General features: G+C 42.1%; 8 protein-coding genes, 2 long non-coding RNA genes and 1 other non-coding gene across 40 annotated transcripts in view; 7 read left to right on the forward strand and 4 right to left on the reverse strand.

The window, feature by feature from the left end:
• The window catches only part of LOC124177000 (protein abrupt-like), a 43,305-nt gene extending 18,341 nt beyond the window's left edge, over window positions 1–24,964 (reverse strand). For 6 of the 8 annotated variants that reach the window (XM_046558984.1, XM_046558983.1, XM_046558990.1 and 3 more), the window contains exons 1-5: window positions 23,390–24,964; window positions 7,321–7,548; window positions 6,870–7,085; window positions 6,527–6,722; window positions 6,268–6,321 (exon numbers count right to left, since the gene is read on the reverse strand). In XM_046558984.1, coding sequence (XP_046414940.1) covers window positions 6,268–6,321; window positions 6,527–6,722; window positions 6,870–7,085; window positions 7,321–7,548; window positions 23,390–23,596 — 901 coding nt within the window. In that variant the 5' untranslated portion in view covers window positions 23,597–24,964. Of the gene's footprint in view, window positions 1–2,616; window positions 4,075–6,267; window positions 6,322–6,526; window positions 6,723–6,869; window positions 7,086–7,320; window positions 7,549–23,389 lie in introns of those variants that run through there. The other 2 variants (XM_046558986.1, XM_046558985.1) reach the window with 2 other exon arrangements.
• Window positions 24,965–25,105: 141 nt separating this feature from the next.
• On the reverse strand, window positions 25,106–49,725 carry LOC124177002. Its single transcript, XR_006869498.1, has 2 exons — window positions 49,584–49,725; window positions 25,106–25,377 (listed from the first exon to the last, which is right to left on the reverse strand). It is a non-coding gene; the product is annotated as an uncharacterized LOC124177002 (long non-coding RNA).
• A 10,477-nt stretch (window positions 49,726–60,202) lies between these two features.
• LOC124174997 (voltage-dependent L-type calcium channel subunit beta-2) lies at window positions 60,203–135,377 on the forward strand. 19 transcript variants are annotated; one of them, XM_046554772.1, is made up of 12 exons: window positions 60,203–61,749; window positions 62,991–63,641; window positions 118,319–118,435; window positions 118,539–118,658; window positions 119,511–119,721; window positions 119,834–119,931; window positions 120,870–120,875; window positions 120,981–121,117; window positions 121,239–121,404; window positions 121,555–121,924; window positions 122,695–122,733; window positions 127,228–135,377. In XM_046554772.1, exons 2-12 carry the CDS (start codon window positions 63,450–63,452, stop codon window positions 127,419–127,421), a joined length of 1,650 nt encoding a protein of 549 aa, XP_046410728.1. In that variant the 5' UTR covers window positions 60,203–61,749; window positions 62,991–63,449; the 3' UTR covers window positions 127,422–135,377. The 19 variants fall into 19 exon arrangements, with proteins under 19 accessions (XP_046410728.1, XP_046410727.1, XP_046410730.1 ...); XM_046554771.1 differs by having other exon boundaries at window positions 60,203–61,664; XM_046554774.1 differs by having other exon boundaries at window positions 60,203–60,813.
• Window positions 135,378–155,968: 20,591 nt separating this feature from the next.
• LOC124176683 (leucine-rich repeats and immunoglobulin-like domains protein 1) lies at window positions 155,969–464,564 on the reverse strand. 3 transcript variants are annotated; one of them, XM_046558264.1, is made up of 7 exons: window positions 464,540–464,564; window positions 391,811–391,847; window positions 375,449–375,493; window positions 310,805–310,868; window positions 248,077–248,133; window positions 219,223–219,293; window positions 155,969–163,030 (listed from the first exon to the last, which is right to left on the reverse strand). In XM_046558264.1, exons 6-7 carry the CDS (start codon window positions 219,238–219,240, stop codon window positions 161,477–161,479), a joined length of 1,572 nt encoding a protein of 523 aa, XP_046414220.1. In that variant the 5' UTR covers window positions 219,241–219,293; window positions 248,077–248,133; window positions 310,805–310,868; window positions 375,449–375,493; window positions 391,811–391,847; window positions 464,540–464,564; the 3' UTR covers window positions 155,969–161,476. The 3 variants fall into 3 exon arrangements, with proteins under 3 accessions (XP_046414220.1, XP_046414219.1, XP_046414218.1); XM_046558263.1 differs by lacking the exon at window positions 464,540–464,564 and adding an exon at window positions 398,221–399,623; XM_046558262.1 differs by lacking the exons at window positions 219,223–219,293; window positions 248,077–248,133; window positions 310,805–310,868; ... (1 more) ...; window positions 391,811–391,847; window positions 464,540–464,564 and adding an exon at window positions 193,059–193,359.
• On the forward strand, window positions 387,072–418,843 carry LOC124176689. The gene is made up of 5 exons (XR_006869437.1): window positions 387,072–387,174; window positions 404,407–404,410; window positions 416,233–416,236; window positions 416,720–416,730; window positions 418,832–418,843. It is a non-coding gene; the product is annotated as an uncharacterized LOC124176689 (long non-coding RNA).
• On the forward strand, window positions 425,971–430,216 carry LOC124176686. The gene is made up of 8 exons (XM_046558267.1): window positions 425,971–426,247; window positions 426,384–426,614; window positions 427,022–427,083; window positions 427,173–427,208; window positions 427,292–427,430; window positions 427,953–428,062; window positions 428,148–428,175; window positions 429,926–430,216. The coding sequence occupies exons 1-8, from the start codon at window positions 426,169–426,171 to the stop codon at window positions 430,006–430,008; spliced, it is 768 nt and encodes a 255-aa protein (XP_046414223.1). The 5' UTR covers window positions 425,971–426,168; the 3' UTR covers window positions 430,009–430,216.
• Window positions 464,565–492,938: 28,374 nt separating the features above from the next.
• Trnar-ucg lies at window positions 492,939–493,011 on the reverse strand. Its single transcript has one exon. It is a non-coding gene; the product is annotated as a tRNA-Arg (tRNA).
• A 249-nt stretch (window positions 493,012–493,260) lies between these two features.
• Window positions 493,261–497,691, forward strand: LOC124176681 (juvenile hormone esterase-like). The gene is made up of 10 exons (XM_046558256.1): window positions 493,261–493,787; window positions 493,864–494,004; window positions 494,146–494,293; window positions 495,374–495,559; window positions 495,659–495,849; window positions 495,952–496,129; window positions 496,277–496,369; window positions 496,631–496,734; window positions 496,826–497,088; window positions 497,149–497,691. Exons 1-10 carry the CDS (start codon window positions 493,584–493,586, stop codon window positions 497,372–497,374), a joined length of 1,734 nt encoding a protein of 577 aa, XP_046414212.1. The 5' UTR covers window positions 493,261–493,583; the 3' UTR covers window positions 497,375–497,691.
• A 1,088-nt stretch (window positions 497,692–498,779) lies between these two features.
• On the forward strand, window positions 498,780–502,614 carry LOC124176682 (juvenile hormone esterase-like). Of its 3 annotated transcripts, XM_046558257.1 has the most exons (12): window positions 498,781–499,025; window positions 499,088–499,214; window positions 499,742–499,956; window positions 500,052–500,195; window positions 500,312–500,456; window positions 500,575–500,760; window positions 500,855–501,045; window positions 501,264–501,441; window positions 501,532–501,621; window positions 501,707–501,810; window positions 501,927–502,195; window positions 502,325–502,614. In XM_046558257.1, exons 3-12 carry the CDS (start codon window positions 499,762–499,764, stop codon window positions 502,497–502,499), a joined length of 1,677 nt encoding a protein of 558 aa, XP_046414213.1. In that variant the 5' UTR covers window positions 498,781–499,025; window positions 499,088–499,214; window positions 499,742–499,761; the 3' UTR covers window positions 502,500–502,614. The 3 variants fall into 3 exon arrangements, with proteins under 3 accessions (XP_046414217.1, XP_046414213.1, XP_046414216.1); XM_046558260.1 differs by having other exon boundaries at window positions 498,781–499,214; XM_046558261.1 differs by lacking the exons at window positions 500,855–501,045; window positions 501,264–501,441 and having other exon boundaries at window positions 498,780–499,025.
• Window positions 502,615–505,195: 2,581 nt separating this feature from the next.
• Window positions 505,196–506,485, forward strand: LOC124176688 (transcription factor sox-3-like). Its single transcript, XM_046558268.1, has 2 exons — window positions 505,196–505,795; window positions 505,998–506,485. Exons 1-2 carry the CDS (start codon window positions 505,383–505,385, stop codon window positions 506,215–506,217), a joined length of 633 nt encoding a protein of 210 aa, XP_046414224.1. The 5' UTR covers window positions 505,196–505,382; the 3' UTR covers window positions 506,218–506,485.
• A 29,574-nt stretch (window positions 506,486–536,059) lies between these two features.
• Window positions 536,060–538,260, forward strand: LOC124176685 (transcription factor sox-3-like). Its single transcript, XM_046558266.1, has 2 exons — window positions 536,060–537,372; window positions 537,691–538,260. The coding sequence occupies exon 1, from the start codon at window positions 536,455–536,457 to the stop codon at window positions 537,334–537,336; it is 882 nt and encodes a 293-aa protein (XP_046414222.1). The 5' UTR covers window positions 536,060–536,454; the 3' UTR covers window positions 537,337–537,372; window positions 537,691–538,260.
• The last annotated feature ends 38,456 nt before the right edge of the window (window positions 538,261–576,716 follow it).

Genomic DNA, 576,716 nt, shown 5'->3' on the forward strand with positions numbered 1-576,716 from the left:
ATAGGAAGAAATGGTTGGAAGACTAGAGAGAGAGAGAGAGAGAGAGAGAGAGAAGGAGAGAAAGGATAGAAAAAAGAAACGGACAAATGAAGAAAAATTTTATCCCAGCTGCGCCGGTACGGTGATATTGGGAGTGGATGAAATGAGAGAGTGGATCGAAGTGTATGGAATCAAAGAAGACGGAACAGAGCTAGCAGCTAGCTGTTGGTTGGGTACGCTAGGTCGGTTTATAGGGGTAAGAAGACGAGGAGTGAGAGAGAGAGAGAGAGGGTGGGTGGGGTGAGGGAGGGGGGGAGGGAGGGAGTGTGAGAGAGAGAATGGCGAATCGTAGAACTCGGAGGAGTGAGTGAGAGAAGGAGAAAGAGAGTAAGAGAAAAGGAGAGAGAGACGAAAGTGGTGGGTGCTGTTTGTCGAATCGTCGAGATCAATACGCGAGTACGATGTACGTCCGGTTGCAATCGGTTCATGAAAAGCTCGCCGCTCAATTCACAAAAATGTTACCGAAAACGGCCGGAAGTAGTTAAAACCGGAAGAACGAAAAAATATTTTAAGCAATACCAAACATTTGATTGTTAAATTTATTTTGGTGCATCCGATCAGGCGTTCGGTTACAAAACAGACAAACTGCATTTGAAGTTTGTCGCATTACGTCATGTCCTCACGCTGGTGATTCATAACGTTATTTTTTTTTTTTTTTCTTTTTTAATCTAACGGAAAGAAATGAATTATCAGGAATGACTTAGGCTCAACATTTGGCATTGCGTAAACAAAACGAAGCTACGAAACAAATCTCAAATTACTGCACTTTGTAGACTGACTTTTTTTTTCTCTCACTGCACGTTGGAGTTATAAAATTTTTGTCACATGTACTATACCTGCTGATTACAAAGGAACGAGTAATCAATTTTTCATCCGGGCATCGCGAAAGAAAAGATTAGATCAATTTTTTTGGAAATTTGTCAAAAATAGTCAAGTATTCGAGAAAGTTGTGCTAGAAAGCATTTACAAAGACTCACGATAATTTTTCCAATTTCAAATAAGATTCAAATTTATAATAACGTGTAATTGAATATTTCACCGATTTCGAAAATATAATTTTCTATAAAGTAGGATGGGTTATTTATTTAACCAGTGAAAATAAGAAGTTTAAAAAACAAATTACAAGAACGTAAATGGCAGTAGGAATGTACAATGAAAACCCACGAAATGATCTTGGAAAGTTTTTCCATTCAAGGTTAGAGAAAAAAGAAAAACAAAAGAAAAAAAAGAAAAAAAAAAAACCCGGCACAATCACTAATGTAGTTGGCGGATTAAGGGTGTACACCCTATAACTCGTGGGTTCGATTGAAGCTCGCATTTCTGTCTGAGGGTCGTTTGGAGGGCGAGAAAAAGCGTTGCATGTCCGTCAGCACCTCCCACGTTGGATTAAAGAAGAATTCGATAGCGAGTTGGCGGGTTGGAGGGGGGAAGGACGGGGGACGAGGTTGAGGTTGAGTCCGCGGACTGACTGGGTTTAGGAAGTTTTTGGTGGTTGGAGTTCTCTATGTATATATATATATACATACTATATATATATATATATATGTATATATATGTGCGTATGTATGTATATAGGTAAAGGTACGGTATACAGGGTTGGGTTAAAGACGGCGGGTGGGTTGAGGCGATGTAATGGAGGAGCAGGATTAATTGTGCCCAGCGAGGAGTGAGTGAAGGGTAGGTGGGTAGGTAGGTAGGTCCGTTGGTTCGTCGGAGTACAACTGTAAGGGAGGAGGGCGAGGCGCAGGGAGAGGAGGCCGAAAGCTTCCTACGTTCGATATAAAAAGAGGCTAGATTTTCCCTGATAACGTTCGGAGTCGAAGAAAACTCGGAAGAACTCGGAGAAGATTTTTGTTACTTCCTCGACGTAATGGAGTGAAGAAGAGGAAGAAGAAAAAAAGTAAAAAGAACTCTTACAGCTCCTGGAACTATCGACTTTTTATTTTCCTCTAGCGTTTCGATTCGATTAAATCTATATCTTTCGATCATGCTATTATATATTGTAATTGTATTTTTATTTGTTATTTTTTTTTTTTTCAAGACTCGCACGAGTGAGAGAAATTGAGTAAGGAAATTTGAAAAATTAAACACAGACCGCAGAACCGCATCAGATATCTGTCAATTCATAGCGACGCGACGTTCTTTTTCGAAATTCATAAAATCTCCGACGAAGTAGAGAGCACGCTCGATTGTTGGCATGTGTAATTTGACGCAGAAATTGGAAGGGATTTGCGGATTGCGCGACGAAATAAAATAAGGCGAATGGAAATATCGGCCGGCGAAGAAAGAGAAAAACAAAATGGAAAAAAATGCATGTATACATATACAGGCAAAAGCGTTGTCAGACAGCTGTCAGGGGGCAAGTATTAGTAGTAAGTCATCCGGAGGCAATAAACGGAGGGATATCGAGTGGTGCCCCACACGGGTAAAATAGTTTATGGTATTTTTACGGTCACCGATATAAATTAAAGCAACATATACGTATATACGTATATAAATATAATATACATATATATGTTACATATACAGGATTTATAGGCGAAGATTTGAGTTGTTTTAGAAAGCTTTACGACGATATTAGATTTTCAATGGGCTTAGATTGAACCAATTTATTACATTTTATGGTCAGCTGTTAAAGAGAGACCAGACAATACGAGACGAGAGAGGAATCCAAGGGATCGAGTGCGAACCGAGTTGCCGGGGCGCTTTCATATTTTCGAACAGGTTTTTTCGTTTCTCAGTGTTTTAAAAAATAAATTCGAAACTCGGTTGCTTCGCGTTGCGTAAACGCTTGTCGTCATCGGCACCATTATCATCATAAACGAGAGAAACTTAGGAATATCTCTACAGTCCAAAACGTACAGCTATGTGTGTGCAATATTACACATGTATATATATATATATATATATACATGTACATTCATATATATGTATGCATAATACATACTCATATCTTTTACAACTATTGTAAAAATATCTGTACAAGCAATCCAGCTGCTAAAACTGCCTAATTTTACACCAATCTCACGTACACATGATCGATTCACCGTGGAGTTCACTTGTATGGGTACAGTCTCGTTACTCCAAACGGTCACATTTCAATTTCTCTCTCTCCCTCTCTCACCCTCGAAAGGGGAAAAATAAATAAAAACTCGAATTCAAAAACGAGAGCACGAGAAAAAGAAAAAGGAATCGAGTAGCGGATCGTTCACATTGTAAAATCGTATCAGTGTTTGTCGTCGATCCATCGCGCGGGGTTCGGATACTGCTGCTGCTGCTGCTGTTGTGACGTTTGATGAGGTCCGGCGGTCTGTTGATGGGGCTGAGTATGCGAGGCGGCGGAGGCGGCGGCGGTCGGCTCCATCTGGTATACAGGATAGACTTTCCGCTTCCTGATACCGTGCATCGAGAGCAGGTGTATTTGCAGGTACTGTTTGGTCTTGAACTGTTTGCTGCACATGTGGCACGATATGTACTCGGTCTGAACTGTGTGAACGTTGACGATGTGCTGTTTGAGGTTCGAGTTGTTCGAGTATATCTTCCCGCACTCGGGGCACTTCGGTCTCCCGGCATAATTCGCTGCCTCGTTGCTCGGCTGCAGCATCGCCATTCCCTCGATCTTCTTCTTCGCCGATCCCTGGTGCTGCTGATGCTGGTGGTGTTGGTGGTGGTGGTGGTGATCGAGCGACTGCTGTAGGTTGTCGTGGAACTTTTGGTGCATCATCGTCAGCTGGATGTCGGGACTCATCGCGTTTATCCCGGCGTGCTGCTGCTGCGGCTGGCTGGTGGTAGCGGCGGCGGCGTGGTTGAGGAGGGCCGAAAGCTCCTGACTCTTTTGGTTGAGCATAGCCGCCGAGGCTGCGACCTGTTGCGATTGGTACGAGCCTGTCCCGGTTCCGGTTCCGGTTATGGTCACGGTTCCGGTCGCGGACCCGGTTCCCCCACCGCTCGACATTTCGTTCCGCGACGACGACGGTCCAGGAACCCATCCGGAACTCGAGGCTGAACCGTCTCCTCCCGAGGGCTGCCATCGCCCTGGAACCACCAGCCAATGTCACTCTTCAGCCTCAATTCTTTCCGCATTGATTCCTTAAACACTACCATAAATATTCCCTCTTCCGCGCTTCTCCCACGCTCGCTTTTATTACATTAATATATATATATATGTATAATATATATATATACATCTCGCACGCTCTCGCTCTCTCGCTCTATCTATCTATTCTCGATCGCTGTATATCTGTACGTGTATATCTTTTTCATTCCATGCTCTCTCTCTCTCTCTCTTCTCGACTTCTATTTATTTCCGAGAGTATATGTCGACCGCGTATTAACCATCATCGTTTTCGTATATTTGAACAGCTTTTTCGCCACTTTTGTCACTTTTCGTATTTTTCTTTCCTCTGATTTTTTCCATCTCTTTCTATATTCCTTTTTTTTTTTTTTTTTTTCCTATATCACCATTATTCATCTTTTCCGTGTCTTTCGATTATTTCTGGGTACTTAAACCCGTTTTCCAAATGGTGTTTCTTTTTTTTTTTCACTCTTTCTTCTCCGTGAGTATTGTCTCATCAATTTAACTACACGATTGGCAGACATTAATTATAAAATTTGCACAGATGCTTCAGGGACATCTCACCGTTTCTTTTCATTCCTTTTTCTTTTTCATGTTTTTTTCTCGTTGTACTGAGACTATCTACACAATCTCTGTAAACATCACTATTAAACATTTGTCATTTTTTTAAATTCATTTCTTATCATTCGTCGCTGTAAAAAATTAACGAGTATTAAACGCAGAAAAAAGGTACAGCGAAATTTGCATAAAAAACTGTACGTTTCGTTATTTGTTTATTTTTTTCAAACTATTTCGATGACATTCTTTGTAAATATGTTGCACACTACTTGCTTGGAAAATTCTTTTGGTAAAAATTTGACGTTCCGACGATCCCCTGAATTTAATAGAAAATCAACATAACGTTGAAATTTTTCGAATTTCTGTCAAAATCGATAAACTGGAAGGACATTTTTTCCGTTGCTGAGTCAAGGAGCAGAATCAATGATCTAAAGATTCGCCTAATCACAGTTAAATTTATACATTCGTAAAATAATCAACTGTGACCAACTGCTTTTCGAAGTGAAAAAACGAGAACAATCCTAAAAACAAAACAGTAAGAAAAAGAAGGAAAAAAAAGAAAATACGCTGTACGCTTATGCACCCAAAACTTTTCATGCGTTTCATTATTGATTGCTTACTGATTATATTCTTTTAACTGCGATTGTAATTAACATGATTAATATGATCGTTATTTGGCTCTTCGATTCGATCTCTTTCCAAAGGTACAGGTTTGTTCATTTTATTTCCTCTCTCGTTTCGTCCAGTCAATTAATCGATTTCGAATCGATAAATCGAATTTATAGGATAAATTTTTCGTCATATTGCGAAATATTTATGCATCAACTGAAAAAATTTATTCGGTGAGTTTAAAGAAAAAAAAAAGAAGAAAAAAAACTAACGTGATCATAAATTAAAAATGATTCGTGTTATTTTTTAACGCCCAATTCACACCCTCGAATATTTTCCCTCCCTTGCCTGACTACGACAAAATGACTACTCACCTTTTGCCAAAGATAGCGGTGAGGCGAGGATAATCAGAGCGGGAGTTCGGGGATAAACGAACGAACGAATGAATGAATGAATGAACGAACGAACGAACGAACAAACGAACGAACGATCGAACGAACGAGTGAATTTTTATCTCAGCGTTTGCATAATATAAAAAGTACGATGCATATAACTATGTGTATAATATACGTATATGCACAAGTGTACGGTATGTAATATGTATGTGTAGTATATGGTACACATATTACCGACGTATGTACGTACATACATCTTGAGAGATACGAGAGCTCCATGCATTCAACGCAACATTGAATAATAAGTGTTAGATGATAATAATATTAACTATAGGATAACGAAATACTGTCATAACTCAAAATTTACTGCAGCGAAGGAAAGTAGAACAACGGGATTACTTGGGAAATACTGCCAAGGGGACACAACGATAACAAGATAAAAAAAAAAAATAAAGTAAGAAAAAAATTCAATCAAACCGAGTACAGATGGAAAAAAAAAACGAGCTCTTATCCAATACGCAACATACGTATCGTTGTTTGAAAAATTTCGATGTACGTATAAGTAATGTCGATATACGATAAATGACTCACCATAACTCGGGTCCTGATTCGCCGCGTGGATTCCCGAGGGTCCCGGCATCAGTCCTGAAATTAATACGTAAACGATAATGTGAAATAAAATGAATACGAACGTGATATGATTATCAAAGTAAATTTGAATTTGGAACTCGTGAAACAGGAACATAAAAAATAAATAAATAAATAAATAAACAAAGAAAAAAACTAACGATAAAACACGAAGGTGTTAATATTGTTTCAACAAAATATGGTAACGGATTGTATGACAAACCTTGAAGACCGAGAAGAGCGGCTGGAAATGTGTTGCGATGATGATGCTCCACGGGGTCGTTCAACATATCTGCAGGCTCAGTCTTAACGGAATTAAGAATACTCTCGTTGATAGAAGCGTCTTCTTCGTTGTCAGACAAAGAGTTCGAGTCTTCGCCCGTCGACTGCGCCTGAAGTGAATTGTCGTGATTCCCCTTCTGTAACCGAACGATGCGGCAAAAAAAAAAAAAAAAAAAAGAAAAGAAAACAACAACAATGAAAAATCGATTTCCCCAACAATCCGCCGTCGCACTTTGTTTCTTTATATTTAATAAATAATCAAATATATCTCCTAGCGGATTCACCTGCACGTTGTTGCTCGGCGTTGTGTGTATCGTCGGACCGCCTTCAAGGGCCTGACCGAGGAGTGATTCCTGAAGATCGGATTTTGTCTCGACGTGATTACCGAGGGGCGGCGAATAGCTGCGTGGTCTTTTTTCGGGCGGCGGACTCAGCCCGCTCTCGTTTGCCGGAAGTCCGTCGCCTCTTCCGTTATCCTGCCAAGGAAGTCGAGGCGTCGTCTGTAGCGTCAACGTCAACAAAAATGGTGTGAGTAAAAATTTGTTGAAAATAAGAAAAAAAAAAAAAAAAGGAAAAAAAGAAAAAGGAAGGAAATGACAAACGAGCAGAATTAACCGAAGCGTCGTTCAAGACTAATCGATGGATATGAAAGCTTTTGTTTTTTATAAATTGTTTAAAATCAGGTATATTCCGCGTTGTTTGTTTCACGTTTTATTGTTAGATGAAATTACTTACGGGCGCGCTACCGTTGTTCGCGCTCGACGACGGGGGTGGTATTTTTGTTGCTCCGCTGTTGACGTCGGCGAGTCCTCTGACCTGAAGCATTTGCGCGGTTTTGAGGAAGGCCGTGAGCTGCTCCTGTCCAACGTGAACCTCCCCGTGATACATGAACCGTAGGAGGGACTCCATGTCCGAGGATGCAACGTCTCTTAGAATAACGATGGGGTGCTGGCATGGGTTGGCCTTTGGGGAGAAATAAGATAAAATTCTTTTTTTCATACACATGTGTATAGAAACATATTGTAAATATCGTATACGTGTATTATACACGAAAGGGAAGGCAATTTTCGATGCGGGTTTCTTTTTTTTTTTTTTTTTCTTACAGGAAATACAGAATTGAATTTCCTCTACTATTCCAACAGACGTTACATTGAATTACATATGAATGCGGAATGTAATCGGCGAGGTTTTTATATCGAGAATTTCCGCATGAACTGCGCCGGTGTGCGATTTTTTTACGTTTTCAATACGTGGGGAAGACGAATAATGAATAGAAATAAAAAGGACGGGCTGGAATTGCTGGACGAATGTGACGTAAGGAGGCATTGTTAATTAGAATAATTGCATTAGAAGGTTCGACGCTCTATATCCGGCGTCGTGTCGTCAACCGAGCCGGTACAGAGCGAACAAGCACTTTACTATTGAATTAACTAATTCAATTAACAACTTTCGAGAGAATAGGAGAAAAAGATATATATATATATATATAAGAAATGAAGTTAATGGGCAGAGAGAGAGAGAGAGAGAGAGAGAGGGAGAAAGAGAGGTAAGGTAAAGCACGAAGTTAGAAAAAAAAAGGGCTTCGTGGTGCCATTTAGAGCTAACGTAATTAAAATGGGTCAATAATTAATTATTATCAATGCTATATAGGTATATGAAGTTTTGAAGCCAACAGTGAAGCTAATTTTTCATGTTGCATTAGTGCTAGTATACACGTATAAAAAACACGCGCGTCATTTTGTGCAAAATTCAAATTAACTTTGTATCAAGTGCAAACAATTTGACATGTGAAACTGGTACGATTGCCACATAAGTCGATAATGTTTCGGAAACATTGTCAAATATATATCGGACTATATTCTGGTCGACAGCAGTACGGAATATAGTCCAAAGGAGGTTATCGGGCAAACATTACAACTTAAGTTTCTAAAATCATTTATCCGTCCAACGTTGATAGGAGTTGTTAATTTTTACGATCCGGTATATATATATATGTAATATATGTATATATATAATTCCGAACGGATGATGGAATCGGCATTATAATTTCATAGCCTACTTGTAACGCCCATATAGCTGCATAGTATCATGTCGGTGAATTAATTATTGTAACAAAACAAAATAAAAAAAAAAAAAAAAGCGTTCATCATAGGATAAAAAAATAAACTGAACAAAAAAGAAATAAAACGAAATTACGGACATTACTCGATCGGTATAATAATTAACGGGACGAGTTTTTTTTTTTTGTTGTTATTTTTTTTTCGCTCCTCTCAATGCTTGTAGAAAGTTTTAATAATGTATATACTGTGTACAATATGGATTTATCTTGATAACTTATAGTCTCGCTTTTTGTACCGTATTGTATAGTATGATCACAAGTATGATCATTATTTTGCAAAAACTTCCGCCGCGTACTATTATTTGAAAATAACGAGCGACGTACCAATATTTCTACAGAATTATTTCTTAGCAATACAGGTATGTACGTAAAAGGTGATGCTGTGTTACAGGATGATTAATCCTTTTATCCAAACTGATGTAAAATTATACGAGAAAACAATTTTGTAATATCGTTGTTGTAATAACGATGTTGAAAGAATTAATCACGTGATTTTATATCCTGAGATCAGGGGTGAAGCACCTTGAACAAAATAAACTAACTCGAGCGGAGACTAAATAACAACTGCATGGTTTCTGATCCCGTTAAGCAGCGCAAGGGTGCGATTTCAATGGAAAATTCAATGGCTTCTTTGCTGCAGGGTTAAATCCATCTTTTTCTATCGCTTTTGTTTGCTAACTTATTCTGCTTCTAATTTTCCAAATCGAAAGTGCGTCAAGCTATTGCGGATGGGAATTTTTTTTTTGATCAAATTTTAACCAACGAATAAAATATGAATTGACTAAATCTTTTAATTATTTTCGGTCAATTTCCCTTATTCATAAAATGACTAATCTTGGAATTTGAAATTCTATCTTGAAATTTCGGTTAATATGTCCAAGATTTTTTACACCGAATACTGAGAATGATTAGTTTCTAAAACGGGCGAGGAAAATTCATCTTTCGTCAAATCATCGCGGGATCGAATCAACAAATTACGTGTCCCGATCGCATATATAGGATACCCACGTAATTACGTATCGCGTTATCTCGTACGGTTATATATAATAAGACGGCAGGCCTGTGGCGCATTACACGATTTATACGACCGATCAATTATTATCTGACTTTTTCAGCCGATAACGGTATGGAATTATAATTTGCACCTGCTTCAAATTGTGCAGTGATCTACGGTTCTATGTGGAAACCTGCTTTTCTCCGGAGCGAAGCTACGCATGCTTTTATATCCGACCTTTCAGTTAGCGATGCGCCGAGTCTGTGCAGGGCGACAGGTTACAAATAACGAAATAACGTTCCGGCAATCGCTTGCAGAGTCAGAGAGAAACAGCTGTTTAAAATTAATTAAAACTGTTGTGAAAATAACTTCACGATTCTTGTTAAAATATTAATTTACGATCGATGATTTTTTACAAGTAGGTAATATCGCTGTTCCGTTTTCTCCAAATAGTTAATTTACAAATTTTCTGCGCGCACGACGTGCAGCGCGAATCGTAATTGACGTTTATTCCACCTCCAATTAAAACGCACACACAGTTTTAATTATAATAATTGAAATTTCTCTTATCTTAAATTAAAATTATGCGACTAGTTGATTAGAGAGTTGTAATTATTATTTGTGTTCTGTTCTTTTCTCAACTGCTAATCACAATTTCAATTATTAACTTTCTATGTTATTCGGTAATTAATTATGCGATGTAATTAGCGCTGCCCCCTCGCTGTTAACCATCCTACAAACGAGAAACAGATATCTATTACGACATAAATAATCATATGAAGATCTAAATATTCCTCACAGCAAGAGGTATAAAAACAGTAAGCCCAAGTTCGAAGACTTTTTGCTTCATTTTACGCAACAATTTTTCTCCAAACAAACACAATTTTGTAAACTTAACAAATGTTCGCTTTGATCCAATCACATTATCACAGTTCCCTAGATTTGAGAAAAAAAAAATCATGATTCGCTAAAACCACGAAAAAATGTAACTTTTCAATTGACCACGATAACCAATAAACTCAGCGATCATTCGAATGATGTCATTCTTTTCTGGCGAACAAGATTCAACATCGAAATTGTTCAAGCGATGACAAAGTGAGATTTCAATTTAGTTATCCGATTTTTTTTTATTCGTTCTCAGTTTTCCTCCACTACTTAAAAAGAAAACAAATGGCTCTCGAGTAAAAATTCAGATCAAAGATCGACAGGGGCGGAAGACGGAGGGGGGGCAGGAACAAGGAGATGAGGAGTAATTCAAAGTCATCAAATTTTCTGTCGAAAAGAAAAATAAAACAGCGCTACGCGCGGCAGTGTTGTTTGTTTCCTGATGATAAAATTGACGTAATCGTTTACTTAATTGCAGGGGAATCACGTGGGCGTTTCAAGCAGGCAAGATCTTACCGGAAGATAACGAGCCATGTTACTCGTCGTCGCCAGAGGGTGAGGAGGAACAGAGGGGGTGGGGGGACAAGCAATGATGTAAGAAGACAAGAATTTTTTAGTTATCACACAGTGTACTGTACGAATATGTACACACGTACATGTAGACGTGTGAGTTTTATTTCCTATCGGCACGAAATCGGTTACATAGACATATCGTATCCGAGTATAGAAAATCAAACTTCTCCATTTTTTATTTACCTTCAATGCATTTAAATACACGTAGGTATACATATACGTTATACGTATTATACGTACGTACACCTTATCTCGGATTTAATTATTTATTCACAGTATCAATGGAATCGCGCAATATAATGTAGGTACATGTACACCTGAATTCCAAATCTTTTTTTGTTTTCATCCGTCTTAAATTTATTTTCCACATTAAATAAATGCGTTTCACGTGTCCAGGTATATACTATATATATATATATATATATATATATATGCATATTATATATACCCTATTAGACGTGGGTATGCGTATAATAGCACGACACGTGTACGCAATCAAGATCCTCGCATTTCTTGTTTGATTTTATTTTCATCCATTTCGAAATCGATGCTCACACCGGTTAAAGGCATGATGTAAAATGGAACTTTTATGCTCCAAAGACCTCTGTAAGTATAATGTACGTAGTAGGTACGTACGTTATACAGCTCTCGGCGTTTCAGTGCGCCGGGACCAACGATTCGTTTATAATCACCACGTGATACATTTCCAGGGGCCGATAACCGGCATGCGGTGCAAAGAGAAATAGAAATGAAAGATGAAAAATAAAAAAAAAAAAACTTATTTTAGAAAAAGAGAGGTGAGAAATAACAGAAGAAGAACAAAGTAAAAAAAGAAAAACGAAAACACATGGAAGTAGAAGTAAGCATCGAGGAGGAAAAAAAAAATATATATATATACATATATATATTATTATAAACCGATCTGATATGCAAATGAGAAACGGCTGTCACAGTAATGTAACGGTAAGGCTTATTATTGGATCCTCGCGCGCCTCGCTTCTGTATCATATCTCGAACACACGTGTACAAAGTATTTATTACATATATACATATATATGGGGCATTCCATGACATCTCGATCAAGATTCTACGTCGATGTCTCAGATTGGCTTTGTAATTTTTTGTGTGAAAGTACATAAGGAAAACCGCGATCGCAATTTTTTGCACAATTTTTTGATCCAACGTATCTGAGGTATGATTTAAAAAATTGAAAAAAATCCCACTTTCCAAGATCTGAAAAAATTCCAAATAATCTTATAAAATTCAACGTAACTTCATAATTTTAGAAGATAAACAAGAAAAATGAAAAAGAAATCATTATTATCGTATTTCATTTTTGACATAAGGAACATAAGTTATGAAATCTCGATCTTCTAATAGGTATAAAGAGTTTTGTTACATTTTATAAGATTTTTCAGAATTTTTTCAGATTTTCGAAAGAGGTTATTTTTTTCAATTTTTATAAATCCTACTTCAGATAGGTACGCTGGATTGAAAAATTCTGAAAAAAATTGCGATTGCGTTTTTCGTCATGTAGTTTCACACGAAAAATTACAAAGCCAATCTGTGACATCGACGTAGAATCTTGCTCGAGATGTAACGGAATGCCCCATATATACATAAACTTAAATCCGGTGATAAAAACAGGCGTAAAATTTTTACTCGTCTTATAAAACAATGTTCATCCGAACCGTGCAATAATACATTTACAAAAAAGAAAAGAAGTCCTCATTCGCGATCGCGATACGAATGAAAAAAAAAAACAAAAAAAACTACAAATTTTAGTAATTTATATCGAGTATCTCGCACTGAATATATTTTCAATGAGGATGTTTAAAAATTTCAGAATACAACGGGAAAAAAATTAATTCATCGACGGTGAGATATTTTTCAGCCGCGGGATAAAAATTTGTGCGGATGTAAGCATCATGGCGGTAATTAAGAATGTACGATAAATGTGAAAAAAAACAGATAAGCAAAAGAAGAGTAAGGAATTTATTGAATGATTTAAATAATTCTAAGAGTTGGAAATGTCGAATGAGGATGAGACGAGTAAATTCGACGAGAAAGAGAGAGAGAGAGAGAGAGAGAGAGAGAGAGAGAGAGAGAGAGAGAGAGAGACAGAGAAAGACGAGCGTATGCATAACGAAAACGCGCAAAATAGAGGATATACGTATGTAAGGATGAATCGATGGCCTGGAAGCAACAAGATTTTAAATCAAGTCGATTTCGTTGCCGCAAGGCTGAAATAAACGTCATCATAATGCTATGTACCGTTCCTATATGTATAATAAGTACGCCGTATCGATCGCGCGGACAAAATCGCCTGGAGTAAAGATTGGCCATAAAATTCCTTGTGTAGTTTTCGTACGGCCACACCGAGAGGAAAAAAAATAATCAAATCAACAAGAATGACAGAAATACAGAGAATTAACAACTTGAGTTGATCGTTAGACTGATGCAAAAATTTCTTGTAATATTTCGTGCGATTTTATTCAAGAATCCTATACCTATAGTTTTTTCCAATCCACGTCAGTAGTGTGCATACGCGTTTTTGTTAAACCGTACATCGCAATGTGCGTCATGATTTCGGACAAAAGAAAAAAATTGTTATTTTACGACTTTGAAATTGTTTGAACTTAAATAGGCAAGCCGTAATAATACAGGACGTGGGCTCACATTCCGAAATCTTAGTTCTTTGAAAGCTATTGAAAAAATAAGAAATTAGTAATGTTTTCCCCAATGTTTCGTTACGACAACGTTACTAACCTCAACCTGTAGTCGCGATTTTCATAAAACCGCTACAGCATCTTACCTGCCATAATTCGCGTGGAACGAAGAGACGGGAAGTATCATTGAGGATTTAAAAAATGTGAAGAAAACGAAAATGTTGACGGTCAAACATGATCCGACTGTGTATCCCTGGTGTCCACATACGATGGGTTTTACATATGTACCGAATAGAAAAATAAGAGGAAGATCCGAAGTGGGTAGGTAGACGACGCAAGTCGGGATCCGGCATCAGAAAATAAAGTTCACGTGAACGGGATACCGGAACATTTATCGGTTCAAGAACGGGCGTAATATTTATTACGCCAGAGGCTGGCGCGCGGCGGCAAGAAGTTTCTGCGGGGGAGGTTCGGTCTTATTTTAACCAAAGCAAAGTATATAACGAAACGATCGAGAATATAGCGTGCGGTGCTGTTTGTTTTCCTCTCATTTTTTTTTCCATAACCGCATCGCCAATGAGACACAGATTCGACGATTGTATTCTTGGATAGAGAAAACCATCCATATTGCAAGAAGTTTACGTATAAAGGACAAACGTTAAACCGTGATCGTTCAATGATCGATCTAATTATAATAATTGATAATTATTGTTGATTCGTTACGTCCTAGATTTTGTACGTTAGAAAAAGAAGAAGGAAAAAATTGTACAAGATGTGTAGAATTTAATGCCAGCGAAGAAGAGTTTCCCATAAATAACGTGGATACAACAGCCGGTCGAAGTAACGAGATAGAGAAAAAAGGGGGACAGAATCGGCGCAAAACAGAGTCGGAGTTGCGTAGGTACGCGTGTATAACTGGCACACGCATTTCTTGTGTAAGCGGTTTGGTATAAATTTAAAAACACAGAGCCGGTGCAAAGCAATTCCCTCCCCCTTCGACCCCTCGGCATCTTAGCCGCCCCCGCCGGTCCAAGTCCTCCTATTTTCTTCCTCCCCCTCATCCTCACGCACAATTTTAAATATAGAATATGGAGCAGTGGTGCGTGTTACCCAGGAAGGATTGTGCAAGAGAGCCGGCCCTAAGGCACCGAGAGCCAGGCGACGTTCTTTCTGCCCCTCTCTTTGTCTCTCTCTCTCTCTCTCTCTCTCTCTTCGTCTTCTTGCCTCCGTTTCCTCTCGCGTCTCTCCCAAGAGCGAGAGAGAGAGAGAGAGAGAGAGGGCGTCGGGTGAAGGTGGAAAAAAATAACGTGCGTATTTTTACGTGCGTCGCCGACAGCGGAGGCGTGGGCTTCTCGCTGCGTACCGTAACCAATAGTGTACGGAGGGAAGAGACACCAGCGTATAATATACACGGCAACGACTTACGAATTATAGTTTCTCCGCCACACCGATCATGCACGCATACGTATCTGCGTACATGCGTAAGATATGAAAATTAAGACGGAATTTATGTATACGTGACGCAAAACACACGCGGCCGCAAGCGTAAAGGTTACCGATGCGGGTGCGATAACGCGGCTCGAGATACGCACCGGGAAACGAACGAATCGCGGACGGAAGTTCAACGCAGCAAGTTGCCGTAACTTGCAGGAGGGATGCGGATTTCACGCCATCTGTGCTTGTATACTCACATACATAATGTATGTGCATACGTATATACGTACAGGCGCACGCAATGCGTCACATATCTATACCCAGGTACTAGCAGCGACCGAGGAGAGGCGAGCTTCTCAAATATTTACTCCCGTCGATTCCGTCGCGCCCCGTTCAAAAATTCCCAACGGAATCCCCCGAGTAGTTTCCTCCTTCCTATATTCACACATAATTCCTACCGCACGGAGAGACAAAAACACACCCACGCGGGAGAAAATTGAGTGTTACGAGCGGTGACCTATTTTTACATACGTACGGTTTTTGTTAAAACGTTTCGGGACACTTGCGTACCCAGTTCCGTACTCTTGTGATTCTCGCCTGCGGTGTTTAACGCTGATACTCGATCGTCGCTTAACATTTTATTAAATACTGCAAATTGTTCACCTACTTATACGTTATTCACCGTTACAGGTGAAAGGTGGATTTTCTTCTTTTTTTTCTGGTTTGCGTCTACGATATGTTACCGAGGGGTCACACAGTGATTGCAGACTACAGACACTGGATAAAATGGTTTATGATTTGAAAATATTTCCTGTTTTAGATGTTCGAATTTGACTATATTTGAATGTAGAAAAATGACACGACTACTGCGGTTAGAAATATTAAAAAAAAAAAAAAAACGCAATCATATGTAATTACCTGTAATCATCACTGATTTTGTTTTTTCCATCCGACGAACAACGAATGAGAATATCTTCTGTCGCGATTTTCAAATTTCTTACAATTACAGTCAAGGATTAAAATATTTCACGGCTATTGTAATCGCTACGACTACGATATCACTGTAAATGATTATGTAGATAAAAAATTATTGTTAGATTGCAGACGTTTTCGTGATTACAACACGATTATACCGATTACAAGAATACTAGAACGGGGGATGACACAATGACCACCAGCGGCCAAGCCCTCGTGTGTTACGTGTGCACGAAACGGATGAAACGGTAGAGAAGACAAAAATAAAATGATATAACTAAGAGTGAGAAACATAAGGAGCCGCAACGAGTACCTACACGGACTCTTGAAAATAAGGAAAACAGGACTACTCTAGGTTTCCGCGTTGAATCACGTTTTTTTGTTTACCCTCCGCCTCCTTGATTCTCCTCGAGGCCCTTTTATTTTTCTTTCTCATTGCTTGCGGGCAGACCTCCCTCAAAGTTTCCTTTCGCCTTTTCATCGTCATCTTTTCCTCGCACCCTCGACATCACGTTCTCCTTCGTTTTAATTACCCCTTGACACGACACGACACGACACGACACGATACGCCCGTGTGTTTTCTCGCAGGAGCGAAAAATACCTCACCTCACCTCACCGCGCCACAACTCACCTTACACACCGATGCAAGCAGCGAAGGTTCGCTCGTGGCGCACCCTTTTCTTTCCCCAATAACGCCAAGATTTCATCGTCGATAAAGCAATTAAACCGGCAGCGTTTCTATACTTATGTACGTACGTATCCGCGGGTGTGTATGTGTGTGTGTGTGTGTGTGTGTGTGTGTATGTATAAATAGGCATACATAATACATATATACGAGCGGAGCGCCACGCACCGTGACGTGCACGCACACCTGACGACGTCACGACGTCGCGACGTAGCTTCGACGTCACTGCTGCGGCACGCGCGACGGCTGCACTGTTGTAACGAGTTTCTTTCGATTTTAATTGTTTAATTTTTAATTTATTATTTTCAACCTCATCCAACACCGTTCTGAGAAGTATACGTTTACGATAGAATAAACAATAAAATTAATCGTGCGAAGAGATGGGGAACGATTGAAGCGAAGAATTATCGAGATAATAGAGAAAATAATACCTTTTTCTTTATACGCAGGTAGAAATTTACCACGCGTGCAGCGATGTACTTATTTATAATCATCAATGAGAGTATCGCGTGATTTTCACATCATCGATTATACCATTAGCGCTCGTGTATATACATGCATATATATATATGTATACCCATAGCAGTAATTTTTCCGAGCCGTCGCGCTGCAGCACGAAAAGAATTGCATTCTGACGCGCTGGTGATACGGATTTCATATCCGACATATCTTGGATGCGTAATCTTTTATTCTTTTCATTTATTCGATATGGTTGCCGAATAGATTACACAGATAATGTAATGTCAATTGCGTAATTTTTGATGTGATGAAGCATTTCAGGAGGGTAAGAATTAATAAAAAGTGTGTGAGAATGAAAATAACCTTGGTTAAGTTTAGTGGAAATAAAAAAGTTTTAGTACGGGTATAATAATTCTGATCACGTTGCACATACGAGTTGTTCGAATACACCGCAAGTATCAACATCACGGCAATTATTATAACTCACAATGCATAAAATAAACCGCATCGTAAAAGTTGACATTTCATATGTACCGCGCTTTAAATTATCTGTTTGTTCATTCGTTATTTTTTACCCGAATACAGCGTCATATTATTGCAGCAATTAACATCTTACGAAAATGTTTAAATGTCAGCGGAAAAGGAAAAATAGCGGAATAGATGATCTGAGAGAGTATATTGGACGTGTTTTACTTTGCTGATTGGAATCTAGTTAGCCCAGTTGTTTCCTCTTTATTGACATTTAACTCGCGTGATGTTTGTATTATCTTGCTCTGTGCAAACCTGCATCAACTCAAGTGACGAAAAAATCCAAACTGCATCGCTGAGTGAGCAACGTACACGCACTGTTAAAAACGATTGTGAATTTATTACACATTTACTGTACAAAAGAGTTGTCAATTTACGGAATCAGATTTTACATATTTACAAATTCGGTGCAGCGACGTAAATTACCTTATGCAATGAAAATTTTTGAATTTACTAAAATTTATAATAAAACATACAAAAGAAGAGTTTGAATTTACTAAATCCCATACACCATACACGATCTGTGAAAAGGGTAAAAGAAGGGAGAGGAGGAGGAGGAAATTTTAATGTACTTCGTTGTTGTCGCCGAAGTGATTTAGATTACGACTGCGTTGAACTTAAATTACACGCAAAGTGTACCGCTGTTAATGTGAATAAAACAAACATCATCGTCTCATCCACGAAGCGACGCGACTCGACGGTCGGTGTCTCTTTTAGCCATTCGTATACGTATATTCGTACGATAAGTTTGTGTGGAGGCGCTATCAGGACAATTATACACGTAATACCTAGGATGACGAAACTGCGTACATACCAGAAGCTTCGTAGTCTCACTTACAGCGAACAGCATTGTACAAACCGTACCCATAATGCTTATACTTGCACTGAGTATACAATCGCGTCGACGATACATATATCTGGGTTAAACGCGACCGCCGCATGGTGATCAATTACTTGATTTACGATAATTACAAAGTTGGGCAACTCGATCTTCTGCGACGTACGTGCGGTATAATGATATACAATGCAGCGATCCACAGGGCTTGTCCCCGATCATTCGTTCGTGCGTTACCGCGAGTATGTAACTCAAAATGTACTACAAACGTTTGAAATGTCGAGTTTATCGAAACTGAGAGTTCTCACCAGTATGACCCACCAGCAACTTTTGCGCGAATTGAACAAATTAGACAGTTTGACTAATGCGCTGTTTTTTTTTTCCGTTACCTTTCTCCTCTCCGATTCTACATTGATTTTATTTCATCATCACTTTTCACATTCCGTATGAATTCAAATTTTTTCAGATCCAAGTCATTTTACGATCCGTACGTACGTATACGCGTCGAAAACATTTTCTAACTTTTCATTCGTATATATTTATTTATTTATATAACGTACTTCAATGAATCGTAGATTTCTAAACCACCAAGTTCTTTTTTTCTCCTTTCTTTCTGTCTAACAAGCGAGAAACGCGAGTGAATGAGTGAATTAAGTGTATATAGAAGAACGTAATGAACCCGAGGGATGTGGCAATTACACGCGTCACATATACTTACGTACGCATAGGTGAACCCACGTATAGGTGAACGATTTAGCACGGAGGGTAATTAACGATGAAATTTATGCATCTATCAAATCCACGTAGAGAAAGTGTCACATGGCTGTCTTAGACTACGCGTAATATTATACGTACCGAAATAGTTATAGCCACGATTGCGTGTATGCGTGCGCGTGATGACCGATACCACTTAAAACTCAACCGAAACTCAGATTTCGTGTCCTTTTATTCCTTTCTTTCTCAATTTACCGCACGTTGGATCGGCGTACCTTTCGGAGCCCGTGTGCAAACACGAAAGTGAGTGTAATTAAACACACACAAACGCACACAGGAGATATCAGAGTGAGAATGGAAATAAAATAAAAATATTTATACATTTTAACGGAGCTCTCAAGTTTTTCTCAAACACATCTTTCCGGCTTTTCTTTATATTTTTTCGAAACATCACCGGCAAAACGGACTAACTTTTTTAAAACATTTTCTCAACTCAAGGTAACACGGACAAACAAACACACGGACGACGAATCTGTCACGAGAAAAAATGCAGAAATACTTCTAATAAATGAAAGTTCCAATTTTGTGTTTCATTAGAAAAACATTTTTTCAAAATTTAATTTTTTTTGTACCAAGAGTCTGGCTGATCCGTTTGAATTGTATAATTTTTACCTTGCGACGTTATACTTTACACTAAAAAGAAGGCAGAAATAATATTAAAGAAAAAAAAAACTGCAAAGAAAAAAATTAGATAAAATAAATCCCCCTAAAAGAATTTTCCCGGGAGTAGATAATTCTGGTTGTTAGGGTGCGTATACAATTTATACGTATATTAAAAGAGTATCGTACGTATGAATGTCGTCGAAAATGAGGTTAAAGAAGGGCAGGGGGGGGATATGCGTCGGCCGATGCCGATGCTGTTCCCTGGATGTGAATAACGTCTAATTCAAACGGTTAAATCAAAAGGTGAATACAAAAAGGCCATAAATAAGGTTTCTCTTTCGTAAGTTGAAAGATAAACTCGCGAGAAGACGTCGTTCGTTCCTTCGTTTGACCGGACCTGCAGGTAAAGGTGAGGCTGTATAAATAAGAGGAAGCGAAGTAGCATATCGAGCCCCTCTTCCCTTCGAACTCCACATAATACACCGTAAACACACACGCGCACACACACACACACACACACACACTCGCGGACGTGATCGTATGTAAATAGGTATCACACAGATAAACGTTTTTTTTTTTATATATACGTATATCCAGTTTTTACACGTCTGCATGCGATATATAGGCATGCGTGTGTGTGTGTGTGTGTGTGTGGGTGGGTACGTACACGAGAAAAGGGGAAAAAGACCGTATTCTTTATCCGGAGTCAAAACCCGTCGCCCGGACTTCCCACGCAATCAGCGCTTTTTGATCACGAGAAAGTATAAAGTCTACACGTTAAAACGCTCGGTATATAATACGCATGACAAGCAAGTAGGCGCTGTTACACAGCATCGTGCATTCTCACTGGACCAGGAAATGCGCGTCGCGCCAAATTCCCGAAACACTTTTAACACGCGGGCCATTTATATTATACGGTACATGTATACGTATACAAGTTTCTTCGCCAAACGAGAAGAAAAGAAGAGAGCGATTGTTCTTTTTCTTTTTTTTCTTTTTTTTTCTGTCGTCGCAATCGTATATTTACAGCATGGAATTAAGTTTTTGCATTAATTCAAGTACGCGAATGGTAGTTTGAACAAGATTTTCGTAACCGAATAAAACTTCCTTCTTTCCTCCTTATTCTTTGCTTGAAAGTTTGAATTTCAAGTGACCTGATTATGTACAGGAACACGATATACGGTTATTACAGGTATTCACACGTGACATACATATTTTTTATAAATTCAACTTGTTCAATTATTCCGACGATGCATAATAGTTATTTTTGATTGAACGTTTCGATACGTTGACGTTACTAACTTCAGCCTCGTACATGTACGTGTGTGTATGTATTACATATATTATGTATGCTGTCAAATCAGTCATTCCACTTTTTCGAGAATTCGATTAGTTACAAGAGAGCTTCAGCCAGGCGCCGCAAGGCTACAACAGCCAGAGACGATGGATTATTATGTAAATAAACCGGAAGCTTCTACTAAGGATCTCCTAATTACTTACTTCCGTTTCAGAATCTACCGCGGATTATTCTGAAACTGGTGCAACGGTATCGCGGTCTGCATTTTATCATTTTCATTTTCTTCGATCTCTTTTTCACTCGTATCATCTTCACCGCAATTAGCACCAAATTCTTGAAATAAATTCAACAATTCCTCGTCGTTTCTAAATCCGTGCGATTTCAATACAACCCTTGCAAAATCGATTCTCGCAATACTTATCCTACGTATGCCCTTGTACGTACGTACCTACCAACCTCGACACACAAGAAGCGAGTAATATTATTCCACCGAAATTTCAAATCGCCTCAAATTATCCCCAGTAACGCAACGGAGCGTGTACTCTATCGCGATCCTGGATGTATTATACTACCAACCGCTACTAATTTCGCCCTACCTTTCCTACCAAGATATTTTCCACAGCGATTTACATTACGCATGTATATACGTATATAAGTGTACGTCTTTACATGCTACGTAACGTAATGTACAACGCAACGAAAATGGAACTGACGTAGAATGCCCGAAGCAGACGTATGCGTACGCGAAGTTAAGTTTGTAAGGTAGCGAGATAAGTTGCGTTTAGCATCTTTTACAATCATTATTATTATTGTTAGTGATATGATTATTATTTTTGTTGGTTTTGTTGTTATTATTATTATTGCTATAACCTAAAATCTTTTATCCCTCGCTCGTGTGTGTTCAAAACTTGTACACAGCCTGCAGCGATGGATTATAATTTTACTAGCGTAATTTCTTGCACGACAGATAAGCGTTAAAAAGTGATACATGTTTTACACGAGTACGCACGTGATAAAAAAAATATATACATGTATACGGAAGTTCAGATGTATACGTAGCGAACATTGGACTTGGTTTAATCGATATTCAAAATAACCAGTGATATTTTTTTTTTTTTTTTTTCTTCAGGTGTAATTTTTTATCAATTTTTATTCTAATCTTTCTGCATGTATAATATTTACGTGTATGTACATATATATTCGTATATTTGCGATACGTAACATACCTACGCACAGGATAACGATCATGGTAAAAGTTGTCCCGATTTAAGTGGGACAACCAGTTGGATAAATAATCACAGAAATTACTATCTCCTTTTTATTTCTATAGTATTATAGCCGCGCGTCAGCTCAGATAATACCTGCAGAAATTCCTATCGCGACACGTGCAGCGTTGTATTTAATTTCTGATCGCGAACGAAGCGATTTTATCCAGAAGATAAATGAATACAAGTGAAGGTTTAAGAAAGAAAACAAAAAGAAAGAAGAAAATGGTCGGATCTTTCAATTCAAGAATGTCATCTCATCTTCATAACGGATTCGACGACAGGATTATTCGCATTTTTTCTCTCAAAATATACACATAGGTATACATATTTTTGTACGGTATAATCGTTTCGCGTTACAAGATCGACAGCTAAGCTACAGTTGAAAATTAAACTTGTGGACGGCCGAATCGTCGTTCAAAATTCTGTACAACATATAATAATATTTCGCCTCGGAATTTTTATTTCAAGATCAAGTTTCGTTTTAAGCGGTGAAGCACCGAGATAAATGAAGATAAAAAATAAAATAAAAAAATACACACGAAACCTGACTTGTCCGTCGGAAATTTTCCGCTCTTGTTCAAATCTCATCAACAGAGTTATTGTAACAGGAAGAGTGGGGGGGGGGTTAAATTTGAAGAAAATGAATGAAAATTTATAACGTCGATCGAAAGACGTGGTAGGATAAAATAAGGATAGTTATACCGACCTTAAGGAGCCTCCGGAAGTATGGACTGCAGGCCGAAAGCACGACCTTGTGGGCGGTGAAGCTGCTGCTGTCGCAGGCGAGCGTTACGTCGACGAAGTCCTCCTCGTCCCGGAGATGACGAAACGAGCTGAGTATGCTGGAGTGGAAGTCGTTCCAGCGCAGGGAATACTGTTGTTCGCCGCTCGAGGAAGACGATGATGCCGCCATGGTGCCCGTACCACCGGGACCCACGGCTGCCGGCACCAGAGGTGCTATCGTGCACAATTCGCCCCGTGCACTTTCCTCAGCCTGCGGCTACCTCGACGATCCAAGGCCGCGGGGTTGAGGAATGACGCCCTCGCGATTCGAGGGACAGAGATAGGAGGAGTCGGGGTGTCCTTTACCCCTTCCTTTATTTATGCACTTCGATTGCTCTTCTCCCTTTTATACGATACTTCTTCAAATTGTTACGATTTTTTTTTTTCTTTTCTGTTTTCTTTTTTTCTCTATCTCTCTCTCTCCGAACGTTACCTTATTTACTCCACCTGTGTTAGTTGGTTGCTGGTTTGTTTGATTGATTGATTGACCCTCACGTTTTTTTTTTCTTTTTTTGTTTCCTCAACGTCGGAAAAAAATAACACAACTATCCGAACGAAAGCGCGCGCTGTTCGAAGACGATGAGATTTTTTTCACAAGGAGTGACACGCGGGTTCTTTTTTGTTTTGTTTTGTATTTTTTTTTTTTTTTTTTTTTTTTGTTCTTTTTTGTTCTTTTTTGTTTTTTTTTTTGTTTTTTTTTTCTTTTTTAAATTTTAAAAAATTTTTATTAACAATGCAACAACGTCGATAAAATTAGCAATAGAATTTAGCGATTAAAATACATTTGAAAGAGTATAGATCGTAAGAAAAAACAATGGAAAAAAGAAAATGAAAATAAAAAAGCAGGAAACGTTACGGGGGGGATAAAAAAAAAACAACGTCCGCACTGCTGGTTAAAAAATTCGCGACTTACGAATCTGCATTTTCCTTGTGCAACGATTAAAGTTCCTCACTCTAGGAATAATTATACCGAACAGAATCATGGTTACGGATTTTCTTTACTTCCTCGGTAAAAAAATGCGTTTAATTTTATTCGTCCCTCTTTGTTTCAATTTTGTATAAACCGGCTATTGCGATTGTGGGAAATGAAACAACGGAATAAGGAAAGTTACTTATCACTTTTCTTTAATATTATTATTATTCTTTGGCGTCTCTTTCGTTTTCGTATTTATCACTTTTTCCGTTTCGCAAGGCCTTCGGGAAACGGTGTGCACCTGTTTTCTTCTTCTTCTTCTTCTCCTTGTTCTTCTTCTTTTTTTTTTATTGACACCTCAAAGCTTATAATATCGACGGTCTTTGAGTCGATATTGAATTTCCACCCTCAATAATCGGATTACAGAAGAGCGAACGAGTGATTTAGATTGTGGCTGGATTAAGGGTTACATGAATTTAATTTTGGGAAATAAAAATAAAAATCTCTGAGGATGATCCTGCCGTCACGGGCCGACGTTATTCTCTCCTTTTCTTCCACCTTTACCTTCTTTGGGCTCACACACTTCCAAGTCCCCCGCACTCGGCTACTAACTCTCGGAGTGTTTTCAACTTGGCTCTTTTCTTCTCATGTCTTCGTCTTCTTCTTCGCGTCTTCTTTCACGTGTACCTTTTCCTTCCTATTTCGTGCAATCGTTTCTATCGTCTGTTTCTCTTGTGTTTTAAATCATGTGTACGAATCAACTTTCACCTTGTTTTTTTCGTTTTTTCCTGTTTTTTTTCTCTAGTTGTTTCACCACTTCATTCTGCTATCTTCAAAACTTTCCTTCTCGCGTAACTCTTTCCACAGTTCTCCTCGTCACGCTGATTCTTCACTATCATCCAAGTTTTCCCCGATGATTCCTCTCGTTCCCTCTCTCCTCGGTGTTTCTCCTTGGGTCACTCACTTTATCTCCCTCTTTCTCCCCGCCCTCAGTCGTTCTGTAATATAAAGCAAGAAAGACGAATGATCATTGTGTTACGTCAACTGCTGCACCCTCCCTCCCACCCCATTACTCCCATCCCGACATCTATAAGCTCTGCTTCGTGACAAAGAGTCGTTTAACCTCTTCCTGATTAGGCAGTATTATAAACCCTGTGAAGGGCAGCATGCATCCAGGGTGCCCGAGGAGTCCGCACCCCTGCCCCTCACCCTCCTTAATAACAATCCACGTAAGTCACAAATAAGACAATATAATTAATCGAACTCGTCCGCATGCCTCACTCTAACAATAACCAATTATTCATGATATAGCTGACGTTCATTTATTTTTTCGTAATTTATCTTTCACCTTCTCTCTGTCTCTGTACACTTTTTACGGACATCAGGCGGTGGAAAATTATACATTTACATTTGTCGTACCAGGTGTCCTTACATTTTTTACCTGAAATATATTTTTCTTTATCCGTATTATACGACACTGCATATGATAATAAAAATCGAATTAGCGAGAGAATCAATGCCGAAGTCTTTGGGGTTACCTGAAAAACATTTCATACCGCTACAATCTACTAAGCACACTTAAACAAATGACAGAGGAATGATGTATGATCGCTGATTGTACAACATGTAAATTATTATTTGACTGTTGCCGATATTTATTCCGTTTTTTTTGTAATAGGTTGTCTTTTTTTAATCGTGTAATTTTATAACGTCGTTTTTTGAGGGTATCGATTAGTATAAAGTAGTAGAAAAGACATTTTCGCCGTCGTTAAATGTTACGTATACCATTGTTATTACGATACAATTATCATCGTTTTTATACCATCGTCATTGCTATAAAATAATCGTTATAACTAAGTAGGTCTTACGTGCATACGTGAATGGGGAATTTGAAAAGGTCGTAAAAATAAATAGAAAAATTATAAGGCAAACGAATAATTGCTTGCGTCGTTATTCGTCCAAACGGGTGGTACTGAAAATAATCTTAAATCCACTTCAACACACTTCCTTGTACAACGAACGAATAGAGGAAATCGAGAAGCGACTTATTCGCGAACGAATCTGTTTACATAAATATCTAACCGAATGAAACGCGCCGACGTGACGTGACGAAAGATACACGCGTCTTGCGTCAACGACGAGAAATTTTTCAATCAAGTACTTTCGATCAATCGCCGTACACAGACTTGCGAAAATGGGAATAAATATCAGGGAAATTGACACGGGAAAGAATTTCAAAATTCGGTGGATTTATTTTTTCCTACTACGGTACGTAAAAACGTGTGTAATAATTGATGATAAGAAATCTAGAAAATCCAAATCAGCAAACGCAACTTATAAGACCGGAATACATTCTGATTTTTTTCGTTACACAACATGAAACATCTCGATTCGTCGATCGTTGGTATTAATTTTATTTTTTACGTTGTATGTTACGTGATCCACGTCCATCGGTCACTCAGGCCCGCGAGGATTATATCCAAGCAATCGTACACAGAAACACGGTATATCTATTGGCGCATGTAGCGTATGAATGAACGAGGGATTCGATGAATGAATAAGCTGAGCGGGTCAGAAGTATGAGACAACAAAAAAAAAAAAAAAAAAATACCTGCCATTTTTGGAGGAGCAGAAAAAAAAGAGAAAATAAATCGTTACGGTAGCATTCGTAATTTCTATGATTGACACATGGTAAGCTTAATTTTTGGGCACAATCAGATTCTTCGTACGGTATTTTTTCTGTATCGAGAAAATTATGAAAAATAAGAATGGATATCGATAGACAATGTTGAAAAAAAAAAATATATCGATTAATAATCTCCGCGGTTTATTATCAATACGATATAACTCTGAATCGGTGATAGTTAGGAAAATTCTATCACGGTACTTTTTTATAGAGCGTGATATTTCCTATAAGAATTATGTATTTAGGTAGTTTATAAGTCAAGCCGTTTACGAGAAAACGAAATTCTAAACTTGTCCATCCTTTTTCATTTATTACGTGTTATTTAAGTGGAAAATTTAAAAAATAAAACAGGCACCTCTAAATCTCAAGTTTTTTTTATAAATATATATATATAAGGTAGTACATAAATATCGTATTATAACATCCAAGGTGGAAAAATTAGTGTCACATGCGCGCAAACACTATACCTATGCATACAACTGTATACATAATACATGAGAATTAGACGGTTTTTTAAGCACGGAAACAGGATACGCGTAGTAAGCGGTAATTAAGTGACATTATAATCTGAATATAATTACGCGTCCAAGATAGGATAGCCGTCCAGTACTTATATTATTATGCCACTCGAGTTGTACCTACGTAGGTAGATAATGAAATGAATTCGAGAGCTGCGGAAAGAAAATGGATCACGCGGAGTGGTCGCTAGATGCGTTTTTACGTACGAAGCTGTGTTTCTTTTTTTATGCTCCTTTCCCTTTACTTCTTTCTTACCTTGTCAAATTTCTTCCCCTTCATCTTCTCAACAAAAATGTAGCGGAAATTTCTCTTTCTACCTCTGCATTCTTCGTTGTAATTATATTTAAGGATGAGTACAAACGTCTGGTTGGTTATTACGATCGGTATGATGCATCTCGGCATAACGTGCGGCTATGTAACGTAGAATAGACGCGTAATAATGCTCACGTATACCGAGTGTAGTTCGTTCCCGTCACAAAGCGGCAATAAGTGCGTGTATAATAACGATCGGGTTGTATTATAGAGTCCAAGATCGTGTCGTGTAGACGTGTCAACGATCTTTCGTCAGAAAAATCGTTGCCTTGCGTTGCGTTGCGCCTTGTAGCTTATTATATGACCGCGCTGCGCGCATGTCTATATATACATATATACATATTTGTATTTATATATATACAAACCAACATGCGTGTACTTAAGCGTTGCCTAATAAGCCGACGTGCAATGTGTGACTGACTGACTCTCTTCCGCTCTTATTTCTTTTTCACTTTTCTGTTTTACTTCTTCTCTCGATGTCTTCTTAGTGACTTTATTTTTTCTTCTTCTTCTTCTTTTCAAATCTCTCTACCTCCAGAAACAAAGTTAGACTTGTAACGATCAAGTTTCGTGCGTTAAATACCAAAAGGCTTTTGTGACTGTTTTCAAATATGGAATACGTATCATGCTACGGTCTCAAAACGCATACTATACGTGTACGATTGTACTATATTATACATTCATATATATATATATATATATAGATATATGGATCTTGCAGGGTGGCATGAAATGATGCATGAATCGTATCGGCAATTTCAAGTTCTTTGATATATGCATATTAGGATAGTTATTAATACGGTTGTTTTTGAATTTTTATGCTCCCAGGGACTTGAACGCTTTCAAATTAATAAAAAACATATCCTTAAAATTTCAACTCTCTACATCGCTATTTCTAAGATAGCCCGCTTTGCAAACGAAGTATCTTCTGGAAATAGCATGGGAAGAACTTTTTTGCTCTTTAAAGTTTTATAAGTCGTTGAGGAATATACCGAAAATAATGAAAAATAAATATTTTTGTAGAGAGTTGAACGTTCTAAAAAAAAAGGTCCGATGCATAAAATTATGTTGCATATGTTAATTAACGATCAAAGTTTAGTCAAATTCGTTAGACACACGTGCGTGTGCGAGTGTGAATTGAATTCGAACCAGTTTCAGAAATAGAAAAAAAAAAACCACACACGCACAGACACTACGAGGTGTTTAAATAAATATACTTCTAATTTATAAGTTACTTGGATATTTGTACATTATAGAACACACGTACGATTATCGCAGCAAACACACTCGCTTTGCACGTATAGATGTGGATATTATGTTGATATGTAATAATATATATCTACATTTTACACGTAGCAAAGGCGGTTGTGAAATTACCAAGTTTTTCGAATTTTAACCATAAATTAAATATGGCGGTTAATTGATCTCGGCCATTAGCATAAATAAATTCTAACGCCTCATCTCGCGTTACATATACAATTATACACCAGCTTTACGCTGTATAAGAAACACGAAGCATTCGTAATCTCGCGTGGGAAGCTGTGTGTGTATCCAATATTTACGCCCATGATATGGCTATCCGACTAAAAGATATACATATTCTGACCCATTAAATTTCCCCGAACTATACGTCCAATAACGTAAATCGGCAACATCGCCGTAATACAGATATATAAGAATGTGTGTACAGACGGTAAATTTATAATATATAAGACTAATTGGTCACGTGTATCAATATATCTACAGCTAATAAACTGTACGGTAGTTACACGACGATTGAAAAAACGGGAGGGGAAAGAATTAATAAACGTAGGAAAAAAAGGAAAACTTTGGTAAACAACGTATAATATCGAGTTTTGACGCTACGGATTTACATCCCGCCACAATTATTCGGTATCTTCAATAATTGGTTGAATCTTTTTTTTTTCACGTTTCACCGCAGTCTCCCAGCAACTCATTCGCACGATTCCTAGACAAAATTTCCCTACAGACAACCTTGGCATTGTATACCGTACTAATGTTTGAATTCAAGTAGTACGAAGTCTGAGTCAACGATTTAACCGCGGGTATTTTAGACAAAATTTTTCCGCCTAGCGGACTTGATTTGCTTATTTTTTTGCAATCGACAATTAATCATCGATAGTTGAACTCTTTAGCATGTAACAGCAAAGCGTAAATTCGAATGAAAGAAAATTTAATCAGTTTTCGTACCTAATGCGCGTATAATAAATTAATATTCAGTTATCAAACCAATCAATATCAATTAGTCGGGGTCTATATTACTCGTTGGCGATTAAAGTTATCTACTTTACTAGTTTCTTCTTCTTCTTATTCTTCTTCTCGCGCGCGTGTTCCGCTTTCCTCTTTCATTCCTTTTTACATCATTTCTTTCACTCATTTCTCATGTGTATTTATGTGTGCGTGTGTATATATGCGTGTGTATACGTGTAATATACATAGGCAAGCGGAGCCGCGAAGACGAGAAGTGTTGAAGGGAAATATTAATGTCAGGACATTTGTGATGACCGCACGATTATATGTATGTATACTCGCTTAAAGCCGTGCCTATTTATCTACCGTGTAAATTTATACACGTATATGCATATTGTATACGTATAAGACAGAGGAGAAATGTCGCCTCGGATATTACGCTGCACGTATAACACTAATGCACGCACATAGCGCTGCCGTAAAATCGACGCCGCGTCGCAATTCATCGCTACTTATACTCAATCCTGTAAAACGGATAGGTGTAATTATATAATGATTATAACGATAATAAGATTATGAATAGGCGACTATCAAATGAAAATTCAACAAAGTAAAAGGTAGAAAAAAAAAGTCAGAGAAAAAGAAACACGAATAGGACGGGGGCGAAGAAATTACATAAGAGAAGGAAAAAGACTGCATCGTGAACAAAAGTATCAACACTTCGTGATTAACCGCAGGTGAGCATGTATATATGTATTTTTATTATTGTCATTATTGTTTTAAGTGAACGATTCTCGGTTTTCCTATCTAGTTGAAAATTTTTATTTTCCAAAATACATCTCAGAATTGTAGAAAAGTAAGAAACTAGAAGAAGAAAGGAGAAGAAAAATTCAACTCAAACGGGCCATTAAAACAAATTCGTCTGACATGATTTAGTAGATGAAAGAAAAAAATATCATGAAAAATACGAACAAGTATACGAAGATATTGTAACAACGAAAAGGTGAGAATAAACTATAGGAGAAGAAGAGTCGGCGAAGGAGAAACGCGGGCGTGCAGACGCTAAATTTTTATACTATCTGTTATACCTGGTTGTATAATAAATGTATATAAGAGAATTGTTGTGAGGTTTGAGAGCTGTGAGCGGGCGACGATAACGGACATTGTTTGCGGGTCAGAGGAGATAAGAGTCACGTAAGAAAGATGGATTTCGATAAGGAAATTCACCGTGGGTTTTACATTATTATATACGAGCTGCGGAGCATATTATATACGACGCGTCGGCGTAGAAACGGGTTGAGTTTGGGGCGGTGGCGGCGGTGGGGGTGGAGGATGTGGTGGGAAGGGAAAGGAAAAAGGAAACAAGGCAGCCTACTGACAAAAGCTTTAAAAGCTGCTATATAAGTGACGCCGTTGCTGCTACATCGGAAGGTGTACATTTTATTTTTCTCGTCAGGGCGTTCTTCCCGCGTTTTTCTTTTCTTTCTTTTTTCCTTTTTTTTTTTTTTATCTTTCTTCCTCACTTTTTTCCACACTTATTACCGTTATCATTGGCACTTGCTCGCGGTGTGAAATACCGAAAGTTTATCAATTGCAGAGGGTCATCAGGTAGTAAATATACATATTTACACAATGCATATCGTGCACGGTTTTATATGCACAGCGGGGATAAATGACGGTGTGAAATTCTAGACGGTAGATATACATGCAGGTCAGCGTGATCCTGTAATGGACCATTGAAAACAAAAAGAGAAGCCGAAGAAGAAGTCAGGAGTGAGATTAGGGACGCCGTGTCATATTTATACATGCGATGTGCGTAGAGATTCTTAAAAAGTGATGCATAGTAGAGAGATACTTGAATACGTGCGTCGGCTGGAACTGTTTTAAAATGAGAAACAAAACGTACGATAAAAAGGAAAAAAAAAAAAAAGAAAGAAAAAAAAACATGAACGCCCAAAATAGGAATGACAAGATTGTTCGGAAAAGAGAATCAAGAATAAACGGTCTTGAATCGCGTATCACGTGATATTCACTATAAAGTTTTTCGTGTAGTATTGCGATAATCTTGGATTCAACGAAGAAGAGAAAAAAAAAACACCAAATGAATAAGAAAAAAGATCCGCACACAATGATACCGTACAGAAATCTTACGCTCGAACGTATCGATCGAATATATGTATATAAATCGCCTGAAGACAAGAAAAATTGAGGCTAATTTAATCTACGATAGGAATAGAATTCCAACGTATTTTCGTCATTCGCTTAGAACGGTAAACTAAACAAACAGATTTAACGTTGCAATTACGAGAAAAAATTTATCATTTACATTTTTATTATATTTTAAACAATATACAAACTTTGTTGTAACCATGCTAACTTTGCTGTAATTTTTTATGCAATCGTGTAAAAAATGAAATTTTTCTCGATGTTCTTACTTCAATTCCACTTATGTCAATTCAAAGATACGAATTACAGATCGAAATAACCTCAAAGGAGTTGATGAGGTACTCGTCACGTGCATGTTACATATGCACATAAGTCTACGAACCTGTAAAACGGACCTGTGATTTTTATCTGAAAAATACCAACATGACAAGCAAACCGCAGGTGCCTAAACGCGTGTCGGAAAAAATGTTTAAATTAATTTATGCTAAACACGCAAGTCTCCGTATCTCTCCCTCGCTTTCCGTACTAAGAAAAAAAAAAAAAAAAAAAAAAAAAATGAAAAAGAAAGAGGAAAACACCAAGTACTCGTTGCAGTTTATACTTTTCAATAACTGTTCTCATAATAAATTTCCGACTCTTAAAAAATCCATTCCGAACCGAGTATACCTATACGCCTAACGCGTCGTCAAACAAGCCGATCGTTGTCAAGCTCGCGGGCGATTATCCCGATTACAATAGTCTATATATAGTATTATCTTACCGTTTGCTTTTATTACGTTTACCATATACACAATGCGACGTGTATCGGTGTCACAAATGTGTACGCATATCATCGCCACGATCAAAGTATCACCGACTATTCGCCTGTAATGGAAACTTTGTAACGTATTACGCATGCTGTACACGATATAAAGATATACATACTTATACCGTAGAATCGCATTTAATATTTATCAAATGTTCAGGTACAAATGTGTGCATACATGTGTGTATATATATATACATATATATTTATATATGCACACTCATCCTCAGTCGTACGTTGGCAAAGCGTGTATTCGAGTACGTCGTGTACATATGTAGGCATGTGTTATAGATACGTATAATATTATATAGGTACGTATGAATGGCGTACGTTTGTGAATAGATTTTTATAAATAACATTCGTCGCCAAAAATTTAACACGGCCAGTCACGTTTTTTCACCTCCGCGGTTAACCCAGAGGCAGCATCTTGTTATAATATACATCGTATACAAGGTATAACGCGAGTATCGTACTTGTGTGAATAATAAGATAAGAGAAAAGGGTAAATACGGAAGAGTAAGATGAAAAAATTTACGGATGAATAGTATACCTCGTTACAGTTTCGCGCAGATTTTTTTAAACACTGATGAGAACGAACGGAGTATTCGGAAATTTGCCAATTTTTCGATAGAAGGTTGCAGGATCCGAATGGAGATGGAGATATTGCGGAGGCTGCAGCGGACAATAAGATTGACGACGATGTGCACCTTTAAGGAATGTCTCGTGAAAGGGTAATAAAAAATAGAAAAATACTTTAAGAAATAACAGCGAGCAACTTAAAGGCGATTCTTCAGCAGGATATAAAATTTGATGTATCTAATTATCGCTTGTGCATACGAAGACGACGACTGTAGAATGTACGTTAGAATGTTGGTGAAATACCGTCGGTCCAATCGTTTGGGAAATACCCACGTTTAGTGACCCACAAAACATTCCCAACATACGTTGTTATTATGCTGTATAATTGTCTTTGTTTCACAAACTCATCGTGTTCCTCCCTATCCATGATATCTCCGTAGAAAAGTGTTTTCAACTTTCGATCTTCGCGTACGAAATCGAATTAGATTTTACACCTCGGCGGAAGACGAAAATAAGAACGAAAGTAAAATTCTGCTAATTTATCGCAATGCAATGCATGCAGTCAGTGACGGTAATTTAGGTAAAATATTCGAAGATACGAACGTATAAAAACGAACATTAAAGTGTATAATTAACGCTGTGTGAAAATTCCCAATATTATGAAAACACATTCGTTAGCCTTAATTAATCACCTGAGAAACGATGGAAAGAAAAATATCCAAAATTTCGGAAACTGATAGAATTTTTAAAAAATTGTAAAAATAGGAGAAAATGCATGGGTATGAGCTCGATCCGTATTATCCGCCCAACATTCACAGATGTAAAAAACCTGCGAGAAGAGTTTCGTTGGATTTTGTTGTCTAGCTGTAGATAACGTACATACGTATATAACGTACAATGTTTGTAGATATGGCAAAGCAAGGAATGTGATGAATTTCGAGGTGTGGCCTCCTACTTCTCTCTTTGCTAGTAGACGCGGAATGGCGATGTGCAGCGTGTAAGATATCGTGTGTCAGGGATCAAGGAGCGGGGGAAATAACTGAGGAATATACCCGCCTCAATTAAAATATGTACACCCAGAGAATTCGCTCTACGGCTAGAAACACTCCGCGGAATACTCGATACCTCCTCCTTCCTTCTCCTCGCTCCTCGCCTCGGCATGCTGTCGAATTAATGCGATATCTCTAAGGTAAGTAGGTAGCTAGGTAGGTAGGTACTAACTCCTTTCCATTCATCAGCTGACCGGTGGAAGGGGAAATTCACAATAGGTAGCGCGGATAGAGGGGCGGATAATAACTGGCCAGGCAATTTCACCCACATGTAAAATTCAATCCGTGCGACGAGTCTCCAATTTTGGCAATTTTTTTTTTTTAATCGAAGATTACTATAAATCCGAAAGAAATGCCGAGTTTGAAAAGGTTCCGAATTTCGTGACGGCGGGATTAGAGCAAAGAAATCAAAGATTGACGGAACATCAAAGTTTCGAATGGTCCGAAAGCTGACGGTCAAAGTTCCGAAAGTGCAAGGTTCCGAAAAGACAAAATGCCTAAAGGGCATAACTTTTACAAGTCAAAGTTGCGAAAGTCCGAAGATGAGAAAATTTAAAAATCTGAAACATCGAAATTCCAAATGATCGAAGGTTTTCAGTTCTGTGAGTTTCTGGCTTGATGAAGTTGCACCACTTTCATCTTTCTTTGTTATCGATTTTCGTTATTTTTACATTCGGAATCCTGGTCATTAACGTAACTTGAATTTTTGAGCTGTCCTTTGGGTTTCCGACCATTCGAAACGTTGTTGTTTGGCAAAAGTTTCGTCTCGTTACTTCAATTGTCCCCACCAAATGATTCGGAATTAGGCGCTGTCGGGACTTTGAAAATTCAGAACTTCAACCCCGCCCCGATTGGTAACAGTTTACAATGGTTGAAAAGAGATAAAAAGATGAAAATTATAAACCACACGAGAAGGATGAGCTGGTTTATTTGAAGGATGGATGCGTTCAGGGGTTACTTGAGATTCCGGAGAGGATTTGTTTGTTATACAATATGCATACTGCGGGTTTGAGAGACGGCTAAGAGTTGATGGGGACGGAAGAGGAGAGACAGGCAGGTGCCGAGATTCATCCCCGCGTGACGTAACGACATCCGGTTAACGTGTGTCGCTCTCTGGACGTTCTGTAAACTTGTGTATATATATATATATATATAATGCATTACGTTTACGCGATACAAATGTGACGAGAACTCACAGTTCAAATATTAAGCCGCGTCGATGAGCTTTTGACACTGAGGGTATAAGAAATTAATTTGACTAATAAATGTACGCAGCCGAAACTAGAGTATATTAAGCGGAAACAAAGATTCGTACACTCTTCGGAGATTAAGAACGAGTGAGAAGATAGCAATATAATAACTAATTCTCCGTCAAACGGTGTGAATTCACTATTTTAATTCAAATATTTGGAAACAAATAGTTTGACGTAACTCGTGTGAATGATTAAATTTAACAAAAAAAAAAAAAAAACGTGGTGTTCGGAAAAGCAAGGAAACTTAATTCATACAATTTTATCTTTACTTATTGTTAGATATTGGAAAAGATAAGAATTTCCCAGAAATTTGATTAATGAAGAAAAATAGAAAAGTTTTCATTGATAAGCTAATCGAGTGATAATATTATTTCAAAGTACACCAACATGACTGTCTAGTATAAAAAATTAGCCGTCTCAGATTCATTGTCCCCAAGTGTACAGTGCAATGTTTGAACATTTCGACGTTTACGTTTCAAGTTTTCTTTTACCTTATCAGTGCAATTTTCCCCTCCAGTTTTTAATTATTCTTATCGGAAACAAAAGGAAAATGAACAAAAATGAAAGAGAGACGAAGGGAAGAAAGGAATGATTTTTCATTCCGGAAAGGGGGCTGGCCGATTTTTTTTTTTTTTTTTTCTTTGCCCTAGTCCTACCCTAAAAGAAGACAAGAGGCGACACTCCGTCGGAACTTTTCCACATACGCTCAGCAAAGCAAAGCAGGCAAGAGCGGCTTCTAAAACCTCGTCGCCTTTGCCGTCGCGTCGTCGTTCGGTCTTTTAGCCATCGGCGGTGGCAAACCAAACAGGCAAGGAGGATCGCATTTGCCGAGAGCATGTGCAGCAGCGCACGAAAGGTCATATAATGAGTATCGTATTACCGAGGGTTCGGGATTGTGGGACTTCTGCAACACACGTAAAACCCCGTCACTCCACGAACCCCCGTTAACCCCCTTAAAACCCCCACACTGCAGGGACGGGGATTTCAGATCCAGAAATTGTGCAGGACTCGCGACGGGCGGCCTCCTCTGCACGTATGTTGGCCTGCGTGCTTTCTGCGCTACGGGCACTATTGCAAGAGAATTTCCTGACGTGAACGAGAGAAGGAAAAAATTCAGAGAAGAGGAATGAGGAATGATGATAAAAAAAAAAGAAAAGAAAAGAAATGAAAAAAAAACCAACATCCAGACTCGAATTACCAGACCCTGTATGGCGTGGAAATAATTTTTTTTTTTTCCCATCACTTTCGCCATCGTACCGTTAAAGAAAACGCCTTTGCCGATTTTTTCAAATTGCAGTTTTCCAATTCACTAATATTAATTGTAACGAAGAGTGTGAATATAAATTATCAAATAATTGGTGGGTAAAAATTTATATGCGTGATATTTTTTCAACGTAAAAATCAAGAGAACAAAGATAATTAATACTCAATCACCAGATATTTGAAATGAGTTTTTTCATACAACATCTCCGCATATGTATTATACAATTATCAACTTGGGGGTTGGTGGTGGCATTTTTTGGCAAATTAGTACACCATATGTGGCGGTCGATTGATCAATTTGTGGCCATATCCATGAAAGATAAATTGAGGCCTCGCCACAGATGGTAGGAAACGGTTAGGCCGGCTCTTACCACTGAAAAAATTTGATTCTCCATCGATTGGGCACTGTAGATATTCTTTTAATATTTCCTTCTACGATATATTTTCTTTACAATTTTTAATACCCGATTCAATACATTCGTATACAAGTATCAGAACCAGATAAAATATTTAAAAAAAAAGCAACAACAAAACAATATGGACTCAAACCTTTTTGCGTAATAATATTACAAGACTATGAAATATGGGGTGAAAAGTGTCATAATAACGAAATTGAAAAGAAGAAGAAGAAGAGAAGAGACACTGGGAAGCGAATCGTGAATTCTGTCTATTTTTTGTAGTTATATTTCACTACGCAGATTTATGAAACAGTAGTTCTGGCAGAAGGTTGAAGTTCGTAATGTAATTTATGCACAGCGATACATTTTTAGAAAAACTGGTTATTTCACAGTATTATTATTGTCTTAAATTTGCTAATCCGTAACACAGCATCAACACACTCGTATAATACACGTGCAATATATGTATTTGTAAAAATTAGCCAGTTAAAAATAATTCCAAAGTTAGGAAAATAGCAATTTCCCTTTGAACGATCGTTCATTACGTTAGCTTTGCCAGGTTCCATCCCTTATTCCGAAAGTGTATCATTTCCGCCAATCAGCAGCAGCAGCAGCAGCAGCAGCAGCATGCAGACGCAACGTGCACGATGAAGGATAAAAGCTGCGTCGCGTCAAGTATAAACTTGGTCAAAGTTACAAACTTATAACACGTAGCAGGAAGTACGATCCGGCAGGTAGGCTGCAGCTAGATAGACAGATAAAAACTTGAGATAGGTGGGTACAGGGCGGAGGGTTGAGCTGAGTTGTAAGGGCAGAGTAGACGAAGGTTCACGATGGGTGTAAAACGCGTAGTATAGAAAGTTGGCCGAAGCCGAAGCCGAAGACCGGCGTAGATGGATTTCGAGCGTGACGGTGAGGGCATATTGCGTTTGCAGGAAAGATAAATGGTTTTTGCTCACTCACCCTCTTAACCTAGCCTAACCTTCCCCCGGTCCCTTCGCCCTTCAGGGCTGCTTAGGTGTCGGAGGGAGTCCTTCGCTGCTCGCTGCAGGGCTGCAGGGCGAGCAAAGTTAAGCTAACCGAACCAAACCGAGCCCTTAGGCGAAGGGCTGTGCCAGAATGAGAGCGCTCAGCATCCGGCTTCTTCGCTTCGGATGCGCACCCACACACGAAAAAGGGCCGGGCCCAAATGCTGCTCGACGAGTGCGCAGTACCGACGACCCACCCCCACCCTCGTCGCCATCTCCTCATCCTATCCTGTCCTGTCCTATCCTAGCCTAGCCTGCCCCATCCCTTATCCTTCTTCGTCGCACGGGGCAAGAAGGGAATAAATGTTGCAGGCGCGCAAACCCGGGAGAGGGAGGGCGAGAAGAGGGAGGAGATGAGGAGAGGAGAGCGACGATACGTGACGTGTAGATGTACGTGACCAGCAGTCGGCCTTCGGTAGTTTCGTAGTTCCTGCAGGGTTCTACGCTCCGTGTATTTTGTATATGGTTTGGGGGTGCGGAGAGCACGCGGCGTCCCTATATATCTCGCTCGCTCTCTTTCTCTCTTGCTTTCTCTCCGCGCGTTCATTTGTCACACGTCGACGCGCGGTGCCGGAGAAGGAATAAGGAGGAAACCGACGAGAAGGAGACGGAGGAGGATTTACATTTTTTGCACATCAGTTGCTCCGGCGCCATTTTACTTTACCGGAGAAAATGACTTTTTTCTACATTCTCGCTCGTAAGTTCCTCTCTCTCTCTCTCTCTCTCTCTCGCTCTCTACCTCTCTTCTTTTTCCTTCGTTTTCCGTGTTATTTTATTCCTATCCTCTCTATCCGCATCTTTTTCCAAAAGCCAACCTTACCTGCACCGTCACGTTTTTGCGAAACGTCAGAATCACCGGGTTATCATCTATCGGTACGTGCAATTTCATTATTTTTTTGCCCTCTTCTCGTTTAAGAATGAATTCGATATAGACAAGAATAGTATCGCACCGCGTTTACATTCGCAACATTTTTTACACTTTTCAATTCGTTTTTTTTTGTAGCTATATAATTCCTCATTTGATTCTGCAAATTATCTTCCTCAAGTCATGATGACATATGTTCTTCATTTCCCAAAAACGTACATTTGCAGTTACACAAAATGGCTTTAGAGAGATAATGTTCGAAATTTTGTGCCTCGTACAATTAAACAAGAAATTTCAGTGTTCAAGTATTCGAAAAGGCTGCGAATCGCAAGATTACGTTGTCGAGAATTTTTCATTTCTCTCACACGCCTTTCAGGCACTTTGCAATATTTAACCTTTGACCTTCAATGACGGCTATTGATTGTCGAATTCTCATTTATGCTGCAGAAAATTTTCATATTGAATATCATCCAAATTCACCCGAAGTCTCTAGATTTTTCGAATATTTTACAAGCTATATACAAAATCGACGAAGCTTCATTTCAAAACGTGAGATGACCGTCACATTTTCGAATTACTGAAAATATTTGATATTTTTGCTACGAAACTAAGCACGCAAGTTTTTTTTTCACGTTTCAAATTTCAACCCCGTACATAGCTTAAAACACACACGTAGCAAGGAAGGAACTTCGTAGAACCCAAAACTATTTCTACCGAACGAGACTTCAGGTATAAGAAAGAAGGATATTAGATATAGCCTAAGATAAATCTGAAATACGCACTCGTTTGTGTGTACAATACATAGATATATGTATATATAAGATACTTTGTATATACGACACAGCCAAGCTCTGAGCAGGCATAGGCATACATTTACACATCTATGTATGGTGTATGCCAACACAAAGACACCGATTCGCCATGGGATTAGACTCTGGCTTCAGCAGCAGCGCCAACAGCAACAGAAACAGGTATGGAAAGAGCTGCATGCGTATTATGCATACGCATGTGTGTGCGCGCGTGCGTCTATGCGTATGTGTGTACATACGTATATATGTATATATGTATATACATAGAAGTGCAGGGAAAAAGGCGTTTCACATGGGTTCCCACAAAACATTTGGCCATATTATTTTTTTTTCCCATCCACCATCCATCCTTCTCTCCGTTTTCCGCCCTTCTTCTTTCTTTCCTCCATCCAATACCCTGTAGGTATATAAAATATATAAGGGATGCAGCGTGTAAGTTCCAGGTATAAGGTCGCCTCTGCACCTCGTGTGCATCCCGAACACGACGCCTTCTTAAAAATGCATTTGCAGCAGCAACGGCAGCAGCTAGGATTTCGATTCACGCGTGCGTTCTGTGCGATTAGGCTTGCACGTACGTGTGAGCGTGTGCGTATGGAAGGGATGCGCGGCATACCTGCTGCTGCAGGGATTTTAGTTGCACGTAATACACGAATGAGAAAAATAAACCGAAGAAGAGATGATCCCGCGAGACTAATCGTCAATGTCCTCCGAATGACGGACCATTAATATTGGCCAAAGATACAAAGATTATCACCTCTCCGGGGACTTGCGTCGTATATATATATATATGTATATATATAGGTACATACGTACCTTTGTCAATGGACGAGTATGTGGAACCATGGATCCGAGACTCGAAAATGTACAATAAGTATCTGGGAATACGACGGCTTTTCATTTATTTAAGTAATTATGTCACGCTGTCTCGAAGGAAAATCGCGTGATATATAATACGAATTGGTAATCTCGTTTGGTCATGTTTTACGTAGTTAGTTTATATACAACGTTTCGTTGAGTGCAACTGACGTGAGTGAGGTGTTCAATGTTGTACCTACCTACGTATAATCTATCATACTCCTTAGATTTTACGTAACGCAAGTTTGCCGAAGGATATCAATATTATTATTGTACTTGATACGTGATATAACGCAAGGATGAAAGAGATACTCGAGTGGAAAATTCGATAGCTGCTGTCGTATTAATCCTGCAGAGACAACGATCTGACGGGATTTAGACGTAATGCGACGTGACGTATCTCTCGTTTAAACGTAAACGTGATAATTTAACGATAAAGAACGGAGGAATACATTTAAGAATGTATTGTGTCGATTAAGTGTTACGTTACGTATTATCGAAATTCGTACGAAGAAAGGCTCAAGAGAAAAGATTGAAAATGTACGAAAATTTGTTAATTTTCACTTTTCCTAGGATAAAACCCCCTGACGTTTTCCTGACCTTTCCCTGACTGTTCACGTCAAAAATTCGAGAATTTTCTAACGTTTTCTAACCAAATTCAGGTAATGTTGGGCAGCAGGGCTGTAGGGGTGCTAAAATTTTGCGGGTCGGGTAAAATGGCTTACTTTCGAGGAGGGTAGGCGAAAATTTCAAATGACCCAAAAATTAGGGGTAGCAGAAAATCTCGAGTCAACAGAAAATCCCAAGTTCTCCGAAAATCTCGGGTTTGCCGAAAAGTGCAGAGTTTTTGAACATTTTGGTCACGGCTCTTTTCGCTTGTCCATAAATACCAGGATTTCTAAAGTGGACAGAGATTTTCAAAAATTTCAGACTTATGTTCTCTCTCAAATCCCGGAAACTGAAGAACAATTCCATAGCCGTCTGGAATTACTAGTTCTAAAGGTTCTACCATATTCTCGAAACATCCAACCGGAGGTTCACCGAAAAATATAATCTCGAATTCTTCCCTATCTGCTTCATTAGCACATTGTCGTGAAATAATTTTATTATCGACCGGTAAGGGTGTCCGGGTGCGGAAATTTTCAGTGTCAGGTCGGGTAAGATGGATTACTTTTGGGTCCGGTACTCGGAAGATTTCGGGGCCGTCAAAAAAACTCAACCCGAACCCAAGTTCAAGTGCCCGAGATTTCGGGTAACCGCGCACCCCTGTTGGGCAGCTATTACGACAAATAGTGTCAAAAGTTGTACACTGTGAATATCGTAAATTACGCACTATTGCTTCGTTTCGTACGGACAATTAGAAATCAAACAATACCATTTCCGAAAGTTGGCTTAACTGAATTTATACAAAGCATGGCTGAAGTTTGAAAATGATTTTTACAAGAAGTACGTTTTTCCCTGTGGTCCGTCATAATTGCCTGACTTTTCCCGATAGAAGAAATTCTCTGAATGTTTCCGTCAAAATACGCGTGCGTACGTGTTTAAATAATTAATCGCACCTTTTGGATGATTTCAGGGAATCCCTGGTTACGTAAGAATAATAAGCAACCAACATTGTCCTGCGCACATCTCGGGTACCAGGTACACACGTTCACTTCCGAGTTATAACAAGTGTAATCAACGAACGAGTGAGTGAATTCGGGTATCGATTAAATAACCATCGGCTGTCTAGTCGTTAAGAGACTTTGAAGACCTGTAGACAAGGGAGTCAAACACGAAGCGCTTAACACGTAGAGACGCCGCGTTAATACGTTCAAACCAGATATAAAAATATTTCAAACAAACGAACACGACCAAATAAACGAATAATTCATCAGATTATAAGTATTTCAATACGCGTGCCGATTGGATCAATTTTTTTTTTTTTACCGACATTTACGCTGTGCGGGAGGCACGATTGTTACGCTTAGAGGATGTATTTACAAAAATATTATATACTTATATATTTTGCGTCAACGTCCTTGCGGAACAGGAAGCACCGAGTACGATACGAAAATTTATCGATAAAAAGAGGACTCGACGGGAAGCTGTTTCGACGGAGTCGCGTCCGTGTTACGTTACACACACACGCGCACGCACACACACATGCAGAGGCGCCATGCGCGTAACTTTGTATAACAATAGCCGAGCGAGATCCGGATGCGGATACAAGTCTCGATTGCGCGCTCATTTTCTTCTCACTCCCAAGTCACAAGGTATATATTTACTCGTAATACGACAGCCGATAACGGCGCGGCGTGTATAATATTCCTCGATGAAAACTCCCGAGGAATTCTTTGAGTCTTTTAATTGGGGTGCAAGGGTAAATATGCAGGAAGATCGGAAGATAGGAGGTTCACGATCAACAGCAGCGTCGAATTTTCAAAGACGGTGAAATTTGCTTGATTACAGAATTTTCAAATGCAGAAAACTTGACATGTGTAGAAATTTGTAGTGTAGAAAACCAAAATAATAAATTTCTGTAAAACACTCGCGTTTTTTCAAATTCAATATCGTCACACCCTTGTATTTTTTGATATTTCTTTTCCTGTATTCTTTCTCCAATTCTTCTCTTAAAGATATTCCGAAAGGGCGAAAAATAATAAAATCTCAATCAAATCATTGACATATTTGTCTTATCCGAATACGTGTGAACAATTTTGCGTAAACTTTTTCAACGAACAGTTAAATGAAAGACGGAACAGTCGAGCAACTTGTACTTACATTATACTGAAATCTATACCTACAGTACGATAATCTGCAAGCTAATCGTAAGTTGTAAATTCCAAATTTTCACCTATCGATAAGCGCGCGTAAGAAACAACAATGCAGAGACAAAAGTGCAGAATTGGAAAACGAAAGAGCCGACGGGTTTTGGTTTCGGTCGAGGCCTCATCCCCCGGACATCATCCCCACCCTGGTCCACCTCGGTGAGGTGCGCGTGTCTAAGTCGTGTGCGGCGCTGCACCCCGATTTATTGATCACACACATCACGTCGTTTTCCTCCTCATCGTCAAGCACACGGCATATCCAGCCGAGGGGTCGACCGCTCAGAAAAAATTGACACGGTGATTGCGGACTGCGGAGACTGCATAAAATTTTTTACGATCACAAGACGTTTCCTTTTTCGCATATCCAACTTTGACTACATGTGACCACAGAAAAATTGCACGACTACTACGATTACAAAAAAAAAAAAAAAAACCAAAGAAGCAATTACGTGTAATTATCTGTAATCATCATTGATTTTGTTTTTGCCATCCGACGAACAATGAATAAGACTGTCCTACTGGCACGATTTTCAAATTTCATACAGTCAAGGTTAAAGTTTTAAAGATTTCACGATTACCTATCGTATTCACGAAGACCGCGATGTGATTGCAAATGATTACATTGATGAAAAATGATTGTTAGATTGAAGACGTTTTCATGATCGCGACGCGATTACAATGATTACAAAATGACTATAATAAGGGGTGACACAATGACTGCTTTAGCAGGCGACCCCTCGTATCTAGCCCAGCCATCCATCCCGTGCTTACGATATTACTGGTTACGCGGAGAGAAAGAGGTACGCGCAATATTGAGTGCGTCCAAAGTCACGCGATCGTCGACACCGAGAGGAACTGCGAGGAGTGGAGAGGAGGGAAAGAGAGGGGAAATTCCATTGCGCTGCAGCCTTGTCAGAGTGAATTTTGCACCATTTTTTATCCCACCCTCGTCGCCGATTTGCAGGCAAGCCGCGAGTCCATCCTCAATGAACGCGTCGGTATTTTGCGATGCAATTAGTTCCGCGGATAGACGGACGCATCGAGTCGTCTGCGGATTCGGCCTCAATTAAAAAGATTAAGCAAGTATTACGAACATTGAAAATCTAATCGATTCGGAACCTTAGAATCATGACTATTACGTAGAGCTGAGTTTTTGAAACGTGAGTATGATCTCCGTTTCATCGTCGGTCGATCGCAAAGCGACGAATGTACCAATTTCTTTAAAAATTCGACTTTCGCGTTGAATTTCAACCTCGTCTCGAAATAACATTCCTATCAAACTTCGTCCGTTTCAGCATTCAAACGAACTACAAAGTAACACTTGGACAACCTGACTTTATATATTACATATCAGCGTTCTAACATCCTTCGAGTTCATGGGACCGAAGCTGACTGCCTCAGAAACGAAGCAATCACAATCAGCAGACGACCGATTTTTGTATGTGTATACGTATGTGTACATATACACATCGCATACCTACACGTAAGATAACGAGAACACGTTTCAATATCCTTGAGGATAAATTGCTCACCCACTGGGGAATGAAAGTACGTAAGGAATATCGCGCGTTGTTCGTGAATGAAATTTGCGAGTATACACGTGGGAAAACGAGACGTCAGTATTGTGGGTATATTCGCACGGAGAGATGATCGTTGTTTGGCGAAGCGTGAAGCGGCGACTTGAAGAACCGCGCAAAGTCGCGCCAAATGTCTATAAATACATACGAGTAGGCACGCTTGAATTCCCTGGCCGCGTGTGTGCGTGTGTGGAAGTCGTGTCATACGCGTATGCCATGCCTGTACATTTTCCTCGCCCGAATGATCGACGCGGCTATGCAACAGTTCGCGTAAAGTTCACCGGAAAACAATGATACTATAGATAAGTATATGCCGCTGTACTACTTGCCGAATATTTATCTACTATAATACCGTACAAACGGATTCTACAAATTCTTCTTACCCTCCTATCTTTCCGTATTTCTGTCCGTTCGCGTTACTCTCTCGACTTCACGCCTTTATCTACCATATGCTTATCGTTTGCACCTTTTTGCGTACGAGTTTCTTTTATCTCGCGGCCAGTTTTTCTGTCATACCTTTTCTTCCCTTTTTTTTTAATTAATTTTTTTTTACTCTTCCCGTTCGTACGCTCTCTTTCGATGATCCGATTCCACTTCCGGATCATCATCCGGCGAAGGCTTTGCTGAATTACAATATATGTAGCTCTCGGGCATCTCTTCATTCGTGAACTATGTTTTCCAACAATTATTTTTCGCTGTAATAGTTAATACAGTGTAGCATAATAATGGGCTAAACTTTAAAACGGACTCTCGGTAACCACAAACTTAGAAAATATTGCGTACATGATACGAAGTGTATATAATGTATATTCGGAGAAGCTAATGAAAAAAAGAAAAGACATCGACGGAATGATACCGCATTTCGGAAGAAAAATAGGATAAAAAAAAAAAAAAAAATGGCGCCACCACCTGAGCGAGGCAACTATAAACGCATAATGGCGTCGCTTCGATCGCTCGGGGTCTCCCGGAAGCAAATAATAACGACGAAAATGTGCGCGTGGCGCCATAAGACTGCATCGGAGTTTAGCGATGGTTATTCGAAGGCGGCTTTTAGTGTTTCTCGAAAAAATCTTACAATCAGAGCTCAAGGTTGTACACGAAGGGCCTTGCGTTAGCAGAATAATGAGTATCATTCGCGGCTGATTATCAGGTTATAGTTACGGTAACCGGGTTGCGTTACACGTTGGATTCACACGTGTTGGAAACGCAGACGCGAGATAATTTCTATGATAAAATTAACGAGTACGCGAAGTATGATTCACGGAGGGGAGTGAGTCAAGGTTTTCTTATTTTCGTTTCGTTTCGCGGCTTTCGCGGTATATTTACGCGGATTCGGCGGCGCTCGCTGCGAATACTTAACGTAACGTAGCGTAACGTAACGCGACGCGACGCAACGTAGCGTAACGTATATTAAATGCGCGGGATTACTCGACTTCCATACGCGCATCTGGCCGCACGATGCGAACATAACAGCGCAATGGTAAAACGCGCGGACGATTCAACGAATTAAGCTGGTAATTGTTGTCGATGTTACGAAGCGTATTTCTTTAAGTCACCGTTTCCTGTGTCATTTCACTATCGGAGACGTTACACGTGTATCATGTACGTCTACAATGTATTGGCGATAAGTTTCGGCGCGTTGAGGTTTGCAAATATTATAAAAACGACGACAAATAACTGTAGTATAGCAATGACGATGACGATGATGATAATAACAATAATAATAACAATAGTTTGTAATATTTACGTATTACTCGGGTGTTGCGGTAGCGGATGCGAGAGCTGGTGTACGTACTTAACCCTTTTATCGAGTCGGCGGATATTTGGATCCACACAGAAATGATTAAACTTGGTCGTGCGGTACAGAGTTGTTGGTTTAAATAACGCGTTGTATTCAGTCCCACAATGGAATAATATTTAATTCAATAGTTTCCTTTCAACCTCTTGATACAATTTATCTATTTACTTCCGTTACTTCAATTATTTCTTTATATTTAGTTATTTGTAGGACATATCTATCCCAGTATCGTTTATTCGTCACACCTTCACGAACTTTACTAAACATTTATGCGAATGTAATTAACACAACAAAAACAACAACTACGGTTGCATAACGCGTCACTATTCCAAATGTCCGTGTTTGTCACTGCAGTTTATTATCAACCGTCTTCTTGCCGCGCTTCTTCATTTACCTTTTCCTCGTTCCTGGTTAAACTTTTTATTCAACTGCCAGTTGCGTGGATTGAAAGAAAATTCATTATGATCGAGGAATAAGGGAAAAGTTTTTTGCTTCAAACGTTGAACAAATCTTGACAGCAACAACCAACAAATATCCTAGAACGTAAAATACGCGCACACACGAAAAACTCGTCAGTGTCATTTACCACTCGCTTCGTTGGGCAAACGATGAATGAATCAAAGAAAAGTAAAGAACGAAAAAAAAAAAGACTAAAGAAAAGGAAATGAAAAACGACAGAACGAACAACGAATGAATGAATGAATGAATGAATGATAAGAAAAACGAAAACGATCACCACCATGCGTCGGATCGCAAGCACTCGATGGACGAAAGTTGGTGTTTCTTATTTTTCTTTTTTCGGTTTTCATCCACTCTTCTCAAACACTCGCGTTGTGTATCACAGGTTGATGCTATCCTCGAGAAGACACGATCCACGGGGTCGGTAAAGCCCCGCGCCGTCAAGAGACAGGGGTTGATGGGTGGAAATCGGGTGGATGGGGCGGCGGGGGAGGATGGGGCGGCGGGGGTGGATAAGGAGGGGCGGGTTGCATTATAACATGTCGCTCCCCTCTAACCTTCCGTCGATCACGCGCGTCTGTATCGTTGTTGTTACTATAATTATTATTGTAATGATAGTCGCTTTGTCGTCCTGTCGTCGTCGTTGTTGCGTAGTTACAATAAACAATAAAACTTGGGCGTATGGATTGTATACGTTTGGGAGATAATAATAAGTTTATGGCAGAGGCATGGATGTTTGTATGCATATAAGGTGGGAGGGGGACACACAATTCATCAATCCGCGGCACGACGATAAGGGTTATCGGTATTTGTCTTTTTTTTTTTATCTTTACTGATCGAACATTGTTTTATCAACAATATTTAATTCATTTATTCTTTCATCGTTTTTCCAGGAATTTTACTGATTTAGATTTTGTTTTTTTAAGGGTTTGCTTGATGGTAGTTCCGTGGTCTTGTTTCATTCCTTCCTCTTCGTGTTATTTGTTCCTCGTCGTTGTAACATGTGTGGTTTAAGTTCATCCATTAGTCGATGTATGCACCGGTTTTTAACACGTTGATTGAACAATTTGTTGATTATTTATTTGTTTATTTGTTTGTTTAACTTGAGATGTCGTTTAGTCAACCATATTAAGAACTCAAAAATTATAACATCAGCAGCAGTGGTAGTAGTAGTAGTAGTAGCAGTGGTAGTATTGGTAGTAGTAGTAGTAGTAGTAGTAGCAGAATCAGTAGCAAACAGCAGTATCAGCGACAGCAGCAGTAGCAGCAGCAGCAGCAGCAGCAGCAGCAGCAGCAGCAGCAACAGCAGCAACAGCAGCAACAGCAGCAACACAATAACAATAACAACGACGGCAACAGCAACAGTAATAACGGTAACAATAGTAAGGGCGTTTGATTAATTGACAAGCTAACAATAAATCGAAGGGAAAGCAAAAGAAAACAGCAGAAATTGCCAGAAAAACGGTGGTAACAAAGCAGAGTGAAAGATAAAATAAAATGAAAAAAAAAATAAATTAAAATAAAAAAACTGCACGGTTTATTCCGGAGAGAAAGAATGCGGTAAAATTGATCACGGAAACGATGGAAAAAACAGCGTGATCGCGATGAGGCAAGAGTAATTTCAAAGTGAAGAAAAGCAAGGTGAAAGTGAAACTTCCAAGTGATGTAAAAACAATTCACACTAAAAACTGATATTGTCGAAATGTATGGGCGGTAAAAAGGATCGCGCAGTATTTGTTATTACTATTGCGTTATTACGTACAGCAAAAGTGACGAGCGAGGAGTATCCTCGACGAACCTGATTGCTTAGCCGCACACGGAGTTATGGGACCGCTCGCCGCTTAGGCAGGTCTCGCTCGCTGAGCGCCCGCCGGCATTGCGCCCCCCACCACCGACGACTCTCTCTCCGTAAAGCCGCGCGCGCTTCTGTCTCACTCTATCCTCATTGGCTCCCGACGACCGTCGGCCGTCAGCGCGACGTCGGCGTCGGCGGCGGCGGCGGCGGCGGAGGCAACGTCGGTTCGACGCTCGCCCAAAGCTCCGAGCGCTCCGCTTCCCCTCCTTCCCGCGCTCACTTCCCTCGGAGACGTGCGGCGTGACGGACGTTGAGCGTACCGCGTGGCTTTTCACTCTCACCCTTTAAACCCTTGCCTTCTTTTCACCTTATACTATTTTCACGTGGATTGTCTCCCCTCTCCGTCTCTCTCTCCCTCTCTCTCTATCTCTCTCTCTCTTTGCGGACGAACCTGCGGTCATAAGTCCTGTACGCGTTTGTCCGCCTCGCTGCCGCGCCTCGCTTCGCAATGAAATCACGCTGGCTATTGCGCTCTGCCTTCTCCCCCCTCCTTGCCGAGTCCGACGCCTCCTCTCACCCCGTGCTTACTCAAAGCTTACCGCCGCCAGCGCCCACGCTCTCGCTCCCTCTATCTCCTTCTCTCTCTCTCTCTCTCTCTCTCTCTCTCTCTCTCTCTCTCTCACTCTCCCTTAGCGCGCTGTTTCGCTCGCGCTATCGCGCCCGGCGCACTTGCGCTAGCCGTACCCTTCGCCCTTCGCCCCCGACGCCCAGCGTCGTCTACGCCATCGACGCCGCGCCGCCACCTGCCGTCCGCCAATTTCTTGATATCTCCGATCGCTTGCACCGAGGCTGCCTCGCGCGTTTCACCTTCACGAACCGTTTTATGTTTCTGGGTGTCATTATTTCAAGTTGCAAAAACTTTTTTTATCGAAGATCCAACAAGACTAACCGTTTGAAACGATATTGCCGTTTGGCGTATAAATGTTCAAATACATGTTCACAAGTATGTAAATAATTGTATGGCGACATTTTTAAAATATATATGTATATATGCATTTTCCAAAAAATACACCTTCTACGAAAAGCTTTTCGATCGTAATCTGGATATTTTATATCAGAGCGTTAAAGCGTTTCCGATATTTTTTCGTTCAGAATTTTCAATACTGGTTTTTACCGCAAGTCGAAACAAGGCGTGAAGCCCTTCCCCCTCTTAATATAACGCCAAGATTGCAGATGACGTTTTTTAGATTTTTTAAACATCAATCCGATCGAATGGATCGGAAAAAAACTACGAACATAAAAGTGTTGTTTGGATTATGGATTTTGGAAAACATTCGCGTAGTACGATTGAAAAAATAAATAAAACCGGGGAACTTCTAATTCATTATTTTTATTTTATTTTTTTTCTTGTCGTTATAAAACAACCATTTTGTGCACGCACGTTTCCTTCTCTGACTGCCTTGTTAAAAACTCTGCAGCGACAGACAAAATCTCTCGGGCCCTATCTTATAAGCATAATATACAGGTGAGAAGTTCCACAACTCCGCAGGCGAATAGATACAAATATAGATACGACGGATAAATGAATAGATTAATAGACAGAGAATTTATATTAATGGTTTTTGACAACTCACGTCATATAAGGAGAATTTAGTAATTATGCATTACAAGTAGTTTTCAATGCACTACAGTGTTTGAATGTATACTTTAGCACTTCAGCAATTATAATCCGACTTGCGGCGCAACGAAATTTATGTTCAAGATCGGCCAGTCAGGTGAGGCAGATGCACTTTTCACTTGACAATAAGAAATATTTGCAAAATTTGCACGCGTGTCGTTACTTAACATTCGAAATAAATAATCGGGGATATCGTATAATAATCTTTAACAATAAAGGAAAATTCAAAAGGAAATCTTTCTCCTGCATAAATTATTAACAGCGAGTATAACAATAAATTAAAACGTAAAACTTGCCCATACTCATTCTTAGTTGATTTCTTTTTTTCGAACTCAACGATGCGAAATGTCGATTTTCACCAAAATCTATCATGTTTAAAAATCGCAGGAATATTTGGTTCATTCTCAAACAGCATTCTTCCAAAGTCCCGGTTTGCATTATTTATCTTCCTTCGCACTTTACGCCTCATTGTCAGTTTTGCAACCGTGCCGACGATCAGTAAACTCGCAATGCGGTATGCGAAAAACGGGTAGGTACACGATCTATTATAAATGCGGAAGAAGGCAGCTAATGCAAGGGGAAAAGTCTTTTCCCACGTGATAGTTGCGATTTTCGCCGCCAGATGTCAACGCATGCGCTGCATCCCTTGCAGAGGCTGCGGGCTTCTGCCTCTCTCTCTCTCTCTCTCTCTCTCTCTCTCTCTCTCTTTCTCTCTCTCTTCGGCACACGTGCGCGAGTTACTTCCTACTTCGACCGTATATAACTCATAGCCCCGCAGCTCTCAGCCAGGCGCGTCAACTTGAACGTTTCCTATCGATTTTCACATGGTATATAGGCAACTTGGTCTGTCTATGTGTATCTCAGTGTAGGTGTACGCCTAGCTTCGTAGGGATGCGTTGCAGGCTTGCGTCTATTACTTTGGTTCCAAGATTCTTTTTATTTTCATTCACTTTGCAAACACATTCTTCGCTGGATCAATATGATTATTATCAATCGAGGTTTTTGATGAAAGAAACAAATCTTTGTTCAATGCTGCGGTTTGTGTCCTTAATTTCCTTCGAATCAATCTATCGCTTGATATGTAATTTTTTCCATATCAATTTTTGCATCGCCTCTAGCGTTCCTAGCCTTTTTTTTTCTCAACTTAGCTATTCTCTTAGCGTATTTTCGTTAGGATCGATCGCCACACACGTATTTAGAGCTACGATCTTCTCAAAATTCTTACATCGTATGATTCCTAAGATTCTTCATCTACCAAATTAATGATATGAATCATGAGTCAGTGTCCGACAATAGAAACAATTCGGTGTTAGGTTTTGCCCAAATGGATTGAATGATATCTTGCACATCCTTGTTGATTACTTTTGTAAGATGCTTCCGATCTTTGCATTTATGGACTAGGTAGGAGGAAAACGAGTGTCAGATGATACGGCAGTGTAATTACTGTACCCACATCGGGCATATTTGTACGGCCCTTTACATAACTGAAAAATAAATTTTACCAACGAATAACAATTAGGTATTAGTGCATTGTAAACGCGATACTGGAAATTATGACAAGCGGATCATTATTTTCTACGCTTGTATTTCGTTGTTAAAACTGTGGCACATTTTCCAGAAAAGCTTTCTCAACGTAATTTCGACACTTGCAGGATGACAATTAAATCGAGGCGTACGTTAAAATTAATTACTTACTCCGAGGCTGGTGATTACAAGTTCAACGAAGAAATCATTCTCGCAAGATGCAAACGTTCACCAAAGTTGATCTTGTTTATTATGCTTATCTTGATAAAATACTTATTTTTTTTTTCATCAAAACATCGCCTTCTCAATAATATTTTCCGCGTCATTACAGCGCTGCGGTACAAGAATTATTGTACAACCACAATTAGCGTAGTCCCTAAAAGAGATTTAACTATACAGAAAATCAAAGCTTACCAGCAAATGCGGATTGCAATTGGTATATAATGCTATACGTATTTATATAATGGTTAATTAACGATCATGACGCAGGTACATGGTTCTTGCAGCGACAAAGAAAAGTACTAAGTAGGCATAACACATGTACGTGTACATTGATGGACGAAAGAGAACATTTGAGGTAAAAAAAAGAGTCATATTGATGCGCGTGAAAAGTTCCCTCTCGATTTTACGACGACGCGGTCATTTGGGTCCGTAATAATTACGCCCGCTGTGTATGTCATGTGCTTATTAATATCATGGAAAAAAAAGATCGTTGCAGCGTGTTTACGAATGCGGCAAATTAGAGCGAGCCACGGATTTACTGGAATTCTTATAGATAAGAATTTATGTGTATGTATATATGCAGCTATTACGCGTAACGCTTCAACTAATTCTCGTCAACATACTCGTAAAATACGTATATTACGCACATACCCGCCTACGCTGCACCTATTATGTACAAAAACACCAGCGCGAGTTGCACCTGTATTCACTCAATATACACCTAGATGGATATCAAATTTCGGTAATAGACCTCCGAAGAGCTCACTCCTGCCTCGAAACTAGAAAAGCAAGCACGAGCATTAGCTGGATGTGCTTTAGTAAACAGTTCGATTAGCGGCTTTCGTACAACACATTTTACCTCGGCGTGTAGGATACCAGACTGTGTTCAATCCGTATAATATACCGTCGTACGACGAATCGCTGTACAATTAGGGAAATGAAAGAATCGGGGGAAAATTTTGATAAAATTCTCGGTTTCATCGTGCATCGCCAAATTCTTTTACCCGCACGCAATTGATGTTGAGGGGAATACAGGTTCCGTTGCGTTGAAGCGGTTTTTTTTTCTTTTTATCTCATATTCAAGTTTAACGCTTTTAAACTAGCGAATAAAAGTTGTCAAATCATTTTTCCGAACGTATTTTTTCACAAGAATATACGCCTGCTGGAAATATGTCTGCACGGAACGCAATTTCTCATCAAACTTAGATATGGAATATAGTTTGAGAATGGTTTGGGGCATCCTAAGAAATTTGAATCCAACGAAGATCATAGGATTTTCATAAAAAATTACGACCAGCTCATTTCTATCTATAGTATCTAGTCACTATATTGCGAGCTGCCGATTATTTATGAAGCAAAATGATTTAGATTAAGCCCGCAGGTACGTACGTTCGATAGTTCGAATAGTGTGAAAACGAATTCTTCATCATAAATTCATACGATGCGTGTAAAAATATAATAACTCGTGAATCCTTTTTATTTTCTCTTAATTTTCAAACGATCATTTCTTCAGGATTCGGTTTAGAAACCGTTTCACGCACCAGACGAAGGGTGTAAAATGCATCTGGTCAAGTGTAGCAAAAGTTAGTTTTTTTTCCTACTTATCAACTTTATATTTCGTACCGAGTACGCGCAATATTACTTTCATCTTTTCGGGCAGCTGATTAAATTCATTGCATAAGTATATCCAATGGCCGTAGTATTGTTGTTTATTGTTTGTATTTCATATTTTATTTATTTCCTCTTCTCCGATTCCGTGTGACCGTGCAAGCGTGTCGCATCATCAGCGATGTGTTCGATTAATACATGCATACTTATCTATAAGTGTACCGGCTAATGAAGGTGAGATTAAATTCTTCCACGTGCGTCGCGTCGAGCCGCGTCGCTTCGACTCGATGCAATAAGTGCAATGACTTTTAATCGTTAATGCCAGGCAGCGCTTGTAGCGCGTTATACAGTATAATAAATATACCGGTTAATGTAGGTGTACGTCTAACTGCCTTACAGCCGCGAGTGACGTAGACGGGGACATTTATACTAAATACATATAGATGTATATATAGCGTATTACACGTACTGCGGCCGAAGCAATAGCCCCGAGTCGTGAAGGTAAAAATGGAGCCGATTGCCAGTGTATTAGACGTAATTAGGTGCATACGAGCAATGCACCGATCGCGTTAAAAGGCCGTTGACCTTTTTCTGACAGCGACGTCGCGCGTCTCGTAGCGTCCTCGGGTATAATAGATATACGGTAAGATAAACGCGGGCGGTCAGGTAATTTCTGATTTGATAGTAGAAAAAAATCCACGACAAACAAACCGTGTATCGGACAATAATATAATCGATAACGCGCAGAGACAGTTTACGCCTCGTTGCCGCGGTCTGGCTAACACGCCTCAATTTCGTCTATACGCGGTCAGCTAACAACAAGTAGGCAAGCATTGTATTAGGTGTTTGTCATACCTGCACGCAATGCGGATGGCGGGGACGGATAAGCTCTGCAGCGCAGCGGTGCGGGGATTGCCGACTGTTTAAAAAACCGTATTTATACCTCGTTACCTCAAACGCGTTTCGAGGAATTTCAATCATGGAAATAACACTCTAATTACATTCATTTACGTACGTGTAATGTGTATACCTATTTCTTAAAAGTCGAATCGTATTTATCCTCAGAGTACTGGGTGACGCTCTGACATCGTTATTTGTTTTATTATTTATTTTTTATTTTTTTTTTTTTTTTACCCATTCGAAGTGTATTTATTTGTTTGTCTTGAACTTTATTTTTTCTCTTCCCTCTACCGGGGAAGTTGATTAATTTATTCTCTCTCAACGTCGCGTACGTGGATAATGTAACTGACGATCGAGAGAGCTTCACGGCTTGTACAATTATAGTGTGTGCAAGCACATTATAATGTGCTTATAACGTACATACATAGTTTCATGCAGGAACGTGGAAACCGGATTCGATTTTCACCTGCATCATGCCACCGACGTATATTTCGGTAACTGGACAAACCCGTCTTACAAATATACTTTGCGTTACAATTTACTCAGCATGCGTTACAAATATTGAATTTTCTTCTAACGCGTAATGGCGAGAAGATCTTCTTACTTGGTATTGTAACATGGTCGATTTTTTTTTTAATTTCAATGATAAAAGTCAAATTAGTGGTTTGATATTTGTGTGTACTTTAAGGCACTCGTGTACTTTGTGTTCTCGGATTAAAAGTGCACGGCTCGAGAACCAGTTTTATATTTATAAATCGTCCTGCGACTCGCCGATGCGGGATTCAGCCGTAATAATAAAAAACGAACGTTTGCAGATGGTTCTTTGTCTTTGCAGACCAAAGTGGACGCGTATGAAAGATGTGTGCAAAAACCTAAAGCATTTTCAGAGTGTGCGTCGCTTGCAAAAAATGTTCCGAACCACTAATTAACGGCAGAAATGAAAGCGGAACTGAGAGAAATTAATCCATTCATATCTCTTTGTGGTCCCGATACGAAAATTATGAAAACATAATAAAAATTATGACTGCAAAATGTCGTACTTCTGCAAATTTTCTTATTCTTTTCTTTTTCACTGTTCGCGAATAACCTGCAACGACTTCTCTCTCTGCCCCTCTCTCTTTCTCTCCCTCTTTCCATGTACTTCAGAATTAAGAAACGTAGTCAATTAATTCTCCGTAAGAAAAAAAAAAAAAAAAAATACACACACTTCGAGACCCCGCAACCGAAAGAATCGATTACAACTTTAAAGTCGCTTGAATATTCTCTGAACAAACAAAATACGAGATCGCATATGTATTGAAATTCATGAACGTGGGAGAAAACGATCAGAGTATGAAAAACTTTTCCGGCGGTGTGCAGCGAAGCCAAACATCCCTTTCTACTCTATACTGAGAAGAGATGAACGAGATTTGCTCCAATAACCGATTTGCCAATAGATACCAGGCAGAAAAATCCTCTACCCATTCCACGTTAACTTTTCTCGCGAAATCCAGAGTGCAAATATTTTTTATACGGATCCAACATTGTGTATGTAAGTCTAACACAATTGCGCAAAATTTCAAGGCCTGCGCTCTGTGAACAGCGGAACCGGAAATACGATGTAATTTTCATTCGCTCGCTGACATTCGTGGCATGCTGTCGCATTAGCGATATAAAGTCAAAACATATCCATGTTTCACACTCGATCAATGAATGACTCGATCAGATTGTGGACCCCGGGTGTAATGTTTTTTCGTTGAATCAACCAATTATTACCCAATTATAATTTGTGACGTTAACTTTGGAATGACAAGAAACAGAAAAACCATTCTTGGCGTACCGATATAATATTCTATGATAATTGGTCTTTAAGCGGTAACTTTTTTCTGTCCAATGGCTGTTGGAACTAAAACATTTGGGACAGGAATTTCCTCTAAACTAAATTGTTGCTTAAAATATTTATACAAATTTTCAGATGGACGTTTTATTGACTGCCGGTGTCTAGAAGAACAAAAATAGGTATGCTGCGAGTCTGCACAATAACATAAAGGCAAGGCGTCAAATCTTTTTTAGCTTCGTTATTCTTGTATCTTTTCGTCATTCAACTCACGTACCTCATTTGTGTCATAAAAATCAAAGTGCTCCACGGGCCCCTCTTGTGAAGCACACGCTTCTAATTTAACCCTATAGTCACTTGCGTGGGGTCCAGTCGACCCCGAACCCACTTGATTGAATGGAACCGAATGATCGTTTTATGCTCTTGAGTAAATAAAAAAAAAAAAAATACATAATCAAATGTGCTTTTACAGCTAGTATTTATTAATATTTCAAACTATTTTCAAATTTCGATGAAACTATTTCATCACTATTATTCTTAATTCCTGTTGAAATTCCATTTATGACTGCAGCATTTTCATTGTTTTCTTGCACATTGTCACGTTTAAAATGCTTAATCGTTCGCGTTGTCGCTCTATTTACAATCTCATCGTGACAAATTCTCGGCTAAATTCGAACACCGTTCGGATTCGACGATGTTTAACCGCGATTTTGTACGTGCACCCAATGTTTTTATTTCGGCAGCGATGTATTTCTATACTGCTTCTGAAGCGCTTCTAACTCATCCCGTTATGCTCGAAGTCCTTAACTCTCGTTCACAAGCATTTCTTTTTCTTTTTCAAGGTCTATTTAAATCGCTGGCCACATTTACCGACTCACTTGATTGGTTAAATTCTAACGATACTTCTCTTTTGTTTCTATGGCAAAGTTTATCTAATTAAGTTCGACTGTGACTCTGTTGTGCCAATTTTTTTTTTTTTTTCACTGCCTCGTGTCCAACCTTGGGCGCCAAAGTGTAATGTTTTCGTTTGAGTTTGATACGGGACGAGGCAAGTATGTAAATTAGAAATTAAACCAAGGGATGTAATAATGTGTAGGTTTAATGAGAGATAAATACATTATTCCGAAGCCCCGATGATGGTTACAAACAAGCTTACAGCATTGGTCAATCGCAAGTGATCAAAGGATGGCTGATTGATGGTCTACGCGTCTGATAAGTGTACAATAATAAAATTACATAAAATCGTGCTTGACCAATTAGCAAGGAACAAGAGAAAAATTACAGATTGTAACTGGATTTGTATCTCGGGCTTCGGCTGTTTGGTGCTTCTCGTGTTTCGAAGATGGTTTCCGAAATTATGCCACTAAGTCCATTCATTGATCTGATTTTGCACGAGGTACAAGCAAGAAGGTCTGCGAAGCCTTGACGAACGAGTAAAATGCTCGGAAAATCGCATGCAAGATGAAACACAAGCAAACGTACTGAAATAATAACAATCATTATAATAACTATAATACCGTATCATTGAAAATGATTGCATGAATGCTCCTTCTGGCGAACTCGTGAACAATTGCTATGATTGGCTACTTCAGACTTACGGCATAGTTTTGTATAGGATTGAACTGAAACTTTCATAGAAAAATTGACCTACTGGCAGTTTATTTTCACGAAAAAGATGCGGTATTTGACGTGATTATATCTTGTCCATTATGCATTGTCCCGTGTTGCGCCATCACGTGTATTTATACGTATATAAAAATACAAGTAATTCAAAACCTATTGCGTATCTTTTCTCCGTAATTACAAACCGCGGGGCTTACATCGAGTTAATTCGTGGCCCACGACGACAAGAATTCGCAAAACAGCGAAGAGCCAATTTAACCAAAAATCAATCGGTGAGGCACGTAGAAATTGAATTTTTTCAATTAGCATACCTAACTATGATTAACCGATGAACTCGTCGAGAACTTGAGGGTAAAATATAATCGGTTCACAGGAGTCAAGTTTGATTGTTTCTATATCTTTTTGGTTTCAGCGAAGTAGTAATTAGAAATTTTGAATCCAGAATTAGAATCCTGAACCTAAATCAATATGGAATCTACGGAATCTCGTAAAATAATCGAAACCAGCGTAAGACGAACAACGAATCTCTTTGGATCTGAAAAGTGCATTACTTTTTCGTTTGTCTAAAATAAATACATGCGATATTCAAGGTATCGTTGTAGCGCTGTAGATAAGTTCTTGGCATTCGTGCAATACCAGTGCATATATATAGTTAATTAGATCTAGGTGAAATCTCTGGTTTCAAGAACGCTTATTTCAGTCGGTACGTGCAAAAAAAAAAAAAAAAATGAACCTTCTTCCTTTTATCCGAAGTACAAAACGGCTGCTTTTCACCCCCTGACTCGTGCAGACAAACGGATTTCGAAAGAACTGCGCATGCATGGCGGGGAGGTAGTTTCTTCCCCTTACAACGACAACGAAAACTGGCTAATCAACCGTGCGATTAAAATGGGTGCAGGGATTGCATCCAGGCGGTGACGATCGGCCCTCGAAATACGGACAAACTTCTCGATCGCGGATTGGCGCATCGCGTAAGAAGAGCCACGTGTCCTTCGTCCTCGTCCCACCCGCGGTGAGGAGGTGCGAGCGTCGCTGCGTCTCCGTCGCATGCGCCCGCGCCCCGATCGATAAACACGACGTCGAGGTCTTCCTCCCCTCGTCGCCACCCCCCAGCCTAGTGACGTAACGAACCCTGGACCCGAGGCGAACCGAGGCGTCCCGACGCCCCTCGAGCTGCGCCGACGACACGCGATTGCGTCGGGTGTCCTCGTCGCCGTGCCGCTGCTGGTGAACGCGGGTTAGGCACCCTCGTTACTTGTTTTTTACACCTTAAAACATCCAGGAAATAATTTTTAATCTCGAACGTGACATTATTCGATTTAACAAGGCTTCGGTTTTTTTTTTTTACAACTTGCGTTTTTTTTCCGTTCGTTGGTTCGTTACTTCGGCACCGTGCAACCATGCGTTGTGCAAACTTGTTCCCCGTCAACGAGCGGCTGTTTTACGTGATACAAAATTGACAACTCGTCGAGGGAAAAATCGTCGTTTTAATAATTAATACTCGTATACACCGTGCCTGAGTTTTTCCACCGCGTGACGGCACGCGGTAGATTAATCGTCAAATATACGAAACATACGATAATACACGGTTGTACGATTCGTTGTGGTACATTTTTCACGTAAATACGACAAGTCATTTTTTCCTTCTTCCTTTTTTTTTTCACATCGCAATTCCATACTTCGTCGCTACTGCTGCTGCTACTGGTGCTACTTTTTACGACGAAAACGTCAAGAAGAGATATCCCAACCTTCATTTGTCGGGGTTGGGTCCGTAGCAACGTGGAACCTCATCTGCAGATCCTTCTCAAAGACGTTGATATCGGAAAGTAAGAAAAACCCAGACGGGACACGGAGATTAGTGTATGTAAATATTACCTCAAGAGTTCTGCAAGGTAGCCGCAGTTACAAATCTCCTACGTTCCACGTTCGCGATCAAACTTAACCTCTATACGACGATTGATACGCACTGTGCAGCGTAGAACTGTGCTAAACATGGATTTAGTCGGGGTTGAAAATTAAAAATAGGACTACAAACACTCCTCAATTCCAGTATCTCTTCTTTCATTTACGATTCATCTTTCCCGAATTATTTCTCGGTAAATTAAATCCAAACGACACGTAGAACGAAAAAAACCAAAACAAACGAGTAATGACGCATTATTGATACCGGTAATAGTATACGTAACATAGCTACGAGTTCGTCTTGATTCACCTGTATTATTGTTGTTCGTAATTTATTTACCCGAACGTACACCCCCCTCCCTGTCCCCTCCCCACCTCTCCTCTTCCTCCTGTCCCACTCCCGCAGTTTATAATCGACAACCCCAATCGTCGTTCACAGCTGTGGAAACCTGCGTCAACGTGAAGTGCGTGCCTGTGTGTTGTCTATAATGACGAATCTCGTTTGAGTGAATAATAGTAGGTGTACGAAACCCTCGTGTTGTACGCAAAAGTTGTTAATTAAAATATGACATACCTCGATCGTTCGAATGTGTATAATAAGAATAATAAATAAATTTAAAAAAGAAATAAAGAGACAAAGAAAAACAAACGACGAGTATAAACCAGTTTTTAAAACAATAACAGCAACAACAGCAACAACAAAAATAACGTACACGTGAAGAAAGAGATTATTCTCGGGGCAACGGGGCGACGAGAAGACAACAACAAACGGAGGGTGAGAAGCTGCCGAACCGCGTCTCGACGAGGCTGAATATACAGGAATTATCTACTGCGAGCTCGGTCGCGACGCTCATTCGATGGTACGAGCGCAGTGGTAACGGCGGTTCAGGCAAGGCCCGGAGTCTGACCAGTGCAGCGGTGCATCTCCTTGGCTGATCGTTCACGCCGGGTGTTTCGGTGGCGCGTGGCTCGGTTCGACCCTTCGCCCTGCCTCCGAAACGTTGAAGATACGTCAGTTTATACGGAGATAACAGCCAGCGTCAGTTTCGCGAAGCGCGACCCAGAGCCCTAGATATTTCCCCGCCCTGACGCGATGGTGCAGCGATACCTCGAACTGCGCCTCGAGTATCGAACTGCAGGCCTTCCTTGCTCGCCCGGAAGTCGTCGTCGCGAACCCTTTCGACTTTTTCTTCAATCTTTGCGGCATTTTTAATCTGAATTTATTTTTCTTCTCGTTTTATCGATTTTCTCCTTGCAGATTGTTAGAATTATTGATAGAGATCGACGAGGCTTGTCGTTGTTTGATTTTATTTTCGTTCCGTTCACCGTCATTTTATTCTCACATTTTACAATATTGATACTACGCGTGCCAGTGACTGTTTTATAGACGATAAAATCAATTCGCCGGGGCATGTTGAAAAGTTTTATTATACGTTACACGTACGCTTGTCCCCTATCAGCGTTACGTACCTATACGGTAGGTCGTTATATTTTATAGTTGAGGCCGTTATTTTGCGTGGCTGTAATTCTTACCCTTTTCCGCCACCCTATCCTGTTCACTCCCGAAGTAATCAATTCCTAGGTATTATTATTAATATTGTTATTGTTGTTGTAATCTAATTGTCTTAATTTGTTCACGGCCGTTACGTCGCTCGGATAACGTAAACCGGTCGGACTGAAAAATTCAATTCCCCGGGTTAATTAGGAAGAAATACGAATGATAGATAAGTCGATGGAATTTCCACCTTCTCATTGCATAGATTATTCTCAGACTCCGTTATCGCATTCAATTTGTTTGGCCTCATCGATTTGTCCATACGGTCCATAAATAATTAAAAATATATCTTATACGTTCGTTTAATGTCAATACCCATGGGGCAATAAAATTGTCTTTCTCGTACCTGCCGAGGTATAAGGTTACAGCGTAATTGAGTGGTTATAGTCCGCAGGAATGTAAGGTCACGTATAGAATAGTTTCCAACTTACGTTTAAGCGCCGAAAGTGAGAACGTAATAACGAACGAATTAGTCGGATGGTGCGGGATAAGGTTGTTAGAAAAAAAAAAAAAACAATGCTAAACGAATAAATAAATTATTTTCAGTAAACCAGGAACTCGAAGCGAGGCTCGTGAATCGTGTCGCATAGCCGGATGATAACAGAATGCGTGGATGTGAATAAGAAAGCAGAGGATTGATCGTTAAATAGCAGTGGGGTTAAAAGTGCGGGGGGCAGGAGGGTCCCGATTGGTGCAGGTGTGCTGCCAGCGGTGCCCGGGTTCCTGCCCGGTGGCGAGGGGGAGGTTGTGGTGCGAGTGGAGAGCCCCGACGAGGAGAGTCCTGTGGTTTGTGATGAGGTTCAGCCCCCCGGAGGGGTCAAGAGCTGGAGCAGAGAGCAGCCCCTCGGCAGGGTGGTTGTGAGAGGATCCGCCCGGGTGGCGAGGGGCCGGGCCGTGGAGGAGGCCGGGAAAGGATGGTGTGACGAACGGCGTCATCCTCCCCGAGGACGCGGAGGCCTCGGCGAAGGCGAGGAGCTGTATCTCGACTCGGAGGACGAACTGGCGATGTCGAGACAGTCTCGCGCCGATCGAGACCCCCGCGAACCCCGAGAGCACCGCGACTCCCGCGACCAGGGACACCTTCACCAGCGTCCCATCCTCCAGCGCGACGACCGCGATTACACCGAGTACGACCTCCATCCCACCTCCGCTGCATCAGCTGGACCCGCCGCCGCCAATGCCGTTGCCAACAACCCGGTGAGTCCTCTTCGTATTTTACCTTTTTACCGTTCCTTTTATTACTTCGAGTTAAAAGGGTGCTGCGATCGCTCTTTACCGACGGGTGCGGGCCAAAGTTTCGAATGGTCAGAGTTCGGATCGGCCGTTTCACCGAATGGTCAAAATTCCGAGTCGCACAAAACTTTGACTGGCTAAAATTCCGAATGGCCAAACTTCCGTATGGCTGAAACTCCGATTAGTCGAAACTCTGAATGGCCAAAATTCTGAACGGCCAAAACTCCGATCGATTGAAATTCGGAATGGCCAAAACTCCGACTGGGCAAAATTGCGAATGGCCAAGATTCCGAAGTTACCAACCTTACATACGCGGTAAACGCTTCACGGCATAAGTAGAGTTTGGTAATGTTTGGAGTTTCAACCGTTCAAAATTTTGAATCATATCCTTCCGGACCGAGTGGAATGTCACTTTTTCTGACCATTATCCACAGCCTTTGACGAACGAAAGTGTAAATGCTGCTGTCAGCGCAATTCTACATGCAATGCCGACGAAAAATCGCGAGATATTTTTCATTTCTTTAGTCGAGAATAAAGCACCGAACTGTATTCAAATAACAGAAGTACATTTTTTGGGATCATTGTTGCGGAAAACAAAATGTTTTTCAGATAATCGGATTTGGCATTGCATGTAGAATTGGGCTGACTACGAAATTTTTACACCGTTGATGCATAGGTTTTGACAATATTCAAAATAAGTGACATGCAATGCGGTCAGAATCAGGTTCTTTTTGTATTTTGTCATTAATTTGCTGAACTTTCCTCAGTCAACTCTGTACAAACAAAATCATAAGCCCTGTCATCACCTGACGAAGTTCAAAGAGACTTCATTATTCAGAAAAAGTGAGCATTGTAAAATGCAATTTGCTGTATTTGACGGAGGTCCGACATCCCCTTAAGGTGTTTTTAGCTCAGGGTCACGTAACCGATTTAAGCGTACAATAGGGATTCGATCCCTTTGTTAGGTAAGACATCGGTTCGGTCATAAAATTCTCGTGACGTGTAAGCGTTCGGAAGTCAAGAAGTGCATTCTGGTTTAAGCTAGCATCGATAAACCATACGTTTTAATAATAGCATAATTTTTAAAATACAACCTAGAAGCTAGTCTGGCAGCCAAATAAAGTGATTAGAAGTATCTACGGATATTTATTCCGCTCTAGATTACCGAAGCGTTTTACTTTCTATTAACCAGTTTTCGAGAATTACAAAATCGATTTGAAGTTTCGAAAAAAAATTATTCCGAATTTTGTGAATAGGCTTAAAGCGGCCACGTGACCTTGTGCTCAGAACACCTTAATTCGTATGTTCACCTCGATCAAGTTCCAAGAGGACTATTTTTATATCGGTAACTAAATTTCAACCTACCTGAAGTTTAAGTTCATCAGACTTGATCGGAAACGCTGCACTCGTCATTATTTAGAAGTAAACGACAAACCCTGCAGATCGAAGGGGGTTTAAGTTAGTAGAAGTTTTTGTAACAATGCATGGTAGGAAAAATCGTTATTTCGTAACTTGAGTATTGTATGGAATTCCGTAATAGTGATGAAGCAAAATATACTGACACAATGAAAAAGTATCCATTCTTCAATCGAGCCAATTTACAATTGCAAAATGGAAATTTTTAACTAGCTTCAATCTCGCGCACGTTAGCTTTGTTCGACGATATAAAAAATTGTAAAATGACGGCTGAATATTGCATTGATTATGTAGGTATCGTGGAATTATTTATGATCAAGCTTGATCAATCGAAACTTGATGTTAATGAATTTTCGATCAAAACTTGGCCTGCTTACATTATGCGTATTGTCTGCTATACTGTAGATACGCCAATCCTAATAGAATTCTAAAATGTAGAAGAATGGAATATGGAAATAGGTAAAAATATAGAAATTAGCCAAAAAATATAATCGTCAAGATTTCTATATCCTTCCATATTTTGTCTGACGATTCTATACTTTAATTTTTCTACATTCCGACGTATCGATACATATTTCTATATTCTAAGTTTTAAAATCCTAAAATAAGATCTACACTGTCATTGAAAATTCGATTTTGGATTATTTTATCGAAGGACTTTTATTACTTTTGATTACTACCCATACATGGTAGAAAATTGAACAAACCAGCTCCAATCTTTTTATTTAATTTCATTGGAAAATACAGATTTCTTTTGACAAAGACGTGAAGATATTCCGGTAAATCAAAATCTTGACTTTTCCAATTTTGGATTTATCTATTTCGTCTTGTTTTGAACACGTTTTCTGGTGGATTCATCAACCGCGAATCCTGAATCATGATTTCAAATAATATTTTCTCACAATTTAGCGTTTAATTGCTATTTATACGAGACAGCTTTATCGTGAAACGTGTATATTCTGCTATACGGACCAGTTGCTAATATACGCCTGGTCAAAAATCATCGTTCGCGGTTGATTGAAGTGCCGCGTGTTATGCACGGCTCTGTGGTGAACTGGCGTATATTTTCTAAGCTGCTCAAAAGTAGTTCACCTTAATTATGCATATCGGACAGGCGTTCCGAAACGTACAAGAAAAAAAGAAATTAAATAAAATAACGTCTATCTGCTTGTTACTAAATCCAGCTGAAGACATTCGCTGTGCTCTCCAAGTAATCCAGCCTCCATGAAGAGATTAAATTTCGAAACGTCTAACGTCGTTGGTGTATAAAATTCGTTGAGAAAAAAAAAAAAAAAAAACAGCCACTATTCCTCATGTTTAATTATTTATACATGATACATACTTTCGTTGATACGCGGCTCTGTCTGTAACGAAGTCATTACCGCGTATGTTGAAAATAATTTCCATACATAATGAAAATGCGCGTCGATGGAATTAATTGGAATTGAATAAAGGTAACTGATTCTTCTCCGTATGCCTGTGCCGGAGAATTAATAACACATGGCTCGTATTACACGCGGACTGCATTCGGGAATTAACGATAATTGGATAATACAGCAATGCGTTATATTTCGGCGAACGAGTATTTTCCAATAACAGACGCGGTATATTTGCGACCCATTATTTCCCAGAGGTTCTTCTCGCCTTAATATTTAACCACTGCATCAACGGGGAGCATCGCAAAACCTCGCTCACACACCCGCATCGCGATTTCGCACCCCTAATATTTACATTTCGCTATTCTCGAAACTTTATCGCGTTGGAATTATACATTTCATTTTCATCTTTGCCGTTTTCTCGGAATCCAATCCGCAAGCAGGCAATTGGCTTTTCCTCGATTATTCCGATCTCATCTCCATTTTTTTTCCGAGACTATTCGCAAGGTTCTCTCACAAATTGCAATCTCCCTGAGTCGACGATTACTGACTAGCCACCGCGTGTAATTATCACCGAAATAACTGACGCTTCCTGCGAAACCATCGATAAATGGGTCTTGTTTATCTTTCCGGTTCTCACGCGAAAGGAAACGGAAAGTGAGAAGTACAAGTAAAATACGTCGCGTTATTACGAGGAGAGGACGATGTCTCAGGTCGGTTATACCCGCGTCGAGTAGAGCTTCGTTTGGATCGTTGCATCTTTCATAAAGTGTTGTGAACCGGCGTAGAGCAGAGCCTTTGGCAAACAGTGTCGAGCCTCGTAATTATGACCGCATTCATGCCTCTCATCCCTTTTGGTCCGCAGGGGTGGTTTTAGCGTCCGATGGAGACGAAGGCACGCCCGCCTGCCCACATAGACCAAGGAATGCAGATTCTCGAGATATTCCGCTGCACTCTATAATTACCCGACGATACATACCGAGAGACAGGTACGGCCGGGGATGTCTTTCCAGATCTTTTGCAATTCCGGATCGCGTTTCTATTAATCTCATTTCATTTCTCAATGTTACAACTTTTCCTCACATTTATTCAAACGTGCGCGATTATATTGGCTTGCGATAAAATTCAATTAATGCAAACTCAATTTGTCGTAAACTTGCGACAAACGCCCGGATATGCAACGTGTCAGGCCATCCAGCAGTCTTTTGTTGCATCACGAAAGTGCTTTATAATACGTATAATACGATATGTTTCACACCGTTTCTACAGCACGACGTAACTCCTGCCTTTTCCTCTCCCTTGCAACCGATGCAAATTGGATTTTATATATTTATAGAATCGTACTCGTCATATTTGTTACTGCCGCTGTTGCTTTTGCTCTGCTGATATTGGTATTTGGTCGTGTTACTGCCAAATTAACGAGGCTCGTCCCATTTTTTGTTGCTGCTGTTGTCTTCTTTCGCTATTACTTTATTTTTTTTTTTTTATACCAATTACTTTCACTCATATGCAGCGTAACAACATGCGTATATTTGAAACTAGGAAATTCACTCATTATCAGTTTTGATGCTGTTTTTTGAAGCTTGAATCCAAATCCCAGCAGCGTGGGTCGTAGGTTTGACCGACAAAAAAGTGGCTAGTCTCTCAGGACGTCTTTTCCGATTTCCCTTTACGTCACTTCCCCAATTCAATCGCAGTTTCCGGTCACCAGACAAGCCAGTGCTGAAACACATCGGCATCTCCCATCCTGCGGTGTTGGCAAAACGCTTGAATTTCGGGCAGTGAGCCTCCAGGATCTCGAGTCCTGGCTGCCGCAGCCTCGCGAGGTATCCGAACAACCCGTTTCAGGGCTGGCTCGGCGAGGGAAGGAGGGGCGGTCTGGGCGGCAGGGAGGGAGGGAGCGGAAGGCGGAGAGGGGAATATAGGTCAGTACGCAACGGTGCCGGGGCAAAAGGATGATCATAGTGCAGATATGGCCCAAGTATGGGATACAAGGCGCGCCTGCGTGTATAAGGAGGGACCGGCTAACGGCCAAACTGGTTTTTCCTCACCACCGCTGTGCTCTTCTTCTCTTCTTCTTCGTCTTCTTTTTCGTCTTCTGCTTCTTCTTCTTCTTGGTCTCCTTCGTTCACCTCTTCGTTTCTCCTTTCTCACCTCCTCCTCCTCCTCTTCCTCTCTTTGCTCTGGTCCCGAAGCGTGCACGCCCCCCTTCACCAAATTTTTCACCATCCTCCTCTCCCCCTTCCCCCCTCCAACTCCACCATCACTTCTGTCGACCAACTTCTTCGTCTCAAGGTCTGTCCCGAAATGCACATGCACGGACGTTACAACGCCGCCCGTCTGAGCTCGTACGTTTTTCTAATTTTCGCCGTATTCGCCGGAGCCCGAGGCGAGCCGAACGGTCATTCGACGAACTCTCGAGGAGAAGGGCGGTTCTTTGTGTTGTCCTAGGTTTCGGTTTCGGGATTCGCGGTACGTAGTCGAGTATCTCTGTACCGCTCGTACCAATAGCGACGGATACCTCGCACCACAGGTCGAACAGTCGCATCTAAATTTTTTACACCCCCTCCCTCTATCCCTTTCCTTCCCCTCCCCCGCCCTTGACCCAAGCATCTTCTTCTCCTTTTATTGCTCTTTATTTTCTTCTTGTTCCTCTTCTTCTTCTTCTTCTTCTTCTCTTTTTCGTAGTTTTTACTTTTTTCCATTTTTATATTTATCTTCTCACTCTATGGCCGGGGCTCGTGCTACGCCGACGCTTGCCTTTCCTTTTCAACTTCGAGGTCGCGCAGGTAGAGATGAAGGTACCGATACACCTGCAGCACAAGACGAAACCGTCGTTATATATACATATACATGTACCTCGAGCACCCGAAAGGGAATACTGCTGCAGCGGGGGGAATAGGGATGGGGGTGGAAATGAGAAAGGAAAAAGACGACAAAACGGGGGAAGGGGGCGGAGCCAAAACCGCCTGTACTTGCTACCGAGTATAATTGCAGTGAATAATCGCTGTTATTTCATATTCTCAGAATCCCGTCGCGACTGTACTTTTCACGTTCACTTCTTTTGCACATTTGCAAGTAACAAGTCACGGTGCGCTTACGTCGACCTAACTGATTTCAAAATTTTTTAGAATCAAGTTAATTTCATGCGAGTTAAAATGTACCTAACAGTGTAATAAGGAATTAATGATCTTCAATAAAGTGAGAAAAAAAAAAAAACGGAGAAAAATTCAACCTGCATAGAAGATCAATTATTTCTACGAAGCAAATTCTTACGCCAATCGTACGAACTCCCGAATTGTACGATTTGGCGTAGAAACTTGCCGAATACTTGACAGAAATTGACCAATAAACGGTTGAGTTAAAATTGTGGTGGGAAATTGTGATTTTTGTGTTATTCAATAAATTCGACGTCATCGAGATTTGTAAAAAATCGTTTTAAAAAGAATCAAAAGAGTTTTCAATATCCGTGTCAATTGACGTGTGTACAAGCAAATGTGTAACGTGTTAAAACGTACACAGGACGTTAATTGCTCTCCGCGACCACCTATGCATACACAGCTAATTTGCCAAGGTGTGAAACAAGCCTAAGAGAGTTCAATTGAGAACTAGTAAAAGAAGAAAATCGAGACGCGGGAAGGTTTCCATCCACACCGGGAATGGGAATGGGAATGGTCGAACAGTCGTACGCTTCTGCGCGTCGGTACGACGCCGGGGGTAGGTACACACCGTCCGCACGGCTTGTGTGTACGCTACATAGAATCCACACCCGAAGCCACGACTGCCTTCCGAGTGGCTTACCTGCTGCACGGAACAAGCAAGGTAGCAAAGTGGGAGGAAATGATTTTGGGTAAAAATTCCCCTCCTGAGGGATGGTCCGCAGTTCGCGTCCGATCTCGGCTCTGTCACTTACAACGTAACGAAGGCGCGGCAGGGGTTGAGTGGGGTGAGAGATCCTGCAGCCCAAAACCGGCGGTACCTACCCACATACCTGCGTACCCTGCGCATGCGCGTGCACAGTAAGTATGCCTTACAGGTCTACCTGACTGACTCCGCTCCGTTCTTTATACCTGGCTTATGTAGGTATACACGAGCTGCGGGCACTCGGTCCTCGTACACGGATCATTAAATAACTTTCGAGCCGCTCATTAGGACCTCCATGAGAAGAAAATATTCCATCTCCACGTTTCTTCTCTTGCGAACTGATATTAGATTTTCTTTCTATCTTTTTCTTACCCGACGGGGATACGTAAGTCGACCTTTATGCCGTACGGAGTAGATCGTCACCTGCAGCTTCCCTGGCCTCGGGGTGAGAAATTCTTTTTTTTTTCCATCATAAATGAGACGCGAAAATACGTTTTTTATTATTAAGGAAGGTTTTTTTTTCGTCAATTTTTGAAACACTTATTTACTTTATTCGGTTACAAGATGCTGATTTCGATTACCGTGGGTGAATTTTCATCGGACATTTAATATCCTTGGTTGGTTTGAAGAGAATAAAGGTCAAGACAAGTTTGAAACTTTTTTTTGTAAAATTTTGAATCGTAAAGACGAAATTAAAATTCGACGAGTTTAAATTCAAAAATAAACGCCTTATACTTAAACTTGGCTGGTCAGGAATAAGTGTCTTATACTTAAACCGTTGAAGTGTCTGAAAATCTGCGTTATTTAATTCTAATTTTGGAATGTACCTGCAAAAAGAAAAAAAATCAAGGTAATTAGCAACTCCTTTTAATGTAGCCCTTTTGTCCAGTGATAAAACACTCCAGCCGACTGGAAGAGTATACGAAACATCAAAATTACTAATCATATTCCAAAATTTACTACATAATATTTTCCTAATGAATTCAAAAAATCAGTAATCAAATCGGATATGCGTTACGTATTGTAATAGATTTTTAACCGGTACGAAAATGGAAAAAACGAGGTCCCACTTTGAATCTTGCGTGAAAATATTTCATTTCGGAAACCAAATGTTTCTTTCCTGTTTCATAAAAATCAATTTCAGTGTTTTTGAGATGTGTTCAACGAGTGACGAGTGATTGAAAAAATTTTCAAAAATTCATGGATGCTTTTCAGGGGTTTTACTAACGCAGAAAAAATCGTTGGTGTAATCAAGAAATGTCACGATCAGCCGTTTACCGAGTTGGCGCGGAAAGCCCCATATGTGTATAAATGTATACAACATAGATATAAGGTTGCACCGTCTTCATCCACACAGCTGTAAAACGCACGTTCACGTCTCGGTTATCCAGACAGTAATTAAAATGGAATCATTCGGGCCGTTTCTTGTCCTTAATAAACTCCGCATGAGAGGGAGGCGCGGGGATGCGCGAGGCCGTATCTCGAACCTTCTCCACCCGTGTAGCGCCCTAGGGACGCCAGGCGTCGGTCGCGTCGTTCCGGCGCAGCTATCTTAATGAAGTGTCAGTAATGCCGGGCGCCGTTTTACCTGTCGCCGACTCCCTTTCTCTCTCTCTATCTCTCTCTCTCTCTTCCTCTCTCTCCCTCATCCCTTCACCCCCCACGCAAGCCTACGTCTCAGGTACGTATTAGACCTTAAATGCCGCGAGGATCTTCCCTCGCTGGTGCAGGTATACAGAGGGAGGCTGCAGGCCCATTATTCCCCTCATCAAATGTATGCAACCAAGGTCCTCGTCCCCCCCGCCCTCCCCCCGAACCAGACCCCTCTAACCCTCAAAAAATCATCATTACTTATTCATTCGTTCTCTTCTTTCGTTTTCTTCTCATCTCGTTGTTTCCTTTCTATACTTCTTTCAATGTTTTTTTTTTTTTTTTTTTTTACGTCCTTCTTTTACACCGTTACATCACTGTATAACGTCTGTAAATGTGTTGAGAATGATCTGTCTGAATGTTGCCTTGTGCCTGATTACGTCGTATCAAATCGTTTATCGGTACTGAATAAACTTTCTTCGATAAATACAAATCGACTGATCGTTTATTCAGTTTATGTCAAAGCAATTCACCAAACTTGTGGACCGATATATTGAATTTGTGCAAGTTTTTGTCACACACCTTGTTTCTGGTGAAACTGAATTTTTGAATGGTCCACGATGTGTGATACTCCTTTTTTCAAATGATTTTAAAATGGACAGGTCTTTTGAACGGCTATGAAATTTTTGAAAAACTCGAAAGAAGATTGAATAAAAACGTGATTTAAAGTTACTGCTTACAGTCAATGAGTCAAAATATGGTTATCGCTGTCGGTTTTAATGTATAATCCGTATAAGAATCTTGAGGAATTTAGGGATATGTTGTATGTAGTTGAGAAGAGCAGGAGTTCACACGGATATTTTGGATCGGTTTTAGGAGGAGGGGCCTTGGTATGTAGCTTAAAGCGTCGTTGCGAGCCGCGGTTGGACGGCTAGGTAAGGGGTAAAAAACGCGACGTTGTCCCATCCGCGGATTGGTTTTTGCGGGTTAGGTAGTTAGGTAGGTCGTATGGCGAGGTATAAGGAAGGCGGTCGGCTGGTACCGGAGGCGAGATGCCGAGAGTCTCGGTCCCGGTGGATGGATGCTGGCTCTCCTTCCGAGAATCGCGTCGACGGCTCCTAGGACAAAAGCATCACGGATCCCGGAGCTACACCACTGCCACAATTACCAAGACCACTTCGTCCTCTCTCTCTCTCTCTCTCTCTCTCTCTCTCTTTCCCTCTTCCCTCTTTATACGAGGACCGGTGCCCGGTCCTCCATATTTATTGGAACGCGGCTTAGGTCAAAGACTAAACGTTTGCGAAAGCAAGAAGAACTCTCTCGACGCTGTACATCGTCCTCCGTCTACCTGCCGCACGCTTGCTGATGCTCACCACCAACACCACCACCATCACCTCTAACTAAGCAGATATGCTCTACCGATATTACACTCCAAGGCCCGAAGTCGGCTACCCAAATAATTAATACACCCCGGAGGCCCGTGCAATCACAGCTCTCGTAAACATGATCCATGCGGGGAAGGCGCGAGGTGCGTTACAGGATCCGTTGCCTTGGATTTATGGGATTCGGACAAACCGATCATCATTGTGCCCCGTATGATGCTTCTCGGTTTCGGTTCGACTGTATACTTTTCTCGACGTTTTACCTTTTACAATTTTGTTTCTTAAGAGAGAGAGAGAGAGAAAGAGAGTTTGCGCAGCAGACTCTCGGCAGGGCAAAGAATGGACAATCCGCGAACTCGATCCAGTGTCTAGGGCTGGATCAGTGATTATTTCGGGTATTTCGGCGTCAGCTTTGGAGTTCGGTTGATCGTTAATAGCGCGTCTAGGTTTTTGGGGTGAAGAGAAAAAAACGATAAAATGGAGCAAAACAACCCGAGTCAACAACTTATACGACCGCTTCTTACGTACGTTGCATGGTAGAGCCGCGGCCCTGTCCATGAATAATGCAACAATTGGCCAAACTCTATACGGATGCCACACGATTATACCCGCGCCTTTGTCTCGCGTCGCGAGAACCCTTAACTCGTACCCACGTGTATACACGCTTATTGTTTTCTATATCGTACGCGATTTCTTGCCCCGGTTATCGCCTCTTCGGCTCCTCGAATCAACCCTTCCTTCCTTCCTTAATAAACGTCATCGATGTGCGTACGTCTGTGCGTGCTTGTCTCCTGTTTTCAGATAGTGTTTAAAGATCCTTCGAATTACAACCCGAAATTATTTACGAAGAGAAGAAGAGAACTGAAATCATTTTCCGTTGAGAATAAAATAGCACCTGAGAGATCGCAAAGAAACGGAGAAGCTTTTAGGAGGATAAAATTTTCGACAAAATTCGCGCTTACCGTTTCGGAATTACTGGAAAGTTTGAAAATCATATTCCGACACGTCTAATTCGTCGTAAAAAATAATGAGAACCTCACCTAGAAAATCAGAAATAACAAAAAGAAAGACACACGCACACGAAAAAAAAAATGAAACACCGATCAGTTTGCTAGGACTTAAAAATCGTCACCGTGATTAAAATAACTGGTTCAATACCGCCTATCTCTATCAAAAAAACTTGGCCAACTTGTAAGTATACATGATTTTTTATTAATTTCTCATTCAACGGTAAATCAAAAGAGGAGGAAAAAATAGGTCGGTACGAATTACAAGTACTGATCATAAATTATAATTGCCGGTGATTTTACAGGCTTGCGTATATAATAGACGGGAATTGAGCGAAGAAAAGCTTTGCACACGTTTCTCTTCGGACTACTATAACTATACTGCAAGGCTTGAATTATATTTAGGTGTATCTTACGAGTTGGCCAAGAGTTTTCTTACACGTGCAGCACGCTTATGTTCACGCATACGTCTTGATAATGCCGAGGCGCGTTCACACCGCGTAACCGGCGCCATTTTGTGCCCACCGGAATGTCGCCGCCGGGGTATAGGCAGGGTAAAGGTGACCTAATTAAGGCGACAGTTTAGTGTGGGGGAGCCTTAACTTGTTTACGATATCCGTATAACACGTTAAGGTACGACTGTAAGCCCCGTCGAGTCGCGTCGTTGCGTTGCGTTGCGTTGCGTTGCGTCCGCGACTTGACGACCACGCGGAGGGCACAGAAATATACGCCGCTATCGGTGCATTGAACTCTGCATTAGTTATACTATACCGGCTCTAGGCGGGCGCAGTTATGCATATGCGTTTCCTCAAAAACAACTAATTACACCGGCACACAAAAAAAAAGAAAGTTGTTTGTACGTTTGACCGTACATGTAATTTGACCCCGCTGAATCCGAATTTGAAGTCCATTTGGCCCGGTCACCCTCCAATTTGAGTAAAATGCAAAAAAACCCCAAAAAAAGGCAAAAAATTGAGAAAAACTGCAATCACAGCGATGAAAAAATTTTTGTGGACTCGGATCAAGTATGATTTTCATGTATTTCAATTCACTGAATCTAAATCTGAACGTTCATTAGCCCGTTGAGCCGTCAAAGTTTGAAAGAATTGCGAAAAACCGAAAAAAATTGCATAAAATCACGATAAACCGAAACTATCGAGATGAAAAAAATTTTTTGGACTCAGATTGAGTATGATTTTCATGTATTTTGCTCCACTGAATCTGAATCTGAAGTTTTTTTTGTCCCATTAACGTTTCAAAATTTTAAAAAATCTCAAGAAACCAAAAAAATTGGGAAAATTGCAGTTATAAATATGAGAAAAAATCTGTAGATCTATTCCCAATTTTTTTTGTTTTTTGAGATTTTTTTAAATTTTGGAACGTTAATGGGACAAAAAAAACTTTCCTGTGAGCTTTCCTGTAGTATTGACGAATCGTGCGGAATCATAAGAAAAGCGCAGACCTAATATCAATCAATACGGTGAGAAGAAAAATAACGGACTTTACTCAAAACTGCAGGAAAAGTGGAACGCTTCAGGATTTTTGGTAAAAAATATCAACGTGAACTATATTTTTTACTATAAATGTAGCAGATTTTACTCGTAGACAGTCGTTTTTAGGAAGTGTTTATTTTACCAACAGACCTTACGTGTCCCTCTTTTCCAGCAGTTTTCCGTACAATCTGATTTTTTATTCTCACCGTGAACTAGTGCCTGAAACTAGCTCTATCGGTGCTCAGTGCATCCATCTTCGAGTGTACTGCAATAATATGATACGTTTGAGTTTTTCATTTTCTATTACGCAACTCGAAGTTTAACCGAAATTCGAGACAGGAATACAAAGACACGGTTCTGTAATGATTTAGAAATTTTGTGAACAATGTTTCACGCGTATCAGCATTATCTTAATTACATTACAACTCTCTCCTGCCTTTTCGGTGGAAAATTTAAAAACGATTTTGAATTTTACAACGTAACGAAACCTGACTTGTCAATCCACTAACCTTGAATTTGTCCTAAACAAGACATGTGAAATTTTTTCTAGCAATATTTCCATCGGTTATTTTCTTGTCTTCTGACCATGTAAATCAATGCTTTATCATTTATTCTCGCTGCACGATTATGTGTACAAGGTATAGTTTACTTTATAAATTAATTATTCACTCACGCGTTAACCTGAAAAATTTATCCTGTTCAATTTTTGTACACAAGTCGAGGGAAAGAAAAGTCGACGTGAACGCAAGATAAGGAAAAAATGTTATATCCTGGATCACGCGCGAGCATTTTTAATATACGGTTATACGGTTATCCACAACAAACATATTCAAAAGAGTTTAAGATTCAGAGGCACATGGACGAAATGATCGATTTATCCCGGTCTTCGTTTGACTTTTAATCCTCTTGTTCCTTTTTGTTTCGCTCGATGAAATTTTTATGCCCATCAACTGTATAAAAAATAAAATAAAGGTATACCAGTTCGGTATATTTTCTACATACTCGCAGTTTTTTTTTTTTCTTTTTTCTCAACCTGTGCGTTTATCTTTTCTTTTTTCTTTCAATCGTTTTCCCACACGCACCTTATAACCAAGGCACGATATCACGATGTCCACATTTAATTCTTTATAATTTAAGCAGTTCTAGCTCGCTTTTATCGCCTTCGATTCGACTCGTTAAGTGTAACCTAATAACCAGTTCTAATTATCTATTTCAATGTAACGGCATCTGTCAACGTATACACAGAGCAGTCCAATGCCTCGGAGCTGTTCGGATAGCACGAATAATAAATTCACCGGTGGTCAAGCCTAGGCCAAATCGTACAGCATCCATAACCCGTATGTTACATTACATACAAGCATGTGTACACACGTATACAACACATGTATTATGTATAAGCTGTTGCGAAATCAATCGAGAGCCTCAATTTTTTCGAGGAATATTATAAAAATTGTCAGGTATGTAGGTATAAAACATCCGCGCTCAGCGCGTTTAAAGTCAGTAACGAGCAAACAAACATTAGCATTCTTTATTTATTCTAACTACTTGTGAATATATGCATCATTAACTGGCACAGTCATTTGCATTCTTATCGTTAATCGGGTAACGACTTATTGATGAAATCCTAAATCCTACTTTTTAAATACATAAATTTATAACGCACACTGTAATGTATGATAGGCGCGGTTCCCCAACTACGCACGGTTATATCGTTATTATTATAGAAATTATCATCATTATCCCTATTCGTTGAAATTACAATTCTTCTATCCCCGCGTCCTTATTAATCAATGCGATTATGAATCTACCGATCATATTCGATTCAGCGATATATTCCGAGCGGCGAATATTTTTTCATCGTGAAAATTTATCGACTTTCGAGGAATGTTATTAAATACGGATAGAAAAAAGATGACCACGCCAAAGCAATTAGTTCGCTGTTTGTGTGAAATGCATTTCGGCCAATTGGCGGTGCGTGTTTCGAATTTCCATCACCGCCCACCTGGCCCCCAGACCTCCAGATGCTGCGGCGCGCACGCGAGCAGTCACGGGAAGAACGCGCGTCCCTCGCGCCGATTAACCCCGGGATATATAGGGTATCCTTTGTACGACGGATTTATACCCATACAGTGCGGGAAAAGGGTATAAGCCGATGCGTTTTTACACGGCCGTACTCTGTAACGCACGGGAGAGATCCGATCCCGGGGCTCCGGCCTCTCAAAGAGGCGATTCGTCCGGTTGGATGCTGAATTTAGCTGCGCCGATGGGTAGACTAGAATCAAAGCAACGACCGCTCGGCGTACGCTTGTATATTTCAAAAACTAGACATCGGGAGAGTGAAGGAGACAAAAAAGAAGAGGAAAAAAAACGGATACCCCAGATTAAATGACCAAACTTTGGATTACCGATTTATAACGTACCACGTGTACGATATACACGGGTACACGCCTGATGTAATGTTCAACTTTTTCATCCACTTTTTATTTCAACTATATTCCGCATTACCCACGTTTTCTAACCCGTTTTTTCCCCGTTTATTTTCTCGTATCATACGTGTATTCGATGTGGCAGGAAAAATTCAATGTTCCATTCTCTAAAAATCGATTCATGTAAAATGGGGAAAATTGAACTACGAAACAGATTTTTATAATTCGATCCGTGAGATATGCGATGATATTACACATACGTGAACTTTAGCGAGTAGGAAGTGAAACGGATCGCAGCTACCGGCTTCGTCGCGGCTTCTGGTATAAAGGGTTGCTTTTCCGGACCAGTGGCGTGTGCCGCCCTAGTCACGAACTACACGGATGAGCTAACGTTATTATATGTATAGAGTTCCACGAATGGCTTGCCTGCAGGTTTGAGACGGAATAAAGATAGACAGAGGGGGGGATAACTGCAACGAAACTCGGAAACGAACAACAGAACGTCGTGTTCGTTTTTTAGGAAAATAGATTTAAAATTTTACTCAGCTCTTTGCATAATGTATAAAAGACCGATGTTTTTCGGGGTGTCGACTGAAACGTCATTATGCAATTTTAAGGGTATTCATATTCATATTCGTCGCGTTTGTGTACGCAGACGTTGAAAAATGTGCCGACTGTGCCGTCAGATGCAACGATTTTTCACAGTAACCTGAGCTGACCTTGTCACCTGAAAAAATTGACATTTCATCAGTGCCGTTGCTTGTTAGTTTTTACTAATTATATTTGAAAACTGGAAAAGAATACTCTCTAAATTGGAGACCTATGCCGAAGAATCAGCTGCTCTTGGATTGTTTCTACTTCATCTATGCCCTGGATGAATTAGGCTGGTTATTTTGGTATTGCGAGTGGGAAAACAAGGTGTGAAGAGATTATTTTTTAGATTTTAACCGAGATTTTTGAGATCCGTGTCATATTCTAGAATAACATTATTTTCCAATAACATTATTACGTTATCTTAATTGCGGTCCGTGTCACGTCTCACACATTATACACTATACGGTATACCAGACTCTGGAATTTTTTACTCTACAGACAAAATATTACTTACACAGAGGAAAGTATATTCATAGAAACGGTACGAGTTTTGCGTAATCGATATTTACGGGCTTGCTGTTCGGTTGATTTCAGCAATCGAACGAAGTTGTTTGAATTTAAAAAAAAACTCCCAAACATGCACTTATAGATTTGTGCGAGCTCTAAAATTTTTTTAAGTAGCGATGGGCGGACGCATTATAGCCTCGGAGCAATATAACTGCGAGTTTCGAGTCTCGAGTCCGAGACTATAATACCTGCTCAAAAAATGGCGGACCAAGCATCTGCCTCGCTGTTTTACCTTCTTAATACGAGCAACGCAGCCGAGAAATAATCCGCCGAGCGGCCATATATTTCCGCCTATTAATTTCGATAAGGCGATTTTTATCCCTCTACAAACCGTAATTTGAGCGCTCTGCAGCAGCTCCCCTTCCCTCCTCTCGTCTCCTCTCCTCTCCTCGCCACTTCCAGCCTCGGGCCCAAAGGCCCGTACGTGGCTGGCCGACACAAGGCCCAAATTAAATATCAACGTTTAGTCAAACAAAGGCGACCTCAGACATTATAACCACCAATATCGATACCCGCGGTCGAATTTCTCCCTATCAAATGGTTAATAACGAGCTTTCGTCGTCGATGATTCATTGATTTATTGTTTTCTGTTTTACTTTGCCAAATATTCATTGTAATCTTGCAAAGAAAAAATTTTCATTTCAATCAGGGAGACAGAAAAACTTGATTCATTTATCGTTCAAAAATATTGAAAAACGCAGCGGTTGTGCTATAATTTTTCTAATTTGAATTCACGAATCGCGAACATTGTACGCGCTCACTCGTGTTATTTTCGCTGCACATCAGATTTTAGATTCAATCTGTCATATTTCACAGAGTGACAAACGTCGTAATTTTTGCCTCAAGGACTTTATGGATTTATAGACGTATAGTGCGTATACAAAGTACAAGTCGAGGTGATCAGTACAGGTTACCCTAATGATGTTATTTACGGATAAGTCACAACCGAAAGCGTGCCTAACATCATGCCTAAAATACAGAAAATATAAACGCAGGTATACCCTGACCGCATTCTGAGTACGGTGATACAACCTTTCGAACCAACCGCCATTACCTGCAAACTGTTTATTCAATCCCCGACTTACATTGAAATATGTGATATACGACGCTGTATACTTGGCATCGAGAAAGTAGAGGAGCAGTAGAACGAAAAATAGAAATTTCAATAATCTAAAATTTCATCCGCTCAATTCGAATTCTTCAGCTACTTTCCTATTCCTGCCGGGAGAACTTTAAAACCTCTGCCACGTGTGTTCCTGTTCATGCTCGTAAGACAATTTTAAGCCACGTCCCCGTCTTGCTAACCGACGCCGTTAAATTTTTGTAAAACTGCGGAAATGCCGCAACGCTCCGTAAAGAGAAAATGAGAGAGAGAGAGAGAGAGAGAGAGAGAGAGGGAGAAAAAAAAATAAAAAATAAAAAATCAATTGAAGTTGCTCAATGGTACTTTATTTCTGTGACCTGGTAGGCGTGTAATATCGTTAAAAATTGTCCAATATATCGCATCTACGTACGACGCGGATTGCAGCAGTAATCGTTAGATGTTTATCTCGCGGTATAATTAACTGTTATTCTGACATTTCGAAAAAGTCGCGTTGTAACGACCGGTAATTTCGGTCGCATTATATGCACGGCAATATTCGGTTATCTCCGAACTCTCGGCGCGTCGTCTTCGATAATCACCGGCAAGCCCGTATTGTACTTGCTGACTTCGGCGAGATATTTGCTCGCCCAAGGAAACCGTATTGCCATCGATTACCGTCGTTGCTCTTGCTGCCGTTGCACGGGGCCATCCGTGTATTTATTTTTGATCCCAGGTGCGGCCGGAGGCTTGTATAAGTTATTCATGAATTAATTTAATTGCTTTTAGTACACAGGTATCCTCTCCTCCATTGCACCCCTCTTTCCGCTCCTCTCGCCACCACCTCTCCCTCCTCCTTCTTCGTCTTCTTCTCCTGGTACGCTTCCCTTCTTCTTATTCTTGTATCCTTATGGGCTCTTATCCGAAGTCATTACTATAAGCGTATTGCTACATTACATACTTACGCCTGTAACCCACGTCGTATGTTATATAGCTGCTAGAAATTTCGTGCGTAATGAGCGAACGGAAGAATTTCGGTTTATCGCTCGGCCAAATGTGGCTGAATTTTATTTATGTACTTTGTATCTACTCTGCGAGTGTATAACGCTTACGCGTAGCTGTGTAACCCACGTATTATACATTTGTCCGTATCCCAATCTATACGCACGCGCGTGTCTCCGAGGAATGAAATAAAAAACTTGAAATAGAGAAATAGAGAAAGAGAGAGATGGAGAAATAAAATACGGAGAGAGGTATGTTCCCAACACTTTACAATCGTATATATAATATCTGGGTGTCACCTTTCGGTCGTTAAAAATCTAAACGTTCTTTTCGGTATGTACAAAAAAGAGGGAGAAAAAAAGAGAACAAGAAATCGCAAAATATCCATCGACAATCCATAAACATACAATCTTGGTAATGCGAAACGCATCTTCGATCATTACGATAAAGACGTTACAGCTGAAGCTGAAAATATTTCGGGTCTTTCAACAAAATTTGACGAAAGTCCCGCCGTTTCCGGTTGATTTTGAAAAATTGCTTCTCGCGATATTTGTGTATTAATTATTATTAATCTCGTTAGCTTAAGGCACCAGATGATCTTTCATCGAACTAATTCGGGATGATTCCGAAATCTTTCACCCTAACCGTAACTTCTTCGTCACGTTTGAAATTCGACGAGAGAAATTTTCTCGAACTTCCATCCGCTGGAGGCCCAAATTAGCGATCGTGTAAAAATTGTACAACTTATATTAACGACCTTTTGATTGATCTGAAATTTTGTCTCAATTCACCGATTTTCGTCTCAGAATTTTTTACTCTCACCAATTATCTAAGACGACGATCCGATCAGATAGGTGCCTTTCTTTGGAGGGTGAATTTTTCTCGCGGCAAATCGGGACGGGCAAAAGGGGTCTCGGGTTTCTGATCGAAATGGGATAGAGGAGCGACGGCTAAGAACAAAGATTCTCCAAGTTCCGCGGTCTCCGTACCCAAAGGTGGAGGTGGAGGTGCTCCGCAGCTAGGTAGGCAACTACTTTGGGAGTTTACCCATAATGCCTCTCCCGCACCTACATAAATCTAACAGGTCTCGATTCGGCTCCTCTCTCTCTCTCTCTCTCTCTCTCTCTCTCTCTATCTCTCTCTCTTCATCGAGAATTCGGGCCTTACTCGAACCCACCACCAGTCGAGCGGGTACCTCACACTTCGCTTCTCTTTGTTTCCTCGTTTCCTATTTTATACCTGCGGCTGGCAATGGAAGGTAAAATTGCCGATGGATTACACACGATTTTTTACAGGTAGACCTGTAATATACGGCCTTTACAGGGATGCCGGATCGAGAAAAATCATCAAATGCTCGTGCAAAGGAAATCTCATCTATCCAAGAAGGAGATTTTTTTTCACACGTTTAAACGATAGTTTCACTCTTCCTAAAAGAGCTCATTGTTTTCAATCTAATAGTCAAAAACTGGAACTGACGAGTCAGCTTCAGATCATTTTTATGTAACACCGATATTTTCACATACCGTATGTCTATTACGGTTCTTGAGTGAGAACTTCTGGTTCTTTCGAATCTTTTCTCTCGGAATTTATTCCGCAGAATAGATATTGATTTGTGACCACTGAACCTGGGCTTAACGAATGGCCTGGCTACTTAATAGTTAATCGGCATATGCTTGCATCAGTCAATAATTTAGATACCCAACACCGACATCGAGTAACTCTTACTTCTACTCGCGTCTTCGACGAATCGACGGATTTCCGTGAAACCGATGCGAAAAATCACGTGTACGATGACACGTATAGGCAATGAAATTTTTGTAGCACTTGTTTACGATTATTTCAAATTTGACCTGTCTGAAATTTCACAAAATTTGTTCATTGATATTCATGCATGATCGTTGAAATTTTGATAAAGATGATCAACCGTTACTGAGAAAGTTGACGATCCGAAGTTTTCAGTATAAAATGTTATGTATTCAAGTGGATAAAGTAACGATATCTGGCCGAGGAAAATTATCGCTCGTCAATCTTTTCCTCAGTGTGACGAAAACTCTTCAAAAAACTTCACTCCCTCTCGAATTCGTCCCGAAAATTTTTATTCAATGAATCAACGGCGGGAAAAACCTCGTTAAGGAGCCTCTCGTATAATATTGACGCGGAAATTGGTAACCCGTAATTATCTCTGCATCGGAAAGAAAAAAAAAAGAAAATAAATGAATAAAAATAAAAAGATAAAGAAAGAGAGAAAGAGATCTCCACGTGATCGAGGCTCGCGTCTTAGCGTGTGTGGTACATGGCTAATTAAATGGTGATCGAACCTCGGAGAGGCATGATCCGTTTTCTAGACGTTCAGGTTTATTTTCAATGCCCGTCACGCTGTAAATACATAGACGCATACGTACACAGGCCGGTCGGATAATTCTATTCGATGTATCGGCGAAGCATCTGCAGCTATCTTCTCCAACGTTGGTATACCTAAGTAAGTATTCGACAGCTAGGCGGCGATTTCCGAGAAGAATAGAAATGCGTAGCTGCATGTTTACTTCGCCGCGGCGGACGGGTAATGAGTATAATCAAAACGGTTTAGTAGAGAATCACCCGCGAGCTATATCATCCCGCTTATACCAATACCCTCTATAGGTATGATGCACCTCACTGTAAGCGTATTTGAATTTGAATTTCGAACGATTTGACTCTATAATGTTCACCGGTCACGCAGTCACGCAGGCGCCATCTGACCGACGACCAAATTACCGGTCGACGCGTGCACCGAAGCTGCGAGATCTCCTTTATTTTATTTCCCTCCCCCGACGCAGCACCACCCCAACCCGAAAACCCCTTTTCAACATCTTGCACGAATCTTTTACCCATTTCCGTCCGTGCAGGTATGCGTGCCTCACACGTTTACCTGGAATTTATTTTCACACCGTGTTTCTAGATATATGCCACCGTTATAAATTTTAAACGGGCATTTTTATCGGTTTTGATACCTCGTCAAATCCTTTATTTATTATCTGTGTATTAGCGGCTATGTTTATGATATAGGTGGGCAACAAATTTCATCGAACTTATAACAATGTCTTGCAGTTGATGTTAACCTAATTCAGACGGAAAATCCAATCGAAACGGATGTATTATATGTTTATTATATTTTTCTATTTCTTGCACCGACGATATTTATTTCGAAAGTTGCTTGGACATTTCGATTACAAATCATGCAAGTTAATGTTATGAAATGGATAGATTACTCAAGCATTAAGTATTTGCGTCAAACGTCGTGCATGTAGAGTTATATAATGTCGGTTTATACATTTGGATAAAATGTAATTCAAACTTGACATAAAAGTTATTGATCACGTATTGAGGATCACCGCGTACCACTTAAGACTGAACAGTCATCTGATCAAATCCAAAGCGATATTCCGAATCTAAATTGCCGGAGGTAATTCCCACAGTTCTCAACTCTTGTTCATTCTTCTTCACGAGCTGCATCAGTGGTAAATCATATTTTACATATGTTTTACCATTGAAACGAGAGAAATTTGACAGCGAAGAAATTGTGCAAAAATTTTAATTTTCTCCTGTTCGTTTCATTTAAAATTCCCAATATTAATATTGCCTTTTATGCTCGACATCTGTAGCTGTGTGTATTCAGACGCCTGTATGACCGGTATATGCGAGCATAAACGCATCTTCTCACCGCGCGGTGAGAATTATAATTACAAATGAGTTATCAGGAGAAACGATCGAAGCATCGCATGTAGTACTGATATATATGTATATAACTATATAAGTATACAAAGTTGAAGTGAATGTAAAACGAGCTATCCAGAATTCCCTCCTTAATCACAACGAGTTTTGGTAAATCGGCAAATTTATTTCTTTCGTTGTATCTGATAAGCGAGTTTGTATAATGTCGGAAAGATAAGTTGAGCTGCGTGTTGAGGTTCGTTGACGAGAAGTAAATATTTACTTTTGCTGAAAAATTTTTCGCAAAAACTTTAAAATCTAAGTTTCACTTGGATACCTGCGTAGTTCCGAGTACCCATGATCGTTAATATGATTTTTTTAAATATTGTATCTTGCATATGCTATATTGTAACGACATTTAACCGGGACATAAAATAAAACTATTCGTTTCCAACAGCTTTACGACAGGAAAATTATTCATATTTACTTATTCTGAATACTCCATACGAATTGATGTTTAATTCTCGCGTGAAAAGAAATAAATGTCAGTAATCGCATAGTTATATTCGAGCAAATGTATTTAGCTGCTATTTCAAATCAGACCGACATTCCTGTAAATATCGGTGGAAATATTGGAATAAAAATCCGTGAATTGCGGCATACCTGTTTTGGATTTGTGAGTTAAAAACAGAAACACAACATTTGGGAGCATCCGATGTAGGAAATGATTTAAAAAACGAAATTTAGACAACTATCAAAGCAAGGTATTAGATTCAATTGATTGAGTCGAAAGTGGCACGAATTATAGTTGATTTTAATTTTACCCATGCATATATTAAATTTCTCCAATTCGGAGGATAGTGCGACATGTTGCTGTGAGATTGCGAAACTTTCGTTAAAAGAAAAAAAAAATAAAAAAAAAAACGATAAAGTATACGACAAATTTCGAACTATACAGACAAATTAAAAAAAAAAAAATGATCGAAAAACTCGAAGAGGATTGATCTCGAAAGTGAAATTAATACCCCAGTCTTCTTTTTTCTAGGATCTATGAATTTTTAAACGATCCTTTGTTGTTTTTTGAACACATAATATCGTACCATAGATCCCTTCTTCGTGTTGTACTCGGAGCGTAACTTTAAACCTCGGTTCTTTGGGGCGGGTCAAAAATACACAGCAAGACTGACACTCGAGGCACGAGGGGAGGCTGAAGGTATCCTTGCAGCAGTCTCCCGCAGGTACTTTCGTGTCCTTGCCGATCCGTTCGGATAAATTTCAGTGAAACGAACGAAGGAAAATTGAAGAAGAAGAAAAGGCTAAGGAGAAGAATAACGAAGGATAAGGAAAATACAAGTTTTCGAAAAGAAAGGTGGGTCGAGGATTGAAAGAAAGGACGAAAAGAAAAAAAAAAAAAAATATTACCGACCCATCGAAAAAGTGACAGCCGTTAATTGAAGGGCAGGCAATTATCTCTCTGCGTCCACGACGTCGTCGGGCCCTCGGTCTCTGGGATGATGTATCGCGTGCGCATTTTCGAACCTAAAATAGGTAAGGAGAAAGAGAGAGAAAAAGAGAGAGAAAGAGAGAGAGAGAGAAAGGTGGGTAGGAAGGGATGAAGGTGCAGGAAAAATCTATATTCAACGAATAATAAGAGGTGGGGTAAAGTTGGTCAGAGAGTAACACCTCGTCGCCATGATTTCTTCTCGTTTTATCCCGCTGAGGCGACGTGGCAATAATTATTCCGCATTGCGAAACCAGTTTTCGAACAAAATTCTTACAATTTCAATTAGCGCTTTACGATCGTACGTTCCGTGCGACTGTCGGGCACATTCATCGTCACAAGACTCTCCGATGCAGTGATTCATATTTATTAATAACAAGGATAATGGTCGGTAATACCGCAAGTGATCTTGGTCATCGAAATTCTTCTTACGCCTCATCGAGCGCGAAGTCTGCTCAAAGTAATAAACGAACAAGCATGCACGCGTGTGTGCGCTCACGCGAAGGCCGGTCACATACGAATACGTGTAATAATGACGAACGTCGAAAATGGCAACCGCGTTCCTCTCCGTGTATGAGTGTCCTTTCCTCCTTCTTCCCCGCCAAAAAACTTCGTACCTGGGCTGTGCGCAGGCTTTGTACGCCGATAAAACCGAGGCTCTGCACCGTACCCTGCTGGACCACTCGACAGCTCAGAGAATCAGCCTCGCCTCCACGACTGTGTTGCACTACACGTACGGAGAATTTACGAACACAGAGCCGGCAGCGATATCTGGATATCCATGAAGGAATCGTTTCTTTTCTTGCACCGCAGATTAGAATCTCATTGTCTTATTCCATTACACACGGACGAATCAACCGGCCTCCGCGCCCGAATAGACCCGGTTTGATATTCTATCGGACAGAGAGAAGAGGATTAAAGGAACGCAAGAGCAAAATGAACAAATATAAAAACATTAACCGTCAGCGGCGGCGTGGCGGAATGCTCGTGTGTCGAACGGCGTTATATCTTATTTTTCACCTTCGGAGTTCAAAGATCTTACACGGGAAAACGCCGAGTTCGTACACCCGTGTCTCTTTTGCTCCATGGTGGGAACTGTATCGAAAGGACTGCATGGGCGGGTCGGCGACGCGGAGGTCAAGTCAATTTTTTCTATTGTAAAACAAGATTATTTATGTGCCATTTTTTCAAATCACTTTGTTCCACATCCCGGCATTGGGACAATGGATGTGGACCTGGCATATTCTGTTCGATAAATGAGACCGAACCGGTGAGCATAAGATTCATTTTGAAAAATTTTAACGCAGTGAAAAAAATTTACTTCAACTTTCTGCAAGTCGCTATCGCAGAATATTTGATTATTTAGAAATGGGCCCTTGTCACAGAAACATGCCGTTTTCCGATACCTACTTCTGTCGAAATTAAGTGTCTTTGCAAACAATTTTTCATCCGGATTCCTTATCTTCGCGTACAAATGCAGGCTTCTTTACTAACGAGTTAGAGACTCTATCAATTGAAATCAGACCAACGATCAACTACAGGAACCTCAGAACGCAGAGTCACTTGGCTGAATAATAGTTATTTGTCAACTTCTACCGTAACCGTCCGCATCAATTGTTGACGATCAATGAACTGAAACGGGTTTCAGTTAAAACTTGAACCGTCGCGTCGTTGACGTAAGAAAGTTCAAACTTTACGAAAACCAAGTGCAACATACCCGGACCTGTGTTTTTCTCATCGACAAAATTTAACGAGTTTTGGTCTTCTCGATTCAGGCTAATACCAGTCTACTGTTACCGAACTTTGTATACAGGCTTATTAATCTGCTGATTACAAACACCACGCATCATAAATGTAGAAAGAGTCATTAAAAAAAATAATCTCTCCTTCGTTCTCCCCCTGTGAGAACAGGTATAAGTATGAGGTATCTACGCACGGTTATTCCGACTTAGAAGAGTTTTAGGACTTATCTCAGTAAGCCCGAATGAAAATAAGAACAAGAATGAGAATAAGAAGGGTGTACGTGTGAACGTGACGTTACCAAAGTAAGTAGAAAGATCAGCTATGCGCCGGTGTTGGTGGACGAAGGTGGACCCGCGTATAGACAAGCGACGCATGTACTCGGACGTGTGGTGAGTATAAGGTACTTTTATACCTGCCCGGTGGATATTAAAGCGAACATCACACCCTCGTCATTCAGATACTTTCCTCTCGCTCTTTATCTCAGAGTCCGTCCTCCTCCCACCTTCGCTCTCTCACCAAGTCAAACACGCCGAGCGAGCTGGAAGGATGCTGGAGTAGGTACACGCAGCGTGCACAACTGCAAAGTCAAATTCTACCCGGCTCCTCTCGTCCCCCTTCCTCCCTCCCTCCCTTCCACCCTTCCTCCCTTCCTCCGAGCCCACCTCAACCCACGGAGCCTCAAAGAAGAAGGCCCTCATCGTACCGCATTCCACAGGCCTAGATTTTTCCTCCTGCTCTCTTTTCACGCTGGCCAAATATCATTCCCCTCCCTCTCTCCCTCTCCCTCTCCCCCCTCTTATATCCCTCCCGTCCTCCCTCTCCTCCGACTCGATTCGTCCGCAGCTCCGCAGCTGTGTACCACTGCCCCGCATATAGCAGTTCTTCTTGTTTTCACTTTTCACTCTTACTCCTTTGTAACCGTCGTCGTCGTCGTCGTCGTTCCCAGTGACTCCGTGTGTACCTGTGCGTGTTGAACGCACACGCGGACACCGGACAACCACCCTCCCGTTGCGATGCGATGCAGGTACGCAATTCCACGTTTCGTTTCTCATCGTGCACAGCATGCAGGAAACTCCGTTGTGCGCTCGGTATTAACCCTAGTTTTCGAAATTAAAAATGGTGCTCAACTCGACATTCGTTTATCCCGCCTTTGACGTCCCTACCCTTCTCCGTCTCTCTTCTGCGCGCACCATTTGCGGACGGGATAATACGAGACCAGCTTCGGAGACAGAATTTATGGACAACTTGGGCCGCTCAGGTTCAAAGGATACTGAACTAGCTCTTGTGAAACGAAGGCGCGCGCACAAGCACACACGTATACTGTACGCACGTATGTGTATTTGTGGTGGGATTTGCGACATGTGGTACGATAGGTACCAACGCCTTGCTTCTTCGCTCCTTCTCTCCAGCCATCGGACCCAAAAAAATATATCCTACAAGCAACCGAACGTCGCGATTCGTGACCTTCCCCTTTGCCGACAGATTATATATGTATTGCGATACTTATACCTGGATGCGACTCGCAGTGCCATAAAGTCAGATGTTGTAAAAAGGAATATATCCCGAAGGTAGAATTTGCCCCAATTTGTTCAATGGCAAGTCAACGAATGAAGCATAATTCGACAAAAATTGTGTCACGTTCGCTTCAGTAGTCGTGAGATTATTCCTACATTCGGTTCGATTTTTTTATTTTTTTTCTCTTCTTTTTCAATCACTTTTTGAAAGGTATAATTGCACGTGCTGAAGCGTACAAAGTGGTGACGTACTTGTACGTGACTGTGCTAAATGTCATTGAAAACTGCCAAAGCTGGCGAGTAACTTGATCTTTTTGGTTTCACGCAAGGTTTACGATTTTTCAAGAGAAGTCGTACTCTGGTGAATGTAAGGATACCGTCGTGTCGTGGTACCTTCCTGGAAGAAGCAGGGAAAAAAAAAGAAAACGAGGCGAAATCTCGGAATGACGGAAAAAAGAGAAAAAATACTTACCCAAAGAGAGACAGAAGGACAAAAACGTACGGCGAGAAGAAAAAAAGTATATTTTGGACAAGGATCGAAGCCCTCCATCATTTGATCGTAATTATATCGAATTACACCTGCAGACTAGAGTTTTCAACGTTTTACATAGCGAAACACGGACCTTACGGCAGCTGTGGTAGAAAAATAAATAGAATATTAAGAAACGAATACAATAAGGTAGGAAAAGAAAAAAAAAAAAACCAAATTGACCGTGGTGGTTGATAAAAGAAATCCCTCGTGCAAATTGCGCCTCGCAGCGCATTAGCACATTTTACTGGCTGGTGCCCGTGCTGGTGCCCAAAGCCGTTGCACTCTCTCTCTCTCTCTCTCTCTCAGTCTTTCATTCTCTCGAGTATACTTTTTTCTCTTTTCCTCATTTTATTCTCCTACTCACTCCCTCTCTCATTCTTCCGCCTCCTTTTATTCTTGCTTTCGGCCGTAGCTTCGCACACAGTCAAAGACAGGCGTGTACACCGAAACTGCAGCTGGATCTCGAAGATGAGATGTTGCACTTAGCGCAATGACGGCTGCGGCAGCGAACCAAGGATATATCGTGCCTCTGACTCTGACGTGATACGTGCCTGTGTATGTTCACCGATAGGGCCCCGTTTCTGCTCTTGGTATCGGGGTGCACTGGGCGAGGGTGTGGGGATGATGCCCGCTGGAGGAAACTGCCTCTTTGTCCGCCGTTAGATCCTTGCATCGCTGACCTGCTGCCCCACTGGCGTAGAAATGCGCAAAACGAGACACCGCGCAACCCACCAGATCCCAGCTTTCGGCGTCCTTCGGCGTCCCGTCGTTGGGTGAAATAAGGAGGACGGAGACGCAGAAGTGGGGGGGAAACTTGGATGATTGAAAAAATTCGTTGCAAATTTAGTACGGAACTTGAATATAAAACCAAAAGACCGATTACGAAGAAGAAACTCCAGGGTAAATTAGGGAAAATAGGAAAACGGAACTAGATTTCTGATTTTCGATTCACTTTTTATCCAACTTTCATTTTTGATCATTCATTTGCACTATGAGATGAATGAACTTGTGGGTTATTTTAATCATTTCGCAAACTACGCACACGTTTTGCGCACACGACGGGTTATGGATGAAAAGTGCTGGTATAGGATATCGTAAATTGACAGTCGGAGAGAGGATTAAATTGGATATGATTGAACTGCATTAAACTCAATCGGAGCACGAGGTTCTCGTTGAGCTGACGCTAGGTACAATTGCTGTACAGTATTCTAATTAGGTAATCAACGATTGGTGGGTGATACGAAATATCTCGCAAGCACCGTTCGGAAAGAATATCGGTGAACCCCGAATGAAAAAATGAATAAAATAATACAACGACGAACTTGATTTTATTTTTTGGCTTTGTGTCACGTGTTGGCTATGGATCTTTTTTTTTCCTACGCCTACACGGAATCGCGTATCGCTTACCGTTGACGAAAAAAGTTTGTCACAACTGCGGATAAGACGGATCAAATGTCCTAATTCCGAAAAATTTGCAAATACGAAAAGATGAGGAGTCAGGTTTTCGTCTCTTATCCTCTTTTCTAGCTGCGACGCAACGGGGCGACGCCTTTGTCTGACTTATTTTTCTTGCAATACCCTAGACCCTGCAGCCAGAGCGGCAAACTCCCTCAGGCACCCGCTGTGCTGCGGTTAACTTATGCCATGGCATTGTTGTGTAGCTATCGCCATTTTGACAGGCTCTTCTTGCAGGTTCTACGGGCAGCTTATATGCCACGCTGGATCTATACCTCCAACCACGTGCAGTCTTCATATTTTGTTCTGAAAAGTCGTGCGGGTTTCAACAAAATTACAACCGTGAAGAATTTTTTTTGGCAATCTGAGATTTTCATTAATTACGAAACAGTTGGCTCTCTTTCTCTCGACCATCTCAGTTGTTTGAATCCCAAAAGTTTTGCAGTGCTTTTTGTCCACTCTCATGTTCAGGTTCTCAAGTTTGGAAAATTTTCTCCTACTTACCTTCGATTACGTGTTGATCCTGAAAATGTTACTCGGTCGTGTGAGGTTTCTCTGAATGGGGTGCGAACACTTCGTTGAACGCGGTTGACCGGGTGAATTTGTTAAATCGGTAGAAGAGATCCATCCCCTATAGTATATTCATCCTACAGAATGCCACCCATCCGAAAATGCGAAAGTTAAGCTCGGCTGTGGGTACAGCGCGTTTCCTTTGTCGTAAATCTCCTAAAATAACGCCTAGCCCTCTTATATACCTGACCTTACCTCCGCAGTTTTACATTTCTAATTTACAGATTAGATCTAAGATTTTTCCCATTTTCCTTTTAGCCTCCCTCTCGAAATCCTCTCGAGATGTTTCCTCTCGCACGTTCGCACGCACACCTAGGCGCGTACCTCTGACAGCAGCTCAGTCGAACCATCTGCACCCTCCACAACGAGCGTGAATAGCCACCGATGACTCGACGACTTTTCCACTTTTGTTATACACTCGCAGAGATTTCTTTACGTATGCGTGCCGCGCACACTCTCTCACCTTCGACCAGCGATCCCTCTTCGCGTTTATACGTAGGTGTTCCCTACCCTCCACCCCTGAGTTACAGGTGCTTTTCCCTTCAGCCATCGTCGAGCCATTTTATAATCTCTCGCGGTCGAATGGATCTGGGAAAGTATTCAATTACTCACGGGATTTGGTATACCGTGCGATTGAGGAAAATCTTGCAGGCTTACCGGCGGCCGGTGTATTAATTGACGAGAGGATAATTAAAGAGTTAAGAGCTAAATAATGGGAGGGGAAAAGAATTTCGACCGAAATTCGTTACAGACCGCATAGCCCTTTTCATAGTTTCTTTTCTTCCACCCTGTTTCTCTCTCTCTCTCTCTTTTCTTCGAATAAGCATTGCATCGCGCGAGCCTCAATGTGCGGGCACTGATGTTCACTTACGGTCGTGGGACTCGACGGGTTTAAGGTGTTTTTTAGTGTTTTACGGCGGCCATAATGCCTTTTTGTGGATGCCGCTGCGGCAGGTATAATCCACGCTGTCGAGTAAAGATATTTCAAATTGTAGGGATGCACGAGTTACTTGCGTGCGGGCGCATCTCGTGTATAGCTAGGTAGATGCGGCTAAGACCGAGGGGAAAAAAAAAGATGCGCCTATGTGTAACAAAAAATAATGTAACTACTGGAAAGAAAATTCCTTTTACCAAGAAAAATTGTAAGTCAACAAAAGTCGGCGCAAGTCCATTGACGAGAAAAGAGGATGTCTTACGGAAATGAAGTTGTGCGTAGAATTTAGCCGAGTCACTGATTGGCGCGAAACTTATGGGTGGTCCCGAAATTGCTCCTGCACTGCAGTTGTTCGCTACCCCAACTTTTACTCAACATCTGTTGGGCACTGTCCGGCAAATGGCTCGGCAAGTTTGAGTGGTGGGGCGGGGGAGTGGTTTGAGAAAGAAATTTCTAAATTAGATTTTTTCAGAACTACCACGTTGCACTCTCCATTGTTACCGTATCGTTTTCATCTATAACTTGATAATGTTTATTATCCCCCGCCTTGACAGCTGTCTGACAAACGTCGATTACACGATGAATCGATGGAGTCTTCCGCAGATACCTACTCATCGGCAAGGCTGTACCGAGAACTTTCTTGTTAATCTTAACGGTTACTGAACCAAGGCTCAACTTACAAATTGCAAAACCGGTTCATGCAACAACAGTCATCTGTAACGAAGACCTTCGTCCAGGTCTTTCTCACAGGTTACTCGAGAAGGAGGGAATAATTCTACGAACTTTTCGTTCACTCAACCCTGATTCATTTGACAAAGTCCGACAAAGTTGTATCGGATTAAATCGTCTATTATACCGATAAACCCGCAAATTGTCATAGCGATAACTATACAAATGCAAGTGCAGATAGATTCACACCCGCCATGTCATTTTTACATAAATTTTGCAGGCGAAATGAGAAGTCCTGCACGATTTGATCTCAGGATCTCGGCGTGGTCCTCGTACTATACCAACGAAAGAAAGAAAGAAAGAGAGAGAGAGAGAGAGCGAGAGAGAGAGAGAGAGAGAGAGAGACTAGTTCGCAATTATCATCGCTTCTTGCACGAGGTAGATGGCGGCAGGTTCCCCGTGGGTGTGTTAAACTCGTGGACGGCGAGGCGTGGATGTGCAGGTCTGACCGGACACCATCACTCCCATAACGCAGCAACAGTGTACACAAGGGACGTACTCTTCCATACGAGTGCATCGCGTTCCGCGAGGGGGTTTGCCGGCCCTCGCATTGTGGTACGGCTTCTTCGCGGTATGTAGTGTAAAACAGGAACAAAAGAGTCCGGCTCTCAAGGATAACTGCTAAGGACAACCTACACTAGGACGTGCACGGACGCCATATTGCAAACAAATAAATTCGACGCTAGGATACGGGAGGGATTGAATTTTTTCTTTTTACCCTTTTCCGGTAGAACTTCGGTTAAGTTTTTGCCCCCGATTTATTACACTTTTGGGGAAAGAGAAAGAGTGAGTCATGAATTAAAAAAAAATTTAACAAATTAAAAAAAAAATACTTGGCGAACTTCTCTCGCGCATGTGGAACGACGAAACAAGTTACAAGGTACTTTGTACCTTTCCAATTACCGATGAATACACACTACGAGATTATTGTTGAAGCCGTAGTAAAGTTTCTCGTCACTCGACCTGCCCTCTTGGTTAACGCGCGGGTTTCACTCACCGCGAAATTGCTTTTAACGAACAAAGGATCGTGGTACGCTTGATCTCACTCTATGTAGATTTAAGCTCTGGTAATTCGACGCCGGTTAAAACAGCCAGGCTCTAACTTACGGTCGCAGGTAAAGCCCGGTGCAAAGATGGCGTTTGATCGGTATCCAATCTTGAACCCCCCCTTCCCCATTCCCCCAATTCCCAGTCTATAACTCACCTCTCGAGCCTTTGCGCGAAGGCATAAAATTACTTTCCGACATTTGCAAATAAATGTACAATTATCAGGACCGTAAATTTGGATTGAGATTAAAAGATGCAGCGAATGTAGGTTTTTCTATTTACTCCACGTACGTACTCAGAGTAGCATCGAGGTGGTTATTTTCAAGTCCGTCGGCTGAGGGTACCCAACAATTTTGGAGAATAGATTCTGGGGCTGAAAATCTAGGGCTAAAATTCCTTTGCACAAATTCAGGGGATCAACGGTTGGCGCGTTTCAAGATCGGTCAGTCGACCAATCAGAGATCCGATAGACGAGCCGCATAAGACCCAGTTGATCGCGTTCAGTCTCGGTAAGGCCCAACTGCTATTTCGCGATTGGTATATTTCAAAATGCTTGAACCCGAAAACTATCAGCCCTACGAAGTCCGTGCTCAAATCTTCATCGTCAGATTTTTTCGAAGAACTTGTCCTCCGAATCACGGCACCCTGTGACTACATCACAAACCACTGTACGTGGCTGGCGTCTATTAGGTTATACATATACATCATGCAGATATTCTCAACCTTTTTCAAAGTCCTAGGAGTACCGAATCCTGAGTGGTTCCGAGGTTCCGAGCTCTCTGCCCTACGGGCGAGTGTCTCTCTTTTATTTTTCATTTCGGCTTGAGTGTTTCTTTTTTCGTTGTTTTTTTTTTTTTCGTTTCCTCGTTAAGTGTCGGGGTTTGACCGGCTAGGTCTAGACGTAAGCAGGGTGAACGCTTGACTGTGTGCATGGAGAAGCGGGATGGAGTTTGCGTCGACGTATTGACCTTGAGTAGGCTTGAAGTTGAGGTGGGTTTTGGGCACTGCCTGCAGTTTCTGGGCCCTGCACCGCGTGCTTGTCTCTCTTTCTTCCTCATCCTCGTTTCTTTCGTCTCTCTCTCTCTCTCTCTCTCTCTCCCTCTTTCACTCTTTACCCGCTCCATGTGCCGGGCGGGCCCTGTTAGTCGCATTCGCAGACGCCAACATCAAGGACATGAAAAAAAATACATTAGACGAAAACACGTTGCGATTTCAACACACCGAGAGCCGCACTCGGGGATCCTGAGTTCCCTTCTGTGGCGCTGCTCTCCAGGTCCTCCTCCTGGCTCCCTGAAATCGCATTTATACCTACCTTATACCCTTGTACATATACCTGCTGCTCTCCACGCATCCGCCGAACGTACTCCGCTAACCTAACCTAACCCAACCTGAACTATCCTATCCCACCCTATCCTACACCAGCGAGTTTTTACAACCACGTTATTTGGCCCGTCGAGTCGCAACGCGCAGGAATAAAACCTCCGACAAACGTTGCCGGAAATTGATACGTGCTCTTGAGACCTTTACGATCATTGGCAATTCAAATTCCACTGCGAAAATCCAGAATTCAAAACGACGACTCTCTTTGAATATTTTATAATTCTGAGATTGCTCAGGTTACCGAATCAAGATCCGATGACGTAACTTGAAAATTGAAATTCACAAGTTTAGTTGTCCAATTACCTCCTTTGTGCCCTGATTTAACGACTTGTAATACACGCTCATACTATATTGCGGTTATATTGAGATGCTGGAAAGAATTACTAGCATTTGATCTGAGTAGACTGATCATCAAAAGCAATTATTTTGTATTTTCATGTAGGTATACATTTTTTTTTTTTACTTTTCCTTTTGTCTATGAAGTATAGCCAGTGCAGCCTGTCAAGATTACAGCTCTTGATAAACGTCACGTTCGCCGTTCGCTTTATTATAGTGTTATTAATCACTTTCATACACGATGTAAGTTGAAAGACAATACCAAGAATTTTTTGACTCACTTGAAATATTCCTCTATCGACCATAACGTGTAAGCGTAACAACGAATGAATCACGACCGAAGGGAAGTAATTTGTAAAATATATTTATTGCGATTATGATTAAAATACGTTGCTAGGAATTTTGTGTCGAAAATTTTCCTCCTTGAATTCAGTGAAGAAAAAGAGAAAAAAGAAAGAAAAATATTCAAATAAAACTGTGGAACACGTAGACGTTTAGAAAAACAGAAAGGTCTTTGAAATTTTCACCACGTTCTTAAACCTCGACAATGTTACGACCGTGGCTCAACATCCATGGTCTCAATACCGTCTCCGCAGCGTGTCTCACGATTTTCAAGATCAAGGTCGCGCCTCCAGAGATCGCTGGACCATTTAACCGACGACGCTGTATGTTCGAGAGCTCATCCACAGACGCGGGACGCAGTGCGGTGCGAGACGAGTGTCGCAAGTGCATATAGCATACTTGTACCGCGCATATATTTATCGGACCAGTGCACGTTGCAATTCTTGAAATTTACAAATCCCCGGAATACTTGGATGAGCGTGCGTACCTGCACGGCATTCCTCGTCGAAACGCAATCTTATTTATATAAGATATCGGCGTAAACGATCGACTGATTATTAAAAACGCCTGGGAGAACTAAAATGAAATGGATTTATTAAAGACGATTTATACATCGGTGAATCGTTATTTAAAACACAGGCTATGTGTATGGCTTGAGATGACAATTAAGAAAAATAAAGCTTGCACGAATTAAAAACTGAGTAAAAAGTTGAAACTCTGGGTCAGAAAAATAAGATTCTTATCGTCGAACTCGACTGTCTTGATTTATTATTATTTAATTAATTTCCAAGTCAAACGAATAAATCTATGCCAGGTATTATAGAGGCCGAATTTGATGAATGAATCAAAAAAGAAACCTCGGTGGTCGAAGACGTCTTCGGTCGAAAATATAAGGTAAATAAAAATGCAATTCCGTAAAGATATTTCAAGTTTTTTAAACTCGTAGATCATATTTTATGCTCAGGAGAAATTACCTGTTACACGTGGATATGTACATCAGTTTCTCTCTTTTTTATTCAATTCTTCCTCCGGTGCCAGTTTGTAGCAGAAAAATACTGAAAATATAGTGTTTGGTGTATTGATTTATCATTGCAGGTATCGTCATTTCTAATATCATAACAATTTTTCAATGATTAAGATTTTTTATTAAGCAGTGATATTGAACATTTCGAGCAACCAGTTTTGCGTAAAAAAAACTATCTTACCGTGACCTTTGAAAATCTTACATATTGAATACTGGCGTCATGTACCGTTTCTTCAAGACTTGCTGCTTAAGATTAATTTCTTGTTTTTGAAACGTTTGGAAATTCCCAAAATTTTTCTCAGCACCGCGGGAGATATGCATTTATTTATCTTATTATTTATTGGTCTATTTCCACTTTTTCGCAACAAGGGCATTACAGCATAATTTCTTTAAATACTGCCTCGGCCAAAAGCGATTGCATTCGGACAGTTCGTCGATGTACTTTTGTTGAATTCGTGTCATTGACTCGAATGAAATGCGACGAGCATATCGAGCCGCAGATGTGATTAAAAATCCATAAAACCTCTTCGCTTCTGAGTGCATAAATTATCCGATATTTTTGTGAAAACAAAGAGACGAAAGAGCGTTGCAATATCGATAAATACTCCGCATGCCGCTGCAGGCGAACATACGCACTGCCGTTTAACGTGATAAAAAAGCTGCTTATTTTCGGCGAGGAATACCCGGCGTCTGGAGATCGTTGAAACGGTTCACCGCACCGTACGCCCGTGGGCCTTAACAGCAGCCTTATTCTTTCGCCTCATGGTGCACCTTGCCACTTTCAAGATCAAGGTCACATCTCGGTAGAATGACTGGACTTTTTTCACATACCGAAACCCCCGGCGTCCGTGTACTTTAATACAAATCTACGCACTCGTATGCATACGTGTAGAAGATGCAGTTCTCGCAATCGGTGTGGTCAATTTATGCACGTACATGTCGCATTGTTGGTTGTCTGGGGAATACAGACATGCGGGTATATCATGTGCAGGATTCCTGCTTGTAAATTCCTTCCTTATTAAATTCAGCCGCCCGTCCAATCCTCGCATTAAATCTACCGCTCTGTCTGCATTCGCTTGAAAATTATTCATATTTCAATTTTGTTACGCTTGAATAAAAGATAATTATTTCACCGTCGAAGAGCGTATTTCATTGTGGTTTTTTTGTTTTCCGAATTGCTCCGGCGGTGTAAACAAAATTTTGACGAATGAATTTTTCGTAAAACGTTCACGTAAATTTTTAAGTTTTCTCCTTGTCCAGTTGTAATTCATACATTTTTCCACTTTTTTTTCACATTCACACGAGGCGTGTAAATTTACAAATCGACGTCAATAGAATGAAGTGTTAATTTGTACGACAAAGACCGCGCGCATAATTATAATTTCAATTTATACTCACTTACTGTTGAAATATTATTGCAATTCAAATTTATTCCACATTCATCTGTCATCAAAAGGCAAGACAAAGTATTTACTACCTTTTTAAAAACTGAGTTACGCTTGATTATTGTCGCAATTCCGAGCTGTTTTGCCGGGGCAACTCGTTTAGTGGCATTTAATGACTAACCGGTAGTTTCCCAACATCTGTTCTGACATTATTTTCAATATTTAAACGTCCGACGATACGTCGAGTTGCGATAAAGTAAGAGGATTTCGGGAAAATCGATTCGGATGAATATAATTCAACGCACATACGTGCACATCTAAAATTTAACAGGACGGCCAGTATCAATTCTGTACCAGTTCACGGTACTTTTTCCTGTCATCTTAAATTCCCTACTCCGCCATTTGACGTTACAGAGTCAATTCGAGCCTATAAACCAGCTTTAAAACCGGATCGCAACATTCTCGATGGTGATTTCTGCCTTGAAACTATCCGTACGTATACACGCAGAAGCACGTATTCCTCATTTACAATTTCCTCGCTTAATTAATTTACTCGGAATGTTTTTTACCTTACCGCTGTACGGAAGGTTGGGCAATTCCTTGGGCGCACTGACCCACCGTGTAAAGTCGAGTCACCCGCCTCCGAACTACGCGGTGAATTATAGTAAAATTATGTTGCGCTATGTGGGTGGCGGCGAGCACATAGAACGGCGTAGAACACGAGTCGCGGTTAACGGTGTCGTCATTCCCAGGTATACCTGAAAGCGCCTAAAAAGCTCGTTTACAAGCGGATTTCGTACCGATTCGGTACATTCGCGATCGGAGAATAAGGTCGGAGCTTCGGGAGTGAAAGAGAAGAAGTAGAAAAGGATCAGGATCGGGGTGAGTGCCGATCCTTTGTCTCTGTCCGTGATCCTTTTGTCCGGCACCTAGCTGTGCCGCTGCTGTTGCTGCTGCTGCTGCTGCACGGTTCGTTTGGTGGATTAGATTGCGCGGCGGGAGAGGTTGGTCTATGAGAAATTGAATGACCTGCGGAGGTGTACGCGAGGCCATATATGGAAACCCGTTCACTCAAGGTACAAGTGACGAGGAGGAGGAGGCACGGAGAGCGGGCGGAGGAGCCTCGACGGTGCACACAAACGCGAAATAACGCGTCTCTCAAGGATCGGCGTACCTGCGGACGGACCTTCTCACCGGGACCAGAGGCGTATGGGTAAGCCACGGTGCCGAGGTATGCCGCCGGTGATGGGACCCACGTGTATGGGTACTCGTGGGTACGTTATGTTATGCCCAGCGCGCGTTGCGTGTGCCGGAAAAAAACTTGAACTCTACGAAGCACGGTTGGCACGCCCAAAAGTCACACATCTTTATATCACGCGCGGATAGGTGGGTATATATGCCTAATTAATATCAAAATGCCTTTCTACTTATTCCAAGACACTCGATTTATAGACGTTCCATGTAGTACCGTCCGCGTCCACCTCGATCTCCTCTTGCGATATATATATATATACATATACATATAAATATATACCTATACACGGGGCTTAGGACGTATAACCCGCACACGTATCCAGTAACGTTAATTTCTTCCTGCCTCTCTTTTCCCCGCTCCTCGTACCCCCCTCACCATATATCTCTCTCTTTCTCGAATAGACGTAGAAAATATACTTATAGCTCAAGGTATATACTTCTTCTTCTTCTTCTTCTTCTTCTTCTTCTTCTTGAACGCGGATATAATTGTTGGAGTGATTCATAGTCGCCGTTCGCGTATAGCTACGTACTAAATTAAGATTATTGCTGTACCGAATGTCCGAGTATGCTGCAGAGTCGACGCGTTTATACGGGTAGGTATGTGCATATGTATATACACACACATATATATGTATATATACATACATGCGCGTGAGTGTGTACGCCTGTAAGGCGAGTCGGTTCCCTGGTACGCGTGTAATAATTTCGTGGAGGATTTATTTCACTTTATGTGTTATACTCGTATACCCGCGTAGTAACCATTTACTCAGCACCGGGTATAAAAATTGGCATTTCGAAACTTCCCTGGTGACCGAATTGCTTTGATACACAGGTACACGCCTCGATGCGACGTATAACGTACGTACCGTTCGAACGTTCGTCGTCGTACAAGGTACTTCCTTGGTGTAAGTTTTTACTTACAAAAACTTGACAAATATATGTGACAAACAAAACCATTCATTTGCGAAATAATTACCATGTCGCATCGGAAGCTTGCCGCTGTTACCGCTGCTGTTGCACGTTGCTATACCTACGATGATCCATCGGTGGTGTGCTTTGCTGTTTTTTTTATGCTTCTCCCATACTTCTCAGATCCTTCCTAATTAACATTCTACTACTTTTCTCACCTTCTGCTACACCGGCGTTACACTTTATCCCAGCTATGTTACATCCGCCCTCATTTCGTCGAGCTGCATAATCCTCGAGATAGGCACACGTGTCCGTTGGATATCGAGAGACGTTACAGATAGTGACAAAATCGGGCAAACAAAAGTCTCCCGATAGCGGGTGAAAGTGGGAAAATCTTGGGAAGGAACGTCGAATTAATTACAATGGTCTTTGTGGTTTTGGTCGGCTGAAGGAACGAGTCGTGACCGTCGGTTTGTAGATGAGTCAAAAATATGAAACGACGAACTTTGGACGTTTCAAAGATCAATGAAATCATGGGGTAATTAATGTTCGGGCTGGGTAATATCTCGATTCTTCGATACTATCGATCACAAAGAATTATAAAACCAGTCGTTCGGATCCTCTTTGAAAACCGCCACACGTTACACCTTCGATGCTTCTGATGGTATTTCCGATATCTTAGAAAAAAGAAAGTGTTCAAGTCGACGAAGTTCATTCCCATTTCATCCAGCCTCTCAATTGACCCTGAAAAGTACCGACAATGTCTGTCTCTCCCGCCAGTGCGGATAAATTGCGACCGCGGATCGTTTCCGTGAAAGAGGAATTCCCTTCGCCGCACTACTTTTATGACAACTACCCGAGCACCTACAATTACCGTTCGAAGTATGCGATTGGTAGGATATACGAAGGTGGAAACACACTCGGGGTATGAAGACGTCAAGGAGGCGAAGGATGTATGGTTATATACGAATGTCTCACGTATTGACAAATGATAGGGTAAGCCCAGCCTACCTTGAGGAGAGATTCATACATTCATACAGAGAGAGAGAGAGAGAGAGAAAGAGAAAGAGAGAGAGAGAGAGAGACGCTTCTACGGGAATACACGCAAGCACATTCACACACATAACGATCGTAGATATTTTAACAGTGGCAGACGGAAGGTGTGCGCGCGCGCGTTATGCGTCAGCGACATCTTGTAAATAGATTGATAAAGAGTCAAGTCATCATCTCGAGAGAAAAAAATCCAGTCATCCTATAAACGTTATGCGTTTATATTATACGTTTCGATATCATAATATACCGTCTAGCCTGCTATAAAACGCATCCTCCGCCTGAGGCGTCGGGTTTTTTGTCTCTTCATCTTTTTCTGTCTAGGTGAACAATTTTTTTATTCAAATATCTCAACAGTTATTGTTTCTCTAGGCTTTTCATTTCGTTTCTTCGCAGTAACCAACGGCGACTTCGTTCTTCATGCTTTCACCTGATCGATACAGGTTCAGTTTCATAGATCGTTCGACGCGCAGTCGGTGGATCCGAATTGACTCGTCACGGGGCACAAAGGAAGCTTATTCGTTTCAATCCCGGTCCAGCCTGTCATTCTCGAACGGTATTTCGATCGGCTTAGACAGTTTCTGAGTAAATGCTTCTTCCGATATTTCACACTTTCCTAACGCTTGAAGCGCGACTCTCGGCTATGCGGATGGGCGAAATATCAGGTCGGGATCGTTTCCTCCCACGTGTCGCGGTCAGTGTATGGCGGTAAATAACCGAGCGTACGCACGCGGATGTGTTCACGGAGAGAAGGATGTATGGCGTACCTAAAGCTGGAACCGCCGCGAGGAGGCCGCGGCATGCCTATCCGAGTGTAAGTATATTAAAATCAGGGAATTAAAAAGCGATGGGCAAATAAGTAACGGACAGTCTGTGTCTCTCTCTCTCTCACTCACTCACTCTCTCTCTTTCTCTCTCTGTGTTAACCGTTGCAGCATTTCCATGTATTTGACCGAATCTAACGACTACGCGTGGTTACCCTACTATAGCCGTATGCCAACTAGGAGGTTCAAACCATTAGCCTCGCCCCGGAGTCCGAAGAGTTGGGTTTCTCGGCTTACGAAATACCACCAAGGAATTAATGATGAACTGTATTCGTTAAAAAAAATTCTCAACTCCATCCTCGACTCTTCCGGGCCCACCTATGCAGGTAGGTAATTCAAACGTCTCAATGGAGGGTCAGATACCGGCACCCAACGGGCGTCGAAGTTTCACCGAGAAGAGCGAAATCTGAAGCGAGGAAAAGTAATCTTTGACGATCTCACCTATCCTTCGACAATCGGCACTGATTATACGCAGGTGTACGAATAAAGGTGGTAATGTATGTCGGAATATCGGAAATACCTCGAGCAGCAACCTTACAAAGAACAGAGATCGCGCCGTGGCGATCCTTGCTTTATGGTATATCTATAACCGGGCTTATCATTGGTTGAAAGAAGCCGATGTTGTAACTAGATACATCGGTTCAAGTAAAGGTTTGGTTTCGTTTCGTTTCGTTTCGTTTCGTTTCATTTGGTTTGGTTTCGTTTGGTTTGGGCGGTGGCGACCCGGCAGTATTTAGAGGGCTATAAAAAGAGAAAGCTTGTAATGCTTTCGGCCGATTCGTAGTTGCAGTTGTTAGTCTAGCAGTCTCTCCTGTTAAACAGCTCGCATCGGTAGGTATTTCTGGTCCCCGCCCCCTCCCGCCGCCCCTCCCGCCCCCGACTCGCATTCACCGAACGCGACGCGGTTATATGCATGCCTAGAGCAATAATCTTAATAATTATTACTTTAAAACCCTTTACTATATTTATTGTGGGGTAATCTACCTTCGGTACACCGCGCTCTCCTCAAACGTATATCATATGCGTACGACGTACCTAAAACGTATGTAACGCGTACCTCGGAGTCAAATGCATGCGTGCCCCGCCATGCACACGTGCGTTTACCATATGGAATAAACATGCGGGCACATGGATGTCTGTTACGTAGGTACGCTTACCTGCCTACGCGTACGTACTACATACCTATCCTAGGTATATCGCTACATGCGCTTCACACGCGAGCTACGAAACTATTTGATACGTCCAATAACGTATGTTCCATCTTCATTCCGTAAACCGTTCTCCGGATATTTCTCCTTTACAGTGTATCGCATTCCCCTGGATGAATGGAAATTTATTTGTTCGTAGATACTGTATATTCTTGCTCATTAGTAGGTAAGTGAAAAAAAAAAAGAGAAAAAGAAAGAGAAAGGTGAGAACACCACGCTTTTGAGACCGCGATGTGTTATCAATGATTTTTTTATTATTCCGATACTGATACAAAGAAAAAAGAGCACTCTCAGCCCAGAAATATGAATTTCGCGATAATCGGTGTCGTTGTGGCAAATCCAAAGACGAATTGGTTAAACGGTTCGATCAATTGATCTCAGATATCACGAGGAGGGAGAATTCGTCTGCCTGAAAGGATTAACCATTGGAGAAATTATTTTTACTTCAATTCTTTGCTAAAATCAAAATATTTCGCAAGACGATATTCGTTTCCGCAATCAGCATACAATCAGTAGCCAATTCTATAGATTTCGTAGCTCTGCGATGCGGTGATAACTTTCGACTTTTAACTTTTCGGATGATTGTAGGGTAACTTTTTCTTCGTTCTGAGAATAAAAAAAGGTTGAATTAAAAAAGAAAAGATGAGTCCCAATAGAGCTAATCATCCCTCAATCATCTAATCAATTTGATCTATTGCATTATAGCGACTTATTCGGGCGCTCCGTCTGTATAAGCATAAGCTGTCAGGTATAGTTTAGATTGGCCGGAAATGACGGGCGATCAAAATTATTAAAAATCGCCGTCTAATGCCGGGTTTCGTGTAACTCGAGTTAAAATACTTGTTTATGTACTCAAGAGCGACTGGATTGTAACCTTGAATTTTTATTACTTATAATAATTGGGTATTGCAAACTGGCGTTAGAGCTATGAAGCAATCACTTCTAAGTTCATGCACATACGCAGAATCGTGTAAATGTATCGGGAAAAAAAAAATCAGGAACAAATTGATTACGACTGATTAATGTGGAGAATGAATTATTCGCGCAATTTTGCACGTGCATACTTCGTTATACGTATATTAAACGCTAAATAAGCAATTGACGATTTATAATCTCATGGACGTATCTCATCTGTTCATATATGAGAGATAATACTATACGTATCAGAATAAAATTGATTTCAAACCGTTTACTGAATTAATTCACGTTTCGAATTTATCACTTTGTTTTTTTCTCTCAGACATGTTTTCGTCCGACATTGTCGTACTCTGCTATCCTGCCCGTGTATTAAATTGAAATAACGTTATTAGATTATTGAAATCTGTACATCTCCATGTAGATTCTTACAGTACGCAGACTGAAAATCCATTAATAAAAAATCACCCGCTGTACAGTGAAATCATAATCGGCTTGTGAAAAGGTTAGGCGTACTGTGAGAAATGTCTCTAATGATATTCCATCCGAAAAATCGAGCAACGGGAACCTGTTATCAAGAAATCAAGTAATGACCAGCTGAGACAGTTCGTAAGTTCGTATAATCTTATGCCATTGTTCCAAATTTGACTAAACCGATCCCAAGACCACGAGGTTTGTCGGGCCAAGTGGATTGAAAAAATGCCGAAAAAAAAAACCCACTGCATGTGTGGTATATTGTAGTTTGCTACACAAAATGTCTATACAGACCGTAATAAATTGAAATTGATACCCAAAATAGTCGAGCTACAGACTCGTACTAAGGAATGCAAGGAGGTGCAGCGAGGAACGGTTAAAAATATTTCGAGAAGAAGGAAAAGGGGCTGAAAGGAAATAGAGAAAGAACAAACAAATCTAATTCCTCTGTAAAGTGGGTCGCGGGATTAGATGAAAACAAATTTGATTCTTTCCGAATTTCGATACTTTTTCTTTGAAATCTCCTTCTCTCATGTCCGGATGTAGAGGCACACGTATAACTGCTCAGCTAGGGAACTACGGGAAGTGTTTGATTCACGTTGTTTAAAAATGCAATGTACCCAAGCCTTGTGTATCGAACCAATTTCATTTCTTCTTCCTACGAAATTGATTCTGCGTTATAAAAAGGGGATTTGAAAGTATCAAATTGCTTCCAAACTTCATATTCTATTTTATCTGCCAAGATCGTCTTTTAAAATATTTCCTCTGGTTTTTCTTCCCCATGCATCCGGCACGGATGTCTCGATCTCCGGGCAACGCTCCGTACGTATTTTGAGGCTCAATAAGAGCTGATCAGAGCAAGTTAATCTCTTTAGCAAAAAAAAAATCCCAGAATAACAAGTAAAAACAGAGACGATGATTGAAAATGTTTCATCCGAACAGAGAAAATGGTTGAGATCAAGAGACATTGACAAAACTGGTTTTCAACGATCTACAGCTGGTGTGAAATGAAATACAAGATATTGACAAAATGTGACACAATATACGTTCATAATAATCGCCATCGACCTAAGAATAATCCTTTTGCCTTGTCTGGATTTGGGGAGGTTAATAAATATGAGTCAAAATATAAAGATGGCGTTGGGAATTAAATTTTTCAGTCTAGACCGGAAGTGTGAAAAAAGCAGGCTATAACCATCCGAAATATATAGGCTGGGTATGTAGAGTATAATCGTGCCAACGCATAGCCGTGTATCCACGTGGATAAGAGACTGCAGTGCATGAGGTTCGGGTGGTGGGTGTAGTGCAGCAGCGTTGAACGTCTAAATCTGTTTGGTGTATACGTTCGGAGTTTCGACCTAAATCGAAAATACGAATGATACAACTATTACGCCTAGTTGTCGGCAGCCCTACGGAGTGTGCCGAGGCTGGAAACGCCAGACAAAACGCGTTGCAGCTTCTCTGCTCTCTCTCTTTCTCCTCATCTGTCCGTCTCTCCTCTCGCCCGAAAAGAGAAGAATATATGTATATATATATATATATATATATATATATATAGAGAGAGAGAGAGAGACGAATTTACGTGGATATGCCTAGGAAACGGGGGCGGCGGGGGCGCTGCGGTAAGAATGAACTAAAATAACAGCGGAAACGTACGCCTGCGTTGCACGGAGGCTGGCGATATAAGAACCAGAAGACAGTGAGAATGCAATGAAACCAGAAGAGCGACGAGTTTGGCATCCGCGCTGAACGAGCCTAGGATGAGGATGCTGCCGCTGCCGGTGCAGGCGCATGGCATCTGTCGGCTAATAATTCAGCCCTACCCTTTTGTCGCACGCTACTCATCTAATTACGCCGGAGCTATCACGGCCCGGCATTATTTTTGATCTTTTCGCTTTATGTTTGTCCGTTTGAGGCGTCGCAGCCGCGCGTGCAGCCCCCTCTCCACCCCCACCCTCCCAATATTAAATCGTCTGTCCAGTTTTCGGTATCCTTAGATATGTTATTATAGACTCTTCGCCTTGTCTACTTATTCGTCACCCGGCAGCCGAGTGCTGGGGCATTTTTACGAGCTAACCGACGACTTTACCTCTTCCTCGGCTGCCGTTCTATATGAAATTTTTTCCATTTCCTTGGAACCGCGTTTTCCTCATTAATTGATACGGGGGAAAAAAAGAAATGGTCGCATCCTGTTGTACCGTCTTACGTTTACCATGTTTTGGTTTGTTTAGTAGAATTGACCATTTGACGTACCCACACAACGTTTTATAATCTTATTCGTACATTTTGAATCTCCGGTGCAATATCGACGATTTAGGACGATACGCGACGATGAACGGTCCAACTTTGTGCTTAGAATTCATTTTCTCCATGCGAACTGCTTTTCCTACAAACGGTAACCGGTCTTGAATAGTGCAATACACGGTCAGTTATCTACCGTCGATAAAAAGCACTTCCAAGGATTTACAGCTGGTTGGTAAATCATATTCGTTATCAATGATGAAACTTACCTACCGAGACATGAATTTTGAACAACTCTAGTGAGCCGAAAAATACTGAAGTGAAGTTAACATCACGAAAAATTACTTGTACAAAAAACTTGCTGCACGTGTTCAAATCGTTATGTGGAGACGAGTGCGTGAACACGATGTCAAAATAAAAAAATAAAAAAAAAACAGATTTGTCCGAAGGAAAAAAGTTAGCAAACGATACAGGAAAGCGTTGAAGCTTACAATTGTGAATTTTTTCTATGAATTTTTTATCGTCGTAGGAATGGTTCGAAGAATAGTGACGTAGAAGGTGGCTCTTAGGTCTCATCCTATACCATAACAACTGCAGCTGGCAATGGCAGCCGCTTTTATTAATAGCTAGGAGGTCGAGTCGCGTTCCGAAACCTCTTCACCAGACAGTCGAGTGTAACGGCGAGCCTGTTTCTCGTTGTTGTATTTTCCTCCAACTTCCAAATAGACGCCTAATTATACCACAATTTTTCGCTAACTCGAAACCTATTCACGATCTCTCATCGTCCGAACGATCCGCGGTCTTGTCGATACGTTACGTTACGTTACGTCGCCTTGAGCGCGACTCGTCCGATTGTCCTAATAAAACGCCACAGTCAGCCTCGATAAAAACCTCCGGGAAATCGGAAGTAATTTCATGTTTTATTACTTTGTTTTTCGCGTATTTCGCTGCCAAGTCGTTTCCGCATGTCTGCTTTTATACGTTCAATTCAGTCAAATCCGACCACAGTCATTCCGTCGATAATCAATCCACAATTGAATTTCGAACTGTTTTTTTTTCATACTCCCAATATAGATGAATAATAAACGGATAATTATGTGCACTAATACGACTGCAGTTTGTTCGCCGTTATTGGGAGACGAAAGTTTTTTCAGAACTGTGTCGAATTGAAGGTCGGTCGAGTGTTACCAGTGATAAATGATAGAGGAAATAAGAAAACGTTATTTTTATGAAAATTCTCCATTGATCAGCTGACAAATGGGCTTTTCTGTGTTCAATTTGTTTCTTTTTTTACTTTCGACAAACAGCTCCCGATCAGTGAGTGCCTACTGCAGTGCTTCACCGTACAGGCTGACCTGTATATTTGTTTGTTCAATAATTGGTGATCATTTGTGCGGCTTGTGTTATATCCTGTTGACGTAATCAAACATGGCGCATCACATGCGACGACCGATGAAGCGGGATCATTACAAGCCGTTTGGCAGGAGGAAGGTACAAACTATTACTCATCGCACGCGAATATATAAGTCTTGCGCTTACCACGCATTTGCGTGCGTTTGCAATACGATTCTAACTGCAGCTCCCATGTATTTACCAATGTTCTAACAACTACGATAAACTTGTACTTTGACTGTTTAAATCACGTATTTAACAACCGGAAATTAAACAGATCGCTTACAGTATCACATAAAACCCGAACCGATTGTAGGGTTAAAAATTCATCGCGCTCACGACTGATAAAACTTCTGTGCTCAACTTTCGGGACGCAAAATTCTGAACTCTATTGAGCGCAGGCTTCGTTGAACGGAGATACAATATTTGGTCAAGCCAAATATTTCCAGATATTCTCGATACGAAACGACGATACGTGAATTAGATTTTTCCGAACAACCGTCATGTCCAGTCGGTCGATTTCGCGCAACATCGCACCTTTAAGATCGAGAATAAGGCCGGGCGTCGTCGACGCGTAACACCCATTTATAAAGCCGTCTTTGGAAAAATATATGGGTGAGGCTCTGATGTGATGAATATATCAGGAGGTACGGGGGCCTCGAAGGGAGAACGCATTACGCCGGCTAGACGTAACAGTGCCTGTCGAAATACGTCTAAATTCGGCAGAATAAGGAGCCGCCCCTTTTCACGTTACAGTTTCGTTTTGCGTCGGAGTTCACAAGCAGTCACGCCCTCGATCTCTGTCAGTCGCGGAAAATCGCGGTGAGTTAAGTAGAACAAGTGCTGCGGTAGTAAATCCATTTTGCGTTCCGTCAACGCTGCCCTTTCACCCGTAACACGGCTGGAAACCGCGGAAGTAGAACAAACCGTCAGTGTCGGCCCCTCGCTGCGTATACTTGACATTGGGACGTAGGAATGAAACTAGCCGGGCTAACGTCGAACTATCGGAAAGCATTCTCATCTGCTGCAGAGTTACAGAGGTCTGGCAGTTCTGCTCATTCGCTCATTTTGTCGCGTACAATGTTCGTGCACAAATCGTTCAGGACTTTTTACTTCGTTCTCGGCGAGGATCACGATATTATCTGTTGATTGTGATGAAAAATTGGAATTTATCAATATCGCAATAAATCGAATCTAGTAGAAAGAAAGTTGAACCGATAAATTTAACATTCCTATAGAATAGCTATATTTTATATTGAATTATTTGTGATGGATTTTTTTTTTTTGGTTTTTTTAATAGTCCAAATTTCTTATTCGCAGATACTAATTTGCTCTTGCATCAATTATTCGCCAAAATCCTTTGAATCAGAACCAAAAATTTTGGTACGAGAAACCACCGTCGAAACAATTGTCCACGTTTTCTGATGTAGGTTCCTTCTCTCGTTCGAAAATTAATCGGGCGTCCTACAATCCGTGAAAGGCGCGGTGGGTTTTAAAACGTGAAACCTATTTTGGAAGAAGCTTTATTGAAAAGATGAATGACGAAACGATTTCAGCGTCAATCGAAACTCTGATGCAATTTAACGTTCAATGAACGGAAAAAGAATGAACAGTTACCGTTGTCATTAACGTTATCGTAATCGTAGAGTCGACGACATCGAAGTAGAAAGAATTTCGTCCTTGTCTTTAAAAATCCACCACGTTTGAGGAAAAACGATGTACGAATGTACAGGGACTTGAACAATAACGTTAATAACGATGAGAAAAAGTCAGAGCGGAACAGTCATAAATGGGAAAGCACGCAATTACAATGGAAATAATCGGAAGCTGGAAGCTGGTTCCTCGTACCATAGAATAAAGAGGCAAAAGCAACGAAATAAAGAAGATATGTAAATAAATAAGGTCCGTCGACGTCGTCTCCTCGGGAAACGATCGGGGTGCAGTGGCCCCTCTATGGCGTCGTTGTCGGTCGTCGACGACGCCGTCGGGTGGGATCGATATCAGGCGGAGGCGAGGGCGGCAGCAGTCGCAGGGGCGACTCCAAGCGGGTCGCCTCGAAGGCTGTGTGCGGGACACCCTCGCGTTTCATCCCCTTTCGTACACACACGCAGCCGGCCCGTCAGGCAGGCGAGTTCGTCGTTCCTGCGTTACCCATTCGCGTCGGGGGTCTCTCCACCTCCTCCCCCACCCCCGCCCTTCGCCCCTTCGCCCCCTCCCCCATCATCCACCCCCGTGCAGGCCGCGGCACTATCACCCTCGGATTCGCCCGAGCGCGTATTGGCTCGGCCACGCCGCTGCGCTGCGCCGCGCTGCGTTGTTTTCGCCGGTCGTTCCTACGCGTAAACTGCATTTTCGTTGTTTTTCACCTTTAATCCCGTTCCAACCCCGTCTCACCGCCACGCGAAACTGCGCGTCACTTGTGTTTTGCAAATTTTGCTCCCCCCTGAAGAAAAAAAGACTAAAAGAAAATCAACGAACTGTCCGTTATGACCGGTGAAACGATTTGGTACATACCTGTGTTGAAATTATTGTATAGTTGGAAAGCTTGCGAAGCACATTGTACGGTGACGTTATACGTATATTTTTCATTGAACGAGTGAAGTGTTGGTTAATTTCTGTTTTTTTTTTTTCTCTTTTACACATACATATATATATATATATATATTCGTCGTACACCTACCGAAGAAAGAGAAATATGTACACCGATTGTTAGTGCGTTAACAAACTTGAGAATAAAATTGATTTGGAATATCGTAGCATTGTGTAAAATATTATACGGATGTAAAGATGTGCAGCGAAATGTGACTGTGGCTATGGGGTGTTCAATGATTATTAATCCAATAGTTTTCTGGACAACGTTGAGTACTGAAGTTAATTATTGCGAAAGGTCTCGAAGCTAGAATTAATTAACATGCAGTTTTTCAGCGTGACGGGTATAAAAGGGCTGTGATTATAATGGTCGCAGCCAATTTCGTGGATTAAAAAAGAACGTAACACGGTTATAAAATATAATCAAGCCTCGTATCTGAAATTACGATCTCATATATATATACAGTGCTGATGTAATTTATACCGTATTATACGTACAGTGCGACCAGAAAATAATAACGTTAATAATCAGTGTTTCAACATTTTAACGTGAACATTTATCTTTGCGTGACTTATATTAATCATTCGTGTGACTACAAATTTTTTAAATAACTAGACTTCTCACAGTCAGCTGTCGTCCTTAATCAAATAATTCTAAACCAATCCCATTACCGCTTACCAGCTTTTAGCATTGATACTCGACCTTTATACTGTCCTTGACTTTCTCAAATATAAAAAATTCCTCAAGGATACAGTTATCCTTGATATTGTGACATCAAGTCCGACTTAATTATACTCGTATTTCTAAAGTACAAAACCGTTTAAACTTTTATCATGCAATACGATTAACAAACATTGAAATAACAAACAGGCAAACAACGATACTCAAATTACCTCGGAGCGAAGAAACGTATACTTATAATGTTAAGGAGAAAAAATACTCTCGGTCATTATTGAGGCGAGGTTGAAAGAAAAAAAGGTGAAAAGAAATTAGTGAATCCGTTTAATATTCGATAACTGCTTTAGTCATGATGAATCGATGAAATTAGTAACGAAAAGGAAAAGTAAAAAAACAACTTAATGCCTCTGAACGGGTTACACCAAAGTCTAACACTGCTTTATGTGCCTTAAATAGATTTTAATGTCGAAGGAGATAAGGTGCAGATAATGAAGCATAGTGAATTGAGTTGACATTTGACGGCGCGGTTCAAATCAAGTTTTCAATATTTTGGAACGGTCAACGGTTGCGCAAAAAATATTTTTACAATTATTCTTACCACTGTTTCGTCAATATCGGTGAGTTATTCGTAGCCGGGTCCCAACAGTAATATACTACCGTCCCGCAGGTCATAGTCAAAGTTACTCTTCAGTTCGGACGGCCAATGAGAACTGGAGGATCTATAATTTGTTTAGACTTGCTATTTAAAGTTCCCTACGTGGGCTTAGCTATACAAGAAATTCCAAAATCTACATTAAATCGCTTGTTTGTAGAGCCAAGCTAAATAAAACTGTGAACCTGCCTGTCGACGGGCAACGATTAGTTGCTATGAATAAACCTGGGTAGCAATATATTATCCCTCTCCAGCCAGTGTGTGCAGACGAAAATTTGCTCGCAAGTCGAAAGGCTCCTTCTTTCTCGTTCATGCAATTTCTTTGTAAAAATATTTCTCAACATCCCACTTGCAAAGGACGCTGGTTACACACTGTCGAAAAGTTTATCATATCAGTCGGTATCTTCGTTCGCATGTCCCGAGGCTTTGCCCGTCACACACGGACGGAATATATCAGCAGATTCTACTCAAAGCTGCTGGAAAAAAGGTTTTTCGGTAAAGTAAACTTCGTGGAACGCAGAATTTACTCCAAAAACAATGAAAGCCACTGTGTGCAGATTAAAATCTGTTACGTTTGTAGTAAAAAACGTGGTTGGCGTGGGTATTCTTAACCAGCAGACTTCATGTGTCCTTCTTGTGTTTTCGAGTAGAATCTGCTCTTTTATTCTCTCCGTGCAGTCCTGAGGTGTTTGTGATGGATTTTTCTCGCGCCCTCTCTTTCTCTGCTCCCCTTAATCATTGGGGGTATCGAATACCGTGATCTATAAGTGCCTGCGCGGGCGATCAGATCGGATCAACAACTCGACAGTCAGTCGGCCGTTTGCTGCTCGCGTCAGCGGTTGTCCAAGTCCTCCAGAAACTGCGGCGCAGTTTTCGTTTTCGAAGTGCGAAAAGACGGATTGACATTCCAAAAATCTACCATTTTACACTTTTTTGCGAGTATGAAATTATATTCCTCCAAATACCTCCACACGTCGCGATCTATAGCTGAGGAACGGAATGAAAAATTAAATATTCTTCCATAAGCTTTTCAAATCTCGCATAAGTTCTACAGCCACATGGTTTTTCCCCTATAGTACCTACGCGTCATTCGTGTGGAACAATCGATCTTGTTACAACTCGCGGTAAAGTTCGTGCTTGCATGCGGTACTCGAAACGAGGTCAATAGCCTCAATCGTTTAAGCCGTAGTAGTGAAGCCGTAGAAATTCAGTGAAAGATCGCAAATCTTGAATCGGTAGACTGGGACTCTGGTCAGTGTTTCGTTACCGGTTTTTTCTGCAGTTACGTATCGGCAAAAAAATTTATCTTCTTATCCAGCTGGATTTTTAGTTTCTGGGGTTTGATTGTATAAATCTGTAAAAGAGATATACAATGAAATTTTTAACTCCAGTCTTTGTTTCAAGTTCAGGAGCGAAAACAGTGTTACATGTTGCAAGATTCGTTAGAACTTTAACAGATAGCTCGAAATTTCATAACATTAAAGTCGGTGTTAATTGAATAATGCGAGATTTTTCCATTTACAAGCATAATCATCCTGTGCTGTAGTTTCACGATTGTTTTCAGAAATTGTGGTACGGCTAACCTTTTAGGCGACACTGAAGTATATTAATGAGAAAGTGTCACAAATTTTAAAGGAAAGAAGAAAATTAAATAAATAACTGAACAAGCAGCCCGAAAAGATTAGTAAAATAAAAACGGTGTTCTCGATCCCCCTCAACGCAATACGTTGCAAATTTTGGATGGCTTGCAAAAAAAGACGAAAAAAGGAATTCCTTTAGCCGAGGGCGTTGAGTTAGGGTGGTTTGGTTGGTGGCGAGATGCAGGGAATCGGCCGAAGGTGACAAAGGGACGATTATTGTACATAAGGGTCGGTGATCAGAACTCATGTAAATCAGTAGTGAAATGACATTTTTTCGTTTCCCGTTCTTCGTTCTTTTATTTACTTAAAGTGAAACAAAACAAATATTATATATAATATTATACGTATACATCTATATATAAATAAAACGACTCAAAATTTATAATCATTAAATTAAAAAAATGATATTCGGGTAAAACAGTGCTATGCAATTACCGGACGATATTGTAATAAAAGTGGAAAAGTGATACAGTTGGAAAACGCCGGCTCGGCTATGATTGGATATAACCAACAAAACACCGGCTACAACAAGCTCTTTACTCAGGTAATGAATTTGATGTTTAGAAATAAAAGGGAAAAAGAAAACTTATATAACGGGAGAGAAATTTCCAGGAAAATTTGTTGCGTTGCCAGGGGTGAATACGCAAATGTATTTCCCTCATTCCCGAGAATTATCGCCGCTACGCGATTAGACGTATTTGATACCCTTAGTCGCTTTAATTGTTATAATATTACCTGACATCGAGAAGTCACAGCTACTGTCGCCGATTACGTTTTCTGCTTTCACGAACGTCAGGTTATACCGAGTTACCACTTTGATGTAATTTAGTACCACCTCTGTATCCCACTCCGAGTTACGACAATGCTGGCGGCAAGAACAATATGCCCAAATTACCGCCGTTTGGCAAGGTGTCAGTTCGCTGTCGGACGGTCAGTATAAAACTCCGAAAAAATCAAATGTTTACTTTCAGGTTGTAAAATGTCGTCGCCCAATTATAAATGAACGAAATTTCTGACTTTGGGTAAGGCCCATTTTGAATGGCCATTCCAAGCTGATCCTTCGTCGATTTTGGTCAATTGACGCAATGATTGATCAAGTAAGATCGATGTAAGAGAGTCGGAATATTCACTTATTTCACCGACTCTTTACAATTGATATCTAATGAAAAGAAGAAATTGCAGGATGACTCAACTGATATTGTCCCCATTGGTCAAAATTAGTTGAATGTTTCGCAATTCGGATGGAGGTTCTTTATAGATTGAAAAATTGAAAAGAATTTTTATTGCTTGTAATAAAACGGCATGGGGTCGTAAAAGATTTTTACGCCGTAGTCAGGAATTCCGAAAATATAATATGAGAAAGCCTTCGGTTATGTAACGACAGGCATGCAGCGTAAATAAATGATGGTTTGCCCGCGGTATTGACCTGTAGAGACTAGTTCGGATCGCGCTCGTCATAGTCATTGATTGACCGACCGCCTGTACACCTTTTGGTTCCCCAAATATCACCTGACTGTTAGTCTTGACCAGGAATTCGGACGAGTCTGACGTCGCGTCTCCGCGAATTTTTATTACCATCGTTTTTTATAACCCCAAGCTTACTGTCGCACAAATCATGCGTTATATCCTCTCTTTAACAAGTGCGGGTAATAAACCGCTGAATATCACCGTGATTGATCAGACGTGAATTATTCGATTGCCTCAGTAATGGAAAAATTCTTCCTCTCTTCCCTTATCCTCACTTTTCCAATAAATCCACTCCCAGTTTTTTCACACCCTTTCGGTGAAATTCTTTTTAATTTATTATTCGTTTAGCCTCACCACGATCGTATTTAACAACTGTGCAAATAGGTGTAAAAATGTCGCGTTTATCTCTGCACGATTTCGGTGATCAATGTGAAGTACGTAATATAATAAAGAAAGGGAGCCGTGATTTGAGGATAGAATAAAATAACGATAATACGGTAAACTTAGACTTCAATGGGAGCCAAACTTCATCGAGCCAAACGTAATCTAACATTTGTGCGTTGAACTTGTGATCTTGAGCACGTATTTTAATTTTAATTTATTCACTACCCTTCATAATAACGTGATCACAACTCGCGGCGATCATATTCCATTACAAACCCATTTTTTGTATCGTAAAAATATAGACGTTTAAAAACGTGAAAAATTCCACTTCAGCCTTTCATGGCATGAATGATATATGCATCGACGGAAAACTATACATCAACTTACATAATTAGATTCTAATTTACCCCGATCTACGTAGACACGTATGTTTTGTTTTCATCGATTGATGAAGTGGGAAATGATCGAACTTTTGTGATCGTAAAAGTATTCGTGAAGAGTAGCTGTACAGGTGTACACATATCGATACATACATGTGTTGGCGAATGTATTTTCCGCTCGTAATTATTAATTTATAACCCGGCACGTTCGGTAGGAAATGGTTCCGATACACCGAACGATCGATCCATTCAACCCTGGCCCGTGAAAAAACCGTAACGTGCAACATGTGCAGGATAAATAATTTTTCTTCATTGCGATCGTACGTAGAATTTTAGAAGAAAATGCAACAAAACGCGAAAAAGAATTCAAAAAGTAATATAACCTTGCCGCGTGCGTCTGGAGGGATTCAAAAATAACCCAAGTATATACGAGACTCGCATCGCACACGTCCACGTTTTACCCGATTTAACAATTTATCAAGGCAATCACGACCGAGCAATCTCCGGACAAGCTTACGCCCTTCAGACTAACTTCGTGTCACGACACTCGCTCTCTTCCCGATTGATAGCGATCTTAATTTTGTATATTTCCCGCTATTCCAGGGCTCGGCAGACTCCAACTACTCGCAGCCAAGCTCGGATCTATCGTTGGACGAAGAAAAGGAGAGCCTGCGTCGGGAGAAAGAAAGACAAGCTCTTAACCAACTGGAGAAAGCAAGGGTGAGTCGAATCTTTGACGAGAAAAATGGTTCGAGCATTTTTTTGAAATTATTCTCATAAAAATCGTTTTCATTACGCGATTATTCTTGTTACTCTTATTCAGACGAAGCCGGTAGCGTTCGCCGTCAGGACGAACGTTAGCTACGACGGATCCGTCGACGACGACTCACCGGTTCACGGATCGGCCGTTAGTTTCGACGTCAGAGATTTCCTCCACATCAAGGTAAATCGTTGCATTCATATTTCGAGTTGATTGCATTGAATAATTGTTGTTAAAAGTGAAAGATGAATCAGCCGTACCGCGTCGGAATCATAAGTTAGGGAAAGAGAACAAACAGTTTCAAAAATCTTCAGCAGTATTGTTTGTGCCAATGATGTTAAACGCGAATGAACCGTACTTGGCCTTTTATACACACGATTTTGAGAAAATTTAGCTTTTAGAAAAAATAGCTTTTCAAAAAGTTTTACGGCTACAAGGTTCCATGTGTTAGAACTCTGGTGTTTTTAATTCTAATTTAATGATTTTGAGCTTATTTTGCTTACCATAGAGATATCAGAAGGTATCTAGATAGCGTTTATAACGATAAATTTTTGTACAAAAGATACAACAAACGTTAGTCTGCGATCAAATTTGCGCTTTATAGCTACACTATATTGTAAAACGTCGAAATTATATTCGGGGATCAGTTCACCGAGCAAAATGAGCCCAAAAACATGAGAATCGAATTTAAAACACCAGAGTTTGAAGATTTTGAACGTACCATTCAAAAAACCTTTTCTCAAATCAGCGATGACTCGAATTTTGCTGTTCACAACTGCGTAAAATCATTTTTATCAGATAGTAGGGATGTCGTCTCAATCGTATCCTCCGTCATTAGCACAGATAACATTACCAGATATTTTTAAATATTTTTTTCCTCTCTTCCTAACTTCTTATTCATACGGTACAGCTGACGTTTCAAAGACAAGAGAAAAACTGATAAACGCAGAGGGATGTACAGAGAAATTCTCATATCGTCTCGCGTGCATCGTATACACAGTATTATCGAAACACTTCGATTTCATCTCGACACAGGAGAAGTACGATAACAATTGGTGGATAGGGAGGCTGGTAAAAGAGGGATGCGACGTCGGTTTTATTCCTTCGCCGGTTAAGCTCGAGGCACTTAGACTTCAGGCAAGCGCTGCTCGCGGCACTAAGGGTCTCTATTCAGCAAGGGGTGGCTCTTCAGGAAATCTCGGTGAAAGTGGGATGCCGTCACGAGGATCGACGCCGCCAACGCCAGGTGAAATATTGTCTCATTTTGTATTATTTTTCGGTCTTGTGTTTTCATGGAAAACGGATCAATTTGTAAGAATTTTCGTACACATCAATCTTATTTTACGTTAAAATTACAGGTGACGATAGTGACAGCGTGGGTAACGTTAGGCCGGGAAAAACGACCCTCACAACGCCGCCGGCGAAAGAAAAGCGAAAGAACTTCTTCAAGAAACCGGTAAGAAAAATGAGTTTGCATAAATTTTTTTCTCCCCCCTTTCATTTGACGGATAATTTATTCAGCTACGACGTTTGAATTCGATCATTCGCTCCTGACAAAGAAGTTCGACATTCTTCCGTTACCCTTACTTCGTTTTATGTTAATCAAACCGAACTTCAGCGTCTTTTGTACTGCGTTCTTACATGAGATTTTAGACCAGACCGAGGGTTTTTACCTTATTTCTTGTCCCTGTCTCTTTCCTTATTCTATTTTCTTTCGAAGACAGCGGCTAAGTACCTAATTCAATTAAATTGTTTCGTTAGAGTCAGAGGATTGGAGAGTTTGAACCGTTTCAGCTTGTCTTTGGTGTATCCACTCACTTATTTACACGTAAAAGCCCAACGTCACTATGTAGAGTTAGAACTTAGAACTTAGGTAGTACACACGTTGAGGATGAAACTTTAATAGTGCCACTGCGTGATATCAGGTGCATACACACGGGTTATACCTACATGTGTAGTGAATGTTTCAACAGAGCGCACACGTGCGTCAAAGTGAAGTTTAGTCAAAGCACATTGCTAATCGTGAAATAATAAAGGCTGGAACAGATACGTTGAATCCGATGTCTGTCATGTTCTTCATTATGATATTTATAGATTAAATTTAAATGTAGGCAAAAAATTGCAAAAGTAACGGTTGGTTGATTTTTAGTTCTTCTAGTATCTAGTTGAAATACGTTCAAGACGGTATCGAACAGAACGATGTGTGATTGCTCTATCGACTTTCTGTTCATTAACTCACTTAATTTTTTAAATTCATTCTCCCGATATAGAGAAGAAAATATCGCTCGTGAATGGAATTTTCAATAGAAAGAATTAGTTTGCATGTACAGACGAGTGTTGACGTTGGCATTAATTGTTTTAAATGTTTCAATGTTGCATTCCGTGCTAATGAAGTCTTACGTAAGTGAAATAGATATGTGAAGTATATATACGTGTACTTACCTGAACGAAAGGTGAGAAATTAATGTCGACATTTTTAGACATTCATGAAATCTCATGTTACAGGAGACCGCCACACCGTACGACGTCGTACCTTCAATGAGGCCCGTAGTTCTTGTCGGCCCTTCCCTGAAGGGTTACGAAGTCACCGACATGATGCAGAAAGCGTTGTTTGACTTTCTGAAACACCGCTTCGAGCGCAGGTACTATACGAACACTCAGTCCTCGTATTACAGATTTCGCTTGTCAATTAACTCCGTAATTGCAATTGCTTCGATTAACGTACGATTAACTTGTAATCTTTCAATTTCATTCTCCGCCCAGGATCATTATAACGAGAGTTATGGCTGATATATCGCTGGCCAAAAGATCTTTACTAAATAACCCTACGAAACGTGCTATAATGGAAAGATCGACCAGCAGAAGTAGCTGTCTTGCGGAGGTTCAGGCTGAGATAGAGAGAATTTTTGAACTCGCGAGAACGCTCCAAGTAGGTACAATTTTTCAATTTTTTTCGTGATATTATAACTTTGTACGATATGCTGCTTGCAAAAAAAAAGAGATAAAAAAAAGCCGAATAAAATCGTGAAGCGAAAGTCCGACGCTGTAAAATGTTGCATTCGTGTTTACAATATTTTAGCTAGTGGTTCTGGACTGCGACACGATAAACCATCCTTCGCAGCTCGCGAAGACGAGTTTGGCACCGACGATTGTCTACTTGAAGATATCGTCGCCGAAAGTGCTCCAGAGGCTGATTAAATCCCGGGGTAAATCTCAGGCCCGGCATCTGAATGTGCAGATGGTCGCGGCGGAGAAACTCGCCCAGTGCCCGCCGGAAATGTTCGACGTTATCCTCGACGAGAACCAGCTCGACGAGGCCTGCGAACACGTTGCCGAATACCTCGAAGCCTACTGGAGAGCCACTCACCCCCCTGTCGCCACCCCAGTTCCTAGGGTCATGCCGGCTCCTGACGCCCCCGTCGACACTCTCGCGCCCCGCGTGACGCCAGGTAAATTATATAAACGATCGCTGTTACACCTGACAATTAGCGCGGTATAGAATAAACAGGAGTGATACAAGACGCGGAGAGGAAGAGGAACGAAACGACGGGACGTTGGGGAAAGCCGGGCTAAATATGACGAACAAATGCCTTTTGCAATTTTTAAAAATGTCCAATCTATTTAATATCGATAAACCGTCTATTTTTGTGCGATAATTTCGTTAAAAAAATGCTTGCCAATATTGGGAGGGTCGTATAATGAATTGATACGCAACTGAATACTTTTTTGATACTTACGTAGCAACCCCACATGCATATAGTCTTTATAAATAACAACGTTGCACTCGAGGGGAAACCATGCATCATTTTAGTTTGCATTGAGTCGAGTTTCTTTTTCTGACCGCAACCCACGACAAATTTCATTAATACGCGGACTTCGCTTTGATATTTGAGAAATCTTCTGATCGTGTTAATTATTCGGAAAAAACATTTCATTTCGTAGTTTCGCCTTGCTTTCCTTTCCTCCAGTGTTTCAAGGTTTACTGTACGCGCTTAATTATTCTGCGAGTTGTTGTTAGTATTATTATTGTTGTTATTATAATAGTACGGGGAAAGAAGGACGAAGATCTTGGCTACGGGAGGTGGATTAGAAGAACGTAAAAACCAAGAACGTCTCATTTTTTCTCTGAGTCATTGTCGTAAAAAAATTTAATAACAGTTGAATACGTTAAATGGAAATTTTCACATTACTAACACCCTAATAATTTCTCTACCATCAGGAGGTCATCATGAGAGCTACTATGGTCATGAACCACGAGGTACTCCACCGTTATACATACAATCTATACCATGTATTAATGTAAACAAGTATTTATAGCACATCGTACGTGTTTAGGTGCAGTACGGATAACGGATCGATTTGGACTTGGTTTTTGTAGTTTGAAAGGGCCTTGTATTTGTTTTTTATTGTTATTCGATTCGGTGCTTCCAACCAAATTGACGGCACTAACAAGTACAACTGCATAACTTTCGGTGTCATTTTTTTCCAAGATCTGCAGCCACTCGTGGTCAACCGAGTCTATTTCGATCCGAACACCTTGTATATCGGTATATGATTGTCGCATGTTTCCTCAACTTCTTTCCTTCGGATCCAATCCCTGTACATCGAATTAGTTATTACAGAATAAATTTCTATGGCATTGAAAATCACCTAAAAAGAAAAAGTTCAGTTTCGTAGTAACAATTGAAGTACTTCAATTATTATTGCGCGATTAACAGCACAGTAATTTTTTCTGCCTTGATCGGAATATTTACATTCGAAATTCAAGCGATATATCTTTCAGGCAATAAGAAAGACCTGGTAATTTTTGTCGCTAGATATCGGTTGGTTGAAAAATTTGAAGCTCAGGACTATAAAGGTATACCTAAACGTGGTTTAACATTTCCTGTCTGCCTCTAACATTCACTATCTCCCATTTCATGTCTCTTGCTGTCTGTCCTTCTTTGTCTACCTGTATCTTCTGTATTTTACGTATCTGTTTAACTTTTTACAGTCGCAATGCACGGATCTACACACTTGTATCCTGCGCCGCTGCAGTGAGAGCGGCGTTGCACACCTCTTCCGTTTCTGTTAGTTTCTAAGCTCGAATTCTTTTCGTTTGTCAATCTGTTTTTTGCGCATTCTTTACACATATTCAAAGTTATACATAATTATAATACCTAATGGTAAAATAATTCACATATTTCTTTTACGTTTTTACTTATTTTGTAATTTTTTTATTTCATTTTTTTTATTTTACAACTGATTCTATCTCTTCACTTTCTCACTCTTCTTTCTTGCAGTTTTTTTTCCATGTTTCTGTATACTATACGTATATAAATATGTATGATCTACACAGCTTACATGTTATGCACGCTGCGCTATGTGTCAATTTAGCTGCCAAAGGAATGACATGCCTCGATTCGTATGATTGCAACGTAAAGTATCACTCACAATTTTCATCGTCACGTTGAAATTTTCAAACGAAGAGGTATCGTGTCATACTTTTTTTCAGCTCTGTTCTTCGGCCATACTTATACCACTAACTGCAATATATTTATTTGGTCATTGTGCAAATGAGGGGGTGTATTTATATCCTCGATAAGCGGCATATTTGACAAAAAAAAACTCGGCTTTCTCGACGGAAAATTAATTACAACTCAAGTTTTACAAAACGTCACGTTACCGTGGTCCGTCAGTATCCCAACATAAAAAAAAAAAAAAAAATTGTCTTGAGAAATTCGAGGAGTCAAAACTTTATCCTCGCGAGGCGGAAGGATCTAGTTTTAAGACTAAAGTCTTTGGAATAAAAAATAAAATTTTTCCTTCGAAGAGCTTATTTGTTAAAATATATACCGCGTCTTGAGGCGCAGATAGACCCTCTCGTCGAAAAATAATCAATATTTTCTTCTCTCTGCCGTTTCTTTCCATTCTTTTCTAATTTTTTTTCTCCTCCCCTTCTCTTTATACTTGTCTCTCTCTTGAAACTATCGAGTCGATGGTATGTAATAAGCGTGATTCTTTTGAACCTGGTCTTCTTTTGTTTCGTATAAGTTTCGGAGGCGGTTGCTGCCACAGGGATCATCAGAAAACAGTGCAAGGTCACCTTAAGTCGTGAGGCTGAGTCTGCAGGCTCATAACCTGAGTCGAATAGGTCTGGTCGGGAAATCAGTTAACCCAGAGTCTGAGTACATGACATTTGAGATGACATTTACGTACCTAACAGAAGTTGGGACACGTCCCCGTTTCACGTATAGTCGCGGGACGATAATAATAAAAAAATAAAATAAAATAGATGTATATACACATAAATTGTATATAGAATGTCGAAATATTGCAATATTCCGCCCGTCGTCCGTTGGCTAATCGAGACGTCGCGGCCCACCTGCACCATATTACTTGAAAAATAGACAATCAGAGAAAGGTGTGACGAGAAAAAACGAAACAAGTTCACACGTAAACGAAAAACCAATGAAAGTACAAAAGTACGAATAATATCGATGAAACGAGAACTGATCATATACTCCAGTTCGTTGAGCTCAACGTTGCTCCAATATAGACGCGTCCTTGCGAGACATTTATCAGTCGAACGTGTAGTAAGTACGACGGGTTTGATGCATGGTCCAGATCAAAATATAAGTCAGTCCTCAAGCCCCGCTGTTCCCCTTAAACAAAAAAAAAAAAAAAAAAAAAATTAAAAAAGAAACTCTTGTACTCGATTTCTCACATCTTCCCCCCCCCCCCCCCCCCCCTCTCTTCTACAATAGTTTAATTAAACCATATAATTCACTACATCTCACACAGCTGGGTCTAGAATAGTTTATTAATGGTAGAAATTTGAAAATTAATACTCATCACCGTCGTGCTGTAAGAAAAAAAAAAAAAATTTTCTTTTGAAACGTCTAACTTTGTCTGTTTTGTTCCATTGACACTACATGACGGTTACGATTAGTTCTCTCAATATCGCAGACATTCAAATTATTAAACTCTTAATCAATTATCGCTGAACCATTTTTTTCTTCTTTTTTTCTCCTTTGATTTTCATTTTGCATACCCTTAACATTTTCTTAGAAGAAAGTATGTAAACAATGGTTTGAGGTATATTTCAATATTTTTCAACTTCCTGACGACAACAAGTTTCGTGTTAAGATTATTATTCTTATCGAGTTATTCTGATCTTCTATATTTTTGTGCAAACCTTTGAAAAGGTTTGATCGTGACGAGAGATTTTAATTTTTCTTTTGTAGCCATACAGAGGTTTTCACAGTTCCTATTATTCATCCAAAAGTAACGAAACCGTGGAAATAGACGTTGACAAATTGAACAATATATTCTTAGATTAATTTTCATTAATCATTGAACAAAAAACCGATAAAATTTTACTACTTTGTTCCATGTTTGTTTCTCTCAATTCATATTATCAATTTCTTCTCGTATAAATGATCCGAACTTTTGGCTCATGCATTGTTCTTTTTCCTTCAATACGAAGGATAATCTTTTTTAATTCACTCACATCTCCAGTAGTAAAAATATCCTTTTTGTAGTTTAATAACGTTCGTTTATTATACTTGTTGTTATTCCAGTTTATATAAATATTCCAAATCTCGTATTCATCGATGGCAGCAACAGCAGCGTCTAAAAATACAATTCGATATGCTTTTATACGTACATTTTATACAGTTAAATCGGTCGTCTTTTTTCATTGCCATACGACACGTAATATTTCGATTTTGTTGTAGTTAGCCGGTGAATCTTGCTTTTCTTTCAGTGACTCCGTCAAATGCGAACTCGTTTCAAGAACTAATTTTAAATAATTTTTCTTCTTTCATTGCGTACATTTTCATACTTGTAATCTCTTCTCTATCACTACTTACATAATCATTTGTTTTTAATATTACCTTTTTCTCTTTTTACTCTGTACAATTCGTTGTTGTAATATTTCATTCGTCGTGCACACTTTTATATTATATTTTCTTACTGCATGTGCGTGTCTGCGTGTGCGTGTGCCTGCAATTTAATATTAAAAAAATCGCCTCTATTAATTACTATTGACCAACTGCAATTCTATAAGATTTTTCCTAGATTAGTCTTTTCCTGTCTGAGACTGATCGATTTCTTCATTTTGTTTTCACCCTTCTAATTATTCACATTTGTCAACAATTATTTTCAATCAAGGTTACACGCGTAACAAAGATATTGACAATTGTAGTAATTTTAATGCAGGAAATAATAAATTCTTATAGAATATTCGTGTCCTTGCTTGGAAATAATTTTTGTTCTTTTTTTGCATCCTTCTGGAAAGTCCGTAGTATGTGATATGCAAAATAAGAAGTCCCTATTATCGATTATGTGTCAAAAAAACAAAAAAAAAAAAAAACACCCATAAACAGCAATGATGTTTCGAAAACGTTTGAAAGTAATGCTAAAAATGGCAAAGAAACCTAGTAAATCAATCTTTGAATTTTTTTTGTCACTCAATTCGATTTTTAGAAGAAAACAATCTTGAACGAATAATCTCATCTTCTATAACAAAACATGCGATCGTTACAGCAGCAATATCTGAAAATACATGAAATGCATTTTGCTTTTATTTATTATTTTTTCTTTCGTTGGTTTTGTGGAGAGTAATTTATCAGTGCGAGAGATTTTGGCCTGATTTTTCGATGTTGCTGCATCGACGCTGTTGTAAAAGCATCATTGCAACACCTTTTTGTACCGCGATCGCCTTGGTAGATGATTTTTTTCTAATTTTTTTTTTCCCTCCCTCATCCAGGGTCCTCGTCTTACGGCGGTAGTCACGGCGGGACGGGAACGCGGCGCTCGAGATTAGAGCGATTGGACCGCGAACGATCGGACCACGACTATCCCGAAGAGGACAACTACGTGACAGGCAGCGTCGACTACAACAACAGCACGTCGAGACGTCGTCAGCCGCATCAGGACTCTCGAGCGCTAAATGCCATCTAGGAGCTGGTGCCCCGGGGCCCGCCTCTGCTACGCTGTACCCATCTTCGTACCACGGCGCTTTGACTCCGAAAGACGAAAGGAAGAAAGAACGAAAGAAGAAACGGAGGAAGATACAAGAACATGAAAAATATGCCAATATTTTTATGCACGATACCCATCGCGTTAAATGGACAAAGTTACGGTACTTAGATATGCAATCATCCCTGTCAACATTTTCGCTTCAATCATCCGCAATGCGGGAGTCCAGGGTGGTTAACGGGCCGCGGGAATCATCTTCGCGATTTTATAACCAAGTTATCCAGCCAGTTCTTATGACATTTGTAATTTCTCTTTTACGTAATATTGTTTATTCCAGCACTAGATGTTAAAAATGAAAGAGATTATACGGCTTAATCTAGATTTATTTAGTAAATACTCGGACTTTGTATTCTTGCCACGTTTTATGATGTTTTTCGTTCTTGATTGTCGACATGATCGTCAACGGTAGATTCCCTCGACTTTGACGCCTTGGATTCCCAGAGCACTCCCGAATATCTCGCCAACGTGTACCGATATCAGACGGTCGGTACGATTCTTTACCTATTTTAGAAGTTGATGTAACATCGAGCGCATCGTCGTCGCTATCGGCCAACGAATCATTCGATCTTCGGCTATAAATATTTGTTTGTTTTTACTTTAGCAACCAATTCCGAAAGAATTGAAATCGAAGGTGTAAAAAATGGCGAGTAATTGAAATCAACCATATATACGTTCGTTTTTATCGTTTGGTATTATATCAACCTTCCGAAGTATGTCAGGTCGAAAAACGAGAACCCATATTTACGGATGTCATAGAGTTCGGGTCTGCTGAAAAAATGAAGAAAGAAGAAAAAAGGTCAATCAGAGCCCTGGGGCCCCCATCCCCCCCCCACCCCCACACCCCCACCCCCTGCCCCTACGTCCCTGTGCCGCGCAGCGCCGACGCGGTCACGATATCGTGTTAAATATATAAATTCGTTATTTTTATTCGTGGAGAAATTTTTCAAATTTTTCAACTATTGTAATAATATACGTATATTCGGTAGGGCCCCTATCTCCGTATACATATAATATATATTTGTGCATATGTATATACATTGATACGCACGCGCTCGAAACATGGCGGTATTGTATATGTTACATATATATAATATGTATTATACTATATTTATCTACATCGTAGAATCAAACATAAAATAATTACACCTCCTCCATGGACCCCAACACCTGTACACACGCATACACGTGGATGTTTTCATTGCTTTTCAGCACGCGATCGAACTTTGTTTGTAAACTTGTAATTGTCCTCAAGTTTCGCTGGGAATTCATTCGTACGGTACACAAATTTTCTTCGATTGTTTTTTGCGGATGATCATATCCATTTTTATTCCTTGAACAAGGCTTTTCCAATTTTTCCTATTAAATCGGCTAATACAGCGTGTATTAACATATCACATTGAACGTCGCTGATAATATGGTAGGTATAAATTTCAATAAAAGAAAGCAAAACAAAAGATGAAAACACAAAATTTCCCATATCCATGAATGTTCATCTATACAAAACAAATTCGCTCCAGGTCAAATATTTCCGAAATTGGATTGAGGGCTTCTTTCATAGCTCGGCTGATACAAAGAATCACTCATTGATTCGCTGTGGATTTTACATTTCAAGGTTCGACGATTGTCTGCTGAAAACTGACGAAAAGCTTCGCTGAAATCACGTGTTTAATCATCGTTAGGAGTCAGAGTATGTACAATACCGTGTACAATTCATCGTTATTATAATTATTATGTGGAACATAACGTGCTCCGGAAAAAATGCATATATGTAGGTAGTAAATAATTTGAGAAAAAAAACACGTTTAAATATTAATATTATAATATATTATATATAAAGCTGAAAAAGAAAAACTTTTTTCACCAGCTCAAGTATATATGATCATAAAATTTGTTACATTATTATAGGTATGTAACATAAAATAATATAAAACATGATATACTTTGGGAGAAAAGAAAAACAAACGAAATGATAGCAGATGACAGTATTTTTCTTGTACACTTTTATACATAAACAAAGCATATATTATACATGTATTATATCTTGGCTTCGATTGATCGTAGATGAATTTAATGTAATCATACTAATACGCAAAATTATAACACTTTCCATTCGCGAATTTAGGAACCGTTTTCACAATTATTACTTTATCGCCGTATTTTATTTTTCCCCTCACTTGCAGAGCACAAAAATATCACTACTCTATGCCTGAGTGATCGGCCATTGTTTCGTTCGCATATATAATTATGATATACGTAATTCACTAGGTACTGAATGTTTTTGTTCGTGTATAACAGTGATCGAAAACAATTCATACAATTCGACGGCTGAGATCAACAAAATCCCACCTCCGAATATGGTTCAAAAACATCGTATCTCAGCATTTCATTCGAAAACATCGTATGTCCTCGGAGATCACTTTAGACGTACAATGTTGTTGGATTTTGTTGAATCGAAATCTGAAATGGGGTTTTGTTGATCTAAGTCGTCGAATTGATGACATACACAAGCCCAGTGCTATAATGCCCGATTAATGTTTAAACAGGAATACAAATTATATACCTTTACCCAGTTTTATTCTTACAGTTGAATTGCAAAGTAAAATGTCGAGGTGATTTTGTTGAAAAAAGAAAATGAATAAACAAAAGCGAGGGGAAATATAATGGTGAAAAATAAGTATAACGTAGAGGAAGATAATAGGTGAAAAATAAAAAACTCAAAGATTGCCGTATTCAGATACAAGTAGACAGAAAATTACGTAACATGATTAATCGGACGAGGTGAAAAAAAAAAGCCAAGAAAATGTTTGGAGCTGGATCCAAATTAAGAAGTAATAACGCTAGTGTGACTATTATTTTATTTTGTTATTGTATAAAGACTCGTTAAATGAATAAAAATATACGTAGGCAAAATACAGGAAATTAATAAAGAATTAACGATTAGACAAAAAAGTAAAATTTATACATTTCAGAATTCTGCGTCGAAAATGTATATTATTATACATATTTATATAACGCGAGGCTGCTAAATTGTACTAGACACATGAATACATAATGCATAAGAAAAAGAACGATAAACATAAAACAGAAAAAAATTACTACTACATAATTATAGCATGAAAATTAGTTGGAAATCATTTATATATATAAAGATATTATATCATCTGTTATAGTGCAGGGGTAATGTAAATATTGTAAGAAATTTCACACAATTTAACCGAACTGGCTAATCGTAATCCCCCGCGAAAATACCAGCTGTTGCAATTAATAAAAATTAACAGAATAACAATAATGAAAAATAATAACAGTAATAATAGTAATAGTAGTAATATTATTAACAATGTTAATAATAATAATAATAATAATAATAATAATAATAATAATAATAATAATATTAATAATAATAATACTGACGAGGATAATAGAGAAACTAGGACGAAATTTAATCATCTCCATCCGGCGTACGTTTATCCCATTTAAATATCGTCGACTATTTTCACGGCGCATGAACATCGCGTCAAATATATAATTCTTATAATAATAATGAAGCTAATGAATTTAACAATCGAGATTTATTATTATCATTCAAAATATCTGTCGCATGAATATTGTATACGTATACATATTTATACGTACTTACAATATACGTATATCATTTATTACAATGAAATACAATATTATTAACTAGCATTATTTTACACCGTTAAAAATGTTTGGGTATTCTCAAGTACAGTTTTAATTCCATATCATTTCGGGCAAATTTTACACAAATCCTTTTATAGAATATGGAATTTGGACTGGACGAGAAAAAATTGAGGCTTTTTGCAACACAACCTGTAAGATTCTACACAAAATTATACGAAATTATTAACAGTGTTGTACGAAAATATCTATCCGCAGAATATTCATGAATAACCCGCGCGAATTTCAATAAAAATCGTATAATTAAATTAGTGTATATTAGGGTATGAAAGATGTAATAGGCAAAATTTAGGTTAGCGTGCGGTAATTTTCTGCGTGTATATACGATATATATACATATGGTACATTCCATGCCAATTCGACCTAGGTCTAATGATATGATTATCCTGACTTTGGAAGGCATTCAGTTTTAATTCGCATATTTTCCGAACGATTTAAACTGTGTGAAATCTTTCTAAATTAACGTATTGATTTAAACATGATTTTGGAAGTACAAATTACTTCGGAAAAATGCTACGTCAGATATCAAAGTTTTAAACGCTGAGCCAAAGTGAACCACCGATTCCTTCTCACCTTTTTTCAGCAATCGTTCGGAAGATATAACAAAAAAATAAAAACATGAAAAGAATCAGTGAGTCCAATTAGTCTGGAAAAGGGTCAGACCCAGGACGAGTTGAGATGAAATACACCGTATATATGTATAAGGTATACACGTATAAAATTCGAAGTTTGAATTCTACTTGTACGAAATATTCGATCATAATTCGTGTACGCCTTTTTCACTTACACGTCTTCTACGTATTTTGCGCATATTTTATGTATGATACACATCAAGCATTTAATTTTCAATTTATACCATGTACAGTTTTTTTCTTTTTTTTGTATAATTTAAATTTTCACACACATACAATAGTAGAACATTCGGAAACTTGCAGAATTGAATTCGCTGCCGACAGCTGCTGCAAGCTTAAAATGTATAAAATTTCGTCAACCCTTTTAGCATATACTAACATACATGTGTTTTCATGTTCATACATAAATATGCATGTATAACAATTTGGTACATTATTATGATTATTACGTTACGTTTATTAACACGATTATCGTTATGATTGGTACTTCTATTATATATTACTATCATTGTGATTATTGGTAGTGTTGTTATTAATATTATTTATGCTTAGGTGTAGGGTTTTACGAAGGTTTACATTAATCGTAGATAAGGAATTCTCGAGTATAATACGCGATCGATTATTAAATAATGTGGTTCATTGATTTCATACCGTCTCCTAATAAGATTGTAATTATATATGAAAATTTTCGTATAGATGAAGATTATTATCTAATACAATATACAAATATAGATGAAAGTCCAGCAGTGTTAGGGTAAATGGCTGATTCAACGGTTACAAACGCTGAGGTATTGTACTGTTACAAGATAATGTTTATAATTAATTACATGTATATGTGTACTACGTCACGTAGGTATGTACAGTACCATGTACACATACGTACATACATACACATTAATTATAAATCCCGTGTGATACAAGCTTTAATGAAGGTCCAAGGTGGACGGTGGCGTACGTACGCAATCTTGCGGTTTATTATGTATATCATCATTTCCACAATGTACATTGATTACAGAATTGACAATGAGCTTTCAGCTTTCAACAATTGCGAACAAGGCGTACACAGCAGCTAACTTAGGCTTTACACCTGTCTGTTGAATGAAAAACAAATCGAAGCAATCAACTCCGCAATACCTGAAAACCGTGAGAAGGTTTTTTATAATTGTACCTACTTTTCGGGTGATGCAGAAATTATCCAATCAACTCATTAGCTGCTAATTGAAAATTTCCCGCAACTAGTCCGTTCGCTTCATTATATGTATATATATATACAAAAATATATACACATATACGTATATACATATATATCACACATACCATGTGACTTGTAATGGATCCTTTTAAAGCATAAGCGACGGTTTAGCATCGACAGACTCAGGTACGAGTTAGACCAAGTTCTTTAAACAAATTTCGTTGGAAATATTCTGATAAACAATTAAGTTAGACCCTTGTGGAGAAAAATGTATTATAAAAAGATAATATGATTTTCCAGATACTGTACCTAGATAACCTGCTGCTTTACTAGATATTTTGTGTTCCTCATTTTTATTGTCAATTTCATTACCGACTTTATTTATCGAAGAAATACTCAGCCGTGTATTCGTGTATGATAAGGCGTTGAAATTTTTGGGAAATAGTCAAACTTATGCCAAATATCTTTCACACGGTGTAGGTATATCAATTCTCGCATGTATATAGATCTTAATATGATTGATACCTTTTTAAATCGGACGAATCTGTGAATATAATGAACCTATAAACGAGGAAAGAAGTATGATGAAAATAATTTATCGATCAAATTCGTGATGTAATATGTATGTAGGGTAGATATGGATTTGTGCATATAAAATTACGAAAGAGAAATATGGCCCAACGGTAACTGAACGTCGCGTCGGTGCAAGTTCGCTGTTAATTCATCGACGTAAATTAATGAATACATTATATACACGAGGAAATGGTTAAATTATGTGTTGCGTGTTGGCTGCCATTTTTGGTAGGTATGTTTTTGTTGTCGCGTGATCATTTTTCGTAATTTGCATTCTACGAAAGCGTCTGTATAATTAATTACGTGACCACTGCATTATTGCCACCGGTAATTATCCAGGTACGGGTATAAATATATACATATATGTATACATAAGACAAAGTGTTGAAATTTTCAATCTTTTGATACACACACTATCGGGTTAAGGGTGCGGCTGTATATTATTATATAAAGGTGTCGTCGAGCGCGGTTGAAAGTATACAATAGTAGGTATTTATTGATAATATTGTAAGAAAGGACGATTCGTGCTGAATTTGAAAAATCACGTCACTTAGTGGCCACGCGTTACCGTGCCATAATTTTATAATTTTCCGTCAGGTAAATTGTTTCCCTGAGTTTTGTACAAGAAGTGATGAATTGGGTAAATAAGATTATCTTATTTCACAGCGTTTACTTCATTGCAACGGGTCGTCGTCATATTTCGTGCCATGCGTAATTTCTGCGTGTCACTTTTTGACTTGAGTAAATGGAAAAAAAAACAAATGTATAACAAAGAAAGCATTTAAAAAATATGAAAAAAGGTTGAAAAAAGAAAAAAAAAAAATAAATAAATAAATGAATGAAAGGCTATCGGGTAACGTTGTAATTATTCTAGGATATTTCAAAATTAAACGGGTCAGCTAACGCAATGACTCCTCGACGTTTCGTCTTCTGTTCGGCTGGTTCATTGGATCAACATAACATATTATGTACAAGAAGAGGATTTGATGTTCAAGTGCTATATGTAGCATGCGTTTGAAAATTGTTTCATTATTATATTCGACGAAATGATTACGACTGTTGATATACGAGAGAAGTTATAAAATTTATGGTTAGTTATATGTATATTAGTATAAAATATCTTGTATCAATTATATGTTTATTGTTATTATTATTATCATTAAAACTTTTATTATTATTATCATTGTTATTGTTATCATCACGATTGTCGTTTTCGTTATCATTGGGTTGTTTTCGTTATCTTATAGTCAATTATAGTATTGATACGTACCGAAAGATGTGTCTGTGTCTATCGGTGAGATATTTTAATTTCATCCGAATTGAAGGAATTGAGATCGAAAAATATATATATATAATGATAAAGAGATGTTGTAAATTTGATCTTATACCTAATGAAGAGTGCTATACTACTGCAGCCGCATACTCCGATAATGTATTTTCCTGGATTTCACTCAGGTTAAACAGATATTGACACACGAACGTAACAGTCAGTGACATTCTCGTTGCAGCTTATCCCAAATGATTTTCAGGTACACGAACATGTATTATATAGTATAGAAACGAATGCGCTGAATCGACACGATGATTTTCAACAGAGTAGGGCTTCAATGGATCAATTATTATGATGATCATCATTGTTATTCACTTGGTAAATCGCCCTTTTTCTCATAGTATTTTTAATTTTGTGTATAGATTTGAGAGTGAGCGGCGTGCAGTTGCTTCGATGTTGATATGTCAATGCTGTGATGTCATCCTTTGGAAATAAAAAGTAAAAAGTAAAAAGTATAAAAAAAAAAAAAAAAAAAAATGACAAAATGAAAAAATAAAACGACGCGATGAACATAGAAAATAAAAAGTCCCAGTCCACAAGTCCTCCTCCTCGTGTAATGAATATTTCTATTAATCTGTATCCGGCTTACCTAGCCCAAAGTACATATTTAATTATAGATTATTACCATAACTATTAATCGTAAGAATCATTATTATTGTTACGTATAAATGATTCATCATGTATGCTGGATTTTTTGGATAGGATTGTACGTCAGCAAGCGAATTCAATTACAATGAAAAAATCAGTCTACAGTAAAAAATAAACTGATGGTAGAATCGATCGAAAGTTATGTATAGCTTTGTCGCATAAGAAGTGACTGATCCGTTCGGAGGATATGACGTCACAAAATTGTTACAACAATCCATTCCAAGAAATCATTAGATCCTAATTCCTATACTTGTCGCATTTGTAAATAAAATTTTTATTATCACATACGTTGGTTCAGGTGATTTTATTGCATGCAGGAATTCGATGGTATGCCTCTGGGGGGAAGCAGATGATATTCAATTTTAATAAGTTTGCAATGACGTGCAAACGAAAATTACAGTAACTTCTGGAGGGAAGTGAGTAATACGAAAAGGTCAAAAACTTCACATTGCTTGTATGAGGCATTCGTTCCAGATTTGAATTATCGTCAAGTTTGTTTTATTTTATTACAGCTAGTTCTAAAAGGGTCTGCTGTAGGCTCGGAGAATACTGATTTGCATATGAGATCTGAGTTTCATTACGTGTGTGTAAAATACAATAAAGTTGAGCACAAATGGGATTAACAACCACATCAAAATCATTGACGATTGCAGGGCGAATCGAGGGCGCTGCTCACGTTAGTTACTTACTGCATGACTTACTTATATATTATCTAATCGTGAAGTCAAAATGTTGTATTTCAGTCGTTCATTAAATAAAAATACAAATGAAAGTATATGAATAAAATATGTTTGATACCCAGGGTCAAGGCACATCTCATAACAGTGCCGAATATCGGTTGCCGCCAGTCAGGCTCCGAAGTCCCTTCGGTAGCAGGTATAATTGGCTTGGAATTGCCGATGAGAATGGGAAGAATAACGACACCAACGGCTAATGAAATTTGATGTAGTGGATTCTTGGATCCTGAAGAGTTTCACGAGAATCTTGGAGTTTCCAAAGATAGCACTTGGAGAAGAACAAGCGATGAATTATGAAGCGTACGAAAGATTTTTCGGCCAATGACCGACTAAGACCGCTGTTCTTAAGCCCAAACGTTGTCTGACTAAAAGGATGATAACAATTATTTGAGAAGCTCAAGCAATACTTATGAGGTAAAGGAATTGCTGAAATTGAAGTGGCAAGACGTAACGCGGCAAAACATGATAAACTTGCCACATTCCTGCATCCGTCAATGCGATTAGAGTTTTGTGATTTACTACGTTCTCAGAATGCCAATTATAAAAGAAAGATCTTTTGACGTTAAAACGTGAAAGCAACAACACAGAGTATTCAGGCGTCGATAATCGATAAAATGAGATGAGAGACCTTCGATTCGGAACATTTAGGAACTTTCAACCGATTTCTAGAAGTGTTTTTCGAGAAGTGTTCGTATGGAAAAACATTCAGAGTAACTGTAATACATCTCGGATGCGCTAATTTTCATCAAGATGAAATGGACGCTCCGTACATGTGACAGTATTTAACGCAGTGTCCTGATTTAAAGACCTAAATAGATAATTGTCGGCGATTTTTGTTTTTGATAGTGAGAGATGGAAAGAAGCTTCTTAAAACTTCGAGTGTATTGTAACACACATTTGAAAGGTACCAGCAAAAATATTTATCATCCAACTGTCGCAGAACGGCAGCGTTATTAGCTGACCCGTTAACTGAAGAATATATCTTCAGTCAACAACTGATCATCGAAGGGCCTAGCCGCTTCAGTCTGGAATCAGCGGAAAAGATAAAGTGCGTTTATCTTGTCTGGAATGTAAATACTGAAGTCATTGTACATGATATCATATCATCGTACGTCATACATCATCATACATCATACATAGTATTAAAGTTCGAAACCAAAGTTCGGATGTTCGGATGGTCAGATATTCTGAAAGTGACGTCACCCAAAATTTTTTTTCTCTTGACGTCACCGATCTAAGCTCAGCTAGCCAAATTCCTCAGTCTGGAAACAAACGCGCTGTAGAGCGAACGTATAAGAATCGCGCTCCGCAGATTTCGAGTACCGGATTCTCTACCTCCTGGGTTCTGCGCTCCGGGTCGGCTTTCCCGTGCAACTCGATTTCCGGGATAAGCACTCCGTAATTTCTACGGTCCAGGTCCGCTACCTGGTGACTTTTGACCTTCACGACTAATTTTCCGTAGATCTAGCTGTCCAGGTACTCCACCTGGTGGATTTTGACATCCAGGAAATACGCTCCGTAGTTCTGGCTGTCCAGTTTCTTGACCTGGTGACTTGTGTAAGCGCTGCGTAGATTCTGCTCTGCAGGTCCGCTTCCGGGTGAAACTCGTTGGAGGTGGTTGGCGGTGGTTGGAGGTGGTCGGAGGTGGATAGGGGTGGTTGCGGATGATCGAGGTGCACGAGAAGGAGGTCGAGGAAGACAAGGAAGGCGAGGAGAACAAGGTGGACGAGGAGGACGTGGATGTGTGCACTGTGAGTAAAACATTTTTATAATACTTAATGGCAATTGTAATTATACTTTGTCTGGAATTTTTTAAACTTGTCAGGTTTACAATAAATTATTTCAATTTCATTTTCGAGCAAGCCAAAATTCAGTGGCTATCAATGCGCTAATAAAATTTGCATAGTATTTTATAATTTTCTCACAATCTTCTTGGTGAAATATGTCAATGAAAGAATTATATTGATCCTTGCACAATATTTTTGATGCATTCTGATACTATAAATATTTATTATTATTGTAATGTACATTACGATGTGTGTTGAATTGTCATTTTGTGTGAAATACTTTATTGCAGAAGTGAAGCGGGTGGCAAAAGGGCCTGTTATCGTTGGTTCAGGTGTGACTACTCAAAATTTAGAAAAATACCTTACAGCAGATGCTGTTATCGTTAGAACAAACTTCAAAACTGACGGACAATGGGAAAACGCGGTTAATTCAGGCCGAGTGGAATGCTTCATGGAAAAACTTGGGAAGCTTCGATAGCTTGAAAATAAGCAGATATTGAACATTCACAAATTGCGAACTCGCGTCAAAATAATTTACTGGAAGTTACACGTTAGGGGCCATCCATAAATTACGTCACTCATTTTAGAACTTTTAAACCCCTCTCCCCGTCCTCGTCACAGGTTGTCACATTTTTAGAACCTTCTCCCCACTGATGTAACGTCACAAATTGTTGTGATAACGTGCCTGTAGGTCACACCATCTTGGTGTTTGTTGGTGTTTGGTGTATAGAGTCAGTATAGAGCTGAGTCAGTACTTGTGGACACGGGCCACAGAGCGGACACGCTCATGATCGCACGTTCTCGCTATCCTACCATTTTGTCTATTATATCTCGTGTACCTCATCTACTAAACCCGTCAGTCCCGAGTCCTCAACACAAATTTTTCAAACTTACGCATGTATTTAAGAGGAATCAAAATAAAACAGTTGTTTTCATTTTTTTCTTATTTTTATTAAATAATCTTTGATGAAATCAACATAGAGTCAAATATGTATGATAACAGAAAGAAAAAACGACTAGTTAGTAAACAAAAAGCGACTATTTAGGCATCTCCAAGACGCTCAATTTATATTTTTTCAAAGTTTTTCACCAAGTCAACTTTAATCGGCAAATATTTTGAACAAATTTTGAACTACATAATTTTTAGTCACAATCGTTTCAAAAATGTTCCTATGAAAAATTTTTTTCTGATTGTACACCTAAAAGTATCCTCTTGGACGTTAATAATGAATAATTAAGGTCAATTCAAAATGGTTGTCCCTTTGTTACAAATTCTATTTTCGACCGTTTATTCCGTGCTTAGTGAATTGGGAAATGGACATTTTTGGATTTTGATTGAAGTTTTGATGATTAAAATAATGCTGGAGTGAATTCTTTGATGCGCTGCATGAATTGAATTTTCCGAGAGGAATCTATGAGACGCAGTTCCAATACGGTGCGATCAACATATTTGAAATTACAGCCGGAAACCGAAAAAATTCTTTTTTCATATTTTTCTGCTGTCCGTCTTTGCATCGTAATTTCTCTGCAGTTGATCCTACGCTCTTTCTGGTACATTTTCTGAGTTCCTGGGGGTGCAATTAGTCAGGAAATAGTCATACAAGTCGATTCTGGAACCGCAAATTTTTGCCTCCAAGAATGAAGAAAAAAGTAAGGCTAACCCCTTTGCATTTTTGGTGAAAATTTTCGCGATTTTGAAAAGTGCTGGAACAAATTAATTGTGGCACTATTCCGACTTGATTTTGCGGGAGAAATCGATTGGGCGCAGTTCCAATACGCTGCGATCAACGCATCGTAAGTTACAGCCAAAAAACAAAAACTGTGATTATATGAATCCTTACGTAATGTTTTTGATGTATTCTTATACTGAAAATATTTATTGCTATTCCAGGTACAACCCGAGGTGGTTATCGGTGGTTGTTCGAGGTGGTTGGCGATTGTTGGAGGTGGTCGGAGGTGGACGAGGAGGAGGACGAACTGAACTGAGTCTCAAAGCCCTGTTGACATAAAAGCAGCTATTCGATAGAAATTATAGTTTATAGTTTACACAGCCCATTGCATGATATTTCATTATAAATACATATGTTTCAATGTATTTAGGAATAATTTATCAAATATACAGAGGTCATGTGCAAATAATAAATGAATTGATTCGACCGCAGTTTGATGTATTCATTAGAGCTTTAACAATAAATTTAAGCTTTGTTACTTCTTTTATTTTATTATGGATAATCAAAAACATTTCCGACTAATCGTGCTGTGGAAGCATGGGGATTAAACCAAATGTAGGAAAAGATTAGAAACAGTGTATGTAGAGTACGGGTATTTTTCTAATAATGCAAATAGAATAGAATACCACGCCTTGCGAATTAGCTTTCCAGACAGAGATGAATGATGAATTTTAAGGACTGCATTATCGTTGTTGAATACTCTATGCCTCATGGGAAAAGAAAATCTGTAACGACAAAATTGATGCACCGGATCATCGTCGACTTTAACTTTTGAAATGTCCTACCATTTCCGAACACCTCCAACCATCCTATTTACCTATATTACTAGATTAGCTATGATATGAAAAGAGAAGAATTATTCGTTTCGAAATGGGATTCTATTCGACGCGCGCTCGATGTATTCCATGACATTAGTATTCATAATTATTCCAACAACTTTTCATTTGCTCTCTCGATCTTGAATTTTCATAGGCATAGAATCGAAACGTTGTTTTAGCTGGTCGCAAGTGAAGTATCTGCGTTGGGTGGAGGAGCAGAATTGTTTTTCGAAAAGTATTCGGATGGAAAAAAATTCCGAGTAACTGTAATACATCACGGATGCGCTAATTTTGAACGAGATGAAACGGATGCTTCGTATATGAGACAGTATTTGACGCTGCGCAGTGATTTAAAGACCTAGAAAGGCGATAGGGAGAGAAAGAACGACGCTTCTTAACACTTCGAGTATATTTTAACACAAATTTGAAAGATACGAGCGAAATTTTTCATCATCCAACTGTCGCAGAACGGCAGCGTTATCAGCCGAGTCGTTCACTGAAGAATATATCTTCAGTCAACGGCTGACCATCGAAGGGCCTGGCCGCTTGAGTCTGGAATCGGCAGGAGAGATGAAGTGCGTATTTCTTGTATGAAACGTGAAAACTAAAAGCATTATACATCATATCATATCATCATACATCGTACACCATGCATCATACATCGTACATCATACATCATACATCGTCATACATAGTATTAAAGGTCGGAACCAAAGTTCGGATGTCGGATGTTCAGAAAGTGACGTCACCAATTCAAAATCAGCTAGCCGAATTCCTCAGTCGGGAAACAACCGCGCAGTAGAGCGGACGTATGAGAGTCGCGCTCCGCAAATTTCGAGTACCGGGTTCTCAACCTCCCGGATCCCGCGCTTCGGGTCCGCTACGTATTTCGAGTACCGGGTTCTCAACCTCCCGAAACTCGACTTCCAGGATAAGCGCTCCGTGGTTCCTCGTTCACGTTTACAATAAATTATTTCAATTCGTTTTTCGCGCAAGCCCAAATTCGATAGCTGTCAGTGCGCTAATAAAATTTCTCGACTTCCAGGATAAGCGCTCCGTGGTTCCTCGTTCACGTTTACAATAAATTATTTCAATTCGTTTTTCGCGCAAGCCCAAATTCGGTAGCTGTCAGTGCGCTAATAAAATTTCTCGACTTCCAGGATAAGCGCTCCGTGGTTCCTCGTTCACGTTTACAATAAATTATTTCAATTCGTTTTTCGCGCAAGCCCAAATTCGGTAGCTGTCAGTGCGCTAATAAAATTTCTCGACTTCCAGGATAAGCGCTCCGTGGTTCCTCGTTCACGTTTACAATAAATTATTTCAATTCGTTTTTCGCGCAAGCCCAAATTCGGTAGCTGTCAGTGCGCTAATAAAATTTCTCGACTTCCAGGATAAGCGCTCCGTGGTTCCTCGTTCACGTTTACAATAAATTATTTCAATTCGTTTTTCGCGCAAGCCTAAATTCAGTAGCTGTCGGTCCGCTAATAAAATTTCTCGACTTCCAGGATAAGCGCTCCGTGGTTCCTCGTTCACGTTTACAATAAATTATTTCAATTCGTTTTTCGCGCAAGCCCAAATTCGGTAGCTGTCAGTGCGCTAATAAAATTTCTCGACTTCCAGGATAAGCGCTCCGTGGTTCCTCGTTCACGTTTACAATAAATTATTTCAATTCGTTTTTCGCGCAAGCCCAAATTCGGTAGCTGTCAGTGCGCTAATAAAATTTCTCGACTTCCAGGATAAGCGCTCCGTGGTTCCTCGTTCACGTTTACAATAAATTATTTCAATTCGTTTTTCGCGCAAGCCCAAATTCGGTAGCTGTCAGTGCGCTAATGAAATTTCTCGACTTCCAGGATAAGCGCTCCGTGGTTCCTCGTTCACGTTTACAATAAATTATTTCAATTCGTTTTTCGCGCAAGCCCAAATTCGGTAGCTGTCAGTGCGCTAATAAAATTTCTCGACTTCCAGGATAAGCGCTCCGTGGTTCCTCGTTCACGTTTACAATAAATTATTTCAATTCGTTTTTCGCGCAAGCCCAAATTCGGTAGCTGTCAGTGCGCTAATAAAATTTCTCGACTTCCAGGATAAGCGCTCCGTGGTTCCTCGTTCACGTTTACAATAAATTATTTCAATTCGTTTTTCGCGCAAGCCCAAATTCGGTAGCTGTCAGTGCGCTAATGAAATTTCTCGACTTCCAGGATAAGCGCTCCGTGGTTCCTCGTTCACGTTTACAATAAATTATTTCAATTCGTTTTTCGCGCAAGCCCAAATTCGATAGCTGTCAGTGCGCTAATGAAATTTCTCGACTTCCAGGATAAGCGCTCCGTGGTTCCTCGTTCACGTTTACAATAAATTATTTCAATTCGTTTTTCGCGCAAGCCGAAATTCAGTAGCTGTCGGTCCGCTAATAAAATTTCTCGACTTCCAGGATAAGCGCTCCGTGGTTCCTCGTTCACGTTTACAATAAATTATTTCAATTCGTTTTTCGCGCAAGCCGAAATTCAGTAGCTGTCGGTCCGCTAATAAAATTTCTCGACTTCCAGGATAAGCGCTCCGTGGTTCCTCGTTCACGTTTACAATAAATTATTTCAATTCGTTTTTCGCGCAAGCCCAAATTCGATAGCTGTCAGTGCGCTAATAAAATTTCTCGACTTCCAGGATAAGCGCTCCGTGGTTCCTCGTTCACGTTTACAATAAATTATTTCAATTCGTTTTTCGCGCAAGCCCAAATTCGATAGCTGTCAGTGCGCTAATAAAATTTCTCGACTTCCAGGATAAGCGCTCCGTGGTTCCTCGTTCACGTTTACAATAAATTATTTCAATTCGTTTTTCGCGCAAGCCGAAATTCAGTAGCTGTCGGTCCGCTAATAAAATTTCTCGACTTCCAGGATAAGCGCTCCGTGGTTCCTCGTTCACGTTTACAATAAATTATTTCAATTCGTTTTTCGCGCAAGCCCAAATTCGATAGCTGTCAGTGCGCTAATAAAATTTCTCGACTTCCAGGATAAGCGCTCCGTGGTTCCTCGTTCACGTTTACAATAAATTATTTCAATTCGTTTTTCGCGCAAGCCCAAATTCGATAGCTGTCAGTGCGCTAATAAAATTTCTCGACTTCCAGGATAAGCGCTCCGTGGTTCCTCGTTCACGTTTACAATAAATTATTTCAATTCGTTTTTCGCGCAAGCCGAAATTCAGTAGCTGTCGGTCCGCTAATAAAATTTCTCGACTTCCAGGATAAGCGCTCCGTGGTTCCTCGTTCACGTTTACAATAAATTATTTCAATTCGTTTTTCGCGCAAGCCCAAATTCGGTAGCTGTCAGTGCGCTAATAAAATTTCTCGACTTCCAGGATAAGCGCTCCGTGGTTCCTCGTTCACGTTTACAATAAATTATTTCAATTCGTTTTTCGCGCAAGCCCAAATTCGATAGCTGTCAGTGCGCTAATAAAATTTCTCGACTTCCAGGATAAGCGCTCCGTGGTTCCTCGTTCACGTTTACAATAAATTATTTCAATTCGTTTTTTGCGCAAGCCTAAATTCAGTAGCTGTCGGTCCGCTAATAAAATTTCTCGACTTCCAGGATAAGCGCTCCGTGGTTCCTCGTTCACGTTTACAATAAATTATTTCAATTCGTTTTTCGCGCAAGCCCAAATTCGGTAGCTGTCAGTGCGCTAATAAAATTTCTCGACTTCCAGGATAAGCGCTCCGTGGTTCCTCGTTCACGTTTACAATAAATTATTTCAATTCGTTTTTCGCGCAAGCCCAAATTCGGTAGCTGTCAGTGCGCTAATAAAATTTCTCGACTTCCAGGATAAGCGCTCCGTGGTTCCTCGTTCACGTTTACAATAAATTATTTCAATTCGTTTTTCGCGCAAGCCGAAATTCAGTAGCTGTCGGTCCGCTAATAAAATTTCTACAACTTTATAATCTTCTCATAATCTTTTTGGTAAAATATGTCGATAAAAAAATTAAATTAAACCTTACACATTATTTTTGATTTGTTCTCATGCTGAAAATATTTTTTACTATTCAAGGTATAACCTGAGGTGGTTGAAGGTGGTCGGAGGTGAACGAGGAGGAGGACGAGGAGGACGAGGATTTGTGCTGGGTGAGTAAAACACTTTTATAATATTTGATGGTAATTGTAATTATATTTCATCTGAAATATTACAAACTTGTCAAGTTTACAATAAATTATTTCAATTCATCTTTCGTGCAAGCACATATTCAGTAGCTATGAATAATCTTGTACAATTTATTATATTATCAATTAGTTAATTAATATTCTTATAATATTTCATGGCAATTGTAATTATATTTCATCTGAAATATTACAAACTTGTCACGTTTACAATAAATTATTTCAATTCATCTTTCGTGCAAGCACATATTCAGTAGCTATGAATAATCTTGTACAATTTATTATATTATCAATTAGTTAATTAATATTCTTATAATATTTCATGGCAATTGTAATTATATTTCATCTGAAATATTACAAACTTGTCACGTTTACAATAAATTATTTCAATTCATCTTTCGTGCAAGCACATATTCAGTAGCTATGAATAATCTTGTACGATTCATTATATTATCAATTAGTTAATTAATATTCTTATAATATTTCATGGCAATTGTAATTATATTTCATCTGAAATATTACAAACTTGTCACGTTTACAATAAATTATTTCAATTCATCTTTCGTGCAAGCACATATTCAGTAGCTATGAATAATCTTATACAATTTATTATATTATTAATTAATTAATTAATTACATTAATCCTTACACAATATTTTTGATGTGTTCCTATACTTGAAATATTCATTACTATTCCAGGTATAACCCGAGGTGGCCGGAGGTGGACGAGGAGGAGGACCAGGTGGACGAGGAGGAGGACGAGGTGGATGAGGAAGAGGCGGGGTGGGTTGTGGGAGAGGACCTCTCCTCTCCTCAGAGGAGGGGAGGGGGAGGGGGAGGGGAGGGGAAGGGGGAGAGGTGGGCGGGTATGGGGAAGGGACGGGAAGGGAAGGGAAGGGAAGGGCTGGGGAGCGGGAGGGGCAGGGGGAGGGGGAAGGGGCGGGGAGGGAGGGCGGGAGGGCGGGAGGCGGGTGGGAGGGAGGGAGGGCGCGAGGGGGGGTGGGCGGGAGGGCGGGGGGCGGGCGGGAGGGTGTTTTGCTCTATTCACTTTAATGGGCTTGCATTGACATCCGTCCTCCACTCCCTCCCTCCCGCCCCCCCCTCCCGCCCGCCCCCCGCCCTCCCGCCCACCCCCCCTCGCGCCCTCCCTCCCTCCCACCCGCCTCCCGCCCTCCCGCCCTTCCGCCCTCCCTCCCCGCCCCTTCCCCCTCCCCCTGCCCCTCCCGCTCCCCAGCCCTTCCCTTCCCTTCCCTTCCCGTCCCTTCCCCATACCCGCCCACCTCTCCCCCTTCCCCTCCCCTCCCCCTCCCCCTCCCCTCCTCTGAGGAGAGGAGAGGTCCTCTCCCACAACCCACCCCGCCTCTTCCTCGTCCACCTCGTCCTCCTCCTCGTCCACCTGGTCCTCCTCCTCGTCCACCTCCGGCCACCTCGGGTTATACCTGGAATAGTAATGAATATTTTAAGTATAGGAACACATCAAAAATATTGTGTAAGGATTAATGTAATTAATTAATTAATTAATAATATAATAAATTGTATAAGATTATTCATAGCTACTGAATATGTGCTTGCACGAAAGATGAATTGAAATAATTTATTGTAAACGTGACAAGTTTGTAATATTTCAGATGAAATATAATTACAATTGCCATGAAATATTATAAGAATATTAATTAACTAATTGATAATATAATGAATTGTACAAGATTATTCATAGCTACTGAATATGTGCTTGCACGAAAGATGAATTGAAATAATTTATTGTAAACGTGACAAGTTTGTAATATTTCAGATGAAATATAATTACAATTGCCATGAAATATTATAAGAATATTAATTAACTAATTGATAATATAATGAATCGTACAAGATTATTCATAGCTACTGAATATGTGCTTGCACGAAAGATGAATTGAAATAATTTATTGTAAACGTGACAAGTTTGTAATATTTCAGATGAAATATAATTACAATTGCCATGAAATATTATAAGAATATTAATTAACTAATTGATAATATAATAAATTGTACAAGATTATTCATAGCTACTGAATATGTGCTTGCACGAAAGATGAATTGAAATAATTTATTGTAAACGTGACAAGTTTGTAATATTTCAGATGAAATATAATTACAATTGCCATGAAATATTATAAGAATATTAATTAACTAATTGATAATATAATAAATTGTACAACATTATTCATAGCTACTGAATATGTGCTTGCACGAAAGATGAATTGAAATAATTTATTGTAAACTTGACAAGTTTGTAATATTTCAGATGAAATATAATTACAATTACCATCAAATATTATAAAAGTGTTTTACTCACCCAGCACAAATCCTCGTCCTCCTCGTCCTCCTCCTCGTTCACCTCCGACCACCTTCAACCACCTCAGGTTATACCTTGAATAGTAAAAAATATTTTCAGCATGAGAACAAATCAAAAATAATGTGTAAGGTTTAATTTAATTTTTTTATCGACATATTTCACCAAAAAGATTATGAGAAGATTATAAAGTTGTAGAAATTTTATTAGCGGACCGACAGCTACTGAATTTCGGCTTGCGCGAAAAACGAATTGAAATAATTTATTGTAAACGTGAACGAGGAACCACGGAGCGCTTATCCTGGAAGTCGAGAAATTTTATTAGCGCACTGACAGCTACCGAATTTGGGCTTGCGCGAAAAACGAATTGAAATAATTTATTGTAAACGTGAACGAGGAACCACGGAGCGCTTATCCTGGAAGTCGAGAAATTTTATTAGCGCACTGACAGCTATCGAATTTGGGCTTGCGCGAAAAACGAATTGAAATAATTTATTGTAAACGTGAACGAGGAACCACGGAGCGCTTATCCTGGAAGTCGAGAAATTCTATTAGCGCACTGACAGCTACCGAATTTGGGCTTGCGCGAAAAACGAATTGAAATAATTTATTGTAAACGTGAACGAGGAACCACGGAGCGCTTATCCTGGAAGTCGAGAAATTTTATTAGCGGACCGACAGCTACTGAATTTCGGCTTGCGCGAAAAACGAATTGAAATAATTTATTGTAAACGTGAACGAGGAACCACGGAGCGCTTATCCTGGAAGTCGAGAAATTTTATTAGCGCACTGACAGCTATCGAATTTGGGCTTGCGCGAAAAACGAATTGAAATAATTTATTGTAAACGTGAACGAGGAACCACGGAGCGCTTATCCTGGAAGTCGAGAAATTTTATTAGCGCACTGACAGCTATCGAATTTGGGCTTGCGCGAAAAACGAATTGAAATAATTTATTGTAAACGTGAACGAGGAACCACGGAGCGCTTATCCTGGAAGTCGAGAAATTTTATTAGCGCACTGACAGCTACCGAATTTGGGCTTGCGCGAAAAACGAATTGAAATAATTTATTGTAAACGTGAACGAGGAACCACGGAGCGCTTATCCTGGAAGTCGAGAAATTTTATTAGCGGACCGACAGCTACTGAATTTCGGCTTGCGCGAAAAACGAATTGAAATAATTTATTGTAAACGTGAACGAGGAACCACGGAGCGCTTATCCTGGAAGTCGAGAAATTTTATTAGCGCACTGACAGCTATCGAATTTGGGCTTGCGCGAAAAACGAATTGAAATAATTTATTGTAAACGTGAACGAGGAACCACGGAGCGCTTATCCTGGAAGTCGAGAAATTTTATTAGCGCACTGACAGCTATCGAATTTGGGCTTGCGCGAAAAACGAATTGAAATAATTTATTGTAAACGTGAACGAGGAACCACGGAGCGCTTATCCTGGAAGTCGAGAAATTTTATTAGCGCACTGACAGCTACCGAATTTGGGCTTGCGCGAAAAACGAATTGAAATAATTTATTGTAAACGTGAACGAGGAACCACGGAGCGCTTATCCTGGAAGTCGAGAAATTTTATTAGCGGACCGACAGCTACTGAATTTAGGCTTGCGCGAAAAACGAATTGAAATAATTTATTGTAAACGTGAACGAGGAACCACGGAGCGCTTATCCTGGAAGTCGAGAAATTTTATTAGCGCACTGACAGCTATCGAATTTGGGCTTGCGCGAAAAACGAATTGAAATAATTTATTGTAAACGTGAACGAGGAACCACGGAGCGCTTATCCTGGAAGTCGAGAAATTTTATTAGCGCACTGACAGCTACCGAATTTGGGCTTGCGCGAAAAACGAATTGAAATAATTTATTGTAAACGTGAACGAGGAACCACGGAGCGCTTATCCTGGAAGTCGAGAAATTTTATTAGCGGACCGACAGCTACTGAATTTCGGCTTGCGCGAAAAACGAATTGAAATAATTTATTGTAAACGTGAACGAGGAACCACGGAGCGCTTATCCTGGAAGTCGAGAAATTTTATTAGCGCACTGACAGCTATCGAATTTGGGCTTGCGCGAAAAACGAATTGAAATAATTTATTGTAAACGTGAACGAGGAACCACGGAGCGCTTATCCTGGAAGTCGAGAAATTTTATTAGCGCACTGACAGCTACCGAATTTGGGCTTGCGCGAAAAACGAATTGAAATAATTTATTGTAAACGTGAACGAGGAACCACGGAGCGCTTATCCTGGAAGTCGAGAAATTTTATTAGCGGACCGACAGCTACTGAATTTAGGCTTGCGCGAAAAACGAATTGAAATAATTTATTGTAAACGTGAACGAGGAACCACGGAGCGCTTATCCTGGAAGTCGAGAAATTTTATTAGCGCACTGACAGCTATCGAATTTGGGCTTGCGCGAAAAACGAATTGAAATAATTTATTGTAAACGTGAACGAGGAACCACGGAGCGCTTATCCTGGAAGTCGAGAAATTTTATTAGCGCACTGACAGCTACCGAATTTGGGCTTGCGCGAAAAACGAATTGAAATAATTTATTGTAAACGTGAACGAGGAACCACGGAGCGCTTATCCTGGAAGTCGAGAAATTTTATTAGCGGACCGACAGCTACTGAATTTCGGCTTGCGCGAAAAACGAATTGAAATAATTTATTGTAAACGTGAACGAGGAACCACGGAGCGCTTATCCTGGAAGTCGAGAAATTTTATTAGCGCACTGACAGCTATCGAATTTGGGCTTGCGCGAAAAACGAATTGAAATAATTTATTGTAAACGTGAACGAGGAACCACGGAGCGCTTATCCTGGAAGTCGAGTTTCGGGAGGTTGAGAACCCGGTACTCGAAATACGTAGCGGACCCGAAGCGCGGGATCCGGGAGGTTGAGAACCCGGTACTCGAAATTTGCGGAGCGCGACTCTCATACGTCCGCTCTACTGCGCGGTTGTTTCCCGACTGAGGAATTCGGCTAGCTGATTTTGAATTGGTGACGTCACTTTCTGAACATCCGACATCCGAACTTTGGTTCCGACCTTTAATACTATGTATGACGATGTATGATGTATGATGTACGATGTATGATGCATGGTGTACGATGTATGATGATATGATATGATGTATAATGCTTTTAGTTTTCACGTTTCATACAAGAAATACGCACTTCATCTCTCCTGCCGATTCCAGACTCAAGCGGCCAGGCCCTTCGATGGTCAGCCGTTGACTGAAGATATATTCTTCAGTGAACGACTCGGCTGATAACGCTGCCGTTCTGCGACAGTTGGATGATGAAAAATTTCGCTCGTATCTTTCAAATTTGTGTTAAAATATACTCGAAGTGTTAAGAAGCGTCGTTCTTTCTCTCCCTATCGCCTTTCTAGGTCTTTAAATCACTGCGCAGCGTCAAATACTGTCTCATATACGAAGCATCCGTTTCATCTCGTTCAAAATTAGCGCATCCGTGATGTATTACAGTTACTCGGAATTTTTTTCCATCCGAATACTTTTCGAAAAACAATTCTGCTCCTCCACCCAACGCAGATACTTCACTTGCGACCAGCTAAAACAACGTTTCGATTCTATGCCTATGAAAATTCAAGATCGAGAGAGCAAATGAAAAGTTGTTGGAATAATTATGAATACTAATGTCATGGAATACATCGAGCGCGCGTCGAATAGAATCCCATTTCGAAACGAATAATTCTTCTCTTTTCATATCATAGCTAATCTAGTAATATAGGTAAATAGGATGGTTGGAGGTGTTCGGAAATGGTAGGACATTTCAAAAGTTAAAGTCGACGATGATCCGGTGCATCAATTTTGTCGTTACAGATTTTCTTTTCCCATGAGGCATAGAGTATTCAACAACGATAATGCAGTCCTTAAAATTCATCATTCATCTCTGTCTGGAAAGCTAATTCGCAAGGCGTGGTATTCTATTCTATTTGCATTATTAGAAAAATACCCGTACTCTACATACACTGTTTCTAATCTTTTCCTACATTTGGTTTAATCCCCATGCTTCCACAGCACGATTAGTCGGAAATGTTTTTGATTATCCATAATAAAATAAAAGAAGTAACAAAGCTTAAATTTATTGTTAAAGCTCTAATGAATACATCAAACTGCGGTCGAATCAATTCATTTATTATTTGCACATGACCTCTGTATATTTGATAAATTATTCCTAAATACATTGAAACATATGTATTTATAATGAAATATCATGCAATGGGCTGTGTAAACTATAAACTATAATTTCTATCGAATAGCTGCTTTTATGTCAACAGGGCTTTGAGACTCAGTTCAGTTCGTCCTCCTCCTCGTCCACCTCCGACCACCTCCAACAATCGCCAACCACCTCGAACAACCACCGATAACCACCTCGGGTTGTACCTGGAATAGCAATAAATATTTTCAGTATAAGAACACATCAAAAATATCATGTGAGGATTAACATTTGAAAAGTGCTGGAATAAATTTTTTCTGGCACTATTCGGACGCAATTTTGCGAGACAAATCGATTAAGCGCAGTCCCGATACGCTGCGAGCAGCGAATCAAAAGTTACAGCCAAAAAACCAGAACCTCAGTTTTCGACATTTTTCAGCAGGTGCTTTTCCCTTCGTAACTTCTTTCCTGTTGATCCCACGCTCTTTTTGCTGCGTTTTCTGAGTTCCTGGGAATCCAATTAGTCAGGAAAGGGTCATACAAGTCGAATCTGAGACCACAAATTTTTGGCTCCAATCGATTGGGCGCAAACACAGACGCTTCGAGCAATGGATCAAATATGACATGTCAAAAACGAAGAATATTTCCGTATTCTCTCCGGATCCTTTCAGGTGGTGATTGCAAGATCTCCTATATCAATTTTTCGGTCCTTTTTTCGACCAAATAGTCCTGTTAGCCTCTTTCGAATCAATCCTTAGTAAAAAATTTTTAGACTTTTAAAATTGAAAATGGCAAAGCTAACGTACATGTTGATATTCACGTTAGTGCGGTAGCACATAAATCGTGCATGCATGTCGTATCTTCAACAAAGAGAGAATATCTATGTGGACAATTTCTACTCAGAATTTTTAACCGGAAAAAGAAATATCCTAACAACAGCGTTTGATAAAGCATTCACGCCATGGCTGATAGATGGAGGATACAAAGATCATGACATTTGGTCACGAAAAAATTATCACCATAAATAACAGTGAAATGACTCGCAACCTTACCTACGCTCGCCGTTCTAATATTCCACAATGACTGTGGCATCAAGCTACATTTACATCACACACAGCTTTACTAGACTAAGGCATACTGAATAAATCTAAATCTCAATCTAATATATTGTTCATAACGGTGATGAAATAAAAAACTTGGACATAAGATGCAGTTGCAGGTGATACTACAGAAAAATATCTTTGGTAATCTGAAGTGCGGTCGCGGCTTGATGAAAACAGCTGTTCAACTATCCCATGGACAAAAAGCATCTTTTAGACGTTCGTGAAACGTTTGGAAACTTCTACATGCGACGAGCAAAGACGGTTTCGCGGATCAGAAGCTGACGTGAGACTTCGAAACGTCAATGTCTTCATCTACCGACATAATATCAATTATTTTTATGGGACGCATATTCTCGGTCTATTATTAGCCTCGCATTTCAAGTCGTTTCAACGCCGAGCAATGTAGCTGAAAATAATTGGTACACGAAACCTTTTTGTTACCCACATTTCAGGATAGAGGAGAGTGTAGCAAATGCCGTAAAGTGATATTAACAGCAGACGATTTCACGTATTAATATCATGCTCCGTGACGTACAAATCAAAATTTCTTTACGTTACTATCACTAGACCAGAAATTCCATCGATCGTCTGGTTTTATTATATTAATACTATGGGAATGATTTTCTTTTTTCCTCTGCAATACATTTTTGCTAACGCTTTTGTCGCTTTACCTTTTGCCCAGAAAAGCTCACAAGGCATAAGTGCCGACAGTGATATAGACAATTATGGCACATCCATCTTTCGTTCCAACAATTTATATCTCAATTTTTCTGCTTTCGTACTGTGAAGCAATCTGATAAAAAGACATGTAGCCGAGAAATCGTTCCGCGTCGTGCCTGAGTTAATGCTTTCTCTTACTGAACTGTATGTAAAGTTGCCTGCAATACGGCGTCCGATTTTTCGATGGCTTGCAAGTAGTTCAAGCTCCGGTAAGTTTTATGCACGGTTTGCATGCCCTGCTACTGCTGATGCCTGAGAAAAGCTTTTCTTTTCACAAAGTAGTTCGATCTTGAATTTTATTTCATCAATGATCTACCAATCTAGCCTTCAACCACTCTTTTGGCAGAATATCGTAGGCTTGAACAGTTGCACAAGGAAAAGAAATTCTAACGAACTTAACAAAGTCATTCGTTCTCTCACGACTTACTGAATATTCATCTGATTTATATTGGTACTAATTATAGGACTGTACCATGATATACGTCGGCTGAATTCGACCTTAGCACAGTTATAGCGACTATAAAGAATCACGCATACTTTAAATACGTATTTTGTACGTCACGAGAAAAGATGATAATTCACTCGAGCCAATGAGACTTTTTTCTCAGCGTACGGTCGCGCCTTATGTACACGTGGTAGCGCAGGATGTACGAGGTGTCATAAATCAAAGAACATATACTCGGAACCCGTATAATGCGCGCCCTGTAGTAGTTAGAGATTGTGTTGAAGACGGTTCCGAGGTCGAAAAGGGAGCGAAGGAGCCGGGGAACCAGTGAAGTTAATTCGGGTAAATTACAGCTGCAGATCGTAACCTCTCCTAACCCAACGCTCAACTGAAAACTGAATTATTTATCAAATAGTTCATTTGCATATATATTAGCGCTTCTCCGCCGCTTGTGGTTGCTCGAATTAAGGTTCCATGAAACTTTAGATGCGCACCTACGCCCTTGCTAAACTGCAGCGACGATATCTGTGAATCCTTTAGACATCCGTGTCTATCTGTCTACGAAATCGTATATTATATAAAAGTTGAGATGAAAGAAAGAAAAAAAAATTTGCGTCTCCGATCCATACGTACGAGCCTCGACTAAATTGATTATTGACGCTTATCTTGATGGGGGTACTTTGGGGAAAATCTGGTGAAAAATATCAGGGATGACGACCTCTCGCAATTAGGAGGAATGAGATATGGTTCCTCATTTATAACATATAAAGTTATATACGTGTTGTACAACTTTTTTACTCTCCTCCACATCTATAGGCATCCGTAATTATGTTCCACTCTGGGATCCGGCATGTGGGAATAACTAATTACACCTACCAAGCATCGCGCGGGTCACTTCGCTAATTAGAGAAAAAATGTGGACTTTTAGAAAATGGTTTGGAAGTATAAGCCAAGCAGGGGAGGTGGGAGTTTAACGTGCGCGCGTATAAGTACTTTGAAAATTTGTTAAATCCTTGGCGACAAACCAGCGGGAAACATTCGACTGACAACGTGAATTCTACGAAGGCGTCTCTCTCTCAGTGTTTTCCAGCTTCTGACTAACAATTAATTCCGCGACTTCCAATTTCTACGAATTATTTTCCCACCCCTGGTAATCACAACTTTCTCCGCGCTTATATCTATAGCGTAAAATGTCATGCACTCCACATTGGAAGATATAATTAATCAATTAACAGTTACCTACATATTCATGCTACTCCACGTGCTTTTTCGTTCATTCCGAATTACACCGCTATTACCGACGTTGGAATACGAATTTTGCAGCCAGAAAACTCGATTCATCGTAGTACTTGATGATGGCTCAATAAAAATTCTTATTACTTCAACCATTTCCAGGACATGCCCCACTAAAACAAGTCAGCGTTGGAGTAATAATTTCTTGTTTCATACCATTCGTTCCGTTTCACCGAGCAAGAGTTACTGCTTTTTCGTCTACCGATAGATAGCTTCAGTCTCAAGCGTCCCAAGTAAATAATCAAACAATTATACAATGAAACCAATTTATCTTAACCGAGGTCTTACAAAATCCATATTTGTATCCAGATTTAACCGAATGAATTTCCATGTACAAACGTCAGAGTATTACGAAATTCATTCGTTTTGCATACCAGGAGCTTGAGTGTTGTTAATGAATGAAAAAAATCTAAACTAGCCTTGAATCTCGCTGATTATACATTTTGGTACTGTGTGTTTGAATGAGGGAGGAACGGACGTAACTGATGTGCAGGGAATTCTAATCGGAGTTCTCTGTTTTCGTAATTAGAGTGCACATAAATTGCACCTTTTTTTTGTGCGGTTTTACAACTAAAACCGAGCTCCGGAAGTGGCGAGAGTTTCCCAGCCAGATCCCAGTTTAATAACCCGCCAAGAGACACAGCGGTGTTATGATTTTGGCATTATCTGGTTTGCGGTTTAGCGCCGGGTAGGTAAAGGCGTATACATTACCGCGTATATCTACTTCATGTACTTGCCTGCGCGTACAGTCGGCGTTACCGCACTTACCGAAACCGAGAAAATAAAGTTGATTCTCTTTAATTTCCTCACACCGAAATCATATAAGTGACAAGGATCACGAGTGGAGACAGTGAGTGTTATAATTTTTATATATAGATTTATTGATGATTTTTGAATATCCGTCGATAAAGTTGTTTATGTACAAAATAATGTTGAGATATATATGTATATATATTATATGTATATATTACATAGATATTATATAGATATACATATATATCTGTTTTAAAGTTATTTAAGTTATAATTAGTATCTTATGTATATATTTATATATATAAAGTCGAGATGAACGAGCAATTGCAAGAGAAGAATATAGCTATCTATTTATCCGAGTATTTGCATTTGCTCACCCAAGTCGTGGACTTATATTATGTCGAAAGTACAGAATAACTCGAGTTTTTTTTTTTCCTCTTAAGAGTGAGATATAGATATATTCCTTCCGTTCGACTATTTACATCACCGATAGATTATGAGATATAAGATAAGAGAATTCAAGACTCGGTAGTCTATGCGTCTATACCGCAAAGAGAAATCAAGTAAACCGTAGCGAGACTGCAAAGTTTTGTAATCGTCACTGCTTCCGTTTTTTCGATAATTTTCATTTCCTTCCGTCCTTCCTTCCTAAGATTTGCAGAGTATGTGAAAATCGTTTATTAGTTTATTTCTTGTTCAGCAATACGTTCAGCGTTAAGAGATGAGTTCAGGTAAAGAATGTAAATCCAAGTAAAAATTATGATCCTTAATACACATACATACCTTATGCGTGATAAAGAATAGCTCTGTACTAAACTAGTTTAAAGTCAGACTTATGCTCCCTGCATTGCGGTTTTATTTTTCATTCTCAATAATTTATAAAAAGTAATACATAAGTTGAAGCGAAAACGGAATACAAGAATTCATCGCTCAGCTGTAGAAAAAATGCTTTGAATGATATTTGAAATGGTAAAAAACAAACTAAATAACAGTAATAAAAGAATAACGGAGCATAAATTGACTTTAAGCAGATTCAATATGCCTACGATAATAATTTAAGTGACATGTATAACGTACACATGTGTATGTGTATGTGTGTATGTGTTATGTACCATGGATTATTCGCAGCTGTCGCAAAAGTCTGAATTAGTGAATTAATGATTAGGCTACATAATATGTTATATATATATGAAACAACTTAACATCGCCTAGATCGATTTTGAACGTGAATAGTCAAGTCAGCATATGACGATATAATTTTGAAAATATCTTTACAAGCAGTTCAGTGTGACTGTATATTGCTTTGTCGTTAAGGCTTGTGCTTTTTTTTTTTAATAATGCTTTATTACACGAATGTACAACAACTATATGTCTTTTTTGAAATACCTTAAAGAATATTGAGCTTCCACGTTTGTTATGTTGGAAATAACAAAACACTTTTATTGAACATCGATGAAAGATGAAAAGGTTTCGCTCTTTTCTCTGCAAATTTTATTCTAGCAATAAGAGAGAAAAAAACAATTCTACAAAAATGAGAAAAGCTATCTGCGAAAGCAGTAAGATCTCAAGTGAAATGCATGCAGCGTGAAAGTATCATATGGATATTTATGTAGAAAAGTACACGACACCGAGAAAAAACCAAGTAATGGAGAGCAAAAAAAAAATTTCGAAAGAAAGTAAGAGAGAAGTGTTGTTATAGATATAAGAACGATAATGTGTGCATTTCATAATATATATGATATAATAGGAGCGATGAGCCGATTTCAATATCAAATACGTACCTATGTATAAAGATAGTAGTTTATTTATAATATAGCGTTACAAACGATAAATCATAACCTAGACCGATATTTTACTTTTTCAATTTTCATCTTTATTCCATTTTTTGTTTCGTAAATGCATATTATACGCTCATGCTAATAATAAATTTTGTACAATAATTTAATATCCTCATCATTTATCATTATTCTTAATATTATTAATGTTATTATTATTATTACCATTCGGTCTTAATTTAGTTTTAGATTTAATCGTAACATTATAATCTTCACCGACTTATTCTTCAACTTCTATTGGTTGACTAGCATTACAAAACGATCAAATTTACACAGACGACATCTCCTCGTATAATAATTTTCACTTGGTATATTGTAATATATATATTTTTTTATTATTTTCTTTTTATTCGCATACTTGCATAATTTTTTGACCCTTCGATTTGTTCTCTGCTTCTTTTTCTCTCGACCTCGCAATTCAAGACGTATTTTGCATGCCGCTATCTGGTAAATGAAATGCGCAAAACAACGGCAGTGATATATGGCAAACATCCGCGGATGCTGAGATTCATCTTCAAGATTGAAAACATTTTTTCTTATTAAATAATTGTCTGTTGTATTATATATTTATTTACTTTATCATTCAAATTGTTCTATTGAATATGTATACCATTTATGTAACATGTAAGATCGTGTGAATTTTCATATTGTCTATCTATGTATATCAACGGGTTTTGTATGAAAATTTGTAGACAAAAAAGTGCAATACACGATATAAACTAAGGTATACACGGTACGCGATTTTAATACTTGATAACGAAAATCCCAGGCTGAAGATTGACAAGATAAATGAAGAAAAAATGTACGCCGAATAAACGATGTAACCATTTATCGATCTTCAGATAAGAACTCGATCGTTTTGAAGCGCAATTTTAATCTGACGTGATATTATGGATAAATTTATTTAGTCACTTTTTTAATTTCAGTTAAAATTTATTTGTTGTTTGAATATTATATAGTCTCTTTCAATTATTCATTGGAATTTTTACGAACGTCTTTTTCCTTTCCATTAATTGAGTTATTCAAAAAGACGATAAATATTAAACGAGCACCCTAAATACGAAATTTCAATTTAGTCTTATGTGTCTCCGTATCCTATCGGTATTTTTTTCAAATTTATTCCCCTTATATAATTCTTACCCCAGTCATACAAGCAAAACAATCTAAAGATCAGTGAAATTTGTATAATCCATGAGGTAATATCAGAGAAAACCTAGCGATAGTTTCTTTTTCCTTTGCTTCTCATCTGACTGACGTAAAAAGAATATATATATAATTGTATGTGTAAAAAAATAAAGTACCAAAAAGAAAAGGAAACAAAGACAACAAGACAAATAAATGCATGATTACATTTATAGAGGAGAAAATTCTCGCTGCAGGTTAAGTAAAGCACTGATCGCAATTCTTCCTGCTCCGTGGCTTAGCTCAAGGTGCAATCACCTTTTCTCACCCAAGATGGCGATGGAATTCCACCGAGTACACTCCAGCCAAGAAATAATGTTATCCGTTATAGGTAAATGCAAAATATCTTGTTTCCCAGATAAACGTTGACAAATCAACTTGAAAGCCGAATAAAACGACGAAAATGAATTGAAGGACAAATAATTATATCCGTACGAAACAATTTTGCACGTAAGCGCGAATAAAAAACAATTACAGAGTATAAATTAGTCGGTCAAAAAAAGGAAAGGATGAGAAGATTTTTTCATGCAATGTACGAGTTAAAAAAAAAAGAGAAAAAAAAGTATATTAAAAATTAAAAATAATGTAGGAATGATCGACAACTGGCAATATCTACACACGTTTATGACGGGCCCGTATGTTTCCTTCGACAGGGAATTGTGTTTTTTAACCCTAAACTATATTATGTATACATGTATGTATATATATAATATTATACAATGTTTTCTCTCCTCATTATAAATCGCTAATAGACAATTATTGGTGTTTTAGAAAATAGGTCGACCGTCTAGAATAAATATCAATTTTACATATACATATATCGCACGTATGCGTAAGTTACGATTATTTATTATATTATTAATAAATTTTATTACTCAGCTTTACTATGTTACACGACGCCCTTTATGTATGTATCTTTATCTCTTTTCAATTTTAAAACTTTTCGATTTATTGTTGATTCAAGTTTGACAACGGTAAAATATTCAAACCAACTCAAGCACTGAAGGCAATTAAAGAAAAAAAAAAGAAGAAAAAAAAAACACAGTAAGTAAATAAAAAATAAAACAATAAAGCTCGAAACAAAGCCATGTCCGAAAATGAGATGAAAAGAAAAAAAGGATATATACACGCTAAAAAATCACTCACAGATTCGAATTAAGCAGTTAAGGTTGAACGTAGGTTTAATCGTAAATTTCTCATCAGCATTGAATTAGATTCGCACGTACGCAGTCGGAACGTATTCGTGTACGTGTATTTATAAACTCTGCATATATCGCGGCTCGCGTTGCGTGATGGCGACGGAAATCAACCCGTTGAATTCCGGTCAGAGATAATCCCTCCAGGTTCTCCTTGGCACATCTGACACCGGTTGTTAAACCTTCGCCCAGCGATAACGACACTTGGATAGTTTCACGTTGCCGAGCGTATACACGGTACACATTATACGTACACGTGTATTAAGAATAAAATGACATATTCATATACGTTGTATACTCTCTTATCACGTACAGTCCAAGATTAAGTGAAAACCCTAGCACGTATTGTGGGAGTATATGTGTGTGTGTGTGTGTGTGTGTGTGTGTGTGTGTGCAGTCACAGCTAACTTTCTACGATTCCGCACTGCATTATTACATTTTTAAACGTGTCCTTTTTTTACTCGCTTATTATTATCCTATTATCAATCTTCAAATTTCTTACTCATTTATATTTATTTTATTTATTTATTTATTTTTTTTTCAGTTTTTTTCCTTTTTCTTCATTAAATTATTTATTTGTTATGTATTTTTTTTTCATTTTTTCTTTTCTTTTTGTTTCGTTTAAATTACCTTTCAGTCTTCTGTTTCCAACGCGGTTCCGCACCTCATCATCATTATCCTGACCCTCGGCTTCTCTTCAATCCTCACATCATCGCGCATATCGAAGCATCGTATGATAGCAACAAACAACGCGTCAACGTATATGTGCTATATATCCTTATAATATCCAATAATAATATGTATACCCCTTTATTATATATGTATAATAACTTGTAGCAACGTGCCGTCATTCGTTACGTTGAAAGAAAGTGAAAAAAGAAACAAAAGAACGTAAAAGACCGAAAGAATCATATGCACTTCAGGCACGATAAGTACCAATGATCCCATTCCTGTCACGGTGTTCCTGAAGATCTTGCTCAAGGGCGTCTCTGTGTTTCTGATGATAATGATGATGATGATCCCTCTCCCTCTCCCTCTCTCTCTCCCTTTCCCTGTCCCTCTCCCTCTCCCTATGATGATAATGATGATGCGGCGTGTGACCGTTTACCGTCAGAGTCGGATAAGAGGACTGATTACAAGAGGGGGGATGAGATCGGGGCGGCGGCGGCGGATGCCCGGGTATTATGCCATTTTGCAACGAACTCCTGCACGACGATCTGCCGCCCGATTCAACCAGCGAACCGTTCTCGTTACCACCGCGTGCCGGAAGCGCGGGAACAGTGGATGATGCCTGATGATTCCGCCTCAGCGAATGATTCGCCATGTGGTGTATCCTCGGTGCGGTACCATTGATACCGTTGCAGGTCACGTCTCCCTTCTGCTGTTGCTGCTGCTGCTGCTGGTGATGTTGTTGCTGCTGCTTTTGCTGATGGTGAAGGGAACCGGAATTGTTGGTCCCGGTATTGGAGTTACCGGAAGCCGAGCTCGTTCCCCGTTGTACACCCGAGCAGGGCAGCGTCCCCGGCCTGCGCATTTGTCGCGCTGTTTCACCGTCGATGTAGGTGAACCCATCGGCAGGCGTGGTTCCACCGTGTGGCAGGAACCAAACGCCGCCGTTGCCGGGGCTCGCAGCCCTGAGTTCTAGCTACAGTTCGGTAACCGGTATCGGTTTTATGCCTGCGGCAACTTGGGCCTGCTGCTGGGCGTGAGCCGCCCTGACGATGTACTCGTCGTCGGAGAAGGTCTTCTGGTACTCGTGCTCCTTCCGCGATATCGCCCGGTTCTTGTAGTCCTTCAAGGCGTCGCGTACCCGCCGCCTGCACCTGTAATACAGGAGAAGCGCCAGTCCGGCGAAGAGTACGAGTCCGGCACCTCCCAGGGTCGCGACCAGGGCCTGTCGCCTCGGGTCCGAGAAGGCGCATCCCAGCTCGTCCGGCGCCATTCCCTTCAGGGACTTGCCCCGTAGATCCTGAGGCTCGGCGCATACCACCGGCGTCGAGTTTCTGGCTGCCAGGACCTCCGACAACCAGTGGAGCTCGCAGTCGCAGACCAGCGGATTTTCACCAAGGTCCAATCGCCTGAGCTCGCCCCACGCTACGAGGGATTCGGAGAACGTGACGAAGGCGTTGTCCCGCAGCATGAGGTGCCTCAAGTTTGGCAGTCCGGCCAAGGCGCCGTCCTCCATGCTGACCAGCTGCTTGTTGCTGTTCAGTGATATGCTCTCGAGGTTCGCGTTGTCGTTGAAAGCCCCGCGTTCCACCGTCGTCAGGAGTTTCGCGCCGCAAACTTCGAGTCGTTTGAGGTTCGAGAGACCGTGAAAGGCGCCGGCTCTCAGCGCGGTGAAATCGTTCTGTCCGAGGGTGAGGTCCTCAAGCCGAGGAAGAGTGGCCAGCTGCCTCGTCGGCACTTCCCGCAGCTTGTTGCCTCCGAGTTTGAGGTTCCTCAGGGCGTTCAGACCCCGGAATGCCCCTTCGCTGACGTTGTCCAGTCCGGCCCCCGTAACGTCGAGGACGGCGAGTCGGCTCAGCCCGTTGAAACCGTCGTCCGGTAGCGACGAGAAGGCGTTCAGGCCGATGTGGAGTTCGGCGAGAGCGTTAAGGGGGCTCAGCGCAGGGGACGGAATGCCCCTGAGCTGGTTGTCGTCGAGGTATAGAACCCTGAGGGAACCGAGTCGCTGGAAAGCCTCGGGGTCCACCCTGGATATACGGTTCTGACCGAGATCGAGCTCCTCGAGTTTGGTCAGCGACGTGAAGAGGCCGTTCTTCAGGATCTCCAGGTAATTGTCCCGCAGGTTCAACACCGTCAGGGACTTGAGTCCCTGAAACGTCCGTTCGGTCAGCGCCGAGATTTTGTTGTGCTTCAGGTGGAGCTCGACGAGCTGTTTCTGGGCCTCGAAACTGTTGTTCGGTATCGTGACGAGGTGGTTGTTCGACAGATCAACGTTCCTCAGGTCACCGTAGAACTGGAAAGCAGCGTCGACGATTTTTATCCGATTCTCCTTCAGCACTATCCTCTGTATCGAGGGGTTCAGGGCGATTGGTATGACCTCGAGGTTCGCCTGGACACAGGAGACCACCAGGGTCTCGTCGTCGCAGTCGCATCCGTTCGGGCAGAAGGTCGCTGCTGTTTCGACCGAGTTCAGTACCGCCGCCAGCAGCATTACGAGATGCAGCTTCGAGGCACTGTGACGTCTCGACACCTGGAAGCACAAAGAGATAATATAGCGTTAAAGGGTGTGCCTGTAGGAAAATGTCACATATAACAGTTAGAATGGAGAGCAACGTTTATCTCGCAACGGCAATAAGCTAAATTCAGATCAAGCTTTTTTCTCCCTTCTTTTTTCAATAGCGTTACCATGTCACCAACGATACACGAATACGAATCTCTTTCCAGTTTCCTTTGCGGGCAAGCTCTCAAATTTTCTTCTCTTTAACTTTGGAGAAAAACAAACAAGGACAGAAAGAAGAAAGGAAAGCTTGTTCGTTAGAATGTTTAGACGACTGTTTATAGGAAATCGATGTAAGATCATCGTTGATTGAAACCGAAAAAGAAGGAAGAAAGGAAATGGAAGGTGAGTATTCGTCGAAGCAAGTGTGATATTAAACTGCCCTCTTCGTTCAAATACCGCAACAACCGATGCTTACAGAGACGCGCTCTTGATGCCTTGCGGATGATAACCTGGCGGATTTTTTATCTGCGGTTAAGAAGCATGGTGTCGGCGTTTCCGCTAAACCTGCGAAAGACCTGCGTAGGATATATTTACGGCGTATCTCTAGTTATCTTTAGCACCCCTAGAGGACAGCAACCGCGATGAAGGAGAAGGAGGAGGAACGGAACGAAACGGGGGAGGATATATCGCGAAAATGTGTGCCGATATACGTTTTCAGCACGATTCGTCCCTCCCTTTCGCCACCCCAGCCCAATATCCTTATCGGATTTATAGTTATCCGCTATTTGTATATAAAATACGAGCCTATACCATTTTTGCTCAGTTTTTTTCCCTGCTCGCTTCTGATTTTTTTTTCTTGATATATGTATATACTTTCGCCCTATCGTATTACTCGCATTAACCGCATGTGATGGCAATTTTACGATAATAAAAGTTTCACGATCGATTCTCATGCGATACGTGGGGGGGATTATTACGTGAAACTGAGCATCAGATCGTTCGATTTTTTTTTACGTTTATCCACAATTTTTTTTTCTGAAGCTACAATCGTATCAGTCGATGTGAATAACATCAATGTTGGTTAAATTTTTATTTTCCCTACGTTACAAGTTGTTTTTTTTTTTTTTTTTTTTATATATATTTTTTTTTGTATTTGATACAAAAATCCTTCTATAGGCACAATTGTGATTGTAACATTTGGCGAGATGAAGATAATCACTTTATCCGAGTGTATGTGACATGTTATCAGGTGAGTGTAAAAAATTTTCGAGAAATTTCTGGAGCCTATGGCGAAAGCACGAGATTGTCGTAAAAACATATCGAGTATTAGCTCAATTTATTAAACACATATATACAGTTTGCAGTCGAAATTTTAAAAGATGTCGTCCATGAATTTGAAAATTTCCAAACCCTGTTCTCAAATCAAAAACTAGTAAGACAGAAATGTAAGCTCTGCAAAAAAATAACTAAAAACAAAACTTCGAAAGCAACAAGTAAAATCCAAAAACTAAATTTGACACTTTATTTATCGGTCGTTAGTCGCGAGTACCGAGAAGTAAAAAAATAAAACGAACAACTTTCCAGTTAAAATAACAAATATCTCCTAAGTTTTTCGTCGGCTAATGCAAGATGTTTTATACGACAAATATAAAAAATAAATTCAACAAAAAGCCAAGTATACGTATCGCACACGGTATCTACGTAGAGTTTTATACCTTCTCGCCCCTTCCACTTTTCCCTTTCTTTATTTACTCTCAGCTCGGCCACGTTTATAAGGTGTATATATATATATATACATATATATGGGTAAATACGAATACACGGAATGAGAAAAGGGAAAGAAAGGAAAGGTGTTCAATGTTAGAATAAGGATTGAATAATTCAGGTTAGGCACCCCGCAAGCATTCTGCAGCCTGCACGCGTGTACGTAAGCGTGTCCGTTCTGTTTACGATTCGGTAGAAGGGTCGCGAGGTAGGCAGATAAGTACCTACATACATAGACGAGGTACTTGCTGCACCGATGGAAATTGTACACCGCAGAGGTTACTACACGTACCGCGCACACAACCTTATACGAAGGATATGATAGCGGTGAAAGTCGTGACTGCACGGCGGCACGGCGAGTTAAACCGAGTGTATGCCTACCTTAAAAACACACAGCACCACCACCACCGTGCGATACGACTGGAAGGTATATAAGCTAGCGAAGACACGGTACAAGGTACGTACACACGGAGAGGAATAGTGAGGAAAAGGCAAAAAGCGGCGGGCGTATCTCTTCCCCGAAGCGATAAAAAGTCACCGTGAAAGAAGGTGGAGAAGGTGGAGAACTCGAAGAAGAAGGAGTCGGGAGTCACCCGCACGTAGGTTCGAGGTATGTTGGATACTGCTTCAGGGGTACAGAGACAGATCGTGAAATATAATAACAAGAAGCCTACGTGCGCAGGTGACGCGTTGCCTTGTGTTTCGTTGTATTTTCTACGTGTACGCGAACGGACGCCGAATTCACGTGAGATTCGCGAACTAAGTAAGCTCTGCATACCCCGAAGCGGATAATCGGCCTCTGCCCGCGCACGTGTTCTCCGTTCCGCACTGACACAGGGCCCCAAGGCGTAAGTCGAATGACTAATGGGACCGACGCTCCGGGCACGTACGGGGACCAAGAATTACGTCACGGATATCAAACGTCGCGATTCGAGCCAACCCATGCATCACGGACAAACCGACTTAGATATGGACGGATGCCGTGCACTGTTCTACACAAGCAGACCCTGCTTGGACAAGACAGATATTTTATATCCACAGCATCAGCGTTATCGTATTCAAGAGTATCGTGCCTCTGTTCGTAAATTATTAATTTATAATTTATAATCACAGATCGTTCGGATGATTCGCATTTGCCTGTAGGATTAATCAAATAATGCCGGATACCTGTGAAATAGTTATTATTGTTATTATCGTTATCGTCATCATTATTGTTATTATTATTATTATTTCATTTGGCGCGGTTCGATTCCCGGAAATAATTGAGGCGAATGGAGTTGAATAATTGACGTGAATAGTTGACGTAAAAACCGTATTAACGATCAACTAGAAATTCAACTTCCAGCGAAAGTATTTAAAAAAGTTTTGAATACGTGCGGTTGCACGGTATAAAAATCTTTTCAGCCGGCCCTCGCACATGTACATATATATATATATGTACTCGTATATGTATATGTATAATATGTATACGTGGGAGAAGCTTGCGGCATCTGTAGGTAATAAAATAAACGAGAACGTGATGTGTACACCGCAACGTGTATAGAGCGGAGGTTTGTCGAGAAGAGAAGAGAAGAGAAGCTGGATGACTGGTCTTCTCCTTACGCACACGAGTCTAGTCTCTAGTCTAGTCTAGTCTCAGGCACCGAGGAGCTTGCGGCTTCTCTCCGCAGGATTTTAAGACACGTGTGGTACACGGTCGATGGAACGGAGATGCGTAGGAAGAAAAAGAAGAAATTAGAGGAAAAAATTAACCACATGCTAGGAGGCGAGTAGCACCCCATAGATATCATCCGTGCCGGTGGAGCATATCCAGCATACGCCGCTCCATTTGTAAATACATATAAGCGTGTAGTTTTATGCAGGCTCGTAGCGATTGAGAAATAATCCTGACAGGCGAGTAAGAAACGCTCGTAGATGAGAACGCGTGCAACACCTAGCCGTGTTATACAGCTTTATATACCAAAAGCACCTTCTCCTCACAGCCGCAAGTTTACAAAAGTTCATGGCTCTGTACACGCTTGTTATAACTACACGAAGCACCGAGTGTTCCTTTATTTCCAACAATCTTCGCTTCGCTCGTTCCCGTACAACCTGATGTGTACCTAATGGTCTGGGTAATGCGATGCGCGTGGAATGGAAGACGCACAATCGGCTTCAAAAACCGTCGAGTGTCCTCCGCGGACGGAATTTTTTTTTTTTTAAATACGCCTAATGCTGCCACGGCGAAAACGAGAAACGTGGAGGGAGAAGGAGAAGGGACGGAAGAAAAATAAAACGAAATAAGCAAGGTGAAATAGAGAGAGAGAGAGAGAGAGAGAGAGAGAGAGAAAAAAACGACGAAAAAACACGTAATACTGGCCAACAGCCAAGGCGTATAACTTTCAATAAGCAGCGTTGAACGGGCATGAATATTTAATTCGTGAATATTTCACGGGGATCGAGTTCAACCGCGTTTCACAGCTTAAGATGACAACGAAAACGATGATCTCTTGCCAAGATACCGTTTTGAAAAATGATGGAAATTTAAATAAGATTTAACGACAACTTAGACCACCGAAATTCAATCTCTGATCCAGTCTTATTCTATTTTCTTACGGCAATAAAATTCAAGTATATGTGAGATTGAAAATCTGTTTTAGATTCAACGAGACTGAAGCGAGTAACGTTAAACGTATACGAAACATCGGGGAAAAAATTACTATTGCCCAATTTCAGAACGATCTCTATAAGAAGTTGGCTTTTCAAAAATATGATTATGTTATTGTTTATCATGATTTACAAAATTTCAGACATCCCTACGAGCGCGAAGTAATGATTTTTCCTAAACATGTATCGTTGCAGTAACGTCACCAACTTTATCTTCATTAGATTCAAAGAGTTTTCAGGATATTTTTCTGCACTATACAAGTTGCTTGAGCAACGCTGAATATACCGCGAATTCCGTTTGCTAATCTCGCATAATTAAGTACAATATACGCAACTCCTTTCAAATAAAAAAAAGTATAACTACATATGTTATTAATAAAAAAGAATAACAAAAAGACAAAATAAAACAGATAAAAAATTCTTAACACTCCAGAGAGACGAGTCCATCCGAGATTGAGGAAAAAGGAAATTGTACAACAGAGAAGAAAAAAGAAATCGATGAATAAATAGAATGACTTCGAAAACCGAATGAGTTTCGGAGCTTGTTGTGTAAAGATGGAGTAAAATTGAGCAGCCGATGCCAGTCTCGTTGAGGAACAGAGAACCATCCTCACCGGATCGTCGTGTCCTTTCGTATATGTACTCATGCGGATGAATTGCATATATGCATATATACACATACATATATATATATATATATATATATATTCTCGTAGATATAGCGAGCAAGTAGCGCACGTGTAGATCTACGTGAGTAAGGCGAGCTGCGGTGAGGTGGACGTGGCAAAATAGCACGGCAAGATAAGGATAGAGTGAAATAAAACAGAAAAAAAACAAAAAAAAAAACACGAAATACAAGTTAAGATTGAGTCTGCTTTCCGCGAGTGACTCACGTGTCTATTAGGAGATCGGGTTAACTTTGCGAATCGGAATGTAAGTATAGTTCTATATGGGATAGTATGCGTATAAATATAATACACGTACGCGACGATAGGCACGTATTGTGTAAGTGTAAGTTGAAAAATTTATAAATAAATATAAAGAAGTTGTGAGAAACCGAGGCTGTCGAAAGATAAACTTTGTAATCTTATTTATTGATAAGAAGGAAAATTATATGGCAAGTTCGTAATGTAAGTAAAAGCACGAATCACACACCTGCGAGCTCTGTCGTCTAATCTTATCGATAAAACGGTATTAATCACGGATATTTCAGGTAGGTGAGACGGAGAGTTGACCAATCGTTTATCCTCATTGTCAGTTTGTAATCTTTGATGAAACGAGGGCACGAATGCTGCGCGGTGTAAACGTTCACGCAGGTAACAATGTCCGTGTACAATTGTTTGTTGAATAAACATTGACCGATAGCTGCGAGCCGAACGGAGCATACGGCTCACAGAATCTATACGGAAACAAATGAGATACGTATCAGGTCGTTCAACTCGCATTAGAATAACAAGATTAGACACGACGGCAAACGGTTATCTCGAACGTTAGCATTTTTCACACTACGTACGGAAGTATTTCGAACCTAAATATCACACGTCGTTTATAAGATAACGAATTTCGCGAGGGGGTGTATAATTTGGAAGTGGAACAATCGTCGGTACAAATATTTATTTTCAAACAAGGCTTGTGCTGCTGCCGATACAACCAACGGTAGAAAAACTTGAAGCAATTTTCGAAAAGTTTATAAACGATCAGTGATAATCAAATTCATCTTGACACGATGGATCGAAATTTACAAAACATTATTCCCGAAGGTTATTTATAACGCATAACCAAAGCCCCGAGTAGCTAAAGAAAATGGAAAAAAACCAACGAATGATCAGAGATAGAAACATCGTCGAATTCTCTCTCAGAGAAAGAAGAAAAAACGAAGGTTCCACTCGCCCAGCAATGTGTGAGACTCAATTGAAGTTGTCGTACTTTCTCGGAGGTCAGATAAAAGACCGAGACAATTTCATCTCTGTCCTTCTTCTCCTTTTTACTCAACCTCTCTCGTTTTCTGCTTTGACCCTTATTTTATCAATGGCCGGCTCGCGTGTTACACCGATAATTGTCCCCCGTCTATTTGGGTCGAAGGGCGCAAAGAAACGGTGCGTAACAGCGTTACTTATCCCCCATATATTTTCGTCCGTTAATAAACCGTAATTACTATTCATATTCGTGTCAGCGTCGATTCTAATTTCCCTCCAACTAATGTATAATGCACGTGGCTTATGCGCCTCTAGAAGCACCACCGCATACAACGTACCGCTGCATGCTACGTATTTTTATTATTTCTAAAGGAAAGAGACTAGACACGATCCTCCTCCTCCTCTTCTTCCTTATTCTCACTGTCAGATAATCTCACGGGAAATTATATATCGTAAGTTACGCGGGATGTGTCAAAACATTTTGCGTACACGCAGTGTCGTGTAATACAAAGTTACAGCAGGTTGGAAATTCCGAATTCCCTTTCCGCCTTCGGGTAGCCATAATCACGAGTTTCGAGCTGGGAAATTCCCCATCCAGAGTTAGAGTTCAGAAATTAGGGATTCGTCAACCCCATCTCGCCTTGCAAATTCAACTTCGGGGGGCATTTCCGTATCAAATATATAATATCCGATGTGGTTCAGAATTTTTTCTACCCTCTTGCACGCGGTAGAGCAGCGGCATAAAGTGCACAAAACTACAAACAAGATTGTAAATTTATCAAAGAAAAACGGACCCGTAATTTTTTCTTCAAAATCTTTCACGAATTACTTTCCTTTCGGTTCAAGCCGCTGTACACCGGCTCAGGTTTAAATATAGAATCATGAAGCCAGTTTGCAGATAGCGAGGCGGAGTTTTAGGCTCGAAAGCCAATCGACAGGTTCACCTACGCGTCGACAAGTTTCTGTCGCTTTTTGCAGAGTAAGCCGCGAGGCTTTGCTTCATTTTCTATACATCACATATGCGCGTGTGTCTGAATAAAAATTTATTCGAACCTGGGTTAAAAAATTGGTGTTAAAAACGTCCGAATAGATTGATATTTTATAAAAAAAAAAAAAAAAAAAAAAAAAAACAGACATACGTAAAAGCCTCGACACGTTGTGTACGGAATTTCTTTCTTATTTCGTTCGTACGGTAACGTTGTTGGACGTTGCGGAAATAAATATGGATTCGTGAGTTTGATTATCAAGCCAAAATCAAAAGCGTAAATAAATGTCGTGAAAAAGCTTTAATTGCAGTGTACGTGTTTCTGGTTTTAAGTCTGAAACAAGACTGTTTTTACAATAATGTTGGTTGACGCAGCAACCTTATTCTTTTGAAAGACGTAAGAGGTTATAAACGTCTTTTACCTATGATGACTACTAGATCATTAAAAATGGGGCAAAACGGGTGATTTCACCCTTTGTAACAGTATGTTTCCGAATCTTCGTGCTATCGCTCCCGACGCCGACGCTGATGCTGCGGTCCAGAAACGAGATGAGATGAGATAAGATGAGATGGGATGGGATGAGATGAGATGCGAGCAGGCCAGATCAGAGCCTACAAACCGGCGTCAGACTGCCCAAGGGCAATGCGCGAGTTGTATTTCAACTTGGGATCAATATTTATTTTACTCGACCTCGTGTAGCGTTTTATCTCTAACCGAACGCAATACCGCTTCTGCTTCTGCTTCTGCTGCTGCTGCTGCTGCCTTTTGCCTTTTCCGAAACACGTGTGTGAGCTGACTTCTTGTTACGGTCAATTCGGCTACACGTAACGGTTTTTAGGTATTTTATGTCAAAGCCGCAATGTAGGCAGGTGGATACCGAAGATTGGGAAACCATGAAATTACATCATGATATTATGCTACTGTTGTGCGAAACTGTGATTTTCGATCGATGTACTGACTGAGGTTTCAGATTTCTTCCGCGGAAGTTCACATTTAAAGATAAAAATACCGCTGGTCCAAAAATAGAAACAAAATTCGACGAAGACGTAAAAGAGCGTCGATCGCCGTGTGTAATTATTAACTTGTAAACTGAGGGAATCTCATTGATGAAATTAAAAGTTAGAAAAATAATTTGTATGAGTTAATGAGATTCCAATGTTGCGCCAGACGATAGAGCAAGATACGAAAATTTGTTGCAAGATTACGATATAGACGAGTAAGATATTTTCTGCGCGGAAAAAGAAAAAGCCGATTTTACATTTTCGTGCTCAATGGACGAAGTTATGAAGAATTTTGTTTGAGTCGTGTAAAAAGCTGACTCAACGAGGAAAGGGATTAGGCCGGGGCACTGAAACTGAAGTAATAAAAACTGGGAGATACGTCTAATTACCAGGTTGGAAATGAACTCTGGCATCATTAGCGAGACGCACTGGGGGTAACGCTCAAGTATACTGCAAACAAACCCATACGTACATACATGCATATTAAATTTACCCACGAATACTCTTCCGCATGTATAACGTAATGCATACATAAGCAGGTACAAATGCGCCCTCTGCGCTCCTTCTTTTTTTTTCATTAGTTAAAGTAACGCTCTCGACGCGTAACACGGTAAATACTTATATCTCGTACTTTGACTAGGCAAGGAAATGGATTTTCACTATTTAATATTACATGTTGATATACCCGAGCGTAAATTTATATTCTTATGCTCGGTACGAATCGATCGGATATATTAAATTGGTTTTTCGACTCTAAAGAGTTCTAATTTTAGCTCTGATTTGGTTAAAAATATAACAAAGTTTTAGACAACAAACAAATCACGGGTACATCGAGATACAACAGTTTGACAAACAAATTTACGTTCTCCGTGTTACTATTCTTGATACTTTCAGCAGGTCGTTACAAAGAGCAATAAATAAGTAAAATCGCGTACGCGCAATTCTTATCCCCCGTGTATTAACAAATCGATCGATAATTTCCAAGAGAAAGATATAAAATAATCACCGTTTGGACAAGGCTTCTCTCGATGCTGACACAAAAGGTTATTTCTTAAGATTTCAATTTCTACCTTCGCAATTTCCTTTCTCCGTTCTTTATTTTCCCCCGCTCTCTTTTCCATCGAACCGCGATTTGCAACAACGATCATCGGAGAACAGTACGTTGATTTAGCTTTTCCGATCAAGAGAGGCGAGCTCTTTCTTCTTCCTTCTTTCTTTTCTCTCACAGTTCACTGAACGACGACTCCGTTTTATATACAACTATAACGATGCAGGTATATAACGTACAACTCGGATGCACGGAATCGCTGAATCGGTTATGCCGGAAGATTCAGCGACGCAATCGATCAAAACAGGATAAATATGTGGGTACTCTGTGCGTCTATATGGATTACGCGTTCAAGGTACGAATATCGATAAATTTCTTCCCGTAGGAAGTTGTTAAACTAACGACGTGCCTGCATACCTACCCCAACTCGTCTCGTTGCTGGCTGCTATAAAGCAGCCGCGTTGCTGCCAACTTGTATGATATATCTACTTTTAATATGGGAACCATCGCACGTGTCTGCAGACAAACGTTTGTTCTGATTTCAGCGATACACACTCAGTGACGCCGTGTAGATTTTGATTAATGGTTTTTCGTTTACCGCGGGATTCGCCACGATCATTCTTTAGTTTCGTTCCGGCTCGACTCGTGCCTGCGGGTGGGTATAGATTCCTCTTCGGGTTTATCGCGCGGCGTTTGAATTACGCTTAGATGACAAAAAGTTGCCCAGTTTTGCATAATCGCTAGTCTTTTCCGTCTACGCGCATCTCTACATATATAATTTCCATTTCACTGTATTATATTTCAAAATTTTATCACATTACCTAGTCACTTCGTTTCTCTCCGCTTCCCATTCCCATATATATATAAAATATAATTATATAAAAATAATGATTAAAATTCCACACGAGAGATGAATTTTCAAGAGCACACCTCGATCGCCGCGAGGCGTCGGCGATGTGCGCGATTCATTCGTTTCTCGAAACTTTTCTCGACGGTTTCAAGCCCGAGAATGGAAAAGATGACGGCACGGACGTTAGTCGCGGTAACCAGCCTCGGCAGACCATTTTTCTATTTTTTAATGCATAAAAATCTGGGTCAGCGGGGGTGTATAAGCTCAGGCATGTAGAGACATGCATTGTTGAAGCACGTACGTACAATATACGCTTATAATGGAAGCGCATTGCACGCATGGGGTGGCGAAAAGAGTAGCGGGTGACGCCAGGTGGTCGAAGTGCATGCTGGGTGTGTCGATTAAAAAATGTCAAGAGCGCGACGGCTGTTCGTGAAGAGGAGGGGGAATTTGACTTGTCGAAAGAAAAAAGAAAGTATAAAATAGCAACCGGTAATTCCGTTGGGCGTGAGAGAAATTTTCGTCAATTAATTACGTATTCCTCCGTTGCTCTTTTTGAAACATAAATATATATGTACCGCCGGGAGGAAAACACGAGGAAAAAAAAAAAAAATTGGTGCCAACCGCCTTTCCGACTATCTATACGTTATACCGTTACTAAAAGCTGCTGTGCAAGAGCAGATGCAAGCGCAGCAACGCCTCCCCCTATACTATTTTTCATCCCCCGGCGCCACGGGTATCAGGGTAACAATCAGTCAATAAAAGTTTATGGGGTCGCCGCTATGCGGACAGTTGCATGTCAAATTTTCGTCGCGAATAATTGTAGAGTACGTACGCATACGCGTAACATGCGTGTATGCTAACGTTGGACAAAGTATAAAAACTGTAATAAAGTTATATACTTGGCAAGTTTTTGTTCCGATGTTACCAAAAACGGTTTCTCCTTTCCTCAATATTTACTCGAGAAGACGTTTCGTTATTTGAATCGACCGCGACATGGGACCAAGTTTTTGGATAAAAAATGGTTTTTCGAAATGGCAACGAAGAAAGAGGGGAAAACAGCGAGAAAACAGTCAGCAAAGATACGCGTGGAAGTGGTTCGTTTGGCTTGGTCGTGAGTTGGGTCGTTTTGGAGGGTTTTTGGCAGGTTTGGTTGGTCGGGGTTGTGTGTTTCAGATAGATGAAAGGGTTTCCCTCTCTTCGTATGGCTATTGATTTTCCGTTTTCTCTCCTCGCGAGGCAAAGCCAACCGACGGACCGACTTTCCTTTCTTTCTTTCTTTCTTCCTTCCTTTCCTTCTTACTTCCTTCCTTGCTTCCCTCCAACCGAGCTTCACTTTCCTAATAACAGTTCTTTCAACTTGGCAAAATATTCAACCGGGCACCTCGGCTCGCGCTCACCAACCAGCCAAACTTTCGGAATTTGGGATTCCAATTGGGACTGACAACCAGAACTCTCTTCTCCTCTCCCCTCCCATCAGTTTCTCTCCTTTTCTTCTCATCCTCGGGAATAAATCCTTCCCATCGACTTCCCGCAACATTCCCAAGCTCAACTTTCCCTTCGCGGGAGATTGATTAACAACAGACTTATACATCGTGATCAGAATTAATCATGACCCCCTCTCTTTCTCTCTCTCTCCCTCGTTGCATAGATTCTTGAAATTTTATGTCTCAATTATAACAAAGAAACGAAAATGCAATAACTTTAACGCGACAACAGTGTTCAAGTAAATTTTTGCGTAGTCGACGCGTTTTTTAAATCCATTTTCTTCCTTCAACTCTTTCAACCTATACCGTAGGTACTATGCTTATCTTCCACATTGGCAGAAAGGAAGGATGGAAGGAAGGAAGTAGGGAAGGAAACCAATCCTTCATTGTTACGTAGGCGGTGTGTAGAAGTATCTATCTTATCGAGAAAGAGAGACATGAGCGGCGAATGGGCGAGTACCGAAATGAATAATGGGGTGGCCTTTGATGATACGCGCAAGACACATTTATCATTCAAGTTGCGGCTCTCTCCTGTTTAGGGTGGGCGGGTTGTAAACAGGGGTTGGCAGCAGAAAGTGCTTTCCCGCGAATCGAAGACAGAGAGAGCGTGCGCGGTAAAGCGGGAGCGAGAGAGCCGAAGAACGACGAGGATTTCGGGCGTATAATGACAAGTCTTGGCAAATTTACTTACTCCCGTCGACGATCGAATCGCCGATATTGCTTTTGAACCGGCTACCCACCCATCACTAATTCAGAACGATACGCAAATACACGCCGATGACAGGATTCCGAGCGACTAGCCAATGGAAATCCGACTCAAATATGATTCGACTTTATAATACAATTTCAACCCTTGCAGAGCTCCGCGCCCATTTGCAACTGGGTACGGCTTTTCGTGAAAAAATATACCAACAATGATTAAAGGAAATTCAAAGCTGTGTCATAATATTATAAACGAAATGGCCGGCGATAGCGAAATCCGAGCAAGATGAGGTGAGGAGAAGTGATTTGAGACGTGGCAAGCAATCCTTCGCGAGTTCGAGGCTCAAAATTCCAACAAGTTTCGGTAAGACACGACAGGCCGTAAGTCGTTGCAAGTGGTTTTTGAACCGGGATATGAAATTGTCCGGAACGCCTCTTATTTCCGATTTCTTTGCCTCCCACTTCACCGAGCAATTCCATTCCTCGTCCCTTCGACGCAAAATAGACGCATGGGAACAAAGACTAAAAAAGCGATAACTTCGAGGAATAACGCCCAAAAATTCGAGGCAGACACGAAAGTCACGCCAGAGTTTCGTCATCGAGCGATCCCCCGTACGACACGTCGCGTATAAGAAGACCACTGTTCGTGCTTCCGCTTACCGTTCTCCGATTATCGCGTATACGGTTTCAATGATGGAAAGCGTCACCGAAGCGCAACGAAACGACGCCGACGGACGGTTGGCTTTCGTCGACGAGTTCGTCAAACGAGCTGACTGAGAGAAACGTTGAGCATGTAGAAAAGTAAGAATCACGAGACGAGGCTACGTGGGAGTAAGGCGACACCCACTAATCGCTGACGTGGTTCGTACACACAGCCTGCGTCGGATACGCGATATGTAACGTACGGTGTGCGTCTTTCGGCATGCGCGGTGTCGTGACTGCGGATACTACCAAGACGACGACGATGCCGTCCTTTAAACTCTCAACGCACACTCCTCCGGGATAGAAGCTCGCAACCGCATCATCGCGTCGACTAGTTTCGCGGCGCATGGTGAACGTGGTACGCGGAGAGAGTGTGAGTTCATAAGTTAAATATACGGTACATGCGGTCTAAAAATAGAGGTTACTTTGCCGCGGTAGTTGAGGGTACAGTGACACGTACATCTCACCGCGGATGCTATACTCGATGCCTGATAAGAAACAGTCACCTCGTTCAACGCGACAACGCGTTCAGGGTACAACCAGAATTTGTGTTTCTACCGCGCGTCTAAGTCTGTAAGGAACTGCAGCTTGAATTTTTAGATTCGACGTCAACGTCGCGAAACATCGGGAAGAAATTCATTATTGTGCAATTTTAGAACGACTACGTGTTATATGTTCGGTTCAACGTGATTCATTTAATTTCAAACGATTCCAATTAAATGACGCGAAGTAGAGTTTGTTCCTGAACATGCATCGTGGCAGTAACGTTACTAACTTCAATCGCACAACGTGAATGACGTTGTCGTCCATGCAGGAAATAGCAATTTTTTGCATTAACTTTGAATAGTTTATCGATAAGGGTACAAATTTGATGAATTCTCTGACCCGCGTAAAGGTACGTATACGACAGTCCGAAAATTTTGGGATTCTCTCCGTCGAGTTCTATTAAAACTGGGCTGTCGATTCTAAATCGTGTGACAGGGGTCGAAAAGCTTTGGTTTGGCGGTACCTCGCGTGATAATATGGCAGGTAATTTCCGGGAGATGAAACATGGCCGACCTCGGAACGAGTGGGTAATGGGAAAAATGTTAACTCTTTTGCCATATCCGGTGACGAATTCTACCGTCATCGTCGAATCGGTAAGAGGGTAGAAAAAAAAAAAAAAAAAAAAAATCTAGAAAATAAAAGGTCCGCACCATCGCACAAGGGAGTTCGAAACTTGGAGAGCTACGCTTACAAGTTTTTTCAACGACGTACAGTAACGAAATCCTCCTCCATAAAGAATCAAAGGAGCGTGTGAACGTGGAACAAAATCTATAGCACACATTTTTACGTCAAAAATTTTCGACGCGAAGAAAGGGAAGCGAGCACAACGCTGAAAGAAAGAGAAAAAAAAATCAAAGGAAACGATTTGCGTATGTAAGAACAATAGTCAGGTTAATTAATACAAAATAAAATAAAAGAAAAGCAGCCACGATATGCAAAACGGGTAATTCGAAACAATTATTTATGATCTTATTCTCGTAATCTGTGACGTATCTGGTAACGCGGTCGGGCGTACGGAGAGCCAGATACACGGGAAATGACGTCATCGGTCACACACCGTGATCGGGTAAAGCTATGTAATAGAAAGGGTCGGTTATACCGCATAATACGGCGGAGGGTTCGATGCGTGATGTTATACAGCCGGCAGATTCCTGGTGCGTTGAATTTTTCGTTCACGTATTATTGTTTACCGAAAGAGTATGAGAAGAAAATTTCTTGGAACAAGGTCCGGGGTTAAATCGGTGGGTAAATTACGTCGACGGTGGCGATGCGGACGACAATGTGGGCGGAAAGTCAATATTTAAACTAGTAGGAAATAACCCGGGTCAACGAAACCAGCGACAATTAACTACCGAAGCACGTGCAGCGCATCCAAGTTTCATTTTCACTCTCGTTTTTCTCATTCCAATATTTTCTCGAGAAAATTTTAATGCACTATTTACAGCGACTTCGTCATACTTACATTTTCAATATCAACGGTCTACAATTACGTTCACTTAACAGAATACTATACGAAACCCGATAACCGTATTGGCAATCCCTGAAAATTTTTCCAGAAATTCGAAAGTTATCTTTTTTTATAACGCGTACATTCGATAATTTATGTTTTTAAGAGACACTCGAGTTCGTTAAATTTACGCAAATCGTAACGAATGATAAATTGAAAATCAAGCTCTTTCCCTGTTTCGCGCGAAAAAACTGACGCTGCCGAATATGAGCGGCGTTAAAATGAGAGGAGAAAAGTGTTAAATAAATTTTAGTACCCATCGGCCGTTATCACGCGGCTCACGCAACTCGCGGATGAATCCAACGTTTCGTATATTGTCTTCGTCAATAGGTAGGGAAAGTCAGTTAGTCATGACAAGGTATTGAGGCACAACAGCTATACATACCATTCAGATAAATTGTATCCAGCTCGCATTAGGCGCACCCCTAAACAGCGGGGGGGAATTTAGGCTAAGGGAACGAAGCAGAGGGAGGAAGGGAGAAATAGGGAGATAGGGTGGTATAGATAGATAGAGAGAGGGGAGAGAGAATGGATCGGGGGAATGGCGAACCGGGACAATACGCGGTGTACGAAAAGTTACTAACGGCTCAACGGATGCATTGTGTCTAGGTAAATCCCAGTTGCCTAGCGCCAAAATCACATTAGCAACATTTCAGCAATCACTTTTATCGGTTGTATTACACCTACGCGTTGCGTTCATGTATAATACGTGCATGAATTATGAACAATTGCCTGCAGTATGACGATTTCCATTAGACATGTTCGGTGTGAATGAAATAATTGGAATGAAACATAAATGTTTAGTTGCTCGGCAGTTTACAATTTTTATTTATGTTTCAACTGGTTCCGTACTTCGAAAGGGCGAAAAAGAAAAAGGTAAGCGAAGAAGAAATACAGGAGTGGATTTTGCGGTTTCTTTTGACAGCTAATCTATTTTGTTCCATTTTTATCTGCGCTATACAACTTGGTAATTTTTTTAAAATTGTTCACATCGTATCTCTCAAACTCAACGTGCGTTCATTTTCGCTCTAGGCTTTGAAGCGTTGAATATTCTTTTATTCAGAATAAAATCACTACGTATATTTCATTAAAGTCAATTATGTCTGCAAACAGTGATTTCACGAACCGTGAAATAACCAAAAAGCCAACTTTTTATATCATTCAAACGTGAAACCTGCGAATTGTGTGATACATTTTTGTTTCGATGTTCTACAAAACACCACACGTGGAAGTTGAGGTGAAAACGGTGAGAATCGTGGTCAGATCGAATCGGTCCATAATGCCCTATATACTCCGCATTGTGTGCCACAGGTTGAAAACTCGTTTCGACTAATTAAAAAAATGGCCCTACCCCCGAAGCGACAGTATAAGTTCTTTTATCTATTCGGGGTGGGTACATTCGTGAGATATTAAACAACCTCCGCGATAACGATCACCCTCGACGGATAGCCGGTAGCATTAGACACACAGCCCCGTCCTCGGTAACGAACGAAGATCCTGCACGAGGAGCCCTCCCTCAGTGGCGGTAAACCTTAGAGGAGAGAAGAAAAAACAAGGATCGTCCAAAACATTACGTCACGAACGTACGTTTACTCCGCAGGGCGACGAGGCCATCAGACGGCGGCCACTCGGTTCATTCGCTAACTAACTCTCTCTCCTCTCTCTCTCTCCGGCAGAGCCACCCCGAGTTTTTCCCGCTTTCGACCCCTCGTCAGGGTGGTGGTCCACGAATTAGGGAATAGACGAGTAGTATAGGCTGTCACTGTCACTGGCAGCACTACCACCGTGGATGAACTTTTAGTGCCGCTTTCGAACCATTCCGCAATCACGGTACCCTCGACCCTCCTTCTGATTAGTGGCAAATAATACCCCGAGGTAACAATGCGACTAGTGGTTCGACGATCTCACTTCACCCTCGCCCACCGGCGTCATCATCGTCCTCGTCCTGCACCCTGAGTGGTGGTCCGCAACACGAGCAGAGCCAACAACAAACCAGCGATAAATACGCCTTCCTCGCACTCTCTTACATTCTCATTCTGGTTCCCGTTCTCTTTGCATAAATATACTCTCAAACTACGCAAACACGCGGTGCATTCTGCCGCACCCTTTGTCTGCGGCGCGTTTCTATCGGCGCTGTTAGTCGATGTTGCGTCGTTTGCGCGGATCATCGTCGTACGCCTAGGCGTATAAACTACCCCGTTTCGTCCGCGAATCGACCCTCGTTCGTTGATCAGACACTGGCCAATCAATTCGCGCATCTGTCCGTCCGCCCTGCGTTTATACAGCACACCCGTTCGCTCACCCTGCGGAGTGACGACCCCCCCTTTCTTTTCACGCGCTTCATCTTCACCACTTCAATCTACTTTGAACAACCCTGCTGCCACCCGCTCTTACACACCGGTTTCCAACGTTATCGCGGGCTTTTTATCGCTCATCTTCACCCTGCAGTGTGCGATTGAGAGAGGGAATTATGGGATAGGAAATAGGATTTTCATATGATAATCACCCACCTTTCATGTACGGTTAGGTCCTTTCTTTCCGTTATTTCGTTCTTTCATTTTATTCCTTCTTCAACGATACTTGAGTCGTTAGTAGGAAAAAAAATATTACTAGAACACTATGAGCGTGGAGAAAAGGTAATTTCAGGAAATTAAAGACGTCTGCGCACAGTCTTGCAAAACGAATCGTCACTGCTTTTTTCTTCGTGTACAATTTTCTTCATTTCTCATGAAAATACATCCGTGACGCTAAAAGAACATCGTTAACATTTTACGCCCTCACATCTGCGTTGCACCCGTGAAATATAGACGCGGTTCAATTTCAAGCACTAACTTGTTAGAAACGACGAAAGCTTTGTGAAAACTTGATGATCCGCAAACTTCAACGTTTCACGTGTCTAACGATAAGCTATTAAGCTATACAATTCACCCCTCTTTTTTCCCGTCGACCATCTGCGTGTTTACGCGAAAATTTGTGGAAAGTATTCTCCGTACTTCTAAAGGACACACACTCAGCGGACATCTGTCGTTGTCGATGATTCCGTCGGTTAATTTCTGCAAATACAGTGCTCGAATCGTATGTTCGAAAACTCAGGAACACCCTATTTTTATTACCAGACATGATCACGCGACAAACATGCGCGGGGAATGAAATTGATAAGCTGAATTTCAAGTTATGGGATGATCTTTTTTAATCACAATTCGAGAATAAAGTTACAGGAAAATCGGAGATCGAGACGGGAGGAAGCGAGGAAGAGGCAGCGATAAAGAGGTTCCGCATCTCACAATGAGCTGTATAATAATTAGGCGAGGAGGGAGGCGTTATAATTAAATTAACATATCCGTCAAATATATATAATATATATGTATATGTATATGTATACATATGTATACATACACATATATATACATACAAGTTCCACAGGAATCCACGGTTATAATTAAATTATCGCACGTTTTCAATGATAAAAGAAGCAGAGGAGGCGGGGGTGAAAAAAAAGAGCAACAGATGAGAAAAGAAAAATGACAAAGATAAAAGGGAAGAAGAAGACAACCCGGTTTAACGGTAATACCAATTAAGAATAATTAGACTGTGAGAATTGATTGCCCTGTTATCACTGAATCGTTGATGCCCAACCATGAGTCAAAATCTGCATATACCCACCTGAATTATTTCCGAGCAAGAGGAAGAAGCGATGTTAAGATAAAGGCATAGGAAGAATAAAAAAAAAAAGAGCATCGTAAGTTCGAGTTTGAAAAATATAACTGGGAATTCTTTCATCCGTGCGACGCGATCCACCTTGTATAATTACTATACCTGCTACGCGACGAAGTAGAAAAAGGAGAAGGAAGAAAAATAAGAAGAATAAGAAGAAGAAGATGAAGAAGGAAGAACTCGAAAAGGAGGTTTCAGGTGCGCAAAAGAATCAAGGGACACACGGGAAAAAAGGTGAAATTCAAGTCGTGAGAACGGTGGTTTACAGCCTGTGGGAAAAAAAGAGCGAAGCCTTGAGAGAGATGAGGAGGAGGTTCGAAATAGGCGACTAGAACGAGGGAGAAAGAAGGACGGGGCGTCGTCTGTCCGGTTTTTTGTACATTTATTCGACAGTTCTCGGTTCATTTAGGTGTGACGACGTTCATTTGCCCGAGTTTGAATCTCCTCGTACCGGAAAAGGATATTTCACTGGCTGCTGCGTTCGATTGACAGTAATTTGCTACCGCATCGCTGAACACGATCACCATTACGTACCACCGACCGCATGGTTTATGTTAAAATACACACGAACACACATATATAAACTATTATATATAATATATAATAAAATCAATCTAACAGTTTCATTGGGTCGAATCTACCGGTTTTGTAGCACAAACGGTACTCGAGGTATTTACACAAATACGATCGCAAATCCTCAAAAATGAACAAGAAAGAAACAGAACACGTCTCCAGCCACTGTGTGAATTGTGCGTAAAGTTGCGTAAGCGAGAAATAACAATGAAAACGAAAAAAAAATGGATAAGGAGTGGAAAAACCGGCTAACTAACCAACGACCTTGCAGCATCAAGCGAAGCTGTTGAAGGAACTTTTCATCATCAACGTGTGTGCAGTCGATTACGAAAGCGGTGTCGGGTGTGTTGTTAACACAGTGGGGGAAAAGACGCTAATGAGTATACAGTCGATGTGTTAGAGGTGCGCGGCGGTGTGACTGCAATTTTTATTTTTTTTTTTTGCTTCTTTACTGTCACACAATTTCGTCTTTATGACTTGCTTTCACATTTTTACACGATTCTTGCAGTGGTAATTGATACATGAACGATACAATTGTAAAAAGAGAAAAGGAATAGTTAAGAGGGGAAAAAGAATTACAGAAACTTTCGAAGAAAATCCCTATCAAGTTGTACGCTGCGTTTATAACGTCGACGTTTGTACCCGATAAAAACATATTCTTCACTGCAGCGTTGCGATTTCTTTAAAACACATTGTTCTTTAATATGAAAGTATTGGTTTTTAAGCAAATATTTAACACCAGCGACTTTCAAATTATAAAAATTATTACTTTAAAGGTAATAATAGCTCAATTATTTGGAAAATCAGATCGTCAGCTAGATCAAGAACCGCAAACCGAATTAGTAGAAGATGAAAAATAAACAAATTACCAATTACATAGTAGCTAGAATCGAACGTAGGGATATCGAGATAATTTTTTCACTATTCCAGACACCATTCATATTTTCATTCTTTTATTTTAGTTTCATTCATTTCTTCACTTTACGCTTTGAGTCAGCAACAAAAGTGTGCATTGAAATTTGGCGTATGTTTATCTACGATTCCTTAGAAAATTTGACAGAAAACTGTACGATATTGCGCGCAATTAATTCCTTGTTCCAATGACCTAACATTGTTAACATTTCACGTTTTTAACAATTATTGCAGTACAGAAAACCTATGGTATGAATTTCGCTACCTCGAGAATCAAACCAACTCTTATAACGATAAAATAAAAGCTCCGCCATTATTCTGTAATACAGACGAAAAAAAGAAATATTAAAACATGAAAAATAAAAGAAAGATAAAGAGAAAAAAGATATATGCGGTTAAAACTTTTATCACTCGAGTGTATATACGCAGCTGAAAAATTTAAATATTTATCACTGAATAACTTATATATATATATATATATATATTGCAGTAATATACATATTATACACGTAATGTACGTCGGTATGTATACGTATACGAGGTAGGGTTAGCCGTGACTTATGAAGATAGAACGTTAGGTACGGTGTAAAAGAACAACGGTGTCGTTAATCCTTTTCAAAGTGCTTAAAATTTAATATAATAAACCAGCGGTGGCTATCTCCTATATATATTGTGTATATATATATATATATGTATGTATATGTATATACACACGCCTATATATAGGGTTATGTGACTTCGTTCAAGGATTAAACACTGCAGGAGGCGAGATGCCGTGGCACCGCCACAATTCCCCCGCAGCCAACAAGCTTTTCCTCTCGCCTCTCCGTTCCTTTTATTATTATCATCTCGTGCTGAATGGTATACGGATTCCGCGTGTGTCCCACAGCCGGCCCCACGGGCACGAAACGAGCATCGTTGAATAACAAGAAGAGGAGAAGGAATATAATAATGTGTTATGTGCCGGATGAAATAAAATTGAAAGAAAAGAAGCAAGAGAATGAGAAGAATTAAACATGTATTCGTCCCGAAATGATGGAAAATAGCAAAAAAAAAAAAAAAAAAAAAAAATCGACAACTGCGGAAAGACCAGATATTTTGGAATCCGGACCCCGAATCCCTAAATCCCAAAAACTACCTTCCGACATCCGCCTGTTATACAAACCGCAATGTTGCTGCTGCTACTTGCTACATCCGAGAATAAACCTTACACAACGATCATATGCATACATTTATATATATTTATATACATATATATATGTGTGTGTGTATTGTCATACGTGTTATTTTCAGTATTACGATTAATAATTTTCACACGTTTTATCAACGTTTCGATCAATCATCGGGGTATTCAATGCTTACGCAGTTAATCAACACCATCGTCATTCAACCATCTTTCCTTTTACGAGCATCGTTTTGATCAATTCAAATTTGAAATTGAATCTCGTTTCGAAGCGTCAGCAACAATTGTCTCCGATTGATGGATGTAGGTATGCTTCGTAAAAAAATGCGTACAAGTCATCCTGCATGTTTCCTAATCGGTAAAGAATGATTATTTTTTAACCGGATCTATGCGTAGCTGCATCGCGCAATCAGATATACGGGTATGTAGGCACGTATGTAATATATATATATATGGACTGTTACATACGTGGATAAATTCATTTCCGCGTTGTTAATTCGCACTAATATAGGTATAGGTTATATTACCACAGGTTGCGTGCCATTATAGTTACGAAACTCTGAATCATTTGCTTTGTGTCAGATTGCTGCACCAGCAGCAGCATCAGAATGTTTCCTGGATGAGCGAGCAGGTTTGTTTAAAATACATTTCTGGTCTTGAGAACGCGCAGTATGTAATAAATCTTCCGTCCGCAACTTGTGAAAACAAATAATTCCTTCGTTGAAAAATGAAACGGGAGAAACAAGAAAGATAGGTAGAGAGAGGGAGGGTGGGAGGGAGGGAGAGAGAGAGAGACAAGGTGTAAGAGAAAAAAAGGGACAAAAAATGAACAAACAATGTAAAAGTTTTTCTCATTAGAGAACTCGAATCGAAGAGAACAAAAACACAAATTCAATTAAATGAAAGAAAAAAAAAAAAATAAATAAAAAGACTAAAGTTTACCGGTATTCCAAATATCTCTTCTACGCGTGTAAAATTTTTTTCTCCAACCAATTTAACACTAGAACCGATATCACTGAAATATTATTGAATTATATGAAATATGAATACGCGCAGCATTACGAAGGTACAAGGAGTCGTGGTTTCGTTGAATGGAGAATCGCATTCACCTCCTCGAAAGAAGCATCAGTCGTTTCTGTGTGTAACTACTAAGTATACGGTATATGTAGCGTGGATGCTGCGTGGCGCCAAGCTGTTGCTCTTGGAGGCTCGCAGCGTGGCAAGCAAGGCAGTCGGAGAGCGCACGATCACTCATATAATAATAACTGGGTCACAGAGAGAGGAATGATGTATTATTGGTGACCATTTTACCGGCGCTCTGCAGCCTCAATGTCTGCATGGGTACATACAAATATAACGTACCTCGTGTAACCGTACTAACGGAATTGTTCTTGTTGTTGTTACGTCACCGACTTTGTACTATGCAGAGCAACAAGAATGAATCGATTTTTTCCCTATCATATAAATTAAAAATAATAATATTATTATCAACAATAGAAACGACAAGAACGACGACAATAATAATAATAATAATAAGACGATTCCATATTTTTAAATTTCTTCAGGTTATGGAAAAGTCCGAATTTCATTTTTACCTTCGTCAATCAACACCATTTATTTTCATAGTCTGTTATAGATAATCGAAAGAAAGGAAAGAAAGTAAAACAAAAACGAGACTCGACATTTACGAGGATACATTTTGCCACATTAAATCCCATGGCCATTCAGATTAATTAGCGGAAAATTTGGATGTTTGCTTCGGAGAATGCGTCGTTTTTACGCAATTTTTTTTTTCTCTCTCCTAAGAAACAGGAGAAAACTAAACTTTGCAACGCGACGATTTCTGTAAACGACGTGCAAGCTGAGCTTATACGTCTTATCGTGGCTGTATATTCTATAAATAGTGCTAATATACGCTCATATATCTTACAGAACTGTGACACATGAGATACGACGACGACACGCATGATGCGGGTGACTGATCGAACCCATAAAGGCGGTAAATATACGGACAATATATCCGCCTTGGCGAGAATGATTGAAATAATTGATTGAAACTTCATGCGAGTGATATTATAAAGACGGAAGAGAAAATGAAGAAAAAAATAAATAAATAAAATACATCACGTACAATTATAACCTTATCACGAGTATTAACTATAATTACGAAGGTAGTAGAACGCGGGCGTTGTATGGCGGGAGTTACGGGTAATTTACAAGTTGCAGGCTATGAGGCTGGTGATTACAGGTACGACACGTTATATCCATATACGCACGCCAATGCAAGTCTGCGTAATTGTTAACGTACGTATGGGTGAAGGGCGTAAAGTTTATCTGCCCGCCTCGCCAAGTTTCTCAAGAGAAAACAAATTGAGTCAATTGACATGGCGAAAGAGAGAGAGAGAGAGAGAGAGAGAGAAATGGAGGGGGGGATGAGGAGGAAAAGGAGAGTTAAGAAGCCTGAAAGGAAAACTTTGTCTCGTCGTAATACGCGCGAACGTATACTTCATCATACACACGCGTGTGTGTGCGTCTGTGCGTAGATAGACGTGACCGTAGACGTGTTATACGTATAGCTAATCATACACGTATAGAGTGGGGGGTGACACGTTGATGAAATTGTTGAAAGCATCCCCCTGTAGAGGGAGAGCCACGACTGTGTTGTTTAAAGCCTCAAACTTTTGTGTTTGAACAACATGCCTACAAGGAAAGTCTTTGCTGCGGACTTGATTTATCGCCGTCGACTCCGCTGCTGCGGGCTTTCGGAATACGGAGATCTATTAATTATTCAATAAGTCTTAAATAATATAAAAGATATGCAAAGTGTTTCGGCGAAGGGTTGTGGAGGGGGGGAGGGGTTGGAGAAGAGAAAATTGCCGCGTAAAATATGTCACGTTGATATTTCTGCGTCTTGTTTCGCACCCCATCCATATTATACCATTTCAAAGCAGCCGAAAAACATAGGAGAGTGAGGGAATAAAGGGTTGTATTTCTCGAAAAGCGAAAATACAAACCAACCCATTCTTGAGAGATAGATACCGCGAATATTACAACTATGGCGAGGCGTAATGAGAGGTGAGGAAGAAAAAAATTCCAAATCTTTTAAATATTATTGCAGAAAAGAAGAAGAAAAAAAAATGTATCGTATCTAGGGTTTGTTCCCTATACTTTCATTTATCATGCAGGGAGACTTTTTTTTTTTTTTTCGCGACAATCTTCGAGTCGTTTCGTCAATATACACGCACAGCTTCCGAAGAAACATATTAAGAAAGAAAAGGACACAAAAGTTCAGTGAACTTTACTTGTAATATATTGATTCATTGATGTCTGTACATACAATGTAATTGTAAATGCCAAACGTTTTGATAACGATTTCTATTCGACCGGCGTTACAGGATTCGCCTGACGCGTTATTTTCATAGTAAAGTGAGTCTGACAAAAAAAATATTATTCTAACGGGTAAACTGACATTTAAATTTTTGTATTTAAATACGCAGAATCGAGTACAGCTGTGACATTTGCGTATCGTTTGCATATGCTCTCAAAAATGGCAAAACACGTAAGGTAACTCACGCAGAGTTTCTAAACTTAGAGTCATGACACAATATTCGCAGGAATAAAAAAAAGGTGGTGTGTATATATATATATATATATATATATATATACGCGATATTTTCATAAAGTAGCGTATAGATTCCATAAGCGGTTGGCATTATAGGACGAATCATGCATATCGGCATGGTACGTTCACACACATCGAGGCAAATCCATAAATATACATACGTTGTGAGTAAAAAAGAGAGAAGCATTGTAAATTGGTCACGTGTACGCTTCAAATATGTAGGTACCACCACTTTGTACATCCACATAAGTGCATTTATATAGGTAAGAGCATGCAATCGTGGCGTGACTCGCGTGTACCATTTTCCAGACGAACGGACGAAGATTTGAAGGAGCGAGGGAGGGAGCTTAGAAAGGTTGAATCGCGGTTTTGGACTTAAGTTAGCTGCAGCCGAGAGTAACGCAAGGCGACCAGAGTGATTAGGCACACGCGAAAAGTCGGTTAGAATTGGGATGGGAAGAAAGCGAGAGCGCGAGAGAGCGAGAGAGGAGAGAGAGAGAGTCATAGAGAGGCGCGCAGTAGAGATTTGAACCGAATTATAGGATTTTTCCGTTCTAATTGTAAGATAAGTTATTGACACGTTTCGACCAAATTATTGACCCTTTTATTTTCCAAAATTAAAAATTGACGGCAGAGATCGTGAATTTTTCGACGACTAAAGCCGATTGCTAGAGGTTGAGACACTACCAACTTATTTTTTGATAATTTTAGAACTAAGAATCTAACAGATACAACCAAAAAGGGTCAGGTATCCGATACACTCACCTTACGACGATTGCGCTGTTCCGGACAGTATTCAAATCTTGAGACCATTTCAAGCTGATTCGTGACGACAAAATCCACGCAAGATCAGCCAGTTTCGATAAAAATTATTCTTTACATTTTTTCGACCTAAGTACGATGTTTGGGCTGTTCCGGACAACAGCTTATGAGTCTTGGCACCCGAAAAGTGGTCAATCCAGACCGCCAAGGCCTCACAGAGAGAACATTGAACACCGTCGAATTCGTCAATTACTAATTAAGACGTTATTTATTCAACGGACATGCACCATCGGTCTTTGCGCGCCTGCCAACCGACTGAAATTAGTTGTGACGTGGTCTCATGGTCGCTGTCAAACACAGACGCGCATCTCTGTTCGAATAGAGATATAATTCACCAACCATGTTTTGTTCTAGAAATAATTGCCATTGCTCGAGTTAAAGATATTCGTTAAAATCTCGGCATAAAAGTAAAAAAAAAAAAAAAAAAAAAAATTATAAAAAATAACCTTCTGCACGAGTATTTCGTACGTCATTATAATTTTGCAGTGAATTTATAAGTTGTACGGAATTCAAATACTCGAACGAATACCGAAACGGTTCGCAGATATACACCTACGACATTTAACAAAAAAATTGAATTCCGTTTTTAAATTTAACAACGCGCGGCACGGAATAAACGCACAGCGATCGACTTGATTATTGCATAATTAAATAACAAGACTGTCAATGTTTAGCTCCTTATTTTTTTCCATTTCTCGACTCTCTTGACATACCACTTTTTTTCGCACGATTCATCATTACTCTTAACACACTGCAAGAGCATATTGCGCAGCTGTTTGACACTCACACACACAGGATGGTATTTAAACGAATGGAAATTAACTACGCGAGATTAGTCAGTAAGTCAGTCGCTCAGTCAGTCGGAGTGCGTGCAAGAACGGTGAACGAGATTCAGCCTGTGTTCAGAGGCAGGGGATAAAAGAGCGAGGGGGATCATCCTTGAGCAACAATCGAAACGAAATAAAAGCGGCGATACCGGTTTATTGCGTCACTGGTACGCTTCGTTGTTGTCAGGTTCGTAGCTATAGTATACCTGCGTACCTATGCATATTACAGGTAGATACTCGTTGTCGAACCGGCAAAGTAATAATGCACAAAGCCAATTGCATTACTTTTCGATTTTCACGACACCTGCATCACGTTCCGTGATCTCGCTTCGTCGGTTGATCGATCGGACCAATTTTCTGCAAGGTTTTTGTCTTCCGGTCAGACCGGCAAATTGTTCGGCAAACTCGAAAGTGTTACTTCGGGTGTCAGTTTTCATCGAGTCGAGTTATGGTTGTTAGATCAACGACGAATAACCAGAAATACACGAACGGATATTCGAATTCAAAATTGAGAAAAAGAGCAAAATTGAGTGGCGACGTTTTATTGTTCAATGCATAGTGAAGGTCAAGGATTAGAAATACAAGAACTTACTACGTGCTCAAATCTCCGAACGATGTTCATAATTTTCTCACAGAAAGCACAAAAGCTGCAGGTGGGCGAACGTGAGCTTGCCGATAAAAAAAAAAAAAACTTATATCGCGAACCGTAATATAATAAACGCTGACATCAATGGCGAATATCGCCAAGCTTGGAACGCTGATGCGGCGAAGGTATAAAACGACTCAGATTTTTCTTCGATGGTCATTGATCGTAGATCATAGATTACAACGGCAACAAATTTCCTTTCTTTAAGCGTTCCTTTCGTAGCTGCATGGATATAATCACAGAAGCTGCGATGACTGGAGCGATACGAAGATTCCGATGATCCGCCTCACTTCGTTGACTGTCGCAGATTAATTCGATTTGTATCGTTAAGCGGTTCTTCTCGTTATCGGTTTCGGTCGAAAGAGCCAGTAAGCAGCGGCAAAAACATGATACCAAAGGAATTCCGCAGCTCGTCATGACGTTGGAGTTGGTAAGGTTTATTATATGCTTTGTTTTTCAACTGATTGATACAATCACCTTGAAGTTAGTAACGTTATTGTAAACTATGCATATTGAAGAAAACCGTGATTTCGCGAATTTTTCAACTGTGTGAAATTCGCAAATCGTATAATAAATCAACACATACTCATGTCTTAAAAATTCAGCTTTTTCAGTTACTCTAAAATTGGGAAGATTTTATTTTTTTTTGTCTAATCTTTCGTTACGATAACCTTACGAATTTCAACCTCGTTTGATATAACGATGTGGGTATAAAAAACGTCGTTTGCGGCGTATGAAAATTTAAAAGCGAATACGTATCGTCTATATCCTTTATACTTTAAGAACAAGACGAATTAGGAAGATCTAGACAGAAAAAATTCCGTTTCCGTGTTTCCTTCGAAATCAAGAGGACCAGACCAAAGCGTTGTTCACGTTGCAAGTATTAACAAAAAATAGCAACGATGACGCAACCCTCTAATCGCTGGAGAAATTTTTACATCTTAATATATTATTCCACAAAATCGAGGACTGTGGGGGAGAACAGGATCAAAGAAAAAGTAAGACGCGGAAGTATTCTTTCAAGATAATATTTACTTTTCTTCCAACGTTGAATAAGTGCAATTTTATACGTATAACATACCATGCGTATTGTTTCTTTCGCAAAAGTTTTACGTAAACCTGTTACGGACTTTGATCTTCCAGAAGAAGGGAATCTCGGTAGCAATTAACTCACGAATTACTCAGACGTGTACCTTCCGCGAATAACGACGCAACGACGGGTTACGAGAATTGAAAATAAGATAGGAGAAAAGCCTTCCTTCCGCTCAAAGCGTTTCATCCTAGTTCACGCATTCGTTGACGCCTTCCACTTCCGGTCTCGACTGCTAAACTCGTCTGATAATTCGTACAGAGTTCGAGTAGTCCGAGGCACTTGTAGGTACGCCGTGTGGATTGAATTATTTATAGTTTGCACGAGGCTCAACAGTTTTTTTCCTCCTCGCAAAATTGCCGCAAGGAAGTTTCGGTCACATACCTACTTTAAATCAGAACCGGAAGTATGCGCGTGAACGTGTACCGTACTCTTTCTTCGGCAAAACTGCCGGAAGTTGACGCAATCTCTGCGGAATAAAATTATACATATATTTGTGTCGGTATAGAAGAGCGCTACACGCATCTAAGATTAATTAAACCTTGCGTAATTCAACGTGAGAATATTGCTTCGGCAAAGAAAGAGTTTACGTCATGTGCGGAGTTAAAAAAGAACTATACACGGCTCGCGCAACTTGCACATCGCAAAAGTAGCAATCGTTGAGCAACGCAACGAAGAGTTCAAGAGCACTGGGTCAAATTAAAGAGAATAATGATAAATCAGTGATTAAACGACAGACGCGTAGTCGGCAACTTATAAACACACCGCTACAACATTCCGGGTAATTATTGCAATGGAATCTTTTCATACTAGTTATAAGACGTATTCTTATTGCCAAGATAAGCAGGTACAGCTGCAAGTTTTGCAATTAACAGTTTTTCTCTCTCTCTCTCTCTCTCTCTCTCTCTCTCTCTCTCTCTCTCTCTCTCTCTCTCTCTCTCTCTCCTTCTTTCTTTCGCAACATAAATCTGGTTAATTTATACGATTTCAATCAATATAACGTGACATTTAAAATATTCTATGCGTGGATTGAAAAATAACGACATCGTACGATGGTGAGCATATTTTTCATTCTCGAAATGATGTAATATCTATGACCTTGAGAGCAAGTAAAAAGAAGAAAAATCTAACTTGACGAAACTTGGCTACTTAATTCTGGTGATTTTATCGACGATCTTAGGAAGGCTTGAAACGAGTAGCTGGAACTGAAAAGACAACGCTTACATCCGATTAGTTCCGCGTTGTTGCGTTTGCAGAGACGAGTGGATAGATGTGCAGTTGTATTGTCGCTCTACATTATTTGCATAACAGACGGTATGAGAATTTTTCACTTATATATATAAATGCACGGTTTGATTGTAATAATTATTTTTCATTCCCTCCTTCTTCAACAGCCGGAATGCGACGAACACTCGGTCAGCATATCCAGGTGTAGAGTAATAATAAGGAAGTAAAAGTTCAAAAAAAAAAAAATAAGTAACAAATAAACCGTGAACTCGGAACTCTCGACTCACCGTTGATATTCCGGGTCGCGAAATATCGCAGCAGCCTCGTTTTAAGCCCAGGGTATCCTCAGGGGCGTCACTATCACCTGTCCGAGTCATGTTCACTCCGAAAACGAAACGAAACCAAAGAAAAGATATGAAAAAAAAAGTAAATAAAGAAAGGAGATAAGGATTCTTCGACTCGTCCGTCGACCTCCTTTATTGTCAAACCAACTCCTTCACTTTATAACCATTTATAAATTCTCTCCCGGTAAGAACCGAACCTTTCCCCCCCCCTCCCCCACATCAACGATAAAGAAACTGAATTAAAAAAAAAAAGAAAGAAGAAAAACGAAAAGATTAAATTAAGAATCAAACGACCGACGATAACAGCACAGGTGTGAAAAAAAAACCACGAGTATAATACACACAGTTGTCACATCGAAATTTTATCCAGATGTTTTCTTGTATTTTTTCGGTGACGGTGTAACACCGCCAAAATCCTCCGCGATTAACCGATTTCATTAACAATCACCGCATTTTGGTCAAGATTTTTCTCGTGATCACCGACGCGCGGATGACTAAAAATCACCGCGATGCTATTCAACAACGTCGAGACGAAGAGTGAGCAGGGGAATTTGGTAACGGTGCCACATATCGCTTCGTTATCGCTCCCTTCTTCTTTAACCGGCTTATCGTCGTCTCCTCGACTTCTTAATCTCGCTCGCGAGAATTCCTCCGCCTTTCGTGGTTCGGGGAAACAACACGCCTTCCACTGTCACACTTTACGCTACGCGATTTTACTCAAATCCTATCGTAAACGCGCGACCTCCTCTCCCTGACGCGCCTCGGTGTCGACTAACTGTCCCTCGACGTCGCGACGCCCGTCTCTCCTCCCCCACCACTCGGGACGCGGCTCGGTGGCGCCGCCGGCGGATCGGCTCCGCACTAAACATCCATCCCCCCGACTAGCCGCCGTCAAAAGTACCGCCTTCCCCCTCCCGCCGATCCGCGCTGCGACGCCCTTTGGCACCCCCGTCGCAATCCGTCCGACGCACTTAAGCCGTCTGCTGTAGGGTTGTACTGTCGAGGGTGGGGGTGGGGATGAAGAAATATTAGAAAGTAAAACGATCCCGATGTGGAATTGTCAAAGACGCGAGAATCTGTTTGCCCGGATTATTTTAAACGAGTTTCGTCGCACGATTAATCCACCGTTGGAAGAAAAATTAATATTGAAATGTGGGTAGATAAACGAGTCAAGTGTTATAAGTCAGTTGGATTTTTGCCTGTGCGGATTACAAAAATTCAACCGACTTATCTTCACATCTTTAGCTCTATCCGTTTTTCAAGTTTAATCTGTTCTTAACCGTCAATTCATTTTGCGGTAGAACATTTTCTCCCTTAAACCGTAGAAAGTCAAAGTAAGTATGGGAAATTGGTAATGTACAAGAAACTCTCTGACTGCGGAGAAAATCTAGTAAAAAATGTAGAAAGCGTCGGAATATGGAAAGTCAGAATCTATACAAAATCGTCGGAACGAACAAAAATGCATCGCCAGCAACATTCTACGAAATTAAAGATTTTGGCGATTTTAAGATACTCGATATTGTGACCCTTCGATTTTTCGATCTCTCCACAGTTTCTTTTCCCCCACCTGTTGATAATTTTTATCCCGTATCGATGCAATTTTGTTTCTCGCTTCTTGATGGGTTCCACGGATTTGGCGATACCTATTCGAATTTTTCTTGTTCGTTTATCAATTTTCTATGTGTAAAGTTTATCGAATTTTTCTCATACCTACTGATCTCTAAATCAGATTGAGGGAAAACTTTACGGACAACCGATTTATAATTGCACCAGAAATATTGAATTGCGGCTTTCTGATTAGCTTAGTATCGTAAAATCAACGTCTAAGCGGGTATTTTATTTCCTCCATTTAACTTTTTCAGTAATTCACGAATAGTTGAGAGTTATCGAATTTGAATTTTCGTATAACCAATGAAGGTAAGTGAGAAATAACTGTGACAGCTCAGCTCAAATTTAATGAATGTTCTCCTATATTCTCCGTACTCGAGTATCTCGAGTTATTTTTTATTCTCCTCTGACGATCAGTCCTCTCCCATGAATGCTTGAGCTCAATTATGAGCACCACCGCAATGCAATCGCGGTAAATAACGAATATACGCATGAATTCACGCGTACAAAGCCGAAAGTATACACGCACCTGCGTCAATCCGGTTTCTTTTCACCTTTGATTCGTATTACCGGGGGTTCTTGGTTTCCGGCTCGAATTTAGGCTCGTAGGTACTCATGTCTGTAATAAATGCAGCACTACACGCCTAAAGAGAAGGAAAATGAATAAAAAAAAATCAAACGAAGGAAAAAAAAAAAAAATTGACACGTTCGAAACTGTACTTTACCAGACTTTGCTTGACCGACGTTACTTCCATCGTACAACGGATAGCGTGTACGTATGACCGAGATGTAAAAAGGTACAAAGGCACGAGAAAACAGCCCCCCTTCGTCTAAATCTATGAATACACTTATCGGATGGACGTGTTTCTTTGAAATAAGAAAAATACGGCCCGCAACAAAGCTCCTGGAAGATCGTGCTTTATAACGAGACGAGATCCGGCGATATCTTCTATTTAATATCGCGTATGATCGTTGCCGGTTCCATGCCAGGGCATCCACGCATGCATGTTCCGTGCACCGTGGTAGAATTTTTCTCTTTCCCACGATAAAAGCGGGGACCCCCTTTCCCCGCGTCTAACTATCCTAATCCACGTGGCTGCAGGTACACCTATTATTACTGTACTTGGACAGATTTATTTACATCTCTAATACCCCGAGAGCACCGTTGCAGGTAAACACGTGACAGAACGGAACGAGCAGCAAGGATACTGCAGCTCCGAAGCATTCGCATGCACGTAAAACCACCGTCGTACCTTGAATTTTAATACAACTTCGCCTTAGTATGCTAAGACGCGCTTAAACGGGGCTCTCTAAGGCCCTTGCGGATAACGAATTCCCCTCGAATCCTTCCGAGGGTGAACCTTTGACCCGAAGATACGGATTTGTCGAAAAATTATTCGACTAAAGGTGCATCGCACGGACTGCTTATCGCGTTTCGGTTCAATTCGTGTTACCCGTAACAATTTTCATTATTACGTTATAATATCTCTGAATTTTTAATCGTATTGTATAAATCAATCTTCGACAAAACTTGACTGCTTTGACTTTGAAAATTATGCAACGATCTTGTATGAAAGACATAACAGACATTGCGATAATGACGACGATTGATCGAGAGGGTCAAACTGACCGCGAGGACCAGAGATGTTTTTAATCTCGCGATACACGTGGCGGCTGATGGCTCTATTCGTCGAAAAGTATTTAGCTCAATTTATCGTTCATATTTTTACTTCGTGCTCGAGGACAGAGTCCTGAGGAAATTAAAGGGCACCGAGGTATGGCTCGAGATAGATGGATCAAAGGGTTTCAGTTATCAAGTTTCCTCTTTACGGCGCGGCTCCGAGACACTATCGTTCAGGTAGCTATATTGGCCAGCGGCGATAACGCCGGATGAGAGAAGACGAAGAAGAAGAAGAAGAAGAAGAAGAAGAAGGGAGTTTAAGAGAGCTGAGGCTGGTTAGTTAACGTTCGTGACGTCATTACACGCCCACATATAGCTGTTTAACACACCGACTTAAAGTGTGGGTACCAACCCACCCACATCTATATAACCGATCGTCATTGTTACGCCGCGTTCATAATGAAATTTGCGGATCACTTTACGAGCTGACCGCGGATAGATTAGCCGTCCGGCTTTATGTCCATCTCCCTTTTCCTCTTTCTCTCTCAGCTTTCGCACAATCAAATGCCTGCAGTGATACCCGGTTTTAATTATTTATACGTAAGCGTAATCCTCGTGTTATTTCACTGCGGTTTGACCGTCTGATTACTAAACTATATCTTGTTCGAGAATTCGATTGAACGAAAACGGTAACTCACAAATTCATATTTTCAAAATCGATTAATTTTTCGCTCGTTGTTTTCAGGATCTACGAGTGAGATTTCAAAAATATTATTTTGAGAAATACGAGATTCGTTCGGGACCGAAAAGGAAGTGATATGAATGGGATTTTTTTTCTGGTATAGGTTAAAAGCTTCTTTCGTCCTACTTTTTGGCACCGTACCGTTGGCACAATATATATATATTATATGTATATATATATGTATATATGGGTGGGCACCCATCAATCATAAATTTTTTGGGAGACGATTCCTCCCCGACTGTTTGATTCCTCATTCGTCACTCGATCCAAAACCGTGAAATGGGACACAATTCGACGGAAGCCGGTAAACAAGGATACCGTGTATAATATTTCCTCGCGTTGATCGTTCGTTCATCGAAACAGGATGTCTAGGTGCAGCTTGCAATAATGAAAAGGCGAGAACAGACTCAAACCGCAATAAAACGTCGGAGGTTCACCACAGAAAAAAAGTTTTCGCGTGATACATTTCCGTACGATTTGTAAAGATAAAACGAACATCCTGGAATTTTGAGGAGTTCGAAGAATAATAACATTTTTTCAACCGAGTTTCCCTCAAAGTAAAAAGTATATATATATATATATATATATAGGTAGCGTTCTACCTGGCCGGGCGGACAAATCTGCATGTTCGTACCTGCGGCGTGTTATGTAAGGCATAATCGCAGGTACGTTTACCTGAAGCAGGTACGAAGGAAGCTTTACGACGAGGGAGTTGAGAGGACAATGCGCAAGGCGACATCATCGTCACGTCTTTGGTTCTTCTAATGCATTTCAAAATCCAATCGCGGTTGGAGCTGTGAAGTCATGTATTTCTCGACCTCAAGGTGAAAACCCTCACGTATATTGCTACGGGGGCACGGAATTTTTTTTTTGTCAAATAGAACAATGGAGCTGAGAAAAAGGTTTCGAAAGCTCGAGCGAGTTGCCAAACGTGGACGGAAATATCTTAAACTGCATGGTGTATTTTGTATTTGAATTAGTTTAATTGACGTAATTACCGAAGGTCTGCCATCAGATTTTTATTTATCTTTCAGTCGCCATAACTTTGTGGGTTTCTTTCGACTAATATATTCACTGAGACTTGATGTTTCGCGTAATTTTTGTTGGTTATTTAAAAAAATTTCATTCGTTTTTTTACTCGCCTCTCTTTTATCCCAGATCTCTGGGTAGAATTTCTCCGATTTTCAGCAAAGAAAAACTTTCGCCGACTCTCGTATCTCGGCGGAGAATCAGTGTCTAAAAGGGAGGAACGGTGAATGAGGAAAAATCCTGCAGCCTAGTTTCTGGACCAAAGATCTAACTCGGATAAATGCCGACTAAATTAGAGTTTCTTAATTGCCAAAAAGAAGTCAGGTAGGGCTGAAGGCTGGATGAAGAAGAGAAAAAAGAACAGAGAAAAAGGACCGCGCGAGGCAGGTGCAAGAAGAAAATAGAGGGTTGCTGCAACGGTCACGCGTAGTTTAAATTTTCTGGTAGAAACCTGCTGCAACGGACCGAAAAACGTGGTGAAATTGTACTTAATATTGTAATAAAGACTACTAGCGCATGAAACTTGGGTAAAAAATATTCTTAAACTTCTGTCTTCTACGTAAAATAAAAAAGTAATAATAGGTAAAATTGAAAATTCTTGTTCACTACCTGCAATTCTCAGGTATAAAGCCGCGCGAAAATCGTGTGATTTACGGTCCCTGTGGAATTATTTTCGTAGGACTGTTGAAGGGCGTTGCCTGTTTTGCTTAAGAATTGAAAAACCTAAGCACATATTAGCTTTTCGACGCATTATTTGGAGGCTTAAGATAACTTTTGACTCGATGTCTCCGATTCGCGTTACTCAGGTACGACCGGCACAAAAGGTCGTTGTAAAAGTTTAACTTTTCCTTTCCTTTGGTTACCGAGCGTAACACCGGTCTGAAAGCTACTGTGTCCGTTTGGCTTTTCCAGTAGGCCGTGGGGCAAATATTTTTCTAAGATTTCGTGATGGATTCTATAAGGGACAAGCAGGACTGATTTTGGAGTTTGAGAGGAGGGTTTAAAAAATTATTTTCCACCGTCATTCTTTCTCCGTCGGACTATACCGGCGATTAAAATTAAAGAGAATCGATCGATTATCGCGAGAGTTTAACGATTCAAGACGGATATATTCCCAATCGATGATCATTCATTCGGCGAAGCGATTCTCCGGCCTTTTTTCATTTCACCCTTTCGCGTGATGTATGGGGAAGAAAGTTGCGTTTGTATACAGGCATAAGTGTGCCCAGCTGATGCGAATTCGATTCTTATTCAATACGAATAACGTTTCCCCCAGTTCAGAAGCATCGGTCAAACCGTTTCGCCATCGAAACTTCGACGACACCTGGTGCGGGCCTGCCTGGTGTCTGGGCTTTTCTTTCCCTCTCGCGTGTGCGTTTGTACGTGCAAGAAGACTAACACGAGGAGCGAACAGAGGCGATATCAAAGTCGTTTGTAAAGCAAAAGAAAAACCGAAAAGTCAACCCACCGTGTCGTCAGGGGTCGTGCAGGCGACGGATACAGGCACACATTGCAGGTACGCGGGGCGCCAGAATACTTTTTAAACACAATGCGCGTACAGGCATTGACGCTCGTTGGTCGACGAGGATTTCTTACCGATTCTCGGCATTCTACAATCCTCCACAATTTTGGTTATTTTGGGCAAGATCCGAACGCGAAGAGGCCTGACAAAGACCCTGCAGGGCTCAGCTTACGAACACGCTCCGCACTCGGATGGACGCAGGTCAGAGTCCCCCTGCAGGGCGTGAGGTGAGAGAACCTGGCTGCACCTGGACTCGCGTTTTATACCTGCGCTGCACCGCCGGAAATTTCGCCCTGCAGCTAACAGAATTAAGCTCGATGTATCCGTGCACGGCTGGAAATATTCCTCGATGTTTCGACAAAAAGCGGATGAATTGTTACTTGTTTGTTTGTTTGTTTGTTTTTTTTTAATTCTTTTTTTTCCTATCGACGTGCTTTTCACAATTGCTGCCTGTAATCCTTGGGGTAATTTTTACAAGATAAACGGAGAAGCCGAGGTATCGAGTTTACGGGTTCTCTCAAGTCGCGATTGTTCACCAGACCCACAAATATGCGTTTATCGTATCGATTATACGGTGCGTTAATACAAGTGATTTGGTATTCATGAGTTTACTGTACGCATTCTTTCCCTTAACCCCCGTTCTTCTCGACTGAAGAATATAAACGGTTTAGTAATCGTGACTAAGCGGAGCTCGATGAATCGTGTTTGTTATTCTGTGATAACCGCCTTGGCGCTACGTGCGTTAAATTTTTATATCACACACCGTACGCTGCAGGAATGTATACTTGATGTAAGTACATGTGCGCGGACCTCTGCGTGTATTTTAACAGAATCGCGACAATTACAAGTTTCTTACAAATTCGCGCACGGAACCTCGATACTCTGGTAGCTACAAAAAGAAACGATTGCGACCCCGTTGAAACCCACCAGAGCGATGTAAGTGAGAAAGAATAGAAAAAAAAAAAAAAAAAAAACCAACAGATGTCGACTGAAAATAAGATTGAAAATTTTTCTACCGGCATACCGGATATTTTTCGGAAAGAAAAATTACGTACTTTCTTCTGTTGTTTCTTTCTTCGCAGAGATGTTTAATCGCAAAGCTTGATATATACGATTGGAATAAAGAGAGGGGGTGAATCGGGGTTGATCGGTGATCGGGGGCGCCCTGCATTAACGCAACGTCGTGCGGCGTCCCGGCGACGGGAATGACGTTATTCAAATTTGTCTAGCTGTGACAGAGGCACTTTATCACGGACCGTTTTAACCTCCTCGTTGCCGCTGCCCCACTGAGCGGGACTGGTTATGCTCCGTCTTCTCAACCCCTTCTTCACTCCGCGTTCACGGGTGGTACGATTATACGCTATTTATGTTGCCTTTTTATCCTTTGATCCTAGATACGGGACTCCCGTGTCCCGCCTCGGATCTCCGCCTCATAGATCCCCTCGTCGAATCGACCTGCATATATGCGTGCGCGTTGCTGAAGCGGAGACGTGCCTTCGTTACAGCGCAGCGTCACCTAGCCGTGTCGTGCACTCGCGTAAAGATGCTTGATTTCGCCAAATTGCAGGGTTAATATAAAATTCAGTAAACGTTGCGTCGCCGCGACCGAGAGACTTACTTACGATTCTATTTGCCACTCGAGATAAAAATATTTAACGATAAGTGATACTTGTGAAAAAGTTCATCACCATAATTTTAACGAAATCCGGAATATTCTGTTTCAATTGTGGAATCGGATCTGTACGATAAGTTAAAAAATCATTTCGTAAAGATTGGAAACTTGTTTGAACAATTTTATTTTAAATCCGTCTAAGAAACCATTTCGTTAAAAAAAAAAAAAACAGAAGGAATTTGCTCTGATACTTATATTTCACAGTTTTTGAGATTCTTTTAAAGGGAGATTTTTCCTAATACCTATTTCTTTTTTTTTTCATCTTATATTCCGGATCCTCGTATTCTGCTCCTGCGGCAGGATATTCAAGGCAGGCTTCATCTGATCTCGAAAATTACGGTGTACACAGCTGTATGTATATGTATAGTTGTTATCCTTCTAATTTGAATGCAGGCGGCGTTTCCTTTCTTGGGAACAACCGAGATTCTGGTTTTTGATACATCTTCCTGTTGGATCGTTATCAAATACCGACCGTACCTGCCTGTCCCATCCTATCCAGTTCGCCCCGACACTAGCGAGCGATTTAATTTCTCAATACCAGCAAGCAAAAACCTCAGACACACCGCAGACTCGTACCTGCGTTTTGAAATAGGACTCGTTCCAGTTTTTTTTTTTTTTTTCTCTCCAAATTTTTAAACCTTGTTCAAAGTCTGATGTACTTTTCCGGAATATCACTTACGTCTTCAAATTTCCTCATTTTTCCACACATCAAATCAATTCACCAATAAACAAATTCAACTCCGAGTTGTCGTTATCCTATTAAATTCAATTTTATGTTGGTTGAATTTTTTTTTTTTTTTTTTACACAGCATAAAATCTGACGCACAGCATTCAACGGGTTACAGGGCTTGTTTTTCACTATTTCGTCTGTTCGAACTTCGTTCCTCCGATTAAACAACCGAGAATTTTTTGCACTTGCACTTCTTGCAAATCCCATTCGACGTACGCATGAAGGAAGCGCGGTTAATTCACGAGAAATCCAATCGAGATTGAAATCCTGTGTAAAGCTGTACGCAGCAAGAAAGAAGGTGAATAAAGAGTCCCGCGTGCCGTTTCCTTTTCGAGATCGGAGGGTGGAAGATGGAAGGAGGAGGCCGCTGCAGGCGGGAGAATAGTTCTCAGGAAAGTTAACAATGGCTGAACAATTTGCGGGCATTCAAAACGCCGCGTCCCTTTTGTCGTCTCGAAGTACAAGGGATGTATGTATGTATATATATAAGTATATACATATATAAGCAAGTAAATATACTGCAGCAAAAAAAAAAAAAAGCGAACAAGAAAAAAAGGGAACGAAATCAGTGCTCGCTTACAACCTGCGGACTCCAGTCGAAGTTTGTCCCCTTGCATAATTTAAAAATTAGACTGCAGGAATAATACCGCCATTGCAAAAATTCGTCGGCGACGTAGAGTTATTCGAGAATGACGGTTCTTTTTTCAATCATCATAATAGCAGAGGGTGAAATTCGCGCTGCATCTTCGACCCTCGATGGATTCGTAAAGCTGCCGTGCCTCAAGCCCCGAGTTTTCCGCAAAGAGACACGCCTCCCATTAAAGGAAACGCCAGAATGCGGCAGATGCGTCTGCGGCGTTAAATCGTTTCAAACTACTCTGCAGGGCTTGCGTATTATAGGTGGAAGCAATGCGTTTCTCCACGCATCACTAGTTTCTAGTTTTTCCGAAACTTCTATCCCCATCGCTCATTTTTCTTCTTCTTCTTCTTCTTCTTCTTCTTCTTCTATCTTTCCCTCTTTATTCTTCGTCTTACATACATCCGTGACAGTTTTCGAAGGCGTACGTCAGTCGGGCACGAGGGATTCCATATCCGTGAAAGTCTTTAGAATGTATTTACCTTTTTTCGTTTTATTTTCGTCTTTTTCTTATTTAAACCCGCCCCTGTAACGACGACGCGAGGATACCGATTTTTTTCATCTAAAATCGCTATAAATCACCTGGCCAAAACGCGGCTGTGCTACGTTATAATGGGCTGAAGGCGAATGATTCTTCGCGGTGGATAAACAATTTTTAACAATACCGCGAGAAGGAGTCCCGGCGTCACCAGAGGGCGCTAAAATCTGTGGAGGATAAGCGAGGGCGAGAAAGAGGGATAGAGATACAGAGAGAGAGAGAGAGAGAGAGAGAGAGAGAGAGGAACCGGCAACCGAGGATGCGCTGCAAGATTACGTCGGAGTGTTTACGACTAACCTAATTCTAATAAGATTCTCGTCAAGAGACAAGAGGGATTAATTAAGGATCTCTCGAAATGCCGGCGGCCCCGGGAGGCTCCCTTCCTCCCTTGATATGGCATAAAAGCCGCGAGCTATGGATTACCGGCATGTCCTCCGGAAGCGACGAATTGCCCAACGCTACAGAATCCTGACCGAGGCAACCGATACGGGCTGTGTGACGAAACGCCGAGATTCGAGAATCAGATTGAAAGCAAACTAAAAAATAAAAATGTACGCTCCTCAATTGTTTTCATTTTTCTATTTTTTTTTTTTTTGTTTTTTACCACGATAGCGAAAAATATACGTTCTACGTTGAAATCGAAAATGAGTTTCATAGCTGTAACTGGAAAATCTAGTGTGGCAATTTGATTCGGCTGTAAATTAATATGAAAAATATTTAATGTGGCAATACCAGGAATATATTATGTGGACAATTATAATTTCGCTAAATATTAACTTGCACCACATTTTCTAGTAATTCTAACTACGCTCAAACCGTTATTGCAACGATCCCGATTTTACTAGAACTAGTAACTACAACAGCTGAAAAGTTTCTCAGTACAGTGTTGACATTGTCTTGCTGCTATTTTCATTTCCGAAGATCAAGGCACGAGAATCAGCGACTCGGTGGAATGGGAATAGTAAATTTTTCTGTGATACATGCGGACGTATGTGGTAAAATGCAGTATACATGATTGTTTAGAAAAATATTGCGCATACAGACCGACTGTTCGTATATACAGGGTGCAGACGACCCATAAAATTGAACAAAAAGTTTACGACTTTTGCAACGGGAGCGACTTAACTGCTCCGCTTGTAAAGACCTGCATTCGAATGCGGGAGAAAACAGTCACTTCAATGTTTTTCCCTGTTCTGTGCTAGAGCTGGTATTCCCTACGAACGCTTTATGGTTTCTTTGTTTATTTGACGTTTTTTCCTTCTGTTTCACTGTATTTTATTTTGCAGTGTAAAAAATCGGCGTAAAACTTTCTGCTCTATCCGCGGCAATTACGTCTGTGTTGGGAAAATAAAAATCGGTGGACTCGTTTCGAAATTGGAACTCTCCGAAATTACTACTGCGGTAACACACGCAACTATGGATAATTGGAAAGAAATTTTTCACCTAATTCGCATTCGATTGCTGCAAGCTTTTACATATTGCTGATTTATCTGACAATATTGTAATAATCTGAAAGAAAATTAATCCAGCATGTTTAGTTGGTGGAAGTTTTTTCTTGCAGAATTCTCATCGATGGTTTCCGGGTTGATTTTCAGTTCTCTCCTGTCCTTTCGGGTCCCGGCAGCGTGGCTAGAAACGAAACTCGACAGCAAAGGTTCGTAGACCGATACGAATTAACGTTGAATGACATTACACGGGTTCAGGGGGTGAGAATGAATCAATCAAGAGACCCCTGGCAGAAAGGAGAACGGTCGCTCCGATGCAACTAGAATTAATGATTGCCTTTGTTGGCATGCCTGGCTGCATCGTTGGACCACGTCATTTGTATTCATAAACATCGGAGGCTCTAATGATCGCATCCGACATTCCCGTCTGTACGCGAGCATGTAGATAAGTAATATCAGACTCGGGCCTTAAAATTCCAACCTGAAAAATAACTCTCGATTAGTTTCTACTTGAGGGGCGAAACCTCTGCCCTCAATCAAACCGGCTCCCAAGATTTTCGACGGGTCATATTTCAGTTTCATCTTCTCGCGGCTCCGATCATGCGGCAAATGATTTGCTTTCACGTACAAACGGGAATTTTCAACTGCTAATTGGGCATTGGTTTTTTTTTTCTTTTTTTTTTGTCGATTCAACGAGTGTTGAAGCAGCAAAAAATTTTGGGGTGTATGAATAATTCAGCACGAATCGAATAATAATTATTGATTTGATTTACCGATCTGATAAGTCAAATTTTGCAAACAATTTGAATCTTCGTATAATTCACAATTTTTGAAGAAATCGATCAGGGAACGATTCGACTTTGTCGAATCATTCGTTCAGAATCTCGAGGATATGATTTTTCCAGTATTTGTTTTTTCTCATTCGACTTGATTGATTCGCAGTTTCTTTTACCCCTGAAATTTGGCGATTGTTCGAATCTATTGATCTGTCAACTTCAAATTCACTCATTTGTTGTAAGCATTTTTCATTCGTTTATATGCTTCCAAAATAGAATAAATAAAATATAGAATTCGAGATTTAAACCGTGTAATTTGAACAATTCGATTCGTTTAAATTACTGAAATAATTGAAACTATTCACGAGCCACAGACATAATGCGGAAAATTCGTAAAGCTGTTCGAATTATTCGAGTTACTCGTATTGTCCGAACTGTCGAATATTCGATACGATACAATCACTATCCGTACACCCCTAGAAAAATTGTTAAATTTAATTTCGTAAAGCTTTTGTCACTTGTCGTCTGCGAATTCTGCTCGACGTGTCTGTATAAAGATATTAGGTAATATCTGCGCGTCCATGGTGTAGCAGGGCATTTTCAAGCCCCTGATGTGAGTTTAATGTCCACGATATCGTCTCGAAGAAGTTCACCGTGCTGGGATATCAACACATTAGGAGATAGGCTCGGGGGGCCGCCTCGTCGTGTTCTAGGCTGTTATTCACGGGGCGAAAGGGAGGCTGGGTTGAAATCTTTCGGATTCGGAAGCTAGGCTCCGCCTTTTTCGCCTCCGCGGCTTCGTCTTCGTCCGCTCTTATCTCGCTCGGTTAATTTGCAAAATCGGAGTCTCGTTTGGGGTGCAATGGCGATTCTTCCCCGCTTTCTATCCGCCCCGATCCGTAATACGTAAAGTGTAAACAGCCCCTCTTTCGCCTCGACGTCATTCTCCTTCTTCGTCATCTTCTCGCAGAGTTGTGTGAACAGTTAAAACGTTATTTCGTTCGTTCCCGGTTTATCAGTGACGCAGGGAAGGGGAGGGGGTGACGGGGGGCAAACGACCCGACAATGATTCGACAAAACGGCCGTCATTTAACACTCCTTAAACAAGAGAGAAGGGAGAAGAATGAAAATCTCAGACGAGGCCGAAAACGTTGATAATACCTTCGAATCTCGAGTGAAATGAAGTAAGAATGTGTGCATAATAACGTGGATGAATTAGTGGGAAGAGAAATTAAAACGTAACGAAGGTTCGGTTTGGTAGATAGGCAACATTAGTTTGTAATAGTGCTTCCGTAAGCGACTGTCTTTTAGCGATTAATTAGCAAACATTTAAGTAAATTAGACTCATTAGGTCCCCGCTTTCCATTGGCAACCAGCAATCGGTCTTGCTTTCAACTTCCCACGGTCTCTGGCCAATTATCTTGCTAACGATAACGCCTGAATCCTTTCTTTAATTAATTTCCAAGGATTTCACCGACGCGCCACGACGCTACGAGAAAATTGCGCCTTGGATCTCGTTCTATACCACCTATTTTGACTTTCCTACTCTCCGTTCTAGGTCCGAGGTACGCTGCTAGGTACGTAGTTACTAGCTTTTTTACCTCAGCGAATGGAGGTAATTTCTTTCCCCATGAAAACTGTCTTTTTCTTTTTCCTTTCCTATTCTAGCTTCTTCCTTCTCCTCTTCTTCTTCTTCTTCTTTTGCATACTTTGCTTTTTACTTGTAATAACGGTAATAAAATTCAATTACTACATTCGTTCTATTTTCTTTTCACAACTTGTACTGCCGAATTTCACACAATCAAATTATGCTCAAGCTATTTCATCGCATTTTGACTTATTTTCAAAAACAGCCGTCATTTTTTTTTTTTTTTCGTTGCCTAAGGGTGCATTTTTTCGGGGGAAAACCACGAATTTCAACAAACTTTGACATCTCCGAAAGCTGTTCGATTTATTCGAATAAAATATTCCGGCAATCAATGACGAGGTCCAAGGGACACAGGTTGTCAATTAGTTGGGGTAAAAAAGTTGACTGTAAAAATGTTTTCACCAAGCGTGTAAAGCGTGATTAAAGGGGACGACGGTGAAATTTGATAGTCTAGCAGATTTTCGCAGGGTATAAAATTCGTGTTAGGTACATGCCCGAGTATATATAGGTGTAGAGTGTTAAATATCTATACCTAGGTTATAAGTATGAAAATACAGCGGCGATAAGACTGTGCGATTAGGGGGGAAACATGGCTGCTCTTACATTTAACGCCCTCTCGTATAATTACCGCCGCGAAGCAGAAAGATAAAAGCAAGGAAAAGAATTCTTTAAAGAGACGGTTCAAGATGGCGTTTCCCTGTAGTGGTGAGAAAAATTCCTCGCCAATCATTTTCTCATAAAAAGCTTACACTTCACTCAATTATAACTTTATTCTAAGTATGACCGGGTGTTTAATCCTGTCCGTACGTAAATTACTTGAAGATTTTCGCCACGAAGTAACAGCACCTTGACGGGATTGAAGTTGACTTCAAACAGCCATCCGGAGTATAAAGTTTACCTCGCGGGGTCGTCCTTATATTTAATTTCATATTGAACGAGCGAAAACAATTCGAGTTATGATAACCGAATATTTTCGCTCTATACTATCTTATTATGTCGGACGGTTTTCATTTCTTCGCACGGTCCCGCACACACCCTTAGATATAGACACTCGCCCTATAATACACCTGCCTTCCGCAAAAGCTGAGAGGCTTTTGAAATAATAATGAAAAGGCTATATCAAGGGTATAATTTGAAATTGCCAGAGGACTCTTTACAACGAGCCGAGTCGACTAAATTGAGTGCGATTTGCAGACGCTAAATTCAACAACGTAACTTCGGTCGACTTGTTACCACTGGTATTACAGGAATGGGCAAAGGAAAAGTGGTACAAGAAAGAGAATGAAGAAGAAGAAATGAAAGAGAGAGACGAAATATATATATATATATATATATACACGTATATTACAAGACAATCGAAACGACAGTGACATTGAGGTATAAGTGAAGGGTGCGTTATTCTTTTGGATACTTCTTCTTTTCGGTCCGCTGAGGAAGGTGAAGTTGTACCAGATTGACGCAATTGAAAGTGGAATTAATTTGGATCCTCGAAAAATCACGAAGAATAACTTTGTCGGCGGTTGGTCTGCGCAGAGTTGAAGAATCATTGCAATCCCTAATTTCGCCAAGTTCCAAGCGATTCGGATCGGGTCGAAAAAAGATCGTATTTCTTTCGTAGAAATTAGACGTAACGAAACTACGTCGCCGTAATTTCGAAACCTTGAAAAGGGCTTACAGTAACCGAGCATGGAACTGTAAAATCGTAAAACCACCTCTCCGCAAAGCTGAGTTGGACGGAACAAAGGTGCATGGGTGTATATCACGGAGCAACCTCGACTGTTTCGCAGGTAGAATACGCTTTATATGCATGTGGCGTAATAACATTTTTCCCGGAACTCAGAGCTGCTGTACACGCGTGTGTGCGTGCAGGGCTCCTGATATTACGGGGAGTGAAATATCGACCCTTGGAACGCAAGCCTCGCACGCGTGTTCTCTTGGAGAACGGAGTTTCTCTCCGACCGATGCGCATTTCTGTTACCCTGCACATACGCGTGTAGCAGCCTTAACTCAAAATTAAGTACGCGAAACGAACGACAGGAAAAGCGGGAAAATTCCACATGTTACGAACGGCGTCCCGTACGACTGTGCGTTATGGGGTGCCGGAGAAGGAATATGAAAATAAACATAAATAAGTGAATAGTGGCCGGAACTTTTTTTTTTGTCCAAATTTTTATTTATTTATTATCTTTTTGTTTTTTTTTTGCTTTTTTTTACACCAAGTTTTACGACCTTCCACCTCGAAATTCCGCCCCAACAGAGTCATCGGTTTCCTACGAAAATAATACCCGAACCTCGTGTTTTATTGTTCCATTCTGCGTGCTTGTGATTTCTCGAAACTGCTAGACTGAAAAAATTTTAATACTTTTGCACTGTACCGGGAAACAACGCTGGGTAATTCTCTCGCAGGATGCTCTATCTCTTGAAAAGCGTCGAGAGAAAATCGTGGTGTCTGAAGGCTTTATGGATTTCCGAAATGTTTTACGAATTGACCGTGGGGACTTGACGGAATTGGTAGAATGATGTAAAAGAAGAGAAAATATTGATTAAAGTAATTAACAGGGTTAATTTTGAATAAAAAACGTAAAACTAGACGTTTCTGAAGTTCAAAAAATAGAAATATCATGACGTTTTCAGCGCGCACAGATTTTTTTTTTTTTTTAACTTTTTTCTTCTCTTTTTTACACGCAGGGTAACTGCGATTTAACTAACGTCATATCGACGAGCGTGATGCATATCATATAAATGGATTGTATACCAACGTAAAATTTTTATTCGTTTTTCCGTATGATGGCAGCGTGTAGATCAGTGCAGTGAAAAACACTGCAGACTGTGGATCCAGAAGCGCAGATCGAACGACACTAGCGTAAATTTCATTTCGGCGTTCTACCTGCAGCACGGAGGTACGCATACGTATACATATGCATGTTATAGAGCCAGGGTTGAAAATCATTCAGCCACAGGGACGGAGAAATTGAACACTCTTTGCAATTCGATGATACGCGGGGAAATCATAGGCGTATGAGAGTGCACGCACATGCATGTGTGTGTATATGCATATGCATACAGGCGAGGGTAGAATATATACGCGGGAAATGCACGAAACGCCCGATTTTGCACGTGTAATCGTTTTATTCAACTATACAGGCATCTATGGATCGTAATCCGATATCCCCGGTTGTAGACAACTTCCGTCGCATATTGTCGCGTATTGTTTTGTGATTGGCTTGTGAATGTCACTCCGATAGCGGTAGGGTTTCCCGTGGCATTGTGCGATTATTATACTTTGAAAGACGAATGTGAATAAAAAAAAAAAAAAAACTCCCTTTTCATACCCCGAAAGTAATTAGCCATAATGATCGGCCCTCGAAAGAAACGCCGTGGATAATAAATATAGACCATGGAACGATGAAGATCTTTATTGATACTAGAACACGATCACCCGGATAAGGAGGAGAGAGAAGAAAAAAAAAAAAAATACGTTTTCGAAAAAACTTTCTTAACTGAACGTGTTGTACGTGTTTCTTACTACTAATCAGCGATACATCAATTCGAATTAGGGAACGACATATTTCATAGCTAATTTATACGTTAGCAGAGAAAGAGAAAGAAAGGGAGCGAGAGAGAGAAATGGGGGTGAAAGAGGGTCGCGGGCTTTAGGAACCCCGTAGCGTGCTCCTCCCCCGACCCCCTCTCCAACACCGACGACAAGCGAGGCGTGTGGGTATTATATCATTCATAATATACGTGTGGGATGGATGGAAAATGCAGGGAGAGTATGAGAGAGAATTAAAAAAGAAGACTGAGAAAGAAAAGTGCCGATGATGAGCCGACCGACAAAGCAGCTACATGCAAAATCATCTATGAATAATAAATGGTGTTCGGTCTGCTGGGTCGTCGGTTCGGTTTTACAAAGGCGACACCGCAAATGGTACGAGAAACGGCGGATTCAATTTGCGTGTAAATTCCGTTGATTCTTGAGACCCTTTTTACCCCCGTACTTTCACCCTCTGGAAACGATCGACGAGGTGAATCCACGTTTTCTTACTATTCCACTTGACGATGCACACAATTTATCATTCAAAAATTATTCATCCAGTATTTTGGTTTTCGAACGGCGTACTCTTGTTTCACTATCTTGGTCTCTTCCCAATTCTCGAGTGACCAGGGAAATTTTCAACGGGTTTTTTGAGGACAAAAATATTTATTGATAAGTAAATTTTTCTTTCCGTCGCGTCGTCTCCGACGTTCGTTGAACCGCGATACCCACCGTGCTTGAAAAATGGATATAAGTTTGCGTTGCTTCGGCATATAAAACCAAACTTGTGGGTTGAGGAAAAGGATAGGAAGAATAAAAAAAAAAAACAATAAAAATGGCGGGAAATATTTTTTGTATCGAAAAATCTTTCGTACACCGGTAAGTGGGTGGAATATCCGTGGTAAAGAGTGACGTGAATTAAAAAAAAAAAAACAAGATGGAAAACAAGGTCTGCATGAACATATCGATTCGCATAGAAATGTCGTATAAAAATTCGAACCTACGTTGCACGTACGCGTGTATTTTCATCCGACATACACGCTCGCGTGAACAGACACGATCCAAGACTGGGATCGATTTTGGACTCCGGCAAACGCACTTTTTCTCCCCTTCGCTCCGCCTCGCGTAGGGTACACAGGGCACTTGAGAAGTCCCCCCCCCCATATAACGCCAAGATGTCCCTCCCCTCAGCCCTTAGAGCAGACCCGCATCCGCGAGGGTTTTTCGGAGCGGCAAAGAATCCGGGGCGGCGTTCCTTTGCTGGGGTGACTAATGCAACGCGATACTCGGTGCCTGAGAGTCCTTCGGGAATCGTATTTAGCTACAATGCAGGAGGCAATTTTATAAACTTGACGAAAAATTCTTGGATCGTAGTAATTTTGGTAATTTCAGCCACCGTGACACCGTGGCCGTTTTTCGACTCTCGTCGTAAGTTTTATCCGCGAGTTTCGTGCTTATTTCATACAAAACATCGCAAAATTGTCGAGCGAATGCATCAGTCGAATTTTGAAAAACGGCAGAGCTTTCACATTCACCCCGTAAATTATTCCCTCCCTCGACTTCCGGGTCCTGCAATCTTCTATCGCGTTATTAGTCGTTGAGACGCATACACGCGTGAATTACACAGTTCGACGTATGCGAACGAGCGAATCATGAATGCATCCGATATGTATCAGCGGTGAAGTCGGGAAAAGCTATCACCATGTTTTCGACGCGTGATTCTGGAGGGGCATCCAGGGGTTGGGCTTCTTGTTTTGGGGGGGGAAAGAAAATATCTGCTGAATCAAGATATTTCCAGGCTGCACACCATCAGTGGTCTCATCGTCTGCAGACATGTCCGTACCGAGGTGTAAGTAACATATTTATATACCTTACACTCTCGCCTATGCGTATCGACTTGACGCGGCATATTTCATCCCTTGCAACGCGCCATTGACCGCCCACCGACATATGTTTTTATGACGGGTCTGCCGACCCGACCCCCCCCCTCCCTAAAGCCCAACCATATCCGTCGGTCAGCATCAAAGTACGAAAGTTTCCTTACATGAAACCCGTAGAACCGATATTTCATCCGGTTCACCGAGATGATCGAGACAATCGTCATCGTCATCGTCGTCGACGACGAGGGTAGAAAGGGATAATTTTCTGAAAGGTGATAAAATCCTCTCTCTCCGATATTTTTTTTTCCACTCTTAAAAATGGCTTCCTCTATCTCTCTCTCTGTTTATTTTCATCGTCATCCGGTATTCGCATGACTCTTTTTCCAATCCTGACCGTTAACATCATCCTAGCTGGTGTCTAGGAATCGCGAAAGATGAGCGTTATACGGATTCAGCGAGAGGTGCGGCTCGACGACTCCGCAAGTCTAGACCTTTCAGGATGAAATTTCAATTTACGTACTTTTTCTTTCCAACTCTCTTCCGGACGATACGTCTTACCTTTTCATCCCATTTCCCCTTCTCTATTTCTCTCTATTTTCCTCTTTCCCTCGCCGCCCCGTCCCGCCCAGAATCTCGTCGCTGCACACGCAGACTTCTTTTCGAAGGATCGATATCCACCCCGGCTTCAACGCTCGTCAGGCCCTTCGTGCCCTCCACGTGCGAAATACACACCGATCTCCCCCAGGATTATTTCCAACTGTATTCGTGTGCATAGACTTCGCGACGGTTTGTACCGAAGTTTATTCTCCGTTCTCGTACCGTTGACACAGTAATTTCGATATTACCGATGAACTTGCGTACTGACAATGGCAGGAAAATTTTCTTTCGTTGTAAAATTACAGATTGGAAAGAGAAGAAAACCGACGTTGCCGACATTTTCCTAGCGTCTGGATATGCGTAATACGCCGAAATTCCTGATATCACTGCGTAGTCTTCGGAATTTGATGAATCTCGATTTTAACAAGCACATCACGCTTGAAGAGACGGGTAAATTGAAGCGTGTATGAGAAAAAAAAAACAGAAAAAGACACCGCGTTATCTATAAATTCCAATCAGGCACGCGAGTTCTCCGAATATTGTGGTATTCGAGTTGTTCCAAACCCCCGAACGACCGTTTCTCTGCGGGATCCGCGTACCCAGGAGGAAAAGGAAACAAAAAAACAAAAAGAATAATGAAAATCATGTCTTCATCTCCAGGCCGATGAAAAATTAAAGCGTTCTCGGAATGCGAGCCTGCCGGTATGTACGATCACCCGAAGGCCGTAGAATTTTATCCGCAGCTTTGTTACACCTACACTTTTCGCGGTGGCGTATACTCGCATATAAATCGGCGAGGGCCTTCCGAAGGAGCCGAAACCGTCCTCGAGAGGTCGTGGCCCGATCCCAGTCCACGCGTCGAAGAGGGTCCTCTTCGTGGTTCCTGGTTGCCACCCTTCTCCCTTGCCCCTCCCGCCGTTTCACGTTTCACGTTTGACGTAACTCTCTTGGGAGCAGCGCTTGCCACCATCGGGACAAAGAGAGACCTGCGGAAGAGTAGCTGATACCGCATTCATGCAGCGAGGTTCGATTGCATGTAGGTATAAGGCGCCAGACGTGCTCTTGGGTAATATGCAACGATCCGCCCTCTCATCTTCAGTGTGCAATATTCTTTCCCCGAAATGTGGAAATTTCGAAATACATGATCGTTCCGCGGATAATGAAAGGGTGAACTAGACCGAACGCGAACTACCTACGCGCTATCGATATCCTTTATTTAGGTGCTTCGAGTACTTTGTACTTCCAAACTTTTACAGAAGAGAATTCCACGCCAGCGAAAACTCGTTTCGCGACGATTAGTCGCAGGTAATCCTCGTTTCTTTCCTCCGGTGAGATAATTTCTGCGGACAAACGACGTCCACTCTTTTTCGTCTACCGATATTTCTCGTGTAAGAACCAAGGCTGTGACAAGTTTTGGGTATTCGTCTGACGGTATTGGCGGATTCACTGAATTCGGTATACCGACTTGTTTCACAGAGACGCTACTTGTCCGAGAATAACATCTTTAGCCGCGCGGTAGTAGCTGATGTTAGTTAATTTATGCTTAGTTAATAACCGAATAAAATCAGTGGAAATAAGGAATAAATTTCATAAAAAGCATTCGGCAGTCACCGGAAAGGTTTTCAACCTCATAATTCCGTGCATGATTCACTGAAATATTTCAAGACGTTCCTGCACAATTCTCATGGAGTTCCGACATTCACAGCGGGGATATTTTTTTCGCCTCGAAGTGAGAACGAAAGAAGGAAAATATATCGAAGGGGACGTAGATTACGCGTTTCACTTGTAAATTCGAGCCACTGACAGACGGTTCCCGGCGGACTGAGAAATCGGCATGAATAACTCGATGCCGGGTTCATTCTTATCAGGTTCCGGTCGGGGCTCGCGGGCACGCGTGCCATCCATCAATATCTGACCCTCGTTAGCTCGGAGTGTTCATAAGTTCAAAAAATGTGGAGGCAGGGGGGTTGATAGGAATAAAGATGCAATATCACGGTGATCAATCTCTGGCCGATGATCAACGGGCCTCGAACAGCTCGCTCCGCGATCATAACACCGCTGACGTCCGTCTCACCCCCGGCTGTGTTACTCGCGTAGGGTAGGTAACCGAAATCCAAGGTATTCAAACGAACCGCTGGAAGCATTCGGGGAAAACTTTGCCCCGAAGCCTCGAGTTCAAAGGGACGTGACCGAGTTCCCAGGTAAGCTGCCGATACGCGCGACTTTTTCGCGGTTTACCGGTTCATTTTATACAAATTTATGGATTCCCTAAACCGTTTCGGCAGGGATGCCGCACCTTCCACGATCCGAGACCCTCTCTATACGTCTGCCGGTGGCTTCGAAATGCATGTATGTATGTATATCCGAAATCCGCAGGAACAGCGAAATAGCCTCTAAATCTAACCCATGGCAGGCTAATAGTCCAGCAACACTTTCCCACCGAGTTCATTCAAGATGGCGTTCGCAGTATATCATGCCACCCGTTACGAAGATATCGTCTCTCCGTTCTCGCGTACGCGGTTGGAATCGTTTTTTTTTTTTTTATATCTCTCAAGTTTCTCCCACATTTTTTTCACGAGATTAATTTTCGTTTCTCTTCTTCTCCTTCACCTCCTACTTGTTTTTTTTTCTTTTTTTTTTTACATTTTCGATTTCTCATACATACAACCTTCGATCCTTGCTCCACGTGTATAACCAGATAAAAAATATACTTTCGTACGCGAGGCGCGTCGTTTCATTCGAAGGGATTTCCGCTGCACTATCCGTATGCCGTACAACCTTTCATAAAATTCTACTCGCATTTACTTACATACCGTATACTTATTTCCGAAGACTCTTCACGGTTAGATTGCGGAGTCTGGCATACGTACGGAAATCTGTTAAAACAGCTCTGTGCCATATGCCAGACGAATTCACTTACAAGCGGACAAAGTAATTTTGTAGATTCTCTAGTGAGGGAAAAATAAGGGAAGTCGTGGAGTAAAATTCGTTTCGGCGACTTTTTAATCCAAATTTAACGCGTTCCTCGACCACAACCGGATTCGAAAAAACAAAGGAGGAAAGAAAAAAATTCAACAATCCGTTCGTGTGAATAAGACACGGGGTTGGGCGTGCCACGAGCAAAAAGAAGAAGAAAAAATTGAAGACGAGTATGATGAGACAAAAAAAAAATAAATAAAAAAGTGTAAACGGCTTACTTTTTATACCTTACGAAAGATTCCATCCGTGGAAGGCTGTTTTTTTCATCTTACCATCTCTCCCATACGGTATCCTTCGCTTCATAATGTGATGCAGTCGGTGTATAAGCGTGCAGGCTTTTCAACGATACGACGAATATGAGATGTTAATAGGAGACTGAAAGCTGGGGTGGTGCGAAAGGAGTGTTGATGTCGGGCAGATGCCGCAAGTAGACGCGAGGGATTTTAGTGACTGTCGCTGCGTAGCTGTCGCAGGCTCGTTTTCAGCCAAACATCTTATACGCCTTGTCGACACACGCTAGTTTTGTACACATGTGTGTAAGTGAATGTAACACGCTTTTGGATCTCAAGTGGCGACATCCTAACCGGTGATGTAGATACGCAGGCGGGTTGGAAAACGGTGTTTAAAAAAAAAAAAATGGTTTAATTTCAATTGATTTCCCTGAAAACTGAAATTGAGGATGTTGTATTTGCGGCAGGTTTTTTGAAAGAACTGATTGTGGGATGAAAAAGAATAATTGAAAAGAGAAAGTTCTCAATTTGCGGTACGGAAGTGATGTTGGAATCGGTGTGTCATTTAGACAGGAATTTCAATTTGAATACCGAAAAAACAGAGGAAGTAAAAGAACGAGAAGCAAAGGATTTCGAGCAGTCGTGACGCGATGAACGCGTGCGGGTTCATTTTATCAATTCAGGAGGGATTTTGTTTGTAGAAAAATGACTGGAGGTAAAATTAGTACAAAGCGATGCTCGAGGGTGTGTTTAAAAATTGATTGCGTAATCAGGTTGCGAGAGCGTTTAATTTCGACTCGTCAATATTTACACTCAGCCTCGGCAGGTTATGCGTTTTATATCCGCAGATGAATGAGAAGCGGCTTTGTCTCGCGTAGCTAATTTACCCGCCGAGAGTTTTACGCCGTAAAGGGAGATGGAATTAAAAGAGTGAAAGAAAGAAGGAAAGAAGGTAAGATTTTCCATCATTCAACGCGTTATAATTCCCTCTTAAAACAAGAAAACACCCTCCTTCCCTGCCCACCGTGTAATATATATATATATATAGAAAAGTGTAAAAAGTGTACAAAACGTGTGAAAAGTGTGAAAAGTTTGCTTGATTTATATACAAGCGGTTTATTTCCTTATTTCATATTTTCCCCTCCACTCTTTTCCTTTTACATCCTATTTATTTTCATATTTCTTAATACCAAACTTTAAGAATAAAAAGGAAATTCGGTCTTTATCGAGTGTTTTTCCTTTTCAATTTTCCGTTCAATTTTTCTCCCTATCAACGCCGAGGTGAAAAGTTTCAACTTTCAGTCCAACAAATGGATCCTGGATCAAAATTGAGGCAGTCGCTGATGTGACGTTTTCAAACTCGCAATCAAAGTGCAGCGGGTGATTCGAAGCTTGGAAAGTTACAGACATCTGTAGACATCATGCATCGCGCGATCATTATTCGCGGCCGATTTCCTCCTTCATCCCCTAAATTCTCGGTTCCCGGTTCCCTGCATCCGGCATCGAACTGTAAACGGTTAGCAGAGAGCGATTCGCAGGGTTCAGCGAGCATCGTACACAGACGCGCAAGACACACAGACGCACACGCATGACCGACCGTAAATATGCTTCTTGTGTTTGCTATTCATTTCAGAAGCACGCGGGCATTACACACGCGAATGTATATACACGAAGAGTTTTGACGGTGATTCGAAATGGCGGGTAAATTGGCCGAGATATTTTTATTCATTTTTTTTTTCTCTTTGTATTTCAACCCTAGTTTTTCCTCTCCTCGTTTTCTTTTTTTCCATATTAATATTTGCAGGTCAGGATCTTCTCCACACATAGAAGGCACCGACCAAGGCGCATGGACTCGGTATACCGGGAAATTGAATTCACATTGGCATTACCTACCGTGCCACGTATATGCACATCGTTGACCCACGTGTATATATATGTATATATATATATATATACACAACCTGTTTACGATTAGAGGGAAAATTGTTTTCTCAAGAAAATTGCACACCATTTTCGACATTGTTTTGTGACAAAAAGATTTGTCCTGCAATAACGGAATTTCCTCGTTTATTGACTTTTTTTTCATCATTTAATTTTGTTCGTACCATTACTTATCATTTTCACAGAAGCGCGCTGATTAACGAAATGATTCATTTAATTACCGAGCAGGTAAACTATAGATTACATTTTAAGATGTGTATCACAAAGAAAATTACTTTGTTGATCCGAACCCCAAAAAATGCGACTATTCAAAGATATGAAATTTTATTTATCGTAAGAAAAAGAAAAAAAAAAATACGTCCAGTTTACGAGAACCGGAAAAATCTTGATTTTCACGTTCCAAAGCAAGATGTAGCTTCTATTTTCACCCGTTAGAAAAATCGCAGATAAGAACGTCTGTGGCTTGAGCACAGCCGGCGTACCCGTAACGCCGTCGTAATTTTCTCGGAATTTCGAAAATTTTCTCTGGCCGAAAGCGCTGTGCCGTGTACCTGTTCATGTACACCCATATATACAGGTATATACGGGAGATAAAGTTTTGGGGCGGTGAGTTTCGTGTAATAAGTAATAACCACCGCTGCTAATATTCCGAGTGTAATTAGAGCTTAGCTAATTATATGCTAACGCACAGAAACTTAGACTCAACTTGAAATTTGTCAGAAATTTCTCGGCGTTCGTTACCCAGTGGATTCTGCGCCTTTGATGAACCGAAAACAAGCTTGTCGCATAGATATCTTATCGGAAAAACCGGGGAAACGAAGAAGCCTCGATTGTTCATCCGAAAAATTAATAATCTCAACAGCAATCATTGCGCTTCGACATATGCAACGTAAATACTTGCAATCATCGAATCTATACACATATACTTCTGTACAGAGTAAAGATACATTCTTATAGATGTGTTTATATTCACTCACCCAGGGTAGACGAAACATTTTCGATCTTTGAGCTGTCGGATGATGAAGTCGAGGTGTCGTAATCACAGGATCTGAAACAAGGAGGGTAAATATTTAATTACACAATCGCGCAGGATTTTGGAAAGACCGATTGCTATGGCGATATTTGCCAGTCGCGTCGTGTCGAATTCGAGAGTTTGAGACAAATAAAATTGATCGTTGCTCTCTGCTCTCGAGTAATCTTTTACAACACCGTCCGTGATCGATCACATCTTTGGCGATGCGAGTGTCAGATTGAATTTTCTAAAACACCGCTCGCATTGTTCGTACTTTGAACTGTTATACGGATCTGCTTAACGTCAAACTCATAACTTTAGAACCGTTGCGGGTATACAAGGGCAGTCTAACTTACAACTGAACCGGGGTCGGACTAATTGTAAGTACACTGCTTATTGGATAACTTACTCCTTCCAAAATATTCTCTTTCTTCTCGTCAAAGTTATTATTAATTTACGAACGCTTCAGCGCTGGGTTAAGTTCAACCCGGTTGGCACGAAACCACGGCTGCTTTATTAGCTCATAATCTGCGGTGTGTACAACGGATTTACATGGAAAAAAATAAAATAAAAATGCCCGAACTGATTGCGTTCAAGGAGAGAAATAGTTTGTCTCTCATGTCGGTTCAATGTAACTGTACTGAAGTTATTCTAATCAAAGACAAGAAACGTGAAGCATAAATGAGAAATCGAAAAGTTTCCTAACAGCCTTGTCAGGTGCAGAAACAGAGCCAAATACGGATATGCTTCAGTGTTTGAAAACGGTGCCGTGTAAAAAGAAAATAGCGGCACGTTGTTGCGGTTTATTAACATGCAACTGGCTGAAACAGATGTTCAACAGACAACCCACCCAGAAATATATGCGTATAAATACAGGCTTTTACGAAGGATCCATTGATACACGGTAGAATAATTGCCGACCATGGAATATGGGTTACATGATTCGAAGGAAGACAGATGGAGGTTATTTTCATCCTTGACTGCACGATAAACTGACAGAGAAAAGTAGGATTAGGCGAGGAAAAGGGAGGTTTACGTGTTTGTTGAAAAGTATTCGAGTATGCAAGATAGCCGATACCCATCATACAAAAGTTACACCAAAGTGATCCAGTAGCGACAACGTGTATAATTTCCATTTTGTCGAGGAAAATTTTCTCCGCCTGAAGGCATGGCCTTTTGGCCATGACTCGCGTCCGTCAGGAAATTAAAGAGCGTTTTTTTTTTTTTTGATCCGGTTCAAGAAGGACTGACACGCGCTGCTTCCCTTCGCGTGACGCTTCTCGTTAAGAGTAAAAATTAAATTTTTGAATAGAGAAGACTGCTCCGATTGTCCCAAACGGTGAAAAGAAGAAGAAAAGAAAAAATAGATATATAAAATATACAGCTCAATATGGTGCATTTTTCTTCGCTTTAACAGTTCCTAAGAATTGAAGGTGCGAAGTAAACGGCCAAATTAGGTACGAGAATTAACCGAAGAAAAAAAGAATCCCTCAAAACGACTGAATGCCTGCAGGACTCAGGCGTTAAACTTGGTATTAGAAATATCGGCGAAACTTTATTTGGCAATAACGCGTCCGCCTTTACAAGACTTTTCTTCAATAGCGGTGACCCGCGAACTACGTGGCCACGTGACGCCCGAACTAATCCATAATTGTAGGGACGTATAAACTAGTCACAGTTATTACTTACCCACCCACGGTCATGTTTGTACGGTGCGTACTTTACCGGATTGTAAGGAATAGCGATTCCCGTGGGTTGCGAGCATGTGCGCGCACTGCGAAAAGCTGTTTAAACGAACCTGAAAATCGGTCAGCCTACCTCCCGTCATTGGCCGTAGTCGACGAGTACATCGGATCGGTAATATTATACCCTTTAGTTTGCGAAGCATGAACACGAGGCGAGGAAAGAGTAGAAAGGAGGCGAAAAGTCGGTGAATTATTGACAAGGAGCCGGGGATTTCCCTGAAGCTTTCCTTTGCTTTGTTTTCTTTCTCCTCTCCTTCCTCTCGTTCGCGCCGCCTTTTCGCTCGCCGTGTTTCCTCCATTTCCTCTTTCCTCCTTTTTCTCTCGGTGACTCCGTTTACCGATCGATAGATCGGGCGCTTCATCTCGTTTCGGTAAACAAGCGACATCAATCGAGGGGCTTACCTGGCTGGCGCTGGTTTACAGCCGGGATCAGGGATTTCCGACTTTCGTAGAGCTGTCGATTTTATTTCAACCGTTATCAGCCAATTCCGAGGTATTCATGGGCTCCCGGCGCCATACGTTCCCCGGCCAAATGTGCCCGAGCTACGGGGTTTTCCCCGTTCACCACCGCCGCCTGGAACACCGTCCTTCCACGGTTTCTTCCAGCACTGTTAAACCGGCCAAATTGCCCCCAGGAAACCGAGAAACTATCCTTCCTTCGTCGCCGCCAACCCCCCCGACTTCGGCTCCCTAACACGTGTCAAATTAACGCCTTGTTTGAACACGTTTTCCGACCGACGAAGGGCGAGGGATCAATTCCGATACGTGGATACATCGGGGTTCGAAGAACCAGCAAACGCAAGCTCCGATGAAAGCGTTTTTCGCAGCGCACGCCGGGCGTAAGTAGAGATGAAAAAGAAGAAGCGAAAAGGGCGAGAGAGAATCTGCGAGCGTAAGTAGAATTGCTCGGATAACAGTGGATGGATGCGACTATAGAATTGACGACCCATAACTCGGGGCCCGAGGTATCGCCTCGAGGGATTATTACGAGGGAGTGAGGAAGTTGATGCTTCGTATCAGAATGCATTACGGGCGAAAAAGGGTCTTCCTTAACGGAGGAAGAGTCTCCCTTCCTCCTCATCCTCCTTTATTCTGTCTTATTCACCGCGGGTGCGCTCGGAAAAGTCTAGACTCTAGACTCCGGGATCACGAAGATCAGTGAGGTCTATTGAGCCGGTGGTGCACGATAGGAGATTCCGGCTCCATTCAGTCCATGCGCTGCAGCGAAAGGCGAGAGGTGACTGAGCTTGCTAAATCGGGGCCGGCTCCGACGACTCCGCATATCCTGGAATATGAGAAATCCCGGGAGGAAAATCCTCCCCCATCCCGATTGCGGGCCGTCTCCTTAAAAACGCCCGAGAATTTTTCTCGAACCGTTTATTATTTCGAACCCCGCGCGTAACCATTACCGCGGATACCATTTCTCATCGTCTATTTTCCTCGAAAATTGCTTTTCAAATTATTATTTCTGACAAATGCCACGGAGGACGACGACTCGGCTCTCCGACCGGATCGTAAATAATTAGTAAACGAAGGTCCGGTCGTCGGTGTCGCATGTGGATAATATTTTATAGTTTTGGCTCGCGGTTGACGAGGCTTCCGGAGCACGTGGGGTTTTCTATCATCTTGAAAATCCCTTCGGCCTGGGCATGTACACGTATGTATATACGCACATATGTATAGGTGTATACAGAGAAGAACAGCTTCTTCCACCGAGGCTCTCGAGTCAGCGACGAACACGGGCGACGACAACGGCTGAGGCTCATTATCGACCATGTTCGAAACTTTTTGTGAGCGACACGCCTTCCTCCCGGGGCCTTAACTAGCGGAAACTGGTTCGGGCCACTCATAAGAAGATGCATAGGAAATTAATATCATGGTGAAATTTCACGATTGAGATGCAAGAAGCCGGGAACGGGGCTCGATTTTGTCGAATTTTTTGTTCGCGCCTCCGACGACGGAGGGTCGGAACGAACCCGAGTGTGATATACTTTGTACCGATGACTGATAGGGGCTGGTTCTGTTTAAATAATAAACGGTGAATCAAGGAGGACTCGGGGCTGAGAGTTCCGTGATGAGATCGCGGTTCGAGATTGCTCCGCGGTCGAATATCCCCTGTGTAAATTTGTTGCGCGGTGTAAGGAATTAAAGAAGTACCAACCTACCCAGGGCTCCCTATCCTCCAGAGGCAATTACCCCGGCTGCCAGGGGATGCAAACAAAACCGTTTAGATAAATTACACCCGATAGGAAATACCGCGGCGTGTTCCGAAAGACACCCCTAAATCTATACCGGCGGAAGTTGCAGGTGTGAGGGGGGTGCGGTTGACTTTCGCCCGTGATTCTCCAATTCCAGTGAGACGTCTCTGAACGGCTGAAGCTCGGGGACGCGACGCGACGATAAATTCATTCGGTCGATTTAATTGCCAAGTTTTTAATCCCGAGGTTACCTCCCGGAGCCGTTTATTATACCGCCCCGTCGTTAGGAGGGATTAGTCGACCTTTGAGCACTTCTTTAGAGCCGGGTCAAAAGCACCGGGCTTATATTGTCAATGCATCGTGCCTAACAATCCCCCGCGGACCCGCCGAGCAGTCGGTTCATGCTCGACGAAAAGGGTATCGATAAAACTTTCCTTGTATACCCGCAGCTTGTACATACCGACGTATCTATGCACAGGGCGACGTTCGCAGCGGGACATCCGAGGACCGGAATCACTGCCTTCAACCGTCGTATCGATTTATTCCTTGGCCGGGCCGACCTTTCGAGTCTTATTATAGATACGCACAATTTTCCGAACGAGTTGATCCAGTCGGACCGCAAAATATTTCCGACCAAAGTTTTTGGTAAGTAAGAAGGGGGCTCGTATTTTTCCGAATACCGCCTACAATTTTCCCCAATACTCCACGGACACGTCGGCACGATGCGACGGACGCCTTTTTCAACTTCTCTCTCCTCATATCTCTCTTTACGAGAGGGTAATTTTCAACCGAGGCTTTTACACAAGCCGGAGCTGCGGAGAAAGCGGGGGGGATATTCATATCCGGTACGAACTGAAATTGAGAAGGTATAACGAGAAAGAAAGGTGAAAGAGGGGAAAGAGGGGAAAGAGGGGAGAGCTGGATGGAAGATAGAGAGTCATCGAAGCATTTTAATCGAATGCACGAGTGATCGGAGTGTAGTGTTTCAGTCACGCTTAGCCGAGAATCGCCTCGCCCTCCGCGTTTCGTCGTTATCCGCGTCTACAAATTGTTTTCGAGGTTCGGCCGGGGTGTATTAAAAATTTGTAGGTTATGGGGCGAGACGGGACCACGACGCCGTCCGCACCGGCGGAACGTGTGTTGCGGGTATATCGTCGAATTACAGTACCAGACAAGTTCCCAGACGAATTCCTGGTGGAACCGGTTCCCGTCACGTTTAAGCCGGGAGATGATAGCCGGCCTTAAACCCGGAGTCGAGTCGAGCCGCGATATACCTACCTGTTGTAATTAACTCCTAGTTAATACCGAGGACTCGTTCACCCCCGGATATTCCGGCAGCGTCAACAGGCTTGATCCCCCGAGTTCTCTTCGTCGACGAAGAGCTAGGCGCGTAGGTGAGAGAGTTTTCGTTATCGTAAGGCGGCTGGAAATTTCTCCGATTCGCTTTCTCGAGAATATCTAATACGATCCGTGTTAAGGCGAGCGGTGTGTAATTTCGTCCGGATCGATTACGCGCACTTTCGCTCACAATTGGGCCTTGCGTTAATTCGCGAGAATTGGACCAAGTCCAGACTGAGAGCGGGTACTCGGATAAGCCAGACTGTCACCGATATTCCACGTCGTTGGTAATATAATTATATTCCAGAACGGAACTGGCGACGTATGATTCCGGGGTTGGGTAGTGTACGAAACTCAGACCGTGGTTTGCGGTAAAGGAATCCAATTTACAATCAGAATTCCAGCGTGGTTGTATAAGAGGTAGGTATATACGATCTCTGAAACGCGGCGACGTTGGTAACGGCGACCTGCACGATTCCTCCGTAACCGTAAATCCGATCGACTTGAAATTTTTGCAGCAGTTCCGCGTCGTTACCGAGACTAAAGCTTATACGTTCCAATCGATTTTCGATAAACTAAAATTTAACAGTATTGCGAAATTTTCAACTTGTCGCTGTTCGGTTGCACCGTCGCGATATTTTGTCGTTTTCATGCGGGTAACGTTATTTGACGGTGTGCAAAAGCTGAAAAACTCCGCAACGAAAATCCGGATCAAAAATCGGTTGCCGCATCGTCGGCGCTCGGTCGTTGATTATTTGCAAACTAGGGTGTGAAAATTTCAGGTTCGTCGGCTTTACGACCAACGCTGCAGTTTTATTTATTTATTTTCAGTAATAGATACTCGTTACATCGGTGACGGCAAAAAGTTCGCCGCCAAATTCGGATCACTCTTCGCAAAAATTGAACCAATTAATCGTATTTCATACGCAAAGCGTGCATGTAACTCCAAAGATTAAACCGCACGAGAGGCACGAGATTCTGCAGATAAGTCAAGAGTGCAAAACGACGTTCCGACCTCCTCAAGGTGAATTTATCGGAAGTGTAGGTGTAGGGCGCTTCGGTAACCGGTAAGCCGATAGTGAAACACGCCGCGCGGTCGAAGAGCTGGGCCGGTCAGAAAAGGGATTTATCTCAGGCATCGGTCATTCCGAACAATGCCAGCTCTCGCAATTCTTCTATCGCTGCTTATTTCTGACCCACTTTCTTGGTCTTCCGACGCTCTCCCTGATCCCTCCGGCTGTCTTGCTTCCCTCCCTTCTTCCCCTCGCCGCCCTCTCGCTTTCACCCTCCCTCTCTCTCTCACTTCAATGCTATTTTATTCGCGAATGGCATCCTTCGGATTTCTTCTTGGGCAATGATTAAATTCTTCAACGGACGTAGCCGCATTCTGTTAACGACGAGGGCCGAGTATTATGGAGGCACGGCTCGAAACTCAGACTGATGTACCATCGAAACCGAAAACTGAAAATACCTTTCAAGATTCGTCTGAATATTGGTCCCGGCAATGCGCACCCCTGCAACTTGAGGAGCAATTTACAACTGAGTAAAGACACGCGTACCGTTTGATTCCGCAGGGCTCAGCCGGCTGCTTGTTTTATAGACCAAATCGAAGAGCTCGGTTGACCGAAATCTCCCTCTGGAGTTGTAAACCGTGAACTTGCGCAGGGAATTCAAGCTACCTACATCATTCTTGATTTAAAACAGACTTCGTTGCCGAGGATCGATCGGCGGAGTCATTGATTAACAACGCATGGACGAACCGAATTGATCGATGTTCCAGTTACACGGTGAGAAATAGTTCTTCGTCGGGAATTGTTTGTGCTCCAGGAGCGGTAAGTTCGTAGATAAAAATATATCGTTGAAATACCATATTTCCGCAAGAACGAGGTGAGAAAATTCATCACCAAGGGATTCTCCGCTTCATATATTCGCGCTGAATGATTCACCCTGGGCGTGGTGAGGTAGGTGAAAAGCGCGGTCTTACAAGCCAATGCCTCACTGTTTCACTTACACATCGCAGCTCCGCGAGCATTAGCTCAAGTATCTGCAGGCTCCACTCGGTAAAGGGTACGAAACGGTCGGGTGTTCTCATCCCTCTAGGTATGCCTCCCAGCTAAGACGCGGCTTAGGGAAACATTGGCCCGCTGATCCTTGCCGCGATTACTACGGATTAATTATAATTTCTTGGAGATTTATAACGATTAATTAAGTTAATTACTAGCCGCTGTTTAACGTATATACGTATACGCGTACGCGTATACGAAATTACCCAAACATCGTAGCCACACCCTTATTAAGGCACACTTCCCGTGTACGCTGCAGGTAATGGCGGCCATATTTCGCGAGCTAAATTTCACACAATATACTTTGTTAGAGGCAAATCTGCTGTTACCAGATTGGTTCTCAAATTCTTCCCGCTCCTTTTCTCTTCTCTACCCTTTTTCGTCACACACCGCTTCTCGATATGAAATCAGTTATCTGCGGAGGAGGGGTTTCACAATCCCTTGTAATTATTTACTCAATGCTGCGATGTTATCTCTGGGGCCTCGAAGATCGGCCGCTACCAGAGGCGAGGAACGTCGGGATCACGTAGCTCCGACAACGATCTGATCTCAGGTCGATGTATCTGGCAAGCGATTTATCAGGCGCCGCTTAAAAGACGGGGTTTAAGTGGTAGAAGAGAATAAAAAGATGCAGGATACGAAGAAGAAAAACCCGGGTCCCGCATACGTGGGGATGGTCAAAGGAGGATCTTCGCCGAGGTAAAATTTATTAATCAAAATATGTTTGTCCTTGGTAAATATCTCCGATCGATCAATATATTGCGGTCGTCGGTTGTTTTGAGTGATGAGTCTTTTCGAGCCTGACGGTCAGGTCCGACATCGTTTCGTACGCGTTTGAGTGGTACTTTTAATTACCCGTAAGATAATTAACAGCCAACGTTTAATCTCCGATCGACAGGGGGATCGAAGGGAGGGGGAACAAGTTGAGACGGTACTGTAGCAATCGAAACGCCGGCGAGAGAAGAAAAAAAATCTGTGTAAAGATGTAACAAATAAGTGGCAGATCAAAGAGGAAGGTAACATAATGTATTTCCATCGTTTTCAATAATTACTAATTTCGAGGTAAACCAATTGTGCGCTTTGTTCAAGCAAGCGATAATTAGTTTACAAATTTCACAAAGTTGCGACAATCCCAAGCAAATTGTTGATGAAAGCTTAATTGCGATCTACCAGAGAAATTTATAATTATAAACAAAAACGTGGTCTGAAAATAATGTGAAATGAAAAGAAGTTTGGGCTTGTACCGAGGAAAAGGATTATTTGAGCCAAGTGATATTCGTTTGATTCAACTGAATGCGACGAACACGATATACTTGCTTAATTTAACAAAATACTTTTGTTGGTTTAACAAAATTTAGTTGAATCAACTGAACATTTTGTTATACCGATGGATCTTTAATTCGGACAAATAAATATTTACTTCCCCGCCTGTGACCAAACATTTAGTCGATACAGGGACTTTTTCCTCTCAGCGTACGTATTGAAGGTATTATCATTGAACAGAAATCGATTCTTGCTGTTTCTACACCTTATTTTCTATTTTTGAAGCCAAAATCGAGGCGACCCGCGTATTTCCTCGCGGAACATTATTATCACGATTATTATCATTGTTCCCATCGTTTCGAAGGGCGAACGGTCGATTGGCAAACGAAATCTTGTTACACACACGTAGAGAGATGTACATAGACGTATCCGTCCCAACGTTGGTAACGCAATATTCGGGTAACTTTTTCCTTCCGGTATTCTCCCGGGATTTTGAGGAGGCCTCAGTTCGTCCTATATTATAGAGAAGGAAGACAAAGCCAGGATAGATATAGTCGGATATGGACGCCTCGGTAAAACTCGTCTCGCCTCTCCGCTTCGCTTTTCCCTTCCCTCCAAGGATACAGAAATGTTGCGAGTGTGGCCGACTGGCGTGGCTAACACATAGCCGGGCATAGGTATACAGAGCTTTGAAGATCTTCTTGTTTAACCGCAAGGCAAGACAAGGCAAGGCAGCGCAGCGCAGCGCGAGTAAATAGAGCTAACAATTTATATACACGCGGCTTAAGGGTTTGTTTTAAAGAAAGAAGGAAGGAGGACGGAAAGGAGACGCGGAGAATAGAAGGAGCGGGGGGAGAAAGGGACCGCGGGCGGAGGCTGAGATCGTGAAAAGACCCGATACCAATTATTTTTTATCGCTCCGGGTAGAGGAAACTTTTTAAGATCTTGCCTGTCGACTGTCCTCAGTCTGGTAACTGGGGAGCTCACCTCACTCAACCACCTCAGCTACAAACCCTTTTTATTAGCGGACGAAGAAAACCCGTTCATCCCCCCCCTTTCATTTCACTTTTTTTTTTCGCCCCGACTTTCCTCCGTGTTTTTTTCCCGCTTATTCTGTTTTCTATCATCATTTTTTCACCCCGTTACGGTGCGCCTGTACTAACGATAAAGAGTTTAGCCAATACGCTATAAAATGAAAATGCGCGAGTTGTGCGCATTTTCATTGTTCACGGTTATTTATTTTTTCGTTGCTGTTCTCACGCAGATCGATATTTTCGTACGTAGGCGTGGTAAAATTTTAAAAGACAGAGAGATATATGATTCGAAAAAGTCCTCTCTTACACCGTGATTTTTTAATCAACAATACAGCTACTCCGCTTCGGTGAGTAATTGTTTATTTGAATAATTAATTCATTTTCCACTCCTCGTATAACCCGCGGGTGATATTTCGCAGCGCGGTTAAATCGCGTCCTGGCTACGGGGAGAAAAGAAAATCGGATTATGGGATGATAATAATTGCGCGAGTGCGGCGTGTGACAGTTTTTAAAATGACATTACAAGCGATCGATACTCAGGCCTGCCCGCAATGGCGTACACGTAACAAGATTACCAGGCCGAAGGGTAGAGTAAGCCTTCATTCTCATTCCCTCGTCTCTACCTTCCACCTTCGTATCCGCACCGAGGAGGTTCAAGCTCCGAAAAAGCACTTGGATCCCGTACCGATGGCTACATATGTATACGTGCCGTATACGTATGTTAGCCGAGTGTTTTTCAGCCTCTAATCTATCTGTAAACGGTGATTCTTTTCCTTCTCTCCGTTTCGCCTATTAATGGGCAGGTTTCAACGGTTCAACCGAGATAAACGATGCAGCTGCTCGCTCGAGCAGATCCTGGCACGAATAGGATGGGAAACCCCCCCCCCGCGTGTGGTTCGACTCGGTGAAAGCTCAGGCTTTGGTAGTTACGTTAGTTACGTAGAGCAAGGGCGGTGTGTTGTTGTGAAACGATTAACATTATACCGTGATAAATGATATCCTAAACCCAGGCTGCGCTTAGGTACTCCTAAAATACAGCGCGGGGTACAACAAACGAATATCATCACTAATAACAGTGATGATAATTGTACGCCGTGTGATGTTATATACAGCTTGTGTACAGTGGTCACAAGTCGTCGCTCCTTACGGGAGGAGGGAAGGAACAAATTGTAAGAAGAAGACGACGAGTAGAAGCGTAAGAACAAAAAAATAGTGAAACGAGACGGCGGGAAAATACTCGGAGCGAACGATCGCGCGAGTGTGAGAGGAGGACAGGGGCGAGGGGGGAGGGGGGGGGGGGGGGGGGGGATATAATATATAATACAACTCGGCTCTGTAAAGTGATACGGAAATTTGTCTCCCTTTTTGTTAGCACAGTGGGCGACTCGTGTGGCGTATACGATTATTAGGATTCCAACCAGCTCGAGTATCTCGTTCAGGCGTCGACGTCAGGGGTCCAAGGATAACATCGGAGAGACAGGTTCCGGGAGACTCGCAAGTCGTACCGCGGAACCGAAATTCGGCAACGAAAAGGAAGCCCTCGCACCCCGTGACCCGGGTGCCGATACCACATGACCCTCCGGCATATTCGGGTCACTTCAGAACTCGGGAACCCTTTGCTCGCGAGGAATTCCTACCGAATTAGACTAATGAACGAGACAAATTCATTAACTCTTCAAACTTCCGGAACCTTTCCCACACCCTCGGTGTATACAGCGCTTTCGGCACGGAGGCTGCCTGAGATCAAACCTGAATTTCGGCTCAGGCGCCTCTGGCAAACTCGGTGTACACCTTGTACGATTTGTCAACTCGTTTGATGCAAGAGCTATTTTTGTTTGAACTTCAGCCCGTTCTCTGTAAAGGTCTTGTGAAAAATTATGAGAGTTAAAAAGTAATCGTTTGATAACGAATTACAACTGATTTCTCAGTTCGCACGACCAATTTTCAAAGCCGAAAGACGAGAAGAATTATTCCCGATTATTGAAAGGTTGTCCGTTAATCGCGGTTCGATCCGGTATCATTTCCAGGCTTCGTTGGATGAACCTTTGAAGAGAAAACATCCAGAGTTTTCAAGCTTCGTTCGAGACCCTTTTCAGGGATCAACGTCTTCTCGAGAATTCCGGCACCGTTCGCATATCCATTCGGCAGGTACTTGCGTCGATTTTAACCTGACAGCGTATTTATAATATTCCGCCAAATCGACCGTCAACGATTTACAGCTTTTGGCTACTTTGGACTGCGATCACAAGTCGGCACAATCTAATCCGCAACTTTTCTTTCGACCACTTTCACTCGGACCACCCTCGTACAGATGTCGTCGTCGACTGTTCGTCATTGAAGCTGTGCGTAGCCGAATTGTCCGAGTATGTAAATCGATCCGTTCGTCAGGTGCACACGTTCGATTTCTCCGGGCGATCATAACCGACTTCTGTCACTTCAGGTGAGACGCAAAGTCACCCCGACGTCTCGTGACGAGATATGCGAATTCTGTAGACGTTGTACAGCTGGTTCTGATACCCGAGACCAGCCAGTCAGCCAAGCAAACGGAGCGTCAGGAGGCAGGAGGCAAGAGTGTCGCCAGCACGTGACACGGAGGCAACACGCTTCGTTGACTTTCTGACAAACGTCAGCCACAGTTCGTAGTCGGGACCGTCTCTGGTTATATCTAGTTATTGAAAAAAGGTTCCGGTGGTACGGGAACTTTGCTTTCACTTCAGCGATCGCTTGCCTGAAAGCTCGCCGCCGTTAAAGCTCCTGTTATTTGCGTCCCGGGGTTTTTCGTGGGCCAAAAACTGAGGAGAGGAAGCGGTGGGGAGGCCGAAAGCGGATTTTAAAAACAATAAGTGAAAAAAAAAAAAAATAAAAATAAAAATTTGACGACACCTGGGTTAATTAAGCCTGTGGGATGTACGCGTGGGCAGGAATACGTACCTACATGCCGTGGGTATTTCGGAAGAATTGAAAGAGATGTAATTTTAAGTAGCTCGGAGTTGATTCATGGAATACAGAATGAAAACGTGCGGTGAAGAGAATCAGGTAGGTAGGTAGGTAGGTATATTGTATAACTCGTTGTAGTTAACAAGGAGCTGCCTGCAGCGGCGTCGCATACAAAGTAATTTACATAAATTCTTTACGGCTTGAGTTTCGGGGCTGCGCGAGCAGCAGGCAGCAGAAATTAGAAAATCGTATACATGCGATGGCGTTACGTGAGAGGGATTTAATTGCTTTGTGGTTTATTTCTCCCGCTGTGAATCTATCTAATTTATCACGACACATCATAATTGGCCGCACAGCACAGAGTCTGTGCAGACCGTAGGAATCGTTAAACCTGATTTCGAAATTAATGAATAATACCTCAAACTTTATTTGCCCATTAAACAAATTTCAGCTCCCACATACATCCCCCGATTCCTTTTTCAGAAATTCTCAGTGCCTTCTGTTACATGTAATAATATAAAGGTTGACAGTTTTTTGAAGAAATTGTACACGTCGGCCGAAAAGAGTTATTGTATAAATTAGACTCTTGGAAGATTCTGCTGTAGGAACGTAGGTAGGTTGAAAGACTGTATGGGAAAAGATTTTACCTAATCCGCCGTTTATTTTTTGAACGAGCAAAGCGGGGGAAAATGTTACGCCGACGCGTAAGAAACCGTCAAACATGTTTCAACGCGTACGAATTCACTCTGGTAATTTCTACACCGCCGTTAGACACTCGCATGTGTGTCCAGTCTCTGGGCGACATCGCAGCTTACGCAGATAGTATTACTGAGTTATGGAACGTCGCGAGATAAGCTACGTCGCTCTTTGCTGTATAAGTAATTCCCGTGGAAATGGAGTCGCTTAATCGCAACTGTAGCTCGTTTCGCTGGACGTTGTTACTCCCATTAAAGAAACGGATGCTGTCTAAAGAGAGGAAAGGTAAAAACAGGGAGACCGAGACGAGAAGAATAAAACAAGACTCAACGTTGTCACGTTTTACGGATACAAACGATTGCCGTTTACCCAAGCTCAACTGTAAATTGACGAAGGATACAACCGAGGCCATACGTTATATAAAAAAGAGAGGAGATTCCAACTTTTGTTTGCCTCGTAAAATACCACAGGGTGAAATATTACGGGCGATACGTTAACGCGCAACGTAATGAGCAAATTGCATCCGAAGAACTTTAACGGTAATTTATTGTTAATCAACAGTACGGCAGCTGCAATTGTGCCGGTAGTTGAAATTAATTTGCGTTAAAGATAACAATCGGCCCCGCAGTGTAGGGAGGTTTAACACAAATTACCAACTCGGGACGCAAGTGTCGTGCGAAAGTGCAGATTAGATATATATGTACATTGTACATGCTGACGTTCACCGCACACCGGCTGACGATTCCTTTATTTGTCGCAATTATGCAGCTACGCGCTCAAGACTCTTCGAAAAATTACCTGCTGTACCGTCGACGCGTGCATACGGCAAAGTGAAAGGCTTGCGAAGGTAGTTTCTTACCGAAGACGTGACGAAGCGACAGAAAAGAAATCACAGAGAGGTAGAGAGAGAAGATAGGTAAAAAAAGTACTTGGAGTTATGACGATAAATATACAAACTGCAATGATGAATCGCGTTTCGTTGTTCAATTGATTTTAGGTTGAGAAATTTTCTACACGTAACATATTTGCGTGCTGATTGTAATCCAAGGATTGATGGACAGAATTTCGATCTACTCTACGTATTTTGAATTCTGAAATTTGTACATCAGACAATTTGAGAAATGCCACATTCATTGAATTCCGGTCAAGTTGCAAAGCCTCTGAGAATTGATCGAATAATTTTCAAGGTTCCGTCAGTTCGAAATAGTGTCCCGGATGAGGAATGGTCCGATCGCGGGTTCGTCGGTCGCGAATAATCCTCATTATTCTGCGGGTTGTCGATTGCGAGGGAGTCGCAATATCATCACTGCAAGGCAGTAGGTCTCGGGGGCAATTGAGTCTATAGACTCTATAGAGCACGGACCGATGTAACCTAGGCCGGCTATAGAATATAGAGGAAGCTATAGACGGGGTGGCAGCCTTAGTGGCGAGTAACACGTAGGACAGTGTATATAAGCTGGGTAGCGACTGGGAAGGAACCGTTAAAGAGGACGCGATCGATTGGATCGGTAATTACCTGAATTGCCCTAGCTCAGAGGCGCGCCAAGGCGAGAAGGGTGTCGCGGGTTCGGGTTCGAGTGATCGAAAAGAGTCGCTGCGACGATGGTTCACCTGCATTTACCGCGGTGGTGACAATTTCCCGAAGGGAGGGCAGAGGGGGGGGGGGGGGGGGGGAATAAACGCGACAGAACCGTTTATCAAATGGACGAGGGAAGATTCTCCTCCAGTATATCCTTCTTCTCCTTCTTCTTCTTCTTCTTTTTCTTGGTCTTCTGCTCCTTTTCGTCTGCCCGGTTTTTCCTCGCCGGACAATCAAAAAGCGAGTGGTGCAGGGACGACGTTGGCAATAATTCAGACGGGCGAGACGGCCAGCATGAACTGCCTTTCGGCTTTGGGTTGACTCAGGTCCAGTTAAGGTCGGATTTGCCCGAGCCCCTGGAGCGGCGGGGTGGCCGCTCCTTGGAGGACGGTGGATATATATCAGAGAAGACCGAGGGCTGATCAAGAGTGATTGGTAATCACCTGGTTGGGCAACCCTCATATCACGCCAATAAGCTTTTGCAACTCCTGAATTTCATGCCGGCTTGACCTCTTACCTCGCGGATGAGGAACTCGTCCTCCTAAAAGTATTTCTTGCCTACGGATACACGCGATGCTCTGAATACACACACACACACACACACGCACACAACTTCGAGCTGAGACGATGGATAAAGCGTATCAAAGTCCTCCTCGAACCAAGACAAATTACATCAAGCAATTTTTCCCTTCCTAACCACGCCGCGGATCTTTTCAGGCCCAATAAACAGCGTCATCTATACTCCTAATTCGGTTTTATAAGTATCGTCGTGTAATGAACACCGAAAAATGTACAGCCTTCCGATTTTCTCGGCGTCTCCTTGTTGCTTGTTGGATTCATTGAAATTTTTCCCTTGCGCGGTAAACGCGGTGTCAATGTTTTGCCTTTTGTGTTGAACAAAATTTTACTGTTATAGCTGTCTGAATAAACGTTTAAGACGAAATAAGAAATTAAAGAATGTTGAGAACAACGTAAGGACGAATTTCTCATCAATTCTTTTCCACTGTTGTTCAAGTTGTTTCTTTTACCGTCATATTTTCTTACACGCGTGGATTGGAGAAGAAGGAATAAAAAAAATTGTCGTATGGATTATTTAGGGGCGATATTCTCGAACGATGACAGCCTCGCAAGGTTTTATTACGTGATGGATCGTCGAGTCACGTTTACCTACGATGGAATTTATCATGGTGTAGAATAAACCGTGCCTGTTATTTGCAGGAATGTTATTTATTTATTTGTCGTTGTCATTTGCTTTTGTTTCATTCATTTATTTGTTCGTTTATTTTTTGCCCCGTTTCTACGGATAGCAAAGGGGTTGAGAATCTTGGGAATTGGAAGACTGGCGCGTATAAGTAAAATAATACGATCCGTTATTTACCGTGTGTAAAAAAGTGATGAGAAATTTTTTCCTGCTAGGTGTAGTAGAGGTACCTCGTTGAAATTACGTCTGGAAGGATATAAATGCGTGTATATCTTCGTAGAGTGGCATGCGTGCGCCCAATCTCATTCTCGAACACTTCTACCCAAATAGGCATACGTAAAAGTATGTTATATCGTAGGTTATACCTATGCACGGTGTATACGAAATAACGGACTACACTTACTATGTGCCGTGAAATTGATAGCTGCTTTCCGAAACGAAACGAGGATCTGTATACCTACTTGCAACAGCTACCGCAGACCAGCCGGTGTGTGCGTCTCTCCTTGTTATTACGATCATCCATACTTTCACCCTGATAAAAAATTCCGCCCAATATACCTAATGCCGCACTTAGATTACGTCCAGATCGCGGTCGGCACATACCTGCGAGACTTTCAATTCCTCCCATTTTTTTTCCAACGTATCACGCGTTTAACCCCTGCAGGTTGGGTCGCAAAAAATATCCACACCCTATATAAAGAATCACCCACCCACCGGCGTGTACGCCGGGTCATTATTTCCGCGGGAGTCGCGTTAGACGCCGCATGCACCGGTGAGAGTTTGCTCCTCTGAGCAGTGAAATATTTCATGAGAATAAAAGAATGAAAGAGCTACATACTCCGTACCGCCGCGCTGCACACTCCCTGATGCCCTGCACTCAGTCTCTTCGCTCTTATTCCGCATACGTACGAAGGTGGATGGGTAAACACCCGCGCCTTGCTCCGCGGGACTCGCGGGAAAGAGAAGGAGATCATCCTACCTTTGTTTCGTTTTTCGGTGAAAATCTACCCGGGTTCTGTGCGCTCTATAATTTTTCATTCGCTTACACCGCACTGCAGCTGCAGGCGGCATTTCCCGACATCTCGGGACGTGAAAATCTCGCTTACGAAGGTTTGATATATATAAAATTAATTTATTATTGGAATGCGCTTGATTAACTTTTCAAATTTTATGCCGCTCGTGGTTTAAATCTGAGGGATGACTTTCGCTTCGCTACGGTACGGGGCGAAAGTTTTCTTCGTTGATGGATAGGAGGGAAAGGAGACAGTGGGAGAGGAGAAGGGATGGAAGGACCGACGGACGGACGGAAGAAAGGAAGGAACGACGTAATCAGGTGCCTGTCGCCTACCAAGGAAATATTAATGCCGGCAAATTGCAGGCAATAAGATTGAAAGTAGCTTAGAATAGCTGCGATGCTCAACGCTCGAATATCCTTGTTGTATTTTTAGATCTTCTTCTTTATTTTTTCCGAAATCCATATGTATATAAGCGACGACGGCGAGTGGAACGAAAACTTTCAGACTTGAGACGAATATATATTTTTTTTTTTTTCAAATCACGGACTGAAACCGATGTAGGGACTGGAAATTTTTCACTCTAATTGAAGTTGAAGTCTAGAGCTGTAAAGGTGGCGGGGAAATTTGTAGCGAAGAAAAATCGAACGTGACCGATTTGCCGATATCCGCATACAAGTCGGAGTTTGGCGAAGAATTAGCATAAAATATGGGGGAAAAATCGGGTAGGAAATTCCCGTTAGCATAAACGCGAGGTTCGAGGGTGTCAGGGAAAGGAAAACTCATTTTCAAAAACGGCCCTTATAGGGTAGGCAAGTATATTACACCATGGCGGAGTAAACGACACCTCAACTTATTCGCGCGAGTTCTCAAAGAGTCGCGACGAGACTTTACGCGGGGAAGGGAATTGCAGGGTGGCATAAATCCGCGGATCCTCGAGAGCCATCGAAAGCAGCCGAGAGCCGAAATTCTCCTCACTTTGCTATCGCGAAAATGTATTTCCGACTGCAGGCACAGGTTGTACCTACGTCCGAGGGTTTGTTTTATTTTTTATTCTCCTCCTTTTCTTAGAGAACGCGAAAATATAAGAGTGAATCGTACTGTAAACGAAGAAACGAAAATAAATACAGAAACGAAAAAACGACTGACTTTTATTGCTTTACAATGTCACCATATATATATATACGTATACACGTATATCCATGCTATAAAAGTTTCCCGGTTTTTGGTGAGGTCACATTCGCCCGTCGAGGGTGTGACGCGACGTAAGGGCTGAAGTGGAAAAATGTGGAGAGAAAGAAGGATGAAGAAAAAGAATAAAAAAATAAAGAAAACAGCGGAGAAAAATCGTAAAAAGTGAATTACGCGTCTGATTTCAGGACGTGACTTTATTACTCCGAGAGTAATACAAATTTAAAACTTTTCATGAGCTGAGATGTAGGAGTGAAGAGAAGGGTAGGTTACCTGGTATGTGCTCTAACCTGCTAGACGCGTCACTCCTTTGTTATTTCTTGCTCTTACCCTCATCTCACATCAATATTAAACACGTGAACTCAAGGTATACGAGAACACGAAAGTTACAAAACTTGTTTGTTCACTGCGTTTATATGTATACACTATACATGGCTAATCAGATAATTAACCCTACGTCAAAATGGGACTAAATTGGTGTGACAAATGTTTGTTGTACCGCTCTAGGTATATTCATTCATCTCCAGGGGATACGTGATTTTTACTTAATTCTACGGATTTTGATTTTGAATCACGTTCGGTCAAGTCAAATAAGACAGGACTTTGGCAGATTGGTCACGTAAAGTACACGCGGGAAAAACTCTTCCCCCCCCCCCCCCCCCCCTACAGATGCCCCAAGTTGGCAGATGTAAATTCACACCTCAGTGATAATAAGCCAACCTGAACAAACCGCAAAGTGCATTATTCAAACAATCCGCGCGAAAGAAGGCTGGGTGATTTTTCTTTTCTTCGCTTTTATTTTTGTTCTCGAGTCTCGTTTTACTCCCCTTATCGCAGTATAAAAAACATTCGGCAAGACGTATTTCTAATTACGAAGACCTCCGTTCTTTCACTCATACTTTTATTATCCGGTGTACATACACACCTACTACTGCGATCTTAGGGTTTTACGAGATCCACCGAAGACCCGAAGGTTATTCGAGAGGCTGTACCGGTAAACCTACCGAGGATATGCGACGCGGAACCGTTAGTTGAGAACGCCTTATCTACCCCAAATATAGAGAAACTGGTAGTCATAAAGAGTGTTGGACACTAAAAAAACGAAGGCTGCGCTTACCGATAAGATCGATATAACGAAGCGAAACGTGAAGTCTTCACTCTGCCATCTATGTCTCTTCCTCTCGCTCTGTTTCACAGATAAGTGGGTAAATAATTGCACCAATTTGTTAGTATAATTTCATTAGTTCGAGATATCGGAGCTACAACTACGAAAGAACCAAGCGAGAGGCTTCTTCGTCGGTGAAGGAATTTCTTAACTCACCACAGCATCGCGAGCTTTCAAGTGGCTCGTAAAAATATAAAATTTAAGTTTCAAGTGTCCTTCTATCGCTTGAAACCTATTATTATTGGTACCCCGGTTAATTATTCACTGGTTTATATTATATCTACTTCTCGGCTAGGACGAGTTGTAAAGTAGAGAACAGTTTTTCCTTACAACATATACTTCACAGCATCTGGTATCTCTGAAGTTTTACGAGATGCAATTAAAAATGAACTGACAGAATCCAAGCGATATTTTCGCCTTCGGTCAAAATTTCAGCCTTCAAATCAACGAAGTAAATTCAGAAATATTATCGCTAAACGTTATAAGATTAGCGAGTTATATTTTATGTAAACCTGTTTACTGATACAGAGTAACCGAATCGTTACGTATATTGATTTTATGTTCCAAACGATTAGGAGAAAGAACACGTCTGATGATTCAATGACCAAAACGTGCGTTGAAATTTAAAAATTGTCAATTGCTTTGTCTGAAAAAGACGAAATTACAAAGATAATTCCATTTCATTGTCAACAAGTAAACTGAATGAAAAATGGAATCTTTGTTGAATTCGTTTAAATCGTGTCTATCATCCAGAAGAATGAAAATTCATCTGTACATAAATTATTCGTTTTTACAAAACCGCAATTGCAAACAAATAATCGCACTGGCGATACATATTACGAATAGTAGAATTATCCGGATAGCTTTATTTCGAAAGAATTTTATTATTTGACGTAACCCGAGGTATATGGACATTATTCACACGAATGCGTGATGTTTATACCGCTCTCCGCATGACAAAAAGGCACAAAACCAAAAGCGGGTATATAATATTCCATAAATAACTGGCTGAGCTTCAAACGAATTTACATTCGCATAGTCTCGGCTCGCCTCGTTCTGCGCGAAGAGACTAGTGTTACCATTGCCCGTCATACCTACGTATTCATAAAAAAGACATAACTGGGTCACTTCTCTTCGCTGCGTCCCCAGATGTGGCCAGGACGAGAGTGAACATCGCCACAAGTACGATTAACAAGAAAGCTACCGCGAACATATGTTCGCTGAGATGATGCAATGACGCCAGAAGTCATCGCCTAAATTACATCGAGCGCTCGAAGTCCATGTAAAGTCATTCGAAGTCGCTTGTACTTCAATTTCTAATCACACGATCGCTGCACGGTGCAAAAGTGTATACCTGTTTCATCTTTCAATTAATATCAATTGTCACTCGAAATCACATTTCTCGCCGTGCGCGACGTGACGGGACATCCGGGTTTGGGGAGAATTTGTTTCAATAATTTCAAGTAACGGTAAAAAGGTGACAAGGCACTGAAAAATTCCTGCGTATTTCGCGAAGTCCCTTGAGGATAACTTGTTGCATAAACAGTGCTACTTGTTCGACCGTAAAAACGTAGTCGATCGTTTGGCGCAGCCGGTGAAACACGGCGAGGTTGAAGAAAAAAATGGTTATTACGACGAAGTTGAGAACCCTGCAAAGAGTTTCAGCGGACCGAGGGAGAGAAAGCGCCCTTTGCGCTTTGCTCGGCACCCAGCCACCGTCATCATATCTGATGCCTGAATAATTGATGCGACGAAACAGACCCCTGATGGTCACATCCGTCACGTGCGGATGTAAATATCCCGTCCTTCGACCCGCGGCAGCCGACCTCTGCCCTGCCATTCCATTTACTCCCCGTTCCTTTATTCCCGGATCAAAGCAGGCGCTCGGGGTTCGGGCTTCTCTTGCCGATTTATAGACTCATTGATCCCTCGTTGCGTGCCAAAGCACATAGCCAACCGGCCCGCTGGGCTAGTCACTGTTACAACTGCCCATCCAGGCACACCTCCGATTTCTCCGTTCCTAGGGCTGACCCCTGAATGCCGGCTTGTCCAAGGCCAGAAGCTACGACCACGCATTGATCCACTCCTCGTGCAGGAACGTTCTATTTACCAACTCTGCAAGCCACCTTGACCCGCGGGTCGCCGAATCTCGAGATACCGAGGAACGAGGTGTGGGTATAAAGAGAGGGAAAAAGATGTGCCGGTTTACAAATTTTCCTGACCATCGATACTCCCCGTTAACAAATTAATTACCTCGAAGCAAAGTGCCAAGGAATTCGACTGGCGTAACCTGCACTTGACGCATCAATCACTGCACTCGGTAGGTGCCTGCGTGTATTCGTGCCGCGAGATCGCGGCGATATGGAGTGAATAATGCAAGCTCGGAGCTTCGATTCTTGATCACGCGTCAGTTGGCGCATGCGCGAACATCAGCGGTGTTATCGACGGAGCAATCTTGGTTCTAGACACGCTACATCGATCATACAACAGTCACAACTCTGGTGCAATGGTTTCGTGCAGCGTTCGAGCATGAGACGTGCTATTTCTAACAATAAGTACCGCTTGGCACGTAGTCCGAAAGAGAATTATAAATTTGAATAGCGAACAAGACAGCGACGCCCCCGCGTTTGAAATAATTTTAAATCCTACGCCGCGCAATCCTCTTAACGATACCGAGAATTTTTTTGGCGCAAGTGTGAGGCGTGTACGATAATGAGAGAGAGAGAGAGAGAAAGAGAGAGAGAGAGAGAGTTCGCGCGTGATCCGATCGAGTAAAACATTTGCTATTTATTTATTAACGGTTTATCTAGGGGTAGCAAACAAGCCTGAACGGCACGTATGCTGCTCTAAACGTTGAGCCCCTGCAGGAACAACGGCTCACTATTTTGTTTGTGTTGTGCCGATAATTATGCCAGATTTTATTGGATTTTCCTCGCGAAATACGCTTCACGTATTGGACAAACGTCCGGATTTTAATGCATTTCGCAAACTCTCCCGGCCCTCGGTTGTTTTTAATTCTTGTTCTCTATGCGCGACAAACAAAATCCGTTATATCCTATTCGGGACAATGCGCTCAATCGATCGACAGTTCATACCTGTCTATCCCACTTCAACAATTGTAAATATATACCGTGCGCATTATCGAATCAGGACGAATCTGATCGGAAGACAATATTTATTCAATATCTCTTTTCATCGTCGAAAATTACGTATCCCTCGACGAATTTTCTTTTTTTTTAAGAAGATACAAACTGTTTTTTTTTTTTCACTATCAGGGAGTAAACGGCGAATTTTTCTTTTTTAAAAGAGCGTGAAAGTACTGTAAAATTAGACAGGTTCGCAAATTTGTCCCGAACGAACTTATTGCTGGCGAAAAATTACCATATCTATACCCACCATACGCATATCGACATAGTGAAATACTTTTGAAGCTGATTCATTCAGTGGCAGATGAGAATGTAGATTGTATACACATGTAGAAAATTGCGAGGAAAGGCGAGTACATCCAGACACGTACCTTGAAAGGACTCGTACCCGAACACTCGGTATAACGCGTATAAATAAAAACCTTTTGAGTACGCAGATTTGAATCGGGCCATTTTTCCCGCCCCGCCTCCTCCTCGCTTTTTATCATCCATTTTTGCACTCAGCTAGCACAGCACTCTTCCAGATCCGGTTCGGCGCCGCGCCGCGGCGAGCGGACCGAGAAGACCGTTAGATTATGGGTGTATCCACCAGCGCTGATGTACTCTCGTGTGCTTATTTGGCGTGTAGGAATTTTTCGTTCCCCGAGAATTGCGACAGAGACGAAGATACATGGATGTAAAGAGGTAGCTGGGAAAATTCAATTCCGTCCTGCCGTGGCTCGGATGCAAAAGTGAAAAAAATTTGAATGTCAAATAAATTTTTGAATATCTTATAATAATTTGTTTGAAACACATTCACCGCGCGGATTATAATAATTCCAAACCTCGGTCCGCGTCTTTTCAGCCACAGCGAGCCTCTCCTTGTTCGTTGATTTCCCATGCGCATTAATTATCAAACGTATTCCACTTTTTTACGGAATAAAAATAAAACTGTTGTTTTTCATTTCAATTTCCTTTCTTTATTTTTTGCTCTCTCTCTCTTTCTCTCCGATGAATAGTCATGAAATCTCGCTCACTCGGTTGCAGGTCGCAGCCTCAGCTGCAGGGATCCCCGTATCCAGATCGTCGATTCTGATCTATGCGGCGTTGTCGATCAAACCGAGCCAGTTCGATCAATCTGATTGCAAATTCGAAAAATAATAAAAATTTTCCCCGTGATTCGTGGCGATGAAATTGAATATCGTCACAAAGGTTACTTCATTCTCCACATCAACGATTATGCGCATATTTTTCAACCTCTATTCCCAAATAAACCACCGCCTTCCGTGCGTTAAACTTTTCGACGTATCTATAAGCGATATTGTATTAATTACACGCGATTTAACAACGTATAGTTGATGCGCCAAATTGGGCGTCACCGTTTTCGATTGATTAAACTATTTTACGTGGGTATTGTGTACGTATACACATGTGTACAACGTACATGGAAGGTGAAACAGGTATATACAGGAGAATTGGACTGTATTCAATCGATCTCTCGGCCAATTTGTCTCCGTAGTGAAGTACGACCTGACAAAGCGAGATCCCGGTCGTTATATGCACGAAAGCACAGCCACAACAAACTGTGCATACAGTCGGAGGCAGGCCTCCGTTATCCACCAGACACAACCATGCTGAGGCACTTGCACAGATACAGGGCAGACACGATAACGTTGGTTCGTGCATTCGGGCCGCGATTGTAACAGTGACCGTTGAAATTGAGGCACCTCTTCGCGTTTTTCAGCCTTTCTTTACCCGCAGACACGGTATACGGAAACAAACCGTTCGCGATTAACTCCGGGGTAAATCCTGCAGGAAATTACAGTCGACGAGGGTTGAAACAAAGGTCGGTGAGGAGGGAGCGAGGCAGCCCGATTGTTAAATGGAATAAAAACAGATCGAACCCAGTGGTCGTTTCTTAGTTAACTTTTAATTTTTTTCACCAAATTAAAGAAGTTGTGAGAAAATTTCTCCAAGAAATTTAAAAGACGTTTAATTTTCGCGAGGAATAGTGCATATATTCGTAGATAAATTGCTGACCGTTGTTATCGACTTCTTTTTGTAAAAGCGCGATTTTGCGTACTTCAATTTTTGGAATACGTATATCTATACGTGTTGCGTACCTACATGGTTTTTATCTTTATTCCATCCAACCGGAGACTCGCCGGCGCGCTGTAGCCGGCTGCATTTGTAACGGATAGGAACCTACCTATACCTATATTTTTATACACGAGTACGGTTGAAAGCTTTTCGCGAGGCGGGCCAAACTATAAACGAAAATGAAATGTAAAAAAATAATCCGGACGAGTGCTCAGTCGATAATGGCGGGAGATGAATTAATCCGTGCTAACAATTACCCGAGGATAGATAGCTCCGCTGTAACAGCGGCGCTATCACACGCAAATAACTATATCTTCAGGCTACGAATGCGTCGGGAAAATTTCACGCAAATATTTAATTGATTGTAATTGACGTGGATTTAGATGAAATTGTTTCTAAAATCGAACGCGTACACTTTATCGGAATGATTTCAAATAATACATGGGTATTATTAATCATCCAAACTTTGTTTCAGAACAGACAATCTATTTTCGAGGGCCATAATCGATCGGTAAACAAAATTTTTTGTCACCACTGCACGTGTCCGATAAATATTAACTTGGCAATTTATTCGATATTGGCCGTCGCGTGATTGTATCGAAAAAGAGTACAGAAAATTACGTTTCAAGCATGCTTCGAACATCCCTGGCATTCTCAGTTCGAAGATACCGGTTTGATGTCGGGTAATTAGTTCAGCCGGACGAGGCCTGTGCAGAGAACAGGCGATAATGCGTGCAGATAGGGAACGGAGGGTGGCTGGCTGCTGGTAGGTGCAGGGAGTGCAAACGCGGCGAATGTATACACGAAGAAAATATGGGCAGAGGTGAACGGTGAACGGTGAACGGTTGGCACTGGTCAGCACTGCGGTCGGGCCTGTAAGGTTTGAGCTTAATTACGCGCCAGGCTAATTGGATGCTAATTACGCGCAGTGACACCCGTCAAAATGGATTCCCTGATTGACCCGGGCTGCAGGGCCCGTGTGATAGTAATTAAAGGCTGCTTAATTAGTTCATTGATGGTGATACCGAGTCTAATCGGGCTTCGAGAGAAGGTAGATGGAATTGTAATAGTAGGAAAATAGTAAAATAGTGAAATAGGGCAGGGGGTGGAGAACTGGAATTGTCGATTGATAGAAGGATCAGAATATCGAATTTTCACAGACGCGAGAATCTTATTAATAAAATTCAAAATTGTGGAAAGTTCAGAAAAAGAAGGTAAAAATTCGATATTGTGGTCCTTCGATTCTTTCATCTTTCTATATTTTTACTCCCACCTTAAAATAGGAATACAGATAGAGAAAGAGCAGAAACTAGGCAAAGCCATGTTCGGGTCTTCTAGTCTAGTATTATTATTATTACTATTATTATTATTATTATTTTTATTATTATACCGAATTTCGAAGCCTGGAGCGGGAGACTTTTTGCGATTTCAATTAATTTCTTCCGCTTGGTTTCGCCTCTTTTTCCCTTACCGTTGTCATTTTCTTCTTCGTCATTCTGTCAAAGGCACTCGATAAGCCGCGGATTGCCCGCGGAGGATGCACATCGCGGAGCTATAACAGCTTTCACAACTATTTAATAAAAACTAAACTATATCACTGACCCCGTGCTCCACTCCGTTTCTGCACTCGACGCGGTTGTTCTTTCTTTCCGTACGGGGTGACCTGAGAGCAGTTTCCAACTTTTTCATCAGTGTACGATCAAGACCCGCCAGCAGCTTCGACAGACGCTAAGTTCAATGGAGAACCCGTCGGGGACCCGGCGGATTTTTTAAACTTCTCAGCGTACATTTTTACTTTTCACACGATAAGGTTCTCGATCAATTCGAAACTCAATCCCCACCTCGATGCATTCACGCGACGTGAATTCATTTCGCTACACTCTTTTTGCAATTTCGAAATATGAAATGTAACAACGGGCACTGATTGACCGTCATGTTCAATGTCTCGGTGGAAATTTACCTCTGGAGTGATCCGGGCTGATCTGAAACTCGGCTGGTGGTCATTCGATTTTACCACCATTTTTGACGAGGCCGTTCAAGCTGCATCAAACATTTCAACGGTTCGATTTGTTAACTATTAACGCGAGAATCGATCTCGATGTCATCTCAACATTCGCATAGGACGTCATTCATACCCGGTGAGCAAATATTACGTAGTAGAAATACACCAACTACCCCAAACGTGTACCGGAGAATAACCGCAGATTACGTCTTTGACGCGAGCATTCATTGAGCATTTCAAGTAAAGTGCAAAAAATTAGCTACACCTAACTCATCTTTTATCGAATAAAATTTTGCATCGATGTTTTCTCAGGTAAAACTTGACGATCTTGGAATTTTCTCACGAAGTATCTCTCGTATTCGAATCTCCATCGTCCCTACAATTTTCAGGCATAATTGACCGTGCGATGTCTAGAATAATTTGACCTCGGTCAGTGATCTGGTGCAGGGTAAACGCACCACTCGTTGTTATTCTTACAAAATTCTGACCGATCCAACAAAGTGACTTTCAATCTTACCGATCAGTCAATTCCTAAGGAAGTTTCGGAGATGAAGTTTTAGAACACTTGATTATGCGACATCGTTGCATTTCTAACTCCTCGGGTGGTTGGTCATTGTTGTTTATATGCATGTGTATACGCATGGGGCAGAGAGACACGGACGATAATACGCGCGTTGTCGAGATAGAATTCCTTGACGACCGATCATCTCGAGAACGACGTGGCTTCGAGTCCGTCCCTCGGTCCCTCGGCCGCCAGATATCTCGGTCGACTCGTCGTGTCAGAGACCCAAGAACACGCGAGACGCGTTCTCCCCGATGTTCGAACGGATTGCGATGCATGCCGGACGACTGCAGGCAGTATTCGACAGAGGTGAAAGTCTGGGGAGCTGCGGCGAGAAGCGTGCAGGTACGAATGCCGATCATCGCCGTTCCTTGTCTCGTCATTTCACCCCTTGACAGACGACCGCCGCACGATTTATTGCTAGAAATTTACGACCGATTTCGGCCTTTCATCGATTATAACCGTCAGGTGTAGGCGGATGTTCCGAACTCTGTCACGAAATTTCATTCCGATCTAATGTTTTTTTCGTCAAGCGACGGAGAAGACGAGACGATGAATAAATACCCGCTCACTCGATTATCCCTGCCGTTATATCACGCATAGTTCAAATATACGAAACATTTTTAAAGAAGAATATCATTTATACGGTATACGCGAGGTGTTTGCCAAATTTTTACACAATTTTATCAGCGACATCTAAATTGCTACGATATGGAAGGCAGAGAATCGAGTTACGAAACTCGAGTTTGATAAGATATTGTATTGTTGTGAAATTTAATTTTCGTGGGAATTTTGGCGAAGAATTTTCATCTCGCGGTGGTGGAAGGCGAGTTGGTGTATCTCGGCTTTCATCGGTCGCTTCTACGATGATGCCTGCACGCCGGTATGACTCCCGGGTACGTTGCGCATCACGATGATCACCGCGGTGCTTATACGCGATTCACCCGAGAAATATGCCGCATTGGTTTGCGCTCCCCGGATGCGGCGAGAAACTCGTTTCAATCTTTAGTCACTCGGACTCCTCGTCGTCGAGGGCCATGAGTCATTCCGTCAGGACTGCGGATGCTGGCGGCTATAAAAACCTACCGCATCTTCCTTCTCTCTTCCTTCCTCCCCGTCTCCTTCCCTTTATTACCATTATTCTTTTTTTTTTTTCGATCCCTCTCTCTCCTCGTCTCTTCTCACACACTCGGCTCTCCTTTTCTAGCTTCTTTACGAAATCCTGCACGGTCATCCTGAGAAAGGAGCGCCGATAGACCAACGAAATATCGGATTGTTCGGTCGTAGAGAAAACGAAGGAATAGAAATTTGAAAAAATAATAAAACGGCAGAGTAAAAAGTCAAAATCTTAACGCGGGCGACGAAATAATATTCGGTAATTGCGCAGCGCGGCGCGGGGATAAAAGGACTTTGGCTGAGTGGCGCATGGGCCTCGGTACAAAGGGCGCTAATTCCGTGGCTCTAGCCTCTGTGACGTAGGAACAAACGGCCACCCCGTGGGACCCGCTCCACCCTCTTTCTTTCAAGTACCAAAGGTGAATAGAAGGAGAAGGAGAGGATGAAAAAATATTATCTGCACGTCATGCAGGAATTATTGAAAGACTCACCATGTCCTTTAGCGGCGATCAGAGAAGAAAGGTTCCTACCTCCAGGGCGGCGGTCACCTGAGAAAAGAAAATTAATCGACGTTAGTCACCCGAAAGGAATGCCGTGAGCGATAGGGAAGGACCAACATCAATTACATCGCCAGAAATCGATGGTTATAATCAAATGTTTCGGTGTTAAAAAACGTTTCTACGAAAAGTATTTTGAAAAATTCCATCTTCGTGTATTCAATTACAATTATTCACGAATAAATCACATCAGACAAGATATTACAAGATATAGAATACTGGAGGTATTTTCTTTTCTTTGTTATCTTATACGCAAGGAAGATAAAAAGTGGCAACCGTTATGTGAGGTTCAAGCCTTGTTGTTAGAGTTTAACGCTTTGCGTACAGCAGAAAATCCGAGAGGAAAATGCGGGGATGAGGAGAACGAGGAGGAGGAGGAGGAGGAAGGGAATGTAGGTATGCATAAGCCTTGTGACTACGCAAGGAAAGTCCTTGTTATCGATATTACCGGCCTAGGTGCCGAGACCGCCGTGCAAACCTTGGGTGCGGGGAAACTTTGTAAACAAGAGGATTTATCTCCTTTCGGGATGTCCGCCCGCACCTGAGGGCCCAGCTTTACACAGACAAGAGAGGGTGCCTGTCGGTCTGCCAGGAATAACGCTCCTTTCAAACACGCCATGTTCTTACTTATTTATAACAACCTCGCGGCTAACAATAACCAAAGACTGTTTGTTTCGGAATAGAAGAGCGAGCAGAAGGTCCGGAGCGCAGATTTCAGTCTTATTCTCTCCTCGTTGCTTCAATTCATCAAAAACAATTCTCGTCAGTGTCGGATGTGCGGATAGAATGTAATTGCAGAAGTGAAGAAAGCAGCCTTACATTCTCGTCGTCGGCGAAAATCACGAGGCGTCGTAAAATCATAATTCGATCAAAATTTATTGTTATTATTGAATAATTTCAAAATTAAAAATCATAACACAGAGGGTTGAAGCCGTTGCTACTTCGATATCAACTGCGAATCCTCTTCGTAGAAGGGTTAGACATACTTATCCTCAGTGTTAAAAAATTGCTGAATGGAACTATTCCGAATCGCGATACTTCAAAAATCGGAGCTTTGCGCAGAAAGACCCAAGTCGGCTTTCCAAGAAGAAATGTAGCAATATATTACCGACACATCTCGAAGCTCGTGGATGTAGATACACTGCCTAATACCGTCGAGTATCTACGTCAAAGTGACGTTCGCTAGCTCGAGCTTCTGCAAGCTCTTCGATGGAAAAATAAGAATCTGCTGAGATATTGTGCGAATAGGAAAAGGCGAGGCAAATGTAGGCCGTTACGCTCCCTCTCGTCGTATATCGGTGATGTTAAGGTGGAGATTCACGTGTGTTATGTACATTTCAAATGGGAATGAAAAGAAGCTTCGCGGAGATGAGGATACGCCACGGTTTCCTGACCACAGGTGTATTTCGCATAAGCATACGCAAACAGCCGAATTCGTTAAAGGCGATAAAACGCGACCACGAATAAATAAAGGAATAAAACTTCTTCCGCAATTTAAAAACATGACAACATTGTTTCGGCGCAACGTTTCAGCTTGACGAAATTTTCCTTCGAATATACATGTATAACTCATGTGGCATACGTATAGGCATACGGAATAGTTGTCTGTGGCAGTTGTATAATATAGGTAACAACGACTCTGCGGTAAGCACAAAGGAAGAGCAGACAGAAGGTAATGAACGCATAAATAGGGAGAAAAAGAGCGACAGCGGAGGGAAAAAATATGCAGAAGCAATTTTAACGGGTCATTGGTTAAAGTATATTTGCGGCGAGGCCGTATCGCTTGATTAGCGACTAATTAATCGGACGTTTGAAATAACGTAGCGTAAAATCGGAGCCACTGCGGATCGGATTGTCACGGTGACGTAATTGTTTAATTACACAAACATAATGCGTATTATAACACCGCGGTGCGCAGGAGCGCGAAGCTATACGGTTTCGTAAAATGGTATTCGGAGCTAATACAGCCACAACCCATTCTCGCGGTAGCGCAACGATTTTCGACATAATATTTTCATTAGCTGAAAAAACTTTACCCCGCGCGTGTCGAAGAATAATTTTACCACAAGAAGATGCCGACATTTTGAAACGGATCGTTGCAGTGATTCGGTAGCTTAAAAAACCCTCTATTCTCTTGAGAAGATCGAGGAAAGGTCACGCCGAGAAAATACCTTGAAAAGTTCATCCCAACCGGTTGAACAAGTTTTACAAAAATCCTAATCGAAGTTTGAAGAAGGAACGAAACTTACCTCGAAGTTTTTTTAAAAATGTTTTACAGTGAAGTAGAACCACGCGACTGTTTTATTGATCACAAATTTACATTCATCGCAGGATTACCTTGAAACCAAGTTGTACAATTCTGATTGCAAAAATCCGTCTACTCCGGGACGTAAAGTTCCTGGTCTGCTCCTAGGTGGTTTTGAGTTTAACGACCCGCCAAAATGAACAGGATGATAACCGAGGCTACGTTCTTCGACGCGAAGCGAAGATTACAAATCGCAGTACGTTAGCTGCATGCTTGCCCTGCACCACCGTCTGGTCAACGAGATCAACGAACCAGACTTCGCGGTCCGCGAAGGAGCTTCGAGCCGACATGACACTCGGAATTCTGGCGAGTCACGGGGCAGAAAATTGTGTGGCAAGATATATATATATATATATACATTATAAATGTATACGCTAATCCTGAGGTATACTCAGAGATAGCGAACCTTTGGAAAAATTTAAATCCCGGGTCGGTTATCTGCGGCGATGAACTTGTCGAAAACAAAAAAGAGGAAGAGAAATGAAGAGAAAAAAAAAAACAAGAAAAAAAAGATTCCGCAGAAGCGATCAGTTCATTTCGGCTAAACATAAGCGGCTCCGAGTCCAGACTGGCAATAAAAGCCGCGGCACACGGGACGCTGCGTAATGATCGACCGACGAATACGGCTCGTCCTCTAGCTTGGTGCAATTATTGACCGTATGCATCGGCGGAACGGATTTCGGCCGTCAAAGAGCGGCAGTAAATTTCCAACTGGAACTCGCACACCGCGATTCCGTGGGACCGTATCCCGCCCTCCTCCTCCACTTTCGCCCACCCCCGGGTAGTAAACAAATTTTCGCGATATTTTCCCGGTTCAAGTACCCGCCAAGCCGTAGCCGTCGACGCGATGCTGGATCGGGCGAGTTTGCATGCCCAGGCAAGCCGGCTGATACGCACCGCGATTAAACGAAGAGCGAAATTGGTTTCCTGATATCAAAAGCTGCCGGAAATCAGCACGGCTGCAGTCTGGTGCAATACGGCACGGATTTCACCCGCTCGTCGAGTCGGTATTTGGGGGGGTGGGATTGGGGGCGGAATGAGGAGCGGCTGATGATCAGTCCGAAAGCACGATCCAGGCTGCCAATATCCGAAGGCAAACACGAAGGAGGGTAGTTACGGTTAGCCCGGGAGACTGTTTGATCGCGTCTGCGCGAGGTGGAAAGAAAACGCAATATTTGATTGCGAGAATTGTCTCTTGGTGAAAAAGTCACGAACCCGGGTGTCTCGCGAAAATCAATTCGCTGTGCAACAACGAAGCGCGGTCTTCGCCTCGTTCGGTCGGATTCAGTTTTTCCATTTCAATTCCTTTGCTGACCGTCGGGCATTGCGTTCGAGCGCGATGAATCGGTGCATCGCTGCAGCCGGGATGGATTTCCGGCTCTTGTTTGAAAGGAATATAATCATCTACCGACCATGAGACGGACGAACGGCATGTGTAACGGTGGAATGAAGCCACGATCGAGATGCAATTTACTTCAATTAAATATCGAGGACTACGAATTCAACGGGCTGTGACTGGGCGGGCAGTGGCCACAGATTGGCCGGCTCTTTAATATTCATGCCGGCAATTATCCTAAACAAACATTACCAGCTCCAGCGGGAAACCGGATTCGTTAAGGGATTTGCGCCCATGCAAGCTGACCATCGTCCGACATCCCCGTAGCGTCTTTTAGTGCTTGAAACAGCGGTGACTGGCCGTGTTGAAAATTCAATGAGGACTACATTTGTAATTCCACTCACGGCGGGATCGGACGACAAATATTAGTTTCGTTCTCTCTTTACGAGAGTCGAGAAAAATATCCGAGAAGAGAACGTCTTTTCTATAAATTTTATTTTACACCTGCTCGCGTGTAATAGGACGGGATCGAAATATAAAAGACGGGGAAATGGGATTGTAAAATTTCTTGATACGTAAACTTGACTGCATAATGTTGAACTCACAGCGCGGACACGAATCGGGTGAAAACAGCTGGAGAACAGGGAAGAGGGAAGGGAATGGGTGAAAAATTGGAGACATTAACATTCGAGTCTTGAGAGACTCGGCGTTTTTAATTCGCACCTGCCGCTCGTCTTGGAGTCGGTGGCGCGCCGGCAATTATCTTTACTCTCAACAATTCGCGATGAGCTTGGAATTAACTTGAGAGCGTTTTCGCGAAATTACCCGAGTTTCAATTACCAGCTGTGGCCTCTAAAATCTCGATGAGCTGGATATTAAATTCGTGAAAATTCCCGGTGCAGGGCGGATCGACGAAGAACGGATAGTGAAAGTAATCGATCCGGCGTTTCTCTTTCTTTTGCTCACCTACGAAGTCAAGCCAAAAGAAAACTTGTTATTATCTTGACACCTGAAATACCGGAGAGCTTGAACCCTTTGAGAGTTCGTTAATAGGAAGGGGATCGTCGGGTATCGAGGTTAAATCAAGCCTGGACTGATCCAGGGCGGCGAAGCGGAGAAAAACTGATGGGGTCAGGGTAGGGAGAGAGGGTCTCGTATAAGTTTGTTATTATACGAATGAATTAAAGACTGCGGCGAGGTCTCAGCGTCTACCCGATGATTGCGATTCGGGTTGGCGTTCGCCGAGGCGGAGGCTCGACCCAATTATCTGGATTCCGGATCAAAATATAATTAATTTTCAGCGCCAAGGGATAATGGTCAGTGCCGAAATTATATTAATCAATCTAAACTGAACATGCGGCGAACCGTTAAGAAGATGAATTCGAGATTGTACCAGAACAGTTTATTTCCCACGAATGAACTTCGATTTTACCATAAATTCGATGAATCTGGAATAGGTCTGTTGGATTTTTCATTAATTTTTGTTTCTCGCTTGAATTTTATTTCCAAAATTCGACGTAAGAACGGCCAGCTTGCGACGAAACAAGGAAATACGAGCCCTCGGCTTGATCAAAACAAAGTTTGAATATTTATCAGGAGATTCCCTGCGAGTAATTGTTCTGTCTGAGGTCTTGATTTGGTATTTAAATGTGGAACTGCGGCGTGCGATTTAACCTAGAGTGGATTTCCGCGGAGCTGCCGCAGCCGCCATGTTTCTGCTGCTAAGGCGAGGCAAAACAAGTTCTTTAATTGAAAATCCAACGCGGAGTGCCGGCTGATGCGAATCCTCGCGCAGAATTCTTTCCCACCATAACTTCCTGATTCCAGGACACGTGGAGCCTGGATTCTGCGCCCCGCTGTTCGAGCGGTGGTTTATTCTTAGCTTTTTCTTTTCAATCCATGCCACGCGTTCTTATGCTCCATCGAATTGTGTGTTCCTCGTGAAAAAGTTCCCGTCTTCTGTACACGGTCTTTTCAGGACTAAGGACTAAGGACTTTTAAGTGACCGCGCTTCAAAGTTTCCAGACCATTTCTTTGATCGAAATCCTTGATATGTATTTTTCGTGCTTCTGAAACTCAGAAGGGGCGCGGAAACGAAAGTAATAATAACAACATCGATAATGATGATGATAATATACTTAAAGAAAAGGTAAGAAAAAACATCGCGTTTTTCCTCAAGGGCAGAGAAGCAAATACCGGAGCCCAAGTTGAGGGAGACGCGCCGCAACGATTCAAGAATATTAAACGACCTAACAGCTCCGGAATTCGCATCCCGAGATGGATGTGCACGAAAGAAAGAGAGAAGAAGGGCGAAAAATTGTACGAGAGAAGGAAATGAACGCAGAAAAATTTGTGAAAAAAATTTATCTCAAAGGAATTTAACCCACGTAATTCGCATGTGAATGAAATAATACAGTGACTCGAAAATGTCAATCAAACTGTATTTATGTAACAAATTGTAATAAAAAAAAAAAAAAATACTCCAACAGATTTTACTCCGAAAAAACTTTGATACTGAATCAAGTTACATTTCAACATCGCGATGTTCTCATACACGCGTAATGGAGAGAAAGTGAGATTGTAAAATCCTTCGGGGACTAATTTAATTCCTCGAGTCTCCAACGAGAATATCCAATTTTAAGACGAGAAGAGAAATGCATGGTGAGAAACAAACCGGAAGTGAGTGTCGAGGAAAATTGCAAAAATCTGCCGTCGGTGTCGGCTGGTTTCATTCGAGCGGGGGACAGAGCTGAGATGGAAGGGGAGGGTTGGCTGAGATGAATAATTCAGGTTGTAGTGTTTGCCTTATTTATCAGTACCCGACTTCACCTCGCTTTGTCCCGGAGCTGCACACCGTGCACAGAAGCACGGAGCTAGCGTCTCGTTCTTCTCGGCCGAACCGCGTTTCCTTCTTCTCTTCTCCGCAGGTACCGTCTGCCAGCCAAGGTAAATATCTGCGAGCGTGGAAGACCGGAGAGAGCAAAGTATGTAGGTTGGTAGAAGCTACAAGGTATAAGGCGAGCTACTCGCGAAAGAAACGATAATAAGATTTCGCGGGAGGAAAACAATACGTGTATACGTTGTGTACTTTGCAGGTAAGGAAGAAACGGGAGAGACCGAAGAGTCGGATGGCTGAAGATTTTTCATGGTCGTTGAATCTTTTTTTTTTTTTTTGCAATTAAAGACACAACGCCTGACGCCTTGCAACGAAGAACTTGTACCCCGGGACGAGACACGGTTTGCGGAGTAAATGTCAGATTCTAATTATTTTTCGAACGTACGAAAGTATATTCAGAGATAAAAAGAACTGACAATGAAAATAGTTACGTAAAATGGTCAAAGAATTTTAGGCATTTCTTCCAGGGCAAGAATTTGGATGGAAATATGGTTTCGAATAAATTCCACATACCGAAACTTACCAAAAATTTGTAAAATGACGGAACGAATGTATGCCGACCGAATCGTAACAAGAACACAGCGCAACAATAAAAATTGGTGCTTGAATGAGAATGAGGAATGGGATTCCGTTGCGGCTGTTGGCGGCGCGACGATGCGATGGGGTTTTACACCTGTCCTGCACCTGTCGTTTTGGAACGGCACACGTCACAGAATGCGCTTCGGCACGTGCCTGGATAACCCCGTGTAGGTATTACTGTCTGGGTATTCTCGTCTCGAAATTTTTTTTTACGATCACCGTTCGCCGTGTGCTCCGTTCGGGTATCGTATTTTGGACCGATCGAACATAGCCATGCTGTTGGCGTGAAAATTTTTAATGAATACGCGTTATGCAGTCGTAGGCAAGGTGGTGTAATCCATCCCGATTGATCGTGCGGTTATAAATCAATTGTTACGGAAAATTAACCAACGTGCACGACGTATTTTACGACGGTAATACCTACAGTTGTAAGAAAATCCAGAGAGTAAGAATATTGAATAGCACCGATCGTCGGATTTTACGGTAAATCAATCAAGTTCTAACCGATGCGTATCCTCGATTCGAAAGTAACAATTACACCGATTTGGGTTGTAATTTGAAGGTAGGATTAAATTTTCAACATGATCAGTGGAGCTTCTAAAATTATACAGGTTAATCACACTTTTCCATTAACTTGCGTAAAATTTGGCGCATGACTGTCTTGGTATTGTTTACAGTTTGTACGTTTTCAGCTTTTGTCAGACTTCTCTGTCGACTGAAGTGTAATCATATTAAAAAAAAACATTTAATTTGAAAAAGTGAAAAATTTGTCTCGATCGCCTGGATTGCGTTCGAATTAAAATCTACCTCACGTGTGACGATCAAAGCGCGGTGTTTATTCTCTACACATGTAAGATATCCTCTTCTTCGGACGAAACCCTCTGTCGATTTAGTAAATCGTTTAATTATTTAGTCGAAAACAAGCGGAGCGGCTATTCACGGTCGTTATTATAACTTATTAGACGCTTTACGTAGTTCAGCAGGATGCGTTTACGGTTTATTTTGGCCGCCGTTTAATTAACTCAACCTCAGGGGGGCCATACGGGGCGCTGTAGCAACGTCAGCCTGAAAATAATCTGTAATCGAAATCTCGATGAATCAAGTTGGCCCGACTGCTGCACCCCTCCGCCCCCTCGTCCCCCCCCCTTTTGCTGCCACACACGAGGTACAGTACCTTCGTATCGCCCGTTATAGCTGTGTAACGTGTTTCCCTGTAGGTAACGTTTCGCCCGACTTGTGTACGTACAAATGTGTATGGTTATAATAGATGCACTGCGCCCGTATCAACACGCGATATAAAACCCGGTGGTGAAAACCTCCCGGCAAACTGTACCCAAGCCGGCTATTTCACCCCGACAACAATTCAGCCGCGCGCCTACTTTGACTTCGCGAAGCGCTCGATGAAATCACAAAGTGATATCGGAGAGTATTTTTTTGTTCAGGAGAAACATAAAAGGCGCTCGGCTCGGCACACCTTGGTCGTATCTTACTTACCACCCCCTCGCCTTGTTTTATTCCCCTGAATTTCACGCTCTTGATTTTTAACGGCGGTGTATCGCTTTGGGTAAAGATTTCAATTTCACCCGTTAGACAGTTTCGTGATTGCGGTTTGGGCTCGGGTTGGTCCGTCCTATTTTTTTTTTTTTATCTTCTCCCCTGCGTTTTTCCTCGAGCCAGTTTCCTTCACGGCTCCGTTACTCGAACCGCTGATCCAGGATTCAGCGTTCCTTTGGCTGCGCGTCCTGCCAGACGATGGTATCCCGAGATTAGCCGGTCCGACGCGGTAGAATTCGCAAAATCCAATGATCCGTTGTCCCCGGGAAGAGAAGCGGGCGAAAAATAAGGGCGACACAAGCTGTGCTGGAAGCTTGGAAGATCAAAGTTCCCTCCGTCAAAAGCTTTTCCAAATTGAAGGGAACGTTTAGAAGCGAATTATTGGTCACGCTTCACTTCCTCTTATGCTGCTGCCTCCTCCTCCTCCTCATTCTCTCTCTCCCTCTCTCTCTCTCTCTCTCTCTCTCTCTCTCTCTCAGTCTCTTTTTCGCAGGACCAATTTCACCCGCATTAAGTGAATCCGCTCGAAGCGCACGCGTCGAATGTCCGAGTGGGAAAACAATTAAAGAGATATTCCTACGATCGGTTCTATACGCTGCAAGATTCAGTCAAACTCTTTTCCGAATGTAACGAATGACATTGGGAGTCTCGAACAAGCTTATTTGAGCACTGTGATTTCCGAAAGTGATATCGGAAGAAAACCATTCGTATGTTTATGGGACCACGGAGCTGCGTAGGCGCGGCTCGAGTAAATCGTAGATATTTACCGTCGATGTTTGGCTGCATGGAAAGGAAATTTGGTCATCGACGAGAAATCGGTTTGTGCAAATAGCGGAGTGGGACAGATTTGCGGCAAAGTAAGAGAAAAAGGCAAAAAAAAAAAAAAAAAAAAAAAAAAAAGAAGAAAAAAAATTGAAGCCGTTAGAGCGATAAAAGCGAGAAGAAAAAAAATGAAAGGCGAGGGAATCACGCAGAAAGGTTTTAGCGGAACCGGAAGCGCGTTGTTAGGCCGGTGAAATAATTTCCCCGCGAGTCTCGGCGGGCTTCTTAGGTCGCGGCTAAGGTTCAAGGTTGAGAGTTCGATCCCTCGAGGGTCGGCTTCGCGCCCTCGGCGTCGCAATCCTCACCTTCCTCTTCCGCAATGCGGGAACTTACATTTAATTAGTCTTTCTAGTCAAGTTCAAAGGGGGCTAGACGCGCTAATGACGCTATTTCATTACCTAGGCATCGCAGGTGCGTTCGAGGCCTTCCTTATTTTCCATCGCCCTGTACGAGTAACAAAATTTTCCCCGATCAGGATGCTGCTCGTCGTGCATGCACTCTGGCTTACCCGTATCAATTAACACGCCCGTGTTTCGCCCTGCCGACTTTATTCCTGCAGGAATAAAATTTTCGCTCGGCGCTACGGACGGCAAATGGACGTTATTCTTTCTTCTTTAAATTGCGTGTAAAGTAAGATGAAAATTTTTTCTTCCACACGGTTTTACACTTTTCGGGGGATGGCGTCGCTGCCTGCAGAGCCGCGCTCACCGAGTGAGACAGGTGTTAGGAATAGTAGGCACGGAGCGAGGCGTCGGAACGCCCCAGTTTCTAGTCTCAGCGGTGCCATTTACACGAAGAGGCACTTAGCCGGTGTACCAGACACAAGGTTGTATTATCAAAGTTTGCACTGCCCCTCCTCCCCCGCCTGGCTCGGTACTGCTGTAATATTTATACCACTACGAGGGACGTGCATACACGCTAGACGCGAGGCTTGGTTCGGCTCAAAGACGAACCTTGACGCGAAACTTTAAACACACTTAGGTATGTGCCCGCACCTTGGCAGAACAGAGACTGGCAGAATTTTCTGCCGACCCGGAGCTTCGAGTTTTCAGATCTTGAGATCAATTCTGTGTAAGCTAAAAAATTTTACGAACTAAGGTAAAGGTGAAAAGGTAAAGAAGTACCCAAGGTTCCGTATATGCTTTCGGATGACAGTTCGCGATTTCAATTTTTGTCTACTCTTGGTATCCGGAATTGCAAGTTTTTTAAAAATCCTACTTCTTGAGCGAAAAGTGCGATGAAATTCCAAGTTTCACGAATAACTTCGAGATCTAAATAACGCGGGGAAAAATTTCGTCTTCTCATCTCGCCCTCAAGCGAGCACGAGAGGAGAACTCGAAGGGAAGAAATTGAGAGAAAGCTGACGATCGTGTCGGGACTTGAGTCTGAAGGATCGGGCACGTGCGGTTAAATGATCGAACGACAGTTGCACGGAGTGCAGCGGTTAATCCTGGCAAGTGTGGGATGGGAGGTAAAGAGGAAGAGAAAGAGGAAGAGGAGGCTCTGCCTCTCGGGCAGGTCTTGCGCCGCTGTTTGCAGTCTGGTGCACCGGAGGACCTCGCCTGGTGGAAGCCCTCCTCGCTTTGAGGCGCAGCGAGCACCCGAATCGTAACTCGGGGTGTATAACGGCTGTGGTTAAAATATTTACGAGTTATTTCGACCGCCGCAACGCCAGCGATTCTCGTCCTGGCCCTGCAGGAGCACGTGCTGCGCCTCGAGGAATTGGGGTAGCCCGAAAACACACCCGCTGTAACGTATTCCGAGGGGCGGGGGGGGGCAACACACATTCGTTACTTTCGCTTCTGTTTAAAAAATCATTTCCAGCTTCTTTATACGTATAATATCCTCGAAATTCCGGGGAGAGTAGCGACTTAGGGATGACGGGTAAGTAATGAAAGTTGCAAAACTCACGTGCTGCATCCGGTAGCATCGTCAGCTACATCACGTAATTGCAATAAAATTTTCAAAACCTTTAAATCACCGCCACTTTAATGTAAACCTGCAGGAATTATGGAGGAATGGAAAAATTTCACGACATATCTTTAAAATTCGCGAAGAATGAGCTTTTCCGAGTCCTTGCGAACTAACGTCTTCAAAATTTCACCAACGTGCCGGCCAAGACGCATGAATGAAATTCCTTGCCTGATTTTCACCGCGTCTCAGTCGCCTCGGTATTTTCGAGTCGCGGTATGAGTTGCATGGGAAATTAATAACATAGGGAATCCCAAGTCTGCCTCCGGCTCCGAAGCTGTGGGGTATTTTTGCCGGATATGATGTAAAGTCTAGGGGGTCGACTAACTGCGCGGTGCATTGTGCGTTGGTGCCACAAGACAGTTTATGAATCTGCACGTGCATTATACCGTTTCTGTACACAGCTCTGCCTTCGAATTTTCCGAGAAGACATATTCTACTTGATTGTGGAATAAAACGTCTAGACAGAATTCATGGCCAGTAATCATCTCTGCAAGAGACCTCGGACGAATGGGAAATTACGATAGATTAGCGATAACGACGCTTCAGAGGTTTCAGTCTCCGAGAAATACGTTTCATCGTGTAAATAATTGAAGTCGATTCGAAGAAGAACTGCAACCTAATCGCCCGTCGATCAAAGATTAAAACACTTGTTGGTAAAAAAATCAATCCAACCGTATTATCGATCAATCACGTTGATATTACAGATGATTAATTTTTATGCAGAGGAAGAGCTTTTCCGACTACGACGCAAATTTCAAGTTCGATTCACTCGCGAATTAGGTTCTCATACCGAACTTTGCGACATCGTCGCGATTGAGATTAAAACTGATTAAAAAAGTATCCACGTTTTCTCTATTTTAAATCCTGTACATGTAAATCAATGCCGAGCAAGAAACAATTAGAAAATTTCATTTGGACGGTGAAACGGAAAAAAAAGGTGAAGAAGAAAATCATCCTCCCCTCCCAGGTATTCATTTCACCGCGCATTCGAGAGGAACTCACTTGATAACGACGCGTATATAAGTCGGCAAAGACCGGCAGAGATCGTTTACGAGGGGACGTGTTAAGCGACGTCGCCGTCGCCGCGTCTAGACGTTGCGGAGGAGCCGCGATGCGCCCAATTCCGGAGGTACGACGGCGTCTTCATAACTTATATCGAGTTCCGAGACAGAAAAGGAGGAAATCAAGCCTCCATCCCCCCACCCTCTTTTTCTCATCGCGAAGAGTCGCTCGCATCTCACCTTCCATGGTACTTTATACCGACGTACGGACGTAAAAAGTATCACCTAATCTCGCCTCGTCTCGCGGAGGCACGCGAGAGTCGAAACTTTGCAAGTTCTCACGTTAAATGATATTTTCTACAAGTGTGAGAGTTCCCTGCACCTTCGGAATCGAAATCGTCTCGCTGATCGTTTAACTTGAATTTTACTTTCTTCGTTGAAAATTCACTTACGCGTACCGCGTGAAACGACGACGAAAATCTTTCTCCAATTTTTCCCTAGTGCGACGGAATTTGAATTTCCACGTAAAATTGAATTTCAATATTCGAAGCGTAAAGCGAGGGATGCCTGGTTTGTTCATCCGCGAGCCCGACTCGCTGCCCTCGGCGCGTATCAACCCCGCTTTCAACCCTCGCCCGTCTATAATACGTTATAAGCCACGGGTATCCGTTCGTACCATCACGGCCGGGGAAAATTAAGAATGCTAACCAGCTATAGCAGCGGGGATCTCCGGGACAAGCCAGCCACGCGACTTATCAAGTGCACGCGGTATACGAGTACACATGATATACATAATGCACGGGAACGTACGTGCGTCGCGTTTACCGGCTTGTATTGCGTGACGGCGTTGTTCGCCACAAGCGTCGGCTTATGCCGTGTGAGGGGAAAAGAAAGGGGGCGACGTGTAGTCACTAATAAAATAAATGAGTTAAATGGTAATAAATATACGACGCGGGTGTCTCGAGCAGCGATCCCTTGTCTCTTCTTCTCTGTTTCTTGTTTTTTTTTTTTCTTTCTTCTTTTAGTCCTCCCTCTGTCTCTCTCTCTCTCTCTCTGTCTTGTTCGCTCTCTTGGTCCAAGGCGAAGTGCAGTGCAGTGTTAACATGCATACGAGTTTAACACGGCTGCTGCGAGGCGGCGAGTTTGCTGCAGAAGCCAGGACGACGCGTCTACGTGTGCGAGTACCATCTACGTGTGCATGTGTCGCTACGAACGCGAGCGTCGACGAAAGGCAGTTGGCAGACTTGTTTTAAGTTATAAGTGCGGAGGAGGAAGAGGAACGAGGGTGAGATAGAGAGGAGAGATCGGGGCGCGTGTGCATACCGGGAAGGCGCTACCCCGCACAGCTGCCCGTTATAATACGGAACTTCTCATCGTCCGCGGTGTCCGGCAGGCGGAGCGAGGCGAAGGAAAGGTGAAACGGAACGATAGAAAATAAATAAAAAAACAAACAAATGGAAAATATTGAGAAAGAGGCCGAGAGATCGCCGACGAGGGAAAAAGAGAAAATGAACGAAAAGAACAAAAAATACAACCGAAATTATAAAAAGCGAGACAGTTGAAGGTACCGATGAAACGGAGCCACCAAACCCTGCATTGGCTTCGGCGGAAAAGAAAGAGTGGTAGAGGGGAAAAAAAAAAAAACAAACAGACGGGGAAAAAATACGGTTCAGTTCCTAGTCGCACGATAGTTCCGGGGTCTGGTCGAATGGTGAGTCGGTAATAGGGTGGATGTTGACAGGGCCACGGCCACAGCCACAGCCACAGCCACGTCAGGGTGCAATAAAAAGCAGGGAGGAATCGAGCGAGAAAGTCGAAAAGAAAAGCATGTCATGAAAAAAAAAAATATACCTACGTATAGCAGCGGAAAAAATAAAAGAATACGGCGAAGAGAAAATACAAAGTGTAGCGTCGGCGGCGTGCCCGTTAAATAATTGATGTGGATGGGATACGGTAGTTGTGACGAGTCATCTTACGTGTCTGCTGTAGCTTGTTGGCAAGCGAGCGGAACTCTTGATGATTAATTAAAATAAGTAGGAACAGGCTGCGAGTTCGATTATATATGACGTATTGTAAGTTACGAGGTACGCCCACGTGTCGCTACCGGCTATGCGATAATAGTTATGACGATCGCGAGCCACGTGTAACAGCATCGGAAGCTCGCAAAGGACGAGATTAGGTCAACGGCGAGAATGCGCGAAGCACAAAACTGTCGAAAAATAACAAGACTTTTCCTGTACAAGCGACTAAGGGACAAAAAATTCAACAGTTTTTACTTATTCCGATACCCGTGAGCGAGGTTTAATTTTTTTTTTATTCTTGTTCTTGGTGACTGTCATTTCACCCACAGCTCAAGTTCCGTACTACACGGTGTACGGGGTGGTAGATAAAATACAGAAATAGAAAAGGGAGGGAAAGGAACACTTCGAGTCAGCTTTTTTCCCTGGGGTTTTTTTTTCTTTTCTTTTTTTTTATTTTCACTTCTTTGGTTCCGTTACGGTGAGTGGGGTTTTCGCTTGGTGAAAAAGCGAGAAAGAGAGGAGTATAATTATATAGGGAAGCGAGTTATTTGAGTGATGGCTTCCCTTCGGTGTGTCGCGTGGCTCGGTTGCTGCGCCCCCCAACGCACGGAGAGACACGCACCCTGGCACGCAATGGCGCCGAATCTGAAGCCTTTATTTCAAACCACGGGGACTAAACCTCCACCCCCAGAGTACACCATTAATTAGAGTCATTTGAGCATTCGTTACGAACGTCGGGCTAATTGCGAGTGCTGAGAAGAAACGCGACGAGAAACAAATAAGCGAAGAATGATCCGAGTTCGGAACCGTCTCTTTACGGAACGAGAGGAATAAATGGATCAGGTACGTGTTCAGGCGTTGGGACATAAGACCAGTAATATTTTTTACATTCAAACTGAAAGATCGACGATGCGATGGAAATTTTTAACGTAAGGATTCACGATCGGTCAGACTATACCTAATCGAACAAAAATCAGTCACGCGAATGAGGATGGTGATAGCGATTTTAGTCGTACCTTTTCTTTTCGCCGGTCCAAAAGTGGAAATTACGAAAATGTAATCGAACATTGGATCAACGAGGAGCGTTTTTCCCGTTCGTCAGAGTCAAGTAACCCTTGTCTCCTTGAAAGTAAGAAAGCCAATAGTCGCGGGAACATCAATGATTCAATGTTCTTTCCTTGGGAGTTGTAAAATAAATTTGGCATCGTAGATGGATATCCGTATGTGCAGAGGCCGCAGGGTTGTGCCGGGTCGGAGTTCCGGTGACCCGGGAATTAAACAATAAAACCGTAACGGGTTGGCCAATCTCTGGGGTTCAGGGCGCGTTAAAGTCTCGGGGAGTTTCGGTGGGCATCGAAGTGTTGAAATTTACGAGTACGTACCCTGTAGCGAGCTGCACGACGTTGGGATTGGGCGTCGGTCGAGCTCATGGAAGAGTCATGCGAGTCCGTGGTGGAACTCGGGTTAGACGAGGCGAGGCTGTCGCCGTATATGTGCGAAAGACGCACGCTCCATCGCCCAGAATTACCTGACTGCAGGCTCCTTTTATTCCGGAAGAGAAATACGCGGCCTTCCGGACCTCGCGATGTGATCCGGGTCACCGAGTCGCCCTTGCGCCCTTCATTAAATTCGAAACAAGTCTCGAGTATCTCCTCTCTTATCCCATGTGGCAGAGGTACCGAAACAATTTTCCCAATCCCGTAGACACGCGTGCTGTTTTTTTTTCTTTCCGCACCACGCGACGTCCGCTGATCTGTCGTAATATGAGACATTTACAGAAATGATACAGACGAGGGAAAACTCTGACGCGTGTGCAAGTGTTTATCGATAAGTCGACGACGAGCACGCGGTGGCCAGTCGTTGGAGGCGGAGAAGAGCTTCGGAGATAATCCGCAGCCGAACAGGAGGGTAGAAAAAAAAGAGCCCTTAGGAATTAGCGCCCGATGTTATAGGTGGGTAGGTATATAGGTATGTGTATGTAAGAGTACGTATAGGTCCGAGGGCCAATATTTCCCTCTGCAAACACGCTCCCCGATCGTTGAGTAGGTGACTGTGAAGCCAGCAGGAGTTAATCCCCGAGTTTGAGATTGCAGTATTAGCTTTGGTGACATCTTGAGACCCCTGAGCGTTTGGCTTGACAGTCTGATCGACGTTCTATCCGTCTCGCCCACTCCTCGTAGACTCTCTCTCTCTCTCTCTCCCTCTCTTTCTCTCCCTTGGTCCCCTTCTCCGTTCGCCGTTTGCGAAAGGTTGTGAGATATTGCCGCTATCACCGCGCAAGATGTCGTAAATGCAATAAACTGAGTCACTCTTTGATCGGACAAGGCTGCGGACTGGGGATTTCCCATTCCTCGGTTTGTGTGACGGATGATAGGAGCTACCGCTGTTTGCTTGTTGCCAAGGGACACCGGGAACTATCTTTAGTTTGTTTCGCCAACTATACCTACACGCCTGCTGCACGGTATCAGTATTCACCCTCTTTCACGCGCCGTTTAACCCGGCTATAGACGTAACGTTTTATCCGTTTTTTCCGAGTCACCCTGGTACCGAAAGCATGCAGTCGGGTGCGCGGACGGAAATTAAAAGCTAATCATTATCAAGGTCTCGCGTAAAACTCGATCGATTTTCTATTCTTTTCTTATTTTTCCCTTCCATTCTTCCATTTCTTCCGTTCAAAGCCGAAGAAGCTCGTTATGGCTTCACGTTTTACAGCGAGAAAGATCGGACAGACGGGGGGAAAAAGTGGGAACGTAGTTGAGACGTTACGCATGTATGCGGTGTCACGATTGTAATTGGAAACCGACCGTCAAGTATACAGGCACAGACACAAGGATTCAAAAAGCTCGGCACACATTTTGGCAGCCCCTTTGAGGACGGTCACAATATGATCGCCCGGCTTGTGGCAGATTTCTATAAACAGTTTCTGAAGGGTCGTGTCTACACACTATTCTTGGATAAATAGTAAGAGTATCAATAATAACCAAACTGAATACCAAAATGTGTCCCTCGTTGTGCGTCAGGTTTCACACTTTCTTCAATATCTATACAATTCAAAGCACGGAAAGAATCTTTGCTAGTACAATGTAAGTTCGAGACACTGTGTGTGGGATTTTGTATCATTTTCTTTTACAAGCCTCATTTCTAAACACATTTCAAGTCGTACATTGAAAAATTTCTTCACCTTCATTTCTAAGCGATGTAAATATGTATAGCAAAATTTTTTACTGCAAAAGTTTCTAAAAATAAACGATTCTCAAATCACCATCTGCGATTTAATTCCTCAGAGTAATTTTCTGAAAATTGTAAAACAACGAACTCAAAAATACCAAATTTCGAATATTCCGACTTTATTATCTGCGAAATGATTGCGCAAATTACTGCAAAGTAGAAAAAAATACACCGAACCCTACGTGACATCCCGACTATCGTGCATATATAGACGCACTTGATACTCCTCGGTTCACCTTTCTTAGCTCGACCTGCACGGCGAAAGGCGTCGCATTACGCAGGGTCTTCAGCCTGGTGTTTTTAAATAGAAATAATATGTAATAATATACTCCAAGCCCTGTTGCTGTATCTCGTGACTTGTTTCGTCTTCCGTTCCCGGTTTTATCCGCTCATACTTTCGCTACGGTACGCTGCCGTGTAAAGCACCGAGAAACACGAAGAAAAAGGCGAGGAAAAAAACAAAAACATGAAGCAAACACCTCAGCACCCGAAGGTAGTTGTATTCCAGGTGAAAATACAACCTCCTCTATACCGCGGCATGTACAACACCGCCAAGTGTACCTATACAGACATAATTCTAAATTTTCGAGGAGTTCGCCGCAGCAGCCACAACTTCTGCTTTGATGTGAAAAGAGAAATTTGAAATTCTGCGCTTTACGGAGAGAAAGGAGAGAAAAGTAAAGGAATATGCGTGAGAAGCGGGAACGAAAAACAAATATAAATAACCGCGGAAAAATGTTAAATTACGAAAAAAATTCTAAAGTGTTCTTGAAGCTATAAATAATAAAGCCTTCAAACTCAAATTGCGCCAAGTTTTTTCATTTACTTATAGAGAGAAAAAAAAAAAAGGGGTGAAAAATGGGAATCTGAAACCGCAAGGGGATTGTAGGCGAGGGTGAACTCTCCGTGCACGTAGGAGTGGACAATGTCCGATACACTCTGTACGGTCACGATGTTAAGCGACACATACTTGAGGTACTTGACAAGGATTAAACGACGTCATTGGCAACCCTGCGTCGATTTCATGCTAGAGATTATACACCACTTAGGTATTACCTACACTCTTGATAAAATTTCAACCTTCTTACCTACCTTGTGAATTAAGGAAGGGAAACAGGAGCAGCTGTTGTCCTTGAGTTAATAATTAGTGTACAATACTCGCGTAAGATACGGAACATTTAGCTGGCCTCAGGTGTGTAATTAAATTTTGGCTTGTATAATGTGAAACAAAAATAGAACCCGATGGAAATAACGTTCAAATGTATGGAAATCGTTACACCGTGCGTGTAGAACCGATTCGTCAAAGAATCTTATTGTTGACGATAAAATAATCTACTTAATTACAAGGGACTTGGAAAATTCAGAAATTTGTATAAAATGTGAACGAAGTATCGGGACATTTTTAAAGTAATAATTAACTGTTGCATTCGCTCTCTGACCATGGTACGTACAACTAATACACTGTATCTTCGAAATCTGAGCTGACCAAATCGAGGAGAAGAAATTGAAGAAAGGAATAATAGAGAAAAGAATAATAGAAAAATGAAAAAAAAGACACGAATCGGTCTATCGATCTTGTCCCTTGGAAAAAGGAATAAGAAAAAGAAATAAAATATTTCCCTTAGTCGGGGAAATGAGCCAATATTGAAGAGCGAGAGGGATGGAATTCGGCGGGAGTTTGTTTGCCGACAGAACTTAGAATGCATAGACGTACCTTATAGCTCAGACTACGCGGGCAACGTTAACGCCCACGTCCCGTCAATATATATTCATGTATATCTGTCAACGAGGAGTCCATTGTTCGGTTGTCATCGTAGCGGCCGTAAGATCTCACTTAAGATTTAGCCGCAGGACCCCGGGGTTTCTCAAGAGAAAGAAAGAGAAAGAGAAAGAGAGAGAGAGAGAGAGAGAGAGAGGCTGAATCACCGTGATTCCAAAACCGAGGTGGCGTAAAGCGACCCTCAGGTGCCCCGTTGCTGCGTTTTGTGCTTTTCCGAGTGGCGCCGATGTTTCGCCGATCTGTATAGTTTTTTGGATGGAGGGGGGCTGAAAGCCCGGCGCCGGGGCGGCGTGTGAGTGTATCTCGAAATCAGATCCTCCTTTCGAAAAACTCCGCACGATGGGATACCGAACGCCTTGTACCTGAACAACGGGTCTGCGGCTTTGCGGCGAAGGCGTTGAAAATTTTTTCACGACCGTTTAACAATGAACCAGCGACAGAAACGAAAAATACGGGCAACCAGAAAATTCTCGGTAAAGTAAGTTTCACACCTCGATTCGCTGTCTGTCGCCCCTATTTTCTCAACTTATTCGTTTTAAACATTACTCGAGCCACTCGGTACACCTTTTGAGGATAAGGGATTTCCTCAAAGTACACGGACCCGAGCAGTCTTGGACATGAACTCGAGGCGCCACAAAGCCGAAGCACACAATGCGTAAGAAACTAACGGGCATAATTGTTCGCTGGGTATTGTGAAGGTAACAAAAAAAAAAAAAAAAAAAAATAGATAAAAGGCGTAACAATAGTAATGATAATAATGGTAATAACAAAGTGAAGTGAGGTAGCGACGCCCCGTGGCGCTTTGACACCCTTACTAAATACAAGTTTGCAAACATGTTCATCCCCGAGTTTTGTGCCGCCGATGCACAAGGTGTTCATACACCGTGTTACACATCGATCTTGAGTTCGAATCTGTTCTTCCAGGTAAACTCCCTGGCCTCCCTGACCGAGAGATTATGTCGGGAGCTAAGCCAGGGTTTTCTACAGATTTCATCGAGTTTACTAAGTGTAGCTACCCGCGAAAAGAAAAAGCTCGCCGCGCCATGCAGACTTCGATCTTTTCGAACGCCTGAAGACTGTGAATGATTTCTGTTCAAGCGAAGGAATTAAAGGTTGGAAAGAAACTTCGAGACCTCGTATATGAATTCAGCGATCATCTCCTTCTCGCTTTCTCTCTTTTACCTTTTTCTCCTCGAGATCGTTACGAATTCGCGATAACATCTTAACAGATATTTGCGGCTCTCAACGAGACCGGTCGGTGCTGCAATTTTTTATTCCCAACGAGTTTTATGGGTCAGTTGGGCGGTCGGCACAGAATTTACGCGCACCGCTCGTAATTGTCGGAAGAAGCGAAAAACAAACTCTGGAATGATATAACGCCGGCTAGGTCAGGATTGCGTAGGGTTTTCTCGTCTTCCCGGGACGAATACTCGGCTCGAAAACTTCTTGCGGCGTTCAACGAGACAGAAAAGTAGCACTCGTTGCTGCTTTCGAAAAGTTTAAGAGCCCTATAATCTCGACAATATAAGACGAGTTCAAACTCCGTCTTTTTCCCCGCTTCTCCCCAAACTACCAGCCGCTCTTTCTACCTGACGAAATTCTAGCCTCATCGAAAAATGCACATATACCGCCAGCCTTTGAATTCAGATGCAAACGTTTCTCGGATGCAATTTCACAATACGTCCCCTTCCATTATTCGATGTAATTTCTTTTCCTGCTGTTGAAGCATCAGTTTCACTCGAATTAAATCGTCGAGCTGCAAGCTGCAGGCAAGTTCAAGATCCTTTATCTTCGCACTGTACCAACCCTTAAAACAAGGCTGCCCCACTTCTTCAAAGCGTTTATAGCATACTACTTGCACACGTAGAGAGTTCAACCTCTTATTTCGACGAGCGAGGCTTTTCTTTTCCCGCTATTTTCTCAGCCAGTTGCTACCGCTGCGTTGCAGTTTTCAACGTAAAGGGGAACGAAGAAGAAAATGTAGTGAAGGCTTTATATTGCAGTGAAAAATGAAAATTTTTTTTTATCTACAAAGTTCGTATTATTCTCGCAGGTGTATCAACGAAGATTTCGAATAATTGAAACTCATTAGTCAGCAGGAATGAATCATTGTTCAAACGATTCTACAGACGAAGATCGATTAATCTCGTATGTCCGAATTGAGTTTACAACCGAGTTATTTCCCAGTTTCAATTATCAGGGGATTATACGTGAAACTGAATTCAATTTCAGGGAGAAAAATAGCATTGTCATTCGAACGCTTCCCTCATCCCCATCACTGAGTGCGAGTCGGAACGAAGAAATTGCAACAAGATGGCGGAAAAAAGAGACAAGGAAAAATATAAAGTGGCAGAGAAAAAAGAAAATTTAATCATACTACAGGTAATTTGATCCGATTGTACTTTCGCAGTAGCATCCAGAAGTGCACATTCTGCATTCGTAGGTACTTCGATCGGATCTTGCAATTTTACCGTTTCCGCATAATACCCGCGCATTTGAGCAAGAACTGAACGATTCGACGAAAATAGATCAGTCAAAATATAGCAACATGCATCGGTACTCATCGTTGAAACTGAATTTCCGGTTCGAAAATAACGTTCAATGGTTGTTCTCCGTTGTCTTTTCGCGCTGTACAATGCTGTAATTTTTTTTTCACAGACGTTTTCATTTGCTTTTAATCCCGCACGAGATTTTAGGGGTCATTCTCTAATCCCTCCTAGTCTCGGGCGTTAAATTATCCGATTTTTTGCTCCACGTAAGTTTCATATTTCAGATTGTTTTTTTGCTGCTAAATTAAGCCTCTTCTCCGACGAGATTTTGGAGCGCCTCTGAGAGGATTTGGACGCAAATTGACCCTGACTGCCTCTTCACTCCACCTCATTGCTAATTCTAGAGCAGGGTATTCAGAAATGAGCGAATTCAAAATCCAACTAGCGCTAAATGCGTTATAATTATTTATACACCGGGGCTTTCGTATCACGTATCGCTCAATTATATATTAACGCACACCGATTTTTCCTCCTTCTATTTTCGTTTCTTCCGTTCCACTTGTTCCCTGATGTGGTCTACGTACGCTTCGCCGGCTACGTCATTTTTCAGTGCAACTGATTATTTGCCCGCGTTTCATTCCGCTACGGTACGGCTGCATGCGCCCCGCTTTCCTTCATCTTTTTTTTGTTCCTCGTCCTCTTTCTCTTTCCGTTCCCTCCGTCCGGGTCCGCGAGGTGGGTGGTCGTTGCTGCAGAATTAAAACGCGGAAGCGGTTACCTGGAAACTATACCGACAAAGGAACAGCTACTCTGCCTGATCGTTTCCTATACCGCTGCATACGGAACCACCTACGCACGGAATATATTCCATTTAACGGGTGACCGAGTCGAATTCAATCTTTCTCCTCACGTTTTACCGTATACGTTTTTCAATATGACTGAATAAAATAAACTCAACCACACGAATAATTGAAAAATATATCCCCCCGTTACTTTCTTGCGAGAATTGTGCCCAAACTGTGAGATGTGCCTATTTGAAGAAGTTTAATATCACAGAATGTCAAAGATTGTGATTACGTAAAATATGAACTGTTATTTTAACCACGGGCTGTTAGAAATTGACGGGAATTTAAAAAATTCAACTTCGTTGAAATGCCGGAAAGAATAGTTTTTAAACACGTAACCGAGCTATTGCCACACCTCTGTTACGTACTTGATCGTAAATTTCCCTGACCGTTAGTGAAATTTTCCGATACTTTCCCAACTTCAACCGCAGACTGCGAAAATTCCCTGACACTTGCAGGTTTTCCACAGCCGAAGGCCTTTCACGGCCACCCTGGTAGTCTCAGCGTCCTGTAAGCCAAGCCTCTGCCGGTTCCTGCGGAAGTTGGAAGCGGGAAGAAAGGCGCGGCTTAACCTACGTCACAGATATCGGTTAACGCAGGTGGCGAGCAAGCAGACCGTATTCCCGGCTCTGCTTTCCGCAGCCGCTACCTGCGAGTGGAGTAATTTCATCCCTCGCCGAGAGGCGAGCGGACGGTGCAGGAGCAGGTTTTTCGAGAGGTTCTTGTCGGGGCGTCCTTTGTTTTTATTTTTCATTTCGATGATTTCGACGTTTCCTCCCCCTTCCCTTATTCTCGCTCCTTTCAACGGGGTTTTGAACGACTGTCGTTGTGAGCAAGCCGCTTCCCATTCAGCTTGCGCTTTCCATTATTATAGCCCGGCCGTTGTTGGTCGTACGACGTCGAGGACGTCGAGGACGTCGAGGACGTCGAGGACGAGGAAGATGCATGCGCGCCTCCGCCGAAACCTAAAGCCCAGGACCGCGTTCAATTCCACACTCGCACCTTTCTTTTGTTTGCCCGTTCTCCTATCCACATCAGCTCCTGCAGACCCGTAAAACAATTCCGGTACTTCCCTCACGTGCAGACAACGTCCTCGTGACGGATGGCCCCCGTGTTATAACTGCCCTGCGGACTGCCCTCAACGTGCCGCGAGACCTTGCCGGAATGTCTCTGCGAGCGGGTATATAAATACCTACACGCCAGTTCTCTACCTGTGCCTCGGCGTTATGGTCCCACCTTTTTACCAAGGCGACTCTTACAAACCAGGCGAAATACGCCTCTGAAGTGGCTTTTCATGCCGCTCGTCTAACGTACCCCAGGCTTTCTGGATTCGCTCGAGTTTCGATGCGGTGATTAAAATTTCGCCGGGCCGTCGGAGAGATGAAAAAGTGATAACCGGATGACTCGGGATCTTGACGAAAGCCGTTGCAGCGTCTGTAACGAATATTACAGCGAAGACCAGGAGACGAGAAAACTCGTCGAGAGCTTGGTCTCCTTTACCGCAATTGATGCAGACGACGAATTCTTGTTTCGTTTCACGAGACCGAAGATGAGCGTGCACGGTAGACGGAACATCCTCAAGCGCGGAGCGTCGATTGTCGGTCGAGTTTTGCCGCAACTACCCCTTAGGCGTCGTCTCCTAACAAAGTATTTAATAATGGAGTGCAAAAATCGGGGGGAACTTTGCACGGCCGAAAGTGCGTCGCTTTTGCAACCAGTCAGCTGCACGGGTTTCTCGACTGACAAGTCTGGAAAGTGGACAATGCGAGGTGGAAACTTTGCTTTTTGGTCTTCGTGGCAGCAGGCGGTCTCTTCTGTCGCTCTGGCATTCACGTGTGTGCAGATATAATAATAAAACGAGTCACGGAGCGAGAGAGAGAGAGAGAACGAGAAAGAAACTACGGCACAAAGTGGATACAAAGGTATCCGTGTCCACGTGATCATACGTTTCCAATATATTTCAGATTTGTCGAACCATGGGTTCACTACACGTTGGTTTCAGAGACGATGAGAAGGAGGAGAAGCTGGAGTGTCAACAGCTCAGAGTAAGAACATACAATGGATCGATTTTCGCGGATCGTTACGCCCGTTCGGTCCAATATAAAAGAAATCTTTTACTTGGATAATTGTCACTTTTGTGACCGCGGTCTTTTTCCCTCGTTCTCCCTTGACGTTGTACCCTGCAGCCACCGCATTAAGTAAACTGCATACCCCGCAAAACTTTCGGCGATCCCCCCCCCCCCCCCCCCCCATCCCCGCCGCTCCTTCTTCCAGCCGCACTTCTCTTTCCCTATTTCTTTCCGTCATGCTAACCACCTTTCTATCCCATTCTATCTCCCCCTCTCTCTCTCTCGATCTTCGGTACGACCGCAGGGTTCAAGCCGCCACGTTCGAGATGACATTCCTCCGCGTATGAAGTCGCGGCAGCGATCAGTGTACCGTGAAGACCAGACGGAATTCAATTTATGGGAAGCGAGAGAATATGATGCGATGCGGCTTTGGATGACGCGCTCAAACTTATCCTATATAGCTATAATACACGCGCACGTTTTCATCGTAGGAAACCCTCGCGGCTGCTCTTCGTTCTCTCGTTTCTTATCCGCTCTTATAACCGACCTCTGGGTCAAGTCTTCCGGGATATCCGTGGGAACTTTGTTTCTTTTTTTTTTTTCTTTTTTTTTTTACTCACTATTTTACTTTTGCTTTTGGTTCTGCTCTTTTTTCCGTGTCATCGGAACAGATCCAATAAGAAATCGGAACCAATGAGTCTGAGCCACCTGCCCACACTTTTTTACATCACCATTTCTCGCTTCGGTGCGCAGATTTTCTGATCACGTCCTGCTCATTGTTTCTTTCTTTCTTGTTTCTCGTACTTTTTTTTTAGGGTCGCTTCGTTCTTTTGTCTTCTTTTATCCCGATTTTATGCTCTTTTCGTACCTCTCGGGTATCCAAATGTAGAAAATAGACAGAAAAAGGCTAATCTTGAAAATTTAAGAGAAAAAAAAAAAGTTGTTCAAACGTTGATAGAAATTGTCTCGAAATACTTTTTTTTTTTCATCGTGAACACATTATACCGATCGAAGACTCGAAGGTGAACGTTTATTTTCAGGTAATAGCCAAGAGATCGGTGGATTCGTGAATTTTTCAGCCGTCGTGTGAAAATTTTTAGGGTGAGAACTGGTAGCATAAGTTTTCCCCTATTCGCGGGACGGATACACTGCAGGTACAGGGAAGAAAATTCGCAGGGTGTGGATTTAGTAAATCTCGCTCTGGTGATTCGAACAATTCGTGTCAGTTGTTCGAATGCAAATGTGATTCGCAGGTGTATGGAGAGGAGTTGGAGAGTGAGGGAGACCAGCCCGCCAATCGTGGTCCAATCAACGGTAACTCTGATTTCTCTCCAGCCTGCGCTGAATGCTAATCGTGTTTGCAAACAAGCGTCTGTGTTTGGCCGAATCTGTTACCTTCTCTCCCTATATCCTCTTTTCCCTCTGTCAATTCGCGAAACCGTTCGATTCCGCGGCGAGAATTTGCGTATACGATTTGCCAAAGAGGGAGAATTTTTTCTCGCAACTAGGTGGAGAAAGATTCAACCTCGATCCAAAGAGAAAGCGACCACTCGACCAATCACTGTGATTATCAATCGAGTCGTCACACTTGTTTAAGAATTATATCGTCCGGTTCTTTCAACTCGCGTCGCGCGGTTAATTCAGCGTTGTAGGTATTTTCCGCGCTGCTGAGCCAAACCGTCGAATAAGTCGTTTAGCGAACTCCTTTCGGACCGTAGTCGGACTGGGAGAGGACAACAATTTTCCTGAAATTGTAACCAGCTTGCTGGACCGAATGCCCTGGTCTAATAATCGCCAGGTTTTACAATGCGTCGTTAAACCGAACGCGCTTAGCACACTCGCTACACCGAACCCTTATTTCCCCCAGGAACTGTATCGCCAGACCTCAACGGGTATATCCTACGACCAGCATGCCAGGCTTGTCGTTACATGCATGAAAATATTACTTTCTCGTAGCAAAATTTAATAGACCACCCCGTCTGAACGTTGAGCGCTACTTTATGGAGGCAAAAAATTAAGAAGAATTTCGTTGTTTCTTTTCTTTTACACTAATACAACTCGATTTTTGATTCGTCAGTTTTGAACATTGCCGAGTGAGAATCAAAATCGACGAGATAGGATGGAAGTACAATCAAATCAAATTTTCGGTTTATGATTTTAGATTCACTCAATCCGCAGTCTGCATATTCGTATAAAAAGAACAGAACGTCAGTCTGACATTGAACTGAGCTCAACTCGACGACGAATAACTCTCGAATTCGATAAAAAATTCCATCTCAATTTCGCTGGAAATTTCCTTCCACGAGGGAAACGTGTCGACGCAACAAAATTTTTTACCGTATCGAGTATTTTTCCATTGAGCGAGAGACTCGGCCCAAATACGAAGAACGGAATCACGTCATCAAATGATCGGTGGCTCGAATTCTCGATGAAGCCAAATAAGTACCCCAAAGAAACACTATCCCTAAATCTTTCGACACGGTACGTATCGCGATGTGGAAATTGGATACTGATTGATACTTCGGTAGAACCTGAGCTGAGCTTAAATTATATCTATGTCGATCATGACGCAGCAAGAATTAGAAATTATTTTCAATTGCAAAGTTACTAGCAAACTGTTGCGAGGTGCGTGATATAAAATGAGGTTGAGGTTTACAATTATTTTTTAACGTTATTCAACTCGGTAACAAAACTAGCTACACTTTGCTAACGAAGAAAAAGACCTTCAGAATATTTCTCTTCCCAAACACTGAATTCGTGAATGAAATGCAATTGATGTGCCGCTTTATTTTGATTTTCACCTTCGTCTTGGGAACTGAATGGCGGGGGGGCTATGAGATGTACGACAAAAAATGTATAGAATCAGAAAAAAAGAAGATGAAGAAGAAGGAGGAGAAGAAGGTGAAAAAGTGGAAGAAATTCAGATAAAAAAAAAAGGACATCAACCTCCGATACAAGGAAATTCGTTTCGCCGTCCCGCAGCGGGATCAAATAAGAAAAACCTATTCGACGACAAAAACCATTGACAAAGGAAGCTGGCTTGATAGCTACAGTGGACATTAGACGCCGCTGAAGGGATGAAACAATCTTAAGGCCGGGTGGGCTGAAAGAATGCTAGAATCACGGTAGAATTGACCCGACCAACGGGAGGAGGGAGCCTCGCATCCCTTTATGACCGGAAAGCCTGCAGTTTGCGCAGCCACAACCGAATCAAGATTATCTCGATCATCTCGTACGTTCGAGGGCAGTAACTGAACTCCAAATAGAAAAACAAAAACATGAAATAAAAATTCGATCTTATTTTCGTAAAGAACAACTCTACGCACACGATTGTTCTTTCCAAGCTTTTCAAGACCGGCGAGGAGGACATCTCGCGAAACGATAATATTGATAACATATAATTTGAGACGAGGATGAGAAGCGTCTCGGAGACGGCGGAGCGTTAAGTGCGCTGTCAGACGGCGTTAAGATTTAACCAACAATCAATCAGATCTCTCCTCGGGTTGTCTCTCCTTTTCCTCGCGTAAACGGCGCGAAACTGATGTTGATTAACAAATTGGAATTGGCAGATCTGCTAGCGACGAGGAGTCCTGACAAGGGTATACAGCCCAGACAAGGCGAGAATTTCTACCCATCCGAAACGAAAGAGAATCCCTGATCAATCCAGATGCTCGTCAGCCCGCCGAAATACTTCTCCGAATTCCTGAATTCCACTGCATCTGAAGGATTATTGCCAAAGTTGCCAGGGACTATCGCACGTAACGAGAGAGAATGGATGAATAACTTAAAGTTTCGAAACGTTGCGTCTTCACCGCCCCCGCATCGCTTTGTCGTATTACTCTTGCTCCACTCGCTGCTTCCTCTTTTTATTTTTTTTTTTTTTTACACGTCTTCTTTTCGTTGTTTCCTTTTCTGCCGCTCCTCGTGTAGTCGAGTGTCATCAGTGTCGCGGAAGCCCGACGCGTGGTACACGGGGTGAAAAAGTTTCATTTTCACTCAGAGTCTGCGGGGCAGCGCGGTAAAGTCGCTCACTAGAGGCGAGGAGGCGAGGGCCAGGAAACAAAAATGATTGTCTCTTGGTCCGTCTTCCGTCCACTTGACGTCGTCACCAGACTTTCTTGCCGCTCAGCCATCCCTCAACCTTTTTACGTGCAGAAGCTGTACCCTTCGGGTAGAAGAATGACCGAGGAAGATGCGAAAAAACGTAATAACACAGAAACAAACAGCGAAAAAAGCCTCCCCCTACCACGACGAAAGTGTTAAATATTCAGAAAGTAATTTAAGATGGAAAATTTTCAATTCGCGTGAACCCAATTTCACGTAATTTGTGTTGCATGCTTTTCGGTATTCTACAATTTATCCTTGGCGAGTTTCAGCACCTTTATTTTTCCTGCTACATCAGGGTTTTCGACTCTGTCTCTTGTTATCGCTTATTCAGAACGCTGGAACGAATCCGCTTTTACCCTCCGTAGACGCGGTATAGCGCTAGCTAATTGCCCGAGTTGGACAAAAAACTAAAGGGGAACAACGAGCCAGGGAGGGTATTAAAAGACGATTAAGAAAAAGGCAGGAGGGTAGTTGAATATATATAATATATATATATATATATATATATATACGAAACGCTTATCTCGTCCTTGTTTTCATCCCATCAAACGGGACCAAGAGCAAAAAATAAAAAACAAGAGAAATGAAAGTAAAAAAAATTGACGCGACGCAGTATCCAAAATTGCTATCAAACCATACAGATTTCTCTACGTATCTTGGCTAAAATAGTTTCATCATTCACCGCGTTTCGGTATAACAATTCTCAAATGTCACGCAAATCCGTCGCAAGCCCCTTCCTACTCGAACGCCCTATTTTATCTCACGAGCCAAGAAGGATACGTCCCAGAGGGAGGTAAATTAGGTACTGAGAAATCGCTTTCCGCGAGCCAAAGGCCGCGTCGATAATGATTGCCGATCTCCGGTTCGTCCTCGCAGCGCGTCGTATTTCGCGGTAAGGCGAAGCTTTCGGCCCCTGGTGTTGATCTTAAGCTCCTCTAATCCCCGACAGGGTTCGGATATCGGTGCTGTTCTTAGGGATATATCCGTTATGTAACGGCGGGGACCGTAAGGCTCGCGCCAAGGGATATCCGCAGTTACACGACGGTGACCGTGCACCAAGGTGAGGAGGAGAATCGAGGGGTGGCTAAGGTCCTGGGACTCCTTCCGCAGGATCGCTCGAGTGCCCCTATTAAACGCACTTACACGCGCCCCCGTAACGCGTAGAACAAGCCTTGCCTCACCGGTGGTAATTTGTAAGCCTTGCCTTGCCGGGGTGTTGCCGGGTAATCACACCCTCTTCGTCCCCCTCACCACCTCCCCATTCTCGCCCATCCTCACCCATTTTGACAACCATCTCGGCCCGTCTTCGTCAGCCTAACGCAATTGCGCACGGATCTCTCCGTTAACTCAGCTGCTCTTAATAATTAATATTAACGCGTTTGTGCCCCCGCGCCTGCCTTGAGCTATTTTAGTTACGCCTTGGGAAGTTCAAGGTTTTCCATCGTTGTTGTCCCCGAAGTTCGCAACCTCGTTGAACGATAATTGTGTCAGGAATAATAACGAGGACGGAACGATGAAAGCGCCGTTGAGTGGAAAATTGATATACCATACCTACGTTCTACAACCGCGAGGAAGTCACAATCCTCGGCTTCATTTTTGATCCTAATTTAGAATGCGAGGATCCTTGAGACTGATCTACATAATACGCCTAATATGGCAAACGAAAACAAATACCTAATTCGGTCGAGGCGACGATCCAATTTCGATTCTTCCTTGCGGTAGTTCATCATTACGAGATCCGGAGGGCGGACTGACAATGAGTGGGTAAATCTTAACTAACGCGCTGGATGTTTTATTCAGATCCGTGAAACACGAGTTGGCGACCGTTGATCAGAGAAGACGGACTTGCGGTTCGCGGGACGGCTATTGTCCCCTACGATCTCGGGCGTCTATCTATCTATCTATCTATCCATCCATCTACCTATCTACCTATCTATCCGTCTATCCACCCTTCCCGCTTTCCCTCTGATCGTGAGTAATGTTCCGCTCGGCTGACACGGACAGACATTCACGCGTGCTGGACGTGCGTATCGGCCCAAACATAGGATAGGATAGGATAGGATAGGATAGGACAGGATAGGATAAGACAGAATGATGGTCAGAACCGAGGTCTCGTAGGAGATAGTATTAGGTACCTACTGCCGAGCACGACGTCACTGCGGGCAAACCGACGGACAATGCGAGGGATATTGATGGGCGTCATTGCGTAAGACATTCCCTGAAATACGTCTTCCATTGTGTTCCTTAATCGTATGGATGCGCGACCGGACGTCCCCGCGTTCAGGCGACAATTCGATTTTCCGTGATACTCCTTTCATCCGTGATCCAAGAGCCGTTTCTCCGTGGGTGGCGACGCCCTCCGTATCGTCTTCCCTTGCCCTATTACTTATCGGTGTGTTTAATAATCGAGATTTTTAATTGGGAGGCAATTGGGACCGCTAACGAACTCGAGACCACTCTCGGTTTATCGGTTTGTGACAAACGCTTAAACTCATCCGATACCCAGCCTTAAACCCGTTCGGAGATCTTTATCCCAGTCGGATTGACACACGAACAGCCGACAAACCGTGTAATTATACGAACGATCAGATTATTCTCATGTACCGAGAGAGAGAGAGAGAGAGAGAGAGAGATTTTCAGAGTCGCCTTAATGAACCGACCGGCTATTATTATCAACCTGCCTGATCCACGCGGACATATTCTGTCGATAAAAAACAAGGAGTGACCGATATATATATATATGCGATCGGCAAACAGGCATCGCCGTTAAATATCGAATCGCAAAACCTGTGACCTGTATATTTGGTGAAGAAAACGACCGAAATGTAAAAAATTTAATACCCTCGTTCCCGGCATTTTATTATTCCGTCACACGCGGTAGCCGCGGATATTTTCATCGATCTGTAAAACGTCGCGACGACGAGGATCGGAGCAGTCTCCGCGGCTTTTCAAAAAACGATCCCTCTTCATTCTGCGAAACGTGATGCGCGCACAACGCTGCGGCCGGACCTTATATACCCTGAACCCAAGCCATTAAGCTGCCCAGAGGCTAAGCCACCCTTCACCCGTCGCATTGTTTCGCCACCGCCTACTTCCTTTTCAAAAACTTACCCCGTCTCCCGTATGACGGCTAGAAATTTATCACCCGTTTCCCATCGTCCCCGCTATCCCGGAACATAGACGGAGATTTTTCTTGCGAAAAATATGGAATAATTATAACAACGTACGAATTTCACGCACCCGCTCTTGTAGTTTCAACAATTGTCGTCTCTTATTATTTATATGCATTTCTTTTACCTCTATCAATATCGTCGGATACGTCGTTCGGTCGACTCACGTTGTTACGTATATAACGTGTATAACTTACCGCTGTAATTTCGAAGTATAAAAGGAGGGGAAAAATAAATAAATTGCACTGCGAGGGTTGGTCGAGGGTCGATTGCGTGCTATTACCTGCTGTGCTAAGCGTCAGGAGGCGACCCCTGGTCAACCAGAATGTAGTCTGACGCGACGGGGGGTCGGTCATATTCTGATAGCCGGGTAAATTTTATAGCTACGCATCAAGATCAGAGGGTATCAACGGAAAATTGCTCTCGGTAAAACGATCCGAATAGAATATACAATACGCGGGTGTTATCACGCGATGCCCACGTACTCACAATCAGGTGTGTCTGGAAGCCTGTGAAAGGTCTGTTCGTTGTACGAAGGACCGCGGTACTGCGTTCAGGCAAATTATAACATTCGCCAGCGAATAACCCGGGAGTTTGCGCGAGTTTTTCTTTTTCTTTTTTTTTTTCACAAACCACCACCGTCTCCTCTCTCCTCATCCTCGTCTCAGCTGTAATACGATATACGAACCGAGCCGAATGCGAAGTGTGCGTCACACCGATTGGCGAATAAGCGTTGCGGCGCTCGATGGCCTACCTACCAAGTTTTAAATACAGTCCCGAGGCGCAGTTTAGACGCATGGTAGGTAATTTGTGTATCTTGAATCGCGCAAGTTCTGGATAATTGAATTACTATTCCTAAACCGAATGAGCGTGCAATCGTAAGCTTGATTTCACAAAGCAGAAATTAGCGAGCATCCGGGTCGCTGCACATCAACGAACACCGGCGGCACCCCGAAGCTTTCAACTGTAGCAACGACGCTCTCCCTTGAGTATAATTGTTAACGTTCAATGCAGAACTCGCAGTCCTCTTCCCGCCAGCCCCTCGGATCTAAGAAACGTCGACGAGACTCGAGCCGCCGCCGTCTGGCTCGCCCAATTTTCCCAACGTTTTTCAGCCCTCAACCCACTTTATTATCTTTATTCTACAATATTCATGCTCCGCCTCACGCGACGCATGAATAACCCGCTTCGAGGCACGCTCGATTTACCGTTTTAAGTTCCATCATTTCACACCTAGAGATCATCACGGTATTCTCTCGTTAATCGACGCAGATTTAGAAGTGAAACGCGAACGAAAGTTTGAATTGAATTCATCTAAAGAACGACGTGCACTAATCGAAACTCGAGAAAGTAGGAGAAGAAAAAGCGCGATATAGGGAAGCTTACGCGTGACGGTTTTGATTGTAATAAGGATAATGCAATTCTTGATCGAGCAGATCCGTTTTGCGGGAGGGGACGGCTTCGATGAATTGAAAGCAGAGAAACGGGATCCCGGAGAGGTTGATTGGGGAAGTGCATTCGTGATTAAATTTGAGAGAGCACGCTTTTACGGAGCAGAAAAATTTATTGGCTCTGTGTGTCCCCGGTCGGTAGTGAACGAGCGCATTGTGGGATGTCGAATTATATTCACGCTTTCTGCCGGCCATTAGGCCTCGTGCAATAATGCAAAAAGTTTCCCTCGTCGGCAAAGAGCGCCGGGCCTTTGTGCTACGGCAAATAGAAAACAACCCCCGCACATCTAGAAGCGAATCAGTAGAGATATACAAGAGGATTGAAAAAAATAAAGAGAAAACAAAGAAATTGTAATCCATCGTAATTATATATACAGTATATGTGTATAAGAATATAACGGTAAGAAGGCATGGGAGAAAGTTCAGAGATGATAATTCGAGCTTAAGACTGCTGCGGGGGAGATGAAATTTTGTTGGAAAATTTTCACCCCCGCATACATATTAACGTGGACGGGGCGGGGGGGGGGGGGGGGGGGGGAGGGGAGCCGCCCAGTGCGTCGAGTTTAAGGAAGCGTAAAATGAGTTCGCCATCTGCAGGCATAAACCGTAAAAATTAGAAACGCACACTGATCCGTGAATTTCGTACACGTATAAGCGGGGAAATGAGTTACACACGAATTAAGGAAGGAAGAAAGGACCGACCGAATATCCACTAAACGCCCAGTATTTACACTCGCCCGCATTTATACGCCGTTTTCTCCGCCGCGACGTCGTCGTAGCTACGCGCGGAGGATGAAGAGGAAGAAGAAGAGGAAGACGAAGTGGAAGAAGAAGAAGTAGAAGGTGCAGCTGTCCGAGGGGGTGTAGGTACGTGGATACGGGCGTGTCACTGCTGCCGCAGCGACGCCCTGATTTCATAAATCTTAATCTATCCGAAAAGCAGTGAGTTCCGGTTAATTATAACGGACAATGCCGGGCTGCTGTTGGATATAATTCAATGTTTAGCGCCGTAATTGCGGGGACTCGGAACCCTGCTTGATACCCGCTCGAGTCAACTCATGCCGGACCTCTTGATCCGCTTGTGCGGAGAAAACGCTTACCTACTTCAGTTCGCATTATTCGCGTTATTATACTGTGAAAAACTGTTATCTTAGCTGAGTTGCGGTTTCGGTTGTAGTTTGAGTCCCTTGATTTTTGAACATCAGGCGTAACATTGTATTCTGTCGATATGAATATCCAGGTTTTTAATTGCAAAATTACGATGATCGCACGATCTTCTTTAGGGGTTTTTTTTTCCTCTCGGTCGAGAAATTCTTTTCTCACTCATCTTGATACAAAGGAACGAACTCGTAACGATTGCCAATTACTCTGACAGAAAATTTACTCGTCACCTTTTAAAATAAAGCCTTATGGTGAAAATGGATGACCAAAATAAATGGGGTACTTTGTTTCAAAAAAAAAAAGTGTTAATATCAAAATTTTAGGATGCCGCTTTCACACCTTTTCACGAACAGAAGATCCTATCAAAATCATGCTTATTTGGTGTCGTCCGTACTGTTGTGAGATAATTTTTCGTTCCAGTGATACATCGGGTTTCCGAGACGGAGGGACAGTTTTAACCGTAAGAAGGTAATACTGGAGCAGCATGGTCCCCAGCATTGTCTAATCTCGGAGGGACGATGCGGTTTGGACAGAAAAGAAGGAGCAGGATGGAGTTGTGGAGTGTGGGAAGATCTGTTTAGAGTTCCGGCTGAGAAAATCTCAATAACGTCAGGGCGGATCAGGACTGGCATTATTGAGAATCGCTCGAGCAAGCGAGCTGCCGGGCTCTCCTCGAAATAAACGATCATTGATACACAACACAGTAGTTCAGGACCACGGCGAAGGCAGGTAGATACACTCGTCGTTGCAAAGAGAAATCGTCGTATGAAGAGCGAAAAAAAAGTCTTTTGTCCAATTACCGGTGGCCAATCAGTTTGCATGTTTGAAGAAGAAAGGGAGAGGGGAAAGAGAAATCGAAAGAACGAGCGGGGCACGGGATTATTAATAATCAAATTTATGAGTGTTCAATATTGGGAAACGAAACTAGCAAATCTCTGTTTGTCATAGATTCTCGAACGCAACGCAGCGCAGCGCAAAGAGGTTCGTAGATCAAGATCGTATTGTGTTGGAGAATGTTTTCGACGTTTCCTTTTTCTGAGATTGATATTCGCGGACGAACTTTACCAGATATTTTCGAAATCTAGCTTTCAGGGGGTGCTCTGCTCGATTTCGACGTTGACGTGCAAATATCTCCAAACATCGACGACTACGTATTTCAATCGCGAAAAAGTGCTCAACAGCCCCATTCCATACAAAAACCCATTTGAACAAAAACTCTCGAATACATTTTCATCTGACGCAGTGATATAGACATGGCATGAATTCTACGAATTTACTATTGCGCTCACCTAGAATCCGTGCCATTTCTTGATATCTTCGTAAAATGAAAATGTGTTGGAGTGTTTTTGTTCAGAATTGTGTATAAAATGGGGCTGTCAAGCCCTTTCTCGCGTTTGAAATACGTAGACGTCGATGTTCGGAGATATTTGCACGTCAACGTTAAAATCGAGCAGAGGGCACCCCCTTAACCTCAAGTAGGTACATCCAAGAAAATTTTGGCGACGCATTTTCAATGGAATCTGTTTAAGAAAATACACCGTTAGATTTTTTCTTCAATTAACGTTAATTAACAGAATCACGAGCAGCCTGCAGCTAGCGCTAAAAAAAGCGCCGAATGATGTGGGCAGGTACACGTGAAATTGAGTAATTTCTTAAACATCTAACGAGAACTCCCGCAGCGTCCTTTTCCCCGTAGTATCCGCCTGCACGTTACGATCCTCGGGGTTCAGACGGCGACGCAGAACGATTGAGACTCGCTCTGTTGGAAAATTATTTTAAAAGATCTTTGAGGAGCGGCGCCGGCAGCTCGCGCGTTATTCACGCACCGTTGGTCACCACTTAAGGAACCGTGGACAAGCGACCCTCGGGTCACCTGTTATCGCCGTACTCGTATAACCGCTATCAGGCGGCCCGAGGGACGCGGCAATTTGAGAATTGAAGGGAGACGTTCAAGCAGGTCACATGTATAATAATCGGCAACAACGGTTACTTCTCTTTCCTCATCTTTTCAGTCCCTTCGGCGTGAAATGGGTATTTTTTTCTTTGCGCTACACCGCCGCAGAAAGTCTTCGATTATGCGACCAGTTCGTTGCACCGCCAGTAAAGGAACTCGGCGTTGAAACGGGGGGTGAAAAATAAGGGGGGGAGGGATATGGCAGATGTTAAACGCAAGGAGGGAAAAGTATATTTACCGAAAGTGTGCTCAAAAATTCAGGGCTAGGTGATGCGGTGATATAATACACCTGGGTTCAAGCACCGTTTATACCTGCTCGCGTGGCACCTGGCAGTCAGAGGCACGACGCCTGTTGCGAATTGTTCTCGTCTTTTTTCTATCTCTCTCTTTTTCTTTTCTACATATGTTTTTTTTTTTAAATTTTATACGTCCCTACGTGTTATCCACAGAGAAGATTTTTACACTGTGAAATAAGTATTTGGTCAATGTTTAATTTATTTAGGTACAAGGTACTGTAAAATCTGTCACCTCATAATATATAAGGTAAAACGTTGCACCGCGTGAATTTTAATTCCCGTTAAATCGATGCGAAAATTGGATTCCCTCGCTCTCCGTTTGTTCCAAGTTAATAAAGAAGACGAACGGCCGAACGTCCTTCGAGAGGGTCTATTTTCCCCCCTTTCGTATCTTGACGGATGTCCCGTTTGTTAAATAAATTGCAACCACCGGACGGAACGGGGCTAGTCATTTCTTTTTTTTTTCTCTTCTTTTTTTTTTTTTTTATTCAACCGGCACGGTGTTTCCGCCTGCCGTCGCCCCTGCGGAGAATCGGACCGCAGCTCTGCACTTTCCCTGCTGCAGGTGATATGAGGCCCTTTGTCAGAGAGCGGCGGTACGTTCGCGATAAAGTGGACAGCGGGCCCGGTCACAGCATTCCCCGGGATCTAAGAAGTACCTACTTCCTACCAGTCGAAGCTTTGAGTGCATTTTCCTGTTTTCACAACTAGAATCGTGCCCCGAGTCCGGATCGAGCTATTCGACGCCTCGCGGGGTTGCCGGTCGGTTAAAGGGTCGAGTCTGTGCAGCTTATCCTTAGCTGCGCATATCGAGAATCCGTCATTCCTTTCACTCCTGATTCACGCGATTGTGCCGTCATCCCGTCTCTCACGAATGCATCATTCGTCGCCTATCAATTACGATTCATATTCCTCGTGAAACTATCACGATTTCACGTCGGTCAGTTTGTCGTATTCCTTCTTCTTCTTCTTCTTCTTCTTCTTCTTCTTCTTCTTCTTCATCTTCTCGTTCCTTTCGATCTCGCTGCAGCTTCATGGTCAGGGCTCTTTCGTTCAGAATTAGCGTCAGATGGCTGAGTGAGTGTTGATCCAGGGTCTAGACACCTCGTTATCGCAGACGACAGATTTTTCGTGTTTACTATTTTTATTTTCTCCTCTCCCCACCCCCGCCCCTCACCACTAGCTGGACCAAACGCTGTTCGTCGAAGCTCAGCACATCTGTCGAAGCAACGCTAACGCGGCGTTGACCGAGCGACACTTAAGGCAACCGGCTGACCGTTGCAACACTCTCGAATGACATCCGATGACCAGTTACACCGAAATGCAATCAGCCGTAAGCGTTTCGTCATTGGGGAAAAAACGGACAAAGCAAGTATAAGTGAATAGGTGTAAGCCGTTGCGGCGACCCGCGCTGGAATTCGTACGCTTGAGACGTCGAAGATCGGGTGATTTTTATTTATTTTTTTTTTTTCTTAAGCAAAATGTAATATAGATCGAGGTCAGGGGGTTATCTCACCATGTTTTTCCCTGCTCTTTTTTTTTTTTTAATCACGACGGGCGCGGGAGGCCGACGGCTAGTCAACCTCGTGTTATCCTTTGCCTACGATAATATTATTCCAAGTTATTTTTCTTCCTTTTTTCTTCCCTCTCGTATTCATTCGGAGCCGACGAAATCCCGAAGGCCACGTGCCGTCGCTCTCACGAGTGTCAAGGGACAAACTCTTTACGCTCACCGTGTGTCAGTCGTACGAATTCGTTTGCGATTTTTTCTTATTTTGAAGTTTGAAAATGACTTATCGAACACATCTCGTCGTGAGGATCCGTGAAGTTCAATCAATTAACGTTTAAGATCCGAAACGAATTTTTTTTTGTTTGGTTGGTCAAATTTTGGTGTCTTGTAATAAAATTGTCGCATCCAATTCTCACGCGCAATTGCAAAATGATCGTAATACTCTGAGATTATTACGAAAATAAATAAAAATCCACAAAGCCTGAAAACTGAAAATTGACACAATATCGTACCTTCGGTAACTTGGCAACAATTTTTCACTCCAAACCGTCGAGAATTGAATCGAGAATCCAGTCTATTGCCGAAAAGCGTTGCTGTAGGAAAACGTTGAATTATTTTTTTCACCGCCAATTCTCATCCCCACGGGATTTGATAAATTCCCTCTCTTCCTCCTCCCCGTCTATTTTTCCCAATCTTTACAAGCCGCCGGTGTGCAGAGTCAGGCGGGGTACGTGGGCCATTATTTTTTAAATTCCGAACGAGTCCGCGGAGGCTTGATATCCGAATGACCCATCAAATGGGTTAAAAAATAGGAAAGTGAAGAGCGAGTCCCGGGTGCAAAGAAGAAAAGTGAGAGAGGGATGGACGACGCGAAGGCACCCCCGGTGAAAGGATGGAATTTTAAAGGATCGAGAGTCGCACCCTTACACCACCACCAACCACTACTTCTTCTTCTCTTCGACGCTTCTCATTTAAAAACACTCCGAGCATAGCAAGCAGCCAAGAATCACCCCATTTTCGTCGGGCAACTTGCGGCCGAAACCCTACCTCACCCCCCTCACCCACCTCACCCCCTAGCACCCCTTGCACGCCTGTGTTTTAATAGGCTGTCACTCTCTCGTTCCCGCAGCTATCGTCCTTGCGAAAACAGGACGCGCGGCAGGATCCTCGTTCACGAAAGTGGTTTCGTACAGTTTTTTTTACATTTCACCCTCTAAACATTCGCTAACCCCTCCGCAGAAATGATATTTTCTTTTCATATACTTACACCCCTGTGCGTAACGTGCAGTGCATTTGATAGATAAGCTATACCGCAGCCGTGCTCAAACAAAAATTGCCCGCGTATTGTGCTGGAGGATATTTTGTTTATCTTATTCACAGCTATCGTATATTCGTCGCAGCAGCAGTACGAGAAAATGAAAAGAGAAGAAAAATAAACGATCGTTCCCAATAATTTTTCTTCCTTTTTTGGTCCCAAATTGCGCAAGCTGGCCTCGTAAATATATTCATTCGCTTATTTTTATTTTCACTTTTTCCATCCATACCGGGTATGATATAATTCAACAGACATAGGGCGAACTGACGTCCCTCCGCCGTCGCCGCCGCGGTGGAATTCCACTTCTGCGATAATTGGCAATTCTACAAGACTCCAACGTCGGCACCCTTGCTCCTAATTTTCAGTTCAAACTTCACCGTACCTCACATCATTTTTCGTCACCGTGATTTATACCCAATTTGTCTCATGGACCAATTATTTTTATCCCCACCCTTGAATAACCCCTTTTTCTTCCTCTCGTTTCACGTTTACGCACTTTCTGAAATTGTCATTTTCGTTTTTCCTTTTATTATTTCTTATTCGCTTCTTTTGAAGCCTTTCTTGTCATTATTATTTATTCGTTTTTTTTTTTTTTTCTCTTTCCGCTATATTCGAGTGCCGAGAGTCTAGTAGCCTCCGGCAGGCTCGCGAAGTATAAGAGAGAGGCTGAGGCGAGCAGCGAGTAGGAAAGACGCAACGGTGTGTGGAGGTATACACGTATATGTATTTCTTCTAGTGTATGTGTGTGTGTGTCAATAGGAACCGAGGTGGATAACAATGAGAAGTATTGTTCGGAGGACAATGCTAGATCCCTCTGGCGAATAAAACGTAAAATATACGTTGAATGAAGCGTCCGTTCTCTGGCCCTGTCCGTCTGTGATCCGCATCTCAGAGAGAGAGAGAGAGAGAGAGAGAGAGAGAAACAGAGAGATGTGTATGTATGTGCAATGTATAGACATGGAAAGGAATAGAATCCCTTGGCACAGCTTCGGTTATGGGGTTTTGAGGGCAACTGAACTCTGCTCTAGTCCGGCAGCTCGCAGAACGGTGGCACGAGATCCGAGTAGAAAATCGTGCAGATTCAAAATCCATCTACACGAAGAGTTCTCGCACAGAAAGAGAGAGAGAGCGAGGAATAGGGAGGGGGAGGAATCTGGGTTCGGGAACCAAGGCAGATTCAAGCTACGGGATTCTTTCGCGGAATGATGCAAAGTAGAATATGCGGTGATTTTGCAAACGCTTTGAATTCCTGCGCGTCTCGATCCCTTTCCGCACGGTATCTGTGCGTGAACATGTTACTTTCCAAATTTTACATACGAATTTTTGTAAACGAATCCACGTCGACGTATAGAATCCTTTAAAAAAAAGCAGTCTAAATGTAAGGACCAAGGGAGTAAAAATCAGACGTAGTTTCTGTACGGATATTTTTTTTGTACGGTATGAATTTGCATTCCGCATGACGTGTTTGAATATCAAATGACGCTTTGAAATAGTAATATGGATTCAAAAGTTGGAGAATTTTATCGTCGCGTTATATCGAGAGCAGATGGAGTGGAGTACAGGATAAATGTTAGAAAAATTACATTCGCTTCTCCACGTTTCATTCGAATGAAACAATTTCGACTGATAATTATCCAACGAGAATATACAGTTTATTCGATAGTCTACCTACGATCGTGCTATCAGGGTGTATCTGCGCCGTAGCATCGGAGCAATTCAATATAACGGTGATGGACGACGGGACTATTCAGTTACATCAATAAATCACACTCTCCTCTGTATCGCGTAATCCCGGTCCTATTTGCTCGCACAGTTTTCAGCGCTTCAAATTGCAATTCGCGCTTGAAGGTACGAAACTTTTAATTTCAATTCCGTGCAGCTGTACGCAGTTGAACAATTCTGCATTATACGCTGAGGCACAGACTGCGTACGTATGATAAAACGAGCAACGAGATTACCAAAATTATAAGTTAGACTAGTCCGTGATTACTCCGCAGTAATTTGGTTAGATACGTGAAACACGTTAATTGTGAAATCTCACGTGCGAGTGAACGAAAGTTATAACTTTCGCACGTGTTTAATTATTTTTTGGTCTCCGGTTCAACGAACAAATTTACGATGCGTGTAACTCTTCTGTAAAATTAAAATGCACGCAGGAATCATTTCTCGCATTCTGACCTCTCCGCCACCTGATTACGCTTCAGTTTCAAATTGAAACGCCACAAGAAACGGAAACAGTATAAAATTTCCACTCAGGCGAGGAAAAAGCCGGTAGTAGCTACTTCTTCGACCGGATGCAGTTTGGAGATCGTTCAGTCCGGAGATCGAGGATCGAGCATCGAGACTTTTAGCCACGTTTCTGCAGCGTAAAAGAAAAACGCCAAAAGAAGAAGAAGAAGAAGAAGAAGAAAAACACGGAGCCGGAGATGGGAAGATAGAGAATAAAAATAGAAAGAGAAGAAGACGAAGAGAAACTTTTCGTGCCCACCTATTGATTCTAGTTAAAAGTGTAGCTCAAACACTCGTTTGTCCCGGAGGAGATTTTTGGCGAGATGGTGAACGAACACGAACCGGATGAAGGGGCGGAGGATAGAGATGGAAAGAAACGGAAAGGAGGCGAAAGAAAAGGAGAGGCGAGGAGGGCAGGGGAATGGAAAGGAGGAAAGCGAAGGGTCGGAGGTTTCGATATCGCGTACGTGCCTCAAGTACCAACCGCGAATCATCCGAGACTCTGGCGGCACGCTACTCGAAGTGTCTACACCCCTGATTTTTTCCCTTTCGCAAAGGGGGCGGGTAGCTTGAGGTGGGCAAGGGTGCAAAAAAGACAGGAGAAAAAGGGAAAATCATAAGCCGCACCGTATACGATGAGAATAAATGCGAAGTAAATGAAGGGCTAATTGCAAAGCAGAAAAAACGAATCGAGTACCGAGACATCCGGATTCATATTTTGAATTAATTAATTAGCTGACAATGAAATAATTACTCAAGGACGAATTTCACGGGGGTAGATATTCACTCGGTATTCAATGATATCACAGCTGTGGGAAGAAAGGACCCCGTAGAATCCTTATAAAAATTGCCTCCCGGTCGAATAGGCTGGATTTTCAGTACGTTGAAATACATAACCTTTCGATCAAATTCAATTCCCATAATGATTCTGCGGAGTCCTTTGACTAGCAAGTTGAAACAGAAGAGAACTGTCGAAAAGTTATTTCTCTCTGTTTCGTTTTCGTCGACTTTTTTCGAAGAAGTGAATCTCCGAGGGGTTTCGAGGCGGGACGAGGCGGAGTTTTGCGGGGGATTGAAACCCTTAGCAAAGGTTGCAGGTAGGGATTTCGGAGGATTAAGAGTCTAGTCTCACCGTTTCTACTTCTCGCGAAAGAAGTTCTCTCATTAGTTGCCACTTGTTTGCTAGACGTATATACATACATATATATACACACACACCCACACACACACATGTATGTACACACCATCAGCAAAGGGTTTCGGCGAGCCGCGAGATCCTCCCATACATGCATACACGTGTATAAATCAGCCGCGATTTCTTTTCAACATTTGAAACGCCAACGGGTGCGTGAAAAAACGTTTTCCACGACTGAAAATTTGGATCGTTATCCCTGCCCGCGTCCGCGATGCCTACGCAACTGCGCTTGAGTGGCTTGAGAGCAGGTGTAATTACAGTTGCGCGGCCATTCGCTCTCGATGATTAATTTCCGATTGTTTCCACCAGTTTCTTTGCCCGAGGCTTGCGCGGTGTTGATAAGAACCCGAAGGGTATAAGCTGTGTGTATTGTGGCTTAAGCCGAAGCCCGTTACCGCCGCTTGTAGAGGCAGAAGTTTGCCAAGGACTTGATACTCGACGTTTCTACTTGCTCAGCCGATACTCACACACACAAATACAGAGAGAAAGAGAGAGAGAGAGAGAGAGAGAGAGAGAGAGATCCGCATTACCTGTGCAACGCAAACTTACTACTTCGAATTTCACCCGCAACCAGCAACGATTCGAGTGTCTTCTTCTCCGAGGTTCGGCGTCTCGGGACAGGACGTAGCTCGGTGTACAGCGTAAAAGGATTAAATTGAATTCCGTGGTGTCATTAACCCCCCTTCCATCCCCAGACCTCAATTTCCGTCCATTCGCTAACGCCTCGCTCAGCGTTGGCTGCCGAAGATCTTGCCCTACATTATTCATCGTGTTTCCTCCGACGATCCCGGAATTCCACGCCGTTAAGCTACCCCAAAAAAATTTCACCTTGTCATGCAGTTACCAGTTTTGCTTATAGCCGACGGATTGTCTTATTCTTTCCTTGTATCATTCCTTGTATAATTCCCCCCGAGAATGCGATATTGTCCTTCGCGATTTTCGAATTTAAAAAAAAATTTTACCTTATTTTGCCGTATCCTTATTTTTATTAACATTTTCTAACTGAATCAGAAGTGGGATTCTTTTTGTTCGGGAGAATAAAGGGAGAGCATAAAAAAATCAACCGTCAACTCAATTCCGGGACCCGACTGTTAAATTAAATGGGAGAAGACTTGACCTCGCATTTCAGCCTACACCAACAACTAACAATAAATGTTAATATCCTGTAAATTCTGCATTTGCAAACCTGAAGCAGCGGAAACAGAGGTGACCTAGGTGCAAGTTGAAAGTGTTTCGCGTGTGAAAATTCCCAAGCTTTTTCGTTGCAGCCCATGCTTGCAACGTGGGTAAAATTATTCCAATTACGAGCGCTGCAGAAGGAAACTCGAGTTTTTAATTACATCATTATTCGAATTTTTAATTATATCCGATTCTTGGTATCACGGACTCGTGAGACGAATTCGTTAGATGGTCTGAGATAGTTACACCTCATGTCGCAATTGCCATTAAGTTTCAAAGAGACGTTAATAAACGCGACCCAAAACGATGTGTTTGGTTTAAAAAAATATAACTCACCTACAGAATTAACGATGCACGGTACATAAATTTTGGCGTAAGGATACGCCAGCTGACTTCTCGATTCTTGAGCCTCGGCGAGTTCTCTCGTCGAAGTCAAAAGCGGCTCCCGGTGTCTGAATCGGTCTGATCAAATTCATCAATTCGAAGCCGGCTTGCACGAACGAGGCATTGCATAAGTAATCGGGCTATCTGTTATGTGCCGTTCAAGAAACGTCGGGAAGTCGGGAATAAAATATTCGCTACATATATACATATTTATATATATATTTGTATATTATATATATATATATATATATATATATATATATATATATATATATATATATATATATATATATATTCGCGATTATTATCATTATCACCGTTATTTTTCCGACGTATCCTAAAGTTCCCTACCAATCCGTCAGAGTACCGAGTGATTATTATTCCACGTGACATTTCCGAACCAAGATTATAGAACGCGTATTAATTACTCCTCAGGCGAACTTGCGGTCCGTCCGCACACATCTCTAATGCATATCCTGGGCTAGGCCATTGCCATCGAGATTAGCGTGCAGATATTTCCGCCTCGATCGCGTGTTAAGTCGAGGCCATATTACTGACCTGCTGCAACTTCAACTCTTAATACTTTTCGGCACGCGAACTGTATAATCAGCCTTACTGATTTCTCGATCTTCGCCAACTTGTTGCACTCTGTTGCATTTTCGCGCCATCGCAATAAGCACCGTATTTTTCCTACCTCTGTACCGAAATTTTACACCGCAAAGTCAAAATCCACTTCACCTGATATTTGAAAAATTACAAACCGTAATTACTGGCGACCAGTATTGCCAATCGCAAAATACCGTGCGTCTCTCGACTAGTGAGAAAAGCATGAGCTGCAATAGCCTCGAGATACGTAAAAGTATGTTTTACTAACAATAAGTGGCGACTGGCCGCAGGTGCTGGTTCGGTCCGGAGCATAGCGAAGGACAAAAGTCTCCTCGACGAAGCTGCTCGGGCTTCTCCTAAGTGGTGGAATTGGACAATTTCCTGTCTCTCCGTATTCCCGTAGCACGCGAGCACGCAGCCGGACCGAGGTGGTAAAAAACTAACGAACAACGGAAAGGTCGATCCGAAACGAAGGCGAAAAATTTGGTACTTTCGAGCCTCGTCGCCGCGAGCCATACGGCCACTCGCTCGATACACGCTGCAAGGAGTTCAAAGGATTCCTTCAAAGCGCTTCGATAATTAGTCATTAGCGGTACGCCCGCGTCGCGTGATCCTCGTTCCACCGGCGTTACTTTCGCGTGTATATAATCCATACGTTATGCTCAGGTACCTAACCTACATGGGCCGGCCTGATACCGTGTACGGCCTATGTACATATGTACCAAGGCAGAGGGCACGGGCGCTCGCTGTCTACGCGTGTAAATAATGTATCGTAGCGTGAAAAGTTGATGCGTTGACACCAAACGTCGGTGGTATACCCGCGCCATTTTCAATTAACATTTAAACATACTTCGAGAGGCTGATGCCCCGCCTCGTGTCGTTTAGATAGAAATATGTATGTTTGCATAAACGCGTATGCGGCGCGATATTGCGCCGGGAATATTACGACCCCCTGCATACATCCAGTTACATCGTCCGTGGTGAACATCGACGCTCGTGACCTCTGATCGATCCCTCATCGTTCGCGTTTTGATTGTTACCTAGCAGTTGCAGAAGGTAGTGCGGCCGAACAGGGAAATCAAGTTAACGATTCTGGACTAACAATCTGGAACCGTATTTCACCGTATTACGAAATTACGAGCCGGTCATGATTTCTACCCCGAGTCTTTGGTTTCAAAAATAGCTGTTCCTCGATTCTATCGTGGGATTTACGGGAATCGAGTTCGGTCGCACGTCTTCTCGAACCTTTGATTCGTCATTTTCTTGTTTGAAGATTTATTTGACCGGATTATTCATGCCACGGAGCCTATATGTATAAAAGGCGAACGATCGACATTGGCTGTTTGGCTTTATTTACAGGCAGAAGAAAAAAGAAAGATCAATTTCTCACAATGTCCACCAAAATGGTGCTGATGACGTTAATGTCAGGTTCACGGCGTCCGTTTGTTATTTTTTGTATAACGTGATCACGGTATCCCCCCCCCCCCTCCTCTGACCTCCCTTGCATTCCTCTTAAATTTGAAAAACCCGACATTGGCAACTACAGCACCTCCAGTGCAGAAAGATCTTTCTGCAAATTTTCCACCGTTTCTTCCACATTAGGATCGTTCTCCTTTTATACAGGCTCCACGATTAATCCCTAATCGCGATTTTATTCATCGATATTTTTTGTTAGTGGGTATGGAAATCACGTTGGGGTGATAGTCTCCTTACGGGAAAATATTGACACGTTGTTAGTGAGAAATAATAAAAGATCGAATGCAAAATAACAGTTTAATAATCAGCTAAGCCAGCTCTGTATAATCCTTCAAGATGAATTTTCGTGTACAAACTTTACGTGACAAGAGTTTGGATTGGAAGCTTTGAAAGAAGGTTTTACGCTGTTTCACACCTCGAGTGCCATAATTATACTACTAATTTAACTGCAGTACAAAGTAATCAATTATTGGTATTCTACTCTGCGTTCAGAAACGTACAAGTATGTATACGTATACGTATAGACTCGTACCTAGCTCGCGTCGCGTCGAGATTTTTCTCTTTTTTTTTTCCCTCTCAGTGCTTTTTTTTTACTTGTTTTTTTTCCCTAATACTCAGCTAATAAATAAGCCCTGCTTTCCGAAGCAATAATTCTTGAGGGGCGTAACAGACGGGAACGGACGCGTGCGGACAAGGAGGACAGGCTCCTTGAATTATGGGAATAATTCTTGAGTGAAAAACTGGGTTGGAAAATAATCATTGGTATATATATGGTTATAGTAATACTATAGTCGGTGTGTACGGAACTGATGCGAGTCGAAGCTGCACATATATATTTGAAAAAAGCGAGTATAAATTGTACCCATATTTTTTTGACGTGAGCAAAAATAGTTTTAGAGAAAATAACAGCAAGAGGTACGAGTACGGAAGACTACCGATGATTTTGTTGCAGATTCTCTTCGACTACTCAACGGATTCAGATAATGATTCCAAAGAACTTTACCCAGCAGTTCGGATACCGAATCAGGTACACGGGTTTTAACGACTCTCTGCGGTGAATCCATCCCTTTTCGTCTTGGTATAAATACTTTTAGCTTTCGAGTTCCTCTCGGACGTATTTCCGGTCCCCCAAAGCGGGGCAGCGGGGGGGGGGGGGGGGGGTCCACTCGATTTTCTACCCCTGAAATAATAGCGAAGCGTCGAGTATCCCTCGCGACTAGTTTCTTCCCCTTTCGTCCCGTTGGAAACGCGCTCCTGAGAGTCTTGCGAGTAAAAAACAACCTCTTCAAATCAAAGGTCCAGTTCTTTGTGAGCGAGGGACGAAAGTATAGATACGTATTTCCCCTTCGATCTCCGCATACGTCGCATCTTCCCATGGTCTGTCACTCTCCTATTTCAAGTTCGCTTAAAGACCTGCTGGAAGAGGCGCAGACCCTGATAAACTTTGATGAAACGGTTTTACGATATCATCGTCGAACCAACCGCCCCGCGGTGCTGTCACTGATTACACTCTCGATCCTTCAGATCGTACGTGCACGGTGCAGGATACAGTATCTACGCCTCAGAGCCCCGTCTCTTTCTCGTCCACTCTTCAAATCCCCCCGGGAAGTCGCAACTACACGATGCGACAACTTACGAGACGTGCCTTGACGTCTATCTAGCATTCCATCGGTTTTCAGATTTGTCTAAAGCGTAGAAACCCTCTTTTTATCGTTCTCATCATCGCTAATCCTTCACGTTTTTCAGGATACGTGGACGCGACGAAGAGAGTGATAATGATTGATAAACGATGAAATTTATATTTCAAGGAAAAGACGAAAGGTCGAATGGGATGATAACAGGGGCGAGAAGCTTAATGAATTCGAATCTTCTCGTTCCAGAAGAATCGATGAGAAAGATATTTCCGATCAGTGGGTGTATCTCGAGGATAAAACTGGGGGTTTGGTAATCGTATATACATATATGTTCTAGCTGCTCGGTATAGAGGGACTGTGCATGATAGATGAGAAAATCTAACAGTTTGTTGTTAACCCAATAGGAGAAAAAAAAAGTGAGACAAACTTCCCGGAGAGGATTTATGAGAGTTTTGAGCTCGCGGATCCATACATCACTTCTACGCCCGGAGAGCAAGGATACGATTGGTCGACCAAAGGTCCTGCACCACTCCGTATACACCGATGCGTGCACGTAGAATCGCGGAGTTTTTACAGGTGTGGATCTCGGCGCGACAGCCGCTCGGACAAATATTCGAAACGAAATTTACCTACGGATTTATTTACGAAACGAATATATCACCCGAGGCCACGGCGCAATCCTACCGATTAGAAATTCTGGTCGATTTGAGATTTCCAGATTTTCGTTTCCCCCTTATTTTTCATTGCGGAAAAACCGGGGTAGAGAAAAAGAGATGCGAAAACGAGGGAAACAAAAAATGACCAACTCGAAAGCCCGGGATGTTCGCGAAAAGTGTGCAGGAATAGCGGCGTGGCTGACGTATAGCTTTTTTGTTTTTGCATTTAGGAATTTCTTTTGCTGAAATTCGGTTCAAAGCCCTTTGGGGCAAAGCCATCGGGCTACCATCGTTGGCTGAATGATTGATTACCTCGGCGCTAAGTAATTACGGTTAAAATGCACCGTCGAAAGATCCCAGGGCTTATCTGATGTCAATGATATACTCGCTGCCTACGTTCTACTCACCGCTTGCTTTAATGGTTATATTATAGGTATAATATATGTGCGGTAGTCTCATTTATTTCATTGATAACGTCTGTATAATCTCCTCTCTCTTATCTCTGTCCCTCTCTCTCTCACTCTCTCTCTCTCTCACCCACTTTCCATCACACCCTCTTTGTCTCTTTGAATTCGTTCAGCAATTTTCTCTACCGTTTACGTCTGGCTATTGTCTCTTCTTAATGGATTTTTAGTTACTTCATTCCAGCAATGACGAAAATATACCAAGTCTCATTTCGATCTTTACGTAACATACACGTACCGTCGAAGAAATTAATCACTACTTTTATTTATCGTTCCAAGTCACTGCGCATCTCGGCTTCAATTTTTCTACCATTCCATTTACGAGGCTGCTAATTTGTTTTTATTCTCGTCAAATATTATACAACATTTTCATTACACAAAATCATCAAGATGTCAAGTTGAATAAAAACTGTATATATTTTCGAGTTTAGAAATTTTTACCCCTGGATTTTCACAAGTACACTTATATTATTTCACTGTAAATTATTGTGTAATTCCTCTCTAGCGTGACGTATATTTGTTCACTGCATTTTAGAACTCTACGGGGATGAAAATAGAATAGAGTAAAAAAAAAATAAAAAATTGTGTCAAGTTAGAGAAATTAATTTTTTTTTTTTTCTTCAAACCGCCAGTTTTTACACGAAAAACGTTTTTAATTTAGTCCGAGTGGGTAGATAAAGTCCTCCGTAACCCGACTGAGAATAGGCGGGGGTTGAAGAGGAAAAGGAGGAGGAGGTGCCGGGAATTCCGCGGGTCGAGTAGGGAATAGGCCGGAGGTTTTTTTGATTAATTAAGTAATTGCTTGATGTATCGTTCGAGGCACGGCCCGGTGAAAAACACATTACGAGGTACGAGGCAGGTACGCGAAGGGTGGGAAAAAAATTGACAGATCTTTTTGTACCCCGGGTTTAACTAAGGATTGAATTATAATGGGTGCCGGGTGATTAATTGCACTGAATTTTTCCGATAATCCAAGCGCTTTGCTTCCCTCCACGAGTAAGGCTGCAGGAAGGAAGAAGAAAAATATTGAAACACGACGGCATGCCGATAACTATAATTACGAGTATCGGAACAGCAATTACACGATGCACAAAATTTTGTCCACAGCGTTATATCTTTCGTATGCAAAACAGTGGAACAAGTATTTTCGCGGTGGGAACGGAGAATATGGATATACCTATTTATCCTCACGAAGCAAGTTTTGAAATTTATGAGGCAGACACCCACTTCGTCGGGGACGCCGCGACGTCGCGACGACGACCGGGTCGAAATCTCTTGACGAAAACTAATTTTTACCTATATAATAGAAAAAAAAGAGGCCCCGACAAGCGTTCGGGGTCGGTATGAATTTTGCAAACCTGCATTCGTTCGTAATTTATTTTTCCAACCGACGGGGCAGACTCAAGCGTAAATTGTGTCAATTGAAGAGAGCTATCCCGGTTAACGGATACCGACATACAGACGTCTGATACATAATACATGCATGTACCCATACATACGGTCATGTAACGCGGTAAGGGCACCAGCCTGAGGTGAACTTTTACCGCGCGTGCAAACATTTCGTCCGATGCATAAATTTTCTAGTTTCTAACTCAACGCCCGCAATCTTTTCGATGCACTTTTCAAACTTTTCGAAAAGTCTAAGCTGAAGCTTTGGTGCAGCGCGTTTTTTTGCTCAGTTGGCGTGAATGATGCCGGAGCATGTATACCAGGGATATATGTATATGTACGTTCTTAATTCGATGTACGACACATATCTCACCGCGGCCTGTCACACCTGGAGTAGGAAACTTTCCTGTTAAATATGAAAGCAAAGAGGAGTTTGAAACTCGGCAAGCATCCGCAACTACCGGCCCATCCGCCCCCGCCCCTGTTCCATTCTTCCCATATTTTTCCAATCTTTTCAACTTCCGGTAGTGCCCTGCAGGGATGCATGCCTCGACCGCGTCAGACAGATGCAATCTACACCTTGAGACCTTGATTTTAACCCGTAAAAAAAAAAGGTTCCTAATGATATTACGAGGCCAAAAATTGCTCGTGTCGTTTAACGCAGAGCTCATATTTTTTGCTAATATCTTGCGGAGACGACACTCGCGTAGTTAATTTACTTTTTTTGCCGACTCACGGTACAGAGCTAGAGTCTGATGAAAATATTAAAAATTCAACCCAATCCGAGCGCAACGACTTGTCCGCGGTGCTTCTGCTTCAGCCCGCTCTTCCATGCAAGATCGAACTTTTAATTGTCCTTGTTTAAGCGTGGAATTTCAAAGCGGCTCTGATAACTACGCAGGGGAGCGAAAATTGAGCCGGAAACATTTTGCTTCCGAGTTTTGAGATTGTTGGAAAAATTTAATAAACGTGTGAATGTTATATTCTGTACTTATGTATACCCATTATACATATATTGTATATATACGTATATATTATGTATGCATGTATTATATCACCGTTGTCACTTTAAAAAAGCTGCCCCGATCTTCATATTCAACCCCCGCCCTACCCTGTGCGACTCTGCAGCGTCGTGTCATTTTTAAAGCAGGTTATTATATAATAAGCTACGCTTGAATATAAATAGCAGCAAATAAGCCGAGACTCGCGCGCGTGCCATAGTCATTTTTCCATGGAAGATTCACAGGATTAATTTAATCACTTTTTCACCAGCTAATGAACTACTTAATTAAAAACAAAAGGCGTTCAAGAAGACGAGACAAAAAAAAAAAAAAAAAAATCACGACAACGCGATAGAAAAATGAAAACGAAAGAAAGATGCTGCATTCAGCAGAGTGGCTAGAATTACGCTCGCGCTCTGCAGCCTTACAGGTACCAACCATCATCCCCCGCAAGTATCCGCATAAAACACCGAGTTTTTCTCGTCTTGGCCGAATTTAATGCCGCGAGGATAAGTGAAATATGTATAAAATTAAAAAGAATCAAGAAATGCGAAGAAGCAAAGAAAGTATAGGAGGGCAAAAAATTGTTTGGCAACTTTCCCCTTCTTCCCGAAAAAGTTATTCTTGTACACAAAATACGGCAAATGACGCGGAAATGCGAAGGGATGATGCGAAATCGCGGTTGGTAAATTTCAGCCCCATCCGGTTGCCCGGCAAAAAGGGTGGCGATGGTGGATTCTGGGAAAAAGGTGAAGGGTCGGGGTTTGAAGAATTTCTTACTTTCGTTGTTTCGCAACGGCGAAAGTATCCTTCGCCTTGCGTAATTAACAAAATAATTAAGCAAACTCTGCACAATTGCCGGAGGTTCGCCCCTTTTGCGGGCCAGAAATCCCCTTGATTACAACCGTCGTCGGTGGGTATAACCATGAAGGCCCTTGCCGCTTCGCAGTTTATATACATATACATCGTACATACCTATTAAGAGGTAAATCTACGGGGACGAACACTTCGGAGTCGAACTGTTTATCCAAAACTTTACCAAAACTTTTTCAACCCTTAGATTCATCGAGAACGATGCCAAAGACATAATAATACATCTGTCCGTACAGGTGTTATGAATACGCGACAAATGCTGAGTAAAAGTAGTCGAACCGAGGAGAATCGACGTTACAAGCGTCTTGTGCGCCTGCAATTCGGGCAACCGAACTCGCACGCGTGATGTTGCACCTCGTAACGTCGGTGCATTTTTCACCTCTGTTTTTTAATCACGTGGTTACCTTATTTTTTTTTTTGTTTTTTTTTGTTTTTTTTTTTTTGTCTCTTTTTTTAGCATTTTTCGATAATCATCTCTCCGTACCCTATAGTCGAATACACCGTTGAATATTTTATCGCAGCGCACAGAATGCGTAATTGTTTATTAAAATAACTAAATTTTCCGATAGACCGGTAGCTGTTAATTTGTGCAACAAAAACGCGCAGGAAATTACGTAGAGTGTTATACATGTATACTGCATTGTGTGTACTTTAGGCAAAAGGAACGCCATGAATTCCGCATCGATGAAACCTTTATATAGCGACTGTATTCATATCGTTTCAATTGCAACTACTATTGCACGCGCGCAGTATTTTAGTGCACTACTGTGTTTGGGTTGAGATAATGATACAAAGTACAACGGTTGAGTTAGAGATGTTAACTATAGAACTATGAGCAGCGATAAACATATTTCATGTCAGGTTTTTGGCTCGCCCCGATTTCCAGTCAATTTTAAACCCAACCTCCATTCAGAAGAAGCTACGCGTAGCAAAGTTTCAATTACATGTAAGGAGTACGGTAATTTTTGATCGCAACGCTGGCTGCTAGGTCAGTATTGTAAATACACACCGGCAAAGATTTTATTCAATTTTCTTTTCATTTCCTGCAATTGTTTCTCTCTTCAACTTCTTTTTACTCAACCGGTTGTTCGAGCGAAACTATTTTCAAGATTTGTACCCAGTCATTGCGAGTCTCGATTTTAATTTATTGCTCCGTTTCGTTGTTGCTTCGCATCGTTTTCCAGGAGACAACGCAAACAAGTGACATAAATTGTAGAAGAATCCTTTTACGCATTATGAACAAAAGCTTTATAGTCGACTTAACGAGGTACCCATAAAAATTTCAAAAACCAATCAATTTCAGTCACATTGTGACAATGAAAAATAAATTTCTGTGTAAAGTTCGAGGTTTAAATTTCCATTTTATTTGTCGCGGGAATATTTAATTTTTACACCAGTACCCAATAACGTTGAATAATTCAAACGGTTGATAAAATAAATACACCTTGCACGTGAAAACAGAGAAGGAAATAATGAAAATAGAAACAGGAATAAGCGGAGTAAATTTTGTACTCCAAAAATTACGCACTGACAACGCGTGTGTAAAATACATTCGGACTGGTCGACATGGATCTATTTCCGCACAGCGATTCTGCAACGTTTGAATTATGCGCCTACTTGGGTGAAGATAAATGCGATAAATGGGAATGAAAAGTAAATAGGATTCCTGGACCTCGGTACTCGACAACTTACGTATACCTACCTATTATATGGGCATAAAGAACGGAACCAATTTGAGAATTACAGCGAGAGGAAATCATGCCGGATGAACGGATCGCGAGCTGCAGCGACTTGAGAATTTCTCATTTGGCTTCTATTGAAAAAGGTTGCTGGCTGCCCGGCCGCTTGTGTCTGTAAAGAAGGGCCTTGATGCAATAATTGAATCCACCTTTCCCCGCTTGTCCAACCGAGTTCCGCAGCCTCGCCGCCGCCTCATTCGCCATTTTGCCATTTCAAGATCTACAATTTTCCTCATCTATTCCCTAACACAGCCGGAATAAAGGTCCGCGCGTTCTGCACCCGACGATCCTATAGGAATAATAACCTGACCTTTTCCTCTCTTTCCTGAGCAATTTTTAACCTTGGTCGTTATTATACGAAAGCTCAGCCACCCGTGACCGTAGAGTATTTGCGAAGCTTATTGCTTCCGGTTGACTAGATTATTCGATTGATCGAAAGAATCGAATGAATCGTTGCAATTGAAAATAAGGACCCGTGCGCATTGGCTGAAATTTGAATAATACCTTTTCAAATGTAACTTGGCCGAAAATAAAATATTTTACAAATCCCAAACCGATCTTTGTCAAATGGTGTATAATACGGAATCTATCTTTATCACTCTGTCGAGTTTGACACCTAGATTTCAAGTGTCAGAAAAGCTGAAACACCCTGCAGCGATAGCGTTAATCGCGATGATTCTTTTTGCATCCCTGCTCTCCGATAGTTGATTTTTATCATCACCCTGTGGCGCGAGAAGTGTAAAAACGGGAAGAGAGGCGAATGCTATACCTGGCACGTCCGCACCCTTGAAAATCAAGCATCCATACACACACGACCGTGACTGCAGTACTACTTGAGACAAAAGAGCATTCCTATCACCCACAGCTCTCTCTTCCGCCCTAATCCTTTCTCTCTCATCCTCTCTCTCTCTCTCTCTCTCTCTCTCTTTCACCCTTTTTCAGCTACGACCTCTCCATTCTCCCCGACGATAATTACAAACTCACCGATTATTGGGCTGACGGTGCAGTCCGTGGACCACGCGGCACTCAGGGATGCTGGGGCTTTCCTGAGGGTTCCGGGAGCTTCGTGCAAAGCATGAGGGACTCGAGGGGTAGGAATAGATTAGAGCTAGTTACGAATTGAATAATTATAGGCCGACGCGTACCTACTCGAACTTTGGCGTGGGGAAATTAAAGGGCCGAACGCCATGCCGGGGACTCTCCGTCTTCGAGGGTCGCCCTGCGCGTGGCTACGTATTTTTTCGACTCCAGTTTTTTTTTTGTTTTTTTTTTTCCTCGTTAATTTGTCTATTTTTCGTTTCTGTTTTATCTAGCTGCGGCTGAATCTCCATGCAAAGATGACCGATCGCGGCTGGTGGAGCGAAAATTCAACAAGGCATAGCCTAACGCTTCGGCGTCACGCGTACTTCTTCCGGTTGCGTGTCGTGACTGTCCCTCGTTTCGTCATTTTATTAATTACTCCAAGTACTCGGGTGCGCCAGCCTTATGGCTCGTGTTCTCTCCAGTTAAGGGTAGCGATGACTTATTGTTATAACTGATGAAAGCCTGCGTGAACTTTCCTCGTCCTCCTCCTCGTTCTTTGCATTGCAAATACCCGTACGCGGCACAAAGAGTGTCATCGCTCATGCTTTCTTTACTATCCCTTAGAGTATAGCCTAAATGAATTCAGAGCTGAGTGAATGCGAATACTATAAAAAAAAAAACGTGCATTTATTTGTCAAAGAGGGATTTGTATACTTGACGAATTGTTTCACGTAACCGCGTCTGTGTGTAAATAGTGGAAGGATGAACGATGCTTTAAGTTTTAACCTATGATAAACGAGGTTGAAACAATCGAATCAAATTTCACAGACGCTGATTGTTACTCGTCATTCTGACCGTTAATTGTTTAAGAACTTTGTTGGCAGTAGTTGAGGAGGGTTTGCAAACAGCGTCATGTATGATGCCAAATTTTAGTTCGTACCGGGGTATGAATATCGGCAAGAACATTTGCCTTTACATCTTTATTGCCTTTGTTTTTGACAAATTACACAACTTGTGAAGGAAAGTTGTGATTACTAGGGACTGATTGTTAGTCTGTGATATGCTTGCACGTGCCAAGTACCGCGTTGTTAATATACCTATACCTAATACGTGAGCCTTTCCGTCGGTTGATATCAAACTTTTGAAGAAGACACGACCGACGGTATAATATGTCTTAACTCAAGAGATGAAAAGAAAATAAGACATAAAACGAAAAGTAATATTTTTAGTCTCTTGAATTTTTACGGTCCTTTGAAACGGAATTTAATGTTATTAACGTAGATTCCTTCGACGGACGAACGACGATCACGCAGAAGTATGTAAGCGTATTTGGGATTGTTTTTTATAAGGGTGAAAAAAAAACATGTCTCTCGAATCCCGGTTGCGGTTTCACAATTACGATATATCGTTGTGAAATATTATCATTTTTTTAATTTGTTTTTTTTTATCGCTTAAAACTTATTTGTCCAGATAAAGAAGTAAGCTCGTTGACCGACTCGTTGCACGTATCAACACCCACGCAGTTACCGTATAGGTACATGTGATTATATACGCTTTATCCGTTTCCCTCACGTCGCTTCTTCGCACCTTTCCTCGAAGGTCCCTCCTTTTCATCCCTCCTATAACCAACCTTCCCGACTCTTTTACTCATCGTCGGTAAAAATGTGAAACGACGCGCCGCGAGGGCTCAACTTCGAGTGTCCCACTTTTCCTTTTCTTTATGCTTCTACCGCGATTCGCAACGCGTCTGATGATTGTCTAACAACAAGTACGGGTATCAAGTAAAAGCGTACGGCCTGTTCACCCTTACAGCGAAAAAGAAGAATCGATACGTTCGAAAATGATTCGAGACAGATTCGAGTATCGTCTTGACATCGGTTCGGAATAGAATAATATTGCGTTTATGTATGGTTCGTTCGTCGAGAAACGAGAGGTGGATTGTGGGATCGGACTCGACGGTGTTTCCGTCGCTAAGAAAAATAGCAAGATAACCGGAAGGTGTACGAACGGTGTACGAGGTAAGGGGCCTGGGGCACCAGACGCTACGTTGTATGAGATGCGCATCTTTATTCGAAGCGCACGTGAGATTACCACATGGCGAAGCTACGTTGGGGGGATCTGCTTTGTATACCCCCGTACGTTTTATACCCTAGACCCAGATAAACGTCGAGTGGAATATTCAGTCTGTATTCTCGGATAATATATGTACCTCCGTACGAGTGTTTACACTTAAAGAAATTATTGTTTTATGTGAAACAACTGCAGCGCTACCGTCGTTCGACGCAACAGCTGCGGCTGCATCGTATTTTAAACCGGCAGGTCTCGGGTATTTTAAAGAAACCGGATCTTAGAGGAGGAATAATAAAAATATGAATTTTTAAATTTTCAGTAAGCATCCCTGTATCGCGTCTGCAGTGCGAAGCTTGCGAAACCTTGTTATCGATTACTACTTCTATTTTTTTTCTTTCTTCTATACACAGTGAAATTTGTTCATCGCCTCGAAACACAGAAATAACACGGGCTTTGGTAAAGTTTCGTGTTTATTTATTTTTATTTTTTATCTCCTTATTCTTTCTTCCTTTCAATTTTTAACAAATTTTCTTGTCGATTGTTTGCTAGTGCAATTGTTTTCTTTCCGTAAAATACTTACTTGTGTCTATACACATCCACACTCATATCCATCTACTGCAGATATCGCCTCGTTGAAAGCAAGGTATGTACCGGCACAAAAATTGAAAATATGTCATATCGATTCCGGTTATCATTTCTATTTTCACACGGTATTGTCGATGATTTTTTTCCTTCAATGATCGATTATACAGTAGCGGCAATAACGATAAGGTGGCAAGGAAATCTCTGAATCGATTTCGGACAAAGGGAATAATCAAAAAAAAAAAAAAAACATCAGACAAAGAGTAGAAGGGAAGGAAGAAGGGGGTCATTCGAAACGCGATGTGCAGTAAAAATGGGCAATCACTCAGGCTGGTTAACAGCTACCTCGATCACTTGGTCGTCTTTCTGATTTCAAGACTCAAATCGAAGTTGATAGCAGTATAAGATGAAGAGCTGATCATTGCCCTATGCCGTCGCTGCCAGTGCAGCGTTTCGTCTATAGATATCAACTCTTTACTTTACGACTCGTCTTTACGACGAACAAGAGAACTGTAGGTAAGCGAACACGAGACGGGATAACACAGGCATGATCGGCATCTCTCACAGGGCGTCTCGCAAGAATTAGGTCGTAAAAATGACTACCCCTTTTATTCGGTTCTCCCCCGCCCCCGCCCTTATTTTTCTATCTCTTCTTTTTCCCCTCGCTTTGCCCTCTCGACGTATATTCACCCCCTCCCGTTTTCCCCCGTCCTCTCCATTTGTTGCGATCGTGTATTTCCTCTCCCTCTGTCCCTCTCTTCCCTGCACGAGCACCTAATATCAATCAATTTTCGCCGAGCCAATTCGTAAATAACGAATTCAGCTAATAAGGTAGAATATTCCCAAAAATTTTTCGATACATGCAATTTTTATTTTTTATCCAACTCATTTTTAATAATAACGATAACGAAATAACAACATAATGAAATAAAATCGAATGAATTTTCAAGGAGCCTTCGTCGCGTTTGGCGAATAAAATAATTTTTCTTCTTTATTCCCTCAAACCTTATTAAGTCCCAGCAATAACCGAGAGCGAAAACTCTTACCAATGAAGTAATGATTCCCAGGGTGCTGACGAAAAATGAAAAAGGGAACGAATGAAAAGAGTTTGCACCTTCGGTTTCTAAACTCAATTAAACGACTTTCAGACGCTGGCAAATACGACTCGGAGTTGAGACTATTGCAGTCTCTTTTGCACGTAACGCATCAGGCATGTACGTGGGGAAATGGAGTGCAAAAAGCAAGAAAAAAGAAAACAATTTTTAGCAAGGAATGACAAAATTCAGACAAGTGTAAGTAGTAGAAAATAAATCAGCGAAATTTTAACTTCGTCCCTTCCGAGCAACGACTATACTAAAAAACACTTCATAAAGCAGTCACTCTGCAATTTCAATTTGCAATTTGCAAAGCAGATATGAGACATAACATAAAACTGGAAAGTATTGTCGAAAAAGAGAAAAGAATAAGGGTTGGAACGAACTCACCCAAACCCTACCGTACATCCATACACGCATACATTTATTTACCATACGTAAATTAATGTTTGGTCGTATTTATCCGTCAAGCGATTCCATATTTCGCTTTTATACGACCAATTTTGTCCTGCTCGCTGAAACGATAGAAATCGCATTTCTGTAATAATATTCCGTGCTGATTTACAACCGAAGAAGGCCTCGCGAAAACAACTACATTTGTTCAACGTTGCTTGTATATAAGCTGGTATATATATAGTTGCAGTCCAACGGCGACCTAATCTTTTACCCATCCCTTACGCATCACGGCTTATACGGAGAAAAAATTCAACTCGAGAGTTTTCAACGTGGGTGAAAATAGCCGTGAAAATGCCAGGCAAACACTATTCGGATCGATCAATTTTCCGTTAAAATTCCATTCGGTCTTTTCTTTCTCGTTTTATCTCGCCAAGGCGAAATAATTAGGAAAACTTTTCTAATAAGCTTCGTTCAAGTGAAAGATACACACGGCCCTCAACCTCTTTCATTCGGCCCTAAATGTGCCTATTTCATTCTGTTCTTCCGAGAACCGGCTGACGTGAAGTGGAGTCAAGTTGATAATTACGATGTAATTACGATTCGTTTTAATCTCCGCACGTTCCCCGCTGTGTAAATAGGCGCCCCCACCCCTAACGACCATCCGGCTTAGTCTCGACGTCTATATATACCCTATACCCAACTTACTTTCGTTCGCACATTGCAGCTTGAATTCCGTTTCGACTTAAATACGTGCCCGAACGATCCTCTCGGCTTCGAGTATCAAGCCACGCCGATACCCACCACCAACCCATTGTTTTCTTTTATCGACCTCATTCCTTTTCCGCTCTTCTTCAACCACGTCACCTTTAACTCGTTCGGCGTTCACTCTTCTTTTCCAAATCGATTTTCGACTCTTTCAACCGGCGTGTAGGAAACAAAAAATAGCAACAAAATAAAAAAAAATATATAGATACGGACGAACGTAACCGAAAAGAGATGTTCGGGACGTTTTGCGAATTTTAAATCTGATCGTACGCCTAGGCTTGCCGAAATGACCGTTCGATAGTTTCGTATTTTTCTTTTTTCTTTCTTCTTCGAATACTCATTTTTTGCCACCATTCCGTCCCAACATTATTAATGAAATTCTAGGAACCGATATCCTTCCTCCGGGAAACGAAGTAATTCGCGCTAGAATCTATACCGGTTAGCTCCGAATGGGATTGCTTTCCTGTCGTTGACAATTCTATTAACGGAGTGTTACCTATGTCCGTGCGGTAAAACGAACCCAATCTACACCCGAGTACTGCGAGTAAGCTGACACTAGGCAGAAGAGCCGAATGCTATATACATATATGTATATATGTATAAATACACCTGTGTACACGCTTGCTCAGAAACAACTATAATAATATACGAGCAAATGGAATCGAACCCTTTTATGAACCCAAGTATTACGAACAATCATTTTTACCTTCAAAGTCACTCTGTAATACTTGCTAACCACTTCATCCCTACATATTAAGTTCACTTGGTGATTTGAATTATTGAATTAAATAAAGGCATCATCCGGAGTCTGTTGGATTTAATTTATTTTGAAAATTCAACATTCAAAAACTCCTTCGCCTGTTCACCGTCTAAATCAAACTTTTATACCTGTCGACTGATCACCTTCGTAAGTTTCACGAAACACTTAAATACTTCCGAGAAATTTCATCAAATTTTTATTGCCCCGTTGTACAAGGGTCAAAATTTAATCGCGAATTCGTCCAATTACCCAATCCACTCTATTCCACGTTTCTCAACGAAATCCTGTCACCGAGTTTGCGGTCGTCCAAGTTCGCTCCTCTGCAGGCGAAGTTGGCGTCTATCCTGTTCGCGAAAGGTTTCAAACGAAGCAGCGAAGCACCAGACGCGACCGGAGGTTAATTCGGATATTGAATTTTTGACCGGTAAGCGGGAAGCGGTTGATCCTGACTACGGTGTATCTTCTTCTCGTGCAAACCGTCGGCCCTGTTAACTCACTTCGTCAACTCTCTAGCGGGTATCTGGCTGGTGTTTAACTCCGTACAGTTTATAACCGAGAATTTGCGATACCAAGAGAGCACCGACTGCGAGAGAACTTTCCCAACTAGGGACTGCAGGCTTCGTTCGCCCGAGTTTACGGGGTCGCGTTGAAACCCACAAATTATAAGTTGAACACTAGGTAATCCAAGAGTTGGTCCTGTAACGCGGCAAGCGATACGCGCAGGATGAAAAACGATCCTTTCGATTATCGCACCTTCGTCCACCTCGATACGCGTTTCTCCCTCTTTCGGATCATCGTACACGTCTTTTCTCACACCCCTCCGTTGACCGGGCATATGCTTCACCAGACGACGTAAATATTTGATCGGATATCTTATCGCGCGGGAACATATATATATATATAACACATGTATATATATATATATATATATATATATATATACATACACTCGATCGACCAGCTTCCATATAAATATTAAATCTGACACGTCTTTGTCGTATATTTGCACCCCCGACTCCGATCATGTTTGTCCTCGAGAATCGGGGCCGTCGACATCCCCCGCACACTTCCGTTTGCAAATGTTTGACGTTAAAGAAGTCGTGGATATCGGTAAAGAGTGCAGGAAAGCGAGTCCGAGAATTGGCTGGCTAATCGCGTTTGATCGCAAGGCGCGGGATAACGGGGAAACGAGCAAGGATTGATTTTCGACGAAGTACGTAGAGTGCGGAAATATTTGAAACGCTATGGGGAATCAATTATATCGAGAAGTTGCAAAAGACTCACCCTCGAGCGGAGAACTAGAGTAGGCCTCGAGGCAATTTCCTCCCTCTGCGTCTATCTCGAGCTCCTGTAACAAAGAACCGGGGTTAGATTAGCTCGACATCGAGACAGTCTCTACTCCGTCTTCTTCGCGAGTAGGAGAGAAGAAAAAGATTACTTAATCTCAACGCTCTAAGGCTAGGATTTACCTGTCCGACAAGGCGAAAGCGCTTACAGAGAAAACAGGATTTGGATTTAGATTCGGATTAGAGTGATACATTTTTGGCCTACGGCCGCGGGTCTCTTGGCGGAGATTTGGATGCGAAAGGATTTGAACGAGGCGAAAATAACATATAAACGGTCGTTCCTCTTCGGGGGCAAAAAGCGAAACGTCAATACGTAGTAAACTTGTGCAAATTTATCTTCACGCGTCGCACGGTAAAGTTGGATTTCAATATGATAAACGAACGGCAGACGCGATGCACTGATTGGAACGGATTACAGAACGAAATGTGCGAAAGCAGAGAAGCGTAAAGACGATGCAACTGCCAGACGTACGCGAAATATCGGAGATTATTTGAACTCAGTTTCTCAAGGAGATTGCTCCGACAGATGAAAACCGCAAAGTTGTGCGAACGGGCGCAAATATCGTTTTAAAAATAATCGTGCATAAGCGGAACGGATATGGGGGTGTAGTGTCCGTATCTGCAGGCGATCGCGTCGAACGCCTCCTGCATCTCTCCCGAAAACTGCGCAATTTCGACACTTTATCCTCTCGCAAAATGCTGAAAAATCCTCGAGAGTAATATATTATCAACGTAATCTGTAACTAATTTTTGTATGTATAATGTATACGTATAGACGGATTCGGGCGAAAAAACTAGGAGGCGAGGATTTTCCGGTGGCAGTGAGTCGGCTGTGATTCGTGAGAATTGGACACCCTCTATCGGGTATATCTACATATGTATGTATCGCGTGTATCAGGATACGTAAATATGTAGATGCAAACAGCCGAGGCAAGGGGTGCAGGTAGAATTCTCGTCGGGATACGAATATTCGCTATTCAAATTTTTTTAACTTCCAAACGTGTTCGAGGCTCTCGCTGGACCGTTAACACCGTTGTTGGGTGAAAACAAAAAATTAGAACAAAACAAAAAAATAAAAATATGGAATAAAAATGCCAAAGATAGGTAGGAACGAGTGGGAGAAAAATAATAACAATAACAATAATAATAATAGTAATCGCAATAACAGAAAAACTATCACTGTGCGGATCGGCGAAAATTTGTGCATACAGGTAGAAGTATTTGGCGAGGTATAAAATTCAGAGAGATTCGTAAAAATCGTTACGGAAAATTGTACGAAACATCGAAGGATGAGGAAAATAGAATGAAAAAGAAATTTCGAATCACCTTCGTATAATTTCTACGAGATATATGAAGAGCGGCAAAGAAAAAACGTAAACGAAAAAAAAAAAAATGAGAGATCTTTGCGAGTGGGATAATTGAGAACTTTGCAAGCTTGTTCGCGAGAGAAAGTGTAATGGGTGCGTATAAATATACCTATATAGGTATATGTATATCTGTACGTGAATACAGTATATAACTGGAGTAAAGACACACAGTCCTCCGTTTTCAGCCTTTTAATTTCACCGTTTATATGCATCAAATTAACTAACTGTAACTGGATTTTCACCGCAGGATGAAAAGGGTAAAGCTGCACTGTTGGTCAACCGGCTTAAAATTTCGGGGTGTCTAATAAAGGCCCGCGCCCGTGGTTTATTCAAAGGGATGAATTTGCATCAAGCGTTTCGTCCGTGTTCAAAAAAGAATAAAAAGAATAGCCGAATATAACCGAGTAGATATAAATTATAACCAAGGAAAAAATATTCATTTTCCCGTGGCGAAAATTTAGCGTTTGGCGTTTAGAAAAATTCTCAAAGATATTCTCACCGCGCACTGCCTTGCAAACAAAAAAAAAAAAAAAAGAAATGAAAAATAAAAACATCTACACGTTGCTGCGCTGTTAGAAAGGTTGCAGCGTTGAATGTAAGGCGTAATAAATATTGTATATAAAAATCCGCATCACTTTGACGTCAATTTTAATGGACGGTGTAGAATTTCACACCAAACGCTGCGAACTTTCATTGACGCCGCGCAATTTTTCTAACTACTCCAGCGGACGTTATACCGACTTCGACGATTTCTTCGTGGGTAAGCACTTCCGTCGCTGCTGCATTGTAAAAGGGAGAAACTCTTAGTGACAACGTCGGTGTTTTCAAGGGTCGTTAACCCGTTGTACCTTCTTTTGTGTCATCGTGACGCGAAGCGACACACGGTTCAATCAATATCGTTCCCCCCTCGCCCCGCGACACACGTTGCCGATCATTACGTGTCACGAAATGTCGACCCAGTTCGCGTCATGAGATTGCAGATCGTCGCGCGCTCGATCCAATCTTTTCTTGTCGTATTTTTCAAACGATCGACGCCAGGCTGTCCACCGGGAACTGCTAGTCGCACAATGGAATCATGTGTACTTTAAATTTTTTTCATCAATTCGATTCTCAGGATTTTCACGGTGAAAGACATTAGGTGGAAAAAATTAGGATTGAATTTTCTATGCCATTCTCTCATTCCTGGATGAGTGAATTTAATGAGAAACGAGTAAAGAACAGGGAAAGATAAATACGATAAAAAGTGGCGAATAGCTCGGCGTTTCTATTCGTCTGATTTGCGGGTTGCGGTTAGCTCCTTATCCGCCGTGTAAGTACATAAAAGAGGGTTGAAGCGAGAAGGAGCGTGAAGGGAGAAAGAGAGAAGAGGCGGAAAATTGCGTTTGCTTCATTTTCCGTGTCATTTCGCGCGATTTTCCAACCTTCCATCACGCCAACTTATCGTTATTTTTCTTTAAGCTCAACGTCGGCAAGCCGAACGGTTAAAGAGCGGCGGTGAGGTGAAACGGAACGCGTGCTTCTGAGTGAAATTAAAAAATTAGTGAAATGGCGCGTTTTGGGAAAATGCGGGCTTGTAGAACTCACGGTGGAAGCGAAACGAATTTCAAGGAAATTCAACGTTGGGTATAAGTGGAATTCAGGCCGGACGCCGCGGAGTCTCTTGATCGATGCAGATTATCACCGGCTTCAACTTCGTTAATGTTTCGCCAGTTTTTACCACGCGATTTCGTGAAATTGTGTGAGTGATACTGCGTGCTGCCGAGAGTATCGCATACAACCAAGCGCCCGGCTACCACCCTCTTCCTCTCTTCTATTAAACTTCGAGCCATGCTCGTCTCTGACGGAGGGAGGGAAACGCTTTTGAGCCTTTGCTGCTGCAGTTTCAACTAAGAGAAACTGAAACGCTTTACAGCCGAGTTTACCGATTAATTATTTATAGATTTCGCTTGGCCGCTCGCTTTGGGGGAATACCGTCTGCCCTCTGTCGTTGTAAAAGTACCTACTGTGTTACGCGGAGGCAGCAGGTTACTTCTAGTTTCAAAGTATCTCCCCACCTTTCTTTCCTGAACGCTCGTACTGATCTAATATTAAAAAATTCTACTGCAGAAAAATCCCGCCAACTCGCGATCATCTACCTATCTGTCCGATACACCTTCCAACGATTCCACGATTCAACGATTCGAGTTTCCACTCGGGAATTTATTCATTTATTTTTTATTTCAACTGCAGAAGCTTTGCCGTAAGTTACGTCCATTGCATCCAATATTTCGCTCTATTTCACTCCTTCCGAAACTCTTTATACGACTGTATCTTTCACCTTATTAAGTGAGTTTAATGAAGGCAGCGATTAATAACAATCAATGACGTAGGCAGTGAAGCTGTATGTACAAGAATGCTGAAGCAGTGGGTAAATTCGATGTTTTTTTTTTTGGTTAGAAAATATATTATGGTCTTACGGTGAAGGAAACCCTTAAAGAGAGAAATGCTCCAATTTCGAGAAACTGAAAATTTCAAGGATTGTGCTTGTAAGACTTTAAAGTCATTTTACTTGAAGATTACTTTAAAACCGTTGCATGGATCGATTTGAAATTTTGACAGTAGCTTCACAATTAGACCTTCTATAGGAGTACGTATTTTTTTTTATATAATGTGAACCTCTTTTTTTATAAACGATTTACTGCTTATTTTTTGGCCAAAAATTGATTTATTTTTTCAAAACTGCTCCAATTCTACGAAATTTTATTCAAAAAAATCTCAACGTAATCCCGTAGGCAAACAGCGTACAAATTATACAATTTTTTGGTTTTTTTGTTCCAGGTTTTATATTGCACGAGAAAACCGTCTTCTTGTGGAGGAGTTTTAAAAAAGACTATTTCAAAGATTGACTTTGTCACCGCCATCTTGCATCAAAATGATAATAAATTTTTTTTGTCATACGTCAATACGTGTTAAATAAAAACTATGAAAAGAACTTCTATTCATTTTTCCACACTCCCAAAATAAATTGTCAATATTAGGCTTTTTTCGGGCGTTAGAGTAGCGTTGGACGAAACGTGGCAAAATATTTGGAAGGGATTTTATAAATAGCGAAACTAGGGAATTCTGTTTCTTGGCTTCAATTCCGACAATTTAAGCTCTGCGTACAGCGAGAGTGAAGTAGAGAATTTTGAGAGTAAGGGGAATTAGGGGGCATCATCTTTGATTTGTGGGAAACGAGGGGAGTGGAGGTCCCTCGAACCCGTATCGTCAATATGACGTAATACGGGTAGAAGTATATACCCCGGAGTAATAAATTTCACGGAAACCATAAGCACATATTATTTACGTCCGCGTATAATGTAAGGCGCGAAGTCGGAGGAGGGCGAGGGCTAAGATGTTAATTTGAAAATATCCAGCGACGGGGGTGAGGATATTAAATGTATAAACGCACCCTCGGAAAAGTTTGTTTGGTTTGGATAAGGGTGGCTTAAAGACTTTACTCTCGGAGCCGAGCCTCGAAGCCCCGCGCAATGGTTTCAGCCACACGCGAAACACCAAAAGTGTTAAATACGGTGAGCGTGACTCAAAGACCCGGTATTATTCAAATGTTATTTACAAATTAGAAATCTCGGTGTTCTTCCATAAGATATGCGGAACGGTTTCGAATTTCAGAATCTCGCGTATAAACGGGGAGCGAAGGAAGATGTCTTTTTTCCTGTGATAGTTGCGTCTTTCATTGTCTCCTCCGAGGCCAAGGGATGATCGAAAAAGCGAGTGCACGTTGTTATAAGCGAGACGGCGACTTTTGACACTGCAGTTTAAAGGGGGAAAGACAGTTGCGGAGGGCGGAAGGGAGGCTGAGGACGATATAGGCAGCAGGGTTGCAAATATAACAATCGGATTTGCATGACAATGGCTGGGGATGAGATATTTTGAATTATGTAGATCGGTCGAATGCGTTATACGCGGCACGATATGACAATGCACAGTTTGCATTTTAACAGACGGATTCGCTCGGCTGTAGCCCCGATTAATATTATGAAAAATAGGATGTGAGTCAAATCCATAATCCCTCCCGCATGTATGCATACTGCTAATTATCACGTTCCATTATGTATACCATCAATTTCAAACTACCATAATGACAATCACCCCGTTTGCCTGCAACGACGCAGCAACTGTTACTCGGCCGACTATAATACCCGATTCATTTTACATACATCACTCCGCGTACTCACTTTGCGCGTATTGTTTTCTGCTGCAAGCTTCATGCAAATTGTTCATTCTTGCAGTTTGGTTTAGTCTAGTTTAGTTTATTGTCAGCACATATGTATATTCACAAGATTCTTATTACGTTAAAGGGATATTGATTGCATTTTTTCGTTCTCTTCGGTTAACAATTAACGATTTTATACATTATCGTGACGTGTTCGAGCGATGTTCTGAAAATTTTATCAATCGACATCGTGCAGCCGTCTCGAATCAGCGCCCTAAAATATTCGTTCCATTGAAATAAGTGAGGTAACACCAATATACCCAGCGTGTATATAACGACGGTGAAAATCTCAGTCCCGGAAATAATTCAAAATCGATCGATCATCGTTAATGAGCAGTTGAAGTATTGAAAAGTAGAAAAAACCATACCTAAAACGTAACGGAAGCGCGAGGGGGTAGAATAAAAATAAAAACGTGGTAAAATATGTATAACGAGAGCATAAAATATTAATAAATGGATATTGGTCGACATTAGTCATGCAGCGAGTCATTCGTACACACGTTAGACTTGCCGGCTTATCGCGAATCCTGACGAGACGATAAGAAACGATGCATAATGGTATGCAAAAAAGGTTCGCCCCCGATATCAACTGCTCGCACGAATGCCAACCTGAACATGCATCCCACACAATATCCCAGTCACTTCACCCCGAGTGTGGAAAAAACCAAATTTAAAAAAAGAAAAAAGAAAAAAAAAAAATGTCTTCCGTCCACGCCATACATACGGCAAATCGGTAATTTCTAATTCTGATAGTGAACAAAGTATTGGAAACAATATGCATAGAAATGATCGGAAACGTTATGAATTGGTAAAGAGAGAAAGAGGAAGAAAAAGAAAAACAAAAGTAAAAAAATCACGAACACCGAGATTTCGTGTAAATTTTGACGAGGAGGGTGAAGGTGGTGCGACTGGCTGCAGGGATGCACGGAGTGATGAATATTACCGTTGCGCGCGATTAAGTTAGCCGATCATTTAAAAGTCAAACATAACCGAGCCGCTCTGACGCATTTGCATCGGCGGGTATGGGATGATTAATTATTTTAAAATCCCCGGGGTTCGCGGGCGCTGATTACACCTCTCGCCCCGTTTTATCCCGATCCTCACCCCCGGGGCTTGCAGCTCGCGCATTATAGGACAGGTGGCGTCGCGTCGCTTCGGGTTCACGACCCCGGAGTCGCGTGTGTGGCCGCTTGCCTACTTCGCGCGAGTCGCAAAACCATCGGCTCTCTTACCACCGTCGTTACAAGTCACAACGGGCCACGAGGGGTAATTGCACTATACGCAAGTAAATGCATATCAAATATACCCACCTTCGCGGTAATCAGATGTGGTTTATCCCCGCTGTTGCATACCGTTGGGAATGTATTCGCTTCGGCGCATTTTGAAATACGCCTGAGAGGGAGGAAGAAAATTGATAATAAACGAAGAAGAAGGGATGAAAAATTTTACCGCGTGGGTGGAATAGCAATTTCATTCTGCCGAGCCGAGATATTACGGTTTATGGCAAAATGTGTCGAATCAAGGAAATCGAAATATTTAACGCGGGCGTAAGAAGCTAGATAAAAAAAAAAAAAAACAAAAAAAAAACAAAAAAGAAGATATATTAAGAAAAGAGTTTATCAATAATGTCTATTATAATGTATAATACAGAATAATTTTTCACCACCACTGAGACGACCGGTAATTTAACGTAACTGTTTTTCTTCCAGGTTAAACTCAGCGTGTGCAATATGAAAATTTATCGTCAACGAAATTATCGGCATAATAAATTAACTAATCATTTAATTAATAACAGATACACATTTCAAGCTAGACTAATTATCCCGGCGGATCCTCTGAAGTTTATAGGTTTACATAGTAGAGAATTCGTTACGTTGGAAATGTGCATATATATATAATTATATAGGTATATATACAAGATAGCCCCAAGTAATTTCGGATCGTTTGACACAACGTTGACACGGATCCTTGAGATTCCTTGAGGGACAGGGAGAAACCCTGTGAAATTTAACCCTCTAATTAATCATATCAAACTGCGTGTACAGCCGACCGTCGTATGGCGTCACAGGATATATATATATATACATAATATATATATATATTATGTATATACCATGGCATCCCGTTACTCCCTGTCGCGGAAAGTATGCGTGGATATACGTATATGTATATCGCAGTATTTCCCACAATGCAACGCGATGTGCCGGTGATGCTGCACTTGTTTACCCCTTTCGTTATATCGGGATTCAGGAGGGTTAGGCCTCGAATCAAATCCCGTCCCTTATTGTATATACATCCGTATCCCCCGCTGTTTTCATCCCCCTAGAATATACACAGTCTGACAGCTTGACACGTGCTATCATTTATATACGTACACGCGTACCTGTCATCCTATACACGCATGCGTGTATCTACATGCGTGCACGCGTGTATCCACCGCAGATTTTGCATCAAGCGACCGACGCACGCCATTTTCTACGCTGCGTTGCGCTACGTTGACTTTGTACAGCCGCAACTGGTGAAACAACGCCCAACACTCTGATTCAAATATTGTATTAGCTTGTGCTGTAACGAGTCACATCCGTCACGATCACCGTGTATAACTTTTACTCGAGTAAATCTCTCTCCGGGGCCTTGTAAAGAGGGGAGAAAATTTAAAAAAAAAAAAAAAAAAACCCGATTTTCGATCACACTGATCACTGTAGGTTCATTTCAAAACATCCAATCTATCGCTAACGCCTGCTTAAACTTTGTTTGTTTTATTTTCTGTCCATTGAATCACTTTTGGAACTGATCACAGTCCGCGCTTCGTTTTTTTTTTCCAAAGATTCACCGTCGGGGGTATGAAAAACAGTTCGAAAAGTGATAAATAATCTTTTGTTCTGAAAATAGTTTGACGACAGCAATGTATGTATAGAAGAGCGTTGAAGCTCCGTTGCTAATTCATATAACGTGAAAAATATCAAACGACGAATTCACTAGGAAGAAGAAAAAAAAAAATACTTCGTTATGGCGGGATTTAAAAACAAAAAAATTGATTATTTGGTGGACAGAAGTTAATCAGGAGGTCTGAAAGAGTTAGTTGGTGATGCGACGTCCCGTGGCTGGAGAAGGTATAAATCTTCGAGGAAGAGTGCTGTGCGTGTGTGTATATATATATATATGTACATAGTCACGTATCGGTAGATATTATGTACCTACCGACACCCACATGTGTATCTAGCTACATATCTGCAATTGTAAATTCCGTGAGGGAAACAAATATTCACCTGAGACGGGGGTGATAGTATAACACAGGACGTAATATTACACATATGTGGAAAGTAGATACGAATGTACATACCAACGTACGTACGTACGTTAAGTCGAAAGACAATCGGAATTTACTTTGGGGATATAAGGTGGATAAATAAAATATGAGAATCGTAATACGATGAACACCCCCGCTATATACCTATGCAGCGTAGTGATAAAGAATGCGAATGTATAATTCACGGAGGGAAACTCGCTACGGAGTTTCGCGGTTCTGGATACACCCTGAAATGTACGTATATGTATACATACTCGAAAGGGCGCGAGAGAAAAAGGGAAAAGGAGGGAGAACGAAAGATCCTTTTTCTAACGCGTCACTGTATGCCGTGAAATACGTTTCGGTTGTTTTGTTTTTTATTGTTATTATTATCTTTTTTATTAAATGCTAGAAATATCGCGACACGTGAGAATTCATCCGCATTCCAATTTCACTTTTAATACGTACAATCGGGGAAGTTTCGCTTCGTCCCTTAGCGATAATGACGCAGATGTTAAAGGATACGCCGTATTTTTAAAAATTTCTTGTCACTTCTTCTAAAGCAACAAATCTATTACTCTCGCTTAAGTAATTGAATCCGCAATTATTAGCCAAGGAAAAACACGAACGATCATTTTTTTTTTCTACGATATAGTATATTTTACCGTCGCTGATTTCACCCTTAGCGAAGCGTCTTCGTTCGTGTTGTACACAGGATTTTGAACCGGCTGAGCGAGGAACAACCCCGAAGCAGAATAAAAGTGCTCGAGTGTGACCGAGGGGGTGACTCTTAGGGGTCGGGCAGAAGGATCCTGTGGATGTTTGGAATGCATGAATGGAAGTTCGCGATTATTGCCATACAGTTCCCGGCGGTGCAATACCGGCTCCTGTAGCGATATATCCCCCAGGAAAAAGGGGGCAGTCCCCTAACTGCAGTAATATGGGGTTACATCCCTTAGCGCCACCCCCGCAGCCGGCATTGCCTGGAGGGGCGAGGCACCCTTCGAGACATCGTTACGTCGCGACTCTCGACTGCTTTCGCACACTAACTTTGTATGCGGACTCGTACTTATATCACGCGAAGGAATATTTTCTATAGGAATTTCTGCGTGTGTGGACGCGCGTTTACGTCTCTGTGGATATACCGACTTTGTCCCGTTCGAGCTTCCGCCTCTCGGCGAGGAAAGAACCAGAAATAAGAGGAGGAAGAAAATCCACGGTGTTATAACGCCCTGCAGGACTTTCAAGAGATTCTCGTTAAGCCCTAACCAAATGCCGTTTCCATTATTTTACTCGGATACTCTTATTCTTCGGCCAGAGGAGGAAATATCGAAAAGGGAAGAAATATTTTCAGAAGTGATGATAATTTATAAGCCGTATCTCGGAACAAAGAAAAGGCTTCGATTGCATCGCGTGCAACTGTTTCAAACGTAATGAATTTTCCAAGACTTGGATCTTCGGAAAGTTTCTATTAGTTTGAAGTTTGCTTTACATTATTTATCGATGACGTAGCGAGACGTGTTTGCAAAAGCCGTAAAAGCATGAACACAGAAAAAGATGGAAGAAAGAACGAAAAGTGTGTTTAATCAAAAATTTATCTCCGCAAGTCGGCGTAACTTATGGTTTTTTTTTTTTTTTCACTCTCTTCTTCTCTCAAGCGAAGTTTAGAGAGAGAGAGAGAGAGAGAGAGAAAGAGAGAGAGAGCGAGAGTTTGAAGGGCAAAAACAATTTAGGTTGAAAATTCCTTGGAGGGGAATCGATTTGCCGATCAAATTATTTTAATCTCCGTCAGAATATCTTGATCTTGATTTCTTCAACTTCAATTTAAGAGAAACGACTTTTCTGGTATTGGTGCCGCTGGTGCTGGTGCTGCAGGGTAGAAAACTGCCAACCAGAAGACGCCAAGATACATCGACTTGGCTCCGGGTGTTCCGAGTCACCGGAGGAAGACGTATATCCACCAATTCCGCTAAAAGATTTGAAATAAATGGAACTAGGACTCTGATCTCTCTAGCTTCGCCAAGATATGGGCTGCGATATAAATTAAGCTCTCTCCTTCCCTCTCCTCTCTCTAGAGGGACACAGACCGAGTGGAGGGAAGCTTACCGCTTTTTGCTCCCCAATTTCTCTCTTTACGCAACTAGACGTAAATCCCAAATCGTTTATATCTGTTGAACTTTTCGAATTCTTTTCTTTTTTTTTTATTCGCTATTACGCTATGCAACGTTCGTCTGATAAGTATGAAGACAACTTAGTTGTATTTGTACAGGAATTTAAAAAATGAAAGAAATTAAATAAAAAAACAGAAACACGAGTCAGTCTCTCTCTCTCTCTCTCTCTCTCTCTCTCTCTCTCTCTCTCTCTCTCTTTTATTTTTTATTCATACAACGAATTATTCATCGATTCATTTTGATTAATCGTTATTCTTCGCTGAGGTAAGTCGAGTAAATATTGATGCAGCTTGAGGTTTATTCAGGGAGAAACGCGGGTCGAAATATATGCATGCAGCCGTACCTACCCTCTTGCCGATGCAGCCGCGTAAAGTCGGGTTTGGTTAAAATGTAAATGAGTGACTTACCACTTAGCCACTTTAGTCGAGAGTAACTTCGTTACGTCCCCGGCAGAGTTTCGCCCTCCTATTTAACCTGATTACTACGTTGATTGGTAGTAATCGTTTGGATTAATTGATTGTTGCGAAGTTTAAGTTAGCACTCTGATTATTAGCCGTACCTATTATACCTCACGTACGTTACGAAGAACCAGGTGAAATCTCGCTTGGAAAGTAATAGAAACATCAGACGCTGTAAATTATTTCTATATAAAAATAGCATTCTTTCGCTCTACGGATCGTGCTCAATCAAAATGTCCGATGGTACCGATTTAAACCTCCGGAGATGAATATTGAAATGATATAAAGTCGGAAATAATTTGCAAAAGAGAAAAAATGAAACAAAATAAAGAAAAGAATCAAAAAAAAAAAAAATTAATATAATAAACGAATCAGTCGGCGGAGAAAGAAGGCGGAAAAATTAGCAACGGTGGCGACGGGTGTCAGCCTGGAGCCGTCTGGCAGGCCTGCTAATTTAATTACCAAGCTGTTGCTTCGTTAGGAAGACGGCGGCAGTGTTCGGCTAGCGGTGGCATAAGCAGAAGCAGAAGTAGCAAAAGCAACAGGAGCATCGTCGAATAAAGGAGAAACTCGAAAACTCAGAAATACTTTGAGACAAATATATAGCGTCTAGACGAGGTACGTGAGTGACAACCGCGGTAGCAATTCGCCTTATCATTTTACACGACAGATACGTTCATGTGTCCCGTAAAGCCGGAATTGAGTTCAAACCGTGAGACCAAAAAACTCTCCTCTCTATATATTATATTCTTTGTCTATTCCATGGGTGCAGATTCCGAAAGGATGGTAACGGCGAGAAGGGGTAAGGAACGGAGGGTGAGAAGGAGGAGGAGGAGGAGGAGGAGGAGGAAAAGTGGAAGGGGGAGGGGAGGGGGGGGGGAAGAGGAGGAAGATGGCGTTCGAGCCCACCAGGGTGCCGTTGCCAAAGTTAAGCACTCGGAATTCAAAGCGGTCGGCTCTTAGAGTTTGAGAGGTTTCGGAGTAAGAAAAATTTGCGAAATGTTACCGCCGGGGGTTACTCGCTGCAGGAGCCTGTCTCGGAGGATTGATGCCAGCTTTCCGCATGCCAATTCGATAAAAATTAGGTCTCACCTTTCGCACTGCATACGTACGTAGGTACATTACGTTACAGTGTTACACGCATTCGTGCATGTTTAAAGAAATAACAGTCACCCGAACGTCTGGTGAGCGGCACGCGATTTTTCATTCGGTATCGCGTTCCGCGGCACTTGGAATTTATCACAAGCTAAAAAAAAAAAACGCGAGGAGAAAGAGAGAAATTTATACACAGAGAGTGTATGTATATATATTATATATATATATATATATATATATATATATTATAAAGTTTCAACCAGAGCCCGACGAATTCCCGACTAGGAAATATATTTGTCTTTCGCGTTACGAGAACGTTCGAAGAAAGAATTTCTCTGATATCCGGCAATATTCTTATAGGATATATCTCAGGTGAGGCTCACTCAGGATCTGCACGAATATTCTGCGTCGAACTTACCCACCTCGCGCAGATTTCCCGTGATATTTGAACGCCGATATTGGGTGAGGCACGTGCGACGACTATCAACGCGTTTCGGGCGTCGTCTCGTCTCGATTTACTTTCCCAAAGAATGTTCGCCGGTCCACGCCGTGCCATCACGGCTGGCCCAAAAAAGAGAGAGTGAGTGAGAGAGAGAGAGAGAGAGAGAGAGAGAGAGAGAGAGAGAGAAAGAGAGAGACAGAGGGAGCTGAAAATAATACCGTATAGAGACGTAGACGGAGTAAAAAATTTTCGCGAGAGGACGGAAATTTTTTACTTTTTCTTTTTTCTCGCCAGCAAATTTGAAAAATCTGGGAACACGGGTATTCGAATCGATTTCCGAGTGGCGGTAAGTCAGAGATTGCGACGTACGCAAGTCACGGGTAGGTGTTACAGGCATTCCTTCACACCCGGGTGAAACCCATGCGAAACCGTGGAACGCTGCAATATATCTCGGCGAGGTGAAGGTGCGAGAACGGAGGGGGGGGGGAGGGGGGCAGGGGTCGGAGGGTGGAACCAGGGCGACAGAATGCAGGATAAATTGTTTCGCTCGCTTGAGGCAGTATTTTTCAAATACGCTGAGTTGCGGCAAAAACGGCGACACCGCGCGACGCTTCGCTAGGGAAAAGGAGAGGGTGGCGAGATACGGAAGAAAGAGGATCGGAGGGGTTCAGGGGGAGGGGAACGATCCAAGTTCTCTGAGTTTCGGTTTGTTTCCCTCGTCACCGCGTTATCGCCTACGGGCCGCTCAAAACTACAGATGCATTCTGCTGATTAAACCCGTCGGTGATTTCCGGACATTCCGTCTACGCGATCAATGCGCGCAATATCGCGGAGTGATCGACGGTTCGTACTTTCTAAATCCCCGGATTCATTCGATACGACAGCTTTTAACGGATTTCCTTCAAATCACTATCGAACCAGACGTATCGAAACAGTTTGTAATAAAATATATAAATTCGAAAACGTCAAGTATATTGACAATCGAGCGACATCGCTAGATTAGTACATTGCACACATATATATATTTTATACATACGTGCGACTGAAAATAATTTCTAAGTGTCGGAATATTTTTGTTCAAGTCGTCGCCTTTTAAAGTATGTCTTTCATGTTGTATTTATTTATTTTTTTTAATTTGCTTATCACCTGCTCAGTGAGAAGATCGAGTATTAAAGAAATTCACAAATTTCAATGAAATATTACAGAGTTTCTATTGATTTTTGCGAGTGTTTGAAAAATGTCAAGCATCCGTGTGACTTTGCTATTTTAACGTAACAAAAAATGTTTGTTTATAGTACAATTAACACCATAGGTGTGTGTTGAATGATTAAAAATGTCTGAGATTCGATATCATCCTGTAAGACGTTGAAAAAATATTGGTTCCCAGACATCGAAGTATAATAAGCAACAATACGCGAATGTTGGGTTCGTTTTTTTTTCTTCTCTTCGCTAATTTTCCAACTAACGATAAGTCACTAACGAATTTCTCAGCAATTTTTTTCTCTCCTTTTTCCTCCTACTTTTCTTTCACTCCAGCGGCGATGGGAAAGGGGTGAGAAAAGAAAAACGAGATAAAAGTATAAAGAGAGAAAGAGAGAGAGAGAGAGAGAGAGAGAGAGAGAGAGAGAGAGAGAGAGAGAGTGGAAGTAAAAAGTAGCGGAGACCACGAGAAGGATAATTGGGTCGAAGGGTGAACGGTAATTGAAAGGAGACGGACGAAAAATTGATTTTGCCGCAAGGTTCGGCCCTCAGTTGGCCTCCCTCGCGTGGCCCGGGAAGAAACTCCGTCTTGGCTTTACACGTATACCTTATACCGACTAGCCTGTTCCTCCTTTGCTCACCCAGCCACCTACGCAAGCGCCGCCTTTCTGAAGGAGAATCGCGTCCGTGGACCTAGGAAAGCCTAAATAGAATTATGGGGCGAAGGATCTCTGCTTCTTCACTGATCAAAAGGTCACGTCGACCGACCGGTAAATGCCAATCACAAATCCTCGTTGGTCCGACAACTTTTTTCGTATGGTTTCCGAAGTCGTCTGTACCATATCTCGTTGGAACTACTACTCTCTGTCCGGCCAATATTTGTTTGTTGTTTGAAGCTTGATTTTCAGTGCAAAAGAATGCATTATTCCCTGTAATGGTGATTATAACACTGCATCGAAAAAAAAAAATTGTTTTCGAATACTAGTGTTGTTTCATTTCGTTTACGCAAAGCGTTGAGGTTTTTAGGTCGAAGATATGAATACTAAACGTTTCACTGCTCTGGGTGAATTGGCAAACCATAGTGTGCCGGAACATTTTGAACTTCTTTATTACAAAAAATTAAGTGAAGTTTATCTGTTTAGTCAAGTGCTGCGAACTTTTTCACCAATGATACTTTCAGAGTATAATTGATTGTTTGAGGCACGAGATGCTCGCAATGAGATTTGACGCAAGCTCGCGAAAAATTCTCGTTTCGGATGTCTCGAGGCATTTAAACGAGCCGTGTCGAAGAGGTCTGAAATTTGCGAAAACGGTTCAGCCTTTACAAGGGACGAAGCTCCGCACGGCTGAAAATTTTCTCATGGAGTAGGTATCGTTTGGCATGTTTCACGGATCGATCGAGCCTCGGGGGTCAGAATTTAGTTAACCCCGAAGCATGCGATAGTTTAGCTGGTTGATCTGCTGACACGGAACTGAGTTTGGCTAGTTAGTCAGAGAATCCAGTCCGCAGGTTGATTTAGTGCCCACGATAAGAGCGCGTGTATATTTTAAGATGAAACGGCGCCAAGCCGAGAGAGAGAGAGAAAGAGAAAGAGAAAGAGAAAGAGAAAGAAAGAGAAAGAGAGAGAGGGGGGGAGAGAAGGTTCCTATGTAAAATGTCCAGAGGTATTCCTGCAAGTCAAAGTCGGAGCTAGTGGGAAGTGCGAAATGCTCCAAGGAATGAGGTTCAGATTCAGATCTGTCGCGGGAAGTAATTAGTTAGCCCCTCAAGTTGCGATCCGAAGATGTTTGGCCTAGACGCGGGGTGTAAAAGGTGAAGGAAGAGGAGCGAGTCTCTCCCTATTCCCTATTCCCTTCTCACTTTTTTCCCTTTTTGTTCTCTCATCGCCGTTGGGTGCAGCTAAGTGAATAACCGGCGAACGACGAAAGGGGATGCGAAAAAGGTGGAGGGAGAAAGCAACTGGAGCGCGATAATCAATTGTTTCTTATTCTTCTGGAAAGCATGATGTTTTTCCTTGCGAACGAGTTCGCATTTTCTGGCAGCACTTGGAGATATCGTTCTTACCAAACTATATTCATGGCATTCGCAATATACCCGTTACGTAAGGAAATCGAAAACGACGTAAGGAATAGGCCTGCGTAATGAAGATAGGATTCAAAAACCATCCCCACGCGAGTTTCGATGCAGCTGCCGCAGCTTCTGCACAATGGAAAAGTTTAAGTATAGTCTGCAACCTTCGTCCAACTTTCTTATTCCCTTCGCACCGTCATACTACCACCACGACGCTTATGGTTCCATGCTTCTGAATATATAAAATTTTTTGAGAATGCTATCTAGTCGGTTTGTTGCTCAAAAATTCGGCTGCACGTCCGCCGGCTTGTCATAAAAAATGAATAAATAAATATTTAAAAAAAAAAAAAAAAAAAAAAACTGCAGTTTCGACGCGGGCAATTCTCTAGGGAGCTGGAGGGAGGAGCAGCTCGGTAATTGAGGTTCGCGAATCACAAGGGAAGGACACACGAGCTGGACCATAAATATGGAGTTCATTAAGGTAAGAGTGTCGCCGCGGTGAAGTTGCGCTCTGAATTCGTATAATCAGCGGGCTGACAATAAGCTGGTTCGTTAACTAATACCAACCTTTCCATTCATAATCCGTTTCGAGCCGACTTTTCCCTAGTTTCTGATGACACTTCGGCTTACTTCCGTGACTAGTTTACATTTCGTTTATTTGCCGTTGTTTGCTTACGATACTTTTAATTCCAGCCCAGGCGAAAATACCGGCCGATGTTTTATTTCACCGTATAACTTATCACAGGGGTGTGATTAGCGACCGCGCGACGCAGACGGGGACAAAGAATTCGAACGAGATTTTTCGCAGATGAGGCTATGTAAAGTAGTATTTGGCAATGTTTCTGACAGCTGTGTACAGCCCTGAGCTCTCTGAGCCAACGCACATCCAACACGCGTCCTGCGAAACCAACTCGTAACTAATTAAATGAATAATTCATCACCCTTCGTACGCAGAGAATTATTATTAACTTAGTTGAAGCCAAAGTGTAGAAAGAGAGAGTGAGAAAGAGAGGGAGGGAGAGGGAGAAAGAGGAACGAAATAGCCTGTTCGACCTCTGGCTACGAAAGAGTAAAACTTTTTTAAAGAGCGTAATAAAATCGTGTAACTCGCCATACACAACAACATGGAACGAATACGATACACAGATGGGGGGAAAAAACTAGAGAATAAAGAAACAACTTGAGAACGAAAGATGAAATCAGTTTAGAAAACTGTGCGTTACGTACAGGTATACATATATCTGACAATGAGCCTGATGCGCGTTTCGTGGTTTTCTAATTTTTCACCCGCAGCGCTCTGATTCTTTAGAAACCGGAATAAGGCTGGTACAGACTGCATAGCTAAGTATAACGAGATGGTTGACGGTATTGTGTTTCCAGCGGTGTTTGGATCCTTCAAGTGTCTCATACTTGTCCTGTATAAACGGGACAGACCCTGGCAAAGTTGGCCATCTCTCCGTAGGAGAGCATAGCTAACGAAGCTCGAGTCGGTAGACTGCTGCAGTAGCGGAGTACGGAGGAGGAGTAGCATCAGCATACAAATCAAATATAGCGGGGCAAGTAAACAAAACAACCTCTTAATTAAGGTGGACAAACAAACGCGCCGTCGGATGGACTAGCCAAGAGAGAGGGGGCGAGAGAGCGAAAGGGAGAGGGAGGGAGGGAGGGGGGGGGGGGGAGAAGCGGGAGGTGAGAGGTGAGAGGGTGAATCTGTACCGACGTTCAATTAAATCCTCGACAGCTTCTGCGTCCCGTAACAAGGAATTCAGGATTTAGTACTCGGGGCCTTGATCAATCGACCAAAAAACGCGACATTATTCGATTATCCAGCGAAAAAGCCGAACTCGGTACCTTGGATGGTTTGACGGGCAAGAAAGACCCGTGAAATCATTTCCATATATCAGCACTTCTTCTCGTTGCGCGCCTCAGCAAACATTGAGAATCGTGAGTTCTATCCTTGGACGGATTTACTGCAATAACCGTGAATAACGATGTTGTCAAGATTGACAAAAATTAGCGAGTGGATGAAATTTTCACGGTCAATTCGAAAGTTGAAAATCAGATTATATCGCAGGGTTAACGCTGTATACGCTGTGCGGATTATCGTTTATACAAAAGTTCGCACGACATTTTCCTCGCAGTGTCCAGTGTGGGTTCGTCCTTTTCCTCACGACGCGTAAAGCGTTTTACGCAAAACGTGAGCAAGGGACTTCGTGCAGGGTCACTTTAAGCTCGGAACGGAGTTCACAGACGGTCTATCGGCCGTCCGGCAACCATCTCATCGGCAGCTCACGTCGACGCCCGAGTTTTATGCGCTACTTACCGACCCGCTTCACCCCCCCGACATGGTTAATTGTAACCCAGGGTGGGTTAACTAGGTCTAGACTTTCTAATGAGTAGTTACCACCGTTGACGGAATTCGCCAACCCAGCGCCGAATTTGACTCGAGCTTCTTTATATCTCGCCACGCCATCTCGGCGAGCCTGTCTCTTGTGCGTTATCAAAATGGGGCTGAAGAGTCCCAGGGAAACTTCTTTCCTTTCTGAAACAATTGTTCTCATGGTTCTGCAGAGTCACTGTGACTGCGGAAAGGGAAAAGAAAACGGTATACGTATACATACACGAAGTGGAACCGAATGGCTGAATATCGAATCGTTCATTCTTGATGGTCGTGACTAACTGCCGTGAATTTTATACGTTCAATCTCCATAAAGAGGGTAATCGAAGGAAAGGTAAAGAGAGAGAAAGAATGACAACAAGAAGAAAAAGCAGTAGCACCGTTCAGAGCTAAGAAATCGAAAATTCCCGATACAAGGCAATAACAATTCAATCTGTCTAAAGTGAGTCAAACGCTGCTACTTCAATGCCACATCATCCGAGTCGATTGGCGACGGACGGGAGCTAAAAAGTTGAGTGGATACTTCGATACGGAATTTCTCCGATATATTGGACATAAAAGATGACTTCGAGATGGAAACTCAACGAACTTGCGACAGCTCCATTTCGGCACCGCATATGCAGCTTGTGCAGCCAAGGTCGTACTTTCAATTTTGTAGCCTGCAGAGGTGGTATTGAACCTCTTTGGACCTCCAGACGAGACGGGGGCTCTGTATAAACGCGAGAAAAGAGATTGTTACGTTTTTGTCAAACGCAGTTTAAACGAGTGGTAGCCGAAAAAAAAAAAAATTGGTAGGATAAAAGTAAACGGTAAAAAGTTGGCAAAGGTTGCGAGACGAGATTGAAGGTGCAGTAAAGAAACTTGTATGAGAATGATGGATGCCTTAAAGTTATTAGGGTTGAAGGTGCGCGTGTTGGGTTTAATGGAGAATGGAAGGAACCGCGAGTGTCTGCGTAATATCGCATCGCCAAGTGTCAGGAAAGAGTTTGTCTGAAAGCTGCTTTCAAACTGCTGATACTTCGAATTGAGCAACGTTTCATATTCCTCATCGACCACCACCAACTTTCAAGGTAGTCAGTCAGATTCATGCGTTTCATGAACTAGAAAAGTCTATTCTTCGTGCGGAGTAAATAGAAAATTTTGCCGATATTTCGAATACCTTGATCGATCAACGGTTGATTCTAAAATTCAAGATCTCGTCGTCTAGGAACGTAGTTTGGGGAATTGAGACACGGTGATAGAAGGTATTCACCCGTTGTTTAAGTTTTGATCATAAATTCATGTCGAGCTACGAAAAGTGGTGAATATCGATTGTCCCAAGCGGCACGACACGACCGAGAGGAGAATACATGGAAGAACGTCGCCTCTAAGTTTTTCGATATATTTTCAACGATGATGCGCCCTTGTTTCCATACATCATTGCTCGTATTCCCACCTCTCTCTCGACCATCCCAAGAAAAAGCCCTTCGTCCTTCTCATGCATGGCTATATATATAGAGGGTACAACGTAGCCCCGAGCAAAGTAGGACTTGACTATTTCCTCCACGTTTCGCTTCATTTTCAAGGGAAATATTATACATCGCCCCGAGTTTTCGAATAGGAAAAGAATAACTTACGTTATATGCATAAATCGTAAGAGTCTTCCGAACAGGTATACTGTATTGTAGATATATACTATCTGCCCCGTCCTCGTCGTATTATACCTAGTCGGCAAACTTCGATACATAGTTTTTCCCTTTTATTGGCGCTAGATTCGGGTATCGCCTCTTTCGTTTCTTTAAAAATGAAAAATAAAAAAAAAAAAAAAACGAAAGAAAACTTTGTCTCTAACCCTTTGTAGCATATTTGCAGCAACGACGGAACAGCTATTTTCTAAAATATCTTCCTCAATTTCAATTCAAAAATCTTGAAATAATTTGAAAACTAGTAACGCACTCTAGAGAAAGTTTTTACTGAATAATTTGATTTGAAAAACTTTTCATTTAGGCATGAAAACTGAAAAACGTGTAATTTTCCAAATGTTTTGATTGAGAAAAATTTGAAGCGGTTGCGAAAATGATTTTTAAAGGGTTAAGGAGATTCCTCTGAAATTTTAATCAACCGATAAAGCGGTCTTCCTCAAACAATATTTAAAGCAAATCTGTTATGACAATTGACGAAAAATAATCTACAAAGAACCTGATGATAATATATAACTCGCTTCCTAGAGACGGTGAGGGAGACGAATCGATATTACTTCTTCAAGGGTGTATTATACATACATACATATATATATACCCAAGACTTTTTGACAGGTCCTCTTTGTTTTCGCACTCTGTTTTTCCTTACCTCGGTCACCTCGCGATGACAAATACTTTATCCGAAAATTACGTCCTTAAGACGTGCTCCGTCTTCCCCGCAAGCGGCAGTATAGATCCGCAAAGCGTCAAAATCGGGAGGAATCCCTTCTTAGCCGGGGTGATCCGATTACGGTGAGGAGAGAAGGGGAGAGGCGCCGGTGTGGTCCGGTAATCCGGTCATCCGGGAGCCCGGCCCTAGAGCTCTACACCCACCTCCTAGTGTTATCTAGTTTTACGCGATTTCTTGCTAGATCTGGACGCGTGCTCGGCACCGAAGAAGACAGCGTCGAAAGTCCTGCGGGACTGGAACGGGGCCAAATTTCTTCATTCCGTATAAACCCCGGTCGAATTGACCGCAGGGCGACGTTGGAGCTTGCAGGTGCATTCTGCGATCCGTGCCCACGTGGGTATTAGCAGATTTGTACAACAGCGCTTTCGGACAAATTCCAGGACCCTCTGCGTTTGGGTGATAATTATATCCGTCGGGAACTAACCGAACGAGACCTACGACCGAGATCCAATTACTATATTTCAAATACATTGAATTCAACGTAAAGTTTTACGCGCGGTGGAAATGAGCGATCCGATAATAGATCGCGACGAAGCGATGCATGCGGGGTGCAGATATGAATCTCGAGAGACGGGGTGAATGGGGGTAGGGTGGGGGGGGGGGGGGGAATAATAGCTCGATTTCAGAAATTATAGTTTGAGGAAATTTCGACTGAATTCTCTTGCGGTACCACGCGAGCTCTGAAAGTCGGGCGATTAATCAGGGAAACCGGGCAAAATCAACGACAAAGAAGGAGGGACGACGAGGAGAGAGAGACAGAGAGAGAGAGAGAGAGAGAAAGAGAGAGAGAGAGAGCGAGAGAAAGAACGATAGTGAAGCTCTACTCACAGATATAGGTATACTCGTAACACACGCGCGAGAGGAAAATTCACGCGATTGCGACAACCGCACATACGCGTGAAATGTAAATATACATATATACGTATACACATATATATCCATATACAAGTATTATATGCGTGTGTGTGTGTGTACGTGGTTACACGTATACTTGCGAACGTCCACGCCGGGAAAGCCGCGAACTTATTCGAACTTATACGAAGTTAATGAGGGAACTAGGGATGCTGGATGAGAAATGGGACCGGAGTGACTAAAAGGTTCCCCTCCCCCTGCCTCCCTCCTTCGCCCTCACCCCCTTCTTACCCTGCCGAGTTGAACTCCTATAACCCGACTCGCGCGACGCCACAATGGAATCGGTTCACCATTCGTCAAACAATGAAAACTTTCTTGCAATGGGTCCGCGGCCCTGCTTCCCTTTTTCCACCCGTCGCCGCTCTGAACAGCGGAGGCCTTCCTGAAAAGTTTCGGTAGTATTGTATTTCATCGGCGTTTTTCCCCTCTTTCGTCTGCTGCTCTTGATGGCGGTAGGATTTACATCGATGAAACAACGATCGCCCCGGCTATTATATATATGTCGGAGAAGAATAAAGAGGATGCATCATCAAGTGAATTGGAAACTTGAACTTTGAATGAGTTCGCCGTATCAAGCGTCAAGCGTTATTCAACATGCTTTGAATATAGAACAAACAAATGAATTGTTTATAACAACGCTTGGATGAAATCGACAGTCACGGAAAAGCAAGCGAATTGACCGGACGTGTTGAGATCATCGCGCTTTCTATAATGAACAATCCACAAATTGGAAATCCTACATCCTCTCCGCCCTTCCGTGGCTTCACCCCGACATCAGAAGTGGGATCAGAATCTGCCTCTCGCCGATCAGAATCTGCTTCTCACCGAGAAGAGAGACGTGACGACGCAAAATGGCAAATGCTTTTACAACAGCAGCAAAATAATTTCATGCAGATTATTGAGGCAATGAAGAAACCTTCTCATACGAAAATCGAGTTACCTGACTTTGACCCAGAAAAAGTGAGCGATACTCGAGCTTGGATTCGTACGGCAGACATGTGTATGTCGGAGCATCCGTTAGAAGGAGCGTCGCTCATGAACGCTTTGAGCCGTGCGATGAAAGGAGAGGCATTATCCTGGCTGACCCAAAACGTATTTGACGGAATAAATTGGAATGAATTTAAAGAAATATTTTCTCTACGATTTGAATGTCCGGAAACCCTCGCCGCTTTCTTAATGAATATCAATCAAGGAAGGCCAAAGGAAGGAGAATGTATCGCCGCTTATTCAGCCACTGTGATAACCTCGTTGATGAACCGATGGAAGAATCTCTCTATGGAACAGATTGCTGTGTCCTTCGTCCTCAGTCACATTTCTCAATTTGAACCACGACTTCAACGCCTTGCTTTCACGGAAGAAATTGAGACACGGAATAAATTACAAAAAGAATTGAAGGCGGTATATTACTTGAAGAGGAAAAACTCGGAACTTCACACTGAACAACGTCACAGCGAAGCAAAAAGATTTAAAGAAAAATCGTCTACCAGCCTTCTGAAATGTTTCACCTGTGGAAAGATCGGGCATAAATCGTCTGTGTGCTATCAAAGAAAAGAGAAAAATGCAGCATCAAATGTGTGGCAGAGAGATGCATCTACAAGCAGTGACACGAGGAAGCCTATAACCTGTTTCAAGTGCAAGGAACCTGGGCATTATTCTTCGCAATGTCCTGGAATGAATAAGAAGCCATCGTCAGGACGCTTCAACGGATCCAATATCGAACGACGAGTGGATATTTGTGAAGTGAATTCGCCTTCTGGCATTTTGAGGCATGCAGGTGAGCAGTTTTCATTTAATTTTGATTCTGGAGCCGAATGTTCTTTAATAAAAGAATCAGTGTCGTCAAGGTTTTCCGGGAAAAGACTTGATAATATCGTCACTATGACTGGAATTGGACAAACAAGTGTCCATAGTACTTTGCAAATTCTTACCAAAGTAAACATTGACGACATTGCCTTAGAAATTCTTTTTCATGTTCTGCCAAGTCATTATTTGAGGAGTGATATTTCGATTGGTCGTGAAATTTTGAGTCAGGGTTTGACTGTGCTTGTATCTTCTAACGAATTGAAATTAATGCGTGAAATCCGTGTTGATGCTTGCAAAATTGGAGAATCAATCGAAGTAAATTTTGACAAAATTGAGACTGACATTTCTTTTGAGTCAAAAGAACGGTTGCTCTCAATTTTACAAGAATTTAGAGAGCATTTTATAACCGGTACACCAAAGCAACCTGCTAAAACGGACCCAATGCAAATTCGCCTGAAAGATCCAAATAAGACGGTATATAGACGTCCATATAGATTGAGCCACGATGAACAAAAAAATAGTTCAAAATAAAATCAAAGAGTTACTTGCTGCAAACGTAATTCGCCCAAGCTCATCTCCATTCGCTAGCCCTATCCTTCTCGTGAAGAAAAAGGACGGGTCAGACAGAATGTGTGTTGATTATCGAGAACTAAACGATAATACTGTACCTGACAGATTCCCATTGCCACTAATTTCTGACCAAGTAAATAGATTACATGGGGCGAAATACTTTTCTAGCTTAGATATGGCATCTGGATTCCATCAGATCCCTATCCATGAAAATTCAATCGAATATACAGCTTTCATTACTCACAATGGACAGTATGAATATCTGTCCATGCCATTCGGGCTTCGAAATGCACCATCTGTTTTCCAGAGGGCCGTTTACAAGGCTTTGGGAGAATTGGCGAATAGTTTTGTCATTATTTACATGGATGATATTCTTATTGTTGCATCCAATGAGGACGAAGCCCTGGAGAGGTTGAAGCTTGTATTAAAAGTTTTGATAGATATTGGCTTTACTTTCAACATCAAAAAATGCTCTTTCTTAAAACAAAAAGTAGAGTATCTCGGTTATGAAGTTTGCAACGGAGAAATCCGACCAAATAAGAAAAAAATTTTAGCTCTAATATCTTTACCCTCTCCTAAAACGGTAACACAATTACGGCAATTCATTGGTTTGGCATCTTACTTCCGTCAATTCATTCCAAGGTTCTCTCAAATTGCGGCTCCTTTATACGCGCTAACTTCCGCAACAAAAGGAAACATTGAATGGAAAGAATTACATGAGAATATTAGAACACAAATAATTTCAGTACTTACCAATGAGCCAGTACTGACAATATTTGACCCGAATTGTCTTACTGAATTACATACTGATGCAAGTTCGATGGGATATGGGGCAATTCTAATGCAAAAAAAAGAAAATATATTGCGCGTGATTGCTTATTTTAGTAAACGTACTTCACCTGCTGAATCGAAATATCATTCGTACGAGTTGGAAACACTTGCTGTTGTTAACGCGGTTAAACATTTTCGACACTTTTTATACGGACGCAAATTTCTTGTCGTCACAGATTGCAACTCTCTGCAATCTTCGAGAAAAAAAAAAGATCTTACTCCGAGAGTGCATAGATGGTGGGCTTTTCTTCAAGCTTTCGATTTCGATATAGTATACCGAAATGGAAAGAAAATGAGTCATGCGGACTTCTTTTCGAGAAATCCGTTACCAGATTCAATAAAAGAAAATTATAATAAACCCGAGCACAAAGAGGTCAATTTAACTAATCTCTCAAATACATGGCTATTTGCTGAACAGCAACGTGATGAAGAAATTTCAAAATTAATTAAAAATTTAACTGAAGAAAAGTTGAATGACGAATTAGCAAAAACTTACGAATTACGCTCTGGAATTCTTTTTCGTAAAATACAAAGACACGGGAAAACGCGATCTCTACCTATTTTGCCACGAGCGTACAGATGGTCAGTTATTAACGCTACCCATGAAGCATTGGTACATTTGGGATGGGAAAAGACCCTTGAGAAAATTTATGATTCATTCTGGTTTGACGGAATGTCAAGATATGTTCGAAAATTCGTTGAAAATTGTTTGACATGTAAAATTTCCAAAACAAATTCGGGAAAAATTCAGGCTGAATTGCATCCCATTCCTAAAGTCGCAATTCCTTGGAATACCATTCACATCGACGCTACTGGCAAATTAAGTGGTAAAAATGATAAGAAAGAGTACGTTTTCGTTTTAATTGATTCTTTCACCAAATTTGTTCTTCTTCGTCATACATTGCATATTGATACTAGCAATAGCATTAAAGCATTGAAATCTGGTATTTCTCTATTTGGCTCTCCCACTCGCGTAATTGCGGACCAGGGTCGTTGTTTCGCGAATAGTGATTTTCGAGAATTTTGTTTGGCTCACAATATCAAGTTGCACTTGATTGCAACTGGAAGCTCGCGCGCAAATGGTCAGGTGGAGCGAGTAATGAGCACTCTAAAGAACATGCTAACTACCGTAGAAATAACCGGCGACCGGTCTTGGCAGGATGCATTGCCTGATGTACAATTAGCACTAAATTGCACGATCAACCGAGTCACAAAATCTAGTCCTCTCGAATTAATGATAGGAAAAGTCGCCAGACCTCTTGAGCTCATGTTTGTTTCTGAGGAGGAGTATGTGGAGGACTTATCTGAAATTAGAACACTTGCAATCGAGAATATTAACAAAAATGCAGAATATGAGAAGGAAAGGTTTGACCGAACAAAGGCAAAAGTAATCAAATTTTCTTTAAACGAATTTGTTCTTTTAAAGAATGAAGAGAGAAATCAAACAAAATTAGATGCAAAATACAAAGGCCCGTATAAAATTATTGAAGTATTAGAGGGCAACAGATATCTTTTGAAAGCTTTGAATTCCAATCGTACATTTAAATACGCACATGACCGGATGCGAAAAATGCCAGAGGGTAACATTCCGGAAGAATTGGAAATGAGTAAAGAAAATTTTGAATAATGAAATATTTAAGTGTGTAAATATTTGAAGTGTAAACTAAATACATGATTACTTTTGGAGAAAAATTGTTTACATGAAAGTTTGTAGCCGTAGCTCGGTCGAAATCGGAATTTCTTCAATGAAACCGTGAGTGTGCGGTGGGCAGCTTCATGTAACAGTTGTGTCAGAAAAATCACTCAAGGGAAGTGATTAGACATTGACCACTCAAGGGAAGTGGTCAAGAACATTTGTCACTCAAGGGAAGTGATAGAAATGTTGGTCACTCAAGGGAAGTGAACGAAATGTAAAAAAATGTATTTAGTCTTTAAAATTATCCATATGTATCGAAATTAATTGCTTTGTCAATAAATGTGGGATTGGAACTGAAATTTAAGTTTTCTGTTCAATATAAATGATTAAAGTAAGATTGAATTCATTTAAAACGAACTTTTACTGCTGGAGAATTGAATTTCTTGCAGATCACTTCACATGGGGACATGTGATTTGTCAGGATGGCCGTGTCGGAGAAGAATAAAGAGGATGCATCATCAAGTGAATTGGAAACTTGAACTTTGAATGAGTTCGCCGTATCAAGCGTCAAGCGTTATTCAACATGCTTTGAATATAGAACAAACAAATGAATTGTTTATAACAACGCTTGGATGAAATCGACAGTCACGGAAAAGCAAGCGAATTGACCGGACGTGTTGAGATCATCGCGCTTTCTATAATGAACAATCCACAAATTGGAAATCCTACATCCTCTCCGCCCTTCCGTGGCTTCACCCCGACATATATATACCAGAGGTATACACATGCCTACGTATAACATAAGCGTAAAATACAAGGTCTGAGAGAAATGGGAGTAGCAGCTAGAAAGAAAAAGGTAAAATTTTTCCAATATAAATCATAAGTTGGGGAAAATCCTCGGGACCGTCCGGCGGTCCGAAGAGAAGGCGCGGCAAATCAAACCTCGGCTCTCCCTCTTCTAGGTATCAAGCGATGTGATTCGCGATCGTCAAAACTGGCCAACTCCCTGCAGACCGAACTCTGCAGTTTCATACCTACCGATCATCGCTCTGGTAACATACGCCCTCGAACCCGTAACACCCCAAGGACTCCCTCCCGTAAACTATGCTAAGTTATTCGAATTTCAACATCCCTTCTCCCAACATCGCTAAGCTTTTCTGTCGAACTTCGTACTTTCGTCAGAACTTGTTTTTACTATAGTTTTATTTGAAGTGTTGTTGGTCTCGAGCTTGTTGTTTCGTTTTATTATTCTTTTGCCGATGGCGCGTAGAATCAAGTCCCCACTGAGATTGGATGAACGTTTACTGTATACCTGAGTGAATTTCCAATTGTTGTTGTTGGGTTTTGTTTTCTCTTTTTTTTTTCATTCTCTTCAACTATTTGAGAAACACGTAATTGTCCGAGAAAAGAAATTCCAACCTCGACAAGAATCGCTATCATTCTCTCCGATAAAATAACGAAACTCATCTATCAAATACATAATTAGAGCCAATATGAACAGACGTCGGTGGGAACGTGGCATCGATTCAAGCTTAGTCACATCGAGCTTCGGTGATGAAACTCGTCGTAGAATGATCTTTTGTCTCGCATTGTATCGACGTGTAACGTAACCGTGCGTCGACGGTAACGAGTCTTGACATCATTTTAATTAATACGCAAAAGCCGACGAGCCGCACACCCCCGAGGCCCTCAACGAGTTCCGGATAATGTATACATCAAGAACCAAGATGACAGCTATTCGATTGCGCATATCAAGCATTGCTACTCATCCTCATCGTCGATCAGGAATGATGGCCGTGTTTTTCTTGTCGGTATCCGCGGACTTGTCAGACGACCGATTCCGACGAAATATTACATCGGAAAAAAAAAAATAAAAAAAGAAAAAATGTTCCTCATCCGGCAACACAACGGACGTCAGTTCTTGCACGGATCCAATCTTCGTGAAGACCAGTTTCGCGATTACTCTCATATTCAGGTACACGAGCCACTTCGCTTCACTTCGCAGAGTCAACAAGCACGGTGCCCGGAGTATCTGCATCCGGTGACTAAGGTGAAATAATAATCTCTTGTATTAAAACAACCCCGTCTTCTCCCTTCCCAGTTTCTAATCTGAGAGTAATTAGTGTTTAAACGAACTAACGAGAATCGGGACAAGTTGGCCGAGCGGTAATCAACGTCGTACTGCAGTTACAGTTAGATGCGCATTCTGCATTTTCACAAGGACACTCACGCGACATGAAATCTGCGAGTTTTCTAACTTCTGTATAATTTTAGGCAAATTCCAGTTGTTCGCGATGCGATGTAACAAGGGTCTGAACCGTGTTTGAAAAAAAAGAAAAACTTATTCGTTTCAAAGATCCTCGAAAAGAAACATGTTGCGAGACGAGCGCGGCTTGTTCGGAAGAAATTGCGATTCTTGGATCCACCTTCTTCCCATTCTTATTCATCTTCGCGATCGGACACGGAGGGTGAATTCCGAATCGACGCGTGTATCCGTGAGGGTGGAGCGCACTCGAGGCGCTACTCGGAGGGTAGGTCCCTCTCTCATCTTCCGGGACTCGGTTGAACTGGGTTTGTTTAATTGCATCGGAGAGATCCTCTATCCCCGAGCATGAGCTTCTGTTTCCCTGCATTCGGAGATGGGGAAGAGACTCGGATAAGTCGAAGGGGCGAGGCGAAGCACCCGGAGCTAGGCGGCTAGGTTCTCCGGGATGCGAGACGGGGCCAGAATATCGAATGAGCATTTCGGAGGCGCCGAATGGGGGACCAAAGAGAAAGCTTTCTAGTTTGCTCTGACGAGTGGATTTCCTCCTTGCGATTAGATTGCCTTCCTATCCGCGGCTGACCCACGCCTTCGAATAATTAACCCCGCTAAATTCCCCGTCAAACCTTTCGATACTTTCCAAAAGCCCACGTTATACGAATATTTATATACAAACGATTTCATAGATTTTCCGCATCGTTCCACATGTTCGCGTATCACTTGTTACAGACATTTTTCTAGGAATATTTGATATCAATACGAAATTTTTTCAGATACTCCTAATAACCCGAATACTCTGTAAAGATTCTGAACTCACTTTTTCTCGATCAAAGATTCAAGCTTCGAGTGTGCAATGTGGCGCAACTATTTTCTTCTTTGTTTTCATAAGGATTCCGCGAAGTAGGGGGAAAATAATACGGTGAAATTTTTTTCATCTCTTTAATGACTATGCGTAGAATAAAAAAGAAGTAAGAAAAAACTGAACATGTACCATCGAAGAAAGAAAGGGAATCGTTGAAAACTTTTACCGCTTGCAACTCCCCGACATTTGACGTCACACGAGAAGCACCCTACAGGTATGAACGAGTGTGAAAATCAATGGCCGCGAGGTGTTTCCGCAGTGGACTTGAAAAACCTGGATATACTGAAATTTTTCACTTGATCTTCTACCGACCTGCAACAGCTGTACTTACAAATTCGGCGATGAGTTGATCAGGATGCAGGATAGATACGAATTTAACCCATGCGACAACAAATTGTTGAGCTTCCCCGGGATGTATCTCGCTGTTTATAAAGCTGGCACAGGCGGAAGTGGAGGGATCGGGGTTCACGTCAGCCTATGCAAATATCGTTTATTGGACGACACTGGCGGCTAGTTTGCTCTCAGACTACACCGTCCAAATAACGTCAACCCTGCCGGTGAGGCGAGGCGAGGCGAAGCGAGGCGGGGCTTTGTTCGAAATTAATAATTCGGCCCTCGCGTATAATTCCGGATATACGTGTATATACCATACACACACACATATATATATATATATATATATATATATATATATATATATATATATATATATATGGCTATATGTGTCCGCGACCCTATCTCGCGGATTCCGGAGCCAAGAGCAGGACCGACTTGGTTGTACGTGTACATTGTGCAAACATCTCTCTATCCACTTTGGTTTAATCGGGGTTTGTAATACATGAAACATCATCTGTCCCACATACGGCCCTTCGAACACGTACCCGTGATCAAAGTCTTACCTCGCACAGACTAAGCGTACTCGGCCATCGTAGATATCCTGTTTGTATGCCTCCGATGGCGTTGAATTAATAAACAAAAAACCAGCTAGAGAACAGGAGTGAAGAATATCGATTTCTCGAACCCAAAGGCATAAAAACCAATCGGGAAAAGATGAAGGGGAGAGGCTGGAAGGAGAAGGGTGGAAGGGGTAGGGTAAGGGGGGGCCCTTCGTTTGTCTAGGCTGCCTGGCTGCAGGACTCGTAATAAAACTAGGCTTAAGCGAGGCTATCAGCCGCTGAGGAGAAAATTGTGATGTAATTTGGGGGTTGATTTTATCGCGTACCTTTTCGAGCAGTAGCTTTCTCCGTTCGACTAGCTCGTTCGATCTTAAAACGACTTTTCGTGATCTTAATTAGCTACCCGCAGACGAAATCTACCCTGTAGCTGTCCTAAGCATATTTTTTTTACCTCCTTTTTTTTACCTCTCTCTTCTCTTTCCTTACCTCCGGACCGCTTTATTATCGACGCTGGGTTAAGTTTATCAACGGAAGCCAGAATCTGGATTAAAGTTTCACCAAGAAGCCTTTGTTTTCGTTGAAGAAAAAAGTAACTACGAAACAAGAGCGAGCAAAGTACGCTGTGTATGTAATTACCAGCCTCGACTGATATACAAAATTGAAATTTCGACGATTATCCGTTCGATTATTTCTTCGGATAAAACCGAACGATTAGGTCCAAGGTAAACGATCACGTGTCTGCATGGAAAGCAAGACGAGAAGGTTAAGCTTTCCGTCTGTATCGTGTTTCGCAAGCTCGTGATTCCGTTACCCTCTATACAGAAATCCTTCAAACAATTATCCTAACAGTCTGTAACTTCACCTCATCTCACCTCACCAGCTCTCCCTATCTCCCGCTACTTATAGCCACTTCGGACTTGAGCGAGGCCCGGTCGTGATCTGACTAATACCCCTAGCTTTGGCAAAGTTTCGACAAAGCCCCGGGAGTAAGACAACGCCAATGTACAGAGGTATTATTTGCATCTAGACATTATTATGTAACGTGAATAAGTTATGTACGAGGCGCGTGTATATATACATATAAATATATATATATATATATATATATATATACGTACAATATATATCCTACGTATTCTTCATTCTCACAATCAGCAAATTATCTGTACAGACCTGTAAGTACACATCTACCGTTCTACAATACGTACATATTTTTAAACAAACACGAGCCGGTCGCTTTTGCGATTCATTAATAATCTCGGCAGATCACCGATGCTGTTACATAGGTATGTATTACAAAGAATAGTCAACGTTTTTTCTACGCATTCGCTGACACGAATGTCGAGCTGAACGTAGAACTCGTTTACACTTTACTTTAATTGCCTGTAGTTAAACAATAATACGCGTTTATGGAGCAATCATTTGATGTGCTTTTTTTATTCATTCGAAGAAGGGTATGTTTGGATTGAAATATTATTTTCACAGTGCGGGTAGAAGTTGGCTTATTTTCAGAATGAAAACCTTTCAATTTGTTAAGATTCAGACATCTTTTTGTCAGATTCGAGAAACTCGTTGAAAAATGTAAAAACTTAGGTAGTTCGTGACAAAGTGATTATATATATACGAAGAATAAACGAAGGAGCCAATGTTTTTTCAACCCCGAAGCTGAAGGGCTAGGAATTTTCGTATTTGTCAGAACGAAGCTTTCAGTCCGTTATTTCGTTCTAAACGCATTGCGAAGTTTGTGTATGTAAAAACCGGGCTTCAAAAGTGAGCTCTTCAATTCCCATTATCCTTCAAAGGACTTCATCCGTCGAAATGTAATAAAAGCACGAGGGTATACGTATACGTATAGGTATGTATACGCCGTCCCGCACATATGTATACGCTGCGTTTTTCCCCGTGCCAAAAATCGGCGTAGCCGAGGGCATATGTGTAACGTAATATAATACCATACGTACGTACGTATCCAGACGTCCTTGGCCAATGGCAATAAAGTTCTTCGGGATAATATCGAAAGTCGGAGGAGCGACGGACTTCTGAGGGAAGACTAACAATGGGCAAAGAAAGTATACCGTACGAATCCTTCTTTGAAAGCCCAAATACCGATTACGCTCGGCTATACGAAGCCACGCTTCCTCCGCACGGGATAAAATTCTATCTTTACCCAAAGAGTTCGTAATTTCCTCTATCTGTATAACTCCGTGGAATATTGATGCCGCTTATTTACTGCGGGGGAGCAAAACGAACGCGAGATGCGACGTTCCTGACTCTCGTGGCTGGATCGTATTACGAAAAGAAACTGGGACGCTCACCGTGTCCTTATTACAGGCAAATAGCGAAGAAAGAATAAAATCTGGCTCTGCGTTATTAATACTTGAATGTTTCGATAGCCATATATTGTAAGAGACGGTGAAGAACTTTCGAGTTTAAATTTTATTTTTCCCTCCGCAATCCGTTTAACTCTTTGATTTCATTACGGGATTGATATACGCGGCGAAGAAAGCCGAGACCCTCGAATCCTTTGAATAAAAATTGACGATTTATATTTCAAGCACTCATAAAATTACCGATGCGAGTGGGTTACATGAATTTATCGATATATTAATACATCGACGCACCGTCTATCATATCTCCATACAAAGATGCGATTGTACCTTTGACGTTACTTTTTTGCTCCTTACATATTTCTTTTTTACTTAGGTATATACATGTATATATATGTAGGTATGTCTACGAAATTGCGATGATCGGCCAAGAAAAGAAAAGCCTCTCAGGGTATCACTTTTATACTTCTCGATATTACCTACATCCTCAAATCGAAGCATGCAAGGTCGGTTTTCCGCCGAGCTCGAAAACGCAGCGTATATAAGAACCTATATTACAGATATTACGTATTATACATATATACATATATATATATATATATATATATATACAAATATATACCTCGGAGATCAGCTTATTACATAGGAAGATTGCGATCCCTATGGGAGGAGGAAAATGTGAATACGTATACAAATATGTGCGCATATATGTGCATTGATATACAGATATTTGTATATAATACATCGATATATGCCACAGTGTAAGAATATGCACACAATATTCCCCGATTGGTATGTGTTATCGGGTGAAAATCCGAATTGACAATTTATTTTTTACGTTATACGATGATTTGATTTGCGTTAGGTGAAACTAGTTATAAAATTTAGCCCACGAATAAATCTCGATCGTTTTCTCCGCGTAACGATGAAATTGAATATTTGTGTTGACAAAAAAAAAAAAATAATGATCACACGTGTTTTCATTGCGTGAAGTAATTCCGGGGAGTTTATTGTAATGACTAAAAACCCGTGGAAATGTCTTGAGAGTAATTGAGAGGAAAGTGAAGTGAGAGGGTTTGGTCTGGAGAAGCTCGAAACAAAGCGCAAGGAAATAACTCAAGGATAATGCATCGTTTTGTAATACAGCTGGTGTATGTATTTATATTTGTATACACGCAAAGAGAGGTAAACACATAGATGGGTATACGCATGCGTGCCGCATGTACCTACACCGGATGGTAATCAATCTTTCTGACAAAACTAGAGGCTGTTTTTACTGAAGCGTTTTCCCCGCGCCATTATCGCTCGTTGTCAGTTTCCTGATATAGTGTAAATAGCAAATTGCGTTATCCACTATCCTCCTATATCGTCGTATACATTACGCCGCCTATACGTGTACCTTGCAGGATATATATAGGTGCGACATCGCTATTTATTTTATTTGTCCGCCCCCTCGTATTTTAGCCCTATTAAAATAACTATAATCGCCTTATTATTATAAACGCTGAAATCGTCTTCGGCATTGTTATTGATAATAAATGTTCCCTGAAGCGTTGGCAATTCCACGCCGAAAGTTTGTCTCTTATTCTCTGTTGTTCGCTGAATTTAATAGAATAGCAAATATATACATATATACATGTATATGTGTCTGTGTGCGCGTGTGTGCACAAAGAGATGTTACGGCCATTGCTCTATATTGATTCGTTTTTGCATATTGTTTGCGATAGGGGTGGTAAAAAGTCAAGAGAAATTCTCGAGTCGAGACGTATACCTGTGTGTATTTCATATACAAATCGAGAATTCATGAACGGTGCAAAAACCAATTTCTATTTCTGCCTCTCGCTGCTTTTGGCAGACATTTTGCGGCTATTCGCAGAAACCGCAATACGCCAGCGTTCGTTCGGTAACATAATATTAAACATTTTACCCTTCATGCACGGTAAATATCCAGATGCACCTAGGCACCGTATCATTTCACTTTGAACCATGCGCAGAATGAATTTCTGTATCACATTACCGTATGCAATATACATAGACGTGTATGATATACATTCGGTGAAAATTAATATACATATATATATATATATAATATATATTTACCAAGCCCTGGTTTTCAATTTAAAGAGTAAGGGCAACGTTCTTGTTTAATTACATTTATTTTTTCATTATTTGTGAAAACCATGAAAATTACTCAACCGCGAAGAGCTGCTCGCGCTTTATCAAAGAGAAGCGTAAGAAAATTTAATAATTGAATTTAGAGGAAAGAATACGATTAAAAAATAATCTTTTGCATCATGCGCGCGTCTTGTTGCCTTTTTTTTCTCTTCGAACGAACGGTCCACAAATTTCTTTCATATTTTTTGCCACCGACCTCTGATCTTCTTTCCACGTTCAAACAGCAGCATACTGAAGTTTACAGCGTATCAGATATCATCGATCAATTTTTATCGTACGACAGATTTCGGAAGTTAACCGTTCGTCAAGGAAACAAGCATGCGATATTATAGATTGTATCTTTCTAACCTACTAAAGTGATTTTGCGCGAAAAACGACAAGTATGTCGAATAATTTCGATGAAATAATTGTACGAATGATCGATTTCGAGTCTCAGGATTGTTGCACTGTAAAATCCTGCACGACAACAACGCGCGATAAGAAATCTTCGATATGACAAAAATCATCGAATGGTGTCGCGACAACGTGTCGTTGCTGACTTTCTCAGGCTCGGCATTGATTTTCACATCGATATACGGGTTTTACGTCCTCATGAAAAATTCCCACGATAATTACGGTATATTCGAATATCGAATGGCGACCGTCGGTCTGTGCATGATAATCGGCGACACCGTGAACGCGATGATCTACAAAACGAGTAGGTGAAAACGATGCCCTAATAATAAATCGTACAAAAGCATCACCTCATTCCGTTCCAAAATTCGACGATCCAGGGTATCCTGCGGAGCCTTTGCTGCCTGTTAAAAAGGAACCGATACCAACTGACGTCGGTCTGGTATTTCCTATCGTCGAAGCAATCTGCTCAGACGCTGTTCCCTGTTTAACCTGCTCGTTGTACGTTCATTACGAAATAGCGTTGTGCGGTCGGTTGCAGTTTCTCTTGGTCAAGATAGCGAAGGAAATGGACTGGTTTTACAAGGTGATACCTGAGCCGTAAATTTCGGTGAAAGAAACTGGAACTTGGTACGTGTAACAAGCGGAGACGACAATTTTTTCGATTTTTCAATCGTATTTCAGAACGTCTTCAGGCCGCAATGCCGTTTCTGGGGAACCCCGTTCGTCGAGTTGTTTCTTGCAGGAAACATGGTTTCATTCGGGTAAGATTTAATATAAATAAGCGTACTTTGCCGTACGCTCGAGAGAATGTGTCAGTGATATATTTTCATGCACCACAGATTGTTCCACGAGAATCAGTACGCCATAATGGCAGCAGCGCCGTATCAAATGGGAACGGTGTTCTTTAACCCTGGTAATTATTATTCACAAAGGAACAATCGAATCGTCTACAATTTCTTGATGATACCGTACGTAGTCTGGATAACGAAGGCGTTGTGCGTACCGATCCAAGAAAAAATCTGACCGGAAATGGGAAGAAAATCAAACTATTGTTGCCTAACCATAAAGCGAATAATAGCGAGTGCGGTTAATCCGCCAGCTGAGCCGGTGAAATTTGTTCGCTTGATTAATAATGTCCCGATGGTAAACCCGGATCCTTGATATCGGGGCGAATCGAAGGGGGCTAATCGGCGCTCCTGCAGCTCGAAGGAGGTTCGGCCCCGGAAAGGCGTCGTTCCTCCGGGTTTCCGTTCCTTCTATTACCTCGGTTTCTATAACACACAATACCTGCCCACTCGGCTCTAAGGATCCCCGGGGAGGGACGGGTAATACACACTTGGCGTCCGGGCCTCGAGAGCCGGGTAGGCAGGTCCTGAGAGACTGACGACGAGGCCGCCGACTCGACTCGTCGTGAGTTTCACTCCCAAACCCCAACGAGAGTGCGAGTAATAATTAACTTTGACGGCCGAGCGAGAAATATCATGAAAGTTCGATTCGTCGCGAAATCTGTTTACTCTCTGTCTACAAGGTTATTGACGGAAAAATCGAAGGGACGTAAGATCGGCGAGTGCCGCATCGCGATACAGGCTAAAATCGACCGTTTTCGTGCTTCTTTTTTCGACAGTTCGTTCAGACTTTGCCCATCGGAATTTATAATTTTCCTACATCGAGGATTTCCACAGAGTTATTGAATTGCGAGGAGTGGTCGGCAAAGGATGTGGGTATAGAACTCGACGGACGGAAGTGGTACGTAGTTGCAGGGAAAAGTAAAGAAATACAGGGGCAGAAGGTGGGGTTCAAGTTTGTCGAAGTAGTCTACGCTAAGCAGTCACAGGACACAGACGTACATATATGTACACATACATATATATATACATATACAATAATATACATATACGCGTATACCCGGTTCAAAACTTGCCGAGAATACCCACACCTGCTGTCTATAAACTGGCCCACTTTGCTCCCGTAGCTTTGCAGTTTACGTCGAAGAGCCAGCGTACCGACTAGATTTCCACGAGATTTCGACGAACGTTTATCCGATCGTTAAAGTCAAAAACTAAATTTTTCACGTCGTCCCGGACGCGAGATGGAGGACTGGAAATCTGACTCGTTAATTTCTTAACACATCGAAAAGTATTTTGACACGTCGTTTGATTTTGCCGAACATTACGTCAGCCATTCCTACGATCGTTATTTCCTCGACCACCGAGTGTGCGAGGGGTTAAAGCTGACATCTCACTCAAGCTCTATGTGCAGAGAATTTTCCAGCGAGAATAGGTAGACCTATTACACGGAAAGAGGAAGTGAGTGTAATGTTGGTACCGCAAAGGCGGAGGGCAGTCCTGTATTTTTCAATGTATGTAAGTATTCCGTACGGTTGGATGTAGGATGTAATCACTGCAACGAGTGAAATTCGTACCACCCCTTTAATGATGTCCGTGTGTTTTGCATAACTGTGCGTTATTACGATTTAAGGTAGGCGTTGCCACCGAGTTTATATTGGTTAGGGGACAATTTTTTTTTCGCTTCCTTTTTCTCCGTCCGTCGAATCGTTGGCCCTCCCTTTGTTCTCTTCTTCTCCGCCTCAAAAATTGTCTTTTCCGTATATGCATATAGTATGTACATAAGAAGACTCGCATTTCGAGCACAGTTGCGAGAGAAGTAGAGGCGTGTACAACGTGCACGAATAATAGGGGACGAGGACGAATTCTAGTCCATATTCCTTAATGGGTTCTACGCCGTATAACCCGCCTAGGCCACAATAGAAATTATCGAGGAACTTGCTCGACAACCCGTAATATTCGATTCCATCCTTACGTTGAAATCGGCCCGAATTCCTTCTCTGCCTTACCTCCCTTCTCCCCTCCGCCGCCCCCTTTATCCCTCGCGAATATATCATTTGTAGTCAACATGCCGTTTACCTCTTGTCACACCCATTCATCAGCCTCTATACCCTGAGCACTAGGATAAACGGTACGAATCTGTTTCCAGGATAACCGAATACACCGCTAATCGGGCGATAAAACGCTTATATCGAATTTATAACCGTGAATTCGTCAGCAGGTAACAGTATTAGAGACGTGACCGAGACGCTCCTGACATTCCGGGCAATTGCGGTCTTACCTGCTTGGATTCGAGTATGTGCATTTTTCCACACTGTTACCCGAGTGAAATATACCCACGGAATCCGTCTCACCGTAAGAAGACAGGCGAAGCGGAGGAGAAGGAAGAAAAAATTCAACCGAAATCCAACCGCGATAACTGTTGCCGTTTTTTACATAAGGTCGATGGAAATGTTCCAAGCATCGTTTTGGCCCATCACGCGGTTCGCGGCAGGCGTGTATATAATACAAGGTACCGGTAGTAGCCAGGTTGCCGTCAAGCCAACAAGGATCGTTGGGGTTGTAATCGTTATGAATGGGTGTAAAAAAGCTTGGCGTTGTGTCCCTGCAGCACGCGAAGTGAGCGGAACGGAAGTGTAAGAGAGAAGTAGAAATTGCGGAATGTCCGATGAGGCTTCTGAAGCTGTGTTTAATGCGCGACGCGGTGTAATATATATATATAGCACACAAGAAAAAATCAAGACACTCTTGTTTACGTAAACAGTAAAATTTAACGATCTGAAAATGTCTCCAGTCTGCTCGGGGAACTCGAGGCTAATTTCGAATGATAAAATGAGCCGTACGACGACGACGGGAACGTGTTAACCTAATAAACTGAAACATTTCCTGTTACTTCTGATACAACAGCTATCCTGCAACACTAGCCAGTTAGTAGCGTTGAATTATATCGGCATGCTTCACGCTCCGACGCCAAAACGCGGAGAAGTTTCAATGGTTCGTACTGTATTAACCGCAAAACTACGTCGAGACATATGTACGCACATATAGGTACGTATACACATGCCTGATAATTTTGCTCATAGAGATATTATGTATCATGTATACGACCCAGCATTATTACCAATTACAATTTCACGAAAAATGCAAACTTCCTGAAAAGATTTAATTTACGTTGAATCTCTGTTGCAGAAGTGCAAAATATGTTGTATGAAGAAATGATATTTCAATTGTATTATAAAAGAAAATAAAGGAGAGAAAATTGAAAAAACGTCATCTGAGGCGAGAGACGAATTTTGCTTTTAAGGCTTTTAGGACCGACCCTTAGCCTTTAACCTCGTAGTACATTTTGCTTGCAGAACCGCGGTCCAAGCGGCGGCGGCGGCGGCTTAACCACTATCTACAACAGACTCCTAGCTGCTCCTTAAATCCCGGTGGAAACGCTGGATAACTTTTGACATTTTCCCGACACGTGGAAACGCTCCGAATACCTTCGTTCAGCGGACAAAATATCGCAGGTTCTTTCAAGTGTCTCTTATTGTCCGAAGATCCTAAGGATTGTTAAGAAGGTGCTCGGAAAATTCTTAACATACGTGCAAATGAACAAAACAAAAATTCCACTGAGAAACAACACGACTAGCGTGATGTCCACGGTTTTTCTTCAAATTTTTTTCTTGTTTTTTTTGACCATTTTTTGGAACCAGACGATGAATTAGCGTTTGCAATTTTGTATTTCGATCAGATTCTACTGTCAGTGTCTTTTTTTTTCCAACCTTGTCTCATACTTTGAGCACTTTTTGTACACATTGTGTTATTTTTTTTCGTTTTATTTCGTTGTAATCAACAACATCAAAGGAATTGTGATTAATTAGTCCATTATGACGTTGTATAGCAGTCAGCACCTGTGTTTGAAATGTTACTCTACAGTTTTTCATGTCATCAACCGTGAAAGCCGAAGGCAAGATACAGTTTGACAAAATGTGTGAGAAAAAAATTTTGTTCGAATACATTTTTATTAAAGTCGGATTTATTTGATTACCACCGTTTTGATCACTTCTTTCACATTCGCAATACCAACCATATACAGTCACGCGTGTAGTTTGTTGAATTAATTTTGAGGTAAAAAAAAATGCTCGATTGGTAAGGTATAGAACCGAAAAATTTCAATACCGAGAAGAAAGAGAAAACAGTAAAAAAATGTCTCGAATATATTGGACACCCAAATATCGGCGTATACATTTGCCGATCCCAATTTGAAAACCCATATTCGGTAGACGAAAAGAAGTTTAGGTACGCGGTGAACTTCGGATATTTCGACATGATCTTCTTCCTTTTTTTTTTCCATTGGCATGGGAAAGGGGTCGAAGATTCGGGGGGCTGGGGAATTGGAAAGATCCTACAGTCTCTTGGCTCCGTATTTTCCATTTTTTCAAATCGACACCGCACCTTTTTGTCGCCTTAATCGAGAAGTGGAGCGAAACCCTTTTTTCGCGGGTTAAACTCGCGGCCTCGTATACATATCGTGATATAATATATACACATTTATATACATATATGTGAATATGTATACATATATCTTTGCGTGAATTAAAAAAAAAAAAAAAAAAAAAAAAAAATGAAAAGAAAAAAACAAGAAATAATGTAAGAAGAGGGTGAAATTGTAGTGGGTTGAATTTTCTTCACGTAATATATACCAACTTGCTTTGGAATACCTTATTGGGTGTTGCTACTTCTGGCTTTATCTTTTAATTCCTACGCACGTACAAATACCACGATAGAAATTTTATTGACCTCTGTCGGAGATTTTCTATTCTATCCGTGCACAAGCCTGATGCTCATGAATAATTATGCAAAAGTAACGCGTGAGGCTTGGATAATTCAAATTTCGCAATGCTTGTGTAAAAGCAAAACAGAGAAACATTTATCCGAAAATTCAACGGGCGCCATAACATACACGTACAATCCCTAAACCAGACGCATAAAAAAGAAAACAAGGGAGAGTTTATAAATTCGAGCGTGTCGGCCGAAGAGGAATAACATATATTTGTATTTATGTTCAAATATGGAAATTTGTGAACCTACTTTTTAAAATTCAGCTTAAAATAACGCTCATTTAAAAAAAAAAAACTCATTCGTTCATTTTTAGTCTCAATTAAATCCTCTTTTCAACGAATCTTTTTCTCTCCATCGTTCTGATACGAATCTATTTTTTTTTTTTCTTTTCGCGATTCACGCTCTACGAATACACAATTTATGCTTAACATCAACCGTCTCGACCTGAAGTTTCGACCGGAACTTCGCGCCGCGTGGCGGTGATTACAAACAATATCTATTCCATCCGGTTTACCCGCAGCCCCTCGGGCTTCGGTTCAACTCTACGCTAAATTACCGTCGAGCTCTAGTTTTACTTACAAAGCCAATCGATGATCATTTGTCAACTATATATGTACGTATGTACGTATGCACGCATGTGTGCTTGTATGTGTGTGTATTACGATCCGCATCGTCGTTCGCTCTGGATTTCAGCCGATCCCCGGACGCATACCTATACACCTATCGTTGCCTGCACAGAGAGACATATTCACAGATCTAGGATGGATACCCGGGTTAGTTCGGAAAACGGCATGCATGCACGTTTCGCTGCCTATCTCATCAATGATACCTTGATCGTCGCTTCGGTGCAGCTGCCGGTGGATATTGCTAACGATTTTAGCGGAACAAAGCGGTTGGGGTGCTTGAAAACTAGTTCAGCACCGCGAGCGAGAGCGAGAGTGAGGAAGAGAGAGAGAGAGAGAGAGAGAGAGAGAGAGAATATTGCACTGGCTCTCTTCTGTCGCCTCTAGACGGCTGCACAAACTGCTTCGAGCGATCAGAGCGCGGTATTAAACGCTTCTCTTATCTCCTCGAGCTCCGGCACAAAGCTTGCCTTGATGTCGCGAACCGCTTCCTCCTCTTCCTCCACCCCCGCCTTTCCCCCCCCCCCCCCCCTCCGCCCTTCGTAACGCCTTCTTTTTCCGAATAGCGAAATTGCCAGAAGGAATAGAGGGGGACAAATTGCTCTTGCCTCAAACTTTTGCTTTGCCCATGCAGAAATCCGGTTCCGGTCGGATCGAAATTCTTACCGTCGTCGCGTTGCAGCGCAGGTATGCAGTAACGAACGAAGGAGTCGTATAATTATTGCGAAAGTTGCACACCTTGATTAATGTTTTAATCTCTCACTCATCTCGAGCCTATATTCTACCCCAGATTTTTATCCTACACACCCGCAGAAGGAGGAAAAATTTAGATACGCGTCCCGTAATTGAGTGGGAAGGTTTTACCTCTTCTGTGGAGACAGATATCTAGATTTGTTCAATTCTTCCCTCTTTTCTGATGGAAAATTTCTGTATGATCATTTATTTATTTTTTTTTTTTTGGTGTTGTTAATTCAAATAACTCTAAACCTGTTGGGCTAATGAGGTTAAAAATCTAATGAATTCTGATTTAAGCAAAGCTCCGTCAATTGGGACCTAAAACATCTTCATCGGTTCATTTGCTCTCGAGATATCGTCGGGCATAGTGTAATGGCACAGCAACGTGTACACAAAATAACATCAGAAAATCAGGCACAATTTTCTGGACCTTAAAACGACGAGATCTAGTGATCATTCAACCTTTCATGTTTGACTGATTACAATAAATTCCCACACTCCCTTTTCTGTTCAAAAAAAAAAAAAAGGAGCAAAAAGTTTTAAAATTACGATCACACCGAGGAGTCTCATGGAGTGCGTTTTCCGCTCTACCTTCTGGAATAAACGGATCAACTTCAAAGTTCCTCAAGTCACGACAAAGCCATTGTCTATATCAACACGAAGCAACGCTGAAATATGATTTTTCACCGCGAAAATTCGGCATCAATGGCAAAGTAAAGTGACGAAAGTATTTCGAGTGAAATAAATCCGGATTATAATCATTTCCAGCAGTGAAGTAATTCAGCGGAATTGCTACAGCTTTGTGAAGTAGGTAGAGACGGTAACGGCCAGACATTTTGAAGGAGGCTTGAACAGACTCACCAAACAGTGATTATTCAAATGTGCTGATTGTTTCGGCCCGGTGTGGCTGTAATTGCGTTTACGATTAGAACGCGTGTCTCGAGTCTCGTATCTGAGAATGCTGCCCGAAACGCGTGGTTGGGCAAGTGAGTAAATACAAGGTAATATGGATACATGTAAGATGCGAATGAACGTAGTGCGGTGTGGAAACGTCTGAAAGCTATTTGGGAAAATCCATCGCACCGAATCAGCAAGGCAGTTTTGATTGTTGTATACCTGAGGGTTGAATTATTCTCGTTGGCAAATTTAAACAATGTCAGGATGAATTCCGCGCAAATTTCCAGCCGTGGGACACAATCGACGGTGCGGCCTAATTAATGAATTAAGGTAGCGGACCGCCGGGCGCCCGCAACGTAGGGTGCCGCTTGTTTCAGCAATTTGATGAATTCAGCAATCGAAGACCCATTGTGCCTTGGAAGAAGGTCGAGCGGTAGCCATTGTTTCATCAATCTTGAGGTGTACAAATGCGTGCGCGTGTGTCTGCGCACTCCGAAGCACGCGATAATCGTCGAGCAGCAAACGACGACTCAGCGTCGAAGAAATTCATCATCGGTCAAGCTCAGAAGCGACGTGTGTCGCTGGGCTTGCGGAAGGGGTGAAGGATCGAGCTTTTAGCACCGGAGATGGGTGACGTTGATCACTCGACACGCATCCGCAGCTAAAAAAACGTTCCGGGGAAATTTGAAGGATTCATCGATTCGCACGCGTGACGGAGTCGAACTGCTGCAGTTGTTAGAAGTATTTCAGATAGAATTATAATTGGAGAATTGTTAACACAACGCAGAGGAAACAGCGAAGTTGAACTGTCAAGGTACTTTATAGTACCGTGCCCTTTTTTTGCTCATTGCAGATAGCTATGAAAAATTCATTGAGACTTGCCAAGTTAATTTGCATTTTTATAGTCAAGGACTTTGCAAATTCATGAGCTGACGAAAATGTGACTCTCTTTCTCTCTCTCTCTCTTTCTTTATCACGCTTTCTCGCACCCGTTTGCTCCCTTGTTCTTATTCTTTGGCCTCTAGTTTCCCTCTTTCCCTCCTCATATCTCCACGCGGCCCTATGACGTCACATATTTACTCAACTCGGTGTGAAGAACCATCCAGGCCATACCGTGACGAGGTTAAACACGCGAAGTTTTTAAATTACGTTGATGAAGAGGTTAAGAGTATGAAAATACGAAAAAGAAGCCGGTACTAAACTTCTCATATTATTTTGCCTGCCGAAAAAAAATTTGCCGGGACCACTAATTGAGTCACCCTCGTCGTCTTGTTATTGCAAAGTACATACACGATGCTTTTTTTAATTTCCTTACACTCTCGGGTTACTCTACTTAACGGGAAAAATTCGCTGCTTTTCAGTCCTGCAAAAGAAAGCTGAGTGAACCGGGTAGCCGGGGTACCTACTTACATATTTCACGGTATAAAGTTGAATAAAAAGATGGAATTAATGGTGGCAAACAATGATTCGTGAGTTGAAAGCCGAAAGTTAAAAGCTTTTGGAAGGTAAAATTATTTTAAGCCGTTGTTAGGCGGTGTGACAGGGGCAGAAGAGTGATAGGGGCCTGCTTTTCGGCGAAAATTGAGGTAAGACGGCGTTTCAGGGCGCGGATATATCGGAGCTTTGGCCCTATCCCCCCCCCCCCCCGCAGGGCAGAGGTACTTATTAAAAATTTAAAAGGCCAAACAGGCACCCGCGGCTTCCGATGCTCCGAGTCAAACTTTGCAATCAACCTCGCGCGAGAACGAAACTCAACCTAACAGCGGGAACCCTTTTTTGTACATCTTTTCATACCCTCTTCCGCGGTATACCAACCACTAAACTTTCCACTCTCCGTTCCACCGCATCCAACGTCACGGGGTTTCTTTCCCACTTTATCCACTCCTCGACGTCGCTTCTCTTACAACGATTCTTGTTGTTCCTCGTTCTGTTCTACGTCCGATGCGTCGTAGGTACGTCCTGATAGTTTCGTCCATTACTCAAGAGGACCGGCAGATATGAGTGAACTTCGATAAATGGGAAACGTGACACGAGTTAGGTGAGGCTGTAGTTATTGTCCGAATTGGACTCGGCTTCTTGGAGTCGGTAAGGCAAAAAAGTCAACGTCATGCATGAATCAATATAATCCGATTATGTGAGCGAAAATTACGCTTCGTTATTCGTTAGATCCGGCTCGCAAATACGTTTATTTCATCACGTCTACATGTGTGAGAAGAAGAGAGCTCGTACGGCTTTCTTCGCGATTCCCGGCGTTCGCAGTCCTCCACCGGCTTGACACGTATGATTTCTCGCGTGATGCGAGCTTCCTAAATACCTAGCAGGTAATTAATTAGCAGAATTCGCTGTGTCGGCGGAGCAGTTGACGATTCCCTCCACGGCTTAGGGAGGAGGACCGACGTGGCGGTAGCCCGGGAGGGAATAACTTTGGTCCGAGGTTGTATCGGCGACTGCATTGCCTTTTTAATACCCTATCGATCACGCGGATCGTTACTGCAACCATCCCAGCTATACATCTTTCTAATCCCAACAATTTCACGGGTAATCTTGAACAGAAGTGGTTCGCTAATATAATAAATCCTCGGTGCTCGATCACCGGCAACCGTGGCACAGTCTCCTTCCTCCCCCCAGGGCATGCCCAGGATAATCCATCCTTTTTCACGGATCATAATAGCCCGATGGCGGATGCCCGATGGCGTGTTTCGAAGGCATTATTCCAGCTATGATTGCGATACGGCTGAGCCTCCTCCCCGCATGAGTTGGAAATACGTCCCCACGGAAAAAGCCCTTATACGTCCTCAAGGTTAGAGTAAATTGATACAAAGCGAGAAGCTCATCACCGAACATTCCGCACTTTGTGATTATCAACGATCACGATCGTCGGTGAGATTTATGGTCTGACCTTGGGTCTGATTTCCGTTCTTGTCACATCACTTCACTTCACTTCTCCCTCTTCTTCTTCTTCCTCTTTTTCTTTTTCTTATTCCTTTCCTCGGTAGTCACGCCCCTATAGACAGATATGTTGGTATCGTTTTCGGCAATCTTTCGCAGAAGGGACCCGCGGCTGCAGTCCTTTACTTCATCCATTCGGGGATTCGTCTGTCATCCCCAAGACGCTAGCCACCCTCGACTATCATCTGGTTTTCTCTTTCGGATTTTTTTTTTCTCTCTCTCTCCGCTCTCTTCTAGTTTTTTCACCATCTCCCTCTTCCCCTCTTCTCTCACCTAGCTCGACTTAACGGTGGGCGTATTTCGCACGCACGCACTCGAAGGCCAGCTGCTATTTATCGTTTCCAATCATCCCCCTCAAAGTACAGGGCGGTTTAGTTCCCCGGTGAAACTGAACGAGTGAGCAGAGCTGAGAGTGAGATTGAAGAGCGAGAGAAAAGGGAGCTGGAAAGGAAGGAGGAGGAGGAGGAGGAGGAGGAGGAGGAGGAGGAGTGGCACGGAGCGAGTGAAGGAGCGAACAAATGTGCCACCGCAAATAAAGCTACAACCGTGTGTTTTCGCTACGTTTATAGTATTGCGCCCGCTCCCGTGATACGTTGTGATTTATGGTTTTGCGAAATTGTTTGCCTCTGTAGTACACTTTTAGCGAGTATACCAACCAGCTTCACCGAGATATGCCTACTTACATACGCCCCTCTCCCCCTCATTCCACTCTCACCACCCATTTTCGTTCACCGGCTCCAACCAATATTTGAACGAAATATTCTCGTCTCTTCGTTCTATCACATGTATACGATATATTTTTAAAGTAAAAGAAAAAATATATTCGCCACATTTTCATTCCCGGTATATCAATTTTTCCTCCTTAATTCACATCAAGAATTATTATCACTTTCTCCCTTACATTTTCTCTCCGGTACAATAACGGTGATTCTATTATTATCTTTTTTACACTTACGCGTTACCATGTTTCGAGCATCATGTTGAAATATCGAGCAAGGCTTACAATTAGTTTCCGTGCAATCTAAATTGCCCATAATTCGACCCACCCACGTATTTAAAGATCGATCAATTTCACGTACTTAATCAACAAATGCGACGAAAATTTCAGAAACGAGGAGCTCGCCATTTAACTTGATATTGTTTAAACGTTCGATTAAGTATCTATTCAACTCTCCTTGTAAATAATCGCTCAACTCTCACTTAATTCGAAGGACGAAGTCTTGGACAGTTTATGAATAAAACAGAACGGTGTTCGTTGATAATGAAATTCAAGAAAATAAAAATATTCAATCGTCGGTTGTCGGTGTCAATATTGGCCGATGCCATTTTCTCCCCAAGTTATCGCGACTAGGTATAAGGGAGCCCGGGGAGGCTGTTCGTGCCGCGGATTAAGGGTCAGATGATTGATGTACTCGAGAAGGATATTTGACGACAGCAGACAGACTCCACTTGTTAGCTTTCCCCAATCAAAGTGACGCTTTTCGGGGTTTCCTCGCCGAGGCAGGAATTGGCAGGGCTCGAAAGGGCGAGAGGAGAAAGCGAAGATTATCACCCCCGTCGTCGTTTCTGTTCGACATTTTTTCGAGGCGACGTTCAGCGAAGGTTTATCATCCCAAAACGGTTGGCTATCGAAAGACCGAACGATCAAACATGAAATGTACAACGGTAGTAAATATGTCGGGAAAGTTTTAATGTCGTTAAACTTGAAAATTCATAATCAATTCACCAGCCAAGCCGTAAGGCAGAAACAGCTTTACTGCAGGCAGCATGGCCGATTCGTGAGGGTGATATCGCGCACTAAACTAGCGCAATTAAATGAAAGTTGTATGGAAAGACTCTCTAAACTCTCGACACCCATTTTGCGCACACCTTTTGTTACCAACACAACAAGGCTTATCGGCAAACTTTGCCACGATTCTGTTTTATGATTTCCGCGACCAGAATACATAATGAAAACTCGCCTTATATACCCTGCGTGCCTTTCGCTCGCCTCTACGTACCACCCAAACAGCCCCTTTCTCTCTCTCTCTCTCTCCCTCTCTCTCTTTCTTTCTTTTTCTTCCCCGCCCGCTCCGCCTTAAATAACTTCCCTTCAACGGTATAAATCCTTTACGGTCTCAATTCTCAACGACAGTATTATCGTTAACTTATTGTCACAAGTCTGTACTCATAAATTGCACGAAGCGCAAAATCCGAGTTTGTTTGAACCGCGGGGGTAATTATAAATTCGGCAGGATTCTCTTTTTTTCTCTATTCAATCCTGCATCAAATTTAACAGTAAATCGAATCACAACCGAAGGACATACCGGTGGAATATTCAATATTCGAGAACCCTCGAAATGCGTAAAATTCGCTGCGGGCTTTGTGATTTCTTTTTATTCTTCTCGTCACGTATTTGTCGATCAGAAATGACACCATCGATTCAGAAGGGCGGAAACAGAGGTTGAAATTTGACAAAGTCGAACTTCCTTTTGTTTTTCATATAAATTTCCTGATCCTTCCTCCTCTCCCATTTCTCACTTACCCTGCACATAGAAATATTTATCCACAATCTGAATTTCCGGACTTTCAATCTCCGCGTGAAAAAATCATATTTCACTGTCTCGGCTATGCAAGAATTTTCTTATCGTCTCAACGTTCCGGTTGACCAATTTTTCTCCATTATCATAGGCAATAATTACCTATCGGTGTTTAATTTATAAAAATCCTAAAATGGAAGTTTACGAACACGATCACCGTTAAAATTTTTCGATTTCGATTTTTGCCAGGTTCCAACTCGTCGACAAAGATATTTATACGTGATTTTCTATTCTACACTTGACATTGAATTTGCTAGAACAGTTGAGCAAGTAATACATGCACTTTGAAACACGGCAAAAGATCTCCTACAATGTGTATCGGAATTGAAGTTATCGATACCTATTTCCTTTCACCGCGATGTCTGCAATTCAAGAACAGCGGGGCAGCGATTCCGTATTACGTTTCTTACCTTCCGCCACATGTTGAGAATAAAATATACAAGTTATCGGTCGAACGGTGTTCCCTGGAGAAGCGTGGCCATATTGTGGTGTGGCAAATAACGCAACACACGTAGCAATGCGCGAGGTATAAAGTAAAGAAGCGCACTTGAAATTTCTTCGTCTTATTCCCTCTCACTTTCCCTTCCGTTTCTTACTCCCATACTGTCCGTACAGTTTTTTCCCCCATCTTTTCTTCGGCAAAAACCTTTCGCGCGACAGAATTATCCCTGTCGCGGTGTGAACCGATGCCAATGCATTCGCGAGTTATGGGCCTCGACACAGTGGATATTTACTGACCGTATTTTCCAACTTTATTGCACCGGCACCGAGCGTCAGGAGAAGGAGCTGGCGAGCCACGAATGTATGGGACGGAGTCGAGCTCCACGCTTCCTATCCGCTCCTGCAAACCTGCGGCCGGCTCTCTCTTACTCTCGGAGAGGTTTTCTCTTATTTTTCCTTCAACTTTAGACCGTTTTTACGACCGTCCATAGGATATGCCCGTCGGCCTTTTTCCCTTAGATCGACCGATGCGCGAAAAACCGGCTTTCTCAGACCCCTCGACTGAGCCGCGCGACTTCAAACCACGGAGAAGTTTCAGTCCTTCGACGAGGAAGCTGAGACTAGAAAGGATGATAATAATCGAAGAGGAAAGCCGTCGCGATATTGTATTAATTTTTGCCCATTCATTTATTCATTCGAACGCTGGGCGCTCGTTTAATAAATTGAACAAATCCCCCTCGCGCTTTTCCCTCTGCACTTTACATAATTCCTCCTTTCTTTCCCAGCTCTTCGCTTTACTTATGCCTCATCTTTTTCTACTCCTCTTGTTTCTTTTCCTGAAATATCCGCAACCTCCAGCAGCCTGCAGGGTGTATTAAAATGCAGCCCGTATCCTCATAGACGGTAGAGCTTGCTCCATTATTCCTCGCCACTCAATCTGGAAGCGAGGGTATACCTACGTATACCACTCCCGTACGTACGGAGCCAACGACGGCGGTTTCATCTTGAGATCCAGAATTAATCTGAGCTTCACGAGGCGAGCCTGATATCCCAGGACTTGAATGAAAGATTAAAGTAGGAGGCGAGGCGCTAATTTTCGCTTGCACGCCGCCGCGCCGCGAGATTTGCGAGAACGTACGCATTTTGACGCCGTATGGAATTCCCGCAGCTCGCGTTCTTGGGATGGTTCATCATCCGTGAAATGTGCGTGCTCTCATGATTCAGTTAGTTCGAAAGAAAACTTCGATTCAAGTCCGCTCGAAAATGTCTCCGACTAAGAAATCAGCATTTTTCAGTCCCGATAATCATTATTGCACTGAAACTGATAATGATCGACAAATGTCAACGATGAATTGACTACTGACGAAAAAGAAAATCTGTTTCAGTGACTTGGAAAAAAACAGTCTTTTGAATAAAAATCAACAATCGTCAACTGAACTCATTGTCAAACGAATCTACTAAATTTCTGACAATACCTGAGCAATTTGAAATGAATCCTTGATGTCGATGAGCTTTCCTTTGTATTTTCAAATAGATATTTCAAAAATATCGTGACAAGAAATAAAAAGTATCGATTCTTGTAAGCAGAACAACCAAATTAAATCCACGACTTCCGTGCATCGTCAACCACGAAAAACGAATCATAATTCATTCGCATTATTTTCTTCCTGTGTTCTTTGATGCTATAATACATCATTTTGAAAAATCGTCACAACTCTTACGCCATACATCGGTGAGACAAAAAGCACAGTCGAAATACGAAGAATTTCGAAAGAACAAGAAATAAAATGGCGCCAGCATGAGGCGTTGCATCGGCGAGAATTTCTTTTCACCCTCTGCTCGTTACTTCACACGTGTATGCTTGCCCGGTGTGATATTATTTTTCTTTTCTTTCACGTTTTTTATTTTCACCGCGGTGCGACACGGTTTACGATATTTCTTAATAACGGTGTTGCAGCAGCAGCAGCGACGTCACGGGGACGCGTGTATAGTGAAAAATTGTGCCAAAACAGGATGTGGGGCGAGCCGAGCGTGTCCGTAAGTATGCGAGGCGGATGCTGGCGACTTAATTTGCAACTTTTTCAGACAATAGAGGAGCAGGGGGGACTATTATCTTGGAACAATGAGGACCGTCGTCAGCGAGGGTCGGGTTAGGTTACGGCTAGGTTAGATACGCGCCGAGGGCCACGAAAATTCGTATGAGCTTGTGTCCACTGCGCCATCAGAGCTTGTCAACCCTTTCCTGAGAATTCCTTCTTATTTTTATCATCGTCGTTGTACGTGCCAGCGTGCACAGCCTTCCAGCTTTTTCACGCAATCGCTAAATTGATTCAATTCTCATTCGTTACATACCTGTGGATCATTTTAGTATGGAAAATACCTGGTTGCCTTACGAGTTTTCGATTTTTCTTTTTTTGTCTTTTTTAAATTTCAATTAAAGTTACAAGCAAGTTTGGTACGTTGAGCTTTTTTAAAATCGCGGTGTTTTGAAAGAGAATATTTTTATCCGTTTGAAAATAATTGCGAGACAAATTTTAGTCAGCCTGTTTTCATTCTGTGAGTGATCGCGGGCTGATCACACACACACACACACACATGCGTCTGGGTACGTGCACACGTGTACAACAGGTATTCCAGTTAATTTGAAAATTCTGCTGAAAAGTCGGAGATGGTTTCGTTATACACGCGAACATCAGGTGTACATTCGGAACGACATAATTAAAAGCAGAAAAAAAATTGTATGAAATTTGAAAAAAAAAAAAAAAACAAAGAACGGCGCGAAGGGAGTGAGAAGGGCGTGTAATAGCGTGAAATGCGAGTCAAGTATTGTTAACGCGAAAGGTAATTTTCCAGTTTAGCCGCGGGAAGTGAATCTGTGAAATATAATTTTTGCCACCCTCAGAATCAGAAAGAGAGAAAGAAGAAGCCTGCTGCTGTTGGGCGGTGGCAGAAAAGCGCGAGAACGAAGTGGGATGAGGATAAAGGGGAAAAGGATGGAAAAAGGGGTGAAAGTACAACGCGGCCTGCAGAGTCGCCTCGCTCCTCTGTACAAATGAAGTCAAATGAGCTTCCATTTATGTATAAAGTTAATTTCACTAATTCAGATTCGTTTTATTCCCTCTGCAGGCATGACGGAAGAGACGCGGCGCGGCGGCAAGGCGAGCAGAGCTCTTTGCCGCGAGTTCCGGTTCCGTAAGTATGTACGTTCTACAATACATACGTATACAGGTGGAATACGTACAGCAGCGTTGATACAGTTGCCAGCAAACCCGTGTCTTTTTGTCTCAACGTTTCATATCACTCTTTCCCTACCCCTCTCTACCCGCCGCCTTTATAAAATCACCGCTTTTCCCGTTTCGCGCTTTCCGCCGCAGGTTCGCCGTGAATGTTAATACTTTTTAGCATCCTGCACGTGTATTATTGCGTGAGTGCACGGGGTGCGTACCTCGTTCATCCTGTCGCATATTTCACTTTGAATAATAATAACAATAACAACGTACGTCAGGGTTATCCTACCTGTCATAGCTCCGCGTTTCCCCCGCGTGCTCTTACGGACCGAAATGTTTGTACAACCAATTACACCTGCGCACACACACATAGGTCTGAGGTTACAAACACGAGTGCAAACGATTACGCACGCGATCCGTTTAAATGTGCCTACGTATATATATGCATACCGAATACGGAGAAACCAAAGGGCGGGGGGGGGGGGGGGGGGGGGGGAGAGTGTTTCATTGTTCTTTAATTAATGATTTTATGCCGCAACTCTCGCGTGATCGAGATTAAAAGCTCACGGTATGAGAAAAAAAAAAGCTCATCTACTTGTTTATATTTTCTACCACTAACAATTGCGACGTCGACGACGAAGTTCGCACACGCACGTGTAAAGCGAAGCTACCGGGAATGCGAATTCATTACACGTGCTGAACGAGAAAAGCCGAAGCGAAACCGAAAAAAAATAAAGAGTTGAGTGAAACACGAGCGTTCAAGTGATTTTATCCTTCTCTTTCTCTCTTTCGCTCTCACTCCCACCCTTGAATGGTAGGAGTATTTTTTCGTCAAGCTATTCAACCGCTGGAGAGTGAAAATTGACATCGATTTTTTCGGTACCCTTATATACTTGATTTTTTAACGACTAGACCGTGCGGTATAAGGTACAGCACAACAAGCAAATACCAGAGAGCGAGAAACTTGGCTTTTTGGTCTCTGTGCAGCCCAGCCACTCGATCCTCAACCCTTATCAGACTACTTCGAGGAAACTCTAACGTAAATACCATTGTCACGGTTGCTGCGTTCGATTTCTTCGCAGGCGGGAAAAGTTTCCATGTTGTATATGTATATATATATATATATATATATACGTGTGTGTGTGTGTATATATATATATAGCAGCTGCCGAGTGAGTAAGAAGCGTAAAGTGAACTTTTTCACCCCGCGGGAATTCGGTTAACAGAGGGATAATATTTTTTTTGTCGGATTGCATAGCGGCGACGATTTAAAATCGTTGCGAATGCATCGAGGGTCGAGTGTTGATTAAGGGTAAAATGGAAACTGACAGTATTACCGGAGCCATCAGGTTTGGCATATCACTGTTTGCTAATCATTCGGCACTTACGTAGGTATATACATGTTATACATATACGAACTGCATTTTCGACGATCAATTATTCAACGGTTATCGGCGAGGACGAGAATCGAGTAGAGAGTCGAACAGCCTGCGATTAATAAGTTATTAGGATTAGCAAGTTGTACCGGCGTCACGACGCTTCGAGCGACCGAATTAGACGGCGGATATTCGAATCAACCTGAATTATCAATTTACAACCCAACAGCAGCCGGTATCTACACCGCGTACCGACACCAAGAAATTTCTACCACAATCACTGAAACGTTTATACGATCAGACGGCTCTTTCGCTCGATCGTCGTGTACGTATGTATACCCAATACGAGCGGCGACAACTGATCGTGATGATTAAATTAAAATCATGTTTGTATTCATTCTATTCTTCACTAGAGAATTTTTCTTTCCCCTTTTCCTATCCTCGTACGGAAAGATGACGAATGGAAACAATTGCAACAGCGATCCAACGACGCAGTAGAAATTGAAAAAGTGTGTATCCGAATGTTTGATGTGACATTTGCAGGCGAAGTATGATCATTGAACTCGTTGGTTATAATTTTATGCATGGTGAAGAAGTTCTAAGGCGTCATATGAGAGCCGTTGTATGGTTAGCTAGGCTAGGATATTTCTCACCACTGTTTCACGATATATCATCACTTCACTTATCTCTTGCCTATCACAGTTTTTTTTTTTTTTTTCACCACCGCGCAAACCGATCTAGGCCACGGAATTGAGGTTGCGTTATAATATATAACCTAGACTAGGAAAACCGTTGAGCTTTTCATATTTAATGACCATGCCGTGCCGCGAGATTTGTGCGAAAATCGCGAGCTTCCGAGCTTGTCTGACGGGCGTGTCAAGCTTATAGCGTCATGTGTGTATGTGATGGGAGCTTTGCGCGACCGCGGACCTCCTCCGACCTCTTCGTCCGACCCAAAAAATTAATATATCATCCAAAAGCGCAGTACGGTATGTATGTTATATAACCCGGTATTTGCCGAGTGAGTTTATCTCCTGAATGGGCGTTAATTAATTTTCGTTGTTTTTATTTCGTTATTATACAAACATACCGGGTTTAGTTATTTGACATTGAAGGTACAGTCGCGTATTCTTTGATTTGACAAGGAATCGTTCAGGATTTACCGATGTAAAATTGTATTTGAAAGTTGTGACATTCACGGCGAAATTGTCGTTATGCCAACATTTAAACACTTGTAAAAGATGTGGTAGTAATTAAATTGCAAAAATCCTAGTTACAATCGAATATTGCTAGATTCATTTCATCACTGAATATTATCAGTCGTTTTTCACTTTCAAAAAGCCGTGACATTAGATCTAGAAATTCGTACACTTACCTATACACAGTATACGACATGGACATTTTTATCCACGTTTTTGAAAACTTTCAAATTGCGAGTGAACATATTTTTGCCAAAGCACGTTTCAGTGCTCAGCTGCGGTGTAGAGTTGGTGAAAGGTTCGCAGGTTCGCTTTGGAGGCGAAAGCATTTAAACTCGGCCATTTTCCCTTGGCTTGCCACTAACGTCTTTTGAAATTGAAGCTGTACGCGGCAAGAACCGAAGCACAAGTGATCGGAGAAAAGCTAAGCCAAGAAAAGTTCGTTCCAATTTTTTTTTCTTTCTCTTTGTCGCCAAGTTTTCTTTCCCAGTGAAAAATGATGGGGGAAAAAAAAAGAAAAAAAATTATTTCAAAAGACCGTCTCAATGAATCGGAAAATATCTGTCCATACGGTGGTCACGAAAAAAAAAAACAAAAAAAACCAATCAAATTTCATGTGTTTAAAATACGGGATTCTCGTAAGCGGACCCGTGTAATAGGTGGAAGCATCCCGGGTAATATTTCAAGGTAGATTACATCTGTAAATCGATTTTACACCTAGGATGGTGTACGGATACGTACGCCTCAGGTTATGAGCCACCCTTTCGGCTAAACGTAGGAAAAAAAAAAAAATACCACGAGCCGTGTTACAGGCCGATATAATGTACGGATAAAATGTAAAATGAAAAATGAAACACGTACATACACGCATGCGTGTACATAACGACAATTTCACCGTGCACGAAGAGAGTAGAAACGGTAATAATCGCTCTTACGCAAATAAAACTGTGACTCGTCACACGCACATACCTACTCTATCCAAATCCATTCATGTATGCAGGAGTACCATGTATATACGACATATACACGTCTCATGTGTGCGCACGTGTGTGTGTGTGTGTGTATAACGCGTATACTTGTACGTAGGTTTATTAGGTCTGTGCGGAGGACGCAAAAGCAGCAATATTTCGATAAACACGAAACTGGGTCGAGTTTTCTACGATTTTTAGCGGTTTTCGCCTAGGTATACACGCGCATGTACAGGCGGGTGTGTACGTACACATACCTCACCGCAGTGCACAGTGTCGCCGAACGATTCGCCGTGATTTAAGGGAGGCAAAAGCCTCGACTCCTGCATGCCAGACGGTACGACTACCTATATATATAGGTGTAACGTACATAGCACGGGTTCACGGACAGCCGGGATTGCGGGGGTGGTACGTTGTACGTGCATACAACGAGAACAGATATGCCCTCCAGACCCCGGGAGACAGCCTCGTATATGATACGACGTAGCCTAGCCCGACTAACTCGAATTTACCGTCGCCCTTGCGGTTACCTGGAAAATTTCAAAGCCCGATTCGTCGTTTTCAGAAAATTTTTCGTCCATTCGTTCGTCCGTTGATCAACGTAAGGTTAATTAATTATTTTCTAGCCTCTGCAGATTTCTCGTTTTACAAAAATTTCGCTGTTTGTATGCGAAGAATATTTGCAACAACTTCTTGAGGTTTGATGTGAGGTTTGGAAGAAAAAAATAAATAAATAATAATAACGTTAGTATTAATGTACAGTAAGTAGCAATTTGTTGATACACCGCAATAAATTGTTGCCTTGCTAATGACCGCGATAATGCGGCTATTTATTGACACTGTTATCCGATTTTATGGGTCAACAGGCTCGCCAAACGACCGAGCGACTCCCCACGCGAATTAGACTCCCGTCGCAATCTTCGTCTCCCCTGAGCTTTAGCGATACCGAAAAATTCCCACCTCGGTTTATATAACTGGTATGATATACTCACTCCGGCTTATTTCAGCCCTTTAATTAATTTTAACGTTCCAAAAGTAAGTGAAAAAAAAGTTGAACTATCTCTGTATTTTTTATTCTTTTTTTTTAAATATTATTTTTACACCTTATCAATGAAAAATCACAAAATTAAGGTCAAGTTTTATCAGAAAATCGATACGCAGATATTTTTTTCTCACGAGCGAAAGATGATTACCTGCATTTCTCTACATCGTCAATTTTCTCTCGCCCCTGAACGAAACGAAGGGAATTACTCGGAAACGGTCATATTTACGGAAAAGAAACAGCGCGTCTTCGTTGAAAGAGAAAGAGAGAGAGAGAGAGAGCTCAAGGCAATTTGAGAAATGAAAAAGAAAATAAAAACAGAAAGTTAGTTCGGAGAAAACTGCTGCACGTGCTGAAATAGCGTAGCACATTTAAACTGGGGGGAGAAGGATGATGAGAAATGGTGGTTTGCTATTTTTCACCGTCATTTTAAACCCGCGGATGGCGTTGCTGGCGCTGCAGCTGCTTTTTTGACATTATTTATACTTTAAGAAATATATACCTTCACATATTTATCCCAGATGTATTATTATATACATGCACCTGAATGGTATTCGGTTGGGAAAATTTGCCGTGCAAATAAATTTCTATCCCTGATCTCTCCTGAGAAATGTACACCACACGGTTGTACGGTTGCGCAATCGAGGTTACGACTTAATTTCCTCGCAGGAAAAACTTAAAAGTACGTTTAATTCAGTATTTTTCTACGTTCCTCTAGGATTAGGTAGAAACTATCATGTGTTTATCCTGAGATATTATCAATTTGATCTTCAAACTCGAGTAATTGAAATATTCGAAAGTAATTTTTCCGCAGGTGCAACATAAATTCTCTGCGTGATTTATAATTTCAACGTTTTAAAATTGGGAACTTCTAGAACGAAAGCAAGACGCTAAACGCGGAATGAAAAATCAAACCTGAATAAACAAATGAGCGATAATGTAACGTTGTGAAAAAAAAAAAATAAAAATAAAAATGCAGGATCGATCAGATCGAAAACAGAGACGCTTGTTTCAATCAATCAAATCGTACAATACGAATACACATAACGAACGGTGAACCCTTAATAACAATTGAGCATATACAGCCAACTCGCGACGAGGTGATTCGATCCTGACCCAAATTTTATCACGGGAAAAACATTATTTTACCACGGGATTCCCATTAAGCTCCGCTAGAAAACCCCGTGGTGTTGTGTGCCCACTGAGTGCACATCGCTCGATCAAGAGCACTGCTCGCCGACCGTTTCATTCTATTTCCAATCGAAACTATGTCGCCCAAAACTATTACGAAATACGTTCCCGTCGACGGTAACGGGTTTATTTTTTCACCCGTAGTTTCACTCCTTCCTTTCGAATGCGATTCGGTAGTTGTTTTTTTTCTCGCTTTATCTTTGGACAGCGTTTCGTTTATCATTTTGGATGGTCGTAGTATAAATTTGCCAAAATCTAAGGTCTTCTTTTTGCAAGATAAAAAAAATTGAAAAATTCTGCGGTTCGGTGGTTGGCTTTTAGCCAGCCGTGTCTAATTAGACGCAAAAATGAAACAACGGAATTTGAAATGTTTTCTATAATGGGCATCAGTATCAGCTCGAAATATAGACGGAGAGAGACGGAGGGTTGAAGAGTCAAGGGTATGGGAGGGGGGCAGTTTACCACAGAAATTGACCAATTACGTCGCTTTAAACCAATTTACATAACTACCACTTCCTATCACAATGCGCGAGGAGCTTCGAACTAAATGCTATCAGCCGTGCAATATCCCGACCTAGGTATATGTATGATAGTACATACACAGGTTATACCTACAAGGCGCATACTACAATCAGTAATTCCTCGAGGCTTACTGGTGCGCAGGATGCTCGAGCGGAATTCTCGCATAGTCTTGCATCTTCTAAATCATTAATGAAACTTCCTCCTCCTCACGATCCGGATCGCTCCGTCCTATCCTAGGTTCCTCCTCCCTGCCCTTACCTTCTCTTCCTTTCCCATCCCTTCCTTTCTCCTAATCCTCACTATCTTATTCGCACAAGTAACTATGGATACGGATAAGTAACTGCGCTTACCTCGTTCGACGTATATGATATATTATAATCAGCAAATGAAGAAAATACAAGTTGTTGAACGGTGTGCAGCGACGCGATTAAAAGAAAATTGACAGAAAGATTGAGAATCTAGTTAGGTAAGGGATAAAATTCATTCCGACATCATTTGGATTGTTTGCGAAAAAAGTAAAAACCAAGTATACATTTTCGTATCGCTTAGCAATGGTGACTAATTTTTTTTTTTTTCATAATCAAAAAGCTGCATCTACGTAGTTTTAATAAATTACAAAAATTCGGTGAAATGTAATTTAATATCGAGGCTTTGGTATTATACTCTGGTGAAGCGTGTTTGTGTCTGTGTGTATTGTGAACATCCACATGCGATGGTGACAAAAATCTAAATACAAAATCTCTGTTATCTATGAACAGATACGCATAGATCGTGCAGGAATATAACACGAGTAGTAACACGTTTCATCCCTCCCCTGCACGTTGTGCGGTAGCGTAAATTGAATTTCGCTTTTGAAATCGTTTTACCATATTTGGTGTATCTTTTTTCTTTGTCTCTTTTCCTCTATTTTCCTATCCCTCTTGACTTCCGTGCTATTTTTTTTTTTTTTTTCGTTTAAATACATGTAAATGTTGGCAATACGGTTTTCGAGATTTTTAATCTATGTTTTCGATTAATTTCTAAATTTCGAGTCATTGCGCGACACCCGCTCGCTCACCTCTATTACCTTTGGCTGTGTATTTGTCGATACATTTCTTTTTTTCATCCAAAATGAATTTCTCCCTACACCGTTGCACTTACTGCATGAAAATCAATTTAGGCATTTCAAAGATCTCCTTTCTGCATTTCACACGCCGCTGTATCCTTCTCGTCTTTTTTTCCTGCGGTATATATTTTAATTTTTTCTCCTCTCCTTCGCCACTTAAGTATTACAAAAAGAGAATGTGGAAAGGACAGCAGCTGTAAAATAAGGTGCTCGTCCGCCATGCTCCGCGTATTACAGGGAATGGACGGTATATGCCCGCGGCTAGGCGGCGCTGCGCAGTTAACGACAAAAGCTTCACGATAATTGGCGTTATTACATTGATAGCTGCAGGAACAATTAGGATCTTGGTTATTCGACTCGATGGCTCAAGAGAGCGAGAACGTGAGTGAAAGAGATGAGAAAGCGTGATCGCTCCGAGAGTGCCAAGATACACTAGTAGATACGCTCTGCGGCAACTAGTTATGCATAATAAATATATCGTCATCGTATATATACGCGATAGTCAAAGTTTATCGTCGGAGACAGAAATCCCATTCGTAGTAGTTGTAATAATGTTTGTTTGCAGCGTTACATCATTCTCTCGGGAGCTGATTCAATCCATGAATAATATCATGGCGAATGTTACAGATTATTGCAACCCCCTGTATGCTCTGCCGGCTAACCCTGTTAGCCTCCAGGTGTGATGCAGTCACGAGGATACGTGTATTATGTGCTTATGCGTGTGTGTGTGTCCGATGGAATGAATCCGAAGTAAGTACGTACGTATCGCAAACGAAATTTCGTAAACGAATTTTCATTTTATAAATTAATAAATAACATCTGAAATGTGTTTCTGCAGAAAACCCGCAACATCATTGATCGCAGGACAGTAAAAATACCAGGAATTATATCATATAGATGTTAATCATCGTGCGGAATGTATGAATTATAGATACGTATATGTGGAAAAATAAAAACGAAGTATAAAAAACATACTAGGAAACAAACTGTGTGGAAAATTTATGAAATACATCAAAGGGGTTGATCACCACAACGAGTGCAGAAAGTACATATTTGGAGTATGGAGTAAAATTAATGCACGGAAATACAGCACTTTTTCAAAACTCAGAGCTGAATTGTTCAGGATACGTTTATGAAATAATTTATTTTTATCAATGAAAATCAAAATAACTAATATTCTTTTCGTCAGAAAATTCTACAAACTATGTCGCGGTAACACACTTCACCTGTTATTTTTAAATTAGCAATCCGATCTTACACACACACACATTGCTTTTGACATCGAGTTCGTTTTCTGTTGTTTTTCTAAAATAACTTAGTATAGATGTTTGTGTTGATGAGTCAGTTGAATTTAATCACAAAGATTCAACTAACAAAACTAACATTAAAGGTATAGGTTTCTCGGTAAAACATATTCACATCGATTTATCATCAAATTGAACGAAACAATCTATTTGTCAGCCCTATCAATTGGTTGTAAAATCCTGCAAGTTTTCAAATTTATTCATCCAGACCATCATTTTCTAAAAGCCTGTTTTTCAGATTTTGAAGGTTCAAAAACGTAACGATTCGTCAGAATCAGAGAAAGTGAATTTCTACCGAAACCAATACTTTTCTTGTATTATATTCACCAAAGGTGATGACAAGTAAAAAATCAATACCATGCAGCGTAAGATTTCAAATTCAGAATAGGAAAATCGTTTAATATTTTTTTTTCTTCTTTATAATATATAATAATTCTCAGGACGGAAATAAAATACTGGGGATTTTTAAGAACGCAGGATAGCCTGTACACTGAATGAAGTTTGAGAGTAAGGTAAACTTACGGCTCAAATAAACTCTGAATAAGAAACGAAGACGGAGATTTTTTTTTTTTTTTTTTTTGTTATATATATATATATATTTTTTATCCTCCTACTTTTCATTCGTCGTTCTTTTTCTTCAGCTTCTCTTTTCCTTTTTCTACCGCACCAATTAAAAAGCCCACTTAGTTCACTATGCCGAAGTTTTCCTCCGCCAAGTAAAAAGGATCAAAGACTTGCATATAGGGTCGATCTTGAAAGGATTTCCCTGCTAACGTAGCATCTTCATCATGCCTGGGTTTACTCGCTGAGTGTATTAAAAGGAAATTCACGAGAACCGTGAGGCAGTTGAACCTCGCCTTTATATATCTCGCTGAATATTTGCTTTAATCATATTTAGGTTTTTTTTTTGTTATTTTTTTTTTTTTTATTCTTATATCCGATGAATAATTCGTATAACCAATCATAGAGAAGACGATGAGTAAAATCTTCGAGAGTGAAACAGATCGATCTCAAACAAAAGCGAACGATCTAATTCTCACATGTAATCTTTCTTCCTGCTCATGTTGGTCGCGGTTTTACAATAGACACGTCGCAAAGTGTATCCGCTTCGACATTAAATGTAACCAAGGAAGGTTCTCCATCGTCGGGCGACAACCTCGCCCCAAAGACTGGATAGTTTATTAATTTGCGAGGTAAAATGTCCCGGAGACCCCAAAGCGATCCCATCAACATGACCCGGGCGAATTTCTGAAGGCAAAAGCACTCGCCCAACCAGCCGCCCGAGGGTCTCGCCTCTGATTTATACATTGCCGATACGTCAGGGTGGAGTACGAAAGCGGTAGCGAGGAGGGTCGATTTGCACGGACCGAATTACAAAATACCACGAAAGCCTCCGTCCTTACCCACAGATTGAGGAAGGGTCGTGTGGTGGTCACTTTAAATCACAATTCGTCAGCTGACGAAACGTTCGTTTTGGGCGGAGGTAAGGGGGGAAGACGTCGAAAAATTTGTAAAAAAACAGAAGGCGCGGAACACCGGCCTTTCTCAAGACGCGAATATCCATTTTATACAGAACCTTTAAGTGTACAATGGAAAGTGAAAATATGGAAAAATCAAAGTGTAGAAAGACGAAATATCGAAAATCAGAATTGGTATAAAATTGACGAAGTCATCGATGAATTCTGTGAAATGATTGATCGGGTGTCTTCGATAAAATCGATATTATTAATGGAACCGTTTCATCTTGTAATCTTTCTCCATTTTCTACTTTGAGAAATACGCAGATGAATGAGAATTTTTATAACAAATGGGACACGCTGCGACACCCCCCGCAGCAGCGTATTTTATCCAACCAACAACACGGTTATGCGCATTACCATGTTATACATATAACCTAGGTTCATTGTAGGTCACGAGGCGTTGCTTGGGTTATTGCACATACGAGGACAGATGTTAGCCACCTGCTTCTACACCCCCGCGTCTAGCGAATGCGTATTTAACATAGCGATTCTAATCGAGTCTCGGAAAATGCTTCGGGCCATTAAAACGCGACTCGGAGCGAAAACCCTGCCGGTCGAATATCCGTCATGCGAAATAAATACGGTGATAATTTCATACAATCATTTCGACAAATATTCGAGCGCCTCGTGCATGGCGGGCGTTTGTCGCGCGCAAGTTATTTAATTACTATTATCATCATTTTCAAATAATTACTGCCTGCAGGACATATAGTATAATGATGATAATAATAATGACTAGCTGACTTGGTTAGTTATTTCATTTGTTACGCGCCATACGTGTTTCCCAGGACTTTTTTAACCTCCTCGCCCCCGCTTTGTCCGAAAAAATAAAGAAAATAGAAAAAAAAAAAAAAAAAAAAAAAACAAGAAAAAAGAAAACGCCCGCGCCGAGAGTTAGGGAGCGAATTTATTTATCGGTTAGGGGAAATCGAGCGTGCATGCGTGTGTACGTATACGTTGGTACTCAATTTGTAACATAATTTTGTAACTTTTGGTACGGTGCCCGCGGCGAACGATCGGGGCGGGACGGGGCGGGGAAACGAGAGGCGCACAGAGGCATAATGAACAAGTGAATATACTGGTTATTACGAAGCTACGCGAAAAAAAGGGATAGGGTACGGGGGAAAGAGACGTGAATATGTAGAGCCGAGTTTTGGGGGAGAAGAGTAAAAGAGGTAAAAGTACCCTACGGTTATTTGCGAAATTATTTGCATGATAAAAGTATCCTGGACAGGCAAATATATTACATGCCTACCTAGCTACCACCAGCCATGTGTTTGAAACCGTGTCGCTACGAATACGCGACGACAAATTTAAGTCTGCTTCGCCTATATTCCGGCAAATAATAAGCGCTACATTCGATACCGAGTAAAATGGAATAAACTTCCGGTTTTCTAACTCACCGATTACGCCGCGGTCCTTGGCACCTGGATCGGGGATCGATGATCCTGAAAAAATGAAACATTTGTCATCGTAGTTCATTGTCTGTCAGATTTCAATTTACATTGGTTTAATTCGATAACGGATTATGATACAACGTCTTTTTTCATTCATAAAAACATACAGACAAATTTTGCAATATTGTGGAGGTAACAAAACACGATAGGTATTATGTGGCATTGGAAAAGTTTCAAACGTTGCTTTCAGCCTATCGCTCAATCGGACATGGCGAGGCAAAAAGGGAGAAAGAAATGAAAGAAATAAAAAAAAAAAAAAAAAAAACGAAGCGAAACGAAGGTAAAACTTGCGAGATACAAGGAAACCCTGGATTTTTGGCAACAATCAAAACTTTCACAGACTTCCCGGAAGACGAGCTTCTTCTGAAGCGCGAATGTTTCCCATCAGTTGTACAGCTTTTTTCGCCGGAGGGAAATTGCAGGTTTCGGATGAAAAAAAAAAGAGAGAATTTTTTGTCGAATGAGATCGAAAGTGACGATACACGAGCGCCAAAAATAAGTCACGGGATGCGCGCGTCGTGGGGCGGCACATTGTTCGTACATACATTCGAACGTGTGTTATACATGAACCTACGCGTAACCGCGATTTCATCGACTTCGATGCCAACGTAGCGACATTTCAAACACAGCTGAACTCACATCAGCTGAGGTTATATTATAATATGACAGGGATGGGATAGGCAAACTACAACGGAAAGGTTTTAAAGGTACAGGAAGGGAGGCTCGATCAATCAGAATTATAGCGCGGGATTTGAAAGGGCTCGGAACGATGCAGTGGTAGGTTGGTATCAATGTTTTAAATCGATCATGTTTCTTCATTCAAGTTTCAAATTCGCGTATCAATCATACCCTGAAGTTCCAACACTGGAAGCAAGCAAGTAAGGAAGGAAGGAAGGAAGGAAGGCTGCTTTCAGACCCCCGGGGTGAGTAAGTCTGCGCCTCCCGGCCTCGTCGCCTGTCTGCCTACCGCAGAGCAGACTACGCGTACAACTTCACTTCACCCGGGACCATAAGTGATAAGCGTAACGTAAGCCAACCCGAACCTAAGCTCGGCGTGTACGCCCACCGGATAATCAGTAGCGGAGGATGAATTCTTAACACCCACCAACCTTTGGTATTTAACACCCGCGTCGGGGACGTTCATGGTGTAACATGTGAGACCTTACTAATTTGACAAACTCACGGCTCTTCTCCTTTTACCAAAGAAAATCATCCGAGTTACTAGGTTACTCCGAAGGGAATACAAGACGTATTATACCAAGGAGTGAGAAAACCTTGGTAATTATAATTGCGGCAGGAAAATTTTCCATAATAAAATAGACTAAAACATTTTCAATTTTGATTTCATTGTACAGATGTCTCCCTGATTGCAATCATCGGGCATTGAACATTGTTTCCTACTTTATTCCTCTCTTCGAAAAGGGAAAAAAAATAATGTCAGTTTTCCAGCTACGACATGCAAGTGCACGTTCTATATTCAAGTGAAATCGTCAAGGCACGTAGCCCGCAGCCGTTGGTCTTTAACTAACTTCTACGTTTATTAGGTCGTATATTACAGCCTCTTAATTTTATTTGTCATTTACGTTCCTATTTACATCGGCGTTACTTGACACGAAGCACGCGGCAAACTCTCGCACCTGTTTCTGGTCGCACAAATGAATTTCTTCTCTTCCTCCTGCATCGTTTTTTTCTGCACTCCCCCCCCCCCCCCCTTTCTCTCTCTCTCTTTCTGCGTTTCTTTTCCCTTTGAAAATAAAACAGAAAAACGAAAGAGATAAAGGAACCGGGAGAGGAAAAAAGTACAAAAAACAAATAGGGAATTACGAGGTACCCTTAGGTTTATGCCAAGTGTTAAAGCCCTGCACCGAGTTCTCAACGCTGAGACCAACCCTTCATTCATTGCCTTGACCCAAATACTTTTTCTTCTTAAGACTGTTGTACCAGCTCACGCAGCATGGAAGGTAAAACGAACGTTGAGTACAAAACGAGACTCGGATGAATCTTTCGAGCGTCAACAATTTTGAAATATTGTGAATTTAAGTACATTCAAATTTAAACATCAGCTATGCCTTTAAAGGGTCATCGGAAGATTGGTTAATCTCATTCTTTAGACTATGTTTTACAAAAAAAATCAACAAGGTTAAAGTAAGTAATATTAACAGAACAAAACGTTTTTCAGAAGTCACTAATCTACAATTTTAGTTTACAGAATATGAGAATATTTTGCGTCATTACGGTTTACCGAATTTCAGAGAAAGCCAAAATTGCTAAATTATGTCTTTTGTCAGAAACTGAAATCATCACGTTAACCTTTCGAACTCGAACCTGATGATAATTCAAACTGATCCTTGACGAAAACAAAAAAATCATTTTATCAGGGAAACGAATAAATGTGAAGTATTTGAATATCGATACAGAATTGTCAACTGATTAATGTTCTACCGAACCTAAGACCAAGGAATGTCGCTGTTACAATTTTTCCTGCAATTTTATTTCAAAACGCATGCAGCCGAGTACCTGCAACGTTAAAGATCAGAACGACGATAAGCCAGTGCTGTAGTTTTCAAACGCGAAGGATAAGAGTGAACTCAGGTTAATTTGGTCACAGATCAGCTGCGAACTGCACTGTAAACTGCATCGCTGGATGGTTGCGGTAGTCGATGACGATCGTCGACGTTCAGGTCGCACGCGATCGGCTTAAAGCCTCGAGTAGCCACTTGGATTGTTGCACGATAGGCAAATAAACATATAATCTACATAAAAAAATGTTGCTTGTTTTTCCAACTTTTCGTAAAATCCTTGCTGCGTGCTTTTTCATTCCTGACGCAATTGCTACCAAGTCTGGAACTTATCGCAGGAGTTTTTCAAAAATGCGCGACGTCATGATGCGCAAAATAAGAAGAAAATTCAATGTAGAAAATAAAAACACGCTGATCAATGTAAATTCGTCCGAGCTGCTCGATGCTTCAATTCGAACTTTCGTGTCTAGCCTTAATTATTCTTGAAAGCGTTGCCTGCGGGGGGAAGCAAAGGGGAAGCTGAATGATTTATAGGGAAACGTGGTGGAGCGGCGTCATCAATACTGATCGCGGAACGTCCGTTAGTCCGCGAGACACGGGTCAGATTAAAATGGAAGGTGGAATTTAAAGAGGTTCCGGTTATACCGCGGGGCCTGGAAACCCCCATAAGTCAAGTATAAAACGAATCCAGGCGGGATAAGAAATTACAGTCCCTCCCGAGCGAGGAATTTTTAAATGAAATTAAATTTTTAAATAATGAAGGGAAGGAAAATTGATTCTGTGATTTGAATCATTTTACACGGTTGGCCGTATGAAATCGCTTATAAATTCCTTTCTCGAAGGTCACGACTTGCTTTCTTTCTTGCGTTTTCAACAATTTTTTTTACTATTTCACAGTGAGCATAACTGAAAGCCGGTAAAACATTCAGCTGAGGAGGATGAACAAATTGAAAGAGGCGTAACAATTTTCGTTTCTCGAACTTTCTTCTTGGACGAGAAGAATACGGCCGGCACAGAGCTTGTGAGTTTATTGGTAAATACGTAGCCGCCTTTTTCTGAAGCGTATTTAAGACGTAAGGTCAAATACTGTTGCCGTCTTTGGGGAAACGTGTTTTATCTCCAATCCGTTGATGGATGAGCAAAGTTTAATGCGACGAAAAAGATTGTTAAACCTTTCAGAACTGTTTGCATTTCAACGGTTTTCCCGTTTTCGATTTTCCTCGCTTAAATATATTACACACGACGAAAAAAATCGTGTACGGGCTTTTTTCGTTACCGCGACATTTATTTCACTAGTATCTCACAACAGTGGTGACAGTAATTTTCTCAATACTTATCTATACATGCAGGTGAGACGTACCATACGGTGCAGATGTTGGGGTGGCAAAAAATACAACTGTATTACCCCAACGGAAACCGACACATTTTCACCAAGCACTGAGATATGGTCTATCCTTATTTTTCCGTTATCCTGCTCTTCTCGAAAAGTCGAAATAAATTCGTCAAAATAAGATCGGATTCCGAGTAACGGAGATACGCAGCTCTGTGAACTGATACATACGTGGGAAGAAATCTCTTATACGAGGTAATGCGGCATAGGTAGATCCCAAACCTTATATTCGCAAAGCGTCCTAAATCCTGAGCAGTAAATAAAGAGGAGAATCTAGCTTTCGAAGACTTTTTGGCAGCGTCGAAACTCTCGGGACGTTGACTTACAGCCGCCGAGAGGGAATCGCGTGGTGGAAGGATTGAAGTACATGTCCTGCAGGCTTGTACTGGGTTTTGATAATCGATATTTCGCGTGTGTTAGACTCGACAGGCAGAGCCAGATTCTGGTTTATCTTCTACAGCGGTTGCCAGTGAAATTCCGTTCTGGAGGAATTTCCCTGATTGTTTGCCGGCTGTAGAGTGCAGGAGAATTAGGAGAAGAAGAAGAAGAAGTAGAAACGGGAGGAATGAAAAGGAGTAGAAGAATACGGAACACCCGAGAAACGTAGCGGTTTTACCGGGATAAAGGATTTCCCTACGATTCGAAACACGGTGGAAACTATAAACACTGCTCAAAATTAATGTACCACGTAACGCATGTTGGCGGAATGCATTTACCTGGATTGCCGTTGCGGGATTTCTCGGGTAAGCTTGAAGAGGGTAAAAACCATGGAAAGATGTACGCAAGAGAAGAGATCGGAGAGTGGATGAAAATGGTAAATTAGAAAATATCAGCGACGAGATGTCCGAAAGAGCGCAGCTTCTTGTGCGCTTAAAAATAGTGGAATCGAAAAATTTTCGCCACCGTCCAATCGTTCGGAGATTAGTCATCGGTCGTGTGTCGTTTATCTAAGTAATACGGAATATACCGGAGAAAATTTTACATGAGAACGATGTTACCGTGACATTAGAGCCGGAGGGTAAGAACGCGCCTAAGTACGCTAAAAGATGAAGGAGTCTTTGAGTAAGTCAGGATAATAATACACGTCCCGGTGCCTCCAGGGTTGTGTGTGCTCTATTTATGTTTACGTTTCGTGATTATGGTGCACTTAGCCGCTCCATTAACTCCTTTGCTCTGTAGAATCCTGGGGGTTGAGCGGCCGCACTGCCGCTGCTGCTGCTTCTGCTACTGCCGGTGGTGGTAATGGTGGTGTTGGTGCATTGATGGTAATTTGGGGATAAATTTGTTCCAACGGCAAATAGGAGCCACCGCTCTCTGCCAGGCGGCTGAAACCAAGGAGGGAGAAATACTGGGCGAAAATGGACGGTACGCTTTTACAATCCCCGACCTAGAGACAAAACACATTAGTGCGTCACGGAACTGCCCCCATTCATTCTCTCCCCAAGTTATGCCTATTTCATCTACCTCCAGCTTCTGCCTTCAAGCTCCGGAACATTTTTTTTCTACTTTATATTACGCCTGTTCCCGTTGCGCGCAACGTTCGTTTTTCAGATGTATGTTTTCTCCAGAAAGAGAAATAGAAACGACTGGGAAGAAAAAGTTTATTTACTGGAACGAGATGGGGGTAATTAACTGGAATTACAAACATTCGCGTGTAATAATTTTGCCGGAAAATTGACAGCTCGCGTTATTTATATACGCGAGGTGAATTGGCACAGTTGGAAATTACTGAAGCGCGGTTAATGGATAATATATTTATTTCATCGATGCATCACTTTAGCTTTAATTTAATAGACTTCGGGTTGTAGGAAAGTGGCCTGAAATACTTGCAACCATTGCCATCAATATTGATGCGAATTCAGGGTAATCACAGTAGCGTCCTAATTTTGAAACAATAATGACGATTCAAATCTGTGCCATCGTGATAATAACTAAATCATTGTTGACCGGATCAAAAATTAACACACCCGATTAGCGATCTCCACAATCATACATATTGCATCGTTGCGGAAAGTGCAGAATACAACCCTGACCGTAACAACCTCTGAATAACGACGATTCAATCTATCATCGTTCTCTGCAACGGGGTAAAATCACTTTCCACTATATTTCCGTAGTGCGATTCAACCCATCGAATCTGCACATTTACGTATCGAATCGTTTGGTAAAGCAAAGAGTGTCAGGATTGCGTTTTATCGTTGTGAAAAGCCTCGTTTCAAGCGGATAACCGATACACCTCTACTATCCATACGTGCTTAGCCGTCTCGAGTGTATCAGCCTTGTCTCTCTTTTACGTCACACAGTGAACAATAACAGTTAATTACACCTTTCAAGGTATACCCAACCCCACACTCTTGGCTAGAAGTAAACCGGGTCGTGTTATAGGAGCGGAAGGAAGAGGCGGCCGAATCCTCGTGGACAAGTAACTGTCTCCGTTGAGGGGCGTAGAAGCCGCCCCCGCTAATGGCTTCCACGATATACGTATTTATAACCCCAAGTTGCTACGAGTCTCCCTCTCACTTTCAAAGTGAGACCGTTGCGTGAGCGAGTTGTCGGTCGGCTTTTGAGCGTACTGCGTAATTATTGCACTGAAATAATTTCCTCCCCTAAAGCGTCCTTTGTGCGCAACGCCGCTCCCGGAGCTTCCAAGCTCAAGGAGGGTTCGCCTGCAGCCCCCAAGTGACTGCATCCGCATCTCACTGCAAGGCGCTTCTTCCTTCGTGATCGTTGATTCCGCCACTCGAACAGATAACTTATCTCTAACTCGCGGTTGTTGAGTCGTCGAGCATTCTTCGTCGCCGAGGATTTGTCGTTTCCATCGACGATTGGGTCGATACACGAAAGAGTCTGACCGTTTGCTGTGTTTTTTTTTTTTTTTTGTTTATTTTCTTCGCACTATTTTTCATCCTTCTTCCAGGTCTTTACCTCTCGACTCTCGAGAGCCGCTGTTACACGCTGTAGGCATCCTTTGACTGGTCATATTTTTAATTGCAACATGGTAGAGAAATGCCAACATTCTACATCTCACGACTAGACTGCGGGGTTGTTATGCCCGCCGACTCAACCACGGAATACCTACCAAGCAACATACGTACATTATGGAAATTCTACCAAGAACCTGTTTCGCGAAATTGCTTGGGAACAAGCAACCCTTAATGAGATGTGTTTGGCATATCCTTTTTTTCCTTTCATTCCGCTTCCCCAAGTTTTTTCTCTGTTATTTGAGACTTTCGGCTGGGAACAACCTTATTCTTGTATCGTCGTCGATAATATTTCTTTGAAATACTCCCCAAGACTCGTCCTAGCAACTTTACAATTTTCAGATATCACGTATATACCAACTGAGTCACCTTCCCGAACTGAATTAACGCGTGTCTTCACTCACATCCCCAACCCCGTTCACTTTTTCTTATTCCATACTTTCAAAGGGCGAATTTTACGACAACATTCACTTATACCGAAGCAAGTCCCGAGTTCATAAGTATGGTTTAAAATATACCTATATACCGACATGCGTGGGTTACGCATATAGCGCACTAGTATCGTAGGGTAAACTATCTGAGTGCGATAAGACGTCGTTATGTCATATCCATTTTTGAATATACGAGCAGCACAGAGTTGTATAGCCTGCAGGAAACAGTAACGCGTTGAGCCATAAAATTCGCAGTCTAGATCCTGCCTGAGGAGAGTTCCGTACTTCCGAATTGAAAAGCCACTCGACCTCTCTGTTTATCCGCCTCGACGTTAACGCCGATGCGGTAAAAAAAAAACTATCCTTCAAGACGTTATACAGGATACGAAAAAGGAATCAAAAACTTGATTGGAACATTTTCTGTTGCTACACATAGTTGATTCTCCTGTTTTGGAATCGAGGTATTGCACAGTCATACTATATACTGCATATACACGCTGCTAAAGATCCTGAGCAACGATTCCGCTCCGGAGGTTGAACGACTGTCTAATCAAATCTAAAACCTGCACCGCCATTAAGGAAAGTTTTAATAACTTTGAAAGTTCGTTGAAAGAGATGGTGGGTGTGGGTGTGTGTGTTGTAGAATCTATGGTGGGAAAGTAGATACGAAGGGAAGAAAAGAGCGAGGAGGTGAGGAAGAACATCGTAGGAACTTTTCGTCCTGAAAGTGTCCTGCGCTCGTAAACGTTCCTGCAAGAGGCTGCCTTCCACCTCGCTCTGTACTCCGAAACCCTTGTGCATACCTACGTTTACACCCCACCGTACCGTACCGAGTGTCTCTGTCGAGGAAATGAAATTTTCTCTCAAGAGTTGTATCAGCGTAAAATAAAGCAGGGATTTGAAGGCTGATTCAAAGGCTGATACCTCGCTTCCTGCTGCTCGGTGTATATAAGGTATCTAAACATGCGTCCACACGTAGGCTGCATTGACGGATACGCGCGCAATTGGTACGCGTAGTATGCACGTTGTACATCCATCAATCGATAGAGAGGAATTCTTTATCTTGACTCGCACACAAACAGCTATGCATGTAATATGTATGAATGGATGCGATCGGCGGTGTAGCGTTAACCGATAAAACGTGACGGGCTTTTCAGGGAGAGGAACCTCCTCCTCGAAAGCCGTCACCTGTGCATTATATACCTATCGGCGCGTGTGCGGTCTCTATACAAGGTACATGCGAGAGCTCGGCTGTAAACCTCTTAAAGCTGTAAAGTTTAGCCTCGGCGGCAGAACCGCACTATCCAGCCAATCCGCGACGCACATCGCTGCGTTTAGCGTTCTTGAAATATAAAGTAACTGCCTACATTTACGAGTCCGAAACGGCGACGGCAGCAAGTTTTTTAGTTTAAAAAGAGATGCTACGCCGAGGGAGGAAAGAAATTCTCGATCCACGAGCTTTTAGTTTTTTTATTCCTTTACTTATTCATTTCAATTTATAGCTCTTACCTTGTGCTGAGGAATAAAACTCTGCTCGTGTAATTTGCGAACGACGAGTTAGTACGGATTAGCCAAATCCTGAAGAACAATCTGCACCGACGACGCGACGCCGCGAGTTTGAAATGGTTTCGATAAAGTCACCGCGTCACCCCGACATTCAATCCCTGCAGGTCTCGCAATAAAATCCATTTACATAGAAATTAAACCAGCTGAGCTTCGCCGTGCGTAACTTCGTCATGGATACATAAAACCGAACTCAACTATTCATCACCGACAATTTATCGATTGTACAGATCCAGGACGGATTAATACATCCCCGGTTGCAGGGCAGCGGCAGCAGCAAACAAATGACACGCGTTCTGCATGCGAAATCTATTTTCCATTTTAGTAGGTGGTTTACCGCTGCAATAAATAATACTTTCACGGATAAAGCGGGTCTGGTTTATAAATTAATAATTGCAAACGCACTGTACTCCGCAACAATGTTGAAACGTCATTTCGTATCTTTTCATTCGTATTGTATTCGTCATTTTTGTTTCTCGTTGATTCTTTACCGAAGGGAATAAAAGTTACGCAATCTACCACCCTCACGATATCGATCTATCATTTTGAATCATCAGGCTGAAAATTTGTTTGATCTATCTCTGTTAAAATCCCTTATTTTTCGTTAAGCTGTGATTCCTAAAGAAAAAGAAAAGATAAAAATTGATTTTTTCTGACTAATAATCAATCGCCTAGAAGCGTGGAATGATCGATAACAAAACTGTTTTGCATGTATTGGTCCTTCGATAATTTGCAAACAAATGAAATGAGTAAATCAGCTAATAACGCCCATTTCACAGACTCATCTTTTAACTGCGAGAATCTTTACGGAGCAGTTGCGAAAAACAACACTTTCATCATTGGTACGCCTGCTTATACACCCGGTAGGTATATCCGTACCTTGATATTAGCATACCAGCACCACTCGGCAGATACTAATGCCTATGATAATTTCTGCGAATTAGTTATTCATAAGGTTGGTTAACGGAGGATCTCTGTCTCGAGACATTAACGTCCGAGGGCGAAAACTGAGTCCCTCGTTTGCATTTGTTTGCCGAAATGTACGTTTACGCACGAAGGTGGTATACACTTAGTTGGACTCGAGGTGTGCTCTAGCTCAATTTGAGTGGCTTTCAACGCTCAAATCCAACCGTTTACCGCTATAGAGCTGTACATTGAATTTTTAGATATTTTCCTACGCACGATTAACGTGTATTGATACGAAAAAAGCTGTTTCTTTCAACAGCAGCGAGAATTTTGAAATTAACGAAACAAACTTTAACTATCAAGTAATTTAGAATTTTTTTTATATCGTTGGAATGGTATTTTTTATTTATTCCTTTTTTTTCAATCGCAGTGTAAAAAATTTACATTCGAAAGCAAAAGCTTCGAGAACCTGGCATCGTGAAAATTATATTGTGACGCAAATACTTGGGGGAATTAATTTCATTTGACTTAATATTTAGAATAAATCGGCAAGCAAATCACTCGCAAGGTCGAACGTTGTCATGAAAAGTACGAAGAAGAAACAAAGCCATGTACTTAATCTTTTCTATTTTCTATATACGTCGTTTATCCTTATTAACTCGCAGGAGTTCAAGGTTGGACCGATATAATATCGCGTTACGCAATGTTGTTTTAATATCACTAATAAAGTGCACCAATAATAAGTCGGCGCAGCTTTTTTCTCTTGGTATATATATCCCGCAGGCGTTCTTATTATTATATACATACATACATATATATATATATATATACAATATATATATATATATATATATTGTAACGTGGCGTTTCAGAATCGCCCGTCACAAGGGCACACAACCGCTATTATTTTTAATTTACGCGTCCTCAGCAGGGTACTCCAAACGAACTCGATACAAAATAGGCAATATCTACTTTTAACTAATTCTTTTCTGTAAATTCTTTATTTCGCGCTTCGGCGCAAGCTAACAAGGTACTTGGACGACTACGATCCCGATCAACAAGGGACCACTATCTACCGTTTGCAGCTCTCGACGACTTCGCCTACTGACGGTCTCACCAGACTACACTGGCTACCTTGGTGCACCTTTATATACACCTGGGGTAGCAGCCATCCGCACCTTCCGTATCGCCTCGACTGCCGGTGAACAGGGAGATAAAAATCCTCCCGGCGGCCGGGGGCATCGTTCTTCAAAGAGGAACTAGCCGCCTCCCTATCGACGAGGACTGATTGTGTGGGTCGTGGTCCACGGTTTGGCCAACCGTCTGACTGCACGACCTCAGGTACAGGCAGCTAGCTACTGCCTGTACAAAAGCCGGTGGAGGTGAACAATGAGGCGTCACTCTCCACCCGCTAACTTTGACCGAGAGGCACCCTGTGTGTGCCTCTGTCGAAGAAGTCCCCGAGGATAGGCAGCCTGGACTGCAAACTGGAGCGACTATGAAACCGTACGAGTTGGTGTCAACGACGAAATCGCGAGCAGCACATTGCACAACATCTAGCGGTAATTTTTGGAAAACTTACGACCACGCAGTAACCCATATTCGCCACAGGGGGATGGCCTATTTGCGGTGGGGGTCAAGCGACCAATCAAAGAAGAAGAATCATCTCACGACAACCGCGAGATCGGCGAGCTGAACTACGACCCGCTATTCTACGCTCGACCTGTTGAGGAACAGCTTCGTTTCCGATTCTTCTCCCGACCATTACTACCGTTTTAAGCTACCGTTCTACCGTCTATCCTACCGCTATCGTTCTACCGTCTATCCTACCGCTACCTTTATCTTTCTAAATTCTTTTCCTTCTCTTTTCCTTTCCTTCCCAGTTTTGTTATTTTATAGTATAATTTAAATTAGAGTCAGTTTGTGTGCCTGAGATCGACCGTTAAGGTAAGGCTTTTGCCTTTGAATTGTACTGTTACGAAGTTGCTCACAATTTCCATTCTTTGTCGTAATATTTATCGAATTTGCGTGAATCATGGTCCATGGTTAAGGTTTCTGTAAGCTGCCGTGTGGCTGCATGATTCCGGTCATTAATATTATATTTATTGTTTCTTGATTGCATCTTGCGAAGCCATTTTGTGTGAATCATGGTCCACGACTTCCGTGTGACTGCATGATTTCAGTAACTCATTATTTTCGTATCTGAGCGACCTCGTAACTGCCAAATAATTATCTCTTGTATCTAAGACTTTTCTAATTATTTGTGAATCTCTATTATTTTGCTTCCGTACTTTCTATCGTATTTTGAGCCCTATTGGCTTCCTATTTTATTCCATATTCTTCTTGTAATAGTAGTGCGCTTTATATTTTATTTCCGTTATTGCTTAGTATATTTTTATTTATTTTTGTGCCTATTGTATCGTAAATCGAGTTCCTTGGAGTACAAGCGGGCGTAGAATCACCCTTTTAGATATTACCGCACTTTTCTTTGTTATTATTGACCATTTTATATTATTTTTGCCTGTTATTTATTTGCCTGTATTTTGTTAAATTAAGTTCTGTGACTTATTCTTTTGTATTGCGGTGTATTTTTGTATGTTTCTCTATTTTTCTAAATTCTCCGAAATTCTCTCAATCTCATAACTTTGTATTTTGGTATTCTCTCAAAAGTTATATTTAGGAATCCACTATTTAATTCCTCCACTATGTAATGATTGTAAATTATCGAATCTACCGTATGAATAACTACCGAAGACCACCGAGTCGATCGTTTGCCAACTTAGTGAATTGTTACTAACTATCAATCTCTCATCTTGGTTATAATTTAGGGTAAATTTGTCGTACCTCTACCGAACTACCGTTTCGTTGTTTTCTACCGATCGCAGTAAAATTCTCTCGTTTTAATTAACAGAATAATAATTTTCGTAGTGTCATTTGCAACTTGGGTAAGATCACGTCGCCCAGTGACGTGTAGCTCTAAGTCAACTCTTGCATTATATCGCATCTCTCGGCCTACGTCTATTTTTCTCTGTTAACTACCGTCTCTCGTGTTACAGCTACCGTTTACTGCTTTTCTACCGATATTTTTATAAACAACGATTACCTGTTTTATTTACTACCGCTACCGATAACATCTCACTTATGTAACCTTCTCGAGAATACATGATCGACTGACTTATTCATTTTCCTTTTAATTGGAGTTTATTCTTTATTTGGTTATCTTCTTTAATTCTGGAATTACTGCTAGCTGCCTTGACCTCCGCCACTCTACCGGGATGTACGCGATCGTACCTGTGCCTAGCCAGCCATACAACGGGTTCTCTACTTATCCCTTTTGTACTATCTTGTGTTAATTTTATTGATTTATATTATTATTTGAGAATCGACGCTAATGCGTCTGGCGCCCAACTTAATTATTTTGTTGTGTTTTAATATTGCGGATGAGTAGAGAATCGCGCCAAAGTGTCAACGGTGAGTCCTCGTCCGAAAATAACAAAATCTAGCGTTACAAATTAGCGCTCGACGAGGGGCAGAAAAGACTTAACGTTACAATATATATATATACACACACAACCGAATGGGTAGGAAACTGCGTTAGATTTTATCTTCCTAAGATACATACGGGTAGGTATATAGCTATTTACTTCCGTATACATATCCATACACCATTTTGTAGGGGTTAAAAAAGCATTTCCATAAGTATCGCGGTTATGTTATGTTACGTTATGTTACGCTATGTTAGGTTATGTTAGCTACATTGTTCGAGCCATCCACTCGGAAGTAAGAAGAGATATCCTTGAGAGTTTGCCTGATAACAGTTATAAATTTTACCACATTCTTTCTCTTCCTTTTTCATTTCTCTCGTCTTTTCTCGTCTATGTACGGTCTCAAAACTCGGCTCTAAATTTGTAATAATCTGTTTTACTACAAGTTTGGATGAGAACTTGAGAATGAAACAAAACTCAAACGACGCTAATCACAATAATGAAATATAATTTCAGTGCTGGATACACTTTGGCCGAATCACTGCGGTATAATTCTTGGCCATGAAAAATTAACACATTCATTACGGAATCATAAGCGCGGTTTTAGAAGCTGCCGCGGGAAACCCGCATGAAGGGCGAGCAGCTGCACCCTGCGGACAATTGGCTTATCTTAATAACCCACCGATTACCCAAGAAAGCGGAGTCCAAGGGTCTGGAGGAAAACACTATATCATACAGGGCAATTTACCGCGCTATAGAAAAATTAATCACTCTTTCGAGTCGGCGCCGTTTCATCCGCGTATAAACCTCCCCATGCCGGAGACGCGCTTCTCGGATGCACGTACTTCGCTACCTCATTTTTTATAATGAGAAGTATTAAGTGGACAAAAAAGAGCAAAACTCTAGCCAAGATATTTTTCTCGATTGCCGTGCGTTCGTTAATGATTAATTATTACGTCCATGAAATACGCGTACTGTAATGGCATTTCTATAATGGAAAGAGAAATCAGTGAATCATTCCGCGTGCAAATTTATCCCCGAGGAGTGCAAGAGAACTTGCTGGATGAAATTATGCTGTTTATGTACGTATATACCCAAATATATAGTTCTAAAACCAGATGGCTCCATCTGCTTTCGGTGATACAGTTTATGCAAATGTCCCTTACGCCAGTTAGTTCACCGCTTTGTCAAAAGTTTTCCACCCTCCGCAGCTCCGAGATACGGTCCTAAAACCGTGGAATCCACGTATGGAACTGCGAATATATTGAATGCTAATTGATCGGATACATTTGATTAAATGGCAATGTGGACGCCCAGTCGCCTCGTGGCTGACCTTGAAACTGATAATGCGAATAGTTTAATGACGTTGGACGTGAAATACCCGGACGACGTTAGAAAAAAAATTCGACGACGTAATCATTGTGAGATTTAGAAGAAACAAAATCGATTCTATTCGTAAGCTGTGATTAGTTTGATCAAAGTGCAAAAAATTAGAAATAATGAATATATGAATAAGATGCGAGGTTAGATATTGATTTTTCATTTCAAATTACTTTTGAGGCAGATCTAGTAGACTTCTTCATTCTCATTTCACAATGGCGTATTTTGTTGAAAACAGTGTTGTTCACGAATTCACTGAAGCAGTATTTTTTTTTTCATTTCTTAACCGTATGTACAATAACGCGATTTTCTGATTAAAATTAGAAACAAATATTAGTGCGATATCGGAGGATCAAACATCTAAGGATAACAGCGTGGCAAAGAAATGTTTTTTGTACTTAGTATGCGGAAATTGGAGGGAATAGTCTTCCGAAAGAAGTGAGCTAATAAAACGTGTAATCGATTGAATATTAATACACCAAATCTTGACCGTTAATCTAAACTAGTTTGAAATATTAAATCGACATCCAAGCTTTTTTCCGCCGCATTCCATTTTTTAGAATAATCATCGTAGCTCGCGAATAAATGAATTTAATATGCCTTGCAGTTGCATTACCAAAAAAGTATTCATTCCCGACTATCCAACCCTCTCAGAGTGCGGTGCCAGTCAAGCATACGAACGAGACGGTTGTTTTTTCGTACAGGTTGTTGGGAAATTAGCAAAATTACCGAGAAAAAACGAGGGGAGCGAGGTGAGTGTGATGGGGGAAGTTTCTGAAAGCGGGACCAGCCTCGTACATCATGTCGCGGTATATACGTCAAGCGCTGATAAAGTAACCGAGAACCCTCTACGGTCCCCGGTGCCTAACCCTCAGCAAAGAAGACGAGGTCTTACGGTCAGTGTGAAAAAGCCCTCGGGGCACGAGAGGGAGTAAAACAATGGGTGACCTAGGACATCCGAGAAGCCGCTCTGAGAGGCTGCTCCAGCTCAAGCTAGCTGCTGCCGAAGGCAGGTATAACGCACTTCTATATCTGTATATACATATAAATGTATACGTATGTACCAGAGGCACATTTCGGACAGGCGGGCGCGTCGTGTGCCACTTGGTGCGGACAGCTCAGACACTCCTTGGTGATACATGTGCGCGTTACCCTACCAACTCGGCGCCCGACTCGCTTCCGGCACCCCATGACCGACCCTGGACCAACAACCTTCTCTCTCTCTCTCTCTCTCTCTCTCTCTCGCTCTCTTTATCTCTCGCTCTCCCGCCGGCGTGGCTCATAACTTGATGGGCCACTCGCAGCCCGGTCGAGAGGAAGTTCGAGAGAGGTTCAGAGGTCTAATCAGGCCCTATAATCGTTCTTACAATTACGAGAGACCCGGATTTCTCTCCTCTGGTCGCGATCGATTTCGTTGGAAGAACTTGGCTGGATAGATTTTTCTTTTTTTTTTTTTCAATAAGGAACGACTCTCAGTTCTATGAGAGCTGACGAATTAAACACAATGTGTATTAACAGCGACAGGGTCCAATTTTATACTTTTTCTATCGAGAACCGCAATATCAGTCCCATGAGAATCACTGTGGAAATCATTCCGCAGAAAAATTACATTTCTTTTCGTTTATTGTTTGGATGAAAAATTGAAAAACTTACAGGTCTGCGAGATCCTTGGGATGAGATACTGCTTCATCTGTAACAAGAAAGAGGAAGAGCGTTAAAATGATTTGTGAACTTGTGTGTTTTTTTTTTTTTTTTGTTCTTTTTCTTCTAGAAAATTGTTTTCAACAATTTCTTACGCCTGATAATCTTGACACTTAATATCAGGTCAGCTGCACAATTTTCATACCAACATCCAAACATGACGCGCATTATTTCTAGTATTTTTCGTGTTAATCTAACCAAAAATTGTAACCGCAGGAGAACTACGATTGGGTGCTGATGTGAGAAAATGGAAAAGAAAGTTTCCGCGTTCGTTCGGTAAAGTGATCGGATTACTTTTTTTCATTCTTTATTATTTACCGCAGCTTCCTAGATCAAATTGGCAGGTGAATATCCACGTCTATCGTACGTACGGATGATGAAATTTTGTCTTTCGCCGTGTAGTGGGAGCGGGCGGGTACAACAACGACGGATAATTCGGTTAATAGACCGCGAAACCGCTGGGCAAACAAACGCGGAAAACCTTGTTGGCAATCGTAAGCATTGCCGGGTGGCGTGTTATACGGTGGAACTGAATAATTGCAGCACGCTGGGTATATAATTCGATCACCTTTGTTTCGCTCGTTAAATAGATTATGAATACGCGGGGGTTCGGCCGGTCGGCTTGTCGGTCGGTCGGTTGGCACGGCGTGTATAGGTAGCCGCATTCGTTAATCAACCAAGCGATAAACTGTCTGTAGAATTGAATTTTCAACGCTTTCAACAAATCGATCGAGACCATCCCCCTCGCTCCGGTACTGCACCGGGGACTTGAAAGACACTCCTTAGCGCGATGACGTGAAACTTGACAATCGAGCCTGCAGCTTTGGGTTCACAAGTTTTCAACGAGCTTTTTTCGAGCAGTCATAAAACGGCGGCTTATCGACTGTTCGCCTATGCTTTTTTTCAGCGAGAAGCATTCCGGTGCAAAACACGCGAGACTACTAGGGATGAAATGGCGAAGAGCAGAGAGCAGGAACGTAGAATTGCCAATGGTGATTCAACGATGCTTAATCCCTGACTAACCCAGTTGCAAAATGGCGTGTATCGGCCTTAGCAATTAGTCTCGAATCCCGGGTAACGTCGGACCTGGATGGAGAACCTGCCCCGCGGTTACGGGGTGAATGCGGCAATTGAGTGGAGATCGAGAGTATAAAAATCATCCGTTTACAAAGGCTGCGCAGGTCCGACACATCGCGTGGAAAAGTTGAACACGAAAGAGTCAGTTCGGTCAATCAGGCGGTTATCAGGTTCTCCGAATCGCGCTTAGAATTTTGGTACTCCAGCCATGATCGAGGAGGTAAACACTGAAGACCAGGAAGGATATACCCCAGGGGTAATCAGATAAGACGGGAAGGTCTGAGCTAATGAGTAGCCTTATCTGCTGCCCTCCTCGCCCAAGGCAGGAAAACAGAGAAACAGAGAAACAGGTGAACCGAGAGAGAGAGAGAAGCAGGAGGAAGGATGCCGGGAGGGTGGAGTCGAGGAACGAGGAAAGATCATCCCTCCGAGCGATATAGAAATTGACATTGCCGGCTGAGAGGCCTCGGGTTCCGAAACGCGTATAATCCGGTGCACCGCTCGCTCGGGTTATGCCTTGTTTGAGGAAAAAAACACGAGGCATCCAGAGATACGCGTTGCTTCGTTATCCTTATAATCATTACTGTTCCGAAAAAAGATTCTCCTCTTAAAATTCTCTGCGCAGAAGATACAAGACATACCGAATGCCAAACTACGACGATTTTCTTCCCTCTAGCCCGATTTTCCGAAAGAAACAATACCTGTCGTTTCTTCTCGATGCAGACTAACGACGTTGTTCTTTCTCGACTTCCGCCTACCACGGTATCCAAGACTTTTATCAACATGGCTGTAATACGCCGAGGGACCAGGTCTTCTACCGAGACTGGAAGCCGGTCTATCGATATCGAATGCTAAGGATCGCGTCGACGAGGTCTTGATTATACCCGTCGATGCAACGGTATAAACGTGAATGGTGTTTTACGTCTCGCTGCAGTCTGGAGCAATAACTGGATGTTTTCATTTTTCGTGATAAATGGAGAATTTCAGGTTTTTGAAAAAGGTACGTCCACCTGACCGCGATTTCATTGTATAATTTTTTTCATTGTGTGCGAGTGATAAATTAATCGTAGAAATATTCGTCAAGGTTGAAATTTTTCAGCTAACGTGAACGATGTTTCACCGTTGTATACGTATAATAAACACGCGCTTTTACCGTGCGCACGAGAGATGATAATCGTACCTGAAAAGTGACTAATGTCAACAATTTTGCACCCCTTATAAACTGCAGCCTCGAGGGCGAAAACTGAGCGTTGGGGGTATATTTTACTTCTTCTGCTCCTTCTGTGTGATAAATAATTGTAGGTCAGACCTGACTTATCTGTCATCTGAGCGGTACAAGGTGGAGGAACCCTGAAGAAACACCCTACTTTTCAAAGCGTACATACTGCCTGCCTTTAATAAGCCGCACACTTCAACTAATTTGTTTCGGAGGAAGTGCCTGTATATAAGGACAGGAAGCTTACTTAGCTGCCACTCTCGGGCTCTATCTCTTTCTCACTCTTTCTGCACCACGGGAGACGGAGATTTCTCATCGCCTATATCGCGTGTCTGATGATATAAAGATGTATGCGCTAAAAAGCCGAATTCGATGGAAAAGGGCGAAAATAATTTATCTTTTTGCGGTATCCGTTACAAAAGCACTCAAAACGCATATCCTCACTGAAATTGGCCGAAAAAATAAAAAAGGGTGAAAGGCCTTATGTTTGATGTATACGTCCTTTCAGCACCAGGATATATTTTTATTTATCACATTTATAAATGGTATAAGGTCAGACCCGCCAGATTTGTGTTTTTTTTTTTTTTGTAAACGACGCAAAATACTTCGGAACATAAATATTTATCGATTTAGGGAAGAAGTTTTAAAACTTTTTATTTATTCAAAAAATAATATCGAACGTAACGGTATGAAGTCGTATGTGGGCACATGCGACCTTATACCATTAGTGTATGTGATTGGTTTTCATAAGGTTCGTGATGAAAGGGCATAACCGACGATAAATACGACCTTTTGCCGTCAATTCATCTATTTTTCAATTTTAACATTTTGAACGTGTCGTTACATTTTTCGCGTACATACAAAGGGCGAAAAAATACGTCTTTTTACCCTCACGCGTGGTAAAGGGTCTTATAACGGCGCGTACGTTCTTATACCATTAGACACGCGACATACGATGTAGGAAGCCATTTGCAAAACTCTGTCATTCCTATAATGAAATTGTACGATATATACATCCTTGTTTATTCAGAAAGCGAAATTCGATTTTATTTTGGAATGTGTTATAAAGTTCGAACCGTGATTATCAGCTTTTAACCACTAGCGCGTTATAACGTGCGAAATATAAACACTATTAACGAAAATTAAACTCACGGTAGGTGAATTTCGAAATCGAATAATCACGCCTATTGTATACTTATAAAAATTATATTGTCACTCCATACAGAGTAAATAATAGTTCTTCTAAAGAACCGGGTCGAAAAAATATATACATTATGTGAGCTTTTTTTGTACTTTCATAAATTTTCTCTTCGTGTCTTCGCGAGTAAGAATACCGCAGATGCACCGAGTAAATTATTTACACACGTTACCTAATTCGAAGCACGCTGTATGTGAAACTGAACGTTTATAATGATGAATGGACTGCTGGAGTCAGGAAAATTAGCGATTGTTTCTCTTCGGTATCCCGATAATTGGACGAAAATCAATAACGTGTACGGTATTTCTATCGTTCGCGAGTAATTTTGAGCAATAACGTAGCATGGCCGTTAGTTTTACGCTTGTCGAAACATCAAATTGAAAATAATATCGTCGCCAGTTAAATGGATAGAAATTATTTGAAATCGATACGATGATAAATTTGAAAAACAGAGCCATATAGTTCCGTTGACACGATTTCCTAATTTTCCAACACGCCTCATAGGCGTACAGCTTTTTGGCAAAAGTATGGGAATTTGCAAAACCTTTCGACCCCAGCGACGCGGGTCGAACTGAAATTATTTTTACCTGCAATATAATACAGACTGATTATTTATTACCGGTTTTATTAATATTATCGACATTGAGGTTCAACGAGCTGCAGAGCGTGCAGCCAGTCCGGAAGTAGTTTTTCGTGTTGAACAGGTGCAGCTACACGGACTAGATTTCATACATACCTCCACCCACTGCGGGGGAACGGTGCGTGATACAGCGTTATAAATTTGGAAAGTTTTTCGTTATTTATGCTGCTAGATAGCGCCGACTAGCCGCTGTTGAATTTAGAGCTTGTACCTACAAAACACGTGAAAAAGCTCAGCTGCTAATAATTCGGAAAAAAATATACATCCGCGTTGCGAGCAATGATTGCAGTGGTTATTACGAATTGCATGAACCGAAAACTTTTATTCCAAGCTTACGTTTTTCGTTACCCAAGTTTTAGCCGAAACCTCGCAGCTTCCCGCCCCAGGGCATCGAATCATTCAATCAAAATATCGCATTGCAGGGTTGCCAAATGTTGAAGAGCGGCAACATACAAATAGACCCATTCGCACATTTTCATCGATACTCAGGCCTTGTTTGATTGATTCGAAATTTTCGATGGATTTGAAGTCCAGCTTCGGAATATATGCAGGTGAAACTTTCGAGTCTTGTGTGTAAATAGCGACCAGAATTTACGCGTGTTGAAAATGTGATTTCAATTCCGCGACTGCTATGAATACCACGCATTAATTGTTTCAGACGATAATTGACATAGTTATCTAGTAACAATTATTATTGAATTACACTCGACATCAGCCGGCCACCTCTCGAAATCGCGTCGATATAATAATAATTAATTGTACCGAGGTACAAATCAAATGTCGTTATTTACTCATGCCAGGAAATAAATAATTACAGATACTGCTTGAAAGAACTTCGGATACTCATTGAACTTGCAACTGTCTACGAATCATCGACCTTTCCACTTAGCTTCTATTATAAAAAGCAGACAATTTGTTTGGTTATTTCCGGAAAAGAGACACTCACGTTGATATTCAATGGAAGAAAATTTCTAAAAATTGTGTTCACGGTGTTGTATTTTGTATCGTGGTATGGATATGATAATCGTACATTGATCACTTGCACTTCGACTCTTTCGTCCGCAATAGTGAAAATTGGAAAACTTAGATTATAAAATTCGATCCGATATTACAATCTGCGTGATCAATGTATAAAACTTTTTACACACTCGTTATTAAAACGGTAAGTAGACATTTTTAATAGTAATGTAGGTAGAATTTTTATCAGGACACGGAGAATATTCCAAGAGACTTAGATACGAGGTATCATAAAATTCCGTTTAACTGACTCGTAAAATGTCAATAAATCGTGGAGCGAGTGCAAAAAAAAAATTGAAAATCGTAGTTTATATATATACATATATATATATATAATATATGTATATCTGATTTATACAGCTTTTCAAACTACAACGCAGTTGCCGTAATATAAGAAGTAGAGAGAATTAAAACGCGTAGCTGCATCGCGCGCTCGATATTTATTCAACGAGCATAATTTCACCGTCAGTTATATTATGTACGTGTAATCGTATTTGATTAACAACATTATTCAATGACCCGCGAACAAATAACCCTTGACCTAAAATTGAGGCGAAGGAGAATGAAGGGACGAGAGAAACGAACATTGAGCCCATGCACTCAATATTCCGTGAAATTAATATCCTCGCGGAGGATCGTTGAATTTTTTCAAACTCTCTTTGCCCGCGGGTAGGGAAATAAGGAAACCGATTAAAAAAAAAAAAAAGAAATAAATGAAGTCGGAGTAATGAAAAGCAAGAAATAAAAGGGGGAAAAATCCCGTAGAAGCGATAAAGCTCTAGTTGCTCTTCTAAAACTTACGTGAAGAATTATGGATAGAAGATGGTTGCGCTGACGGAGGAAAATTTAGGTCGGAGGTTATCCAATAAAGTTTCAACTATGTAAGCGATGTAATTTTGTTAGTAATATCTCAACTCGTTTTTTACCATCATCTCTCGTACTCGAGGCTGCGTACCACCTGCTACTAAACTTTAGTCGATATTATTACACCCCTTCAAGCCCCCCGGAAAATGACAATCCGATTATTACCCGAACACGCAAGGCGATTAAACGATTTGCGAAAGAGATGCTTCGAAAGTCGCCCGCACCATCAATTTGTCCAAAATTTCATTCTCGAATTGCAATTTCTGATTCCAATTCCATCTCAACTCGGCGATCGATCAAGTTGCATTAAAATCACACACAACGATAAACAAAGACATGATATTACTGACCTGATCAAGGTGACGGTGCCAACTTCCGCTTCCTGCTGAGCACCCGCGACGGTATTGAATATTCAAGGAACGATATTCGTTCGGCCGTCCGAGTTCGGTTCACTTGTTCCCGCTTTAGGTACTTCACTAGGGTTTCACTCCGAGCCAGACTCCCGACTGAGTCCTCAAAGTATAAGTTTTAAGATTGAATATTTTTCATTTCCATTCCTCAACTGCGGTGTCGTTTCCCTTCCCCTGCCCCGTGTTAGTTCGAGATTACGAAATTCACCCGGCGATTCCGCGGCGAAACTCGGTGAACAAACTTTTCCGCAATATCCAGAGACCGGTATTACCTTTATACGGATATCATTTCTTGCCCAGGCAATGTCTAAGCGTACTTTTTATATGGATAAAACACGTATTCTGACAAGCTTAATTTGCATATCGTTATGTTGCATCCGTGTTAATATTGTTATAATTATTCGTTACGTTCGAATGGCGTATTAACGTTTCATTTATACATACGTATATGTTTATTTACCTGCGTCCAATTTCACCGCATCTTCATCGACTTCGAAATGTGAATTACGGTATCGTTATTCAATAAACTCTCACACTCTGCGGATAATTTTCGTTATTTTATACGAATAAAACACCATAAACATTTTATCGCTCCCTCAACATATGTCCAATTTCTCGTTACACAGGCTCCCGGAACGTGACCCGAAAGGGTTACTCGTTATCCTTGTATATAACGGTTCCGCGTATCGTCGCTATACATTTAATCACGTCGTACATTATAGATATAATACAAGGTACCGGGAGATGAGATACTATTGTTGCAACTTCACATTTACGTTACGCGAGCTTTTCCGTCATCAACTATTCACGCCTCAACGATACAGGTTATACGTACCACGGATATTTATAAATTTACGTGAATTTATCACGCTATTATTTGTTACTCCTTATTATAGATATATAGTATAGTGAAGATACGTGTCACGTGACGAAACGAGAATATTATCGAGATACAATTCAATTACACTTGATACTTTATCTTCTCTTTTAATTTATGTTTATTTATATTTATCATTCGTTGTCCCCCCTCTCTTTCTCTCTCTCTCTCTCTCTCTTCCTGCACAAACGATTTAGCACTGATTTCAAAATCACATAATCCTCTTGAAAGAAATTACTTTACGATTATTTTTTAATTATTTGATTAGCGTCTCGGCAAGAGGAAAGAAAAGGAAGAAGAAGTAAAAGATGAAGGAGAGAAAATTAAAAAAATTATCGACACATTGAAGTGAAAATCAGCTCCAAAGTTTACAGCCGATAAATTCCGAGTTTTCCTTGTGAAAATCTCGGAATACGAACGTACTCGCGATAGAGATAAACAAGCAGATTAAAAAGTTAGAAATAGTGCAAGAATAAATTAAAAAAAAAAAAATAGAAACCAATGAACGAGAATTTGGAAACCTGAAATTCAATCTAGCGTTGATACAACTCGTTAATTAACAATCTCGCAACGGAGCTGAGAATATTGCTTAATACAAGTTAAATTACCAAGTAAAATTACAACCCGTCGTGCGAATGATTAAAGGGACGAGGATCAGACGTGGCGGTTAGTGGACATATTTAAAATATTATGCGTAGAGGACAAGAAAATTTTATCGTGCTTGCGGTTTTTATCAGCTTATTACGCTGTCTGCGACGTGCTTGAGAAAAGTATAACTGCGCGACGGTTGCCAGCGTCGCGGACGGTGAGCGGTGCTCGACTGAGGATAGAGGCGTCGCGACGTCCCGCGAATTTTCGCGTCGGCGCCGTGACGCCGAAATCGCAAACGTTGCTGCTGCGGATACACAACTCTCCGTACCTTTCGGGATCGGCGTCTGTGTACACGGACGGACACCTCGGGAATGCGACGTACGCATCCGACGAAGGAACGAGAGAGAAACAGACCGAGCAACCCCAGTGTTGATGAAAGCCAACAACAACACCTTCAAGGACTTCCCTGCTTACATCAACCTGTGTTTGCGTCGTTGCGAAGAATTGCGTCAGAAGTGATACAAGAGCGCTCAATTGTGGGTAGCGAAGATGAATTTTGACCCGGCCAGACCTCAATTTTCGATTTTTACCTCACATATTGATAATTGGAACAATTACGGAAACACTGTCCTTCGCTCGAATAATTACGATTCATTGAATCTATTGGTACTTTGTGAATCTGAATCTGGACAGAATGAACTGGTCCAAATATCGAATCTGTTTAGAAAATTATCCACCGGTCATTTTTGTTGATAAAACGAAATTCTGAATTCAACGAGTTCAAATTCACTGGTTCAAACAAATCGACTGAATGCAATTTATTTGGCTTGTTTAAATCAGGTTCTTCTTTCAGCGTGCACGAAATGAATTATTGTTCATTTCGATTTAAATTCGACATTTCAATCTTCCTTTCGTTTACTGCAGCAATGCAAAAAAAAATAAATAAAAAATTTATACACATTGAGACTACTACACGAACATGCACAAAACCGCAAAAACTTCGTTATTCAAAATTCATCGAGTTTTATTTTAAGGATTCGGCAATGCGTACATTATTTAGCTGATCGTCGAAAAGCAGGAAAGATTGGGATGATTATTTCCATGACGTTGAGGGTTGTACAACCGTCTAAACAGCTTATATTAGGATCCACCAACGAATACCGGAAATCGATGATTTGAAGAAGAAAGAGATTTATTCAGCTTGTGAAGCGTGCGATATTTATTCACGTCGAGGAAACAAATATACATGACTTAATAATATGTTTCTCGTATAATGGCACGCATACCCCGTGAATACGTACATGAAGGTAGGTATACATGTACATGCCTGTTTTCTCCCCCCGGAATCCTTAACTGCTGTATTATGCAGATCGTGGAACGGAAGGGCTGAAAATCGGGGCCGATAGATTTACATTAAAGCGTAACCAGAGGTTTTCTGCCAAATTAGTTCCTACTCTCGTCCCATAATATACTTGTATCGTTATTCGCGACAACAAGACGCGACGTGAATGTCAAGCCGAACAACAACCCTTCCGCCTAGCCCGCCGACATCGATCCGCTGCACCTACATTACACGCACGATCCGCGAGCGTTTTAAAAATACTTCCAGTGGCATAATGTCACGCGAAAATGTTCATCCCGCGTAAATAAAATATCCAGGTATTATTTGCGCATGGTGGACGAAACCAAGGGGATGATAAAGCATCTCATAGTGGGGGTTACCAATTTGGTTAAACAAACAGCGAGCATTGAATTTTTAATTACTTCCTCGACAGTTTCGCGTAGTTCTTGTTGCATGGAAACAAAGCCGGTTTAATGAGACGGTTATTTTCAGTTAAATACATCATGAAAAAAATGTACTGTGTGTGACCGCATTGAAAGTGCGTATGCTATGAAAATGTCAAGTATCAGTACCTTTCCCCCAAATTTCGCTTTTCTAATTCATAGGCATTAGGTGCTCGTTACTCCTGTAAGAGTGTTCTGATTGCACAACGATGACGGATTTAATACAGAAGCATAGAACAAAACTGATCTGCACTAATGAATTACAGATATAAGCTGCGAATTTTTGACAAAATTTTCATCTGCAATTGTATGGCGATTATCCGTTTCCGCGATCAGCTTTTCGAGGAATGTGCTTTTCGAAGAATTGAAACTGCAGCGATCGGTGTAATGCGTACGAAATACAACCGCGTCACTTTTCATCCGAGTGAACATGATCGTTGATGTAACGAATTCGCTTCGACGAATGATTAACGAATGCATACTATATACGGTTTCGCCGCGAGATAAATTTTGAAAGAGGCATTGAAACCGGCGGATCGCGCAAAATTGCGCTCACGTACGGTGCAAATCAAGTATACACGGCTAATTATATAGGCGTTTTAATTAATATAATACGTCGCGGTTTCTATTCCGAATCCAAGTCACGTTCGGAAGCGAGCTATACCTACTTATCGTAACTGCACGCCAGCGATTTACCTACCCGTCGACGAATCCGAATTACGTACATACCGTACACACGTACCTGCTGCATAATATGCGCAGTTACGCAGGCGGGTATAACAATGCAACAATGCAGCGTGCAAAATGTACCCCGAACACCTGTATAAGGTAACATCGCGTACAAACGCGTGCGACGCGGTTTGCCAGAGTTGCATTGAACGTCAATATTATGTGGCGAGGTTAGCAGTCGCTGGGGAAATTTATACTAACTGTGCCCAAGAGCGGTCCTGGAGTCCCGGACCGCGGATTCTCAGGGACCAGAGGTTTGCGGGAGGCCGCGAAAACTGCCGTATGATAAATAGTCACCTTCGCATAATATTCGCACGCAAAACTGGAGAACCAATACCCTGCAGCTCCGTCTTCCTGGAGGGTGACTGACGGGCATTACCATAACCCCCGACTCCGGGGAATAAATCCTCATTTTCATTAGAGTCGTGAGAGACAAAAATAATTGACACGACAAGATTTATCGCAGTTATTAAGTTACGATTCTGTTGCTGTTTTCCTTTCCATCGCTCAAAATTCGACCTGACTAAAGTAGGCACCGATTTTATGGCTTCGAAAAATATCAACGGCTAGGCTCGATGCTCCTGTCGTTTGCGAAAATTTTCAATTTACGTCAAAGGAAATACCGGTGTAACAATAATTATTGTTCTGTGACGACTTTTAGTTACAGTTCTGAGGCCAGCCCATCGAGGAAATCCGTGTCATTCGGCACTTGTTGTCCTTTTACCTTGCTTAGCCATACATCGCGATCTTATGAGCCATAGAAAAGTGAGGCAGAAAGGAGGTGCGCATCGGAGGAAGGTGGCCAAAAGGAAAGTCTTTGCCGAGAATCGCGAGTCTAGGTTGGTGGGTGTAAGGTATAAGGTAGGCAGGGTAGTATAGGGTAGGGTACGTTCTCTTTCCTCGGTGAATGGTGGTAAAATCGAGCTGCTGCGAGCATCTCCGCGTGTACGTGGGCTGCCTGCAACACTTTAACGGCACAGCCACTAGGCAGTATTGGGGAAGGAAGCCCGGCTTTTCCTACGGCCAAAAAGATAAAGAGACGGCATAACAGCCGGATAGATCGCCTCTACGTGTCTCCAGCCCTGCGCCCACCTATCTCTCGTGACTTTTACCCTGCAGGGAATACCCTCGCCCACCTTTTCCTCCCATCAAATACACCTGTACCACCACCCCCTCCCCCGGACCCGGGGCCAAGACTGTAATACGCCTGTCATTTTTCATTAACTTCCTGAATATTCTATTGTTTCTCTGCTTTAATTGACTATCGGTAGGTACCCGATGGTCAGGATGAATTTACACTCGTGGATATGAAGCTACTGATATCGAGAAGAGTGATAATTATCGGGACGTGAGACCGATGCTCGTTAATTATGCATTCGGAAGGCATTAGTAAAAATTTGTTTTTCTTTCAATTTCCGTACATTTTTTTTTTTTTTTTTCACCTTTCCCCTGCCTCTTCCATTTACGCTTCGTTCAATTTTTGTCCTTTCTTTTTTGCGAAATGTAGGTACAGGTGAGTAGGTACATACACTCTGCTCCCTCCGATCTTTCCCGGGAATATCTACTACGATCAATTACCCGTGATTGATTATTCAAGGGTTGGCGTTAAAAAGCTCCCGCTTCACGCGAAGAAAATTTGATTAATGAATGATCGAACCGGAAGCCCCGTTCGAGGAGCCGTTACGAAGCCCTTAATATTGCACTGAATTTTGTACATATAAATATTCCAGTTCTGTACCGATAAGCCCGAAATGTTTGTGCTTCGGGGAGGGAGGGTTTCTTCGTGAAAGAAGAAATGTAACGCCGGATTGAAACCGAACGTGAATCGTATTTCGTAGGAAAAATTTTACCATTCCAAGATGGACAAGTTCCATGGGTTATTATATCGAAGTACTCTATTAATTTTCAGCACCAGAAGTAAGTTGAAAATTTGCCAGTAGCACGAATTCAGTTAACCTGAAATTCAGCAATTAACACGACGATAATGAACAGCGCCACTCCAGTCCAGGCCACATTAGAGCACTTAACGTCAGTGAAAACCAGACTGACGTCTACCGTCGCGTCGGTGAGCTTTCGTCCCGTCAGCCGATACTTTCGGACCGGAAATATGACAGGGACTATTTCACACTTAATAGAAATCGTAGGAGAGTTCGGTCGTGCCATTAGTTGGCGGTTGATAAGATTAAAATATTTCGACTGCATTTTCCTTCTCACTTCATCATATTTTCGGTTATGTGTTTTCAATCACGCGAAGATTGAATAGCGATATTGTCAAGTAAGCCAGCGTAGCAATGGTAAACAAATTCAAACACACCGGCAAACGGCTACACCTGGATACAATATCCGTAGGAGAAAATAGCAATTGTCGTTATCATACCGTGTTACGTTTCTCTGTTTCCGTATACCCTTAGTACAACCACCACCGATGTAAACCCCTTTACAAAAGTTTTCCACCGCAATTTATGTACAAACTTGGCAAGCCCTGTAGCTACTCTCGCTCTGCAGCCTGCTTATTATATATTTATGCCTCAATTTACAGTTGAATATATTCAGTTATGTATATGCGTCATTCGTCATGTATATGCAGTCACATTATTGTATGGCGCAGAGAGAAAATTTACGTAGTTTATACTCGCATAATACGACCCGCTGCAACTTGTGCTTTACTTTTTAGCACAAATCGCGATATCGCGATTTTACACGTTAAAGAAAACCCCTCGTCTCCGTCACTTGAATTGCGGAATTTTACTTTTCTACGGAGGCAGAAATATTTAATGCAATGTTTAATTGATATCGCTATTCTTGGGTCCGATTGCGAGCCCTGTATTCGATTTCTTTCATGCAATTTTTACGCCCTTGTAGAACCGAAGATATGATTTAACCTGTCGAAGTGACGAATTACGATTATAGACGTCTGCTTTCAGAATGCAGGTTTATTTAACTATTAAGAGAATGGCGAGACGGCTGCGGCATCGACCAGAGAAAAAGGCTTTCACGTTTTTCCGGGACGTATAAAGTTCCTTATCCGCGGTACGTAATTCGTTTGTTAGCGCATCTCGGGTGTACATTCGCCGTGTACTGTATATCGTTCGAGACCCTCCGTTGAACCTTAAATTTAATTGTTCAAAATTGAGTTTAAAATCGAAGTACGACCCGGTGAAACAATTCTTGGATCAGGGGATAAAAATGTTACTTTCGAAACTCTATTTTCACGAAATTCATTGGTATTTTATTTTGTCTCTCAAAGTGGAGAGGCCAATTCTTTGCGAGAGCCGTAGTATAACAGCTAAAAGAACCAAATAAAAGTTGATCGAGTGATGTTTATTTAACTCTAATTTGAAATCGAAATACCTCTTAGCCGTCCGGTATACGAGTATGAGCATATGTTTCCAGACTTCGGATACCACTTAACCTTTTACTGTCCGGGTTCGCATGTATATATACTGACATTCCCCGAAGTCGACTGTATAAATATTTAAAATGTAAAAACGTGGAAATACGAGAAGAGCCCAAATCGTAAACAGCATAAAGGCCGGGCGATCCGGCTGCGCAAAAAAAAATTTTTAAAAACAGTCAACTCGATCAATGATACGAGCCGATCGGATTCTTTTCCGCATCGAAAAACACATTTCGGAACTTCCCTAGATAATATTCGCTAACTATGTTCCAGACTGAGGAAGGGGAAGAATCTCGCGGAACGGGGCGTGGGGTCGGGTTACATAATCACTCCGAATGTCTGCAATAATTGGACTGGATTCTATCGCACCATGAATGTCAGCATTCGACCCCTGGGAGTCTGAATTCTGTGGCTGCAGTCGCGGCCCGAATGCGTTATATCCGCCGGTGCATCCTAATTCGATTGGATGCTCAGAGATCGTTGAGATTTGCATTTTGAATGGTAGGTACTTTAAGGTACTTGGCCCGCAAGCTCATCGCGTGCGACCGTTTAGTCATTGTCTGTCTCGTTACCAGGCCGTGCATAATACGGGCGTGTGGAAACAACTCGAACGCGGAAACAGCGTCCAGTTGAAATCGGATGTCAGACTCAGGCTTCGATCACCGTTCAATAGGATATTTTTTACTCGCACAGATTCCGAAAGGTCCCGCCCAATACAGAAACTGCACATTGTTCAACGTGCATAGAATCTTTTGAAATTTTTATCCTGAAACGAAGGAGAGTTCATTTAACGTAGGGAGAATGTGGGTTGACTTAATTCACTTCATCAACGTGACGAATGACCGAATTATATTAGTTCTGAAAAGTATAAAATACTCCAAAGCTTTTGCAATTGATCTCTGTGAAATAAAAAGAAATGGAAAAAAGAAATCGTAGAACGAAATTCGAAACAAAAAATAGAGCAGCGAAGTAGATTTTCAGGTAGAGAGTTCGATTGTTTAAATAAACGCTCCTTGTCTACTGACGAGTCCATTGAGTCTGCTTGCGTGTTCACAGCTGCAGTCAGCTCAGCTGGGACAATGGAATTGGAAAAGTGTTGACTGAAGTTTAACAATGTACAATATCCGTAATCCAACAATCGAAGCAATCAACTGTTTACTAAATACGTCAAGCCTCTTTCGGAATGGCGTGAAACTCCGGTCTCTAAATAAAACCTCCTCAGTTTCAAAAAGTTTTTGCCTCTCTGTATCCCACTATTAGTATGACGTGATATATTAGCTTCACGGTGCAGATTGTCAGGCTATCGTTGCAAAAATTTTTCTAAAAGCAGCAGCATCAGCAGCGAAGTGGAAGAGACGTTAAAAAAAAAAAAAACTAAACCTCAATGGTATAAAATTTTCCATCAACCGAGGCTAAGATCGCGAAATATTTACCGCCTACTGTATGAGGGTATAATTTTTTCTCAAGCACTGCTCTGTGTGTATGTATGTATCTATGCACGTATGTATGTAAGTATTAAGTACATGGAAAGCTATAACGGAGGCACTTTGTATAATTAGCTATGAATAAATTAAGCAAATCACATTAAAACGTGTAATATTTCAAACAGCATTTATCCCCACCCGGATTTGGTCTTCGTTGTCAGTTGTAATCTTTGGATATTTTTCATCCGTTGCGGCAGTCTACACGTCATGGGGATGATAATTTTTAGCGAACAATTTCCCCGAGAGAACAAATTGCACGGTACGATAATGAAGAATTGAAAAAGATGAAATGCAAAAAACAAAAATAAAAGGAAAAATGTAAAATTACCAGCTCAAATCTCAGCGATCCTGTTTCTTATGTGAAAGAATAACCAAACTTTTTATCCATCTACAATATGGCGCTATTATATTTCGTACACTAACGCATACCTGCGCCATCATTTACTGTTTAATGTATACACACACACACACACACACACACACATGTATAGGTTATACCTACTTTCAACGCCCGTTTGTTTAGCCCCTCTATGTCAACCGCGGATGCTCGGCTCGTTTTTCTACCAGCAGCTTCTGAACTCCCCACACACCCCGTCAGATAAATAAAACATTTTCTCGTATTATCATTCTTGTCAGTATCTAGGCTTCCGTTTCAATCATGTCAGCGAGAGCCACATATATGCCGGGTATAGTAGCCGTTTTTGGACGAAAGGTAACCCTATAGCGCGAAAGAATCGCGTTAAAGGAGGATATAAAAAGGTGGAACGGAAAAATTCCAGAGAACTTGGTCGTCGTTTTCGGCGGTATGAGGAAATAAAAAAAAAAAAAAACCGAGGAGAAATCAAGAAAACCTGAAAGAGGATGCGATCTTGTTTTTTCTCCCTTCATATTCCCCGCTTTTTGTCCTCGCCTATTTTTCATCCCGGGACTCTCGTCCGCTGAACTATTAACGAATAACAAAACGAACCGTTCGCCTGAAGAGATCGCGATAGGAGGGGGTTAAAAAGGCCAGAGCACCAACTGCAGGGACTGGAGGGAGAACGAAGGGAATATCGAAGTAGGAAGAAGGGGGGAAAAGCCCCTCGGCATCGCCAAAGGAATATAAGGTCAGAATTTTCCAAAGACGAATACATACGTGGTGAAGATTTTATCGATCAGGAGCGGCTGCAGCGATAAGGAACGAATGGCATTTGTCAACTTGCGACTCGCAGGCTTCTGTAACTTGATAATGTCGACCCAGGCGAGCAGCGTGCAAAGGTTGCGCAATATTGAAAAGCTGCTCTATTCAGGGACGGACTGCATTCGGTCCCCCTTTTTCCTCCGCTCTACTATATTGTCAGCCGCGTCTATGTATGTTCAAATTCATGCCTCCATTCGTATCCGCGCAACAAATCGGCAAATGAAGTTGTCATAAGTCAGTCGGTAGCGCGCCATTAGGACCCGACCGGTTCCCCTCTGTACATACATGCATAAATAATAACGTCTACCTTTCCGCGGCGTCGCGACGCCGAGAGGAATTCCTCGCACACACACACACGGAGAGGCTGCGCGTATCACGCGGCGTCGGCACTTCAACCCCTTATCGTAATCCTCCCCTACGGCTAATTCTAACGTGTTTACCAGGGAGACGCCTAAGATCTAGCAATAATTGTGTCGCGGGTCTCGTTCCTACTCTGTGTTTTCAACCTCGCGTACTTATAGATACACGCGCTTCTACCGGCGACGGCTTTATCTCTGCAGGCAAACTTCGTAAAGGTTGTATTAATTATTAATTGAATCCTTTGACAGAAATTGCGCTTGTATTTACTCACTCGCACTACTCGTTCCATCTACATCACATATACCAGAAAGTCTGTCACGAGGTCACGTACGATATTAAAAACATGTCGGATTTGCATAATAAACCATTGATTTGGAATCATCTTGGATTTTAAGAGACGTATTTCTACGGATAAGTCATCGGAAATTTGCAAAATCATAACAATGACTATTTCCAGAACAGATTTCATGGCAAGCTGGTACCCAAATTTCAATTCGATCAACGAAGTGAAGTGAAGATATTAGAAACATGGGTAAATTTGCTAATTTCAATGATATTCCAACGAACTGCAAACAGATTTGAAGTTTTTTGAACGATTTTACATCTATAAGCTATTTTTGCGAAGAGGTTCCAAGGTATACTGCAACTGACTCGAGTAGGTAATACAGTTAGTCTAGCTCGGTATAGATCCGCGGAATCGAAATCGTGAAAGGGAATATTTTAAAGGGGTAAGAAGAAGATAAATTTTACTTTACGGATAAATCTGGAGCCCTCCGTTTCCCAGTTTCCTGTCGCTCAGTCCCCCGCCCTCCAATCCGTCCGGGGCTTTTCTTTCTATCGGTCCGCACCGATCACCGGCAAATCGTGCAATACGTTACCTCAAATGACCCAGGGCTAACATCTGAATTGGGTGATAAGGACAAGTGAGCATATAAACCTGGCGTGCCGAGACGCAATCAGGCTCGGAGTGAAAAATTTGTATGGCCCGTTGTCAGGTCATCTTACGTCATAATTACGCCGGGTCTTAGAAACGACAGTTTGACACGAGGCGCACCGCGTTATGTATTATTATATTATCGGCAACTTCCGGTGTGTACGCCGCGACGAACGCGGCTCGGATTAGCCGTAAGGGAGAGAAATGATTTAGGGGAGAACGCGGGGCGAGTTGGGTGATAAGAATTAATGGGGAGATTTTTATATTCTTATCTTCGCCCGGACCTGTATTGGAAATAATTACACCACCCGCCACGAGATAAGAGAGAATTTTTTTTTTTCCGCTTTCCACCGTCGTCAACTTTCGGGCAAATTTTTCTCCTCTCCTCAGCCCGCGGTTTGCGTTGTCTAATTTTTTCCGCTTCACTCTTTTTCCCTGATCGATTATTGGCGATTTCTCGAGAAACGCGTATCGGCCGGGGGACAAATCGTGGAATTAGGCAACCCCCGAATGTATTTTCTTGCCGGGTTTATCAAGACCCCCCCAAACTTTCGAGACTGAGGACCGTCAAGGCCGGAATAGATGAAGAGAAATAGGCAATCCCCGCATAGATAGAACGAGACGAATGTCCGCAGCGAGAATAATATTGTTCTCCCAAAGATGGATCGTTTTATTATGCCCAGTTTCGCCCCCACTATTTTCCTCTTTTCCGGCTGTCCCTTAGCGCGTTGCTACTTCCAACAAAAGCCTCGTTCCCATTTCACATTTATCCGCCTACTCGCTGCGTAAATGCTACAATAATTGCATCCCGTGTGTCTGCGAGTTCATCGACCGATGAACATCTCAATTTATCGAAACTGTTCGTTAGTTCAATCTACCAGGTGAATTGATGAACCGAGAAAATGTCGTGTCTGTTTTTAATATTCTTTTTACTTTGCTCGAATGCGTCCTTCGACACAAAAATAATAAAGATAATAAATCTGTAGCGGCCGCGAATCAGCCGCAATTGTAGAAATAAATCGGTGTACTCTGAAGATGGAAAAATCGCTTTGAAGAGGGGAGGAAAAAGCACTTCGCGGACGGTTACACGCTATCGGTGATTTCCTGTTTCGTACCCGTCGTCCCTTATATTTATCTCACTTCGTAGTCCGATGTCTGGGCGGGGGTGCTGTGGTAATTTTTTATTGGGCGCCACGTGTTATTCACTTCCGTAAGGCGTGAGCCGCCTCCATAACGTTCATCGACTTCCGATGTCTTATACACCGTTCGACCATATCTGCTTCTTCGCGCCCTCTGCTGGGGCAGAATCGTTACCACGCGGATTGTGCGAAATGATCGCGTTTGGATGTCGTTGAAAATATACGACAGAGAAAACGCGCGAGAACCTTGACAATGGAAAGGCGGGTAATAAGAAACATAATCCGGAGTGATTTAATTTGAATTTTTCACAAAGAGCGGGCGGAAACAAAGGGCGCTTTTTACCGGCAATAAAAATTCCGAATCTCCTCGCAGATATGCGATACTCCGTTTCCTTTTCAGCGCTCGTACCTACAGGGGTGACCTCGGAGGTGGCCCGACTCGTGTAGGTCACGTCTCGGAAGAGCCGTAACGTTTCTCCTTCGCGAGGTGTATCTAACAGCCCATGTTTCCCCGCTAATTGCCTTTGGCAAGACCCGTGTTGGATTCGCACGCGGTGTTAATTGGCCCTGGAAAAATAAACCGATGTAGCCGGTACCACTGCAGCCGGTCAGAGCGGAGCTGGTGTTCACCAATTAGGCATCCGGCGAGGTTAGGAAATTAAACCCCGGTTGGTAGCAACAAAGTTCAACCCTGCAACCCGTGATCGCCCGATCCGTCAAATTGCAAACCCTTTTATTAATACACACCCGGAGGTTAACCGCTACGCTGATTGACAACCGGTCTGTTTCGCGATTGGACTACGAAACTATCCCAAGTTGAAAACGCTTTGTGAATTTCAAGGACTATTCTTGTCACTTTCCGCGAAATTCAGTTAGATATTCGGTGGACCCAATTACACGGACCAAATGACTTCAATTCTATTCGCCTCGAATCGCTTTGTCTTACTTCGGTCCGACTTTGAATTGTCCCATATTTTTGGGTGACAATCGCCGACGTAGACGAGTGTGATTGTACTGTTTCAAGCTAAGCATTGACATGTTATATCCACACGTCAAGTCGTTTCGCATCGCTTTATTCCCGACTTGATAAGTGCAAATTATTCCAATACCTTGAGGAACCGTGAAGAAGTAACGAGAAACGAGACGGAAATTTTTTGGGCTACTTTTGTACTCGATACGATCTCGATACGAACTCGAGTCATTGCTTCCCTCCGCCTGGCTCACATAGCTGACTAGCCATGATTATTGGCTGGAGAGAAAAAAATCCTCCAACAACCTCCTGGATACACTTAAATTCGAACGATTAATGTCCGGCGATGCGTCCGCCGACCCTCGGGGCCCCCGCGATCTCTCTCGATCAGTATATCCCTCCACATTAACAAGGAGATCCGTGAGTAAATCAATCAGTTGGGGGTTGGCTGGGTGGGAAGCTAGACGGACGGTGGAGAGCCCTTGGGCGAGATGTGCGTCAGCATAGCGAGGGGCCGAAGCGTCGCTCGAACCCGAGGGAGTTTCGGTTTACGACTCGTTTTAGGATCTGTGCGAGTTGAGTTACCTAGAGATGGAAGTCGAAAAATTTGTCGCTTAAAACTCCCGCGCTGCAGCGCGATTAATTGCATTTAATTGGAAAACAGTCCGAGGGGAGGTTTCAAAATTATATCGTTGTGAAAATTACAGTCTCGTGTGAGACACGCGGTGGCTTTATGAAGGAATTAAGGAATTAAACGCGGCTCGTTCTTCTCGCTGACCGATAAAGTAGCACTCTCTCTCTCTCTCTCTCGCTATCCAGCATCGTGGAATCGAGGGTTGGACTTGGCGGTGGTTCTGGCAGTCCCTGATCTTCTTTATCGATGCGAGGATGAAACAAGTTAAGTCTGGATTATCAGGACCGCGCCAATACTACGAGCCTCGGCCAACGCCGCTACCAGATAAAATCCTCTGGACTACGCCCTTGCCCCGAAACGAATGGTGCCGCCATTTTCCACTTCGCCAAAATTCAAGGACATCTCCGACGACTTCAATTCGCTACGAACTATTTTACGCGTTTTATACGACTGGTGCTACCTCCGAAAGCGAGAGCCGACACCCCTCCCGTCGCAGAGATCCTCTAATCTATTAGACACTTTTTCTTACTTGCTACTACAGCCGTAGTTGTCGAACGAATAGGAGAAAAGTACGTCTGGCCAATTTAACAGGAGTAGATTGCTATCAATTTGAAAATACGCAGCAACCTTCCATGGTATCAGTTTAGGGTTAGCCTGAGATGATGAGAAATTAAGAAGTAATTGTTTTTGGGTAGAAATTATTTCAAGACAAGAAGATACTTCAATGGTAATGTTCTAGTTGAATTAGAGAGATATTTGTATCTGCGATTTGTCCGTAATGTCAGGTAGATCGGATCTCGACATTGGTTCACTGACAATGAATGAAAATGAGTCGTGAAAGAGATTCGACGTTTAAGGCTTCGGGATGTATAGCTTGAACAACCCCTTGAAATAGAAGCCCTCTCGGATCCTTCAAAAAATGTTTTCTCAGATGCTTCGCAGCCCTTAAATAATTGCAACATTTCATTCTTTAACGTCTCGAATTTATTCGCTAAGTATAGCAATCGATCCAGGGACTCAATTTCTCTGTTACGAATTAAAATAACGACGGACATTTACTCGGAGAGAATTAATGTTGAAGATGCGAATGAAATGCAACCTGAGCTTAATGGCAAGCTTTTCAAGGACAGCAGACAAAAGCTAGCGGTAGATTTGGGTGCAAAATATCCTGTCAGAAACGTGAGGATTCAGAATATACCACATATAAATCGATATAGGTTGAGTAATAATTGATCAAAGCTGTTCGTGGAATTCAGCCCAGTCAAGTAATCCCATATAACAAAGAGGATGGTTCAATTTTCAATTTCAATTATCAGTGATTATTTTCCGTCGCTGGAATTGAATAATCTCCAATTCCTACCAATACTACATATATTATATTGAATGAGGAAGTGCACGTTCATTCGCATTTCTGTGGTCACTTGACGTTCGTAAAGCTGTTTTTCTTTCTCAATTTTTTTTTTTCCTGTTCGCAATTCAAAACATTTTTAATTGGTGAAATTTAGCATTAATATGTATACGTTCAAAACATTAAGTGAATAGGGTAATTGTTGTGCGGTTAGCTCGAGGTATTTCAAAAACATACTCATTACCTTTTTCTTTTTAGTTAAAAATCTTAATTAAAAAGCTCACGTAAACACTATAAAGATCCGGCTCAAGCAAGTAAACTCACGTGCGCTTGTACATTTTCCAACCCCGCCCTAACTCTGCCCCCGGGTTAATTGGGTGAAATTTTAAAACGGTCCAGCTGGGCTTGATAATTTCCAAAAATCGTACAACATTTCACTCGCGACGTATTACGGAACGTAGGCCGCGGATTAATCCGCACATCCGGGAATACGTCTTTGCCAATTAAAGTAGCTTCTTACTCCGAACATTAAATACTTCTCAACTATCTGTCTCAGAAATTTTTTATTCCCCCCGTCAACGATTCGTATCGCAATACTCGACGACTTCTCAACATTGCTTCTACTCGAGGTGTACAATATTTTCTAACGAAATGAAGAGTGGTTTATTCGTTGAATTAATACCGCTTCGGTCGATTCTTTTTATTTGTTGCGATCAACCGAAATCTTCTCTTTCCCAAATCGAATTGAAAAGTTGACGGGATTAAGAAAGCTTCGTGCCTGAGTGGGTATTTATACGCTGCTGATCAACCGGCAGAACATTCCTGTTGGACGAGTCGCGTTACTTCAGGCGTATTTAGAAGTTTGACCGGGTGAAACTAAAGTTGAGCTGCACGGTAGTTGGATACGTTCCTATATGTACATCGACCTACACCTACCCTGGATCTATACCTACAAAATGCAAAAAGTTTATACGTTTTGCACGGGCAATTAACCACTCTTTAAAGTACTGCGAATCTAAAACTTCGCGGAGGAGCACTTACGGAAGTACCTCCATTAAGCCAGCTGTTTAATAACTAAGCTCCGTTGTAATCGTCAATTATCACAATAGTTCGTTATTCCAGATTAATTATCGTTTGCTATTTCGTCGTAGTTAGTAACGTGAAATAAATCGCTAACGTCGTAACATGCATTAATTCTCATACATGTTTTAACATAATTCCGACATCGGTAATGGATGAAACAGGCTGAAGTACATTGGGAAAATTGTTCAGTTTTCTCCAAACGCTGCAAAAAATGGTAAATTTTCGCGATTTTTTTTTTAACGACACGAACATGACGTCAAAAATGCCGTAAAAAAATTAAACGCACGAAACTGAGAAAGGATGGTTAACAATTGATGCAGAAGGCCACGTGCCGGAATAATCGAATAAGACGTCGATTTTCAATCTTCCCGTTCGGCAATGAGAAATAGCTGCATTAACATCAAGCTATTTGAGTAAGGATTTCTCCCTGAATACTGTCGAGTCTCTCGTTCGCAATCCATGCATCATTTACAGGGAATAAGCACCTTACCCTCTTTGTTTTCTCGTTCTCAATCAAATTGTGTTGTTAAAAATGACGCCTCGTATCTGCAAAGCGAAATTCAACACAGCAGCTACTGTGTTGTAATTCTCTAATAAGCTATAAATATATATATGTCTGTATGCCTATAACCGTAATGCTATCGTACATATGTGCCTGCGATATAAAAGATAAGCACGTCGGGATTAAGCCATTTATGCATTAAATTGTATGTACTTAAAATTACCGTTCATTATATGTTAATCGAGATATAAAATTTCACTTTGTACACTCCACACAGCGTTTTGATACTCAATTTGATCGTTTATAAAAGATCATCGAGCTGATCGATATATATATATATATGTATCTTCATATATAATTCGATTTTCATTATTTATGTAGTGCAGGGCCTCAATCACAATCAGTGTGCCTCAACTTTCAATTTCGTTGGCATTGTGCCGTCACCCCACCCCCCTCCCATACCTTCCTCATCCTTCGCCTCCTCATCGCCAAACTCTGACAATAAATCGAAACTTCTTATAATTGGTGATTTATCAACCGAATCGCAGGGAGGAATCACCCCCAGATATTCTGAAGGGTGAACGTCGCCGTGGCGCGGCGTGCCTACGGAGGGTTTTCTTTAAAACCCAATCAACGAACGACAATGAGGAAAACCGAGAGAGATCCAACAGGCATCACCGACTCCAGGCTGAGCTCGAGTGAAAAGTCCGACGTATTAGGATGATGCCTGGGATGATCGAGACGAAAAAATAAATTGACGAAGAGTTGAGTACGGAGAGACGAAAATATTCGAATCGTGATGTTGTTGTATTGTTTGTTACTCTTTTCATTGGCGCCACATCAATGGTACGAATATGATATTTCGGCGTCCGCTGGTCGGTTGATTGGGCAATGGAGTGGTGGATATTCTTGGAAGTTGAATGCGGGATTGATACGGAGTCGGGTCATATGCTGGGTGTATGTACATATACAATATATTGTATCTATAGGCGAGAGTAAATAATATAGGGTGATATATATATATATATATATATATATATATATATATATATATATATATATATCCATATATTATTTACTTATATATATATATATATATATATATATATATACACGTGATTTGAATCGGCAGTAAGCAATCAATATCAATAGAACCTTGGGGATCTGGTTCAGTTTAGTTCAACTCTATTTCCCTGACAATATCGCAATCAAAAACCAATCGGGTCAGGACCACCACAATCGGCTTGCGGCTCCCCTCAACGATCCAGGAAAGCGCGATAGCGCCACCGAAACCTTCGTCATCGCTAGTTTCCCATATCCCTGCAATGTTATGGTTTCCCGTGTTTTTATTTACCCGGGTAAAGCTAAATGGATAAATAAATAAACAAATAAATGAACAAGTGGAGAAAATACGCGAGAGAGAAAGAACAGCATCGTGTATTACAAGTGCGAATTCCGCGTCGGAAATGGAGGCGTACGTGGCGGAGGCCCATTGCTGGTTTTCCGATAAATCGGTATTGGCATGTTGAATGATAAGTATCCGAGCCTCGGGAAAAAATCACGTCAGAGGGGCAATATCTTCTATGAAATATATGGGGGAGATGTCGCGTGCAGAATCCACGCCAACCATCGAGGGACCTATAACCTGATATTTGCCAAGGTCACCCGTTCGGTTCCCTTGTCGCCGATATCTCCGTCTCACTTTCTTCCCCCCAGCCCCCGTTCCTCGCTCTCTCGAAAAGTGGAGAGAGAGAGAGAGAGGAAAAGGGGGAATCGCGAGTGAGCTTCTTATCTACCTACAAGATGCTCGCGTATTATCAAGTTTGCCAACGGAGACTCGAACGATCACAATAAAATCTCACTGAATTCCGCTCTTCTTTGTGCCGTACAAGTCACGACGAGATACCGACTTCACTCCCAGCTTGCGTGAGGTGATAAAATGAAGGCATAATGAAAACATATAAAAACGAACAAACACCTTTCTACGTCTTGTTTTATTCTCACATAGAAAGTTTATTGCACCATATGTTCAATTTTTAGTAGCAATAATAATAATGGTACGCGTGTGTCGGCGCAGAAGTTCGTCGAAAGATTGTAGGATCGATACTATTCATACATCACGCATCTACTTTATGCCTATTACTTACCTAGAAGTATATCAATCGTGAAAAAGGTATCCAGACGTATTTACAGTCCCCCGATAATATATTCGAGACTCCGTCGTCTGGCCAACGATCTGTTTGATAAACGTTACACTCATTTCGTTTGCCATTTATTCATTTTTATCGGCTGCTCTGAACACCGCATACGACTCTGTATAACCGGTTCAACATTTTTCAGGTATCATATATTACATTCTTCCAAGTGATCTGCGTATGGAAATTCAAATATCCTGAAACCGGCAATAATTCCGTCACTTTTTCAACGGGCAGTTATTCGGTTGTTGGTAAAAGGTTTTTCGTAAATAATCTCGCACAATCGTCGTACTTAAAAATTTTGTTGCACAAGTTTCATTCGATTGCCGAGTTTAATTTCGCAATTATAATTCAGTCAAACGTTTCGCTCGGATAAGGAAAATGATTTGTCGTCAAAATTTCAATCTTTAGATAGGAGTTGACTCGAAGAAGAGAAACAGACTGCCATCGGGGTTAGAATTCTTTCCCATCCAATGATTAATTTCAGGAATGTAGCTGCAACTACAGATCTGTTCTACACAAACTGAAGCACGTTCCCGGCTTTTTTTCATATCAAGAAGTACATGACCATACATTTAAACGTAGGTAGGAATGAATGCGAGTACATAAATAACGAAAGACAGCAACGATTCGTGATTAGCGCCGAGACACAATGACGGGTTGAATATTTATCTCTCTTCCATTTCGAGCGTACGTTGTTTTCGTTTTCCAGCTAATTTGAATTTATGGTACTTCGATGTTTGATGCGGCCAGGCTCGCGGTGAGTAAAAATCCACTAAATCCTGTCCCAGAGTGGCCGTACATAAGGGATGTGAATTCTCTGATGCCTAAAAGAATTACGAGGGTCGTTTTGGGGTTGCGAAACGTCGGGCTCGCCGCGAGTCTTGGAAGACTTTTATGCCTAATTGCTGACAGCGGTCGTCGCTTTGATCCGAAACTCGTTTGACTCGTTAACCTCGGGGATTTCCTCGGCGTTATTTAACACCTTGCCACTTGAAGAACGGGCCGTATAACGTTTGCCGGGACAACGCACTTCCAAGACCCCAAAACATTCTTAGTACTCCGAGGTTTCCTAATTCTGGTTAACGTGTGGGCAAAGGTACCCACCTTAAATGAAAACGAGGCCATACGAAACGCAGGGAATTAGGGGGCGCCCTTTTCCGCGAGAACTGACTGCCTCTCGGCGGCGAAAGCGAGACGGATATAGACCGCGAGAGGGAGAGTCGGGGGTGACCCAAGGACACTTGAGAACTTTACATAATGGAGAATGATAAATTGGGCAGTAGCACCTCACAGCTAAAGTAGCTGATAAGAAATTGGCGGTGGAAAGGCGTAAATACGAGGTAGGGAGAGAGAGAGGGAGAGAGAGGGAGAGAGAGGGGGAGAGAGCGAGAGAGAGAAAGAGAGAGACCAGCAGCGCGTAGGCAAGGCGCAGCACAATGCTCAGGGCGTCGCGTATAGCCTGAAATTCACCAACGAGCATGGAACGCCTTTATCGCCGAGAACATTACCGTGAATTATTACGCACAAAGTCAAGAGGACCGTGGAATTGGTGTTACACTCCACTCTGCACCGTCGTTTGTTGTTAACGTTCCGACACATTACTCATCCATGATACACCGCGAATTCGTTGTTAATCCTCTTTCCAGGCTCAACACTCACTGACAGTCTAAATCAAGGAGGGTTGCGCAGGATGCGCTAATTACGCACTTCTTCAACCGCGACTTGGCAGAATCACCGGAAAAAAAAACCGGGTGCTTCGTAAACTCGAGAAGCCTCCCGGACTCCGATAACGAAGTGAAAAGTGTCGGACAGTTCGGAATTTCGGAAGAAGTTGCCTCGTGCCGAACTTCGAAGAGGGTTTCAAGGTGTAATTGAGGATAAATAACCGGGAATTGATAATTTCGTCGAAAACTTACCACGGCCGGAAGCTTTTTCCTGGTCGAAAAAAAAAAAATGTAAAGAAAACAACCGTCGAGCCGGAGTGTCTAACGACTGACGAATACCGCGCGGGTACAGATAAATGAATAAACATTCATTGCGGTAGCTGATTACAAAGCGAGGGGATTCAGTTGAGAAAATCCCTTCAACTTGAGACAAAATGTCTAGAGAGCGGAAATAGTTACGACTGTGTAATGAAGTTGGGACTCAATTCGGCTCCGAATAGATTGCCTTCTAATGAATTGGGTCGCAGCTGAGAACTGAGAAGGACGTGTTGCCACGGCTACGATGGACGAACTTGCGCTAAACTATATACCTACTCCGGTGCACCGCTCTGCGTCCATGCTGGTACGGAAGACACGCGCGTGTAGTATACGACACACCCGCGGCACTGCACAGCTTGCACACTGCGCAGTGCGACGGGTCGGAAAGGTGGGTATATCCGTAGTATAGGGTGCGGGGCACACGGCTCCCCCGAGACTCGAACGAATCCTGTTGAATCAAAATCTCCAGTTATCGCATCCAGTGCTGATGGTGCACTTTGGTCCACATTCAGGGCGGAACGTACACCGCATCCTGGATATGCAAGGGAGAGCGCAGACGAGCTTACATTTTTGCCATTCCATTGAAGCTTCGAGGGGACTCGTAGGTTCTCGGTGTTTGATAAGTTACACCAACTAGAACAACTCCTTGATCGTTAGTTACGGGCAATTGCCAACACTCGACAATGGTTTAGGAAAGTTTGACCACGGAGCTTAAATGCTCGACGAATTGTTCTGAAAATCACGTTTCTGACTCGATTTCTTTTTTTTTTTTTTTTTTGTTTTACAAGACACGGGACGCGTCACCTTAACCAATTCCACTTGAGCCCTTTATTCGGCGAAAGAAACAAGGAGGATTTGTTAGGACGGATTTTCTTGTGATTTTCTTTCGCCCGAATGACCAGGTGACTGCTCGTCGTCCGTTGGTTCAGGAGATGACAACGTGGATGAGAAGTTGAATTATATCCTCGGGTAGGAATTACCGAGTGAGTGTTAATCAAGAAAGTTCTCAGAGGGTAGAAGGGCCGACGCTGTATGGTCTGGTACGGCATGTACATCGAGTTCCTAAGGTTAGGGATTAAGCCGGGGCTGAGAGACGACAAGGACGTCGGGTATCGCGACGCTGAGGAATTTCGAGCGGCGTTGCGGCGCCTGACGTCACACCAGAAACGTGACCGTCAAAGAGGGAAAATTTAAAGAGGCGCGAGCAGGATGCTCATAACCGATGCATGCGCGTGTATAAATCTCGAGTGCCGAACGCCGATTCATTTCAGTTTTGAAATTCATACCCTGGATCTCACCGCAGTGTCGACGGTACCTGTGACATCTCGTGTGCTTTTCTCTGCTTTCGATTTATTTTATTTTGAATTGATTCTACTCAAAGGAATTTCTTCTCATCTTCCTTTCCTTCGTTCGTAATAATGCCCTGGAGGCGTGTGAAGTCAATAAAACCTTGATCTTCCAGACGGAATTCAAGGAAGTTTGCGAATGAAACCTTTTATCAAAGGCGCCTACAATAATTATACGTAATTAATACTTACGTAGATCTGATGACTTGTATATTGTTAGAGAATCGTCGGTAAAAGTTTGCTGAAAAGTTACGTCGTTAAAAAGTTACATCGTTATAAATACATTTAAGCTGGTTGCGCTGTGACATATTTTAATTAATGTCTCATATAAATATCAATCCGTTCGAATATGTCACGATAATATTTCGATAAAATAAGTCTGTTCTGTTACAGAGAGATCCTTAACACACAATTGACACACGTAAGAATAGAAATATGAAATAAAAATCACTTTTGAATCGTTTGAAATAATTTAAGAGTCAGAATAACGTGCATCAATTTTGAGAATAATTCACATTTCCTATTCCTATTCCCATTTCTTTTTACGCTGTATTTTATTGGCCTAGACAGCTGTCGGACAACTTTTGTGGAGATTTTTTTTTTTTTTTCTTTCTCAACGGATAAACAACGTTGAAACAGATTCCAAATTTAAAGTGCCGAAATATGTTTAAATAGTGCATAACCTTGCACACCTTTATTTGTCGATGAGATAATTATAATATTTGTACCGTTTCAGTTAGTCCTCAATTCTATACGCTATCGCCAAAAGAGAGAACGATTTTTTTTCTTCTTCTTCATTGATTCTGATTCCGCTGACGTTGAAATGTCTGCGCGCATAGATGAATATCGCATTATACGGGACATGAAACATGTGATACGATACTGAGATATAATATGCCGGCTGTATGTGTGTGAATACCGCTTAAAACGATGGTATCTAAAAACCGTTAATCGGTTTTGCACACACGTGAAGCTGCGGGATTGAATTATCGCGTAGTAGTAGGACAGCATCTGAATATCACAGTTAAAAATCATACAGAAATTTTCTTCTTCCGATTGCGCGATTTCCGCAAAGAACAGGTTATAACTTCTTCGAGAATTGAAATTAGAATATTGCACAAAGTGTTTATTGCGAGTAGGTGTTTGTAGGAAAGATAATTCATCCGCTTGTCCGCTGAGTCACCGGAAATAAGATAGCCAGAGCTGGTACCACGTAGGTACCAAGTTGATGTTTATTGGTAGCGATCTGGATGCTTTAGCTGTTTTACTGGCTGTCAGAGGCATGCCGTTGCAAACACCCTACGTTAACCTAATTTCTCAACGACGAGAAAATGGACATAAAAAAAAAAAAAAAAAAAAAAAAAAAACAGCGAGAGGAGAGCAAAAAATAACGTCATCCGCAACTAGGATTACAGTAGGGCAAAAAAATGTCGAGAAATAGGATACGCGGTACGGCTGTGAAATAGAAGATTCTCCAATTCGGAGACGGCTCTCTGTTTCGCATTTCTCACAGACCTAGCTTCCGCCAAAAAGTGGTACCAGAAGTAGTTCCCCGAATAAAGTCAAAGACCCACATACGATTCGCGAGGGAAATTCTTATTCCGAAAAATCCACTGTCAACAGCTGAAAAATGTGTAGATAGTAATACAGTCCGTATTTTACCTGCATAATTTATGAACAGGTATTTTCATATTCATGTCCGTATAACCTACGTACATATTGTAACAATGAAGAAAACCGTGCCACTTTCAGTCACGTACTAACGTGCATGCTACCGCTGCGATTACTTGCTCCCATAAATTATATCCCCCTCCCTTCGCCGTCTTGCCATTCTCTCGATTAATCTTACATCGTTCGAGTGGGATCAGGTACTGCGTTTAAGAGACATCAGATCAAACACGTTTCTCGGACAGAGATTCGTCGATTGGTGAACTCAAAAATGCGAAAAAAAAACAGAAACCAATTAGCGAATCAGTGTCACGAAATCGGGTCAAATCATGGTAAAAAGACGAAGGGGTATTGAAACCATAAGCATCGTCCGTTCGTATAACCCGAAGGAGATACGAAATTCCGCGTAGGTTGCAAAAGAGGAATTAAAAATGGAGAAAAAAAGCTAATCGCGAAAGAAAGAAAAAAACAAAGAAAAACAAAAAAAAAAACGTCGTCGTGCACAAAACAAGATCTGAAAATCGTCACCGCTGGGAGCGTAGATACAACGTGGATCCTTTGTCTCTGGGTGCTGCCGTAATATAGATCGCGGTAATTTGTCACAAGACTTTCGAGTTTCCAAGCGAAAAGCGAGGCGGCGGCGGCAGCAGCAGCAGCGAAAGGCACGAGGTAAAAGACGCGAAAAGTCTAAAGGTGGGTCTTTCTGCCGGGGACGCTGGCTGGTTCACTGGGTCGACAAGGTTAATCAGTCGGACGCGGGCTGGCTGTGACAGGCGATCGTGACTCGAGAAAAAAAGGAAAAATCCGGTAAAACGTGAGAGTTGCGAACCAAATTGCTGCCCGGGCGTAGCTGCAGGATCTATACTCGCTAAAAACTGTGCGAGACCGAAATGTTTAACACATTTTTTCCAACTTTCCTTCAAATCAGAAATAGCAAAAACGATTTTAGAGAGTGTATTGTCTCGCGTAAATTTACATGTACAGGGCGACGAAGAAGACCGATTTAAAGCAAAATTTCAAAACTACCAGCTACTCTCGCAGCGGCTCGAGAGTATCGACTTGTACAGTCGACATTCCATCACCCGGCGAAGTGGAGGGTGGAGGATCGGCCTAACGATTGGCAAACAAATTCGCAACACTCACCGGTCAGCGAAGCCACTGTTTTCCTTTCGGCCAATGGTCATCGAGAAAGCTGTGTGCGCGGAGTCCGCGCTCCGATGGGCGATACGTTTTCCCCGAGCTTTCCCCCCGGTAGCCCTCTTCCTCGATATTATACGGGCAGATAGGCAGCGTCGAAGCATCGCGCCCTCAGACACACTCACAGCTGGCCCAAGGCCCCCGTTTGTATCAGGCCTACGGGGTTCGCTCCGCGAGCTATTAACACGCAATTATCTGTCGAGGGCATGCATGAACGGATGAACGGGCATGGAACGCCGAGGGAACGAGAGAGAGGGACGATCCATTTAACCCCAGACGCACCACGTGTGCTTCGCTATGTGCCGAGCTTGCTCACCCGTACGCATTTTGCGTAGCTGCGTTTATCTGCCTACGCAATGGTACAAGTATGTACGACATGAACGGCGAAAAGCTTCGCGTGTGCGCGGAGCGCGGAGATAGATAGAAATGTCGCCAACACGTGCGTAGATGTAATCTCGACACAGTAATCGAATTCCCTTTCCCCCCTCTTTTTACTATTCCTATTTATTATGCGTAGAGTACACCACCGGATGGAATTTTTCATCGGCGGACAAGCAAACACGAACAAATACAGGACGTTCCAGCTTGGACTGATCAGCACGTTATTTCGATCTTAACGTCTTGAAATTTTTCTGGCTTTCTTAGATGCGTTCGATACATCAACCTCCCGTTTCGATACGTGAACTGAAATTTAATGTACAATTCGACAGGATCGGTTCCTTGCCGTTTGTTTACGTATGTGGCTACGAATTGTTGGGTTGAGCCGTAGCTTCCTGTAAAACACGCGTCGAATATCGTACACATATGCGGTGTATTGTACGTGAGAATTGAGGGAGAGAATCGTAGCTGGGTGGGTTGTGAAATTAAAAATGCAATTTGAAAACAAATCGTTGAAAAAGATGGTGCCGATGGAAATTGGCCGGCGGGCACAGGTGCTGGCAGATGGTACATAGTTGATTGTAGAATTTCATTAACACACCTTCGTTCTTTTATTTTTACCATCATACTTTTTCTCTCTCTTTTCTGCAAATTGGCCGATTTTGATTATTTTACCGTCGCAAAACTAAGTGTGCGAATACGTGCAAATGGTCTGGTTAAACGAAGTCGCTGCAGACGAGTAATTTATTTTTATTCGAAATCACCTGGCAAAAAATTGAGATCGTCAGCTTCACGGGCACTTTTGTCTGCTGCTGGAAATAACTTTATACCTCATTCCTAGAAACCTGTTCTTTCAACTCCTTATTTTAAACAATCCTTGCCAATCCGCGCATTCTCTCAAATTTTCGAGTCCCGATCCCACTCCACATCTCACGGTCAGGGTAAAGAGAGCTACGAATGAAGAGGGATCGTCAAGAAGCTCCAAATTCTACAATTCAATCGGATCTCGTTATACCGCGAATGGCGTAAACAATACATTATCCACTCGAGTTCTGCTAAGATCAACGAAGCGTGCTGCTCTATCATTGTTGTTGGTTCTCCGGTGTATTGTTCACTGTTCCAGACAGTTGATCATCACTTCAAACTCCGAGCTCCTTTTCCCATTTTTCCTTGTACGTTGTACTATATAAATTTATATTTCTCTCTGGCCATGCAGCAGGTATCGAGGCTGTTTGTATTTCGCGTGTGGCACTCGCATCGAGTATATACGTACAGTTATACACAGTTCCAGTTTATACGATGGCAAAACTATGACCAAGGCGCCTGAACAATCATCGGAAGAAACGTAACTTGAAACTGTAAAAACACGGGGAACATGATATCGAATAAAAAAAAGGATCATGGAGCGAGTCGTTGACCGCTAGTGTTGTCACCGCATACCCACGTCTTGACTTGTTAAAAAATCGGCGTGAATGATAAAAAAAAAAAAAAAAAAAGATACATACTCAACGAGTTGTCGAGGAAGAGAGTTTACCGCGGTTTATAACGGTATTATACCGACGCAACGGTTGCGACTAGTTTTTGTCCTTCTCCTCCTCCTCCTCCTCCTCTTTTTGTTACGAGCAAGTGGATTTTGTTCAGGTCTGATCAATTCATCATTCCAGACTAACCTTGGCACTTCCCATTTCTCTCGGGCGACTCCGACAAAGTTGCGTGTCGGGCCTCTCTGAGTCAGGGAGGTGAAGGTGGGGGGGGGGGGGGGGTTTCGGTGTTCGCCTTGCAACAAGAAGGAGGAAGGAAGAAAGGAGGTGGAATTATGGAGAGAGACCGGAGGATCGGTCCTCCGATTGCCGGGATAGTGGGAGGTCTGTGGGTCGTGGAACAGTTATATAGCCACACAGTCTGTCACTGACCCTGTAAGCCTGGTTTCCTTCTAGGCCCAAGCTTCTCCTCGAACGGTTTCCTATTCACTTCCCAGTCTTCGTTCCCCGAGTACGAACCTCGGAGCTCGGTTCAATTACAGACTTTTACCAGGGTCCCCGAGATATATCCTTTCGCGGATCTCTTGGTCCTCCTAAACTAAAACGAGATTTAGGAGTTTCAGACATGAGGGTTCTTGTGATTTGTGCTCTCCTATTAGCCGCTGATCTCGCTGTCGCGAGTGCCTTTAGCAGCGATGAATTCGGTGAGGGTAATTCAATTACGGATCCCCGGATAAGATATTGAAAATAATTGCCCGCCGTTGCCTTCGTTTGACCTTGCCTAATCGCACGCGTATCGTTGAGTGAATTTCTATTATATCTCTGTCGAATTATGTCCAGATGAATTCTTCCGTGATGAATTCGACCAGATTTCCACCCGCGTCCGACGGTCGTCGGAGATGGAAAAAGGACGCGATACCGCGCAGGGAGACGGTGAGAAAAAGAAGAAGCCTCGTCGTTCTTGCTGCGGTGAAAATGACGATCTGAAAATTCTCTGGGGCGACGGCGTCAGAGACATTAAGAAGGAGTGTTTCGATCAAGCGAAGAAGGCTACCGAAGTCGTGAGAAAAGGTGAGCAGCGTCACGGGCGCAAACTAAATGAACAAAAACAATTATCGATCAAAAGTTCAGTCGACGCTTGATTGCCAAAAATCTGACGCCGAGCTATTCGCTGAGGAGCGATGAAGCGTAAGGAACACGCAATCTCGGTGGCTCGTTAATAAACATTTTGACTCCGTCAGCTGTTGGCTGTTTAGTCGTTTTATATTGCCTGTTGAAATCCACACCCGTTTCCTCCTCGAGAAAATATTTCGCGAATCTGAACATCGGAGAACTCAAGAGAACAGAGGAATTCCGGGGGGAGCGAGGGGGATAAAGTTATCTCTATTTAGGTTAAGCTAGGTGCCTCGCGAAATTTCCCAGATTTATACAATTCACTGGAGAGAATTCCGTTCAACCTGAATTATTCTCATTTCCAGCCAGAATGATGGAAGAATACGAGGGATTCATCCACGGCAACAGAACCAAAGAGGAATACATTGTGAGCTATTACTTACGCATTTTCGCTTACTTTAGAATTAAGAAACAAAACAAAAAAACCTTACCGAAACATTGACCATTTTCCAACAGTGCGCTGTGCAGTGTATCGGTCAGAAAAAGGAAGTTGTAAGTAGGATTCGTTCTAAAGCGTTGTAAGAGTGAAAAAATTTTAGATCCGAGACCTAATTTTTATCTTTGTTTCTGGCTAGCTGGACCACATGGGAAACGTGATGAAGGAAAGTATGGGAGAATACGTGAAAAATACGTATTCGTCGGAACCGTGGAAGGCGGAGATAGCAGATCAAGTTCTGGAAAAGTGTTTCGCCGAAACGCAAAAGCCCAGCGAAGGTGAGAAGTTGATTCAAGTTGACGTATAAAAATATATTGAGCACGGTCGCGTTAACGGTGTTGCAATTTTTGTTATTAAAAAAATAAAAAAAATAAAATAAATTGTATTCGCTGAAAGAAAAAAGCTACACGAAATAATAATATCCACCTGGGATGCACGACGACCTGCTTTCTTCTTCAACGGTGACTAATCACTCCCATATCGCGAGTCAGCGATGCTACGACCTGATTTCTTGTTAATAATAATAAGAGAAAGTATGCGCGAAGACGCAGGGGAGTTATTGTCTTCCCGCAGCTGTTCGCGTCTTTGCGTTATTAATATTTATACACGCGGATGTTTCTCACAATCGGCTCAGAGTCGACGTTATGGCTTTTGTTAGAGCAACGCGATCGTTATAACTCTCCCTTTGATAAAATATTATCACCGTGACATTCGCCGACGGCGGATAGGCGTAACGCCTTACTCGTTAACAGACACGATATACTTTATAGGCACATTATAATAAATTTCAACCCCTGCAGGTGAAGTGTCAATGGATAACGGTGCAGTCACGAACGGGAGATCGGTGCAGGCCAAGTGCAATAAAAACGGGATTGCCTTCATTCACTGTCTCTGGCGAGAGATGCAATTGGTGAGTTAAACTTTGAGGATAAATGTATCGGAAAGCGGTGAGGTGAACACGTCGTGATATCATTCTCCCGTATATCCTGTTTCAGAATTGTCCGGCCGACAAGCTGCGTGAGAGTAAGTTGACGTTCATTAACTTTTGGTATGTAACGCTACGTAGGCTCTATGTAAAAAAAAGAAATTGGCAATTTGGTGGGAAATCGATTGGCGAAAAATTGCGAGAACTGTTTGTAGTAATTAAAAGGTGTTATAGAATCGTTTTACCGCAGCATAATAAATTCTCTGAGCTTTTTTCGCCGATCAAAAGTTGGTAGGTAGGTGTAGGTGCCTGTGCAGGCAGCAGCTTTACTACAGCCGGCACTTAAAATTCACTCGACAATAAACGCCTCCTGTAATTACACCTATATAACTACGAATAGAGCTGCTGCACGGAAACTGCGCATAATGGAAAGACTGGACGAGAATATTCCGGTGCTATCAAGACTATTAGACACGACTGAGCAGAGCCCGTTTATCAGTTGGAGTGAAACGAAATGATATTTTCGCAAAAGCTTGTAGCTACCCACCTATAAACCCGACCGCACCTCTCATCTAGCCGAGTAATTCAACCGTGAAAATATATATCCTTGCGGCTGGTGAACGGTCCGCGGATAGTGGGATTTGCTTGGGGTGGAGGGAGACGATAGTCATGGGGGGCGATGGAAGGTATAGGAAAGGCCGGGTCTTCCGCAACATGAAAACAGGATTCAGGAAACGGCAACTCTTTGAGCACCCTGCAGTTTCCGTTCAGTATTATTCACAGTTACTGAGTATTGTTTAATGCAATTTTTTTTCTTTTTTTATCTTCTCTTTTCCACCTTCTCTCGAGCTTATACATTCACTTCTCGGAAGAATTTCGTTCAACCCCGTCGGGATAAGCTGGCCATTGTTAGGTGAAAATATACTTTGTGTCAATTATGATTATTCTCACAAACAAGTGAATCTGTCCCGTGATTTTATCATTCGAATGCTTTGACGCCGCAACGTTGGAATCCGTTTTTTATCATTCCGAATTTCAATCATTTACATTTACGTGACATCATATCGTGACATATCGATGCATACAGTATTATTCAGAAGTTTAGTGTCTCAATTATGTTAACGAATACCAACGACTAATTAATTAACGTCGAGCGTTCAATTAAACCCTTCAACGCAAGCTAGAATTAAAAGTTTTCAGAGCATTGTAGAGGAAGAAAAAAGAAAAATCGAATATCACTTTTTCAACATCCTTACAGGATGATCTTCAACAATGGAGCGTACACGAACACACCGAAACAATAAGCTGATCAAAACGCCTAATATTAGACGTCTCCATTTGGCACCCGGAAAAGCAACTTATAACGAAAGAAAAATCGGGCAACAGGTTCGGGGATCAATTATAAAGATCCAACGTATAATACCGATCGACTTAAATCACCGCGACCAATTGTATTGCGAAGAAACGATAAGCGGGGTAATATCGATGCTCCTTCTCGAAAGATTGCCTCAGCTTTAGAGGTCCTCGACTATTGGCTGTATCCAAGCAAAGCTCGGATTACTTTGTTGTTCCAAGTTTCACAAGGGTCTTTAGTTACTCGAAAATCTCGGGTTATTTTGCAGCATAGTCGCGCATATACGTATACGTACTGTGTCGGTATAGGTGTAAGATAAACTGGCGTAAAGTTGAATAGCCTCGAGCGTACAAGATATGCGTTATACCGCAATCGCGACGCACGCACGTGTGAAGTTTCCAAGAAGTCGGGAACCTGCCGAATTCCTGCTTATCCTTGTTTCGATTTTATACACAATTCTCTCCGCTTCGTTTCATTTAATTTTTATTTTTCAGGCCGAAAATGTAACAGACTTCGAGAAAGGCTGCGCTTACAGGAATCTGCCGTTAAGAACGGGACTGAGCGCAGTCTTTTCTGAACACGTACAGGCGTTGGAAGTTGTTTTTAAGTTACTTTGCTTTATTTAATTTAAGCTGAGAAAATCACTCGTACAATGTTTGACGCATGACATTTTATCTTGTTAATTTTTCTCAAATTTTTATTTATTAAAAACGATCAGTATACATGTATTTATATATAGTTAATTTGAATTCTAATTTCATAAATGTGTTGATAAACGAAGATAACATGAAGGATATCCCAATAATTACGCCTCCCAACTCGAACACATCACAATGCATGCCCACTCCCGGCTCGCACCTAATTATCAATGAAGGTTACTCAAGATTGATCCGGGAGAACCAATAACGTGGTGGTTAGTGCCACTGGTCGGGGTTACCTCTTGTAATACCCAATCACTGCAGCTAATAGCCTCTAATCCACACAGTAGTTGACCTGCCTCTCGATAGGATATGCCGAGCTGTGATCAGCTGTTACCGACGCCGACGTAACAGTCTTGGTACGGTAAGATCTCTGCTTTTGCGGCTTGGAAACTTTCAGCAACAATGTTATCATAACGTGCGAGCAAAATTTTCAAAGGAAGACGATTCTGACTCCAATCCCCCAACGCTGATCAAAGGAAAAGGAGCTAATTATCCCTCAACCCCACACAAGAGCAGAAATTTTACAGCGCGTGTCGTTGATACCTGTACTTTGATAATTAGTGTGGCGGGAATACGAGAGAGAAAAGGTTGCCTCGCAGAGGTTGAAAAAAAAAGCAGCTTGGAAATAATTAAAACAGCTTAGATCGAATGCGAAAACATAATAATATTTCACAACGAATGGCTTCCGGCCATTTTCTAAGATCATTCTCATCGCCACTAGGTCACGCGGACTTCGTCTGCAGGTATAAATATCATTAGGACTTCGAATCAGCTAACAAGAGCGTTAGTAAATGGCACTAATAATGTCGTTACTTCTCCCAAGTATTTAACCATCATTTCGTACTTCGAAACTTGATCTCCTCTCTTCCCAGTGTCAATCCAAGTCCGCCATGCTTGACTCCAACTAGCATGACTATGTTACACAGCATTGATGCCGTTCGAGTAATCTTCTCGTATGGAATGTAACAATTGTTGAATACTCTACACTCGCATTGTCAGAGCCATCGCTACCTGAGTTCTGAGGGTGAAGTGTGGAGGGTGGGTGGATGGCACCGCACGTCCGGCCAATGTAACGTAACGCCACTCGACAGCGACTCATGGATCGTCGGTTCTAATCCATAATTAGCAGGCTCTACTCGAGTTGCAAACTGGAGCTGCACTACGTCGTCGACCTGTGGCTGGTATTCTCGCTCTGGCACGGTGGTATAAAAACTAAAATTACGATGGTAGTAGACGAACGGATAATACAGTCCTCGATTTCGACCTCGCGGATTCGTGCATCTATCTTTCGCCACGTTTTTAGAGTTCTAACTCTGAAAGAAAATCGTTTTCGAGAAATCTACTCGTTCGATTAGCAGCCCGTCAAAAACTTGAGATTGTGTTCCAACCGTGGGAGGCAGGCAAACTATTGGAATCAAACTACGAACACATACGGGAATATCGGTACGCATGGGTACGAGCGTGACTAGACGAGGGCGTGGAAGTGGAGACCAAATTGCAAGTTTCCCGGTCTTCATATTTGTTGAAAATTCAAATAGCGAGCAATTATGCAGAGTTGATGTTTGCTCCGATGAAAATTTACCATATCGTAGACTCAAAGGTGCTGAGTGCAAGGCAGACGACTTTGGAGAGTACGAGCGATTATCGTTACGCTTGTATTTCACCTACGGGCGAACACTGGCAATGCACGGGGAATTCCCATTTCTCAAACTGATCTAACAAGTTTTCCATGTTTGAACCGACCCGCAATTCTAGCTCGAGCTAATTCCAACTCAACCCTGCGACATCGGGTGTCTAACTAAACGCAAGGCATTAGACACGTATGTATTATGTTCTGCCGCCATACACCCATAAATTTTGAGACGACGTTTATTGTTACCCTCGTTCGAATGGAAAAACATGACTACGGTATATCAAACCACTTGGTATATAATATTTATCCAGTCGTTTCTTTCTGCATTTATTTATCTAACCACAATGGAGCAGAAATTTTATCTCCACGATGGAGACGCAGAATTTACGTCCGTTCGGAATCAGATCACTCTCACACCGAACGAAGCTCTCGTCTATCAGCCATAATTTAACGGGGATTGCGTCACGGCTGAAAGTAATTTAGCTTTTCGACAACTTTACGAACAGTCCTTACCCCTCTGCATCATCGCGGAATAATACGTGGGAGCTAAAGGATTCCCTTTCTTTACGCGCAGATATTCGTATGTACTTGATACTCGATAAGAAATTCGTCAGCAATCTGTGTGTACGCTGCCTAAGCCAACAAAAAGAACTTTCCCAGGAAAATATATGCCGCAATAGGTTCGTTTCAGTGTTGAAAAGGGAAGGTCAAAGTTATGTATAACATTATGTATGTAAACGTATTATATATACCTCCATGTGTGCCGCGTGTGCGCGAAAATGCGAGCATGGATTCATATTTTTTCTGCCTTTCCGCTCCGAAGATTGATACGAAAATGGAAGATGGATAGAACTTAGTAAAACGCAGGGAATAAATTACTTCGCAAAGAATCACGTTCACGCATTATATACTTCCGTGATACGGATGTAACTATGCATATATCTTTTTTCAAGAGAGAGCTCCGTTCAGAAAAACAAAGTTGAATGACGTGCAAGAGAAAAATCGAAGGTGCAAACAAAACGGCGTTTGCGGCATCCAGCTAGAGTTTAAAAAAATGCTTCTTTAAGTTTATTGGAAGAATTGAAGAAAAATTTTTCATCGCCAGTCCGTAAACTTCTCTGGCTGGAAAAACTTTTCATGTGCAGGCGTCAATTATCTGTTTGAACTACCCAGTGCATGAGTATTTTTCGGTTCAGTCTACCAGGTGCACTTGGCATTTAATACTTGGACTAGCAAATATTCAACTCGATGAGAAATTCGGTTCGATAAAAACAAACTAAAAAGACAAGTTGCTTTTGAGATACGATAAATTTGACTTTCAACGAATTCTGCTTACCGCTAAATGTTTTTTCCTTGTGCCGTAGCTCGATGTATTTTTTATTTTTTTTTTCTCCACCCCCCATTTACCCCTCTGTCATGCATTGATATTTCTAAAAGGAGAGCACTCGCGAAAGTTTTTATACAGAAAAGAAAATCTACGAGCCGGCGTCGTCGCTGTGTGCACTTAAATTTTTATGTCCCGTGACCAATCCTTCGCAAAGACTTATTTTTCACCACTAGCATAAGTGTCTCCGATATTTCGATTACTTCTTTTATTTTGACACCGTTCCCTTTTTTTTTTTTTTTTTTGTCCATACATCCATTAGTCTACAATTTTTATCATTACCATTCCCTTATTTTCAATGTTATTTTGTAACTAGAAGATTGATCAATCACGTAACGAGATTCGTTTCACTCTGCAGTCTATATCGTATGGAGGAATATGTCGTTGGGTACAAATTTTAGGTCGTTAATCTACAGATGCAGGCTCTTAACTGTTTCCGGCACGGTGAAATGTAATAGAATAATACGTTGCGCAAATGTTGGAACATGACACGACTGAAAAAGCTTTATGGATTTGTTGCAACCGAACGACCTGCGCATCACCATCGCGAATATAGCAACACGACCAGTGACACCTCTAGATGAAAATGTAATACTGTACTCGTCGTTCATTGTTTGATGAAAATACAACAACGTTTTAGTTTGCACGTAAACTGGTGATCAGGAAATGAACACGTCGCACTGTGCCCGGATTATTAACGCTTTTTGATGAAATGAAGCTTTTGTCGGACACCCTGCAGCGATTTTCTACATCGTTATAACAGAGTTAAAATAACGCAGATCACCGAGGCGATAATCTGTACCTTCGGTAAAAAAAAATTCAGCATCGAGTGCAAAGCCAGCTTGTCTGTTGCATTCAACGTTGATATTCGCGAAAACTTGCATAAGCGCGCAAAGGCCTTGAGAGAAACGCGTTGCGTGTTTGAAAATAAATAAAGAAAGAGAAACCAAATAATGAAACAAAAAGAAAGCCTGTAGCAGGGAACCAGCGAAACAAAAGGACGAAGAAAGAGCGACTTGTCACAAAGGATAATGAGGAAATTGCTTCGCTGATGAGTGCACACGTTGATCCAGCGGCCCTCTGAAATAATAATTTGAATTTGGTCGGTCACTGACCGTAACTGTAAAGGGTTGTCCTCCACCGTCGTTTCAGTTAACGCAACTAAAGTGTCCGGCCAGTGGCGTAATTAAAAGATCCCATGCCCGTGCCCTTTAATAACGCTTAAGCGGTTTACTTCCATACAACCAACCGTTGATTACAATTTCCCAACCCTCTAGCTCATCAATCTTGAGATAATTCCCTCGGTTTCAATGGAAAATTTCCCCCCTTCGAGCGAATTGTAATTGAAGGAAAAATGAAAAAAATTTACTGTAAAAAAAAAAACACGTTAAAAAATAAAAGAAAAGAAGAAAGAAAAAAAAAAAAAAAATTGCTACCGTTTCGACATACGCGCGTTATTTTCCCAGTTGAAAAATTTCCACGTCACTGGATCAGACACAACGGTAATACACGGTTTTTGTTGAACGGGATAGGATAGGAAATAGGCCCGTGGGGCGAAGCCTGACTGTGTCACCTCGCTCACCCGCTGTTCAGACATCAAAGAGACCTCCATTCGCTCACGAAGTACTCTCGGTCCGATCGCCCCGCACCGCGGGAAGTTCGATACGAGCAGGGGGGGGGGGGGCGAACTTTCGAAGCAATAAAGCTTCGAAATACACAGGAATTTGTATCGTTTTTCTAGTGACCTTTTTTTTCTTTCCTACGCTACCGAAAGTCTTCCACTGCCATGTTGATCGTCGGATTTTCGCGGTTTCCTGATGGGCGGAACAACGGTAAGGTGAAAGAATCCCTTACTGCGATATTGAAGAATCGTGGTCGGTCTTCTTCTAATACATGTTACCAATGACCCAACGATCACGAACGAAAAACAAGCGTTACTCGTAATGCATAAAAAAGGAGGAACGAAAATAAACACAGGGGGACAGAGTGTAATGTGGAATATTGAGAAAACGTGTGACGAAATTTACGACGACATACACACGGTATAAGTGTTATGGAAAAAAATTTATGGGAATGATTGTCATACGGTGCGCTGCAGTACTTGGCAAAAAGTAGCCGTTACGGCACACCTTCCATTTATGATGCAAAAATTGCGTCAACTTGGAAAACGTGGGTGGCATGTAATTCTAATGCGACACTGACAATATTCGTGATAATACCAGAGAGAAATACATACACAATATGCACAATATGCACATGGATGGATAGGTGTGCATTTAATTGTACGATGATGAATCCGATTGTAGTATATCTGAGGATGGCGTGAACCGATTGTGCTGAACGATTGCACACCTTAAGGTTCCGAAATCTTCCTTTCACCGCAAATTCCTACTAGTCCCTAAAGTCAAAGTAATTCGATAAAAAGCTTGCACCAAAGCTGCGCCATCGATTCGAGAACAGAACGCTTTCAAAAGGGACGAAAACCAAGCCATATAAAATCCCTCAAGAGCCATAAAGTCGGAAGGACTTCTCGTCAAAATAATTCCTTGTCCTAAAAAAAGAACCTATTTCTACCTCCAACTTTAGTGCTGGCAGTTGAATGCCATTCCTTGAGTTGTGAGGTTGTACTTGGGTTTTGTACATTTGATATTCATGATTTATACTTTTACTTTAAAGCCGTGGTTTTTTACTTGCTTAAAACCTGTTGCCGTTGAAAATCTTATGGTGAAGAGCGGTACGATTTAAAGCGTGGTCGAAGTGGATATGATTGAAGGATGCACGTCATTGCAAAGCAATAATCGAGATGCAGGGTTATTTATCTATTATCCCTTTCTTTTCTCACGATCTTGGTGTTGTAAGTCTTCAACAAGAAAACAAATGGGGATACTTTGGTCGACTATTACTTACTGACCGAATTTCGAAAGTGACACACGCGTACCTTCCGGGCCCCGTTTGTCTTGCTTACTTTCGTACATTATTATATACGTGTGGCTTAGGTCATATCCCTGGCACCGTTATTCAATGCCTTCATAGCTACTCAGCTGAATTATAGTGCCTTCAACGTACAAATTGCAAGAATATTATTCTCATTTCAATTGGAAGTTTTTTTTTTTATTTGAACTTGTGCTGCAATCAAAGTTTCAAAATTCACAACTGAAAGGTCGCTAGGATTTACCAAAGCTAGTCAACTAAGCTCCCTCCTTTTCATTTTTACTGAAACTTTGACTACTTTCAAAAATCCCCAAAATCTCTTCATTCACATGCTGTACGAACGTAATGATGATAAAAATAAACGGTGACGTACAGTCCTAAATCGCGATAATTATCTCGAAAGAGATGGAGCGACGTACAGGAATAGTTGTACGGCGTTAAGTCTAGCGTCTGGAGATTATGCGACACGTAATCTCACGTAGGGAAGGCAAATGGGTAGTAAATGCACATGCGCTGTATGCATACATGAATAATATGTACATGTGATTGCGAGTGTATAAAGCGTGCCTGGTGACTACAATATAATGTATATGTATATATTTAATAATAATAATAATAATAATGATAATAATAATAATAATGATGATGATGATGATGATGATGATGATGATGACGATGACGATGACGATGACGACGACGACGACGACGACGTTGACGATGATGATAACGAGACCGATCGATGAAACGAATTTCACGTAACGACATGCTCGGAGTCGTTAAAATTTTTCCGAACGTGTTATAGCTGACCTCACCCGGATCTAAGATTATCAAACTGCAAGTTCATAGTCTGGCTATCATGCATTATTCATCGGGGCCGCAGCCGAACAACCACTGTATTATAATTCTTACGTCGTGTATATGAAGATTTTCTTTCATTTTCCAGTTCATTTTGTTTCCCCACTCTCGTTACGTCTCTCTTTCTCTTGCTTCTCTCTTTGTGCGCGCCAGACTTTCGGAGAAAAATCTTATATTTTGTTTTATGCAAGAGCTTTCACTTTTAACCATATCTTCTACAATTATCCCCGATTTCGTGAACGCAAATTTCTCAAACAAGTCACGTCCATAAGTCGAGTTTCGGGAACTCCGATAAAAAAAATCGTAGCATTCATAGTCTGTGACCAGTCATGACCAACATGATCGGTCTAAGTTCAATGCTGCAGTGACGTTCACTTTATTTCTTCATCTTCAAAAATTTTGATACTAATCCTGCAGCCAAGAAAAACGTGATCCCACTTAAGTGGGGAGAGAGGAGAGATCCACAACTGCTATCGCTACGGAATTGTTTTGTAGAAATCGTTGAAAACCAATGTAACGTATGTGTAGACGGGGAAGAGGTGCAGTGGTAGGATTTTAAGCGGCTTCCAAGATAAAAAGAAGAGGGACTAATTTATTCCTGCACCGACGGGAAATTGCAGCGTAATTATTATTCGGATTTAACGAAAGCGCTTATGCGGTTGTTGGCAGCTCTTCCGCCTTTCCTCTGCCCGCGATCCTTGTAAGACCACGATTAACCCCCGGATCCGGCTCCGTAGTGAAATTGAGCTACGAACATTTCATTCCTGATTTCGGTACTAATTTTTCGACGAAGCAGCTCCGCGGAGCTTCCTTTTCACTAATTAGCACTGGCTCTTTCCGCTTTCATTTACGAATCTATTCCTGCAGCCTTGCTTGAGAGTTTGCAAAAGAAAATTTTGATGAAAAAAAAAAAAAAGAAACAACTTCTCTAACCGCTCAACAGCAACGAATACTCTTCCATTCCCTGAGGATACGAAGATGTGTATGGCTGCAAACGCGTGCGTGATGTGGCATAAGCGCAGTATATCGCCAACGCTGCTGTAGATACGTTATCGCCGATTCCGTAGTTTCAAATATAGTGATTATCGCGGGCGTGACAAGCGACTTAACTGCCAGTGTCACGTATCATATCGCTCTGGTTACTGAATTATTTATAATTTTAATCTCTTCCACTTAGCCACAACGCGGCCACGTAACACGTACCCAACACGAGAGCTAGAGAGTGAGGGGGAGAGAGCGAGAGTGCGTGGCATCGCATGACCGAAAGTGGTTGTAAATATATCGAGTAGCAATGTGCGATTATCGATGATCTTATCGCGACTCCATGGATACGATAAACCGATGATCCCTCGCTTGAACGGCACGGAAAAAAAGGAATTCAGGAGAAAAAACGCAGGCTAGTGTTCCGTGGACTACCGATGCTAGAGATTGCGAATTGTTTAAAGGTTCACGACATTCCGCACGATGATACGGGGATGCCTATGCAGATGCAGGGCACAGAGACGCTAATTGGTTGGAAAATTTAGACAATAATTAGTTCTCAAAAGAAATTTGTAAAGAAGAAGAAGCAATGCACGAAAAATCGTCCGTCGTGCATTTGACTACCTTTAAGGTAATAAAATCGAGTTGAATCTAGATGGTCTAGCGATATTATCCGGCATACATTTTTCATCACTTTGTTAAAGTCCGGAAGAATAATAATACGCGGTATGAAAGTTTGAGAAGTGGAAGGGGAGAGTCGATCCTGTCCGTATAGGTATAAGTTATAATACCAGTCCAATCTCTCGGCTGCTAAATGCATCGCCTGCACCAAAAATCATACGGTGCTTGGTTATTCATGGCCTTCCAACGATCATAAATAATGCAATCTCAATTAATATTACTCCCCAGTTGTTATACTGGCTTAATAATTCCAGGTGGAAGTGATAATAGCGTCTTACATGCGGAGGCTTCATTATTCATGCTTGACTCGGAGAGGCGCGGAGTTGCAGGTTCGTTGGTGACTCCTTCCTTCCTTCCTTCCTTCCTTCCTTCCTTCCTTACTTCCATCCTTCCTTACTTCTGGTGCCTCCAGCCGCCGGGCTTGCATGTGCCCAGCGTATATACGAGAGCCGAAGTTTCTGCACTTTAAAAGCCGAGTAAATCCCGAACTTAAAATGGCTGGATTTTTCCCATATCTCAATATCTGATTTCTCGAACGATCGATTTGGAACACGAATTATGTACTTCGATCAAAGTTATCCAGCAGGCAGCCTCTTCCCGGACGATGAGAACTGACGAAAATTAATCGCTCCGGGTCGGCGGATCCTGTCAATAATTTTATTCAAAGATCGTTGCCGGGTCTCGAATCCTCTTCCAGTGTCAAATATGCAGTGCTTCGAGTCCTGAAGAGTTGTACAAGGAGCGAGAAAGCAGATACACGGAAACTGTTATATTAAACGTCTCTCGGCTGCCAACCACGACTGTCGCCTCAACCCTGTCACGTTATCCGGAACAGCTAGCGCCCTGACTGACGTATTCAAATATACAACGATATCTCGCCTGCACTCGAGTCTCGGATGGCTGTTACCGGAAGAAGTCTCTCGCTTACCATATTTATTGGACTGCGATGGGAGAGAAAGACGGTCGAGTCGCCATAAAACCAGCTCTAGTCGGATTCAGCAATCTGCCTCGAACCATCCTTTCACGACGTTTTAATAATTGAACAGCTCAAATCGCAGGATGGGATGTAGCGTATATGTACGTATGAATTTCGAAGGCCCGCTGGTATTACATATTTGAGGCGGGTACCTTAAACGCGGAGAAAAGGACTGATGGGGGCGGGGATCGATGGTGCAATAGTGTATATCGGTATACGAGGGGATCCGTTTTGAAAGAATTAAATTGGAAAATTCCTTCGCCTTATTGTTGGCCAATTCCAGTTGAATGGCGTCACGCTTTGTATACCTATACTACACTTACGTATACCGGTAGCGAACCTCAGATACGAATCCGCGAAAATTTCCACCGATTTTCAGTGGTCGGTATTAGTATAGGATCGGCATCTTCGATTATTTCGTAATTTTCACCAATGTGTCGTTCTGATCATGTTCAGGATTTTCAAATTCCTCTACATCATTAACGGACGAAAATAAGTATTTTCACAATTTGTATGACAAGTTGAGAAGGTTGGATGGGAATTGAATTTTCGTTCTTTCTTTTAAATGTTTTTTGTTGTGTTAACGAGATTATCGGTTCCGAGATAAATGATCCTGCTTGGAAGATGGGAGGAGGGGGAGGGTCATTATTTCAGTGTTATCTTGATTTTGGGTTATTTATTGGTCAATCAGTTATCGCCAAATTCAATTTAGTTGCCACCGATAGGGGATCACGGTCGCTTAGAACGGACCATAGGATTGGTTAATTTCAAAGAGCGATGGATCCGCTGTTTGTTCATGCTGGCTTTTTGTACCTAGGAAACGCAATTTCAATCTTTTAATTGGAATCGATTAAACGCAATACCCTGACCGCCGCTTATTACCAGCCTCCCTGCGAATGTTATCCCGTACATGGCATGATATTCTCTTCTTTTTTTTTTACCGATTTCTCTCTTACGTTTTTATCGAAAAAAAACCAGAATTCGCGAGGAAAAATAATAAACAATGGACAAATGAACGAGTAATTATTTTTGACCAATTTCGCACCGATGTTAAACGGGCATTATTCCATTACATCTCATCCCCCGTAGCGACGGCGTGAGAATGGCAAAAATTCAGTCATGTGTTCAAACATGCAACTCCCTTCCCTGCTCGATGTTAAACAGAGGGAAAAGAGTCGCCGTATATACCCGCCTAGAGGTTTTATGGATTACAAGAGGCGAAATATTCATGTGAGAATAACCCGGCTGCGGACAATCCACCCAGATACGGATGTCGTCGTCCCCTTTCGATGGTGTTAATGTGTAATAATTGTTCACTAAGTGCTGCTAGTACTTACGTATCACGCGACTGTAATGGTACGGTGAGTTAGTGTGCTTGGAGGGGTGATACACCTAACCATTATCCGGATAAGAACACCTTTGTTTCTTACAAAGGCCTGGATCGAGGAAAAGACAACGAAGACAGTCGGCGTATTCGTGATTTATAAGAAATGCGGGTATTTTGTTTGCATCATCGTTATGAGCTTCAGCCCCCATTATTTCGCTCTTTTAATAAGGAATTGAAAAACTTGACGATTGAATTTGAACCAACCATCGATTCTTCGTTACATGATAACCGGATCATTTTGGTGAAATAAAATTGAAAGTTTGTTTTTGGTTTCGTATTTCTGGAAAAATTGGGTATAACAAAAAGCAAGGAAAACCGACTCGACTAGGGATATGGATCTTCGCGTAAAACGTGCTTATTTCAACAAAAAGCTTAGAGATAGCTTGTTGATCAGTTTTCGAAATATTGTCGTACCAAAAATTTACCACACATACGCACGCATACACACTGGAACCTTTATATGAAAATGGTCAGAGGTGATGTTTTAGATTTGAGAAGGTCGAGATCAAATGAAAAATCAACTTTTCTCTTTCAGAGTTATTGTAACAACTTTTTTTCTCCTCCGAATACAAAGAAGACTGAAATTAAAAATAAAAACGTGACGGATTTCGCGATTTCCCAATTTTTCAAAGTCAACCGATCTGCGTAACTGTCCGATTACAAACGAATAGCCACACATATTAAAATCAATCTTTTTCAACGATTTGACAAGCATTTCATACAAAAGCCTGATTATTAAATTCCGTTATACAAGTCAAGCGGCCGCACGGTGGCAAAACGGAGCCAAGGGGGTGGAAGGAAAAAATATAACTGGATAAAAATGCCCAGGGATTCGTAAATCTCCGAGCAAAATTCGCATTTCAGCTTACAGTAGGTGAAGTTCAAACAAATGAATCACCCCGCGTCAAGGTGGGGAGGGGGGGTGAAGGGAGGGCGGAAATCCTCGCGGCCCTTCGATTTAATTTGGTAAAATCGAAGTGTCGTGGCCGCCGAGGGTGAAACGGGGTGCCTATAATCCGGTCCGTCGTCCCCGGCGTCCCGGCGTCCCGGCTGATTATTCACTTTGCCTTTTTCTGCCCTCCCTTTCAAAGAAATTTTCACCGAGTAAATACACCCCAAGACGCGCCGGTGCCTTCCCTGCGAATTCTCCCGGATCTCTGATCGCTGCGTTCGCAACGCGGCTCTGATCCGCCTCAATCGAACCGTGGATACAACAACTCGACAGACGGATCCTCGGCTTCTTCTCCCCGGCGACGTGACGCGCGACGACGGGATCTGACGGGTCACGGGTCACTGCAAGGGGTCACTCGGCATTTGTGTCCGTGTGGTCGCGTCTGGGGACCCAATTTGTCTCTTTGTTCTCCGCCATCCCTCCCCGACTGCACATCAACTCGCCGATTTCGGGGGCGGCCGGACGGACGTTGCTTCAGCCCTCGCCCCAAGACCACGGCATTGCCACCCCCGCTGCCCCGTCCCAGTTGACACCGTCTGATTTCTGGCGGGTGAATTATACGTACGTATACTTGGGCTCACAGCGCGTTTGAACCACATTCAGACAGCTACCGACCATCGTTTTTTTTTTTTTTATCATCTTACTCGTTTGAGAAAGGGAGCTGGTGTGTATAACGTGCGGTGAAATAAGACAACGGATACAATGATTATTTTCTACGCAGCGATCTTCGTCATCAGGATCTTCAAAACCTTGCCAGGTTTGGAGAAAATCTGCATATACGAACCGTATATTCTACATTATGACCGAGTTTGTATGCACTGAATAATAGGGATAAGAAATTGTTTAACCGATGAAATGTCAAATCTATACGCCAAATTAACAAATTGTGGGATAAAACGGAACGAGTATTGTTAACTTTCGAGTAATGACTTCCTGTTATGTTTTCATCTTGAATTCAGCAGCAGCAGAGAGAGCATCAACAGCTACTATTACTTCTTACTCGAAATGGTGAATAACTGGTGGCTTCCATCCATTTTCGGCTATTGGAGATTCGAACAATTTCTCCGGGCGTTGTACGAGGTATATAACAAACCACGGCAGCTCCTAAATTTCTTGTTGGTCTTCTCGAAAGCACAATACGTTGTAGTTATCGCGCTGCTGGCACTCGTCCATGTCATAATGAGCCCTGGACAAAAAGGTGTTTCGGGACGGATGATGGCATGGCAAGGATCAGAGGGAAAGGGAGTAGGGTATAAGGCAGGAATGTTTTGCGGGTTAAAATATTGCACTCAGCCTCCTCAATGCGACTCGAAACTCGCGAGGTACGTGACACTCGACGGATTGTCGATGAGCCTATTTTCCATGGAAGATGACAATAACCGAGACCGAGGAATCAAAGAGAGAGCGAGAGAGAGAAAGAGAAAGAGAAAGAGAGAAGGTAGCGACAAATGTGAATAAAAATCGACGCTGCCAATGTAATTTAAAACGTGATTCTGATTCGAAAATCCAGCGCTCGCGTAAATGGTATCCTTATGAAAGTGGATGTTTATAAAGAGATCCCGATATTCGTGTGTCGATACACACGCCCAGCGACGGGTGTGAATAAGTGGCATTTCGGAGCTCTGTGAAATCGAAAGCGGCATCCTCCAAAGCCGGAAAGCTCGAAATCTCTGCCAGCCGTCCGTGTTACGAGGTATCTGCCCCGGCAACCATCTTCCAGACGAGTAAATACCAAACTGATATTTGGAATAGAGATGTACTTCGAAACGCTTGATGCTCTTACTCAAAATCTGGACCTACTTAGCTCGGTGAATTTTTTAGAATTATAGCGGAACTCTTGTTATGTGGAAAAAATTCAACACGCTGTCGCAATAGCGTGCCTCGAAAATAGTCCTCGTTATATTTCGTCAAAACGGGTCTCAAGTCTACCGCGTGAAATTCCTCGCAAATTTTTTCACGGACAATTTGCACGCGGGATTCTCGAGGCGTCAACAATTCGTTTTTATTGTGTTTTCTTCATTTTTATTTACCGCATCAGCCTCGCGGTTGAACTGTTCGACTTTTTTCACCGGCAACTAATCGAAATATAACATGACTGTTATCAGAATTTCACTCCGTTCGTGCGGATAAATTCAGTGAGAAATTGGCAGCAAACAGTTTGAAAGTGTACAGGACTTAAGCTTTATACCGCAGAGAGGAAATATGATTTATGAGAAAAATTGCAACCTTTTACAATATGCAGGCTGCAGTCCGCATCAGGTTCAAGTCTTGCGGAGTATGCAAAAAGTGACGTAATCCTCGTACGAATACCGAGGATTCGCGAGTAACAGCAATTTATGTACATCTCAAATTTCTACGATCAATTTTTTTTTCCGACGTATATTTAAAATTGCCCGTTAAAATATTCGGCTTGGGAATATTTAATGTTAACATAAAGATTTCCAGTTGACCAGGAATAGGTCAAGAATTATCCCTACAACCCTTGTATAATGAATTTGAATACAGAGAGACAATACATACAAGTATAAAAACCGTGCACGGAGAACCGAATTTTGAACGTAAATTAGATTTATACCGATTGGCAAAGTACAAGGCTCGAGCGCTTTCCAACGGCACACCTCCGGTACCTTATCGCGTGCAATTATTGCTAATGGTAGCGAATTTTTCGCGAGGAAATGCTCCTTTTTCAACATCCCTGAATCGTATAACCCCTCAGGTCACGTTCGGAGGATATTTGGCTATTCAACATGAACGAGCGCATTTTATTTTTTTCTCCTCTCCTTCTCCTTTGAAACCTATAATTTTACCCGGCTCTACACTTTAGGCAGCCTACCCTCCGCCTCTCGGCACTCCGTTCTCAATAACGGGATCCCTCCAGGGGCGACGACAATCTTGTGGATGAATGCCCCGGGTGTCAGGTGACGACGACTCCGGTCCTCGACTCCGCCGATCTGAATGCGGCCCGCCCGCCTTGGCGGAGCACACAGGGATGTTCGCAGATTTGAAATACGAATAACCGTTGACGGAGCAAAGTACTCGACGCACACTGCGAAGCTCTATTATAAAACGCGATCCAGCCTATCGCGTATAACCGCCTTCGAGCTTCGCAGGGGCGGAGAGAGGGTTGTAAGCGTGCGGCAAGGTCCGAGGGTGAAAAATAGGAGGGAGGGTACGGAGAATCGACTGGAAATTTCAGGCACCTATTTATTGTACGAGGGAGAAACAATCGGCGGGTCGGCTAATCAGAGCCGATTTCGGAACAGGCGGGGATGCCCATTTGCATTCGATTAATATTCGACATAGTCCAATTGACGTCGACGGCAATCGTGTCAGTGCGGAATTAGCAAATCTCTCGAGCATTTTCCTCTAATAATTAGGCAATTTGACGAGGCCGCGCGGCGTGCGAACGCCGGTGTATTTCCTACGGTCATTTGAGATCGGCGATGGTGCGGCGGACCGGCATCGGTATTATACGCGTGTTACGCCGGCTACTTCCAGCGACAGCCATTTTCTGCCAATCACGACGAACCGCGAAATGGCAATCATGTTGTACCGAATTCACGCAACGCTTAACCCCTCGACGATACGCGTAGGTGTACATTCGCGTGGAATATACCCCTCACGGCTAAAACAAAGCGTATAACTCTGCGGAAATTAGATCCGTTCACCAGCGGTTTAAATTCGAATATCAAACCGTACGCTGCGGGTTTCACCGTTGCATTTTCGATTCGTCGCATTTACCACCGCGTGCCGCAGTTTTCTATTCGAAAACGATGCGTCCTGTTTCTCGTTACCCCGTTTGATACTAGCGCCGTACACCAACCTTCAGCTGTAACCGTAAACTTTTCCAAGAGAATATTTTCTCATAAGCGGCGAGACGAAGAAAGAGAGAGAGAGAGAGAGAGTAAGGTAAAGTTAAGAGCGGAGGCTGCTAACAAAATGAGATACGATCTGGTGGAATATTTCCTGTCTTCGCATCCACCGACCAACACTTTCCCACACAGCGCGCGCTTCTGCTCCTCGGCTACATTTGTGATGAGATTTCCTGTCTCAAGAGCTGGCCGAGGCGTTGATGCCGCCGCGACGTCCGCCGGAACAGGTTACCTCTACCGGGCTCCTTCCAGGACAAAGATGCTACCGGTGGCTCAAAAGCGATGCTGCACTTCTAGAAGCGTGCAGCTGCAGGGTCAACGGTTTAATTGTCTCCGTCCCCGCCGAGTCTTCGTTAGCTGCACTGCGGTCAAAGCCGCGAGCATTTGCACAACGCAAAAATTTGCTGCGGTAATTCGCTTCGCGGTTACGATGGTGTCGCACTTGAATCAAATCTCAATACGATTGTACCGTTAGTTGATATGATTCTGCGTCAAAGATCTCCCCTTAACGGTAGAAATGATGAGTTGGAGAAAGTAATTTTCGCGTAAATTATACGTTAAAATGAGACAAAGCGATAATCAAAGCGGGCGAAACGCACCAAAGTATGAGCAAAACGGCGGTGGTCGGAATAACGCATTACCGTCCGAGAGACATCTGGCTGAATTTCATTGTCAGTGCAATTACGACGGGTCGGAGACCGCGGCCGCATTTGCGGCGTAACTACTCCGGCCCTCGCCTTGGCGGCGCGGCGGCGTTCTAACTTACCGAGTGACCGTCACCCCGCATGCAGATGTGCCCGTATGAAATGGCAGCCGCGAGAGTGTGATACGACTGTAGCACCGGAGAACCACATCCGCAAGTTCTGGCGTACAGTGTCGCAGAACTCGGTATAGCGGTCCGGGGGTCACGGCGCCGAGAGGGACGATTTAATTAGCGTCGCGGCACTTTTCTCGAGGATTTCTGCGTCCGCGACTTGACGCGTGGCTTCTAAATTGCAACTTTGCCGGCTCGACCCTTAATTCGAAAACTATCTCGAGGCCGGACGGCAGCAGCGAGAAGAGGAGGTGCAGCTTTCCCGACTGGCGGAGACTCCTCGAGAAACACGGAGGAAAGTTAGAGGGATGCTTCTCGAGTTCGGGACTTACGTTGACGAACAGCGGCAGCGCCGTGAAAACTTTGCGGCGCGGCCCTTCGCTTCGTCTCTGCGATCCAACCCCTTCGGCCCCTGCTTCTCCACGTTAGGCATTCGATTGTTTCCGCATGGTCTTGCTTTCCTTTTCTACCGCCAACGCGGACGCGGATATCGAATGTAGATCTAGAGATTAGCGGTGTATACCCATTGTTGCAATTAACAAGATTAAACGGGAAACACCGAGGCGTGTAAGGCCTTCCCTCCTTTTCGTCCCCCTCAACCCCATCGGCACCCCCGTTGCCGAACCGTTACGCACCCCGCTCGTTTCGAATCGGTAAGCCCCAAGCCCTGCGGACGAATTAAACTACGCAGGTTTGCTACGGTTTCGACCAATCCTTGTCGGAGATAATATACGCGTGAGATTTAAGCTGGCCAGCGCGTGCAGCCGATGCAAGAGACCTAATCGAGTCGGACGTGACTGAATGCAATCGGGGAAAAAAAAATTTTTGACTAATTTCAATGGGATGCCGGTTTAGATGATTGTACGACGATGTGACTCGATAAGCTTAGAAGCTGATCGGAATTAGGATTCACGTTTCCATTTGTGAAAAATAATACAATCGACAGCGTAATGTAAGAAGTATACTTTGAAACGACTAATGTTCGTTTGCAAAACGACGAAATACTGGAACTATTTGTTATGTGATCCGATGAGAATTGCTTCAAATTTTGGTGGAAACATCAGCAATATCGAAATTTTTCATCGACTACATGAAATTCAATTCTTATCCCTGTGACTGTGTACCTATATTGATTATATAGAAAACGTATCAGTGTACGAGATATCGCAGGTACGTGTTCGCGATTAATCCACAAAACCGCATTATACGTACCGCGGAAGCTGAGGTAGGTACATAGCTACTGCACCTGTATTTAGGTGACAAAATGCATGTGAGAAAATTTGTGTTTATCTAGCGTAATTACCGACGAGGCGTTAATGACTCGGCGTCGAGACGCCCTCGACTAGTCGCGCTGCGCCGAGGCGGTGCACAATCGATCCAATGAATGACATAGAGGTGCCAACACCGGTGCCATTAATCAAGGGGAATACGTGAGCATCTCGGCAACGACGCGCTACGCTTCTATCCGGTAAAGTGTCTCGCTATTTCGAAAGCCAAGACGGTAAAATAAAGTCCTATTCACACTCGGTGCCGGTGCTTTAGGGTGCGGCACGTGCTTCGCTAATTAAACCCGTCTGCGTGAGCTTTTTAAGCAACGAGTATATGTGGAAGCCGTCGAGAGCCTCGCCGAAGCTTTGATCTTTTCTTTGTGACAGATAAAGTAGAAGCGGAAGAGGGAAAGAGGCGCGAAGCGTGTCGAGGTGCTTTTCACACAGGCATGAATCACGTGTCGATTGTTCATACTTTCCGAATTTTACCTCTGTTCAAACTTCGTTATTCAGTTTTGTAAGATCGCGCTTTTGCACTTTTGTGAGAGACGAACATGGAAAATAAAAATTGTACAACCCCTTCTGTACAGCGAGTTCTGCAAGAAACCGCTGGACGAGATATTTTACTTTGCTAAATACTTTTTTCAGTTTTGCTGCAGGTGTCGGGGATTCGACTTTAGACCCTGTTGACGGTGGTAATTTGAAGAAAAAAGTGAGTCGAGGTAGTCGAGTTCTTGCCCGGTGCAGGAAGATCGAGCGATTGCGTCGCGACGCCGTGGAATGGTTGCTGGAAAAGGTCGGTGAGAAGAAGTAACCGAGAGAACCGAGCCGAGCTCGAGAGGGAAAAAGGGAGAGAGAAACTGCCAACTTTGTAACTTCTTCGCCGGAGCTCAACTTGCACAAAAACAATGAGAATCGCTGAGGCGTGGATCTTACAAATTACGAGAATTCAACTTCCTCCCCGCGAATTCTATCGGGCGGACGGCGGTGCGCAGCGGGGCTGACGGGAAAAACCAAAACTCCATCATGGGCTGGTAGGCTCAGACAATACGGAGAAACGAACGGCAGAGAATATCGCGTCTGGTTACAAAAATAATGTCTCCGTCTTTTTCACAACTTTGATAAATCCCTCAGGAGCATCGGTTACGTACAGTGTATAACGATCAAATTCGAAGAGATACCCCATCAGCGGTTAGTGAAATTAATGGGATTTTTCAAAATTTCGTTAATGCAAGGAAATTTGGAGAAAGATTCTGTAAGAATTGTAACTCCAACCATAAATACTTACTTTAATAATGTTCCTTTGTTATACGAGGAAAGTGAAAGAATCTGAAATGACGAACCGAGAAAAAAAACAACAAAAAGAAAGCTAACCGAAGCATTGGAGGTCATCGAAAATTAACGTTCAACTCGTCAGCTTACATGTAACATATTAGCCAGCCTATTTGACCCCTATCGACAAACATAAAACACAGATTATTTCGAGAGCAAAAGCCGGATGTGTTCGCAGCTTACACGCCGTGTAGTTTGTTAAATTCTTCGTTCAAAAAATTAAAAATATTACTTACACTAACGTACGTTTTCAGTGAGGAGGATCAGTGTCGTGCTGTTACGATGCAGAATAGCAAATTTTTTGTTAAACGTTTTGAAAAATTTGTTCTGCATAAAGGGAAAATTGTAAGAAACGAAATATCTATCTCGGTGAAAGATATAATAATGGCCACCCTTTCTGCTTATAACAAGATCATGCAAATTTCTCCATAAACAAATATTATTGTTTAAATTCATCCTCGTTTTTAATTCAGCGTTTATATTTTATGCGCGGTCCTGTAATAAAAATTACTAAACATCGCAGGCACGAACTGAAGTTTTGAAGCTTACAAACTTGTTCATAGGTGAAGGGTGATTTATACGTCGACTAGCACCAATGTCAGGCAGAGAAAAATAATTGTATCGGAAAGTTGATTAGTCTGGCGCGCGAACTTTTTAAAACCTTGCAATTTAATTTTCAATACTTTGGCAAGTATACGGTTATATACGTAATAAATTATATAGACACTTTCGCACGGATTTAATACGACGAGAGTATTCTTTGGGAAAATCTTATCATCTTCACCGCGGAGTCTCGCGCGCATCTGGATAAATTTATGGTGCCTTGGAGTATCAATTTCACGTCCATCTGACTTCAGACGATGCGGCGTGCGTTTGCATTATGCTAAACCGCGTAAGTATAATAATTGGTGGGTATAACGAGTCGCGGTGAAAGTTCAAAAATATTATAAGCACATTATAAAGTGCTTGGAATGCTTAAATCAGGTTTCGGGGAGGGAGGCGGTCGGCCCTCAACAGCGGCACTTTTGGCAAAATGAGTTTCGTAATTGATTCAGATGGAAAAAGTTGCTAGGTGGCACTAGGTGACTCTCCGGCCTGCATAATAATTGCAAACAGTACCTAAAGCTGAGACAGGTGACATTAAGAATTTCAAAACTTCTCACGAAGCTCCGCTTGTCTCCTCCGAAATTATTTTCATTTTTTTTCACTTTCCTGGGTAGTCGAGAGAGGAAAAAAGGGGGTGAAGAAAGGGTGAGAAATTCAGAAAACTCGACTGTAAAAGCGCGCGTAGACCGATAAAAGCGCTTTTATTGCACCGGGGCTGATATTTGACGACAGTGTTATCACCGTTCCTCGTATTTTTGAAAGGTAATAAAACACCTCCAACTACCGGAAGTTGGTTACGAAACCGCGATAAAACTCGCCGGGCGTTAATGATTTTCACAAAGTTTAAGGCCCCCTCCCCCGCACCATTTCTCCCGCGACACGGTGCTCGCTCCGCAATTACAACCGGGGGTCAGTACCGCGCGTATTAATCGTCGCGTGGAATCAGAGCGAGAACATCTGTTTAGTTATTCTAAGTGCGATCAAGGGTAAGTAATTCCCAATTGAGTATTAAACTCAAGTTTGTACAGCTTCGGAGAATTTAAGCGAGTCTCTACTCGAGTCAATTTAAGCCGCCGCTTTTGCGGAATTCACAATTCCGAACGGCAGGCACGATTCGCCTCCGAACGCTGCGCGGCATAGAATAACCGACATTCTTAACAAGTAGAGATCGAAAACGATAACAAGATCGAGCGGTAATCCACAGTTTGCGCACGTTCAAAATTTTAACGGATAGTTTTTTTAAATAACCCATTATAACTCTTCCGTTTCAAGCAAAAGATGCTGTTGCGTCTGACCGAAAATATATTTCGAACTCTATATACCGCAAATTGCGAGGTAAAAAACGAAGGATCGGAAAATCTTTTTACCCTCTACATTTAGCGATCATGTTTTATTAAGTATGTTATACGCTCCGTGGATAGATCAATGGTTCACGTTTAGTATTCGCCGGATGTTGGTAGCCGGCAGGTAGCGCCACCCTTGCAGACCGAAGCCCCAGGGAGCGCCCGGACACTCCATACAAGTGGTGAATTTTTAGTAATTATTGATCTGAGGAAATAGATACCTACCGGAATCGAATAGTCACGAGCGATAGCCGGAGAATATAAATTCCGCGATAAAGCCGCGGCGCCATGAATCGGCACGAGAATTTCCTCTGGAGAATATATTTCACAATGTGAAGTACGGAAAAAAGAAAGTAAAAAAAAAAAAGACGAGGGGGCGAAAAATTGTTGTTCAATCAACCGTCGGGTTCTTTTTCCCGCTATAAACAACGTCGGGAATAGCCGATGGAATGCCAAGATCTGAATTCCTGTAGAGCATTTTACCGCATCTCTGTAAACAAATGCGTACCAATCGCGTCTCCGTACGCAAAGGCAAATGTTCGACGCATCTTGACGAGAGTAATTGATATAATTTCACGAATGGCGTGTCTCGGGACGATAGATAAAACTGACTGGAATATACGCACGCGTGTAACAAACGTTGTATAAAGGGCGTAAAAATGTTACGCCGTTTCTCGTGACGCACTGCACGCACATTCGCGTCGAATAAAATATGATTTATCATATGGCGTACGACCCTCGTATAACATAGAAAAATAACCCCGAGTCCTCGAGCAGGGAAAACGGTCCGAAATTTTCAAGTCAGATCACTCGCCTTAACTATCTCCCCCCAAAATTTTTACGATCAGAGAAATACACCGTAAGGTATTTATTTTTCGTCGGATGGCTTGAACCCCCGGCTACAAGAAACTTTTTCCCCCGTCCGATGTGATTAAAAGTTTATAATGCGGGTGAAAGACCGATGCTGGGTGTGCGTCGGGGCGCCACGCGTGTCAGGGGTTAGGCGAGGCGGCGGGAGATTGTAATTAAGAGAAGCAACACGCAAATTTGCGATCCATCTACGCCCCCCGTTCGCTTTCCCGAGACTGGGAGGAGCCCGACGATACGCCGGGGAGAGAGAGAGAGAGAGAGAGAGAGAGAGAGAGAGAGAGAGAGAGAGAGAGACAGAGAGAGAAAGAGAGGGAGAGAGAGTAGAAGAATTAATAAACCCGAGGGCAAAGCTGCAGCGGGTGCAGGTAGGTCGTGTTTTATTTAATAGAATAAAGATGCGCTTGTGCCGTACGCCGTTTCTTAACGGATGACAAAAAAAAAAAAAAATGTCAGATCGTTAATTTGGAAAGAAATTCAAGAGCTTGGCAAACTCTTATTATACCTGTACCCGACCCAGTTTCGCTTCGGAGAAGATGGCTCGTAGATTTGAAAGAGAGTCCACACCTATATGTACACGGGTAAACGTGAAAGGAGTGCAGGGAACACTTCTGACTCGGAAGCCTGGGGAACCCTCAACCCCGGTTCGCATTCTCGGAGTTTCCGCGTATCTCAGATCAGCTGGTAAAACGATAATGTTGGTAATAACAGAGCATGAGAGTAGCAGCTCTACATTTGCATAGATAGCAGGAACGACTAAGACCTGCCGCTATGCCTCGCCCCTCAAAACAACCCCGCTTAACCATAATCCATTTCGGATATAGCCCTTCCAAATATTCAGCTATCGCGAAGAATCCAAGGTTCACTCACTTACTCAAGTACTCACGTATAGTCGACTCGAGATACAAACTGAAAACTACCAAAAACGAGACACCCGCACTATTTGTCAAATGAAAAAAATTATCCTTCATTCTTTTATCCGAGAAGGCGTGAGTTCGGGAGTAAGTGAGACCGAGATTTAAATCAACACTGACGATTGGTTGTAATTTTCCGCGGTTCAACGACGTAAGTTTAGAAGGTAATTTAAAGGTTTGTCGAAGGAGTTGATTTGCGTTGCAAATCAGTTACAGCCAAGTTCTAAGCCGAGCAGAACCTCGTGCGTGAAATTCGTTTGAAAATTATGTTAGAATTTGATCTGAAACTGGATGTACGCGTATAATCCATACCTGTATAAATACGTAAAGTTTATTCGTGCCCGCCGTCAGCTACCTAATCCGAAATAACGTAATACGTATTTATATCGTGCGAACAAGAAATAATCAAACGACTTGATACTTCGCCCCGATTCCCAATTCCGCGAACAAGCGTGGCGGTGGGTAAAAGGCAATTGTGAATTAATTAAAATTCCAAATTATCGTTATTACTCCTGTGAAGAATGGATTTTTTTCAAATAATATCTCTGCAGAGATGTACGCGTACAGATTACACACGCGTATCGTCGTGGTACACGAGGCTCGTGATTTAGGAGGAAAACCGGATTTAATAAAATTTATTTGTAAAAGTCGGAGGATCCTGACCACTGGTAATAACATCGTGATAAAATTCCCAAAGTGATTATCCTTCTCTCTTTCGTTCACGATTTTTTTCTTTTGTTCCTCTTCTTTTTCTCTTTCTCTTCTTGCGTCATCATTTATGAAAGAATACCCGCGAGTTGGGAAAATCGGATATTGGTATGGAAACACTTTGTATTATACACGGCGTACATGCGATATGCATTGTTTATGGGTTGTTATCGAGGAATCCCTCGGAGGTAAAAAGGCCCGTTTGAAAACACTAAGCTAACCATAACGGTGAAGTAACTTTTGTATCTCCGTGTATACACGTATGTGCAGAGAATGGACAATCCAACAAAATCTAATTCACTCGGTACAGAGGGACTGGTTTTAATGGACGTACGCGGCAAACGAACCATGCGGTTCATCTGACAATCCGATTATTATTTCTCCGATGCTTTCATTCCGACCAATACCGCCTTTCGGTTTTAAACATTTTTTCATTATTTCGTTCGTGCGCCGGTTGGATTGACGGAAAATCCCTGAAACCATCGTCAATATTACATTGCATCGATCTGCATCGACGCCAGCAGAACCCAACGAGTCTTCGGTGCTCAAACGTCGAGTTGTACTTTACGTTATTTTTTATATTTTACCACCGTGAGACAAAGAGCCGGATATTCGACACGATTCTTGGTCCACGGCTCGCCCCCGGTTATAATGGATACAGGGAGCGAGCGCGCCCTGCGAGAGAGCCGTGAAATTTGATTTTTAACTTACACAAATGTCGAGTAATTGTGACGTAATTAGCGAATGGGAAATCAAGTCTCCTCAGCGAAATGACTTCCGAGTCAATTTCCTACCCGACTCCGCTCCGCCTCGGTGCCTGCAGTGCCCCACCAACCCACCCATTCACCCTCCGCGCCCTTCTCCGATATAGGTACCTTTATACCCAACGGCCATTTCGAGAGCCTTGCTGTCTACGCTAGACTGCGGGAACCGGCAGCAAACACTTTACGGGAATGAAACGCACGGTGAAAATCTGCCCAATGAACGTTGCCAACTTTACGAACAACGTGACAATTGACTTCCATCAACTTCGTAGTCCGTATTGACAATGACCGAAGTGTGGATTCTGAAATCCCTGACATTTGACATTCAAAGGGAAGCCTTTCTCGTCGAATATAATCGATTGTTGACTATCGATCTTGCACAATTTATAACGCATGTACAATATGATGGTAACCTACTATTATTATTATTATTATTATTATACTGATATTGCGTTATGTTTACTTTCCGACCGTCTAGGTATTTTTTTAATTACGAGGGCTCATATCCGGGATAACTAGACTCGTTGCAGTCAATAAATTCTCTGAAATCCATTGACGGTCGTAAATTTTAATTACTAATTCAGTGATTACATGGTCAGGGCTATAAATAATAACATACGGCAACGGCGAGCTTGTCGATGCGCCATCGCGCCATGGCTCGCATCGCGACTCTCTATTCGGTTTCAATGGTCCTGCAGGTTCCGGCTTCTGGGTGTTCACTTTACCGTACCACCGAAGCTTGTACATACGCTCAATTCATTTCAACCGATTACCTTCAAACATGGACACCCCTACCCCGGCTCATAGATTCCTAAAACTAAATTACCGCTCGCTCTATCCCGCACAACGTTATCCAAGTTCTACACACGGAAGGGAAATTCATTGTACGTAATTTCATTCGGTTTCAAAAACAGATCGAACAACGATAAGAGACTCGATGCAAAACTATCGTGTAAAACAAAAGAAATTATACGATGTAAGAAAAATGACACATTGCTATTAATGGTGGACAAAAATTGTCGTTGAAAATGTTATTGGCTACATTTCACTATTTTTTGTACATAACATTCTTTCTTGTAGAAAAATGGTAAGCGATTGGGATTCGATTTAAAATTAACGATTGTATCAGATATTTAAAACACAACTGAACCTCATCATTGTTTAAGCAATCTTGTCACCGTTGGGAGACGTCGTGTATTTTACAAGAATTTCTAATTTACCTTGAATAAGTTACCAAATTCCTGAGTACCTGTACATCGTCAGAAGTTGAAATCCCGATATAAATAGCACCCGGTAAATTCAAATTCTTGTATATCATGTGGCAACAGCAACATCAGCAGCAAACAATAGATAAGACGAGTGTCGTAATCGTAGCCTTTCAGCAAGGCTCTAATTTCCGATGAAATATGTTACCCTGCAAAGGTTCGTTTCTACAGGTTTATCTAACCTGTATTTAAACCAATGATACCGCGGATAGAGATACCGACCTCATAGATCACGATAATAAATGCTTTCGCCAACCGAAACGCAGCGGCTCGCATCTAAAATTACGGGTATAAAATGTTGTACCGAATATCGCATCTGATCGTTGATGGAAAGATCAAACATCAGTTTACCGCTCCGAGTTAACCGGACGTTCAATACTTTGAGTAGAACGGAAAAAGTGAACCGGTTACAAGAAATGCGTGGATAGTATGAGATATTGTAATTAGAGTCTGAAAATTTATTCAGTAGGATTATTATCGAAGGAGAAGGCGGGATAATTTGTTGGTAGAGTAAACCTTATTTTCATTCAAGTGAACGTATTATCTCCTAATCTCTGACACACCCGTAGCCCCGGGGTAAAGTAAAGTCTGGTTGATCGGCCATTAAATGCGATTATGTAGTGAAATACAGGGAGAGACCACCTCGCAAGTATCGTCGATATTTCGCCAACCACGGAGCTCCGAAACGACGGCCAATACTTGATCCGTCTCAAGCGGGCCTCGGGGCGCCTTTTACTGCTCTAAATACCGAGGTATAAAATTTGCGAACTTAACTGTCGAATAAGAGGAGAATTAGACACCCTTGCACCAGCGAATTGTGGCCGGATTTGCATATTTTTCGAGGGTCGACCAACCGTGGCCGTGCTAAAGATTACGCAAGGGGTGTATAGGACGTAACACGATTTATTTGCTCATTTCTTTTTTTCGCGTCTCCCCCATCAACTCGGGAAATCTAGTTTATATCAATTTTCCTCCGAGAATCTTGATGAATTAAAAAAAATCAAAGTAAATCAGACACTGCCGTATACGAGTTCTTTTACTCCCTGCATTTCGACACTACGATTTTATTGAAGAGCGTTAAAGGAGGCCTTTACATAGCGGATGGTGCCGTAAAAAGAACTCGGCTCATAAAGCTGCGAGTACAAACCTGCACTTCGCACGGTTGTAAGTAACAGACACGCCAAGAACCGAAAGATAAACTTAGATGATGTGTAAAACAAAAAGACAATAATAATAAGACTGACAGAAACGTAAAGATTTTTTTGTCGTGGTAATTTCCTCCGAATTTTTATACTTTACCGATCCGTGATTATCGAGACTGTTCCTTAAAAGCGAAAACGATCGATAGGGAAGCTCTTTCGAAGCCATCTCGTCGTCGTGAAATTCGCAACTTTCCAAGGGTCGAAGTATGAATTATACGAATGACGTGAAATTGGAGAACGAGATCGCGGTCTAAATTGAGATAAACGTTATTTTCAATTTCCCACCCTTAATTCAGGAGTTAAATTACCGCTTGATTCAAATTTGAAGCCGCGTCCCGGAGGGGTGGAATACTAGATAGAGATCGGTACCTAGCCTGCACTCGTTTACCTGGAAAGTGCAATTTAGCTCAGTTGGAGGTTTGGAGAAGCTGCCAGAGTATCCGAGAGCCAGTGACTAGAAGTACCATTCGACCGGCGAACAATCACCCACAAATCTTCCTCTCGACGATTGCGGGAAACAATCGGCAACTGGGCCAATGGTTAAACCCTCCAGTCTAAACTCCCGGTAAGGTCTGGATCTCTACCCTGTGCAGTATCGCGGTATGAGCCAAACCATCCTGGCCGCGAGGTTAATTAAATTTAGGAGGAATTCGGGCGAAATTCTACGTCCGGCTATAGATTTCACCAACAAATATCTTACCTTGGTCTTCACGCTCGGAACTTCAAAGTCAAGCCGATCACCGCATTTCGATTTCCGACTGACGAAAATCCCGGCGAATATACGAACCTTCGTATCTTCGACCGCCATCGATCTCTCTACGTTCGACAATTTGCAAAGCTCATCTTTTTTCCCGACAATGACAATATTTTCCCAGAGCCCGGCGACCGGTTTACGTTAAACCGCTTCTATGACGCGCACGCTAAGCCCCGTGTTTTAGTATAGTCGTTTCTAGGAAGGTACCGTCACAGTTCTTGGTTAGTAGAGGTTACTACCGGTCCTAGGTATTCTCCAATGGTATGGGAAGGCAGCCTGGAATCTCCTATAAACTCCGGAATCCCGTTTAAAACATAAGAGTCCCTCGGGAGCGGCACATCTCCGGGTTACGTCCTTCCATTGTCCCTTCGTACGCCCCGAGCTGAGTTCGACTGCGGTATTTAAGAATTTTCACGCTGCTATCCTTGCCTTGATCCGAAAACCATTTCGTTGGAGGTGGAGACACGCGTGAATTTTATACTCGCGACCCGCAAATGAATGAGAATTAAGTAGACCAAGTGATTTCAGTTTCATTTATTGACAAATCGATACAGCGATGTTTGGAAATGAACAAATTTCTACGAAGTTGAACGTGAACCAGCTTTGAGTATGCAAGCTCATACGTGTAAGGATATAGAAAATAGTCGAAGAACGATAGCGAAACTGTGCAGAATATTTGATAACGTGGATACCGTAAAGAATTTCATGAGAAAAATTATAACCTGTCTGGCTCGGTGATATTTCTTCAAGATTTGCATATTCACAAGATTGGATACCTGCAAGTGTGTAAACGTATACGAAACAGTTTATGCCTTTCTTGAGATGGATTTAAACGCTATCTCTCTGCGAGCGTTGATATAATACTCCGGAAGTCAGTGTACGCGGAGCGTTTCAGGTGCAGATAGAAGTGGATTGTTCGAAATAATCACCACTCAGCGAAAATCGCGAAGGATAATATGATAGAAGGCTCGGTGAAACCGTTCGGAAATAAATATGTATTCAGACGATTTGTTGACGGACGAAATTGGTGTATTTTACTTCTGACGTCCCGTTTCCTATATCAGATACTTACGGTTAAAATATAATTCAGGAGCTTGACGGTAATAACGGTTAATTTTGATCCGTCTACAGGACCTCCTTTCACACTTTAGTCTTGAGCCCCGAAATAGTTGCGAAGGTATTCTGATAACGGGATTGAACACGAAAGGTGCATTTAACTTTTGCAATTATATTTCGAAACTGATGGTTTCTTAAACGACAAGTGCGAAGCTCGGCTCGGGATCGACGCAAATTGAATAATATTTCGGCTTTCAAGTTTTCCCCGAGTTTATCATCCTTTCCGTGATATTTCGGTACAAGCGTCGTCCAAAATCAATTCAATGTTTGAATCTTTCTGTGTTGTAAAATAATCATTCGCACTTTTTCAACGGAATAATCATGCTCGATGGACGGTGTCGACTGAGAAAAAAATCAATTTTCTTCCGTTACACCGTGAAAAGTAAGATATTAATATCTAATGCAGAATAGAGCTACGTAGGGCTCGATGTTGAAAAGTTGTCGGTCGAAATATTTTGGTTAAGAGGAAAATTTCAGCCGATTCCGCGAACTACCGGGAGTTACTGTTTAACTATTTCACCTACCCAAATCACGCGTCGTAACAGTTTGAAAGGCGTATATCTCCGAGCAGGGCGAGAGATATAACGGGTAGAATCGTTTGTTACCCTCCTGTCAACCACATCGTATCCTAATACCCACACACAGTGGGAGAAAGCCGTTGTATACGTCAAGAGTTAACCGCAACACGGCTGTCCGAGCATTTCAGTTCCAGAACTTAATTTAACGGCTGATAATCGAGGTGATCTCTCAATGACGTGTCGCGTCGTAGTTCCGCGTTCGAGAAAACCCTTTTCCTTTCACTCCTTACTTCAATCCAAGCGGTGTTCTTTGCATCGAACCCTTTGCGAACGAGCAGAGAATTCCCTCCCGCCCTCTATTCTCATTTATTTATTTTCATGTTCCTTCCATTAGCGAGAAGGTGGATACCGAATTTTTTTCCACCCTCCACTCAGGCGGTGCTTCGCCCTTCTGCTGGCGAAAAGTTGGATGGCGGGCGCAGCCGGCCGTCTATCAGCACCGGCATTGACTACTTGCGGTTTTCCAGTCTGCCTGTTTTCGTCCTGGGGTGAGTAAGTGCGCTGCAGTTTTAAAAATTCAATATCTCGACCCTAGACCGTCTTTGGCTGCCCGATGACAAATTTTTTCCCTTACCTCTTTCTCTCTATCTCTATCTCTCATATTTTGTACATCTTGTAGCCATTATTGCTACGCATTTGTTGAACTACGGGCATTAAGAAACCTTTATCAATTAATCAATCAATCAATAAATCGATCGATCTCTCTCTCTCTCTCTCTCTCTCTCACTTTATCTTCACTTTTCATCCTTGCAAAAATCATACATTTTTCCATCGACGTCAGCGGGTGAACGTGGCATTTCCATCGGAACCAAAACGTGGCAAATTAGCACTGTCACTAACGTTAGTGACATTCTCTGCAACTTTTTCGTCCACTCTTTCCTTTCACCGCGCTTACAGAGAGCCTGAATATTAGATGTAAAAATCGGGTCCGTGGGTTTCCTGTAGCGTAGCAGCGAGCTACTCTCGACGAGGCATTAAAAACCCGGCATTGTCTTGAGGGCCATTAGCCATGCCTTGTGATGATAATGGGACTTTGAAGTCCTCTATGGTTGGTTACCTGCCCCCATAACTTCACTTATATGCTTGTACCTCGGGGGAATTGAAACCAGCCCCCGAATGCTCGAGGCAGAACTGAATACCACCCGTCAATATCCGCAACCTCCACCAAAGGCATCTGCCTCGATATGCGGCAAGTAGAAACGAATATACAATATGCATGTACAGTATTATATCCGCAACGTCGGCATTTGTACCTATAATTATAAAAGCTAATCGCAACAGCGAGAAACCGCTGAATTTATGCATCGAACGAGACAAAATAAATTAAATTTCAAACAGAGACAAGGAAAAAAAAATGAAAAATCTGGTGCTGAATTGTAAATCGCGTTTGAATAACATCAAGGGTGAAAAAAACAGAATAAATTCTTTTCAGAGCTGGCGGGTTTAGAGGAGAATTTTTATTTCTAAATTTACCATTTTCTTCTACTGTTTTTTGCTGTTGTTCTTATTTTTGTTTTTATTTATTTTATTTTACTTTTTTTTTTATCATTTTTATAAATCCCCCCCAACGTTTCGTCGTACGCCACCTGCGTTTTCCTTATCGCCTCGTCCGTATATACGACCAGGGGTGTAACACGCTCGTCAGAGTGATGGATTACATCACGTGATCCCTTATTCCCTAACTTCTCTTCGTTCTCTATTTCTCTCTCGCCGTTCACCTCCATCCTGCCGCCCCCTGCCTCCTCTATTACACCAAATACATCGTACAGTTTACCCGACGTGTGTAGCTGTGGGTGGTTATATCCACTCTTCGTGATAATTAATTAATGGAATTGCCCCGCGCATCAATTCAATCTTGATTCATGAAAAAATTCCGGGTTCACACGAAGGAGTTTGAATTTTTTATAAAACGTCAGCATCTCGCGTGAACAATTAAATTCATCAATACAAACATCGTACAATGCGTTTAGATGTCTTTAGCATACATCAATTTTAACGCAATACAATTGTCTGACGTAATTTAATCCGATTGTGGGAAATATAGTTTCCGGTTGAAATGAAAGTAGATATAAGCGAGATCACCGACTGTTTCTAAACGACAAACTTCCATTCCCGCGATCATTTACGTACAACATATACATGTATATTGTATATTATACAATACGTATACAAATTAATATCTGTGGGCTAGTCATCTTTCATCGGGATTAGGGGCGTTGGCGGACGGATGTGACGTCAGCTTGCGGCGCCACGAGCCCTCGGGGCTCGCCTTGATAAATGGAAGAAAGCAATTAAATACCCCCCTACCGCACAATATACGAAAAATGCCTATTGTCTTTATTGTTCAAGGCTCAATTGACCGGTTCCGTCCCTAAATCAAACCCGCCGCGATCCGTTTCGTCGGATATGCGATAACTGGTTTTATCAATTGAACAATTATTGTGTTTTGTTTGTTTATACCTACGTGTTCATTTCCTTATTTGCCTGAGAGATGTGCCGTTTGAACGGGATTCCACTAAATGGATTATATGTATCATATATTTAGCAGAAGGTTACAAGTAGCGGATTTATTGAGGAAATGAAGGGAACAGCTGTGGTGTTCGTGAAATTCATAAATTACCCTCTCGGTCTTCCTCGTTCTAGCATCATTCTTCATTATCGAAGAACCGTTTCGCTTTTTAATTTCCTTTCCTACACCGACTTCCTTAATCTGGCTCCATCCAAACTATTCACGAACAACCGAGCAGTGGCTACAACTCCTTAGGGCAGGATATTATAAAGGCGATTCTTTCTACAAGTCACACCTTTTAATCGTTTCATACGGCTATTCGAACTCGGTAACTTTTCTCGCTCTGCATCATCGCCGGTTCAGAATTATTGTCTATTATGGTGGAAGAAAACGAGAAAAAGAACATGCGAGAGATTCGTGCAAGAATGAAAAAGCAACGAAACCGAGGTGAAAAAATTTTAGAAACCAGGCGCAACCTGGTGACGTAAATTTTTACATCTGTTTTGCAATTATATTACAAGGACACACTTAACATATAAGTAAGTCAAGGCGAGGGGACAGCAATTTTTTTTTCTCCATCTTTGTTTCCCCCAGCACGATTTATATTCCCTGAAAAAGTCTTATTTTTTATGCAATCGCGATACAAGCAGAATATCTCAAGTTTGAGAAGGCGAAGGAGAAAGACGAGGCGGGTCTCGATCCTTGCCTGTATTATACATATACACACGTACTCGCTTTTGGGTATAACGGGTATAAATGTACGAGGGAGTTCTTGATTTTTATTCAAGACGATAAAAGCCCTGGCAATGAACCTGGAAAGCCTCTTTTAAAAAACGGCAGCCTTCCGATAACCTTAGCAAATACTTACATTCGTTTCTCACTTTTCAATTCAAGTGCTCGAAAATGAATGCACCACTTTCTCACCTCCCCGAGATGTCTCAAGGAACACTCAGGCACTCGAGGCACGTGACCTCTGCGATCTGAAAATTGATCGGAAAACCGATTCCCACTCACCTCGGCAAATACGCCTCAATATAAGAATATACCTATATACTACCACGTTGTCTGTAACGCCGGGTTCTAAAACAGCCCGCCGAGTATCCGGCCGAAATTTTTCTCATTTCAAAAATCCCAGTAGCTAAAACAAAGCCCAGGGATAAGTTAAACCTCTAAAATTCACGGGCCGACGACTTTTTGCATCACGAGGCGGCGTTATCGTTTCGGTGAACTTCACCGTATTCGCATAATCAAGGTTTAACAAGCTCGATTTTCGCCGTGAGTCTGGTAATCGCCTATTCTCAAAACCCGATGTCGGGCACACGTTCCGAAACCACTCCCGAAAGCGCAATGAGCATAACTCTCCAACTTTATTTTTATGTCCCGTTGTATAAACGTTTTTGTATCAACCGAATAACACACGCGAGACTGCACGTTCGGAGTATCGCGTTATACGTTGAATATCCTACGTGCTTAAGAAACTAATAATATATTTATCCGGCAAAGAATCCAGCGACAGAGTTTTTCGTGTCAAGGTTCCTCGGAAATTTCACAAGCTTGGTAAAATATTCCTCTAGCCGAGAAGTATACGTCAGACACGAAATATTTTTGTCAAAGATCCAAATTCTTCTCGTTTTTCTCTCCGTCGAAATGTACGGAGTAAATTTGAACAACTTATTCCGCCAATCACAAACGCCACTCACTTGTCATTGCAAAGTTCGAATTTATGAAACATCCAACATCCAAATCGCTCTTCGTTAAATAAAATGGTATTTGAACAGTAATATTCCTTTATCACTTAGCTGGACGGGAAAAGTCTTGATTGACAATGAGCCGGTTTAGAGCCCCTGTGAGGTGAGAACAGATGAGACTTGATACGGGGCAAGGTAAAGACGTATAGCTGTGCATAAGACTTTGAAATACATGCCGACGTATATATCATCTGTGTGGGTAAATTGAAGCTGTCAGGTAGCGAACGCGGTGAACAAAGAATACTAATCCGTATTCTAAGGTGCGCTGGAGTATCAAAGAATGTAAGGAGAATCCGAAAGTTATCTCGGGTAAAGAGAGGGGGCGAAGAGAAGAGAAGAGAAGAGAAGAAAACTCCCGCTGAAGGGCTAATGAAATTAAAGGATGATTAAAAAGTTCCCGCGGATTCATCTCTGGTTAAAACACAGACGTAAGAATACATATTAACTTTGTTTCGAATTGAAAGAAGACGCGGAAGAGCTTGGAACCGTGGATTAAGTGAATTACACATTTTTCGATTTCGATTGTAAATTAAATCACGGATAAAAGTATAAGATTCCTCGGCAATTCCGTGTAGTTGAGTAAATCAATGACGTATTGAAACATCTTGGATGAATATACGCGGATTAAAGCATTTACAATATCTTCGATGTCTTTGTAATTTACGCCGACTAAGTGTGTTTGGAAGCGAAACGTTCAACTTTTTAATGAACAAAGTTACCGAGAGTGATCTTAGACGCTGGCTTTATAAGCGTTACTTATAAAAATCGCGAAATTGCTCTACAAAAAAAGTTGAATGGCATATTGTGATACGCAAAAAGGGAGAGTATGAATAGCGCATCGTTTTCCTACTACAAGGCTGTGGTAGTTTTGTTATTCGGTGTGATTACGAACCTATGGGGGGGGGGGGGTGAACAAATCCGGAAGTACAAACAACTAGCTAATTACTAAGCGTTGCAAAAGACTTACCAGTCGCTGGATTCAGGTGAGACTCGGCGAAATGATGCGGGTGACGGATGTGACGTCATCAATACCGGAGAGATGTCAGCGAGGTGGTCGAACTACATGGATTCTGAAAAATTCCGGAATCAATTATTCGACACGCTGTATAGATGTAACTTTGCTAGAAAGAGCGCACAAATTTCGTGGTATTTCTTTAAATACTGTTCCTGGGATATTTTACTCTTTATTTTTTCTCTGAATTTCTGTGGCATCGCTTGATTATAAGATGACAATCCTAGTAATCTGTAAGTTTTCAACAAATGCCAGTCTCCGACAGTAGAGAAAATGATATCCCTTAATAACAAAAAAGACGACGAAGGTACCGATTCATTTCTCTGCGTTACTTAACGGAGTCCAAAACTTTGGATAGGATGCCTGGATTAAATGACGTATTAATTTGTCATCTAATTGAAACGTTGGATCCCGAAACATGTTACGCGAGGGATAGTTACGTGGCTGATGGTAGCGTAAGAGGTAAAAGAAGAGAGTAAAGAAAAGCAATAAAAAGTAATATTCCTGAATGAGAAAGTGCACGCATCGTTCCCTCGCGGCTCTGCAGGCTGATCCTTATATTTTTCCTCTCCTCGTCTTTTCGCCTCCACTCGATGAAGCTTGTTTTTCGTAAATGGCCAAAGTTCGGCTCGCCCACCAATGCGAGACCCTACCCGATAGGCGACTATTACGGGAGCACGTGACGCAAAGAAATCGAATCCGAACCCGCTATTCGCAGGCCAACAATAACCCAAGCCGCTATGGCGAAACGGCCCCTTCACTCCGCAGAGAGTCACTTTCAGGTACCTACGGTGCAAGTGCAGGGATTAAATTCGTCCGAGATTTCTATCCGCGATTCGATACACGCAAAAGTTTCACCACGGAATACAAATTCTTCCCACGGCAAAGCGAACTCTCTCATTTCAACTTTCACGGATGAATCGTATCAACTTTTTACCCACTCAAGTACAGTAGAGCGAGCTTGCGGAGCTTTGCCGCAAAGGAGTAACGCAAGCAGGAAGGCTCCTCAACTCCAGGGTTGCGTAGCCTGGAAATTCTTGATAGCAAATTGCTGACGGCGACGGTTTGCGTGTCGCTCGCGCTTCCTCGCTTATATTTCGCCTCGCAAATCACTGCTAATGGGCCGCTCCCCTCGGTCTCGGTGTTTCGTCAACCACGGCTATTAATTGTCTCTACGCACTCCACTGTTAATTACCACTATTTTATCCCTTTCTCTGGGCACGTACCTACGCGCTGTGGGGATGGGAATGTGTGTGTTTTTCACGACCCCTCCAAATCACCCAAACTTTTTATTTCCAACTGTCTGGTAAAGAAACGAAGCATGGTTTTCGGCCAGTCGATAATTTAGATGGAATTTCAAAATCGCCACCAGCATTGGCTGTGACTTGAAAATTACGCTACTACCAATTGTCTCGCGATGATGAGTTTCAAAACAGTCCACCGTCTCAGGCTGAATAAAGACGCATAGAGGGCTGGGGATTGAAATGAAGTTGGAAAAATTGTTCGCTCTCGCGTCCCGCGTATCGTATACATCCCGTTGCCAGTTTCAGGAGTATGCATGCATATACCTGTACACACATACGCGTATGCCGAAGACTGTGTCTTGAAGGGAAGGGTGGCGAAGGGAGGCGAAGCGAGGCAGAGTGAAAACAGATTCGAGGATGGAGCTGGCTTTGATATGCAGATTTCGCACGCATCGCTGCATCAAGGCTGGCTGACACAACCTCGACTAATGCGTCCCTCCCCCACGGATACATATGTATACCGTATACGTAACGAGAGGTAAAGAGCTTTGTAACATCTCTCGCAGATATTCCGACAGGCGGCAATATATGCTTCGATAATGCCAATAACGATATTGTCGTCTGCAGACGCAGACTTTCCATGAACCCAGCAATAAGATACATACGTATATATGCATTGTTGCCACGGGCGCGAAATGAAACTTGGAAAATACAGTAGAGAACGTACGAGAGGTGAAAAAGCTTTCGCTAATATTGAAAACTCGATGCTGAAAATGGTAAAGTGGAATCACCACGCAGGCAGACGACAAGTGTAAGCTGATAATTGTCACGGACGCAAATATATTATTCGAGGGGAGACGTGACGATTGTTTATGCGCAGACTTCGTAGTTGAGCTAATTTTAATTCCAGAGAGTAACGAACAAAGGAATAGATTAAACATTGTTTGGTCTATTTGCTCGCTCTGATTCTCGGCGAAGTGTTGCGAGGAGAGAGAGAGAAAGAGAGAGAGAGAGAGTGAGAGAGACCGCTCTCGTATAATCAAACTGAACAGTTCCTTGCAAAGGATTGGGGGAAACTGACGTAAACACATTTCGCCCGCAGTTCAGCTCCGACGCGTCGCTGCTGCAGCAAGCTTGCAGACTTTGCTGCTTCCCAACCCTGGTTCCAAATGGAAACTGCTGCACTTGTGTATCTGCAACACTGCACACAGTGACGTTTGATCACGGGCTCACACACGATACCCGTATAACAAAGGCTGCAACGATCATCTCTCGCCTTAACTAGGAAACGGAATTGTCATCCATATTCATGAAACCGCGAATGGATGGTACGTCGCACATGTTATACGAGTTCTCGACGCTGCGGACCGTTTTTGCGATATAACGATAGCCGAAAAATCTCGCTTTGTTATTTATTTTGTGAAGAGAAGATATTGCGTGCCTGGATTTTTCACCCTCCCCGGAAAAATATACAAATATCATGTGAGTCGTACGCACGTGTTCACATGCCGATTTATACGCGTTGCGCAGTTCAGTCGTTGTACAAACAAGGTATGGCTTTCCGTGTTGCGCTCCAGGTTGAATCCTTCTCCACGCAAACCCTCCATTAACTTTGACAAGGTTAATTAACGTACAATCAACGGGAGACCACAATCGAGTTACCGCACCTAAAACACAACCCTGCATTGCGCAATCGCGGCTCGTAATCAACGGAGACAAATTGCGCCATAAAAATTCCTGATCAAGGTATTAACGGCTAGCTCCGATATATACAGGCAAACTTGGAACTGCGAGTAAGCCCTTCGGAAAATCTTCTCGTCTCCTCCAGGGAATTACGTCACAAGCTATGACTGTATTTTTTTTTACATCTACCGCGTCGAATTTTTCTTGATGATAATTGTCGTACGAAGCTTGCGGGATAAACTCGGCGTGACAACGATTATCAGGGAAAATAAAAGTTCAACGTTATTTAACTCGCCTGCAGAGGTATACTTGTGAAATACTCACATCTCTTGGGGTTCTGCGAGAGTATCGGGTACATGAAACATACGCGTGTACCAACATGTTTGAATTCTGAGATAGCCAAAAAGTAAAGTGAATAAAGTATTTCGGAGAATGCTGATACGTACAAGGGGAGAATAGATGAAAAGGCGGCGTCATATTGGTGTCGAGTGATTTACGACCCTGCGCAAAAGACTTTAGTCCGTAGTCTGCACAATGTACCGCATTCCTCTTTGAGGTATGTACTTTCAAATTATACGACCTGCGAAGTGCCACTGTTTCGAGCACGATTCTCCGAGATTATAAAGGAGGCAGCGCAGGTAGGCACTCAAGCACGGAATTCAGCCAGGATAAACAAGAAACACGCGTCGTATCTCCGCGCGATTCGTTTTACTACGTAGCCAAAATTAAACCAGAAATTCTGGTAGTGGGACATCAAAGCGAGGTGAAAAAAGAAATTCCACAACGTTTCCAAATTTCGAGGCAAGGGTTTCGTTTCGACTTATCATCATCATTATTATTATTATTATTATTATCATCATCATCATCATTATCATTATAATCATCATTGTTATTATTATTATCATCATCATCATCGTCATTATCATTATTTCCTTCTTATCCCTCCTCCGACTTCTTGTTACTTTGAACACAATTCTTGCATTATTTTAATGAAACTTTTATTTCCACACTCAACCCACTTTGTGGCACGAATTAATAATAATTCTCGGGGGGGGGTGGGGAGAGGCGAAAGGGCAGGCGAGGCTGGCCGTTCAGTTTGCGGACACAGAGCTTTAGCACCGGGTGAGTTTGAGTGTGACGCGTGCATTAAGCTCGCGGTAATATAGTTACCTGTGCGCTATACGCATCGTCGAAACGGGTGAAACCAAGGGATTAGCAAAGTACCTACTCGCGCTGCTCTCGACCAGAGCCTCGGCCTTCGCCATTACGTGTATATGATATCTACTTTACGGACCGAGCACGGGCGGGAATTGAATTTTCCAACGTTGTACGAACACATACCGAAGATACGAACGTACGTACGTGCAAAGATACCGTAACGCTCTTCGAACCGCTGGCCGGGTCAGCAACCCAAAGCACGCAAGACTCGCCGCGGTCAGCGGACACGCAGCTTGCAGGGTTCAACTTGCACGCCATGCGTTTTAATCAAAATTTCACACTTTCGTCTTTTCCGTTTACACGAGGCGGGCGAATTTTTCACATTCGTTTTTACAATAATCAATTTCTAAAACCGAGTTGTGGAACGAAGGAAGGAGGGAGGGTTACGTTTTCTTGCGTCAGGATCCCCTTCGGAGATCGTGGAAGTTGTTGATTCGTTTAAAAATATTTTCGAATTCAGGGTGATAATGGTTTTGGAAATTTTACGATTCATTGAATTCAGAGGAATCGTTCAAGTTCAGTCGTTTGTTCACTGTTCTCAATTCTAACTACACGGAGACTTTTTCAAACGCTTAGCAAGATCCTGCCAATAAATCAAACTCTCTAAAGAATAGGAAAAACATCTAAGAAATCATCGACTTTCCAAAAGTTTACCAATGTTTAAAAAGTTTAACATTTCGTCGAACCAGATGACAGCGTCGTTTTGGTAAAAAAGTTGCCGAATGACAAATTGATTTCACACCCAAGTATCGCGACACAAGAGAAACACCGTCGCCAATTCGAAGATGAGAATCTTTCGCTTACAGCAACTTTTTCCCTAACGACGAACCACGCAAATCTTCTAAAGATAGTAGAATAATTGTAACAATAATAAAATTGATATATTCCGACAGACCATAATGGCACGGAAAGGAAAATAATGCACAGCTGATTCGATAAATCTCCATTTAACCCTTTTTACGCTTCGCTCTTCCGTCGTGTCCGCAGTGACCTGAGAATAATTCTGGCGAAAGTTCCAGCAGGGGTACCGCGTCGTTTAGAAGGGCGCCGGTTGCCCCTAATCAGCGTCACACTAAAGTCTTGGCCATTAGATCAAAGTTGAGGATTTAGCCGAGGCTTTACTTTAATCCAAGCTTTGTGAGAGGTAAATAGAGCTGCTCAGGAGCAGCGTAGACGAAAAACCGGTATAGTCACACTTGAAGCGAGCTGCAGGCCGCCCGGAAATTCCTGTCCGCAAACACGTCGAGCCCGTATACCATATATGGGTGATCCCCGAAATTCCACGAAATTCCCCGAAATCCCCAAAGTGGTGGGTGCCGTTCGTAGTAATTGCACATTGCGAAGCTGCGATTGTCACTCACGTCCGCATAAAATGCAAAGACACCTACTTGCGTATTTAGAAAAATATTGGTCTTGCGATTTCCGCCGCGTGAATTCGTCGGATTTTTTCGCGAATCTTGGACGCGGAATTGAGACGCGGGCTTACTCGGGTTAATTTAAATTCAGCCCGACGCGAACCCGCCTATTGCGTAGGACGTTTTGCGACTGCTGCTCGGTCGGTTCGTTCGACGCGGAGAAATTTCGAGGCCGGGGAAAATTCGCAGACGGCGAAGGCGCGTTATGCGGAAACCATCGTCCCTTCGAGCGGGGTTCGCCCGCAGGCGGTATACAGTCTACATTCGTATTTACAGCCGGCGAATCTATTGTCTCAGGGTGGTTTTAGGTTCGACGTGCCGTGCCGGGTGTGTAAGGTGATTTTTAAAAGAATAATCAAGTCCCGAGGAAAAGTTGCGACTGAAAATAATCTTGACGACGCGAATAAGAGAGGGTGAAAAATAAGAATACCCCGGTGGGAAATTACTTTCCCGTAGGAAAACGCGAGGGAACTCCGAGCAACGGTGCAACTTTGTCAGTATATAATCGGCCCGTCGAATGGACCAACTGTTCTAAACAGATGTCCATATATTTCAGCCCGTGACTTCATAAAACAAACGTTCCTGCGGTTATTTATGATAAATAGATTCGTAGATTGGGAGCGCCGGGACGTTTGCCATTGATTAAACGCTTTCTTGTTTTGATTAATGAACGATATTTTCACCCCGCTTGCAGTTACGATCTGGCTTACGGTTCGATCATAAATGTGACGGGATCGTAATATCGCCCTTCCTGGCGATGCATTTACACGGTATTGAAATCATAATTCTTTCAAACGATAACTTCGTTTGTTATTCCAAAAAATCTAAAGACTCTCTCCAGCTACCCTCAAACTTTGAAAGACAAAGTACGTCATTAGGATGACCGTTGACTAACGAATGAATGGGTGTAAAAAATTTCGCGGCTGAATTGTTTGAATGCAGGTGAAACGGTTCTTAAGGTAAAGAAAAACCTTCATATTAAACCACAACGACGGAGTGAGATCGTTTACGTAAATGGTTTAATATTCCACTCGTTTGCCACACTTTGCTACATTTTCCCTCTCACTGTACAATTTTCATCCCGACAGGCACTAGACACCGTTGCAAGCTTGGAATAAGAACGATTCATTATTCAACCTAAACTCTTTACGGCGCTTAAGAAAAGTGACGGTGACGCGACGGTAGAGTTTCTCGAAAGTCAGTCGACGGTTCCACGTTTGAGATATACTTCGCTGGTATACCTTATAACTACGCGAAAGTCAACGGTTTTGCAGGAAAACTTTTGCAATTTTGCAAGCTTAAACCGTCGCCTAATAACGCGGATTGCCTGCAAGCAAATTGCAAAAACGACTGTCAATTTTTGCGGGTATATTGGTTTCTATACCGCAAGGCAGCGCGTCTCTGGCACGTGTTCTGATGCTCAAAATTACTTTTACTCACGAACGCAATACCAGGTTTTTTGAATATCTCGTTTAGAAAATATTGCGAATTTGCAGTTTTTAATAGAAGAAAATTGTCGGCTCACTTTACAATTTTATTAATCTGTAATTTGATATTCCGTACATATTACGATCTACTCCAAACCGATCCGTGGTCAATAAAAATTCATACTGAAGATGTAATAGCGATGAAATAACGTGCTGTGTGCAAAGTATGAGATCGTAGAAAATCAAGTACGTGTAGAAACGCGCCGTATGAAATATCGCATGCAGCTAACATACCAACAGCCATTTCTTAGGGGTTGATCTACCCCGGGTCCAGGATATAATTACAGAAGGAATGATTTATGAAATTGATCACGAAACTCCCCTACCAAATATATTGCCAAATTATAAAGATGCGGTCGCCGAAATTGGTAATATCAAAATCCATCGTCCCCATCATTTTATATAATACGTACGAGACACTAATAATAATAATAATAATGGCCATAAAATATATAACGTACGACGAAGTATTAATATAATATTTGCTTAATGCCAATGCAATTGGCGTATAAGATGGATGAAAATATTCAATGTCCAAATAACGTTTGAAAGACGATCGATTCTAGATTGTGGAACCAATGTTTCATTCTCATTTTTATTTTCTCCTTTCTCAAAGTGAAGAATATACCGATCCGCCGCGTCACGTCAGTCGTTGCGCAGTCGGAAGCTCGCGTATAACTGATGTCAGCCAACTAATCACTACGCACGAGTGAGAGAGATTGCGTGGAAGGGGAGGCTGCGGAGTTCTGAAGCAGAAGCCACCCCCGTGCTGATAAGACAGGGAAGGCCCGTCCGTGTCTCCCTCTCATTTGTCTGCAGTTTCGCTTGTACCAGAAATTCATCTAGATTTACCTACGTACTAATAATCCGACTCGGAGTTCTCGACGTAACGACGAGAGTAAAAAGGTCGGAGAAAAGGGAACGAAAAACGAAAAAAGAAAAGAAACGAAAAGGAATAAAGAAAGAAAGCTACGGAGATCTGGAGCAAAAAATGATGAAACTTTTATTATTCCGTGCCACGCAGCGGCGCCAAAATTCTTCAGGGGGTTCCGAGACCCCCAAGGATATCGGGCTTGTGAAATAAGAGAGAAGAAGGAGACTGATCCTGGGCGGACTATCTCGAATTAGAAGTGTGGTTTAAATAATTCAGCGAATTACTTGAGCTCCGGGGTGTCTAAGGGCTTAAACGATGCCCCGGGCCAGTTCGGGTGGTCGTTTTGCAAACGGGAGCCGTGACAAACGTCCCGGTGAGATAGCTAGTGACACCTAACCACCGCCGGTCCCTGGAGAAGGACCTGAACCGATGTCCCAAACCCCGATCTTTTGAAGGGTATCTCTACGGTTCGTAGGACCTTGTGGTTACGGTTCAGGGTTCGCAAATTTGTTCTTGGTTTTAAGCCATGCGATGCTAAATTGCCGAAATTAAAATCCGACCTCGGCTGATCGAGTCACCTGAGGTATAAGGGAGAGTCCCGCGACAAAGCTGGCTGGGTTTGAAAAAGCGTTGAAACGACGCGGTGGGCGATCATTGAAAAAGAGGAAAAGAGCGAGAGAGAGAGAGGAAGAAAGAACATCCGAACGATTCTTCATCGTTAAATAATTGGCAAATTATTGTTTTTATTTTTTGCTTCCAATTAAACTGATGGATTGTTCGTTTCGTCCCGTGAGAATCCACCAGGAATAATGTATCACACCTTATGCGCGATATGGTTGGTGAATTTATTGGGGTTCATACGTTAGCGCTCGACGCTCCGCGCGTTGCTTTCGGCTATTACAATATTGCGAATGTGTTGAGCGAAACGAGAAACTCGCTGCTGACTGCGCAATGCCGTGTGTATAGGCGTACAACGTACGTGAATGCGAAGGACTCAAATTGGAAACGGTCCATCAATCTCTTGATTATTGTGTGAAATTTTATTGGGCACTACGTCAACTCCCGTGTAAGAAGCGAGCCTCACCACTTCGAGAAACTAATTTCAAACTTTGATAATTAGTCAGAGTTGACGCGTGTCGAGTTGAATATAATCTTAGCGACGATTTCTCGTCATTGACGAATTTCCGCGATAACACTGGCAACAATTATACGTACGACTGCGTCCCCCCCTTCGCCGATTTCGCGGAAGGTTGAAAATGCACCACACATCCGATCCACGCGCAGAGTTACACATAGGTATATTCAGGCATTTAATGAACGGACGATGTTCAAGCTTTTCACTTCGAGGCGTGCGACGAAACTCAACGCCTCCCTTCACTTTGAATGGCACAATTTAACCGTATAATTCGCGAGCGGCTGGATGCCCAGGTTACAGGCTGTAGAGACAGCCGGGCAGGTATATGGCGGCGAATTCGCACCAGGAGATAGCGGTCCATCACAGTTTTACAAGGCAGTAAACCGATTACTATACATACGGAGCTATTGTGCCTTTTTCCCGTATGGCACCCTCGAGTCTCGTACACCAGGCAGGTTTGCCGAGGGTGTAATTGCGCCGGTGAGCCTTCGCGGGCGATAAATGATAAGGAATCAATACGGGAGGTTGCCGGAGAGATTCCCCTCGGACGAGAGCACTCGGCGCTCCTTTTCCCCCTTAAATTTCGAGGGCCGATAGCTGTTGCCGAGGTAGGTATAATTCTCGATTCGACGGTTTCATCCACGGAGTCGAAAAAGTAGGTATCAGCTCGCGATCGGTTGTAGATTATCGCGCCGGCTTAAAAGTTTAACGAAAGACCCGGAAGGCGAGGGGGCGCGAGATTTTTGGTCGTCAGGTTCGAAGGGCCCGTGAGTCGGGGCGGCTTCCGCCTGTGACCCGTTCTGCGTGACCCAGCTTTAGAGGATTACAAAAGGGCCGCGACCAGCCCGTGGATGTCACCCGAGGAATTACCAACGTATCGCCAAGATACCATTTCGACAAGTAACAACGTCCTGCGCCCTCACTTTCAACCTCGGTGAACCACCGAGTCCCAGAATTTCATCCCGGTTTACCCTCGGAATAACCTGCCAGATAAAGATTGCCCAACCGGAAGTGAATGCGGGGGAAAAAAAAACACGCACAAACACACGTGTATATATGTATATACGCGTAGACGGAAGCGCGTGAGTTTCGGTAAAATTTTCGCGCTCAACGATCCGTCGAAAAACACGTCTGGATTGTGGCTTTCCACGATCTGCCAGAAATCTCCAGTTTCTTTCAAACTCCAAGGATGAGCTGGCATTCACGGAAAGGATTTTCGGCATCCGTCTTCCTGCTTTTGCTTCAACTTCGCGACGTCGATTTACATCGAATTCTTACGAGAGCTACAAAATCAAACAATCGACATTATCCAAAAACTCTATGCTAGCAAGCCACTGTACTATAGCACATACCTATACATTTTTTTTTATACCGATCAAGTTCAAGGATAAATTCATTGAATTCACGAATGCGAGATAGAAATTGAACATTTTTACCGTTCGGACGTGAAAAGCATTGACGGTATGTGACGCGGATATGAGGGTGTTTTCTTCTTTTTACAGTAAAAGAGCACGAGGCATGTCGCACTGTTTTGTTCTGCATATCGCGCGAGTTTCGCGGTATATGTACCGGCAAGTATTTTCGTTAAAAACAAAACAGCGTCGCAGCACCTTTCAGCGAAGGAAGTTTTACGATAAATAAAAGTTAGAAGTTACTCTTGCGTGATATCTTGGGGTGTATACAGGAGGCCTCGGGGGAATCCCCGAACGGTCCTCGCAGCCATCCTTCCGAGCATCCTTCTCATCCCTCTCTCATGCTTTTCATCCTTCCGCCGCAGTTGTCCCCATGGCTGCCTACGCCTATATATCTGCGTACGTATATACGAATTTTTTATTCCTCCACCTCTCTCTCTCTCTCTCTCTCTCTCTACGCGGCTTACACACGGATGCAGACACCCGTACTGGAGAGAGGAATTCTTCCGCCAGCACTACGCCAAAATTAAAAACTCCCATTATTTCTATACGATTGCAGAATCATCCCGAGTAAGTCTCGAGCTCGTATTTCTTCCCGATGCCGGATATTCCGCTTTCTTTTCTCTTCTTCTTTTCAACTCAAGCTTTGTAATATATTTATATTATATACACATAAGTACATATACATACATATATATATATATACTTGAAAGATTCGAGCATAACCGTCGCTCTCAAAATTCAACCATTACAAATCGAGACGCAAATTTCTAACGAATTTTAAAAACGAAACTGGTAAATTGGTGGTTTTTCCCTGTGCTGGAAAAAATTGGAACTGTTCAAAACGAAGGATCAATAGGTGAAAACGACGCTTCCGGATGTGAACCACGGACGTGCAGAACTGATCTGACAGAGTGTGCCTTCGACGCGGTGAGATACCGTGACGTATTCGTTGCGCGTCCCATTCGTCGAGTACGCATTTACGCGTATCGGACGTATGGATGTGGGCGTAATCGCGCATCAGTCGGAGGCGTGACAGCGAGATATTGGGAAGAGTATACGGCTGCTTTGAGGTTGCACATCGGTTGACAAGCATCGGAATCCTAGTATCCGTGACCCGAAAAGCGACCTGAAACGCGGCCGGTCACTATTTGGCTTGCAGGTAAACCCTGGGCAACAAGCGTTTGATACTGAATACCGCACAAGAGGGGGAGGAGAGCAGCCTTGTGTATCCCGGCCCAACTTCCGAGGGTGGGATAGAAATTTGCGACGATTTAACATCGAGGCCCTTACCCTCGAAAGCCACGTGCCTGGTGGTAACAGGTGATGGCAAAAACGTCCTCGGTCGTCCCTAGAATGCAAATCGAGAAGGTGACTCCTTCGGTGCAAAGGTGCTCGCTCCAAGCCTTCTTCTTTTCTTTCTTTCTTTCCTTTCTTTTTTTTTTTTTGCCTCTTAGGGATTTCCGGATTACACTACAGAATTTTTCCCACCATGATTTTTCAAAAATGTATGGATATTGTCGCGCAAAAATACGATCACTTTATACTTTACAACTCGCAACGTGAAACGAAATATGCTCAGCGATGACTGATTCAAGCGATGGTGTCGTAAAGCCACGCGATTCGTTTGACTATTCCGAAGAAAAACAAAGTATGAAAATCTGCTCGTGCAGACGGAGATTTTCAGCTTTAGAATTCATCCAGAGATCGAAGTCTGAAAAGAAATCTTTCTATTCTATGGTTGTAATTTTTCATTATCGTCTCGACCTCACTGCGACATGATATAACTTTTTAATCAAAATTTTCAGATGTAACTGACGGAGAATAATCAGAGTCTGATTCTCATGTGTATAGAGTATTATTCTAATGATATGAAGCAATGGTCTGGTGCCTGTATTTCATTTTGTTTATTCACGATTCTGGATCGATAATTCTACTGTCATAAAGAGAATTGTAAAAAAAAAATGCTGAAAAAAGTTGAACGTACCAAATCCGGTTGAATTTTTTCCAGTATAGGATTTCACCGGTCATCACAGTTTCGATTACGGTGTTGACAAAAGAACTGGATAGGTATAATCGATTTTGAATTACAATATAATTGCAAGCGATTGTGTTTTTACAGAACGGCCATTATCTTCCGTTAATCTGATAGATAATTGGCTTTTCTTTACCTTGTTTTGGCGTATCCTCAACCAACAATTATTGGAGAAAAAACGAGGCACGCAACAAAGGATGAAATGTATGTTTGCGGTTCTCGTATTGCGTATACGTGTGTATCGGATGTGGGCCGAGCGGGGGGTGTAGATAATTGCTTTTCAGTCGAAACTGCGGTCTCAACATGAATATCGCATTGCTATTACATCCAACTTAGTTGGTCGGAGAAGAAATTGAAAGAAACACAAATTGAAAATAAAATATAATCAAGCACATAATCCTCGTTTGTTTGATTACTAAATGAATAATACGAACTCAACATGACATTCAAATTCTCCTCTTGGCGTAGAAAACTCAATTTTTATATTTTACAAATTTCATGTGTACCTACAGGACTACAAAATTTCGTCTAAAACGCAACTTGACTCTACAAATTGTTGCATATGTTTGTACGGGAGACAATAATTGCCACTGCAGGTTCAACGATATACAATTTGTACCTGCATACATCGGTTGTGATTAATTATAACGTAATGACGAGTGATTACGTATAATATCTGATACGGGGCAGAGAGATGCGAAAATAATAATGATAATGATAATCCAAAGTTATCGCCAGTTTGACTCAATTTTCTCTTCGAGGGTTTGACCCGGCGCAGTGATCTCAGTGTTAATTAATTAACTAATCAGCCAATCGGGTAACCTGCGTACGTTTGTAACTAGGAACAATAAATTTTCTGGTCAACTACTGCAATATGCACGAGCTTACTCCGTCACTAAACTTTTCACCAACGGCTCTCTACAAAGGCAGACGTATCGAAAGTTGATGTCCTTGCATACAAAAAACCTTGCACAAGTATCATTCCTGAATATATGTATGTTCATGTACGGTCACGTGTCTTTTATCTGTATCATGTGTACATCTACGTATACATTTCGTGAAAACTTTGTCCAAAAAATCCGTAAGCAGGTAAAAGACGCGAAGAATTCTTTCGATTGGAAATACATACAGTGTCCGTTTAAGAAACAAAAATGCGTGAGCATCGAGCTTCGCTGAACTTGCAGAGAAGACTTATAGTCGGTTAAATTCTTACCCTCGTTCCAACAATTTCTGAAAAAAGAAGACCCTCGCCGAGTTTCCCGCACGCCTGCCGCCGCTTCCTCGACTCGCCTTATTATACCTCGTGGCAGTCTGAGCCGCCTGTGGCGACAAGAGGAAAGGGTCGCGATAAAACAAAACGGATTTAAAAATTTCCGGTATAACAATATAAAAAAAAATACCACAGAGTGAAAGAATATTACGCACATTCTTTGAGCTTTAGCCTTGAAGGAAAATTACGAAAATTTATATCGCTCGATACTTGTTAGAAAAACTTTGACGTACTGGGCGTGACATTGCATATACATGCATGCACGGGGAGAAACGTTGACCGGTTTGAAAGTTGACGATAAAGTCACACGTAGACTGCTCACACTACTGCAGCAGCACCAGCAGCAGCAGCCTCTTCGGATAGATTTCTTGGCAAGTTTTACTCCAAGCGTTATTTGACTCTCGTTTAAAAGTTGAAACTTCGCAGTGACACGATAACAACTTGGAACAAGATAGGGGGTGGGGGCGAGGAGTGGGAGAAGCTAACAAAAATCACCGTCACAATCAGGCGACATCTGCAAGGTTTGTAAGTAATTATCTTCCCGTCGGATCGTCAACCTTGATATCGTCCGCGTGTTACGGGAAAACTTTTTCACCCCTTTGGCCACCCTCGTCGCATATTAACCCCCCAAGTAAATACGTAAGTTTTGTAACAAATACCGCGTATCAAAATCGCGGTTAAATACAATACCAGTGTACAACTGTTACTAACCTAATACATCAAACGCGGATCACCTACTTACTTGTTTTCACCCTTATTTTAACGTGGTTTTGAGAGGAGAAAAAGTACGAAAAAACGACAAATAAAGGGGGTGAGGTGGGGGTAGGGAAAACCGACAGGTGAATCCAGCGTGCAAAGGCGTGCGTTTTACACACGCCGGCTCTGTGCAGGGTGAGCGTGCGAACGTGTGTCCGCACTAAAATTTACGGCCCAGAAACGTTGGGTTGTTTGGGAAAGGGAGAGGGTTTGTTTTATTGCTACAGGCTCACAACACTGCGGCCACCCGACTCCGGTTTCCAGGTTTCTCAGAGCCTCTAAACCTTTAGACGTCACACGAAGGGCGTCGCGACGGTGCGGGACGGGTAACGACGCTGAAATGAGAGATAAAAAAGCACCGCGTGCACAATTCTTATACTCACTTCCGCGTTCTTCGTTACAGTATTTATCCACCTCTCCTATTTCTGGCACGTTTCGAGTAACCGTATATTTTCGGGTCAAGACTATGATACCCTGATTGCGGATACTTGGATTAAATACCTGTTATGAGAAATTCGATTCGCACCATAAAAAAAATTGTCGATTAACATCGTTCTCCAAGTCTTGCAGAAGTATCGCCGTAAATATGTTTCGACAATAATGCCCCAAGAGAATTTTATTTTCTTTTTTTTTCTACGAACAATGAATTTTAACCCTGGAATTACGCCTGATGACCTCTTAAATTTTCTCAACTCTTGCAAAGAAGAACTGAAACGAGGAAAAGAATAGGGAAAGAAAAGAGAGAAAGAAAAAGAAATTTCCAATAGCGTTGTTAATTTTCCTGACAAATTGCCGCGGCATAAGATTATACTTTCCGTGGACGCTGGAGGATCCCGAGCTTTCATCGGCGCAGCTCCCGTCAAACGGTCGACGGTTTTTAAGATCGGCAAACTTCCGGTCGTTATACACGACGGCGTGGTGCTGCGGACGCGGTGCTTCTATTTGTCGTAAAGTAGGTGCAGCGTATGATATAACGCTGGGCATAACCGTGCGGTTTACAATCCGCGTTCCGCGTTACGTTGCTGATAAAATCCTGGAGAACATGACCGAGTAAGAAGAAGAAGAAGAAGCAGAAAGCCAAGCAGGAGAAGGAAACGACATATCACAGAGGCGAAGGAAATTGAGGGTGGGAGAAAACGGGGTGAAAAAAAGGAAAAAGTGATCTAGAACCTTTATTTTTATGAGGATTCTCGCCTCTCTTTTCCTATCTTTAAACGAGCCTTATCGCGTGGTTGCATTGACAGATATCTTTATTTATCGAAAATACTCGGCTAGCCAAAAATTGTTCCTCCTCAATTCGCCCATGATTCGTATAGCGTCGAAGTAAAATTTATACGGACATCGTGTCCCCGTAAATTTTCAAACACAATCAATTTCCGTTCATAAATTGGTCCTCGCGCGGCGTGCGCGTAAAATATATAAACTTTGCGGACGAACACAGAAACAATAAATGTATACAGATATTACAAATAAATGTGTGCAACGCTGCTGAGAGGAAAAATGAAACAAGTCTCGTGATTGTACTTGGCTGAAAGCGGGGTTAGAAGATCTCGGAGTAATATTCGGGGTCGAAACAATTTCACCCCCGACTTACAAGGGAGCGAATTAAACAATACGCGAGGAGGTGCGCATATACAGTGTTGTTACATTGTGCATGAAAACGTGTACGCGGGGTACACAGACATCATTTACAAACAGGGCTTGACAAGAAGCCCCCTCCTACTCCCGCGGGATCCTTCCTGGGCTCCCCGACTCCCCGAGGCTCTCATTTTACACTATATAGACTCAGGCAGGCCTTTTCCTCCCCCTACATCTCGCCCTCCTCGGCGCTCTCGACGTTTCGCCGAAGGCTCCGTAGACCGGGGAGCATCCTCGTGGGAGCACCTCCGGGAGAATCTACATGGGTACCTACCTGGCAGAATGCAGCGTATGCATCATGCATGGTAGGAAAGATGCAAGGAATGGTGAACCGTCGCTATGTCGCACACCGCGTCCCATCCTTGCCGCGAGGTAAAGACCTTCGCTTCCCTCACCCCCTCCCGCCCCTCCCGGCGATTTCGAGCTTCCCTGCGGGAGGTTCCTTCAACTTCGTTGGGCTTCCTTAAGGAAATCGTATCGAACGGAAGAACGAATCAACTTGAGGTACTGGTACCACCACATCGTCGTCAGGTACGATATGCGTTTGAGTATCGGTGAAATGCCGGAGAGGCATTCCTTTTCACCAACTTGAAGTAAGCCTCTGATACTGGGACGCTTTCGTCCGTCCATGAAACCTTAATCCCGAGACTAACAAATCGACAGTAAGCATAAAGAATTCCATTGTCGCACGTTAGTTTCGTACGTAAATTTGAACGCTCGAGCGATGTAATTCTTCTGTGAGAAAAATACCTTCCTCAATACCCGTGTTCCGGTCGGTAATGATTCTGCGAAGCTCAACGCAAGAGGAGCTTAAATCTCGATCGCGAGTAACGAGAACTCAGGTTTCTCTCAGGTTTACTTCGAGATTCAACTCTCTAGATTGGTTTTTTTTTTTTTTTTTCATTCGATACTAATGGTTACAGTTTTCGAAAGACTGTGAGACAAGAATCTCGATTCACTCGAATTATAGAAACGCTTCTGGCTTATGCTGGAACGGAAGACCTGAGTTGTAAACGGTAATAAGAATGGTTCGAGGCTGTTTTCTCGTATCGTAAAAATACCTGTGAGAATCAATTGAATCATACTTAATGTTAAACTTCTCGCGTATACGTGATGTTTGCCCTACAATACAAGTCGAGAATTGAGTTGTCAGCGAGAAAATTAACGTGGGCTTGATCAGTGCTCCACATCGCGTAATGAAATTCATACTTTCTACTCTGTTCAACATACAAAGTGTGAAGAGGTACGGAACCGCGACACCGAAAAGTCTTATTAAGCAAATATTTCATGGTACCATTGCAACGAAAAAAATTAAAACATAAGTAGACCGTTCGTGACAATTACCAAGTTCAACGATCAGTGCCTGGCGTGAATTTAACACAATACTCGTCGATTCTTGCTCCTCTCCTGTCTCTTTTTCTTCCCGCGATAACATACTGTAAAAGCTATAAGACTGAAGACGTGCATAAGGATCCGCCGATTCTTAGGAGTTCGGGTACAGCCGATCGGTATAATGATTAGTGAGATTAATTAACGGGGGTGGGTAATTAAACTTGGGACATGGGCTATTTAGAAACCCAAATCACGAGAGGCCTTTTCTAGTTTAAGCTCGTTAGCTAAGGGACTATCACGACCGATCTGATATCGACTCTTGGGCCTAAAGCTATGAGCATCGATAAAAGCTCGCGCTGCTGCAGAAGTGCGGATGAAACTTTGGTTATTAATCAGCTGTTATCTGTATAAACCCGAGACTTTATTGGCTCGAGGAAAGATTAATTGCTGATTCGCGAATAGATTTCTACGTCATCTTTTATGCTCGCCACAGCTTCCACATCCCGCCTTACATCACACCGCCCGAATTCAATGCGAGGCAAGGACAAGAGGAAGAAAACCTATATAATACGACCGTCGACTAAACTGTGGGTATTATACCTATACGATTCATTGATCAATCAATATTCTGTTGAAAAACGAGGAATGTAATTTCGAAGGAACGGCTCAACTCTCTGGAGAACTGAGACGAGCTGTGCTGAGGCATCTTATCGCGCGTCGTACGAGGCCCTCCGAATGACTGTATCAATTTCACCCCAGGTAAATCAACACCTTGAAGAAGATACGCGGGTTATTTCGGTAGAGTCGAAGTTGGCAATTAGTCTGGCACGTAACGGAATCCTTTCGTCTCGTATTTCGAGCGGCATGTAACTCGTTGAGAAACCTTACGGATAAAGTATTAACGGATCGATCCGCCCCGCGGGCCGAAAATTCTTTCACATGGTTTTATGTTCTTCTCAGTTTCACTTCATTCTCAATTTTCAATCTTACGTTCTCGCGTACTGTCCTTCGACTTGAGATGGTATAGCTAATCATCATTTTGTAGGTTTCCACTTTTCCTGACGGTACTAATGGATGTAATACTGAGAAAATTTATAGCTTTGAATGCAGAGACTTCGCCAACTCAAATAAAAAACTATTAAATCTGAGGAGATAAACGAATAAAATAGTATGAAAGTACTTTGATTGAACTGAAGTGTGATATGTATTTCGGATAATTTTTGGTAACACCGAACCTTGAAGTTACTTGACTGAGTCTTCGCGTATTGAGGAATATATAGGAAATAATTTTTTTTTCAATCATCCTTCTTTGTTTTATATCTGCATTACATGCAGTCTTTTTATGGCATAAAGATAGGATGCAAAGAAGCTGCAGGAACCAAAATCAGATCTGTATTAAACATTCCGTTTTATATTTACACGGTATACTATGTACCTCTTTCAAAGAATAAAACTCATCCTTTAATTTCCGTCATATTCGTAAATAAAATATAACGATCAGAAAATATCTCTGACTCATTAATAATTTATGAAAACTTTTCTCTACATTCCTGTTGCAGAGTTGATCGATTATTAAATCGTTCTACAGCAATGTAGACATTGTACTGACATGGTTTTATATTTACGCAACGTCTTCTATTGCAACAAATTGGTCATCGCTATCCTAGCGTAAGTCGGAGAGCAATCTTTGAAAATAATATTATTATTCCACTGTCGATCCTTCCTTCTCTGATTTTTTTACTTTCTTTTACGGTGAAAGTGAAACTTTGGCATGAAAGGGTAAAGGCCCGTTGGTAATAAGGCGGGCTGTCGCGTATGAGAAAATCACGCGCGGGCAAGTAAGACGGTAAATATACGGAATAAGAACAGCCCGTTCCACAACTGTCGGAAACGTCGTACTACAAGTTTTGATAAAAAGAAGAAGAAGAGGAATAAGGATAAATAAAGGCTAGCTGGTTCGCTTTTTACGGCGGTCAGAGAGACCCGAGACAGCCTCGCGAAATCTCTGGGTGACGAAACACGTCATCAGCTGCTGTTCGGCCTGCTGTTTCTCCTTTATTAAATGCCAAACTTTCACGAAAAGCCCCCGTCTGAAAAAAAGGATAAAAAACCTCAGCCTGAAAAAGGGAAAAGTAAAACCCGTAATAGAGTGAAAAAAATATGGCTATGAAACCAAAAATACCCTGTGGAAAATTTGCGAAGTAAAATGTGAATCGTATCAGCGCTCAAGTTGAATAAAATTGATCTCTAAAAATGCAGTTTCTCGAATAAATCACCTGACGAATTGAGCCAAGAAATATCTTCGTACATTAGTAACCGGAATTTTGATACTGGGGCATTGCAATATTCTGTATTTACGTGAAAATTCTTCAAGGAATATATACTGCGTAAGATACACCGATACAAAGAGACGAGAAACGAGCAAAGGCTGAACTACGAGTTCCGAAAAGTTACGGAATACTCAATTTTATTTCGAACAATCATATTTTATTGAACTCGGGGTGGCTACCCGCTCGAATTTCGCCGTAAGGTATGCGGTGCCGAAATCACCTTATTCGGATGTTCTTGTTACCCGAAAATACAGGCGCCGTAACACAACGTATTGGAATACAGTGTGCTCCAAAATAAATTGCAGTTGGATGGTTAATTTTTTCTTATTTTTTTTTTTTCTTGTTCAATTATTCCATACGTTAAATTACAAAGATCGACGAAGTAAAGTCTACAATAAATCCGATAAAATCCTTGATTTCCCGGCAGCTTTTTCTAGCATAGAAAACAATTCCTCGCAATATTTAAAAATAAATAGTAAAATATACCATGTTTTGGCGATCCTGGTCACTGTTATACGAAACGGAACAAAATTGTTGAAAGTCGTAGGACTTCCATGGTGGACTGATATTCCGCAGCAAGGCTCTATATGTACGTATTTTAATACGTTTTACCCAGGTGATGAATACATTATATTATTCTCGTTGCAACAGTAACGCGTGACGAGCAAAGCGTATTATTTCCAGCATCTCCCAAGGAGCGAACGTACATACGTACATAGCGACGGGTGAAGATATTTTGCGAGAGAAGCGAAACGCGCAAAGCCCGGCGGTGTAATAGACTGTTTCTAGTCACGTGCGTGTCGTGAAAAATGGCCATAACCCCATATACCTCCTTCAGGACTCGGGGAAAATCTCAAGATATATCGTACGGCTGCAGCTGTCAGGTAGCGTGGTACAGGTAGTTTAATTGCTCGAAATAAGATATATAAAAACAGTATAGAAACACCCTTCGTACCTGATTCCAAAAGACGATGTACCATTTCATTACGTTCTCTACATCATACTTTTCACACGAAAACCATATTTTTTCTAGCGATACTGCAGCCAAGATCTTGAAATGAAAGTCCATTTGTCAATTCGACATTTGCCATATAGAATTCTGAATCACCTTAACGATGTTTAATTCTATGTCAACGATTCGTGAGGAGAGGCGGGGAGAAAGAGAGAGATAATTAACAATCACTTATGCATAGATGTAGGTCGAGGACGTTTTAGAAAGAGATTAGCGGGAAGAGCGATGAAAACGTATCACCGCAAGGATAGTTTTGCCGAATAAAACTTGGTGTAACCTCGTCCTACTTGCGAGTAGGTATAACCCGTGACCTGCCATGGTGTCCGTAAAGTAACGCAAACTCCGTGAGTCTAGGTGCCTATGGAAGTGCAACCCCTGTAACAGATCTATTTCTAACAAGCATCCATTTCCCAGTTTTCACCCTGCTGCAGAGTTGAGAAGGGTTTTGCTGCGCGCGTGTTTTGCTTTTTCCATCACTATTACTTCGCCGCCTCCAACTTCCTCCGAAACCTTCCTACTCCGCTCTCCTCGTTTTTGCCCTGACTCTAAATCAGCGAGATCATTTGTAAAGGGGCTAATTTCGGGTCAATAATATTCCCAACTAAAACCCTGACAAGGCCTAAGAACCAGCACCGCGTAAATTTGACAGTAAAAAAACCGAAACACCCTTATATCAAGTTTACCTACGATGCTGTGAAAAAATGCATTGGTGAATGAAGAAATGGTAAGTCAACTTATCATCAGATTTAGATTCAACTTTGATACTAAACAGACAATAGATAGCGAACTGTTGAAACGCCGTCTAGTATTTCAAGTCACCGCGAGATCCAGGCAGAACTGTACAAGATTGCATTTAACCCAAGAGAGGTTTTGCCTCATATAACTGTCAGGGGTGTTTGCAGATGTCGCTTGAGTTTGTCAACTTTACGGATGAACGACACTCGTAATTACCCGTAGGAGATGACGGGGACGGAATACGGAAGACAAAGCGTGCACCTTCCGGCTGTGAAACGTTGATTATTATATCGTCTAGTAGAGGCAGAGGTAAACTTTGCCTTGGTCTGATCGCGTAAGAACCCTAGAAGGAACGAGTGGGCGTTTTCAGACGAATTTCAGAAATTTCCCTCAACAAACATGTATACAATATTCCAAGCGATGAATCAACTCCTTATTCACCAAACGCCAGCCTTGAGCGATCCTACGAGAATTTTCACTCCAAATTTCTACCCTCGCACAACCACGGACACAAAAGCGTCCGCAAAAGATGGGTATTCGGATATCGGAGTAACAACTTCGGCGACTGTGTCTGCGGTTACCGGGTAAGGAAAGCTATTCTTCCCACATGTGCGTATTACATACAACACAACACCTAGCCAACCAAGTGCATGCCTACGTGTCCCTCTTCGTCGAAGGCCAACTGCCGGAGCGGAGGACAAAGACACGATGCGTGAAGATTCGAATGTATATTCTCGTACCGCCATTAAACCGCGGTGGTTTCGGCAAAGTTAATACAACCTGTCCTCGTGCTCCTGGATTAACAGTAGGAACAGTCTTAACAGACTACTTGCCCGGCATTATAACGCTATAACCGGGAATATCTCGACCGTGTTCAGCCGTCGCAACCGGTTATTCCTTACCAAGTTTCGGTCGAGAATAGTCCAACAATTATAGCTGGCTAAAGGCTAATTGGTACAGATAGGGGTGTGCACCCCGGGTGAACCGGGGATCAACCAATGACATCTTGCTTTGTCGATCAGAGTTTGATTGGATTACTCCTGGGCTCCAAGGAGCGAGGTGAGCTCGGTTAGATAATGGCTTATACTGTACGCCGCCTGTACAACCCCGGTAGAATTTCGTCGCCCCCAATGGATCCTTAATTCCTGAGGATAAACCCACGTCATTCTACCTCGTTTTTCACCCTCTATCTCACAACTGGAATCCCTTCGCGATTTCATTCCGGAAAATATGACCACAAACCCTGCTCCTGTACACGTCGTATTTACAGCTTACCCGTAAGGTGTGACGACCTCGTTTCGTTATGCGGTCAACGATAATGTCCTTTACTGGATGTGGACATACCCCGCTGTCGAGGTATTTGCCATGTGATTGACGACGCTCGATGTCATGCATATGTAACCGTTTCCTCCGCGTAGGGCGAGATCGACCCTCCGGGCGTACCTCTATAGGTACTTATCCAATATGTTAACCGCAATGCATTATGGGTCAGCGTCGTCGACCGACAGATATTGGTATTCGTCTATAATACGTTGCTACGTACCGCTACGTAGAAAGTTCCAAAGGGAAGCTTACGAGTCAACGTTCAAAAATTGATGGGAAAAATTTTGCCGCGAAATTGCTTAAAAATAATCGCACCGTCTGTCTCTGCAAGCTCTTTACAAATACGAAGAAAAATCCAACCGTAATGTTTTCTTGTTTACTTTTTGTGGAGCACAAGATGATCGAAGAACACCGACTGTCGTTATTAATAGTCTCCGAGTGTTAGCAGGTACCGACCAATCAGTCGACTAATACGGTTAGGGGTGGGTAATTAGATCGATCGTGTTTTGTTTCGCCGAGTTAGCGGCTCGTGTGTGTCTACATACGGTGCATAACTGCGCACGTTTCGGTGCTTTCGACTAAACGTATATATATTTGTATATATACTGTAGAGCTTTGTTGAAATTTAGTTGTTTAAGGTAAATATTAACGGAAGAGTTACATCTGGTCTCCGGACAAACAAGCATCCCGGCGGGAATGGAAGGAGCCTCGAGCTGCAGGATTTGTTCCTATATTTTCTGTCCCTGAGCGCGTTTACGACGATATAAGTCTCGGCTTGTTTCTCGCCTGAGACAATCGCTTTGTCGTAGGTACTGTGCAAGCTGTACCGGTGGAAGTGTGTACCCACTTATACTCACCCTACACCTTCGGTAGAAACTTTCCCATTTTAATACAGATTTCTTTCAAAACTTTCTAACGCCTCCCGCCAGAGTGTGAAAATTTTTCACTCCTGAAGCGAGTTTCATTATATTTCCAAACGTGTTTCAAACGAGGTGAAAACCTTCCCACGTTCCCAAATTTTTGACGAGTAAATCATCGATCATGGAACTGTAAAGGTTCTCCAGTTTGTCGATTAAACGAGAGAATAATACTGTTTAATTTTATTTTATATTTTCCTCTCAGCCATTTAGACGCATTTCAGGCGGCATGCAATGCGTTTCATCTCAACCAAATCACAATTCAATACGATTTACCGCAAGTAAATATGATCAACGATCTCTATTTCATCGTAACAAATACTGAATCGTTACATTGGGTACATATAATTTTTCACAAAAGAGGCTCGAAATTTTTGTTGAATTATGCTTTTGAAAAATCAAAATTGAAAACGCGAAAAATAGATAAACATTTCACGATACCGATCTAAATGTAACTTTTTAAATAAAGCAATTCAATACCTACACAATGAAATTAGTTATAATTATTAGAAATTATGGATTTAGAAAGATATGAAGGTCAGGATCCATTTGAAATGGAAGATCCGATGTTGAAGCAGCGAGCTGGTAACCCGTCGAAGAATTCGCGTTGCGAAATTAAACCGGCACGGGAATTATCGGTGTTATCAATGGGAATACAGTATCGGGAATAGGAAATGGAGATTGATCTGCGAGAGAAACTATCTACGGGGTTTCGCCTAGATTGAGGGTTGGGCATAACGCAGCGTTTCTCATTAATAACCGTCATCTCAAAGTTAGCAAAGGCTCCAACCTTACACCCAGGGTTCTTGTTGCTTGAAAGGTCTGGTCTCTGCCAGTCATTTAGCATACCTACCTACGTCGCTACGTCAGTCAAAGGTATTGCTTCACGTTTAAATAACCCTGGTTTTCTTCTATGTATGTTTTACTCACATACTCGCGAAGATATAATCTGCGTAGATATATACAAAAGAAGGTATATGAATGTATAACAGGAATAGATTGAGTCAAGTCAGGCGCAGACGTGACCCAGGGCCCCTTTGCCAACCAGTAAAATACCTTCATCAAATTTCATATACCATAAAGAGAAGAAGAGAGAGATCAAAAAAGGAAAATGAATTAATGAAAATTCTTTCAGAACTTCAGTGCCTTTAAAAAAAAAAACTTTCTTTTGAAGTTCAATTAATTTCACAGTAAAATTCTAACATACCTATAACGAAGAAAATAGCTTCCCAACTCTCGAACTCAAAGTGGCAAACAGAAGTTTTATAAGCTTCGTGGCCAATCTCTACCAAATACCTGACGTTTCATGCCAAATTTCGACTGGATTCATGCAACAACAAGTTCTCCTACTCAGCAGAATTGGTTCACGCCAGTTTGTACTGATTAAAGAAATCAAAAGCTACGGATAGTTTAATTCGACAGCTAGAACAGTCTGGTTGGACCGTTTCCGTAGGAGTTGAGTCAGTGTTTAAATGACGACGCGCAATGACCATATACTGTAGAATGAGAGAGCAGTGAGCAGTTGTTGCCCAGGAAGTCGTTTCTCACTTGACACCAGGTTCGCACTGGATGTAACACGTAGGTGGATAGATAGGTAGGTAGGGTAGGTAGGTGCCCAACTAGCTCTGCGTACGCTTCGAGAACAATTGAATGTCCCTCGTCTGGCAAGGTAATGTTATCCGGGAACTGTGTAAAGGACACGCGGTGGTAAACATGTCTAGGACGTTGGGTGTATGACAGGAGGAGAGAACATCTTGCGGTCCATAAAGCAGTATCCTCACGCAGCTTGGCAAACTCCCTGATTTTGCCATTTCGACTTTATGCCACTTCGCAAGACTATGCGATGAACGAGCAATCGAATCTACGAACACGGTGAAGTGGTTGAAAAATTTCAGCTAATATTTCGGGGGAATTTCGCGCGGGCGTTACATAAGGACTAGGGCATGAACGAGAGGGGGAGACTCGCGGAAGGGGTTGTATTTCCCTGGACGGGTAGACAACGCATCAGAGATTCAATCAATATCTGCCAACATTGGTATAATAACTGTGGATTGCCCGGAGCCTTTTCAAATACGTTCAAATATTTATTACCATTGATAATGAGTGGCATAAATTAGCTGAGACCAATTATCTCAACCTTCGGTAATACACGCAAACAATCTTCCCTCTTACCGAACAAAACCTCCAGAGTTCTTGTACCATAACTGTTTTTTTCTCTTTGCCCTGTCGATTTTACGAAATTTTTCAATTGAAAAACGCATTTCAAATATAGTGGAAATAGCAAGTATAAATTCCCCCGAATCATCAGTTCACGCATCAAGTAATGATCACCGATGCGTAATTGAATCCTGATAGTAAAAATATACTTGCATTAGTGAACATCGGATTCCGAATCACATTCGATTCCCGGCAAATTGTGGAAACGTAATGTGACATTATTCAATACAGATGAGCGACGATGGCTTGCCAATTCTGAAGCATCCCCACCATATTGAGCCGCGTATGACGGCCACAGGTTGGGATCTGGGTTAATATTAAGGGCCCCCTAATGAGGGCCCGTCAAGGGCCAATCATGTAAATTGCCTGGAGAATTCCCGGAGCTACATAGAATGGGAGAGTCAATCTCCGAGGACCGTGTCCTGTGTTCTGTGATTTCCCAGGTTGCGAATATTCATTGTTCATTAACCGTCGCCAAGCCTTGGACGGCGCACTTCTAAATATCAATTTTTGTTAGGTTGATCAAATTCTCATGATTATCCGGAAGTATTGATTTCGAACGTGTCAGTTTCATTTCCTAAATTCGATTAGTGAACGAATAATATTCGGCTAGCTTGAAGCGACCAGCTACGTAGAATCTAGCGTTGTTGAAAGCGAAACAAAAAACGCGAACTGTATTAATCAAGAAGAATTCTTTTCGAAGGAATACCTTGTATAGCTCTAAAATAGCGTCATAAAACACAGAGCATGAGAAAGAGAGTTACAACGTCGTATATATCATTGCGGAGAGTCTACAGTAGGTACGTTACAAACAAACCAGAAAAAGAGAGCGAAAAAGCGCGACTCTAGGGGGAAAAAGAACGTTTTCAGAATTAAGTATAAAGTTTCCAACGTAAAGCGAACGCTGCCGGATTCTACCTGAGGGTGTACGTCATGTACAGTGCCTGTACGAACGCATGTACGAAGGGGTGGTTAGGAAGATGAGTAAATCAACAGAACGTGATGGAGCAATATGTCACTGTCCAGTTCCCCGCGCTATCTGGTCACCCGTTTATTATAATTAATCTAGAGTTGCCTTCCAGGCAGGGTGTTTGTCTCTGTGCCAGCCACAGTTTACCACAGCATATTCTCCCGTCTCTGCGCGGTTTAGCCGCACTGCAATACCACCCAGTCATTTTCGCTACGGCGCGGCGCAGACAGATTAGTACGCAACACTCACCCCCGTTATATCTATGCATATCAGGGTGACAATAATTCACTAGAGGTCAATCAGAGTCTAGTGGAACCCGGTCACCGGTGTCATTCGATAAAGGCCTGACGAGGCGCGACCTTTCGTTTGCCGTGAAAGCTGGGAGTGACGATGTCCTCCTCATCTTTACGGAGCATATAGAAATCCGTATATTCATCAAGCGCATCGATCAAACGTTTTTTTATCTATGTACGGGTAAGTTTTCTTCGCTGGTTAGATGTTAGCCTTCGTAGCTCACGTACCTTTCGAAGATAGGTACATATCTCTTATCATTTCAACAGCTTGCCTTTAGATGACGAGAGTCTACTATACCGAGCGAGTATTTAATTTACTACTAGCCAACCCAAGGAATTTGGAAGCACCGACTGACAGTCAATGTGCACTCTGCCTTACCGGCCGTTATGACCGCGCCCGCTGGTACGCACGTCTACTGTGGTTTCCTCATCGCTAAACACCTCATATTGGATTTAGATGTATTAAAGAAAGGGTGTACTTGTGCTCCAGACACAACTCCCAATTTTTTTCCAAACCCATTTTTGAAGAAATCTATATTGATTTCTACTGAAGACGGACCACATTTATGGCGTCCGATTATAAAAATTATTTTAAAAAAAGTTACCCTAGCACCAATGATACAATGGATAGGCAAAAAAGGAAGCTAAGTTAGCAAATATGGGCCGAAGAATAGTTGCTTATTGCTTAGACTCCGTTACTCTACTGTTATCTTGTTCTTATGGAAAAAAAAGAGTTACAATTATAAGCTTACTACCAATGTAAAAAAATGGTTGGGAGATAAAAAGTCTGATCCTAATGCAGATAGCGGATACGGTTATCGTTGACTGATGTAGAATCAGTCATTGATATAACAAGTGAGAAATTGCGATCGATAAGTAGCTAATGTCACGTTTGAGCATTTAGCGGAAAACTGATAATTCGTACGAGCTATAAATCATACAACTGACACGAGTAAAATAATAATGGAAGCGGTGCTCACCTTGTCCCAATTACTTCGAGTCGATAGTACGTTTTGTGCAAGGTGGCGAGAGAAATTGGAAGTAAAAAAACTGCGCGACGACCGTGACAGGACTCGAACCTGCAATCTTCGGATCCGAAGTCCGACGCCTTATCCATTAGGCCACACGGTCTTGTATGAAATAATGTAAACTAAATCTATCCATTCTGAATTGAACAGCTGGGTATTGATCGCCTGGGTTTTTCAACGTTGCAGCAAGTGATCTCTAATTCGAATGAATCGCTGCCGCAGATATCGTAAAGAAGGAATACGTTCTCTCTCTTTTTTTTTGTCACCAAAATATATCCTGAGGCTTGCTGAGCCATTATGATAACGGATTCGTTACTATCGTAAAACATTGCTATCCACACCCAATTACGAAGCTTATCAGATGTTCGTCGGCATTATTAGATTCAACTTCATAGGTAAACAGACTCAGGCGGATAAATGAAAAAATTTGTTGCTATCGGGAATTTGCAGTGCCGCCAATTGAAGCCGCTGAGTATCCTTCAGTAACCGACAAACTGCTGTTGGAGAAACTCGAATTATTTGATCGGGGTTTTTTCGCGCATCAATTTCTACGTTGTGCAAAGAGTGCGAAAACTCGTGAATCGAAATTAGTGAGAATATTAGTAATTTACGGTACAAGGCTTTGGTGGGGATCAGTTATAACGATACTGGACACACGAAATCAAAAAACTCGAGATGATCCTCAAAAAAATGTTTGCCATTATTTTGCCACTAATTTGTCTGACCGGTAGGGTTTCCGGGTTAAATGCAACCGTGACTGTCGGTGATTTGGGCACAGTGATTGGTCTGGAAGAAACAAGCACATGGACTGGCAGGACGATATACGCTTTCAGGGGAATTCCTTACGCTGAAGCACCAGTTGGCGACTTGAGATTCAGAGTGAGTGAGACGACACGCCTTGGTCTAACAAACGACCAGACAACTCGAACAATTATAAATTCTAGTACTTTTTCAGCCACCGGTAAGCGTCAGCAGTTGGAATGGTACCTGGAACGGTACCGAATTCGGAGTGGTTTGCCCGCAAAATAGTGGAATTGGAACTCCATTGTCTGGTGTAGATGAAGACTGCTTGACGTTGAACGTTTACGTACCCGAGGTGAGTTCGAAGGAATAGAAACGATCGAATCAAGTACTCTGCGGCGTTTTGTAAGATTCTAAAGACTGGAGGGTACTTATGTAATCGAGAGATAATCAATCTCACCGAAATATTTAGTTGAGTAATTTTCACACGTGACAGGTCAACAGTGAAGACACTGCATTACCAGTCATGATCTACCTCCACGGAGGAACTTTCATGAGCGGATATGCCCAGCTGTACGAACCCCATCAGCTGCTAGAGGAAGACGTGATTCTTGTCGTGCCTCAATTTCGTTTGGGACCATTGGGTGAGTGGACTTGAACCCTTTGCCGAGGACGTGTCCCTGATAAAAGTCCAACAAGTATTGCTCTTCGCAAGTCATGTTTGAAATGATTTTAGATAAGCAATCACTTTTGTTCGAGGATACTTCAATGCTATCGATCGATCTTTACTGCCAGATTTGTTTCGTACAACGTTTCTCATGTTTAGCTGCATGTACGTATGCTGAATCGCGATAACGAACCACTTAAAAACTTAGTTATAGCAGCTGTTTGTAGCACGTGTTACAAAAAATGTTCAACCACGAAAAATTCATATGAAATACCAATGGTCGATTACAATTTAAATCGCCGTAGACACCGCTTTATGAGTTCACTTTGAAATAACGCTGCTTAATTTGTTCTCAAATTATTGTACAAATAACGGTAACTTTATTAATTTCACTTTGAAAACATCGCCGAAATTGGAAGAATAATTGCGGCATTCGGCCCCCATTTCTACTTTGGCGTTATTTAATCATCCAAGTTATTAGACACCGAGAGAACGCTCATTTCCGGTCATTCTAAAACACCTCGTTGTTGAGTAATTGTCACTAAAAATTGAACGTCACAGGACATCCGATACGCTTAATCTAACTTAACAAAACTAACCTTGCAAACTTGTCCAAACTGGATATTTGACGTGACAATACCATATGAAATAAATATGCTACGTAGAAATTGTTTTAAATGCAGACGGTTCGTTTTTTAGTAACAGTCTCTTCAAACGTATACTTTTCGTATAAGTGTATGACCATGCCGTCACAGAACCACATATTTTCTTAATATACCACGAACTCCGTATTTGAATGCCGGTGAATATCAGCTATTTTTATTCTGCTTACTCAATCTCTATCCTTGCCAGAATTGTTATATTAACCGGCGATTGACGTATCACCGTATCACCAGTTGATCGATGCTACAAATACGAAGGAAATAGAAACAATCGAGTTAGCAATAATGAGAAATCAAACAGAAGGTGCTCATAATATTATAATTGTTGCTAAGGGTTTTTCAAATCAAGAATACGTATATGTATAAGAATGCTAAGATTGAAATTTGTACTTTAGGTCTTCTATGCTTGCAAACTGATGAGGTACCCGGAAACGTGCAGTTTCTGGATCAAATAATGGCTATGCAATGGGTTCAGGACAACATAGGATACTTTGGTGGTGACCCAGACTCAGTAACACTCTTTGGCCAGAGTTCAGGAGCGGCCTCGGTGAACCTTCATCAAATCAGTCCACTCTCGACAGGTGAGATTACAAGTTACAACCACTGGCGGTCGGGTTCACGCAGTTGAAATATTAAATTTCACCTTCTCCTCCCTTTCCCTTGTTCCTCTTTATTTTCAGGACTTTTTCACAAAGTAATTCTTCAGAGTGGTTCTGCCTACGCACCATGGGTCATGGATTACAATCCTGTTCAAACTGCCACGAGACTCGGAGCTGTTATGGGTTGCAATCAGACAAATACAACTGAGCTGGCGGCTTGTTTCAAGGAGTTAACCGTTCAAACTATCCTTGACGGTTTCACCACGTATTTGGTGGGTTGGATAAAGCAATTTCGATCCTTAGAATAAGTTATACGAATTCCAGAAGTATTGCTGTCAATTGCGATCAAATGATTTATTGTATTGCCATTCAAGGCAACATACAGTGCGGGTGGCCTCACCGAGATTGGGGGCCATCGAGCTGTTATTCAAACCGCCGGGACTCAAAAATTTCTTGAAGAAGATCCTCTGACATTGATTTCCAATGGACAATTCAGCCAAATACCGATGATCGCAGGGGCAAATAAACACGACGGTAGTTTCGCACTTGCAGGTAGGTGAAAAACCAGAGATCGATAAGATTCGACGAGACGTCGAAAATCCTATCCATGTTTGTCACGTTTCATTCGTTAATATGCCTGCAGAAATAATTTGAGAGAGTTTTTATCGATTGAATGTATTGTTTCCTGTCTTCCAATAGAATATTACACCAGCTACTTTGTTCCATATGGATTCGCCGAGAACACGCAATTCCTAAAGTACAATCTGACATCTTTCATCCTCTCAGCATTTGGTAAGTACGAAATCATTTTCAGGCTGATATAATTTTAGAAGTGAACTTTATAACATGTGCTTCTTAACGCAACGAAATCAATATTTAAGGTCCTCGTCGTCTGCCCGTGCAATTACAGCGTCTCGCTGGTACGACATGTAACCGATATCGGCCTTTGTAACATTTCATAACACTATTCATAATTACTTGAACCAATCGATTCGATCTTGTAAGATGTTCTCCGCCCAAATGTCACTCATATCTGTCTGTCGTATTCCACAGGAGTCGAAGACCTAACGGGCGGTGTCGGACAAACCCTGACATACGCCCACTTCAATGAAGATGATATTGGAGATTTTCTAGCAATGGTTCCAGGAATCATAGATGTAAATACATGAATAAGCGATAATTGCGATTACATTTTCACCTGTATTCTATGGAGAACTAAATTCTTTTCACTTTCATGAATTCACCCAGATATGCAGTGTCTTCGCGTTTAAGGCGCCGATTTTCCAAATGCTCCAGACCAACAGTCTCTACAACTCATCATACCTCTACAGATTCGGATATTTTGGTACCAACAACGTACTGGTTTCCGCTGAGGACCTGCCATTCGAAACTGGTGTCGGACACTCTGACGAACTGTTTTACCTGTTCCCGTTGTCTAGCAATTTATCCGACACAGACGTGACGGTGGCTAAACGAATGGTATCGTTGTGGACGACCTTTGCTACCAGCGGGTGAGTTCCATTTACTAACTTCATTCCTAATTTATGTTCTAATTCCCATTTCATTCACAGCGTACCGGTAGCTGATGACAAGACTTGGGAATCAATGAGCACCCCCTTTGGCCCGTATCTAATTATCGACGAAGAGTTCTACGACGGTACCAATTATTTGTCAGAGTACACGATCGCTCGGGATGAGGGTATGACAGCCGTTGACAGATCTGCAGCATCTGGCATCGCGCCTCCTTCGATAATAATCTTGGCCACAACGCTGTGGTCAATTTTTATAAGACAATAAGATGTCGAATTAGCTTGATTGGCTTGAATCGGGTGCATAGTATTTTGGCTACTTCATCGACATCAGAGATGATTGTTAGCAAGGTTTTCGCGAAAAGAAAACTGACGTAGCAATGACGTTACTACCATCCGATACAACAGAAATCTGATTTCTCATTGAATGAGATTTATACGTACCGAAGATAACAAAAATGTTTGAGCGAGACCTCGATCACCACGTCATAGAATCATGAAAGTCCATTTTTACACAGGTATATATAGTTCTTGGAGTATCAAATGTATCAATGAATAAAAAATAAAATACTTTTCAACTACAAAGTCTATTGTCAGTCCGTCCGAAACGTAATCATGGTAAATCTATCGATCAAATGTTTATCTAATATCGGAGTCATTGTCATCTTCTCAGTTGAAGTATACCTACGTCAGCTTTCAAAGTATAAAGTTTAACTTATCAGAACTCATTCGGTGTTCAAGCAATTGAACAGTCACACGATAAGTTAACGACGTCATAACATTAACCACTGAACATAATAGTGATGCTTGTATGTCATTGTAGCTTATATGACGTTACTCTCAGTAGAGTGAACGCTTTAATGATGTGATAAAAACTAAAGACCTGACCAACATAAATTGACCGCCAGATATAATCGTCTTCATCTACGCGATCCGAATTTCAAATCTGCAGTTTGATTTCCTACAAATTGTACAGCTACGAAACACTCTCAGCAAATAGACTATTCGAGGATACCTACTTATACACGTTTAACCAAAAGGTGTCTCATTCAAAGTCCAGCGATTCGATCTACCCGTTCGACGGCGGCAAGATCCATAGTGACTTCCGTTGCTTCTTCCCAGAGAAGATCATCAAAACGAAAATGATCTCGACATGGCTTACAATTAGCTAGTGCTTAAGATCTGACCCAGTTTCGTGATTAATGGGTAAGAACAGGCGTTGTTTTGCGCAGCTTGCATCACTGATTGTGAGCAGCGTAGGTATTCATGCTACCGATTGCAGGATAATACCAACATCGGATGACGTCTCATGGCCGGCAATGTCAACGCCTGGGCCATACCGTGTAATCGACAGCAGCGCTTCTGTCAAGGATAACTTTTCGGACGAGTTCGTTACCAGCGAAACCGTTTCGCAGTTGGTAATAAGTGTGATAACCAGTAACTGGTAATCAACCATCCTATTGATGTTAACTTACTTTCATTGCTAATAGTATTTACGTTGAACAGTAACTCGACCATAACGAATAAAGTTTTAAACATGACGTATGACGTAGCAGAATTATTTGCGCAAACACGTCGTGATCCAGACGCAAGACTTGTTTGTTTATCTTATCTCATTATACACTTACGTTTTATTATCTAATCAAACATTTTCACGTGTGTATTGACAGTTTGAATAGCGATCTTCGTTATCTATGTTTCTGGGACGATCAAACATCACGACATTGGTCACGACCATGAACGTCATATTAGAATGAAGTAACAACATCCAGGTTATTCTAAGGTTCATTTTCTTGGCCGATCGCGTCGTTGAAAAATTAATTACAGTCAGAATTCGAAGTTTTGAAGCTAACGGCACCTAAGTATTTTCACGTGATCACTCAACAATTGCTTGGAACGTCGAGCGAGAGACTCAAACGGTAAACTATGATAATATTGCATTCAATTTTTCATTATTGCCACATACTGTCATTTTCAAAAGGTCCCTCGCAGTGTGTGTGTGTGTAGCAAAATACGTTCTACAAGATCGCCATGTTCAGTACTGCTCGAAGCAACGAAATATAAGGAAGCACCGAATCTGGATATTGTCAGTTCTGGTCACGATCGAGGTGAGTTTTTCTACAGTGATATCACAAACGTTGAGCTATTCATTCATTGAGATAATTATTAAGAATATGTGCGGCTGAATAATATAATTCTTCGCGTGAAAAGCTTATGGTCTGCTGTAACGTCTCCTTTCTCGCTTTATCCAAGAAAACAAAAAATAATAATACATGAATACATCTAAAAACAAAAGCCATGACATATCAATAATTTCGAAGGGACACGTGTGCTAAATTCATCTATACGTAAGTAGCGAAATTCCAAATCGACCGAAGCGTTAGCCTAAAAGATTGTAAAATCGGTTAAATTCGTAGCTCGTAAATACAGGAAGGTGAGATAAGGTTATAAAAAAGTAGTAAAAACGGGTCACGCGAGGTGATCAAGTGTTAGCCAACTCTATTTATGTGCAATGAAAGACCGTCTTTCTAATTCGGTTGCTCAATGCGGTAAGTTAATAACCAATATTCGCCAATAATACCGCAGTTACATCAATTACGCAAAATTTAATTTTCGGTCAATTATATACTCTTAGGTAAACAGGAATTACACACGATGCTGAGTCCGTGGTTCGGAGTTTTGCTGGTACTCTTCAATATTACCGATGCGATCATCGAAGTAAACGTTACAGTTGGCCAGCTAGGAGTAGCCACAGGAAGATTGGACAGATCGAAGTGGAGCCAGAGACAATTTCACTCCTTTCAAGGAATCCCCTTCGCCGAACCACCGATTGGAAGTCTCCGCTTCGCGGTAAATGCACAGTGAAATTATGAGTCAATGATTCTATGGATTAGTCAAAGGTTTGCCAACATGTCAAGTCACCTTTCCAATGTCGAAAATTTAAGCCCCCAGTGAAGGTGATTTCTTGGAAGGATTACTACCTCGACGCAAAGAATTTCAGAAACATTTGTCCCCAAACCAAGCAACCCGGTTACGACGTTGAGGGTTACGACGAAGATTGCCTTCATCTCAACGTCTACGTACCTGCGGTGGGTGTAACCATTATGTTATGCATGTGCGCAAGACGATCTCGTAGCTAGTAAAGATCAAGAGTATTCGGAGTTGTACAATTTCGCACGCCAAAATCTACAGTGATTTTTTATAGACAAATGGGAAAGAGCTTTTGCCAGTTATGATTTGGATTCATGGTGGATCTTTCATGAGCGGACATGCGCAGAGATTTAAACCACATTATCTAATGGAGTCTGACATTATTTTAGTCGTACCGCAATTCCGACTTGGACCTTTAGGTGAGAGATCGAGGTGTCTACGAAATTTTGTGATTACCCTAATTACGAGCATTGGTCGTTGGTTAATTTCGAAGTTGAGAAGCAATTGTTCAAACGAATAAAAAAAATGTAATTTCAGGTCTGCTGTGTCTGGGGACAGAAGAGGTTCCAGGCAACGTTCAATTTCTAGATCAAGTGATGGCTATGGAATGGGTGCGAGACAATATCGAGTCGTTTGGCGGTGACAGAAATAGAGTCACGTTGTCTGGGCAAAGCTCTGGGGCTTACAGCGTTAATTTACATCTCTTGAGTCCATTGTCACAAGGTTGGTACGTTCCTATAAAAGGAATGAATGGATTTCCGAGGGCCATGAAATCATACAACAGGATTACCGAGTAACACGAATAAATGTTACGTAGGCCTTTTTCATCGGACTATCATACAAAGTAACTCCGTTTACACACCGGGAATGATTGACAGAAATCCCGTCAAAACAGCCGAGGAAATTGCTGCAGTTTTAAAGTGTAACGTGGAGTCTGTCGAGCGCATTACCGAGTGTATGAAAAATCTTTCTGCAAAATCCATCCTCGAAGGATTTGACAAATACGTGGTAAATTGATCCTCTGACTATTAATTGAAAACAGATCGGTGACATTCGCTGCAAAGTTTCATACTGAGATAACACCGCAGCCTGTTTCAAGTAATCCGGTATATGAGACAAGTATTTTTCGATAAATCAAACGATTTTTAAAATCTTATGACGCAAGAATTCAACTCCCAATTAAGACTCTAAGAAGAGGTTTTACAGTCCATGCATAAAAATTATAGACCGTAAATTCCGTCGATGGAGGAGGCAGCTGGGGGGGAAATCGTGCCGTTATACAACGAACTGGGTCGGTTAGATTTCTGACAGAAGAACCGAGCCTCTTAATTGAGCAGGGAAAATACTTGAAAGTACCAATGATAGGCGGTACAACTAGCCAAGATGGTAGCCTCCTTGCGTCAGGTTCGCGAATAGTTATACTATACAAACGATTATCGTTATTAGAAAAAACTAGCTTCCAACATCTCCAAGATTATTGTTTTTCATTGTCAGGTCTGTACGACGGACTATCGTCGATTGGATTATTAAATGATCCCAACTTTCTCAAGGATAAACTGATCCCCTTGAGTTTAAAATATATTGGTAAGTAATATAAACTCGTTAATTCGGCATGAAACATTTAATTTCCTTCCAAAATAATTTTCAAATTTTTTTATTTCATTGTCAGGCGTACCAGACGAAACTGGTGTATTTTCACAGATACTGATCGAAAAATACTTCTCTAGCAGCGAACTGGGGGATTTTTTGAAAATGGTACCAGGTCTCATTGATGTAAGTTCAGTTTCAATTCGAATTTCAAAAACAAAAGGTGGCTGACCGATAATGGTAATCAACTTCAAACAAGATTGGATAATATTTTCTCTTTCCTCCATGAACTTTATCTCCAGATTGGCAGTGTGCTAATATTCAAAGCCGGAATGTACCGTATGGTGCATGAAAATTCTCGTTTTCAACCAACGTTCATGTACAGCTTCGATTACCGCGGTAGTCAAACGAGATTCGGTTACGAGTCTGTCAAAAAATATCCGTTCGACGGAGGCGTCGCGCACTCTGACGACTACATCTACCTGTTCCCATTCCCAGACAACCTTACAGAGGCCGACACAGTGATTGCGAAAAGAATGGTGCAGCTGTGGACCAGCTTCACGATAAACGGGTAACAAATATATTCGACTCTACATATACTGTGTATAATAAAATTTCACACCGATTTATATTCGAAAAAGTGAAAGAGAGGAGAAAAAACATACAATTGAATTCAAATGAATATTTCTTCAAATCCCAGAACTCCTTCTGCGGACTTTGTCAGCGAATGGCCAAAGATGTCGACTAGGGCTGGACCATATCTCAAAATCGGAACCGAGACGAGGGTCGGCGATAATTATTTTTATGAATACACAGTCACGATTCACAATAAAGCAACATCGCTGGCCGCCAGTCTTGTGCATTGTTTGTGCTAATTCAAGAAATAGAAATAACTGACATCATGTGTCTAACGTTAACACTGAAGAAAGTCGAAAGAACTGAAGTTTTCAAATGACAAAGTTTCTCATCAATTGGGACCTATTTTTTTTTTTTTTTTTTTTTAGATGTATAATTTTTGTTCAATTTGAATAAACGAAATAGTTTCTGTAAATCATACAATTTACTGATATTTACCCCGAATTAAGAACATCTACTGATTACCGTCATAAAATTATTTGATATTTCCCTCAATACGCGTTTTCTCCCTTGAAAAGGCCGTAAACTTATAGAAAATAAAATATTTTCAACGATGAGATTGGAAAAAATTCACCTCCCAATTATTTTGAGAGAAAAAGGGATGTACTGGTATATGATTTTGCAGAACCTTCGCTGATTAAAAGATTGAGAATTAGTTAACGAGGGGCTGGTGAGCGAAAGGTGAGGACGGGGTGAACCCCCGTGTTACAGGATGTTCGTGTGCGTGGCTTTACGCTTTGGGTGTAGAGAGGCGCGCAGGGGCCGGAAGGCTTACCCCCGTTGACGCGTTACCAACTCGGGCGTGGCTTGTTATGTGTTTATGGCAATTATCCACGGATTACCTTATTATTCCACTTTGAGCGCGTTTCAGGATGTGGAAAACGAGTAATTCGAATCAAAGGCGAGACCTGCTGAGTTATACGAGCCGCGTCACCTTGTACTTCACTGGTTAGGGCAGAGACCAAGAGAGCGGAGGGGGGGGCATTAAAAATTATTAGTCTTCATCGTGCCAATTATCCTATATCTCCAACACGCTCGAGTAGACCGTGAGACGAAGCAGCGTCTTTTTCTCGGTGCAAACCGATCGTGAAATCGATTGCAGCCGCTAAAAAGTTTCAAAATAAATATGTAGATGGTTCTCTGTTCGTTTCAAGATTTGGTGAAAAAAATTTTGCATCATCTTCCTACGATAGGCTGCGACAAATTTGATAATATTCATACGTGCTGTATGAGTGCTAATTTGCTTCGTCTCACCCTGAATATTATACGCAAATATCGCAAAAATGCAACCGCTTGATCGTTGATCCCGTTCCTGTCGCTCCACGTGAATATCAAAGTGTTAAAAAATCAAAGGAGAGTAAAATATTAAAACCGCCGTTTGATGATGAGTAGTTGTTAGCTACAGGCCTCGCTGGTAATAGGCATACTGCGACATAACTCGCACCTAATTAGTAATTAGATTCTTGAACCCCGTTCCTCAAGGGCTGCCATGATATATATTTTTCGAATCACGAGCGGTATATACGGATTTCTCTGATATGAGCGCAGAAATTATAATTTAAATTTCTTTTTCAATGCACTCACATCTCATACCTGAATAATCTGCTAATCTCAATATAATGATCACCGATAGTATGGAAATATATGGAAAGAAATTCTTTCCATCTGGTTAATTAATTGACGTCCAAAATTTTTGCAAACCAAATGTATAAGAATACAGAGTGCGTGCAGCTATAAGAAATGATCGTTTTTTTTTTCACAGTTGAACTTCGCGTCTCCATTAGCATGTAAAATTGTTTCAATTTCAAATGCAAATCTTGTATGCAAATTTCTTTGCTCTCCGCGACATATAAAAGCAATCACGGAGAGTTTTGTTGCATCCCGGTTAGATGGTACATACACAGTACCTACTGTAACGCTGAAAATATTATCCGTATAGATATTCGCGAATGCAAGAATAACATAGGGCACTCCGTTGTTGAGGGTATAAGGCACGAAGCTGTGACAACAAGATAAAGCAGAGCCACTCAGGGGCCTCCAACTTCAAGATATCATAAAAAGCTCGTGCTCGATTCTTTCATGAAATATTGCAAACATTCTGCAATGACAGTATCACATGATGCTGTCGGGGTAAAAAAATTTAATTTTCCGTACGGTCATTGTTTAGACTTTTTACTTTTCTTAAATGGAACAGAATTGGCTTTTGATATTACCTTACACTGTTAAATGAAAATAGTTCTTCTTAGCGTCGTTATGCCTGAAACACGCTCAATACACAAAGCTGCAGAACGAGCGTAACTGCGGAACGAGATGTCAAACGCAATGGTAGGGGATTATATTGAGGTAGGGAGTGAGTGAGCAAGCTCACCCTGCTTAACAGATTTGATTTAATTTCAATTAAACGCAGATTACATCTGATTTATTCCACCTTCTCGGTTAAATATTCAATTCACAAACATACACAGAGACACAATGCTGTTTGCACATTAAACTGCCGATTTCTCATCTTATTTGCTTTGACAATAAGTATAGTAACAATGTCTTTAGGCGTAAAAGTTTTTAACTTGCTTTGTCCGTAATGTTTATCTGATAATTTTCATTTTCTATTTTCTTTTCAATTGTGACTGACAATCGGTACCATGCACCCTAGCGATGCGCAAATTGTCTAACGTCGCGTTGTGTAAAAGGGGGCAGGACAATAAATTGAGAAGTCCTCCGAAAATTGTACGCACGATAATGAAGAATTACCATAAAAGGAGTGTCGGAAGGTGTGTTACAGATCAATAAAGGAATACGTGCAGAATGTGTCGGTGCGCATGTCGATAAATGACCTAATCAGCACATAACAACGCTTTGGATTTGTTAGAAACGAATTACCGGAAAATAGAACACAAAGAGAATCTGACAACAGAAAGGGTCACATAACGCAATTGTGACACGACTCTCTTTCTAGTGCACGGAGATTCGTCGGCTGTACAGCGTCAACGGAGAGGCGCGACTGAACTATCGCTCCGGTACAAAACCCGACGCGATTCACGAAATGGCCAAAAGTGCGGAGTCTCAGTGATCCAGAGTTTGCAAAAACTGCAGGTGATGTGTGATCGGTGTAAGAATTGAGGGAAATGCAGTTTTCAACGGAACCCAATTCGACGGGGAGGAGTTTTCAATCGGGGAGTAATTTAATGGAAGCCAAAGTGAGCAGCAGTTGTGCAACAGAAGAGTCGAAAGAACACGTGAAAAGACCGATGAACGCTTTCATGGTATGGTCAAGACTCCAGCGTCGTAAAATTGCGGAAAAACATCCGAAGATGCACAATTCGGAGATTTCGAAGAGGCTTGGCGCGGAGTGGAAGGTCCTCAGCGACGCGGATAAAAGACCCTTCATTGACGAGGCTAAAAGACTGCGGATCCAGCACATGAGAGATCATCCGAACTACAAGTACAGACCCAGACGAAAGCAGAAGACGTCTGTCAAGAACGTCGCCAGGCCGAGCTACCCAAACTTCTCGTTTGTCGATCCGATTGAGCTAAGAAGGTAGCAAAAAAAGTGTAGCCAGTTGTCTTTGAAATAGCTCAGAGTTTCGGATGTGAAAAATTTTCGTTTGTTTATAAGCGTTTTTAAAAAGTGTACAGAAACTGCATTGCTCTCTCAAAATGATTGTTAAATAATTTTTTTCTTTTCCTCGCATCGGGTTTGGTAACATTGATGGAGTGGTTCCGTCTTTTCTCTTTCGCAGATACTACCAGCCACCAGCCTTCGAGTTTCCAAAGTATTCTACTAACACATATCAAGAGCCTCCTCTGCCAAGCTATTCAACACTGTCGCCGAGCGGGACTGGCTATCAGCAACAGCAACAGTTAATTCGTGCGGCAGGAGTTTACGCATCCGCTTGTACAGATTTAAACACTTCCGTCGTAGACTTTCGTCAGCAGAATCCCACCTATTACTACGAATAGTCGTTACAGTGAGTCACAATGATAACGAGTCTAATGATCGAGCAGACACGTGTGAAGGAACAAATTTTCTGCAAAGTGAAATTTGTTGAAATGGGTGCATAGGTGATTCTGTACAATTTGTTTTAAAAGAATAAAAGAACGAAGAGAACGGGTAAAATAATGCGATTCTACCGAGGAGTGTTGTTCGAGGATTCGATTACTCCGCATGAAATATCTGCTGAGAGAATCGGGTTATTTCATTGTTCTCTTTTTTTGATGTATCAATGAATGGAATACTGTACATTGTATTATATTCAGTAACTCGGGAATTCAGGAGGTCTCGAAACCAGTAAATCGTTAATAAATAAAAATCTGATCCGAAGAGTACAATCCATTGGAATAAAACGCGTTGAAAAATAGCAGATGAAATAAAATAAAATTGAGGGATCAATTTTTGATACAATAACGACGCGCAAACATCGGCAACAGTAGGTACGACGGGATTCCGCTTGTGTACGTAGCCACAGTTTGCGCAAAATAAAATTAACCGCAGAAGAGATAAAGCGAAAATAAAATTAACCGCAGAAGAGATAAAGCGAAAATACAATTTACAAGCGAGACGGAACAATCGATTGATAACTATCAGGATACCTGCAAACCGCTATGTAGAAACACGACCAAACCACATGCAATCATTTCTTCGTGATAGCTTTGACTTCCTGTACTCATGCTACCATTCCGGCACTCATAACCGATCTTATCTCACTCAGGAAACGCTGCATATTGCGACGTTAATATATTTTTCATTACCATCATTCGTTGTTCTCGAATTGTTCCCACCGTATAAACTGCGATATCGTGATCTGGAAACTAGCGAATTAAGCAGCCAAGTAAGACAAAAAAGAAAAGAAAATGGAATTCGGATGTCTTTGAAGTGAATAAAAATGAAGAGGCAGAAATTAAACAGTCTTGAAACCGTGTCATTTTACGACAGGTGAGATACAGACCGTTTATCAGCCGGCCAAGTTCGTGCACCACCACAGTTACGAACGTGTAGTATTCGAAATGTGTTATGTAAATTACAAAAAAGGGTGTGTAACGCGTCCAACAATGAACGACAAAAGAGGAATTGTTTGGTATGAATGAAATGTAATAATGCCGCGAATTGTCGCGTCACAATGACCAACCTACGCGTATCACAATGCGCCGGATATGTGCCGAGAAGTTTAACCTGAAATAATGTTTCAATTATATTGTTATTCAACTAGCGATAATGCCGGTCTGTCACTCCCGTATCACAGCGAACCACAAACTTTGACTGCATCAAATCAATATCTCACAAACTGTTGCGGCAACAGCAGCACCTGCTAATTACCAATTAATTTGGAATGCCGGCCACACCGTGGCTGATGTGAAAATTCAAATGTTACAGACATTTTCGGGGGGGGGGGTTTGAAATACGTGAAAGCATGTACGTTTTTACTTTATTATCTCCGTAATAATTTGACCAAATCTTCAGGCGAAGACGTTAGAAATATTAAAAAACAACGGGCTTGATTTTAAATCCAGCTTGTCGGTATCAGCAAGAAATTTATGAGCAATCTCACAAGGCGAGGGAAATACGCCTTGTAGTTCGTAGTGAAGACGCGTCAAGTATAATTGATTTGTGAAGAGGATCGACAAGCGATACGCCCGAGGACGTCAGGAACGTCGAAGGTCTCCTCCTCGCGTAATATGCCCGACCTTATAAACCCTCGGGAATAATATTTCGGAAGTCGAGAAGGCGAGATATTCATGCGACGCCAACTCGAGCTCAAGCTTAGAGTCGTTGATTACTGCCAAGTAAGCAGCCATTGTAAACCCAAGATTACTCCCGATCACATCATCGCTTGCTTGCCAGTGATTCTCCGCGTGATGAATTTCACGGTTTTCAATTTAGGTACGTAGAAAATAAAAATCGCGATATTCTTCCGTCCATCGCTGCATCGGTTAATCTCGCGACAAATTCCCCGTGCACGAAAAAACTGCTCAGCGTTTCGATTATTCACTCTATAACGCGTAGCAATTTAATTGATATAAACAGGAAGATCAATAAATTCCAAGATCATCTTTGAACCATACACGAGTCGGCGAAATTGAGGGTGAATAATTTTGAGCTCGAGATAAGTACCTTTAATACTACTGAAATACGTTGCCGTAGAGTTGAGTACCCTGAACATTTTGAGAGACCTCATCTAGGTCCTGAGAGCGAATTTACGTCACAGAGCTTGGTAATTATACGAGGAATTGAGGGATTGGAATATGTGATCGTCGACCGCCTAGTGCAGTCAATGCTTGAAATATGTCTAAGGGGTAAAATTTGGCAGGTAGTAATATCCGTGCAGTGAGCTTTGGAGTGACTCACTGCAGACAGCAGCGTTTGGTATAGACTTTCGTCTTATATCTGTACCGGGGAGCAATTGAAATCGTGGTAAAGTATATTGGAAGACGTGCGAGAACTAGAATTATAAGTATACAAACCGCAGGAATCACTTTATCGGGGCATTCCGACGAAGGACAATCCGAAGCAATTTATTTTATTTACGCAAGTCCTTCCCGCGAATCGAGACGACACTAAGCACTTTTTCCCTTCAACTTGAGAAAACTTTCATATATTTACAACTCGATAATTACTTCGTTTTACATTTAACGTTTACATTCGATTAAAACGCTTGACACGAACCAACGAACAAAGGATAAAATAATCTGAGATTGAGGAAACTTGAATTTTGAATGATTAGTCAAGCTCTACCGGTGCCCCTTCTACTGTCTGCAATATTTTTGTCATCGGTGTGTTGTGCTTCTGGCTTATTGTCAATTCCTTTATCGCGTTTATCCACCCCGGACTTTTCTGCACCCTCGTTAACGCATCAGTGAATCGATTCAGAGGGCTGAGCTTAGGCCTCGTTAATTCAGTAGTGGAGTATACCTATGTCGTTGCAGGATTTGTTTGAGTGGTAAATTTGGCATGTTTCTATAGCCGAGCGACCGCGGCTGGTTGGTTCGGCATCCAAGTATACAGAGAGGAATACGGGACGCGGAAGCATAAATCATTTTCCAAAGGTTTCCCGGGTCCCCGGTAACAAACGGATTGCATTTAACCGAGATTTCACGGCTAAGATTTCCCGCTCTGAGGTGCCGGCGACGTTTCTCGAGATATGGGTAGAAGATAGGTGTAGCGCTGATGCGATGGTAAATGTGGATGGGTTCGAGATATCACTCAACTTGCTTCAAGTGTCATGGATATTGCTGCTTTCAGAAAACGTCTCTCTCGTTTCAGAAACGCTAATATAAGCCCCTCGCCCCTCCCCGCTTCCACCCCTCTCTCACCCACTCACACACACAGACGTCCATGCACGTACACTCGCTCCGTCTAACATTGGCGCATTTGCGTTGCTGACACCTTCAGAGACACGCTTATAGGTGCTGCCTCACTTGGAATGAGTCTTCATCTCCTCCGCCGCTGCATTTCCTTTCCACGATAGAATCCGAGTGATGAATTTGCGTTGGAATCTCCACCCCGTCGGGTTTCGGATGCGAGACGACGAATTCAAAGCCACCCATAGATTTCCTCCTAATTCGTTTGATCAATCCCGACGAATAGGATGCCCGGAGATTTTTATCCGTCTAATTCAACAATGCAAGTTCCGATCATCGCTCTGCCAAATATTTTTTCCTCTTCTGTAAAATTGTTGTTCAGCCTTTAAAGTTGTATTTATCCTACATCACCGCCAGACGGCTTGTTAAAACTGAAATGGACGAATATTTTTACGCGTGACAGTGACAGCTCTGCATCTCTTGAAAATTTATGCATTTCAGGCACTCATCCTTCGCGTTCAAACTTCAAAAGCTATCCTTCACATACACGCAACCACCCGCAAATACATGCCTTCAAACGTATCCAAGACGTGAGACATGTTCTCCACATGGTTTGACAAGGATGAAAAATACTTCAAAAAACTTGAAAGTAAGGACGATGTGTGAGATGAAAAAAATGGTTTCATAGTACGTGTCAAGTTTTTCACGCAAAAGAAGCACCATTTTTTCCTCCCTGTGTTTTCCTGTAACTTCTATGCCGCACTCAAAGACAGACTTTTGCTTTATTTAACAAAGATCAATTTGTCGACGCCTTTTGCAGTAAATTTTTATATTTTTGCCACTTTTAGAGCGTAACATGAACTTTTCCGAACGAAGGATAAAAATACCCTTATTTAGCATGCAAAAAAAATTCGTATAATTTTTTCGATTGGTTTCGGTAACCCTAGTTAAGACTTACTTATGACAAGACGATTCCAGCTTTCGGAACTAAATACTTTTTCGGATGCACGATTCGATGTGCCATCGATATCCATCTTTTTTGCTCGTCTCTTGCACCATAGTGCTGCGAATCAAGCTGCACGTGTTTGTTTTCCTTTTCACTCTTCTTATTTTCAGAACAAAAGTCCTTTTCAGTGGACGGCGAGGTCCTGCGGGACACGGGGCTCGAGTATACCGAATGGCGGTCCTTCGGTGGCGGGAAGAATCGGGAAACTATCATGATCCCTGAGCGATTCCCCTCGTCAGAGTGCAGTAAGAGCAGAGGAGGAAGACCCCATCCTGCAGCCTCTCGTTTTATTTCCAGGAGCCCCTGGAGAGGCGGCAAACGAGAAAACGAGAGAGCGGGAGGACGAACCAACGAACGTACGAACGAAACCATCCCAAATGAACAACCTTTGTTTCATACGCGACGAGCGCTTGGAGTATAGGTTAATATCTACAGAGCAAGAGAAAGCCTCCAGCCTGCTGCCGCCTGCAGCCAGTTTTCATTATTCATCAAGAATAAGGCAGAGGATTACGCAACCACTATGATGCACCTAGGCCCGAGAGTCTCTCCGCCACCTTTCATTGTCGGGACTTTAACGCGCGAGAAGAGGGATGGGGATGACCAAACAGTTACTCGTTAGATTTTATCCAAAATCTCGCGACATAAATCGTCAGATGAAAACCAACATCTTTATCCCGGCAGAATGAATTGGCTTGTGTCGGTGGACTTTCGTTCTGATGGCTGAGACTTGTAAATTTTTTATTCACGGAAGTTGTATTTTCTTAAAATTATTTTTGAATCATCGATACGTGGGCGTAATAGAGTTTACTGAGATCTCGGAGAAACCTTACGTTACACATTTTCAATAGTTGCTTCTCTGAGTGTTATTTCGTGAGTGAGAGCGTTGAAAAAAGCACGAATGAAATTGAGTTTCGATATATAAGAATTCGAGGTATCGACACGTTTGGAGCGTGAAAGCAACACCTTATCACTTTCCAATTGGCGTCTTTGCTACCCTACAAATTGTGTGTCAAAACTCGGAAGGCTGGGCTGGGCTTACATGTAACCGTAAGGAAGGACTGGTTAAAAGAGAGTCTGCATCGGCCATACCACGGGCTCGCTAAGAATTCCGTGCAAAAAGTATTGAGCGTTTTCGAAGCGTGAGATACATCTATAAAGATACTGTGGCATACGTCAGGTTTGTATAGGAGACAGAATGGTGGAAATATACGGTATTGAAACTGCAAACAGCCAAACGCAGACGCGCGTATTTTTTCCGTTTACTTCTTTATTTATTTATTTTTTTTATCTTCATTTTTACATTTTTCATTTCTTTTTACTTGATGCTCGCGATGGCGGTGGTTGTTGGAATGTTTGCTGCATTTATTCAGTTTTCTGCGCGGTACTCACGCCACAATAAAGATCTCTCCCTCTCTCCCTCTTTTGCCTCCTTTCGTTCGTTCGTTCGTCGATCCATCCGTCTGCATCCATCCATCCATCCATCCGCACAACGCGAAAAAAATAAAAATAAAAAAAAAAAAAAAAAACCTCGTCATTTCTGTGAAACGGAGAACCGACGTCGTATGCCATGTGCCAGGCATAGCGTACGCCACAGACTTCCTTTTCCATATAACATTTGAAAAATACTATCCAAGAGGACGTCTTTCACCGCGGCCTCTTATCACAAAAGATTTAACACAGTGGCGAGGAATACCGAAATTCAACCTAGCCGATTTATAATCCGCGCATTACACCCTCCGCACCTGGTAAACACGCCCATCTCTTACTGATATTCCTAATCCGCAGCAGAGAAACAGCACTTCAACTTTTGCAGATATTTCGAAGCAAAATTGATCGAGCTTCGTCAAGGAGACGAGTGTAAAAGAAAATATATTAGTTTTCTATTCGATCGGAGTTGGCCTTGGCGAAGTCCTTGCGCGTGACAGAGCTTTGCCGATTGTTGGTAAAATTTGTAAAAAAGTAGGGATTTGAAAAAGACGCTGCGACAGAGCGGGACCGAGATAATAGCAGCTGAATTGAAAGGTGTCTCATTTGCGCACATGCCGCAGCTCGAATGGCATGGAATAATGTATATTGTAGAGGGTGGTGTTGACGCCACTGCATTTGATTCTGGTACAAAATGTGATTCTTAAAATATCCCAGGAGAAAAGGCAAGCAAGAGACGGTTGGCCGGGCTGCTGGGCTGGGTAGGTGAGCAAGCGAGTGTGGAGCGAGGAAAGAAGTACGAGGTACGAACTGCTGGGAGTGTAGCCTGTGTGAATGTGGATGAAGTTCGGTGGGTAGGTGCCGCATACACGCTGAGTGAAGTGTGTAGGAATATAATGACGCGTACATATTGGAAGAATACGTAAACGTTGCGGGGAATGAGTTGAAAATAAATAGTAACAACAACGGCGACGTCAACTCAACGCGTACCCTCCTCCTCTTTCTTCTTCTTCTTCGTCCCCTTTATCCCCTCATCCCCTCTCATCCTGCCTCCCACGAGACAAAAAAGCGAAGCTCTTACTCGTATCCAGCGTCCACAGTCGCAGTTACCATCCTCTCGTTCCAGCCTACACATCATCGCGTCATCATCATCATCATCATCATCGCCATCCCCTTGCAAAGAGGAAAAAATTTTCATTTATAGTAGAGTGAAATGGTTCTTTGCTTTTCTCATATAGCCGACGCACAGTTATACTATCGGGGTGATGGCACAATGACCATTGTGTCACTCTCTCCTTGCTTCGGAGAGGATGTAATTATATTTTTTTACAGAGGATTACGTAGACCACCCCATAGACACGATACATGAATTTTAATATGTAAAAATGCAATTGCAGCGGGCACGTTCACATAGGTAAGTTTGATTATCAATGTGGGTAAATTTTCTACGAGATGGATTATTCTTATTTATTTGACCACGCGTGACTCAGAACACTGAGACGCCCGATGACGAAAGGGGTTCTTGGGGAGGCATTGGTATCCTCATTTTAATGTCGTCGATAAAATCCTTATTGCAGTATCCATGGCTAATACCTCTAATGAATTCGCGCTCGACTGCCCATGGGAAACATCATCATCCTCCGGTAACCGAGGAGTGACAAACAAGTCCCCTTGGTCGAACGGGTGCACAAACCGAGAAAGCTTTCACATAATTGTACCTCGTAAACTCCGAGGGCTTGGAGTGTCCCCACCCCCACCCCCTTATCCCTCTCTCTCTCTCTCTCTCTCTCTTTTTCTCCATGTAACAGGGCGCGATTCCATATCGGCCATCTTGTTTTCCTCCTACGTATGAAACCTTGAGTAAAGAAATACAGGATTGAGTCAGCTGCAAGCCCTGAAGATAGACACTTTCGGCTCTTGAATAAATATGAGCTGTATAATGAGGAGTAAAATTGTTAAGTTGCGAGGATGTTTGCTTTGCTACAATAACGAATATGATTGCGGAGGGACGTACACGCGGGATGATTTGACCTTTTATGGATCGAGAATGCCAAGATTTCTACACGGTCGGCAAAGAGGAGACCTGTACGCCGGCGGATGGGCGCTAGTTTACACGGGGAGTTCCATTACTCGGATTGAAGCAGTTATTCTGCATACAAGAAGGCACAATATTCACTGACGCACGGCACAACGACGACAAGGAAACGGCGCCCAGTCACCGTCCTCACAAAGCACCGGCGAGCTTGCGACTCTGCAAGGGAGAACTACGGCTCAAAGTGTCGCATTATGACTACCATCCCCGCCTTCGCCCGAGCTTCAGCTTTATCGACTTTCTTATTCTCAAATCAACTCGGAATCTCCTTTCAGCCAAACGCAACGATGCTTACACACACGCACACACATGAAAAATACGTAGTAATTCATTGCACAAGCGTATTCTTGCACATCGTTCAAACGTGATTTGAAACGGGAATGAGATGCGCGCTATCGTGAACAATATCGTCATAGTTTTACTACGTGTAGGTAAAAACTAGACACTCCGTGCAAAAGACACGTCGTTTCTTTCACCACGGCATCAGGAACTACTCTCCGGATCTCGAATAACCGCGAGAAGGTTGATTACTTTCGGGTATGTGTTGCACGTCTCAATAAACGAACCTGTAATAAAAAGCTTTCAGTTTACAGCACTGTCTCGTGTCCTGTTCCGCCTGTTCGGCACTCGGAAAGTAACAACCTATGCGTGTATTGTACGTACATGTACACAGAACTCCGCTCCACTACAGAGACGGAGAAGTACCAGTTTCCCCGATTCGTATTCCCGATGCAGCCGAGTTGTAAAGTTTAACCGTCCACTCCTCTCTCCTCGGACTCTAAATCCCGCCATTACATTCACGTCGGCATTTCGCTTATTCAGAACGAGAAGAAGCTGAAGTAGAAACGCGCGTTGCCTGCCACTCTCAACGATCCTGTATATATACGTTGTGTGTAAGTTGATCGGAAAACTGTTCGCAAAAATTAACGGACCAAAGTGAAGAGAAAAAAAAAAGGAAAGGAAAAAAGGAGGGTAACAGTTACAACGCGTGTGTTATTTAATCCACGTATACATTCTTTGTGCATCGAGTATTTTTTCTACTCTGGTACCGTCGACATTTCTCATGCGGTAAACTGAAACGTTACGAAATACATGTTGGTGCAAAAAATTTTCGATTTCCAGCTCTCTAGTTCTAGCTGCACATGTACAACAAAAGTACAAGGTATACGACGAGCGGAGGAGTATTTGTTTTCGGGATATTTCTATTCCCGGTGCAGGATATATGTGTATGTATAGACTATACACGGACGGTGTTTGCTGAACAAAGACATCACTTTCCCCCCTCGCAGCATTTTGTTTGACATTTAATTCCACATATCGGAGCGCGTGATTAAGCCAGCTATTGTTGTCCCACAATGCTCGATTGACCCCGCGTCTCTGGATCAAGGGAGACTCCATCCCGGATGACTGAGAAGCCGGGGAACGGGACCCAAGGGCCCTGAGCCCAAGCGAAAGACGGGATGGATCCTCGCGGTTTTTAATACCTTCACGTACAAAAGGAGCGAGTAACATAGGAGAAGATGAAACGACGGGGTCGTTTTTATCAAAAATACACCTTCTTCAATTATCCTACCCGCGTTTGTCGCTGTCGCGTATATCTCTTTGAATTACTTATCCTCCTATCAACCGAACGTATAGAGCGATAATCCGTAGAATAAATACAACTGTCTAATAAGAGGCAATAAAATAGATTATATCCCCGTGCGGGGCTATGCGGTGTGTTCAATCACATCAAACTTTTTACGACCATTTTATACACAGCGGTAGGGAAAAATTGGCTCCAACGATGAGAGGAGGACCTCGACTCTTGAACGTATTGCAGAAATTACGTTTCAACTGTTGAAGTTTTAGTATTGGAAGCCCGACTGCTGTCAAGTTAACGATCGATGGACGCCGTCATGAATTTTTGATCAATCGAACTTCAGGGAATGATAACTCTATACGCGAGATGGGAAAATATTTAGTCTATTTATTTGAAGAATCGTTCCTTACTTCGTCGTTATCATTGTCCGCGCGAGTGTGCGTTCGCATGTTTGCGCGGGAGCACCGCAAGTGTCCATTAGCAAAATGGATCCTCGTAAGATTCAATGAATACAAATACGAAAGCGAGATATTCTATGTGAGATAGGAATCCTCTCCTCACGAGCGGGCAACGCGAGATTGATAACTCGGGGAATGGAATTATGACAGGGATTGGATCTAACAAATGGGGGGCGTGCCGGTAATGTACCAACCAAACCCTCTCTTCTCTTATTTCCTCCTTCACTCTGCTCGCTCCGCAAGCTTCGCTTCTCTTTATGATCGACAACGCTGGAGAATGATGGATGAATTAGCATACTGGAGATTACGTTTACGTTCGTACGCCGTACGCACCTAGCGCAATAGCGCGAGTAGAAAGTGTCACGTTTAAACAGCCAACGATTAAACCAACCACGTGCCGATCTTCCTACCTTCCTTCCTTTTTTCCCAAGTAATTACGAGGCGCGTCTAACGTTATCTATTATTTACATCAATGTCAAATTCTCGAAACGCGCGTGTAAATACACGCGAAGATGAAACGCATACATGCATAAATTGTACAATAGATACGTTTTGTCGAAGCGTGTATAAATTTGTGTACGCGTACGGTGGAATTGTGTTTTTCTAAGGGGTTGGGTTTACTTTCCTGTCATTCGAATGATGAACGACATTTTAGTGCCGTTTAGAATAGACGATACGGTGTCTTTATAGAAAGATAAACCGTATCATAAACAGCTGTCAAAAAGGAAATGGAACTCGCGTTTACCGGCAAAGAAAATTTTTCTCGTATACATATATACATATATATATATATATATATATATATATATATATATATATATATATATATATATATATATATATATATATATATATATATATATATATATATATGTACCAATGTATACGCGTCGAAATGAATTGAGAATTATTATGGCTAGTGTAGCGTCTACACAATGCCCATCCGTATATTGAATAAAACATTTTCTTCTCCTTCCTTTTTCGTAGCTTTTATTATACGCATTATGCCTAACCGTACGTATACACCGTCGCAACGATACAGTCCGCTACGCGTAGCTGGTAGGTATAGAAAAATATCAATAAATATAAATTGTACAGGCATTATAATCGGGTTCGGACTAAACGTCTGTACTAACGATCGTGCCCGAACCCGATTCAACTCATTCGTTATTCTTCATCGATCTGAATTTTCGGTTAGATATTATAATCACCCGACGGAATCGTGCGATAATACAATACGACAAGAAAAAAAAAATAATAATATTATTCGGAAACGTATGATTAACGTTGACCATATAAATCTTGGACTTTTTGTTAGCGTTGCAAAGTATAAGCCGAGTGCTGGTAAATCCTCTCCAGAATGTGCTACTCCGCTAGTGTAAAGATAAATAACCCTCGACAAGGCAGTGCACATCGTGGCGAATCAATGATGCTTGACCTGAAGTGGTTGGCCAGGGGTCAGCAGACCCCTCGCGACGCCCCGCGTGCTAATTTGACGTGCAGGGGTGGCCCTGCCTGTGGTATACATAAGCGCGGCTTAGGCTCGTGGTATTTTCTGAACAGGCTATTACATTTCTCGTCCACGAACACACACGGCCAAGAATCGCTGTGCAAATACCGCGTCTAAGTATCCAGGGAAAAGGAACTTGAGAATATCGAGGGATGATATCGGAGAATTGTTTCGAAATGATCGTAAGTCTGAGAGTATTTGCAACGCTGAGGTGAATTAGATGCGATATGATTCAACGTTCGAATGACGAGCGAAAATCGTTTTCGCACAGATTAGTTTTAGAAAAAAAAAATGAAGATATCCCTTCCGCGTGTCCCGGCTGCAGGCACATCCAACGCGGACTTGAAACTTTCAACTACTTAATGAAGTTGGAAAAATTCCATTACAGATATCGACATCTGCCTTTCTACCCTGAGCTTTTCTTGGCAAACACAACGCCACCCTGACGCCACCTCACGCCTCGCACCAACTTCTACTTTTTCTTTCCCTTCACCTTCTTCGCCCTGTCTCTCTCTCTCTCTCTCTCGCTCCCTCTCCGTCTCTCACTCTCTCACTCTCTCGTTCACTCGTCGTACTCTTCCCTTTCGCTTTATTTCTTTATTTACTTTCTTTTTTTTTTTTCTTCTCCTTGTATTATTTTCTCGACGCTAGAAGCCTTCTTTCGACAACGGTGACGCTGACGTCACTCCCGGCGACAACAATGCCGCCATATTGAATGGCCGCCTGTTTAAATTTCGTGTGCATCTGACAGATATTAAAAGAGAACGGAACACACCGATAACGGCGCCTTTATATAGGAAAATCCCGTCGACCCCTGCACGACGAAGACCCGCACGAACCAAAATCACAATCTCGACTCATACCCGAGAACACCTTACACAGTGTGCCACAACCATCACAACAATTTTGTCAATGTCTGCACCTTCCGTTATCCGGTATTTAGCTAACACAATCGATCGATCGGACAGATTTGAAAATTCTGCATGTGCAGAATTACCGCGTAACGGAAGTGGTCGCAATGGACAAAGAAATACCCCGGATGAATTTCCCCGTTTCACTTTCACTCAAGCTCGTTTTCTTTTTTTTTTTTTTTTTTTCTTTCTCCTTTCGTACTTTTGAAGAGCCACTTTTTGCACCGAGAAATTTCGTTTATCACGAGCGAACGAACCTTCGAAAGCCTTTCTGAGAGTCGGTGAGGATCTTGTGCAAGAGACCCTCTAATGCCTCGGAAGTACAAAAGTGGCCAAATACCGGCATGCCCTTCCTCACTTCCTTCCTCGCCCTCCTGCCGCTGCCTTCTTTTCCGCACCGAGAAAAGGGTCCGCCGCAAGTGTTCACGGTGGATAACTTCTTTCGCGAAGAAAGGCGAAATTTTTCGCGGTCTCCATCTTCACTAGACTCACCGCCCCGTGTACCGAATTCAAATAAGCCGCGTAGGGACGTTTTTAATTTTATTTCATCATTTTTTGACACGAGCTCCGAACTATTTGCAATATTTAGCTCGAGAGTGCGGTGCCGTTTGTCAGATACATCGAAAAATTACCAAGCATTGAGTGAATAATTACAAATGCTTCCCCCTCTAAGTGGGTGAAATAACACCGCAGAGAATAATTAAATGGTATTTCGATAGGGTGTAAAAATGAAGCAAAAATAAACTCACGTATTCGGATGCGCCAGGCTGATTAGAGGGCCAAGGTTCTCGTCCGAGAACGAGTGATCGATCATGATCGTTCCAGGATGGAGTCTGAAGGCTGAAGGATAATGCCTGGTGAGGCTGGACTTGTCCAGTCATTTCCTTGTCAGCACGTTCCCATTAATATTGGCTGGTCACAATGGCGGAGAACCACCGCCGTGGCACGTAAACTTATGCAGCGTTACAGAACGTGGGAATAGTGTCCTGATGATTTGCCGGGACAATGTTTCCTCCAATCACGATCACTCTACACTCGTTAATCCGTCTACACAGCACGGACCGCACCGCATTCACTGCAAACAAACCCGTTCGTACAACCATTAAGTATAGGTACCGAACAATCGAGTCTAAACAGAAATTAACGAGAGAACACCTCGACAACAGTTTTTGCGTAATAACTAACAGATAAGAATAACAAGATTAAAAACTTTTGTAACTCGAAAAATAATACGAATTTACCCGGTAATCAAAGACGCGATGAACAAACGTAATCCGCTGTTCCGGCAAAAATAAAACGAATTCAATGAAACGCGTAGTCGACCTTTCCGAAGGTGACACTTTCCCGGGGCTGTAAAATTCCGACGCACAGTAAACGCGACGCGGCGAATAGACAATCGTCTCGTAACACGACTCGAGAAACCGACACGATTTCAATGGTAGGCACCGAACTCAATTCGGATGTTGCACGGTCGAGGCACGCGGATCTACTGAACTTGAAGCAAATCACTCGATGTCCCGGATTCTGTTTGTTTTTGTGATTCCGCCCGGACGGTATCACGTACAATAACAACGCAGTACGACAGGTATAACGAGTACACGCAGAAAGCTACGATCACGTAACGCGCACTGCAGGAAAGAGTTTAACTCTCGATCGCTCTTCCGGCTCATGTACCACCCCACTTGTTCATTCTCTTGGGAAGCACGTCGCCACAACGTCCAAAGTAGCGAATGCCAACTCACCGCTGTTTTCCGCCTGGCGATTATAACTTACGACCGATTTAATTTCGATCAAGCTACTCTACCGGATGAGTTCGCGAACAATGGGGACTCGGTACGCGGCCTCTGTAAGGTTCGTAGGAAGAAGCTCACCGGCGGACTGTCGCTGTCTGATGGAAATTATTTACAAGTCGAATCGGAGGATCGATCCCGTGTACAAATTTCGTGAGAGATACCATGCGACAGGAATTTTTCGAACGAAGCCTGAATGGCGAGATTACCGGTGCAGGTAGCGTTGCGGTGTGAATGTGAGAAAGTCCTTTTACCCGATTCCAGATAGTGGACATCTATTCTCGCTCGGCGAATGGCGGTTTGATTTATTAGTACCAGAGCCACAATGCGCTCGCTCTCCTGGCACTAATCTGCATTTATTCCTCTTCGCGCACAACGGGACGTGCAATAAGAGATCGGGGATGAAATTAATACACCTTATAGTCGGATTCCGCCTCACAGACTTTACGAGATTAGAATTCACGCTCTCGAGACGCTCTCGACTTTCGACTATCTCTCAACGAATTCCACTTCTGCTATTTCCATTCGTTTCTTTTTTTTTTTTTTTTGTTTCAAATATCGAAATCGGATTGTTCACCGAGCGAGTCGCGTTACAATGTCTACGGTCACCCGTTCCGACACGGTAAATGTAACAGCAGCTTCAAATTTGGATAAATTGCAAATAGTACGAGCGTACAGAGGCGTGTATAATTCATGACCGATCGATGACCTTAATTTTGCCTATACCGTCTTGTTCGAGAGAATGATTTAACAAAACAGTATAATTTATGGAGCGGGCGAGTGGCGGTGTTCGTTACCCTTGTAGAGAAAAATAACGATGAGCGAAATCGCGGAGGACAATGGTCTGGCTAATGACTCATGAAATAGCGAAGCTTGCTTGGCCGGCAGTATGGATGTAGGAAGGCATGGGTTTGGTTGGACCCCTTTCGAAGAAAGAAAACACTAACAATAAACCAACAATCCCGTACCGGATCGATCGATCTGCAGACTCCGGGACGATGCGATGGACCCGCTGCTGCTTTCGACGCTGACAAAAACTGTGTGTCTTCTATCTGGTCCTCCCATTCCGGAGTGTAGTCGATAAGTTTTTAATCCAAGCCTTCCTCCCCGCACACCCGCACGCGTCCCTTTTCTCCCTTCTATTTCAACCCTCCAGCCTTCCCCACAGCAACGACGGACGTTTCCGTAGAAACCGTTTTCGATGGTCTCCTTTACGTTACGAGCTGCAAGGGATACGCGACACTGCTTTTTGTTAAAATATTCGTCTATTTCGTAGACGGATGAGAAAAGTAGCGTACCAATTTCGTTTCTGCGGTCTATCAGGAGTTGTGGAAACAGCGGATTAAGCATAATTCGTTTCTTATTTCTACCTCTACCACAGTGCCCGTAGTTGTTGGGAATAAATGAAATTCAACGAATCGCCATGAATCCAGCTAATGATATTTCGTTAGTAAAAGATATCGTCGGTGCTCCACGTTCTTCCTTGTTAACCACCGACTATCGCGTTATAGGATCTAACTGACAATGGATCTAATTACTTCGGGGACGTAAGCGTCCGGGTATGCCTTACCGTTATTATTAATATCGCTTTGATTTCTCGCACAAGAGGCTCATTGACAACTTCGCGCCATCTGTATAGATATGTAGAATACTTACAGGAATACATTCTGATAAATGGTTCTGATCGATAGGCGTACATTTAACGTATTTATTCTTATTCTACGTACGGTTTGTGAACCTACAGCCTTTGATCTCCAGTTAAATTCGTTGTATTCAACTTTGAAGATCACTCAAGTGTGCATAACACCCGTTACGCTTGACCCTGTATCAATACCATTTGAGAAAGATGATCCCACGTACGCGTACAATAAGTTGGACTCCGTTCGACCTCCCAGTGCCCGACGATACTACCGATCCAAGGCTTTGTTGCATATTCATCTCGGAGAACGAAAGCCAAAATTGAAAGGACAGATCGGCAAACGGGTTTACAAATCGATTTAATCAATCACATATGTAAGTAAATAGCGATCATCAGACTCTTCTTAACGCTGGCTGGGTGTTTGAAACGAGGCGTGCAAAAATAATGGTGATTACAATAAAATACAAAACTTGTAAAAACTTCCAATTTCCCTCGAACTTTTCTGCTCAACAATAACCGATCGGCCGTCGTACATGAGCGGCAAGCATCGATGAAACGAGGGTTGTTCAAGAGACGACGTAATACGACTGCCGGAACGCATGGTACTAGTCAAGGGTCGGTGAGAAGACGTGCCATTAACGGTGCCCGCTGCACTTGCCCATTCCCTCCTGCATTACATAATGCGCCGTTTATCAAGTGCGTATTCGAATTATTTTCGTGGCGTTCACGCGGTCGCGAGGACAATGGTATTCCATGACCAAAAACATGCAGGGGTAGGTAGGTATAAAACAATCGGCTCGGTCTGATATCGGCTTTTATTCACGATGTGAGAATTCGTATCTTGATTCCAGCGTGGGCACAATGGTGCCACTTGAAGCGGTGCAATGCGCCCGAGGCGCTGCCTTCGCTACCGCTGCCGCTGCTGCTGGAAGCGTTTAATTCTAAAAGTGAAAATAATAAAACGAAGAATAAGTATAAGTGACAGAAAAACTCTACCAAACTTTGCCAATCACCGATCCCACGGTCGGGGGTCTCACGGGCCTTGAAATCGAAAAGGGCCCGGCGTCGCAAGTGGCTTCGGTGGCATTGTTCGAGCGTTACGCCGCGCTCCGCTATGTTCATCGATCTGTGCCATTAGGAGGGCCTTTCATTCGTATTTATATGTTTGGGCCTCACTCGGCCAGTGCCTGCTGGTTTTGTTGATATCTCTGGGACTGGAAATGAACTGCTGTACGAACAGGGTGTAGCGATGCTTGGCGCGCAGCTCTTTTTGTCCGCTCGAATACCAAGCCAACAATTTTGGGGGTAGCTGCGCAGCTATTACAAGCTGTTGAGTTTGGGAGTTTTTTTTTTTTTTTTTTTTTTTTTTTTATTTATGTAAACCACGCTCGTCAGCGGGTTGAATTGTTTCACGATCGGAAGTTTCAGAAAGTGGAAGAAGAAGCGCGGAACAATGACTTGGCGATGTGTTGAATATTTTCACTTTGCAGTTGAGTAAACATCAGTTTTCAATTTTCATCTCCACGGGTAAGAACTGTTTACGGGACTCTTTCATTTTCAAGAAAAATCGAAGTTAGCCACGGTTTCCCGTCGTGCGGCATGCGTGAATCCAGGGATATAAAGGTATTGCCGAGGGGTTTACCATATTAACGAGTTAAAAAGAGCGGCTCTAATCGCCACAAGAAAACGACCCCGGAGTATCGGGTGAAACAATTTCCACGAGGCTATAACGTTGGATTCGCTACAGTCAGAGTCGATCTTGGTCGACGGGTTCGTCTTTGAAAAGACTGTTACGAGCCACACGGGCGTCAGTAAAGTAACACTAGTTTTCTTGTTGCGATGGCAAGCAAAGAAAGAATGCGCCACCATTGTCGACCTCACGGATATGCTTTCGTCTCTCGTGTTCCCGAGACTTTACGAACCTGTGTTCGGCTAATAAATTTGAAGAAAACTGAAAATACAAAACTTGGTAGGATTAGAAAGTGAAAAACTACTATCACACCCGTGGGTACCCATCGTTTGGCGTATAACGTAGTTACGTACACGGATGAAAAGTGAAATGATTTCGGAGAAAAAATCTTCCAAGGCAACACGTCAAGACGTTCGGGGGCGATTTTCTACCGGAAATGACGATTAGCTTCTTTTCTTGCTACTTCTTCTTCATCTTTCGCATCTTTTGTCTTCTTCTTCTTCCATGAAAAGACTTGAAAGTCACGAGGTCCGCATTTTCGGTCAATAGATGTTCTCTCCCCGAAGGCGCGAAGGTATCGTGCAGGTGCTTCGGCCCAATGAGCGCGCGCTGAGTCCCCGCCCAGAAAAAGAACAGAAAAGGTAACATCGGACATTTATCGTGGACTACACACTTATCAGATCATTGTGTACGGTGTATTCCCCCGTTACAAATCGTCCGCCATGATGCCGTAGGTACTACGTAGGTCCTAGTTCCCCCTTTTTTAGCTCAGAATTTCCTCCTCCTTTTGCCTTCATTCATTCTCTCCTGGTGTTTATTTTTTACTTTTTCGGAGGGTATCTCCCATTCTCTTTTTGTTTAAATTGATAGTTCTTATTATACGACCATCTGCGCCTGACCGTTCAACAGCTACTGGCTTGACTATTTGATAAAAAGTGGAAAAGTGAAAACTGGTTACAGCTATAAGCGCTCATCACTCTATCTTCGTCTCTATCCTCTTCTCTGTTTCAATCTATATCCGTTCTTCTCCGCTTCGTTCTATAGCCACCGTTTGCGATGAAAAACTTTTCAATCTAAGCTTCTTTTTACGTAACGGCTCACCGGCACCGATTGTTCGACGACAAAGTACGTTCACAGTATCGATATTAGACGGTTAGGAGATCGATTGAACCGCTAATGACTTTAAGCTCATTTGAACAGCCCGACAGTTTTTTTCCACCTTTTCATGCGCGCCTAAAATCCATCGCGTAGAAAAAATTTACTGGAAAGAAGATGGGTGGAATGAAAAAAAAAAATTAATAAAAAATAGGTAAAACAGAACGCTATGGCGGCACCGATTTTACAAAATACTTCGCTCTTTGACAATTACAGCTTTTGTACAATAGATGAGCGAATTCAGCGTTATTCGAACATTCAAATCCACGCGAGGAAACGTATAAGTGAATGAATTATAGGACAGAATAAAAAATTGTCCAGAGTAAGGTGAGAAAAGGGTAGCAACAGTAGTGACCACCGTGTTGTATATTTATCGCAAAAATTTCAGTGTCTTCGTCTCTTTCAAAGATATATCATGTATATTACACACCGCATGGCTGGTATTTATTTATAAAGGATCCGAGATGACGAGATCCTCGAGTCCAGGCGCAGTATACGCTATGAAAATAAGAAGGCATTTTAATGAGACGGTGTATATGAGAGGGAGCGCGTATAATGACATTCTTGTGGCGTATGGGGGGTGCTGCGACGTTATGGGTTATATTGACGACGTGCCACCCTCTGCTAGCTTTGCCTCGTTGGCACACACAACGCAACACAGTTAAGAGCCTATGAAAGCATATTGTGTGTGCTATGTTGTGTCGCATTGTCGCGGGTGAAAAGGAAGTTGGCCGTAGAGATGGGAGGGGTTCAACGGGGGTGGATGTAAGGGGACGGGGGTGGCTGTAGAACGGTTACAATTTTAAAGAGGGTGCGGAGCTCCCGCCTCCCCCCCTCACCCCTTCCCCCATCCTCCGCCACCTCAACCACCTCCACCACCACCACCCCCGCCGCCGACGCTCTCGCAAAGCTCCCGGGTGCGCCGAATATTATTGAAAAACATTCTCCTTTTTTTTTCCACCCCCACCCGTCCCCCACCGCCATTTTTGCATTTTCAATTTAACATTTCATACTTTACATTTGCCCACCCGTTTTCCTCCGCCTCTCAAACGCCGCCAAGTTACATCTACAACCTACGTGCGACTATACAATAAATCAATATATCTCGCTTTCCGAAAATCATATCCGAATCTTCGATCGCTAGGGAAAAACAACTTTACCTTCGGACGGACGCGTGTATAAGATTTAAATTTTCCAGACAGCGAGTAGGTGGATATTTTGGCGAGTTTTTACACCGTAGGGATGCGCCTTCGTGCTTACATACGTACGTTGTTTGGCACTTTTTACAGGTGTGTGCGGGGTCCGCTTGCCCCCCCCCCCCCCCCTCCCCTTAACCCTCGGGACAATCGCACCCACGACGAGCTTATCGATCGGACCTCGTCTCACGCGTGACAAGCCGTCATTTATATTATCTCATTAGTGGCCACGGTTACGAATGGACGCGGACGAATGAACGGGCGGACAATCGTGCCCGGGTTAAATAATCCGACCAGGGGACTCTCTCGTCGCACGGAGGGACGGAAAACCTGCGTGATCGCGAGTCCGTAGCCGCAGCCACACTTCAACCGAAACGCGCTGTTAAACCTGCGACAACGAGAAACTGGTTGAACTGATACCCAGCTCTCTTCGAACCAAAATAAATCTCGTTGCCAAAGAATTTTCGGACCTCCCGACCAAACAACGATGGCTTCAAACGGATAAAGACCTCGACACAATTCGGACGGTCACTATCGCAACGTAAGTCCAAGCGATACGGCGACGATTAGCTGCAGGGTCGTAGTGGGAGGTTTATCGGCCCGACAAAAATCACGCCTCGAAATAGAAAATCTAGGGGTGACAAGGGCAAGCATCGCGGGCCAAAGTTTGGATACATGTGTGCTCACTGACATTCTAGGGTGTCGTGACAGGGGTGAACGAAATTCACGCCCATCGTACCCGCAATTACCGATAAGTACACACTGAACGACGCTGCAGGGTCTTACAGTTTGCTTAAACACTCGATGAGGTTCTCACGATTACACAATACCAGCTTCGCCCGAATTCGTGTTCGTACCAAAAATTACAACATCTTACGTTACGACCTTCCGAATAGCAACGATTATCATTGTTACAGGAAGAAAGAGGTTGGCGTGAGAATGATTTTTCGTATACCGAATGAACCCACCTCGTCCAAGCGAACACGTTCGCTAATGTTCATTAATAGGTTCTCAGTGGATCACTATTTTTTTTAAATCAAAACTGGGACGAGTTTTTTTGGTAATCAAATTTTACGTGCCAATGACTAAGGACGCAAGTGACAGGAGAAACAAACGATACGTTGATCACAGATACGCAACAATTCTATATGTATGAAGAAAACTCGATTCGGTTTTGATTCCACAAAATTAGTGGGTCACTGATGACTTATTAATTATCAATACTGTATGTACGTACATAGCTGACATAGTTGATCGAAAATGACGATAAATCAAACCGATTTCGAACAATAATGCAATGCGGAAATTTCATGAAGTGAGAAAACAATACAAAACATGACGTTTCCGATGGTGAAGGGTACGAATACAGATTTCTCACAACTCTGATTCCTTTTCCAGCATTGGAAGGGGCTAAAGTTTTTGTTTTCACAAACTCGATTGCGTTTCAGGAATCTCTGAGCTGACTTCGATAAGAACTTACTTCACCTATGATGCAATAACGTATGAAAACTTGTAACGAGCGACTTATTGAGAATTGTTCGCACGTAATATGGTAATGAACGGAGTAGTTGATCCACCCCAGATTTTTGCACGGGTCGGTATAATGTCGTGAAAATATGAGAACCCGCAAGGAAAATGACACGTTGCGGGGTAGACCGTTGGTTTTGTAAGGAGGGTAAGTGTCGACGTTGAGAAAGAAAACACGCCCCCATGTATCGAGGTGCCTAAGCGATGTTGGCAGTGACGTAGAAAGGCGACAAAACTACCCTTCGCGGCTACGCGACGCGGATTGACAACGTGCAATTATTTGCGATTGTTAAGCAAATATCGGTTCAGGGTAGGAGTCGTTGCAACTGTCAAAATCACATTCGGCATTGTGGGCCCTCCGTACCAGAGAGCATGGAGCCAAAAAAAGAATAGTGTGAATTCCCATGTTTGCCAGATCTATTGTTCGCCGTTTTGTTTGCCGGGCGATAGTTGAATGGTTATTGTCCAAAGTAATGGCGTTAGGTTGGTCGAGGTTAGTTGTGTGGAAATATTGGTCAGCATTATACGAGTGCGCGGTATGGGTACCCACTCGTTATGCGAAAGTGTAAAGAGCGCCGATCATTTTCATCGCGGCAACTTTGCCAAGTGGAAAATTTACCCACACGTCAATGCGGCGAAAGACCGTCGCGGATAGTGCCGTGTTTGAATTAGATCTGTTAGGGCAACAGCGACAACAAACGAATACCTACCAGGGCCATAATACGATTGCACAGCTGAATTTCAATTCTAACCGCAAACATAATTTACTTTTTACAAATGTTTGCCCCGCATATTGGCCCGATTGTGAGCCACCTATGAGTTTGGCGATATCGCGCGTACTCTCGCCAGAAGACCTCATCGCCTCTTTCGTCATTCCCTTATCACCCTGAACTGGACTGTCGGAGATTTTGAAAATAGCGTCAAAATTTTATTCGATAAAATTGAATCCAACACCGTTCCTTGAAGACCCCGGTACGGTTATTCGATTCAATTCACAGTTTGACAGCTTAAACGCGGTAGAACCAAGTTGCTCACGTCTACGTGTAAGAATAATGCCAGAGCAATTGATAGACGCCGGACGACATTCTTTTTTCGAAGTTTTCCGTCAATTTTCTTATCATCAACATTTGAGCTCCGCGAACAGGGAATTGAAATGAAAACGTTGGCTGAAATATATTCTAATGACATATACTCGTTTACTATCCTTTGCAGCCCGCTCGTTTGTTTTTCGTTCTTTCGCTGTCTATACCAGGATATTCAGAAACCAACCTATAAACCAGAGGTATACCTCTACAAGAGCACGCCCACGCAAAATAATACTTTAGGAAACGTGGCGAATGCGAATTTCTCGACCGCTTTTCATATTCTACCCAAAGTAGAAAAAAACTCAACAAACTTCTACAGTCTTTTTCTTTCCATATTATACAAGTCTGCACTGCGAGCTACATTCTACTCATCTTTACACCGCCGTATTTGCTAAGAATTTTCTTTTATTGTCTCAATTTTTATGCCTCGTCTGCACCGAATGACCTCTTTTCAATTTTTCCTCTCAAGCCTACTAATTTCCAGTGACGATTCATAACAGCGAAAAGCAGATATGAACATAAAAAACCCTGCTGTATACTATTTCGCGACTGAAACTATAATTCTGCGGTAGTCCGCCGAATCGATTAAAAAAATCTCCTAACCACGATTCTACGAGGCGTTAATCTCCCTCCAGACATCACAAATCGCTTACAGATCTATCCCCGGTCTAAAACCGAGCGCCGATCTAATTAAAATGAATTCCCTAGATACGCCACCCCATTCAGCGGTGGCGTAATAGAGGGTTGCGAGGAGGAGGAGGGGAGGACGCGGGGGTTGCTTACAATGAAATGCAACGAGCGTGAGTGACAGCATAATGCATGGCCGAAGCGTCGGGTGTTGAAAGAGTGTAGAACGTCGAACGTACGATGGGTGGGTAGAGAGCTTAAGCGCACGTAGAGGCCAGAAGAGAATGGAGCTTCACGCCTTTTTCCTTGAAAACGGAAACAGTATTTTTCATTCCCATAAAGACTTTTCAATCCTCGTTCATAAACTGGTTCCCCTGCGTCTGTTCCACGCGGTAGTTTTGACGACCCGATTCTCGACCACGGGTGAATGTCGAGAGTGGCGTACGAATATGGTTTCGGCGATGAGGTTTGACGTGGGTACGACATTTGCATAATCCAGATGTATGTCCATCGGAATCGTCAACGCCGGGATCTCTATAATTCGAGGTGGGTAATCGCCCCATGGATGGATCGAGGGACATACGGAGTAGCGTTGGATAGTGTTACCGGTGGAGAACAAGCAACAACGCTTACTATTGCGGCGATTGAAGCGAACGCTGCACTACACGCTGGACATTGTCCCAGGACCGTATTGTCCGTAGATCTATAGGCTCATTGTTGGCAACGCATCTCCATTGTAGACAGCGACACTATGTTTAGACAGATACCGGTAACGACACGCGCCGGCGGTTAGACGATTAAAAAATAACCAGAAGTTGACATGTTTCACGGACACTGCTCTGCTCGAGGATCGTTGAAGAAATCTTTTTTAAACGAGAACGAAGCGGTTGTAGTGTTTAATTCGTTCGATGATGACGAAGTAACGCGGCATGCGCGTGCGTCGGATTTGGCAGATTGTATCCAAGGATCGTAAAAGAAGGAAGAACCAGTGGAGAAAATCCCGGGGCGACGAAATTGCTCCCGCATGCCTCCCACCTCGAGGGAAAAGCATCGTCCTCGGCATTGCATTGGCCTTTGTCTAGACTCCCGTGACGCGGTGGTATCGGGCGCAGACTCGGCCTAACTGTGGAGGGGATGCGGGGGTTAGAACAAAATGGCGAACAATGGAGCCTCACGCCCGACACAATGCGGGGGTGGCTACCGTACAATGGCCGAATATCCTCATCGGAGAAATGAGATAAGGTCGGCCGGCGTGGAAGAGGAAATTTCTTTCCCGGCTTAAAACCGCGAACAGAGAGGCAAGACGGAAAGGAGATTCTGACGGCGGGAGAATTAATAACGCCCTGAACCGAACCGTCGTCTCCTTTCTCATCACGTCCTGGATTACGTAGAGTAAATGAAAATCAATTAATTTCAGTCCGTGCGGGCAAAGGCGCCGGCTGAGCCCAACTGCGAGAGGTGAAATAATTAAATTAATGGGACAAGGTGGTCCCTGTACGACGACGAAGTGTGACACCGATTCAATACTGAACGTCAAGACCCGGCAGAGGCTTGTCGCCAAAAAGCAACCACCGTTCGCATGTGACGTGGATACGTACGCGAAGAGGGGTTCGGATCACACACGCGCGCACACCTCCATACGCCGTGCGAGTATTATAGAATATCTATTATACGGAGTGTCGTGGCGTGCACACGGTACACGGCCTGTGGCACACGTAAGCAGACCGGGGGTGGAGAGTCGATTGTATAATAAGGGAAGGCTTTCCTTCCTTCGGTGAGCTTGCAACACCCCTTCTCTCCGCTCTATACCATAGTAGGACGTAGTCGAGGAGCGTAGTCAGTCTCTTCAGGACGCAACATAATGCCATTCTAGTGGTGCCAGCACAACGTTGCACAGGACCCACTGGAAAGTAATTATCTTAACGTTCGTAAGCCTTCTTGAGTATATGAATGCTAAATGGGAGATGCGAAATACGAGGGACCGGGGATAAACGCTGTTGTTCGATGGTGGATAGACCCGAAATGTACATGGTTGCACGGGTCGAGGTCGTCGCTGCGAGACTTTGACGAATCGGCAATATTTCCAAGTTCAATACTTCAATAGCGACGTCAATTATCCTGATAGCTGGTTATTAAAATCATAAAATAATTTTTCTCGTTAAAACGTAACGAACGAACGTCTCGCATCATATTTCTCACGCCGAGAAAACGTCACATTTCTCGCGTTCTCTTCTCCAGCGGTATAAATCCAGAGAGCGGTTTAATCCGCGTTAATTTCAAAGCAATACTTGTTCCGTCGCGAGAGAAGGAAAGCTCATCAAGGTAATGGCTGGGGGACACGCACAAGCGTATTTCCTCCAACGAAGAACCCGGCGAGTCTGCGTGTCGGTACGTACTTTATAGGTATAGTTGAATGACGAAACCGACTGTCTACACTGAAAGCATACAGTGAAACTCGGCTACAATTTGTGCCCATGATGGCACTAGGAAGGCTTCAGACGACGGAGAGCCGCGTTGTATTCTCTTCTCAACGCCGGTACAGTGGCGGATAAATGCGAGGCTGAAATCCTGAATAAAATGCGAACACTGCGGACGGGCTAGCCCGTGCTTCGTTCATTGTTGTGCCTCAACCTGAAAACACTACAAATAGCTATGCGCAAAAGTGTAGAAATACCGTGGGCGAATGGTTTCGTACCGAGGCACGTGGATCACGCCAAATTGAGTGGATTATAACGGAGCTTGGAATATAGATATGAAACTGATCCACGCATTGTTTATGGTTCCAATTCGAGACTGGGATTCAACGTGCAGAATTATCAATAAACCGAATAGATGAATAGACAAAATACTTATATTCACGGTATAATATACTGGTATAGAAAACATAATGAACTGAAGGATGGGAGGGGGGGGGGGGGAGGGGGCGCGAAAATTCTGAACATTTGGCAGAAGCAGACAAAGGTATTAAATCAGTATTGAAAAAATCACGAAGTCAATTATAGCCGCGCGACAAAGAGTTTGGAAAGACAAAATACCAATTATCTCCCGTTCTGAATGGCTTGAGCGTCCGCAAGAACTCAATTCCATTAGGCATTGAAGTGAGTAAAATGAGATAGTTGAATGGGATGGTATATATTCACATCGCGCTTATCACCCTAATAAAGGAACCCTGGCCTCTCTCTCTCTCTCTCTCTCTCTCTCTCCCTCTCTCCCTCCCTCCCCGTTTCCCTCCCCTTTTCATCTCCTCGCCGATTCTTCCCTGCAACGTACGTACAGACAGACCAACTCGGCCCACTTTCCTAATAAAGCGAACCGCGTGTGAAGATCTGGTGTGCCCAGAAGACAATTCTCCCCGGGTCACAATACTCGAGTGTACCGATATACGCGTACACTCTTAGAGTAAGACCGAGAATTACCTCAGTTGTTTGATTCCGTTGGACGGATTAATTTGAAGTGAAAAAATTCCCAGTTACGTAAATTTAATTTATTCTAATCAATACCTTCACAGCAATCACCGCGCAATATCGTCAAATCGTTACGACGAGTAGAAATTCACATCTCTTGAGTTTTAAAAATTTTTTTTCATCTTCTTTCTATTTTATATCCACCCCGTAAGCAATCTCTATATTCTGCCGTCTGACGCTCGGTGATTTAAACAAGTTTACACGCCACTCGATTCTGATCTCGTTGACGATACCGATTACGCGAAATCACATCTCCAATGTAAAGGTACTCACGATGAGCCCCTCCGATGTCCGGAGCGAAGCGAGAGGGGAAAAAAACAGCGGGAGGGAGAGAGAGAGAGAGAAGATCGCTTGGAATACGAAGCAGAATCCGAGGAACTGAAAGAAATAGAATTATACGGGAGCATAGATCGCCGCCGTCAGGATCGACTGCAGTGAAAGCACATGGGTGATGATTGGGGCTGATATTGGTGGTAGTTAAAGCGTCGGAGGTTGGAAAACGACGTAGAGAACGACGGTCGACGTGTACCGCCTCCTCGACGACACGCTTCAACGCTTTACGTAATTAGCGACTGGCTCCCTGGCTCTGGTAGTGGGAGTGAACGGAACATAACCAGCGGCAATCTACACCGAAGCTTAAGCCTGCTCGACTATATACCACCCCAGGAGTACCTCGATCTACAGGGTGTTTATCGACGAATTCATACGCATGACGAACAGGATCCCGGACAGGACAGTCTATCACCGCTATTTCCCAATGACGCGTCGAGGCTTTTGAATCGCTAGACCATCGATTAATCGTGAAAAGATAGGGGATGATTCGAATAAGGAAATAGTGAAATGGAAAGAAGTTACACGTGAACGTCGCGAAAGTTATGTTGAGTGAATAATTGTTGGTAGATGTGTTTTTTATCAAAGTGAAAAAAAAATTTTCGTGTTATAGAACAAAGAACGTAGACACCCTGTGAATGACACACTCGCGCGATTCGGAGCATACGGAAAAGCTGTGCGGGGAGGGAGAATAGTAATTAATACAGAACGGTAATTATGGGAGTCCTGGGACTTTGCGGAGGAGGCGCGTAAATTGCGCGTAGGTAGGTATGGGTGTACGTGCACAGTGCGCGGTATATACTAGAGAGGTATTCATACTATGCCTCTTGCCACGACTCGCGAGATCTAATGACTAATTGAGACGAAGAAAGACTCCGGCACAAGGTGCGCGATGCCGAAGCGTTCTTGTTATCCCGAGCGACGGATCCAAGTGGCTGCAGCTACGGAATTTCCGGCATTGTTTTAGCCAAACCCCGCGGGACTGCGAATCTTTTGTTTCGGTAACGAAGAAAAAAGAAGCCTCGCTCCCTCGCCGCCGTTCGTTCATGCCATACTCTCCCTTCAATTACGACGAGGATCTAAATTCATCACAACAATTGACCAAAATATTATGTTATAAAAATCAATATCCACCTACACGTAAGGATCGCTAAAATTTTCCTCAATTTTTCGTATCAAGTGCCTTTCGATAAAGGTTTCCTCCTAATGAGAATCGCTGCTAGAATCAAGTTTTTACGGCTTTTTCTTAACCACCATTCTGGAGATAGAAAAGAGCGGGTTGTACTGAAATCGTGTTTTATTTTATTTTATTTCCTTCGTTTTTATTTTATTTTATTTTTTTTTTTTTTCTTTCTTTTTTTTCATACTTACGATCGGGTAAAAAGTTTATCCGTCCGGCAGCCGTCACCTTGAATTATAACGATGAGAAAAGTACCGTTTGGTTTGGGCACCCAGTTTTTGCTTTCAATCGTTCTCGCAGACTTTTTTCTCCTTTCTTTTTATTTTCTCATTCATCGTTATATTCGCTGATTTATTTTTTACTTCCTATTAATTACCCAAGCGATTACGTAAGGTTTGGCTGTGAAAGAGTGATTGAAAAACGACATTCACAATTATAATGAATAGGCAAGAAGAAAGCCGTTTACTCACATCGGGACAGAAAACAGTAAAGAAAAAAATTAATGGCTCAAATGAACGACCCTGTACGTACTACAATTCAAGAATTACCGTTTGATTAACTGAACTCTGTCGAAGGTTTACAACTTGTCTAACGTAATAGCTGTCACAGTTTACCAATTGAACTTAATTTTGAATGAAGACAATTGCTTGTTGGGGAAAGGTAGGTGAGAAACAATTCTGAATTTGAGATGAGCCACCTGTGTGTCGTTGTGTCCTGCTCTACTTTGATTTTTCGGTTTTAGTTACTAAGTAGGCGAATAGAGGGCGTGACTGAATGAAGATTTGAGCGGTACCTCGACCTGGTGGAAAGGAAACGAACCCTTGGAATGCCCATTCCCTTTACCAAGTGTCCCTTCGAGTATTCATTTGAGAAACGCTAGAGCGTAATTGTGAAGGTTCGTGCGATCGCTCCCTGTGATTTTACTAGCAGTAGGGAAGGTCGACCGTTGTCAGACTTGCACGCCATTCCAAATTTTAATTCGTCGAAGTTCAAGTGTTTGTTCCACGTGTGTTGTGTCTGGTGCTTTTATTATAATTATTGATTTGTTTATATCGTAGACTAGTTTGTAGCAACCGGTTGCAACCACAACTTACTGCAAGCCGTAATTGAGACTTGGAAATGAAAGGCTTAGGCACGGGTGACCAAAACAGCAGGTACCGCAGACCTCTATCCGAGAATTTCTAAGGATCGTTTAGGTGAAAAAATCAATTGGACGACGGGTTCCTTAGCGAGAGTCTTGCATTGTCAGACACCAAGGCCTTCGGCCATTCTACCACTTCGAATTTTACGATTCTGGTATTGTCCAGGTAATAATCCTACCGACACGAAGACGAAACCCAGCCAACACCTGCTGTATCTGAACACTATCCACAACCAAAAAGCGGAAGGAAGTTTGAATTGCGACAAGAAAATTTATGTTTCTAATACCGTCACGAATTGGAACGTAAAACGAAAACAGCAAGAGGAAAAAAATAGCGAAATTTTAATTTTCAAAAAAACAATTATGGAATGTATGGTAATAAAATTTCCTTAATTCAATCACGCGAGAATGATTCGAAAGGAATCGTATTATTTAGTCCTGAAGTAGAAGTGCCAGTTTGTAACGGTAGCGCCGTTCGAATACGGGCACTTGATTTTTACTACAGATGATTAGGAGTAATCGATAATAATAATTACGGTTTGTCGGTGTTGAGAATTGGAGGGGAACCGGATCCCTTCGGGGGTAAACCAATGGCAGATCAGGGGTGTCACGAGGGTGTGGCGTGGAAAGGATCCGCCTCGAATGCCCCCGAGGGCTGACGGTCTGGTCGAAAGTTTCCTCAGTCAGCACCAGTTAGAGCTCCGAACCTGATAGAAGTGCTGCCTGTCGAAGTGTCCAACCGAGTTGTTTGTTATTGTGACGCCCAACTGCGTTTGTGAGTACTATTCTGCCATTATCGAAGAAACAAACATCACGCAAGTTTTTAAATTACCTAGTGACAAACGGGTAAGAGTAAACATTGCAATTGGAAATAGAAGACATCACGCAGAGTGGAGGATTAAAAGAGGGGTAAGCGTATCAAGAATAGATCGCCGTATCGGCCGAAGGGGGGAAATCTGAAAACTCGTAGACAGGTTGGTGCGAGAAGAACTACTCAACAAACGTCCATTTCATATCCGTTAAAATTGCGTGGTTTTACGCAGGGGGCAGGCAGGGTGTCCTAAAGAGTGAGGGTCTGGATTACGGATTCACGATGATGGGTACGCATCCACACCCCAATTATGGATTTTTGCCAAGCATGGATCTTCACTCGGTTCACCAATTGCCGCAGGAAATATCGAGTTCTCAGCAAGGGTCTATACCTCAGCCAGAGCACATTAAGAGGCCGATGAACGCGTTCATGGTCTGGTCTCGTATCCAGCGACGCAAGATAGCGCTGGACAATCCGAAGATGCACAACTCTGAAATATCCAAGCGTCTCGGCGCCGAATGGAAACTTTTGACCGACATGGAGAAGCGCCCGTTCATCGACGAGGCGAAGAGGTTGCGGGCTTTGCACATGAAGGAGCACCCCGATTACAAATACCGACCTCGACGAAAGCCGAAGACCCCGGTCCCCGTCCCCCAGGGAAAACCGGGGTCTCTTAGCCCCGGAGGATTTCCCAGTTTTCCGCTACCACCGTACTTCGCCGCCCCGACGGCACCCGTGTCGCACCACGCTCTCGATTACCCTCCGATACCTCCGTACTTCGGCTCGGCCTTCGACGCTGTTCACCTGAGCAAACTGGTCGCCCAGGGTGGCCAGAACAACGGGCCGGCCGCCGACGTCGCGAACAACAACGCGGCGTCGGCGGCAGCGGTGGTCAGCAGCTTTTATTCGAGTTTCTACCCACCGACCTCTACGCCGGGAAAGCACTATCACACATCGTCCTCTCACCTGAGCCCCCTGTTCCCCACCCACCATCAAGGACCGCCGATAATGTTCGGCTCCGGCGGTTCGGGAGGCAGTGTGGCGACAAGCAGCCCGAGCAGTTCACCGGACACAACACCGATCTCGTCGACTCACCCGCAGGTCTCGGTAGCGGCCAGTTTGGATCTCGAGCAACTCCGAAGACCCGTCTCGGTTATATTTTGAATATGTGGAAAAGAGGATGGCTTCCCCCTCTCTCTGGTACGAAATTAATCACCGCTAGGGACGGTTATTTATTGTTACAACTATTATTATCATGGATATTTTTACCACCGTTATGATTATTATCATTATTGTCACGTTCTGTAATATCGGCTTTCATTTTGCTTGTCATTGTTCCTAATGGCATTGATGTCGTTGTTCTATGCGATTTTTCACAGCTCGTTTCAATCACTCTCATTATCATGATACTTGAATTTTTAACATTCCTCTTATCGATTTCATGCTTACGATCATTATTATGATCATTATCATTAATATAACTGTTGTTATAATGGAATTTTAACCATTTGAATGTAGGTTTAAGCTGTACCTACAATACACTCACAATTAGCGAGGAGCTTCTCCATATTATACGAGAGAGGATGAACCACTAAATTGATGTGTCAATACGTTTATGAATTAGTTATAATTCACTTGAATTAATGATCGTGAACTGAGTGAACGCGAAATAACTAAATTAGTGAGACTTACCTGAATTGTTATAAGATTATTATAAGATTATTATAAGAATTAACGGTATTGTTGTAAGAATTAACTAAGAATCAACTGATGAATTATGGAAGATTGAATCAAACTGATTATAATCAGTTCGAATTCATACCAGAATTATCTGTGTAGAGAATGAAAATTGAAATCAGATACAAAAATTTAGTACAATTGCAAGAAATTAATTTCAATTAAGATGTAATACAAAAGAATAAGTTGAAATTTTTTCGACTTCCCTTCAACTTTTGAATTGAATTGAATTTGAATAAGTGGAATTTAAGGAGTTTTTCTGAATTAAAAAAATTAAGTTGATTACATAAATCAATTTAAAATCAAAGCAGAAACAAAACATTTACATACGCACATTACCGTATGTATATTACGAATTTTACATACGCACATTACCGTATGTAATAGAGTGTCCCAAAAAAACCGACTATTTTTTTTTTTTCAAAGAACATTGAAAAATCGTCAGAGTATCTCTAGAAAATGACCCAGTGAAAATATAAGCTCTTAATATTAATATTTAGAGCTTATATTTTCACAGGGTCATTTTCTAGAGATACTCTGACGATTTTTCAATGTTCTTTGAAAAAAATAATAGTCGGTTTTTTTGGGACACTCTAGTATGTAATTTAGGGTGCTTTTTTTTGGACTATTTTTTTTTTCGGTCCCATCGTGAAATTTTGTTGGAAATACAACAAAAAAAATTCCCTGAAAGATTGAGCCCTTAATATTAATATTAAGTGCTCGCTCAAGGCATGTAAAGATTTCCCGCTTAAAATACACGTAAACTTTAATTTTTTTCTTTAAAACATCTACAGTTCAGAGGCATTCTATGGTGTAGTCTAGGACGTCAGTAGGTTTTCTTCGGAATGAAATGCTCTACAAAAGTGCTCATTGCGGTGAAGTCGTACGGGCCACCCAAACCCAATTTTTTCATGAAATTCTTGTCTTTTTGCCCGTATCTCGTAAATAACAAGAGCTGCAAAAAAAAAAATATTCAAAAAATTTGTAGGAAATTTAATTTCCTACAAAAAAGTTCCAGAAAACCAAATTGCTAACATCGATATTTATTGAGATATTGGGCTTTTAAGGTGAGGAAGTATGGAATTTTCATGAATTATTGAGCTAAATTGTCGAATTATTGATTGTCGCATATTTTTTTGTTTTGTAGCTCTTGTCATTACAATTACAATTCTTGTCATTACAATGACTTGTCATTACAATTACAATTCTTGTCATTACAATGACAAGAGCTACAAAACAAAAAAATATTCGACAATCAATAATTCGACAATTTAGCTCAATAATTCATGAAAATTCCATACTCCCTCACCTTAAAAGCCCAATATCTCAATAAATATCGATGTTAGCAATTTGGTTTTCTGGAACTTTTTTGTAGGAAATTAAATTTCCTACAAATTTTTTGAATATTTTTTTTTTTTTTGCAGCTCTTGTTATTTACGAGATACGGGCAAAAAGACAAGAATTTCATGAAAAAATTGGGTTTGGGTGGCCCGTACGACTTCGCCGGTGTGAGTTACGACTTCACCGCAATGAGCACTTTTGTAGAGCATTTCATTCCGAAGAAAACCTACTGACGTCCTAGACTACACCATAGAATGCCTCTGAACTGTAGATGTTTTAAAGAAAAAAATTAAAGTTTACGTATATTTTAAGCGGGAAATCTTTACATGCCTTGGGCGAGCACTTGATATTAATATTAAGGGCTCAATCTTTCAGGGAATTTTTTTTTGTTGTATTTCCAACAAAATTTCACGATGGGACCGAAAAAAAAAAAAAGTCCACAAAAAAAGCACCCTAGTATGTATATTACGATTACAGTACATAGCTATATATGTACGTAGCTATTAATGGTCACGAAAACAAAAAATAACTTAAGACGATATTAATTTGGCTAGTAATAGGATTTTTGTAAATACATCCAAATATCTTACTATTTATTATAATATAAGTTTATTTTATATTTGTCGTATCTCTTTAATAACTTAATCATGGTTAGATATACATATATGATTCACATATTATACAATACTGATATTGTATATATATACATACAATATATAATATATATATATTAGGCTGGTCCCTAAAAGGTAATTTTTGAATTTTCATTGGCTCACCCTCTTTATTTCAACTCTATCCAATATGGTAGATCAAAACTCCTAAAGTTACTTGATATTGCCACATTAAATCCACCATTTTTAATTTTGTAAATTCGAGTTCAGATTCGTAATCAGCGAACTCGAAAACCCCCAAGTACCGAGTTTTATTGGAATCAAATGACTTTTTGAATCTCTATCCATCATATTGGATCCGCTATTTTGAAGTTTCAAATATTGAGTTCAGACTCGCAACCAGCGACCAGGCACAAGTTAGAGTTGAGTTAAAAATCTGAAAGAATTAGGGAATTATTTTCGAACTATCTGGAGCCGATTTGGTGGCCGAGCCTGTTGGAATTAAAAAATCACCTTCTTAACGGCCACCCTGACATATATATAATATTTCATGTACATAGACATGCGTATGCCGCACATAAATGGAATAATGATATCGAATACGGAGTTATTAACATCAACGAAGCGAGAATTGATGCTTTTTAAGATCGAACGCGACTTTTTTTTTACGTGGACCGACATATTAGAATAACCCCGTAATATAAAAAAATTAAAAATTATATTAGAAATTAATATGGTAATAATGATATTAGTTATAAGAACTACACATGCATATATAATTACTGTGCATGCGTATGCATAGGTATTCGAGATGTGTATACTAAAAGATTTCGTCTAAGATTAAGCAGGGTTTGGAGATCTGTAAGACTAGTCTATAAAAACGCGAATAACTCAAGATGCTGCCGAGCTGGCACTCTTTTAAAATAGCCCAAGTCAGCCCTCTTATATTACGTTTGTTAATAAATTGTTAATATTTGTTCACACCTCAAATGAAAATGATTTATTCACACCCTCAAAATTATTCACTCACACTTGACGCGATCGAGGAGAAGAATAAAAACAGTCCTACTATTCACATGCCTTGTTTGCAACATCGAATATTTTTCCATGCTCAAATATCTATTTATATATCTCACAGGAATGAAATCTTTGAAATACATTTCGAAAAAGAGACGTTTTCATCTTGATTTGTTGTGGGTAATACCGCCGCATCAGGTTTCACTGATGCTGGAAGGCAAAAGCAAAGGGAGCCAGTGTATTTTGCGGATACCGCAAGAGCTTTCTTAGCCAGGTGAGAAATTTTATTCATACAGGGCTAATCGACGGACAAAAGGAGGAAAAAATATACGAGTGGGTAAGGTAGGCCTGTGTGTGCGTGAGTGCGCGCGTGTGCAATACATGTATACACGCATACTACGCAAGGTTGTCCCAACAGAGCAATTCGGATAAAAGGACGCTAGGAAATAAATGGAAAAAATGCGGTAAAGAAAATCCTTGGACCCCTTATTGCGCGGCGGTTTACAGGAAGTTTTTTGGTACTTGGTACCAAAAGGAGCGTCTAACTCAGGCAACAAGAACAGCGGGGATTCTAGCGGCAAAAAGGTACAATTGGCCTGCAGGAAAAGTCACCCAAGAAAGAGCGAGGTAAAACATGAGGTGAGTGTACGAGCTCTAGAAATAGCAGGTAGAAAAGGAAATCCACGAACTGCACGAAACGTTTTAAAGACTCGTTGCCAGGTCGCGCTGACTTCGATAATGAAGAAAAAATATTGCAGGTATTCGAAAAATGGAGAATTCGATTCGATCAGCGGCCGACGTTGAAGTTTCCTTGGTTCGGAATCGAGCGTGAAACCAAAAGCCGGGACAGATAAGACGGCAAGGGTTGAACGAGATCGAGCCCCAAGGGTTTTATGAGGGTCGGCAACCCTCCCGGGGTCGAGATCGGTCACCTCCCTGGACGACGTTTCGTTCCGGACTAAAACGCGCATGCTTGCTCGCTGCGGGCATGGGTGAGAGAATTGAATGTTTTCAATTTGGAAAAGGGGTTGGTGCGGATCTGACGTTGACGCTTTTGACAGGCCGCAGGAGCAGTGGCAATGCCCCGGCGGTCTGCATGCGTAGAAATCTGGACCTGCGGCTCTACCGAGGTCTGAATTCTATTCGGAGGAGGCTTGAGATTATAACCCTTTGTCCCTTCACGGAGGGCCACGTAATCGCGTTCAGCCGGAGCAGCGGATATAGACCCGAGAAGAACGTGAGACGTAAAAATTAATATACAATGCTACCGTCCGCGCTTGGCGGATTCCCATACAGGGTATTAGGGCGGATGAAATAAGGAAATATTGTGTGCAAGAACGGCACTTCGGAAAACAGAAAAGATTGCATGATACCTCGACTAGATAAATGATCTAACCTTTCTTCCGGGAAACCATTAGCTTTCGAACTGTGAAATCCACTATCCTTGATCTGTGGCTAATATCCGGCATTTAGACTTGATCGTAAAATACAAAACGATAAGATACATAGCTTGCAGTTGTCATCCTTATCGTAAATTCACTGCCGACCATCTACTTGAGCATGCAACTCAACACTCCCTTTTGGTAATTAGACAAAATTGCACAAACGCAATTATCCCTCGGTTTATTCAGAGCGATGAGAAGAATCCCTGTGATTGTTCGGCAAACTTGCAGTATCTTGATTTAAATATTGAGGGTTCCGAAGTAGAGGAAATATTCACCCAATCCAACCTTTTTTTGGAAAGCCCCTTCGATTTTGTATCACAAATTTATACACCGGACAAAAAAAAGCCGGAGATTCGGAAGTACGTGAAATTTTGTGTTATTTCTTTTTTTTTTGTTGCTAACGGTCTGACGACAATCAGGTAGTTACTGTAACGAAATATGGGAAAGGGTAGGTAAGGGTTGGCTGCGAGGTGTTGGATGATTAATCTCTTCAGCGGCAGGTGTACCCAGGGTATTTTTAAGAAGCAAAAAGCCCACGAGTTCTCCCGACCGTTGCCTTCGATGTAATTCAGTTAATTTTCATTTGGAAACTCCGCTTCTGCGAAGAAATTTTCTCCCAGTCAATCCCGCGTCAAGCCGCAGCAACTAGGAGCATAATAAACGGAGGATCGAAGGGTGCAGAAATTCGGAAGCGAATAACAAGCGGGGAAAGATCGAGCATGTGTCAAATTGAACCGATGTGATCTGGACATTGTGAAGTTAAGCATTTCGAAACAACGCGCCAAGCCAAATGTCAGGTTTGCCTACATTGTGTCGAGTGTAACCGGAGCCAGCGATTGTAACAGTACCCTATAAAATACCGAGCGGAGTTTTGGCCTTTGAAAATGTATCGGCATAGAATAAGTCAAGGGCCAAAGAGAGGAGAGAAGGCTGGTAGTGAAGTTCTCTCGCGAGGAATCATTCAAGCGATAAAGAAGAATGCGCGCACACAACTAAACGCCTCTAAGTACTCCCGGGGGGTGGGGGGGGGGGTGGCAAGTACCTCATCTGTTGCCCCGCGAAGGGCGCAGATTCACCTTTGTTTTTCGCTCGCGTCAATTGTCGAGAAATATGTTTAAGGGGGTTTTATTGAATATACACCGCATCGCGAGAGGCCGTCTCAAATGTACAATTATTGTTTCCGATCGGGACATTGAACGGGGTACAAAAGCCGCCTGCGTAGATCAAAAGTGCGCGAGTGCACTTGACCGTGAACAATTGAAAAACGTTGAGAATCCCCGTGAATAATATTTCGCCCCGTGCTGTACGCAGAGAATAGAAATACGAATGAGGATAATTATTGTGGTCAATTGCACGTATACTTACGTACATATGCATAAATTCTAAACTGGCTAATTATCTGATCCATACGAACGTTTTCTTGTCAAATATTGAGCCGCTCTCACATCCTCGGGCGATAATTTCAGTCTTTAGCCTACGTGCACGCGAAATATACCTGGGGGTAGATGCTCTCGATCGTGAAACTATAAAACACGCGCACGCAACCCTTCGCGTCAAACGTACAACGGGGAAGAATTCACAAGAGGGTGAAGAAAAAAATGCCAAAAGGGTTAAGCCGATGTTGAATAGAATTTAATTTCGAAGTCGTATCGTGGTCGGTGCAAAAAAAAAAGGTGAAAAAAGGAGGAAACTTTCTTGAGGGTAAAGAGCGAGCTGACTCGTTTAAATTAGATCATTGTTTGCTCGATGAGAACTCAAAATGCCAAGCATGCGTACAGGGTGCGCTGTAAAACGGTCCATCTGGGTTTGCTGTCTCAGAAATTTCATTCCGATTGTCTTTATATTTTTATTGAATTGTCAGATGAATATTACAGTTTATTTCCATTTCCACAAACACGGTCTTACGACACACTTTTGAAAATCATACGATTCTCGTTGACTGAGTGATCGGTACAATTTCCAAGAATCCCCCTGTATCAACGGTAGATTGGGTTCTCGGTTACAATACTTCGTTTGCCGTTAGGGCAGCAGTAAGTACAATGTGCGTCGTGTTACGTAGCGCCCAGACAGACGGCGAGGTTGGCCCTTTGAAGTGAAAATGGAAAATGAAACAATATATTAATGGTTGGTTCAAAGGGTTGAAGAATAAGCGCCGAAGTTGGCGAGGGGTTTCGATTCTAAATTAAAGTTTGACTCACCCCACGCGGGAGGAGAAAAAGGAAAAATTAAAACGAAAGAACAATAACACAAAGATGGATAAGAAATACTTTTCCAAGTTTGGTTTGAGAGAAAAATCAGATCTTTGTAGCGGATTGGAAAGGCTTGTTTTTCAGAGTAGGTATATAATTCTCTCCCCGAACCCTTTCCAACGCCGGCTTTCTTGCGACGATAATGAAGACAATTAAACAACGACCATTTGATAAACGTCAAAGAGCCCCCGCACCGCCCCGCAGAAAGAGCTTTTATAATAAATGTGATCTTTGTATACAACCAAAGTCGAGACTGGCTTAAGTGAGTTTCTCAATTATTCAGTCCTCCCGGCTTTCTTTACTCTCGGCATAAGTTTTCCCGGTGCACCCGAATTTATTTCACTCCTAATTGTCAGAAAACCCATTGAAAACTTTTACCGATTCTCACAAATGGCTGGCTGTGGGTAGTTGTAGCTACCTAGACAGTCAAGTGCGTGGTTTGTTAATCGAATATAACCGCAATCTAATCCCGTGCATACTTGCGCAAGGGCGGAATTTACGAGTAAGACGGCAAAAGCATGCTGTTTTGATTGAATAAAATAAACTAGTGCAATAAAACATAATTTATTACCGGGTGACGGGAGCGTGGTAGTCCATAAACCAAAACCCAATGGCAGCCTGACGATCCTCGGGGACGCGGAATGGTTACAAAATAGCGGGCAAATTTCGTGCATGACTATAAAATAAGCCGCGATGTCAAATCAGCCCGTTCGCGTCTCGGTTTCAAACACACGCGCGTACAATACCGGGTCACGTGTTGCTTTCAAGGAACAACACAAGGGTCGCACAATTTCCGAAACCGTACGAGGTCACCTCTTTGAAACGAAATCAATGAAATTAATTAACCCGACAAAAGGTACTCACCGCCATCTTGTTTTCATCTTGTTTGTCAATGAGAAACAAACGGGAGGACGGGAAAGGTGAAGTCAAGAACTATGCGAAACGATGAAAAGTCTGTTGATTTGAAAATAATCACTCGTATAAAAAGGCGAGAACAGACAGCCCTTCGAGATCCTTCGCATTCAGCTGCGGCTCAAAGACTGTGATATAGGTACCTACCTACCTACGCCGAGTCCTCGGCTTCACCACGTGAATATTACTTTGGTTCATGGCACATAGAACTTTCAGACTCAAGTCGAAGTTTTATTGAATGCCGGCTGGCGAGGGGTTGTTTAAAAAGTAAAGACTGAAGATCGGCGCAAAGTGTGAGGAGCGATTCAGTCCGAGGACCGGGACCACCGGTGCTCGTGGACTCGAGCCTTGAGCCTTTTTTCAAACGGGCATTACATCGTCGCCCGCTTCATTCGCTGCATTCTGCGTTCTATTCGAGAATCGCCTTGCCCCACACATCGGCTTAAAGGCAATACGGGAGAGAAAGAGAGCCGCGTTGCTGTGCGTTGCCCGGAGCTTTCAACGCGATTCACAAGTCGAGTGCTCCATGTGCAGGCTTACAATTGGTCAATCGAGTGGAGTTGCCCACCTAAGAATCACTGTTTTTCCCCTCGCGTGGGACCCGAGCTCCACTGATGGGGTACACAGTCTAAGAAGGTTAACAGTCTGAGATATTCACGGTACTTGCGTAGGAAGAAAATCGACTATTATACGAAACGTTGAAGGCCGATTGGATAGAAATTTCATTTGACAAAAACGAACATTTTTTTCCCCCTCTTCACGGAAAGAAGATGGCATTATGGAATTAGTCTCGTGATACCTTCCAGAAGGTCTTCCAACCGTATCAACGGTACCAAACGAGCCTTCCGACAATTGAACCACTACACACCGCAACTGGTTCATTCATTTTTTATTTTTTTTTTTTGCTAAGAAATGATGGATGCTCCGTTTCGTTAATTAATCGACTCTCATTGCACGGTTAGTGAGAGTGGCGAGGTGCACCGGTATCATTACCCTTTCCGATCCACCCCGAAAATTAACCGTAATAATATGGAGATTTGGTTGACAACAAAAAAAGACGGGGTGGGAAAAGAAAAAAGAAAAATAAAGGATGTGACCATCGCTGCACGCATTCGCGTATCTGGAGTAGGTACCTCTACCCACTCCGTCATAATAGTCCCGCACTGGTTTTGGGGAGCAGGAAATGATCCCCGCTACTCTCCTCTACGCTCTCCACCGAGTGTTTTGTCTCGCTGTGTGTGCAGATTTCGCAGGGGAGAAGATGGATGACGTGGTTAATCGTATTTTATTAGAGACACCTTGATGGCCCTTACAATGAACGGATGAATAATAACACTACCGCAGCCAGTCTTACTTATTAAAATTAGCCCAACCTCAACGTTATTATATTATATGATGATTATTTTTTATTTCTCGCCCCCTCCAGTTTGCCAGTTATAACTATCATTCCCATGATCATTATTTAATCGAGGTAAATATTGTTATTATCAATTGACAACGTGATTTGAGATAATTTGGCGAAAGTTGAATCCGTCGAAATTCGTATTCATCCGTTTTTAATGGGCATGAAAAGCAACGCTCGGACCAATTACTCGATTACAGGTTAGTGGATCGCGGAGGGTGGCGAGATAAGGGATGAAAATGAGTTGTTAGCAAGCTTGCGCGACGAGGATTATCGAGTGAGTAACTGGTGCTTGTGTCCGTGTGCACGCATATAATACTCGTAGAAAATAAATCAGTGACGCGGACGAGCGAGCTGTGGAAGGTGTAAGAGGGCCGGGCGCGTGAGCTCAACCCAAAACGTTAATTGCGATTAAAACAGAGCGTAGCTTGCTTTAAACCGGGGACTTTGCACGCTTCCGTGAACATCGAAGCTGACGTATTGTACGGGCGCATTATAGCCACCTACGCAGCCGGTGTGTAGTATCATAGACGAGGACGAAGCACGGTACACGTGCTCTAATAAGGGAATCGGGGCGTGAGCGGAGGGTAAAAAATGAAGAGCAAACAACGAGGACTAATTGAATTCTCGTTAGAACGAAGGGGAAAAAAAACAAAGATGTCACCGACCGTCTTTAATCGGGAAATCGGATGCATAATTCACCGAAAAATTTCTTTGGAGAAAGCGGAAAGGCGGCGAGACCGTGGAAGATTTATTTTTTCTCGCCCAACGAATAGATCAGATTTTAATCTCGGCGGGCAGTCAAGGAGAGATGACGACGACGATTACGATGATCTTTGTCGTGCGGAAGATCTTAAGCAAGGCGGCACGACGCGGCGGGTACTCGAGGCTTCGATTATTGGGCTGCGGTACGTCGTTGAAAATCAGTTAAGTGGATTTGGTGCGTTACATATGGCAACAAGAGAGTGAAGTAGGCACGGTTAGGGCACGGAGCGTTCTATAGGGACAGCGTAACGTATAGTCTCTCTTGAAAACTGCCCTACCGTATGATCCGAGGAGTGGATACATTCGCTAATCGTGCCTGAGAAATGTTGTCAGATTTTAAAACCCAAGGGGCCGCTGATCTCCTTGACAATATATCGCTTGCCGATATTTCGGACGTTTCGAGTATCATCGACATAATAAGAAATAGCAGCATCGAGTACGTATACACGATGCATATACCTGTGAGCTATTGGCAAAAGTGGATTATGCCAAGGAAATACACTGAATTGATTTTCAATACTCGTGTTGATCTTATTTGCAGACGCGAGCCAGACCTGCAACCTTTGGTTAGAAAACGCCGCTCTCCGTAAGAACAGATTTATTTTTCTAACCGGGAGAGAATGAGGAAGAAAAAAAGAAGGAAAAGGAAGAAAGAGGAGAAGCAGAAGACAATGTTTGAAGATCACGGAAGTGGAAGTCCTCTCGCTTACCTCACGTGGGAAATTGCTTATGATGTTTGCACAGGGCACGAATACAGGGGGTACGTCAAAAAATCGACGTCTGCAGATGCGCGCAAATGCGGTGATAATTCTCGCTGTACAAATGACGGAAGAGAATAAAGAAATAAATATAGATGCCATTCCTTACGGGATCAGGATAGGGGGTAAGACTAGAAATTTTTAATCTCAAGGGCGATATAAATCTGCGAGAAATTCCGCGGTTATTTGATTTATGATTGTCGACCCGCGTGTCATTTAGCCAAGGCTGCAATAAAACATATGATATTATGTCGAGCGTAACGATGTTGTGTGTTATTACTCGAGGAAGAGAATAACATGCCGCTTTCACTGTGGGGTGAGCCCAGGCATGGAACAGGGTAGTCAGAGGGTTGGCTAGTTGAAGAGCAGAGGGTGGCAATGATTAATGTATTATCAGCTGACGGGGCAGGAATAATTTCGGCTCGCCAAGTAGTACTGGAGGCCCAGATTGCAGAGATTGCCGTATTATAAACACGCGCCAGTCTCCGCAGACCCGTATCCTCAACTACCATCTAATTACCCGGTAATCAATCGTCGACTGTACAAAACTGATAATACCCTTAATCTTGTAGACTCTTTATCGACATTTTCCCCGCATATTCAAATCGTTTACTCGTTCATTCCGATTGCGATTTATTCGCCGATTTACGAAGGGTAAATGCAGCAATCGCACCGACAAAGCTAGCGTCATTCGGTGCAGCGAAGCCGTCCAAACGATTGTCGAATACAGAAGCATCGATTAACGCTGCAGTGAACGGTGATCGAGGAGTGTCGAGCGCGTCACAAATAAAATCCCGCTGTTATTTTACATTTATATGACACCCCGGCCGCCGTGCGTAAAACTACATTCCAAAATTCTTTGCTCTCTATTTTCGAGTTACACTATCTGTATCCAATCTGATTACCGTCCTCTTTCATTCGACATTAGCAATTTCATCCCTCGGACAATTTCGTGGACGCGTGTAACATCGCTCTGGTATTCGTGCAGGTGGGCGTGGAATTAGAACGTCTGATCCGTGGACAATGACCGTTGTGCAGCATAGTGGGGATGGAGCGTCGTATCGCGTATAATGCAGCAAACTCGTAGACCAGAGCGATTCTTGTATTTAGTTATGTATTTAAGAGGACAATACCGGTGGCGTGTCTGACGTTACAGTAGCGACGAGCCGCACCCAACGTACACTCGGCAAGTCCCAGGACGACGGCTGAGCGTAGGCGTGTCTATAGAATTATCTGCTGCATACGGATCACCGTGATCGAGGGATGAATGCCTCGAGATTCATCCGAAGAAAGATCGTACGTCGACGATTGAATCGGAGAAGGACCGCGAAAGAGTCAAACGGATTTCGAAACGTTTTACTTTTTTGCAGTGAAAAGTTTGCTTTTTCAATTTTCATTTTTTTTTTTTTTTTGTTTCTCTCTTCAAGGGACGTTACAGAAAGTGCCCCCAGCATAAATTCAATTTCAACTGCGAAGTTATGTAGGTATTGATATAAGACGGCAAGCCTCAAAATTTCTGACTTCTAACTCAACCGGCTTTCGAGTAAATCGAAAAATGCTCAAAAATCAGAAATTTTTTTTTTTTTTTATCAATGGCTTTACCGATTTCCATAAAATTTTATCATGTGACAGAGGCATGTAACGACTCTCTTGAGACAAAGTAACAATCACATAACATTTCATTATACAGTAAAAAAATTATTTTTGACCAATCATTTTTTTTTCTTTCGAGTACGGTTTGACTCGAGCAATATTGTGAAGTTATTCTTTTTTGAAAGCTTAATACTCTTTTGAATTGTGTTTTTCAATTGATTCAAAGTGGTGCGCCGTGTTGAAACAAAAATAAAAACTATTTCTAAATATTATTTTTCGGTTTTTCTTCATATTTATTGATTTTTATTTTAAAGTAATAATGAATTTACTATCAATGTAATCAAAAAACAACCAGAATTTCTTTACTGAAAATAACAAAAAGTTTTTCTAACTAATATTTCAATTCTTAATCATTAAGAAACAAATGACTTTTGAATAATTTACCATTTACTTGTTTCTTTACCGATGAAATCAGCAACATTTATTCGACAGTAAATACCCGAAAGATGGCATCCTTGAATGTTGACAACTAACCGTTATTACCAACCTAACCAGCGTTACCAGATTGGACGGTAAATCGCCACTTTGCGACCAAATTTGTAGGTATTGCGATTGTCGCAATTTAGATTTTTTTTCAAGCGATATTTGGGCGGCCCGGAGCCCTACCTCATGTCTAGATTTTGAGGTTATGCAATTGGCGTAGATTGAGCGATTTAGATATTTTTTTGCAAATTTGCAAATTTGTATCAACCACGGTTCGAACGGTTGGGAGAACACTACGCATGTAATATAATAATTTAAAGAGAAATTGTTTTTTATATAAGTAAAATCTTATTTTTTTTTATAGCGCCATCTGTGCACGACTGGTCTAGCGACTAATCTGGCAACGCTGAAACTAACCTGACGTTCTTGATCAATTTTCATAACATAACGCAAAGACTAACAACCGTGATGAAATTCTGTCACAGCTAGTGCAATAAAGTTTTGTGTTATTGTGGCTTTGAACTGTTTTAAAATGTCATCTTCCAAGGCCAATACGACTCAGTGTTGCATATGCTTTAATTATTTAAGAAAAATGCGGAGACATGCATGAGTTTTTAACAAATTTTTTTATTTTTTAGTATTTTTCGATTTACTCGAAAGCCGGTTGAGTTGGAAGTCTGAAATTTTGAGGCTTGCCGTCTTATATCAATACCTACATAATCTCGCAGTTGAGATTGAATTTCCAATCAATCAATCAGGGCAATTTAACCATGCTTATCCGCGTATGCCCTTCACTTACATATCATCGCATGGTTCGAAGCGATAACGATTATTATTAATGCTCCCGTTACGATGCTTTACAAAAGTCACAATTTATGGGGAAACTTGGATATTATGGTCACACAGAAGATACCTTGATTTATCTATTGCGCTGATGATACCCGTTCACCGTAAAAGCATATATATGGTAAATAGTTAGATACATACCTGCACGTGTTTGGTTTAGAACAGATGAATCACGCTCCCCATTCGTTTAGGACAAATAAAACGCCTTGTTTCAACACAAAACCACGTACTCAGTACCGAGGTACTAAGATTACACCTTCTGTTCGTGTCCCCTGTCTGCATTGTTTGCCATCGCGGGGAGGGAAAATAGTTGATTGGATCGATCCAGGGTCGAAATACTATCACTACAATATTCTCTGTTCTTGTTGATTAATCCGATCCACTAGCCGAGGAATGAGAGAAGAAAAAAAACAGACACGCCCAAGAAATTCCATCCAGTTTCTTGTATTTTTGGTCAACTTTAAAGAGTGGCCGTATTTTAGGGGGTTCAAAGTCTTTTCGAACGGTTTTCCTTGGTATTGACAGATTTGCTTCAGGTATCTATCCACAGGGACAAACGCCGAGGGACGTCTTTCTTCATTAGGTCGCGAAGGTAATCGGTCAAACGTCTTGGCTAAACAGACAGACGTGGCGCACAACAAACAAGATCATTAACGCTATGCAGGGGATTTCGAACACCGTGTTCCAAGGGTTGCTTTCCAGTAGTCTCCATCCTAACCAAACAATTCCGAGAATTTCCGGGATGCCGCGCCTGCTCGCGATCCTGCTTCAGGAGATGCTATGACTAAAACACCCCTGTCTAGCTTCGTGCATGCATGCACTCATACTCGAACGTCAACGGACTGCCGGACCTCTCTCAACTCCCCGGTCAAGGAGACAGACTTAATTACGACACCCATCGCGCCAAATTAACGCAGCCAAACGCCCCTCGCGGCAATTAGCGAAACAGGAATTATACAACCGAGGTTCTTCGAAATTTCAACCGTAAATTTTTCCTTCTCATAGTGCGAAAGAAAATAATAGCTGGACAGTAAAAAAATTTGCGGCCACGTGATATTCTGTGGAGAAAAAAGAGAACCCCAGAGAGAGGGAAAAAATCATACTCGGCTGTAAAAAAAAAAAAAAAAAAAAAAAACGACAGTATTTCCTTGAACCGGCAGATCTCCAGGTCGAGGCAGTCGCGAGCCGAAGGTCGGAGGAAAATTTCACCTAACATTCCAGGAATTGCAGTGGACAAAAAAAGTCAACTGCGATGCTATAAACGTTCATATTGAATGTTATAGTGGGCGACAATGAGGCCTTTAATATACCGTCATATTTTACGACTCCTATACTTCGCTTGTTGTGCAGATAAGCTACGCAATAGCTCGCAGTTTATTAGCTATATCTTTGGGTATTAGGGAACTGGAGAACTACGAGCTCGGACCCTGTGCAACGGACCCGTGGAAACTAGCTGTGCGTTATGCGTTGACATTTAATAAATTTCAACCTCGGGCTCGGTAGCTGTCCTAACATCACGTCCGAAATCCGAACGACGAAACATTCAGCATTCAGCGAGTATTTGTATACTTAAACGAAACAGGCTAAGTAATTGGATTTAAAGGAGCACATTACTCTTGGGGCGAAACCGGGTCGCTTCCTGTATCACCCTCGTTTATACGTATCGGCAAATAAGCCCGATATTACGTAATAAACTATCCGATAATTTGAACTACGTGTGAGCATTCGTGGGCACTATTTTTTCTGAAATTACTTTTTATATTGCAATGTTTCTCCGTTCTGAAGATTGAAATTTTACTTTTTACCTGCACTGTAGAAGCAACGTAAAATGAATTATCGAGTCAGTTTCGAGGGGTGTGACAGCAACAGTTGCATTCAAAAAGCAATTGATTGCCATTAAGAAAGACATAAAGTACCTTCAGTCCGTGTCAGGTCTATGACCATTCAACAACTAGTTACTATAGCTTGTCTGCAAGACGAGGCAAGAGGTACAGTTACCTTTTCAAACTAGCATTTACGCCCAAGGTGCATGATGAGGAGTGAGCTATAAATACAGAAAATATGCCCAAAACAAATAAGAACCCTCGTAACGGCGATGTTTATCGATAGAACCTTCACCACCGAGCATATGATCTTCTGTCTTAACTGTTAGAATACCCAAATTTAATAAATTATCCAAAGTTACAATTGCCTCTCTCTTTCACCGAAATTTAAGCTCACGTCTGGCCTCGCGCATCAAGGCAATTTCAGAGCCTTGTAGAAAGAGATGCGTGGCAAGGACGACAATAATAATAACAATAATGACAATGACAACAACAACAACAACAACAACAACACCAATGATAATAACAATAATGACAATGACAATGACAATGACAATAACAATAATAATAATAATAATAACACGGCGATAATAAGATTTTTACCAATTGCTTTGAACGAAGAATGCAAATTCTTGACGGACAAGCTACGTGTATACACGCGTTACAATGCGGTGAAGAAGAAGGCTGCCTTCACCACCAAAGGAGAAAGTAGTAAACGCCAATCCTGAGTACAGACAGACATACGTGAGGACGGATGAGCTGTGGCACGGATCATCAATCACTCGGCATTATGGGAGGCCGCGTCGGGCAACGTCGCCCTGGCCACATTGAGTCACATCTTAGAATAATAAGTTACCAAAAGAAAACGAAAAGGAAAAAAAGGAAAAAAGTCAACCGAAGAAGCAAAAGAAAAAAACAGCACGTTTGTAAACGAGAAGGAAAACCAAAAAGAAAGAAAGAAGCCTGAACTGCAGGATATTTGCATGAAAATAATTATCACCCATAGACGTGGAGAACCTTAGTAATATACAGGATGAGTTTCTTGTCTTGAAACATTGAAATATCTCATGAAATACGCATTGTACAAAGTAATGTTCAGAACAAAAACTGTTCGATATTGAGGGGGAAAACTAACCCCGTAAAATTCAACCCCCCACCCCAACCCCTGAGGGCGTGAAGGGCAGTAACTTCGAAATCTTAAATGCAAACCCCTATTTTTGATTGAAGATTAAAATTTTTCATGAGAAAATGAACAAGTTTGATTGAAAATTTTTTTTGCAATACGATACAGATGGCGCTGTAATTGCAAAAAATGAAATTTTTCATTATTCCAAGGCATGCGCTTTAAATCGAAGATAAGGAAGTACGAAAAATCGAAGAAGCGTGAAGTTTATCAAGTACCAACTTGTGCGCAAATAACACCCGAGACACTTCTCAGTTGTGTACAAATATTCGGAGCGCGGATCAACGAATGCATCGAAGTGGAAGGTCACCATTTTGAGTACTCTGTGTAAAAGATCACTTGAAAACAAGCGACCTGATAGTTGCCGAATTTTACCCCTGAAAACACGCAACACGTACTTCCTCGTCTTCGATTCAAAGCGCACGTCTTGGAATAATGAAAGATTTGATTTTTTACAATTACAGCGCCATCTGTATCGGATCGAAAAAAAATTTCCACTAAAACTTATACATTTTCTCATGAAAAATTTGAATCCCCAATAAAACGTTGGGGTTTCCATTTACGATTTCGAAGTTATTGCCCCTCACGCCCTCAGGGGTTGGGGTGAGGGTTTGAATTTGACGGGGTTAGTTTTCCCCTTCAGTATCGAACAGTTTTTGTAATGAACATTTTTTTGTACAATGCGTATTTTTTGAGATATTTTGATGTCTCAAGATAAAACACTCACCCTGTACAACACAAACGAAAATGGGAAAGCGTATGAACTGTGAATGACTGATTTCGATTTATGTGCGTGCATGGTATATTTAGAATACAGCTACAATATTTTTCAAGGTGTTTAAGAAGTTTATTTGGTGCCATTAACTTAAGGAATTAGGGTTTAATAACCCTAATAACAATAATTAATATTAGCCAATGGCAATACTAGCGCGACTTGAATAATGGGCAGTCTTTCTCACTTATGATTTCCTGTCCTAAGCCTTTGCCCCAGGCATTGCTCGGTTGTCTTTGAGAATAAGTATTTGTGGATTGTTGACCATACTGGCCCAACACGACGCGTACCCTACGACACCTTCCAATTTTATAGAACCACGCATTACTCTAGATACATATGTTTAAACAACCTTCGAAATCGTCTGCTATTAGTTCCACCATTTGCTCGATATATTTTTTTATCACAATGGCGTCCAACCGCCATTCGACACTTCCCCGAAATAATCACTGCCCACTATTAATCAAAACTTGAGCAGTATGGTGCTTCCAATAAAGTTATAAAGTGGTTTCTTTCGTAATTAAATGGCAGATCGCAAGCGGTGCAAGATCTTCCCGGCACTCACAATAGTTTTCTGCTAAATCTATTTGGAATGCCTCAGGGCTCGGTCCTCGGGCCTCTTCTCTTTTTTAATTTTACAAATGATATAGGGCTTAATCTGCAATGCACCAGGCACGTAGTCTTTGCTGATGGCCATAAGATCTATCCGCATACTCATCCGGACGATGTTCTTTCCGCCATCGATCAAATTAGCTGCGATGCGGCAGTATAAGTCTCAAACTGGGCCCAGCGAAATGGCCTGAAGCTAAAGACATTAGTAAAACAAAGATAATTATTTTAAATAAAGCCCTGTTTACTGTAAACAAATAAACCTAACACGTATTTTTATTATACCCCCGTGATTTGTTGAGCTTTAACCGGCCGACACCTTAAATATAACCTATACAAAGTTCCGATCACACGCAGCGCCTATATAAATTTGGGCTTTCCGGCGGATAACCACAGGGAAAAATTCCCTCTGTATTCTTTCATTTGCCCATTCTCCTAAATAGCGTAAAGCATTAGGAAGTGATTTTTTCATTTATTCTAATCTAAATAAATATTCTAAAATACGACGTATGGCCATTGATTGCTCACTGAATATAAGCCACTCGAAAAAATAGTTTTTGACCTTATATTCTGTTTCCTTGAATTCGATAGCTACCGTGATCCCTATCAATCGGATTTTAGGAAGCGATATAGTGTGCAGTCTGCACTAGTTAGGGTCACCGATAATATGCGGCGCGCAATCGATGGCAGACAACGCAGCGTATTTGTCCTGTTCGACCTGACTAAGATCTTTTACCTAGCTAACTATCCACTCCACTCAAGCTAAGCTTGCTGACCTCCATTTTTCTAGGCAGCCTTAAATTGGTTTCTGTCGTATCTGCATGGTTGGAAGGAGGCTACTCTAGGACATGATGATAATCTTTCTTCGTGGTACGACGCTTTTTGTGACGTGCCTCAGAGTACTGTCTTAGGATCGCTTCTCTTTCCTATTTTTGTCAAGAATATTTCTCCCCCCCCCCCCCCCTTTCACTCCCCCGCCACTGCCCCTCTCTCCCCCTCCTTCCACCCCTCCCCACCGCCCCGCCACTTACCACACACCCCTACCCTCCCTCCCGCCCTCTCTCTCGCGGATTCTACGGGACTCCGGTAAGTACTCAGATAAAGGCTTCTCTCTCGCGTCCATTGTGCACTGGAAGTATCGGTCTCTGTTATTGGTGGGTGAGCGAATGCGTGGCGAAGGTCTCACTTACATAATATAAGCTTTCGGTAGAAGACTGAGAAGGGAAAAGGGTCAGTGGAAAAAAACGTTCGAATTTTCTCCAGATTTTCTTTAACCACTGGTGAGATTGATAAAAAAATCGCTAAACCAACTTTGAAAACGGAATTTTTTGAATTCTGAAAACCTTCACACTGATTCTCTGATTCAAAGTGCGATCTTTAAACACCACACGATGACGGAATCTCAGTATTTACTAATTTTTTTCTCAAGTTTTCAGTTTTTCTACGTCGGAATGGAAGTTTTTTTTCTATTCCCCTATCTTAAAAGATCTCAGAATCATTAAAATAATGTGATTCTACAATACGTTTGAATCGAGGCACGTAGAAAGAAAACAAAAAATAACAATTCCGAGATGGAAAAACTGAAAACTTGCGAGAAAAAAATAGTAAATATTGAGATCCCGTTAGCGTGTGGTGCTTGAAACACACATTTCAAATCATAGAATATATGAATTTGTCTGATATTTAAAAATTGCGATTTCAGAATTAGTTTTTCGATTTTTTTTCTTTCACCGGTGGCTGAAAAAAATTTTAAAAAAGATCTCGAGACCCTTTGGAATCAACAAATACATCATAATAAAAAATAATTAAAATCGAAGAAGGTGAACCTAATCATTAAAATAGGTGTAGCATTCTGATTAACGATATTTACTTTTACTACAGAATGAAATGTGTATATCCCTCTTACTTGGCGTCCACGTTCTAATCAGTTGTTATTTGGAGCTGTCCGTCGATTATCTCGAACCCTTTCAACCCCTCCGAATGAAAGCGAGAACGGAGTTGCCAACAACAGACGGGATGCTTCTTATTCAAATATCGTGATCCATTGTTTGATATTACCAAGCGTGACCTTAATAGGCACGTTGTGCAGGTTGGAACGAAAATATCTTCATTTACAATGCATTTAATTATACATCCGAGATGATGAAAAGATAGTCACGGGTAAGCAAGGCGCGTGACCAAGGCTTGGCCGTACATAGCTGATGCCTTGGGATCCATCGAAATGGGATATTGAGAGACGCGGCCCGCGGTTTGAACCGTGAGGGGAGTCAGGGCGGATTTTTCTCAACATTTTATTTTCGGAGAAAGGAGAACATTGGAACACGTGGAATATTCATGTGACGTCCGTGCTTCAGGGTTTTCTCTAACAAACGATTCGCCACGCGCTGGCACTATACGCAGCGGGCCGAAAAAATAAAAGGTCCAGAAAACCGGGCGTATTTCTATGAAGAAAGGAGACTGCTTTTCATTTTGCTTACGTGTAAAAAACACCGGAGCTCGAACCCTTATTTGTCAAAGTGCTAAGTGGCCATTAAGAGGAGAAACTGCCCGCAAAAAGCAACGACGGAACGCGAACCGCGTCTCGAGACTTACCCAGACTCGGGAAGCAAGGGGGCCGAATAATCCGCAGCAAATCTCTTTCGCTATACCAAATGACCGGCAAGATGATTTGAGACTACCGTCGTAAAGATCGATACCGTAATTTCATTACCAACCAGAATCACGCCGATACTCCGAAGTTTTAATCGAAATCCAACGAAAAGTGGGAAAAAAAAAAACAAATTTTCGACGATGAGATGATTTTCAGCCGCCGAGGAAGAGGGAAATTTTTTCGCAGAGGTTCGTGTGATAAAGAGGTAAAAGATTAGCCATGCAATTCCTGGACGGTCTGCACAATGACTTCTATTTAAAATATCATTACGGAATGCATTGTGCCAAAGTGTCTCGGCGAACAATAGAGATTTGCGGGTAAGTCTCAGCACAGTCGGACTGTTAGAAAGTATGGTCCAGGTTCAGGTATAATCCCGTGGGAGCTGCGGGCGTAGGACAATAATTATTCCGTCCTTCCCGGAGAGAGGACGGCCGGACGGACGTGAGATTTGTTAAAACACCTATTTTCCACGTTTTAAGCTCTGCTGCAGCCGCGCCGCACGAGCTCCTGACAAAAGCCTCGCCGGAATGTAAATTAGGGACCAAGGCATTCCGAAGGAGTAGATTAATCGGGGGCAATTAATACTCGCGGACGGACCCGCGCGCCGCGGGAAATACCCCAAAGAAAACCAGCCTCAAGGACACGTGGAACAATTATTCGTCAAATTTTTATATCATTTTACCGGGAGGCGGCTCTCTAGACGTGAGAAAAGAAGAAGAAGAAAAAAAAAGAGAGAGATAGAAAAGAAGAATGAGAGGAGAGAAGCTTCTCTTCGAGTTTCGGGGTGAAATGAAAATAAATAAGAAGCGAATGAGAGCTGTACGGGAGCTATATGGAAGGCTCGAGGTGATTTTAGTTAATTTTTTAAGTTCCTTTAGAGAACCTGGGAGCGTCGAGGAGGAGAGAAAAAAATTCAACTCTATCGGAGGACGTGCTATGTTTGTAGTGTCGCTTTACACGTTGGTGACAGGGACTGAGATGGTCCTAACCGGGTGATAATCAGGCCGCTACCGGACTGGACATACTACGTATGTTTTGTTTGCATTATTTTGTTTACGCTAGAAACTGAATGTATTAACACCATCAGCATCTTTTTCCACTGTTGAGCCAACGGAAAGTCACAGACAGTGCCCTATTCACTATCAATCTCGGCCTTTCCCCGAACACCTTCAATTCCCTCAATTCAAACAGTTCATTTACCAAATTATCGAAAATCGCAACAGACGAGAGTTAAAACTTACTTTGTATCCCTGATTCGTTTTTCCTCGATAAGCTTTCAATGTGAACACCGGATGACGGTCTATTCATCCGCAGACAGCATTGCAATTATCATATTTAAACTCCGGACGGGTAAAGATTCGATTTCTCGATACTTCCGAATGGAATTTGCAACGTTCGTACGCGGCTGTAGACTCCTTTACGAATGAATTCATACGTGCAATAATTTTGAGTAATTACACAACCAATTAGCGTTAATTAACCAGTATGCCAATTAGAGAGGTGTTCGCGTTTGTTCGTTATAAGAAAATTATCGATCGCCTCTACGGTACAACTCGCGGTTACCTGCTCCAACGTAAAGCAGGCAGTAGATAAGGACCGGAGTGTCGGATAATTCACATGACCACAGAAGGGCTGAGCTTACAATACGAGAAACACACAAGCGTATCTCGTGGTTTGAGGAATCTCGTTTAACGAAACAATCATCGTTCGTTTACCCGATTTGTTTGCCACCGAATATTTCTACTCGACTTTACCGAGCAAACGATCGCTGACGAGCAACAAACAAAGCCTTAATTGATATATTAAACACGTTCACGACTCACTAACAAACGCGTCTTGAAATAATACTCATTACCAAGAGGAAGTCCAGGTTGTACGAGGCTCTTACACGGAATTTCGTCTAGACCTCCTCTACACATAGGCCCATCATCGAGTCCCTGACGAATTTCTCGACGAATACGGCATAGGTAGATTCTGTACACCTATGTACCTGCCTTGACGACCCTCCCACATTTTCTTCAGGCACGACTCGTCCGTCAGCTTCCAACCATCCGCTTGATATTTGCTACTTGAGTAGCTTTCTCATCTTTACTCAGACTTCTCCACATTTTTCTTTTCTTTTTATTCTTTGTTTCTTTTTTTCCCTGCCTTTCGCTTTTTTCTCCCTCCTTTTTTCCCCTCAAAAAGACTACCACATCGTGTACACGCCCAAGCATCGGTTAAACACTTCTGAGACCGCATCCATCTGTTTATTTTTCTATTATACTCCCTTCTCAAAGTCGTCTCCAGACTATATCGAGTGACAACAAAAACGAACAGTCGGAAATAATGGAGAATTACGTGTGCACGCTATTACGGTATCGTTTATGGTGCCTGCGCTCGAAGCCGGAGTTCATCACTCCGCGATTCGCGATGCAGTCAGAGAAATCTCGTACCGGCATATATATATTCACCTCGCATGCAATTACCCCAGATTTTTCATACCGTTTGCAGTAGGTGTGCATTCGCTCGTCTATTCTTACTCATTTTTCTCTCGTTTTTCGTCGACGTCTTCCTATACGGGGGGTTAAGCGCACCTTACGGGGTTCGTATGATCCTGACGCGAAGGAGAGAAAAAATAAAAATTTGTCCCCCACCAGAGGATCGAGCAAACACAAGACAGGAGCTCTTCACACCAAATTGTTAAGTGGAAGAGTCATCCGCAGAGCGCATAGCGCACAGGCAGTGCCTAGGACTTGGAACCCTCTAATGGTCATTATCATCTCCAAACATTGAAACTTACCTCCACGCAAAGGCAGGAACCTATGAGCTACCAAATGTTTACGTAGGAGCAAATGCAGGAGGACCATCCTCCGTCTCTTTCGATCATCAGCCCTCGCTTCAAGTTCCTCACCGGATCCATAGTGAGCGAATAGGCGTGAGGATTCGCTTAACGAATTATTCCGAAAGTAAATCGAGCGATCTAATCATCGTCAGCCGGCAAACAACCGACGGAATCTCGGGAGAACTTGATAGGAGAAATAAAAAATAAAAAGCGAATGAAGAGTAGCCATAAAAGTGCTTCGGTGTGAGATTATGTCACCGAATAAGAAAGGAGCGACGTGCATTCACGACGAACAAGTTCCGTTGCCTTTTCTCTTTCTTTTCCCCCGAGGAAATACGCTTCCAGTATTACGTACAACAGGTATTAGGTGTCAAACCTGGCGGAGAGGTGTTAATTGACTCGAATCTTTGTGGTTATTTCATTGTGATCGTAAAAATTGTTTGTGCAAACTAGCGAACGAACCTGGACCACCCCCTCATCATGAATTCGTTTCGTTACGTAACGCGATTAAGTAAATCGCTCGACAATCGACCGTCTCGTTTAAATGATCGACGAAACGCCGGATGCCCGTGAAATCGAGTCACGATGATTTCTTCGCTCCCTCGTTAACTATTCCCCGACACATATCGCAACTGCGTAGGTATTTTGATCGCCCGAATAACAGCGAGTAGGTATACCGATATTCCCCACCCGTCGCCGTAAGTTCGGCTGTGGATTTTTTATTCTCTCAATAAACATTAGCGAAAAATTACCTCGAGACGCGGTTCCTTCGCGGAATGGCTCGTCGCATCGCGCATCGAGTGCATTTCGTATTATGCCGCGTTGCAGCGGTATGTGGGCATAGCTGGCGGGCGATATGTGGTGGTGGCTGCGCATAGCGCTGAAATATTCGCGAATGCATAAAGCGATGATATATGGTCGCATGAATCAGCTGGCCCGCGGGAGGCTCCGGGAAGAGGAGGGTTTGACAATATCCTCTCGCGGCATTCTGCGCGGATTAGCGCCCTGAGGTTTTATGGCCCATTTTGTTTATGCACGCACGGGCCAAGGTTGCGGCGTTTTCGACTCGACCGCTCCAGACCTCGGCATCGCCGCTCCCGCACCGGGCGAACGGATCTCCGTCTTCCCGGGGGACTTCGGGAGCGACGAAATGCCCGCGGAGATCGGAATAACCCCGGCAAAACTGCCTTCCAGGCATTTGCGCGCCTACCCGGCGCGGTACCTACGAGTTGTCCGGCAATCAGCGTGACGGGAAAATTGTAAGGAACCCCCGAGGGGGTGACTTAGGCGCGAGAAGACACCCCGCGAGGCTTTGTTCGCGCGCCTTTCGCTGTGCTTTCGGTGACCGGGCTGAAATAAGGAGACCTGCGCCGACCGCTACCGCGGAAGTTGATCTTTCAATCTCTGCCGAAACGCGCTGGTTGCGAACCCGAATATCAAGGCGCGTACCGCACGTGTGACGAGAGGACGAACTTGGGGATTTTCGAATCCGCGTCACGCACCCCCGAGCGATATCGAGCGTGAAAAACGTTGATCCTCGCAAGGTAAACGCATCGAAATAATGAAAAACATGATGCAAGGTATTAGGCGAGCATTGTGCCCTGCAGGGTTAGGTGCCGAGCTTTCAGCGGAGGCTCCGACGCACACATGCATGCCAGCCGCATCGACGTCGAGTGCGAGCTTATAGGTGCGCACAATCTGTTCACAATAGAGTGTGTTTCGAACAATGGTCTTACAACAGCGGGACAATAACGCCACAAAGCGGGATCAACGAAACAACCGTAGTATTTGTAAATCTCTGTCGCGCATGTGTGTGCGAACGGTGTACGAAGCCCGCCGTGTCGCGGATTACGGGCAGATGCGTGCGTGCGTGTCTGCGAACACGCGAGTCCTGGACCCGGTCCTGGTGGGCAGTCGCTTTTTAAAATTTTTTTCACAGCGCACACATTGTGCCGGCCATCGTCGTCTCGAATTAAAGAGATCCGAGGCCCTAAATCTGCACCGCGCCGTGCACGGGACGAGCAGGTTTGGGACAAACTGCAACCGATGAATAGATAATGCTGCACGTCCCGGCTCAAAGTTCGAACGGGGTTGTACGGTGCCCGTTTAGTCGGAGGGAGAAGTTCAGGTGACGTTTAAACCGCGGGTATACGTATCCTATCCCTGCACGCGGAGAGTTCAATCGATACTTGTCTCGTCGCCAAAATACCTCGAATATGTTTTTACGATAGCCGGACAATTTTTCCGAATTATTATACGTAAGTCAGAGTGGCGCTTACTTAGGGCTCGACACCCTCCAAATCAGCTCCGAGTAATTTGGAAAAGAATTCCCTAATTTTTTTGTGTTTTTTATCCCAACTCTATCCCCTGCCCGTAAAAGAGTGGATTTCCCCATTTAAACTACACGTGTTTCGGCTATATTCTCAGGATGTGATTATACACATGTAAAAGAATATGCACACGGTCTAGCAGGTACAGATTTTATTGAACTTTATTACTATTGCAATAAAATATGTACCGAGAATATAGCCGAAACAAGTGTAGTTTAAATGGGACAATCCACCCTTTTACAGGCAGATTAGTCTAACGTACGTGCATCTTAACCGTAAAGTGTTATTTTCGACATAAAATTGATCTAACATCGTTGGTCGTTATTTATTTATTATTTTTCCTTTGCACATGTCACTACAGGAGTTTGACGCGCAATAAGGAACGTCGGGATTTTACGCGGATGGTATGACAATGGCTGTTGATTCGGAGAGTAATTTTGTTCTTGAGGTCCTTCGCCTGATGAGATCTCGATCTTTGTCCGCGGATCGCGGCGGGCAAGGAGATTGGAAGAGTCCAATTTAAACAGTTAATTACCACGACCATCCCCCGCGATATACAACGGCAGCCGGTCTTCTCGAATCAACAATGCTGCGGCATCGGCAGCAGCAGCAGCAGCAGCAACAGCAGCAAACCGCGAGGGTTATTTTTTCAATTTCAAATCCTATCTTTTAATTTCCTACGTGTCATTTTTGTGTCTGCGATTTTTACCGAACGATCGCATCAACTTCTCTGTATTCGAGAACAACTCGCGCTATACGTCAAGAGATGTATGGGCTGGATGCCTGCCTGGGGTAGCTGCTCGTCGATATACCTATACACGTATGTATGCATGTATACATACACGCAGACGTATACAGCCATAGGTAGATAAATAGGCGCAGAGAAAGGACCCCGCTATCGATACGTTTTTCCATTTCAACTTGCGAGGGAAATTACCTCCCTGCGCTCATTTTCAGATCATATCAACAACAACGAACGTTGTATCGGAAAATCGTAATGGTTTCTATAATTCTGTTCAAACATAAAATATATTTAAAATGTAAAAATTCACAAAAGATCTCAACAGAGATTGACGCTATCTTTGATGCATTTCCTGCATAATACCGAGACACCAAATCGCACGCGGAGCTGAAATCAGCAGGAGTCGAAAGTCCGATTGAATCAAATCTAATATGTGAAAAAGTTTTCTTCCTTACGCGTTGATAGCAAGAAAGAAGAAGTAATCAAATAGACGTATATAAAAATTTAGAGGCAAGCGAGGTGGATGAAAAAGAGGAAGTGAAATACATCTCATTGTAATCCGAAAACGGCAAGGAAACCAGAAACCATTTTCTAATTACCGGTTTATCGGACGTGGGGTATTTCCCGATGGTCTTTAGACCGCTCGCGGTAGTGCGGCGGACAGTCGTCGTCCCTCTCTCTTTCTCTCTCTCCCTCTCTCTCTCCCTCTGCCACCCTACCGTGTCCGCGGGGAGATTCTAGGCACGTGGCGGGGGTAGGCGGGTATTCGGAGCTGCATAGACGGACTTTGGCGAGTACTCGTCCTCTCGGCTGCAAACTCGACGTAGAAACACAATTAAACTCAATCCCATAGAAGTTGTTTTTCTTTTCATTCGCAACGGTCCCTCACATGACAATTCCAATTTATCCCCCTCCGCCCCCGGCCTCGTATCCTCGCCTCTTCTCGAGGTCCTGGTAAAACCGAACAGAGGCTGACTTTTCGACGTTTCAATCAGACATGGCGGCGAACGACGAAAACCTCCCCCTCGTGCAGCCTCCCTCTCCTGTCTCTCTAGGTTTCAGCCAATTCGTTGGGTCTCGAATTCAATGCATGTTTTAATGAAACACTGCCGGCTGGCCCACTGCCCATTGTCCGCTTCATTGTTGCCCAGATGACTGGTCGATCAGTTGCCTCGCGCTTTTGTGAGTCCTCCCCCCCCCCTCCCCTCTCCCACTGCCCCTCTTGCCCTCCGCCCTCTTTCCTCGCCGCCCTTCGAGCTGCGAGGCTTCCAAATTCCTGCGGGCAGTATATTTTGGAAAAGGTCCAGAAAAAAGACGAAATAGACGTAGTGAAAAAAAATTACTTGAAAAGCAAGAAAAGAGAAAAAAGAAGAAGAAAAACGGAGAAAAATAGCCGCGAGAAAAGGGGGAGTACGTGCATGTTGTATACAAGTAGGAGGTACCCGCAGTACTTGCTCGTATCGGACTCGATATTCAAACTTGGTACCCTATATATACCGATCAGCGTTGCTATGGGAAATGTATGGACCGGTGGCCGCGATGTGATTCTGTGAATAAAATTTATTTATACATTACGCACAATACCTTCAAAGTTATTGACTGGGCAGAACAATTATTTCGTTACGAAATATTGGTAATGATAGAATTTCCCTTCCACAATTGAACCCATTACATGATAGGCATTCAAACGGGCTCTTCGGTTTATTCTTTCCAACGCACGCCACAGGCAGGCGCTGCCACCTCGTAGCTCAACATCGCCGTGATGGGTTATGCAATAATTTTAATAACAGCTGATCTAAATTTATCTCTCATACTTATCAACAAGGTTGGCTTGTGCTGATATAGATACGTGGCAGAATAGAAAAAGAAATATACCGAGCGCTAAAATTCAATGATTCAATCGTGATTGGAGGGAGATGAAATAACGATTATGACTGTGATTCTCGAGAAAAGGAAGGCAATTCTGTCGAATTTCTATTTGGTTTTTGCAGTTTTTCATTGCGCAGTCCAGTTTACTTAGGATTCGTTCGTTTTCCGAGCTGCCGGACGATATATTTCGCACACGTACGATACGATGGTAGCTGCACAAGAGATAGACGGACAACATTCGTCGTCGTGTAGGGATGGTATAGCCTGATGGAACTGAATGGAATTTATTGAACAGAATTTTTTTATTATGCAAGGCAGACACGCGTACAATGAATACAAATTCCTTTAGAAAAGAACACCGAGCTGCTGCAATGAAACAACCAGACGGTCGGGTGCCGATAATACGAAACAATGGATCACTTTCAGAGTCTCTCCGTCTAGCTCTGTTATACACCAACTGAAAAACACTCCGCCTCAAACTCCGCGCTATTCCACTCCGCAAAATAGCAACTATCGACGATATTTCTTCGTTAGAATTATTTATATTCCCGTTATTCATATTTTCGATTACAAGAAATACATTTTTTTGACTTCGCGAATACACAAAAATATTCAAACAATGTCGGACGATGATGAACAAATAGATGGAAAGAGAGAGGAATGCGGTATTTTCATGGGTCAGATTATCATGCTTCGTACAAGCTATGCCTATAATAGTTTCGCCCTTCCATTGTCCGTAGATTTTGACGAGCCGACTGGTCCGGTTTTATTAAGACGTTGAAAATGAGAAATTAATTAGATAAATTTTGTAGAGTGTGCAACGGTTTGATGGGATCGCGTTGGCCTGTTAGCGATTGTACGTGTAGGCATACACGTCTGTAGATACCAAAACGTCACGACATGATGCGCGTGTCGAAATATCTCAATAGAAAGTATTTCGGCAGGGCTACGCTGCGTTAACGTGGCTAAAGTTCCGTTTAAAATGCATCAATAATAATGTAGGCATACACCCACAAAATAGAGGGTCAAAAGAAAAAAATAGGAAAAAACTGCGACGTTCCCGCATTTTTTTCACTTTTCGTGTTGCAGGTACACTTGCGGACAGTGAATATGAGACGGCATCGTAACACAGAGAAACCTACAGCGCCACAGTCGGCCGAGCGCGAAACAAACCCAATCTCAATAAACATAACATAACCCATAACCGTCGAATCTAACCTTAGAATACTTTTTAACGTGTCAATACAAAAATGTTCGCGTACGCCTTGATAAAAATGAAAACTTGTAGCCGTAAACTATTTCACCGTTCAGAAACGATTTAACGGGAATCATTTTTCAATCATAAAATTGTAATAAACTTATAAAATATTTAGAAATTGGTCATTTTACAGTCGTTAGGTATAGAGTACACAGTTTAACAGTATTTAAGGAAAATTACAAGGTGAGTACTTTCGAAGAAATATTAATTTGTACTCGGGTCAAATGCGAGGGTTCTACCCAAAGGCATGTTTGACTTCGCTTTAAGGGCAAAAATTCGTTTAAATAAAACAATCAAAATTCTAATTTAATGAGCGATGGGGTTTACTTAACGGACGGCCTAACTATTCGCAATCAAACAATAATATTTTGACTGATCAAATATTCATACAATACGTGACGACATCAAGCGTTGAAACCTGCCCCATTGTCGCACGAGAACATACGATTTTACCTGAAAGCCGAGATTTATTCCGGAGTTCCCTGATTACAGCGTAAGGTAACAATAAATACATTCATCGGGCACCCTTCAAAGGGTCGTGACGAAGCTTTAGCACTAAACGAATTCCTAAAATTACGGTATGGAAGAGAAGGTGAAAGCGATAAATATTTACGAGACAGGGAAAGTGGAGTCCGATAGATACTAAGAAAATGAGTCGAAACAGAGTTGTAGAACCGGTAAGGAAACTGTTTGAGGAAAATCTAAGCAGACAAAGGTACGAAAGATATTCATCGAGTTGAGACTCGGAAGTGTCGTATGCCGACCTCGGCCTGTCGCACCATACCGAGTACGGTGTGGATTAACGGTCAACGCAGAGAATTCTGAAGGCCTGGCAAAGTGTCGCCGGACAATGATTCAAAGCGTACAATAGTCAGTGAGCTTTGCCAATGCGGTATAAAGGATATTTATCCTCGGCAAAGAATGAAAATTTAAACTGTGAAGGCATGTTTTTGGCATTGTCATCGAATAATACGATCCTGTAGTGGCGATTTTGACCAGGTGCGTTTATCTGAGACGCATACTCTCTGTTGCAGGCTTCAGAGAAGCTGAAGTAGAAATAATACCCACTCCACGGGTTTATGTGGTACTTTGTACATTTTTTTCCAAATGGTGCCGCTTGATTTGTACGAATCAATATAAGTGTTGAATTTTCAAACAGACGTTTTTGATATTGCAAAGAAAGTCGGCTGGCAAAAAATTCTTACAAATTAAATCGCTGATGATTGCCCGGATGATTGTATACGAAATTCCACAAGATAGGAAAAATTTATGCATATCTTGAATACTAACATATTTTGTGATTCGTCTGCGGTTCTTTTTTCTACGAATTATATGCTTTGAAAAAATACTACTTCCGGTAGCTATTATTTACCTTACACTGACAGTAAGTTTTGAAATAGAAGAATTACCTCGAGTTTTCTTTTTCCCCCACTTAGGTATTCTAGGAATGTAGCATCTGTGAAAAGAAGAAATTTTGCTTTTCAAAAGCGAAAGAGACGGCAAATCTACCAGAGTATAACCTGGCCGAAAATTTCTGACCAATATGTTCGAGGAAGACGAGTGACCACTGTCAGAAAAAAAAAAAATAAAACAATATGATGAAAAATTATTTATTCAACGCATGCCCGATTCTAGCGCTTTCTCATGTCTGCAAAGTAAACCCCTAAGTGGCTGTTTATCGACCGGCCCTTAATAATATTAAAAAATCAAAATAGGTTTTGTCGTTTTCCACCGAGGTCCTATAATAGCGCTATTATAGGGGCAGTAGGAACAGCTTTAAATTTACGTGCGTCCAATAATGGAGACTGGTCGGTTATCTGCGTTCTACAATTGCCGTACAAGCAAGTTCAATTTCCTGTGATTTTTACCAAGCATGTTTGTAGAACGGTTAGTATAATAAATGCTACGATTCACAATAACTTATAACCTGGATCATATTGAGTGGTTAAACGATTAAACTCATCAGTGTTATTATTAAGGTGCACTATTTGATTTGAATAGTATTATATTTAATAGTAATTGAAGTAACCTGTTAATTATTAAACTTACTCTTAATTCCTAAAGAAATCTACACGTTTGCGCCGTGACGCTAAACAGCCACGGACTTTACTTTGCAGATTATAAGAAATCGCTAAAATCGGGCATTTATTGAATAAAATATAGTTCACAGTAGCGCACTTAGGTAGTCATTATCCGGCCAGGACAATTGTTTTAGCAACAAAAACATTGCCCTGGCCACATAATGACTACCTTAGTACGCTACTGTGAAATTTACTATTACTTCATTCCCCTAAATTTTCTCATTTCAGGATTTTTGTTAAAATATGATAAAATACAAGAAGAAATGGGTGGGGGTAAGAATACATAGAGATAAAAAAATGCAAGGATCAAAAAAAATAAAAATTTCAAGAACTCTGTTCTTATGGATTGTTTAAGATTTAGATAATCGTCAGAATAATTAAGAACGAAGTAGAATCCTGAAGATTCTACGTTCTAGTGTCTATTTCATCTACTACATTTAGGCTTTTCAATATTTCGGCTTTCTAAACTTCAATATATCCATAAAAAAGAAATTCGAGTCTGAAAATTCGAAATAAACGCTACCCTTCTGCTTTCTAATTCTGCAACACAATACAAATACAATTTTCAAAATTTGAAATTCAGTCTAATTTTTAAAATTTGAGGTAGTTCATTTTTTCTCCTAGATATCCCAACACCGATTCCATAATGAAATCGAAGGAAGGGTTTGGCGAATCATGCCGGAGGAGGTCCTACGTCCATAAAACTGGGATACACCAAATCCGAGCGTTGCAGGTTATCCTTCGGGGAGACGCGCATGACCGGGACAATAGGTCGTACGGACTGTAAACCGAGGTAGACAATGGTCAGAAGTGACCAGGAGTTTCAACTAGCCATGGCATCCGAGTATTACGATGCACAATGCATAACGTGAAATTACGTCAACGATTCTCATGCTAATTCTCAACGGAATGTGTGTGCGCGCGTGCGTGTGTGTATGCATATTGTATATGTATATAATAATAATATAAATTGTATGTATATATATATATATATATAATATATATTGTATATATGTGTTTATACGTATACACACACACGGACACACATGCGCCTGCATCGCGCAGCTGCAGACGACTCTCGCCCTAAATATTCGACTCGAACGTCGACGAGTGCAGAGGGTGGAAATATAATTAGTATAAATACCGCGAAACAAGATTTAGCCAGCAGGTTCGCTGTATTACGCGTTTATGCACCAGAGGTCGGGGTAAAGTGATCAGCTGGAGAGTAAAAGAATAAACCGAGTAAGTAAAATAAAACGGGGGCGTGGATGCTGAGAGACGCGCTACCCACGCTGCACGTGTCGACACCCTTGCACTAATTAAATAAATGCCTGTAAGCTCGGGGAGAATCGGAACAACGCCGAGGGTGGATGCCTGCATGTAACCTGGATGCGGTGGCACGACGCACGGCGGCTACCGCGGTGCATAAGAATGCGAGAAACCTGGATGCGGGGACAGCGAGGAAGGCGTGAGAGTAGATTCATCCGTTAGTGGCTGCACCGCGGTGCAGTCCGCAGGTGGCGGCGGCGGCCGATTTAATTAAACGCTTTCCGCGAAAGCACGGCGGCTGCTGCTTTTTACCGAGGCGAGAAAACGTGCGAGGCGGGCTTGCAGGATGTGCAACGCGTTAGAGGAGGAGTATAAAAGGTTCGCTGGTGGGAAATACGAGGTGTCGGTCTAGAAATGTTTGAATGTTGCGACGCTACCTCGGTGAGATCACACAGAATCTATTCTCCCGCGTAATCCGGGATCCGCCGAGGAGTCGGCAGCCTCGCCCTGAACGGAACAAAAATGGCGCCGTTTCAAACACCGAGGATGTGCGGGAAGTCATCTGTCCGGAATTAACATTTTTATCAAGATTAGAATTTCGTTCAGACTAGGGAGGAGGAGACGATCTCGAGTATAGAAAAAGCCTCCTAGAAATTTCCAGGGTGAATGATCAGGCCAAGATTCACGGCTATGCCAAAGATCACGGAACGTTCGGAACGGAAGTCATATTTCACGGTACAATCGATTCTTCTGTAGATTGTAACAAAGGTTGCGTGACTCGGATACTAATCCGCTCTACATTTACTGATCCACGTTTTGCGCATCTATGTGAAAAAAAAAAAAAAAAAATAATAAATATTTCTAACTGATTGTGAGAACTCGGCGGGACTAGCTGAGAATTTGACGGCTACGATCGATCCTTCCGGTTTCCTCAGCTGCTCTCCTTTTTCTGTCAAAAATATATTCACTTTTCAGATCAAACGGTACGTTGTATGAAAATTGTGCGCATACAGGTTGCACGAAGGATGATAACAATTGTACGATAGAGCCTGTTTTCGCGAAGGAATAAGTCATAGAAACGATGAAAGCGAGCAAGCGGAAGCTATGTATCGTTACGATCTTTCACGGTCCAAGATATATATGCAAGACGAAAGATAAAGAGATGAAAATGTGCATAACACAGGAGAAATCGGTGTAGTTACTTCATTTAGACGTTGTAATTGCGTTAAATTGAAAATGGTAATTTAATCGCGGCAAGCATTTGACACCCGACCACAAAGCGGTTGGAAAACGCAGACTTCAAAGCCCCACACGCCAATTACAGACGGCACCCCCGGTTTACACTCTTCCTTCACTCACTGGGACGGCTGGTTGTATACGTGCCACGTACATGGATACAGATACACGCATGTCAAGGCACGAATTTGCGCGGAAGTGAGGCTGCTGCCTGGCAGCAACCAAATCAACGCGCCCCGCTCACATTTTCTCTGTACAGCAGGGTATTACACCGGAGTGGGGGGTGGTTTGAAAGGGTGGGAGGAAGGGAGGGACCAATGCGGTTAAAGCAAACGTTTACACTACCCGCGCTCGGGTTTAATGTTTATTAGTATTCATTTCAGTCTGCGAAAGTTAACTGGTGTGGTAATTCGTCATTTTGCGATTTCGTTCTCCCCATCCCCTCCATCGGAACAAAGGGGTAACACTGCGGAAGTGGAGAAAATGCGTTGATATAATAAACATGCGACGACACGACACCGCCGCGTAGTCGCGGCTGCATGCCAACTCGCGTTTGCTAATTGGCATTGAAAAAAGGTGCTGACGATTCTCGAGTGCCCACCTTGTATAACTCTACCTATACTTCGCATGCCGCACGCCTAGGCTCACGGCATCGAGCCCAGGTGTGTAAGTGCCTGCCCCTCTCCCTCTCTCTCCCTCTATCTCTCTCTCTCTCTCCCTCTCGCGTCTAATGCACCCTCAGTTCCACCCTGGTACAGATTCAGGCGCAATCCCACACATACACGTCGCTTCAGCGCCTCTGTGCAGGGGATAAGGAAACTCACGCCAAAGCGGCGAGTAGTCAAAGACTTTGAAAAAAGTTCGCAGGGAACCGGGTATACAAAAACGAGTAAATTAATTAAGCACCCGCAAACAGCTCTTATAGCTGTACGCATATTGCAGCGAGTACAAGGCACGGTTGCTGCAGTAGAAATCTACTAGACGTTCGAAACTTGCGTTGAGCTGTTTCTCAAATTTCTCTCTGATGTATGCAGTAAGGGGGTGAGAAATTTTTCTCCACGATGCGTTTGAACATTCGACGCAAACGATTTTCCGCACAACGGCTTAATTGCAAAGTTTAATCGGTCGCGAGATAACCGCTGTTACTTAACTGCGAATCTAACTGTAAAACGCAGCCTCTCACGGATTGTGATTTTTCACGTGAATTGCTTGGGTATGTTTGTGCGGCAATTTGTTAGAATGATACTGCAGCATCGTCGAAACACGAAAAAAGAAGAAACAAACGACTTTTAGCCGTTTAAGGGGTAACGCCACTGTAACGGTCACAAAAACGGTCAAAGATTTTTTCACGAATTTTTTGCTTCCAAAATTGAAGGTAATTGAAAAAAAACTTTTAAGGGTGTTATCGGGCATACATTAAACTTTATTATCAAATTTTTTTACAGCAAAAAAAAAACAAAATGGCGGTTCCACAGCCATCTTCCCGGGGCATGTTTTGCTTGCAAGGCTCCGCGGCACGCAGCACCACTGGTGCACTTTTGAATCTAGAACAAAAAAAAAAAAAAACCCATCAATCTAGAGGGTTATAGCTAGAGAATGTCGATCGGATTTTAAAAATTATCAATTTTTCTGGATTTGGCGTGCGTTTGAAAAAAAAAATTGATTTTTGACGAAAAAACGACTAGTTCTTTGTTAATAAAAAATCAATAAATAAAGTTATTGAAAATCCCGATCGACATTCTCAAGATAATGTTAATGTTCACATCTGGTCAAAATTTCAAGTAAAAAAAATGAAAATTGTTCGAGTGATGCTGCGTGCCATTTTGAAAAACCGTGTTTCGAGAAAAACGCGTTTAAAGTTTTGCGAATAGTTTTTTATTGGAAAAAATAAAAAGAAGACGGTAAAAAAAAATCTTACCGTTAGTCTGCAATCCCAGCACCATACATTTGTCCTTCGATGGCCAAATTTTCGTCTCCTTCGTCTTTCCTGGTGAATTTTTGGAGCGCGCGCGCACTTTTTGCCGCGTTCACATTGTCACATTCACATTGATTCATGGGTCGTCGTTTCATCCCGCGTGACCGAGGTCGCGTTGGATACGAGGTTTTCGTACCTTTTTTTCCAAGATACACTCGATCACTCATTTCAACTAACGCGTTCGTAAATTTTACAGTGAAATCGTAAAAAAACCACGGAAAACACGCAAAAATCGTCGCTTATGAACAATCAATCGCTCCTTACTGTGCGCTTGCTGTCGCTAAACTAACGAAATTTTGTTTCATAATGTTCAAAAGGCTCGAAAGGACACAAGGAACAACAATACAGGCGGTTAGGAGCAATTAGGGCGGGCCAATTGTGCCGTCCCTAAGCGCGTTATAATTACCGCAGGTAGTCGTTTCGGAGTATTAGGAATAGAGACCTCTATTTCCTATGGAAAAAAAATTTTTTCTCACACGGGACCTTTTATTTCCTTATTTTAGAGGGCTTAAACTATTTTTTAAGCCAATAAAAAAAAAATCGATTCTTCAAAAAATTTACAGTGGCCATACCCCTTAACTAAAGCATTGGTCCGTGAAAAAAAGAATCCTCCTATCGCGGTACGCACTGACACGTTGTAAACAGAAGAAGTTGGCAGCGTTACGATTAAAATGTGGTAATACGCCAGCCTCGGCTTAAGTGAAATATTAATTAGCCGAGTGCCCGAGATTGTCAGATACTCCTTCGCAATAGAATAAAACCTTCAACGTCCGCGCCTCCCATGCCACGCCGAAGAGCGTTTATCGGGCGTATTTTTCATCCGACATAATAGAGATGATCACTACAGCTGTTAATGAGCGACTGCCGGACCGAGATCTAATCTCGAGATTCGCAGAATACGCAGAAAGCCTTCTCGAAAAAACTGCAGAGCCATCGTCCTTTCTATTCCTAACTATATCGTGCCCGAGGCAAAATTTACCGGATAAATAAATCGATCGTTCATTGAACATAATCGAAATCCCCGGTAAAAATATGAAATAGCTAACAGATAAAATTTTGCTCAGCTCGCATGGGTATAAACTGTCCAAGTTCGGGTACCTGCCGTTCGCAAGACATAGTCCGAAGCCAACTCTGAAAAATAAAACAGATGACTTGGACACCGTAAATGTCACATAACTTTTACAGCCAAAATTACAGGATTGGGTGTCATAAAACGATCCGTTTTGGGGCGTGCGTGTGAGCACGTAGATATAGGTGCAGGCCTACCGTGAAATTTTACTGTGCCCGCGGACAAACCTGAGAAACTCGGTCTAATACTTACATTGGTTACTCGTTACACCCCGGGGTCTTCGGCCCAATGTTTCCAAAACATGGTGTAACTCGAAAACAAGAAAGCATTGTTGTACGGTTCAGAAATGGTTTGTAAAACTATCGAATAGACCTCACGGTCGGAGTTAGTCTCAACGGTCCCCGGGAGCAATAAATAACTTGACAGATATTGACGCGTTGTAAAATTTAACAGTAAGCAATGAATCGGCTCGGCATCAGAAGCGCTACCCTACGAAGACGCCGTTCGAACTTTGTTTTCGGTTAAAATTTCTCCTACACCTCAAAGTCCGCGACGAAGAAGGCAGCGAAGCAGTGATTCGCTCCTTTTTTTTCAAATTTCGAATTCGGCAAATCGGAAAGTATCGAAAGTTGGGGAGGAACAGGGTCCGATATGTGCCTAGGCGAGTAAGTAGATGGTGAAATAAATCTCCGAGGACAGTTCGCATGAACCCCGACAAAGGTTGAAAGCCGGGAATGTCTGTAATCCTCGGTAAGCACTGGTACAATCGAAAATCCTGCGTTAAAAAGCAAACTCGAGGCATTGAAGCGGTGAGCACAATGGGCGTGCGTGGAAAATCGCCCGTAACCTCTCCGTAGCTGCTCTCTCGCTCTCTACCGCTCTCCCGACAATAGATATTTGAGGAAATACGTTTTGGCTCGACAATACTGGACAATGCCCCGATATAAGTGCCTACATGTTGCATCGCCGTATACACAAATAACCGGATGCTTATTCAATGAATCAATCGCACCCCAAGCTGACCGGTTCAAAAATAAATTTTCACCGAGCGAAATCCTTCCAAAAACACTACAGCACCATTTCCATATTGTTGCTGCCCGTGGTTCTAGCTCACCGTTGCATCGAAACAATGTGACTAGATTCTACAGATGCAACCTTGGTTACGATTTTCGTTCCTCTTTTGTGCTCCGTTTTATCTTCCTTACCGGCTGAGCGATTCGATCATGCAGGATAATTGACGATATGGGAATCAGAATTTTCTTCACGATTCAGCCCCAAGTTGTTGGTCTAAAATCAAGTATGTTGCCGAATTGTTTGCTAAAGTGATTATTTGATGCACAGATATCAAAGGCGAGGGTACAAAATAGTTATGGCGGTGGCGAATGCAGGGGCAGATGAAAATACGAGATAGGATTAGGGCTGGTGGCGCGGATATAATACGGGGAATTCAACGTTCACATGGAGATTGAATGTTATCTGAATCTTGTCTGAGATCGAATGAGATAGAACACCTGGATTGGCTTCGTTGCTGCGCAAAGATCGCTGAAACTGTACCGACTAGTGGAACGGAAATGGTTTGCTCCGCGGTAAACGAGAGGAATACTTGTAAAAGATGAGGAAAGTGTAATTTTCAATTTTCAAAGTAGTTGGCTGCAATGGAAATGTGAATATTTGCATCGAGATGGAAGGGCGCCC

Source organism: Neodiprion fabricii, chromosome 2 (genome assembly GCF_021155785.1).
Source record: "Neodiprion fabricii isolate iyNeoFabr1 chromosome 2, iyNeoFabr1.1, whole genome shotgun sequence".
In the NCBI taxonomy this organism is placed as follows: Eukaryota; Metazoa; Arthropoda; class Insecta; order Hymenoptera; family Diprionidae; genus Neodiprion; species Neodiprion fabricii.

Bases quoted from the DNA above. Each gene is read 5' to 3' on its own strand.
- LOC124174997 (XM_046554772.1), top strand. From the start codon at position 63,450: ATGTCGAGACAGTCTCGCGCCGATCGAGACCCCCGCGAACCCCGAGAG. The intron at 118,659-119,510 runs GTAAATCGTTGC...ATCTCGACACAG, and splicing joins GAGATTTCCTCCACATCAAG to GAGAAGTACGATAACAATTG. The intron at 122,734-127,227 runs GTACTCCACCGT...TCCCTCATCCAG, and splicing joins CTATGGTCATGAACCACGAG to GGTCCTCGTCTTACGGCGGT.
- LOC124176683 (XM_046558262.1), bottom strand. From the start codon at position 193,148: ATGACTCGGACAGGTGATAGTGACGCCCCTGAGGATACCCTGGGCTTA. The intron at 163,031-193,058 runs GTGAGTCGAGAG...TTGTGCTTCCAG, and splicing joins CGCGACCCGGAATATCAACG to GTGTCGAGACGTCACAGTGC.
- LOC124176686 (XM_046558267.1), top strand. From the start codon at position 426,169: ATGAGGGTTCTTGTGATTTGTGCTCTCCTATTAGCCGCTGATCTCGCT. The intron at 427,084-427,172 runs GTGAGCTATTAC...ATTTTCCAACAG, and splicing joins GAACCAAAGAGGAATACATT to TGCGCTGTGCAGTGTATCGG. The intron at 427,431-427,952 runs GTGAGAAGTTGA...CAACCCCTGCAG, and splicing joins AACGCAAAAGCCCAGCGAAG to GTGAAGTGTCAATGGATAAC.
- LOC124176681 (XM_046558256.1), top strand. From the start codon at position 493,584: ATGATCCTCAAAAAAATGTTTGCCATTATTTTGCCACTAATTTGTCTG. The intron at 495,560-495,658 runs GTGAGATTACAA...CTTTATTTTCAG, and splicing joins AATCAGTCCACTCTCGACAG to GACTTTTTCACAAAGTAATT. The intron at 497,089-497,148 runs GTGAGTTCCATT...TTTCATTCACAG, and splicing joins ACGACCTTTGCTACCAGCGG to CGTACCGGTAGCTGATGACA.
- LOC124176682 (XM_046558260.1), top strand. From the start codon at position 499,762: ATGCTGAGTCCGTGGTTCGGAGTTTTGCTGGTACTCTTCAATATTACC. The intron at 500,761-500,854 runs GTTGGTACGTTC...AATGTTACGTAG, and splicing joins CTTGAGTCCATTGTCACAAG to GCCTTTTTCATCGGACTATC. The intron at 501,622-501,706 runs GTAAGTAATATA...TTTCATTGTCAG, and splicing joins CTTGAGTTTAAAATATATTG to GCGTACCAGACGAAACTGGT.
- LOC124176688 (XM_046558268.1), top strand. From the start codon at position 505,383: ATGCAGTTTTCAACGGAACCCAATTCGACGGGGAGGAGTTTTCAATCG. The intron at 505,796-505,997 runs GTAGCAAAAAAA...TCTCTTTCGCAG, and splicing joins GATCCGATTGAGCTAAGAAG to ATACTACCAGCCACCAGCCT.
- LOC124176685 (XM_046558266.1), top strand. From the start codon at position 536,455: ATGATGGGTACGCATCCACACCCCAATTATGGATTTTTGCCAAGCATG.